The 576,716-nt window shown below is 39.4% G+C and overlaps 10 protein-coding genes across 16 annotated transcripts in view; 7 read left to right on the top strand and 3 right to left on the bottom strand.

Moving 5' to 3' along the window:
- Positions 1-16,636: 16,636 nt before the first annotated feature.
- ca12 (carbonic anhydrase XII) lies at positions 16,637-31,328 on the top strand. The gene is made up of 8 exons (XM_079809074.1): positions 16,637-16,773; positions 17,778-17,873; positions 18,125-18,188; positions 18,285-18,442; positions 20,417-20,543; positions 23,130-23,153; positions 24,160-24,241; positions 26,933-31,328. Exons 1-8 carry the CDS (start codon positions 16,654-16,656, stop codon positions 27,009-27,011), a joined length of 750 nt encoding a protein of 249 aa, XP_079665200.1. The 5' UTR covers positions 16,637-16,653; the 3' UTR covers positions 27,012-31,328.
- A 1,335-nt stretch (positions 31,329-32,663) lies between these two features.
- Positions 32,664-53,241, top strand: man2c1 (mannosidase, alpha, class 2C, member 1). Of its 2 annotated transcripts, XM_079809057.1 has the most exons (27): positions 32,664-32,850; positions 33,071-33,196; positions 33,267-33,390; positions 33,473-33,543; positions 33,627-33,804; positions 33,915-34,104; positions 37,279-37,385; positions 37,578-37,688; positions 37,787-37,879; positions 41,687-41,803; positions 41,889-41,984; positions 42,070-42,215; positions 42,356-42,479; positions 45,346-45,467; positions 45,549-45,634; positions 47,153-47,314; positions 47,473-47,555; positions 47,630-47,724; positions 47,815-47,919; positions 48,722-48,878; positions 48,968-49,111; positions 51,732-51,841; positions 51,928-52,007; positions 52,083-52,222; positions 52,307-52,410; positions 52,487-52,597; positions 53,080-53,241. In XM_079809057.1, the coding sequence occupies exons 1-27, from the start codon at positions 32,750-32,752 to the stop codon at positions 53,102-53,104; spliced, it is 3,108 nt and encodes a 1,035-aa protein (XP_079665183.1). In that variant the 5' UTR covers positions 32,664-32,749; the 3' UTR covers positions 53,105-53,241. The 2 variants fall into 2 exon arrangements, with proteins under 2 accessions (XP_079665183.1, XP_079665184.1); XM_079809058.1 differs by lacking the exon at positions 53,080-53,241 and having other exon boundaries at positions 52,487-52,667.
- Positions 53,236-68,280, bottom strand: neil1 (nei-like DNA glycosylase 1). The gene is made up of 11 exons (XM_079809067.1): positions 68,208-68,280; positions 62,464-62,940; positions 58,976-59,095; positions 58,693-58,795; positions 58,503-58,596; positions 58,193-58,314; positions 54,215-54,242; positions 54,079-54,140; positions 53,811-54,000; positions 53,622-53,723; positions 53,236-53,531 (listed from the first exon to the last, which is right to left on the bottom strand). Exons 2-11 carry the CDS (start codon positions 62,916-62,918, stop codon positions 53,479-53,481), a joined length of 1,329 nt encoding a protein of 442 aa, XP_079665193.1. The 5' UTR covers positions 62,919-62,940; positions 68,208-68,280; the 3' UTR covers positions 53,236-53,478.
- Positions 68,208-73,874, bottom strand: commd4 (COMM domain containing 4). The gene is made up of 8 exons (XM_079809075.1): positions 73,801-73,874; positions 73,522-73,593; positions 73,351-73,416; positions 73,231-73,270; positions 71,900-72,019; positions 69,364-69,444; positions 69,095-69,271; positions 68,208-69,010 (listed from the first exon to the last, which is right to left on the bottom strand). Exons 1-8 carry the CDS (start codon positions 73,801-73,803, stop codon positions 68,970-68,972), a joined length of 600 nt encoding a protein of 199 aa, XP_079665201.1. The 5' UTR covers positions 73,804-73,874; the 3' UTR covers positions 68,208-68,969.
- A 3,990-nt stretch (positions 73,875-77,864) lies between these two features.
- sema7a (semaphorin 7A (JohnMiltonHagen blood group)) lies at positions 77,865-94,314 on the top strand. The gene is made up of 14 exons (XM_079809064.1): positions 77,865-78,117; positions 78,332-78,465; positions 79,515-79,553; positions 79,649-79,744; positions 82,060-82,153; positions 82,400-82,510; positions 84,971-85,113; positions 86,967-87,145; positions 88,802-88,910; positions 89,536-89,731; positions 91,515-91,630; positions 91,716-91,861; positions 93,331-93,386; positions 93,478-94,314. The coding sequence occupies exons 1-14, from the start codon at positions 77,997-77,999 to the stop codon at positions 93,840-93,842; spliced, it is 1,905 nt and encodes a 634-aa protein (XP_079665190.1). The 5' UTR covers positions 77,865-77,996; the 3' UTR covers positions 93,843-94,314.
- A 45,409-nt stretch (positions 94,315-139,723) lies between these two features.
- Positions 139,724-149,168, bottom strand: dld (deltaD). Its single transcript, XM_079809066.1, has 14 exons — positions 148,988-149,168; positions 147,385-147,460; positions 147,159-147,238; positions 147,005-147,073; positions 146,854-146,923; positions 145,867-145,967; positions 145,621-145,761; positions 143,111-143,212; positions 142,743-142,933; positions 142,496-142,666; positions 142,229-142,418; positions 142,016-142,153; positions 141,843-141,932; positions 139,724-139,991 (listed from the first exon to the last, which is right to left on the bottom strand). The coding sequence occupies exons 1-14, from the start codon at positions 149,024-149,026 to the stop codon at positions 139,926-139,928; spliced, it is 1,524 nt and encodes a 507-aa protein (XP_079665192.1). The 5' UTR covers positions 149,027-149,168; the 3' UTR covers positions 139,724-139,925.
- Positions 149,169-151,264: 2,096 nt separating this feature from the next.
- efcab10 (EF-hand calcium binding domain 10) lies at positions 151,265-155,938 on the top strand (the record flags this gene model as incomplete). The annotated part of the gene is made up of 4 exons (XM_079809076.1): positions 151,265-151,367; positions 151,591-151,755; positions 155,657-155,747; positions 155,888-155,938. The coding sequence occupies 4 exons, from the start codon at positions 151,265-151,267 to the stop codon at positions 155,928-155,930; spliced, it is 402 nt and encodes a 133-aa protein (XP_079665202.1). The 3' UTR covers positions 155,931-155,938.
- A 7,829-nt stretch (positions 155,939-163,767) lies between these two features.
- znf800a (zinc finger protein 800a) lies at positions 163,768-183,719 on the top strand (the record flags this gene model as incomplete). Of its 5 annotated transcripts, none has more annotated exons than XM_079809062.1 (6): positions 163,768-163,957; positions 166,952-167,088; positions 174,687-174,782; positions 175,775-175,918; positions 177,211-178,960; positions 182,694-183,719. In XM_079809062.1, coding segments are annotated over exons 2-6 (2,118 nt in total). In that variant the 5' UTR covers positions 163,768-163,957; positions 166,952-166,961. The 5 variants fall into 5 exon arrangements, with proteins under 5 accessions (XP_079665188.1, XP_079665186.1, XP_079665189.1 ...); XM_079809063.1 differs by lacking the exon at positions 163,768-163,957 and adding an exon at positions 164,069-164,526; XM_079809060.1 differs by lacking the exon at positions 182,694-183,719 and having other exon boundaries at positions 177,211-178,964.
- A 5,084-nt stretch (positions 183,720-188,803) lies between these two features.
- grm8b (glutamate receptor, metabotropic 8b) lies at positions 188,804-457,014 on the top strand. Its single transcript, XM_079808786.1, has 10 exons — positions 188,804-189,595; positions 277,315-277,531; positions 365,034-365,169; positions 366,331-366,485; positions 366,574-366,711; positions 395,153-395,353; positions 419,720-419,856; positions 424,457-425,392; positions 449,632-449,878; positions 456,454-457,014. The coding sequence occupies exons 1-10, from the start codon at positions 189,089-189,091 to the stop codon at positions 456,501-456,503; spliced, it is 2,724 nt and encodes a 907-aa protein (XP_079664912.1). The 5' UTR covers positions 188,804-189,088; the 3' UTR covers positions 456,504-457,014.
- A 91,322-nt stretch (positions 457,015-548,336) lies between these two features.
- Positions 548,337-576,716, top strand: part of pot1 (protection of telomeres 1 homolog) — a 58,110-nt gene continuing 29,730 nt past the window's right edge. Inside the window, exons 1-10 of one of the 2 annotated variants that reach the window (XM_079808968.1) lie at positions 548,337-548,437; positions 555,239-555,374; positions 557,594-557,672; positions 558,090-558,187; positions 567,197-567,304; positions 567,436-567,480; positions 570,098-570,203; positions 572,505-572,635; positions 573,853-574,146; positions 574,238-574,393. In XM_079808968.1, the coding sequence (XP_079665094.1) occupies positions 548,427-548,437; positions 555,239-555,374; positions 557,594-557,672; positions 558,090-558,187; positions 567,197-567,304; positions 567,436-567,480; positions 570,098-570,203; positions 572,505-572,635; positions 573,853-574,146; positions 574,238-574,393 (1,164 nt within the window). In that variant the 5' untranslated portion in view covers positions 548,337-548,426. The remainder of the gene's footprint in view (positions 548,438-555,238; positions 555,375-557,593; positions 557,673-558,089; positions 558,188-567,196; positions 567,305-567,435; positions 567,481-570,097; positions 570,204-572,504; positions 572,636-573,852; positions 574,147-574,237; positions 574,394-576,716) is intronic. The other variant, XM_079808969.1, reaches the window with a different exon arrangement.

Genomic DNA, 576,716 nt, shown 5'->3' with positions numbered 1-576,716 from the left:
TAACCCACCGGTTTTCTTGGGTACAATGAAGTACGGGCTGTTGAAGCCGGTCTTCATATCGGCTGGAGGGACCGGCTCTATCTCGTACTTCGCCAGTAGGACAGCGATCTCCGCACGCAGGACATGGGCATCTGCAGCATTCACCGAGGTGAAGCGGACGCCCTTGAACCTGGGGGGGGCGCCGGGCGAACTGAATCGCATAGCCGAGCCTGATGGTCCGAATGAGCCAGCGAGATGGACTGGGGAGCTCTAGCCAGGCTCACAGAGACCGTGCAAGCGGGACCATAGGGACCACCGGCGTACCCACCATGGGGCAGCGAGGTGGAATGCAGGTACCGGGCTGAGGCGGCTGTCTCGTGAAGGCGGCCCGCAGCGAGGTGAGAGTGTGCTGTGCAACACTTACCTGATTCCACAGGTGGGCAGGAGAAACGTGAGGAGGTCGTCCACAGCTGCCCGCTGGCGAAGGGGGAGGATGAGTGTGGTCCGGCGTTTGACCGGCCACAACTCTCGGAGTCCCCTGAGGACCCAGAGATGGAGGAAACTGCTTTTTTATTGAAAATTTGAGAACAGAACAGAAACAAAACGGAACACAAGATTCTCCTTCCGGCCCTCCTCCGGGGGATGGAGCGGTGCGGTCACCGTCTCCAGAAGAGCAGTCCTCCCCATCTACGGGTCGCCCGTCTCAGGGCCGCTTGCCCTTGCCCTTGCCCCTGCCTTTGCCACCTCTCTTGGCAGGAGCCTGGACGGGCGGGGCGGCCTGCTTGCACCCGGCTCCACGACGTCGCTTGGGTGGAGGCTGCTGCTGCGACGCGGGAGCGGAGGCAGACGCAGGCGGCCGCCCTCGGCGATGAGCAGACTGAGGTTCTGCCGGCGGCGGGGTGGAGACAGCAGCAGACCGCCGTGGCAGGATGTGACTGATGGCCTCAGTCTGCTTCTGACCAGCCGAGAATTGCTGGGCGAAGTTCTGGACCACGTCGCCGAAGAGGCCGGTCTGGGAGACGGGGGAGTTAAGGAACCTGATCTTGTCGGTCTCCCTCATGTCTGCCAGACACAGCCAGAGATGGCGTTCCTGGACCACCATAGTGGACATCGCACGACCCACGGCCCGTGCCATAACCTTCGTCGCACGAAGCGCGAGGTCCGTTGCGGTTCTCAGTTCTTGGAGAACTGCGGGATCATGACCACCCTCGTGCAGGTTCTTCAGTGCCTGGGCCTGATGAACCTGCAACAATGCCATAGCGTGTAAGGCGGAGCCTGCCTCTCCACAAGCCTGGTAGGCCTTTCCGATCAGATCGGACGAGTACCTACAGGCTCGGGAGGGGAGAGTTAGGGCACAGTTGCATAGCATCGGCCCGTTCCACGGGAGGAACCTGCGTGTAACCCTTTGCAGGTCCGCCATCGAGGGTGGTGAGGGAGGAGGATCCACTGGGCCGGTTTCGGGCAGTAAAAGGTGCCGTCCATGACCTAGTGAGCTACTCGTGCACCTCCGGGAAGAAAGGAACCGGGGTGGGGCGCTGAGAACCAGCACGGGCCACCCCGAGAAACCAATCATCCAACCTTGAAGGTTCAGGACATGGTGGAGGGTTCCACACGAGCCCGATCTTCTCGGCGGCCTGGGAAAGCATGGCCATCATCTCTGGATCTGTATCGGGCACAGCGGATCTTCCCGAAGGAGCCCCCTGCGCCGACACGTCATCTCCAGAAAAGTCTGACCCTCCCTCCGATGCAGCGATGGACATCTGATCAGCAGGGGGAGCCCCGAAGGATACGGATGGTGCACATCTCGAGGACGGCCCACCACGTTCCAACGGCAGCTCTACTGGCTGCGGAGTGCGAGAGGGATGAGGGTTCCCCGGGGGTTGGTTCCCTGGGGGAAGCGCGCTTACCGTAACCCTCAGATCCCCCGTGCTACTGCCTGAAGTAACCCTCTGTGGAGGGTTAGATCGAGGCAGAGGCACAGGGACTCCACCCCTTGCGAGATGGAGTCTAGACCGCAACTCCGAGATGGTCATGTTCCCGCAGTGAGAACATGAGTCATCCACCAGTGCTGCCTCAGCGTGCTGAACGCCCAAACACGAGATACAGCGCTGGTGACCATCCCTTGGTGACAGGTAACCACCGCATCCAGAAACACACAGATAGAATGTCATCTTGAAAAAGACGCAAGCTCTATCTGTGTTTGCTCTTTCAGAAGGACGCTCTCCTTGGTGCTGAAGCACGCAGGGGGCGGGGTCGCGGCGACACAGTCAGGGGGTGGGTGCAGCCTGACGTGCGCGCTCTCTCACACGAAGGCATTCTCTTACCAGCCGTAAGAACGGCTTTTCAGCGCTCTCCACCTAGCGCACCGAACCAGCTGTGAGAACAGCCTTTGTGATTGCTTTAACAAACAACACAGAGAGATGATCTGAAAACCACGCGACCCGCTGCTGTGCCGTCACACCAACACCGACTGAAGAGATCGCTTCCGAAGGGCGGCTTCCGTCTTCAGTCAGGACTGCTAAGTAGTGAGTGATATCTGGCGTTACCATCTACCACTCGGCTCCGAAGCAAAAGGTTGATTTGATGCAATCACCTGTGTCTCATTTATACCCGCACGGCGTGGCATGAGCACCTGGTGCAATCATTGCATGCCAATGTGCATTGGCTCGTTTAGTTACACTCGAAGTAGATTGGCTCTCGTGAGCGAGATTCCTATTCGTCGGTACTCCGACGTGGCGTTGAGAGTGACCGACTGAATGGGAACATGAGTTACTTATTTGAAAAAGTAACTCAAAATTTAAAAGTAATGTGTTACTTTACTAGTTACTTGGAAAAAGTAATCTGATTACGTAACTATGTAATGCGTTACCCCCAACATTGGAAAAGAGTGTGTATTGAAAAAATTCAACAATGCAGATCCATGCATTACATCTTTAGAGGGAAAGCATTACAAAATTGACCAAAACAAAGGTTTGCTATGTCATTTTTAAAGTTTGATAGTATTTCATTATTTACATTATTGTCGTTGTATGATTTTTTTTGTTGTTGTTGCATTTCATAATAAAAAATATAATAGGATGCTTTCTTATGTTGTAACTATATGCTTGTCAAAATAATAACCCAGTTGAGAAGGAACGTTCTCAGAACTTCCCTGACTAATGTTCTGGCAATGTTCTTCAGTAACGTTAAAAGAACGTTTGTAGGTCTTTAATAAAGCGTTATACATCGTTCGTGGAATGTTTTTTGTTCCATGAAAACATTTTTAACTATGTCGACTTTCAGAATGGAGCACATTCAAAAGTAACAACGTTCAGAAAACATTAACGTTTTCATAAAGTTAGCAAAACGTTCTTACAACATATTTTTGTTAAATGGGTGGAATAATTCCAGTCCTCGAATTTGATTGGATAGGCGGCGTTCCGTTAGCAGACTGATAGATAGATGATAAATTATGCAGCAACCAGTCAAAGATAATGTATAGGCTACATTAAACACAATACCTGCAATATACATAGACACCTATAATAACGCAGTGTGTCATTTGCGGGCACAGTAAACACCGAGCAAATGTTGCAATATGGAGATATAATGACTGTCATAAGCTGTATGTTTTTTTTGTTTTTTTCATATCACATGACGCTCCATTGTACCTTGTTTGCGGAGTTTTAAAATGACCGGTTTGAGGACTTGTGGCTAATGGCTATTTAGACAAAGTTGTGCGCTACTGATGCCTAAAAAGCTGTCTGGGTAGCAGCTCCACTCGAGGCACAGCCACAGATTTGTATGAAGTCACTGCAAAAACGAGCGACAGATTTTCTGAGGCGCTGCTCTGTCATCGCCGTGACGTCAGTTTGCTTAACTCGCGAGCGCACCATGCTTGATATAAGAGCCGGTTCCGACAGCTATGTCAAAATTTCTCTCTTCTGAGTCGACTTCTGAGGGCACATGAGAAACCAGCACTTCTCTGCAATGACAATTACACTTCTATTCATCATCTTCGTCGCGTGTCCCCTCGCATCCACAGGTAAGTTCGTCTCGCGCACCGTAGTCTTGCAGAGTTAGCCCAAACTTCCATTTATATTTCAGAAACATGGTAACCTATGACTTAACATATTAGCACTACATGTGCATTCAAAATTGTAGCTTACATACTGAGGACAAAAAGAAAATGACTATTGATCTGTTAAACATAGGCTACCTATGATGTGGAAATGTTTGCTAATATGTTTAATGAAAGTTATTATTTTATAGTTTCTGTTGCTGAATAATGGATTATAGATATGATACTTGGATACAAATGCTGCAGAAGTTTAACATTTACTCTTATTTCTGTTACATTATTGTAAAACACTAAAAAAATACTTAGCATTATAACATTTTGCATCACTTTAAGTGGACAATATGGTCTCATTTTGGTGTAAAAGCAGTAATTTGGGAGAAAATTGAACATCAAGTATAGTTTCCTGGAAGTTCATTTGAGTTGTTATAATGAGTGGGTGAAAGCTGTTTCCATAAATGAACAACTTTGGGAGTAAAGTAACATGTAAAATCATAATTATAAACTTGCAGAACCCCAAAATGTTCTGAATTAGCATGAAGATTTCTGTCTGCAGATCTGACAAATGACCTTAAATGACCTCGGTGTATTGAAAACCACAGGTGAAACATTTGTCACGGCAAATTAGCATCCTTAATGGCCCTGCTGATATCTTGTCTGTAGATCTTCCCCAAAAGGGTCGGTTCAGGAAAAACCTGCGGTCTCACAATAGCAATTTTTAAAGAAAGTGATGACCAAATCGCTAAGGATATTTTTTGCGCCTTCCTGTTTGGACTCATATTGGGATAATATCATAATTTTCCATGTGTCGTTTAGAAAAATTTCCATCACTGTACACTACAGTTAATGCATGGTTTTGCTGTATAAAAAAAAAAAAAAAAAAAAAAAAAACACCTGTTCCATACAAAAACAAGAAGCGAGTTTCATCATAGACAGTATAGTCTTTTACATCTGTTGAGTTTATATTGAACGTATAAACTTTTATAATTAGAGAAATGCCTTGATTTCCTCTGACTTGCACTTCAGCATGTTAAGCAGTGACGGATTATACGCTCTCCCGGGGTACTTCATTGTCAACCAGAAATCTGTGGGAAAGACCAGCAAGAGTCTGGCTCAGCCTGTCCGTTCAGATTGACTGAGAATAGCCAGCAATGGCCAGAGCAGCAGGTTGCAACCAGACTGGAGTCCAGCTGCAATGGAATGCATTATCTGACTGATTTATGACTGGAGTTCACTGCATGAAAGAGACAATGAAGCTCGACATCCAGTTTAAAAGCATTTAATAATTGTGTCCATCTCTTTTTCAGGGGCAAAATGGACATATAATGGTGAGTTTGCTATTTTGTTTTGTAATTTTAATCATTGTTGCAGTGTAGATTCAAAAATGTTTAATGTAAGACAGACAGGTTTTCCATTCTAAATGAACACCAGAAATAATGATATTTAATTATATTAATTTATATGCAGCGATATAACAATACATAGTCATACACATTAATATTTACCTGCAATACATGACATAAAGTTTATTTACATCGATGATAAAGCGCTGGTTTAAAACAAACCAGAGCTGTGCGCATACCTAAATTTAATAAATGTTTGTTTTAACTAGTTATTCATGTTGCCAGGGTTGGAAGCATCCTTAAAGGGATAGTTCACCCAAAAATAAAAACTAGCCCATACTCACCCTCAAACCATCCTAGGCGTATATGACTTTCTTCTTTCAGACGAATAAAATCGGAGTTATATTATCCAAGCATTTATAATGGCAGTGAATTGTTGTCTTGTTTATGAAGTCCATAAAAGTGCATCTATCCATCATAAAACTGCTCCATACGGCTCCGGGGGGTTAATAAAGACCTTCTGAAGCGATGTGGAGCGTTTGTGTAAGAAAAATATCCATATTTCAAAATGTATAGACTAAAATTACTAACTTTCGGCGGATTGCCGTACGCATCGATTTATAGCGAAAGGACGCATGCATATTGATGAACGCAGAAGCGCAGAGGATAGAGCAAAACAAAACACCGGTCATGAATTAGAGTCTAAAACGAGAATTTGTAAAGAGAAATGACAGAGGATTTCGATATAAGAGAAGAGGGGCTTGAGTTTGTTGAACCCAGCCCTAATCGCGAGAGGCGTCAAAGCTTGCGATGCTTCTATAGATCGCGTCAGGGGTTACTCTTTTGCCATTAGTCGAATTGCGTTACATAAACGCAACGCTTCGCTTGAGAAGGCCTTTATTAACCCCCCGGAGCCCTGTGGAGCAGTTATATGATGGATAGATGCACTTGAAAAATGAGACACTGCCATTATACTGCTTGGATTAGCCAGGACTCCGATTTTATTCGTCTGAAAGAAGAATGTCATATACACCCAGGATGACTTGAGGGTGAGTAAATCATGGGCTAATTTTCATTTTTGGGTACGTACAGGTCTTTTAGGTATGCTTTTTGTATATGCTATATTAGCTGAATGTTTAATTCTATGATAAGCAGCCTTTTTTCCCTTTTTATTTATATATATTTTTTTAGAAAAGCCTTTCTAGTGACCAGAGATGCAAATTAGCTTATGCTATACTCTCTATGTGCGATACATATTTTCCAGTTTTTGACTGGAATCATGTTTTTTGTACTGTCCCCACACTCTAATAAATGCTGGGTTAAAAAGAACCCAAGTTAGGTTGAAAATGGACTAACCCAGCAATTGGGTTGTTTTAACCCAGCGATTGAGTTGTTTTAAGCAAACATTTAACCCAACCGCTGGTTTAAAACAACCAAATTGCTGGGTTAGTCCATTTTCAACACAATTTGGGTTATTTTTAACCCAGCATTTTTTAGAGTGTATTCAAAAAAATGTATAAATAAAAAATACATTTTTGAGAATCTCACAGTTTCACCAAGGCTGCATTTATTTGACAAAAAAAATTCAGTAAAAATATTATGAAATATCTGTTTGAATATGTTTCAGAATGTAATGTATTCCTGTGATGCAAAGCTGAATTTTCGGCATCATTACTCCAGACTTCAGTGTCACACGATCCTTCAGAAATCATTATAATATGTTGATTTGCTGCTCAAGAAACATTTATTATTATCATTGTTGAAAACAGTTGCTGCTTAATACATTAATGGAAACTGTGATACATTTTCAAGATTGTTTGATGAATAGAAAGTTCAAAAGAACAGCATTTCCCCCCCCCAACAATGTACGAGTATTTACTGTTACAGTTGATAAATGTATTGCATCTTTACTGAATAAAATATTAATTTCTTTAAAAAACTAAAACATTTGAACATAATGCCATTTAGAGACATGCAAAAAATATAGAGGTGATAACACAAACTGTGTTAAAAACATTCATAGAAATAATGAGAGACTCTTGAAATCAACCCCCCCAAAAACACATCCTGCTCCTGATTTTGTCCAATCAACAGAAAAGCTAAATAGAGGGATAGTAAAACTTGTCTAATGACATTTAATAACAAGCACATACATGTTTACCATTTTGCACATGATCTGCAGCAAAGTCATTAAAAGTATAATGCAAATAAATTTGTCACCTAAGTGTGAGTAATTGAGTTGTAATGCCAGATGCTGTCGTTTTCACCTCAGCAAAAAAGGTCATTCGGTCATGCAGAGACCAACAGAACGTGCTCTTTACACGTCGAAGAGCTTTAAAATAAACATGCTTAATCACGGCTGCTGTCGCAGAGTTCTGGTCTATTGCCTGCACCTAGGGAACCAAGCAGGGTTCTGCTTACCATCCTCATGAGTCAAGCCTATTTCTGGACAGACTTTTTAACTGTTATCTCTAACAATCCCAGTATGCCATACCAGTGTGGACATGGAGACCCTCTGGCAGCCGTGATGAAGGTATCAAAAAACATGATGCTGCTGGAAAAGGGGAACTCGTGGTGCAAGGTTGACCTCGTTTCGACCCCTATTGGCTCTCTCGGCTCTGAAATGATTCCCACCATGTCTCTCATTACGGTTAGCATGCTCGCCGGCTCTCTCCACTCTCCACTCACAGGTTCTCAACGGCTTTTCAAGGAGACCCGTATAGGTTCATTGAGTACCATGATTGAATGACACATATTTACGTCATTACATGTATAATTTTGATTTATTTAAAGCTGGTTTGACCAATAACCAATGCAACTCAAGGGACCTCAACTGCAAAACAAGGCTGTTATAATGGCTTTATTTTGGGAAGAGATTGTTCGTCTAATTGCTTGGCTGTGAAATTTCATAGCTCCCTATACTTAGGGAAGAACAATGCATAATATTATTCTAGTCTTTGTGTGTGGCACATTGCAATTTACAAGCTGAATCTCCTCTGTCCCTTCAGTTATACTTCTGTGTGCAAATTTACAGTGGCTGCAAAGTCAGACTACCTTGTAATGTGCTGTATTTTAGGCTTGTAGACTATGAATTTAAGACAACGTGATGATCAAACCAAGCACCCTCATTAAGCAAATTGCTAAGTTTAGCTGCTACTAAAACTCGATTTGTGCATTTTCTGAAGAAAACATGAGTGGCTAAAATCAGTGTTTAAAATATACAGTTGCTAGGGTGTCCTGAATTTCTAGTTTCTAGGTGGTTGTTTGTTAGTAGAAGTATTGTTAGGGTGTTGCTATATGGTTGCTAAGCTGTTCTAAGTGGTTACTATAGACCCTTTCACATTTCCGGGTTTCTCAGAACGGAAGTCGTCATAGTTGGGTTAAATATTATAGCTGTGAATGAGAGAATACATTAAATATTTTTATGTGTGCAAATTTGCCCACACAGCAAAAGAAAAACGCAACAGTAGTGATTTCACAACTTTCCAAAAGACGGAAAAAATAGAGTGAGATGGATAACGGCAGTGAAAAATATGTAAATTTTTACCATCACTCCCATGTTATTAAACACCCTCACAGCAGCGGTAACTTTTTATTGTAATTTGATGCAAAAGTAATAAAATACAAAATATTAGTGTTATAAATGTACATATATTTTTTTTAAAATGAAAAATACAAAAAATGTTGCAGGATTTACGATATTGATGAACGTTAAAACGCATCATCACCGTCTGTGAAAAGGGTCTATTCCCTTGCTATGCCCTTGCTAACTTTAATTGTTACATGGTTGCTAGGGTGTTGCTATGTGGTTGTTTACTGGACCAAGTCAAAGGACCCCATCCTAATGTCTCTGTAATTTTTATGTGGTTGCTATGGTGCCCTGACCCTGTTGAAAAAAACAGCATATGCTGGTTAAGTATGTTTTTAAGCATGGCAGCTGGTTTGAGCTGGTTTATGCTGGTCCTTAGTTGGTCATTGCGCTGGAGCTAGTTGCTTAGGACCAGCTTAGGACCAACTTAAGACCAGCATAAACCAGCTCATGACCAACTAAACCAGCTTAAACCAGCTACGATGCTTTAAAACATACTTAACCTTCATATGCTGTTTTTTTTCAACAGGGGAGTGGTTTCTAGGTGGTTGTTTGTTAGAGTGTTGCTATATTGTTGCTAAGCTGTTCTAAGTGGTTGCTATGCCTTTGCTAAGGGGTTGTTTACTGGTCCAAGTCAGAAGAGCCTCCAACTTATTTACATTGTTACTAGGGTGTTGCTATGTGGTTTCTGGGTTGTTTACTGGACCAAGTCAAAAGACCCCCACCCTCATGTCTCTATAATTCTTATGTGGTTCCTATGGTGTTGCTAAGGTGTTCTAAATGTTTTTTAAAAGAGCCCAAGTCAAAAGGCAGTTTCTGTGGTGTTGCTATGTGGTTGCTAGGCCAAGTTACAACAGCCCACCCTTATGTCTCTGTAAATGTTATGCTGTTGCTAGGGTGTTTCTATGTGATTGTTTTATGTAGTTGCTAGTGGTAGTGTACTGGCTCAAGACAAGTGGCCCAAGATAGTCTATATGGGATTTTGTCCCCCATTAAAATGTTAAAAAATTTATATATGTATATAGTGAGATGTGTACAATGTGATGAATGAAGTGAAAGTGTCCAAAGCAACTGACCACTGTTTGAAATACCATAACGAATAGCTCAGTGAGAAACACAAGCAGTGCTTGTGCTGCTGCGTAGATGTTATCAAGCATATCAAACAGAGCTCAGATGAGCGTTGTCCTTTGTGTTGGCAAACACTGAGAGCTCTTGACATTCTGAGCCTGAATTAATTCCGCTGAGTCAAGGCCTTTTAGAATCACATAGAGGGACGTAATGACGTCAAACATCTCACTGCCTAAGGTCTAAGATGAAAACACATATGCAACTGCTCAAAAAAGTTAGCTTATTTTAGCATAATTTATCCTGGTCAGACATAGTCATGAACGATACCATATTATCACCAAATATTGGATTCAATCTTTCTGTCAACTTGTTTTCTTTCAGTTAGGACAGGTTTTGTCATCTCTTTTTGGAAGTGATTGATCGTAGGCCTCAAAAAGATTGAATCCACTATTTGGTGATAAAATAGCATGACGAGAGATTTTATAAGCTTTGTTTAAATTTCAAAACAAACTTCCTGGTTAAACATTAAAGCACACTAGTGCGATAAACAATGCATTTTTTTTCATATTTTATTGAATATTAACAAAATTATCCACAAATAGGCTAGAGCTTTTTTTTCACTCAAAAATTGAGATAAGCTCAGATCAATGAGGCCTACGATCAATCAGTTCCCAAACGAAACACAAAGCCTGTCCTAATTGAAAGAAAACAAGTTGACAAAAAGATTGAATCCAATATTTGGTGATAATATACCTTAATGAGAGATTTATAAGCAATTTTTTGGTAGACCGGTAATTTTTGACTGGGAACACCAAAAGTGTATCAAGGTGGGGAAAAGGGGGTGGGGGGTTGGGAGTAGTTATGCCCCGTGTGAGCAAAGTTTTATTCCAATGTGATAATTAGCTAACATTAACAAAAAGCAAATCCTTTTTATTTTATTTTATTTTTAATTTTAACTTCATTTTGATTTAAGTTTACTATACCTAAGGGTTTTCTTAACTTAAGGGATTTGTTGCAAACAGCTGCATGACCTCAGCTTCCAGCGGTTCAGTGTGTTAATGTCAAACACATCCAGACCAGAGAGCTTCAGATGTTTTATTGTAGAGGCCTGCTCATTATGACTACATAACAGGGTGACAGTTATGATTTAGGCTTAGGAACCTCTACGGGCTGGCCACAGGCATCTGATGTGATTATGATGGAGAAGCTAGTCTAGATTAAAAATGAACTGGACGGTGAGTAATTACGACCGCAAGGGAAAGTTACTGTGCAGTTTCGCAGTTACAGCAGTCCTGAGAACAAAAGCTGCCCACAAAAACATGATCATCATTGACGAAGAATACTCGAGACCTTAATGTGATGTTTTAAGCCCACAGCAACAAACCACTTTTACTGCCACTGTTTTCAGAAACAGAAACCATGACGGTTGCATTTAATTAATTGCATTAAACTATATTATTACTATTAAATTAGTAGTATGTTAATAAGGAACTTTGCAATTTTAAATATCCTTTTCTTTACCCTCTTTTCTAAAAGATCCACAATGCACCAGAAATGTCTCTTAGACAAGCATTTGGAATGACTTCTAAGCCTCCTCCAAAGCAACAAAACATTATCTTTTATTGTTGGGTGTGGTATTCATGTAAGGGCATTCATTTTGTAAGGCAGTATTCTGTGATCGCTGACCTTAGCCTGTGTCTTAGCAAAACTTATGGCTAATGCACGCCAATTCTAGCCCTATTGTAAAAAAACGAACCTTAAAAAAACTGTAATTTTCTGGCAGCAGGGGTGGCAGAAAATCTTAGGCCACATTTTAGGTTTTACAGGATAGCACTTAGTTTACTATCTATTTTACAGTTCAAAACCGTATAATTTAAAGGTTTATTTTGTAATAATTACGTGTACACTGTAAAAATGTACGGTAAATAAATGTATTTCATTAACTGAAATAATATTTAATTACCAACCTATTGAAATATTAATATCTGTTATGTACCTTTGATATTGACAACCACCAAATACTGTGGTGATGAGAATCACATGATGAAACAAAGCTTTAATCACCAATCATAGTGGAGATGAGTCACATGATGAATCAAAGCTCATCACAAGCATCTTTTAGGAAGACAATATTAATATATGGATTTTAAAATTAATTACATTTTTTTTAATGCAATAAACATTAATATAACAACATTAGATGTAACATAAAACCCTAATGTACATAACTGATTAGAAAAAAATAAGAAGAAAGTTATTTCAATGAAAATACATAAAATATGACGTGTCACGCAGTTTTTCGTGTGTAAATTACACAATGACTTGTTCTTTTTCACTTCCAAAAACTGTATTAACGGCATTTTACTGTAAAATTACATTAAATGTAAGGTAAGATCTATTACAGTTATTCACCATATATAGTACGGAAATTTCTGTTAACCAGTTAACTGTTTTTCACCATAGCATTTTTACAGTCTTTTACTATTAAAATCACATAAGGGAACAACTGAGGAGGGAGGGTGGGGGCTCTGGAGGAGGGCGCGGAAACACACAAAAAACAACACAAAGTCCAAAGAAAAGAACAGTCCATGGGGGCATGGAAGGAGGGAGGAGCCAGTGGGGAGCCTGGAGCAGGAGAAGCGGTGATATTCCAGAGGCCTGCCAGGACGAGGCCCCAGGGCGGAGTCGGAGGCGGGAGGAGCCATGGAGTGGATAATATGGAGGAAACCACCCTGGGGACGACCGACGACGAAGCAGCCACTGATGGAGACACTGGAGGAGCTGCTGGGTCGATGAGCCCGCGCAAGACCGGAGGCCCAGGAGACCGAGGAGGAGCCGCGGCGACGAGCGTCTGAGGTGGAGCCGAATGACCGCAGGACAGAGGCTGAGACGGTGGGACCGAAGATGAAGGTGGAGCCAGACGAAGCCGAAGGTGCAGGCGAGGGAGCCCAGAGAAGCCGTATGGCCAGAGGTTTCCGATGGAGCCAAGAGAGGGAGGAGCCAGGGCGTAGCTGAAGTGTCGACGGGCCACGGTGGAGTGCAGGATGCAGAGACTGGCGGCGGCGTGGGATCCTCTGCGCTGGCTGGAGCTGATGGACTGAGGAACGGTGGCGGGTGCACACAGCATGTGGGCAGAGCAGAGGGGCTGAAGGACAGCAGCGGAGGCAAGGCTGAGGAACTGGATGACTGAGGAGGTGGGAGAGGAAGGCTGGGTGGGAGTTCAGAAAACTCAGGAGAAACTTGGGTAGCTGGAGGGAACACAGGAGCTACCGGAAGTACTGGAGATACAGGGGGCGGTGGAGATACAGGGGGCACAGGGTAACAGAGTATAACCTCTCCAAAAAAGTATTTTAAATTGTACACAAAAATGTCCTTCAGTTCCTCTAGATAACCACCAGATAAGATTCGGTCAGGGAAAGATGCTTTGGTGACCACAACTTTCTTTGACTTTTGTTTTCAGGACCTGATGGAGAACACGACTGGTCCAGCAACTACCCGTTCTGTGGAGGAGCATTCCAGTCGCCCATCGATTTCCAGACACAGCTGCTGAGATACGATCCAAACCTGCCGCCCATCGAGATCCAGAACTACAACCTGTCAACCAATGAGCAGCTCACTCTTGGAAACAACGGACACTCTGGTTGGTGCAGTGTGATTATAGAGCAGGATTTTGTTTTTAAACACGACTAATAACTATTGTCACAATACATGCATTTTAAACATACATTTTAAGATTTGCATTTCATATTGTAATGTCTGAGAGAAAACATAGACTTCATTCGAAATAATAGATTAAAGGATTTGTGGTTGTTAAACTAATGAGACCATGCGTCACACATAAAGGTAAAACAGTCTTTCTTCTCAAACTTAATTTCTAGGTCAAACGTGGAGAAAATGATAGAAGGATCTATTTTGCATCTCTGCCATAGCAATTTTCCATGATCACCCGCTTATTATGATAAAACAAAGCTGTTTGTATTTTAGTCTGGAAAGTATGGCAAAGTTTTGATTCAAGGTAATGTCTTAAACAACAAAACAAGTGATACTTTTCTAGGTAATGAGTATTTTATGCCGTATTTTTGGTCCAGTGTGCATTAAACTGTCTGAAGGTTTTCCATCTACCATTTCCCGATGGTGATTGTTTAGTTTCGAGACTCTTTTATTTTATGCACTCTCACTCAAAGAGCCATGTCTGGTCAGAAAGAGAGGGAAATGTATAGTTAACTAAGTGTGTATTGCTGCCACAGAGCTCCTGCCACGAGGATGAATACTGATTCGTTTTTCTGACAGTGTGCTACTGTGTTTGGGGTTTTGGAGCCATTTCAGACTCGGTTTGGAAAAATGTTAGGCAGGATTATTAGTCGAAAAACTTGCAGAATTTGTTAAATGGAAATCTTGATACAGAGATGCAAGCCCCCCTCAGCCATATTTATTAGTGCCATGTCTGAACACAAACCTAACCTTTAATATTAAAAATCCCTATGCACCATTTCTGAAATGGTGCATAGGGATGGTCACCAGATTTAAGATTTTTTTGCCTGGCAAACTATAAAATGGGAATAATCCCAAATTTGACATGGGATGCTGGTCACCGCCATGTCCTGGTGGACCAGCTACACCATCTTAGTTTTGGGTAACACTTTATATTAACTTTCATTAATAAATCATTAACAAACATTATATAATTATTAACAGATAATTAGTTAATATATATACACATGGTTAGAAATATGAGATAATGTGCTCATAAAACTAATCCATATAAATTGAGAGGTTACGTCTAAAAACGTAGGCTTCTGTTTATGTCCACTGATCTGTGTTTAAATGTCCTAAATTAAATCTGTTCATCATATAAAGTGATCGTGTCTTTTCAGAACATTTGGACTAAACCGCTCAATTCATATGGATTATTTTGATGATCTCTTTATGAACTTTTTGAAGCGTTAATGTGGTTGTTGCGTAGCTGTCAATGGAGGGACAGAAAGCTTTCAGATTTCATCCAAAAAGAGCTTAATTTGTGCTCTGAAGATGAATGAAAGTCTTGCGGGTTTGGAACGACATGAGGGCGAGTGATGACTTTATTTTTTTTTTTGGGTTAACCAACCTTTAAGCTAAATGCTTGATAAAGACAACAACGCCGCATAATTGTAATGTGGGTTTGTATTCCCTCAACACTTAGTGCATAGAAGTAAAGACACCTAATTTAAAGTGGGACCAGTCATTGTTATATTGTTCATTTTCAGTTGAACATCTAGATCACTCGTAGCTACCAAACACCTTTTTGAAATTGTACATTTTTAAATGTATAAAAGTGCATTAGGTAATATATGACCTGAAGTTTAATGACATTTGTAAGCATTTTATTTTACATGAAATAATGATCTGTTAATTAATCGACATGTAATGTTTAATAAGTTCATTATTAAACATTAACAAGCGCATTATCTACCTATACATATATATCACATATATTTCTACCTATGTGAATATATATATATTAAAGGGTTAGTTCACTCAAAAATGAAAATTCTGTCATTAAGTACCCTCATTTCATTCCAAATCTGTAAGACCTCCGTTCATCAGTCTCCTACCTACGCTGTTCACGTAGTAAACACAGTACAGTGCATCCGGGTTCTACGTCACAATGCTGGCTCATCATTGGCCGGCTCCTGCGTCTGCATCTCACGCATGCGTCGTGGTGCTCATGTGAACAGTGTCAGCCAATAATAATGCACTGTGGAGGAGGCCGACAAGAAAGAGAAGAAACCGTTGAATAAAGTCGTTATTTTTGTTTTGTTTTTTTTTTCACAAAAAGTATTCTCGTCGCTTCATAACATTAAGGTACCACTGTAGTCACATGGACTATTTTAACAATCTCTTTACTAGATTTCTGGGCCTTGAAATTGGCTATGACGTTGCGGCCTATAGGGAGGTCAGAAAGCTCTCGGATTTCATCGAAAATATCTTAATTTGTCTTCCGAAGTTCTTATGGGTTTGGAACGACACAAGGGTGAGTAATTAACAACAGAAATTTCATTTTTGGGTCAACTAACCCATTATATAATGTTTGTTAATGATTTATTGATGAAAGTTATTATAAAGTGTTACCTAGTTTTGATTGAGAACAGCATGACTATGCTGGTTTACTAGCTAGACCAGCACTATAACAGCTCCAACCTGCATAAACCAGCCTGGACCAACATAGAATTCAGGCTTGTTTATGCTGGATTTTTCTGGGTAGTGTAAGAAAAAATAATGAGGACGATGAAGATCTCGATGAAGTTTATTGCAGCGTAGCAGTGACAAAGTACACAAAGCACCTCGGGTTCAAAAGAGTCGGAATGAACCCTGAACAATACAGTTTCTTTCCTCTCATCATGTAAACAAGGCTTTGTTTTAATTGTAAATTAAGGACAACAATTTAAGTTATAACCTTCTGTTCCCACAATACTGACAAAATGTTGCTTGTTTGAACGTGACTTCTGTGTGAGCGACTCTTTGAGCATCTCTACAGTATTGACAATGGACCTTTCTTGCCAGCAAAATCTTGCCTTAAAGGTAAAATGTATGAATTTTTTCCTCTTGTACCCACAGTGCAGTTGTCTTTGCTGTCTCACATGCACATCTCCAGCCTCCCTCACAGATATTCAGCAGCTCAGCTTCATTTCCACTGGGGCTCCTCTAGTCTGCTGACTGGATCAGAACACACTGTTAATGGCAAGCGGTTTGCCGGAGAGGTAAAGTAAACCCCCAAAACGAGTACTTAACATTACTGTGAACACCTTTAGTGCATGAACAAACTGTTTTCAAATGCATAAGCCCCATTATTGAGGATTTAAAAGAAGTCAGGACTCAACAGTGCATGATGCAATGTTCGGTAAGGTGTCATCACTTTAGGTCAAGGAAAATGTCTGCACAATATGTGTTCCTTGAACACACCTAAATGTGTTCCCAAAGACAGGATTTATAGTCATTGTGGCTCTGTACTACAGTCCTCTGCCCTTTAAATTGGCCTATTGCCTCTCCTTCCAGCGGCCAGATGTTATATCCTGTGACCTGACCTGAAAAGACACAGTGAGAATTTGTGGCTTTCTTCTAAAATTCTCTAGCCAACCCAACAGCACGCCCAAACAATTCGACAAATGCCGTTGCAATTTGTGGATACTCCACTGCAATGGTCTGTGATTTCAGATGCAGCACTATGGCTAAGTTCAGACTGCAGGGGTATGTTCTCAAATCAGATCTTTTCAGGCGACTGTCCACACTATTAATTGCAGTTGATCTAATAATATTTGTGTGTCCAGACATAACCGACCTATCTGCATGAGATGTTTTGTTAACAACGCAGGCACACCCACGTATGTGACGAGATTTTCAAAGAGGATGCAGGTTCACGAGTTCACACTTGCATATAATTACATAGAGTAAAGGTTATGCGTATTTGGCATGCTGTTCGAGGGGAGGGCACCTGAACCCAGAGTACTCCCCCATCCCAGGTTGGGATAGGAATAGTTAGAAGTGAGGAGATGGGGTGGTGAAGGGTTAATGATCTGAACATGCTCCTCTCGAACTTTGTTAATAAAACATCATAAAAAATGGAGGTGCATCATCTTGCTCTCCAAATAAGTGGCCTGTCGAGTCGCGGTGCAGAACTCCTTCGCATGAGAAAATGGACGGATGGATGGGTAGATGGATTTACTTATGATTCCTCATTAAAGGCAGCCTTTTCTGTTGTATCCAGATGCATATAGTACACTTCAATTCTGACAAATACCCCAACATCTCAATGGCAGTGGACAAGCATGATGGACTGGCTGTGCTGGGAGTTTTCATTGAGGTGAGTCCAGACCTTAAACCAACCACTGAGACTGATGTGGTGTAGTGGTTAAGACTCGAGCTGATGACCGGAAGGTTGCTGGTTTGATTCCCGCAACTGAACAAAAGGGCCATCACCACAAGGCATTTAACTCCAGATGCTTTAGGGTAATTGCCCCTGTAATAAGCTCATTGCTTGAAAGTCGCATCAACAAATCACATTCCCTCAGCATGAGTCTATTTTCTAATCAGTCAGTGTTTTATATTGTTTAGATTGGAGATTTTAACCCTGCTTTTGACAAATTCTTCAAATACATAAATGGGATAAAGTACAGAGGTACGTTACTTTCATAGAGTTTCAAATATTTGTGATTATGATATGCACAACACAAGTATGCTAACACTCTCCTATTATTAACCTGTGATCTGACAGATCAGAAAATACAGGTCCCAGCGTTCAACATCCGTGCACTGCTACCAGCCCGTCTGGACGAGTATTACCGCTACGATGGGTCTCTGACCACACCGCCCTGCTTTCCCAGTGTGCTATGGACTGTGTTCAGGAAACCTGTCACCATTTCACGAAAACAAGTAAATTAAATCACCAATGAAATCTGACAACAACTGTCTAATAAATTTGTTTCTAAAAGCTTGAATCATGACAAAAAACTGTATTTTTCAACCTGGACAAAGCTAATGCGCACTCGCGCGTCTCAGAACACTGCCTGTTTCTATAGCAACCGTAGCTTCTAACGGCAGCTGCAGTGACGCGATTACTTTAATAATCAGCGATTGGCTCTTTCATTTAAAGGCGGGGCTTATTTAGCCATATTGGGCATTGCACTCTCTCATTCATAAGTAAACCATCTTTGTATATTTAAAGTCTTTTATAAAGTCCATGAAGGGGTGGAACAAATACCACACTGACCAACTGTCACATTCTGCTTGTACAGTGACTACGTTTACATGGACAGCAGTAATCTAATTATTGACCTTACTCTGAATAAGACAATATTCTGATTAAGGTGTTTGCATGAGTTGCTTTTAGAATATTACGTTCATGTTCCCGTTCTACATGTTACAGAACATAGTTTGATTAATGGTACGTCATTACGTCCCCATGCCACGCTACGCTGTCCGGCATCCAATCATAGCGCGACTTTCGTGGGTGTGTTCAAATCAATGGGCTCAGGCAACCCGCTGTAACTTTACCTGCGGGTGTCGCTGTTGGACAGTGTGACTTTATAAAAACGAGTGATTTTTATACTTTTTTAATTTTATATATATATATATATATATATATATATATATATATATATATATATATATATATATAGTTTTATATATATATAGTTTTATTTTTTGTAATATTATATATTGTGTCTTTCAGTTTTTTTTAAGAGACACTGCCCATCTTGCCTCCTTCTTGACAGCCTACATTTCGAATAATAGTTTTGATTAACGATGAAAATGAAGGTTTCAAAATCGTGATTGTTTGGATTGTTTTTTTCTGCCATCGAGCCACAAGCGTTCACTGAATGGCATATGGCTTGCGAGCCTAGAGGTTCTCGACCGCTGTTGTAAGCAGACAATTATGAATCTGGGATTACAGATACAAAATTATTGTATTTTACTTTTACAATGAGCAGAATTATTACAACACAAAGAAAAAAAAATATAGAGGAGGCCGTGTCCGAGTGAGCAGTCAAGCAAGACATGCAGTCACGCACCATAGCAACACGTCATGGCAACGACATTTGAGACTAAAAGATACGTAAAAGATAAACGGGAATTTGAGTGCATTGTTACTGTTTTGTACGCACGGATATATTAATTATAATTCAAATTCTGCTTTATTTGTCACAATATTATTGATGATTGTTTAGAGGGGCACTTTATATACTTTTGATACGAGCCCCCAAAGCCCTCCCCTCTGCACTTGCCTGGTGTGTGTGCCTGGTGTGTGTGTGTGTGTCCTGTCACAAAATTCGGTCAAAACTCCTACACGACGTTAATAGTTAGATTAAGGTGTGAACATGTCTACAATGCACTTAGATAATGCGACTAAAACAGGCATACTCCACATGTCTTAATTCGATTTTTGTTTAATTCGAGTATGGCTTTAACCGAATTAAGGTAATTAGAAATCACTGTTTACATGGAAGTTTCTTAATCAGAGTATGGTCTTAATCAGATTAATATCGGAGTATTGTTGTCCATGAAATAGGACACAACAAGCATAATAACAGAACAAAATAATTTAAAACAAGAGCCAGAGCAAATACTTTACTTTACAATGTATCAACATTTTTATATAGAAACAATACAGGAACGAACTGTGAAATGAGAACACTTCCGCAGATGTTCTGTATCATAGCAAGCAAAGAGTCTCAAATGCCAAAATGCTCTCAAGCGCCCACAGCAAGGCGTTTTCAGTAGAGCGCCTAACGTTTTTATCTGGCCAAAAACGCGTTGGTGGGCACATGGCCTATGTGTGGCATGGACCACTGAGGCAATGGTTTCAGCTGCCCATATTGTAGTAATGTTACTGTTGTGTCTTTACAGTTTTTGGCATTGGCCACAGCTCTGTATGCCTCTTATGCCCAAGATTCTTCTACCGTGCCACTTCACGGAAATTACCGGAAGCCACAGCTCACAGACAACAGAGTGGTACTCGTTTCTTTCAAGGACGGTAAGTACAGTTTTTTAGATCTCATTTTGAATGTGTATGATATGAGCAGGAAGCCTAATGAAGGGCTAAAGCTGAAATGCTAAAATATCTGCTGCAGTGCTTTATGTGAGCATGATGGTTTCCTATCAAAGAATTGATAGGAATATGAGCTTTCAAGATGGCTTTGTCTCTCTCTCAACATCTGCGTAAGGCCTCAGTTTATGCACTGTTACCTTTTTTCCTCGATGAAAGACCTTCGCTACTTCAGGCTCATTTGAAACAAATGCTGGGTTTTAAATTAGAGGCTTCCACTGACATAAATCTTTTCCTCTAAACTTGGTTTTAGAGTTGATGCACAACAGAGTTTGCTTCTAAATGTCAGGCATTCTGTTGCTATGAGAGAAGTTTGGGATAGCTGTCAAAACCAGAGCCTTGTGATCTTCTTTAGTCTTGCTGTTTTTCTAACATCTTTGCATGAAGGCTCAATCATCTGGTACATGTGGATTCCACGCGTACCAGATCTGGGCCGACACTATGTTGCTGTCTGGGCATTGATATCCAAGGCTACCGCTTGCTGCCTTCTTCACTGCATGGCAATGTTTCCCAAAAAGCTGACTTCCCAAGAAGAAAGGTTGGTCCTTAATCTTTCCTTCAAGCCCCCGCGCTAGAAAGGCTTTGCCCTGGCAGTCCTCCGTTGCAATGCTCTGCTTGAACACCTCTCTACATTGTGTCTGGTGCAGGACTGCATGGTATTCTTTCAGCGGCGTCCTCCTTTCAGAGGAAGCAAATCATCCAGAAGCTTCTGGTGGGCGACCTTGCGGACTTGGCTGACGACGGACTCTATCAGCTTCTGCCAAAGTTGAGTCCTCAACCGGGAGTGGATAAAAAGTGGAAGAAGACCAAGAAGCAGGCACAGTGGAGCCAGGTAAATCAGAAACAGCAGTGGTCGAATAATAAGGTGCCAAGCAACACTGGCTACTCCAATTCCATTGGGAAGAAAACGCCAACACCGTGGTATATGGGAGCATTTGATACGGATAAAGGGATGTGCTTTGTATCCCTGGAGGAAAATGTTGTTCACCATCTCGAGAGATACCATGCAAAGGGTCTGATGGTCGAAGCTCTGAGAGAGGTCGTCTTTCCTGAGTTGAACCTCAGGAGCTACTTGCACTGCCGGTCTGATCTGGACCTTCAGACCATAAAAGAACTCATACAAGGAAGATCTCGGGACGAGGCCGCCGAGCTCGAACACTCACTGACTAAAGCCATGCTGAGGCAGATAAGGAGGCAGATCAAACAACATAGAAACCTGAACATGAAAACCACCATGGGGCTTCCTCAAGCTACATTCCCGAAGGACTACAACTCAGCATTGACTTACCACGGACCTCAACGTGTTGAATGGGAAGATTAGACCAAGTTAAGGCCACAAGCCTCCCAGAGGGCCTACATTTCCGCAGTACGCTGTCACGCACAATATTTCGTCAACTCTGCTCCTAAGGCTAGCACATCATTTGACTAATATTTATTTAGTTTGATGGTACCCCTCTAACACTGTCTCGGAGACAGAGACTCTCAAACTAGTTGCTTTTGCAGTAGATGAAATGAATTGGTGAGCAAATAATGTTCATGTTATGTTATGCCGCTGATTACGAAGAAGTTTGAAGTTACTTTCCAAAGAACTGGACATTATGCTAGACAACACTTGCTAGATGGCTGTGGACAGGACCACAAAATGGACTAACTATCTAATCATTAGTCTAGACTAAAAATTGGTCTGTTTTAAGCATTAGAGAGATTTTTGTGGGAGTATATGGCTCAAACAATCTTAATTATGATATGCAATGCACAAAAAGACAGAAGACCATAATGTTGAGGGCATATTTTTACATTTTATTGGGAAAAGTTGAGCTGTATATTACAGTAATTGTATTCTGTGGTTGGAAGGATTCATGCGCAAATTAAAAGGGACAAAGGGACAAAATCAGCACTTTAAGTATTTTAACATTCTCACATTCTTGAACTCTGAGTGGTACTGTTTTTTTGGGTGTGATCTGAGACCAGAGAGAAAGCAGACAGCATAATCTTTTTTTGTACACTGACTCTTTTTGTCTGTATACATTTTTGTGTGAAATGTCTAGATCATGGATTGTAAAATAAAAGGATAACGTCAATTCAAAATGTATCACTTCTTCCGTTTGTAAAGGATAACCATGTTTTTATTCTAAATGGTGTTCAGAAGTGATATGTGAATATTATAAGGTATTAATGTGGCCATATTTGTTTATGTTTGATTTTTTTTTAATGAGTTAAAAGTCCTACATTTATCAGAATCTTATGTTTGGATCGTACATGGATATTTCACCCAAAAAATTAAATTCTGTCATCATTTACTCATGTCATTTCAAACCTATTTCTTTTCTATTTGACGTTATTTCTTCTGCTGATGATATTTAAAAAAATAATAATTAAATAAGTCCAGTGTTGTTTTGAACCCCCATTGACTTTCATTGCATGTACAAAGGAGGTCTGAATAGCTCATTTGTATGTGCAATATGTTCTCAAAACTTTCCTCATAATTCATAGTTTTCTTTTCTTTCCTCTAAGGAGACTTTACTTGGATGACCTGGGGTATGTTATTGTAACAAACAGTTTGTGCATGTGTGTGTGTGTGTGTGTGTGTGTGTGTGTGTGTGTGTGTGTGTGTGTGTGTGTTTGTGATGTCAGACACTTCCTCACCTCTGGCTAACAGACGTGACGTCTTACGATATAACACTCATATGCGAGGCGATAAGCTGGTGGCCATGTAGTGACGTGTAACTGCAGTGTTACGTCACCCGTCTTTGACCACAGCATAATTGCTGTTGACATAAGATTGAACATATGGAGAGGGCATGTTTGTGAATTTAGCATGACTTTAGGACCTTATCATTGACGTATCTATGGTTTAGTTGTAATTGTAGTGCTGTGGTGCCTGACAGATATCTTTACTTTAAACCACTGTGCCAGTGTGTATGCGTGTCTCATTTGACACTACTGGGTTTTGTCACCACGTGTAATCATAGCCACATTTGTGTATTTTTGCGTATTATGTCAGTTGTGTAACATAAGTGTGTGATGACTGCTAATCATACTGAGAACAGCTAACCAAGAAGATAATCTAGGTATATTTAAGGAGTTACAAGTTATTTTTAACTTTTGTCATGAAAATGAAGTCAACATGAAAGCAAAGTTTACCCTATATTTTCTTAATACACATTATTTTCAAGAAAATTTATAAAAATGTAATAACTTGTTTTGTCTCTGACTATTTTACTTTCCTTTTCAACATCCATTTTTCACAATCCAATCAATTCCCTATGGATAAAATCAAATCCTCCCGCTTTTTCTTGTTGAATATCTTGTTTTACTCAGAAATCCATTATTTCATGATAATAAAATGGGTTGAAAATGCCATTTCATGTTCACTTTAATGTCACTGGCTTTCATTTGATGCACAAAATATATTTCAAACCAGGTTATGATCATATTCACATGGCACTTTGTAAACTAAAATAAATACAAGGCATGCTGCAATAGACCAACAATTGAGGATAATGAAACATACTGTTAATTATGAGGTTAATTCTCCTTTCAGGTATACTAGCAACAATAATAGTGGCCTCCATGCTAGGACTGCTACTGATCATTACACTAGTTTGGTGTCTTTTCAGGAAAAGGTAAGTATTAAATTCATACCAAAACTAAACAAATTACATAAAGATGCAGTCACATTTACCTTCTGTGAATTCATTTTCCCGCACAGATATCACAGCCGGTTCAAATGTGTCACTCGAATTGTGTAATTTCATTTGTATTCTATGGGATCGGGAATCAATTCGAAACATTTCCCCACACAGATATCACAACCGGTTCAAATGTGTCACTCGAATTCGCAGCATTGACGTGAAATATAGATCCAACAGCAAAAGTATAAAGAGGTTTTTATTTCTGTCATGAAAACTCTTGAGTGTTTGGCATCGTATTGGATATGGCAATATTGATGTTTGGTCTTGGCTGAATACATCTTCTTAATGAATAGAGCATACATGAATTTTCCATTGAAGATCAATACAGGTGGTGCTGGGGAAGGTGGAGGGTTTATGAAAGTGAACTGCAACTGCTAAAAGAAAATGCTGACCATTTTCCACCAACATGGTGTGCGTGCACTTTGCTTTTAGACATACACTCACAAACTTCCCTAACTTGGGCCTAATTTGGGGGGGGGGGGGGGTGGTTGTCCCTCCACCCCTTTAAATATCTAGAGATGTGGGACTATCCCCACCCCATTAGACGTCCAGAGAGGTGGAGCTGGTCTGTGGAAACACACGTCCGGTTCATGACAGGCTCCAGTTTGCCTAGCCTAGAACATGCTCTGGTTCTAGAACACAAACCATTCTGGTGGAAAAGGGTAGATAGAGAATTATGTGATTGCAGCAGATTGAGTTTAGGATCTATAACCCTGAGCCATTTAGAGTTTCATGACAGAACTTTGTATTTGAGGAAAATATTGGCATATTGCAATAGAAAATGGTCAAATAATAGTGTGAAAATCATATGCCATGTGGCATAAAAGACCCAATTCAAGTTTGATTAAATGGAAACACTGTGTGTACCACATAGGCTTAAAGATAAATTGAATAATAATTCATTTATTTAGTACAATGTAATGTGACGGTGCTTTAAACATCCCACCATAATTAATTAACAATAATTTAGGGAACTTCAGACAGAGACCATTAAATGGATAAGCTACTTTCAAATGAGTTGATAAAAATACATTGTTTTTCCAGCTTTTATCCAACTACAGGGACAATGTGTATGTTTTAACATTGTAAATTATATGACAGCACATATACACTATATATTGCCTAAAGTATTGGGACATCCATCCAAATCATTGCATTTAGGTGTTCCAATAACTTCCATGGCCACAGGTAAGTAAAAGCAGGCATGCAGACGCTTCTACAAACATTTGTGAAAGAATGGGTTGCTCTCAGGAGCTCAGTGAATTCAAGTGTGGTACCGTGACAGGTTGACACCTGTGCAATAAGTGTGCATTCACCTGTGCATTCGTGACATTTCCTCACTACTAAATATTCTACGGTCAACTGCTATTGGTATTATAACAAAGTGGAAGCAATTGGGAACAACAGCAACTCAGCCACGAAGTGGTAGACCACGTAAAATCACAGAGCGAGGACAGTGCATGTTGAGGCACACAGTGCGCAGATGTTGCCAACTTTCTGCATAGTCAATAGCTACAGACCTCCAAACTTTGTGTGGCCTTCCGAATAGCTCAAGAACAGTGTGTAGAGAGCTTCATGAAATGGGTTTCCTTGGCCGAGCAGCTGCATTCAAGCCTTACATCACCAAGTGCAATGCAAAGCGTCGGATGCAGTGGTGTAAAGCACAGTGCCACGGGACTCTAGAGCAGTGGAGACGTGTTCTATGGAGTAACCAGTCACGCTTCTCTGTCTGGCAATCTGATGGACAAGTCTGGGTTTGGCGGTTGCCAGGAGAACGGTACTTGCCTGACTGCATTGTCCCAAGTGTAAAGTTTGGTGGAGGGGGGATTATGATGTGGGGTTGTTTTTCAGGGGTTGGGCTTGGTCCCTTAGTTCATGTGAAAGGAACTCTTAATACTTCAGCATACCAATACATTTTGGACAATTTCATGCTCCCAACTTTGTGGGAACAGTTTGGGGATGACCCCTTCCTGTTCCAATATGACTGCGCACCAGTGCACAAAGCAAGGTCCATAAAGACATGGATGAGTGAGTTTGGTGTGGAGGAACTTGACTGTCCTGCACAGAGTCCTGACCTCAACCCAATAGAACACCTTTGGGATGAATTAGAGCGGAGACTGCGAGCCAAGCCTTTTTGTCCCACATCAGTGCCTGACCTCACAAATGCGCTTGAAGAAAAATGGTCAAAAGTAAAAAATTCCCATAAACACACTCCTTGTGGAAAGCCTTCTTGAAGATTTGAAGCTGTTATAGCTGCAGGGGGGGGGGGGCAACTCCACTATGGATTAAGAATGGGATGTCATTAAAGTTCGTGTGCATGTAAAGGCAGACGTCCCAAAACTTTTGGCAATAAAGTGTATGTGCACATATGCATGTATTTCCACATTCATTTATTGGTAGTTTTCATAAGATTTGCACGAAATCCAGTAATTTTAATAGGAATCTCCCTAGTCAGGAGTTTCGTGTAAGGGCGAAAAAGTTCCCCACACAAATTGCGCTCGTGTTTAAGTTGGTCATGTGAATTTGCTGCACTGATGTGACTGCATCTTATTGCAACTTTACCAGTTTTATCGTTCCACAAATTTCCACAATAAACTGCCCATCTTCTGTTCTTTTACCTAGATCTAACACCGAAGAGCAAAAAGACAAAACCAGTGAGTACAAACTGGCTGAGAAAGAAGAAAACATCTCCAAAGTATAACCTCTCTTCGTCTGATGAAACCTGAGCAAATTGCACTTTGAAATCCACACGCAGTCGATCCATTTTTCCATAATTTGCGTTTCTGTCCTTGGCTCATGGGCCTGGTCACTAAGGAAGGTCTGGTTGCATGCAATATTTAGATCAAAAATGTTCAAGGGACTCTGACTATTTGAATACCGAGCTCTTCTTCAACCACATTCTAATCCAACAAGAGCCGAAAACCTAAGATGACACGAGAGAAGAGTAAAAATATGTCGTTTTCGTACAGTATGTAATTCACCGCATGCATATAACCCACCAGTCGACATCAAACCCGGTGCTTTGCTAAGCAGAAACCATCATACAATATTCTGCAGGGTGGCCGTCCTTTGCTGTCCACCGGCATGTGACATCTCTCTATCTAGTGCCAGGCAGACATGGTGGGAAAACACAGCTTCTGCCCGAGGCAATGAGGACGTTCTGGTTCAGCATGGATATGTGGTGGCCTGAGATGTGTAGTTATGATGTCCCCACCCTATATTTACTATTGTGCTGTTCGACCGATTAGAGTAATGAAAGGGTACGAGCAGAGCCGCGCTCTCGGTTCCCACTGAGCTTGCCACAGAACTGGCCTATTGTTCCCCAGCTTGTGTGTAGGTTGACCTTTGACCTCTCATTGCCTGAGCGATCATGAGACTAAACGCCCATGGACACCCAGTGACCCGTACAAATATAATGTACCGGAATGCTCAGACTCTTGCAACTGTGAAGCTTGATGAACGCTACATCAGGGAGACTCGTTCCTGATTTTGAACATTCGCCTTGTCATTTTCAGTGAACAATGATCTTGACTAGCTGATTAATTTGAAGCTTCATTATTTAATCCAGATACAGTACCTTTGAAAATGGCATTTTCCTTTCAAAATGCTCTCCAGCGTTTTCAAGAGCCAAAAGTCACTCATCATCTGAAAATGCTAAAATCATCTTACTGCGCAAGCATAAAACGTAATAAAAGCTCACTGAGATGAGAGAAACCGGACATAATACATTTTTTACACTAATCTTCTGGCACGATCACTTTATTCTCTAATATATCGCATTCAATCGCCATTCCATGTTTGGTCTAAAATGCAACTGCGAGTATTTTCTGTCACCTTTGCAGGAATGTAAAATGCAAATTGTACAAAGTAATATTAATTGACATTTTAGCAGCACTGTGAAAGTGAAGAGCACATAGAAGTCACGTACTGATATAAACGTATATATTTATGGGTACAATATGTGTCATATGACTAAGGCAATGTCTAATGTCGTAATAACCGTAATCACAAAATTTCAACTTGTAAAAAGCATTTACGTCTTCGTAGAGCTTGTAGTTACACAAATTAGCTGGGAATGTTCTGAGAGCTCCTACTTGTACCATGTGGGTGCTGTACCACCTGACCGCTGAGCATTGATAGTGTTGCCATAGAAACGCATAATTCGCTTTGAGTTGAATGTCACGTGTTGTCATCTCGAAATGACGGTAATTACGAAACGCCATGAATGTAGCATACATTAACCTTTCGTCCTGTGTTGTCCTGCGAATATTTCGCTTTTTAAAGACACAAATTTGAAAATGCAGTTTTTGTGTTGTAGTGGACTGTGATAACAGAGGATTCATGTGATCATTGGCGTCGGAACCATTGTATGTGGGTGGGACAAGACCCACCCATTTTTTTAAGACCAATGATATTGGACTCACTCACTTTTATTTTCTCTAATTCAGTGCATATGTCTGTTCGCTTTTCGGAGCGCCATCAGTCAAATCCATTTCACTTGAGGAATGCCCTAATAAATTAAACACCATTCTGCGTTTTAGCTACAGCCTTGACTTCCACGCTGCTGCTTCCTCAAATCCATTCCACTTGGCTCATTCAGAGTCCATATAAATTAAAGGGTTACTTCAGCGATTAGCATTAATCTTTGTATCAGTAGAAACCCGGTAGAATGTTCGAATTGTCGTACTTTCCCCCCTCATGTCCCCCTGAGACAAGAGAATTATGCATTTTATTTCTGGAAAAAATCCACAGATGACGCAAATATCGTCATTTTGCGTCATCTGAGGATTTTTTGGCCAGAGCCTAGAGACTACAGCCAGAAGAAGGAGCTAGTTCCGCATGTTTTCAACCTGCCCATAGGGGGTGGGATCTCACTCACAGAATGTAAATGCGCACGGCCGCTCGGATCGGGCATTCATAACAGAGCGGTGCAGAGCAAAGTGAGTGTTTCAACTTTTCAATGAATTCCTTTGAAAGTTAAGCTTCCATAGGCATGAACTGAAAACGCGAACTGAAAAAAAATGACTGCCGTGCTTACCTCAGCTCTGCTTAGCTCTTCGCTCTCGTGATGAATGAAATCTGACTCCTGCTCCGTCTGTGCCGTGACTTTTGTTCGGCTCACTCACACTTTATTGAAAAGACACATTTAGTTTTTAATTGTAGTGTCTCTTCTCTAACTGAACAAAATGATTTACATTTATACATTTGGCAGATGCTTTTATCCAAAGCGACTTATAGTGGCCTTATTACAGGGACAATCCCCCTGGAGCAACATGGAGTAAAGTGCCTTGCTCAAGGACACACTGGTGGTGACCGCTGGGATCGAACCAGCTCCACTTTTATTACTATGATTATCAAAATGACGGTGGGGTGGTGCTGCAGTGGGCAAGAGATGCAACCAGTAGCCGTGGTTTTGGGAGTGGCCTCGTAGGGCAGCGAAGCAAGTGCATTCTGGGAGTTGTTTTCTTTCATCCACACGAGACAAAAACACATTTTGTGTCTTTTTTCGGTCTAGAAGGCACCAAATTTTAAAATAATTTATTCTACTACATAAATGACAGTTTAAATACACATTCATCTTCCCAGCGCTGAAGTACCCCTTTAAACTCCATTCTGTTTTTTTTCACTACTCGCACTACTTGCGACACAGCAAGGTAAACAAAGCATCATAAGCCACATTTCCACCAAACATACCCGGAAGAATTTGTCCCATCATGTAGTCTTTGTTGCAGCATTGAATTGCAGTTACACTTACACTATGTTGTGTTGATATTAAAGCCAAGGTGCTACTATATGGTTCTCCTCACTGACTAGCAACATTGAAACATAGAATGATAGAAGATAATAGATGATATAAAATTTTTTGTTCAAAACAACTTACTAGACTAGACTTTTGTTGCTGTGTTCATTTTTGGGGAAACCTTGCCAGGTATGTGGTAACCGTTTTAGGCTATAAAAGCAATTGTTTAATTAAAAGGCACCAGAATACAGAAAATGGCATCTACTCCAGAACATTTTTTCTAGGGAAGGACCCACACACAATTTTTATTTTTTTTTTTGCTTCCGACGCCCATGCATGTGCTGCATATTGTACCGATATATGATGTTTATACTGGTCACTTTCACGTGTTTCTAAAATGTTATTAAATGTTATTTGTTTGTATCTCCTTTGTACAATTCCTGTAAAGGTGACAGAAAATGTACTCGTCTTCGGAAGTTTCAGTGTGGACAAGAAACTTTTGGAAAAAGCTTAAAAACGCTAGTGTGGACAGAGTGTTTTGAAACGAAAACAACAAAAACGACTAACGTGCACTTGAAACTAGCTTTCAAAAGTTTATATATTTATAAAGTGGAAATGAATGGGCAAATTTTTTGTTGAAAACGGTGTTGTGTAGAGAAAACTATGCATTTTCAAATGTATCCGGATTCATGTAGCCTGAGTCAACTCCACCGGGAAGCTGGTTTCTGGAGTTTTGAGTTCTAGCATGAGAGCTAATGACAAAATAATACGAAAAATGGTAAGTTTGCAAGAATCATATTGATTATGATCATTTGTCTTTGGAGATTTTTGAAGCTGTGAATTCTGTATGATACAAAGCAAATAAAGTCAATATTTCCATAATCATGTGGGATTTGCTTAAAAGACCAGTTTCCATGCTGTTCCAGGCTGGTTATTCTGTTTAAGCTGGTTAACCAACATGGTCTGTCTGGTGAAGTTGACTGACAGAAGAATCTTGGTGATTTTGCTAAAGTCTTATTCACTTCAGCACTGTGAATCTTGAAATAGACTCTCCTCTGATGGAACATGTAAAAAGAGGCAAAGAGAATGTGATTTTGATTTATTTCATATGGGTTAGTTGTGTGCACATATTTGTGATGAGCAGAATTTTGAATTGTAATTTTTTCTCCAGTGTATTTTTCCTCATTTGTCTTCTAAGTGTTTTGGTATTGTGAACTACTGTGTTGTGATATATTTCGTGCTGGTAATAAATTGACCCAATAAAGAACAAATTATAGTATTTTTCTCATTAGTTATATTATTTTGTTTTATATAATATAAAACAATGTAGTATAGTACTTTTATTATGCAAATTGCTGTGTGTAAAACTTCAATCTTTATATCACTACTATTATATGAAATATACTTAATTTTGACTTAAAATATTCAAAATCTACTCAGGAAAACATAATCTTAGTTTTTATCCAGGTGTTACAGGTGTTCAACTCCAAAGCATCTAATGATCCTATGTCTAATGATCAATTGATTATAGCACTAAAACCTAAATAATTTCATAATTATCTAAAGTCTAAAACAACAAGTCTGCACAAGCTGCTTCTTTGCCAGTTTACTGTCATTTAAAGTAGCAAAAAACCCACTAAAAACTAAATTCAGTATCTCTGCCACATATTGGGGTAGAACATATTTCTCTTTTAATCAAAAATATCACAAATTAACAACAACAATAAAAATGTAGACATGGGCTAATAATAACAAATGAGCTCAGGTGTCGGATACTCGCCTCCCTTAGTTATAGAGAATACATATTATTAATTAGCCTGTTTTTAATATTACTTATACATACATTATTTATTATTTTTACTAATATAATAGTTAATATATTTAACAGATATTACATTTTGCATAATTTGAAAACCAAAATACAAATAAAACAATGAAAACATTTGGACAAACAAAAGTATTTGTTTCATTCACACATCACGTCTCCTTCATCTCAAGCTCTTTACTGACAGTGTCTCCTTAGGAAACAGATAGATAGACAGACAGACAGACAGACAGACAGACAGACAGACAGACAGACAGACAGACAGACAGACAGACAGACAGACAGATAGATAGATAGATAGATAGATAGATAGATAGATAGATAGATAGATAGATAGATAGATAGATAGATAGATAGATAGATAGATAGATAGATAGATAGATAGATAGATAGATAGATAGATAGATAGATAGATAGATAGATAGACAAATGGATGGAACATATGCCTACTAGCATAGCAGATACATGATTTGCCTGATAGCTTAGTTATTAATATTATTAAATAATTATGTAAAAGTTTATCAAGTGATAACATTCGAAATTACGTTCAACTTGTTTTATTATGCACAATATAGTAAGCTATACATTATTTTAAATCAATATCGTTCGTATGAACTGATAGTTAACCCCCTCGAGTCGGTTTTAATCACTCATCAAATACTTGAATGACAGACCCACTCCCTAAAATCACCCTCCTCCCGATTTGTCATGACAGCGGCCATGCTTATGGAAACACATGGTACAATGGCGTCCTCTAGTGTTCATTACGGCATTTACAGCTGATTGTTATTGTCAAAGTACTTCCGGGTGCTAATGCAGAGACGCGTCTGACTTCAGCTGAACTGTTCATTCATAACTGCATTACTTTTTAATCATGTACCACCAACCCGTTCTGAAAAACAGACGGACTCTGCTGGAGCGAGCGGAGAAGTTTATCTCCGAGATATATTTCACAGACTGCAATCTTAGAGGAAGGTAATCCTGTGCACTTTCATGTACACTGTTTCTCTAATAATGTTTGGTATTTAATTAATGTTTATGCTAATTTACTTAACGGTTTTCATGTTAAACGAACTATTTGTACTCGTCTAATGAATATGTATTCCTTGTTAAAGGTTAATAAAAGACCTTTGACCTTGTTTACCCTAGTGTATAGTTTGTTATGAGCATGTAAACACCCATTCATTTACTGCAGACTGTTTGGAGACACTCATCCACTTGAGTCCATCACTGCGTTCCTGTCGGAGAAGCGTATTCCTTATTCAGAGGCCACCCTGCAAAACTTTCAGCCTTATAAAGTTGGTGATGCATTCGGGCCCACGTAAGTTGTGTAACTGTTTACTGTCTAACAAACTGTATATAGCACTAGTGTATTGACTGTAATTTGACAGATGGTGGACGTGCTGGTTCAAAGTGGTCTTGAAGATCCCAGAGGCCTGGAGAGGGAAGGAGGTCCATTTGAGATGGGAGAGCGATGGAGAGGGAATGGTGTGGCGGGATCACCAACCAGTTCAGGTGAGGAAATCCAAGACCAGATCATCTCATAAAAGGACTTTCCGAACATTTAAGAGTTCACGCATTGTGAGTTATTTTTCAGGGTTTGACCAAAGAAGGCGAGAAGACCAGTTATGTTTTGACAGAGAGCTTGAAGGACAGTGAACCTCATGGGTTAGTGGAAATCTAACAGCATAGTCTGACTCTAAAACATGAAAATAGAAGCAAATGTACATCAGTTCAATCTCATATTTCAGCATTACCCTTTACGTGGAACTTGCATGTAATGGACTTTTTGGAGCCGGACAAGGTTCCATGATTGCCGCCCCTGACCCAAACAGGAAGTACACTCTCCAGAAGGCGGAGCTTGTTGTATTCAATCAAGATGTTAGGGAGCTTCTCACCGACTTTGAGATGCTTGTGGACATTGTCAAGGTATTTTCACACTGAACTGTGATATTAAAGTGAGCAGTACAGCAAACCACAGTGTACAGTACACTCTTTAATACACATTCCTGAGCTTATTTTTGGCTGTTTTTGCACAGTTACTTGGAGAAGGAGAGCAACGTGGATTCCAGGCCTTGTTTACAGCCAATGAGATGGTGAATCTGTGCGATCCAGCCAATCCTAGTTCATTTGCTGCTGCTCGAAGTCTAGCCCGGAAGTTTTTTAGCCAGAAAAATGGGGAAAGTCAACATGTGGTTCATGCCATGGGCCACTGCCATATTGACTCGGGTAATATAAATAATTATTACTTCCCTTTTGCGGAAATGAACACTAAAGGCCCTGATGTTCTTCAAGCGAAATCTAAGAACGAACTGATGTGACATCATTTTCAAACAAAATCAGGTTCGTTTTGGGAGGTCGAAACGGCTTTCCAAAGCAAACTTTCCGGAAAAGTTTGCTCCGGCTGCTAAATACCTTCGTACTTCCATTGGTCCGTAGCGATTACGTAATAGGTAGGTATGCTCGGAGGCTTACAGTTTTCTAAATTTGGTTGGGTGTTTATTTTGTAACTGAGAGGAAAGCTTGCACCACATATTTACATATTCATCTAAATGTCGCTTTCAGTAGTGTGGGCGGCGTCGGATGTTAGCTAACAGTATATCGCTAGGTCACGTATTTAAAACGTTGTTTTACTCCTAAACGGAGAACGGAAAAGAACTTCGCCGTGAGTATATCAGGGCCTTAACGTTTAAAAGTTTGGGTCACATCACATTATTCAAAACGGAGATTATAGACTTTTACATTGTTACAAAAATGTAAAAGTCTATTTTACATAAATTATGTTTTTTCCATTCATCAAAGAATCCTGAAAAAAATTATCATGACATCCACAAATATAGCAACTGTTTTCATCATTGATATTATTAAGAAATGGTTCAATATTAGAATGATATCTGAGGGATCATGTGACACTAATGATGCTGAAAATACAGCTTTGCATCACAGGAATAAATTACATTTCAAAATATGATAAAATAAGATAGTAATTTTAACAGGGTTCGTACAAGTGCTTGAAGTACTTGAATTTTACATTTAAGTCCTGAAAAAATATTGAAAACACTCATATTTATGAAAAGGTACTACAATATATATGAAATTAGTGTTTAATTTTTCCCTAAAACAATTTTTTCACACAAAATGAACGCTCCAGCCCGTCTGATATAGATATAGAGACAGAGCGACATGCGTCATAATCTGAAGACCACGCCCACCGGGGGGAAAACAATCAAACCGTCTCCATTGACTTTGTATTGCGAGAAGCGGCCTCCTTGACATTTTTGACTTATAACAAAAAACAGAACAATGTTTAAAAGCTGATATGTGACAAGGTGTACAGCAAACAAGCTAAACAACCCAGAACGAAAAAAAACCCAGACGTTTTTATAAGCTGTTGATCCAAAAAACGAGCGTTTAAGGACAAAAAAAGTGGATACAGGCAATTGAGAGAGAGTGCGGCATGTTATATTACACTGAGAGCTACATCCACTAGAGGGGAACATAATCAGCGACAGGAAATATAATATATAAAACATCTGGATATTTCACTTAACAGTGACAACATGTTTACTGCACACATAGGCATACTGAAGCATAGGTGTCAGGATCCCAAAATGTACCCATTCTTCCTGCTGAAGCTTCACGTCTTCTTGCATGTATCCACTTCTGTCTCCTTAAACGCTCTGGGTTTTTTTTGGGTCGACAGCTTATAAAAAAATATTTCTGTGTTTTTTAGCTTGTTTGCTGTACACCTTGTCACATATCCGCTTTTTGGATATTGTTCTGTTTTTTGTTATAAGTCCAAAATGACAAGGAGGCTGCCTCACGCAATGCAATGGAGAGAGTTGGATTGGTTCCCCCACCCCGGTCTGGGCGTGGCCTAAATACGCTCTGTCTCTATAGAGCAATTTCGCATGGCTATGAGTGTAATATTGCTCATATTAATATCCAAGTATAAGATACAGCTTTCATTCTTCAGGTCAATCATATATTTAAGGGGGGGGGGTCATAGTATCCTTTCAGCGGTTAAAGTTACCACAGTCATTGCATGTACTGCACTTTATTTGTACCATTTTGTTTTCTTTTTTATAAATCTATTTACCTTTTTTAGAACTTGAAAGATAATAAAGATATTGTTTGATAAGTGAGATCTCTGATTGTAGTACTTGAAAACTAAAAAGTATTGCTTGAAAAGTCCTTACGTCCTGGAATTTCATTTAACAGTATCTGTACGAACCCTGTGAAAAAATATTTCAAAATATTACAGTTTTCACTGTATTTGATTAAAGGGGTCATAAACTGGCTTTAAAAAAAATGTTATACTGTTGCCTGGGGTCAACTTATTGCGTCCGTGTGGTTTTTACATTCAAAAACATCATTATGAATAAGTAATAGGCTATTTTCTGACCTGGTTTTGAGGCTCTCTAAAGACACGCTCGGTTTTGATGGCCATGCCGCACTGAAGAATTGGAAGTAAATGCCAACGGCTAGGATTGGATAAGATTTGCATATTTAATGAGCTTCTGCTCCCCCTGTCAGTGACAGCGTGTGGCAAACGCCAACCGGTATGAATCACCCAGCCCACTGCCAGGGCTCGCAAAATGTCTTTATCAAACAAACACAATGATTCATCTCTCATCCACCCGCGATTGATTGGAATGATATTTTTTTATTAAAGTTACTTGGCCCGTCCGATCGGTGAATATAAACGCGAACCGTACACACACGCGCGCGCCCTTCAAATATCATGTGAAGAGAGTGAACAACGCACATCAAGACAGTAATGAACCAATGCAATACTATCACATATAAAAAAAAACATGTTTTACTCACATTTTGCTTAATTCGTTCATGTAATCTCAGCCTGTCTGCAAATCCAGTCTCGTTTACAAACGAATCCATGGTTAAATGAATTTACGTGCAGTGTCTTCCCCATGTGAGCTGGATATTCATTAAAAATAAAGTTCATCCATGCATTCATAATATTGGAATCCGAATGCTTAAAAATCCAAATCCGAAAAGTTTATGTGGTATGTTTACTGCTTAGAAATTCAATACTGTGTAGCTCTCTCCTGCTCTTAGCTGTCATATTAGTGGCACGAGTCGGTGGGCGGGGCTACAGAATCAGGCGTTGTTCCTCTTCTGTTGAGGCGGTGCTTCACTACACACTCACGTCATAGCCGGGCACATTCTAAGATCGATCGTTTGCTGGGCCTGGTGTCAATAAAAGCTTTTCTTTGACTAACAAGGAAGTTTTCAGCTCTGAAACGTACAGGATATTCTCATATTACCGTGACCAAAAGCTCAAGGGAAAGTTGATTTCTCAATTCATGACCGCTTTAAATGGTAGTGTACACACAGTAGGAAATGTTAGATCTTGTTGAATGTGTTCAATGCCGTCCTCAGCTTGGTTGTGGCCATATGAAGAGACCATCAGGAAGTGTGCTCGCAGCTGGGTCACTGTGATCCGACTGATGGAGAAGAACCCAGAGTTTGTATTTACGTGCTCCCAAGTAAGTTTTTGCCTTCACTGTGGCCATCAGCCAATGGAAGATGCTTAGTAAACATAAAAATGTTGGGATAATTAAAGCTAAATATTTTTTTTAATTATTGTTTGGTTAAGGGATAAAAAAAAAAATCGAATTAGCTCAGTACAAAGCAATATATGTCAATGAAATGAAAGGAAAACAGATGTGTTTGTGCAGGCACAACAGTTCCAGTGGGTGAAGAGCTGGTATCCGGGCCTGTTCTCAGAGATCAAACGCTTTGTGCAGAAAGGACAATTTATTCCAGTCGGAGGCACGTGGGTAGAGATGGTAGGACACTTATTTTTGTGCACGTTTCTTCACCACATTCTGTTTAAAACTAGTTAAAACTTTAAACGGGCTTATCTGGTCTGTTTCTTTTGTATCAGGATGGCAACTTGCCGTCTGGGGAGTCCATGGTCAGACATTTTCTACACGGCCAGAACTTCTTCAAGGATGAATTTGGACATTACTGTAAAGAGGTACTTGTGTTTGTCTAAAAAAAAGGGGTACATTCACTCCCCATGACACAATATGGTTCATTTAGGTCATTATCAGTATTGATGCAGGTGCATGCAGTAACTCATGGTCACAGTCGACCATTTCTTATCATCTCTGGATTTTACTGGCAAAGAACAGATTAAGAAAGAAAATATAGTGCCTATCTTCTCTCCACCAAGGCTGAGGAGGCCATGAGAGCCTGAAAGGAGGGCACATGAGGCTGTATATCTGTCAGACACAACCTTGAGATGAAAAGAAACTGAGTACAATGACAAGAAATGAAATCTTAATTAAATAAAACTTTTAAAGTGGCCATGACATTAGAAATCAGATTTTCCTTGATCTTTGTACCTTTAAAACATCCTGCGTTTTTCATAGCTTAAAAAACACCTTTATTTTAAACGAAGCATTTATTTTACCAAGCTGCAAACCTATGAATAGTCACACCATAAGCCCCGCCCACCGGCGCTCAGTTGTTTAACGGCTGATACCCATCTATCCACCTTTTTTCCTAACAAGCCCACTGTGTTTTTAGATTATGGGAGGCACTTCTGTTTTGGGGAATTTCCACTCAAATCAAACAAATCATTTCAACTCATAAGGTTGCGCTAGAAATAATCATTATCTGTCAGTTTGACTGAATGAGCTGAAAAAATGTCCTTCATGTTCTATTATCAGACGTCAGGAGATTAACGTAACGTATTTGAGTGGGACATGGAATAACAAGAATATCAATGGCAAAAGCTCTTTTAGTCGCTGCATACTTTCCTCCTGATTATTATTTCTTCTTCTTTGTATTCCGCTCTAACGGTATGAAAAAAGATAACATGTACTGTGCATGTTTGGTCTGCTCTCCTGATTTAATTTACGATAATATATCCCATGAATTATTCTCTGGAATGCACAAAGCTCTCATTTTCCTCCCCAAATCCTTGTGTTTTCAGCACACAGATGCATTAAAATCTAATTGTCTCCTCTTTTTACTTCTAATCCCTATTAGCAGTGTTTATTGGAATGTTTCTAAATCAGGGAAATACAATAAATATTGTATGTCCAAATAACGAAAAAATCACTTTGAAATATTATCACTCATTGTTCCAGTTAATGAACATTTTTGATTAAAGTCCCCCTGTAGTCAATCATCTTATCCCTAAAAACTCATTTTGATCACCAAAATGACATTTAAACGTTTGTTTTTTTTTGTCCTGTGAGAAAAAATTATCCATGCATTAAAATAGCTTGAATGTAACCAAAGACGTTATATATAGGGAGATGGTGTACTCTGATTATTTATGAATGGAAGAAAGTGCAACGCCCAATATGGCGAATAAGCCCCGCCTTCTAAATGAAAGATCCAATCGTTGATTGATTAGTAAAGTCACTGCAGCTGCCGCTACGGTTGCTATAGAAACAGGCAGTGTTATGAGACGCATGTTAAGGATTGCGAGGGTGCATTAGCTTTGTCCAGGCTGAAAAATGCAGAGTTTTTTTATCATGTTTTGAGCATTTAGAAGCTAAATTTATGAGACGGTTATTGTCAGATTTCATTAGTGATTTCAAATATGAAATTGAATCGTAAGCTTGGCAAACAGTTTTGGAGAATATTATGTTTCCCACATTCAAAGAGACAGGAGCTGCACTTGCATGCTCGAGAGGCTTTTCAAAGATGGCCGTCGAGAGAAATGACTTTTCTTAAAGGTCCCATATTGTGAATTTTCTTTTTTTTCTAATGGGCGTAGGAAAAAGGTGGATACCAGACGCGAGCATCAATGTGGGAGGCCGTTAAGACAAGTACTTTCTTAAAGTCCCAGTGAACCGGAATTTGCAACTGATTTTATTTCAAATCCAAGTGAAACGGAATATTGAATAGAGGGCAGGGTTTTACTTCAGGGCTCCTCCATCTCTCGCTCATAGCAGACTAACGGTTGGAGGGGAGTGGTTAACGATATTCAAACCCAAGCCATCAAACTGCCATCATCTGAAAGAAAAAAACACCATGATGTCATCTCACGGTATTGAACGAACTATGAAAATAACAGCCTCATGTCCTGTTCTGCATTGATGATGGTGCCGCATACAAACTGAGGACATGTGCAGAGAAATAAAAAAAAATAGCCTAAGGAGGAAGGAAGTGTCATTCCAGACCGGAAGTTACTTTTCAGATTTTGATGAAAGATTATGATGGCAAACAATTTTTTTTTCTGTGTATTAACTTGCACGGCTTAATGTTCACCCTAAGACCTGTAATGTGTGCTAACAAAGTAAATAAGATCGATTTCATGAGGACTTGAAACATCACGTGCAGACAATATAATTTACTGCCATTGTGTGAATTTGTAATCATGTAATCAGTAAAAAAAACAACAACTGTAGTCTGATTATGAACATATACCGAGTTTGGACACATTAATATTTTTAATATTTTTTAAAGAAGTCTCTTATTCTCATTAAGCCTGCATTTATTTGATCAAAAATACAGGGGGGAAAACTGTAATATTGTGAAATATTATTACAATTTAAAATTATGGTTCTATTTTAATATGCTTTGTGATGCAAAGCTGAATTTTCAGCATCATTACTCAGTGCCATTAGTTCAGTGTCACATGATCCTTATTCTAATATGATTTATTGTGATACCTTTTTGTGAGACCTTGATTCCTTTTTCCAAAAAAGAACAGCATTTATTTAAAATATAACCCTGGTGGGATTAAGATAAAAAAGATTTGAGTAAAATCAATGAAATATATTTTTGTTCAATAATATTTTTTCTTTTCTTTTTTGGTGTTTTGAGATAATTTTATGATTTATAATGAATATTTATGCAATAATTATGACCCATTTTTTCCCATGTATTTATTTATATATATATATATATATATATATATATATATATATATATATATATATATATATATATATATATATATATATATATATATATATATATATATATATATATATAATTTCTTTTTAATTATTATTAAAGCTGTATTTAATTTTAGAGTCAAGCCTAGGCCTCATGAAAGCAATTTTTTCAATAAGATTGGTGCCATCCGGTGGACACATTGAGCATTTTTATCATGCGATAGCACATTTTTTGTGACCCGAAGGTCCTGAGTGTGACTATTTTTTTTACGACCACTTAGACTTTTCAAATCCTGTCCCCAATTTGTTTGGGGTGTTCATCTACCAAGTGCCAATAAAGTCACCAAGTTTCGGACCGTTCCGATGAAGCTACGATTTTTAACATTTTTTATTTTAAAAAATGTGGGTCAGAAATGACTGAAGAGCCCCAGAGGGATAAATATATTGATAGTAAATATTTATATTGTTAGAAAAGATTTCTATTTTGAATAAATGCTGTTCTTTGTAACTTTTTATTCATCAATTAATCCTGGAAAAAGTATCACGGATTCAAAAAAAAAAAGTCCAACATTAATAATTAATCATCATATTAATATAATTTCTGAAGGAACATGTGACCCTGGTGATGACTGAAGTAATAATGCTGAAAATTCAGCTTTGCATCACAGAAATTAATTATATTTTAAAGTATATTAAAATAGAAAACCATTATTTTAAATTATAATATTTCACATGATATTTTCACATATTTTCTGTATTTTGATCAAATAAATGCAGGCTTGATGAGTGTAAAAAAGTTTTTTTTTTTTTTTCAAACAAGCTTCAAACTACAGTATGCTAGTCACTGTTATTAACCCCCCCCCCCCCCCCCCCCCCCCCACATACTTCCTGTACTAATGAACTGTCTGCTGTATCTCACACAGTTCTGGCTGCCAGACACGTTTGGCTACTCTGCACAGCTGCCTCAGATCATGAAAGGATGTGGAATCTCTCGTTTCCTCACTCAGAAGCTGAGCTGGAACCTTGTTAACACATTTCCGGTGTGCCTGCCACATCTGCACATATGAAAACCCTTATTATGGTTGTTTGTGATGTTCAAAATCACATGATTCCTCTTTCCGCCAGCACAACACGTTCTTTTGGGAAGGTATTGATGGGACACCGGTTCTCACTCATTTTCCTCCGGGTAACTCTTATGAGATGAAGGGTAAAGTGGAAGATGTAAGTTTTTCATCATGTTACGTATAATTTGCGAGCTCCCTCTAGTGACGGCCAGCTAATTTCACCTTCCTTTGACTCAACACAGCTGATTAACACGGTGAAGAACAACAAAGACAAGGGGCGTGCCAATCACAGCGCGGCCCTGTTTGGATTTGGAGACGGCGGCGGCGGCCCAACACAGCTAATGCTTGACCGCTTACAGCGCGTCAGGGACACTGATTGTCTGCCAAAGTCAGTTTCCTTTTCGTCTGACTGAGGGTGTAACAAAAACACCCATTTCCTGTTTTTTATATGAGAATTTAAAAATATTCACATTATAATCCACGTACCCTGTTGTATGATTGGGATTTAATGAATGTGATGTGATCCAGGGTTCAGATGTCAAGTCCTGATGTCCTGTTCTCTCAGCTGGAATCAGACTCATCCCTTCTGTGCACTTGGGTTGGCGAACTCTTCCTTGAGCTTCATAATGGTACTTACACCACACAAGCAAAGGTGTGTCCATCTCCCAAACCCCAAAATAGTGCATTCTATTTCGTTCTACAGTGTATGACTTGATAAATAGGTGTATAATACACTTTTTTTTTTGGATGGTCAAGACTACATTAAAACTATTTTGTTTTACTTGCTCATTTTCAATTTTCTCTCTGTCATAAGAGGGAAAACTGGCTGATTTTGGTTACTGTACCTTTAAGACTTGGTGTAAATGAATTCAGTTATGATTGGCTAACCCCCACACTGGCGTAGTTCACAACATTACAGCACATCTGCTGAATACTTGCTTATGGGGTTTGATATATAAAGGGAGTGGTCATTTGTTAAAGGATTAGTTCACTTCAGAATTCAAATTTCCTGATAATTTACTCACCCCCATGTCATCCAAGATGTTAATGTCTTTCTTTCTTCGGTCGAAAAGAAATTAAGTCTTTTGAGGAAAATTGTGGCAAGGCAGAGGGACCGTGAGAAGTCCAATCTCTCACGGTCCCTTGGCCTTTTCCTGCTTCCCACAAAAACATTCCAGGATTTTTCTCCATAAAATGGACTTCAATGGCAACCAACGGGTTGAAGGTCCAAATTACAGTTTAATTTCAGCTTCAAAGAGCTCTACATGATCCCAGCCGAGGAATAAGGGTCTTATCTATCGAAACGATTGGTCGTTTTCTTAAAAAAAATTTATATACTTTTTGACCACAAAGGCTTGTCTTGCACTGCTCTGCGATGCACCAAATAAAATGCCATTACAAAAAAAAAGAAGGTAAAACCCTTGGACGTTGGATGACTTTGAAGTTGGAAGAGAAAATGAGATGGAGTTTTTCGGCACTGGGTCGGTACTTCCACCTACGTCCTGTGACCAACGTGATCACTGCAAAAAATGCTTTTCTTACTTAGTATTTTTGTCTTGTTTTCAGTCCAAATATCTTGAAACTCAAAATTAAGGGAGTTTTTGCTTAAAATAAGCAAAATAATCTGCCAATGGGGTAAGCAAAATAATCTTGTTTTCTGTTTGAATTAAGATTATTTTGCTTATCCCATTGGCAAATTATTTTGCTTATTTCAAGCAAAAACTCCCTCAATTTTGAGTTATTTTCTCCCAAAACAAGACTACAACTTTTGCTTGTCTAGTAAATGCTTCTTAATGTAAGATTTTTTTAGATATTTGGACTGAAAACAAGACAAAAATACTAAGTAAGAAAAGCATTTTTTGCAGTGATTACGTCGTTCAGAGCAGTGCAAGACGAGCCTTTGTAGTTAAAAAGTATATACATTTTTTTTTTTTTTTTAGAAAATGGCCAGTTTCGCTAGATAAGACCCTTATTCCTCTGCTGGGATAATGTAGAGCTCTTTGAAGCTGCAATGGAAATTGGTTGGTTGCCAGGGTCAAAAATGGTCTTCGGTGGTGGCTGACAGACATGGTCATCTACACATACACAGTAAAAAGTACCCTACCCACGTGATCTGCGATCGCAATACTGACAATAAATTTAAAATAAATTCAAAGAAACAGTTTGTAATTTTTGCTTATCTTATTTCGATACCTTGATTTGTGTTTCTTTTGTTCCTCATTTTAACACTATTTACAAATAATTGTTTTGGTATATAAATATTGTTTTACCATATCAATATTAAAAAAATAGTATTAAAAAAATAACAAATAGCCTAATTTTCTGCCATATACAATTTCTTAAAATGATCAGCTAGCTAATAACTTTGTTCTGGTTTCACCTCACTCCAGTCTAAACTAAATGATTTTAGGCTATTTATTTACTACACATTGTCAACAGAAATAAGCTGAAAGACTGTGGATAATTCTGTGGAAAACTTACTATCCACTCTTGCTAAATTGTGTAAGCACACTTGTGTTCTCATTTCAGATGTTCTGAGTAAATTATTAAACTGATTCGTGAGTTCAGTGTTGGACAGTTCAGTTGTTCTAACCAGTCGTTAAAATGATTCGGTTCAAAGGAGTCATTAGGTCGCGAATCGGACACCAGCAGACGCTTTGTGTGTGAATCCCGTCTGTTAGAACATCGCGAAAGATTTGTCAACACACAGAAAACACTTCATAACTGGATAGGATTTGTTTCCCGTTTATTGAAAGTATGGTTTATGTCAGCTGGTCGGTGAAGAGTTAGCGTTTTTTGAGCGCAATTCACATCCAGCGGTAGTTCAAGGACAAAAATGTCCGAATCCACCACGTGCAACATGGATTCGGTCTTCCGACCTTTTGATTAACGTGATATGTGATATATTAGAATGCTAAAACGGTGCTTATTTTGAAGACCGAGAGCGTGCGCGCGGGGTAGGGCTCTCCGCTCGTTCTCTCTGCGTGCGCGCGGGGTAGGGCTCTCCGCTCGTTCTCTCTGCGTGCGCGCGGGGTAGGGCTCTCCGCTCGTTCTCTCTGCGTGCGCGCGGGGTAGGGCTCTCCGCTCGTTCTCTCTGTCATCAGTTAACATGCGCCGATCACAAGTGCAGTAGATCTACATCACTCATAAATCACAATAACTGATCAAATAAGGCTTTGGCGGGGCAAAAATTTGTTTTGGCGGCCGCCAAAAAAATTTCAATGTAATAAAAACCCTGGTTGCCGTTGGAGTCCACTATATGGAGAAAAATCCTGGAATGTTTTCCTCAAAAAAAAAAATTTGACTTGGGGGTGAGTAAATTATCAGGACATTTTATTTCTGACCTAATCCTTTAATATGCCCATTGTTCCTACATCAATACTATGTCTATTTCTATTTGACCAGCTTGGTTTTTATCGATGTTCTGAGTGAATTTGGATGGGAAGCTTTTTGTTAGTTTGTGTAACTTGAAGTATTATAATTTAATGTTTACCCTTTAATTTGTCTTTTTTCTGTAGATAAAATTGGGAAACCGCCAATGTGAAGTTCTGCTTCATGACGTTGAGGTGGCTAGCTGTCTGGCCTTGTGTAAAAGAGAGAGCTTCAAATATCCAGCATGCAAACTTCAAGAACTGTGGAGGCAAGTACTCGGGTATCAAAGATCCTGATGATAAGAGTGTAGATGAAATCTCAAGTGGCTCTCTGCATGTCTTTATTTTAGATTGCTTCTGCTCAATCAGTTCCATGATGTGATTCCTGGCAGCTGTATTGAGATGGTTGTTGAGGATGCTTTACAGTACTATGACGGTAAACCATCTGTCTTTACCACAGTCTACATATTTTGTTCTAAAGTTGGGGTTTTAATACTACAATTAGTAATGGTAAAGGCCTCGCTAATTCTGGCATCATTTACTCAACCTCATGTTGTTCTAACTCCATATTATTTTTTTCAGTGGAACAAAATATAAATTATTTTCCATACAATTCACCCTTCGCCGGGAGTTTGATTGAAAGGCGATCTGACCAATCATAATCCGCCATTCGCCGAATCCGCCATTTTTGTCCGACAAAGCATTCAAGAGAGTTTGTAGATTAACGTTGGTGGACTTGAACTTGAAAAACGATGTGTACTGATGTCTTTCCGCGGTTGAAACAACATTCCTTCTGAAGTTCATTCATGTTTATTTGATACTATAAATTAACTAGACAGAAAAGATGATCGGTTCACGTCACCACACATTAAAGAGCCACAAAACGGTATTTATTGTTTACATTTCTTTAAAAAATACTATTTTAGAGTTGAGTCTTTGTTTCATATTAAAAGTAACCTGCTCTGTCCTGTCAGTGCGTTGTCAGTATCCTCTTTGCTATGCGATGTGTTTTTCACTGCGTGAGAACGTGTGTGGTGTGAGAGTGCGGCTTGTCAGACATAGCAACAGTAACTAAAGGGGGCGGGTCTTTGCGAACGGTCAATTAAAGTGAATTGGGCTTGTCTGTCTAGTTTTAAAAAAAAGCACCAAAAAAGTAGTCTTTTCAATTCATGCTCTGTATTCTAAGTCTTCTTACCTTCATCCTTCCCTCGGGTCATTTTGACCTGAAATTCATTTAAAAAGTGGTCAAAACTCTTGAATAAAAAATGCACAAAAAAAACCCTTACGAATGAATAGAATGCGAGGAATGCTTCAGTATTCATATGAAACCCTAAATGCTCAATTAAAACTAAAAATGCTAAAACTTTACCAAAAAAATATTTTATAATGTCTACATGTGTATCTGAATGCATTCTGAAGAGATACACTCAAGAACTGACTTTAGGACCCAGCGGAACCGCTCATTTGCTCCATATAGAGCTGTAAGGCTATATGTTATATTATTTACAACCGATAAAATCGCTCAAATCAAATGTGGCGGATACATTTTAATCTAATAAGAAGACATTTACCAAATAAATTTGCAGATTATGTGAATGGATAACTGGACTCGCCAGCAGACCAATCCCATTGCACATCATCTCAAATATTGTTTTAGTCATCCTGAAATGCCTGAGTCAAAGCCTGTCATCAACATATGTTTATAATTACCTCCCAGAACTGTCTGGCACAATTGCCTAACCTCCGATCATGTTAGTTTTGGAACACCAGGAGGATGAGTAAACAATAACAAAAAACTACAACCCTTTACTTAACTCGTTAACATCAAAGTATTACAAAGCAAACATAAGAAGTGATGCCATCATGAAGACTAATAAGACTGCCTCCATTTCCTGTGTCTGTTGTACGTCTAATGGACTGCAGCATCTGATGACCAAATGAACTTTGTTTTCAGAGATACGTACCACAGGGTCTAGACTACTTCTGGCTGCTTGTGAGACACTGGGATCCTCTCCTGACAATGGAGCTGGATCAAGCACAGCTGTGCTGAACACCTTACCCTGGGAAAGAACTGAAGTCGTATCGCTGCCAGGGGAGGGCACTCAAACAAGTTTAGGTACTTCCCAAAGACAAAACCTAACATTGTTCAGGTGACCTTTTTTTGGGGTAAACCTCAAAGAAAACTCCTTTTCATGTCTAATGACAAGGTAAGATTTTATTAAAGAACAGTAAGGCTCATTGAACCCCTATTATAGTTTCCACCTGTTTCCACAGCCTTGGTGAGAGTACCTAGCGTGGGCGTAGCTCAAGTCACCGAGATGGCCGAGCCTACGGATTCTGTCTCCGTCACAAAGATGGTACTTAATTCACTTGGACATTTTCCTTCATCCCACACATTTCCGCCATTCAATGGGTGCTCTTTGTGATACAGGTCGATGGGACCATTATGATGGAGAATGGCCTTTTGAAAGCCACAATTGACCAAATGGGTCGATTGATGTCCCTGCATTTAGTCCAAACAAACAGGTGAGTCATCATGTAGGCCTTCAAGCAGAGTGCACAATCTTTTAGGGTTATTTATTGATCTTACTGTGAGCAATTGTGTTATGACTTCAGGGAAACCATTTCTGAGGGCTGCTTTGGGAACCAGTTTACTTTGTTCGACGATGTGCCTCTGTATTGGGATGCTTGGGATGTGATGGACTACCACCTTCAGACAAGGTGAGGGATCGGATTCTGATGCAAACATGAGCCCAGCTTTGAACTTAGTGTGAACCCAAGTTAAGCCGCGTTTCCACCGCAGGAACTTTCCCCAGGAACTAGGAAATTTGGGGTGGTACTCTGTGTGTTTCGACTGCAGGAACCGGGGTCAAAATGAAGTTCCGGGTAAATATTTCCCCCTCCAAATGGCCCTGCTCGCGAGGTAGTACTTTTTCAAAGTTCAGGAACTTTCGGGTGTGGGACGTGGGCGCTGAACATGCTGATTGGTTGAGCTCACGCAGCATTTTATTTCAACCGGCATTTTTAAAAGTCTTGCGAGGTTCGTTCTGCGTTCGGAAAATATCTCTGTCCAATGGCGCGCGTTGTCTCAGCAATCGCACGGTCAATGTCCATAATAGCTGATAATAACATACGTTGTCTTATTTTAAATCTAGCTTTACGAGCTTTCAGAATACGCTTCAGTATCAATGCTCGTCTCTTTTCCGCCATTTTGTTAATTACATCTTTAGTAAACCAATACATAACTAGCAAAAGCAGCGCTGCTTGCATCTCCTCCATACTTGTTATTGTTGCAGACAACAAAAATTATTACTTTCCGTCGCTGACTGGGAGGAACAGTCGCGCGCAGTCCCACGTCTCTGGACTAATTTGCCTAATCTTCATGGTACTTTAGACCGCAGTGGAAACGCAGACATTACAGGTCTGGGCGGAAAAAAGTTCCTGTAAAAAAAGTTCCAGGTAATTTCGGTGGAAACGGGGCTTTAATGTCATAATCTTGATGGCAATAAGTCTGCTTTCCCAGGAAGCCTGTAATTGAGCTTGTCGAGACTGTCAAGGTAATGAGATCTGGGGGGCTTCAGGGCAGCGTCTCCTTTTCACTAAGGATCAGCGGAAACAGCACAATAAGACAGGAGATCATTCTGGATGCTTGCTGCCCGTATATTAAATTCAACACCCAGGTGAGGGATAGTCATCTTATGCTTGATATTTAATCATCACCCAGCTGCTCAAGAAACTCTGTGAAGCATAATGGATATCTTGTTTCCAGGTGGACTGGGAAGAGGCACATAAGTTTCTGAAGGTGGAATTCCCCGTGCAGGTTCGCAGCCCAAACGCTACCTACGAGATCCAATTCGGACACTTGCAGAGGCCCACTCATAGAAACACTTCCTGGGACTGGGCTCGCTTTGAGGTACTGCAAACTTGGTTTATTTTCAGGTCATAGAAGTATAGCCCCTATCTTTCTGAATGGCTTTCCCCTATCCTAAAGGCTACCTTCAATCCATGCAGTCCTCCTCAAGAGTCCACATTCTGTTGACATTGTAGTAGTAGATTGTCAAGTAGTAGTCTACTGCGAAGTCCTCAATAGAGGAGGACACAGGAGTGGATTTTCAAACCTCTCCCATAAAAAAAAAATGCCGTCCCATGATCTCAATCCCACAAAAAAACTGGGAAAATCCCGTCCCGTCCCATTCCCAGAAGAATGACTCCCACTCCCGTGCTGTTTTTTTGGCCGGAATCTGTCAGTTACAATAAAAAATTCAGTACAGATCACATCATGCCTTAGTTGAATGAAAAATCTAAAATGTAGTTTGTTATTTTATTGAATTGAAAGCCAGCTTAAACAATGCACACACATTACAGTTCATGTAAATAAATGAAGAAATTGCCAGTTGCCTTGAACAGGCTGCTTTGCATGCGTGAAGCTGAAGGCCACTCGTGCCTGAGTCAGAGTGATATTTGATGATGTGTCTACATGTCTTGCAGCTGGCGTATGGTGTCCTTCTCAACTCGTAAAAATTGTTTGGTTACTTCAGACCGCCCAGAAATGTGGGTGAGCACAACTGAGGTATCATTTTGTACAGTAGTCGTTGCGGCGTGGCTTTCATATCAGACTCAATTTTGATTTTCACAGCTATATACTGCATGGGGAAGCCGTCGCCTTCTCTTTTATTATTGGTGGTTGGCATTGGCATACCAACTTGGGGCATTACCATCACCATCTGTTACGGGTGTGGAGCACATAATTCACTTAACCAGCCACACCAAAGCAAACGGGAGCATAAAGAGACAGGCCAACTAGAATAGAGTTCAACATTTAAATATATAGTATATTTATATAAACAGTATATTTGTGTATAAAGTTGGGTATCATAGTATTTATTACAATTCCTGGTCCTGCCCACTCCTGCTGATATTTTTTCCTGTTCCGTCCCAATCACGTGATTAATAGTGATTTTGTTTCCCATCTCAAAGGATTCCCAAAAAAACCCTTGCTTGTAGGCTTGGCAAAACAGCACAATGAAGGGAGCATTGTGGCTAATAAGAGCTGCTCGTGAGCACCCCTTAGGCCCGGTTTACACCTAAGATACCTTTTGGTCGATTGGGTCACAAGTGGATTACTCTAAATACAATTGTAAACGAGGTCTAACACGTTTTGAGCTTGTCTACTTTCGACCATTTCCAGAGGTAGTCAAAAACACATTTCACCGGATTGCTTTCGTACACTCATGTGGTCGAATGTGTTCGAACGGCCACAAAAGACCGCCTACTCTCTGCCTACTGCCCTAATGCGTAAACATTACGGGAAGTGCGCTAATCAGACGGGATTTAAACGTTGTCAGCTGAAGACCCAAGTTTGGTTTGAAGACTAAAAACAAACCAAGCAGAATGCTCTCTCACCAATCCTGATTTCTAACACACACTCACAACGTTTGGTGTGGACTTGAGGCTGTCAGTGCAGAAACTAAAGCTGATGCTCTCCGTATGTTTTTCAATCATGTCAGGTCGCATTCATATGTAAATATGCGCAAGCTTATTTTGTCCATTAGATCGAAAGATCTGAAAAAACGCATACATTAACCCACCCATAGACACTTCCCTCTTAGAAGTCAGGACAGAAGTGGTTGAAAGTGGACAAAAGAGACGGATTAAAATACCAGGTGTAAATGAGACTTCCTCACCCTCGTTTACTGATCCGATCGACAAAATCGCATCTTAACACCAGGTGTAAACAGGGCCTTTGAAACATAAAATTATAAATGGGACACCTTACATTCTTGTTGGCCTCATGGACTTGTGTGAGCATAGGCTACAAGACGCCCAAGTTCACATCAAGCCAAGTGTACATTTCAGTAACCAATGTTGATGTCGTAAACCTTGATTCTTTACCTCAAATCAGGCTAAAAACAGCCTTTTTCTGGTTGGTCCAATGAATGCACTTGCATGTTCAAACCCAAAAGGACCATGTCTTCACCAATATGATGATTGGCTCTTTAACCCTTAAATGCATGAATGTTTCGCCAATCATTATTACATATTTGGGTCTTTAGCGACCCGGATCTATATCTAACACGGATGGATCTCTACCTGTCGCGATAATAAAAACTCTCCTGATATTAGAGTAACAATTACAGAAGAATAAAATAAAGCATATTTTGTTACCTTTTGGAGCTTGGAAGGGTTCAGTTGGAGCAGATGTTTTATAGCATCATCACTGTCCTCATCAGAGCTCATTTCATAGAACATTCAGCATCTGGCTCATATTTGCCATCTCAAACATATTCTCAAAATGATCGTTTTCAACATCTTCAAAATCAATATTTTGATTCACCCACCATTAACCATTCAGTACTTGCTCTGCAGTAAATCCCTGAGCCATTTCAAGTTTTGCTGATATTTCCCATTTTGTTTTCTTTCGTCTCCCATGGGTTTCTCAGCAGCTGCCATCTCTCCCCTTTATAATGTCTTGTGGTGTAGTTATTTTGGAGAACTTTACGTAAAAATGTATGAATTTGTGGTTTATTTAATAGGTGTGGGGACACAAATGGGCTGATCTGTCTGAGCATGGCTTTGGCGTGGCTCTTCTTAACGACTCCAAATATGGCTACTCGATCCATGAAAACATCATGACCTTGTCCCTGTAAGCTTCCCATGCAGAATGAACAAACACGGCATTATCTTTCTCACACAAGTGTTTTGCTAGCACCACTTTTTTTTTTTCCACAGATTGCGGGCTCCAAAAGCACCAGATGCCAATGCAGATATGGGCCATCATCATTTTACCTACGCATTAATGCCACATACAGGTTGGTACATCTTCTATCTAAACTATTATAAGTCATTTCCAGACAGCCATTAATAAAATCATTGTGTCTAAAAAGGCCCCTTCCAGGAAGCTTCAGTTATCCAGTATGCCCACAACCTGAACTTCCCGCTCCGTGTCTATCAAGGTGTTATTTCTGAACCCTCGAGTGCGTTCTCTGTAAATTCGCCTGCCGTCATCCTGGACACCATAAAACAGGTGCCCATTCATGAAATGTCCTGACGGTAACCTTTCTCTAACAGAATTTTGCCCACTATGACTCAATTTCCTTTATTCTCACAGGCGGAAAGAAAAGAGAATGGCCTTCTTGTTCGCCTCTATGAGTCTCACGGAAGCAGCGTGACGGCGACTTTGTCAACTTCCCTTACAGTGAAAGAAGCATGGCAGTGAGTACACAATGAATACTAATGTTCTTCTGTTGTATTGTCAAGAACAATAACTCATAACTTACTGTCTTTACAGTTGTGATCTCCTGGAGCGTCCGGATCCCAGCATTCCTGTGACAAAGACCGCCTCTGGAATATCCTTATCGTTCAAACCCTTTCAGATCAGATCTCTCCTCTTAATTATACAGTGAACCATTTCAATCCATATCAGTTATGATACAGGTACTTAAAAGGATAGTTCACCCAAAAATGAAAATTACCCCAGGATTTACTCACCCTCAAGCCATCCTAGGTGTATCCTTCTTTCAGACGAATACAATCGTAGTTATATTAAGAAATGTCCTGGCTCTTCCAAGCATTATAATGGCAGCCCAAAAAAGTGTTTCCACCTATTATAAAAGTAATCCATACGGCTCCAGGGGGTTAATAAAGACCTTCTGAAGCAAATCGATGGGTTTGTGTAAAAAAAATATCCATATTTAAAACTTTATTAAGTAAAATATCTAGCTTCCAGCAGACTGCCTTCCGTTTTCAACTTCAAAATGCTTACACTGCGTTCGACTTGCTTGGAAGAGCCAGGACATTTTTTAATATAACTCCGATTGTATTCGTCTAAAAGAAGGATACACCTAGGATGGCTTGAGGGTAAGTAAATCATGGGGAATTTAGATTTTGGGGTGAACTATCCCTTTAAATTCTTACTGTTATCACTTGAAAATTTACGTTTGATGATACACATACACATTTTCACCTTTTTAAATGGTTGAATGAAGTTTTTCACATGAGCTTAATTGTTTTGTAAAAATAAATTTCAATGTAATGTTTACAATGTATTACTTGTTCCTGTTTTTATTTTCTCTCAACTTTCTTTGCAAGTAACATTTTAGGAAAAGAAATGGGCAATTAAACTAGCATTAAAGAAAGTATTTTTTGATATACTTTAGGTATTTAATTTTTTTTTTGTATACATACTTTATTTGTGTTAAAAATAGATCTATGACGTTTTTACTGAATATAAAAGGTCTGGGTGGTCCATTACTGTAGTTTTGAAATGAATTGAGATTTGAGTCATCTTCTGGATCGACCTTTTCCTTTGTCACTGCTTCTCCGCTGTGGCTTTGCTACAAAAGAACCAGAGAAAGACTTTTCAGTTATACAAGACTCTCTGAGCAGTCAGCTTCTGTATTAAAAGGTCAAGACTGAATTCATACCTTTTGTTGCATTTTTCCTGCAGGTGACGGTATTCCTTTTAGTTTTAATCACTTCCTCTAATTGTTGGCCTTTGATTTTGTTAGTTTCAGTCCTTGGAGGAACTTAAAAGAGGACAAATTGCAGTGAAATCAGGGCCTGAATACTAAAACTGAAAGTAGACATACAAATGGTGAACGTAAGATTCTAACCTTTTGAGCTTCTCTTTCCTTGTTTATTCGATTTATTGTTCTCATCTGCAGGTTTTGTACTGACCCTTTTTGTGTCTTTTTTCTGCCTTTGCGCTTTGAAGGTTGCACTTTCTTTCTTTACCTTTATGTTGTCCTTTTTCTTGGCAGGCTTTTCTATTGCAGTGCTGTCGGTGTTTGTCTTTTTGGCTTTCTAGAGTGAGGCAGACATTTAATGTTCTTGTATGTGTTCATGAAACCAGTGTCCAAAGAAAAGGTAACTGCTTTTCACCTTTGAATCGGTATAATCGTGATCTTTCTGTATTTTCCACTTCATTTTGCGAGATTTGGCACCTAATGGAAAATAATTTTTAGTTATAAGTAACTAACATTCTTAGGAGTCAATCATCTGTTTACATTAATTTTACCTTTGGGCACCATAGGACCAGGATCCCCCTGAAACAAAGCAAACATTTAAACATATTGAACTCTGAAAATTAACACGTTAACAAATGCAATTATTCATTTCAGTTAACACGTTCAAAATATTTAACACAACGCAGCATCCATTATAAGTTATTCAAGCAAATGCTTTTAAACCATTAAAGCGCCACAAGACACAAAAAGGAACGCAATGCAGTACTGGTGCGCGTCTGTGAATCTTCTGTTTGTAACGCGCACAGAAAGCCGCTTCAGACAGCGATTGAACAGACAAAAACACAAAATTATACCAAACTATGCCTGTTTTGTCAAGTATTCTCATAAGCGCAGTCTTCAATGGGTTAAATTACGCTTTAAATGAATGTAAAGTGTTGTGAGAAAATGGGATGCGTGTCAGATTTGCGTCAGGTCTTAAAGTGTAATAAACCCACTGTTGTTTGTCATTAATGTTAATAAAAGAATAGAGTCCATACAAAAGTAATCCATACGGCTCCGGGGGGTTAATAAAGTCCTTCTGAAGCGAATCGATGGGTTTGTGTAAGAAAAATATCCATATTTAACACTTTATAAAGTAAAATATCTAGCTTCCAGCGGACCGTCTTTTCCGTATTTTGGGTGAAATAACCCTTTAAAGCACTGTTTCATGCAAAGTTACATGGGTCAAAAACAATGCAAACAAGAATTTTCTGAATATTTAGCATCCCCAACTGAGCAAGCCAAGCCAAAGGCGACATTGGCAAGAAACCAAAACTCCATCAGGTGACATAATGGAGAAAAAATAAACCTTGTGAGAAACCAGGCTCAGTCGGGGTGCCAGTTCTCCTCTGGCCAACGAACAAACAGTGTATGATTATGATTCTGGCAACATTACAGGTCAGAAGTCATATTAGATCGAAATATTCGAAAGATCGGAGTCTTCACGTCGGAGACGGGTTTATTGAGGATGCCGTGTCGATGAGGCAATTATTAGATAGGAATATTCGTAAGATCGGAGTCATCACGCCGGAGATGGGAATAATGGGAAATGGAAGTGCATTTGCCGAATAAATTCTGTAGTAGCGAACATTAAACCCACCTGACTAATCTGTTCTTCCTCCGTGTTTATGACACAGTGGCAAGTGTGAGTACAGATTTGGCGTGATGGAGTATAAGGGCTGATAAGATCACAAAGATACTCAGGTGCAGTCCCATGAAGTGCCTTGTATGTTAAAATAAGAATTTTAAAATCATTCCTCGCATTAATGGGAAGCCAGTGCAATTGTGAAAGAACCGGTGTAATGCGTTCACGAGGAGAAGTACAAGTAAGCACACGAGCGGCAGAATTTTGTATATTCTGAAGCTTGTGCAACGATTTAGCTGGAAGGCCAGAGAACAAGGCATTACAGTAATCTAACCTAGTTGTAATGAAGGCATGTATAAGCCTTTCTGTGTCTGCAAAAGAGAGAAAAGGTCTAAGTCGAGCTATGTTTCTCAGATGGAAAAATGCAGTTTTAGAGATGTTTTATGTGTGCTTTAAATGTTAACTGTGGATCAAAAATTATCAAAAATGATGATGGTGGGGGATTACTGTGCTGGAATCAACAATCAAACTGATCTGCTGGGCCTTTACGAGTAGCCGCCACTGTACCAATCTGCATCAATTCAGTTTTGGAGCCGTTCAGCTTCAGGAAATTATTCTGCATCCAGATACTGATCTCTGCTAGACAACTACGCAAAGCTATTAATGAGCAATGGACATCAGGACTAGTGGTGATGTAAATCTGCATATCGTCCGCATAGCAGTGATACCCAAGACCATATTTCCTGATGATCTGCCCAAGCGGAAGCATGTAAATGTTAAATAAAATAGGACCCAATACTGAGCCCTGAGGAACTCCCTGTTGAACAGGCACGGTATCAGATTTGTAGTTACCCAGGCTAACAAACTGGGCACGATTCATTAACCCTCTGGTGCTCTTCGGTAATTTCTGACCGGAAAATGTTCTGTTTTGAAATTTTAAAAATCACAGCTTCATCGGAATGATATGAAACTTGGTGACTTTTCTAGCATTAGGTATGTAAACACACAACAAAAATTGGGGTCATGATTCAAGCATGCTAATTGGTCGTAAAAAAAAAAGTAGCGTTCATTGTCTTCAGTCATAAATGACAGACCATAGGAAATTAATGGGAAATCGGCAAAAACACAAAAATAATTTGTGTAATATTTGTGTGTACAATCTACAAATTGGCCACGATGCTGAAAAAAAGTACACAGCAGTAAAGGGGTGACACTCTAAAACATCAAGAGTGTGATATTGACACATCCACTCACACAAACACACTTATACACACACACACACACCTATGAAAACCTGAACCTATGAACCACATTTGGAATTTTGAAAAATCACAGCTTCATCAGAATGATATGAAACTTTCTAGACTTTTCTAGCATTAGGTATGTTAACACACAAAAAATTGAGGGCATGATTCGAGCGTGCTAAGTGGTCGTAAAAAAATTACTCCCACTTGTGCTCTTCGGTCAAAAATTACACCATAGGAAATTAATGGGAAATCTGCAAAAACACGAATTCACAGAAAAAAAATCTAAATTTCTAACAAAACAAAAAAAATCTAAAACTTTATAATAAATAGTCTTTGAGATTTTTTAAATATATATTCAAATCCATCAACAACAAAAAAATAATTAAATGTGTTCAAAACAGAACTAGGGAATTCTCAAGCCTCTCCATAGAGACCTCTAGTGATTACACCCATGGTTGCATGATTTCTTAAATAATTCAAAAAGAGGGCGCTAATCTGCCTTCAAAAAAATTATTTTGAAGGCCTAGTCTCTATTTTAACCTGATGTAGCAGCGCGGAGCAAACATGAACGGATCTTCTCTTCCGCCTTAATACCACTAACAGTGCAAAATAAACACGAATGAGCTTCTGAAAGTGTTAAAAGAAACAGGACAACTTACCGAAATCCGTATCATGTCACATAGAATCGCTCAATCAGTGTTCCAACCGCAGAAAGATGCAAGTAAAACGGCTTGTAAACAATGTCACGTAACGTCACATTTACCTCAGAAAAACCATATCCAGTGTCCATAAACTCGTTAGTCAGTTAGAAAAATTAACTCTAGAGAGGAGCATTTTGCTAATTAGATGCACCACATTACATGGGATATTCATTGTCAATGTTCTTCAATATTTAATAAATCTGGCAAGTTTTTATGACAGCCACCCTTTAAATGTTTATATTTCCAAAAAAATAATTGGAGTAGAATTATGATTATGTAATTTTAAAGTTAATATTATAACTTTATTATTATATTAAAAAACATAATTTAGTGTCATTTAAGTGTTTGTATACAAATCAGTTAATTTTTACCTTCAATATTAGTAACGTTAGGCTAATGTAGTATCAACTGACTCCCATAGTTTACAACATTAGTTCAGAAATTAATTTTCCTTGAGAAAATTTTCCATGTATTATACTTGATACATATCCAAAATAATCGATATTGAATTGAATCGAATCGAAAGCTTGTGAATCGAAATCGAATCGAATTGTGAAATTTGTGTCAATACCCAGCCCTACTAACAAGTACACCTCAGGAAACAATCCATGCCATGGGACCTATATATATATGGATATTTTTCTTACACAAGTGCGCCATTTCGCTTCAGAAGGCCTTTATTAACCCCCCGGAGTATTGGTGCATCTGTGATACTGGCCTTTTTTCATTAAACGATGCCACTAAACAAATATTTATAATATAGTGTACTGTTTTTATGTTGTTAATAGATTAATTTGGAGATTAAATGTGAAAAATTACAATATAAAAGTATATTAAAAACTTTAACGTTAGGTTAATTAATTACAGATAAATATGCGATTAGTTAGTTAGCACTACTCTAAATGTCACCTAATGGTTTCCAGGTTTAGAATTACAATTTTACAAAGATTTACATACTTTGAACCAAATCGTCCGTCCATTGTGGTCACTTAATGAGCTCATTCCATCCACAGAGTAACACTGCATCCAGGCTTGTAGCACAGAATATTCACCCTTTGCTGGTTTATAGCCATTTTCACCTAATTATATAAAAACAAAGTAAAAAAATCAGTTGCATGAATACTGTTCTGAAGCTAAAAAGGCAACGTCGCTGACACTACGACTACAAATCTGAGGTTATTCAGAGTGTGATGTACCGTCATACACAGCTGTGCAAAACAACAGTTGATAAATGATTATGTCACAGTTAGATGCAGTGTAAACTCACCCAATTTCACCACCTCCAAGGGAACAGCGTGACACAAAGAAAGGAGGTCAGGGTTCTCAACCTTCACCCCCTTATTACCAGCTCTATCTGTTGTCTGAATGGGACAGAACAAAGACATGATTTATGCCAAACAAAGTGCCTATTAATATTTCAATAGGCTCAATCTTGGCAATAGGGTCAGACTCTTCACCTCTAAAACTGTAGTCTCCCTTTTTATCTTGTTTTTATCCTCGTCTTTCAGCTCAATCCCCTCTAGAACCATCCGTGCCTTCACAAATGGGGGGATTTGTAATCTGAAAAGGATGTGTGGGGGAAAACAATCAGTTCCTTTTTCCTCATAATCAGATTTAGATTGGCTTTTCAATGGTTTTATGGATAAATGGGGGATTTTTCAACTAGACAACATGGTTTTATTCTTTTTAATGAAGAAGTTGAAATCATAGAAACATAGAAAACATTGGAAATCGGGTTACCTGAACAAAATCTCTGCTCGAAGATAGTTCCCGATCCCGTTGAAATACTTCTGGTTTAAAAGCGCCTCACAGATGGGTTTGTCAAAAGCCTTGTCAGACAGTTTTGAAAGAACATTCTCCCTGAAATATTTAAACACACATACTAAGTTATCAACCCATAGTATTGTAAACTGGCCCTGGCCTTTCATATTAAAGGGTTAGTTCACCCAAAAATAAAAATTCTGTCATTAATTACTTACCCTCATGTCGTTCGACACCCGTAAGACCTCCGTTCATCTTCAGAACACAAATGAAGATATTTTAGTTGAAATCTGATGGCTCTGAAAGGCCTCCATTGGCACAATATACTTTACACTCTCAAGACCCTTAAAAGGTACTAAAGACGTCGTTACAAAGTCCATCTCACTACAGTGGTTCTACAATAACTTTAAGAAGTGACAAGTATAGTTTTTTTGCGCAAAAAAACCCTAAATAACGACTTATATAGTGATGACGATTTCAAAACACGGCATCATGAAGCTTCGAAGCGTTATGAATCAGTGACTCGATTCAGCAGTTTGGATCGCCAAATTTCAGCAGTTTGGCGGTTTGACATGCGATCCAAATCATGATTCGACTCACTGATTCATAACGCTTCGAAGCTTCATGATGCCGTGTTTTGAAATCGTCATCACTATATAAGTCATTATTTAGGGGTTTTTTGCGCACAAAAACTATTCTCGTCACTCCATAAAGTTATTTTAGAACCACTGTAGTGAGATGGACTTTGTAACGACTTCTTTAGTACCTTTTAAGGGTCTTGAGAGTGTAAAGTGCATTGTGCCAATGGAGGCCTTTCAGAGCCATCAGATTTCAACTAAAATATCTTAATTTGTGTTCTGAAGATGAACAGAGGTCTTACGGGTGTCGAACGAAATGAGGGTGAGTAATTAATGACAGAATTTTCATTTTTGGGTGAACTAACCCTTTAATCGCATCTCCACCGACAGTAGCATCAAACTACTGAACCAGTGTCACGTTGTGCCACGATATCTTAGCCAGAAGTTATGATTTTTGGTCGCTCAGCTTATAGCCAGATGGTAAACGGTAACTTAGGCCCATGGAAGGTGTACCTGCATGATCAAGTAAAGAACTTGGGAGTCATTTTTGACTCATTCCTCATATTTGATCGACAGATAAAGACGGTGGTTTGTAATTGCTTCTTTTATTTAAGGGCAATAACCAAACTGAAGCCCATTCTTCCGGCAAGGCACCTGGTAAAAGTTTTCCATGCCCATATGATTTCCCGTCTAGACTATTGAAGTGCTCTTTATGTTGGGAATTGTCATAAACATGTTGTTCGCTTGCAGCTGCTTCAAGGTTGTTAATGCATGCTAGGAAGTCAGATCATGTACTCCCTTGTTGTCTCTTTCTGGACGGCTAACAGTAACACTAAGATCACTGAATACGTTTCTCCCAACTCTCTCTCGTGCACGGCTCAAACTGAAGGGTGATCGTGCTTTTTCTGTCGTTGGTCCACGACTGTGGAATAATCTGCCACTTCCTTGACTTTAAATGTCTTTAAGGATCGTTTATGATCATATTTGTGCTCTCTGGCATTTTAAAGGTCCTGTTCTTCGTGATCCCATTTTTCAAACTTTAGTTAGTGTGTAATGTTGCTGTTAGAGCATTTATAATACCTGTAAAATTATAAAGCTCAAAGTTCAATGCCAAGCGAGATATTTTATTTAACAGAAGTTCCCTTTCAAAGCCTACAGCGAACGGCTGGTTAGGACTACATCCTGGTATTTCCTGCTTTAATTACGTCAGTAGAGCAGTATGTCGACTAACCTCCGCCCACAAGAACGCGCGAAAAAGGGGGCGTGGTCTTGTTGCTCCCGCGTGGAGAATAGGAAGTGTTGCGTTCGGTTGCGTTCGTATAGTTTGTTTGTTGCCATGTCGTCGAGACGCTGTTATTTTCATCCCGGAGTCAAGTCACCTTTGTTTGGCTTTCCCAGGGACGCTGTACTTAGAGATCATTGAGCGCATGCATCCCCATTATGGTAAGAGGCGTGACCTTTCCGGTAACGTGCGCTCTGCGTGCGCTAAGCTGCTGTCGAATCACAACACGGGAACCGCTGGCACAATCAGAACTCGTTACGTGTTTCTGAAGGAGGGACTTCATAGAACAGGGAAATCTTTCAAGCCGTTTTGAGGACAGTGAAAACAGCAGTATACAGATAAGTAAATTGTGTGAAAAATACTGTGTTTTTTTTACACGCGAAACATGAACACATGTTATATTGCACACTGTAAACACAATCAAAGCTTCAAAAAAACACGAAAAACGGGACCTTTAATATGTTTGCTAGTATATGGATGTTTTTTATGTTTTGTCTTGTTTCTTTTGTTCTCCATTGTAATGTACGGCACCTTGGGACTACTGTGTAGCCTGTAAGCTATATCCTTTAAAAAAACGAACAAAACTATACGATCCTGCCAATTTCCATGATGTAACTACATGATTGGTGGCAGAGATTTATCGAGTTGTACACCGCAATGTTGAAGACACATCATGAACTATACTTGACAGAAAATAATTGGTTTTAAGATGCTAATTTCAATACCGCTTTGGCACTCTTTAATGCGTTTCATTTGCAGAAAGAGACCAATAGAAACAGCTTGTAAACAATGAAATGTAACGTACATTTAGGCTGGCCTACCTCAGAAAAGCCATTTAGTAACCATAACTCGATAGTTAACAAGAAAAAGGAACTCTAGAGAGGAGCATTTTTTTTATATATATACACTATATTACATATTTATTATATTTTTTCTTAACCTGTTCTTCAGTATTTAATATACACCCATCAGGCATAACATTATGACAGGTGAAGTGAATAACACTGATTATCTCTTCATCACAGCACCTGTTAGTGGGTGGGATATATTAGGCAGAAAGTAAACATTTTGTCCTCAAAGTTGAAGTGTTAGAAGCGGGAAAAATGGGCAAGAGTAAGGATTTGAGAGAGTTTGACAAGGGCCAAATTGTGATGGTTAGACGACTAGGCCAGAGCATCTCCAAAACTGCAGCTCTTGTGGGGTTTTCCCGGTCTGCAGTGGTCAGTATCTATCAAAAGTGGTCCAAGGAAGGAACAGGGGTGAACATTATTATAAATACTAATGAGCAATTTAAAAGTTTGTATAAATCAGTTGTTCATGTACTGACAGGGTTCTCTGTACAGTTTACTGTTAGTTGAGTTTTCCTTGAGAAAAACTGACATGTACTTGATATATATCCAAAAGAATCCATATCGAATCAAATCAGAATCACAAGCTTGTAACAAAATCGAATCATGCAATTTTGTTTGTTTGCTTTTACTGTGTACACTTCCTGCTATCTTACTAGAAACCTAGCTAAATCTTTTCTACTAATTTCTGTTAAATATTTAATGAGTGCACTATGATTATTAGAGTTCAGTGCATTGGGAAACATGTTCCTCCCTCACCTGAAGCTCTCGTACTCGAACATGACGCAAGGCCCTCTGTCTTTTTGCCAGGTCCCATTTGGGTGCCAGCTGCCGAATCTGCGCGTGTCCTCAAAACTCAGAACCCTGCGTGGGGCCTCATTAGTGTAGAAGCGCAGATGGGCATGTTTCGGAAGTTCATCTACTGAGGTGAAGCGGAAAAATCCTGACATCCCAAATCGGAAAACAACATCCATCGGCTGCTTGGACTGTTTATCGGCCTTGCGTTTACTGTCGCCTTCATTTTTAATGGGTGTGAGGGTGAGTTTGACTTCTTTTCCTCTGGACTGGGCTTTGATGCAGTAGGCGTCGCAGCAGAAAGGGACTTCTGTGTTTTTATTCACTTCAGATTTCTCTACAGCTCCAGTAAACACAAGCCCTTCACACATCCTGTTGACAAACAGGCTAGCCAAATGGAGCTCCGGTCCCTCCGGCATTCTCCAACATGAAAGGACCAACCTTAACAAGACAGCAGGGGTTCAGATGTTGTTACACTAGAGACTTTCCACAAATCAGTTCAAAATAGGACCTAAAGCTCTTAAAGTCACAATGAAATATTGCAGTATTTACAACCCCAAATCAGAAAAAGTTGGGACAGTATGGAAAACGCAAAAAAAAAAAGAAAAAAGAAGTGATTTCTAAATTTACTTTGACTTGTTTTTCATTGCAGACAATATGAACACAAAATATTTCATGTTTTGTCTGGTCAACTTCATGTCATTTGTAAATATGCATCCTTTCCTGTCATTCAGACCTGCAACACATTTCAAAAAAAGTTGGGACAGGAGCAATTTAGGGCTAGTAATGAGGTAAAATGGTTAAATAATGATGTGATTTGAAACAGGTGATGTCAACAGGGGATTGTAATTATGATTTGGTACAAAAGCAGCATCCAAGAAAGGTCTAATCCTTTAGGAGCAAAGATGGGCCGAGTTTGCCAACAAATACGTGAGAAAATTATTGAAATGTTTAAAAACAATGTTCCTCAAAGAAAGATAGGAAGAGATTTGGATATTTCACATTCAACAGTGCATAACATAATTCAAAGATTCAAGGAATCTGGAGGAATTTCAGTGCGTAAAGGACAAGGGCGCAAGCCTAAGCTGAACAACCGTGATCTCCGATCCCTCAGGTGGCACTGCATCAAGAATCGTCATTCATCTATAAGCGATATCACCACATGGGCTCAGGTTTACTTTGGCAAACCTTTGTCAAGTACCACAATACGTAGTTACATCCACAAATGCCAGTTAAAACTGTTCTGTGCCAAAAGGAAGCCCTATGTTAACAGTGTCCAGAAGCGGCGTCGACTTCTCTGGGCTCGGAGGCATCTGGGATGGACCGTAAATGTGTAGCGCGAGGGCTTTCAGTGCTGAACTGCGTTGCACTCCTGGAAGCGGCAGGCAACGTAATTAATATTCATGATGAGGTGAGCCAGGGTTGCCAGGTTTTCACAACAAAACCCGCGCAATTGCTACTCAAAACTAGCCCAAAACAAGCCCAATCGCCTTTCAGGGGGGCTTCTCCGGTAAAATTCGCATTTCCCGGGCTAAATATCACATAATTGGGGTCGCTTCAACCCGCGGACATGAAACACAGCCCGCGGCAACAGTGTTTAAGTAGCCCAATTCCGAAAACCACAGACTTGGCAACACTGGCTGTCACTCGCTATTAAAGGATACGCTTCCAGCGCTTCGCACACACATTGCACCAGAACCGTTTTCGGAACCGAAACTTAGGAATTTCGCACGGTTCTGGTATTTTTCAAAAATCAGTTTCAGTTCTGCGTAAGAACCGGTTCTCGGTTCCCATTCGACGCGGTGCCATCGAGTGTTAAAACGCGAAAGGCGAAGCTTGAATTTACGGGTATGTCCCTCTTTGGCTAATGTACTTTCAAGATGGAGGGGCAACATGGCGACCCGCATTCGAACCCATTACCCGTATGTATTTTCAATGGCATATTATAAACTTACGAGAATACTTTATTACTTGAAAGAAGTAAATATACATTAATGAGCACATATATTTTTGAAAGAACTAAGTTTTTTTAGCTAAGAATAAACTAAAAAAGTTACACAGTGTAGCTTTAAGTAGAATCAATAGATAGTGCATACTTTTTACTTTGTTACATTTTGCAGCAATTATTATACTTTCTACTCTACTACATTTCGTTACATTTTCTGATCGGTTTCAGGGCTCGTCATTAACACTTGTCCTCTTATAATGAACTCACGGTAAGATTGCGCTGTTGAGGCTCACGCAGCCTCATGAGGAGAAATGAAAACAAATCAGCGCCGTTCACACAGAGAAAATCAGTCACATACTGCAGTAATGATTCAAAATGTGGAGTTTTTATATTTAAAAAATATAATACAGTTAAAAACATCAATCGACCAAGAGTGCTGTTTTCCTGAATGCCATTGGTAACAGCACTATATTGTCTTATTCTAATTTAATATATTGATACAATTTAAGAATATAAAAAGCTGAAGAATATCCTATATTTCATAAGATTAGGGGAAAAATGCCCTTTATAAAAGGTAAAAATATCATAAATGCAGATTCAAATGCGTCAAAGCTGTTCACTGAACACTAGTGAGAATATTGCTTCAGAAAGAATAATGATATTTAACTCTGCAGCAGATCACCCTGATAACCAGAATTGTAAGTCAGAATGTAAACTGGCCCACAGATGGTAAGCACAATTACATTAACCCAAAACTAACTTAGTTAAAATGCCACAGCTCATAATGTTTTTTATTTTTTTTATTTTAATTATTAGAATATAGACATTAAGAGAATAAATTGTTATGCAAGTACTTTTACTTTTAATACTTAAAGTACATTTAAAATCAGGTACTTTTTACTTAAGTAGGGTTGTCATTGTGGTACTTCTACTTTTAATAAAGTAAATATATCTCTGGGTATTTGTACTTTTACTAAAGTACTGAGATTCAGTACTTCCTCCACCACTGCCCCTCACACATTGTCCCCTCTAAAAAACGTGTCCCTCTAAAAATCATGTAGCTCTTATGCAGGCCATGAGATGACCAAAAGTAAGTCCTCTTATTTTTATTTCTGTATATTTGATACAGAAATAACTTACTCAACGTACTGTCCTGTTAACTACCTTATTTCTTAGATGTTTTGTTTATTTTAAAAGTATTAACTTATGGTAAGTCACTACAATTTGCTCAGTGTCCTTGTGCTATTAGCATGTACACCATGTGGCAATTTGTCATGTATTTGCTCATTTATTTACTTAAAAACTCAGTCCTGTCCAAATCCTGAAGGGAAAATGCACAACAAAGTGACTTAAACTTTTTGTCTTTGTATTTCTTATCTTTTGTAGAAGAAGGAGAGAACCCATACTATCTAGGTACCCCCTTCCCTTCCCCTCCCTTCCCTTCCCTTCCCTTCCCTTCCCTTCCCTTCCCTTCCCTTCCCTTCCCTTCCCTTCCCTTCCCCTTCCACCTCTTTTGCTGTGAAGTTCTACTAACACATAGTACATCCCTTCAACACATAAATCTCACTCACACACGGCCATGTACACATACTCTATCACTAACACATGCACACACATACACTCTAAAAAATGCTGGGTTAAAAACAACCCAAGTTGGGTTGAAAATGGACTAACCCAGCAATTGGGTTGTTTAAACCCAGTGAATGGGTCGTTTTAACCCAGCAGTTGGGTTAAATATTTGCTTAAAGAGCACCTATCATGGCATTTAAAATGTTCCAAATATTGTTTTAGAAGTCCCCAACAACAGTTTTGCATGCATGCAATGACAAAAAAGACTTTAGTTTTCTTATAATATGCATTTATTTTTACCTGTTTTGACAGCGATTCTCAAATGATTCCTTTAGTGATTCACTTTTCAAAACCCCACCTTTACGTGACACTAATCTGCGGTGATTGGTCAGATGACCCAGTCAGTTGTGATTGGTATAGTCTGTGCAGATATTCTCGGAAACGGAACGCCCATCAAAGTCTTATAATGACAGTAATTTGTTAATATGTGTCAGGAGTTATGAATATGAAAACCGCGTCGGTACTGTTTGATTGTAATATGAGCCTCAGCTGATCTCATTCATAAAAAAACTCCTCACGAAGACTCGCGACAAATCAACATCCCTCAGGGCTTTTAGTTCAAAAGTGTGCAGATGAGGAGACATATTGATAGATTCTCATATGTCTGTGTCAAATTTCTAAACAGAGGAGTATTTTTTATTCAATACTTCCTCAAAATGGGCAGAAATAGCCTAATCATGAGCGATTGAGTCTCTTATGTGTTGTTTTCAATTCATACTGGCAGCCGGAGGGCGCTCTGTGCACATGTAATCCATATATGGTACAGACAGACGAAGAAGAACCATGTGCCATAATAAAAGTCCATAATAAAAGCTTCCTGAGATCGCGAAACATACATTTGACGACTAATAATAAACACTCAATCGCGACTATGTATGGTTTGTCTTCAAGCCACTTAGTCTTCAAATGCTCATCCTTGGGCAGATGAAAAAAGTTTGCTTTTGAGTCACACTTCAGAACACAGCGTCTCGTCGCCATGATGTTTTCTAGTTTTCACTGGCGTCTTGGAGCGCAATAAGTGGGCGTATCGTATTCAAATAACTTGACAAGTTGACGTCATCTAGTCAGAGAAAAAGCTTCGGTCTTCTAACGATTCTTAAAAATGACTCCGAGTCGACTCTTACTTTTGAAAGAAAATAACTATATATACGGTGCACTGTCATATTTCAAGCTATCACAGGATGTTTTTGTTCACTTAGATCTATGTTACACACTACATGAAAGGTAAATTTCAAAATTCCATGATAGGTGCTCTTTAAAACAACCCAATCGCTGGGTTAAAACAACCCAATCGCTGGGGCACTCATTCCTGTTACCCAGTGTTCATTCCTGTTACTAAATTGTACTTTTTTTTCTAAAAAAAAAATAAAAATAAAAATTAAGTTAAACCACTGTTTTAATTCGTTTTGTTTGGTCCATCATGTTGAATAAATCAAATAAGAAAATAGATAAATTGAGGCTTCAGTCTTCTTTAAAATGAAAAAAATTTGCTTTTTTTATTTTATTAAAATACACCTTGTTTTCATATATACATTTCTTTTATCACAAATATTAATTATTTGAACATATAACCAACTATTTCTTTAAAATAAACACTTTTATTAGTGGAAAACAAAGGAATTAATTGACTTTTAAACATGCATCCATCTTCTGCTTAGAATTTTTTTAAATAAAGTTAACGTACATTAGATTGACCAATACACATTTTGAGTAGTTAAATGTGTAGTATTAGATTTAGTGTTGGGGGAAAAAAATTAAGAGGTACAAGAAGCAAATGTCACCCATTCGGTGGAAATTTAGTAACGGGTATTTGTGCCTCTGTTTAAAACAAGGGACGCCAAAGTGGACAATAATAGGCAAGCTAAAACTTAAACTGGGCTGCTAGATAGTATGAATATGTAGCCTATTGTACACAAGCATCTGATAAGCGTTCTGTGTTAGTTTACAATCCTTTCCGGACGTTGAACGATGCGGTAGTTATGAAAGTCTGCAAGTGAACAAGTACATGCATGTTTAGGTGCTACATGCAAAGTTCATGAATTATCGCTTAGCAACGTGCGCCCTAAAATAGCCAGCAAGACCATGTTCAGTAAATCGCTGGTTAAATTCAATAAATCGTGCACCAACTCACCTTTGCTCCTGATGTTTGTTATAGAATCATGAAAACACGCGGGGTATACGCTAATGTTTATGAAACGGGACCGGGAGGATCATGGGAGTTGTAGTTTATTTCCATTCCCCCGCCACTCAGAGCCTCTTGATACTTCCTTTAAACGCCAAACTCTCCAATTAAATAGTTTATACAGAATTTATTGTGTTTTTACCCATTTGCTGTACACAAAACTACTTTAAAATTCTCAAACAGTATATCAAAGGAGGCATTCAGGATATCAAGATCTGAATATCCTCAATCTGAATATTCTAAATAGTACATATTTGCATTTTAAAGTTATGCCATTCATTCCCCTTTAACAGTAAATTGCAACAAAAAAATATCAAATTAAATTGTAACTTTAAGGGGTCCTGAAATATGCAGCAATGTGATGGAAACTGAACTGTTATTACATTTAATTTTTTTTTTAAAGAAAATGAAACAATACAATTACATTAAAAATACAAATACATGAGGTGGGATGAATCACTAAGAGCTTTTTGTTCTCTGGATGACATTCACAACGTGACAAAATTAAGTTTCTAGTGACGTCTGGTCCAAAAAGGTCAGTGCTCAATTTGAGCAACAACAACAAGTGACAAATCAGCATGTGAAGACCTCTACAAAATACATAATGTTAGAAAATCATGTTTCTCTTCTTTCAGAGAAGCCCATTATATATACACAGACAGACTCTGTGCATGTGTGCACGTCAATATTATTCAACAAAGGATGACTGGTTCACTGTAGTGCATTCATCATAGTCTGTGCTTGTTTGAGTTCTGGAAAACAAAAATAAAGGACATTTACAATATGCATAATACAATATATAATTACTGATCCCAGAAGGGAAATGACTCGGCCACCTGTTAGCAGGACTCTGAACTTGTCAGCAGTGATGGAGACAACGGTGGTCTCTGTGGAGTCGGTCTCGGGGTCCTGAGCCTGAAGTCTGAGCTGGACTGTGGGTTCATTCACTTGCTTTATTTCACTGGAGCTTAGGGTGTAATCCACACGCCAGTTCACCGCTTCCAGACGACCCACTGACACATGGCATGGATCAGAATATTATATTTAAATGAAAAATCCAGGCAGAATTTCCTTTCTTTTTAAAAAAAAAATTGGTAATACTCACATCGTAGGCTGCTCTCCCTTAGTTTTTCCTGTAGAGCACTGTGCTTATCCTCGTATGATTTACACAGCCCTGTGACGTGCTCTAAAACAAACACATAAATGATTAAAGCTTTAAAGTGCCCCATTATGATTTTTCAGATATTACCCTTTAATACCCTTTTTTTTTAATATAGCGGCTTGTGAATGTAAATGGTCTGCAAAGTTTCAAAGATCAAATTGCACAATAAAGGGAGTCATTGTCTTCAAAAAGAAAGAACCGATTCTGAAGGTCCTGAAACAGGTCGTCAGTAAATACAGTCCTCAGGGCTTCTGCAGGTTTTACGGAGGCATATTTAACACTCATTTTCCAACTCCCCTAGAGTTAAACAGTTGAGTTTTACCGCTTTCGAATCCATTCAGCCGATCTCCGGGTCTGGAGGTAGCACTTTTAGCATAGCTTAGCATAGATCATTGAATCTGATTAGACCGTTAGCATCTCGCTCAAAAAATGACCAAACAAAGTTCCAAAGAACTTTGCTGCCGTACCATGGGTGTAGCGGTGCAATGATATTACGCAGCGCCTGAAAATAAGCTAACTTCTGACCAATAAATTGAAGGGAACATAACATGTCGATGTGTTCTCTAAAATGTAAATGTCTAAGCACACAATGAGTTGTATTAGTGACACGAAAATACAATTTCCAACAGATCTCCATAACTTTTGAATGAATTTTACAAAAAAAAAAAATGTGCTTAAAGTTTGAGATAAGAAATCTTGTGATCTTGTGAAAGTGATTTTATGATTAAAACAAGAACAAATATCTGCCAATGGGTTCATAAAAATCAACTTCATTCAAAAGCAAGTCATTTTCATACCCAATCACAGATATTTGTTCTTGTTTTAAGCATAAACTCACTTAATTTTGTTCAATTTCTCAGAAAATAACACTTCGTTTCTTCATTTTGTATGTCAAGTGATGTTTAGAATTTAGTCGGTTATGTGATTTATTCATTTTGGATTATAAAGTTTATTGTTAATACCCTGCCTCCATTACATATCTTTGTCACATCATTATAAATGTTTGATCACCTCATTTGAGTTATCATTGCAAAAAAAAGTGTTTATGTATACTGTATTCTATATACAGTACCAGTCAAAAGTTTAGACACACCAACGGGAAAGTGTGTCCAAACTTTTGACTGGTACTATACTATAATATAATATAATATACACAAAGTATATCATCCGATATATCAATATCAGATTTGATTTACTCCCTAATATCGGTATCGGCCCCCAAAAACCCATATCGGTCGGGCTCTAGTTTAGAGAGAGCACGAGTACCAAAGAAAGAGTACCAAATCTTTCAATATTTTTTTTAATATAATCTAGGGCTGAACGATATGGACAAAATTCCATATCTCGATTTTCATGCCAGATATCTCGATATCGATACAATACGATATGACTACGTGTTCGGTGAAAACCAGAATCTGATTTAAAATGTGTTTGATTTAAGCCTACATTTCAAAAATTTGTGTCAGAAAATGTATTGTTTTTAAGCCTTTGGCACGTACGATCACACAGGTGTAATCAGTCTAGGCTGGTCCCTGGAGCGTATGATCAAGTGCATCACATGATCAACTGCTAAATTCAAATGTTGAATTTAGCCAGAGACAGGCGCGCTCAGAGCTGTCATATATCACAACTTTTCAGTGTTTTCAACCACATACTGTTTATTTTAGGTTTCAAACATATAAATTCACATAAGTATAAAAAAAAAATACATTTAGAGTTTGTAAATTACACACTGATGTCTATGGAAGAGGTAATAATAATCCTTTCCATTATAATTCGACACGTTTTATTAATATCAGATACACATTGTGTAAGTAACTTCAATGTTTACTCTATTCTATTCCCAGTTCACCAGCCACTTACTTTTAAGTATTTCGGGTGAAGTGGATGAATTCACGTGAACATAGAGGTTGTAAATCCAACAGATCCGATTCTCTGAACTGCGTCTGCGGCACAAACTAACACGGCGGCGCCCATCGCGCATACAGCTCAACTAACACGATCGTTATAAAGGTGTTTAAACAACAATATACTTCCACTTGCATGTATTTGACAATCGGAATATCAGATATTTCATGCCATAGCTAACACATTTGTGAATATTCTGAGTAAAAAGAGGAAAAAATTACATAAAAGCAGATCATCATTCATTCAGCGCTGTTGCTGCTGCGGTGTGTCACGTGACAAGCAATGGCGTGTCACCATGGAAACGCCGCCCCCCCCTCACAATATAGTTCCCACGTCCCTGGTAGTGTGTGCGCGCTGGCTTTAGCGGTGCATTCAAGGGCACTCGTAAAACTGATGTTTGTTGTGACTGCCAGAGTTGTATGCAGGGCGAGCGCGGAGAGTGGAAATCTATATTGTTGCTTTTTTCGATAGTAATATCTTGAAAGTTCATATCTAGATATAGATACGATAACGATATATCGTTCAGCCCTAATATAATCTTTATATAAATATATAAAGTGCATATCCTTACCTTTAGGCAGGCCAAGCTGCTGTAGTTCACTGGAGAGAGATTCACTGTCTACATCATGTTTAGCAGCACTGGACAGAATGAAACTCAGCACAGCTACACTGGCTTTAATGTCTCCAATTTCTGAAAAACAAACAAATTAGCAAAAGATATGGCATAGAATACACACAGACACGTACACCAATCAGGCATAACATTATGACAGGTGAAATGAATAACACTGATTATCTCTTCATCACGGCACCTGTTAGTGGGTGGGATATATTAGGCAGCAAGTGAACATTTTGTCCCTAAAGTTGATGTATTAGAAGCAGGAAAAATGGGCAAGAGTAAGGATTTGAGCGAGTTTGACAAGGGCCAAATTGTGATGGCTAGATGACTGGGTCAGAGCATCTCCAAAAATGCAAAACTGGGGTGTTCCCGGTCTGCAGTGGGTAGTATCTATCAAAAGTGGTCCAATGAAGGAACAGTGGTGAACCGGCGACAGGGTCATGGGCGGCCAAGGCTCATTGAGGCACGTGGGGAGTGAAGGCTGGCCCGTGTGGTCCGATAAAAACAGGCGAGCTACTGTAGCTCAAATTGCTCAAGAAGTTAATGCTGGTTCTGATAGAAAGGTGTCAGAATACACAGTGCATCGCAGTTTGTTGCGTATGGGAATTTATAGCAGGAGACCAGTCAGGGTGCCCATGCTGACCCCTGTCTACCGTCAACAGTGGGCACGTGAGCATCAGAACTGGACGACTGAGCAATGGAAGAAAATGGCCTGGTCTGATGAATCACGTTTTCTTTTACATCACGTGAATGGCCCATGGAGGCCCTATCTTGCAACTTACAAGACTTAAAGGATCTGCTGCTAACATCTTGGTGCCAGATACCACAGCACACCTTCAGGGGTCTAGTGGAGTCCATGCCTTGACGGGTCAGGGCTGTTTTGGTAGCAAAAGGGGAACCAACACAATATTATTATTATTATCATCATAATGTTATGCCTGATCGGTGTACATTATGGTAACATATCAGTTATCAGTCAATATTAAAGATTTTTTTAATAATCATTGGTCACTTATTCATTCATTTTATTGATAAAGCACTATACTTGAAAGGTTTGTATAATTGTTGCTAATTTCCTTATTTATTTATTTTTTACAATTAGACTTTTGCTGTCATCTAATGCTCACATAATAGCACTAATAATTTAATAACAACATTAAATCAATAACATGAAAATAATGATCAGCTTATCAGTATTGAAACATTTGATTTATAATAATACTTTTATTTCACACAGCACAACTATTACTGTGAATACATGACAAAAATTGGGTTTTACTCACCAAATTTTGCATCTGCGGTTAGCTTTGAAACTTTGTCATACTGAAAGCAAATAATTATACACTAGTTAGAGGAATATCCATTTAGTTTACAAATAGCAGCAGTAGCCAGTGCTCTCTTACATCAATGCCTTCATCAAGCAGATCTTTGATGACTTGCACGCACAGAAGTTTCATCTTGACGCTCGACTGTGAAGAACAGCATTGAAGAAAACTATTTACTGTCAAGTTTTAGACAGAATGTATCAAAGGGGACATCAAAACACTTATTACATTTAGACAAACCGCACTTACTATTCTAGCTAAGGTGCTTATTTCTGCAAGGACCCAGTCAGGACAGTCTAGATCTCCACAAAATCGGAACCTCTGAAATAAGAGATGAAAGAGAAAAATGAGTGAAGAATGTTTACTTCTGCTCAGCCTTTGCATTAGACGACTAGCGTGCGCTATCCACAAAATCTAAATAAATTAACTATCCACAAAACAAAGCCGTCACGTATTATAACTTTAATGGTTTCAAATGTGAAACCAAAATAAACCTAGCTATCGTTCAATAAGAAATAAGATAAATACCATTATGACAGTTAGTCAGCTGCTCTTCTTTTTCCTCTCCCTCTTCTTCTTCTGGTATGTAACTAACGATGGATGGCAAATCAGCCACCTACTGGACTGGAGTCAAAAACAGATTTGATAGGCTACATGTATTCTATCAGTCTAGTAATCCCTTTTAGGTTAAGAAGTTTGTGATACAATTTTTGACTGCTTTGGGCCCTTAGCTAAAATTTCTTAGATTGACAAAACGTACAGCTATTTTGCAAAATAAATAAACGTCTTTGCAGCATGCCAAGGTTGCACAATTTTAAAGGGATAGTTCACCCAATTTTTTTTGTCATCATTTACTCACCCTTAATTGTGTTGTTCCAAATCATAGATCGTAAAAAAATATGGACGATGTGACTTCATTCGCTTTTCGCCGAGTCTGCACGGTAGAGAGCAGGAAGTACAGGCGCAATTATGAAAAGCCCACCCACACTCTCGCAGATGCAGAACAATTCATTATGTTGGTGTGAAATAAACAGTTGTGGAAATGTAGAAATTAAAGCTAAAGCTCCAATCTCCTCCCAAAAATCCCGAAAAAATTCTGTTAGTGCCTCAGTGACAACTTGAAAAGCGCCAATCTCAGCTGTCAATCATGACGTCACGTTTTTATAGCATCAAATAACAAACTAAAACTAAACTTATTTAAAGCTACACTGTGTAACTTTTTTAGTTTATTCTTAGCTAAAAACACTTAGTTCTTTCAAAAATATATGTGCTCATTAATGTATATTTACTTCTTTCAAGTAATAAAGTATTCTCGTAAGTTTATAATATGCCATTGAAAATACATACGGGTAATGGGTTCGAATGCGGGTCGCCATGTTGCCCCTCCATCTTGAAAGTACATTAGCCAAAGAGGGACATACCCGTAAATTCAAGCTTCGCCTTTCGCGTTTTAACACTCGATGGCACCGTGTCGAATGTGGACAAGGTCGAACTGGAAGCCATATTAATCTTGGACTAAATCAGCGACCGTAGGAGTTAAAACGAAATCGGAATTGAGAGGAACAGAAACTAATATTCACTGGATGGTCATATACCTTTTCACCGCTAGATGGGGGAAAATATCACACAGGGCGTTTTCACACCTGAAAGTCCGCACCAAGGTCCGAACCGAAGTTCATGTTTTGATACTTTTTATACATTCGGTTAGTTTTGGTTTGGTTTCACATTGCAATTATGTGAGCGGACTAAAGAACTTTACATGACACACTTGCGTCCACTAGTCATCATCTATGTGGGCTGCATCTGGACATTGATTGGTTTGTAAACGGACGTGCGTCTGACATCAGCGTCTTTGACAAGAATGAATGAATGGATGCATATCGTTGCCACTACTGAACAGTGCGCATTGCTTGACTATTTTTTATTTGTTACGTTTAAAAGTGGACATTTCAAGCTTTATATACACATATTTCTCATGTTTGTGAGACAAGTAGTCTGCTGAGTTTCGGTTTATTTGAGACCCGCTCCAGTTCATGTGTAAAGCTCCCGCGATTATTGTCTGCTATAGACTATTTGCTTCTTATTTATTAAATCCAGGCAATTATCTGATTAAACGTTGATTTAAATTAAGATACAATTTATAAAAAAACGAAATTCCCATTAAAGAAATGCTTTCTAAGCAAAATCATACAAAATTTTGTTCAAAATTATTTCTGACCTAGCTGTCTTCTGACATATTGCATATCTTTTCACTTTTCATAATCAACGTCGCCTAGATTGAATTTAAAAATAACATTATAATATTTAAACATAAACAGGAACTTCCTGTAAATGGTCTGAAAGTCCGAACCATACAGAAAATGCTTTCACACTAGAAACGAACCTTTGTTCAGTTTGATCCGGACTGAGACTACCTCTTTTCGTCGGACCAAATTTCGTCTGTTTGGACCGGACCGTGGTACGGGGGAGGTTTCACACCTGTAATTTTGATTCGGACCAAACTGAAAGGTCAGAAAATCCGGACCAAACAAGGTAGGTGTGAAAACGCCCGAAATGAAATCATCGTGATAAAAACTGCCTAAAATGACAGAAACCATCTTTGGGAAACAATTATTTTAAAGTGTAATTTAATTGTTTAGTTTGTCTCGCGTCCATTGTAATACACGGAGGGTCAGGGTTTATGAGCTATACTGGGACCATATTTTGAATAATGTTGGTAACCAGACAGTTTACGGTAGCCATTGCCTTCCATAGTAGGGGAAAAAAAATAGGCTACTATGGAAGTCAATGAGAACCAGAAACCATTTGGCTAGAAACATTTTACTAGCTGTTACCATACTTCATAAGATTCGAAAGTAATATAAGATAGTCTTACAAACATTTCATGCATAAAACATAAAAAAAAATACTTCAAACATTTTAGTCAATGACATTCACGCTTTCTTCCGGTCAAGCATATGTGGTGGCTACTATGAGACACTTGTTGCACACTGCAGTCAGCTAGATTGATATTAGGCATGGTAAAATATGGCTACTCACGGTAAATCAAGAAAACGAGATTTAAACAATAAGACTAACTGTGTTGAGCTGTATAAGAGTGATTCGTTTTCTGTCGATGAATGTATCCAAACAGTTGTTCACCTGTAATAAAACACATAATATATTAAAGCGTCTTTGGTGTTTCCATGGTTTCTACTAAATAAAAGGGTAACGAGGGTATTATATCATTGATAGGCGACTCACGGACATGTTAAAAGATAAATATTTTTTTTTAATTAATCCTCTCTAAAAAACAAGAGAGAGAGAGGGAGGGGGTGTAATTACAATCGAAGTGTAATTTGATTAGTCTCATTAATTATGGGCGGGGTTTATGAGCTACTAGGCTTGTTTGAGATGAGCAAAATCTGCGCAGAACCGATCACCGGTGATCAGCGCGAGATGCATGCCGGTTAGAAAAGTGTCCGAGGGCGGTCCGCCTTGCTCTGATGTCATGCTGACGTATGACAAAAAACTCTCGCGAGCGAAAGGCGGATGTGTCGGATTCTGCAGCCGAGCGCAGCTGCTCTCCACCGACTGCGCGGAGCAAAAGCATGATGGGAAACGACTTGCTGACGACACAGCTTAATGCTTATTGGTTTAAACCATAGACTGTAAAAAAATATGGACGTAGTGTCCGTGACGTCACCCATAGAATTCTGATGAGCCGTTCTGAAGCGCAAAGTAGGGATGCGCCATCTTGGCAGCGCGTCATCGCGCGTCACTCCCGGATAACAGAAAATGGGCAAAAAGGCGGGACGTGGGCGGAGCTTAAGTGACGCGATGACTAACAGACAGCAGATAAATGGCTATCCACCTGTCACTCGAAATGGCCACGCCCTTAATTATGCAGAATTTTAAGGCTTTATATAATGTAAACGAATGAGTTATAAAAAAATTCACCCCCCTCACAGTTGTCATGAAGGGCAAAATGAGCCGTATAGACCAAAAGCACAATTTGTACCAGGCTGTAAACATGTTTTATTCTGCTCTAAAGTTGGGCATTTTAACATGGGGCTCAATGAGATTCTGCTCCCTTCTGGATCCTGTCCCTAGCGGCCAGTCGATGAATTGCAGTTTGAGGCACTTCCGTATTGGCTTCAAGAGAAACTGCGGGAGGTTGCCGCTTGGTTTTAACAACCGTGGTTCTTTTTTTTAAATGTTTGATTTTAAAACTCTGAGATCTTGTTTTTATGTGTGAATATTCCCAAACTCTCTAGCAAAGGCGATCTCTCTGTGGGTTATGTGATTTTGTCATATTTATAAAATATATATATATAAAAACATGTATGTAGGCCTAATTAAAGTCAAAATGATTGATAAACACGTCTTTCGAATGGAAATAAATAACAACAACTTTGGGTGTCTTGTTCATAATATTTATTTTCATATAAAAGTAACAGAACTTTTTTCAGAAAGTTTATCAGCAACAAAGCGCACGAGTGTGAATCCCGCGATATCCGCCTTTGATCTCGCAGGTGTCTGATCCACTACGAGAAGAGAGAACTGTCCGGCTTGCCAGCACTTTTTTCACTCCTCCCCTCACTGCAGCCGCCTAGTCTCGGCTGAATTTCAGGCGAGGCGAGGCGAGGCGCATCTCAAACAAGCCTACTGGAATCAGCCAGTCTACGATGTGATCTGCAGTAGCACAGAGCAATAGCCTACTCTGGTTTAAAGCGTTTGGGACAATGAAACAACGATATTTCTCTGTCGACATCAAATGCAATTTGGCGTATCCTTGGTTTATTTATGGAGCGTGCTTTCAGTGCGTGGTTTGCTCTTATAATCCCAGATTAACACTGAGACAAGGTAAGAGAAAATACAAATTTGCCCTGCAATCAGACTAAATACCATTTTTAATAGTAGCCTATTCTATTGTGTTATAGAAATGCACGTATACAATAGACTCTAGTTGTTAGTTTATAGTATATCAAATGATGCTGTTTAAATTGTGTTTGTGAGAAAGGTGACGAATTAAATCTTACTACAACATAACTTTACCCAGTCTTAACTTTTTCTTCAGATGATTCTCGACTGTTATACGACACAAATTATAGTCATACAGTCTTATTCCATCGAGAAGGATCGAAGAGTCTTTTGGTGGGTGGATTAAACAATGTTCTGCATTTGGATGTAGACAGTGGTCAGATTTTGGAGGTAACATTAATCTTTTTATTTCGTAACTTGTATCACTGACACCTAACGTTACCACAACCAGGTTTTACGTTTAACTTGTGCCAAATAGCAATGACTTCAACACAATGTGTGGTTTTAAAATATTATTTTTATTCACAGACATTATTAATGCATAAAGATTACTTTAACTGGGATAACATTGCAGTGTTTTCTTACCACTGAATTATCGGAACGTAGCCTACTTCTCTCTTTTGGTCAGGCTAAATAAAAACTTCTCGGTTGACATCATGTTGTCTTCAATTACGTGTCAAATCTCTCTGAAATCCCACTATTCACAGTGGTATATTTATTAATTATAACCTATTATTCAATAAAGATCGCTAAACTAACGTTAATCAGTCGGTAAAAAACGAAATGACCGTTAAAACCGACAGAAGAAAGCGCGTGCAGATCAGAGGCGCGCAGTAACGGAATATAGCCTACAAATAAGCCTGCGTATAGGCTATGTTATAAAAAAATTAAATCTAAAAATAACCTGCAGGGAAGGTTCTGGGAAGGTTCTCTTTTTGGTTACAAAAACACAACCAATAGAGAACGTTAGGGAAACGTTCTGTGTTTACTGGGTGCAAATTAAAGAGAAATTATTATTTTTAACCCTTCAGTTAAGACTGAAGTTAATTGAAAAGTCTGGCAGTGGAGCCTAATAGCCTACCTTAAATTATATATTGTGGATAGATAATAAGATAGTGTAGCCCTATGACGCACAAGACCTCTCCATAGCAACGTCTGTCAGTGTAATTTAATTCAGTCAATGAAACAAAAGCATTGAATGGAAATATCAGGCGCTCACGAAAGATTCTTTCCATCAACAAGTCTATTGTCTTGCTGTGGTTACAATACATTATTTAAATGTTAATTGTGTGATTGGTCAGTGAGAAAACATTCATGTGATCGGTTGCTTTGTATATGTTTTCAGAAGATCTTGCGACCGAGATGATAAAATAAAACACTATTTATTGAGATGCAAACTATACGATGTATTCAGATGCTTTTTTCATTTTTATTTGTAGAACTTCACTCTGGATCCAAACTCAGCAAGATGTGGTATGGTGAGTAAATTCTAATTGGAAGAAGAGGAAAAAAAGAACAAATGGAGTTTTGTGGATTAACATTCTTACTAATATTCCTCTATCCATCCATACAGAGCTCTTGTGAAAATGTAGTCACCGTAATTGAGAGATTTCAAAACTGCACATTTGTATGTGGGACGAATGGAGAAGACCCGAAGTGTTGGAAACTGGTAAGACATAAATATATAGAGCAACATTTTTGGCAGTCTCTGCCATTTATATATCCATACTGAGAAGAAATTTGTATCTTGACTCAACTCTATTTGTGCATACACAATTTCCATAAGACTATGGGTAAAAATATGGGTAAAACAATACCTGTGAAAAATCTATATGGAAAATGTATTCATATTAACAGTACATTGGGCCCTACTATAAAATATTATATGATCAATAAGTTGACAACATATGTTTTTACATTGCTTTAACTCATTAAATATACTCATTGCAATTTGCAACTTTTTTTGTAAGTTATAGAAGATTCAACCCATTTAAGTCAATTTAATGTTATTTAAAGCTGCAGTCTGTAAGTTTTAGTGCTGTAATGTTAGTATACAGAACTGCATGCGTCTTGTGGAAGAACATTGCAGCCGGAGCTACTTCTCTCTGTTTATGTCTATGGCGAGTCACGCAGGCACTGTGCTCCTCCGCAGCGCTTCCTCCCAGACCGGTCGGAAATAGTCCCAATATAAACATTTATTATAAGTGCACCATAATGATTCAGGGTAAGACAAAAACACGATTTGGAAAATGGATTAATGTTGTACATTCTCATTATATAATTTTTGTAAATCTTGAACACAAAAAAAGTTACGGACAGCAGCTTTAAGTTGAAATGACTTAAACAGCCAAGTTGGTTGTACTTAAATATTTAATGCAGCAACTTTTATTGCTTTTATTTATATATTTATTAACTTTTATTTTTTATAGGGAGCACATGCTTGCAGCTAGTAATTTTAATAAAAAGATGCCCTGTCTCTCTCTGCTTGCTTGCTCTCTCTTGCGCAAAACTTTCACCTCAGAGCAGTCAAAGTTTGCCATTCTGAAAACAAATTAAACACAGCATAATATATATAATATAATAATAATAATATATAAGCGCGGCTCTACAGGCTGTGCATATGTCTGGTTTCGGCTTGTTTTACCCTAAATTTTAAATAAACTTTTGTGAAAACGTATTAATGAATAAACATCTGTGTGATGTTTACTTTCAAATATGTGCTTGAGAACCAATGTCTTATTAGTTTGGAGTTTGAACTCTACTGTGGCAAGCCAATTTGACATTTTATAATTCCCAGAAAATGATATTAGCAATTACGTTTTCACTAGTTGATAATTCCTGATATTAAGATAATTTTTACTTGTAAACATTGCACATGTTTACAAGTAACCAGTTATTACTTGTAAAAATATGAATTCCTGATATAAAAAATGATGTAAGCACTTGACAACATAACTTTAAAGGGGTCACAAACTGCATTGTTTTGTTTCATAGGGTGCACTTCTAATGTTAGTATGATTTTTAAATAAAAAATTGTCATAATTTAGAAATAAAAGGCATTTTCCCTATTACGATGATAGCCTCTGATTTGAACACTCTGAAGGGGCGTGTCTGCTGTGAGACTTCAGTGTAAACGCCCACTGCTGTGATTGGCTGACATTTTTGCATATGACATCGCTAGTATTACATGTTTAACTCTCTCAAACTTTTAGCAAGTGTTTACTATTACAGCTCTCAATGTTAATTGAGATAAATAAATATTTAGGAAGGTTGCAGTGATGAGCGTTGTATCCGATCACAGACATGTTGAGCGCATGAATGCTGTGATCTCGTCATTGTAACTCAATTTCTGCACACCAATGAATGCTTTCATCATAACTAACAATGCAAACACAATGTAAATAAGAGATTCGTTGATTATAACTGGAGTTTTGGAGAGAGTCCAGAACTCAGTCACTGATAAACTGTTTGATTGACAGCTCCATATACAGCTCATTGAAAGCTCTGTATAATTTAGTCATATTCCTTGCATTAGGATCCTTTGGAAGGTAATGTTATTTTTATTCCAGTGATCCTGTATTGCTCTTCTCTCCTTGTCATCTCACTAACACGCCAGTGGGCGGGGCCAAAGTTGCAATGATTAAGTAGGCGTTGATTTTCTTCTGCAGAGGTGGTCTTTCACCTATCATAGATAGGCACATTCCACAACAAGTCATTCTCTTGGCCTGGTTACAATAAAAGCTGTTTTTGGACTAACAAGGAAGTTTTCAGTTCTGAAACTTACACGATATTATTATAGTATGATGACCTCTTATATGTCAAAAGCTCAAGGAAAATCAGATTTCTCAGTTCATGACCCCTTTAAATTCAATGAAAAGTTCTTGATATCTGAAGTTGCATGTTCAATTGTAGATATCTTTCAATTGAATACATGTTAAAATGGCTTGCCATATTGTTGCTCACTAATATTCTCTCTTTTCAAAGTTTCCCAAAGAAAGCAATCATTCCACTGAGGTTGTGGAAGGCACCGGGATCTCACCTCACACATATACACAAAACTCCCTGTCTCTGATTGCAGGTACATGAGAGGCACAAGCCGCTTAATGTTTTGATCTGCTTAGGCTTTGTGGATGAGCTGGAGGATTGTTGACCTTATCTAGCGTAACACCTAGGCTTTTATGGAGTATTTGTATTGCTTGCTCAGAGAGTGCTCCTCTTTTGCATAATACATTTATACCTCGGGTTTATAATGCATGTGGACAGATCCGAGAAAGGTTGTGTCAGCTTTTTCGTAATGAATGTTGAATGAATTTTATATGTTCAGATGGAGACCTCTATGCAGTAGCTCCTCTATACAGTGATGGAACCCTGCTGCAGTTTCGAAGAAAAGCTGGAAAACGAATCAGCGTATGGATGCATGACCAGTGGGTCTCAGGTAGAATCACATATTTTTACTAAAATTACTAGAAGAGAACTTTTAAGCATTTTTAGACAAACGTGTATTTTAAGTATGAACTGTTTTTCCATCTCAATTGTCCCCAAAGAAAGGTTATTTCAGATATAAGGAACTCGTAGATCTCACTCTGCCTAATCGGCATCTGTCCTCTAATGCTATAGAGAATGCACTTCAGTATAGTTTTGCTGACAGTTGGCTGAGCATGCGAAATTCCTGAAATGCTGACCATGTGCCTACTTACATTTCGGCACTCCCAAGCTTCAGCTATCCAAATACACCCTAGTCACTGTTTCTCACTTGAAACTCACATTGAAATGAATAAAAATGTGCAATGAGTAGTGGTCGACCGATATTGCTTTTTTTGGTGGCCGATATCTTAGAGAGCAGGGTGACCGATGGCCGATATATAATATAAATCATTTATATTTATTTTACTTCATATTTAATACATTCGAAATATGAAAATAAATAAAATTAATATACTGTAGACGGCAACTTCTTGATTCTGCAATCATTTTACAGTATTTTTCACAAATAAAGTAATTGTTTAAAAATATACGGAAGTAAACATTGTAGGCTAACATGGCACTCAGTAATCTGGTAAGTTTGTGCGCACTGGTAATCATATTTGTTTCAAATACAGACAAGGAAGCACTAATTTTACATACAGCACTGTGCAAATGACATTTATATGACAGTGGTGAGTGGTCAATTCAATATAGCGCAGCAAGCATATTTTAAAATCAAAGATTTAAAGTTTGTCGCATCTCCAGTGAAGCTCTACTCTCCTGTCTGCATTTACTTTGCACGGAGCGACCGTCACGCACAGAAACACATTAATGTAGGAAGAAATCACGGCTGGATTCGATTATATCTGAAGGATTGTGAAATTAAATATTTATTGGATTTGTTTTAACGATATAGATGCGTATTAGCTGAATGTTGACAGTAAATGAGAGAGTATTATAGCCTATTGTTTGCCTTTCCGTTGCTTATAATATAAAAGCAAACGCAATACTTCGCAAACCGTTACGTCTGTATAATAACGTATTAGAATGTGAGCGCTGTGTGATCAGGGGCACGTTCAAGTTCAAACTGGTGCGCAAAGTTTTGCTACGGTTTCCGGGTTGAAAAACATGGCTGCGTCCGAAACCTGAAAAATGCTGCCTTCGGAGGACACATTTCAAGGCAGGAAGGCACCAAGGCACGTCCGAATCTAATGTTAGCTTCACTTCCTGTCTCCTGAGTCCTGAGAGACCTTCATCTGATCGAGTTTTGAAGGCGGCATATATGTATCCTTCGCTGCCTTTGATATCCCACAATCCTGTGCTTTCCATTCTGTGACAGTTGAGCTGAAAAAAAAGATGGCGTCCGAAAGTTGCATTTGCTGGTCAGTTTGTGTGTAAATGTACGTTTTTTTTTTTTTTTACCAACATTTTCCACTTCTGATGTCATTTCTAGCGAGAAATTACTAATGTAGTTATTAAATATGTGTTTAGTTCTCACTAAAGCTCTCTCTATTTCGCTGTAGATCATTAAACTGTTACCCTGCCTAAGAAAGTCTGTCGGAAATTACTTTTGTGAGTTGCCTTTATGCACAAACGCTGCCTTACAAGCAATTGACTGATAGGTTTTCGGACGCAGCCCATGTTTCCTGGAAACGGTGTGCAATCATATTTATACATAATAAAGGCTAGATGTCTCTTCCGCGCTGCTGGCCAATGGAGGTCGATGTCCGCACCTGGCGGCCATCTTGTCACAGTCAGCTCGCTCACTCTGTAAAATGGTGCGTGTACTTTTTACATAACCATAACTTACTCAATTTTCTACAGATTTTCAAACAGTTTGGTTTGTTGTAAACGTCAGAGATGTAGTTATGACGCTGCATCCTTATTAATAATTATTCATAATTTAAAAATTATTCATAACCAAACCATTTGTAAACCCGTCAAGATTTCAGCGAGATAAGAGTATTTGTGTTCGTGCAGATCACTCACCTTACATCAGGTACCACAGAGCCCGCCAGAAAGCTTGCCTGTGACAAGAGGGCCAGCGGTGATGACGTTAGAGACTCCGCCGTAAGACATCTAGCCTTTATTATGTATATCTATGTGTGTAAAGGGGTTAGATATAGGTTAGATATCTCTTGTTTGGTGGGTGTGTCAAATATGTCAGCCCAATCAGCAGCAACATGTATATAAACCACACGGTTTATAAATTAAAGAGACCAAGTAAATGGGTCCAAGTAAAGTTGTTTAAAAATGTGTCTGCAGCAGCTCAGTATACGCAACAATTGAAGATATTAGAAGCCGTGATTGTCATAAGAGTTTAATAGTTAAAATATAGCATATCAACATGATGATGTAGTTGTTTATATATCGGTCAAACACTAGCAATGAGTAACAAAATAATTTATGACTTATTCTGACTCCCCCACAGAACCCACTTTTATCTCCAGTTTTCTGGCCGAGCGCAAAAATGACTCCTTGAATGAGAAGATATACGTCTTATTTCGTGAGAAAAACCCGGACACGAGCCCAGAAGCTGATCCTTGGATATCTAGAGTTGCCAGAGTTTGTAAGGTATGTTTCTCACTTAGATATGAAATATGTGATGGTTCTTTGTGAGGCTTCCTACATGTACCCACCATGTCTGAGAGAACCATTATTGTGGAAAAGTGACCTTCAGAAGCAATCCTACTCATTTTGAGGAAAGATGAATGGCCTTATCTTATAAAGGCATTTGCTTGTTAGGGTTACCATGAATTATTCCGGAGAGAGAGGTCTTACAAGGTCAGAAACTCATGCAGAGGTTCAACATTAGATTGAATTGGATAGTCCTTCAGCCAATCAGACCACAAGAGGCGTGATCAACGGGCAACGACCCATCGCTTTCTATCCGTCATCGTGATAATCCCTCCAATGGCGGGCAAGGTGGATAAGCCAGTCTGTGATTGGTTCCCGCAAAAGTGTAACAGAAGCAGTAGAAATGAGTGTACGGGTTTCCAGACTGAGTTGCCGGGCGAAATCAAATCGCTGGCAGATCAGGCTGGGTTTACCCAGTCTAGTGTTTTTGATTAGGCTCAGACAGTCAAAGCGGCGCTACCAAGCGTGCCGCACTTGTGCTGAAAACTGAACCCAGAACACCTTGATCGCCCCCATTCTATTAATGTTACTGGAAGAACTTTTGTTCATAACTTTGAAGGCCAATTTACACCACACAGACAGACGCCAACAAACAAGTTGGCCATTGGATTTATAATTTTATGAAAAATCAATGTCATGTGCACACTGCCCCAACGGACACAACAAAACTCAAGCACTCACGGAAATGGTCGAGCACCCACGGAAAAATACGAGATATTCCTCATTCATTTTAACCAATAAAAATAAAAGATTGAAGCTTTCAGACACGACTTTCTTCTCGTTTTATAGTTCATTTGAGACCGTTTCTATGGCGTTAAATGTCAAGAGCGCATTATTGTAACGCGAAAGTGCATCCATGTAACAAATCTCTCCGCTCGCATTCGGATTTCCTTCACTAGCACAAAACCTACTGGACAGGACGCACGCTTTCAAATATTGCTCTGCTTTCACTCAGATTTTACGTGTACGTGCTCAAACTTTGTCCAGTGTGCTCTCGCGAATATCTCCTTGCTCTTTCTCTGCAGTTGTCTTCTGATTTGTCCAGAAACCTGCCATTTTCACTACCAGGATAATTTACTAAGCATGCCCAGCACCTATACGCAATCTTTTCAAGGGACTTGCCTTATCGTCATGGCAAAGAATCGTGTCCAGGTCAGATTACATCAGAGTTTGTTGGAAAAACATACCACTCTGCGCAGACATTTCACGACCCAACAAATGGCGATTTTAACATGTTCAGGTGAAAACAAACTCCGACCAACGGCAACAGACGCCGACAGGGGTAAACCACTGATCCAACAAGTCTGTCGGATTTTTTGTTGGATCAGTACGTGTCGGTTGCCGTTGGTCTGTGCGGTGTGAATTGGCCTTGAGAAAGCCTTGCCGGAACGCTAGGGAAGATCCGGGAACGTTCCCTGTTAGCTGGGTGTTTTCTTTGTATGAAGTTTTAAGAAATAAAGAAAGCTTCCATATTTACAGCACGCCATCTTTGATTTTTAACGGGAATGACAGTGAAGCTGTGAGGGATAGACACATCTCTTCAGTGGGTCGTACTGTTATTTAATGCGTTCTTGGATTGTTGTGTTGACATTGTAAAAATCTTTACAAGAAAATTCCGTAGACAACAAACACCTATGATCTATGAGCTTTATACAGCGGATGCCATTGAAAACACGATAACCTAATAGCGCTTCTCTGAATTAGGTCTATGGCATGTGAATAGATGAAGATATCTGGGCTTGGAATTCAGTTGAATATTTTCCACCTGTGAAGATGTCAATCTCTCATAGGTGGATGAGGGCGGTCCCAAGCTGTACCTCCAGAATATCTGGACTTCTTTCCTGAAGGCACGGCTTGTGTGTGGGATTCCTAGCGAGTCGCTGTACTTCAACCGCCTACATGACGTGTTCGTCCAGCATGCCGAGGACTGGATGGAGTCGCGAGTGTACGCGCTCTTCTCCAGCAGCTGGTAAACCCTGCATTCTGCATTACTCTGTGTTACTTGTTAGGAATGTTCCCTTTTGGAATCAAAGGTTTCGTTTTCGAGAAGAGCATAACATTAGCATCTTTTTCAAATGAGAGCTGCTTTTTTGAATACTTTCATCTTCTATCATCGGAATAGAGAAATAGATTTTTAATGATAACTTATAAACCGTTAAAGACAACCTTAAGGCCCCATTCACACCAATAATGATAACTATAAAGATAGCCATTACGATAACTATATTAGCATCCACACCAACGAACGATAACTTGTCTTTTCTACGCGCTGTCAATGTTTTTATCGTTCATCAGCTGTTCTGAAAGTGATCAAACAATATTGTTTCTCTGTTATAGTTGTGTTGTGGACTCAATGATTTTTAGAACTATATCTATCATTTTCATTATAGTTATCGTCTTTAGTGTGAATGGGCATTTACTGTGAGCTACGAGGTTGTTAATCGATGGTATTTGCTTCTGTTGAAGCCGTCAGCCTGCATTATTCCAACCTATTTTTTAAATAATTGTGCTTAACAGCAGAATTTGTGATTCATGATGCTATACAGAAAATTCCACCAATCAGAGAGTCGCAACAAGCAAAACACGCCAAAAGAGTTCTTAACTTTTAAACCGCTAATCCAATCTGTATGCTGTAAAATGCACGGTAAAGAGGAGAATTTCGCGAATGATTATTCAGAGGCTCTGTGGTGAGCGTGGATGCGTCATCAAAATCTGCAGCATTGATTCGCCAACGCCTGTGGGTTGTTCCCCTGAGCCAAACAGAAACGATTGTTGATCATTAGTTTTACACCGTTTCAGTGTTCTGTTATTATATAACAATCTTTCTATTTACCCTGAACTTTTTTGGACACATCTACATTGTCAGTAAATAAAATACACCTGTTTTTACTCAAAAACGCCTAGAAACATATTATAATAAATAGCTATAACTTACTGAGGGATTGTTACATGTAGACAAAATTTCATCTGGAAGTCTAAAAAAAACTTAGTAAGGAAAAAATCCAAACTTCATGAAGTTCTTTTTGAGTTCACAGTAAAAACACCACATTTTTGCTGCCGTTTTTCTTCAAATTCTATTAATTTAATCCATTCTCAGACTAAATAAATGTAAAATTGGGACTTCAAATGAGCTAGATGGAAACTTAATGTTCTCCTATTTAAAATGCCGTGTGACACTTGATGCTAACTGCTAGAATGGGTGAGAAAAACAAAAGTAGAGGCAAGTCAGGCGCCACTAGGTCTTTAAGGGTTAAGCACTGTGAATGCCGACTGTACTAAAGCAGAAAAATACCATATGTCTGCAGATATTTAGGAAACATGCTAAATTCACCTACTTGTTTCTCAGAAAAACAATGCTATAGCCAGTTATTCTAATCTGCAATGGGTTCTGTGTTGGAATGTCTATTTTTGTTTTGGACTGTGCGATTCCGCCCACTGCCAGTTTACCCAGCTGTATTTTGACACCCCAGGTTGCCAGTGGGTGGAAAACACAGCGAATTGCAGCCATGAAAGCCAGCAAACAAACTGTGTCAGAGATCGCAGATTGTACCCATAAAAAGCCATCACTTTAATTTATTTGCATACATATGTGTGTTAACAATCTGTTCTTTTAACATTGCCATAGGAACTCTACTGCTGTCTGCATATACTCCTTGAAGGATCTTGATTATGTTTTTGAGAATTCTAACTTCAAGGGTTATACTGAGGCCATTCCCCACCCAAGACCAGGAACGGTGAGCAACAACATAAACGTCCTCAATGTTCTGTTTGTTTGCCCTGTAATGCACTGCACTGCCCAGTTAACCACTGTGGTAAAATAATATGTAGGGAAGTGCAATATGTCTCATATTGTTTCCAGATTTCTCCATTTGCTAGTGTTGAATAGCTCAACTGGTGTTCTGAGTCAAACTGGGGCCCAGAGACTCCCAGCGGGCCGCAAGGGGTCCATCGCAATGGGATCATCATATTTTTACATTAAAACATTGTAAACAAAAAACAAAAACAAAAAAAAGTACTGACTCTGAGTAACCTTTGATTCAAGTGAAGCCTGTCCACTGCAAATTTGTATTTAATTCACAGTTTTCCTAAGTTTTATTTTTGTGTATTTTTATGCCCAACAACTTCCTCAATCATTTTACTCTTGACCCAAAGGTGAATTGTCATGGGTTATTATTATAGACATTGTTGGAGAACCAAGGCTATTGTTTCCTCACAATAGCTATTTTAAATCTCCTATACTTGAGGAAATACGCAGTCATTTTTGCCTTGACCTTTGTCTATGTAACAATGAGATGGTTATAACCTCAAACAATGCTAACTGAAATAACATTAGAACTGTTATGAATCCATCTTTTCCAGTGTGTGAAAAACAGCAATTTCATTCCGCTTCCCACCCTCCGTATTATTAAAGACTATCCAGAGATGAAGGACTGGATTCATCCCATTCAAAAGGACACACCTTTCTTCACAAGTAATAAGAACTTTACCAAGATAGCCGTTGACCGAGTCCAAGCTTCAGATGAAAGAATGCACAATGTGCTGCTGCTTGCAACAGGTACATGTGGATGTTGTATATTGTTTCAAGATCTCTGAATATATATTGATGACTTCCTTCATGCCAGAGAAAATAACAATACACTTGATATAAAAGGCCCTTCTGTCATTACCGGCTTTTGTCTTGCCCCCCCCCCCCCCCCCCACATGCTTGTTTTTTTTCCTGTTTAAAGCATTCCGTCTTTCTTCTTTCAGACAAACACAATCAGAGTTATCTAAAAAAAAATATCATTGTTTTTCCAAGCTTTATAAGTAGTGAATGGCGGTCCTGAATTTGATGCCCAAAAAGCACATCCATCCATCATAAAAGTAATCCACACGACTACAGGGGGTTAAAGGGTTAGTTCACCCAAAAATTTAAATTCTGTCATTAATTACTCACCCTCACGTCGTTCGAGACCCGTAAGACCTCCGTTCATATTCGGAACACAAATGAAGATATTTTTGTTGAAAGCTGATGGCTGAGAAAGGCTTCTATTGGCATTCAGTACACTTATACTCCCAAGACGGATAAAAGGCACTCAGAACATCGTTACAAAGTCCATCTCACCACAGTGTCTCTACAATAATCTTACAATGCGACGACAATAGTTTTTGTGCGCAAAAAAAATCAAAATAACACCTTTTTCCAACTTGTTACTGCCTTCCGTGTATGCCTCCACGACGCATGCGCGAGAATATGACGCAGATCCGGCGTTCGGACAGATGACCCAGAAGTGATTTGTTTACAATCAGAGGAAGACGCGCGTATCTCAGCTGTTGGATTCTACATTGATCGTGCTTTAGGTCTCGGCGTAGTGCTCAAAATGGGGTTAGATTGCGCATTTCATGGATTCTCGAACCCCGGCGCTACGTCATATTCTCGCGCATGCGTCGTGGAGGCACACACGGAAGGCAATAACAAGCTGGATAAAGGTGTTATTTTGATTTTGTTTTGCGCACAAAAACTATTGTCGTCGCATCGTAAGATTATTGTAGAGCCACTGTGGTGAGATGGACTTTGTAACGATGTTCTGAGTGCCTTTTATCCGTCTTGGGAGTGTAAGTGTACTGAATGCCAATGGAGGCCTATATGAAGCCTTTCTCAGCCATCAGCTTTCAACAAAAATATCTTCATTTGTGTTCCGAATATGAACGGAGGTCTTACGGGTCTCGAACGACATAAGGGTGAGTAATTAATGACAGAATTTTCATTTTTGGGTGAACTAACCCTTTAATAAAGACCTTCTGAAGCGAAGCGATGGCTTTTTGTAAGAAAAATATAATTTTTTTAAACTTTACAAACTAAAATAACTAGCTTCCGGCAGACGGCCTATGCAAGTCGACTTGCGCCAAAAGAGTAACTTCATGACGTGATGTGAGTAGCGTTAAGCTTTGACGCCTAGGGCTGGGCAACAAACTGGGCAACTGGAGCGATTGCTAATGAGAGACAAGCATGACACATGGCTCGAGAGCAGTGGAGCTTTTATTATGAAAAAAAGCTTAAAAGCTTTAAAGCTTAAGCTTAAAAATCAGGGTGGGAATGCCCATCATACACTATGCGATTTCCTGCAAAAATCTGTCAACTCCGACTGCCCAAAACCTGCAGACTGACTTTGATTTTCAGCAACTAGCGTAGACTCCTCCAGACCGCAAATCGAGGAAATAATCAATGCAAAAGTCATGCAGTGTATTCCAGCCTTAATACATTTTCCATTATATGTACTTAGTACTGGAAATTTGTTCAAGCTGGTTCTTTCAGACCACAGTCTTACTCCAATACTCGTTGTTTTTGTTCTTCTTAGACAATGGAGGGATCCTCAAGATCCTGGAAAATGGCTCCAAAGCTTTTATCATCTCTGAAACACATCTGTGCAATGGCTCGGCCCCAGTACATTCAATGAAACTTGACTCTGAGAAGGTAATTAAGCCTTGCAAATGCTTTTGCCTTGCTTTTGAGTCTGCTGTTTCTGTTGCACATTATTCACTGTTGTTTTTGTCTACAGAGGAAGCTGTTTATAGGATATCCTGGTCAGCTGTCCGTGTTAGACCTGCAGAGATGTCAAGACTACAACGCTTCTTGTGAGGAATGTGTTCTTTCCCGTGATCCATACTGCGCTTGGACTGAACGAGGCTGCACGTCACAAACTAAGTATGCTTTATATCTTTTTATTCTTTTATTATTAAAAAGCTGTCATTTTTGATTGATCGAGACCACCTGGAAACCACATACTTTAGTAACACCCTAGCAACTGCATAGAAATGTGTTAAAATCGCCTAAACATCCTAGCAACAATCTAAAAACCACCTAGCTAACAAAATCAACGTTTTGCTAATGTTCCCTTAAAGGGTTAGTTCACCCAAAAATGAAAATTCTGTCATTAATTACTCACCCTCATGTCACTGGACACCCATAAGACCTCCGTTCATCTTCGGAACACAAATGAAGATATTTTAGTTGAAATCCGATGGCTCAGAAAGGCCTCCATTGGCACAATGCACTTTACACTCTCAAGACCCATAAAAGGTACTAAAGACGTCGTTACAAAGTCCATCTCACTACAGTGGTTCTACAATAAATTTATGACGCGACGAGAATAGTTTTTGTGCGCAAAAAAACCTAAATAACTAATTATATAGTGATGACCGATTTCAAAACACTGCATCATGAAGCGTTATGAATCAGCGAGTCGAATCATGATTCGGATCGCGTGTCAAACCGCCAAACTGCTGAAATCACGTGACTTTGGCGATCCAAACCGCTGAATTATTCTCGTCGCTTCATAACGCTTCGAAGCTTTATGATGCAGTGTTTTGAAATCGGTCATCACTATATGAGTCGTTATTTAGGGGTTTTTTTGCGCACAGACTATTCTCGTCGCTTTATAAAGTTATTGTAGAACCACTGTAGTGAGATGGACTTTGTACTAAGGTCATGTCCACTCTAATGCATTTGAATACCGCTATTGTGCCTGTTATGTGCTATATGTGTCACTTTCACACAGTTGCTAAAATATGTTACTTTGCACACTCTTCATATCATAGCGGTAAAATATAAGGGCAGTTGCGTTTTAGACCAAACATATAAATGTGGGTGAGTGCGACATCAGTGAATGGTGATGCTAAATAAATGGATCCTGCCAGAAGAATTGTGTGATAACTTTATGATGTCTGTATCATCTCAGTGAGGTTTTACAAATGCGCAGTAAGGCGCAGTAGCGTCTCAGTGTGGACGAGAAACTTTTGGAAAACGCTTGAAAACGCTAGTGTGGACGGAGGATCGTTATAAAATGAAAACATCGTTTTCAAATGTATCCGGATTAATGTTGATGTAAAACCACTGGACTGATTCGCAGGAGGTTGCTGGTTCGATCACAGCAGTCGCCACCACCAGTGTGTCCTTGAGCAAGGCACTTTACTCCATGTTGCTCCAGCAAGGCACCTTACTCCATGATATTCTATTAACATTACTGGAAAAACGTTTGTTCATAGCTTTGAGAGAACCTTGCCACAATGTTCTGAGAACATTTCCTGTTAGCTGGGTTAGAAACCCCATAGCAACAACCTGGCAACCTGCTACAACACCCTAACATTGTTTAATAATTGTCTGTTTTGTTTCAGAGGAGGAATACAAAACATTGCTAATGGACTGACTAACGTATGTCACCAAAAAACAGGTATGTTATAAGAATAATCTCGCAATTGTTTTTTTTAAGACAAAAGACAACCATCTTCCTAACTCATGTATCTTTAACAAATGTTTTTCAGAGGGAAGATTCAGACGTGATGTGCAACAATCAACAGCTCCATTAAGTATTCAACACTTTGTGCCCACTGATGTCCCCTTTTATCTCTCTTGCCCTGTCGATTCCCATCATGCCACTTATATATGGGAACATGGGGACAAGAGAAGCCCATGCCAGCAGACTCAATCAGAATGCCTCCTCCTCATCCCATCAATGATGGCTGACATGTATGGCAATTACAAATGTATTTCCCATGAACGTGATTACACCAAAACTGTGAATGAATTCAACCTTTCTCCTAAGTTTGCTTTTAATCATGCTCTCAAGCTCAGAGCACTGGACTGGTTAATAGCTGTCACTAGTGCCTTCTATCTGTGCTCGCTTTAAGGTCAAGGTAGTTATATAAATGTCAGTGCTTCCTTCCTCCAGCATTTCTGACCTGCAAGCTGATTAAAACCATCAGTAACACGTTGACGGGTGCCAGTGGTTGGCGGGTGTAGACTATGGGCTTATCAAGTGAGGTTTATAGGGAATTAAACACTGAAGTAAAAGCAAGAACATCCATCCTAGCAGATAACTCGCAATTACACGCTTGCCATCTGTTGAGTGTGTACGGTGGGGTCCAGTCTGAGACCGCAAATACTCTGACAGTTTTAGGATGTAGAATGTTTCTGAAGAAAAAAATATTATGAAGTAAAATGAAGAAATATTTCATATGCTGCACCATTTCTAGTCACTTTAAGACATTCACCAATTTAGTTGTATAATAATATAATATAATTACAAATCGATTAATCGCGATTTAATTGTCCACATCCCCACATACGCATCCAAAATAAAAGTTAAAACAGTTGTGTTTACATTGTGTGTGTGTGTGTGTACTGTGTAGAATATTATGTATATGTGAATGCTCATTCATGTGTATTTTTAAGAAATATTTGCCTGTGTATATATATTTATATAATTTATATCACATAATATAAATATTTTATATATAAATATGTATTTATATATACATAATTCTACACAGTACACACATATATTATGTAAACACAAACTTTTATTTTGGATTAATCGATTTGACAGCACTAAAATAATATAATATAATAATATTAGACATGTGCTGATACGGTCTGATATATCACGATAGTGAACATGCATGGTATTGGTATCGTGGGCACTTTAAAATACCATGAATAATAATTATTATAAATTATTCCGACTTTTAGAATGTGTTTGAAGAATATTTTTCCATCAATCGCTGAAAAGCACGACACGGCTGTATTCGGCGTCAAAAAGACACATGCACTGATGTAAACAAGCCCAATACGCACGCATGGCGGAGCGAGTGAAGGTGACCCCGAACGAAATACACATTCACTCTCTGACAGCAGATGGCGCTGGACAGCAGAAATGCAGCTGTTGCCTTGGTAACCCCCATAAACAAAGCAGTTACTTTCTGTTTCTGTTTTAAACAGCCATTGAGATTTTTGTATTCGCAATGGTGTTCATTTCCAGCCTAGAAATCTAGACGCACCCTGGCTGCAGCAAATCTAATTTTTAAAATCTGTTTTGAGTTGCCGCAGCTCCGCGTACTACTTGTAAACAAAGAAGCTGGCGAACAGCATTCTTTCGAATCGGCTTTTTTCGAATACATTATTAAAATCAAAACCTGAGCTTAGCTTGCATGAACTAACAATGATCAGTTGTATTTTTTTGACTAACGTCAAAGAAAAATTGCTCATTGTTAATGTTAGTTTATGCATTAACTAACGTTAACTAATGAGACCTTATAGTAAAGGGTTACCTATTGTTCGTTATAATTCTTTTGCACTTTAATCTGTTTGAAATATTTATTTACTTTATGCATTTTTTTTGTGTATTGTATTATTGTATTTATATGTTCAGTTCTTTTTGTTATCCATTTCTAAATATATAATATAATTTATTCAACCGTTCTAAAATGGAACCGGTTCTCGATACCAATCCCTATGCCAGTTGATGGCAACAAGTGACTTATTTTCACGAGTGAGTCATTGAATCATTAATTTAACCGATTTGTCCGAAAACTCAGGAATGAATTAAACGAGAGACTCGCTGCGTCTGAAAATGAATACGTCCTTACTATATGCGTAGAGTACACCAAACGGGTAGCATGTCCGAATATATACATCTGAAAAACACCTGGATGACCTACTAATTCTGAAAAGCACATTTGATGGACACTATCCCAAGAAGCCAAGGGAGAGGATTTATGAACGGCAGTGAAATGACGCAACTGACAGTTGACAATAACAACATAGCGAATGTAAAGCGTTTGAATTTCATTAATTCTAGACATATTCGTACTATATACAACACCTTTTTAACAGTCGCAAAGTACATTTTAATTTGCAATTTTGGACACATTGACTGTTTTTGGGAGTGAGTCATTGTATTATTCACTCAACTGATTGCTCAAAAAACACAGATTCACTCAGGAACGAAACACATCTAGGTGACCATCATACACCCGGCGCAATGCAACGCCAGGCGTGACGCAAGTGTTTTTCTAGTTTCAGCCCGATGCAGTTATCATTTTCACGTCCAGCGCCACATTGTTTAAATAGCAAATAAATTTGCCCCCATGGGCGTGCTGGTCTAAAAACGAGGTGTGTTGAGCGCATTGTTGGCGCGTTGCTATTTTGAGGCAACTGAAAACGACTGGCAGTATTTTTTGTTGTTTAAAGGTTGCATTAGTAATATGCGCCTATAGGCGGGTACACAACGCGTGTGCTTATTACACACACAAACATTTTTTTTATATTTAAAAATAAAATGATTCCTCTCTGGAGGGGTTTAGTCTTTCCGCTTGCAAATTCCACCATGTAAATAGCGAATCCGCCATGGTGCAAGCGCAACTGGCTTTTAAAAAGAATGGATTCAGACACACCCTAAGTGCACCTGCGCCATGTGCTTTAGTCTATTCGCTCAATCTTAAAATAGGGCCCATGGCACTGTTTGTTGCTCTGAGACGTGCAAACGTTTTGCTGTGGTTTTATTTGGAACTGTTTTCAATGGTGGAAATTGTTGTATAAAAGCAAATTCAGTCTCGCAGTTGTGCTGTTTTTCCAAATATCAGCAGTGCTGCGATTAAACAGCACTCTTTCTCACTTTTGGATCCCACCGTATGAAACAAATGCACTTAAAATCGCTCTGAATTGTGCACTAAATGCCTTAACGCAATGTTTCTGTTCAATACTAGTTTCAAGGGCTATAGCGTGTCTGTACACCTTCTGATAGTAGTTACAGTTAATGCAAACCACACCAGAAATACTATTCTAGATGTAAATACTGAGAAACCGACATATTTTTCACAGCAATTTCCTAGTTAGGGTGTGTTTGTATAGAAACTACACCTTCCTGTCATTAGGGATGATTGTGTGTGGGGGTTTATGTCTCGTGACTGCGTTTGCACCTTCTCACTTTCATAATTACATGCTTCTTTGTTTCAAGAACTTGTTTTTCTCAAAATGTGCAGAGCTAGTGGTCCACTAGTGTGATCTATAAAGAGAAACAGGACTGTTTAGGTGTATTGCGCCCATACAGTTGTTCAGGAAGTCTGATAACTTATCTGTAAATATTTGGCTTGCGGATTCTGGGTCTAGTGGACAGCCGAGGTCACATCTGGCCTTCAAGGCTTTTGGCTGGAGAGTATTGTTCATTGAAAACAGGCTGTGTTTTCTTCAAAAAGAAAACGAGTTGAAGCATGTGGGACTCCAAAATAAAATTTGCAACGGATTATTTGCAGTCAGCTTCAGGGTCCTGAAATATGCAGCAAACGTGTTTCTAGAGAAATTGTATTATTATTAAATTATATTGAAGTATTGGGAACCTTATATTTTTATAGTTCATAATTCTTTAATTTTATACAATTCCCCTTAAATTATTCGCCATATATTTTCAACTCACTATTCGGACAACTATAAATGAAGTAATTAAGTAAGTTTGGGTGGTTCTGTGTATGCAGGGAATGAAAAAGGAGCGCATTAGGCTGGTGAATGTAGAGCCGTGAATGTTATAAAAACGAAGGGAAATGTATGTATCAAATGTGTTTTGTTTGTCTTGCAGACATTTAATGATTGGCTTTATTGTTTTCCGTGCCATTAACGAGAATGAACGTATTGCTTGCATGCAAAGATTTACACAAAGAAACAATGTTCGCTTTAATCTTTTAGTGGCTTTACATTCATTATTGAGAGGGACATAAGAGTAACAGATGTGAACCGGCTGCTCTGATTCTAGAGAATTTCATGTCAATGTTCAAGCAAATTACAATGAATCATATTATACAAGGGACATGGTGTTTCTTTATTATTGTAAGTTGATCTTTTTGCATACTGTAAGTAATATTTTATGATTAATATCTTTATTATTGTCTCTGAAACATGACCACCTAGAGCTATATTCTTCCTTTAAGCCTTTAGATTTGTAATGTATTGTATGCTGTACATGCACATTTATTTGTAGGCATTACTTATGTATTTCCGTTGAATATGTCCATTATAATTAAATATATTTTTTTAGCACTTTAAATCTCTGTGGTCCATATGTAACGCACATTTTGGGACACCTAATCTTCATTGTCATTCAGGATCTCTCATGTGCTTTAAATAAACACACTAAATGTTTTGAAATAGAGGAAGGAACAGAGTAGCACAGGGAGATTTTGTTATAAAATAAACACATTCCAGGAAGGCGAGTATTTTCATAATCTCAAGATGAATGTTTTATAACCATCTGGCTTTGGAACATCTGTGACAGCTCGAGCAAGACGAGAGTCGGTAAATAAATCATATCTTTGAGAAAAATGAGCCATAAATAATGCATGTTTTTATATTAAACTGACGTTGCGATAGTCTTTTCTTCACTTTTGTAACGGATATCCAAGTAAAAAGCAAGAAAAACAAGAAAAATTTAGGGCGGGACTTGATTTTGTCCATCAGGAATTGATTGGATGGTTGTGGTTTGCTATTGGTTGATCTCAAATTTGCGCAAATAAACACATCATCAGAGAGATAACGTTATTTTAATGATATAGCACGAATACATCATTTATAATAAATACTGCAATATTCCATTAAAAAAATAAGAATAGTCCATTTTTATTAAATGAGGACTTTAACATGACAATCATTTGTAGGTCAGTTTTGTTGTAGGTCAATTTTCTTGAAAACTATAAACAATGTCTGGGTCATTCAGAGTTTGGTGGATTTTGGACAAAGCAGGTGTGTTGAAAACATCTTTAATGGTAAATTATTATTTATAATTTACAAGTCTTATAAGTCTTATCAGAGGGCGAAAAAAATGTCTTTCTATCAAAAAACAAAAACAAAAAAAACTGGTCAAGCTCAGGCTAGTATAACATATTACAGTTTTTTTTACTCGCTTTGGTACTATTTTCAAAAGCAAGGTGTACATTTTCAAAACTCATGGTACTAATAACACAACATCTCATCAAAAGTGCACTTTTTTCAAACATTTCAGCATATTTTCAATTGTGTTAGTACAATACCCAAATCAATAGTCACTATCAAAATTTTGCATCTCTTCTCATTCAGTTTAATACATTTGTCTATTATTTAATCCACTGATCTTAATGGTTAATCAAAGAATCATTTGGTACACCTATAGATTTCTTTTAGATATTGATTATATATACATAGTTTCTACTTTGTTTGCTATTTCCGATATGGATAACCATATGTAATGAATTATTTTTACATTATAAGCGATTTCTCTTAGATTATAACTACTATGTTTAAAGTGTGTGCGCGTGTGTGGCCTGGGAAACTCTACATTATGGAGACAAAATTTCCCTATAAAGATGGCAATATCCTAAATCCTTGTCCTTCCAGGGAGATGTTTTTTTTTGTTTGTTTTTTTTAAATGTAGAACGTTTTGTGTGATGGGTAGGTTTATGGGTAGGGTTAGTGTAAGGGGAGAGAATATACAGTTTGTAACCATTACGCCTGTTTATACCCAGAAAGATAGTGAACCAGACGTGTGTGTGTGTGTGTGTGTGTGTGTGTGTGTGTGTGTGTGTGTGTGTGTGTGTGTGTGTGTGTGTGTGTGTGTGTGTGTGTGTGTGTGTGTGTGTGTGTGTGTGTGTGTGTGTGTGAACAAAGCAGAGTAGAGTATAAGGGAAAGGAAATAGTCAATGACAGTGTAACATCAGACTGATCAGAAATGCATCAGAAGAGGGGAAGACCGGTGGCATCAAATACAACATTTTACATTACAGCATGTATGCCATGTGATATTGTAAACAGATTACCATGGTAGAGACTGCCACATTACTGTAACTCACCCTTATAAAGGTCAAATACAGTAGATTCAGTCATGTGGTACAGTGAGAACATTTACTGTATTGGCAGTAAACTCTGTTATAGCACAGAACCTGTGTGGCTTTTGTTGTATCCCAATGCAATGACAATAAAGGCTAATTCTATTCTCTATAGAGTAGTGCAGGTATGATCACTTTGTTGGCCAAAACACTGAAACGAGTTAGCATTTTAGCACTTCCGGATTCCCTCGTCCTGAAGTCAATTGGTTTTTTGAATGGGACTTTGGTTTCACGTTTTATTCTACGACATAAAATGCATCAGTATTTATTTATAGCATACAGATATCGTTCTGTTTATTCTAAGCGCGTGTTTGTCAGTCACTTTAAATTCTCGAGCTTGTTACCGCAGGATGGATTCTGATTGGCTGTCAATGATTTTATCGTTCATCAGCTGGATAAAGTCGTTCTGAAAGTGATTCCAACAATATCGTTTCTCTGTGCTGTTATCGTTATAGCTTTGGTGTGAATTCTGCTATTCTTTAATATTGAGAAAGATTTTTAGAACTATATCTTTATAGTTAGCGTCCTTGGTGTGAACGGGTCCATTACTAGCTAGGAAAGAAGAACAACAACTCTAGCAGAAAACAGTTTATGACTGATTCTTACTTTGTTCTTGTAATTGCTTTCACTCCAAGTCAACTTTATTTATATAGCGCTTTTAACAATGTAGTTTTTTCAAAGCAGCTTCACAGTGTTAAACAGGAAAATAATGCAGCATAATTTTATTCAGCTATATAGCCATTCTGGAGAAAACGCTGATGTCATCAGTTCATTTCAATTATCATACAATGACAGTGTGGGCTTTAGATCAATAATTAGATCAGTAATTTAGTTTATATGGTTAATTTAGTTTATTAATTTATTTCGATGTCTAGTTGAAAAATTGAGTGTCCCCAACTGAGCAAGCCAAGCCAGAGGCAACAGTGGCAAGGAAACCAAAACCCCATCAGGTGACCTAATGGAAAAAAATAATCCTTGGGAGAAACCAGGCTCAGTCGGGGTGCCAGTTCTCCTCTGGCCAATTAACAAACAGCGTATGATTATTATTATTATTATTCTGGCAGCTTTACAGGTCAGAGGTCATAATAGATCGGAATATTCGAGGGACCGGGGGCAACATGCTGGAGACGGGCTTATTGAGGATGATGTTGATTAAATAATTATTAAAGTGCAATATTCGAATGATCGGAGTCATCACGCCGGAGACGGGTTTATTGAGATGCCCTGTCGATGAGGCAGTTGCAGTCTAATCACGGTCTCTGCAGACACTTCAGGGTCATGCGTTGGTCATGTCTGGGCGCAGGTCCACCATCTGAACTGGATCCGGCCCCGATCCGGCTGACTGCAGTAAACCTCGGGATAAAACAGAGAAAATATCATTAGCTTAGATGCCATTCTTCTGATGATGTCACGAGTACATCAGGTGTTATGGGAAGTGTTCCCGGTTCCGGCTGACCTAGTTAATGCAGCCTAACAATCATTTCATTGAAAAAGTGTTTTATGTGTATGCCACAGTAAAGAGATGTGTTTTTAGTCTAGATTTAAACTGACAGAGTGTGTCTGCTTCCCGAACAATGTTAGGAAGACTGTTCCAGAGTTTCGGAGCTAAATAGGAAAAGGATCGACCGCCTGCAGTTGATTTCGATATTCTCGGTATTATCAACTGGCCAGAATTTTGAGACCGCAGTAGACGTGATGGAGTATAATATGTTAAGAGCTCGCTCAAGTATTGGGGAGCTAAACCATTTAGTGCTTTGTAAGTAATAAGCAAGATTTTAAAATGTATGCGATGTTTAATAGGCAGCCAGTGTTGACAGAACTGGGCTAATATGGTCATACTTCCTGGTTCTAGTAAGAACTCGAGCTGCTGTGTTTTGGACCAGCTGGAGTTTATTTATTAGGCGAGCAGGGCAACCACCCAGTAGAGCATTTCAATAATCTAGCCTTGAGGTCATGAACGCATGAACTAACTGTTCAGCATTTTGCATTGAGAGCATGTGCCGTAATTTAGATATATTTTTAAGATGGTAGAATGCAGTTTTACAGATGCTAGAAACGTGGCTTTCAAATGAAAGATTGGTATCAAACAGCACACCCGGGTTCCTCACTGACGATGAGGACTTGACAGAGCAGCCATCAAGTGTTAGACAGTATTCTAGGTTACTACTTGTGGAGCTTTTTTGTCCAATAATTAAAAATTCAGTTTTTTCTAAATTGAGTTGCAGGAAATTACCGGTCATCCAATGTTTTATATCAGCTATGCATTCCGTTAATCTAGTGAATTGGTAAGTTTCTTCAGGGCGTGAAGAAATATAGAGCTGAGTATCGTCAGCATAACAATGAAAACTAACGCCATGCTTCCTAATGATATCTCCTAGTGGTAGCATGTACAGGGTGAAGAGTAGCGGTCCTAGCATACTCCAAGGATCCAAGGATGTGCGGTCCAAGGATGTGACTTCTAGCAAGTCATGTGATTTAGGACATACACTTAAGATTTTAAAAGGCAAATTGCTCCAATAAAACAGGGTGGACTGGAGTTTGAGGGACATAAAGTAATTTAATGGTTTTACACACACAAAACATCACAATAACTTGTTAAAAATGACTGGCCTTTTAAAAATAGCTTGTAAATCACTCGCTATGCTATATTATCACCAACTATTGGATTCAATCTTTTTGTCAACTTGTTTTCTTTCAGTTAGGACAGGTTTTGTGTTTATTTTTGAAACCGATTGATCGTAGACCTCAGTGATCTGAGGATACAGTTCATCTCTGTGAAAAAGAAAGCCTACTCAAAATAGTTTGTTTGTGAACATGAAAGTTGGACGACTTCTGCGCACTGTGCGCCTCAACATGTGCTGACCCCGCTCTGTGATTTTATGTGGCCTAACACTTTGTGGCTGAGTTGCTGTTGCTCCCACTTGCTTCCACTTTGTTATAATATGACTAACAGTTGACTGTGGAATATTTAGTAGTGAAAAATTACCCGAATGGACTTATTGCACAAGTGTCAACCTATCACGATACCACGCTTGAATTCACTGAGCTCCTGAGAGCGACCCATTCTTTCACAAATTTTTGTAGAAACGTCTGCATGCCTAGTGCTTAATTTTATACACCTGTGCCGTGGAAGTGATTGGAACACCTGAATTCAATGATTTGGAGGAGTGTCCTAATACTTTTGGCAATATAGTGTATATCGAGACCAACTGAAAATCGTTTGTTTTACTCACGTTTTCACAGTTTTGCCACTCAGTCCGGTTGAGGGGGTGTGTTCCGGCGGGAAAGTGATGTCAATGCATACCGTCTATTGTTTTGAGTGATTCGACCAATGGCGTGAGTTGTGGGCGGTGCAATGAATGTGTTCGTATGTGCAGCTCTGTTCGCTGGCACTAGTGCCGCAGAATAATGACATATGTCAGCAGGCAGGTGAGACAGTTATGTTACTTTTGTATTATTTGTTGGTGATAATATTGTTTAATTAAGTTTAGAGACACAAGTTCCTGAAAATACCAAATCTTTGTATTGAAATGGTGCCTCGTGTTTACATGATGCCTTTCCCTCAGAAAATAAAATCCCACAAAATACTCATGAGGTTATTTTAAACCACAAAAATGGCATTACACGTATGTGGTGACTTTTATTGTCAGTACAGTAATCCAACCTTAGCACATGAAGGCTGTTTTTTCTCTGGGTTTGTTTTATGTGACTGGAAAATGACAAAGTGGAATTCATATGACTTTTATTATTATATGTCTAGACGGTGGTGTCATTTATTTTTGGGGGGCCATCTCTATTGTAATTACAGTTAATTATAAGGATTTTGTTTCAGATTGCATTATTTATTACCAGTGTTTTGGTATTACATCCTACTTCAGGATTTATTTTCTACACAATTAGCAGTTATATTCAAAACCTGAACATTTTAGATATTCATAGAGAGACAGTTATAAATGGTCATATGGAAAACATTAAGATTAACCCGTCTTGTGTGACTGGAAAATCATTGTTCGTGACAGACGCTTCACATCTGATCCAGTCTAATGTAATGTAAGGAACTGAAACTAGCGAAATAGAGTAGCTAAAACCAGCTGAATTCAATCTAAGTCTAACTCTATCCTTAAACCGGAGGTGACACATTTCTCTGACTCTACGTTCGCAACCAATCCACCTTACAATTATCTAATTGGCTTGAGTTTCTTTAGAAAAGTGCGTCTCTAGGGGCTAAAACCATCCCATCATCTGTGAGCACAGTGTGTGAACTTTACAGCACTCTGATTTGATCATGTAGTCGTTATATAGATGGGGTTTTTTTAGACATAATGCTTCAGTTTACATTGATGATTTGCCCTCTGCAGTAAAGGAATCAAATCACAGAGCAACATGGTGTATCACTTCCTGAAAGATTTTTATATTTAGATGCATTCAAGGAAGCTTGAAATGGAATATCAATATCATGTTGCATTAGTGTAGTTTAGGGTGACCAAATGTCCTGTTTTCCCAGAACATGTCCTGTTTTCAAGTCCTGTCCTGGCCCTAATATAACAATTTTCTGTCCATACAGAGGGGGCATTCTTTAAATGTATTGAAATTAATGAGGAATCTTTGAGTAAACTTCGAGTATCATTTTAGTATCTCATTGCAGGGCCGAGTGTCCTGGTTTTCTGTAATCAAAATATGGTCACTCTAGTGTAGTTCGTTTCTTTGTCTTTATTTCCCGCCACTCATTAATTTCTATGGACACTGATTAGTTTGATTCTTCTGTGTATTTAAGTTCCTCCCTGTTCATTCTTCGTGCAAGTGTTTGTGTGTTGTCTTGTGTGTCGTCTGTCACTGTCTATCTGGTATATTAAAGTAATGTTTATATTTAAATTCACAAAAAACACTCAATTAGTCAACGTCTATGGCCATTTTAACCTAATGTGTAAGTTTCGAGCCTCGATTTAATGATATTATTTCGGCGTATATCCTCCTCCCCCTTCTAGCCGCATTAGGAACAACAGGGCCATAAAACTGTCTGGGCCATATATCTGCCTGCTCCAGGTCCGCAGCCTCCCAGTTTTCACACAGCCCTTTATTTCATACACACCGCAAGTCCCGAGTTTAGGAGATCCATTGATAAAGGGATGAATGTTTTTATACCTATTCAAGTATCTTTTCCTGTATTTAATTGGAACCCTATAGCGTCTACTACCTGAGGGACATGGGAGAGGTCCACTATAATTATCCTAGCCTGTTTAACTATGGTCTTCCCAAAGAGAATTTGGAGGGAGGATGGATTAAAAAACCTAATTTTGGAAATATCTGCATAACATGCTCTACATGGCTCTGGGAGGTTAATAAAGGCCTTCTGAAGCGAATCGATGCGTTTGTAAGAGAAATATCCATATTCAAAACTTTATAAAGTTAAGTGTCGGCCGATCACCTTCTGTGTTCAATTTATGGAAAAAGTGTTGAAAGTGCCTCTGCCGTTCAAAGGCTTCCGTTACGAGGTATGCTCGTCAGACGTTGCGTACGCATCTTGAATTGCGAGAAGGCACTTTCAACACTTTTCCACGGAAGGCGATCGGCTGGAGCTTTACTTGATAATGTTTTAAATATGAATTTTTATCTTACACAAACGCATCGATTTGCTTCAGAAGGCCTTTATTAACACCCCAGAGCCGTTTGGAGTACATTATTTGACGGACAAGTGCATTTTTAATGGACTATAAAATACAAAAAATACAGCAAGGTTTGTTAACTCTGCTTATAGAAAATGAAGATCAAAGAATGTGCATTAGGTGAGTTTTAATCTTTTACGTTTTTAATTAATCTATGAAGCCACTGTAAACTGTATGGTTATATATTAGGCTAATTGTTATATTATGCTAAGCTTACAATGCTAGCTTACCTTGTTTTAAATGACAAAGCCTGCGAGACTGAGGGACTGTGAGAACGGGGCGAGGCCGGTGGCGTGAGTGATGATGAGCGCCGGCTGCGTGCCACACCGATCTCGTGTCTCACGGAGGAGCTCGGACATATAAAAGGAGGAGCGATGACAGTGAAGGACGAGAGGGGACCAGGCCTGGATTTTACATTATGTTTTATTTTGTTTATTTTTTATTATGTGTGTGCGTGTGTCCACTAGGGGCTGTATGCGTTACTTTTATTTTGTTTGTTTTTTGATTCCCCCATTCTATAGCCCCGTTTCCACCGGAATTACCCGGAACAATTACCAGGAACTTTTTTCCCCCCAGATCTGCTACTGTCTGCGTTTCCACTGCAGTCTAAAGTAGTGTGAAGATCAGGCAAATTAGTCCAGAGACGTGGGACTGCGCGCGGCTGCTCCTCCCAGTCAGCGACGGAAAGTAATAATTTTGGTTGTCTGCAACAATAACAAGTATGGAGGAGATGGGAGCGGCGCTGCTTTTACTGGTTATGTATTGGTTTACTAAAGATGTAATAAACAAAACGGCGGAAAAGAGACGAGCACTGATACTAAAGCGTATTCTGAAGCTAGATTTAAAATAAGACAACGTTATTATCAGCTATTACGGACACTGACCGTGCGATTGCTGAGACGAACGCGCGCCATGGGACAGAAAGAGCAAAACTGTTATTTACTGAACGCAGAACGAACCTCGCAAGACTTTTAAAAATGCCGGTTGAAATAATATGCTGCGTGAGCTCAACCAATCAGCATGTTCAGCGCCCACGTCCCACCCCCGAAAGTTCCTGAACTTTGAGAAAGTACTACCTCGCGAGCAGGGCCGTTTGGAGGGGGAAATATTTACCCGGAATTTCATTTAGACCCTGGTTCCTGCGGTCGAAACACACCGAGTACCACCCAAAAGTCCCTAGTTCCTGGGGAAAGTTCCTGCGGTCGAAACACACTGAGTACCACCCCAAAGTCAATAGTTCCTGGGGAGAGTTCCTGCGGTGGAAACACGGCTTATGTAAAGTGCTCTGAGTGCCAAGAAAAGCGCTATATAAATGTAACAAATTCTTCTTCTTTTGGATTAAAGTTTGTTGAACGTTGTGGCAGTACGAAAAAAAAGGAGTTTTTTTTGCTGTGTGGCCGGATGGAGGAGGGAAATAAATTAACCGGAAATAGGAAATGTGTGTATATAAGGAGGAGTTACAGGAGGAACGGAGGGAAGGAAAAAAAAGAAAGAGGAGAGAGAGAGAAGGAAAGAGAGAGGGAGAAAACCCGCATACCTGAGGAAACCGCCTAGTTGGTGAGACTGAACGCATCACTGCTGTTTGGGCCAGTCGGGTCGCTGAAGCGGACGCGAGTTTCCATAGCGATCTCTGTAGTGCGGCATGCACTCACGGCTGCTGGTTGCAGAGTGACGACGTCTTTGTGGCTGACGAGAGCGAGTGAGCTGCTCAGGTGAACGAACTCCCTGTTTAAACTCCCTTAGCGTAATAGACTCCCACAGACAAAAAAAAAACAGTTTCCTTCCTGCCATTACCGGCCCGAGCTCAGCGCTCTTCACGCACACACACAAACACACGAACTACACCAACACGCAAACATACCTGAACTTTCAAGCACGCCCATTCATCACATCACACCAAAGACAAAGACTTTTGTTTAACTCCAGGTGTTTGGGTTGATTTAATGTGTAAACATTTTTGTAATTTTGTAAAGACCTGATTGGTTGAATTTCCTTTTGTTATTTAATTTGCTCGCATTGAGAGACTGAACGGTTGAAGGTGTTGAATCTGCCAGGAGTATTCTAAGCGATACTTGCATCAATTTTGACTGTTATTTTTTATTTTATTTATCTATTTATTTACTTATTTATTTTTGTTTTCATTGTAATTATTGTTTTCATTGTGTTGAACAAATGAGTGTTTTTTTCTTTTAATTTAAACCAAGGTGATCTCTACACATATATACTTTTCCTTATTACTGTTTCCACCTCTTGTCGAGGGAATCATGTGACCCTTATTGGGGTTTAATTAATTGTCCTAATTATTTATTCACTTTTTCCTTTTTTTGTGATTTTTCTACATTCATTCTTTTGAAAAATATAGAAACATTTCATAACATGAAACTGAACTTCTGGATTATTTTTGCTTTCGTGTTAGTTTGGAAAAAATATAATCATGAATATGAGATATTTGTTTGAGACTGATTTATGTTTGTAATCGGTGGCTAATAGAGACCTTCCGGGGGGGTAAAAAAGCAACAGATAACATTTATATTTCGACAAGAGTAAGCTTGTCTGGCGCCCGAACTGTGTATAAGTTAAAGTAGATATTATATTTAATTTTTTTTGACCTGCCACCGTTACAACGTTCACCGGTTCCCGCCTCCTTCTTCCCATATCAACATACTTCCTTAGAGTTCGTTTTATATTCTGTTTTTGTCATACTTGACCCCAAATTACGATAAGCCTCCTTGTGTCATGGCGACATCACATTGTCAACATGTGAATGTGACGTGTGATTGACTGGAACACACTGAGGTATTCCCAAGTCCAGCCTCATCTGGAAAGTACCATAACTGCAGTGGAAAAGCAAACCGAGCCAAAGTAAAGCGGGCTGAACCGTGCCGAGTCGTAGTGTACGACATTTTTAATTATTGGACAAAAAAGCTCCACAAGTAGTAACCTAGAATAACACTTGATGGCTGCTCTGTCAAGTCCTCGTCGTCAGTGAGGAACCTGGGTGTGCTCTTTGATACAAATCTCTCATTTGAAAGCCATGTTTCTAGCATCTGTAAAACTGCATTCTACCATCTTAAAAAAATATATATCTAAATTACGGCACATGCTCTCAATGCAAAATGCTGAACAGTTAGTTCATGTGTTCATGACCTCAAGGCTAGATTATTGAAATGCTCTACTCGGTGGTTGCCCTGCTCGCCTAATAAATAAACTCCAGCTGGTCCAAAATGCAGCAGCTCGAGTTCTTACTAGAACCAGGAAGTATGACCATATTAGCCCAGTTCTGTCAACACTGCATTGGCTCCCTCGCATACATTTTAAAATCTTGCTTATTACTTACAAAGCACTAAGTGGTTTAGCTCTCCAGTACTTGAGCGAGCTCTTAACACATTATACTCCATCACGTCTACTGCGGTCTCAAAATTCTGTCCAGTTGATAATACTGAGAAAATCTAAATCAATTGCAGGCGGTCGATCCTTTTCCTATTTAGCACCTAAACTCTGGAACAGTCTTTCTAGCATTGTTCGGGAAGCAGACACACTCTGTCAGTTTAAATCTAGACTAAAAACACATCTCTTTACTGTGGCATACACATAAAACACTTTTTCAATTAAATGATTGTTAGGCTGCATTAACTAGGTCAGAACACTTCCCATAACACCTGATGTCCTTGTTACATCGTCAGAGGAATGACATCTAAGCTAATGATATTCTCTCTGTTTTATCCCGAGATTTACTGCAGTCAGCCGGATCCGGGCCGTATCCAGATCAGATGGTGGACCTGTGCCTAGACATGACCAACGCATGACCCTGAAGTGTCTGCAGAGACTGTGTCAATTAGACTCCCCCTGAAATTGCCTCATCGACACGGCATCCTCAATAAACCCGTCTCCGGCGTGATGACTCCGATCGTTTGAATATTACAATTTAATAATTGTTTAATCAATACAGCATCCTCAATAAACCCGTCTCTGGCGTGACGGCTCAGATCTTTAGAATATTGCACTTTAATAATTGTTTAATCACAACAGCATCCTCAATAAATCCATCTCCGGCGTGTTGCCTCCGATCTTTTGAATATTGCGATCTAATATGACAGATGAATCTAGTATGAATTGACCAATCGATCATCCAATCTAATATGACCCCTGTCCTGTAAAGTTGCCAGAATAATAATCATACGCTGTTTGTTAATTGGCCAGAGGAGAACTGGCACCCCGACTGAGCCTGGTTTCTCCCAAGGTTTATTTTTCTCTATTAGGTCACCTGATGGGGTTTTGGTTTCCTTGACACTGTTGCCTCTGGCTTGGCTTGCTCAGTTGGGGACACTACATTTTTCAACTAAATATCCAAATTAAACTTATTAGTAAACTAAATTAAAGGGTTAGTTCACCCAAAAATGAAAATTCTGTCATTAATTACTTACCCTCATGTCGTTCGACACCCATAAGACCTCCGTTCATCTTCGGAACAGAAATGAAGATATTTTTGTTGAAATCTGATGGCTCTGAAAGGCCTCCATTGGCACAATGGCACTTTACACTCTCAAGACCCATAAAAGGTACTAAAGACGTCGTTACAAAGTCCATCTCACTACAGTGGTTCTAAAATAACTTTATCAATCGGCGAGAATAGTTTTTGTGCGCAAAAACCCCTAAATAACGACTTACATAGTGATGACGATTTCAAAACAAGGCATCATGAAGCTTCGAAGCGTTATGAATCAGCGAGTCGAATCAGCAGTTTGAATCGCCAAATTTCAGCAGTTTGGCGGTTTGACACGCGATCCGAATCATGATTCGGCTCACTGATTCATAATGCTTCGAAGCTTCATGATGCCTTGTTTTGAAATCGTCATCACTTTGTAAAAGCGGGCGTGGTCTTGTTGCTCCCTCGTGGAGAAGAGGAAGTGTTGCGTTCGGTTCGGTTGTGTTTGTCGCCATGTCGTTCAGACGCTTTTCATCCCGGAGTCAAATCACCTTTGTTTGGCCTTCAGGGGCTGTAGTTTGAGCGCGTTCATCTCCCCGTTATGGTAAGAGGCGTGACCTTTCCGGGCAACGTGCCCTAAGCTGCTGTCGAATCACAACACGGGAACCGCTGGCACAATCAGAACTCGTTACGTATTTCTGAAGGAGGGACTTCATAGAACGAGGAAATTCTCAGGCCGTTTTGAGGACAGTGAAAACAGCGGTATACAGATAAGTCAATTGTGTGAAAAATACTGCGTCTTTTTACACATGAAACATGAACACATGTTATATTGCACACTGTAAACACAATCAAAGCTTCAAAAAAACACGAAAAACGGGACCTTTAATGACAGAATTTTCATTTTTGGGTGAACTAACCCTTTAACCATATAAACTAAATTACTGATCTAATTATTAATCTAATGCCCACATTGTTACTGTAAGATAATTGAACTGAGCTAGATGACATCACCGTTTTCTCCGGAGCGGCTGTACGGCCGAATCAAATTCTGTTGCATTATTTTCCTGTTTAACACTGTGAAGCTGCTTTGAAACAATCTGCATTGTAAAAAGCGCTATATATATATATATATATATATATATATATTTAAATCCCCCAAACCATGACACATCCTCCTCCTTTCACTGACTTCTTTATGCACTTTGGAGTCAATCTTTCCCCTGTCTGATGCCGAACATAATGTTTCCCACCTTTAATAAATTAAACTTGCTTTCAACTTTGGACCAGTTCTCCTCTGTCCGCACAACATGCTCCTCAGCAAAGGGGATTTTTCAGCTAATGAGAGGCTTAGTCACTGCTGAGTGGGCTTTCAGTCCAAATTCTCTTAAACGATGAGACACTGTATGCCAAGACAACAATTCCGGCTGCAGTGTTTAACCAATTTCCCATTGAAAGTCTCCACATTGTCCTGTCCTCTCGTGCATTTTTCTTACGCGCACAAACAGCTTTTCGTTTGGGGTTCGAACCGTGGGGCAACAGTGCTTTTTATATAAAAATAAGAAAGACAAATCCCTGGATTTGGGGATTTACTATTACCAATTACTCTCTCTAAAAGGTATTGAATTACTTATAGTAATTACTTTCTAAATCTCATATCAACCATGACCATTAACACAATAAAAAGACAAGCATGAAACTGCTCTTTTTAATCAATTCAAATGAATCGCATCCAAAATAAAAGTTTGTGTTTACATAATATGTGTGTGTGAACTGTGTACATTTACTCATTCGTGTACATTTTAAAGAAATATTTGCATGTATATACTGTGTATATACTTATATAATTTATATTATATATAAATATTAATATTTTATCTATAATTATAACAATTTATTATAAATGTATTATTTGTATGACTGACCAAAGTAGTTAAAGGGAGAAGGTTACATTAAAAACATACATTTTAACATATTAGGGGCCACATTTGTTAACAGCTTGCAGCAACGCAAACCCTCTTTTGGCGTTAACTGTCAGGATTTACTAAAGACATGCAGCGAAAAATTAGCGCTGAAAAGTCATGGACAGGGTTATTTTTGCGGCTGACCTTATTGCATATGCATTTGTAGGAGTTTCCCTTTCAGGCGCAAAATTTATGAGAGGTGAGTATTTAAATGAATCATGCAAGGTGATGATTTACTAAGGTTTGAGCTAGTCAATTTACTGGTATTTGTGACATTATGTAACTCCCCCAAAACCAGGTGCTAATTTGCGCTGCTCTTGGTAGATTGCGTTGGACATATGGAAATGATCTGGCTGTGTGCTTTAATTTGCATATCTATCCCATCTGCGCTGTTATGAGATTGCGCTCTCACACTAATTTGCCGTTTGGTAAACCTGGCCCTAGATGTTAAATTTTGATGTTAAATTAGTTTATATATAATTTTTCTATAGTCAATCCAGCATTTAATATAATTACATCAGAAGTAATACAATTACAGAAAATTAAGAGTAAAACCTTACTTTACTTTATCAAGTGAAAAATAAATAAATTACAGTAATGAATTACTTAGTAATGCATCACCCAACACTGCTAATGAGAATCACATTTATCCTTTAATTCTGATCATCTACACCAGGGGTTCTCAAACTTTTTTGCCAGCCGAACCCCCGTAAAAAATATATTAACAAGTTAATAATTAATATCAATAATATATGAATAATAAAATGTTCATGTCTGGGCGGCTGACCCAGAATCTCTGCCTGTACTGCGGTTTATCTGGGCATTACATCTCCGAATGCCCAGTCCGTCCTCCTCGACCCATGGAGAGTGCAATCATTCCTTCTCTCAATAAAACGAAGCCACTCACCACAACTGTAACCCTTACTGCTGCTGGAATCTCCCTTTCAGTTACTGCCCTCCTCGATTCTGGGTCAGCCGGGAACTTAATCTCGGGAACCCTCTGCCGCCAGCTCAAGCTCTGCATGACTGCTACTCCGACGATCTACCAAATCCAGTCGGTAACCGGAAGACCACTCAGTCGGAGGCAGGTTAGTCGCTCCGTGGGTCCCATCGGAGTACAGGTCGGAATCCTCCACATGGAGCGACTACACCTGCTGGTTCTGGAGGAGTCCACTGCTGACATCATCCTGGGGCGCCCATGGTTAGAGCAGCACAACCCAGTCATCTCCTGGAAGACGGGAGAAGTCCTGAAGTGGGGCGACAACTGCTTCCCGGACTGCTTCCCATCTCCACTGATTCGTCCCTCTCCGCGTTCCCAAGATCTTCCTGTCTGTGCCACGTCCATCGAGAGTCTGGTAGAGAGACGATCGGTGGATGTTCCCGCCTGTTATGCCCCCTTCAGTGACGTCTTCTGTCCCCAACGGGCTTCCAAGCTGCCTCCCCATCAGGCATGGGACTGTGCCATGGATCTGCTGCCAGGTGAACCAGTGCCCAAAGAGAAGATCTATCCCCTCTCACTTCCGGAGGAAAAGGCCATGGAAGATTACATCAAGGAGGCGCTGGAGCAAGGCTACATCCGTCCATCCACCTCCCCTGCTGCTTTGAGCTTCTTCTTCGTGGCGAAAAAGCACGGAGGCTTGCGGCCCTGTATCGACTACCGCGCACTCAATAACATCACAGCTAAGTTCAGATATCCCCTTCATCTTGTCCCAGCTGCCCTGGAACATCTCAGTGGTGCCACTGTGTTCACGAAGTTGGACCTCCGCAGCGCGTATAACCTCATCCGGATACATGAGGGGGACGAATAGGAAGACCGCCTTTGTCACGCCCACAGAACACTACGAGTACCTCGTGATGCCATATGGACTTGCCAACGCCCCCTCCGTATTCCAGGACTTCATACATGAGGTGCTCCGGGAGTGTCTCCACAGGTTTGTGCTGGTCTACATTGATGACATCTTGACAAGCCAGATGGGCTCTCTTCTTCACGAGATTCGACTTCCACATCTCTTACCGACCTGGAGCCAAGAACTTTAAGGCAGATGCCCTTTCCCGCATCCACGGCCCCGAGAAACGGTCCGAGGAAGAAGAGGAACCCATTCTCCCAACTAAGCTCTTCCTTAGCCCCATCACCTGGTCGGAGGACACCTTGCCCTCTACCAATGCCTCCATCAACGTGCCGCCGGGCTGCCCTCCAGGCTTGCAGTACCTCACACGACCACAACACATCCCTCTCATTCACTCCTCGCACACATCACTGGGCACTGGTCACCCTGGGGTCAATGAAACCCTCTCGCTGCTACGTCAGCGCTTCTGGTGGCCACACATGTCAGCTGATGTCAGACGGTATGTGCGGGGATGCCGGGAATGTGCCATGTCTAAGAGCCCACGACACCTGCCAGCTGGTAAACTCCTTCCTCTGCCCGTTCCCAACCATCCATGGTCACACCTAGGGGTAGACTTCATTACGGATCTCCCAGTGTCAGACAACTGTACCTGTGTCCTCGTAGTGGTTGACCGCTTCTCGAAGTCCTGCCGACTGCTCGCACTACGAGGGCTACCCACAGCCCTGGAAACCGCTGAGGCCATGTTTAACAATATCTTCCGTTATTATGGCATCCCCGAAGACATCGTATCAGAAAGAGGTCCCCAATTCATCTCCAAGGTATGGAAGGCCTTCTTCTCGCTCCTAGGTGTGACCGTAAGCCTCACGTCAGGATACCATCCCCAGACGGAGAGGAAGATCCAGGAGATTGGCCGTTTCCTCCATACCTTCTGTCACGGCCACCAGGACTCCTGGAACCAGTTCCTTGGCTATCAACCTCCCCTCTTCCCGTGGTCCAGGGAACCCTCCGACGTCCCTGCGGTGGATTACTGGTTCCGGGAGAGTGAGAGAGTCTGGGACTCAGCCCACCATCAGCTTCAACGGGCCCTCTGCAGACGCAGGATGACTGGCTGTCCACCCAGGACATCAGACTGCGTCTGCAGTGCAAGAAGTTGAGTCCCAAATTCATTGGCCCCTTCACCATCCTGCAGCAGATCAATCCGGTCACGTATAAACTTCAGTTACCCCTCAGTACTGGATTCACCCCACTTTCCACGTGTCTCTCCTGAAACCTCACTTCCCTTCTGTTTCTGTTTCCCCAGAGCCTGGCGTTACCCCGGAGCCCCCTCCTCCTCTCCTCGTTGACGACGGCGCAGCATACCAGGTCCAGGACATCTTGGACTCCCGGCGTCGTGGTGGTCAACTCCAATACTTAGTGGATTGGGAGGGGTACGGCCCAAAGGAACGATCTTGGGTACCCAGGCATGACATCCTAGACCCGAACCTACTGGAGAAATTCCACGCTACCCGCCCTGACCGACCGGCACCTCGGGGTAGAGGTCGACCACCACAGCGTCGGGCTCCTCTGCCCTCAGGAAATGGCCGTGGAGGGGGGGGGTAATGTTACAAGCACGCCAGGCTCCACCCTCTCACAACCACAACGATCCCAATCACCGGAGTACTGAGCACACACACCTGCACGTCATCATCACAGTAATCACCACCTGCACTTAAGCCCCACGCTCACACTCAGTCACTGTCCGGTATTGTTTGCACATGCTACCACTCATGCTTGCTTCCTCGGACTCACCTGTATACTTACCTGATCTCCTTTGTCTCCTGAGTGTGTCCTCGTCTCCTTCGATCCATTGTCCCGCTGTTCTACAATCAAGAAAACGTATCGTATCACCAGCATATCCAGCATTCACCTGTACTGCCATATCAGACTCTCACCTCATCTGCTCACATCCTGGTTCTGCAAATAAACTCTGCTTTCACCTGCCTCTGTTATCCGTGTCACCTCTGTTTGTAACAAAGCTATTTAACATTTCAAATTCTCAAGGTTTGTATTTTGGTGAAATGCTATAAAGTTTTGTCCACAAAATGTTTAAAAATGACGCAAGTGTGTGTAAATAAAGTAAACCTAGCGCACATTGCATTCCACGTTAAAAACAGTTGCTGATTTTTTTTGTGAATTGAGCTGCTGAAAACACTGCAGTGCCATGCTTCACTCTGAAACATGCAGCACAAAAACATATGCATTTATTTAACCCTTAAATGCATTGAGCAATGGTCACTACAGTGGACAGCTATTCAAAACGCATGTTCTTGCATGTGCATGGGTTTTGATGGCATAGTTGCACATTGACCTCTACAGTGGAACCTAGTGCATCATCCTATGCATTACCACCAAGTGGCAAGCTGTTATATGTAATTTCCCCCTCCCTCCAAACTAAGATGGCCGATGGCCAGTCAGAAATGCCAAATTGCTCCGGAATATCCATCCATACCTTCTATCCTAGGAGACTCTTGCAGGGAAAAAAATGTTGTAGCACTAGCATCAAACAATATCTAATGCGTCATAGAACAGTTACATTTTCCAAGTATTGATTTTAGATTAGGAGATAATTCTGATCATTCATCTGTCCACTATATTGGACACATGCATCAATAGCTATATTTCAGCTACAATTCATATTATTACTGTGACTGTTGTTTTTGAAATAATCCGCAGAAACTGATTTTTTTTACTGTAAATAAATGTATTTGTGTTATTAGAATGTAATTTGCATTAACTTCAAAAAAGTAATCTGATTATGTAATGTATGTGACTTGTAATGCATTACTTTACTCGTTAGCCTGGCTCCGCCCTCCTACGTACTTCCGCTCAATTTTCATTTTCCTTCAGTACTCCGTCTGGGATTGCGGTATATTCTTAGGTTTTTTTCCGAACAAATTTTTACCTGTCCAATAAGCGAACAGAGGGAGTGGCTGAGAATGATGACGTTGATGTCGTGCGCTAGTTTGAGTTGTAGTTCAGTAATTGCGGCGGATAAAGATGCGAGCGAAGCCATTCATTCCTTTGTGGCACCACTGCCGAATATCCAGAAGTTAAAGCCGGAGCAAGAACAATCTTTGCTGAGTTTTGTTGGTGGCCATGATGTTGTGGCCCTCCTCCCGACAGGGTTCGGGAAAAGTTTGATTTTCCAGCTCTCTCCGTTAGTGGTGAAGGAGTTGGCTAAAACCCTATTCGGACGGTAATTGTTTCTCGTGCGGTCAGAATGTATTGTCATCATTTACAGGGGCTAGTCAGTGATTTTATTGCCGTCCGTCTCCCACCACCCGCGTAAAAATCCCCGGCCGAATTACCTACAATTTTAGACAAACACCAAGGTCGTGTAGTGATTTAATTGCTGTCCGAATCCACATCTCTGAGTTCCCTTACGAGAGTACTCTCGTATTGCGTTTTGGTAAAACGCTATGGGGGAATTCCTTTCCTCGAGATATTGAAGCAAATTTTTATCCAAAAATACCATGTACACGCAGTGCAGCTGCACAACTCTCAGCAGGAAGCAGCTGCGTGCTGATTGGCTGTGCCGCTGCAACTGCAGCAACCTATGGCGAGACCGTGGGGCGGGACGGACCAATCAGGTCCTTCCAAATTCCCGCCACAAGGGGCAACAGAATTTGCCAAGGGTATATAAGACCCACTCTCGCAAGGTTAGTCAGATTAATTCTTCTTCAGCGACTTGCAATCGTTGAGCTCCGGATCGAAGCCCGCCGTCGACACGCACCCAGCGGAATTCCCTGCAGCCCTGAGGACGACGGATTCCAACCTGGTCTCCGCCTTCAGCCGCCTGCTGTTCCAGCTGAGCCATCCGGCGTTAAAATATCCTTTATACTATGTTTATGTGTGTTTATGATGTGTGCGTTGCTGCCAACGCCACTTCTAAGAGCTTCTAGCTCTCCACCTCTCTTCTCTCGTGCCTGCCGCGTGTTTACGCCGCGAACAGAGAACATTGGTCCTCCGCCGCTTCAAATAAAGCCGAGGACAGACGGAGCGCTCCTCTTCTCTCGTTCCGTCGCGCTGAAATGCGCCGCGGACAGAGAATGTGATACCCCCCGCCGCTCTATGGCGCCGCGGGCATACGGAGCTCTCCCTTTCTCTCGTTCCGTCGCGCTGAGAAGCGCCGCGGACGGAGAAGGTTTTCCCCGCCGCACTGATGACGCCGCGGACATACAGAGTTTCACTCCTTCCTCTCTCATCCCCACCGCTCTAAAATGGCCGTGGACAGAGAACGTTATATCCCCGCTGCGGACATACAGAGCTCTCCCTTCCCCTCATTCCGTCGTGCCGCGGACCGAGAAGGTTATATCCTCGCTGCGCTGATGACGCCGCGGACATATGGAGCTCTCCACGCGCCTCCCTCTCTCTCCTCCGCCGCTCTAAAATGGCCGTGGACAGAGAATGTTATTCCCGCCGTGCTAATGGCTCCGCGGGCATACAGGGCTTTTCACTCGCTCCTTCTCTTACTCCGCCGCCCTGAAATGGCCGCTGACAGAGAATGTGATACTGCCGCCACGCGGATGGAAGATGTGCACTTCTACACACGAGTGAACTCAACATAAGCTCTCCTCACTCTTCCTTCTCTCTCGCCCCGCCGCCCTGATATGCCGCGGGCAGAGAATGCTAGAGGAGAGGCATGCGAACTCAGGCTGCTGGATATACCGAGAACGCGCTTACGTCACAGCCGTTCTCGCTGCAGCACGCGCTTGCTGCCAAAGGTAAACAGCCTTATATGGCAGCGCGCGCTCTCTGCACAGCGCGCGTTCGCTGACTAGAGCGCGTCATAACACGCGCTCTCCGTCTAGAGCATAACGATGTCATAAAATGGCTGCCAAGCTTGCGCCTTTTTTCCCTCAAATATCACTTCTCCCAGTTCCCCTATTCAGGCGGCTGGAGTGGTTCAACACTGTAGGTAATGTGTCCACTACATAGTGTGCACTCCTGCATAAGCACTGTTAATTCAGTGCCACAAAATCACTCAATAAACCTGATATTCTCCCAGTTCCCTTAGTTCAGGTGACTGGAGATGTAACATTGCAATAACTAGCCTGTGGCCAAACATGCTCAGTTGCACATTGACGCTGTTATGCGTTTACCTCTGTGAATTCGCTCGCTGGTGTACGCCGCGAATACTCTAATGTAGTGGCGCCCATTATTCAGTGCACGCCACCACACATTATTTACAATGAATCAGAGCTTTTCTAGTGGCTAGGTAGACCCGCGCCTGCAGAGCACGCGCTATCCATTAGCCCTGCCGCTAACGTGCACGTGGACTAATCCGCAAGAATGCGTCCACTTTACAGTAACACTATCTAAACACAGTGTTACGAGTTAATCTGTAGGCAGGTGCCAACATCAAAGTTGTACCCCTACACTCAAGCACTTCCCTATGTTCCCCAGCTCCCGGCTGGAAACATTATTCCTACAATCGACGAGCCCGCAAACAAACGCGCTCGCCTGTACACATGCACCATTTCCCCGGCGACACAAAGCGTTCGCCGCTATTCTGCGTTCTCCGGCCCCCTGCACTCAGGCGGCTGGGAACACTATTTCCCTAATTACTATTTATGAGCCCGTGAGAAACGTGCCCTTCTGTACACAAACACAATCCCCTTGGTAAGCGCCACTTCCAAGGCGACCCAATAAGGCGTGCGTCACCATTCAGTGCACGCCGCCTCTCACAGTGCTACTAGCACAATGCATCCGGGCTAACAGGTCCCTGTTATTCAGTGACCCGCCCCACAAATTAATTCAACCCTTGGCTTCGATAACAAGGTTACTCGATACAGTTCGCTCACAGACCACCGTGCTTCGCACTGTGGTAGAGACAGCGGTGAGAAGCGACATGAGTCACGTGCTTCGAACTGAAATATCAAACTGTTAAATTAAGGGAGCGGTGGAAACCGTGCACCCCTCACAGAGCGAGTCAGGCTTTTACAGTCGCTACTTCCTTGTGCCAAAAGAAGGGTGGTGGTCTCAGGCCATTCTAGATTTCAGACATCTGAACAAAGCCCTTATGAAGCGCCCGATCAGAATGTTGAGAATGAAACAAATCCTCGCGCACATCCGCCCGGGTGATTGGGTTTTCACTGTGGATCTAAAGGATGCCTTTTTCCACATACAAATAGCCCCTCATTACAGGCCATTCTTGAGATTCGCCTTCGAGGGGAAAGTTTACCAATACAAGGTGCTACCTTTTTGGTCTATCTCTGACTCCCCGCACGAAGTGCATGGAAGCGGCGCTAACCCCGCTGAGGCTTCGGGGAATGAGAATTCTCAATTATCTCGACGACTGGCTCAGAATAGCTCAGTCAGAGATACAGTTGTTAAACCACAGATCTTGGCTTCTCAACCATTTAGAATGCTTGGGACTCAGAATCAACGTGGCAAAGAGTTTATTGTCTCCCACACAGAAAGTTTCGTTTCTGGGAACAGTATTGGACTCACTGCAGATGAGCGTGCGACTGACGTCACAGCGCGCGCTCTCTGTTCAGAACCGAGCGGTTTCCCTCAGGTCCGGTGCACACATTCCTCTCAAACACTTTCAGAGGATGCTGGGTCTCATGGCCTCGGCGGAGCTAGTTCTCAGACTGGGTCTGTTGCACATGCGCCCCCTACAGCACTGGCTGAATCGCCGCGTTCCAGCTCACGCATGGCTCTCGGGCCGATTGCAAATCAAGGTAGACCACAGCTGTGTGTTGGCTCTGGCTCCTTGGAAAAATCCTGTCTGGTACCAGACGGGCGTGAGTTTGGGCACTGTTACGAAGTGGAAAGTTATCTCGACAGATGCATCCAACCTAGGTTGGGGAGCCCTTCACGAGGGCAGGCCAGTCTCCGGTCTCTGGTCAGACTCGGAGAGGAGCCTTTACATAAACTGTCTAGAGATGAAAGCGGTCACGCTATCGCTAAGAGCTTTCCTTCCGTACATAAAGCACCACCATGCCCTGGTCCGAACGGACAGCAGGTCGGTGGTAGCTTATATAAATCGCCAAGGCGGTCTGAAAATTATCGATCTGCACACAATGGCGTAAGAAGTCCTAATATGGGCAGAGCACAATACGCTGAGAGCGACTCATGTGCCAGGCATTCTGAATTTGGGTCCGGACATGCTGTCCAGGTGCAATTCAGACAATTGGGGCAGTTCTTGGAGAGGCAAAAGTGGATATTTTCGCCTCACAAGACTATGCTCAATGCCGAATATAATTCTCCAAGCACAAGGATGCGTTGGCCCACGAATGGCCCAACCTTCTTCTTTATGCTTTTTCCCCAATCTCAATGTTACCTCAGGTCATAGAGAGGATTAGGGAGAGCAGATGCGCTGTGCTTTAATAGCCCCGCTTTGGAGAAATCAACCTTGGTTCTCACTACTGAGTCAGATGTCGGATACAGATTCGTGGCCGGTCCCGCTGAGGAGAGACCTCCTCATGCAGGCGGGACAGCAGATCTGGCATCCCCGTCCCGATAGATGGGCGCTTCATGTCTGGCCCATCAGCGGGTACATGAGAACCTCTCTGAAAATTTATTGAATACCATTACTGAAGCTAGAGCCCCCGCGACCAGGCGGCTCTATTCAGACAAATGGTCAGTCTTTTCGGACTGGTGTAAAGGGCGAAGTCTGAGCCCACATGATTGTGAAGTGTCAGAAGTGCTTACATTTTACAAGAGCTTCTGGACGCGGGTCGTTCCCCCTCCACGCTCAAAATTATGTGGCTGCTATAGCAGCGTATCACGTTCAAGTGAACGGACTAACATTGTTCGCTTCCTTAAAGGGGCTAGAAGGCTTCACCCACCTCGCCCCCTCTTCAGTCCCTATATGGGATTTGTCCAGTGTCTTGGATGTCATGAAGAGCTCTGCACTTGAGCCTCTGCATTCGGTGAGCTTTAAGCTCCTGTCACTAAAGACCGCTTTTCTGCTGGCGATCGTCAGTTAAGCGAGTGGGTGATCTGCACGCGCTCTCTGTGAGCGCCTTCGTGTCTGGAATTGGGCCAAACGACTTCAAGTCGTCCTCAAACCAAGACATGGATATGTACCTAAGTGCTTTCAACTCCGTTCAGAGCACAGGTCATTTCACTCTCAGCACTTTCATCACCGATAGATGAAATAGATGCTAATTTGCTCTGTCCTGTCAGAGCGCTGAGGATATACATAGAGCGTTCCGCTGCTTAGGCAACTGAACAGCTCTTTGTATGCTTTGGCGGCCGCACCCGAGGGTGCGCGGTTACAAAGCAGACCTTGTCACGATGGATAGTAGATGCTATCTCGCTGGCTTATGAGTCTAAAGATCTCAGCTGCCCTTTAGGCATTAAAGCCCATTCTACTAGAGGCATGGCCTCTTCGTGGGCTTGGTCTACTGGCATTTCTCTAAATGATATCTGTGTGGCGGCAGGCTGGGCCTCCCCGTCCACTTTATCAGATTTATAATTTAGATGTTCCGGCCTTATAGGCTGGGCTTCTTGCTGTGTACAGTTTTAACCCCTTAAGGCTCGAAAAGTCCGGTCTGGGTTAAGTATTGTATAAGTCATAGCACATTCCTTATACGGCTCGAATTATCTGGCCATTCATTATTCCTGGCCCGACTATGTCCGGTCTATACATTATATTACACGTATATCGTGTTCATTCTCATTAAGGGCTTGACTCAGGTCTGGCTCATTTTGGGACTTCTTGATATCATATTACGGGCCCACCTAGGTTGGCCTGGGTTTGGTGTCGTCGGCTTTAGAGCCGTTAAGCAAGCACGGCGTTTTGCATTGGTCCCCCATAGCGTTTTAGCAAAACGCAATACGAGAGTACTCTCGTAAGGGAACGTTTCGGTTACTAACGTAACCTCGGTTCCCTAAGATGAGGGAACGAGTATTGCGTTTTGCTTGCCGTGCTTGCTCACTTGCTCAGGAGTCGCTTCAGTCGATTAACCTGACTAACCTTGCGAGAGTGGGTCTTATATACCCTTGGCTATGCAAATTCTGTTGCCCCTTGTGGCAGGAATTTGGAAGGACCTGATTGGTCCGTCCCGCCCCACGGTCTCGCCATAGGTTGCTGCAGTTGCAGCGGCACAGCCAATCAGCACGCAGCTGCTTCCTGCTGAGAGTTGTGCAGCTGCACTGCGTGTACATGGTATTTTTGGATAAAAATTTGCTTCAATATCTCGAGGAAAGGAATTCCCCCATAGCGTTTTAGCAAAACGCAATACTCGTTCCCTCATCTTAGGGAACCGAGGTTACGTTAGTAACCGAAACGTTTTCAAGAATATATCACTACAAAATTCACTGTTTATATCCTTTTTGAGAAGAGCACCGTGCGGTTGCGCTTCGCTGTAATTTGGATGCATTTCTAAGCTTGTATTTTCTTTAAATGCTGGCAAGTATTTTCAAGAGCAATATATTTAATCATATATTGAATGAGAAGAAAAGCACATAAACATTTGAATCGGGCCGTTATTTACAGCAGCATTTATTATTATCATACCAATATGACATTTTATTTACAGCAGCCAATCATGTTACGGACCACGTGAGCAGCGTGTTCCCGATCACAAAACTCCCCCCTCCACAGTGAATAAATCACAATCCGAATGCACAAGTTTTAGGTTTTATCACTGAGGTGGCATGCACAGTTATTTTTACGGAATTCCATGTGAGAATAAAAAGCGAACGGCTCATGACATACGTCCAGTGATGCCAGTAACGCGTTACTTAGTACCTAGTAACGCGTTACTCTAATTTGACCACTTTTTCCAGTAACGAGTAATCTAACGCGTTACTATTTCCAAACCAGTAATCAGATTAAAGTAACTTATCCAAGTCACTGTGAGTTACTTTTTTTGTCATTTTCCTTAGTAAAAATATATATTTTTGCTTTCTTGTTTAGTCTCAGCAGGGGTTTTCCTGCATAGAGAATTACGAGGTGGCCGCCTCCGTCAAATTTCTTGCCGCCTCCGTCTTTCGACAAAACGTTTCGGTTACTAACGTAACCTCGGTTCCCTAAGATGAGGGAACGAGTATTGCGTTTTGCTAAAACGCTATGGGGGAATTCCTTTCCTCGAGATATTGAAGCAAATTTTTATCCAAAAATACCTTTTATACGCAGTGCAGCTGCACAACTCTCAGCAGGAAGCAGCTGCGTGCTGATTGGCTGTGCCGCTGCAACTGCAGCAACCTATAGCGAGACCGTGGGGCGGGACGGACCAATCAGGTCCTTCCAAATTCCCGCCACAAGGGGCAACAGAATTTGCATAGCCTAGGGTATATAAGACCCACTCTCGCAAGGTTAGTCAGGTTAATCGACTGAAGCGACTCCTGAGCAAGTGAGCAAGCACGGCAAGCAAAACGCAATACTCGTTCCCTCATCTTAGGGAACCGAGGTTACGTTAGTAACCGAAACGTTCCCTTACGAGAGTACTCTCGTATTGCGTTTTGCTAAAACGCTATGGGGGACCAATGCAAAACGCTGTGCTTGCTTAACGGCTCTAAGCCGACGACACCAAACCCAGGCCAACCTAGGTGGGCCCGTAGTATGATATCAATAAGTCAGAATGAGCCAGACCTGAGTCGGGCCCTAATGAGAATGAACACGATATTCGTGCAATAATAAGTATAGACCAGACATAATCGGGTCAGGAATAATGAGTGGCCAGATACTTCGGGCCGTATAAGGAATATGCTTATGACTTAAACAATATTCAACCCAGGCCGGACTTATCGGGCCTTAAGGGGTTAAATCTGTTCATACAGCAAGAAGACCAGCTTGTAAAGCCCGTTCACTTGAATGTGATACGCTGCTATAGCAGCCACATAAACTTTGAGCGTGGAGGGGGAGCGACTTGCGTCCAGAAGCTCTTGTAAAAATGTAAGCACCTCTGACACTGCACAATCATGTGGGGTCAGATTTCGTGCTTTACACCAGTCTGAAAAGACTGACCATTTGCCTGAATTGAGCCGCCTAGTTGTGGGGGCTCTAGCTTCAGTAATAGTATTCATTACGCTTTCAGAAAGGTTCTCATGTACCCGTTGATGGGCCAAACATGAAGCGCCCATAGATCGGGACGGGGATGCCAGATCTGCCGTTCCGCCTGCATGAGGAGGTCTCTCCTCAGCGGGATCGGCCACGGAGCTGCATCTGACATCTGACTCAGCAGTGAGAACCAAGGTTGATTTCTCCAAAGCGGGGCTATTAAAAGCACAGCGCATTTGCTCTCCCTGATCCTCTCTATGACCTGAGGTAACATTGAGATTGGGGGAAACGCATAAAGAGGAAGGTTGGGCCATTCGTGGGCCAACGCATCCTCGTGCTTGGAGAAATATATTCGGCATTGAGCATAGTCTTGTGAGGCGAAAAGATCCACTTTTGCCTCTCCAAACTTGCCCCAAATTATCTGAATTATATTTGGGTGAAGAGACCACTCTGCTGGGGACACTTTGCCCCTGGACAGCATGTCCGGACCCAAATTCAGAATGCCTGGCACGTGAGTCGCTCTCAGCGAGCTCAGATTGTGCTCTGCCCATATTAGGGCTTCTTCCGCCATTGAGTGCAGGTCGATAGATCTCAGACCGCCTTGGCGATTTATATAGGCTACCACCGATCTGCTGTCCGTTCGGATCAGGACATGGTGGTGTTTTATGTACGGAAGGAAAGCTCTTAGCGATATCGTGACCGCTTTCATCTCTAGACAGTTTATATGAAGGCTCTTCTCCGAGTCTGACCAGAGACCGGAGATCGGCCTGCCCTCGTGAAGGGCTCCCCAACCTAGGTTGGATGCATCTGTCGAGATAACTTTCCACTTCGTAACAGTGCCCAAACTCATGCCCGTCTTGTACCAGACAGGATTTTTCCAAGGAGCCAGAGCCAACACACAGCTGTGGTCTACCTTGATTTGCAATCGGCCCGAAAGCCATGCGTGAGCTGGAACGCGGCGATTCAGCCAGTGCTGTAGGGGGCGCATGTGCAACAGACCCAGTCTGAGAACTGGCGCCGCCGAGGCCATGACACCCAACATCCTCTGAAAGTGTTTGAGAGGAATGTGTGCACCGGACTTGAGGGAAACCGCTCGGTTCTGAGCAGAGAGCGCGCTCATCTGCAGCGAGTCCAATACTGTTCCCAGAAACGAAACTTTCTGTGTGGGAAACAATAAACTCTTTGCCACATTGATTCTGAGTCCCAAGCATTGTAAATGGTTGAGAAGCCAAGATCTGTGGGTTAATAGCTGTATCTCTGACTGAGCTATTATGAGCCAGTCGTCGAGATAGTTGAGAATTCTCATTCCCCGAAGCCTCAGCGGGGTTAGCGCCGCTTCCATGCACTTTGTAAACGTGCGAGGGGCTAGAGATAGACCAAAAGGTAGCACCTTGTATTGGTATGCTTTCCCCTCGAAGGCGAATCTCAAGAATGGCCTGTGATGGGGGGCTATTTGTATGTGGAAATAGGCATCCTCTAGATCCACAGTGAAAAACCAATCTCCCGGGCGAATGTGCGCGAGGATTTGTTTCATTCTCAACATTCTGAACGGGCGCTTCATAAGGGCTTTGTTCAAATGTCTGAGGTCTAGGATGGGTCTTTGACCACCGTCCTTTTTTGGTACAAGGAAGTAACGGCTGTAAAAGCCCGACTTGCTCTGTGAGGGGTGTGCGGCTTCTACCGCTCCCTTTATTAACAGTTTTGATATCTCGGTTCGAAGCACGTGACTTTTGTCGCTTCACACCGTTGTCTCTTCCACGGTGCGAAAGCGCGCGGTGGTCTGCGAGCAAACTGTAGCGAGTAACCTCGTTCTATTATGTTCAACACCCATTTCGAAATGCCGGGAATGGCCCGCCAGGCCTCGGCCTTCGAAGCCAGGGACTGAATTAATCTGTGGGGCGAGTCGCTGAGTAACAGGGACTCGGTGGCCCGATAACCTTGCGCTAAGTTGGCGCTTATGAGGGAATTGTTTCCCGCCGCCTGAGTGCAGGGGGCCGGGGGAGATAGAGTATTGGTGCTTGTGTACAGGCGAGCGTGCTTGAGTGCGGGCTCGTTGACTGTGAGAATAATGTTTCCAGCCACCTGAGTGCAGGGGGCTGGGGAACATGGGGGAGTACTTGAGTGTAGGGGTACATGCTTTAATGCTGGCACACTGCCTACAGAGAAAAAGCTCTTTTTGTGACTCATATGGGTCGCCGTGAAAACGGCGTTTGTGTACAGGCGAGCGCGCTTGCTTGCGGGCTCGTTGGCTGTGAATGTGGGCGTTCCCAGCCGCCTTGAAGGGAGCTGGGGAACGTTTTAGAAGAGAGCGAGGCGGTGCACCGGCCGAAGCGGGCACTATCCGCCTTCTCTTCATACCTCTGGCTAGGACGGCTTCGGAGGCTCAGGTTTCGACACATTGCTGGGTCGTGGACCTCGACGCTCCGGCGGTCTGCTGCGGCTCGTAGAGCGGGAACGCTGACCGGGCTTGGAAGCCGCGTGAGGCTGGCGAGCTGAAGGCGGCGCCTTGGTGGGCTGGGCTGGTCCAGCTTTAGCTTGACGGCTAGCGGAGGAGCTGGAACGCTTGGGCAGAAAATGTCGCATTGCCTGCGAAGCCTTCTGTGCCTCAGTGAAGCGCTCCGTGAACCCAACCACGGCGGAACCAAACAATCCTGAAGGCGAAATGGGCGCGTCCAGGAAAGCGGTCTTGTCCGTGTCCTTCATCTCCGTTAAGTTAAGCCACAAATGGCGCTCCAACACCGTCAGGCTGGCCATGCATCTGCCGATCGCCTGAGCATTGGCCTTGGTGGCGCGCAGGGCCAAGTCAGTGGCGCCGCGCAGATCCTTCAGAGCCTCATTATCAGGAACAGACTCGTCCAGGGAACGGAGGAGTTTGGCCTGGAAGACTTGAAGCACCGCCATGGAGTGTAGCGCTGACGCCGCCTGGCCGGCGGAGGCGAATGCTCGACCGGCGAGGCTGGACGTAGTGCGGCAGGCTTTGGAAGGGTGCACGGTCTTTGACTGCCATCCTCTGGCGGAGAGCGGGCAAAGGTGTGCAGCGACAGCTTCCTCGAGGGGAGGAAGGGCTTGATATCCTTTTTTCTGAGCGCCATCGACTACCGAGAGCGCTGGAGAAAAAGAGGATTTGGCGCGAGAAGAAAATGGCGCCTTCCACGATTTTGTTAGCTCCTCGTGGACTTCTGGAAAGAAGGGAGCGGGTCTTTGAGCGGTCGGTTGACGGCGGTTCTCGAAATACCACTCATCCAGTCGGCTTCTTGTGGGCTCCTCGGGCTGAGACCAGTCAATGCCGAGGTCGTCCACAGCCTTGGTGAGCAAGCGCATAAGCTCAGCGTCGACTGAGGTTATGACGCCGCTAGCCGTCCGCGTCGAAGTGGCATGCTCCGAGGCAGCGTCCGACCACCCGCTCCCGGATGCAGCAAGGGAAAGGCTGTCATCCTCTTCCTCCTCCGGTCCGCCGAACGAAACAGCAGCAGCCGCCATGCGAGGGGAGCTGTGCTGCTCGTCGACGAACAACACGGGCGATGGCGAGGCACGCGGGGACATGCCCGGCGTGTGCTCGCCAGAGCGCTCCGGTGGCCTCTGGTCGCAACGTTTTTTCTTCCGTGGCTCCAGAGGCTGGGAGCACGGGACGGGATCCGAGTCGAGGCTGGCGAGCCGAGCCCGAAGGGTCTGCAGCGCCAGCTCGTCGCACTCAGGGCAGCCGCCCTGGTTGAGTGCAGTCTGCGTGTGGTCTCGTCCGAGACATTACACGCAGATGATGTGCCGATCCTCGTCCGCGATGAAACCTCTGCACGAGGCGCAGGAACGAGACATTTGCAACAACGTCTCGTGCTCTTTTTGAATGTGAAAAACACAGTAAGGTAAGAAAGGATATAGTGCCGGATGGCGCAGCTGGAAGGCAGGCTGAAGGCGGAGAATCCGAAGTCCTCAGGCCGCGTGTTCCGCTGGGTGCGTTTCGACGGCAGGCTTCGATCCGGAGCTCAACGATTGCAAGTCGCTGAAGAAGAATTAATCTGACTAACCTTGCGAGAGTGGGTCTTATATACCCTAGGCTATGCAAATTCTGTTGCCCCTTGTGGCGGGAATTTGGAAGGACCTGATTGGTCCGTCCCGCCCCACGGTCTCGCTATAGGTTGCTGCAGTTGCAGCGGCACACAGCCAATCAGCACGCAGCTGCTTCCTGCTGAGAGTTGTGCAGCTGCACTGCGTATAAAAGGTATTTTTGGATACAAATTTGCTTCAATATCTCGAGGAAAGGAATTCCCCCATAGCGTTTTAGCAATACGAGAGTACTCTCGTAAGGGAACTCAAGACAGGCAGTCACTTGCTCAGATTAGGCATGTCGTGATAATTAAATAATCATCAGAAATATATATTGTCACATTATCCTTCAGCAATCATTATTAGAATATTATTATTTGCTAGAAGCCTACAAAGTCATCTAAAGCCATTCCATAGCTGAATGTCTTTCCTCCGCTGTAGCTGTCAATCATTCTCCGTTCAGCAAAACTGCGCGTCGCGTTCGGTTCCAGTCAGCAGCACGGTAAAGCTCAATCCATATGATATATTCCCGTTATAATACTTGATATGTTGATAAAATAATTTATCTTCCTGGAGTTTATCTAGCGGTTTCTGAAAGATGTTGTGCTCGCTACTCAGGTGACAACACAAGGACTAATTAGCATCACACGCACAATAACCAGAATTAAAAACTGTGAAGAAACAAATAATCAGTGAATGTTTGGACCGATATAGGCTACATAGTAGACTAGGATTTGTGGGCTCAACGCTCATCTTCTCTTTATGCCGTGAACTCTTCAATGTGCACTCGCACTGCACTGCGCCCTCTGATTCCATGTTGCTTTAAGCGCATCATTCTGCACCCGGGATGCGCATAAGCGCTTTGTTGCCGCTCTGTTTTGAAGCGTTTCATATATTTTCATAGTTTTGTGCACTTAAAGATTATTAAAAAATATATTGTTCTCACGGATCGATCATATATTTGTTGTCCCTTTACAGAGCTGCACATTACGTTTACAATAAAATATAAATCTTGTAATGTTATATTATTTGTGTAGGCCCATATCATTATTTACATTCATATATAAATTAAAAATGTTTTTCATAAATGTATTTAATAAGAACACAAAGTAATTTGTACCTTTTCATTAACATGTTTAGGGTTTTATGTTTAGTGTTTTATGTTTAGTGTTTTATGTTTAGTGTTGGCAAAAACGGTTGTCATTTTTATGTTGAGGCTGCAGAGGTGTTGTTGGCAACTGATGAATGTAACTAATAAAGTAACTTGTAATCTAACTTAGTTACTTTTAAAATCAAGTAATCTGTAAAGTAACTTAGTTACTTTTAAAATCAAGTAATCTGTAAAGTAACTAAGTTACTTTTTCAAAGTAACTGTGGCAACACTGCATACGTCACGACCAAACGTTAGCGATTGGTTATGGCAGATGCAGAGTGGCTCTGGGCAGATCCAATAGTTTTAAACTTCAACAGAGTACCCGCCTTAAAGGAGGTGAACGCTTGTCAATGGAGAGTGGCCAGACTCTCTGTACAAATGAAATGTACGAGAGTCTGGTAGGACCAGGCTATTTACTCGTAACATCAAAAGGTAATCTGATTACGTAATGCATGATGCTTATAATTCATTTCTTTACTTGTTAGATCACAAAGTAATCTGATTACTGTCATGTCTGTCGGTTTTTTTAGGTCTTCTCTGACCGAAAGTGCACATGAAGGCCCTGTCCCAAATGGCACACTTCATGTGCACTTTCGGTCTTGTGGACTTACAATGGCCGCTGCGTACGGGTGTCCCATTTTAGGTCTCAGAAGGGTGCTCACGAGCGCCCCATTTGAGGTCGATATTTAGCGACTTCTGCCGAGCCTGTACTGGTGCGAGTTACACAGCAGACTTCTTCCCAGCAGTCAAAGCGGCATTACGTTGTGAAAGTGCGGACTCAGAGGAAGCCCGTGAGGGTTTAGAGTGCCATTTGGGACAGGACCGAAGTGTGCCATTTGGGACAGGGCCTCAGAGTATTTTGATTTGTCACATGTTCCTTTGTCTGAGGGTGCGTTCACACTTGTAGTTCGGTTCGTTTGGTCCGGACCAAAAAACAAAAACAAAACATATAGTCCTGGTCCGCTTAGCGTTCACACTGGCATTTTTAACAGCGAACCTAAAGTTACCGAACCAAAGGCATAGGGATACGGTCACAACCTGATTGGTCGGCTTTTATGACGTATATTTTGCGACGGAGCTTGCTTACCGAACATTCAAAACAATGCTGTGTGCTGGATTAAACGCCATAATTTTATGTGTGTACACATGGTTTTATTTTTACCAGCTGAGAGCTCACGAAGAGCTCATAAAATGTTCAAAACATTCAGAACTGCACCAGGATTTCCTCCGTTGTATGCAGAAAAAAAGATCTGCATATATTGATGAGGCACTTTACCTCCACGTTGCTCCACGTTTGCCCTCTACTCATTTTGGATACACCGATCTTTCCGCGTCGTCAAATCAGCTGACTTGTAGCGTTGCATCTTGTGACATCACATCCTGTTTTTGGTTTGTTCTTTGGTCCGTGTTGCATTCATATATCATTCGAACCGCACCAGAGTTAGTTTGGAAGCAGACCGAGACCCATCTTTTTAGCGGTCTCGGTCTGCTTGTTTGGTTCGGATGGCAGCGTTCACAAATGTTCAAATGAACCGCATGAACCGAGCATTTGCACCAGGGTTCGTTTTAATCAAACCAAACATGACAAGTGTGAACACACCCTTAGTTTTCCCGCCACTCCTGTGTTTCCTTTGTTACCCTCATGTTAGTTTTGTTCAGCTGTGTGTAGTTAATTAGTCTCGTTGGTTCGCTGTTTGCCATGTGTTTAAATGCCCTGAGTTTCAGTCTGTTGTTTGTCTTGCGTCAATGTTGTTTGAGTACGGTATAGGTATTGTGGTTTGTTTTGTTTACGCCAAGTTTTCTCCTACGTATCTCCTCGTTTGATTCTGCTATTAAAGGGCTGTTTATGTACTTCCTGAGTCGTGCGCTTTCTAACAGCCACATCCACCATGGCAAGTACATAATGCATGTTACTTTTAATGCATTACTTTACTCGTTAGATCAAAAAATAACTGATTGTGTTATGCGTGTTACTTCTAATGCGACATTGCTAATTTCAGATGAGATTGAAAACACCTGATCGCTTGGTTTTCTCAGAGGAGATCTCTAGAAATGTGTCCATCTTGAACATAATCAGAATTATCAGCTAATAAGGGTAAATCAACATACTCTGGTACACTGGACGGAGCATCTGAGTTGGGTTTCCACAGTTGTAGTACACGTCCTCATGTTCTGATATCAAAGATACGTATAATTCAACTTGTATGACGTTCAATGGCATTTGCAATATGTTGCATTTATATATTTTGCATACATTTTATAGTTTTCACATGATTTTATGAAATTGTATTAATTGGTTTGTTAAATATACACAATATTGCTGTTTTATTACTGTATTATGTTAAATACAGTATCTATTCAGTTAACGCATCGGAAAATCTCTTGTGTAAAAAAAATACATTTCAAATCTAGTTTTTCATGCCCTAAGAGCAATAAAAACACAGGGGAAAATCCTGACTGAGGCTATCATAATTCATACGTGAAAGGGTTCATTAAATCACAGCCTTTGATTTGATGATCATCGTGCTGTCCTATTTATTTATTTATTTATTTATTTTAATTTTACATTCGATATAATTCCTATTTAGCTTTTCATCAGCTCAAGTTTTCTTCATCGAGGTTGCCAATCCCTGTTTTGAAAACTTTGAATCCTAAACTGAGGGAGCTAAAATGAGTTATGAGCTCAGGGGATAAAAAGGAAGGGTGGGCACAGAAATGTGCGGAATGAAGTGCTAACAGGTTTTATCAGCATTTGTTGATCAGTTTATTGCAGCAATCAAGCATCTCCCTACTGACAGCTGCATTGAGGATTAAAATTAGAATCTGTCTGCTTTGCCTGTCTGTCAGCTATAAAAGTGATAAGAGTGAAGTGTGAAATACTCGCATACTTGAATGTCTGTATTGTCAGCTATCAAGTCGATATGAAACAGAATATGCGATAGTCTTTTCTTCCTTATGTGACTGAGTGAATTTGTGAAACGGCTTCTGGACAGTGTTGCCAACTCTCGCGAGACAAATAAGCAACCGCAGCTTCAAAAACAAGCCCAAAACAAGCTCAATATTACTGAACTCGTACTAGATCTATGTAGGCTACTCCCAGTTACGAGTTTTGACGTCACATAGCCCGCGAAGCAACAATGGCAGCCCCCTACGGATGCAGTGTTTATGAAACAAATATGCCAATAACGTAAAATAAAAGGTATACCAGCTTTTCTTGCCGTCTGCGCTGTTTTTCTCCTCCGTTTCTCTCAAATAAGCAAGGAGTAAGCACCTTTGGCGATAGAAATGATCGTAAATGAGCATACACCCTGGACGGTCCTCCATGCTTTGTTTACATCTAACTACCACACGATTCCTTGCGCTCAGGCAGTTTGGCGTGACTTTGCCTGGAACGCTACAAAGTCGCAAGTCGTGGTTTGAAGTTGTAACTTACGGGCTCAAAAACCTGCTTGGAACACAGCATAAGTCTGGAATAGGGATGAAACGGTATGGAAATTTAACATCACGATTATAGTGACCCAAATTATCACGGTTATCAATATTATCACGGTTTTGTTCAAATGAGATGAAAGTGTTCAAAAAGAACAGATGCACACACTTAAAACATTTAAACAAATGTTATATTTGAAATCAACAAACAACAAATAAATCAAGCAGCTCTATGCACTTTTTTAAGCTAGATTCTATTCTGTGCGATTTCCTTCCTTATAATGGCCGTCGTCAATAGCAACGCATAACGCATAAATAATAATAATTTGTCGTAAATATAATCTCTAATATTATCTCCGTAAATATATTCAAGCAATATTCTCATCAGTGTTCAGCAATGATGCATTTTAATCTAGCATATTTTTGTGTAAGAGCCCAAACAGTATCCTAGTGAAATATGCATATCCATATTTCCATATGATTTGACAGTTTATTTTATTAAATATCAAAAGGTGTGTATCATACCTGACACCTAGATGAACACCTTACAGTCAGTTTTATGACTGTCATTCTCTTCAAATGCTATTGAAGTTTGAAACGTGTATAACGTTACCAATGTTGTGTGTAACTTTAGAGACGGTCCCTAAATTCGCCTGCGTTATGCCAGTCATATCTGTATATGACCACAACCTGTAAGTCTGATTTATATTTCATCGATGTGTTTTCCTGTAATAGGTTGTAGCAAGGAAGTAAACAGATGACAACGCTGTTCTGCAAACCAGTCTGTTAAATGCTCATTCATACTTAACGTTATCCGACGAACACCTAACGTTACAAACACTAACGTTAAAATCTCAACAGCGAACCTGGCATTAGTGTAAATGATTCTTTGATTAGAGCTTTTATGTATTGTTTATCTACAGGCATGCTAAACATGGTTCTGTGTGTGATTTGGCTAACTTACTAGTTAAAGCCAGTGCTTAGTGTTCGTTTTGGGTTAGTTCTTGCGACAGATATTTGGCTATAATCGTTCTAAAAATACAAAAGTTAAAGTGCCATTCAGTAGCGATCATTATAGATCCGCAGTCTTTACTCTTGAGGACTGAACAGGTTCTGCTCGATCATCTTCACTCAAATGTTCTGGGTCTGATTCGGGCTCATATGGTTTTATTGACGCCGTTGTTTCTAATACTGACCAAAGCACAGCCTCCAGGTAAGGGGTGTGACGTTTCCGACAAACGTGCACTGCGGTTAGCGAATCACAACACACTGGGCCAGCTAACTAATCTGAGCCCATCGCGTATTTTTGAGGGACTGGCTCATAGACCGTAAAAAAATATGGACGACGCGACTTCATTGACTTCCGCTGACCATAGTTGAAGCTTTCATAGGCCCGCTCACGGCGCTGAAATCTTGGGACCGAGTCTGCGCAGTAGCGATCTCGGGACCGGAGTTGCGCAGTAGAGAACAGGAAGTAGAGGCGCGATTATCAAAAGCCCGCCCACACTCTCGCAGATGCAGAACAATTCATTATGTTGGTGTGAAATAAACAGTTATGGAAGTGTAGAAATTAAAGCTAAAGCTCCAATCTCCTCCCAAAAATGCAGAAAAAAGTCAGTTAGTGCCTCAGTGACAACTTCACTCAGAGAAGCCGTCAATCTCAGCTGTCAATCATGACGTCACACCCCCCCGTTTTTATAGCATCAAATAACTCACTAAAACTAAACTTATTTAAAAAACGAACACTTGAAATGAAATTATTGTAATAAAAAATGCCTAAAATGACAGAAACCATCTTTAGGAAACAATTATTTGAAGTGTAATTAAATTGTTTAGTGTGTCTCGCGCCCATTCAAATACATGGAGAGGCGGGGTTTAGGAGCTATACTGGGACCGACCACCGGGGGGCGATCAAGGCGCGGAAGCTTCAATTTCTGACTGGAGCACTACAGGCTTGGACTGGCTTCATACAACCCGGAAAGCATCAGACCGTTTTACAAGGAGGGACAGAGCAGTGTAGAATAAAGGTCAAATATATGAAAAATAAGGCAATTTTTTTTAAAACGAAGCATGAACACATGTTACAGTGCACCCCACAAACACAGTGAAGCCTTCAAAAGAATGTGTTTTTACCACCCCTTTAATGTCAAGCCCTGATTAGTATCCCTTAAATGTCACCCTAGCCTTGACTGAATTTGTTTGTTCGCGTCACGTTATTATTTCCCAGACGTAGTTTTGGTATTGAGGTCAAAGTCCACTTGCCTTGCGTTCGTAGTTTTGAAGTGTTTCCCTCTATTACAGCGACTTTCTTCTGGCATGTTCTTCAGACAGGGTGACCATCTTCCCTCAGGACTTTTGTAAAAGCCAAAATATGACCACACCTCAGATTTGGTCCTTTTAGAAGTCTGAAAAATCTCCAGGCGCTGTCACTGCCTTCTGCCATTTATTCCCATTCAAAAGACAGCAGTGCGCTGCGCCAGACTGACGCTGACTGGACATGATTTACCGCGAGTTTTCACAATCGTGATAATCACACGCGGTTTTAATGATAATTCAATTTTATACGATATTACTAACCGTCACAAAATTTTATCGTGGTTTATCGTGAAACCGGTAATCGTTTCATCCCTAGTCTGGAACACTTCAAAAAAGTGAGTCGTGGTTTGAAGTTGTAATTTACGGCCTCAAAAACCTGCCTGGAACGCAGCATTAGTGAACACATATTAGGAGCAGTGAGTAGTGAACACACACACACTGCAAACCTTGAAAAAGATAAGCCCTACTACATCTCAATGAGCATATAGGCCTACTACTGCTACACACTATTTGCCCTAAATAGTATTGAACATTTCTAATGTCACATACTATTTAGGAAGGATAGTATGCACATTAGCACTAAGGGAGCACTGCAATATAGCCACATATTTATAATAAAATTAACTTGAACCATGCCTACTGTTATTATTAGTAGACTTGGTTTGTATGTAGGCTATATATAATAGCCTGTAATTTTAAATACATTACAAAAATATATATTTTTATTAAATTAGGTGCCTCTCCTCCCTGTTACGTCTCCATCTCTGTACATCTCTGCTGGTGGCATTGTTTGTAAAAATGTATGCGTCTATTTACGTCTACTAGCTATCATTACGTGCATTTATAACGTCACATGTCTACACGACAAAACAGCGACCATAAAGGTGAAGAAACGAAGTTCCTTATTATATTTTCCTAACAAGCAAGCACATTTTTTAAAATAAGCCCAAAAAAAACGCGACTCGTGATTTTTTAATGCGACTTGCCAAAAAAATAAGAACCAAAGTCGCTTGTTATACGCGGACTTGACAACTATGCTTCTGGAACAAGAATAAATGCAGGGCGGGACTTGATTTGGACCCTCTGGAATTGATTGGATGGTTGTGGTTTGCTTTTGGTTGATCTCATGTGAGTGACAGATTCTCTTGGCCTCACGCCAGTAAATTGTCATCAGAGGAGAAGAGTCACTGCAGGACTCGGCGGAAGTTATACTTAAAGACACCGTTTTTTGTTGTTAAATTCTTTTTTGAATTGTGACTATTTGCTATTATATCTATATATTATATCTATTTGCTATTATATTTTTTATAAAAATAAAAAAAAAACGTAAAGACACCGTATGTAATTTTTCGCAAAAACTTGATGACGCCTTGATTTTGCCGATGCGTATTTGTGGTAACGCAGCGCTGTTTCATCATTTTAGATACATTTGAGTGTGTTGAAAGTTATGTTATAATGCTACTGTTATAATGTGCGTTTGCTCAGCAGCTACTATGAGACACTTGTTACACACTGCAGTAAGCTAGATCGATATTAGGCATGGTAAAACATGGTACTCGTTGTAAATCAAGAAGATTTAAACAATAAAACTAACTGTATTTATAGCTATATTTTGTTGTGCCCTTTCAGTCGGTAGCCTAACGTTCGACGTACGTCTCTGCTCCCTCCTTTAGGGAACAAGGGTTACATACATAATCGAGACGTTTTCTGTCAATGAATGTATCCAACCAGTTGCTCACCTGTCTAATAAAACACAAAGTGTCTTTGGTGTTTCCATGGTTTCTAAAAAAAAAAAAATTGAGGGTAACACGGGTATGATGTCATTTATAGACGACATCCGGAGTCGGTGTCCTGATTAAAATCGCTTATTTCTCTGGATTTTAACATTGTTGGAAACATTTGGGATAATGTAAGTAGGCTACACACGTCAACAAAATATATAATATTGTTCTAGTGGTTTTTGGATATTTTCATTGAAAATCTTACATATTGTGCCTTTAAAGATTACAAGGGCACACATAAATAAGTAAATAAAATAATAATAAATACTATAGTGCATATATTCTGTAAAACATATGAATTGTCGATTTGGATTTCATGGAGACTTTCACTATTTTTTTCAACTCTTACTCTAATATTAAGCATAACTTCAGTTTTACCATAAACTGTTTATTTTTTAGACCACAAAGGAAGAGTCTGTCTTCAGGTACAGTAAAGCTACATCCGAAAACCTCCCATCCTTCCTGCTTTTTAGGTCACACCAACTCCCAATGTGCAAGACACCAAGGTCTCAGCTGGCATGATTTCAGTAAGTTCATCTAAATTGATCGAAGCCATTAATGTTCACTTTTGGGGCCTTTCTTCATCTATTATTCATTTATTATGAGGTATGACACATCCACATCGGCCCCAGAATGTATTTGAAAACATTTACATTTGCTTTAAATAGGCACAATTTCAAACAAATGAGCTTTTTTTTTTTTTTCAGGAATTATTCCATAAGCACAATTTAGCTAACCAAAACATTTCAGAAAAAGAAGTTAGGTTAGGTTTACAGGAATGAGCTGTTCAAATTGCTACTCTAGATCGCTCTTTCTGAGAGGAACGTGATAAACCACCTTTGGTTATTGCGCTATGCAGGAGACAACAATGACCTCTGATGGTCTGAAGGAGGAACTGCACGTAAACTTATAAATGCATGCAACGCTATATGATCACATTTATCGTATACCGATTAGCTAATGTTCTTTCAAATCACGTCTTATTCTTTACCATTATTCATTATTAATGATTATGAGTAATTTATATTGGCTGACATTGCCGATGCAAACATGGGAAGGCAAATGGGAAGACTGCACAATCAAAATCAACACAGGATTACTGTAAACCCTAAGAATAAAATCAATTCATGGATGTTTAAATCCCTGCTTAAAAAAGACGAAATGACTTCTGCTGCAGTTAATGATCTTCAGTTCTTCACACATTCTGAACTTGTAGGTTTAAATAGTAATAAACGTTGATGATATAACATTTCCATTTAACTGCATTTGTTTGATAATCATGCATTAGTTCATTATTATGAAAGAAAGCTTTAGAATTGTATAACAGACTTTATTATAATCTTTAATGTTTTTTAATTATACTGATGTAACTTGAGTGATAAAGGTATATTAAGCAGTGGAAAGTCATGGTCATAAGTTGGTTGGCACATTACTAATTTAAAATTAATTTACAGTTCCACTTTTAGTATTTTTGGCAAGTCTGCAAAAGTAGTGCTTGACTAATAACAGTAAAAATACAGATCATTTCTCCAGTGACTCTCACTGTAAGTGAATTTCTGTCAGCCCTGACCCGTCGAGGCATGGACTCCACTAGACCCCTAAAGGTGTGCTGTTGTATCTGCCACCAAGATGTTAGCAGCAGATCCTTTAAGTCCTTAAGTAAGTTGCAAGGTGGGGCCTCTATGGAACAGCCCACTAGAGCTGCAGTTTTGAAGATGCTCTGACCCAGTCGTCTACTCCAGCCATCACAATTTGGCCCTTGTCAAACTCGCTCAAATCTTTACACTTGCCCATTTTTCCTGCTTCTAACACATCAACTTTGAGGACAAAATGTTCACTTGCTGCCTAATATGTCTCACCCACTAACAGGTGATGAAGAGATAATCAGTGTTATTCACTTCACTTCACCTAATGTCAATGTTATGCCTGATCAGTGTATATGTGTACATACATATACATACACTGTATATAACCCAGAACATGTAACCTTCAACTACTCCCCACAAAATGTATTAAATAATCTTTTCAAAATCTCATAACTTCTTAACTGTAATGCACCGCACGTCTCCCTAAATGAAAGCAAGATCTAACACTGCATAATGAGGTTTCATTTTATTCATCTCCCATGTGTATCAATACAGCCAAAGTCAATTTTCCCAACCTTCAAAATTATTGCTTTGGTGTTCAGGAGACTGTTTATGACCACCAGCATGAAAATGAACAACACTGATTTATAAAATCCAAACAATATTTTTCTCAGTCAGACGAAGTTCCAAACTTCTTTATTATGACATTTAAATAACAGACTAAGTGTTTTACAGGATTATTCTGGATATTTGCATGAAGGGTACCATCTGAAGGCCCAGAGATTGAAGAACTACAAATTGTGTGAATTTTTTTTTTTTTTTGGGAAGAAAAAAAAAAATGCAGCTGATAGTGTATTTATATACAAGTGTATGTTAAGAAAATCTAGAAGTTGATAGCTTTTCCAAACGAAGCTGCAAGGTTGGCTTCTCTGAAGGCCTCTGATACAGTCTGGGGAAAGAGGAAACGGTTGGTTAACACATTTGGATAACAAATATTTATTTGAAAATAAATTACAACATGTATTAATAATAATAATAATTAAACTAATAAAACATTTTTAATTTAATTTGAATAATTATTTTACAATAAAAAGGCAAAAGAGTGGCCAAGATTAGTCTGCTCATTATTCAGAATGATTATTAATAATAGTAACTTAATAGAGATAATTAAGTAGAAAATAGACTATTCAGAGACACTTGCGAGGTGTGCAAAAGATGTTTTTACAATTATTATTAACAACAGTAATAATTCATATTTTTAATTATATTTTATATTAATTATTTTCCAAAAAAAGAGGAAAAAGATAACACATTTGAAAAATATAAACAATGTTATATAAAAATATAAAAAAGAAAGGCAAATATGAACAATTTATTATTACCATTTGATTATTTTTTTTAATATGAATTAGTTTACTACTAAAAATAGTAAAAAATTATTCAGAATGATTATTAATAATAGCAACTTAATAGAGATAATTAAGTAGAAAATAGACTATTCAGAGACACTTGCGAGGTGTGCAAAATATGTTTTTACAATTATTATTAACAACAGTAATAATTCATATTTTAAATATATTTTATATTAATTATTTTCCAAAAAAAGAGGAAAAAGATAACACATTTGAAAAATATAAACAATGTTATATAAAAATATAAAAAAGAAAGGCAAATATGAACAATTTATTATTACCATTTTATTTTTATTTTTTTAATATTAATTAGTTTACTACTAAAAATAGCAAAAAATGGCCATAATTTATATTTCTAATTATATTTTATATTAATTATTTTCCAAATAAAGAGGAAAAAGATAACATTTGAAAAATATAAACAATATTATATAAAAAAGAAAGGCAAATATGAACAATTTATTACTACCATTTGATTATTTTTTTAATATGAATTAGTTTACTACTAAAAATAGCAAAAAATGGCCATAATTCATATTTTTAATTATATTTTATATGAATTATTTTCCAAAAAAAGGGAAAAAGATAACATTTGTAAAATATAAACAATATTATATAAAAATATAAAAAAGAAAGGCAAATATAAACAATTTATTATTACCGTTTTATAATTTTTTTAATATAAATTAGTTTACTACTAAAAATAGTAAAAAATTGCCAAAATGTATGTTAATAATTGTAACGGAGAAAAATTAGGAAAAAAAATCAGTAGACTATATTCAAAGACACTTGTGAGGTGGGCAAGAGAGGAAAAAGTTGGTTAAGACATTTGAAAAAATATGTCGCAAACAATGTCGCAATGTATTATTATTATTAATAGTAATATTTTACTTTAAGATATTTTATATGCATAATTTTTCAAATAAATTGACAAAAAATGGCTAAGATTAGAGTGCTCATTCCTCAGAATGTCTTAAGCTTCAAAGCACACTTTGTTTTTGTTTTTTAAGTGTACGCTAGCTTATGTGTAGTTGAACGCGTAGCCGCAAACGCAGGCGGTCGACACTTGCGTTCTAGAGAGTTTCATCTTTGTCCAGTGTCTGCGCTACTTTTCTCCAGCAATTTCTCTCCAGTCTTTGCATTCTTTTAGACTAAAGTTGCAGCTCTCATCCCCCTCACACAAGTGCTTGTCAATGTGGGTGTCTGTTATTGTTGCAGCCTCCGGTATTTTGTTGTTGTACCGTCTCTTTAGTTTTGTTTTCTACTGTGAAACAATGGCCTGGGCCAGTGTTGGCACCTTGTGGAACAACTGATAAGGACCCTTTAATTCCTGGCACTTCAGAATAGAGAAAATAACAAACCAGTAGACTATATTCAGAGACACTTACAGGGTGGGCGTGACACACTCTTGCGATATCCTCACATGATGCTCCATATTCCATAGCTAATGCAGCCTCATTAATAATCTCCCCTGCTCCCTGTAAAATGAAAATTGCATATATGAATTATCATATCATTAAACTTCCTACACAGGAAAAATCTAAAGCAGATATAGCATTACCGTTCCAACAATGTGTGCTCCCAGCATCCTGTCTGTGTCCTTGTGGCTGAGGATCTTTACCAGTCCATCTGTGTCAGCATTCGTCTTAGCTCTGCTGTTTGCCGCGAAGGGGAATTTGCCTACTTTATATGGCACACCCTAGAAAATAGGCAATTATTAGCTATTTGTGATGATTTTGACATAATCGTGTCATGACATGACGAGTCTACTCACTTCCTCTTTGAGCTGTTCCTCGGTCTTGCCGATCCAGGCGACCTCAGGGTGTGTGTATATAACAGAGGGCACACAGTTGTAGTCGATATGGACGGCACCTCCTGCCATTCCCTCAACAGAAATAATCCCCTCATCCTCAGCTTTATGGGCCAACATGGGTCCAGCTACAACGTCTCCAATGGCATAGATACTAAAAAGAGGTTAGAAACACAAATTAAGACTTGTTTGTCGAAAACAAATGCAAGTCAACATTTGAAGTCATCATACCTGGGCACTTTGGTCTGGAAACGGCCGTTGACAGGGATTCTCCCGCGGTTATCCAGTTCAATTCCGACAGACTCAAGGCCGAGGTTACCGGTGAAGGGACGGCGGCCAATGCACACCAGCAGAACGTCACAGGTGAGCGTCTCGTTCTTGCCACCAGCCGCAGCTTCCACACTAACGAAAGGAAACAACAGAATGGGCAAAAGCGCTAGAAGAATTCAATCTTAAACAGGAGAAACGCCGCACTCACGCCACATCGATCTTGCCGTCAGGTCTCTTGGTGGCACCCATGACCTTTGTGCCCAGTTTGAACTTCAACCCCTGCTTCTGGAGAATTCTCTGGAAGTTCTTGGAGATCTCCATGTCGATGCCCATCCCGCCGACGTGGCCGAGGAACTCCACGGCTGTAACTTTGGTACCAAGCCTCTGCCAAACGGACCCCTGGGAACAAACAAAATGGACTTCCATAATCAAACCCAGTTCAGAAGCATCACCAGTCCTCAAATGTTTCAAACATGCACTTTCACTGCCAAAATGAACAATTTAGATCAGCCTTATGATGACTAGGGAATTCAATTCTGTAATATTCACTCTATAACCTTCTAATCGCCCACTCACCAACTCCACGCCAATGACTCCAGCTCCAATCACAATGAGCTCCTCTGGAACTTTCGTGAGGGACAAAGCACCGGTGGACGAGACAATAGTTTCTTCATCAATCTATAAAAAGGGGGAAATATTGAAGATTTAAAATTCATGATCTGAACGCAACATACCGACACAAAGGCTATTAGGGAGCATAATTATAGAAGATGGCATACAAAGCAAGAAAAACGTTGATCACAAAATATTTACACAATTTAACACATATAATCAAAATAAAAACCAAAATCGCAATAAATCTTAGTGTGATTATCCAATTTCAAGGGCCGCGATATAATTAAATACATGCATTGCGTGTTACAGAGTGAACTTGTAATGAGAAGTGCTTATAATCCGGCTGTTGTCAACAAAAGAGAAGCTTCAAGGCTTCCTGACAAAATAGACATTTATAAGGACAGTTATAAATATTAGTAGTATATATATATATATATATATTTCAATGATTTGACCAAAAATAAAAACCTCGAAACCATTTTTTTTCTAATGAAAAAGTGCATTTCTTTGTGATTTTAAAATACTTGAAGGAAACGGTTAACTTTCAGCAGTTATTGTCTATGGGGCAGATTTCTGCTTTTTGTACATCAGATACAGATACATTAACACAGTAGGCCTACATTACATTTATTTGAATGCATTAAAGCTACATTATGTAACTTTTCCGTCCACTAGAGGTCGCCTATAAACTGTGTAAAACATGCAGTTACTATAGTGATTCTGGGCATCTATAAACACAGATAACTGCTCCTGCATCTCTGTGTGCCTGCAAATTGCACTTGATGTGACTGAAGGGGCGGAGTCACGTGACTAAAACCGAAATAAACGACATATGAAAAATATGTCGGTTAGAGGTTCTGAATTTCGGTTTCGATTATTTTTCGATTAATCGTACAGCCCTATATATATTATAATTAACGATTTTTTCTTAATTTACAGAAAATACAAAATTGTCTTTAATCATTTTATTTTTTTAATTTGATTAAAATAAATATAATAAATATTTTAATAATTTAAAATGTACTATTTTATATACTATCCATTAGGGCTGTAATCTCCCAGTCGATTAGTCGATTATTGGTCGATACGTTCTGGCTCGACCAAAATTTTGATTGGTCGATTTCTTCCAGCGTTCATTTCATTCGTTTTTGCTGCGTTCATTTCATCTGTTTTGCTGCGCCGCGTTCATTTCATCAGGTGGAAAGCACTAATTGCTAATGGGGGTGTTTTCAGAGCACCCCTGTTTCACAGGTAACAGTCTGCCTTCAGAACACCCCCATTGTTTTCACTTCTTTTGGATTGGCCCAACCAACTGGCGAACAGAAGTCTCTCGCCGGTCCTTTGTTTTTCATTCCCCGCTGGCTCAAACGCACACCCATAGCGGTAAACTTGAGGAACGCCCATCAACATACACATGAGGGGAAGCGTCACAACACCACGCTTCAGTCGTGCCGCAAAAGTGGATCTGTACTGTCCGTTTTGCCGCGTTCATTTCATCAGTTTTGCCGCGCCACGTTCATTTGATCAGGTGGAAAGCACTAATTGCTAATGGGGGTGTTTTCAGAGCAGCCCTGTTTCACAGGTAACAGTCTGCCTTCAGAACACCCCCATTGTTTCCACTTTTGGATTAGCCCAACCCACTGGAGAAGAGAGACAGATTGAAGAAGGCTAGTTTTCTGTAACTTATATTATTTATTTAATTGTGAGAGCGTTTTTTCTGCTCTTGATCTGGCTTGTTTAATAAATATTCCTTTTTTATTAAAGTGGACGTGCCTTTTGTGTTAAAGAGTAAAAGCTTTAAGTTAATAGTCTATTCGTGTCTCAGCCGCGAAGCTGAGCTCCTAACGTTTGAGCTGCACAGAGCGGCTGAAATTATACTGTCTGTCAGTTATTATAATACATATGACAAAAACAATTGTCTAAATTATGTTGCATATTCCTCAAAAGTTCTTGTGATGATATCGAGTTGACAATAGTACTATATTTTGGGAAATCATAGGCTATGATATTGCGCAGGTGCACGTGATGCTGTCAGAGCTGACTCGTGTGTCAGACTCACTTCAGTCCAAAATAATCAGCTCAAAAACGATTTAATATACTGCAAATAGCCTACTAGTTTTATATGTTTATTTATAATTCATTTATGCAGACAACAAGGCTACCAAGTACTGCGCACAGTGCGCAGCTAATTAATTTAACCTTTTTTTTTCCTAACGTCATTTTTAGTCGATTTTTAGTCGAAAATTTCAGGACTTCAGTCGACCAAGATTTTCTTTGGTTGATTACAGCCCTACTATCCATGCATATTACAGTTTTGTGCAGGTAAAATAGCAACATGCTAACTTTAAAAGTGTTCCAAATCACTCTCTTATGAGGTTCCATATCAGTTAGGATGCTCACTTAGAAGGCAGCTGCCTATGTAGGCAGTAGACAGGGAGGCTTAGGTTATGGAACAGTCTTCGCTGATGTACCTGAATGCCTGGGAAGGGGGTGACCTCTGATCCAGTAGCTAAGAGGATGTTCTTGGTGTTTATGACTTGTTCTCCATCAGCGGTCTTTGCGGTCACTTGATTCTTACCAGTTATCATTCCGAAACCATTGACGTGAGTTACCTATGGATTGCAAACAATCATTCTGTGTGACTTTAAAAGTGTTATTGCTTTACTGCCACATGTGAAGGAAGAATATTCAAAAACAAATAAAAAATACAATCTCACTTTGTTCTGTTTGAATAAGTGTGCGATTCCTCCTGTCAGAGCTTTGACAGCCCCGCTCTTCTGCGCCATCATCTTCTCCAGGTTCAATGAGATCCCCTGAACTAATGCAGAATAAATCATTATGAACTGACTAAAAATGTATAAAAGAGCCCCCTATTATGCTTTTTCAGATATTACCTTTTACGTACTGTGCAAAGTTTCGTAGAAATCGCCCCCTAAACCCTTATTCACTATTCCCTACGTTAGTCCACTAATACAGTTCACTTGAAGGAGTGAATGAAAATGAGTGAGTGAATTCGGACAGCCGTTGAGTGTCCATCGGCTGTACACTCATTATTGCGGTGCAATGTGGGACTGAATGAGTGCACTCAATAACGTCCACTATGGTTTCGGACACCACTACAAATGGATGCCCCCTCAAATAGTGCCCTATTTGAGGGTATAGGGGGCGATTTTGGATTCAGCCGGTGTATCAAGTGCTGAGGAAGATCTGGAGCTGATATTCAGATATGGTAATGGGCGTTTAGTTTCTGACCAATCAGAATAGACCAATCACAATAGACTGGGCCATCTGACCAATCAGAGCAGAGTAGACCAATCATAACAGACTTGGCCATCTGACCAATCAGAGCAGAGTCTGCCCTCGGAAAGGAGGGCTTTTAGAGACACTGAATCCTTTATTAAACCGATTCAGACACTATGAGAAAAAGTGGTGACGCTGCAATGTATATTACGTGACAATGTGTGTGTTTTTTTTTTATCTTGGTTCCATGTACACTTCTTGTATAAGACCTCAAATCAAAATGAGGGGCACTTTAAAAAGACAGGATTGAAATAACCACAGTCCTCTATAATTTATTACAGTTCCAATGGCCTCTGCCAGAAGGAAAGCATTCAAATCTATTGGCTGCTGCAAGATCTTGACATACAAGTCACAATAAAAGATGTTTATGCTGACCCATATCGCATATTGACACTTGAACTTACTTTCAATGCCTCTGCTTTCGAAATCTTTCCCATGTGCCAAGTGATACAGGTACGAGTTGTTCAGCAGAGCCTTAAATAGGCAAACAAATAATCAAGTTAACCATAACCATTGTTAAAAGCATTTTGGGGAAGCATTTTTAAAATCACAAACCTTTGACGGAATGCAGCCCACATTCAAGCACGTCCCTCCGAGGGTGGCGTTCTTTTCCACACATACTGTCTGTGAAAGAAAGTGGCATGTGATGTTACCAGCGAATTCAAAGCAAAAACCGACGGCATCCATGAACCCGGCGTCAAACTGATACCTTAAAACCAAGCTGAGCTGCTTTGATGGCGGCGACGTATCCTCCAGGCCCAGAGCCCACAACGGTGACATCAGCATCAACTTTCACAGAACAAATGATTATTTGAATATCATTACATATTAGTGCATTTCATATCATTTAACTTTAAAATAAAGGACATGGATGAGAATTTGTAAATACAGCAGTATCAATTACTACAATCAAATATGACTTTAAGTCATCTTACTTGCTGCTTTGTCAGCATATGTTCTCGCAGACAGGACGGTGGCTCCGTGCAGCTTGCAGGGAAGGTGCTGACCTCGCTGTATTGTTCAATAGAAATAGAGAAAAAAGGTTTTTATTTTATAATACAGATATGGTATCTCTTCTCCACACTCTGTTTTGGCCTTTACAAATAGCAATGAAAAAGCTGAATATATTTTAAAGGGAGAAACAGACATAAAGAGGAAAATAAACATCAAAATTTAAAGCAAAAGAAAGTTAATCACGAGTATTAAACAGTTGCATAATTATGTAATAATAAAGGCAAAATCCAAAATTCTGCACCAGGACTCAAGTCTCCATACAAGTATTAGCAGACGAAAATTTTTAACTTTAAAAAAAAAAAAAAAACCTGCCTTGGAAATTGGAAATGTTGCCTGAAATAAAACAAGCTAGAGTTTATGTTTTAAAATGACTAAAGCTGAAATTAAAACAAAATAAATAGTAAAAAAAAGATAGATAAATATGTATATGTATATATATATATATATATATGTATATGTATATATATATATATATATATATATATATATATATATATATATGTATATATATATATATATATATGTATATATATATATATATATATGTATATATGTATATATATATATATATATATATATATATATATATATGTATATATATGTATATATATATATATATATATATATATATATATATATATATATATATATATATATATATATATATATATATATATATATATATATATATGTATATATATATATATATGTATATATATATATATATATATATATATATATATATGTATATATATATATATATGTATATATATATATATATATATATATATATATATATATATATATATATATATATATATATATATATATATATATATATATATATGTATATATATATATATATATATATATGTATGTATGTATGTATGTATGTATGTATGTATACACACACACACACACACACACACACACACACACACACACACACACACACACACACACACACACACACACACACACACACACACACACACATTATTTTACCATACAAGTGTAAAAAATTTTTATTTAAAAACTTTGTTTTCAGTCTAACTAGTCCTAGACAGCATTTTTGGCCATCACTGGCACATTCTAGATAGGCAGCTCACCGAGTGTTGTATTTAAACACGCCTATGATGGTAAAAAAAAGGTTTATATTTGTGCCTGGATCAGAATGATGTGACATGAAAAATGATCAAAAAGCTCCACAGACATGAAACTACACGCCCCTGCAAGTTCAACCAATGATGACAGACCTAATTCTTAGCTTTGCAATAAATATCCATTAGCACTTTCGATAAATTATATATAGATACAAGTAAATGCACGTAGTTATACATAATACATAAACTCATTCTGCTTCGTTTGTGTTTATGGGCTGACAACTGTGCACGCTGACAAGCTAGTATGTTGGGCCTACACAGTAATAACATTGCATGTCTGTCTAAAACGCTTTCTTTTCATTCTAACGGACTACGGATATATCCAAAGTAGAGTGTACTGGGGCAAATAAACAGTCATTACCGTGGCGAGTGTGCGGTATAGATGGTTCCAGGTCTGCATTTTGACAGAACGTCCCTTCCGAGACCGCTTCACCTACAGCGATCGGTGTGTCCAAGGACTCGACAATTTACGCATGCGCAGTACGGAAAGCTGTCAGAGTCGCTGCCTGATGCCGTCACGCAACCAGCTTGTTCCTCAACCTAAAGAAACTTCTTCGACATTGACAACAAATGCTCTGTTTGTACTGTACACGAGGAAGAATTGGCTCATTTGTCTTTAAAAATTTGGTCTGACGTTAGTTCTTTTCTTTTTGCCCCCAAGAAATGTTAATTATAAATTATTAAAGATGTTATATGTTCTTTCATACACATAAGCAAAATGTTTGAATATGTGGTGAACTTCTACATTTTACATGGTAAATATTACATTCATAAACAAAAATTAGCAAAATGTACCTCAATGTAACTTATTCTTAATAGAGATGGAATCGCTGAAGAAGTCATTAAAGTTAATCAATAACAAAAATAATTAAATTTTGTTTAACTTTATGAAGAAATTCTTTATATTGTAATGTCTCCACTATGCTTCACCAAATTCTGTGAATCTTGAATGTGTCCCTATGACACGTGTCGGCTATGAATTGTTTATGAATGATGAATTTCTGTATGTTGAAACCAGTTATAAGCCTATGATTCATTTGGTTCAATAATAAAAAAACAAACAATGAAGAAACTTCTTCAAATATCATCATAGTAAGCCATTGACTTAAGCTATCCAAATTATTGAATCTTCAAAGAACTCTAACATTCTTAAGATGTGTGAATATATATATATATATATATATATATATATATATATATATATATATATATATATATATATATATATATATATATATATATATATATATATATATACATATATATATATATATATTCATTCAGTCTCTATATATTTTTTTATTTTATATTTGACTTATTTTGCTTTCATTTTTATTTTTTAAATTGCTTATTGTAGGGAATATATTTTAGCAATACATGAAAATTCAAGCTTTTGTGTTCTATTTTCTACCAAAGTGTTGTTTCTTAGTTTTATACACAGCTTTGGATGCAACTGCTTACATAATATTTCACATTAATTCATATACATGGGAATAAAATACATTCCTAATTATGTACGGAGGGTTTTTGTTCCCTCTGACCCCTTCACACTGAATATGAACATAAAGCAAATATAATAATATAATATAATATAATATAATATAATATAATATAATATAATATAATATAATATAATATAATATAATATAATATAATATAATATAATATAATATAATACATCAATTATGGAATCGCTGCCATCAGAACCTCACATCCCATACAGTATGCAAGAAACAGTTCCATCTAGTGGTCAGATAAGGCAACTGATATTCGCAAACTTTTTCACAATAAAGTGTGATTTTGCAACTTCTTATGCTAATTTTCTTGTGCATGGGAGTTAGAAGTAACAGACAAAAAAAAAAAAAAAAAAACAGGAAGGAAGGAACAAAAAGGACATTATGACGTGTTCATTTTCTCATGAACACATAGATTTCTCTCAAACATTCATTCAATAAGGTTTTAGATTTGTCATATTTCAATTTTTGCTCGATATTGAATTTTATTAATTAAATGTTTTGTTTTATTTTATTAAATGAATACATTAACATAAACAACAAGTTAATAATAATACAACTTTTACATATTAATATTAGAAAAAAAATCTAAAGTTATATTAAATGTATATTATAGGGAAGCCGGTAAAACACGGTCGACTTTAGTTTCCCTCAGTTTCGAGAGACATAATGAGATTGAAGAGGATTATACCGGAATTATGGTTAACAGTTCACTCAAATTGAGCAAAAGGGGAGAATGTGGGGGATTTAGAGCGTCAGCCATCATTCACTTTCATTGAATCTTTTTTGTTCTTCTTTTTTTCATATTCGAGAGTGAACGGTGGCTGAAGCTGCCATTCTGCCAAACTAACATCTCATTTTTAACTACACAAAAGAAAGAAGTTCCTATGTAGCTGTTCCTTTAAAAGCAACTTCATTCGTTTTCATCAAAAATTGAGATGGAATGCAATAATAATTTTCTCCTGTCTAACGTTACTACAGCGATTTCACTTCACTCACTTCGGTTTTGTCAAGACATAAACCATGAAATGAACAAAACGACTCATTTCTAATGAAGTTTGTGCGCATGTGCGGTATCATAGCAACATTGATAAACACTGACGGACAGTGTCAGTGAGCCCAACATGTCATCGCCGCGGGAGCACGAGGCGGCAGAATACCTCGACAAACACAAGATTATCGAGCTGATGGATAATTTAACTAGTATGCTCTTCTTCTACAGACCAGGTGAGACTCTTGACGCGTCTCATAGATTTGATACCATCACCGTATAAAAGTGTGGCATTTAACGTTACCTTTCGCAGCTTCAATTTGAAATTGACAGTTTGATGATTGGTGGAGAGAGATAACGTTACTGTCTTTTGGAGTGCGTAGACTTACCAATTGCTTTCTTACTGTTAAATTAGTGATAAAACAGTAAAGAAAAATCTAGTAAATTCTGCCATTGCAGATCGTCCAAGGGAATTTCTGATCGACCAGCTTGAAAAGCTCAACCTTTCCAAAGCTCGTCTTGGAAACACTCCGCGTCTCTTTAACGAGTCCAACTTGGATGCGCTGTTTGGAGTCCTGGATCCTTCCAATCAAGGCTTTATCACTCATGGTCAATACAAAGAAGGTACATCTCTTATAATGTTGCAGAGGTTGTCAAAGCCTTTGTCCTTTTGGGAAAACCTGTGCTGTAACTACAGCTAATAAAAACAATAACAGTAAAATGTGAATGAATGCACTATAAGTAACTTTGGATAAAGGCAGAGGTGGACAGTAAGGTGGACAGTACTGTACTTAAGGACACTTTTTGAGTATCTGTACTTTCCTTGTGTAGTATTTTTTCTGGAAACTTATGACTTTTACTTCACTACATTTGAAAGACAAATATCGTACTTTTTACTCCACTACATTTCTATCAAGGCCCTCGAAGTAGAAAGTCGTAGCCGCTTTGAAAGTCAGTGGATGATTTGTTTTCTTCTTTAAAACGTGATTTGTTTTGTTGTTGTTGCAGACAGCCTATCAGTAATCACTCTTGTAGGATCACATGAAGTTCAATGATTTCCAAGTATTTTTTTTAACACCAATCAATTGATGGCAAAATAGAAGTCGGCAGTTCCCAGATGTAATGCGTGCAACCATGGCCATACTTAAAAGTTAAAATTCAGAAGAGCAGACGTGGATAAGTCTGAAAAAGTGTGTCGACATGAAAGTGCACATAGAAAGCTGCCTCTCAGACGCCAGACCACAAGTACTGAATTTGAGTCTATTGAATCTACTAAAATCTTATTATAGTCAATTAAAACTAGAATAAAACTAAAACAATTCAGATGCCTAAAATGTTATAGTCAAAAGACTATGACTAACACTAAAACTAAATAAAAATTTACTGTCAAAATGAACACTGGTATGAAGTATGGTTGGTCAAAACAACGCTAACGCATAGGTAATGTTCGGCAATGATGTTAGTTAGCATGCAAAAACGTAGTTGGGCTAATAATGTTAACTGAAGTCGTTTCAGAAATGTTTTTTACATAATCCTGTTCAATAAACACAATGTAGAAACCTTTCTTTTCTAGTATTATTTTTACTTTGATAAGAGCTTTGTAACTTTTAAACAAGTATTTAAATGAGGTATGCTAGCATATCAGATGGAGCATGACTGGCTTAAACCACCATGATGGAACAGCGTGCATTCATACAACAATGCAACAATAATAAAATAATGCGTTTACTTTTACTTTTGATACTTACATTTTACATTTAGTCTTTTAAAAGCAAGTACTTCTGTACTTTTACTTAAGTAAAAATCTATCTTTTCAACTTTCACTTGTAATGGAGTAATACTTAACCAATAGTACTTTTACTTTTACTCAAGTAATGGAGTTGTGTACTTTGTCCACCTCTGGATAAAGGTGTCAGCCAAATGCATGTAAATAAATGTAAAATATACCAACTGACACATATTTATAAATGAAGCACATCACTAAATATTATATTGAATATATTATATACATTTAAGTTGGCTTTATAGCTGTTTATTCAGAAAAAATACCATAGTTTAAATAGTAAATATGGTTAATGTCAATAAATATTGTGCCATTTGTCCATTTAAAATTTTGTTGAAGTTTTTTATTTTATTGTTACATTTTTATTTATTATTTTAATTAATGTTTAGAGGTTTTAGTAGAGTGACAGACACACATTTTGTAAATAGTCTGAGGTTCTTTATTGGCATCTATAGTTCTGTGAAGAAACTTAGGGGTTAGTTCACCCAAAAATAAAAATTCTGCCATTACTCACCCTAATGTCGTTCCAAACCCGTATGACGTTCATCTTCGGAACACAAATGAAGATGTTTTTGATGAAATCCGAGAGCTCTCAGGTCCCTCTATAGACAGCAATATAATTACCACTTTCAAGGTCCAGAAAGGTGTTAAAGACATTGTTAAAATAGTCCATGTGACTCCAGTGGTTGAACCTTAAAGGATCAGTTCACTTTTAAATAAACTTTTGCTGATAATTTACTCACCCCCATTGTCATCCAAGATGTCCATGTCTTTCTTTCTTCAGTCGAAAAGAAATGAAGGTTTTTGATGAAAACATTCCAGGATTTTTCTCCATATAATGGACTTCAATGGGCCCCAAACGGTCCAAGGTCCAAATGACAGTTTCAGTGCAGCTTCAAAGGGCTTTAAACGATACCAGACGATGAATAAGGGTCTTATCTATAGGGAAACAATTGGTCATTTAAAAAAATAAATAAAAAAGTTTAAGTTTTATAAGCACAAATGCTCGCCATGCTCTGTTCTACAGGTTACAGGTCATCCAGGTTTGGAATGACATGAGGGTGAGTAATGAAAGATTATTGAAAAAAAATGAAAATTCTGTCATTAATTACTTACCCTCATGTCGTTCGACACCCGTAAGACCTCCGTTCATCTTCGGAACAGAAATGAAGATATTTTAGTTGAAATCCGATGGCTCTGAAAGGCCTCCATTGGCACAATGCACTTTACACTCTCAAGACCCTTAAAAGGTACTAAAGACGTCGTTACAAAGTCCATCTCACTACAGTGGTTCTAAAATAACTTTATGAATCGGCGAGAATAGTTTTTGTGCGCAAAAAACCCTAAATAACGACTTACATAGTGAAGACGATTTCAAAACAAGGCATCAGGAAGCTTCGAAGCGTTATGAATCAGTGAGTCGAATCAGCAGTTTGAATCGCCAAATTTCAGCAGTTTGGCGGTTTGACACGCGATCCGAATCATGATTCGACTCACTGATTCATAACGCTTCGAAGCTTCATGATGCCGTGTTTTGAAATCGTCATCACTATATAAGATCCCCTTAAACATACATTACCTTTCCAGTGGACAGAAGGTTCTTTATAGTGGAAAAAGGTTCCGATTATTAAAACTGTTTCACACTATGAAAAGGTTCTATGGGGAAGAGAACTTTTAAGAGTGTGAATTTTTATAATACATATATATGTAATGGCGACAAACGGTGCTGTTCCCATTGGAGCCCAAAGATTTCAAAACAAAATGGTTTATTCATGAACAGAGTTAAATCTATCCAATAATGTGACTATGTTCTGAATCCGGATTATTATATTAGTGGTAAATCATGGAGAAAAACTGACCCTGAGAATGACCCTAATGCACTATGACTTTAACAAAAGATTAAAGGGATAGTTCACCCAAAAATGAAAATTAGCCCATGATTTACTCACCCTCAAGTCATCCTAGGTGTATATGACATTCTTCTTTCAGACGAATACAATCGAAGTTATATTAAAAGATGTTCTGGCTAATCCAAGCTTTATAATGACCCCCTGAAGCCGTATGGAGTACTTTTATAATGGATGGATGCACTTTTTGGGCTGCCATTCACTGCCATTATAAAGCTTGGATTAGCCAGGGCATTTTTTAATATAACTCCAATTGTATTCGTCTGAAAGAAGAATGTCATATACACCTAGGATGGCTTGAGGGTGAGTAAATCATGGGCTAATTTTAATTTTTGGGTGAACTATCCCTTTAAAGGGGCTATATGCGTTTTTCTGAAATTTAAACTCGCGACTGACACCTGTGGCCAAAAAACAGAACTGCTCTCATTTTCTGCTCGCTCTCGCAGCGGTGGTGACGTCACATCCGCAGACAGCGCGGGAAAAGACGACCCGCCAGAAAATAGGAAAAATAGGATACAGGCTTATAGGTGCACCCACTGTGAGCGGACAAGGTGTCAGTATGCTCATCAGGAGATGTTTGAGTCATAAATGGTAAAATAAAAAGGCTATTGTTACGTTTATTTTGGGGAAAAAGTTGCATATAGCCCCTTTAATCTTCTGTTAAAGTCATAGTGCATTAGGGTCATTCTCAGGGTCAGTGTTTCTCCATGACTTATAACTATCCCTTTAAATCTCTGAATACTTCCATTAAGTTGTTTTGTTTATAATTCATGATGTTTATAAGATTACACTTGTGGTCTAACTCGGTATGATACGCACAATTGCTTCCCCGCAGCACTGAAGACACTTGGCATTAAGAATTTCAATGAGTTCCCGGATGGAGCCAGTGATGACAGGATATCACAAGAGACGTTCATAAGAGAGGCGTAAGTAGTCATATGTGATGTTGTGAAGATTCGAAAGCTCTGAATTCAGACCCTAATACCTAATGCGTACACTATACGCCCATGCGTTTTTGACGATATTTGATTTTATGAGCAGTATGTTTCTCTATTTCTCTGTTTAGGACCGAAGGGCTTGCCAGAAGTGCAGCAACATTCCAGCTATAGGTGAACTCAAGAACTCTGTCCTTAAAAATAAGTATCTGTAAAATAGATTCTGTAGTGATTTATATAGAAAACAGTATGGATTGTCAAACTTTTCCAGCTGGAGGACCAAAAAGGATGGTAAAACATGAAATAGATATTAAAAAATGTTAAATAAATGAAATATAATGTATTTTATAAAATATAAAATAATATCAAATGTATTTTTATTTATTTATTTGACTTTTTTTTCTAATTTTACAATATCTAAACAAAAACAAATACCACAAGTAAAGCAGAATCATATTTTGTCCCTCCATATTTATTCTGTGATACTGAATAATTCATGGCAGCCTCAATATTACAGTTTGAGTGAGTTGTAACCCCAAAAAGTGTCGTTGTTTTTTTAGTAGCAGCTAAAGCTCTTGATGCATCTCGATACATTTTACATTTCAAACATTGAGAACGTGTTTTAATCTGCCGTTCAAAAATTTGGAATCTGTACGATTTTTTATGTTTTTTTAATAAGTCTCTTCTGCTCACCAAGGCTGCATTTATTTAACTAAAAATCCGAAAAACAAAACAGTAATATTGTGAAATATTATGACAATTTAATAGAACTGTTTTCTGTTTGAATATATTTTAAAATGTAATGTATTCCTGTGATGGAAAGCTGAATTTTCAGCATTCTGTCTTCAGTGTCACATGATCCTTCAGAAATCATTCTAATATGCTGATTTGCTGCTCAAGAAACATTTATTATTGTTGAAACAGTTGTGTACAATAGTTTTTTAGGATTCTTTGATGAATAGAACATTCAAAAGAACAGCATTTATCTGAAATAGAACTAACATTCTAACGTATACACTAACGTTCAAAAGTTTGTGGTCAGTAAGAATGTTTTTGGAAAGAAATTAATACTTTTATTCAGCAAGGATGCATTCAATTGATCAAAAGGGACAGTAAAGACTGTCAGTCTTCAAAGAATCCTGAAAAAAACTGTTTTCAACATTGATAATAATCATAAAGGTTTCTTGAGCAGCAAATCAGGATATTAGAATGATTTCTGAAGGATCATGTGACACAGAAGACAGGAGTAATGATGCTGAAAATTCAGCTTTGCATCACAGGAATAAATTACATTTTAAAATATATTCAAACAGAAATCAGTTCTATTAAATTGTAATAATATTTCACAATATTGCTGTTTTTTTGTATTTTTAATCAAATTAATACAACTATTAGGATACAGGATTGACAAGAACACATATACAAGTGAAGGTGACAACGGCTATTTAAATGGTTATTTCACACCGAAATGAAACTTCTGTCACCATCAACTGTATTTGTTCATACTGGGTGTTTCTTCATCCTCCCTAGCTTCCAAGGCTGTGAATCAATATATCATATACATGAATTCGGGCACTGGTAAGGACAGTAAAGACACTGGCTCACTACACATTGGGACACTGACGACTCTATATCCGGCGACGTGACAACGTCCTCATTGTACAACATCACTACTGGTATTTATGAACAACAGCTGAGCTTATATCTTTCTGACATTCCCCCGGTTTCACAGACAAGGCTTAAGTCTAGTCCCAGACTAAAATGCATGTTTTAACTGAAAGCTTAAACGGGCATATCTTAAAATATGTCAGTGCCATTGTTTTGTTTTGTACACCAGTAATGTTTTTCTCTAAGGCACGTTTATAAAAGCCACTTAAATGTCCTAATCCTGGCTTAATCTAATGTTTCAATGTTATTTAAAGTACAGTATGATAAATACTTTGCTTGTTATACATTTCAGCCATAAATTCATTACCTGAACTCATTATGTTCATTACCTGTCTAGCGATGTATGTTTATGCTGAAATATAATTAAATAATGGTTTGTACTTCTACATTGGTGTCGTTATGTGTAGTGAGTTGGCTCACGGGATATAAGTTTTGCGTTTCAGAACTTCCATTAAGGGAACATAGTGAGCATCGATGCACCCTGGTTTTCATGGTGCATTGTGGGACTATTTAGGGAGGGAACGTTTCAGTGCCCTGGAAGAATTCTGTGATTGATAGAGCCCTTAAAATGGCCGACTCCCTGATCTGTACTCTGACTTCTGAACTAGGGAGCTGATTGAGACGTACCCCATGAAAGTCAATGGGGACCAGAACTGCTCCCATTGGATTCCATTGACTTTTTCAGATGTTAATTACCGTAATGTTCTACAAATGTCATTCCCCTTTTATTATTTTTAAAAAAGTAGAACTTTTATTCAGTATACACAATCTTGATTTCATTTTTGTCAATGCCATAAGAGATGTTTTAAAAGTATAGTGTAACCCACAACCATTGGCTCATCTGGTCGCTTTTTACATTGACTTAAGACGTTTTTTCGAAACATCTAGTAAATGGCGACATCATTTTCATTGTTGGGTTAAAGGCACAATATGTAAGATTTTTGGATTAAAATATCCAAAAACCACTAGAACAATGTTATATATTTTGTTGACTTGTGTACTTACCATATTTACCCAAGTGTTTCCAACAATTTTTAAATCCAGAGAAATAAGCAATTTTAATCAGGACACCGACCATGTCTGTGAGTCGCCTATCAATGACATCATAACCGTGTTACCCTTGATTTACGTTTTGGAAATTTTGTAGAAACCATGGAAACACCAAAGATGCTTTAATATATTATGTGTTTTATTAGACAGGCGCGCAACCATTTTTATACATTCATGGACAGAAAACTAATGATTATTATATAACTTAACACAGTTGGTCTTATTGTTTAAATCTCGTTTTCTTGATTTACCGCGAGTAGCATGTTTTACCATGCCTAATATTGATCTAGTTTACTGCAGTGTGCAACAAGTGTGTAATAGTAGCCACCTAGTGAATGCACAGAGTATTATTATAACACAACTTTCAACACACTCAAATGTATCTAATATGATAAAACAGCGTTGTGTTACCACAAATACGCATGAGCGGACGAAGAGGAAGTGCTCGTCTGCAGCATAAATCAAGCTACACCTTTGTTTTGAATAAGCGACCTCTAGCGGCTAAAAATTACCAATTGTGGCTTTAACTATCCTTTTAACACAGAAACTTAGGGAAATTACCATTAGTTGTGTCATAGACAAGAAAAAAGCCCCATGAAGAATAACTCATTACCAGAACTGAACTAGAAAAAAAAGTTTTGTCAACTTTCCCCCCCTAATTTGCACTCAAAAATAATAATTCTAGCTGTTTGCTCAGTTTATTTAAATAAAATAAGCTGAAACAACACAAATCTTTAGTTTTTTTTACGTAATTGCCATTTTGCTCGATTTTAGTACGTTAAATGAACTAAAATTTGTAAAATTTTAAGTTAACCTAAACCATTTGTGTTGGGACTACATGAATCATTTATGTTGCACTGACTGAAACAGTGCAGTGTATTTCTAGTTCCCAGCATGCTTTGCATAGAGATGGATCAAGAGAGTAAATGTTGGAATTAAGTGCTGTTTAATGTGTTTTTAGTAAAGGGAAAGACCTGTTAAAGTTTGATGTTATGTTGTGTCGATTTTTGAGGTTACCATTATAGTGAAGCGTTAGCCTATGCTGTTCTCAATGAGCTGTAACTGTGCTAATGCCAGTGATGAGAAATGTTTTACTTGACCATTACTTGCATGCTACAAATGTTACACTTAGCATGTGTGTTGACTATTAGTTTTTATAGAAATAAAGAAAATGTATTTTTTTGACATAGTTCACACAGTCTAAATATGGTCATCAGTTCTAACCCTCTTTATCCTACTTTATCTAGTTTTTTAGTAGTCTTGACTAAATGAATTTAAGTTCATACAACAAGATTACAACAAATCATTTCAAACCAGTTAGATTTTGTTAGAAAAACGTAATTCAGTTTCGTGGAAAATGTTTCCTTAATTTAATTAAGTTTGTTCAACAGCTTGTTTTTTTTTGAGTATACAACTATATAAACTATATAAATGTGTGCATGTTACATTGCATTCCTACCTATTATTCTTATTTATTTATATTTTATATTTTAAAGTCTTTATTTTTATTTAATATTTTTTAATCATTTGATTTATTATTTTTAATTGTTTAAAATTTCTTCAAAACCGATATATATATATTTTTAAAGCACAAATAAAACTTTTCAAAGCATTTCATACAAAAAAGTGTAGCTTTAAAATGATAAATCGATAAATATACAGCACTAAACCCTAACGCTCAAAATAATTTATTGTTTTGAGTAGAGCCAACTCAAATTCAACAAATTAGTTCAAACAAATGAACTTTTATGAGTATTTAGAACTCTCTTTTTCTTTTGAGTTCTCAAAACTGACACATTTTAAGTAATCTGAATTGTATCACTGTTTTGAGTTTTATGAAACTGAATTAAATTCAACCAAAACTGGGCTGGGATTTCTATTTCCCAGCATGCTTTGCCACGACACTCAAAAGCCAATGCCAACATAAGGTGTTATATTGTGTTTTTTTGAGTGCAAGATTAATGTTAAGTGGGAGATTTAGTTGTGTTTAATGGTTTGTAATGCTAATTTAGAAGAGTTTCTGTTATGTTTTTTTTTGTAGGGTTACCATCACTACCAGTTTGAGAATAGGTAAATGTTAAATGTATTGCTGTCCTCATTCAGCAAAGTGCTATGCTATGCTAATGTTACGAAAGCATTATGTAATCAATTAGCAAGGTGGCATTTATTTATTTAGCTAGTTAAAGCTGGTCAAGTTTCCACTACTACAAATTGGAGATTACATATTTTTAGGTTAAATGTATGAATTAGCTTACTCAAAGTTCAAAAGCGATTAAAATGTATGATTACAAAATAAAAATCTGCAAGTTATGCTTAAACTTTCAATTTCAACCAATTGCCTCAATTTTTTTGAGTTTTGCCAACTTATTCGGGTTTACAGTGTGTGCAAAGTAAAGATAAAAAGTATTGTGAGACATCAGTGGATCATGTGATTCTCTACACCTGAGTTTACTCTTCTAGGACACCTGTGTGGATTGAGGGGAACTGACTAAATACACCCACTAAAAATCACCAAACGCCATGGTTAAACTGCAAAATGACTAGTAAAAGTGAGTTAGTTTAGCAGCATTTATTTGCAATGCAACTTGGTTTGATATTTTGTATTTAATGCAAACTACGCATGAGAACATCTTACTGATGTGTATGAGTAGCACATTTATCATCACCAGTTTACCTAAATTTAATCAAAATAGTGTTTGCAATTACACTGAAAAGATGCAAAAGCCCCGTGGAGAGAGTATCGGAGAACTGCTTACATTACCAGTTCAATGGGAAGAACAATGTTATGCTAATTATGGTGGCAACAGTTCAAAACTGTGAATGCATGTGAGGTGTGTTAGTTGTAAAGTCCTTTCAGTGATATCTTTTACAATGAATACAGGCTATGACTATGTGTTTAAACAGACTTAAAGGAATAGTTCATCCAAAAATGAAAATCACCCCATGAAATACAAACCCTCAAGCCATCCTAGTTGTATTTGACATTCTTCTTTCAGACGAATGCAATCTGAGTTATATTAAAAAATGTCATGGCAAGCTTTTTAATGGCAGTAAATGGCAGTCCAAAATTTGCAGCCCAAAAGTGTTAAAAAAGTCCATTTAAATGGCCATTATAAAAATGGTCCATTATAAAAGTAATCCACATGGCTCTGGGGGGTTAATAAAGGCCTTCTGAAGCGAATCGATGGGTTTGTGTAAAAATATCGATATTTAAAACTTTACACTCTAAAAAATGCTGGGTTAAAAATAACCCAAGTTGGGTTGAAAATGGACTAACCCAGCAAATGGGTTGTTTTAACCCAGCATTTGGGTTGTTTTAACCCAGCGGTTGGGTTAAATGTTTGCTTAAAACAACCCAATTGCTGGGTTAAAACAACCCAATTGCTGGGTTAAAACAACCCAATCGCTGGGTTAAAACAACCCAATCGCTGGGTTAGTCCATTTTCAACCCAACTTGGGTTATTTTTAACCCAGCATTTTTTAGAGTGTATAACGTAAAATATCTAGCTACCGGCGGACCGCCTTCAGTATTCAACTTATGAAAAAAATGTAACGCCTCTCGCAGTTCAAAACGCTTACGCTACGTCCGACGTTATACATCATGCCAGTTACGCTTTTTTCGTAAGTTGAATACAGAAGTCGGTCTGGCGGAAGCTGAATATTTTTGGATATATGGATATTTTTCTTACACAAACCCATTGGTTCATTTAAAAAGGCCTTTATTAACCCCATGGACTTCCATTCACTGCCATTATAATGCTTGGATTAGCCAGGACATTTTTTTAATATACCTCTGATTGTATTCGTCTGAAAAAATAATAATGTCATATACACCTAGGATGGCTTGAGGTAAATCATGGGGTAATTTTCATTTTTGGGTGAATATCCTTTTAAAACAGACACTAAAATGGTAAACTGTCATGGCCTAAATTGCATAAAAAACTATTTAAAAAAAAAAAGCATTTTAGAATTAAAATGATTTATTCCTACTTTAAAGTGAAAGTATACACTCTTCCTTTAATTTTACCAAATGTTTAAGAGCGTTGAGATGTTACATCTGCCGGTTTCTCTATATTTTGGGCACGTCTCTTACCTAGACCTCATAATTTCCCTCTTAAATGTACACTTTTTCTTAAAATCTTTTAAAAACAATTTCAATGATTCGTATTTGTACACTATAAAATAAAATTGTTATTTCAACTTTAAAAAAAGTAAGTGTTCGGGCTACCTTAAAATGTTAACTTTAGTCAACTTGAAATGTGACGACTTGGATATTTGAGTTGACAAAACGTAAAATTTCAAGGCAGCACGGACACTTTTTTAAGTTGAAACAACACTTTTTTATAGTGTATGCACAATTTAATTAACAAAAGCAACAGCAAAGATTTACAGTCTTTTGTCATTACCAACACAACACAACATATGATGTAAACAATAACTGACAGGAAAGCACATCTCTTGAGAGTTTGAAAAACAGAAATGTCATTACGGTAATTATCTTGCAGGTTTAGTTGTCATCACTATAAAATGATCAGTTGACTTAACTTAAAAAAGTGGGGCAACCCATTGCCTTAAAGGTATTAAGTAAATAAACTTCATGCATAATTGAAAAAATTAAGTTGTCATGTTCACATAACTTAAGTTTATTACTTAATCGTTTTAAAGCAATGGGTTTCCTTACTTTTTTAAGTTACGTCAACTGATCACTTTTTACAGTGTACCAAAACAGTTTATTATTTTAATTCATAAACGAATTCACAAATGTATTTATTCATTTATTTGTTTGTTTGTCAAAACTTCAGAGTTGCTAACACACTTATTGTTTTCGCAAACCCATGTCATCCCCTTGACATCATTACCACCACACAACAATATCAACAATCCACAACAGCAGACATTAAAAGCTACTTGAAGGTTGATCAAGGCCTGGTTTTATTCCACGACAAATAAATGTTTAACAAACAAACTTTAAGTAAGTTTTTTTCTAGATTTCAGCCAGGCTAGTTAAAAGCCAAAAACGGTCAAACTAAATTAAAATGTTGATTAAATTTCATTATCATCTAATTTGGGACGGATATTTTTTATTAAAACTTTTTTTTTTTTTTTATTCCCATAAATTCGCTGTCTTAATCGCCAAATGCACGACTCCTTCGGCTTAAATTTGGGTTTGGAATCGCTGCATTTGCAACGGTTTTATCTGGGTGTGTGAATTTAAAACGGGTCGTTAATTTCCTCAGTTAGTGGCACGGGTTGTGGGGGGTCAGATGTAAAGCACCAACCCGGCGACAACATCGGGTGCCACATTTTGGTGGTCTCGAACATCCATTGCACCTTTGCGCAACAGCCGCTTCTCCGCCGAGAGGTCCTCGCGGTGCACAAAGGCAGCTTCCGAGAGGGCAGCGTCAGCGCGAGAGGCGAGAGAAACAACCTCCGGACCGCGTCCGACCATCCGAACTCGAAAGCCAGCGTCGTTTTTCCAAAAGGTAAGAACTCTGCGAACACATCTCGGCTGATTTCAACCGCGGGAGTTGCCCACTCGGGCCCGGAATCGTGCAGCGGGCCAGTGTCGTTTCCTATCCTGCGCGAGCGTGGTTGTTCTTAACAGAAAATGGCGTCACCGTTCGTGCTGGCTGTGCGACCGGGGAAAACGCACTTGTTCTGGGCGCTTAAATTCGAGCGAGAGTTGATTCGGACTCGCCACGACTGCCCGCAGAGATAGAGCAAGTCCACGGGCCTACTTGGGAGTGAATATGGCACTTCATAACAAAACACCGAAGAGGAGAGGACGCGTAAAGGCGGAAGGGTCACCAGACCTGTGCGCCAAAGCGGCTTCGGGAAGATGGCACAGCGCCGCAAAGCGCAGCACTTTATCATTCGGACGTGCCTTGTAATCGGGCAAATCCTCTCGAATGTGTTCGGTTTGTCACTGTTTGAGGACGCGATTACATATTGTGTTGGGTTTATGCTCGGAAAGCACTGCAAGTTGGTGGCAACGTCGTCTTTTGTATCAGCCTCTCGCGTCAGCCCGCCTTTACGCCGCACTCACTCCCTGGTAAGCATCGGTCCTTCTCATTTCGCTTTAAAGCTCCATTCTGCACATGGGCTCTCCTTCTCCATCAAGTTAATCTGGCCCATTGTGGTCCGCAATAGAGGAGATTTGGCCTGACAATGTAACCGTGTAAAAGAGATTTACAGAATAATGGAGCGATGCAAATTGCTTCACGAAAACGCTAAATAGCCCGACTATCCGAGAAAACACGGCGATATAACCTGCGCTTACATATTTAAACAGTTTGGCTAAATGAAGTGTGTATGCGCCACGACGTGTCTAAATTGCGCATAGGGGAGAACGCAAACCCAGGCTATTCCAACAGGTTTTCGAACGGCACTAATAGCCACGAATAACGCAAACACACAGTTTTGGATGTTATCTGAGGGATAGTCTCGGATACACTCTCTTTTTTGCTGGTCAGATGCCTCTTTTTAGCCTCTGTGGACTTGGTGATGCTCGTGCAGCCAATGGCTTCGCGCGTTCCCGCACACATGCATCCACAATCTCCCATCATAAGTCAGCCAAACGCGTGAACTGCTGTAAATATGCCCGTCCCCGTCGTCCAAACGTTCATGTGGGATGTTTTTGCTTCGTTTTGGAGAGTGTCACTGCTCAATTTGGGTATCAACTTTTCACGTTGTTCACATTTGGCCCCTTGTGGACCCATGTGTTTTGATGGGTGCTCGTGAACGCGAGTTCGTTTTTAAAGATGGGCCTTTTTCGTAGTTTAAAAGTGGGAATGTATTCTTTAACTATATGTTAAAGCATCGATCTGTAAAATCGTGATATGATGATGTTTTTTGTCTGGTGAGTCTGCTCGCGAGCCTATGTGACAACGTAGCTCTTAACAAGATGTTTCGATTTTTTTTTAAAAAGAGTTTTATTATTTAAAGCGTCATTTAATGACTTTAATGCGTTTTATCTCAAGGCTTCTATAGGGACTGGCAAAGATCGGGTGTCTATTATTTTAAATTATTATTTTTTCCGGTCACGTGGCCAAATGCCTCTGATGCTTTTGGGTGCTGATGGTCATTTCAACACGTTCTCGGTTGTTATGCTTGTACTCGCACGCGGATATCGCGCTTTAGTGTTTATTGGTAATTCTTCAATTGTTATGAAGTTTGCAAAGTTCTTATTCGGGCACGAGCACACCCTGATACTAAGATGTGCACGCGTCTTATTGATTTGATACCCACAATACGACTCGTACCGACAACACGTGCCTTCCATCAGCCGAATAGCGCTATATTAAAGCGTGGTGGTGGTATTATAAAGCATAATTATGTTCATTTGTGTAGTTGCCAACGGACACGTGTTCTTTCGTGCACCGCTCGCGACTTCCTGCCTCGCGAATGTTTGGGCAGGACACTGGCAGTGCGGTCAGGTGTATGTCCTTCAGAATCACAACACAACAGATTATACATTTCATTTGTGCAAGTATGAGCTCTTTTGGAACGAAAAACAACGGTACATACCGAAGCTCATCAATAAACATTTTAACATGGTACCATGACAATAAATAAATAGTTTACATGAAAAGTCAAGCACTTGTCAGGCCACACGGCTGTTTAAGTGAACTGCAACTTTTGAACTGAAATATAACTATGAAATGTATAGTTTGCTTAAGCCAAAATATGTTAGTAAATGTTGTTTTTCATTACATAAAATCATAATAGCTACATTTTATGGGTTCTCCATAGCTATTTTTATGAAATGTTTAACCCTGTGGTAACATAATGTAGTAAGTTACTATGGTATTTTGCCACAAGCTATATTGAACATTATACATTTTTGTAAGCGCAGTGGATGCTAACATTGAGATTATTTGGTATTTCCTCTCTGATATGTGTATAGTTGTCGGTTTTGTAAAAGTTTCGGTAATCTACATTTCATATCAGTTTAGACACATTTTTCTAACATACAAGTTCATGTGGACATGATTTTGTAAAGGGGGCTTTAATATATTAATATTTAAAAGCTCTGGGATTAAGAATGCAATCTCATTTCAGTTTGTCCCGTTGTCACACATCATTCTTTCCATTACATCTGGGCAATTAAGATGTTTGTTTGATGCATGGCGGACATTTCCATAATTCATATTGTTTTGTCCTTTTTAGCACATAACCGTTATGCCTCATCTTGACATTTATTTCCTTGGTAAATGTGCAGTGAAAGGTCTTCATCATCACACGATCATCACAGCGACAGTAATGTCTGTTTGTCTTTGTATCTGCGTAACTCCAAACAAGCAAACTTGTCTAATTCGGTGTATATCCGGTTTTTGAATTTTAACTCGTGCTACTTTATGCTTCTGCTGGAGAACTTGTTGCCGTTTTGGGAGGCATGTGGGAATTAAGTTATTCCGCCATCAAAAGCACTCAAAAGAAATCACTCCACTGATTAACTTTTTGATTTGTCTTTTAAGTTCATAAAGGATGGAGGCTACTAACAGTGAAGATCAGGGAAGCCTGACCAGTGACAAATGCTGCCAGACTGAGACTCTTCAGGCCTGCAGTTGCCAAACAACAGAAACCCATCAAGAGCCTTGTGGCAAAAATCCAGGTAGGAACTCTGCACCTTAAAGTCAACATGAAATCAAAACTGACCCTGTTTCCTTTTTAAATACACATTCCTGCTTTTATTGTGCACGATTTGTCAGTGCAAGTTAATCCAAAGGTGGAAACAAAAGTTTCCTTTTAGGCTGACGTTCCAAATCGCTCTTATTTTTGGCTGCGTTCTGGTATGCAACGCCCACTTTTTAATATCCAATCAATTCCAAATGGTTAAAATCAAATCTCGACTACATTTTTTTTCTTGTTGAATCCTGTTGCATTCTAAAGTACATCACATTACAGGAGTAAAATTAACTGAGAAGGCTGGTTTCATGTAGACTTTCAGGGTTTGAAATGTATTTAACAATAATTTTATTGATAATTCGAGGTCATGTTATTCCCTCTTGGTGATATCTGTGCATAATCGAAGTTAGTTGCCAACCCACATGCATTGTGAAATCAAGATTTATGCCTTCTCTACACATTTATTGCAAAGATCTATCAATGTAGTTCGATTTAAATGCAATGTCTTTTGGCGACTGGGTTGTTAATGTAGAACAATCACATTCCAATGTGTTTACCACATATTTCCATAATTATCGATGCTGGAATAAGATTTCTTTCTCAGCGGGTTGTTATTTGTGTTCTACAGTCCTGCTAATTTCAGTGACCTGGAGTTGTTGTCTTTAAAGTAATTTATGACCATAAATAAAGACTGAGAGAGTCACGTATACTGGCTGATAGTGAGATACACAGTCGAATCTTTCCTGCTGAAAAGAATCAGGATGGGCTTTTGATGCAAAAATTTTGTAGTTTCCCCTCTAATTATTCAGAGCTGCTGACTTGAGGTGTAATCACAAGTGAATATGAATGAACGAATGGCCATGAATTAGCCACCCGTTCAACTAAATGGAATAAATGCAGTGTTTAAGAGTCTCAAATATTCTAGAAGCAAATGCTGTTTATAAGTTTCCCTTTATTTAAAGGTACACTAATCAACCTTTGTCCCTCTAGCATTTAAAAAAACAAATCAGAACTACATGCATTTTGCAGAAGAACATTGTTTTGGTTGTGCTTCGGCTCTGCGTGACTCTGCGGATGAATATGATTATCCTTCTGTTCATAAAACATTCACTACAAGGCTTAAGAGATGTAACCAGTTTAGATAGAAAGGATCTCAAGGCGTCTAGCTGAAGACATTCCCTATACCCATTAATGGATGCGGTACCTCCATTTAAATAAATTCCAGCGCTACAGCAATCATAATGAAATGACCCTTCACAATAGATAATGATGTACAATAAACACTGTTACATATGGAAGTTTATCTGTTCGAGAAAATGCCTTACTCTCCTGTTGAGTAATAAATCCCTCAGTTCTCGCCATCTCCAGAAAGTCGAACTAATGTTGATTCTTGTTTTATTACGAGCTCTGTCGCGTTCTCTTTTTGCGAGCAGACTCTCCTCTGTTCAGCGTTTCTTTAAAATGGGTGATTCCACAGAGGTTCGAGATTTTGCTGCTCCATGTAAATCTTTCTCGCTCTTTGTGACAACTAACCTTTGCCACTCCAACTCTATACACACTTCAAACTTTTCTCTATTTACGGATATGAGGAGACTCACATGGGTGGGTGACGTATGTACGCAATTTCCCTCGAAAACTATCCCGCCTGATCTAAAATAAAAACACTTATAATAGGCTTACCATCATTTTGAACAAATTTAAACCTGCATCTAGGGGTTGGACAGACTCTGTGCAACAACTAGTCGACTTTAATGCTCTACTATGACGCTTTAAAGGGTTAGTTCACCCAAAAATGACAATTCTGTCATTAATTTCTTACCCTCATGTCGTTGGACACCCGTAAGACCTTTGTTCAGCTTCGGAACACAAATTAAGATATTTTAGTTGAAAGCCGATGGCTCAGAAAGGCCTCCATTGGCAGCAATGTAATTTGCACTCACAAGACTCATAAAAGGTACTAAGGACGTCGTTACAAAGTCCATCTCACTACAGTGGTTCTACAATAATGTTATGAAGCAACGGGAATATATTTTGTGCGCAACAAGTTCTTGTCGTCCGCCTGGGTCTTTGACGTGAACTCATGCTTGAGAATATGACGTAGAGCCGGCGTTCTGACACATGACCTGGAATCAAGGAGCTTGGTTTACAAGCAGAGGAAGACGCGTCGTATCTAAGCTGTTGAATTCTACATTGATCGTGCTTTAGGTTCTGGCGTAGTGGTCAAAAATGGGGCTAAAGTGTGCATTTTCTGGATGCCCGAACCGTGAAAAACTAACAAGTGCACGTAAAAGTGCCTTATAAAAGCCACAAAATGAAAGTCATATTCTCGCGCATGCGTCGTGGTGCTTCGGGAGTTCACGTCAAAGGCCCAGGTGGAAGACAAGAACTTGTTGCGCACACAAACTATTCCCATCGCTTCATACAATTATTGTAGAACCACTGTAGTGAGATGGAGTTTGTAACGACGTCTTTAGTACCTTTTATGGGTCTTGAGAGTGTAAAGTACATTGCTGCCAATGGAGGCCTTTCTTAGCCATAGGATTTCAAATAAAATATCTACTAGTTGCTGACCATGGCCTATAGAGGGCGCAACAGGATAAGACATTTTTGAAGTCCACTTTTACACTCCGTTTCCAAACCGTTTTAAAAGACAAATAAATGCATACTCAGTGCATGTTTGATTATACCATCTGGATGTACACGTAAGTTAATTGCCGTTCTAAACTAATGCGCTGCTGCATTGTAACGCACACACATACAGACAGTAGCTCACGCGCACAGAATCATTCAGTAGTGCAGAAAGTATTTTCAACACTGTTCTGTGATATATCAATAAAATAGAAAAAGTTCTAGCATATATTTCTTAGGGACACACCAAACCGACACCAAAGAACTAGCGCTGATGAAAGCCGACTGTGTTGTCGCCTCGCGTCGGGGGAAAAAACAGCACATAAACACACCAGAAGGACTACAGGCGACTGTCAGATTTAGAACGAGCAAAAATCTGTGAGAAATATAATGACCCAAAGACAAAATAGCTGATAAAAATAAGCTGTTATGTACTGTATAAGCCGTGCCATATGCCATAGCTGTGAACAAGAAAACCCACCTTCGAGTCTCAGCTCGAGGTTCAGGCTTATTTGTTTGTTAATGACGTCATCAGCGACTAGTCGACGTCAACTTAACTTTCATCACATAAATGTTGACTTTAAAAAAAATCTAAAGTCGTTCAACCCTTTACTAACTTTTTTAGTTTCACTTTGACACAACAAATGTATTCTAGTACAATTTCCCTGCTAATGCCCTGTGAAATGTGGAACGTATTTTAATATATTTAAATGAAAAAAGTATGTTGGCAAACTGTAGACAGGTGGTTTTAAATAGCCTGTTTAATTAATGTAATATTCTCATGTGTTCTCGTAGTTAATGAAATGTGCTCCATAACTTTCAGACACCTGGTGTCAGATGAGCAGGTGTAATTTACACATCCTCAAAAGTCCCTGCAGATTATACTGGCGACTCTTTAGTTGGTAGACATCCATGGGAAGAAAATAACAGGAAGTCAAAATAACTACTATCAATGCACTGAAGAGTTGCCTTAAGGAGCAATGATAGAGTCATGCAGGTGTACAAAAGAATGATGGAGTGTGGCAAACCAAAAGATGCTTGTGTCCGTGGGGAAATGGATCTACTATTGTCCTGGCCTCGGGTCTGGCCTTCAGTCTTTGTTGGACATGTCTCTGCTAACTAAACACTGAGTAGTTTCATCTAGAGGTTTTTTTAAAAGACAGAAACTCTGCTGGTTAATTTGAAAGTCGTAAAGCAAAGATGCCATACATAGATTGATTGCTATTATGTACTACGGAATTATATACAATTAGTTAGAGCAAATGGAAACTAATAGAATAGAATAAAGCTGTTTTTCTTCTATTGCCTTTACATAATAATCAGGGCTTGACATTAACACCTACCAACCCGCCAAATGCGGGTGTATTTCAGCAGTGGCGATAACGCAGTCACTCCTACTAGCCATCTGAAACGCTTCCTATGCTCATTTTCTGCTGAGTAGATACACGATACCAGCTGTGCTTTCTCGCTTTCTCATCTCTCCGACAGCGAGTTGACACACAAACCCGCCTCTCCTCACTCACTCGTTTCACTTGCTCCGGATGAATATTGTTGGTGGTACAGGGCTTAAATTTTAGCATGTGTTTGTGCGTATTTTGCATAATTTTACTAATTCCCGCAGGTTTTATGCTCACTCCCAAAATCACTTCTCATTGCATTTAAAGGGATAGTTCACCCAAAAATGAAAATTAGCCCATGAATTACTCACCCTCAAGTCATCCTAGGTGTATTTGACATTCTTCTTTCAGACTAATAAAATCTGAGTTATATTAAAAAAGTCCTGGCTCTTCCAAGCTTTATAATAGCAGTAGTCTTTGAAGTCCATAAAAAATGCACCTGTCCATCGAATAACGTGCTCCACACGGCTCTGGGGTGTTAATAAAGGCCTTCTGAAGTGAATCGATGCGTTTTTGTAAGAAAAATATCCATATTTAAAACTTTATAAAGTAAAGTTTCGGCCGATCACCTTCCGTATTCAATTTATGGAAAAAGTGTTGAAAGTGCCTCTGCCGATCAAAGGCTTCCGTTACCAGTTACGCTCGTCAGACGTCGCGTACGCATCTTGAATTGCGAGAAGGCACTTTCAACACTTTTCCCCGGAAGGCGATCGGCTGAAGCTTTACTTTATAAAGTTTTAAAGAGCACCTATCATGGCATTTAAAATGTTCCAAATATTGTTTTAGAAGTCCCCAACAACAGTTTTGCATGCATGCAATGACAAAAAAGACTTTAGTTTTCTTATAATATGCATTTATTTTTACCTGTTTAGACAGCGATTCTCAAATGATTCCTTTAGTGATTCACTTTTCAAAACCCCACCTTTACGTGACGCTAATCTGCAGTGATTGGTCCGATGACCCAGTCAGTTGTGATTGGTATAGTCTGTGCAGATATTTTCGGAAACTGAACGCCCATCAAAGTCTTATAGTGACAGTAATTTGTTAATATGTGTCAGGAGTTATGAATATGAAAACCGCGTCGGTACCGTTTGATTGTAATATGAGCCTCAGCTGATCTCATTCATAAAAAAACTCCTCTATTCTCCTCACGAAGACTCGCGACAAATCAACATCCCTCAGGGCTTTTAGTTCAAAAGTGTGCAGATGAGGAGACATATTGATAGATTCTCATATGACTGTGTCAAATTTCTAAACAGAGGAGTATTTTTTATTCAATACTTCCTCAAAATGCGCAGATATAGTCTAATCATGAGCGATTGAGTCTCTTATGTGTTGTTTTCAATTCATCCTGGCAGCCGGAGGGCGCTCTGTGCACATGTAGTCCATATGGTACAGACAGACGAAGAAGAACCATGTGCCATAATAGAAGTCCATAATAAAAGCTTCCTGAGATCGCGAAACATGCAAATAGAGACATTTGACGATTAAATAAACACACAATCGCGACAATGTATGGTTTGTCTTCAAGCCACTTAGTCTTCAAATGCTCATCCTTGGGCAGATGAAAAAAGTTTGCTTTTGAGTCGTACTTCAGAACACAGCGTCTCGTGGCCATGATGTTTTCTAGTTTTCACTGGCGTCTTGGAGCGCAATAAGTGGGCGTATCGTATTCAAATAACTTGACAAGTTGACGTCATCTAGTCAGAGAAAAAGCTTCGGTCTTCTAACGATTCTTAAAAATGACTCAGAGTCGACTCTTACTTTTGAAAGAAAATAACTATATATACGGTGCACTGTCATATTTCAAAACTTTGCGGGATGTTTTTGTTCACTTAGATCTATGTTACACACTACATGAAAGGTACATTTCAAAATTCCATGATAGGTGCACTTTAAATATGGATATTTTTCTTACACAAACGCATCGATTCCAGGACTTCTTTAATATAATTCCGATTTTATTCGTCTGAAAGAAGAATGTCATATACCCCTAGAATGACTTAAGGTGAGTAAATCATGGGCTAATTTTCATTTTTGGGTGAACTATCCCTTTAAACAGTCAAATACACAAAATAATGTCAATGCCAGTCTTGGCGAGTATTCACATAAGCACAGTCAGTTATGTCTTAAAGGGATAGTTCACCCAAAAATGAAAATTAGCCCATGATTTACTCACCCTCAAGCCATCCTAGGTGTAAATGACTTTTTTTCAGACAAATACAACCAGAGTTATATTAAAAATGGCTCTTCCAAGCATTATAATGGCAGTGAATGGCAAAATTTTAAGCCCAAAAAAGTGCATCCATCCATTATAAATGTAATCCACACGGCTCCGGGGGGTTAATAAAGGCCTTCTGAAGTGAATCGTTGGGTTTTTGTTAGAAAAATATCCATATTTAAAATATCCATGTTGTTTTTTTTTTATAACGTAAAAAATTTAGCTTCCGGCGGACCGCCTTCCATATTCAACTTACGGAAAAAGTCGATGTGACAATGACGTCGGACGCAGTAAGTGTTTTGAACTGCGAGAGGTGTTACACTTTCTTCCGCCGGAAGCTATATATTTTACTATATAAAGTTTTAAATATGCATTTTTCTTACACAAACCCATTGCTTCACTTCAGAAGGACTTTATTAACCCCCCGGAGCCGTGTGGATTACTTTTACAATGGATGGATGCACTTTTTGGGCTTCAAATTTTGCCATTTACTGCGATTATAATGCTTGGATAAGTAAGGACATTTTTAATATAACTCTGATTGTATTTGTCTGAAAGAAGACTGTCTCATAAACCTGGGATGGCTTGAGGGTGAGTAAATCACAGGGTCATTTTCATTTTTGGGAGAACTATCCCTTTAAGTGATTGTAAACACCTGAGAAAGAAAATGCATGTGTAATAGTATAATGGATCCGTGCATCAGGTCGTAAAGTGACAGCAGCCTAATATACCTGCTGCCAAGTTATGAGATATCAAAAATATCTATATGGCAGTTTGTCCCAATGGTATCAATGTCAAAATTGTGGCCAGTGAAAATGTTGAGTGGCTAGTAACTTTGGAAAACCACTGTAAAAATAAAAGTAAAATAATACTTTTTCTTGTACCTTTGCAATAATCATAGTCAGAATACAATTATATAAGCAGTGAGTTAATTCCTATAATTATTATCCATGGTCTGTATGTATGTAGTCCATCCTTCTGTCATGCACTAAAGTTGGTGTTATGTGTAGGTGAGCAAAATCACATGTGGGATTAGAGTTACATTTGGCTTTTATTCAAAATAAAATGCAAATGAATGGCAGAAATGCAGGAGGGCACAGTAGTTCCACGGGCACGTGTGCAGGCAGTCACCGCCTTTTTGTTTGAATTAGCTGTAGCGCACTTAACCAGCTACCATGTGGTGTCTTACCCCACCCTTAGCCCTTAGTCCCTACAACAGGTTTAAACCCTTTGCTGTCCCCATACCTGAATGGTGGAACTTCAAGTGAAGACTATTGTGGACACATGTTTTACATAAAGTATAATCTAAAATGTCCCTTTCACTGTTTTCTGTTTTAGTGCATTCGATTGAGCCTGGTGATCCACCCCTGCTTCAAAAGCAGCTCCAGACATCCAAGTCAGGAATTCTTCAAATCATTGAGTGTTTTCGCTCAGGTACTTCAATCCCGGAACTTTGATCATTCAGTAAATGCATGTCATGAAGACCTCTTTTATTCACCAGGCACGACACATTTTGCCAGCACCAAGACATTTTCTGTCCTTACTGAAAGTGAAATGCTATGCAAAGAAACAAAGTTGAGACCTATGTTGAATGATATTTCCCTCTATTATACTTTTTTTATATACATTTTTTTATACAATGGGTGTTTTCCATACATTGATTTATTTGTGGCTTCTCATAAGTAAGTAAACTTCTCATTATAACATAAAAGGTCTTAAATGTTGTGTTTTGCACCATTGCTTTCAAACAAACTAAAAATTGAAAGTGCGAGAATGCTGTGTGACCTTATCAAAAGTCTGTCTGCGCTGTGCAAAGAGAAGTGCGCACTTCGCTCACACGATCAGCACATGATCAGCTCTGTGGGTTCGATTCTCAATGCCGTTCAATTTGCACACTGAAATACGGGTTGGAGCTCTTAATTTTTATCTCTCAAAGGGCACCAGATTGATGAATTTAAAGGGATAGTTCACCCAAAAATGAAAATTAGCCCATGATTTACTCACCCTCAAGTCATCCTAGGTGTATATGACTTTCTTCTTTTAGACAAATACAATCAGAGTTATATTAAAAAAGTCCTGGCTCTTCCCAGCTTCATAATGGCATTGACTCGATGGGTCGTTTTTGAAGTCCATAAAAGTGCTTCTTTCCATCATAAAACTGCTCCACACGGCTCCAGTGGGTTAATAAAGGCCTTCTGAAGCGATGTGGCACGTTTGCGTAAGAAAAATATCCATATTTAAAACTTAATAGACTAAAATAACTAGCTTCCGACGGTCAGCAGTACGCCATGCCCCCGGACCCCCCTAGAGGGACTGAGGTCCACCCATCACAGTTTCACAAAATCCTGTGGGAAACACTGCATGCATGTGTGTTTTCTCATTGCCTCATGATAATTGCTTGCTTTCAACATGTGCTGTTATTGCAGGTACAACTCAACTCAAACACATGCTGTTGAAGGAGGTTGACACCATATTTGAGTGCAAAATCTGTCGAAGTCTGTTCCGTGGTCTACCAAATCTGGTCACTCACAAGGAGCTCTACTGCTTTTCCCGACAACCTCAGTCAGATGGTTTGTACATCCATTTAAGTGCTCTGACTGTTAAAGTGTTTAAAAGCCTGCATAATTTTTTTTCTTCTGCAGAACACAAAAGGAATATATTTTATAGAATGTTTCAACTGTTTAAGTCAATTGGGGTCCAAACACATTGGACCCAATTGACTTCTTTTAATCAAAAACACCTTTTTCAAAATATCTTCTCTTTGTGTTCCACAAAAGAAAGAAATTCTCTGAATGGGCAAGATCCATTCATGTTTTAGGGCCCTATGATTTCCACCATGTAGAAAACGGAATTGCGGAATCCAGTCATAAAAACGGAGTTTACTGTATAACGCGGAATTTCACGGAATTTGTAAAATGTTTGATGAATAAATAAACAGCAGTTCATTACACTTTAATCAAATCACGATATAGACTAGTCTGTGAATATTAAACCCCAAAAAGACTATTTAAATACACACTGAAGCATGCGTGACGCACGCAATGTTTTCAGCCTCTGCCGCCTCACTGTATGAGGACATGAATGCATGAAGTTCATCAGCATTTTACCTTTTCTTTTGAGAAAATCATGTCGTCATATCATAAACGCACAGAAACTCAAAGGTCTTCACGGCAACCCGTCAAAATAAAAGTTTGGTTTAACTTGACAGAAATATATTACTGTTACAATTATTCGTCCCTGTTTTAATTTTAACATTAAAGCTCATTGTGGAGTTGTTTGCCCAAAACAATTGTTTAATTTCATATGATTAAAAGATAAATTAAATTAATATTTTATGAATTCATTTGATTACCAGAAAATACACAACACAGAATTTGTGGGGGAAAAACATTTAATAGAAAATTATTTGTTTTTATGAATTCAATTATTTAGACATGCCTTTTGATTATTAGAATTTAATTGAACTTCTAAAATGGAATCCAGAAAATTTAAAACAGAAAAAAACTGGATTTGGTAAAAATAAAACGGAATTTGAGAAAACAAAAACATATTTCTGCTTTTATTTGTTAAACTTTTAATAAATTGTTGTTAATCGTTTCATCATTTCAATTAATTAGACATGATTTTTGATTACAGATTTTTTTTATTTAATCATTAAAATGGAGTCCAAAAAAATGTTAACGGAAAAAACGGTATTTGGAAATAAAAATAAAATAAAAACGGACTTTGGGACAAAATCAAACAGATTTCCTAGGGCCCTAATGTTTTCTTCAAACGATGTGAAAATGTTCCAATTGGGCCCATGAATATAATAGTATTTATTAATACGATTAATATTTTGTGATGTTATTACTTTCTGTAGAGCCTTCACAAGGTGGGCAGAGTCAAGCCATCAAAGAACTTCTTCAAGCCATCTATCCACAGAAAGAACAAGAAAAACATGTAATTCAGCTGGAGGCCATTGAGACCAACCCCAATGCAATGTTTCAACAAGTGGCGCTAGTGGAAATTCAGGACACGCCAGAAACCCCAGCCCCTACCCCCGAGACGGTGATCCCAGTACCCGAGAAGAAAAATCGCCGCAAATCTATTTTGGCACCCAAAAAGGTCCAACAGTCAGATTATGAGGATGAGATGGAAACTGAACCTGAAGAACCACCTGCTAAAGAAGGTCAGAGCTGCGAAGAGCAAATAAAGGTTGAGCCAGTAGAAGGGGAGGAAGAAGAAGAGGAGAGTGCCGCCTCTGAGATAAAAGAGATGAGGATCTCTTGCTGTCTCTGTGGAAAAGACTTTAGCTCCAGACGCAGCGTGCGACGCCACTGCCGAAAAATGCATTGGCAGCGGATGGAGGAGTTGCGCAAATTTACAGAGACGCGCACTGTTCCCACCAGCCTGCTGTCTATGGTGAAGGACAGGCATCCTGTTGAACCACCACCTTCTCCAGGAAAGAGCTGCCCAGTGTGCAAAAAGTCCTTTGCCACTAAAGCCAATGTCCGTCGCCACTTTGACGAGGTCCACCGTGGCTTGAAGCGGGATTTGATCACACCAGAGATTGCCACAAGACCAGGCCAGCCTCTTCTACTTGACACTCAACCTCCTTCTCCAGAGAAGGCTCCAAGCTCTCCTCTCAAGCCAGAAAAGCCAAAGTACAACCTGACAAATTGTCGCTGCAAGTTGTGCAAACGCAAGTACAGCTCCCAACTAATGCTTAGGCGGCACATGCGGATCGTTCATAAGATGCCCATTCTAGAAAACAGCTCTCAAAAGGCCAAATCAAAGCACGAGAGAAAAGATAAGGTTTATGCAAAGAAAGAGTCTCTTTCTAAAGTGTCGGAGGAAGAGGGAAACCACGGCGTGAGTTTTGACTTTAAGAGGATCTACTGCTGGTTGTGTAAACGTCAGTTCAGTACTAGTCAGAACCTGGGCAAGCACATTGCCGAGCTGCACACCGATGGAAATGACAGCATCTACATAAAGTTTTACCGCTGCCCCATCTGCAGATACGAGTCACGGCGGAAGCGCGACGTCATCCGCCATATCACAGTGGTGCACAAGAAGTCGTCCCGTTATCTGGCTAAGGTTATGCCTGCCTTGGAGAACCAGGCTGTGAAGAAACCAGCCGATGCAATCTTGAACAACACAAGCAAGAAAACAAATTCAAAAGAAGAGGGTAGCGGGAAGCATAAAATACAAGACCCACCAGAATCCCCTAACAGTCGTCAACAAGATCCTCTCATATCTCCCAAAACAAAAAAACAAGAATCCCCAACATCCCCTAACACTCGAAAGCATTCTGCTCTCACGTCGCTCAACACGGGCAAACTCGAGTCTCCGCTCACACCAAATAGACAAGACAAGAACCTTCAAACAGCCAAGAACCCGCATGTCACTCGCAGTCATAATGTTATCAAGGGGGCACCCATCACCAGAAGCCAGGAGACCTGCACTGAGGTTAGGGTAACAAAAAACTTTTCCCTCCACGCATGCGATATGTGTGGCCGGGCATTTGCCAAAAAGGTCTACCTTGAGACACACAGGCGGAGACACAGAACTGCCATCGCAAGTGGGGACAAATTACAAGGAAGAAGCACTCGATCAAAGGCCCTCATTTGGTAGGTTGCTGCTTTGTTATGCCATTCAACAAGCACTTTAAAGCCCTAAGCCTAAGCATTAGACTTCAGGCTGTAACTCTTCCCACTCCGTTTGCATTCTGGACAAGAATGGTATTGAGTAGTGTTTGAAGGTGTTTAAGCAATTAGACTTGAAAAATTCTCCTGACAATAAAAAAGGTGGGGAAAAATTTCCATAGACTTAGATTGCAAAAGAAACATGAGCCATATATAGGGACTAGAATGTCATAAGCCCCGTTTCCACTGAAATTACAAAGGACAATTTGTCCCAGCTACTTTTTCCCCCCAAGACCTGTTGCTGTCTGCGTTTCCATCGCTGTCTAAAGTACCGTGAAGATTAGTCCAGTGACGTAGGACTGTGCTCGACTTTCCAGTTCCCACTGGATTTAGTCCTTGTTTATATAAGCGTAATAAATCCTGAACCTCGTCGTCGGTCCATCTGTTGTATTTTTTAAACTCCATTGTTGAGTCAAATAGCAAACAACTCTTACTGCAGGCACCGCACAGACTTTTAAAAATGGTGGTTGAAATAAAATGCTGCGTTGAGTCAACCAATCAAAAGCTGTGCGAACCCAACCCCCAAAAGTTCCTGAACTTTGAAAAAGTACTACCTCATGAGCAGGGACTTTTTGAGAGGGAAAGTTTTATACAGAACTTAATTTAGACCCTGGTCCCTGCGATCGAAACACACCGAGTACCACCCCAAAGTCCCTAGTAAAGTCCGCTGCTATAGAGAATTGAGTCTTGCACCCGTAAGTAACCATCTAGCAAATCCCAAGTAAGAACACCCTAGCACAGGGGTGTCCAATCCTGCTCCTGGAGTGCCAATGTCTTGCAGAGTTTAGCTCCAGCCAGGCCCAAAACACTTGCATGGAAGTTTCTATTAATCCCGAAGTCCGTGATTTAGCTGGTTCAGGTGTGCATTTATGATTGGAGCTAAACTCCAGGATAGGGACCCTACCGGAGCAGGATTGGACACCTCTGCTTTAGTGTAATGGCGGCGTTTTGTACTGAGAAGCATCACTACATTTTCTTCTGAAAATGTAAAATACAAAATGCTGTCTGTAACAAGTTACAGAGTACCATAGCTTGTATTTAACACAGTGTAATACTTTGTAAATATTTTACCCAGCCATCTTACGTACTCCTGAGAAAGCATTACTCAGTGCTCCAAAAATAGTGATCTTAGACTGTTGAATAAGATGAAAGACTTTGTCTAAGAAGGTACAATCCCTTATAATTGGATGCAAGGTTTCAAACCGATGTACGCTTTCATGCCTTAAAGGGATGGTTCACCCAATAATGAAAATTCTGTCATCATTTACTCTCCCTTAAGTTGTTACAAACCTGTATGAGTTTGAGTGTATAGAAATTCAGAATTACTAGAAATGTACATGTAAGCGAGTTTGAGCTAAACTCTGCAAACTCTGCAACTCTTAAAAATGGTTGACATTAAAATGCTGTGTGAACTCAACCAATCATGTTCAGCGCCCAAGTCCCACCCCCTCGCGAGCAGAGACTTTCTGAGGGGGACATTTTTACCTGGAACTTCATTTAGACCCTGGTCCCTGCGGTCGAAACACACCAAGTACCACCCCAAAGTCCCTAGTACCTGGGGAACGTTCCAGTGCTGAAAACGTGACTTTAGTCTTAATATTTGGTTTAAAGCAGAGTTCTTCAAATGCAGCCCTGTACTGCAGAGTTTAGCTCCAACCATAATCAAAGATTAGGGCAAGAATTACTAGAAATTCAAAATTACTAGAAATGTACATGTAAGCGAGTGTGAGCTAAACTCTGCAGGGCAGATCTGAGGAACCCTGTTTTAACTCTAAATATTAGGAACTTGCCTTAGAAAGCACCTCTAATAAAAGACAAGAATTGACGTCCTATGCAGTCTTAGAAACACAAAATCTTGTGCAATGGCCGATGGTTTGATTCTGTTCAGCATCTCATCTATTATGGACTTTGTTCCAAACCTGTATTTGTTCCTTTGTTCTGTTGAACACAAAAAGAAGATCTTTTGAAGAATGTTGGTAACCAGACAGTTGACGGTAGCCAATGATTTCCATGGTAGGAATAACAATACTATGGAAGTCAATGGCTACCGTCAACTGTCTGGTTACCAACATTCAAACAAAGGAACTAATACAGGTTTGGAACAAAGCCCATAATAGATGAGATGCTGAACAGAATCAAACAATCGGCCATTTCTTAAAGATTTTGTGTTTCCAAGACTGCATAGGACGTCAATTCTTGTCTTTTATTAGAGGTGCTTTCTAAGGCAAGTTCCTAATATTTAGAGTTAAAACAGGGTTCCTTAGATCTGCCCTGCAGAGTTTAGCTCAAACTCGCTTACATGTACATTTCTAGTAATTCTGAATTTCTAGTAATTCTTGCCCTAATCTTTGATTATGGTTGGAGCTAAACTCTGCAGTACAGGGCTGCATTTGAAGAACTCTGCTTTAAACCAAATATTAAGACTAAAGTCACGTTTTCACCACTGGAACGTTCCCCAGGTACTAGGGACTTTGGGGTGGTACTTGGTGTGTTTCGACCACAGGGACCAGGGTCTAAATGAAGTTCCAGGTAAAAATGTCCCCCTCAGAAAGTCTCTGCTCGCGAGGGGGTGGGACTTGGGCGCTGAACATGATTGGTTGAGTTCACACAGCATGTATGTCAACCATTTTTAAAAGTCTGACGCAGTGCGTCCAGTAAGAGTTCTTTGCTATTCGAATCAACAATGGAGTTTAAAAAAATGCAAAAGATGGGCCGGCAACGAGGTTCAGGCTTTACTAAGCTCATATGCAGAGGATGAAATCCAGCGGGAACTGGAGTCGAGCACAAGCCTAAGTTACCGGACAAATTTGCCTAATCTTCTCAGTACTTTAGACCGCAATGGAAACGCAGACTGCAACAGGTCCGGAGGAAAAAAAGTTCCTGGGAAAAAAGTCCCTAGGACAAATTGTTCCGGGTAATTTCGGTGGAAATGCGGCTTAAGTTGGACAAGTAAGCAACCACCCGGAACCACCCTAGCTTTATGAAAGTATTTCATGGGCGAGAGCGCTGAGGTACACTTGGGTTTCATTTCTTAAACTTTTAAGCGGTTTCAAAGGATCCAAATTGGGCACATTTGGTTTCTTTTTTTTGTTATCCAAGCCACTGTTGCCGCAGTGCTTATTTTTCCCTCATTACATGCTCAGACAAATCATCTAAGGTCACTTAGATAGGAATTACTCCCTAATTTGAATGCATGGGTGCAGACAGTATCTGAGAGGGATTCCCCATCGTCTGCTCTCTATAATAGATATGTAGATGTGTTGAACTTTTACACATTTTGACCTGACCTTTTAAACTTCTGGGGGCCTCCAGTGGTTTTGCTGACAGAATAGTGATGCTCGAAGTTTTTGTTAATGTCCATTCCCTTTAAAGTGATAGTTCACCTACAAATGGAAATTAATATAATTTGTTCAAATTCTTGTTGTTCCAAACCTATAATCTCTATAAAGGATGTAGAAGGAAAGAAAGTCGTACAGGTGTGGGACGACATGACAGAACCTTCATTGTTAGATGAATTAACATCTTCAAACCTATAGAAAGTTCACACGCTTTTCCCTTTTAAATCATTCCTATTATTCACTTTAAATAGTTATGTTATATATTTAATGAGGAATTACATATTTTGATTCTCACTTTTCCTTTCTTTCTGTCCATTTAGACTTTTTTTTTTCTCAGAATACGTAGCACATTTGCACTGGATTCCATGGATGGCTTTATCTCCATGCGAAAGAAGAGGAAGGAATATGGACTTGTGGGGTAGAAAACAAACCTTTGCATAATGGGATTGAGTCGAGAAAGAAGTGCACCAAAAATGTTGTTCCAGCTTTTTACCCTGGAGGGCGCTGTAGTAAAAGAAATGGTATCCGGTCTTCATTTGATTTTGAATGAGTTTTGACTGATTACTGGTGTTGGCTAAATGTTTTAAGTACACAACTCTCAAAATGAATTTCGATTAATTTGTTAACGGATTATACCACTATTTTTTTTGTATTCTCTCTGACGGTTTAAAAATACACAGAATGTTTCATAAATGGACAATGGACAATGGACTGAGTGTAAAATACATAGGAGGTTGATCTGTATATGAACAGCATGTCTCTAACTAATGTTAAATATTCATAAGTAGGTAAGTTAATGTAGTTCTGCTTCATATTTCCCTGCCATGTGTTCACCTCTCTAATCAACTATGGATTGAAATGCTGCTAATTTGTTAGAAATGTACTTATATTTCTTCTACCCTTTAAAGTCGAAGCCTACATATTAAGCTGCTCAGGATGTGTCTTAAATGAGAGCCCCCCTTTTTTTTAACAGCTTAAACTTTGTTTGTCTTTAACAAAAGGTTGCAACTGTGACTAAAACGAAATAGAATTCTACTGTATTTGTTTAGTTTGGTAGCCTACTAATGACTAAAGAAAATAATTTTCAAGTTTTAGTAGATGGCTCTCATCGTTGCTTTCAAGTATAAATAGGTATAATGAAGCTTTTGAGTAAGTAAATTGCAAGTACAATTCCTTTTAGTTGGGGTGCATGCAGAATGCTATGAACCGTTTGTTTATGTGTATAATAGGGCTTTTTCCAAACCCCATAGATCTATTCTGATGCACACTCCTTTTTATTTGCAAAATCCTGATATATCCTTGCTTGCAGTAGGATTTTTTTGTTCAAATAAAGATGATAAACACATTCTTTGTCAACGTTTTAATATACTATCCTATATATGTATATGAACTTCACTAGACCCCGGAAGGTGTGCTGTGGTATCTGGCACCAAGATGTTAGCAGCTGATCCTTTAAGTCCTGTAAGTTGCGAAGTGGGACCTCCATGGATTAGACTCGATGCTCGATTGGATTGAGAGATCCTGGGAATTTGGAGACCAAGTCAATACCTCAAACTCAATGTGCTCCTCAAACTCATTCCTGAACCAGCCACCAGGGAATAACATTTCCATGCAACAATGTTTAGGAAGCTGGTACATTTCAAAGTAACATCCACATGGATGGTGGGACCCAAGGTATCCCAGCAGATTTGCAATTTGAGCTACAGTAGCTCGTCTGTTTGATCGGATCGCACGGTCCATCCTTCGCTCCCCACGTGCATCAATGACCCTTGGCCGCCAATGACCCTGTCGCCCGGTCACCACTGTTCCTTCCTTAGATCACTTTTGATAGATACTGACCACTGCAGACCGGGAACACCCCACAAGAGCTGCAGTTTTGGAGATGCTCTGACCCAGTCGTCTAGGGTCAATGACATGATATGCATAATTTTGTGTCCAAGTGCATTATTTCCTTTAAAAATAATTAGATAAATGCATGACATGTATAACTTTATTCTATAAAACCTATTAAGTTTTAATTCATTTAGTGCATTTGAATAATACATATTATTTTATCTTAAACCCTCAAAATGTCAGGCGGTGTAACAGTAAAACTGTCCAAACAAATGAACAGACTAGACTCTATTTTAAATTATTTCTTAATAATAAAAAAAATAAATATGGCATCGTTTTAGGTTCAAAACCTTTCATATATCAGTATTTTTAAAGCCATTGAGATAATTGAAAAACTTTTGTCCAGCAATTTGTATATTCTCAGATGTCAGGGTGGCACAACTGCAAACATGGCTCTTTTATTATGAATTGACAAGGTAATAACATTCATCATCCTGATAATCCCAACTGACCCTTGTGACAGTGAAAAGGTTTGGTAATGAAAAATGCTAATTTCAAGTATGGGTAACGTTAGGATGGTACACTTTCCATGTCAGGTAGTACAACTACAGTATACATACAATTTGATACTACATATTTTGTACCGCCTGATATAAAAACAGTCAAAAAATCTATTTAAACACTTTGAAATGTTATTCAACAACTGAAACTTATTTAAACACATTGTTCGTGACTAAAAATATGCATTACATCATTTTGCATTACAAGATTTTTTAAAAACACCTTTTCTTAATCTTTATTTATCAATACACCAAGCCACTAACTTGTGAATTTGACTAGTGAATATGTCGTTCGGAAAAAAACATGAAAATTAGTCACCTTACGCTCAAATACATTACAGGTTTGAGTAAACAAGAGAAATTACCTCAGGTGGTTGTGAGAGTCATAAAAGGAGTCACTCGACCAAGCATAAATAGCTGTTCAGGCGAAACACACACGTTACTCCTCCCAAACGGAATTACATCAGCATGTTTGTGAGAACAGCAATCCATAAGTGTGTGAGCAATCGTGGATGAGAGCGCGAAACTCTCTTTCTACGCCCAAACATAATCACGGAAGCGAACTATTAAGTGAACTTGTATTTGCATATAGATCCGGAAAGGTATGTCTTTTGCCGAGACACAATATGGCCAAGTGTAAATAGCCCATGAGGCCTGGAAAACAACAACAAAAAATATACAACATACATAATATACATATACATGCATACATACATATACATAGCCTACATAAATCAATAAAAAAATAAACTTTGAACAGGCCAGTAAGCTGTAGGCCTATCACTGGAGAGGAATTATTGCCCTTTATTGCTGTCAAAACCCACTCTCTGTTTTGGTGTGATTAATTCCTATGCAGTGCATTTTCATGCCCCCATCATATGGAGACGGAGGTCACATTTTTCACTCCAGTGAATATTTTTCATTTACTATATTTTTTTGTAATGACATTTTTAAGAATGCCACTGTCACTAGTGCTATAATTGCCACAAAAGGCCTATGGGCATAACATGGCTATTTTGGATTGTGAAATGGTAGTATACTATTTTATTTTGTTATAATGATATTCTTTTTATGTTAAAGTTGAAGATGCAGTGTTATTTCATTGTTGTCTACATTTTATTATATAATTTATTAAAATCTTTCAAATAAATTTAACTTTTGTTTTTTTAAATAATTTTTTTAATGATAAAAAAATAATGATCAGTTATAGTTTAAAGCAGCAATATGTAATTTTTTGCCGCTAGAGGTCGCTTATTCAAAACAAAGGCGTAGCTTGACCTTGATTTCGTGGAGCTTTTATTATGCCGCAGACTTCCACTTTTTCCGCTATTGGGCATGTGTGGTAACAGTGCTATTTTATATCAGATACATTATTTGAGTGTGTTGAAAGTTGTTATAATGCTACTCTGTGCGTTCGCTCGATGGCTACTATGAGACACTTGTTGCACACTACAGGAAACTAGATCGATATTAGGCATGGTAAAACATGGTGCTCGCGGTAAATCAAGAAAACAAGATTTAAAAACTGTGTTGAGCTATATAGCCTAACAATGATTAGTTTTCTGTCGATTCATGTATCCAACAGTTGCTCACCTGTCAAATAAAACAAACATATTAAAGCATATTTGGTGTCTCCATGGTTTCTACAAAATAAAACAAACCGGAAATTGAGGGTAACGTAGGACTGATGTCATTGATAGGTAACCCCATAGGTATACATAATAAAGGCTAGATGTCTTACGGCGGAGTCTAACGTCATCACCGGCGGCCATCTTGTCACAGGCAGGGCTCTGTGGTGCCTGATGTAAGGCGAGTGATCTGCATGAACACAAATACTCTTATCTCACTGAAATCTTGACGGATTTACAAATTGTTTGGTTTCTTACAAACATTATTAACGTGGCTATAATTATGGATGCTTGAACAAATTATGAATAATTTTTCATAAGTATGCCGTGTCATAACTACATCTCTGACGTTTATAACGAACCAAACAGTTTGAAAATCTGTAGAAAATTTAGCAAGTTATGGTTATTTAAAAAATGCAAGCACCATGAAAACAATGTTACGAGTGAGCGAGCTGACTGTGACAAGATGGCCGCCAGGTGCGGACGTCGACCTCCATTAGCCAGCAGCACGGACGAGACATCTAGCCTTTATTATGTATATCTATGGGTAACCGTTGGACACGGTGTCCTGCTTAAAATTGCTTATTTCTCTGGACTTAAACATTCTTGGAAACATTTGGGATAATTTATGTCCACAAGTCACCAAAATATATAACATTGTTCTAGTTTGAATAGTTTAATCAAAAAAATCTTACATATTGTACCTTTAATTCATTTTAGTAATTTATTCCAGTTAGTTGCCAATGCAACATCTCTCAAATGTTTTTTAAAGTTTAAGTTTTTCATCTAATACTTTTATTTCATTTCCACTTAATTTCAAAACTAATTTGAATACTTTTAGTTTTAACAATAACACCGTAGAGGTAGGAATTCTCCGTGTAAGTCCACAGTGTTCACACTAGATGGAGCAATACGATAATTCACAGCAGTGACTGTTGAACAGCTTGATCTCTTCAAACCAGCTGTCAAGCCACACTGAACTGCTATTTCTACAGATTTGCATTGATCAGTCTGAACAGCAAATACAAAACAAACAAAAACAAACATTGCCACTGACACTATCATATGCTAGCATCGCGCGCTCGACTCAAAATGCGCTTTACTTAAGTGCCAGAGTGTTTAAAGGGGTTCCTAAATCTTTTTTCCCCCTTTTCTTTCTTTTCTTTAAACTTATAATGCATCGTTCGCAAATGATTGACTCCATTTTGCCTCGGGGCGCAGAAAGCGCCCAAATTGTCAGGCCAATCATAAAGGAGTGGGAGTTTGCGCGAGAAATGATGCGCTCGTGTGTGCCTCTCGCGCGCTGTCCCTCCCAGCAGCATCAAAGCAGCAGCGATCCGCGCGCGACCACATCTCAGGCACCTGCAGGTATGAATGTCTTCAAAATGTTATTTCTTTATATCTGCGAAAGCAGTAGAGTGAGTTGTGCTGACCTGTGACATGGTATTTTCTCTGTGTTTAATTGTTGCAGTGCTATTTTGGTGCAACTGTGTGCTGAAATGTTTCGTGATGACGCTGATTGCATTTAATCTGTAGCAATTATTAGATATGAGGAAAAACAGACGGCATGTTTTCCTGCCAGTTAAAATGTTTCAAAGTTTCATGCAATGCCAACAGTATGTGCAAAGCTGTCTTCATTCCTAAAGAGGGACGCTGACCATCATCTCTACTATGATGCCTTTTTAATGAGTTCTAATGCAACAGTGTTGACCGTTTGCTCTACTCGTTCACGTTTATTAACTATAATAATGCGAATGAAAATTATACTTGATAGGGTCGAATGTGTTATCCATACATTGTACAGTAGATATAGGCTACTTAAAGGGACATTTCACATTGTTTCAGATCATTTACTCACCCTCGTGTTATTTCAAACCTGACTTTTTTCTTGGATGGAGCACAAAACGAGTCACATTTATGATATGGGAAAAAGATGCAGCTGACTGAGACCGTCAGTCTCTAGCCATCTCCATTTGTGCTCTACATTAGATAAAAATGACATGAGGGTCAGTAAATGATGCGTTGTTGGTGGACTGTCCCTTTAAGAGTTTTATTTGACTGAAGGAATCATAAACTTCTTCTGCGATGCTGCTTTTGCCATATGTCTTCTACTGCTCTTTACTGGGATCGATTCCAGCCAGCATTTGTAAAGCACATCGGCTCACTTGTTGTGTAAATATAATCGAAACGAAAGTGTAAAACAGGCTAATTATGTATGCCTATTTATGCATAAACACATCCATGTTTTAACCAGATCAGATGTGTTTAGCAAATACAGAAATGCACCGATCGTTCTCCATTTTTCACACTTACAGCCTCCTTGCTGTGCAGTGCATATGTGTGTTCTGATAAATAATGGCCAATCTTTGCTGATGAATGCATATTCCTCTGCTGTTCCCTCTCACACAGAGTTCTAATGGTCTGTGACCTCTGTCATCGAGGATCTAGCAACTATGTGATTGCCTCATATTCCGTCATCTAATTCGCGCGGCACCCTTCTTCGTTTGCCACCCAACACCTCCAGGCGACTCCAATGGTCTCCTTGTCGTCGGATTCCATTATCCGGTACGCAGTTGCTCCGGTGAGGGGCACTGATGACCCCTTTCGGTTATTGCGCTCCGTCCCTGCTGGCTTCCCACCTTTGTAACTGCATCCACACTGCTGCTTGTGCATCTGGATCCACTTTATGTCGCCATGTTGAGTGCCTTTGAATGGTATGGCTGTCTTCTTCTTCTGACGGGGATGACAAGATCCGTCAGCCAGCGTACGGATCCACTAACGCCCCCCGCCCCCGAATATGCCCACTCTATACGCCTGGATGGTGACATCATCCTGGGGGGTCTCTTCCCGGTGCACGCTCGGGGCGAACGTGGCGCCCCTTGCGGGGAGCTAAAAAAAGAGAAGGGCATTCATCGGTTAGAGGCCATGCTCTTCGCCATCGACCTCATCAACAAAGACCCTGACCTGTTGCCCAACGTGACCCTGGGGGCGCGCATATTGGACACCTGCTCCCGTGACACCTACGCCCTGGAACAGTCGCTTACCTTTGTGCAGGCGCTCATCGAGCGAGATTCTACCGATGTGCGATGCGCTAGTGGCGAGCAGCCGATCTTCGCCAAGCCGGACAAGATCATTGGTGTGATAGGTGCAGCTGCTAGTTCGGTCTCGATCATGGTGGCCAACATCCTACGCCTGTTTAAGGTAATTTCTGTCGTTTCTGCACTATTGGTCGGTGGCTTTGCTTCAGGGCCCACAGATCTAGACGTTAACCCTGTTTAATGTATTCTAGAGTGTATTTTCTTTAAAGGGTTAGTTCACCCCAAAATTTTAATTCTTTCATTAATTACTCACCCACATGTCGTTCCAAACCCGTGAGAAAACCCGTTCTTCGTTCATCCTTGTAACACAAATGAAGATATTTTTGATGAAATCCGAGAGCTCTTTGACTCCTCCATAGACAGCTATTTAATTAATACCTTCAAGGTCTAAAAAGGTAATAAAAACAAAAAACTAAAATAATGACTTTATTCAACAATTTCTTCTCGTCTGTGTCAGTCTCTTACGCAGCGCTTCCTAGTTCTACGCTTACCATTGGCTGGCGCTGTTCACGTGAGCACCACGACACACAGGAGCTGGCCAATGATGAGCCACCGCTCTGACGTAGAACTAGGAGGCGCTGTGTAGGAGACTGGCACAGAACAGAATTGTTGAATAAAGTCGTTATTTTTGTTGGACTATTTTAATGATATCTTTACCACCTTTCTGGGCTATGAAAGTGTTAATTACATTGCCGTCTATGGAGGGGTCAGAGAGATTTCATCAAAAATATTTGCATTTGCGTTCTGAGGATGAACGAAGGTCTTACGGGTTTGGAACGACATGAGGGTGAGTAATGAATTTCAGAATTTTCATTTTTGGGTGAACTAACCCTTTAACTTTGCAAAGATTTGGTCATGGTTTTCAAGGATGAGGGCAACCTGTCCATGTTAGGTTTTGCTTAATATGGCATTTTCAAAGATTTGAGGGATACATTTGTGCCAAAATGCTGCAAAGTTTGATTGAATGCGCAACCTTTGACATGGGAAATGTTTAGGGATGCATGATATACAAGAATATTTCATTTTCATTTAATTCAAATGCTACTTGTCATTTCTTTGAAATTATTTGTGGCAACTTCTACCTACCACAATGTTTTTTCAGTGGAGGTAGACCAATACTTAACTCTTTTCCCGCCATTGACAGAATTTTCCAGCTTATACAGTATGGGGCGCTATTACACATCTTCTGAAAGAGTACTGAATCTCCTGATCAAAACACATGCAAAGAAGACGCACAAACAAGCGATAGCAAATGTTCGCATATGCAAAAGAATGCGATCATCAACATTAAACAGCAAATAAATCAAAACTGCCTAATGTTACTGAATGAAATGTCGACCCAGGATGAGCTATAGGACTGTGCAAGCATTGGGGGTGTTTGATGGACTTGATATACTCCATCTATGTGAAGCCTGTTGCGATAGTCAATAAATCAATTAATCGCACGATAAAAAAAATGAGCTCGATAATTTTTCCGGCCGCAATATTTTCCACTCTCACTCTCTCTCTCCCTCTCTGACTGCACGCGCGCCTCGTCCGTTTGGGGAGGTGTTTATACTCGACGCGCAGACTGGGTGCCGGCGTGATGAGACGTCATGCTCGGTCAAATTCGCCTAGAACTCGTGCTTCTTCGGTTGCGGAGCCGCGCGCAAAGTTATAAAATTTGACGTGCACACAGCCAAGCAAAATGGGGTCTCGCGCACTCAACGCACACTGCTGTACTCTCCGCGTTGACGCCATTTTTTTTGATGCGCCCACCCTCGCGCTTGTGCGGACGCGTCGAGTTTAAACAAGGCTTAAAGCTACACTGAAGTGTGCAGTTTGATAAATGCAAGTTCATTCTTCAGCTTAATCGTTGTGTGCTTCAAGTTCAATCTTTGTGTGCTAAAAAGGCACATAAGTTCCTGTAGAGATAGCAATACATATTCTCCAAATAAATGAAAAGCATGTCATCAATGTCTTCTCTCTTGCTGTATCAAAATCTCACCTAGCTTTCCTTCAAATAATGTGTTTAAAGTCAAGTCAAATTCAGTTTGTGCATGATTACGTTATGTAATTTTTTTTAATACTGTATCCTAATTTGTGGATAATTAAGAAATATCATATACTGAAGTACATTTCTGGAGTGTTAAAGATGAAAAGAAAAAACAACAACAACAACAACCGTACAGAACCTAAAACCGTGATACGAACCGGGGGTTTTGTGAACCGTGCCACCCCTAATATGCACCTAAAACACAATCATCCGATGCAGTTTTCATCCATTTTATTTATTGTTTTTGGTATTTATTCAAGTTCATTTTTTTGTTAACAGACTGAGAGTCCATTGCTTTTATTGTTTTTGGTTGTTTTGTTCATTTATTGTGGATATTTAAAATGTTTTCTGTTTTCAGTGTTAAATAGTCTTTAGAAATAAAAGTTTATGGATCTTTGAAAAGGTGTACCTGCATTATTATGCCATTATCATTATTTTAGATGAAAATGGTCTCAGAACGACAATATTATCGTTTATCACAATAATTTCTTGGCCAATTTATCGTCCAGCAAAATTTGTTATCGTGACAGGCCTAATCTACGTTTTAATCATCATCCTGAATCTGATCTGGATGTAGTCTTTGACAAATACATGTTTTTCTCTAGCCTGACGTTGTCATACTCAATTCTAGTCAGAATAAAGTCTGATACTGCTCCATTGGGCTGTGATTATGGGGCGTGTTTCAACCGAACCAGGAAAGACCTCAAATGGATAGACCGACAACCAATCAGAGCAACAGAGCGACGCATAACGTTAGTTGTCAAATGTCAACAGAACTCAACTGCACACAGTGTTGCCAAGTCCGCGGGTTGAAGCGACCCCAATTATGTGATATTTAGACCCAGCCCAGGAATGCGAATTTTAGCAGGCAACCCTGCTAAAAAACCCCCACATATTTAACCCCCCAAATGCCTTTTTTTCCCCGGAGAACCCCCCAGAAAGCTATTGGGCTTGTTTTGGGATAGTTTTGTGAAGTAATTGGGCGGGTTGTGGCAACCCTGTCTGCACGCACGCTGGAAGAAGAAGATGAGTGTAAACTATCTTTGCCGGTGTTGTAAAAAGAATTTAAGGATACACAGAGTAGGCTACTTACCAACACAATCATAATTTTTGAGAGAAATAGTAAAGGTGAATGCATATACGAAGTTCTCAGTTTAGGATTAGAACGAATTCAACCCAAGTGCTTTTTGGTGACATGGATGATTACGTTACTGTTTATCATCTGTCCATCATCATCTAAAGCCCGCCCTGACAATTTGATTGGTCCGAACAGCTCCTGTTCGGGCATAGTTGCTCCACAACGGATCAGGTCCAGACCGAGCGGCCCGACCTCTAATTTTGTGGGCGGGGCTAAGTTCGGCTGGCATCCAGGTTAGTTTTTCTCAGCTTTTTGCTCAAAATGTTGCTTTTTATGATACTTATCCACATTAAAGTTGATTTAAAAAAAAGAATGCATGAAGCCAGAATAAAACTGGGTCTGTCCTTTCATGTTCAGATATTCATACAAAAAAATATTCTGGGGGCCACTTTTGTGAAAATGATCAAAAACGCTTGCGGTGGTGGCAGGAAAAGAGATAATAGGCAACTGCCGTCTGTTATTTTTCCCCAAAAGCAACTATATTGCTATGCTACTATGCAGTTGCTTTTGGGAAAAATCAGCGGGCGACAACCTTTTCCTTCATTTTTTCATTCATGTTATTATTTTTAAATGATCAGTATCAGCTGATATTGGATATTTAATTGATATTACCGTATTGTTCAGAATATGAGACAAGAATATTTTTTTCTTAGAAATGCATCTGAAAAAATGGGTTTGTCTTATATTCAAGGTCTGAACTTTTACATGTCAATAATACACCTGCAACAATAAGTGGTGCCAAATACGCGTAAAACAAGTGTGCCAAGAAATACGATCGCGGGCGCAAAAAGAGTCTTAAAAACACAAACAGTCAGATGGGCTAATGGGCTAATATTTTTATGGCATGCCAAAAAGTGTTCATTTTTAAATGTGATTGATATATTTTACCAGTATTTACCATACTTTCAATACAAAAATTTAAATATTCAATATGAAAATTATTTATTATTTATACCTATGCGCTCATCTCACACTCATTTAAAGTTAATCTAACAATTCAGTAATACTGTTGAATCTAATCTTTGGCAAATCTCAAACCAAATATGTAGAAGTGTTTTATTTTAAATTAATTTAGACAAAATAGCATAGAATTTGAATATCTGCTTTTTATCGGTTATCGGATATAATTAGAAGCGTATCGGTATAGTCCAGAATTTTAATATCATTGCATCCAAGCTTTTTCACATCCTTTTTTAAAAGTTCATAAGCATGTGCATGATTATATGGCTAGTTACATGATACAATTTGCATCCAGCATTGTTTTTGCCCTGCTGTCCATGAGCCACTGCTATAAGCATGAAATAAGGCAATAGTAATTCCTTCAATCTCACAGAGTGCTTCAAATGCGTGCTCAGAGGAATTCATTGCACACACTTTCTGACAGCACTGTCCTGACTTTTAGTGGATGTAGTAGCCTGTAATAGAATCTGTTGAGGGCTAATCAATAATCACTTGAGTCTCTTGAGCTGTAAACAGGGACCACTAATGATTATAAATGAACAGAAATGTGTCAGACTTTTCAGATGCATCTCCAATAGCGTGGAATCCCTGGATCTGTAGATGAAATATTTTTCCGGATTGTCCTAAACTGATTAATTTGCTGTTATCTGGTGTTTATGCTGTGCAAAATTGTTCTCCCTTTGCATCACAAAAATACTGCTACTGGGTTATCTTATGTTTCATGTCTCATTAATAATAATTGAGTGTCTGTTACAGATACTAAATATAGCTGGCTTGTAATTGGATCAAATAATGGGTGTCATGTTTATCTGAAGAAAGCATTCACCTTTCCAACTGCAGAAAAGATTAGACACACCATGACTGCATCTGCAGTAGAGATGATGAAAATAGACCCATAGAAATGGTTGGAGAGGGAAGATGTGATTTGGGATGCGGTTGAAAGCCTTGTTTTCGCTATTCATGGAGTCTATTGTTAATCTGATTGGTAGTTTGTGTCTATCAGATGCAAAAAGTTTGATCTGCATTGCAGTGTAATCAGTGTTGAAGCTTGGCATGGACTTCAGAAGAAGTGAGATGTCTGGCTGTTTACCTGTATTGAGCTTGTTGATTGGCTACTGCATTGTTCTTCACCTTGTGCATCAATCATTTAAATCAGATATTGATTGTGGATTTTTCTTTCATTTGTTTCTTTGTACAGTCACAAGCATTCGCGGATCAATTTAAGCTGAGGCAGTAGATGCTTGATTCCCTTTGCTGTTTTTGAAATTTTAGAGCGCCCCCGACAACGTAGAAAATATGTTATTGGATTACTTACCCTGAAATTCTGTCGTAGAGTCTTTTCTGTTTCCTCTGCTCCTTCCTCTCATTGATCTGCAGAGGCTGGACATTTGAAAAGTGATATGTGTCTGGTCTCAAAACAGGATGGGATTGGGGAAGTCATCGAGTTTGTTTCTGCATTGGATTTACTGTAGCTCAAGGCTAGCAATTAGCTTAGTAAGAGAAAGTTGCATATCATGTAGATTACACATTGACTTTTGACAACCCAATCATCGTTGCACAAACAAGACAGTTCGCTAACATCTTGTTAGCTAATGTTAGCTAACAGTTAGCTAATGTCTTAAAGTCATGAAAACCAGATGCTAAGGAATTTTTAGGTATTAGCTAAATGATTATGATTAAGTTATTATGCTAGTGCTAATGTTTTTTCCCGATGTAGCCTTATGTTTCTATGCTACCCTCCTCTGGTGAGAGTGACTTCTGTTTGCTAGCATCTATTTAGCGCATTCTGGCAAACTTTTTGGTCACTTAAATGTTTGAAACATTTATTATACATTTGCTATTTGTTTCAAAAGTGAAGAGTTAGCCAAGTTAGGGATCAAGATGCAGCTTTTATATTTTTACACATTCATTTCCCACATATAATTGAATGAGGAAAGGAAAAACAAAAGAATAAAATAGCATGTTGACTACTTGAACATACATTTTGCTCTCCTTTCTTTCTGGCCAGCAAATTTCTCAATGACTCTGATTAAAGTCAGTCATCTCAGTAGTGCCATGACGTTTGCATATTTCAGTTAGATATTTGAGGTCTCTTACCCCCGTTGTTGTCCACAAAACTTCAGTACCAACACTTTGAAGTAAAAGATAGGTAAAGTAATAAAGGGCATTGCTAACAACACAACCAGCCAGCCCTTACGTTTCTCATAACAAGCGCAGGTGAAGCTCCGAGTCCAGCAGCGTCCTGTCACTGGCCTGCTGCTAGATTTGTAAATCGCGTTGGTCCGGATCGGGATCCTTTATCATTTTTTTTCTTCCAACGAACGCCTTGTGAAAGAATTTGGTTTAACTGCTGCCATCTCTACGAAACTGATCATCCTAATAAGGTTTTGGCGGAGTCGGAGTGACTGTGTCACCCGTGCACTTTCGCTTTAGTGGCCAAGAGTTTAAAGTTGAATGACAGGTGACGAGAACCAATCAGATTGGATAAAATAACACGTGTCCAATTCTGATTCGCCAGGGACGCAACGACCTGCGTCCGGAGGAGGATCTTTAAGAACCAATTAGAGACCAGATTCAGGTCACATGCTGCCCGTATATTTTTAGTCTCAGATAGACATCCATTTGTCCGGCGTCCCTCACGCATGAAACCGCATGAAACATATTGAAGAACATATAAAATAGTTAACCCATCAAAGCCAATTTGTATTAAATGCTGAGGCTCTTACTAACAGCCAGCAAATCATATGAGTAAACAATTTTATTTTTATTTCACTTTTATATCATTTTTGTATACATGTATATTTCTGGAATTTTGATGGGGGCGGCGCCCCAGCGCCCTCTATTGACCAGCCACCACTGGCTTGCACCATGGTGGTATTTGCAAGTGCAAAGACTGAACACTTCTCCAGAGAGGAATCCTTTTATTTTTAATATTTAAAAATGTTTGTGTGCTGCTGCGCATCCTTGTGTGTATACATGCGTTGTGCACCCGCCTATATGCGCAAATTATTAACGTGCCCTTTAAATAACACAAAAAAATACTGCACTATTGACTTTAGACCAGGTTTTTGTTGGTCAATGGCGCAGTCGTTTTCAGTTGCCTCAAAATAGCAACGCGCCAACAATGCTCCTGAACACACCTCGTTTTCAGACCAGCTCGCCCATGGGCGAACAGATGGGCGCGAGTGCATTTGCTATTTAAACAACGTGGCGCTGGACGTGAAAATGATAACTGTGTCCGGTTGAAACTGGCAAAAAAACAATTATCGCGCCTGCCGTCGCATTGCACCGGGTGTAGGCTATGATAGGGCCCATAATGTTGTGTGTCATTTCAATAGGAATCCACGTTATCAGGATTTTCACGTAAAGGCGAAAGATTTACCCAAACAGATTTTGAATCAGGTTAGCACCAAGTTTGTCACACATTTGTCACATAAACTTAGCTTTAAAATGACTTACTGTGAACAGTAGGGGTTGGACAAAATTTCGATAGGGCAATATATCGTTGTCCTCCGTGCGATATGATAATCGATCCACTGGTGCCAAATATCGATATTTTAATTAATAAAATAAGGCGCTCTGCTGCCAGCGTCGCTACTTCATGGCTCCTCAAGGTGGCACTCAGCACATGAATGAGGGAAACGTGAACCTAAGAAAGCCTAAGAAAAAGAGGTTTTTAACATGATGCCAGACAGCAGTGTGAGTAAAATAATAGATGTCCCAGCCTAGTTTAAGTCCAAAATCTGGACCCACTTCGGCTTTTATACCATTGATGGGACAAACAAAATCAACAAAGAGTACGCAATATGCAAGAACTGCCTGGTAATACCACGAACATGCAATAAAAGTTTAAAGGTCCCGCTTTTCGCGTTTTTTTGAAGCTTTGATTGTGTTTACAGTGTGCAATAGAACATGTGTTCATGTTTCACGTGTAAAAAAACACAGTATTTTTCACACAATTTACTTATCTGTATACCGCTGTTTTCACTGTCCTCAAAACGGCTTGAAAGATTTCCCTGTTCTATGAAGTCCCTCCTTCAGAAATACGTAACGAGTTCTGATTGTGCCAGCGGTTCCCGTGTTGTGATTCGACAGCAGCTTAGCGCACGCAGAGCGCACGTTACCGGAAAGGTCACGCCTCTTACCATAACGGGGATGCATGCGCTCAATGATCTCTAAGTACAGCATCCCTGGGAAAGCCAAACAAAGGTGACTTGACTCCGGGATGAAAATAACAGCGTGTCGACGGCATGGCGACAAACACTATACAAACGCAACAATTCCTCTTCTCCACGTGGGAGCAACAAGACCACGCCCCCTTTTTCCGCGTATTCTTGTGGGCGGAGGTTAGTCAACAAACTGCTCTACTGACGTAATTAAAGCAGGATGTACAGAGATGTAGTCCAAACCGGCCGTTCGCTGTAGGCTTTGAAAGGGAACTTCTGTTAAATAAAATATCTCGCTTGGCATTGAACTTTGAGCTTTATAATTTTACAGGTATTAATTATGCTCTAACAGCAACATTACACACTAACTAAAGTTTGAAAAATGGGATCACGAAGAACAGGACTTTTAAGCTTTTAAAAAGTATAAGCATAAAATATTTTATTTACTGAAAAACTTTTTGTGCAACATTTGGACGTGAATAAAGAGAGAACCTGCACTTAACTTTTTCACAGCCATTTTGTTTATTATAGTTAGACAGATATTGTGATGCATCATTATAGGATTGGCTAGCAAAATATTTTGATTATCGCAGAATTACTGTATCGTGATATTATCGGTATCATGAGCCGTGTATCGTATAGTATTGTATCGTGAGGTACCCTGTGATTCCCACCCCTAGTGAACGGTGCCTTATACATTGCAACATTATTGAAAATAGACCTTTTTTGCTTGTGAAATTTCGCTAATATCTCAGAGAGAGAGGAAAATGGTCATGTAACTCAAAAGTGTGAGTGTGTTTTCGGTGGACTTAGCTGCTAAAAAGTGTAGAATATGGCCTGTTTAAGCTTCTGCAGTGCTTCATGTCACATGAAGTCTAAAATTAGTCCTACATCACGAATTAAAAAAATAGTTGAGGTTAAGATGGATTCTGTATCTCCTACACTTAAACAGTTATCCAAACAGCATTTGAGCTCAGCAATGAAGCACTTTATCACAGTCAGGTAAATGGGAAGTTAAGAATAATTCAGACAGTCACACTGTCTGCATGTATATTTTAGTAGCTCATCCACTCAGAAGTGTAAAATCTATTCATGCATATTTCATGAAGGCTAGGAATAAAGTAGCGATCACAATCTGGTTCAGAGAATGACTTTATTGGTCACCATAGTGGCAGAGGTAATGCCCGCCTCATTCATCTAACTTGCAATGCAGACGTAAGACTTGAAACACTGTCACCGCTACGCATCTGCGTCTCATAGTACTACAGACAGAGGTGATGATGAAGGGTGTACGTTCAATAGAAAGAAAACAAATTGCTTTAAGTGAAGACATTTGATGCATTTATTGGATTTTTTAAATGTGGGATGCTGTTTGGATTTACTTGTTTGTTTTTCTTTGTTTACCACTGTGATCTAATCATTTTGAAGCTACCCACTTTGTAGCGCCTTATCTTTTTTTTTTTTTTTTTTTTTTTGTTCAATTTCATTGATTCATTTTATTTGATTTTTCCAATTCAAAAAGTAATGGCTTTACTAATAAGGTGCCTTGAAGCAATTGCTTCAGACTTGAATGATCTGGATAAATAAATAATGCAAATAACTTTTTTTTCTCAGAATAAATTAGCTGAAAATTGCAATTTCACTCAGGAGATACATTCTCAAGAAAAATTATCCTGTAAAAACACATTGCTTTAAAAACAAGCCAATCAGTTTACAGATGTGCATGTATATTTTTTCAATTCAAGAAATAATGTACAGTGGCAAGAAAAAGTATGAGAACCACTTACAGAATCTGTGAAAATGGGAATCATTTTAACTAAATAAGAGGGATCATACAAAATGCATGTAATTTTTTTTTAGTACTGTCCTGAATAAGATATTTTACATAAAAATATGTATACATATAGTCCACAAGACAAAAAAAAATCAGAATTTATTAAAATGACCCCGATCAAAAGTTTATGAACCATTGATTCTTAATACTATGTCGTTACCTGGATGATCAACGGCTGTTTTTTTGTTTTGGAATGGTTGTTCATGAGTCCCTTGTTTGTCCTGAGCAGTTAAACTGCCCAATGTTCTTCAGAAAAATCCTCCAGGTCCTGCACATTCTTCAGTTTTCCAACATCTTTTTCATATTTGAACCCTCTCCAGCAGTGACTGTACAATTTTAAGATCCATCTTTTCACACTGAGGACGATTGAGGGACCCAAACACAACTATTAAAAAAAGTTTCAAACATTCACTGATGCTCCAGAAGGAAACACGATGCATTAAGAGCCAGGGGGTGAAAACTATTGAACAGGATGAAGATGTCCAAATATCAAATACCAAATATTTTTTTTTCATTTAGTACTGCCCTTCAGAAGCAACAGAAGATACTTACATGTTTCCCAGAAGACAAATGAAGTACAATATACCTTGATTTTCAAATTCAATAGTTTTCACCCCCCGGCTCTTAATGCATCGTGTTTCCTTCTGGAGCATCAGTGAATGTTTGAATCTTTTTTTAATAGTTTTGCTTGAGTCCCTCAATTGTCCTCAGTGTGAAAAGATGGATCTTAAAATCATAGTCATTGCTGGCGAGGGTTTTAAATATGCAAAAGATGCTGGAAAACTGAAGAATGTGCAGGACCTGGAGGATTTTCCTGAAGAACATTGGGCAGTTTAACTGCTCAGGACAAACAAGGGACTCATGGACAACCATCGCAAAACAAAAAAACAGCCGTTGATCATCCAGGTAACGACACACAGCACTGAGAATCAATGGTTCATAAACTTCTGAAAGGGGTCGTTAAATTCAGCAATTTTTGTGGACTTGTGGACTATATGTAAACATTTTTTATGTAAAATATCTTATTCAGGACAGTACTAAATAAAAAATTACATGAATTTTGTATGATCCCTCTTATTTAGTTAAAATTATTCCCATTTTCAAAGATTCTGCAAGCGGTTCTTTTTCTTGCCACTGTATATTGCATTAGATTCATTTGATTAGATTTTTCAAGAAGTAATGGCTTTACTAATAAGGTGCCCTGAAACAATTGCTTCATACTTGAATGATCTGAATGAATAAATAATGCAATTAAAGGGGTCATGACTTGAGAAATCAACTTTCCCTTGAATTCAACTTTTGCTTTTGATATATAAAAGGTCATCTTAATATAAGACTATCCTGTAAGTTTCAGAGCTGAAAACTTCCTTGTTAATCAAATAAAAGCTTTTATTGACAGCTGGCTCAGCAAATGATCGATCTACGAATGTGCTTACCTGTGACGTCAAGAGTGAAACGCCGCCTTAACCTAATTCTGTAGCCCCGCCCACCGATTCGTGTCTGTCATGTTAGATAAATAACATGCCTATGTGGAGATTAACCGGATCGAACTTCCAAACAATAAAGCTTATGGCATGTCTCAAACATGCCATAAGCTTCTCTCGGATTCCAAAATGCATGGTTGAACTTTATTTTTAATGAAGATCCAGCTCACGTGGGGAAGACATTGCATTTGTTCGCTTCATTTCACTGAAATAGTTTGTAAAGAAGAGAATGGATTTGCAGACAGGATGAGATTAAAAAACAATGCTGTGGAATGCAATGATGCAACACAACTATGTGAGTAATAAATGTGATAGTTTTTTATATGTGATAGTATTGCATTGTTACATTTGATATCTACTGATTATGTATGTGTCTAACTAAACATGACTTCCACACTGTCACAGGCTTTGTATTTGAGGTGTTGTTGGTACATTGTCCTGCGATTTGTGATCTGATTCAAGCATGTATGGGCCAGGGCTCGCACTATCTTAAACAGTGAAATACGTGCGTGTGTGTTATGCACGGTTCGCGGTTATATCCACCGATCGGGCGGGCCAAGTAATAAAAAATAACATTCCAATTAATTTTGACATTTTGCGAGCCCTTTGGGCGAATCATTTCGGTTGCCGTTTCTCCACATTGGAAGTTTTCAAAACAATTCCTCACATGTAATGACTGGGGAGCCAAAGCTCATTATAATATGCAAAACTGTTATCCTATCATACTTTTACTTCCAAGTCTTCAATGCGGCACGCCCATAAAAACTGAGCGTTTCTAGAGCTAGGCTCAAAACCAGGGTAGAAAATAGCCTATTACTTATTCATTATGATGTTTTTGAATGTAAAAATCATGCGAACGTCATGAGTTGACCTCAGACAACAGTATTAATATTTTTTTTTTTTAAAGCCAGTTCATGACCCCTTTAAATATATGCTTTCTCACAGTGTAAATTACCTGAAAAGTCCAATTTCAGTCAGAAATAAATTTGATTTGCCTCAAAAGAAAATCAAACTCTGTAAATATGTTTTAAAAACAAAGCAATCTATGAACCTTAAATGAAGTACGAACGTGGATGTGCATGTGTGTAAATTGGCCTGATTTGTTTGGCATTCAGGGTATGATTGCCACCTCCAGGTCTCCATTATGGCATTAGATTAGGTGAAGCGGCGCATCAGTCTTAATCAGTATACACAGCCTTAGAACAATCTGAGAAACGGAGGAGGAAGATATTCTTTCCTGTAGCCGAGGCTGTGAAAAAAACATCTGTGTTTTCATGCCAGCCTCCTACGCCATCTCTCTTATACTGAGATGAAAAGTGGTCAGTGCACTGGTGTGACTGTCACCCTGTATTGACTCAGTGAAGAGATATGAGTGGGGTCAGTCCACCTGAGGGCATATGTTTTAGTACAAGACAGGAAATGAGGTCATAGAGTGTGAAGCTTGGAAAGAGGGCTGCATGTTTCTTGAATGTGCAGAATTTGGATGGAAATTCTTACTGAATGTGAGCAACGGCAGCGGATGAGATTTATTTTGTAAGGTACAGTAATGTTAGAAGTCAAGTTTCTTTCTTCATTGACGGTCCATTCAAAAGTAGCCATGCATTTAGATTTTAGCTTGAACATACAAATCAGAAACATTTTATTTTATTACAGTAGATGTTTAACCAGTGACTGTTTTTTTGCGGTGTCTTAAAAATCATGCAGTGGACCTGCTATATGTTGATGTGGTAAAGGTTTGGGATGTGCGTGTTCTTGTGGTGACATCAGCAAGTCACATGATTAGTATGGCTAGAAAAAGGCAACAATCTTGTTCAGAACCTTTTTTAAGTATCATATCCAAATGACATTCTGTTACGTAAAGGTGCAATTTCAAGGTAACATTGCAACTGAACCTACAGCGCAAAACATGGTACAAAAATACTCCGAATTCATGATAATATCGCAACTGAATCAACACTGCAAAACATATGGTACGAAACAACACAGAATTCACAATAATAAAATAAAATATATCATAATAAATAAAATACTCAGAAATCGCAATTGAATCTTGTAAAAAAATAGTGTACGAAAATACTCAGAATTCACAATAACATCGCAACTGAATCTATAGAGCAAACCGTATTGTACGAGAATACTCAGAATTCACGATAACATTGCAACAGAATTTAAAGTGCAAAACAATTATTGAAATAAATACACATAATTTAGGATAACATTGCAATCTACAGCGCAAAATATATTGTACGAAAATACTCAGAATTCACGATAACATCACAACTGAATATTGTATGAAAATACTCAGAATTCACGATAACATCGCAACTGAATCTTGTACGAAAATACTCAGAATTCATGATAACATCACAACTGAATATTGTACGAAAATACTCAGAATTCACAATAAAATCGCAACTGAATCTTGAGCGCAAAACATACTGTACGAGAATACTCAGAATTCATGATAGCATCTCAACAGAATAAAACATATTGAATAAAAATACACAGAATTTAGGAGAACATTGCAACTGAATCTACAGCGCAAAATATATTGTACGAAAATACTCTGAATTCACAATAACATCGCAACTGAATCTTGTACGAAAATACTCAGAATTCACGATAACATCGCAACTTAATCTTGTACGAAAATACTCAGACTTCACGATAACATCGCAACTGAATCTTGTACGAAAATACTCAGAATTCACGATAACATCGCAACTGAATATTGTACGAAAATACTCAGAATTCATGATAACATCGCAACTGAATATTGTACGAAAATACTCAGAATTCCCGATAACATCGCAACTGCATCTTGTACGATAATACTCAGAATTCACGCTAACATCGCAACTGAATCTTGTACGAAAATACTCAGAATTCACAATAACATAGCAACTGTATATTGTATGTAAATACTCAGAATTCACGATAACATCGCAACTGAATATTGTACGAAAATACTCAGAATTCATGATAACATCGCAACTGAATATTGTACGAAAATACTCAGAATTCCCGATAACATCGCAACTGAATCTTGTACGATAATACTCAGAATTCACGATAACATCGCAACTGAATCTTGTACGAAAATACTCAGAATTCACAATAACATCGCAACTGAATCTTGAGCGCAAAACATACTGTACGAGAATAGTCAGAATTCATGATAGCATCTCAACAGAATAAAATATATTGAATAAAAATACACAGAATTTACGATAGTATTGCAACTGAATCTACAGCGCAAAGCATACTGTACGAAAATACTCAGAATTCACAGTAACATCGCTACTGAATCTACAGTACAAAACATATTGAATGAAAATACTCAGAATTCACAATAACATTGCAACTGATTCTACAACGCAAAAAGAATTTGTACGAAAATACTGAGAATTCACAAAAACATCGCAACTGAATCTAAAGTGCAAAACATATTGAATGAAAATACACAGAATTCATGATAACATTGTAAATGAATCTACAGCGCAAAACATACAGCGTCCATTGTAGTCTGGATTTGTAAACAAATCATTCTTATGAGATGGTTATTTTGTTTCTTTTGCATCAGAAACATACAGTGCAATCAGTGTTGTTCGATTCTTAAACGAAATTTTTTTTTGAACCAGTTCTTTTTACTGAATCCAAAACATACAGGGTGACGGGTGTATTACAATTCCTGATCAAATGACTCTTATGAGCTGTTACTTGAATCAAAAACACACAGCAAAACCTGATTCCTTAAAGGGTTAGTTCACCCAAAAATGAAAATTAGCCCATGATTTACTCACCCTAGGTCATCCTAGGTGTATATGACATTCTTAGGACATATATGACGATTAAAACGGAGTTATATTAAAAAAAGTCCTGGCTCTTCCAAGCTTTATAATGGCAGTGAATTGTTGTTTCATTTTTGAAGTCCATAAAACCGCATCTATCCATCATGAAACTGCTCCACACGGAACAGTTTTTCTTACACAAACGCATTGCTTCGCTTCACAAGGCCTTTATTAACCCCCCCGGAGCCGTGTGGAGCAGTTATATGATGGACCCCAACCTCCCCACCTCTCTCAATGAAACCCCACATAACAGAAACTCTACTAAATTAGCATACCAAAACATTAAACCCTCTCCCACTTAACATTAATATTGCACAAAAATCATTACAACACTTACTTTTAGCATTTACTCTCTCTTTCGAGTCTCAGATTACTTAAAATGTGTCTGTTTTGTGAACTCAAAAGAAGAAGAAAGTTTGAAATACTCAAAAGCTTAATTTGATTAAACTAATTTGTTTAGTTTAAGTTCACCCTACTCATTTTTGAGCATTAGGGTTTACAGTGTAGGAAGCCATGCCGTTGAGGAATCAGAGCTGGAATCATTAAACTGGCTTAAAGTGCTGCATAAACACATCCATGAATACTGTGTTTTGCACCTGGTCGTGAGTGAATCACGTTTAGATGCTATTTATATGCATGTTTTGTGTGCTATTCTTGCTATTCTGTGGTCTATGCAGTTCTATCTTCAGCTTGTAGATTTTCCTAAACTGCAGACTAGACTTTTAAGCTTCTGCTCCACTGTGCTCTCAGCCCCAAACTGCACTTTTTGCAAGATTCTGCAGTGTACTGGAAACATCCACATCATCAAATTGCTGATTACACCACAGTAATTGGGCTAATCAACAGCAGTTACGAACCTCCGCGGAGAAATAAGCTAGGAAAAAGCCACTTTGAAAGTAATATCTTAGCAAATGTGGTGTTTGCAAACTGTTGCGAACCTCTAGGAGAGTATCCCTTTGAGCTTTAACACTGGTTGCATCAAGTTCTCGTGAATTTAAGGTTAGGACAGGAAGAACGCAGAAGGGCGAGTTCACTAAACGCTGCGATATTTCAGCTCATTATAGATGTATATTGAATCACTATTGAATATATAGTGCTGTTGCTATTTGGTGCAATTAACGTTGTACTGTTATTGTGCGCAGAAATCAGAATTCCATTAGGTTTAGATGATCACAGCATCAGTTATTCATCAAATAATGATCAAATGAGCATTATAAATGATCATAAATCCAGACTTGTAGTGCATGTGAGCATATTTCGGCATTTTAAAGACCTTGGATTGGATAATACTATACAGTCCAAGTATGCCAGATTTCGTAGTTAGCTGTGTCTTCCACAACCAAGAGTTCAGAACAAACCTGAAAGAGCTTTGTCCGTTTGTAAGAACAGTTAATACCACTCTTTTAGTGATTTTTCTCTCTTTTTTTTAAATATATTTTTGGAGGTGGAACCAGAGTCAGTGTTATTTAATTAATAAATGGATAAATGTGTAATTTTTTTTAAGTAAACCTGCACTGTAAACCCTAACACCGTGTCCTAACTACACGCAAAGCGATACAATTCCAGGACACCAGACGCAACGCGACTACGAGATGTGAAAAAAATCTATCAAAAACCACAGCCAATCAGAACAGCGTGTGTGCGGGCTCTCGCGGCAAGTGTACGGCGCCAGAGATTCATCTTGACGGCACTCGCAAGTAAATGAATAGGTACATAATTTTAAACATTACTAAATATACACTCACCTAAAGGATTATTAGGAACACCTGTTCAATTTCTCATTAATGCAATTATCTAATCAACCAATCACATGGCAGTTGCTTCAATGCATTTAGGGGTGTGGTCCTGGTCAAGACAATCTCCTGAACTCCAAACTGAATGTTAGAATGGGAAAGAAAGGTGATTTAAGCAATTCTGAGCGTGGCATGGTTGTTGGTGCCAGACGGGCCGGTCTGAGTATTTCACAATCTGCTCAGTTACTGGGATTTTCACGCGCAACCATTTCTAGGGTTTACAAAGAATGGTGTGAAAAGGGAAAAACATCCAGTATGCGGCAGTCCTGTGGGCGAAAATGCCTTGTTGATGCTAGAGGTCAGAGGAGAATGGGCCGACTGATTCAAGCTGATAGAAGAGCAACTTTGACTGAAATAACCACTCGTTACAACCGAGGTATGCAGCAAAGCATTTGTGAAGCCACAACACGCACAACCCTGAGGCGGATGGGCTACAACAGCAGAAGACCCCACCGGGTACCACTCATCTCCACTACAAATAGGAAAAAGAGGCTACAATTTGCACGAGCTCACCAAAATTGGACAGTTGAAGACTGGAAAAATTTTGCCTGGTCTGATGAGTCTCGATTTCTGTTGAGACATTCAGATGGTAGAGTCAGAATTTGGCGTAAACAGAATGAGAACCTGGATCCATCATGCCTTGTTTCCACTGTGCAGGCTGATGGTGGTGTAATGGTGTGGGGGATGTTTTCTTGGCACACTTTAGGCCCCTTAGTGCCAATTGGGCATCGTTTAAATGCCACGGCCTACCTGAGCATTGTTTCTGACCATATCCCTCCCTTTTATGACCACCATGTACCCATCTTCTGATGGCTACTTCCAGCAGGATAATGCACCATGTCACAAAGCTCGAATCATTTCAGATTGGTTTCTTGAACATGACAATGAGTTCACTGTACTAAAATGGCCCCTACAGTCACCAGATCTCAACCCAATAGAGCATCTTTGGGATGTGGTGGAACGGGAGCTTCGTGCCCTGGATGTGCATCCCACAAATCTCCATCAACTGCAAGATGCTATCCTATCAATATGGGCCAACATTTCTAAAGAATGCTTTCAGCACCTTGTTGAATCAATGCCACGTAGAATTAAGGCAGTTCTGAAGGCGAAAGGGGGTCAAACACAGTATTAGTATGGTGTTCCTAATAATCCTTTAGGTGAGTGAACATACGGAGTAGAGGGCTGCATTGGGATTGAGTCCCGCCGGGTCCCGCGGGACCCAAAGTAAATCTCGCGGGAGCGGGCGGTTTGAATTTTGCTGCGGGCGGGAATGGGCGGCTAAAAAAAACACAGCGGGAATCGGCGGGATAGGGAGGTTGCCTAACGACATGATGGAGAAGATGTCAATAGATGATGTAGAAAAGAACCTCAAACGAGGTATTTACAGCACAAAAGCTAAGCAAGGAAAGTCTGACATTTGGAGAAGTTTCTCAATTGTTTTGGTAGGCAAAATCATGCGGTATAACATTATCTGTATCCACATATTGCGCAGCTGGCAAATACATAGCTACTTGATCATACCTCACCAAAAACGCTCAGCACTCCCTGCAGGTCAAGTTGACTGTTTGGTGTTTTTGACAAACAATACATAGAAGTTTAGTGAGTGGAAATGGATTGTTTCTAAATGTCCGTTTGCTATTTTGTGTTCACATTACGTTCTGTTGAAGCATGTTTTCTCAGGTTTCCTTTCAGTCGGTCACGTTCGACGTACGTCGGAACTGACCGACGAATTGGGATCTGTTTTTTGTTTCTCAATCTGTTTTTCTGTTTTCTGTTTTGCAAAGCAGTCTATTTTTATGTGCAAAGTTTTTGATAAAAACGAAATTATATTTGAATGTATGTCTTTTTTTTTTTTTTTACATGCAGGCCAGGGAAACGAAACAAACAACCCCATGAATCTCTTTAATAATATCAATACAAATACGTGTTTTTTTTTCTCCTGCGGGACGGGAGAAGACACAAAATCAATGCATCTCTATTATTGTGCGGGAATAAATTCTCAGAGTTTTGCGGGTGCGGGCGGGAGTGGACATACATATTGCGGGAGCGGGCGGGAGTGTAACACATACGTTGCGGGAGCGGGCGGTAATGGTCAGAAATTCGGCGGGTGCGGGCGGGAGCGGGATGAAGAAAACAGTCCCGCGCAGGGCTCTAATACGGAGTTACTAAAACAATCTTTGTCATAGAATGTACTTTGTTCACAGTTTGAATGTTCTTGTTTCCATTTGTTTAATTTCAAGATCTGAGGTGAATTATCCTTTGTTGCTTTTAGTACGACTACGTTACAAAGCTGGGAGTACTAAATGCAGGCCCGGTTCCAGAATCAAATCTGAAATTACTGAGGGTGCTCTAGTAAAGTGCAGAAAGGCTAAGCAACGGCTCCACCATAGCAGTGTAAACTATAAAAAACAAATTTATATTTTTTTTAATTCCTATGTTATATGCTATATCCTCTGCTCTGTAGAGAACCAATTTGTTGAGAAAATTAAAAGACATGAATAGACAAACAATGGGATTTTGGGTAATAATACTTTAACATAATTGCACCTTTAAGTGTATGTTTAGTATATGTGATTGTAGCCTCATGAATGATACACGACTGAATTAATTGCCTTTGAATTACTGCCCCTTAATGTAATGCTGCAAACTGGAGAACATTAAATATTTAGGAAACCGCAATAAGAGTGTCAATAAAACAGCAAAGGCTTCTGCTAATTGGTCTTTTTTTAGATTGTTTACCTGCATATTATCAAGCGTAATATGTACTAAATGTCAAGACTTTCATAATATGAATATGTAGATTTGATCAAAATATATCTAGCCTTTGCTATCATATCCATGCTAAATCATTCACTAAATCGTCTGTTAGAAGCAACATAAATCCCACAGCTCAACCAATATTGTTTCCTCCGGCAGACCTTGTTATTTCTGGTCAGTATTACAAAGATTCAACATGAGGTCTAAACAACTAAACCGTTCATTACAGACATCTATCTATCTATTTAATCTATTTAATCTATTTAATCTATCTATCTATCTATCTATCTATCTATCTATCTATCTATCTATCTATCTATCTATCTATCTATCTATCTATCTATCTATCTATCTATCTATCTATCTATCTATCTATCTATCTATCTATCTATCTATCTATCTATCTATCTATCTATCTGTCTGTCTGTCTGTCTGTCTGTCTGTCTGTCTGTCTGTCTGTCTGTCTGTCTGTCTGTCTGTCTGTCTGTCTGTCTGTCTGTCTGTCTGTCTGTCTGTCTATCCCTCCATCCCTCCATCCCTCATATATCTATCCATCCAGCTCTCCATCTATCTATCTATCTATCTATCTATCTATCTATCTATCTATCTATCTATCTATCTATCTATCTATCTATCTATCTATCTATCTATCTATCTATCTATCTATCTATCTATCTATCTATCTATCTATCTATCTATCTATCTATCTATCTATCTATCTATCTATCTATCTATCTATCTATCTATCTATCTATCTATCTATCTATCTATCTATCTATCTATCTATCTATCTATCCCTCATATATCTATCCATCCAGCTCTCCCTCTATCTATCTATCTATCTATCTATCTATCTATCTATCTATCTATCTATCTATCTATCTATCTATCTATCTATCTATCTATCTATCTATCTATCTATCTATCTATCTATCTATCTATCTATCTATCTATCTATCTATCTATCTATCTATCTATCTATCTATCTATCTATCTATCTATCTATCTATCTATCTATCTATCTATCTATCTATCTATCTATCTATCTATCTATCTATCTATCTATCTATCTATCTATCTATCTATCTATCTATCTATCTATCTATCTATCTATCTATCTATCTATCTATCTGTGTCTGTCCGTGTATTTTTAGAATATCATTATGTATCAACATTTATATGTATCTTTATTTGCAAGCTGTTGTCATTTAAAACAAACTGTCAGTAAATAGACTGATTAAAATCACACAGTTATGGTTTCTGGTTCATTTCGAATAAGACATCATTTCAGTAAGGGAGTCAGTTGCTAAATTCAACGATTCACTGTCTGAGTTAATCTGATTTGAGTTTGAGGCTGTTTTGAGTGACCCATTAAAATGAACTGACCTAGGCTAGGCTAGACTGTTAGGTTAGGGTTATTGAAAGTGTTTCTTTGTGTGTTTTTTTGTTGCAAATGTTATATCACAGCTTGTGCTGTGTTTGTCATGGTGTGCGTGAAATAGATTATGCAGTTATTGATTTGAAGTTATTGTTGCAGTTTTAAATTTTTACATTTCTTTTATTGCAACCATTTTAATTACAGTCTGAAGTACTGCGGGGGAGTGTTCAGGGAAACCTGTTGTAATACAGACATTATTTCTGAAATATTGTCTCTTTAGGGGTGCTTCCTTCTTTATTACTGCTGTCAATTATTTAACATGTGCACCTGTGATTTAGCACTAATTATTATGGATCATTTATTCTTTTGAGAGTAATTGGTCATTTTGGTGGGACTGCAGAATAGAAACCAGCAGTAGGTACGATAAAATGAAAAGCAGATCCAGCATTGGGAGTTTGTCTACAGGGACATTCCCCTTTCAAGAACTGTGATGGATTTTAAATGGATTCAATCTGGCCGCACTTCGGCTTTCATTTCAGTCGTTGGCAGGATGGGTATGAACAAGTATGTTTAACCTGTCTAGTCAATAATTCATTATTTATACCTGGTTATGATGCAATTTCTTCAAATGAATGCTATAGTTAATGAAGACCTTTTATGTTTCATTTTCTACTTTCTTCAGTAGAAAGAAAGCCTGGTTGAGTTGTTGAGTTGTGTTAGTAGTGTGTTGAAACTTGCGGTGATGGTGAGCGGCGTGACATTTCCCAAATACGCTCAAAGAGGTTGACAACACACTGACCAATCAGAACACATTGTGCTTTTCAGAAGGAGGGGCTTCATAGAGACAGGAACTAAACAGAGCGTTACTGACAGACTGAAAAGAGAGGAGCTGCAACAATGTAAAATATGTGAAAAATAATGCGTTTTTTAGAACATTCAAGCATGAAAACCAATTCTAGTAGCCCCCGAAAACAAAATCAAGCATAATTTGCCCTTTTGAATGTGTATCTCTCATCTATTATCTTGTGTACGTAGTCTTAAACACCTTTGAAAAGCATAATGTTATGGTATGGATCTGATAGCGCTGTTAAGTTGTTCTGTAACGTGTCAAACTCCTTCAGTGTAATGTCTGGATTAGGATGCCAAATTGAATTACAATCCCACAGCGATCTCTCTCTCCGTACATCCCCCGAGGCCCCATTAATGAGAGCTCTCGCCTCTAATCGGTCAAGCACACCCAAACATATGATAGCAGTTGAAAAAAAACCTCACCCTCGATGGTGAGGGCATGTGAGTCTTCACCCCTCCATGCCTCTTCTACACACACTCACTCTCTCCGATCGATCACTTGTAAAAGCCTGTGGTTGAGCATACAAGTGGACACAGTTGATTGAACTCCTGCATTCTTGCAAGTACTGCTGTTTTCAGAGAAGCCGCTGCAGCCAGTACCAATATTCCTACTTTTTTTTGGTTAAAATTGCCAATAAAGGTGCCAATCAGATCAGAAATAGCTTACAATAAAAATGTATATAGGTAAGGTTATGCATTAGGTTAGCTTCTCTGATGAATCATTTAGTTTTGCTTGCATAGCAACTGATAGAATCATTAGAGTTCCCTAACTTTTTGGCATATTATCTAGGAATAAAATCTAAGAAACTAATGACTATTTTTTATTATTCTTACACTCTTACACAATTCCATTATAATATTTCAAAATCAGCAAAAAAAAAAAAAAATTTTGAAATATCACTCTAATGGAATTGTGTAATATACCCCCCCCCCCCCCACACACACACACACTGATCAGGCATAACATTATCAGGTGAAGTGAATAACACTGATCATCTCTTCATCACAGCACCTGTTAGTGGGTGGGATATATTAGGCAGCAAGTGAACATTTTGTCCTCAAAGTTGATGTGTTAGAAGCAGGAAAAATTGGCAAGCGTAAGGATTTGAGAGAGTTTGACAAGGGCCAAATTGTGATAACTAGACGACTGGGTCAGAGCATCTCCAAAACTGCAGCTCTTGTGGGGTGTTCCCGGTCTGCAGTGGTCAGTATCTATCAAAAGTGGTCCAAGGAAGGAACAGTTGTGAACCGGCGTCAGGGTCATGGGCGGCCAAGGCTCATTGATGCACGTGGGGAGCGAAGGATGGCCGGTGTGGTCCTATCAAACAGACGAGCTACTGTAGCTCAAATTGCTTGTCACAGGGTGTTTTGGTGTTGGTTCATGTTCCTTGTTCATGTTTTAAGTTGATCGTGTTCATGTTATGTTTGAGTGTCATGTTCACTGTCTTGCTTCCTGGTTTTGTCACGTGATTCCCATGCCCTCATGTGATCTTGTTGTGTTCTGTCATTGGTTCATTGTTTCATCACTGTTCACAGGTGTCCCTTGTCTTGTCATTAGTCTCAGTGTATTTAGCCCTCATGTTTGCCATGTGTCCTTGTCTGTTATTGAATGTTGTAACCTGCTGTTGATGAGTTTCGTTATAGTTAATGCCAAGTCCTTGTTTTATGTTTTGATTTATGTTAAGATTTATGTTTATATTTTGGAATAAAACTGCACTTGGGTTCTTCAACTTGCCTCCAGTGGATAAACTGTTACATTGCTCAATAAGTTAAGGCTGGTTCTGATAGAAAGGTGCACTATGGGAAGAAGGCAAGCCGGCGGAGGCAGTGTGATGCTTTGGGCAATGTTCCGCTGGGAAACCTTGGGTCCTGCCATCCATGTGGATGTTACTTTGACACGTACCACCTACCTAAGCATTGTTGCAAAAGGGGGACCAACACAATATTACGAAGTAGGTCATAATGTTATGCCTTATTGGTGTGTATATATAGGAACAATTATTTCTCCTGGACAATTATTTTGATTAAATGGTGAGCAAAACTTTTTCTTAAATCTCCTGTTCCTTTTAAAAGAAAAAACACCCTTAAACACTTGCTCGTTTTAAATCAAAAGTGAGAGATTTTGAACTTATTTCAAAGTCAGTTTCATCAGATATTTCTGTGCGCTGCTATCCACATTAATCTAATTTGTGTTTATATTTATATCTCCTAAAGAATTTTAATGGAAGCTTATGAAAAAAAAAAAAAAAACATTGCCTGAGAGCTCCATTAAGTCTCCTGAGATATGATGGAGCATCATCTGGTGACAGAATTGGGTGCAATTTTCTCCACTATCCGTTTTATCCATCATACATACCCTTTAGGAAATAGTTAGCTTATTTAAAAAAATATGCTGAAAAAATTTTAGTTAAATTGCTCGCTAATACAGCAGCACTACAGCATATCCTCCATTCTGTAATATACAGCAATAGTCTCTCCTCTCCTGCCGTGTCTGGTTTGATTTGGAGAGATCTTACTGCCTCTCAGTCCATAATACGTCCTGATGGGAAGTGAATTATCTGAAGTGTTTGCTTATGGAGAGCAGGGTGTGAATGAGGGATTAGCCGAGCACAAATGAGGTCTGGAATTAAATTTTAAAGAACATAGTCCGTTTCATGCTTCTCATCACTTCTGATGCTTTTTGTCCTTGCAGCTGAGGCCTGCAGTGAGTTTATCGAACATCCTTAAGAGGAAATGAACAGGTATGCATACTTCATAGTAATATACACATGAAGGAACTAATATGATACCAGAGGAGATATTTGTCGCATTAAACTATGTTAGCAAGCATGTTCAGGGACAAAGTCTACTCATTTACAAACCTACAGTAGTAGCAACTAAACAGTCTTTTAAGGCAACTTCTAGGGCCAGATTTACTAAACAGGGCGTGAGAGCGCAATCCCATAACAGCGCAGATGGAAGTGGAAAGTTCTGCGCATGATCTATTGGCAACGCACAAATTAAACGACAAAGACGCAGCCGGATCATTTACATAATGACCAACGCAATCTACCAAGAGCAGAGCAAATTATTTCCCATGATTCTGCGAAAAGAGAATTTAAAGAAATTGTGTCCCATGAAGTACGCTGGAAGAAGTAGAAGAAGAAGATGAGTGTAAACGATCTTTGCCGGTGTTGTAAAAAAAAAAGTAAGGATTCAAAGAGTACTTACCAACACAATCACAATGCATATACGAACAAGTTCTCCGTTTAGGATTAGAACGAATTCAACCAAAGCGCTCTTTGGTGTTTACTGTTACTGTTGATCATCGTATAAAGCCCGCCCTGACAATTTGATTGGTCCGAACAGCTCTGGTTCGAGCATAGTTGCTCCACAACGGAGTCCAGACCGAACTTCCCGACCTCAAATGTTGTGGGCGGGGCTAAGTTCGTCTGGCATCCAGGCTACTTAAATGCATATATTAAACGTAAAAAATAATTCTATTAGGAGTGGGAATCGCCAGAGGCCCCACGATACGATATTATCGCGATACTTAAGCCACGATATGTTGAGTATTGCAATAACATTAATACTCCCATTATGAATGGCCGTGCGCACTTTACTTTTGCATTTTACGTACGCTAATTCTTTACTGCGTTAGAATTAGCGCAAATTCGGGGACGGCAATTGCTTGAATGGTGGGTTCATTGTTATTCTTAATGAAAAACACAACAAAACAGTACAGTGACAAACTCACTTAAATAGGTGCTTTTACATTTTGCGTTGAAACCAAATCTTCCGCCGTCATCTTGTTGATCATTCAGCTCCTCGCTCTTGTGATGAATGAGATCTGACTCCTGCTGCTGGTCAGTGCTGTGTCTCTCGTCCGGCTCACACTGCACGTTCAGTTTTTATCTGTAGTGTCTGTTCTCTAACTGAACTAAATCATTTTTACTACTATAAAAAATCTAAATGACAGTGGGGGCGGTGCCACGGTAGGCAAGTGATGTTACTATCGTAAGAAGCCTATTGTGTTGTATAATGAACGAGTGCACTGACAGTGTATATATGGCACAATATATACAGCTTCTTTGATTGTAATTGCGAACGAAAGTTCTACTGCAGTGTGCAGCTGGCTTGCACTTGTGTGTCAAATCAACAAGTGTAACTAACACATAAACATGGGCAGAGAGGTCCACGTTCAGAAATATGCGAGAATGCACGTGTGTGAGCGAGAGTGAGGCGCTGTTCGTGATATTAAAGTCTGAAAGAAATATTTCAAATTAGTATTATTATTATTCCCTGTGTTATAAGCACAGAGCTTATGGTAAAGAAATTGCACAATACGAGCTGAAATTCAGTTCCTGAAAATATTGATACTTGCCGTCCTTGTATCGATACAATATCCCCTCACAAAATATTGCGATAGTATGCTGTATCGATTCCCCCTCCCCACCACCCCTAGTTTCTATATACGTAATGAACATCTTTACATCCATAGTTTTTTATAGTTTTTAGCATCTAGTTTTTTTTCTTTCGCAATGTTTAATGGGATTGTAGTTCTTTCCCTCTAATAAGACAAACAGTCATGCATCTTTGTATTTTGTCATATTTTTCAAATGCTTTTTTGCTTTAAAACATGTTGCAATTCTCTGTGGCTGTTTTGTTTTGTCTTATAACTCTTCAAGTCAAGTCAAGTCAACTTTATTTATATAGCGCTTTTAACAATGTAGATTGTTTCAAAGCAGCTTTACAGTGTTAAACAGGAAAATAATGCAGCATAATTTTATTCAGCTGTATAGCCATTCTGGAAAAATTTCAAGTATCATACAGTGACAGTGTGGGCTTTAGATTAATAATTTGATCAGTAATTTAGTTTAAATGGTTAATTTAGTTTATTATTTAGATGTATTTTGATGTTTAGTTGAAAAATTTAGTGTCCCCAACTGAGCACGCCAAGCCAGAGGCAACAGTGGCAAGGAAACCAAAACCCCATTAGGTGACCTAATGGAGAAAAATAAACCTTGGGAGAAACCAGGCTCAGTCGGGGTGCCAGTTCTCCTCTGGCCAATTAACAAACAGCGTATTATTATTATTATTCTGGCAGTTTTACAGCTCGGAGGTCATAATAGATCAGAATATTCGAGGGACCGGGGGCAACATGCTGGAGACGGGTTTATTGAGGATGATGTTGATTAAATAATTATTAAAGTGCAATATTCGAATGATCGGAGGCAACACGCAGGAGACGGGTTTATTGAGATGCCGTGTCGATGAGGCAGTTTCAGGGGGAGTCTAATCACGGTCTCCCAGACACTTCGGGGTCCTGTGTTGGTCTTCTCTGGGCGCAGGTCCACCATCTGATCTGGATACGGCCCGGATCCAGCTGACTGCAGTAAACCTCGGGATAAAACAGAGAGACTAACATTAGCGTAGATGCCATTCTTCTGATGATGTAACGAGTACATCAGGTGTTATGGGAAGTGTTCCCGGTTCCGGCTGACCTAGTTAATGCAGCCTAACAATCATTTCATTGAAAAAGTGTTTTATGTGTATGCCACAGTAAAGAGATGTGTTTTTAGTCTAGATTTAAACTGACAGAGTGTGTCTGCTTCCCGAACAATGTTAGGAAGACTGTTCCAGAGTTTAGGTGCTAAATAGGAAAACGATCGACCGCCTGCAGTTGATTTGGATATTCTCGGTATGATCAACTGGCCAGAATTTTGAGACCGCAGTAGACGTGATGGAGTATAATATGTTAAGAGCTCGCTCAAGTATTGGGGAGCTAAACCATTTAGTGCTTTGTAAGTAATAAGTACGATTTTAAAATTTATGCGATGTTTAATAGGCAGCCAGTGCAGTGTTGACAGAACTGGGCTAATATGGTCATACTTCCTGGTTCTAGTAAGAACTCGAGCTGCTGCGTTTTGGACCAGCTGGAGTTTATTTATTATGCGAGCAGGGCAACCACCCAGTAGAGCATTACAATAATCTAACCTTGAGGTCATGAACGCATGAACTAACTGTTCAGCATTTTGCATTGAGAGCATGTGCCGTAATTTAGATATATTTTTAAGATGGTAGAAAGCAGTTTTATAGATGCTAGAAACGTGGCTTTCAAACGAAAGATTGGTATCAAAGAGCACACCCAGGTTCCTCACTGACGACGAGGACTTGACAGAACAGCCATCAAGTGTTAGACAGTATTCTAGGTTACTACTTGTGGAGCTTTTTTGTCCAATAATTAAAAATTCAGTTTTTTCTGAATTGAGTTGCAGGAAATTACCAGTCATCCAATGTTTTATATCAGCTATGCATTCCGTTAATCTTGTGGATTGGTAAGTTTCTTTAGGGCGTGAAGAAATATAGAGCTGAGTATCGTCAGCATAACAATGAAAACTAACGCCATGCTTCCTAATGATATCTCCCAGTGGTAGCATGTACAGGGTGAAGAGTAGCGGTCCTAGCACTGAGCCTTGCGGTACTCCATACTGAACTTGCGATCGGTGTGACATATCTTCATTTACTACTACAAACTGATAACGGTCGCATAGGTATGATTTAAACCATGATAATGCAATTCCACTAATACCTACATAATTTTCGAGTCTATTCAAAAGAATGTTGTGGTCGATAGTATCAAATGCAGCGCTAAGATCGAGTAACACTAATAGAGAGATACAGCCACGATCGGATGATAAGAGCAAATCATTTGTAACTCTGACGAGAGCAGTCTCAGTGCTATGATACGGTCTAAATCCTGACTGGAAATCCTCACAGATACCATTTCTTTCTAAAAAGGAACATAATTGTGAAGACACTGCCTTTTCAAGTATTTTTGACAGAAAGGGTAGATTTGAGATTGGTCTATAATTGACTAAATCTGTAGGATCAAGTTGCGGTTTTTTAATAAGTGGTTTAATAATTGCCAACTTAAAAGTTTTCGGTACATATCCTAATGACAAAGATGAATTAATGATATTAAGAAGAGGATCTATGACCTCTGGTAGCATCTCTTTTAATAGCCTAGTTGGTATAGGGTCGAGCATACATGTTGTCGATTTTGATGATTTAACGAGTTTAGCCAATTCTTCTTCTCCTATAGCAGTGAATGAGTGTAATTTTTCCTCAGTGACACTACAATGCTCTGTCTGATGTGATGCTGTATTAGACGGCTGCATGGTTAAAAATTTTTTCCTAATATTATCAATCTTACATGTGAAGAAGTTCATAAAGTCATTACTGCTGTGCTGTTTACAATCATCAGAAGTTGAAGCTTTATTTTTGGTTAATTTAGCCACTGTATCGAATAAATACCTTGGGTTGTGTTTGTTTTCTTCCAAGAGAGTTGAGAAATAAGCAGATCTAGCAGTTTTTACAGCCTTTCTGTATGTGATCATGTGCTCTTTCCACGAATTACGAAATACCTCTAATTTTGTTTTCTTCCAGCTGCGCTCCATTTTTCTGGCTGCTGTTTTAAGGGCCCGGGTGTGCTCGTTGTACCACGGCGTTGGACTATTTTCTTTAATCTTCTTTAAGCGCAGAGGAGCAACTGTGTCTAAAGTACTGCAAAAGAGAGAGTCAATAGTTTCTGTTGCAACATCGAGTTCTTCTATACTATCTGGGATGCTGAGCAGATGATACTGATGAGGGAGATTATTTAAAAAGCAATCTTTAGTAGCGGCAGTGATTGTCCTGCCATTTTTAAAGCGAGGGGGCGGCTTTGCAACCTTAGCTAAATTAAGTATACATGATACTAAGTAATGATCTGAGATGTCATCGCTCTGCTGCAGAATTTCAACGGTATCAACATTTATTCCATGTGACAATATTAGGTCTAAAGTATGATTATGGCGATGAGTGGCTCCTGACACGTGTTGCCTAACTCCAATAGAGTTTAGTGTGTCTTTAAATGCTAATCCCAATACGTCTTTTCCGTTGTCAACATGGATATTAAAATCACCAACAATTAGTACTTTATCTACGGCCAGTACTAACTCTGATAGAAAATCAGCAAATTCTTTGATAAAGTCTGTATTATGCCCAGGTGGCCTGTATACAGTAGCTAACACAAATGTTGAACGGGTTTTATCATGTACACTACATAGCGTTACATAAAGCACCAAAACTTCGAAGGAATTATATTTGAAACTAGACTTCTGAGTAATACTGAAGATATTATTATAAATTACAGCGACCCCTCCCCCTTTACCTTTCAGACGCGGCTCATGTTTATAACAATAATCTTGGGGGGTGGACTCATTTAAGGTAATGTAGTCGTCAGGTTTTAGCCAGGTTTCTGTCAAACAGAGCACATCTAGATTATTATCTGTAATAATATCATTAACAATAAGCGCTTTTGGGGAAAGGGATCTAATATTCAGCAACCCAAGCTTTATCAATTGTTCATCTGTATTATATATTTTGTTTATTTGTTGGACGTCAATTAAATTTTTACTGTTGAATGGTTTTGATGTTTTTTTGTATTTACTAATTCGGGGAACAGACACAGTCTCTATATGATAATATCTAGGTGAAAGAGTCTCTATGTGCTGGGATTTATCTGACTCCGGTAACGTGAGACAGCTAGCAGACGGTCGGTTTAGCCAGTTTGTCTGCTTCCTGACCTGGGCCCTAGTGAGTCAAGGTTTAGCTCTAAGACTATGTGCCAGATTACTAGAGAGAAGAGCGGCACCACCCCAAGAGGGATGGATGCCATCCTTCTTCAACAGGTCAGGTCTGCCCCAAAAACTTTTCCAATTGTCTATGAACCCTATGTTATTTTGCAGACACCACTTAGACAACCAGCCATTGAGTGATGATAGTCTGCTAACTATCTCATCACTCCTTTTTACCGGGAGCGGTCCAGAACAAAAAACAGCCTCAGACATCGTACTAGCGAGTTCACACACCTCTTTAATGTTAATTTTGGTGATCTCCGACTGGCGAAGTCGAACATCATTAGTGCCGACGTGAATAATAATCTTAGAGAATTTACGGTTAGCTTTAGCCAGCACTTTTAAATTTGCTTTGATGTCAGGTGCTCTGGCTCCCGGTAAACAAGTGACTATGGTAGCTGGTGTCTCTATCTTCACGTTCCGTGTAATAGAATCGCCAATGACTAGGGCACTTTCAACAGGATACTCAGTGGGTGCTTCACTGAGAGGGGAGAACCTGTTTGATGTTCTAACCGGAACGGAAAAGCGGTTCTTTGGTCTGCGACTATGCTGCCTCACTGTTACCCAGTTTCCCTGCTGCGAGGGCCCTGCAGCCGGAACCGAAGAATGTACAGAGTTCACTAAGCTATTCGCATCCAAATCAGTGTCTAAAGCTGTTACATCCTCACTACTCTCAGATAAAGTATGGATGCGTGTTTCTAATTCTGAAATCTTCTCCGTCAGCCTAACTATCTCCTTACATTTATCACATGTGAAGCCCTTTTCGCCAGCGGAGAAGCCTATACTGAACATGTGGCATGCACTGCAGGTGATAATGACAGGAGAAGACATGACTTACCGTGTTTGTTGATTAATCCAATTTACCACTTACCACAATCGTTTGCTGGACACAATTTACTAATCCAAGTTATGAACTCAGAAAAAGGGAGGCCCGGGTGCAGAGATAACAAGCTAACAGGCTAGCAAAATGCTAACGTGTGATGGTGATTTAGATTAAAAGCTAGCGATGTCAAATTTAACGTGATAGGCAATTTTTAAACAATGTATGCTGATGAGTAAGTTATATTTAGCAGTAGAAGAAAGAGGAAATATCAAAATAAAGATTCAAACGAATCTTAAAGGGATAGTTCACCCAAAAATGTAAGTGTTGTCATCATTGACTCACCCTCACTTTGTTTCAAAACAGTGAGTTTCTTTGTTCTGTAGAACACCGAAGAAGATATTTTGAAGATAGTAGTGTCTATTTACATCAAGTGCAAATAGCGTGCCTTGTTGGCAAGTGTTCTTCACACTCGCTCCGCCTAACAATGCCTGGTTGGGCCAAACAAGATAAAAAAAAAACATGGATATTTCAATGTCTTCAGTAGCACAGTCAGTAAAGCATAAGGCTTAAGGATCTAGGTTGACGCAATCGACTCAGGTTCGAATCTGCCTTTTGCAGAGCTCGCTCTTCTCCTTTTTCCTAGCACATCCTATTTGATTTGTGCAAATAGCCGCTGCCATTGAAGAATGTTGGTAACCACACAGTTGACAGTAGCCATTGACTTCCGTAGTATTATTTTTCCTACTATGGAAGTCAATTCAAAAGAAGATATTTTGAAGAATGCTGGTAACCAAACAGTTCATCAACTGTCCATCAACTGTTTGGTTACCAGCATTCTTCAAAATATCTTCTTTTGTGTTCAGCAGAAGAAAGAAACTCATACAGGTTTGGAACAACATGAGGCTCATGATGACAGAATTCTCATTTTTGGGTGAACTAACCCTTTAAAGGGGTCATAGAATGACATTTTTGTGCAAGTTAATATGATTCTTTAGTGTCTAAATGAAAAGTTTGTAATATACTTTAATTAAAAATTCTCATTAGTATTGTAAGAAAACACTCAATTTACCTGGTCAAAACCAGCTCAGTTTTTAGCAAGTCATTTCAGTGTATGTGACTTTAAATGATAATGAGCTTTGCTCACCCCGCCCCCTCTGCTCTGTGGGGCGTTTGGTTCGACCCGACACAACACCACAACACACGTGGAGTGTTGCCTTGACAACATTTGAGGGTATATTTTCGAGAAATAATGGCAACGGGAGTCTCTGAAGACACATCTAAGCAACCTTATCATTTTGAACCGGAGTCGGACCACGAACAGATGACGAACCCATCGAAGTTCGAACAGGACGTTTCTGAATGGTTGGTTAACGTCATGTCACTTTGATCTATCTTTGTACTGGCAGAGTAGCGTAGTTGCTATGTGTTTACTGATGTGTTAGTTCATTGACAGATTGATGTTATGTTATAAGATTTTTTTTTTTTACATTACTTCTTAATCAGTAACAGACACCGTTATAAACCATGTACAAAAGTAAGCTTAGTGTAGTGTTACCACGTTAACTTTATCACCCGAGTACACAGTTTGTAATAACAAACATAACGCGTTGTTCATTATAAACGTGGGATTATGAATTATATTGAGAACGTCATAAACAGAAAGCATGCCATAATGTAACTTACCCTGTAAACTTAAGCCTCATTCATCGTGAAGCGTGCAAGCGATTTGCAAAGATTAATATAAAGGTTAATAAAACGTTACACTCACATCTTCGATCTTCCTGAGGTGCAGCAGGAACACAATCCTTTTTTCAAGAGCAGCTTATTAGCAAAACCTGCTTTATACTGACGCTCGTTTATAAAGCAGTCTGCTGAGAAATGATTGCGCAAACATTGACGTTGATCGGGGGGAATATTCCCTTCTAAAACAAAACTCAGCACTGCAGCCACTGGGTCTTCAGCAGTTCGGATTTAGGAACATCAAAATGACTGCTGTGTTCGTTATTACACCCAACAACACAACACCACAATCGCTTAGACGCCATTCTGCTCCAGAGTATCAACAACGGCGGACTGATGACAGCTCGCTCAGGGCGGGTCTGTGTTGAAACGCTGCTGTCAATCAACAATCTTAGGAGGGGCGTACACCGTGTAACGTCACACGGTCGGACGGCTCGATTTGAGACAGGGGAAAATATATAAGGAGATTAAAAAAAAAACACTGGATGTATTTTTATCAATATAGGATGGTTGTGTACAGGCACTGCCAACACACATTTCCGTATAATCAACTTGTAAAAGTGCATGTACCATTCTATGACCCCTTTAAAAAATGACAAAAAAAAATCCCTATATTGGAAAAATACTTCCAGTACCAAGGGCGCTGAAGAAGTGGATGAGCACCGTTGCACTCTCTTGGAATCAATTGTGAGTGTAGTCCACCATGTGGCTTACATGTGGTGTGTGGAGTTGCTGCATGGGTAGTGTTCCAAATCAGTTATTTATGAGCTTCCATTGCAGTTAGGATGCTGTCTTAGTAGGCAGTAGACAGTAAATCAGCACACTAGGTTTTGGAACAGAGCTGTTTTATCACTCGTTCTGTCATATTTTTGTCATTAGTGGTGTTTTGCCACTTGCTAAGCTGAGTGTACTTAAGCTCTGTATCATTATTATCTATTGACATTTAATGCATTTTACCATTCGTCATTGTCCTTTTAAAATCAAGAGTCAGAATGTTGTCTGCTTTAGCAAAATCGTGACACTATGAGGGATAGGTCAGATGTTTATTTTTTTTGTTGCATTTATGCAAATGGGAAGTTGCCCTTGCAGTCTGCTTAGTGTCAGGTGAATAGATCTGCATAATAAGTGTAATGAGGTAATAGGTCAGCATCTGTCTCAGGCCTGCAGACTTACGCATGACTACACATCTTAATTTTGCGAGGGTCATTTGTCATCCAAGCAGTCCTACAAAATTAAGAAGTGAACCATAATATAATATAATATCATATCATATCATATCATATCATATCATATCATATCATATCATATCATATCATATCATATATCATATATCATATATCATATATCATATATCATATATCATATATATCATATATCATATATCATATATCATATCAATTATATTATATTTATTAAATTAAATTTAATTAATTAATTAATTAATTAATTATATTATATTATATTATATTATATTATATTATATTATATTTTATTATATTATATTATATTATATTATATTATATTTATTATATTATATTATTAGTGACCATGGACCACAAAACCAGTCACATAAGGGTATATGTTTAGGTATAAGATTCATATTATATTATATTATATTATATTATATTATATTATATTATATTATATTATATTATATTATATTATATTATATTATATTATATTATATTATATTATATTATATTATATTATATTATATTATATTATATTATTATATATATTATATTATTATATTAATTATATTATATTATATTATATTATATTATATTATATTTATTATATTATATTATATATTTTTTAATTTAATAATTTTAAATTTTATAATATAATTGTTTATGTTTTGTCTAATTTTTGTGGTTTAATATAATGGTAAATGGACTGCATTTATATAGCGCTTTTAACAGACCTACGGCCATCCAAAGCGCTTTACATTTGCCTCACATTCACCCATTCATACACTCATTCACACACCGACGGCGGTGTCAGCCATGCAAGGCGCCATCCAGCTCGTCGGGAGCAGCTGGGGTTAGGTGTCTTGCTCATGGACACCTCGACACTTGGTCAGGAGGAACCGGGGATCGAACCACCAACCTTCCAGTTTGTAGACAACCTACATGAACCACTGAGCCACTGCCGCCCAATATAATTATAATATAATTATATATAATATAATTATATAATAATTAATATTATGTGTTATGTTATATTATTATATCTACAATAAATATAATATGAAATAATAAAATATAATTAATATAATACAATATATCACATATCTTTTAATGGCATTGCCATTGTGTGATTTTTGTCTCCAAAAGGGCTCAAATACTTTATGGATCCCTGCTTGTGCTATACAGAATTGGTATGCTTGTGGCTGTTTGAACGTGGTGTGTATGTGTGTAGTGAGGTCTCCTTTAGTTTTTTGACATTGAATTCCAAGGTGTTTGATCCCGACTTGCCCCCAAGACATATCACACTCAGCATGGAGCCTGCCATGTCCACAACTTATCAGATCTAGAGTTATCAGATCTATAGCGTTAGTTTGTGTGTGAGTGTTTCACACTGACCCTTTGGAAAAACCATGGGACACCATTAGAAATTCATACATACCTCAGTGAATGCTGTGGTTTATCTGGCTCTCTCTCTCGTGCCTTGATTTCTTCTCTAAAATAAGTAGTCTGTTACTCTCAATTTAATTTCATGTGTAAAAGTCACTGCCATGATGTTAGTGTTGCCAAGCTTACGGACCTTAAATCAAAAATGCATATTCTGGACTCTAAATATAGCTTCAGTCCCTTTTTAATGTTTTTGGGGTTTTAATAGGACAGTGATACAGTAGCAGCCTGTTTACTTCTTTGTTTATAAGCTCAATAAAATAAAAAAAAGAACTCAATGTGTTGCTCACGCTGACTGACACACAGCTGAAGTGCATGCAGAGAAAGCTACCTCTCTCTCAGCTTGCGTCTGCGGATTCAGTTCTCTTTCACATCTTATTGCACTTGAATAGGCGAATACACACACAATTATGTAAAAATTCCCATTGGGTGGAGTATTCATGTTCACAGTCGGTTATGTCTTTACATTTTACATGTTATCCAAAGCGACTTACATTGCATTCAAGGTACACATTTAACATTTTGTCAATTCTTGCTTTCCCTGGGAATCGAACCCATGATCTTGGCATTGCTAGCGCCATGCTCTACTGTTTGAGCTATAGGAAAGCTTAAGTTCCTTTCACACCGGACGCGTAACGAAAAAGCAAAGTGGAAAAGCGAATATTTTGCGTGCGAATAGTTAGTTTCAAAACCATTCACATCAGCCGCGACACGAATTTGCGACATCTGTGACGTTTCAGAGCTCCAACATTCCAAAACATTTGCGGCGACAGCTGAGTAAACATGGACACTTCGTCATTCAGTGAAGACGAGCTTTTCATTTTATTTAAAAGACCGAAAATAAGGTTTTGGGTGGACCCAGTCTTAAAGAACAGAGAGTCTGAAGGGGAGTTTGCTAATCTTGTACAGGAGCTAAAAAGTTATCACGGCCGGTTCCGCACTTACTTTCGAATGTCCGTGGGACAATTTAAGGAGATCCTCCAGAGACAGTAGCACCGCATCTGACGAGACAAACACACACTTCAGGAACCAATCGATCCGGAGCTGCTATGTTTCCAGTTGAGTCACAATGTAAACATTTAAGTGCCATAATCGTACTGAGGGAAACGCATTCCCTTTCCATAGTCGCGGACACAAGGTTTAGAAAAGAATCAACGAGTTTTAACTCAAACGGTTATGTTATCGTTGTCTGTAGCCTACAGTGGGCAAACACAGCTGCAGCTGTAACTACAGCTGTAATCTTGTGGGAAATTCGATACCTGGCAAAGGTTAATGTTGATTGAAGAGCTAGTGACATCAACTGGACATTTCGTGACCTTTGTTTCCTTGTATTTGATTGGTTAAAGCCTTTTCTGTCGCTGTGAGAGTTAAAAAAAATCGACATTGAAGCGAAAAAAATAAACGTTGTTTTGTTGGGTGTAACCCAGGTGTGTATCAGTCTATTGGATCGTGCATTCGCTCTTAAAGGGACAGCGGCCTAATAAATAAACCTGATTTGACCTGTCTGTGTCAAATCAAACAAAAGAGAAAATAACTTACTGTTATTGACCGAATAACTTTTTAGCTTTAACCCTTGAATGCATGAATGTTTCATCAATCATTATTACGTATTCTGGTCTTTAGCGACCCGGATCTATATCTAACACAGATGGATCTCTACCTGTCGTGAGAATATTAAACTCTCCTGATATTAGAGTAACAATTACAAAAGAATAAAATAAAGCATATTTTGTTAACTTTTGGAGCTTGAAAGGGTTCAGTTTGAGCAGATGTTTTATACCATCATCACTGTCCTCGTTAGAGTTCATTTCCCAGGACATTCAGCATCTGCCTCATATTCGCCATCTCAAACATATTCTCAAAACGATCGTTTTCAACGTCTTCAAAATCAATATTTTGATTGCTGACAGCTTCTTCACCAGATCCACCATCAAGTGACAGTAATATTTGATTGCGTTCAGATGCTCTGCTGTAAATCGCTGAGCCATTTCAAGGTTTGCTGATGATACTTCCTATTAATTTGTTTTCTGCCTGCTGTAACTATGAGTGAAACGTCACTTCATCATTGTGTATTAGACATTATTCAGTCATCAAAGATTCAATTATTGTTGTGCAGAAAAAAATATACTCACACTACTACACAACTCGGGTCATTAGTGACCCTATACAATTGTTTACAAAAAATGAATGGGAAAACAGGCAGTCTTTCATAATTTTATGATTTTTCTCTTGTTATATTGTTTATAATGAATTGGCTGAGGAATACTAAGAAGGATGATGTCTAACTTTAAAAAATGAATGAGGAGGAGGGTAGTGAAGGACGTCTTGGGTCACTAAATACCTGAGATATGTGTTTAGGGGTTAATAATAATACATTTATTTTTAATTCATTCAGTGAAGACTATGAAGTATTTAATTTAGTTGTTATCCAATTTCAAATAACTACAAGGTACCTATTGTACCTGAAAAACTTAATTTGTTTAATTCTTTTTTTTTTCATATTGACTTTGTCCTATTGTTTGTAATTTGCTTCTTTGTTCTTATTTTTCTATATTAAAAATAAAATAAAATAACAAAAATAACTATACACTATCAAATTTCTTATATCCTGAAATAAGATTTTGGTCATATTGCCCACCCCTAGTGCAGCACATAAAAAAAAAAAAATCACTTTAAAGTGTCACAGGCTTCACAGAGTAGTAAAAGAGATTTTTTTTAAACTGACACTTAAATGCAAATGTGACTGATCAGGGCTTTTCATGAACAGGGCAATGAAAGCCTTTTATGTAACCTATATATCAAGACAGCCAAGTTTTTCCACACATTTCTAAAACTTTAGTTTTAAGTTGATAAGTAAGCCCGAGAATTCAGACTGATCTGTTACATTTTACAGTGTAAGGCCTGCTAAAAGAGAAATGGCCTGGAAATGCAAGGTCGTCAGCCAAGTGACTCGTGATGGCGCAGGGTTCATGGTTTCTTGCCCGTTTGGCGGTTTGTCAGCATTACTCTACATTAGTGCCCTGAGGTCACATGGCCACGAATCTCCTCGGACTATCCCAGCAAACACGTTATTAAAAATGTGACAGCCAGAGCGAGTTTAATTAATCAATCTCTGAGACAGAGTTTTAGTAACTCGTTTACGGAACGGATGCAGGTCATTGCTTGCAGCTCCCTGAAACTGGCATATATATTCGGCTCGGCTTATGAGGTGGGATTCAAGTCTTCAGGGAAAGAAAAACTCTGAGCCCCATTTCTCATCATTAAGTTTTAAACAGTTCTGTCGAGTTCACCCAGGCTGACCGCTACAGTTAATCACTAGCTGGGGGTTTAACGAGGGACAGAGGAAAGACTTTCGGAGGAAACCAGAAGCCTTTAACTAGTGAAAGAGGCTCGTGCGACTGAATATCCAACCGCAACATGTTCAGATGCTTTTTTTTACCAAGTGAATTCCATTACTTCTATGTTTGTAGCTCATGAATAATACACAGTTTATTTTAAGTGTCCCCATTATGCTATTTCAAAGCTTCCTAATTTTGTTTTGGAGGTCTTCTAGGTTTACATGCGTCTAAAGTCAAATCAAATTAATTTTCTCATAATATACATCGCAGCATCACCTCATTTCTCAAGCAAAAAAAAATATTTCACTGAAAACACTCATCCAAGTGTCTCCCCTTTTTCCGAGAGCTACTCTGCTCTGATTGGTCCGATGGATCAGTCTGTTGTGATGTTCTATTCTGCTCTGATTGGTCCGATGGATCAGTCTGTTGTGATGGTCTACTCTGCTCTGATTGGTCAGATCAGTTTGTTGTGATGGTCTACTCTGCTCTGATTGGTCCGATGGCCCAGTCTGTTGTGATTGGTCTAATCTGCTCTGATTGGTCAGATCAGTTTGTTGTGATTGGTCTACTCTGCTCTGATTGGTCAGATGGCGCATTCTGTTATGATTGGTCTACTCTGCTCTGATTAGTCAGATGGCTCAGTCTGTTGTGATTGGTCTACTCTGCTCTGATTAGTCAGATGGCTCAGTCTGTTGTGATGGTCTACTCTGCTCTGATTGGTCAGATGGCGCATTCTGTTGTGATTGGTCTACTCTGCTCTGATTGGTCCGATGGATCAGTCTGTTGTGATGGTCTACTCTGCTCTGATTGGTCCGATGGCCCAGTCTGTTGTGATGGTCTAATCTGCTCTGATTGGTCAGATCAGTTTGTTGTGATTGGTCTACTCTGCTCTGATTAGTCAGATGGCTCAGTCTGTTGTTGATTGGTCTACTCTGCTCTGATTGGTCAGATGGCGCATTCTGTTGTGATTGGTCTACTCTGCTCTGATTAGTCAGATGGCTCAGTCTGTTGTGATGGTCTACTCTGCTCTGATTGGTCAGATGGCCCAGTCTGTTGTGATTGGTCTACTCTGCTCTGATTAGTCAGATGGCTCAGTCTGTTGTGATTGGTCTACTCTGCTCTGATTGGTCAGATGGCTCAGTCTGTTGTGATTGGTCTACTCTGCTCTGATTGGTCAGATGGCTCATTCTGTTGTGATTGGTCTACTCTGCTCTGATTGGTCAGATGGTCCAGTCTCTTGTGATTGGTCTACTCTGCTCTGATTAGTCAGATGGCTCAGTCTGTTGTGATGGTCTACTCTGCTCTGATTGGTCAGATGGCCCAGTCTGTTGTGATTGGTCTAATCTGCTCTGATTGGTCAGATGGCCCAGTTTGTTGTGATTGGTCTACTCTGCTCTGATTGGTCAGATGGCCCAGTTTGTTGTGATTGGTCTACTCTGCTCTGATTGGTCAGATAGCCCAGTCTGTTATGATTGGTCTACTCTGCTGTGATTGGAAACAAAACGTCCATTAATGAATTTCTTAATTTCATAAATCCCCAATTGATTGTACTCACTCTAAAGACAATGGCATCGATTTTACCATATCAGTTCAAGCCTGAATCTGATAATGAAACATTGTACGAACTAGTTATTCAATCCGAACCTTCATCGCAAGGATGACAACATGATGTCAAAATGATGGTTTAAGCAGCTTTACAGCTTAAACAATACAACTTTTAACAGAATAATTCATGTAAGTGCTTTAAAAAAAAAAAAAAATTATATAAGCTTTACATTTATGCATTCAAATCCTCCAAAAATTGTGCCCCATTTACTTTTTATAGTAAGTACCTAAGTACCTAAGTTTTTTTTTTAAATTAAGAAAATACATTTAAATTTTATTTTGTGGTAATCAACACTGTCACAACTATTTTAAAAAGCAATAAAACACTGGAGGTAAGGTCGGGCTATATTGGGTGGTTCACAGCAGTGTTCATGGCCAATTACCATCAAAACACATTACATGAAGTCTAGAAGAAGAATTTGGCTGAAGCATCATATAAAAACACAGCCTTTATCTCCCTCCAATGCTTTCCCATCTTAAATGTATCACTGTGCTCTGACATCCCATCGCAACTTTACATTTGTGAAGACACAGTTATTAATAAGTATTTCACTAACACCTTTAGCAGACATTTGCTTTCTCATGCTGATAAGCGGATGAAATGTGTTTAAAATGAACCGCAGGTTTTGATTAAAGTGCGATGCTTTTTCATGGAGGAGCTTTTTGAAGTTAAAAATAACTGGTGCGATGCAGAGGTGCAATATGCTGCCACACATTTTCTTGCTGCGTGTGAAGGGGAGCTGTTATTGCAAAGTGATAATTAATTGGATCTTCAAACTGCCTGATTTAGAAGGCCTAAGGCAAGACTTCCCGTAAATCTCACACTGCCATTGATGAAACATGTTCGTATGCATGATTTAATGGGCCACTTTTTATCACGAAAGCAGGAGGTATATGTAACCCTGGTTTAAAACTTTTATGCGACCTACCTTTTTAAATTCAATGTAATGTTATAAGAAAAAGTTTGTTAAATGAACAAATGCTAATAAGATTTGTCTCTAGCCTAATATAATAAATAAAGGAGTAGGTCACCTCATGGGGGCGGCCATTTTGTGATCAAATGACCAGATGTGTATGCTGCGTTCGAGATGAGGTTGGAAGTGGGAATATCTGAATTGAAATGTCCAACTTCTGACCTAAGTGAATTCCAGTCACATGTTGACATAATGTCGCCATGACACAATGAGGGCATTTCACGTTTTTATGGAATAAAATTACAGGGAAAGCTTTGATTGTGTTTACAGTGTGCAATATAACATGTGTTCATGTTTGTGTAAAAAAACACAGTATTTTTCACACAATTGACTTATCTGTATACCGCTGTTTTCACTGTCCTAAAAACGGCTTGAAGATTTCCTTATTCTATGAAGTCCCTCCTTCAGAAATACGTAACGAGTTCTGATTGTGCCAGTGGTTCCCGTGTTGTGATTCGACAGCAGCTTAGGGCACGTTGCCCGGAAAGGTCACGCCTCTTACCATAACGGGGAGATTCATGCGCTCGAACTACAGCGTCCCTGGGAAGGCCAAACAAAGGTGATTTGACTCCGGGATGAAAATAACAGCGTCTCGACCGGTCTCGACGACATGGCGACAAACACTCTACGAACGCAACACTTCCTCATCTCCACGTGGGAGACTAACAAGACCACGCCCCCTTTTTTGAGTATTCTTGTGGGCGGAGGTTAGTCAACAAACTGTTCTACTGACGTCATTAAAGCAGGATGTACAGGGATGTAGTCCAAACCGGCCGTTCGCTGTAGGCTTTGAAAGGGAACTTCTGTTAAATAAAATATCCCGCTTGGCATTGAACTTTGAGCTTTATCATTTTACAGGTATTATTTATGCTCTAACAGCAACATTACAAACTAACTAAAGTTTGAAAAATGGGATCACGAAGAACAGGACCTTTAATGCCTAACATTAAAGTTTGTTTTTACGTTTGACATAAGGTAGCTCCCTGCTATGCTCATTGGAAGCGGGACTTATTGGACGCTATCTTGGAAGTGACATCAAATGACGTGTCTCGCCAATGTTGGGGTAGATCGATCTGCCCTGAGTTCTCAGGTCAGGGGCCGTATTCACAAAGCATTTTAGCGCTAAAACCAGCTCCTAAATCTGTGAAAAGTTAGGGGTAGTTAAGTGGACTCCTAAGTCACTATGACCAAATCACAAACAATCCTAAAATTGCCTTAGCAATCCACCAAAAGACTCAATAGATAGAGGCGATAGAGCCTTGGGTACTGAGCCCTCTCCCCTTATAAATGTAATAAATATTTTGACTTATAGTTTTTAATCTGCGAGGACATAGCATAAAGGTTCATTTATATACAGGCAATATGCATTGAATGATGGAATTCTAGCTTGTGGGCCTTTCCCGACCCACCTTTCTCTCTTCCACTTTGCTTCCTGTCTACTCACTGTCCTATGAAAATAAAAAGACAAAACACCAAAAATAAATCTTTGAAAATAAATAAATAAATGTCCTATTACCTGTGGCAGTTCACACTTGCAAATGATCCGATAAAAGAAGAGCATATTTGGTGTGCAGTCCGAGGGGATTCAGGGCTCTGAGCTTGGAATTTAGCCCAAACCCAGAATACTCCCCCGTATCCCTGGCTGGGAATAGGAAACCCAGTCATCAGGGTGGCGGAGGGATGCAGAAAAAGAAAACTGTGTGTCGGCTGTATATACATATATTGCTCTCGAGCTGATTAGAAAGATCATTTGAATGTGTTCCTCCCGTACTTTGTTAATAAAACATTATTTGTGGCTTGAATTCTGCAATCTCTCGAGTCTGACAAGTAGCTGAACATATGTTAAGTGACACTTAGCCTACATTTTAAAACCTTTTTTGAATATGGCAACATGATACCTCGATCAACAATATTTCTATGATTAAATCACTGACAGAGACCCCTCTCCTATCAGCCAATAACTGTGGGCATAGTTAGTAAGCGTGTTGACATCATCAATAGCAACAAGATCAACCCCACCCTTACTTTTAGCTTAAGACTTCTCTCTATTCATTAGTAAAAGTTGGTCTCAGCAGCTTTGTTAATATGTTTTAAGAAGAAAGCAGGAGGTGAGAAAAATCGGAATTCTGAGTTGCAGCTTGGTAACTGGCATGTTATTGGACACTTGACTCTTGCAATAAATTATGGCTAATTTTGTTTGTTTTTGAACTTTATATAATATGTAGACATACTTTAAAGTGCAACTTTGCAGATTTTAAACCTGATTGTATTGTTACAATGTTGGTAGTATAGGTAAATGTGCAATGTTTACAGAGTAATGTAGTTTTTCTGATTTTTTTGTCACAGCGTTCTCTCCGTACTTACGATTCTTTGCAGCCATTAGCCACTGCCTACAACATGCTCAATCCTTCACTGGAAACCAAAAGTAACTCACTTCAAACGTTTACTCTTTCAATTCTTGCACCCGGGAACAATACAAGTCGACACCATGATGAAAACGTTTGCTAAGAAGTATTTCCTACTAAAGCAAGGGGGTATTTGTCTCTGGTAAGCGTATCCATAGCTGACTGGTGGGAGTGGCTTTGGACGGCAACATGCCCAGTGCATTATGGGTGTTTTTTTGGGAAGTTTTCCCATCTATTTGGCAAAGTTTATCTATTTTTTCTTAGTTTATTCTTGTCAAGTAACACAGATTTTTTTTTTTTACAAGTTTACTGAAAGCCCATTTTGCCAGCGGTGAAATACCCATTTAATCTCCCTCCCTAGTTCAAAGAAAACTGTCTGCAAACATGTAGAAAAGATGGTAGCGCAACAATTTTTGAACAACCTTCCATGATGTTTTAAAGGTACAGTAACAAAAATAGCTTGTTTAACTAATTAAATTGTAAGCCAAAAATGTTCATGTCAAACTAACAATATCCTAAAAAAATGGCCACTTTTCAGACAGAGAGACAGAGATTGTAGTAAATACGACACCAAATTCAATAGCAGATAAATCATCACCGTGCAGTTATTCCAGCTCCGAGGCTGAATGAAGTAGAAGTGGATCTCTGGCATTGTGCCTGTACCAGGGAAACCCTGAGTGGGGCACCTTGGCAGACCAGCTGTTGGCCGACTGGGCGCAGGAAGTATTTTGGCTTCCCCTTTAAACGATGGGTGGTTTCTGAAATGGAACGAAGTAAATGGGGATTTATCACATATGACGTCAGATTGCCTTGCCTTGTCCGCATCAATGTGGGCAATACCCTTATGCTCACATGCTCCAGTGCACTGTGGGGTTGGGAAGACTTATCCTTTCCCAAACCAGCGGTCACTTCTCTTCCTTATCTCATTACTCTCTCATTGCCTTTTACAATGAGACAGACCTTTGCAAAAGTTTCTTTTTTATGAATTCACTGAAAATAACACTGATATTTTTGCATTTTACGGGGCAAGTGCTTAATACAGCTCGCTAAATCTGACATTTCTGATGAAAGCTCAGTAAATATCAGCGATTTTTATCAGTTTGATGAAATCACAGTTTCTTCCATGTGTTGCAACACACCGTCCAGCACCAGCACTCTTGTCAGAGCACCGTAATAGCAACAACCACGTCAGTCAAAATAATTGCAGATGCTGAGGGCAAGAAGTTTGCAGAGCAAGAAATTATTTGTTTGACCAAGTGGAACAGTCACTTAGACAGAGTGGCCTACCTTACATTGAGTCATACAGCCTTCCGGTCGTCTCCTTTTCTGTTCTCTTCAGGCAAGTGAACTGTTACAAAGTATTTTTGATGGCTGTGCTAAATGAGCTCCCATTCCCCCCCGGATGCTATATGAGACCGATGAGTATTATTGTAAATGTGTCTTAGGATCCATAAAAATAATGCAAATCAGTGACATTAAGACCTACAAGCGTTGAGATGTCACATAATCAAAACGCGCATGAAAGAAACACAAATGCGTAATTCAACTATGGCTTGTAAATAAGGTGCATTTCTAGTTCAGATATGGATTAAAAAAAGAGGGCTATCATGGTTTTGTGTATTTTTCTGTGATAAACTATGGTATACAGTATCATAATACTCTAAATTACAATTAGTCATCATTGCTCATCGTTGTACTGTATTCCTTGCTTCCTTTAACCAAATGTTTGTTGAATGCTGTGTGTTAGCATGCATCAAAACAATGCAAGAGTGTTTAGCATTGCTGAACGGAAGTTATATTTTTCGAAACTGAAACAATTGTGCTCCATCTTAGTAATTATTGCATGGGTATCCTCATGCTAAAGAAACAAAAACGAGACTTACAAAATTGCATATGCTAGCCTACTGCTAAAGGTACACTCAATAATACATTGACAGAATTTTATTATTAGCATTATAAAAGCTAATATGCTAATGCTAAAGCTGAATAAAAGAATAACTTGAAATGTTACATAAGTGGTAAGTGGCATACACTGATCAAGCATAACATCAGTGAATAACACTGACTATCTCTTCATTACGGCACCTGTTAGTGTGTGGGATATATTAGGCAGCAAGTGAACATTTTGTCCTCAAAATTGATGTGTTAGAAGTAGAAAAAATTTGGGCAAGGTTTGACAAGGGCCAAATTGTGATGGCTAGACGACTGGGTCAGAGCATCTCCAAAACTGCAGCTCTTGTAGGCTGTTCTGCAGTGGTCAAATCAAAAGTGGGTCATAGGTGGCCAAGGCTCATTAGCTATGTTTCCATCCAAAGTTGCGAATATAATTTATGCGCAAAAATGCAATATCGCATAAAACATTTGCGAATAAATCCCCGTTTCCATTCTCTGAGTCGAAGAGAACATAATCGTCACTTCCTGATAAACTACCGCTAAAAAATCACTAAGAAACATAGGAGACCCCACCATATACAATAATTTGCGTATGTAATAAATTATTTGCGTCTCAGAGAAACTTGTGCGTCTCAATAAACGTGTTGCGCATCAAGGAATTTATTCGGTAAATACGTTTCCATCGTAGTTTATGCGCATGTTTTCGTATCGGATAGAAAATGTATCAGACTCAAACGAGCGCATACGTCTTTTATGCACATTTTTTTAATTTATGCGCATCTTGACGTTTCAATTCAGCATTTTTTGATGCGATAAACCACCTACCTAAGCATTGTTGCAGACGATGAACAGATGAACCATAATGCGACTTTATGGTTAAAGCGTGCAGCGAATCTTCTGGTCAAAACAAACACCACACAATTTGGCGGTAACCTTTAGGCTTTGCTTCTCCGTTTTTTTTATTGTCAGATTAAGGATTATTTTTCTTTGGGGGCTGTTTTGAAAGCAAAGTAAAATCAGGGACACTTGTGATGACCGCTCCAGTGAACTGTCCTCGGAAAACAGGGACAACTGGTCATTGTGCTAGAAAAGGACATCCTGTAATAAATTGTACATCATGTATGGTTGCATATGGAAAGCACTGAAGTCACTGAAGTAAAAAGTCTTGGCATCCCATTTCAAGATTCCAGATCTTTTCTGCTGTCTGGAGGTGGACGGGAAGCACTGTTGTCTTAAAGCACGGTTTGATAGTCTCAGCTGGACACTAGGTAGTTGTGGCAGCTTCAGCGAAGCGTGGGAGCATATGGCTCGGAAAGTTACGGCTGGAGTCCAGCAATTACCACACCAGGGGGCTCTGTTACACCAGCACCAGCCATGGCCAAAGATAATGAGGCACATCTACAACAAACAGTACCTCTGCTTTAGGACATCCAAACATTCGTGCAACTCTCCCAGCTGGGCCCACAGGAACATATCTGATTAACTACGATCAAGCCAGAAAATCTGTAAACACTGCACGGGGAGAACCGTTAAAGCAATACACTTTGTTAGCTACTTGTTGAATACAGGCAAAGCAAAGCTTTATTTTTGGATCCGCACCAGAAAATATCTTTTGCGCGGTCAGGTTTTAGGTTCAAGAGGGCGCCTGTGCACCGTCTGGGGAGGTGAGCGAAGATGAGTGTTTTATTTTACAGTCAGCACTTTTCCTGAAAAGACGATCCTGCTGAGTATTTGAGGTGAATTCTCTGGTCATGTCTAGCAAATGGAATTTTCTTTTCTGAGGTACCCTAGAGTTTTTGTGGTTTCTATATGCATTTAAGTGTTGACAGCACCTTAGTGAGTTAAGACGACGCTTTTAAGTGATGTACTGCCTTTTCCTCGCTTTGCCTCAGTTTCCTCATATCTTCCACTGCTTCTTTATGCCTCTTACAATGACAGGCTAAATATGTGTGTTTGCCTCTCACTGGTTATTATTTTAGTACCATTTATATACTATTATACACTATTTATTAATATTTTTAATTAGCTTTTGATTAATTTATAATATTTAATTTTTTTGTAATTTTGTTTTTGCTTTATTATTTTTGTCATAATTATATTTAGCTTTAATATATATATTAGTGCTGGGAATCTATAAAAAAAGTAACGAATTAATCGCATTTTTTTTTCTGTAATTAAAGGTAGGGTAGGTAAGAATGATCTAAAACACTTTTGTCCAAATTTGTTTAAACTTTCTTTATATGTCAATACATAATTAAAATGTAAGTACTCTGAAAAAGAGAGTCTAAAAATCGAGTGACTCTAGACTTTTTAATCTGCAATAAACACAGCTCATTATTTTCGTCCGGGACGAAACAAGTGATTGGCTTGGGCGACTGTCACTCTCTCTCGCTACCATGGCTACCACCACTTTTGCTACAGGATCTGCCCACATGCGCGCAGCCGCACACTCGTTTGATTTGAGGAGTTCACAAGGCTGTATTTCTGCTGGACAGGTAATCTGTCATTTTGATTATACATTTTTTTGGTTTATGTTTTCATGAAGCATGTCTCACTAGCACACGTAGCTGCCTAATATAGCTAACATAACATTACTTAGCATAAAGTTACAATGTTATACACTTAGCGAGCCATTAGTAGAGATGATAATACTCAATATGCTTAGCTCAAGTTGATCGCTGTCGTGTTGAATTTCGCAAAATGTAACTTTAGATAACAAAATGCATGTGTAAAAGTTAGTACACCGCATCCAGGAATTTTTTTTAGAACTAAGTTAGCTTTAGCTACTACCCTCTGTCTAAACTCTTTTACCATGTTCAAAAAATGTAGGGCGAGGCTTGATTTCATCCTTCGGGAATTGATTGGATCGTTGGAAGTTGGGAGTTGCTAACAAAATGCAGGCAGATTTGAAGTTTGCACTCAGTTGTGGAGAAAAACTTGATCTATCTCTTAAATAAATGTATTGTCTCTCTAAATCTTTTCTACATAATGTTTCTGAGCATATTTCTTTACTTTTCGCTGATTTTTACTTATTTTAAGCCTTTTATGGCTTTATTTCTGTAAAGCTTTTTTCTCAGCTCTCCCTTATAAGGGGGGCGCGCCGTAAGCGCGTTCACACGCTGCATTCCTAATGCCTGGCTCACACTACAGGAGTTTTAAAATCCTATCCGATTGTAAAATCTGGTTGCAGCACACACTTCAGGAGAATCTTTGCAGATTTTCTTCCCTCAAATCTTAAACATGCTCACACTACAAGATTTGAAATTCGTGAAGCATCACACACTACAAAATGTTATGAAGATTATCGTGCCAGAGGAAGCGCGTCACGTGATCTACGCAGCAGATCGGAATCGGGGAAAATGGATACTGTAAACCGAAAACTTGCTCTATCAATAATGATCGCTTGTTGTGAAAAAAAAACAAAAGCGTAAGAATAAACGAGTGTGGATGAGAAAATGGTTGGGGAGACGGGATCAACATGGACTGTCAGTTCTTCAGCAAGAAATGGAGGTCAAATTTACCTTATATTACTATCATAAGCCCTAGTATTCGCACGGGATTAGTTTTATCTGGGGACCTCGTGTGATTTAGAAATAACTCCCCCACATCTGAATTTTGCGTGGCGCATTCGCACGGGATAAGCAAAGCCTGTGATTTTATTCGAATTTATTGACTTATCTCCCGGATATGATGTCAAGACTTAATGTTTTTTTTTTATAGATATAGCTGTATGAAATTATAAACAGTCGTATCAATATCATTTTGATTGTTTTATAGTAATAAAAATAATAATTTAGTTCAGTTAGAGAACAGACGCTACAATTAAAAACTTAACTGATTAATAATAACAATATACAGCGGAAGATTCAGTTTCAAACCTAAATGTAAAAGCGCCCATTTAAGCGAGTTTGTCATTGTCATTTTCTGTTTTTGTGTTTTTCATTAAGAATATTAAACACACCATTCAAGCAATTTACTCCCAAATTGATGCTCATTCTAAAGTGAAAGTATAATCCGCGCGGCCGCACGGGAATTCATAACGGTGCACATTATATGCAGCCTAGTGCCATTCTTCGTTAAAGATAAAGATAAAAATGCACACAGGAAACAAAAACCTTGCAAAAACTATATACGATCCGCCTAAACCCGGCCAAATCACAGAGATGCCGATTCGCACGGGACTAATATTATCACAGGGCCTCGTGTTTGGCGAAATATGGTAGGTCATTTGCGGGGGAATATTTACTATACATATTACAGACATGGCCGATTCGGACGGGATTAAGATCACAGACATTCTCTGCAATTAATACAAATCACCAGAAGTCCCCAGATAATAGCCTACTAATCCCGTGCGAATAGGGCTATAGTGTGCTATGTTTACCGTTATAATATTGCCTGCCTAGTTCAAAAGCGACAGTGTCACCTTTTACAGTGTAGATTTGTGCTGTAATATGAAAATACAATTGGTGCTAGTATAGTAGGCTATGTATTATGAAATGTGTCTACTTATAAGAAACAATGGTTTGCAGCTTTCTCTCTCTCACACACAGCGCGCGCGCACATAGACACACACAGCGCGCGCACATACATAGTCGTAGACTTGTTTCCTATTGGCTATTGTGACAGTACTGACATTATTACAATCTTGCTCATCCCGATAAATATCAAACATGTTTGATATTATCGGGGCGAGCCCGATTTGTGTGAGAGCAGATCGGGAGGGGCAAGATTTTATCTGTGAACGTCTCACATTACCAGATAATCTGCGCCGAACATCGGAACCGATCGAGGTCGTGGACAAGATTTTTTCTCTGAATCTCGGGAGGGGAAAATCGGCCTAAAACTCCTGTAGTGTGAGCCAGGCATTAGTGCGAGTCGTCACGATAAGCTGTTCGTCCGACTATATTGAGTAATTTTTACATTAAAAAAAAGCTTTTATTTCTCATATATTTCTCTCTTTTTGCCTCAAGTCCTTCTTGAAGAAGGTATTGTGTATACCGACAGGTTTCTGAGAGGAGGTGCAGAAACGAGACGGGACGATAACCCCGCCCTCGCGCCTAGCACATGACCGCGAGAGAAGAGAGGTCGTTTCGATGGGGGAGGGAAAGTTAACATATTTGATTAAAGATTATAAGGGTAAATTAATTTTTTTAAAATAATGAAGTGCACAGATAAATCAGTTATAGTAAACACTACAATATTAATATAAAAATATGAATTGTAAAATTTGATTTCATGCCGCCTTTAACTTCTTGAGCTTGAGTCTGTTTGATTGGACCACACAGGCCAGCCTTCGCTCCCCACGTGCATCAGTGAGCCGTGGCCTCCCATGACCCTGTCGCCGGTTCACCACTGTTCCTTCCCTGGACCACTTTTGATAGATACTGACCACTGCAGACCGGGAACACCCCACAAGAGCTGCAGTTTTGGAGATGCTCTGACCCAGTCGTCTAGCCATCACAATTTGGCCCATGTCAAACTCGCTCAAATCCTTACGCTTAATTTTTTAATTTATTTATTTATTTGACAGGGACAGTGTACATTAATTGACATTGCTGTAAATGCACCAGAGTTAGCCAAAAGGCTATTTTTCATCCGTTGTCCCTGGACAGATCTTAAAATTGTCTACCTAAAAACACAATAAAAAAGGTTACAGAGAACAATACAAATATAAAAAGCAGTAAAACAGATATAACTCTTCAATCCTGTTGCTAAATACGGTGTACAAATTTACTATAAAACAGACATGTTGAAAAAAACTAAAAAAAACAAACAAAACAAACAACAAGATTTAATATTTAATATATAAAATGCTTGCCCATTTTTCCTGCTTCTAACGCATCAACCTTTAGGACAAAATGCTGGCTAATATATCCCACACACTAACAGGTGCCGTGATGAAGAGATAATCAGTGTTATTCACTTCACCGGTCATAATGTCATGCCTGATCGATGTATATATAATACAGAAAAAAACTCTAAAATTGTGAAATATTATTACAATTTAAAATAATGGTTTTCTATTTTAATATACTTTAAAATATAATTAATTCCTGTGATGCTAAAGCTGAATTACTCCAGTCTTCAGTGTCCTTCAGAAATCATTCTAAAATGATGATTTATTATCAACGTTGGAAACAGTTGTGCTGCTTAATATATATTTTTTAATAACCTGTATACTTTGTTCAGGGTTCTTTGATGAATAAAAAGTTAAAAAAGAACAGCATTTATCAAATCTTTTGTAATATACACTAACGTTCAAAAATGTGGGGTCAGTAATTTTTTTTCTTAGTTTAAAAAAATAAATAATTGAATACTTTTATTGATAAAAAAGTAATAGAAAAGATTTCTATTTTGAATCAATGTATGTAATAACTATTTCTAATAATGCTTTCACAAGAATATTTACATTTTAATTAAACAATACAGCGCTATAATATATTGCTATATTGTTCAATTAATTTAAATTAAATGTCCATGTGCATCTTTTCCACTATAGTCATTTCCGATTAAGGCCCTTATGATTATATTTTTGTTTTAATGTAAAGAAATTAGTTCTTCCCTTTTCATTTGATAGTTCATCAAATATTTTTCCACTAGACTGAAGTGTAATGCTTATTAATGAATGCCTGCTTGAGGAAACATTGCTTATGAAGTAGCATTATTAGCATGCTACGCAACAAATCAGACAACAAGACTTTACGGCCCGGTTGTTGTGTGACATCTCAGCCCATCCCTCGAGGCAAGCGCATTTCACTCACACTTTGAAAACACTGATTGGCTGTGGCAGTTTTCATCTTGTTCCTTTACTCCGTCGATTTCATTACGTCTAACCGTTCCGAGCAACGTTCACATCCCTCGACAACTGAGGTTCTGATTGGTCTCATCGTCATTCCATCCCAGGATTTTTTAGTTGGACTCTCTCTGAGTGTATGTGTGTGTGTTTGCGAATCTGTGCATTGCATTTGCAAGGGTGACGGATGCTCCCAAAACCCGGAGGTGATTCATCTAAGGCCAACTGCTCATGGAGGAAGATTGACAGGCTTCCTCTTGCCCATGACAGATGGGGCTGGTTTTAGCCATAGGAAATAGGGAGGCAGTGGAGTGTTGAGAAAGCTAATATATTTTTTATTAGCCACTTTTTAAGCATTAGAGGTATGTTTTTGTTGTTATGACAACTATTAGACATGCAAATATTACCTAACATAAGATTAAAATGTAAATAAAATGCATTTTTAAATCTGTTTTTGGTGTTCCAAAGAGCTCTTGACTTTTCGACTGTATACAATATCCATCAGTAAAATTCACTCAACAAATGCAATATTGTTTTTAAATACTTTTTCTTAAAAATGATCATTAAAGTCACAGTGAAATCAAAATCGACCATTCTATTCATTATAAATATTAATATTTACATCCAATGTTAAGATTTATAGAAAATAAAACAGACACCTCTTCCTGAAGGTGATGTTTAGTATTTTATGAACCATTTATTGCAACAACAACAACAACAAAACCTCACAAAATATTGGTGTTTTTTGTTTTTATCCAAATGGTATTCCACCATAATTGTATAGTAAGCCTATAGTAAGTACATGTTGTCAATTAATATTATTCAGTTCTTAAATATATAATTACACTGAAACCATGACACCTTAAAATAAAGTGTAACCTAAGATTCTCATTGTTTTTATACCAGTGTAACATACTTTTCGTTTTCCTTCTGTTCCCTGTTCTGCTTTGCTTGAGTTCATGTTCCCTTGTCAGTCTCCATAGTTGTTAAATATGGTGTGTTCAAGTCATGTCGAAAAGATCGTATTCATGAGTTGAACGCACATGAACGCCACCACATTGTCATTTATACGAGTGGGAAGCTCTGGATTTTCTTCAAGCCCTGGTGTTTATGAGTTGGTGCGTGTCAGTGAGAAACATGGCAGAATACCACAATATTTTAAGGTATTTAGCAGTGATATTGTCAGGCCTTTCTATTTACAACGAAGTAAGGTAATTGCCATTAACAAAAAATGATAGCATTGTAATAAAACAATATACAGTAATATGCAACGATAAAGTTTACAGTGGCTTCATAAATTAATTAAAAACATAAATAAGCAAAACACACCTGGTGCACATTTTCTAGACGTATAGAGTTAAAAACCTTGCTGTTTTTTCTGAAGTTAAAGGGTTAGTTCACCCAAAAATGAAAATTCTGTCATTAATTACTCACCCTCTTGTCGTTTCAAACCCATAAGGCCTTTGTTCATCTTCGGAACACAAATGAAGATATTTTAGAGCTCCCTGACCCCTCCTTAGACAGCTATTTAATTACCACTTTCAATGCTCAGAAAGGTAGGAAAGACATTGTTAAAATAGCCCATGTGACTCCAGTGGTTCAACCTTAATTTTATCTCCTGCGCAGTTTACATTGTTACCGCAGTGCAGAGCTTCCTAGTTCTACGTCAGTCGTCGACTCACCATTGGCCGATGCTGTTCACGTGAGCACCACAACGCATGTGTGTGATGCTGACACACGAGTTAGCCAGTGGTGCGCCAGCTTTCTGACGTAGAACTAGGAAGCTCTGCATTGCGGTAACAATGGCACAGATGAGAAGAAATTGTTGAATAAAGTCGTTATTTTCGTTTGTTTTTGTGCACAAAATGTATTCTTGTCGCTTCATAAAATTAAGGTTGAACCGCTGTAGTCACATGGACTATTTTAATGATGTCTTTACTACCTTTCTGGGCCTTGAAAAGTGTTAATTATATTGCTGTCTATGGAGGGGTCAGAGAACTCATGGATTTCATCAAAAACATCTTCATTTGTGTTCCGAAGATGAACGAATGTCTTACGGGTTTAAACAACATGAGGGTGAGTAATGTATGACAGAATTAAAATTTTTGGGTGAACTAACCCTTTAATTAAGAGAAGGTACACCGAAATCTTACTCCGATGAAAGTGACTTGAACGCACCTGATGTCGTAAACATGACTTCCCATCTCATAAATACGAACTTAACAGGTGGACTTGAACGCACCATTAGATCCACACACCTGTTCCTGTTCACTTTGATTACTCTCCTCTTGTATTTAAAGGCAGGGTAGGCGATTTGTTCCAAAAATTTTTTTGTCATGCTGGTTGAAAGTCTCTTCACATCCTGATAGCAATCCCAACGTCAAGTGTCCTAAATTTATGTGTGTCTCTGGAAGGCGTAGGACCATAAAGTGTTCGTCCAATTGGACGATGTCCTACCTGCCTGTCAACATGGGTATTTTCATACCTCCGCGCATCTGCTCGCGCAGACATCACATTCACCAGCTCATTTCATGCTATGAGTTAGACAGACGTCAATCACCAAGAACCACAACCCAAACAGCAGCCGCCTTTTACAGTTCCTCCTGAACCAAAACACCCAGCTGCTGCGTTCACACCATAAACGCTGGAACGCCAGTCTCTCGTGAACACGCGTACGATAGTTATCGGAAGTTTGAGACTACAGTTTGTAAAGTTTTAAACATGGATGTTTTTCTTACACAAAACGCATCGCTTCAGAAGGCCCCTGGAGCCGTGTGGAACACTTTTATAATGGATGGATTCACTTTTATGGACTTTTTTATGGAAAACAGAAACAGGCAATGACTGCCATAATAACGCTCGGAAGAGCCAGGACATTTTTTTTATAAATCTCTGATTGTATATGTCAGAAAGAAAAATGTCATATACACCTAGGATGACTTGAGGGTGAGTGAATCATGGGATAATTTTTGGGTGAACTATCCCTTAAGATCTGCCGCTGCCGAACATCAAACGCGTTCCAATTTTCTCTCAACTCTTTAAGTTCATTTAAGACATTATTTAACTAATTTAAGATGCTCTTATGAGGATACTCGACAAAACGGGGCATTTTGGAATAATTCTGTGTGTTATTGTTAGTTCAAACACAAAAGAGAACTCAATTCTGGTGCCTTGTCTGTGCTCATGAAACTGGCGCGAGTCTTTCTGTGCGTTGTGTGTGACAGAACATTCACAGACGGTACGTTCTTGTTTGTCTTGTGGTGCTTGAATGTTTTAAAAGCATTTGCATGAATAACATTTGCATGAATAAGAGCGTGATCATATAACGTAACGTTAGCCAAAGGATGACAGAAAAAAACTGATGCTGCGTTAATTGCGTAAAAAATATTTTTAACACGTTAAACTGGAAAAAATTTATCGCATGCGTTAACGCGTTAACGTTGACAGCACTAGTTCATTGTTATTGTAATGGTATGTGCTTTGAAACATGAGGTTTAACCATAGACTGTAAAAAATATGGACGTAGTCAGTGTTGGGGAAAGTTACTTTGAAAAGTAATGCATTACAATTTTGCGTTACTCCCTTAAAAAGTAACTAATTGAGTTACTTAGTTACTTTTTAAGAAAAGTGTCACTCCCGGATAAATTAAAATGGGCAAAGAGGGGGTGGAGAGTGGGTGGAGCTGAGGTGAAGTGATGACTAACAGACAGCAGACAGACGGCAATCAAAGTCACTCAAAGTGGCCACGCCCTTAATTATGCAGAATTTTAAGGCTTCATATAATGTAAGCGAATGAGTTATAAAAGAATTTCCTCCCCTCAATGTTGTTATGAAGGGCAAAATTAGCCGTATAGACCAAAACCACAATTTGTACCAGGCTGTAAACATGTTTTATTCTGCTGTAAAGTTGGGCATTTTAACATGGGGCTCAATGAGATTCTGCTTCCTTCTGGAGCTCTCCCTAGTGGCCAGTCGAAGAATTGCATTTTAAGTCACTTCCATATTGGCTTCAAGAGAAACTGGGGGAGGTTGCCGCTTGGGTTTAACACCGGCTGAATCCGAAATCGCCCCCTATACCCTTAAATATTGCACTGTTTGAGGGGACAGCCATTTGTAGTGGTGTGGGAAACCATAGTGGACGTTATTGAGTGCACTCATTCAATCCCACATTGCACCGCAATAACGAGTGTACAGCCGATGTACACACAGTGCCTGTCCGAATTCACTCACTCGTTTTCATTCACTCCTTCAAGTGAACTGTATTAGTGGACTAAAGTAGGGAATAGTGAATGAGAGTTTAGGGGGCGATTTCGGATTCAGCCACCGTCTTTCATCTTGTGAAGCTTTTGTTTGCTCCCTGCTGTAGTAGACGTTCTGAAGGGAGGGTGGGATCTCATGCTTTCAAAGCTAGCTCGCTATTGCCTACACTAACTTTAAAGGGTTACTTCAGCGATTTAGCATTAAGCTTTGTATCAGTAGAAACCTGGTAGTATATTCAAATTATCGTACTTTCCCCCCCCATGTCCCCCTGAGACGAGAGAATTATGCATTTTATTTCTGGAAAAAATCCTCAGATGACGCAAATATCGTCATTTTAGGGTAGAGGCTAGAGACTATAGCCAGTAGTAGGAGCTAGTTCTGCATGTTTTCAACCCGCCCATAGAGGTGGGATCTCACTCACAGAATGTAAATGCCCACGGAGCAAAGTGAGTGTTTCAACTTTTCAATGAATTCCTATATACTATGAAAGAAATCTGACTCATGCTGCGTCTGTGCCGTGACTTTTGTTCGGCTCACTCACACTTTATTGAAGAGACACGTTCAGTTTTTAATTGTAGTGTCTATTCTCTAACTGAACGAAATAATTTTATTACTATGAAAATCAAAACGACGGTGGGCGCTGTGTCGTAGTGGGAAAGTGATAACCAGTAGCCGTGGCTTTGGGAGTGGCCTCGTTGGGCAGCGAAGCAAGTGCATTCTGGGAGTTGTTGTCTTTCATCCAAATGAGACAAAAATACATTTTCTGTCTTTTCTCTGTCTAGAAGGCACCAAATTAAACAGTAATTTCACATTTCTACTACATAAATGACCCAGTTTAAATACACATTCATCTTCCCAGCGCTGAAGTGCCCCTTTAAGCCCTGAGTTTCCTCAGTTCTGTGTCCGGTATCGTGTTTAAAGTGGTTGGGTTCACGTTTATGATTTCTATTCCTTTCGTTGTGTGCTTCATTACAGCCACGACAACCAGATAAAAATGTATTTATTTGCTTGAATGAATGAATTTTTTATTAGTATCTTGTCTAGTTAGCTATTTTGTTTATACTTGCATGTTCCTATGGTTGTTGACCCCTGCTGTACACTGAAAATCCAGTGATTTGTGATGAAATGTACCATGGTCTTGTTTACATTTCTTCTCGAGCATTGTTCATTTCAAGCATTTCAATTGGTAATTTGCAGGTTTGTGATGGATGGCTTTGTCTCTCATCCTGCACGTCTTACATAACCCGGTCTGTTTGGGATGGAGGCGGCTTTCTTTAATTGTCACGTATTTCCTGCTTGCATTCCCCGGCTTCTGCTTTTATTTCTTTATTTTTTACCTTAACCAGAGGCTACATTTGTAAATGCCAGCCAAATACCACAGGTAGCTGTCTGACGGAGTTTGAAGAATGTTGTGGCACATTCTGTGCGCTTGGCTGACGATAATGCGACCAGTTCATTTCCATTCCAGGCTTTAGTCTGCATTTCATAGACTACACCATCAGCTGTTTTCTCTGCACATCTTCCAAAGGCCCATGATCAAAAAGAACCAGGATGTGCACGGAGTTCCACACAGAATTGCTAATCACATAGAGCGCTTACCTCTTCCTGAGACTGGGGGATGTGACTTCATCCCATTTCCTCCAAGAAAGAGATTCATAAGACTTCCAAACCTGAGTCAGGGCTTCTTTAAGAGGGACATAGGATTCCTTTTTCCACCTCTCTCATTTCATGTGCTCTTTCATTTATGAAGTGCTTACTGGGGGAGGTTTGGCACTATATAATGTGCAATGATGAAAACGTGACAACCGATGGAGAAACTGTTATGCTGCATTAGATATATGGCTTCAAGCATAATTCATCTGAATTTGAACTCATATTGTGTTGTTTTCAATGTTTTGAGGTGTTAACATCTCGAAAACTGAAATTTTTGGTTCATTTTTTTATTTTTATTCTGTGGCTTATCTAAAAAAAAAAAAAAAGCATTACTTATATTAATATATTATTAGATTTTAATATTTATAATTGAGATTATTTTGTAAATAAACATTTTTATTTTATTTTACATTTTTATTTTATTATAATATACGTTGAATGGTAGTAATTTATGATTTCAGGTTTTATGACCCATTAATTCATCTTAAAATAGTATTATTTTTGTTTTATTTTGTTTTTAGAATTTAATATCTAAAATTAATTAAAAATATGCATTACTTTTCCTTTTTTTTTTAATTATATTATTATTAATATATTTTTTATTTTGCATTAAATATTAATAAATAGTTTTTTGAAACCTTTACTCGTGAACAAGACCCCTAGATACTTGAACTCCTCCACTTGAGGCAGGAACTCTCCAGCAACCTGGAGTGGGCAAACCACCCTTTTCCGACTGAGGACCATGGGCTCGGATTTGGAGGTGCTGATCCTCATCCCAGCCGCTTCACACTCGGCTGCAAACCATCCCAGTGCATGCTGAAGGTCCTGGTTAGAAGGGGCCAACACGACAACGTCATCCGCAAAGAGCAGAGACGAAACCGCGTGGTCCCCAAACCTGACACCCTCCGGCCCTTGGCTGCGCCTAGAAATTCTGTCCATAAAATTATGAACAGAACCGGCGACAAAGGGCAGCCCTGCCGGAGTCCAACATGCACCGGGAACAAGTCTGACTTACTGCCGGCAATGCGGACCAAACTCCTGCTTTGGTCGTACAGGGACCGGACAGCCCTTAGCAAAGGACCCCGGACCCCATACTCCCCCAGCACCCTCCACAGGATGCCGCGAGGGACACAGTCGAATGCCTTCTCCAAATCCACAAAACAAATGTGGACTGGTTGGGCAAACTCCCATGAACCCTCCAGCACCCTGTAGAGGGTATAGAGCTGGTCCAGTGTACCACGGTCCGGACGAAAACCACACTGTTCCTCCTGAATCCGAGGTTCTACTATCGGTACCCTGGCATAGACTTTCCTGGGGAGGCTGAGAAGTGTGATCCCCCTGTAGTTGGAACACACCCTCCGGTCCCCCTTCTTAAAAAGAGGGACCACCACCCCGGTCTGCCATCCCAGAGGCACTGTCCCCGACCGCCACGCGATTCTGCAGAGGTGTGTCAGCTCATTTTCCTATGGTCATGAGCTTTGGGTCATGACCGAAAGGACAAGATCCCGGATACAGGCGGCCGAAATGAGCTTTCCCCGCAGGGTGGCTGGGCGCTCCCTTAGAGATAGGGTGAGGAGCTCAGTCACTCGGCAGGAACTCGGAGTAGAGCCGCTGCTCCTCCACATCGAGAGGGGTCAGTTGAGGTGGCTCGGGCATCTGTTCCGGATGCCTCCTGAACGCCTTCCCGGGAAGGTGTTTCGGGCATGTCCAACCGGGAGGAGGCCCCGGGGAAGACCAAGGACACGCTAGAGGGACTATGTCTTCCGGCTGGCCTGGGAACGCCTCGGTGTACCCCCGGAAGAGCTAGAGGAAGTGTCTAGGGAGAGGGAAGTCTGGGCATCTCTGCTTAGACTGCTGCCCCCGCGACCCGGCCCTGGATAAAGCGGAAGAAGATGGATGGATGGAACCTTTAATCTACTTGCTTATTTAAAAAAAATAAGCATTGCTTAAAGCTACACTGTGTGATATTTTCCCCCATCTAGTGGTGAAAAGGTATATGACCATCCAGTGAATTTTAGTTTCTGTTCCTCTCAATTCCGATTTCGTTTTAACTCCTACGGTGGCCGATTTAGACCAAGATTAACATGAATTCCAGCTCGACCTCGTCCACATTCGACACGGTGCCTGTGGGATATTCTGTGCGCAGTGGGATGGTTGGAACTCAACTGGCCTAATTGTTCGGCTAGAAAGAACTGCAGCTAATCCAGAGTGAACTTTGATGATAGTAATGTTTATTCAGTCATCCAATTGCAAGGCATAAACAGGTTTGCGTGGATATGTACATAAATGTGGTTTCTGTGAGAGAACAAATAAGGATGGTAAATATACATACACAGTTAAGAACTGTATAACTACCGGTATACTTATAAGTTACATTTGTATAATGTAACCGTAAACCAGAGCTTATTGTACCATATATAGGCGCTAAATGCAGCTGCATTAAAAGGAGCGGAGCTTCAGCTGCAGCTGCTAACAAGCGGTGTCCGGTTACAAAAGTGTGTGCGCCGCTTTAACGTTAGCACTGCAGTGCGCTCTGTATAACAATTGTTAATATGCCGATCAGACCTGATGCATATTTCCATCAACATACATTACAAGCAAATATTTTCTATAAACGAATAAACATTGTTGATAACAAAATAGGTGAGCATTATGCTATTGTATGTTGACACAAAAATACTTCTGAGGTGACATCAACTGAATTACGCGATGACACACTCTGAAACACATCTACAATGACAATAACTATTATTACTTACGGAGTTATTAACGCACAGAAATACCACACAAGGAAAAACAGACTTTTGAGGAATAAACAAGCCAGGAAAACTCCATATAACTCTGTTACTGGAGCTGCTGAGATGAAAACTCTCTGCACATGCACCAGACAAGTCTGAACAAGTTGACGCGCATATGCGCGAGGCAGAGAATTTTGTACAGTGCCATCAAGTGTTAAAACCGGTTAAAACGCCAAAGGCGAAGCTTGAATTTACGGGTATGTCCCTCTTTGGCTAATGTACTTTCAAGATGGAGGGGCAACATGGCGACCACCGTTAGATCCCATTACCTTATGTATTTTCAATGGCATATTATAAACTTACGAGAATACTTTATTACTTGAAAGAAGTAAATATACATTAATGAGCACATATATTTTTGAAAGAACTAAGTGTTTTTAGCTTAGAATAGACTAAAAAAGTTACACAGTGTAGCTTTAAGCATTATATATTTTTTGTATTTTAAATTTTAATATTCAAATGTTTTTATTATTTTTTATTATTGGAAATACTTATTTTTAATATTTAATTTTATTATACACTGAATGGTAATAATTTGTGTTTTCAGGTGTTATGACCCTTTAATTCACTGGTTTATCTATAAAATAAGCATTACTAATTAATATATAAATATTGTTTAGATTTTAATCTTTAAAATTTAGAACAAACGTTTTAATTTTATTTTACATTAATAATAAATAGTTTTTTCAGGTTGTATGACCCTTTAATTCACTGGCTTATCTAAAATGGGCATTACTTAATTTTTTTTATATTTAAAAATTAATTTATTTTATTTTATTTTACTTTGAATATCAATGATTTAAGTTTTCCAGGTTTATGACCCTTTAATCCACTCTCTCATTTAAAAATAATCATAACTTTTTTTTATGTTTAAAATGGTTAATTATTTTTTATTAATTAAAATAATTATTTTTAATTGTAATTTAATTGAATGGTAGTGATTAGTGCTATTTTCAGGTGTTATGATTTTATATTATATTTTTTAATATTTCTTTAATGTATAATATATAAACCATTTTCCACTTGAATTTCCAGCAAAAAATTGCTATATTTTAAACCGTTGCTATTATAGACATGTGTCTAATGCTCACACTGTTTTTCTAGCATATAGCTCAAGTCTCTAGTCTCTGTGGATTTAACTTGCTGGTTCATGTGCTATGTGATGTAGGCCGTCTTTGGATAATTAGACAGCGAGGGAAGGCAGGAGAGGAACATAATTTTTTAAAAGTGTGCCGCTAGATAAATTTTCAGACTGAATAAGTATCATAGGTTAGGGCACCATTGAGTAGCATGGAAAAATATTAGCAGAGGACAAGAAGTTGACACTAAATCCTCCTCCATTAGCTTCTTATGGTCAGTGCGGGGCATTAATCACATTGAATGGGCCTCTTTAGGTGACAAACAGCATTTTTCAAAGCTGAAAAAAAAGTGGTGGGCAGACCTAATCCATCTAGCGGCTGCTAGAACCACAGAAGACATTGCTGTAACATGAGGACAGCAGTTAAGTGTCTATAATCAAGTATTCATGAATTTAAGTGTGCTTTTTTTGTCTTCATTTGTTGCGCTTTGATTGTAGGAATTATACTGCCGCTGCTGTAGGGATTAGAGCTTTTCAGCAGCACACGACGCCTCGAATGCTCTGAGAGAGCTAATGTAATGTAAATCTGTAGGTTATTATATACTAAAGATGCAATTAACACCTGAACCAAATCAGTGAGTCATCGCAGATAGCATATGGTGCTATGATACTACACCAAAGTTTTATTCTGCAGGACAAAATACAATTGCCTGCGATGCCTGTGACTTTCGGGCAGGCTGGAGTTTTTGTAATACATATAAAATGTTATTTAAAAATGCACTGCCATTCAAATATTCGTAGTTGGTTATATAAATATGTATATGTATATGTGCTGATTTACTGCTCAAGAAAACACTTCCTTGTATTATTATTATCAATCGAAATATTGAGATTCGTTTGAAAACTTTTGTGACATTATAATTTATCACTTTTGATCAATTTGAATGCCTCCTTGCTGAATAAGTGTTTTCTTTCAACAACAACAACAACAATCTTTATAATGAGAAGAGATAATTTATTTCTGCAATCTGAGCAGTATTTATATGACACAAAAACAAACCGTTACACATTGTCACGCTACTGAAAACTAAAGAGTTAAGCTCCAGTCCTTATTCACTTTCATTGTATGGAAAATTGCCAACATTTTCTTCAGAAATGCACCTTTTCTGTTTTGTATAAAAAAGGCAAAAGTGTTTGCAGTGACATGTGGGTGAGTAAATGATGACTTATTAAAAAATAAAAATAAAAATTATTGTTAGGGTTCCTTTAAAATAATTCCTTGCAATACTAAACAAACATTAAATGTGCAGGTTTTTGTTTATGCTCACAGGGATTTTCTTGCCTTTGTTCTTCTCTCTTGAAAGAGATGTCAATTCAACAAATGATTATTAATGAGGACCTATTTTGCTTTTTCTTTATTTTACATTTTCAACTTTCTTTAGTGTGTATTGTTGCTGTTTGAGCAAGGTCTGCAAAGTTACAAAGCACAAAGTCACTCCAAAGGGAGTTATTCTCTATATCAGTGCGCACTGTTTCTGAACCTTTAAAATAGTCTTAATTTTTCTTCCGGGAATAAACATGTCACAATATTCCTCATTTAAATAATTCCCGCTCAAGGCATGCGCAAACAAAGGGGCGAGTCCTGGTTGAGTTTTATTCACTTGTGCTTATGATAAGGGGCCAGATATTTTTCCAAACATGCTTTGAGCGGTTGGCCAATCACAACACACTGGTCCAGCTGACCAATCAGAGCACATTTACCCCTTTTCCACCAAGGCAGTGCTGGTGCTAGTTCGGAGCCAGAGCCTAGTTTCAAATCGGTTCTTTGTGTTGCACCCAAAGCACCAGCTCCGAGCCAGGAAAAGTGGTTCTTAAGTAGCACCAAAACATTGCTGGGCTAGAAGTAAGAACCGATTACGTCAGGCGCTGGGGGCAGGGTCAACAAGACCAACACAAACTTGAGATCCGCCATTTTTGAAATAGCAGCTAATGGAGCTAACAGCTGCTGCTCGTTTGTAATCTCCGTCTATACAAATTACGGCGAACTGCATGAATGCGTTGGATTCGCTGTGTTTTCGTTGTGTTTTGATGCCGATGTAGGATCGTAAAGCCTGTGAATCAATAATAATGCAACAGTTGCATTGTTGATGCAAGGCTTGTTCGCAGCGGTGCTGTGCAGACCGATCGCCGTTTGACAACGAGTCCAACGAGAACACATGACTCCTTATGCTTTTGATTCACTCATGCAGTGTTTTGATATCATACGCTGGTCGGTCTGCGCAGCGCCGATGCATCTCGCACAAGCCTGGTGTGTTTGTGTTAACGAGTCTGTGTTTCCAGATACCATAGTCCAACGAACATTCGCAAACAGCATCGCAAACTTGTGTGGTGGCAACAACAGCTCTCGACCTGTGGTTAGAAGCATAGTTTCTTGTTTGCATGATATGTGGACTTAATAAATCCTTTTCTTGAGCAAAGTAAGCAACCTGACATTTACTAATACAAATTTCGAATACATACTAATGTCATTTATGTCTTTTAGTTTGTCAAGAGATTTAAAGCACCTTTTTTGAAGAGTGCGCATGCGTGACATCATTAACCAACGTCGGATTTGCAACAATGCGGTTTCGGGAAACAGTCGCGACTTGCTAGTTGATTTCTTCCACGATGCAACAAACTATTAGCCTAAATCTAGAAGCACCCTAGCGGCAGCAAATATAATATGCAGCCAGGGCGGCTAGCAACTCTCTGTTGGCTTGCGAGCTAGAAAAACCAAACTCTGCTCAGGCCAATCACATTGTGTATAGAGGTCGGTTGGCGGGCTTAACATAATGACAGCAGAGTTGCGGTGGTTCCGCGTGCTACTTGAAAACACAGAAGCTGGCGAACAGCAGTCTTTCGAATCGGTTTTGGCTGCGACTCTGGAAGACGAAGCTTTTCTTTGAGAAAAGAACAAAGAACGGCACTGCTTTCTTAAGAAAGGAAGATGTGTTCTGAGTTTTGCCGACCGGATACGGGGAAAGTTTAATCTATCAACTAGCTCCGCTTCACCTTCTTCGTTGCTCTGGTTGGTTGTAGCGCTATCCTATTGCGTGCAGAGGGAATTTGAAAGACAACCGTTTATCCCGCCCCTCGGATTGAGCCCTGCCAATGGTGTGTTCCCAGACCCAACATCTTGATGTGGGTCTGGCTTGTCAGGCTAACAAACTATGGTAGTTAAGCAGTGAGTAATGTTGTTGTATGGGAAAAGCATCCCAGAGCGTGCTGCAACAATGTAAAATATGTGAAAAATAATGTTTTTTTTTTTTTTTTTTACATTCAATCATGCAAAACCTATTCTAGTCAACACAAAATCAAGACTTTGTAAAAGGACATAATACGGCCTCCATAAACCCAAAGTCCAGAGTCATTCTTACCTATATTATGAAACCACTGAAAATCAGCTATAGTTATTTTCCTGGTGCAGTTTCCAACTGGCGTGCAAGTAATAATTCAGGCTCACTTTCCAAATGAGAAGAAAGCTGTTCAAATGACTGAAATGGCAAATTATAATGCTGCTCAGAGCCTGTAGCCAACATGGCTGCAAACAATCTCGCCATCGTTCCCATTTGGTACTGTCTGCTAACCCAGAACCCTCAGGATGTTACAAACCCATGTATATGCATCTTTTACCGAACGCTAATTACGAATATCCGATTTCAGTCAACCCAAAAAACAAAGTTTGACTATTGGAGCTCCACTCCAAATTTTGTGCCTGCCCAGGGGGTGACTTATGCTAATGCCATCGCTAAATCGACAGCATTGCCTTTGAGAGCACAAATCCTGTTTGCTTCTTCATGCTGACAGAATCTGAGTGAGATGTGCTTGTCCTCGAGGCCTTTGGCTCATTATAATCCACTTAAACAAATTCACTCATTTGGGGTATCAGAATTAGTATGAGCGTCGCTATCTTCAGTAATTAAAGCATTGTATCATCTGTTTTGGGGATGAGGTTATCTGCAGTGGTCCCATTTGATGTGGAAATCACATTTCAGGTGAACAAACAACTCGTCCTGTGGCAGCGCTTTGATAACAGCTGTCATAATGCAAGAGATTTAATAAACCAAATAATTGAAACCTCATGCATCGGCATCACAATGCATTTAACTCACAGTGATTTAAATGCCAGTGATGCCAGAAAGATCACTTGATTTTTTTTTAGCATACCTAAATATGTCTTTGCATTATTGACACTTTATAACATCAAAACATTTTAGAAAAAGTTTCCTGTCAGGATTTAAATTATAAAAAAAAGAATCCACATGGCTCTGGGGGGTTAATATTAATAAAGTTGATAAAGACCTTCTGAAGCAAAGCAATGTGTTTGTGTTAGAAAAATATTCAACTTTATAAAGTTCTGCTAATGTAGAGTAATCAAGTCTTCCATTTATCTAAATTTTGCATTAATTCTAATTTGTATAGTCAGATAACTCATTACATTTTTTTTTTATATGATTTCAAAACTTGTGAGGAAACTTGAGGGAAACATCGTCAGCATAACAGCAATTTTGTGATTGATTTTTGTGGTGGATATTGTTGGCTGGGATCTCTGTAATATTATCATCTTGTCTTGTAGCAACAGTGGATTCAATGAAAAGTGGACCTCCTTGTCTGACGCCTTGCTGTAATTTGAATTTTGGTGCTGTTTTTGATTCCCTAGGGTGAATGTACAGTTTGTTTTATTCATTTACTGTAATACATTCCATTCAAGTGCTTTTTCTGCATTTAGTGATATTATTTCTGTATTGCTGTTGTTGATATCCATAATATTGAATAAGCAGCATGCGTTATTGAATGAGCGTTGTCCCTTGATAACCTGCTTGGTCTGGATCAATAAGATATGAAATGGCTGATTCTAACCATGTAGCTTGTGCTTTGCTGGCTGTTTCAGGTTTATATATGGGATATTGGTTGGTAGTTTTTCTGTATATGGGGTCTTAAAGGGATACACTATATTGCCAACAGTATTGGGAGACTCCTCCAAATCATTTAATTCAGGGGTTCCAATCACTTCCAAACTTCACAGGTGTATAAAATCAAATGGGTCGCTCTCAGGAGGTCCACGTAAAATCACAGAGCGGGGTCAGCGCATGCTGAGGTGCACATTGCGCAGAAGTCGCCATCTTTCTGCAGAGTCAATAGCAACAGACCTCCAAATTTCGTGTGGTCTTCAGATTAGCTCAAGAACAGTGCATAGGGAGCTTCATGGAATTGGTTTCCATGGCCGAGCAGATGCATCCAAGGAGAACGGTACTTGCCTGACTACATTGTGCCAAGTGTAAAGTTTGGTGGATGGGGGATTATGGTGTGGGGGGTTGTTTTTCAGGGGTTGGGCTTGGCTCCTTAGTTTCAGTGAAAGGAACTCTTAATGCTTCAGCATACCAATACATTTTGGACAATTCCAACATCCCAACTGGGGATGGCCACTTTCTGTTCCAACATGCACACCAGTGCACAAAGCAAGCTCCATAAAGACATGGATGAGCGAGTTTGGTGTGGAGGAACTTGACTGGCCTGCACAGAGTCCTGACCTCAACCCGAAAGAACACCTTTGGGATGAATTAGAGCGGAGAATAAGACTCTGTACTAAAGAGTGTACTACAGTGCCTGAGGGATCAAGTGCTTATTTAAAACCAAGGTTTCAGTGATACTGTTTTTCATCGTATATTTATTCGATTACTGTATAATTCTAGATCAAAAAATTGCTTAACATTTTTGTTAAAAAAATATCATAAAGCCCACAATATCACTATGTTACAACTATTTATGAAAGGATATAATGCATTATAACGTACACTATGAATAGATATAATGCATTATACATAAAGGCTTTAATTAAAGTGTTACAGAAAAAGCAAATGCATGACATATAATTATAAAAAATATATAAATGTAACTATAACTGTTATAATAATGCAGTATAGGTCTTAATGAGTCTTTATAAATATGTTTATAAAATAGTAATACTTACTTTTAAATAAGTATAACTTGAGCTATAATTGATTATAAGCATGGTCTTCATAGAAAGTGTTAATTTGATGACGTACAATTAGGAAAATATCCCATATTTTTATGGAGGACAGACCACAAAAAAGTGTCACTATCAGATTTTCTGTATTTCAAGTGTACGGATACAATGACATTCGACTCGCTTTAGCTCCTTAATACTGAGTCTAAAATTGATATGATGACACCTTATCTGAAGGCCATTGTAAAGAAGACCAAGCAGTGGATTTAGATAAGCCTCAACCGAGCGAAGCCGCAGATATCGCACGGGCGAGGTAGATCATTCTCGCACGCATTGTCATCCCTCTGCCTTTCATTCTAAAATTACACTCCCACTGTGGCTGAATCCACAAGAAACCCCAAGCTATTTGCGATGCAATTCTCACTCTGGCTCGGGTAACCTGCTTGTGCAGCGCTCTAACTCGCGGCATGTGAGAACTGCCATTTGTGTGCCATTTTCAACCTCACACCTCTGCTCGAAAGCGCGTCACTCTCCAGAGGCCGCTGTCTTAGCTGAAGAGTGGAATCATGCTTTTGCAACTGCCTGCGTCTCGCACCCCGAGCGCATAAAAGTGAGTGCGCACCTGCTGTACACAAGGCTGAATCTTTCAAAGGACTCCAGCCTTGTGCAGCGGACAAACACTGAGTAACTCGAGGCACCGTTGGCGTATTGCAGCCATCTTTAAATCGGCTGTGCTGAGACCAGCGAAGCCGAAAATGACAGAGCAGTGGTGTCTGGAGATGGGACAAATATATCTGCTTATGTTATGCACGAAGAGATATCGTGGCCCTTCGAGCTGATAAACGTTGTTTGCTTAAACAGAACGGATCTGAAGTAAATGGAAGTGAAAGCGCGCTTTGGGCAGGATAAGATGAAACAAAGAGATGGCAGAGAACTGAATGTTCAGTCTGGGTGAATAAGCGTGTTTGCTTTCCCCATTGATAATGTTATATAGTTGTGGTACATTTGTTCACGCTCTGTTTTCTTCAGAGATTCAATGTCTTCTCGATCTGAAGTTCTCTTTTCTTACGGGTGTACGGCTATTCAAGTCAGTGGTCGATGGTGCTTTATAGGAGACAAGAGGCAAAATATGTGCCGTTCTTCTATGGAACACAAAAGAAGATATGTTGAAAAATGTCTCTTTTTTTGTCCATACACTTATAAAAATAAAGGGTCTTTATTGACATTGATGGTTGAGAACCTTTAACATCCATGAATGGAATCTTTCCATTCCACAAAAAGTTCTTTAAATTATTAAAAGAAAATTCACATTAAAGCTACACTATGTACTTTCAAAACAGTAACAAAGGGATAGATTGATGACGCAGTGAATGAGCGTGGAATCATGGAACTTGTCTCTCGAAAACGGCATGTCGATATTGGTCCTCTTTTGATTTCTCATTTTGTTCCAAAGTCTGCTTGCCATGGTCCATAATGTTTGAATGAAACTACAACAGCGTGCAGCTAGATGTTACGCAGTTGTCCGTGTCTGTTTTCATGGTTTCTATGGCACTAAAAGTGGAAACCGAGGGTAACGTGGATATGATGCCATTGTCCTCAAACGTCCCGGTTCCTTGGTTAAAATCACAATTTTCTCACTATTTACAAATAGTTGGAAACATTGAGGATATTGTAAGTACTCAACAGAACAAAATATATAACACTGGCCTAGTGGTTTTTCGGATATTTTACAGCAAAAATCTTACATATTGTACCTTTAAGAAAATAAATGGTTCTTTTAAGAATTACCAGCAGCCATATCACCCTGTATCCCAAGACTGGTTTCCCACTGAAGCTAAGCAGGGCTGAGCCTGGTTAGTACCTGGATGGGAGACCAACTGAAACCAGGTAGCTGCTAGTGGAGGTGTTAGTGAGGCCAGCAGGGGGCGCTCACCCTGTGGTCTGTGTGGGTCCTAACGCCCCAGTATAGTGATGGGGACACTATACTGTAACAAGCACCGTCCTTCGGATGAGAGGTTAAACCGAGGTCCTGACTCCCTGTGGTCATTAAAAATCCCAGGATGTCCTTCGATAAAAAGTAGGGGTGTAACCCCGGCATTCTGGCCAAATTTGCCAATTGGCCTCTGTCCATCATGGCCTCCAATTCATCCCCTCGATTGGCTTCATCACTCTGTGTCCTCTCCAGCAATCAGCTGGTGTGTGGTGGGCGTTCTGGAGCAAAATGGCTGCCGTCGCATCATCCAGGTGGATGCTGCACATTGGTGGTGCATGGAGAAGATTCCCCCTTTCTATATGTAAAGCGCTTTGAGTGCCTAGAAAAGCGCTATATAAATGTAAAAAATTATAATTAACAAGTTAATAATTAACCGAAAGGTCCTTTGAGGAACCAAAAATGGTTATTCTACGGCATTGCAGCGAAATCCAAACTTTTGAAAACTTTTTTTTTTTTAAGTGTGTACCAGCATCTGAGTGAAGAAAATTCAAGGCTAATCGTGAATTATGTAATAATAATTAATAATAATTTTGACAAATGCCTTTCAGTAAAATGAGCTGGATTAAATTAGTAGTTGAATTTTGCTCACTTATCTAGTTTATATAGCTGAAGAATTTGTATTTTAGCTAATAAAATGTCAGACATACTTCCAACTTTTGTTCAAAATCAAAAAGTCATTAAGTCAAGTAATTCTGAATTACACTTTGCATTGTGGTGTTTTGGTTAGCTTTTTAGTATGTTCTGCCTGCATGGATATTATATTTTTTTAGTGAAACTAATGAAAATAAAATACTGTATAAATATTAGATGAAAAACTTGAGCTTAAAACACTATAATGAAGATTTGAAATGGTGCCTTGTAACTATAAAAAAATAAATTGAGACCTACCTAACATCACTAATATTGAAACAAATTTTAAATAAAATAAATAAAAGCTGAATAGAAATATTAACCCTTAAATGCATGAATATTTTGCCAATCATTATTACATATTCGGGTCTTTAGTGACCCGGATCTCTACCTGTCGCGATAATATAGTTTTCAAGTTTAATTTCAAGTTTTTCTGATGATACTTCCTATTCTTTTGTTTTCTGCCTGCGGTAACTATGAGTGAAACGTCACTTCATCATTGTGTATCATTATTCAGTCATCAAAGTAGGGCTGTACGATTAATCGAAAAATAACCGAAACCGACATTCAGAACCTCTAACCAACGTATTTTTCCCATGTCGGTTATTTCAGTTTTCACGTGACTCCGCCCCGTCAGTCACATCAAGTGCAGTTTGCAGGCACACAGAGATGCAGGAGCAGTTATCTGTGTTTATAGATGCCCAGAATCACTATAGTAACTGCATGTTTTACACAGTTTATACAGGTCAGTTAATTGCCGTTCTTCATACAGCCTACACACACACACACACACACACACACACACACACAGACGGCGCGCGCAAGCCCTGAAGCCAGATCGCTTTCACTTTCGTGCTCATAAAGTTTGTCAAGTACATGCGTTTAAAGGCTTGCCAGTTTCAACATGTATAGCGATTGTGCACTATTCAAAAACAACAATACGGAAAACGTATCCGTTCAGTGCTCAGCTTTTTTCTGTGACACAGAGCCGAGCCGATCGCATCTCTGACAACACGCGCGCCCTGAAGGCAGACCTCTTTCACCTATCCTCACAAAGCTTGTCATTTGTATGTGTTTTAAGGCCTGCCAGTTTGAACATTAAAGCGAGTTTCGGCCATCAGATGTGTATTATGTTGAACTAATGCCTGATATATTGTGACAAACGAACACTCAGACAGAAGCTCGCACATCACGCGAAGATCGCGCGCAGAAACGCAGTCTCAACGCTGTTCTGTGACTAAAGTAAAGTCACTAAAGTAGCTTAGAAACTCAACCGTTATAGTCATACATTTTAATACCTTTGAAGTACAAACCACAGCTTCATAATGAATAGAGACGGTATGAGTAATTCACACACACAATCACTCTCTCATTAATGCATTCAGATAAATGGAATGTAGGCCTATGCCTACTAATTTATCTGTATCTTATGTACAACAAGCAGAAATCTGCCCCATAGACAATAACTGCTGAAAATGAACCGTTTTCTTCAAGTATTTTGAAATCACAAAGAAATGCACTTTTTCATTAGAAAAAAAAAATCCACCTGTTCTATATATAAATATGTAGAACATATTTACAGTACAAACCTTATCAGTGAACTTACTCAAAAAAAAAAAAAAAAAAAAAAAAGAAGCAAAATAATCGTTCATTAATCGTAATCGAGGTAAAATGTTCAATTAATTGAGGTTTTTATTTTTGGGCAAATCGTTACAGCCTTACATCAAAGATTCAATTATTGTTGTGCAGAAAAAATATACTTGCACTGTTACACACCTCGGGGTGTTAATGACCCTATACAATTTTTACAAAAAGTGAATAGGAAAACAGATATTCTTTTATCATTTTTTTAAATTGTTATATTGTTTATAATGAATTGATTGAGGAATACTAAGAAGGTTGATCTCTAACTTTAAAAAATGAATGAGAAGGAGGGTAGTGAATGACGTCCTGGGTCACTAAAGACAAGGTAAACGTTAAAACTAATACAAATTACAAAAGCACATAACAAAATTATTAAAGCTTACAGGAAGGAAAACTGAAAATATAAAGACAAAAGCTAATTCTAAATATTAAATTCTGTAATAGTAAATAACACTGAACACAATGCACATCCTTTGCTCTTTATTTTGCTGCTAGTACTAGTTGAAATTGTGTGTTTATATATGGATAAAATAAGAACCTGGCAGTAGGAACGTCTAGAAGACTTGAAGGCAGCTATGGCATATGCGCTAACAGCGACTCAATGGCTGTGACCTGTTATTAATGCTTTTGAATGTCACACTGTGACAAATTATTTAGACAAACACATAGAATGTATATTCAGTCATCATGATGTTGTCTTCCCGTGGCCAGACCGGAGGAGGAGGAGGATGACATCTGTCTGTCAAACAAATAACTCTGACATTTGCGCACCTTTCTCTAGGTACCCCAGATCAAACAGCAGTAGCCATGCATGAAGCCAACCTGAGAAAACATCAGGATTACTAAATAAATAGCACCTCGGTAGACAAAACCTGCTCCCATTGTGGCATGGCATTAAAACCATGAACCTGGTGCATATTTACATACAGCTTAGCAGATCTGATCGTTAATTAAATTAGGGATGCACCGATATGAACATTTTGGCCGATACTGATAACCGATAATTCTTAATATTTGAAAGCCGATAACCGATATATTGGCCGATAAATCTAAATACAAATTTTAATAAACTCTGAGAGCCTGATTACAAAAACAAAAGGCTCACCATTAAAAGCCATGTCCCAAACACTTCAACATAAATCAAACCTATACACTACAGTAGCCTATTTGAACCAGTGTGAGATTCCTTACCTTTTCAAATTAATTTTACACTCCTATGGCCAATTTTTTTTTTTAACACTTTACAATAAGGTTTAATTTTTGTTAGTATTAGTTAACCAACAATGAATGAACAATACTTCAACAGGATTTATTAATTTTAGTTCATGTTAATCTCAACATATTCAGACCCAAAGTTGTGTCTTTTAACATTAGGTATGAACTGTGAATGGACTGTTACAAAACACAAACATTTTATTACTAAAAGAAACAAAGGTTATTGCTCTCTGTTTGTTCATGATAGTTAATGCATTAATAAAATGAGACCTTATTTGTAAAATGTTACCAAAAATTATATTGTCTAAAAAATAAAAATAATATACCTAAATAATGCAAACAAGTAATTGAACAGCATTACTTAGGCTGCATAATGAAGAATCAGAATGCAAGTGCATGAAATAACCTCCGCACAGACGATAAAGAAATGGTTTTAATCAAACCATATTGTTGATGGAAATGATACGAGAACAATAAAAGTGCTAATTATAAAAAATAATGCTTCTGTGTTTTTGAAAAAAAAAAATATGTTTAATATTACAGTAATAGTAAACATCTGTAATATTAGTCTATTAGGAATAATGTTGCTGTTTGAGAGCGCGCTGAAGCTGGAGAGAATGAACGAACAACCATAAACTGAAGCGCTTAGAAGTTTAATTAACAACTAAACGCATCATATATGAGAACAATCAGATATTTATACAAAATAAATATAATATTACAACTTATATTAGCACAAAATCACGCATAGGTGAAGGGTTAGCCTATAACTCCTGTGGATGCTCTTCCCCTGTTTGAGAGCGTGCTGAAACTTAAGATGATCACCGGTACAGTGAAGCACTGCGGGTTATTGACTTAACGAAACACATCCTATATGACTTTAATCAGATGTTTATACTACAAAAACGTAATATTACGACTTACATATGCTTAAAATGACGCGAATGCACAAGCGAACTTGACTGTGCTGGTCAGAATGCGTTGTTGACGCTTCCCACAACAGCGCGCTGAAAAACAACTAAACCCAGAGAATTCACTACGTTTTATAACAGAAATATTCTCATTGCAGTGTTATGTATAGGACAGTCCCAGTAGTTATTAATGCTGTGCATTTCTGTTTGAAATGCGCGCGCCGGTACAATGAAGTGCTTTACTGCATCGTTAATTAACTCAACCAAACGCATCCTATATGGGATTATATACACATATAATAAATATAATATTACAACTTACAATGGCACAAAAGGCTGTGAATGCACAAGCAAACTTGACTGTGCTCGTCATGAAGGTGTAACTCCGTGGGCGCGCGCTGAAGCTAAAGACCGGTACAATGAAGTGCTTTACTGCATCGTTTATTAACTCAACCAAACGCATCCTATATGATATTACATACACAGAATAATAATAAATATAATATTACAACTTACAATGGCACAAAAGGCTGTGAATGCACAAGCGAACTTGACTGTGCTCGTCATGAAGGTGTAACTCCGTGGGCGCGCTCTTCCCTCAACAAACAAGCTGAAACACAACGCTCTTTTACAGCCTATTCTATTCTCATTATCATTTTATGTAGATTATAGAAGACTTGCGCTGCACATGTTGCACATAACTGTATTTTCCTTTTCGAAGTGATTCCAAACATATTTAGAGCAATTCAAACCCATCATGGTGGACAGCGCGTCCGTCTCAGCTGAAGGAAATAATACATTATCTATCGGCTTGACTATATCGGTCAAATTTTCTTATTGGACCGATAACGATAACATCAAAAATAATCATTTATCGGCCGATAACGATATGTTGCCGATATATCGTGCATCCCTAAATTAAATCGTGTTAAAAACGAAGCACCTCCGGCAGATCTAAAGGAAGTGCTAACAAGATGCTCATGCTAGCACCATTAAGTTTTTAAAGCATGCAATGGTTTCAAAATGCACATGTAAAATGTAGTTTGTGTTTTAGAACAAAATGGGAAAGTATCTTCGAATAAAGTTAAGCACAGACTTTATTTTACCAGTAGGAACTTCCTGAGGGAACTCGTGCTAATGTGAGCTAAATTACTTAGCAACTTGAAGCTCTTCTGTTTTATGTGAAACTTCCTTCGAGGATGGCGAATACATAATTATGGCATGTGTGCACTTTTGTATGCGTCAAAAAAGGCCAAGGAGGGAAAATGAAAGAGTGAGTGATTAAGCGCAAGCATCTCTCACTCCACAGCAATTTGTGTCCACTTCTCTCGCAGCGAGTGTTTTAAATAAAGGTCTTCAGAGAGGTTAATTAGTATTGTCTGAATGTAATCTATCAGCAGTGAGGGCTTTTCTCGATTTGACAGCTCCATTATGAAGGCAAACACAGATGACTGTGTGCTTTGTTTCATAGAGATTAAAAAGATAACAACAGTTAAACAAAACGCTTAAAAATTCAGGTGTGAGGCTTTAAAATTTCACATCATTCACTTTTACTGATGCGTCTTTTGCAAATAATTCACAGCACCGTGTACTTATGTAGATCTCTGTGTGTTTACCAACCTTTGAAAAGGTAGCGTCCCACGCTACAAAGCTACTCATAATTCATAATAATAAGTAGCAATTTAGCTACTGTCAAGCTGCTTTATTGAATAAGGATTACATGCAAGTGAATGACGTAGCTTTTATTGTTAACTAAAACTATTAAAAATTGTAATATCTTTTTTTTATTTATATAAATAAAAAGCTAAAATTAAATATAAATATTAGATGAAAGTTTAAAGGATTAGTTCACTTTTAAATAAACTTTTGCTTATAATTTACTCACCTCCATGTCATCCAAGATGTCCATGTCCTTCTTTCTGCAGTCAAAAAGAAATTAAGGTTTTTGATGAAAACATTCCAGGAATTTTCTCCATATAATGGACTTCAATGGGTTCCAAACGGTTCAAGGTCCAAATGACAGTTTCAGTACAGCTTCGAAGGGCTTTAAACGATATCAAACGATTCCAGAAGATTAATAAGGGTCTTATCTAGCGAAACGATACGTTTCTGAGAGAAACCGAGCAGTATTTATGCTATTATTTTACCTCTTAACAGACAAACGTGATCGTCTCTGAGCTCCGCCCTTAACTTCCGCTAAGTGAGGTCAAAATACGAGCATGGTCATAGATGTATATGTAGATGCCTCATTAGCGCCTGCATGGATCAGTAGAACGAGGCATCTACGATCGATATATCTATGACCACGTTCGTATTTTGACCTCACTTAGCGGAAGTTATGGCGGAGCTCAGAGATGATCACGTTCGTCTGATAAGAGGTAAAATAATAGCATAAATACTGCTCGGTTTCTCACAGAAACTGATCGTTTCGCTAGATAAGACCCTTATTCATCGTCTGGTATCGTTTAAAGCCCTTTGAAGCTGCACTGAAACTGTCATTTGGACCTTGGACCGTTTGGAGCCCATTGAAGTTCATTATATGGAGAAAATTCCTGGAATGTTTTCATCAAAAACCTTAATTTCTTTTTGACTGCAGAAAGAAAGACATGGACATCTTGGATGACATGGGGGTGAGTAAATTATCAGCAAAAGTTTATTTAAAAGTGAACTAATCCTTTAAACTTGAAAACTTAAACATTATATTGGCAACTAATTTCTCGTTTTGGTTTAAGTACTAAAGTTACTAAAACTGAAAAAATAAAAAGCTAAATAGAAAAATTTAAACTTTTAGAATTGACAAAAGAACATAACATTAAAACTTAAACTAAAATTTAAATTTAAATATTATTCAAAATACCAATAAATACTTTTAATAATATAAATAATAGTAATATAACACTCACAATGACATATGATGTACATTATTTATGCAATGTATCATTTATCTGACATAAAAACAATGAGGATGTAATGAATGTCCACTGAAGGCAAGTTTTTTTTGTCAAATATAACACAATATGCAAAATGTTACAATATTTTTGTACTTGTAATGAATGACTTTGTCAATAGTTTGACATGGTACCATTGTTTCTGATTGGATTGCATTAAATCATTTCTTGTTCTTCATTAGATTGTAGTTCATTGCCTCATAAAAGACATCAAGTACAGTCTTGTATCTTGTACTAACACTGAAACACATTTTTGTTTAAAATTAAACTATTCAATTCTTAACATGCTGGTTTGGTTCAAGGCATAGAGCTCTTGGAGAATTTATTTTAATGAATGGTGAAAATACTTACCAAGGCTGCTGAGAAAGTAGGCGATCACAGTTGAGGTAGTGTTGGACGGTATGACCAAACATTAATATCACAGTATTTTTCTAAATGAAACCAGTTTCCTGGTATATGACGGTATTTTTTCCCCTATGCATGACAGGGTGCTAACCACATTTTGAATGCACACGTTTGAATGGCTTAAGCTGCGTAAGTTTCACAACAGCTTCACTTTACAGGTGTTTGCAGCAATTTTTGGTAAACGGTACAGCATAGTGTGCATTGATTATTACGTCAGCCGCATTTACTGTATCATTTTATTAAGGAGAGTGGTAGAGACGCAACATTGTTAACATTAATGTTAATGTTTTTCTTGTATTTAGCCCTCTTACTTATTAGTCACACTACTCATTGGTGGTCAAATGTGACCATACACCTTAACTATGTTTAAAATAAATAGTCTATATTTTAGTTCAATAATATTAATTGAATATTTAGCTATTTAATGTAATATTCTAGTTCTAAATACTATTTATGCAAAAAAGTATGGTCCATTAATGACCACTTAATGACCATTTTTCTATTTATATTACAATTAGTGTAGTAATTAAGGTTAAAATAGAGAATTCTACTGCAAAGAGGCAAATTAGAGTCATTTTGTGGCTGGAAACATATTTTTTTTCACTTGTAATGCCATTACCCACTAGGTGCCTGTATGGCTCTTTAATAAATATACATGTAGTCTAGTATCTCAAAAAAGTATTGCAGATCATAACTGCTTACTTATTTGTGGAATTTTAAAATGTTAATAATAGTGAATAGTAAAGAATGCAAGCAAATATAATGTAACCCCCAAAAAGTTTAATTAAAATAAAATATTGCTAAAAGACAAAGTTATTTTCCTTATATGTACAGTAGGCTATATACATATGAATTGATACTGAATCAAGATCGAAATCGATATTTGTTCCCATTGTCTCATATGCTAATGCTGATTTTAGGCATGCTGTTAATCTATGGTGTTGTGGCACATACATTATGCAGGTTATATATATATTTTATGTAACTTATTTTGCCACACAATATATTGAGTTTTCTTTTGACTAAAACTAGACTAAAATTACGAGACTTGTAGTCGACTAAAACTTGACTAAGATACCTTGAGTTGTCTTTTGACTAAAACTAGACTAAAATTACGAGACTTGTAGTCGACTAAAACTTGACTTACAAAAAATGATATGTGAATGACTAAATATGACTAAAACTTACAAGGCACAAGATTAAAAATAGGTGACAAAATTAACACTAGAATGGCCTATATTTTACGTCATGATGAGTGAATGTTGTAGAAAAATTTCACACTAGAGTTAATTCAGGTTTGCAAGCCCCCACAAAATGATGCTGCGCGGAGACAACAACCAATAAAACACAGACCTGCACTCATTAAAGACACATGAATATTAAAATATGACCACGGAGAGAGGAAAAAAACAGAGTTTAGGGCACCTTAAGCATTTAAAAATCAAACCCTATATAACAACAAACTGACAAAACAAGGGAGAAACGCGGAAAAACATTTAAAAGGTCTAAGGATATTTTCAATACATTTAAGAGCACTACAGTCTCTGAATAAATGCATAAGTTTAACAAAGAAAGAATAAAGAAGTTACTTTTTTGGCCATTCTTCTTTGAATAATCCATTGTGTCATTGCGGTCGTGATCAGATGTACGGCTGTAGTATCAGTGTCCTTGTTTGCACATACAGCTCTGGAAAAAATTGAGACCACTTAACATTGATTTTTTTTCCGGAGCTGTATATTTCATTTGAAGAAGTCGTGATGAAATATGTGCGCATACATGGTGCTGGTTCATGTTTAGAGCACTAGAGTATATGAAATATGTCCATAAAAAACGTACTGTATCTGATCTATAGGATCCATGCGGGGAGTGTTGTTAATCTCATCGTGGCAAGTTATGCAATCTCAGCTGTGTCCTCACTACAGGGCAACAGTGAAAAGGGACCCCTCTCAAACAGTGTCGCGCTGCGCCGCGTTCCGAACGTTGTTTAAGCGACATATTGCGGTATAATCAAAATCCATATCATAACAAAAATAAACACCGGTATTCGGTTTGAACCGGTATACCGCCCAGCACTACGTTGAGGTATACAACTAATAACTCTGTTCCTGTAGGCTATCTGTAAGACTGAGTGCAATGTCTTTATGTACTGTAGTAGATTTAACTGGAGTCCCAGAGCACTTTATAGCTAATATGAAGTACAAAACACATGGCGCATCCCCAGAGAAATCTTTAAAATCTAAAAAGACTTTCTTCCGCTTCCTCACGCTCATTCCACATCTCTCAGACACAAGACACCCGAGACGTCTGGAGATGACAGTAGTTCTCAGAAGTAATGTCTGATTTGTGCCTCATTCTCATTGCAAAACCTCAGACAGTGAAATGATCCTGCCATCTGCACAGCCGTCAGTTGTAGCTGATGCTGCAATCATGTGTTGCAATAGCTTCAAATCATCTTTGCGTTCTTGAACTTTTGAAACGTTCTCATAAATGCAGTACACAGATAACTCTGATATTCTAGAGTCTTTAAGTTTTTTCCTCCCCTCATCCCATTAAAATTATATATATATTCACAATTTATAGAATAATACGTGTATTATTGTAACATTATGTGTAATATATTATATAATATGTATAATATGTCATTCATTTTATTTATTATATTTCATTTTAAGAAAACGGTTAAATCCTGGCAAAAATTCACAGTTCATGCATCAAACTTTCTCGACTCAAAAGTAATCCAAAGAGTTACGGGTCCTTAACTCAATACAGTTTTACAATGGAAATTGCACACTATTATGCATTTCTGAATTGCATTGTATGAGGAAATATTATTGCAGTGCTGATGAAGGTTAATTTGTTTCTCCCCATCAGCGATATTATATTATTTTATGGAAAGTATCACATTTGATTTCCCTCATGGCCGCTTTGAAAAGTCTTATGTTTTTAGTCTCCTGTGCATCTCTTTTGTGGGTCTGTAATATTTTATTAAACTGGAAACATGAGCATGAAATTAAGCTCTACAGGCATCATTTCTGAGTCTAACCTTTACCGTGCAGCAAAATTCAAAACACTGTGGGCTGAAGTCTGAAAGGAGGCATTTGAACAGGCAGAGAGAGACTCAGTCTGTCTCTCTTGAGCTACTTAAAGTTTCTGTCATTCACTTGAGCTGCTGAATGAAATGTTCCAGAGCGAACCTTCAGGGTAAAGTTTAAACAGTTTTAAAGAGTTCTGCCTCTTTTTAAAAGTTACTCCATCCACCATCCAAAATGCCTTTCCGGAAAAACATACGAATTTCATGTGCACCAGGTAATCGCTTGAGATGATGGCATTAAAAGATTGAAATTTGCATGCATGGCATTAAAGATTGAAATTTGCATGCAAAACCATGTTATTTTATGTGAAAGGATTTGAAACCATACATGATTGAAATTAAAGGGTTACTTCACCCAAAATGAGTGTTAAATGTTAATTACTCACCTTCATGTCAAACTTTCGTTCATCTTCGGAACACAACTGAAGCTCTTTTTGATGTTTGATGTATTCTCCATTGACAGCTACGCAACTGATACTTTTACGCTTCATAAAGAGATCTTAAAACTAATCCATATGAATTGAGCTGGGCCGGGATTCCCAATAACGATGTATCTTAGCTCTAAAGAGCGTGTTCTACGAGCAAAGTTACGATCACTCGCAGCAATTCCACGTGCGTTTCCCAAAAATGTACTTAACATGAACGCGCGAGAACGCGCTCTAAGTGCTACTTAATAGTCGCTGTCCATTTGCGAAGTTCTGAAATATAACCTTATATGGAATCGTTTCCTCTGAACGTTTCACCTAATAATTGTCATCTGATGTGGATTAGCAATCAAAAAACGTCTATATAAAGCAACTACCTTCAGGCATGAGGCAAAAAAAAAAAACAAGAAAAAAAAAACAAGAAAAGATACCTTTAAAAAAGACGAAATAAATATCCTCATTTAATTCAGATGTGTATTTATAATTTTTTTTGTTTGTAACCTGCCCTCATAAAAAAATTAATAATAAAATCCAGTGATCATAAAGTCAGTTTCCACAATAATATTAAGCAGCAGAACTGTTTTTTTTAATCAACATTGATAATAATGAGAATATTAAAATAAAAAAAATAATAAAAAAGTGTACAATAAAGTACAATCAAAACCTTATAGTATTATCACAATGCACTTGAATAAAGTTAAAGGTGTAATCCGGTTGTCCTGTAGGTGACCTCATAACTCTGTCTTCTTACGATACACTTAGAGCTTTACGATTACTCCAGAGCACTCGTAGATCTACAATCATTTTCAAGTGCTACTTAAGTTACAATGCTTTTGGGAAACAGACCTTAATATTAAGATCACTCGTACGATTGTTTTTACGATCAATTTAGGCTTACGATGCTTTTGGGAAACGCAGCCCTGTTTAGTCCAAAGTTTCTTAAGGGACACGATCGCTTTCAGATTGAATTTAGACTTTTATCCACATACAAACATTGATCTACAAACATAAACAGAAGCTCAACCGAACCTGATCGACGCACGAGAACAAACCTCTTGCAGAAGCTCAGAAGTGCTGTGTAACATGAGAATGAACCTCATTGGTTCTTGAGGAAGCTCAAACGTGCTGAGCAACACAAGAATGGACCTCATTGGTTCTTGAGGGAGCTCAAAAGTGCTGCGCAACTCAAGAATGAACCTCATTGGTTTTTGAGGAAGGTCTAACGTGCTGTGCAACACAAGATTGAACCGCATTGGTTCTTGAGGAAGCTCAAACGTGCTGCATAACACAAGAATGAACCTCATTGGTTCTTGAGGGAGCTCAAAAGTGCTGAGCAACACAAGAATGAACCTCATTGGTTCTTGAGGAAGCTCAAACATGCTGAGCAACACAAGAATGATCCTCATTGGTTCTTGAGGAAGCTCAAACGTTCTGCTTAACACGAGAATGAACCTCATTGGTTCTTGCTAAAGCTCAAACGTTCTGCTTAACACGAGAATGAACCTCATTGGTTCTTGTGGAAGCTCAAACGTTCTGCTTAACACGAGAATGAACCTCATTGGTTCTTGTGGAAGCTCAAACGTTCTGCATAACATGAGAATGAAGCGTTCTTGAAGGGTCAAATTTTCAGTTGCGTAGCTGCCAATGGAGGGATAAAAAGCGCTCAGATTTCATCAAAAATATTTTAATTTGTGTCCTGAAGATGAACAAAGTCTTACGGGTTTAGAACGACATGAGGGTGAGTATATTTAAAGTTTAATTTAATGACAGAAATTTCATTTTTTTGTTCATAGTGAACAAAAACACGTGTACAGTAATGCACTTACTCGGATCTCTATAGGGGTTTAAAGCAGAAATGTGTAGCTTTTGTTTTTGTGAATACACTTGCATTTACAGTTGCACTGTGTAAATGTGTTGCGAATTGCAACCGCCCACCCCTCACTCCTCCCTTCCGAAGCACAGAGAAGCTATAGTGGTCGACACAGGACAAAGATGTTGTGGTCTGAGACAGCAGAGAGTAGCTAGCGTTCTGTAGAGAAGTTTGTCCATTTAGGGCTACTGTAGAAATATGGCGGCACAAAATGGCAACTTTACTGTAAGGGGACCCGCGATGTATGTAGAGAGAAATAGCTCATTCTAAGGTAATAAAACATAACGGTTCATTGTGTAAGGTCTTTATACACCACTGAAAACATATCTATGTGAATTATATTGCATTTCTGTAAATAGATCCTCATAAATACTACACACTGCACCTTTAATTGTTAAGTTAAAAATAGTATTGTTTGATAAATTAAGTTGTCTAAATCACACTTTTTGATGCGAGACAACATTTATAAGTGACTAAACTTCTGATTATGAATGACCAGCTTAATTCCTGTGGGTTATTCCTTCTGTTATCGAATTATTTTAATGTTTATTAAGGTTCTAAAACTGCATATTAACGAGCCTGTATCAAATTTGATACAGGCATTTTGAAGCCCTCTAAATTATCAACATGATCAATACTTGGCTGAAAACCCTGCTGTTTGGAAATATTTGGAAAATTGCCTTTTTTTGGTCCATACAATAAAAGTCAATGGGGACCAAACGAGTGAATAAATTATGAAAGCATTTTTGTACTTTCAAATTGTATTTAACCTGGAACAGTCCTTAAATCTAGGGAATCTGACACTATCTTGTCATTTAACACCTGATAATCATGAGACAAAAGGTTTATTTTTAAGGTGTGAATAAAGTCTAGGCTGTTGGCATTCAGCCCATACGTGCTGCACCTTTGATATAACACTCCCCAGAAATAACACAAAGCCCCCACGCACGCATCTGTTTCACAGGCATGTCAACACATCCGTGACATTTGTATTTACAAGCGTGCGATCCGGGGTTGCGGGTGAAAAAGCGCCGGTACCCGATTCGCCAGCCGGTGAGTGGCATTTGTATTGCGGGCCGGTTCTCTTCCGTGCCGTTGTTGCAATGAATGCTGATGAGCGCAGCCTCTGGGGCTCCGGCTGACAGCCTGGCCTTTTGGCTGAGGAGAAATCAATCACACCGTCAATCGCCACAAGAAGCCATTACCCAGCTTGCCTGCTGGCAGGCTTCACCTCGATTCTTTCTACCACAACACGTTCTGATTTGTCTTCGTTACCTGGTCTTGTTTCACCTTTTGCTTCACCTCACGGGTTGCCAGTCCTTTGCATCAATAGCTTTGGGCTAAAGCGGTTTTGGAGGTTGCATGTGTCTCTCCACCTTTGCTTGCTTTAAATGGTTGTGCATTTTACATTTTGCTTCAGGCAGAATTTAATGATTCTGTAAAAGAGCCAATATTTGCTTCTTTTGGGGAGAAACTTTTAGTTTTCTTCCTTGCTCTTAAAGGGGTCCTGTTATGCTTTTGGTCCCACTTTATAATAAGTACCGTGTATCAAATTATTAATTGAAATGTTAGTACATAGTAGTAAAGTGGGACCATACTTTCTTACATTTTCGACTTTTCTTAGTGCAGAGCCACTAAAGTGAAAAGAAATATGAGATGGGAGGAAAAATTATATGTCAATGCTTTGCAATCCCCCGAGAAAGTTTGCGTTCGCTCACCAAACTTATGACCGCAAAGTTTCTCAGGGGAACGCAAATGTTTTGAAATAATTTTTTCCTCCCATTGATTTTTTTTTTCCCGCCACCATATCCCTTTAGGGGCTTCACACTTTAGTGTGTTTAATGTGTCACTCCAAATGGAGTTATTCTGTAGTGTGACGATAAACTCATGAGACAGAAGATACACGATACTGGGTTAACGAAAATGAGATGAGATGATATTTTAACAATATATTCCTCAGTGACGAAATATATGACTGGAAAAATAGTATTTAGCGAGATATAAAGTCAGAATTGCGAGTTATAAAGTCAAAATTGCGAGATATAAAGTCAGAATTTCGAAATATAATCTCGCAATTGGGGCTTTATATCAAGCAATTCTGACTTTGTAACTCACAATTCTGATTTTATAACTTGCAATTCTGACTTTATATCATGCAATTCTGACTTTATATCTCGCAATTCTGACTTTATATCTCGCAATTCTGACTTTATATCAAGCAATTCTGACTTTATATCAAGCAATTCTGACTTTATAACTCGCAATTCTGACTTTATATCTCACAATTCTGACTTTATAACTTGCAATTCTGACTTTATATCTCGCAATTCTGACTTTATAACTTGCAATTCTGACTTTATATCAAGCAATTCTGACTTTATATCTCGCAATTCTGACTTTATAACTCGCAATTCTGACTTTATATCTCACAATTCTGACTTTATAACTCGCAATTCTGACTTTATATCTCACAATTCTGACTTTATAACTTGCAATTCTGACTTTATATCTCGCAATTCTGACTTTATAACTTGCAATTCTGACTTTATATCAAGCAATTCTGACTTTATATCAAGCAATTCTGACTTTATATCAAGCAATTCTGACTTTATAACTCGCAATTCTGACTTTATAACTCACAATTCTGACTTTATATCTCGCAATTCTGACTTTATAACTCGCAATTCTGACTTTATAACTCACAATTCTGACTTTATAACTCGCAATTCTGCCGTTATAACTCGCAATTCTGAATTTATATCTCGCAATTCTGACTTTATATCAAGCAATTCTGACTTTACATCAAGCAATTTTGACTTTATAACTCACAATTCTGACTTTATAACTCGCAATTCTGACTTTATAACTCGCAATTCTGACTTTATAACTCGGAATTCTGAATTTATATCAAGCTATTCTGACTTTATATCACACATTTCTGACTTTAAATCTCGCAATTCTCACCTTTTTTTAAGAATAGTGAGATATAAGTCAGATTTGCAAGACGTAAACACAATTTTGAGATAAAAAGTCGCAATTATCTTTTTAAATGTTTTATTCTGTGGTGGAAACAAGCTTCCATAATTCTGAGACTGCATTTCACTGTTTTGTATTAATTTTGAGTAATACTGAATCTGTTTTTTTGTGGGGGTTTTTTTGCAAGTGAGATGAATAAATGCACAGCTCACACACAATGCCTTTGCACTTTCTCACAACTTCTCTCAACACAGAGAGAGGAGAGATGTCAGTCGGTAAATGAAAAAACAAAGTACCTTGCGTTACTTATTTGAAAAAGAAACTTGTATATTTAAAATGAATTAATTACTTTACTAGTTACTTGGAAAAAGTCATCTGATTACGTAGCTCAAATTACTTGTAATGAGTTACCACCAACACTGGTCACAATATCCCTCATTTAAATAATTACCGCTCAAGGCATACGCAAAAAAAGGGACGAGGCCTGGTTGAGTTAGTTAGTAGTGTGTTGAAGCCCGTGGTTATGGTAAGGGACATGACATTTCCGAAACAGTCTTGAAGCTGTTGACCAATTACAGCACACTGGTCCAACCAATCAGAGCACATTGTGCTTTTTGGGAAGGAGGGGCTTCATAGTGAACTTTCAAGTATGATGCATATTCTAATAGACCCCAAAAACAAATCCAAGACTTTGAAAAAGGGCATAATACGTCCTCTCTAAGAACTTTTCTATTTTTGGCTCAGGACTCGAAAATGTGATCTTTAAAATCTTTCCGGCATAACAGTTTGTTCTTTCTCCCCTTTAACAGATCCCTCAGATCAGCTATGCATCCACAGCGCCGGAGCTGAGCGATAACACTCGCTACGACTTCTTCTCCCGGGTTGTGCCACCTGACTCCTACCAGGCCCAAGCTATGCTGGACATTGTGACCGCCATGGGCTGGAACTACGTCTCCACGCTGGCATCTGAGGGGAATTATGGAGAGAGCGGCGTAGAGGCTTTCGTTCAGATCTCACGAGAAACAGGTAAGCTTCCAGAGAACATTTTGAAATGTGTTTCTGTACGAGGGCTCCAGATTATTTTCTGATGTACATCTCGCTTCACTGCCTTCAACTGATTGACTGTTTGAATTGAATTTCTTTCAAGAGGTGCGACGTAGCTTTGGGATAAAGTCTACACTTTTGCAGCATATTTTATTTTTTATTTCTATTTTTATTTTGTGTGTGTTTTAAGTTTAGTTTTTTCCCCTTATTCCCCTTATAATATTAGATATATTTTCGTTAGGTGTGTGTGTGTGTGTGTGTTTTACTTTGCATTTATGAGCTGAAAATGGTGATGTAAAACTATGACACAGCCAAAAATTGTAATTCATATAGGTCTGGACTTACATGAAGATGAGTAAATAATGAACTGCTTCTTTAATGGGATAGTTCACCCAAAAATGAAAATTCTGTCATCATTTACTCACCCTCAAGTTGTTCCAAACCTGTTTAAATGTCTTTGTTCTGCTGTACACAAAGGAAGATATTTGGTAGAATGTTTGTAACCAAGCAGATCTCTACCCCCATTGACTACCATAGTATTTTGTCAGGGTTTTTTCCTACTATGGTAGTCAATGCGGGCCAAGATCTGCTTGGTTACAAACATTCTTCCAAATATCTTCCTTTGTGTACAGCAGAACAAAGAAATGTTTGCAGGTTTGGAACAACTTGAGATAGAATTTGACAGAATGACAGAATTTTCATTTTTGGGTGAACTATCCCTTTAAACAGACCGTTTGTGCTGCTGTTCCTTTAAGACTTCTTTATATAAATTACCTCTGATGGAGCGCAATCCACAGGCCGTTCATCAGGGTCATTAAAGAGCACCTATCATGGCATTTAAAATGTTCCAAATATTGTTTTAGAAGTCCCCAACAACAGTTTTGCATGCATGCAATGACAAAAAAGACTTTAGTTTTCTTATAATATGCATTTATTTTTACCTGTTTTGACAGCGATTCTCAAATGATTCCTTTAGTGATTCACTTTTCAAAACCCCGCCTTTACGTGACGCTAATCTGCGGTGATTGGTCAGATGACCCAGTCAGTTGTGATTGGTATAGTCTGTGCAGATATTCTCGGAAACGGAACGCCCATCAAAGTCTTATAATGACAGTAATTTGTTAATATGTGTCAGGAGTTATGAATATGAAAACCGCGTCGGTACTGTTTGATTGTAATATGAGCCTCAGCTGATCTCATTCATAAAAAAACTCCTCACGAAGACTCGCGACAAATCAACATCCCTCAGGGCTTTTAGTTCAAAAGTGTGCAGATGAGGAGACATATTGATAGATTCTCATATGTCTGTGTCAAATTTCTAAACAGAGGAGTATTTTTTATTCAATACTTCCTCAAAATGGGCAGAAATAGCCTAATCATGAGCGATTGAGTCTCTTATGTGTTGTTTTCAATTCATACTGGCAGCCGGAGGGCGCTCTGTGCACATGTAATCCATATATGGTACAGACAGACGAAGAAGATACCATGTGCCATAATAAAAGTCCATAATAAAAGCTTCCTGAGATCGCGAAACATACATTTGACGACTAATAATAAACACTCAATCGCGACGATGTATGGTTTGTCTTCAAGCCACTTAGTCTTCAAATGCTCATCCTTGGGCAGATGAAAGAAGTTTGCTTTTGAGTCGCACTTCAGAACACAGCGTCTCGTCGCCATGATGTTTTCTAGTTTTCACTGGCGTCTTGGAGCGCAATAAGTGGGCGTATCGTATTCAAATAACTTGACAAGTTGACGTCATCTAGTCAGAGAAAAAGCTTCGGTCTTCTAACGATTCTTAAAAATGACTCCGAGTCGACTCTTACTTTTGAAAGAAAATAACTATATATACGGTGCACTGTCATATTTCAAGCTATCACAGGATGTTTTTGTTCACTTAGATCTATGTTACACACTACATGAAAGGTAAATTTCAAAATTCCATGATAGGTGCTCTTTAATGAATAGCTGTTAAAACATAAATGTGGTGTCAAAATTTGGATTGTTTATAAACAACCTGTTTTAGTAAATTATCTGGTTGGACTGGTTGTGTTGGGCAAAGTGGATGATGCTTTCATACACTCTAAAAAATGCTGGGTTAAAAATAACCCCAGTTGGGTTGAAAATGGACTAACCCAGCGATTGGGTTGTTTTAAGCAAACATTTAACCCAACCGCTGGGTTAAAACAACCCAATTGCTGGGTTAGTCCATTTTCAACCCAACTTGGGTTATTTTTAACCCAGCATTTTATAAGAGTGTAGTACAAACCCTTTTTTTGGGATCTGTCTGCTTTAATGCATTTCAAAGGCGAAACATTGAAAAATACAAACTGCATCATACTGATTTGTGGTACGAAGCTTTTCCTGAGTTTGCTGACCAGCATTGATATACACAAAGCATCACGGAGACTGAATTACATGCCTTGACAGAGATGGAAGCGAAATCGCCGTCTCAACAGAAGAAAGGTCAAGCAGCATGAAAAAAACAGGCCCTATTGTAAGAACCCGTCTGAAAACCTCAACCCCCATCTTTCATTCCGTCAAGTCTGAGCCATCAAAGTCGAGCTGAGCTCATGTTTTGTTGTCCATTATTCAGCGATTTTGCTCAGAAACGAATAGTCAAGGAGGTAAGAAGGTCAGAAGGTAGAAGAAGCTACAAAAAGTGTTCAATTGCGACCTTGTACTGCTCAAAGAACTCGCCACTCCACAACTAAAAATCTGTATTCACGCTCACACCGCGTTGGATTTCTCTGCTTATTGCCGTTAACCCATAATTCACTTCATTTTGCGTCACATAGGTCGCACAGTAATGGCTCACATTCTCCATTTTCCCTCCCACACAAGCCTGCAATAATATAGAGCATTACTGTCAGTACACGTCCAGGGGAAACCACAATTACAGAGAAGCTTATCAATAAAGTAAGAGAGTAGAAGGAAAAGAATGGGCCTTGATATAGAGACATAATTACAGGCACGGTCCGGTAATGGACTCGCCACAGCATCCCAGAAGAGCATCGTAACCTACCCCATCATGGTCACCTCGTGCTGCGTGATTGATTTATTATTGGAGCGTCTCTTGCTCATGTAGACATGGACATGCCACGTTAATTATGTTGTAATTATGGAAATACAATTAAATGAGGAGACACATGTGAGCGATTAAGATCATTCCTCCAGGCTCATCAACTGTGTTTATCCCTGTGTGTGTGCGTGTGTGTGTGGGTGTGTGTATGTACTAGGGCTGCACGATATGAGGAAAAGCTGCGATGTGCGATAACATTGTTTAATATTGCGATGACGATATGACTTGCGATAAATATTCAAATGTGAATGTTAGCTATACTGTTCCCATGTCTTAGTGCTTTAAGGTCGTGTTCAGTGTTGGGCAGTAACGGAATACATGTACCGGCATTACGTATTCAGAATACATATTATGAGTAACTGTATTCCGTTACAGTTGCAATTTAAATAGTTGATATTTAGAAAACAGTTACATTGTTGAAATCAATGGATAACATTAACGATATTTCTCTGTTTCATGAGTTTATTTACTCTCTAAATAAATTAAGGCAACTCGATGCATTTCTCAGAAGCGCCAAAATGAAAACGAAAAAAATACACGGTTTGCGTGATCAGTCACAATGGAGTCGGAAGAGGAGCAGCGGGAGCTAGAGATGGAGCCAGAACAACAGAGCCAGGGCAAGAAAGCGTTTCTATCTTGGAAATTCAAACAGCATTTCATATTAAAGAAAGAGAAGGGAGAACGAAATATAACACTGCAGTGTAACTGTGCAGTGGCGCGGTGGTTGGGGGTGGCGGCTACACACGCACGCACGCCTATATTTTTCTGTGCCTATATTATATAAATTCGTTAGGCTATATATTCGTTAAATATATTATTCGTTTATAATGTTTATATAATTTATTTAATTGAGATTGAGGTGTATATATAGCCTACCTCAATTAAATAGCCATTTGAAAATAAAAAATATAAGGCTCAAACATGCGTGTTGATTTTAGTAGCCTACTTCCGTCAGTGAAACAACATACTACAGCCTGTAAAACATTTAAATAAATATCTGTAAATAATCGAAATATAAATAAGTTAAATATTAGTTAAAGAAAAAATTTGTTTATATTTCCCCACAGAAGTGCGTCTTATGCCTTATCCCTTGCGCTGAAAGGGATGACACGAGCAGGAAAGAAGCATCGTTTTCTAATATCTTCAAGTTTTCTCCTGATGTTACAAAACTGATAGGCTACTTGTAGTAAAATGTGAAGAACGAAATTATCTTCCGCAGGGTCAAGAACGTAGGCTTTGTGACCAGACAAAAAAATCGTGTGACCAGATCGCAAAACGCAAGCAAACTTAAATTTGGCTCACCACACAAAGCTTCCTCTCTCGTTCGCCATGAATCCATATGTTTCCATGGCTGCGATGTAACATTTAATTGCGAACCTATTATTTATTTTGTAAATAAAGCTTTAGTGCTTCACTCGTGTCATACTATTCACGTAAAACAGCTTCACATACAAAAAAAAGGTGTTTTGGCCGACCACCGCCGGTGCTGTAACCTGCTTAGTTGATGTGCAACTTTACATTCTCCTATGTGCTGATTTACCAGCCCAAGAGCCGATGGCCCCGTTTGACGTTAGCTAAATATTTTATAATATATGTTTAGTAAGCAGGATTTGATGGCCGCATTCCTTCACTTATAAAATGCAATTCAATGTGGAAGTAATCCAAGTATTCAGAATACGTTACTCAGATTGGCGCATGTAAACTGTTTTCCCTTATTCATCGTGTCAGGCTGTCTGTTGCGATGTGTTCATTGCGCGAGTTCATATCGCGATGACGATGAAAATTCGATGTATCGTTCAGCCCTAGTATGTACATGTTTTTCTATCCCGGTGGGGACTTCAACCTGAATTCACACTGACTCATGGGGGCTCGTGTCACCGTGGGGACCTAAATTGAGGTCCCCCATAAGGAAGCAATCTTATAAATCATACAGAATGAGTTTTTTTGAAAATGTAAAAATGCAGAATGTTTCCTGTGATGGGTAGGTTTAGGGGTAGGGTTCGTGTAGGGGGATAGAATGTACAGTTTGTACAGTATAAAAACCATTACGTCTATGGAGAGTCCCCTAGACGTGTGTGTGTGTGTGTGTGTGTGTGTGTTTGTGTGTGTTTTTGGTTTTGTGATTTATGAGGACACAAATTTGTATAATGCCACAGGTATTACACTGGTATTACGACGTAAACATGAAATAAGTTGACATTTATAAAAACCATTACGCCTATGGAATGTCTTTACTTAGATAGCAAAGCAAACCTGTGTGTGTGTGTGTGTGTGTGTGTTTGTTTGTGTGTACGCGCACATGCTAAGCTGTTTGAAAGTCTAGGTGCTTTAATATGACAGGATTATGTATTTATCTTAAAAGTGCTGTGGCGGACCATGGTACAGTGGTTTTGTCAGACGGTAATACCATGGTAATTTGCTATGGTTTACTTAACCTTTGCAGAATGTGAATATGTTTTTTTTTTTCAATGCAAAGCCATCATTTATATATTTATTTAAAAATTATGGTAACACTTTATTTCAGGGTTCAATTCTCACTATTAACTAGTTGTTTATTAGCATGCATATTACTAGGATATTGACTGTTTATTAGCACTTATAAAGCACATATTAATGCTTTATTCTGCATGACCGTATTTACCATCCCTTAAAGGTGCACTATGTAAAATTTTTGCAGTAAAATATCCAAAAACCACTAGGCCAGTGTTATATATTTTGTTCAATTGAGTACTTACAATATCCCAACTGTTTCCAACTATTTGTAAATCGTGAGAAAATTGCTATTTTACCCAATGAACGGGGACGTGTGAGGGAGTCGCCTGTCAATGGCGTCATAACTTCGTTACCCTCGGTTTCCGGTTTTATTCTGCAGAAACGCTTTACTCTCGCTGCAGTGTGAACAAGTGTCATAGCAGCCGCCGAGCGAACGCACAGAGTAACATCATAACATCATTTTCAACACAATCAGATGTATCTAATATGATAAACAGAGCTGCGTTACCTCATACTCATGACCGGAAAAGGCGACTGTGGCATAATAAAAGTCCCGTTGGCGACTATACCATAATAAACGTCCCACTGCTCGCAAGGCGTGTTGCGCTCTTCTTATTAACAATCGCTCCTGTGGCCTTGCTCAGCTCCCACAACATTCTGCTTCATACTACAGTAACGTTAATAATCGCATCCATGAACATGATTTCTGCTCGAGTCCTATCCTGACTGTGAGGTGAAGACCACATGTCCCAAGATTTTGCGCTTAAACTTGGCCTCATCAAACTACGCCTTTGTTTTGAATAGGCGCCCTCTAGTGTACGGAAAAGTTACATAGTGCAGCTTTAATCCTACCCAACACCTAGACTTAAACGCTACAAAAAGTACCTTACTAACTATTAATAAGAAGTAAATTAGGAGTTTATTGAGGCAAAAGTCGTAGTTAATAGTGAATATTTGTTCCCTATACTAAAGTGTTAACAAAATTATAGAAATAGTGTAATTTCAGTTTTTATTTTGTCTTGTATGTTATGTAAACTCTATTATGCAGCTTCTATAGTATAGTATTAAATATGTAGGTTTTACTTTTTTTATTTAAAGATTCTGGATGGGGTTTGTGAATATATGAGAAAAGAGGGGTATATTAAAGTTATGAGCACAAATTTATAAACTTGATTATTCATTACTATAATATACAGTACATGTAATGGCACGAAAAATTAAATAAATGTTACAATTTACAGAATTTCAAATAGTTATTACTGTTTCATTCTGCTTTTAAAGTTTAGTCATAAATCATGAGATTAATCAGAATTATTTCATTCAATTCAATTCTTAATAGGAACGGAATATATTTTCCAAAAAATATTTTAAATATATTTTAAAAATATTTTGTTATTAAAGTTCCTGTCTCCTGTTCATCCTCGTCTTTGTGAGCTTCTATTGTACACATGACATGACAATTATATATATTTATATATAGATATAAATATATATAATTGTCACGTCACGTGTAGGATACACTCAGGTTCTAAAAAGGTTCTATATGGCACCAAAAATGGTTCTTGGCTCGTAATCATAAGGGAACTTTTTTAAGTGCTGTATAGCACCAATTTTGGTGCTTCAGTGGTTCTTCAGAGGTTCTTCACCGGTTCTTTGACTAAGGTGCTATACAGCACCGCTACCATATACAGAACATTTTAAGATATGGTGCTATAGAGCATCAAAAGTGGTTCCTCTATGATTACGACGAAGAACCATTTTTGGTGCCATACACTCTAAAAAAAAAGGCTCGTAATCATAGGGGAACCTTTTTTAGTGCTATATAGCACCAATTTTGGTGCTTCAGTGGTTCTTCAGCGGTTCTTCAGAGGTGCTATATAGCACCTTAGTCAAAGAACCGGTGAAGAACCTCTGAAGAACCGCTGAAGAACCTCTGAAGAACCGCTGAAGAACCTCTGAAGAACCGCTGAAGAACCTCTGAAGAACCGCTGAAGAACCACTGAAGCACCAAAATTGGTGCTATATAGCACTAAAAAAGGTTCCCCTATGATTACGAGCCAAGAACCATTTTTGGTGCAATATAGAACCTTTTTTTTTTTAGAGTGTATAGAACCTTTTTTTTTTTAGAGTGTAGAAGCTCACAAAGTCGAGGATGAACAGGAGACAGGAACTTTAATAACAAAACTCAGGTAACTTTTACACACGTAGAAACATAGACGAAAACCGACAAACACTGAGGGAGAACTGAGGGCTTAGGTACACAAAGAAAATGAGAATAACAAGGTGATAAACGAGGCACAGGTGAATGATATAACTAATTAGACAAATTGGGGTGAAGTGGGTCACAGAGACTTAACCAAAAAACCAAGACAGAGCAAACATGTAGAAATAATAGTTTTCACAGAACAAATATGTATTTATGCACTGCCTTTACATTTTAGGAAGGAGATTCCTTGCAATAGGACAATAATATTTAGGGATCCTTTAAAAAATGTAAAACCCCCTGCTTTAAGGAATCGGACACATCCGAATATATATTAAAATGGTATTGCATTTGTATCAGAACACTTGTTCACAAAGCGTAGCACCCGGTTTTGACTGTAGAAAGTGTGTGAAATCATGAAACCGCTGGATTATTTAGCTTTATTGTAAGTCCGCTGTTTAGTCGTCCGCGGTATGTGGTGATCAGTTAGTCAAACACGGCAGTGATAACTAATGAAGTATTGTGTAGACGCAGTTTGATTGCTTTATCCTTCATAACAGGCAATTACAGAAAAGAAAATGTGTACTTGCATTAAAAACGATTGTGTATTTTCCCCCTCAAAGGCCAAACATAAAAGTGGACTTATGGAAAACTCTTTGCAAATCAGCTTTTCTCTTGCAATCTTCACTTTCTTGTGTTTGAAATGTGCCCCTTATCATGAATTAAAAATGAAAAAACGGTCTCCAGAACACTAATAACTGGCAGTTAATTATACTCTTGAATAAACAAGCAGTAACCAGATGCTATTAATTTTCGTTTTTGTGCCTGATTGGCATGCAGTGGAGCCTTGCAGCGTGGCAAAGTGACCCTCTCCATCATTTGAAACACCACTACATCATTACTGTAGTGTTTAGGAGGCCATTCTCACTAGCAAGGCAATGCAATCTCTATGTAAATGGTGCATAAGCAACAATAATCATGAAAAATGACGGCAATATATAATTTGCTGCTCCAGATAAAATAGCGGTTTTATGGAAGGGGAAAACAAACACTCGTTTTCCTTTGGGAACAACCACGCGCCCATTCATGTTTGGTTTGCCGTTATGAGTTATTTAAAACGGTACAATCTGTCTCTCTGAGATGTCTCATCAGTCTGAGTGATCTTGTTACATGATTGGAGAAACTGAAACTGCATGTGTGATTTTCTCCTGCTGTTCATCTGTTGTACAGTATACAGACAGACTAGTGCATGTTTATTAGAAAACAGTAGATCTGTGTTGTGCTGTTTGACTTTGTTAATATTTCCTGTTGGGAAAACCTTCAAATATTTGTGACTCTCCATTTAGCAGGCATGGTTTGTCCAAATCAGCAGAGTATTCATGTTCGTCTTGGGGATGGTTGCTTGTGTTTTCTTGTTTATGGGCGAGCGTTCCCTCCTGTGACAGAATTTAAATGAGAAATTCCAATTCATGTGAATTTTTAAATGGATTTTAAAGAATTCAAAATTGCATTAATTCATTTGAATTGAATATGTATTGAAAGAGAATGCATAATTGTCTTTTTTTTATATTTTATAAGTTCAACCAAGTTCGTTTTCCTCTGATAACATTCCTATCAACCAATCATCAAACTTAAAATCAGAGGACAGCGATTGGTTGATAGGAGTGTTGTACCAGGCCCTGAACTTAAAGGCATAGTCCATCAAAAAATTCTGTCATTTACTCTTGTCGTTCCAAAACCGGTATGATTTTCTTCCTTCTGCAGAGCACAAAAGATATATTTTGAAGTATATGTTTCAAACAATGTTGGCAACTTACTGAAAATAAGTACTTAAAATAGTAAAACTAAAACTAAAATAAAAACTAAATAGAAACATTGAAAAAAACGCTTAGCGAAATTACTAAAACTACATTGAAAACTAAAAATATCGAAATAAAGGCTAGTTCATAATATCAATGAATACTATAATAGGTCACACTTTAGATTAGCGTCCAATTCTCACTATTAACTATGACTTTTGCCTCAATAAATACCTAATTACTGCTTATGAATAGTTAGTTAGGTAGCTGTTAAATTGACAGTATATTCTGGTAACACTTTAGTTTAAGGTTTAATGCTCAATATGGTTGCTTATTAGCATGCATATTACTATGATATTGGCTGTGTATTAGTTAATTAATGCTAAAATAGCTTCTTTTGTGTTCCACAGAATAAAGAAAGTCATACAAGTTTGGAACTACAAGAACGTGTATGACAAGTGTGTCAATTCTGTACAGAATCAAACTAAATTTGATTGATCCATCTGCCACTGGTTACAGCAACAAATAGCTCCACCCCAGACTCATACCATTGGTTGAAATACTGTTGCTATGTCAGGCAGGGCGGGAAGCTCAAACAAACAGAGCAATGTTTTGAAAACATCACAGAGTCACACTTTTAAGTATTTTTTTTACTATTTAGTTGTCCAAGCATATTACGCTTAGGAGAAAGTATTTTACACGCTTAAAGGCACAGTATGTATGTTTCTCCGCTAGAGGCTGCTTATTCAAAACAAAGGCGTAGCTTAATGATGCCGTGAATGAGCGTGGAATCATGGGAGTTGTAGTCTTGACTCTTCACCTCCACAGCCGATGGAAAGTAGTCCGGCACGGCCTCAGGCAGAAATCTTGTTCATGAATGAGCAAATATATTAACATTACGGTGGTATGAAGCAGGATGCGCCCTTGGGAGCGAATGCTAATGAGAGAGACCTGCGTGAAACACGGGTCACGGAGCTTTTATTATGCTTATGCTGCAGTTGACCGCTTCCGTTTTTCCCGCTGCGCATGTGGGTTAACACAGTGCTGTTTTACATGGTTAAAACAATCATACTAAATACATTTGAGTGTGTTGAAAGTTATGTTATAATGTTACACTGTGCGTTCGCCCGGTGGCTGGTATGAGAGACTTGTTGCACTTTGCAGTAATCTAGATCGATATTAGAATATCATATTAATAAAAACAGGATGCCATAAATGAAAAGCCTTGGTTTACAGTGAATTTATAACAGCTAAGGGGCGTTGTTAGGCACGACGCAGAGTATTGTATCAATGCAACTTTCATGAAGTAAAATCACTAAAAGCCTTCCTTCCGCTGGGACAAATAGTCCCTGACCGTGAACGGCAACCACTGATCTATATAAATGTTCTCTATATAGATCAGTGACAGCAACAGAAGTTACATTATTACGCTGTTAGATGGCGGCAAAGACTATCATAATGAGTAAGTCACTTAGTAGTGAAGACTTGTTCACTGTGTGAACACGGGAACAAGATGCAACTGACAAAGGAGCGCTGTCTCTGTCAGGACATGGGACAACACTTGACAAAATAGTGTTGTCTCTGAGGCATGGTAAAAATGTTACTCGGGAGTGAATCAGGAAAACAAGCGATTTAAGACTAACCGATGATTCTTTTTCTGTTGATATATGTATAACCAAAGTTGCTGGCCTGTCTAATAAAATACATACTATATTAAAGCGCCTTTGGTGTTTCCATGGTTTCTATGGAAATCAAGGGTAGCGCGGATATGACGTCATTGACAGGTGGCGCAAGCACACTGCCCGTAACACTGGTTAAAATAGCTGATTTCTCACATTGTTGGAAAAGTTCGGGATAATGTATGTACACAGGTCAACAAAATAACATTGTTCTAGTGGTTTTTGGATATTTTCATCTAAAAATCGTACATATTGTACCTTTAAACGATCACTTTTTCACATAGTATTGTTCCACTTTGAATTTTTGCTCAAAGTTTGAAGCTAGCTAAGCTAACATTGCACAGCCCAAGTCACCTCAGATGAACTGAAGAATTTCAGTAAGAGACAGTCTTAAGTGTAAAAAGTTGCATTTCAAAAATACAAGCGCACCCCAGGATACGGCTTCCTTCATTTCCTATCTCTCCCACTGCGTTACTGCGCCTAAAGCAATGCGCTACTGTTCCCATTATGCTCACTAGGCTGTCCCAAGATGATCAGAGGTACATAGCTGGATGTCTCTGTCCTCTTTGCTGAGCTTGCTATTGTGAAATGCCTGTCTTATAATCAGTTATCCACACCTGCCGTATCACCACAGGTAACAGAGGCTGGAGTCTGCTATTCAAAACCCCCCCAACAGATTCTAAGCAGACGTCTTTTCCCTCAAGTTACAGATGCTTAATGAGCCCGTAACAGCAGTAGGAACCCAAGATATAATGTAGATTCTCTCTGCGTGTCAGCTTTTATAGTAGAAATCTTCACCCGGGATGCAAAGTCACTGACCTCATTGGCTGGGATAAGCCGTCATGGATTAAGAAGGAATTTGCATAATGTTAAAGTGAGATGAAATTCAGCCCTACCCAGAACCACCTCCGCTGAACCTTTCATTCTCTCTGAAAATTACTAACAGCCATTTAGGGAGGATGTCATTGCATTAATGATTTTTGGAGTCTGGTGATCTCTTTAGTTTAGATTAATCTCTTCAACTTCTCGCATTCCTTTTCACCTTTGAAGATTCGGAGAAGTTTTATTCATTCAACTGCATCTGTTCGTCCTATCGCTCTCCCATAAAACAGATTGATGAGCCAACTGGCGCCATCTGCCTAACCTAATGAACTCTTCTTAAAGGGATAGTTCTCACAAATTTTTTTTTAAAATTCTGTCATCATTTACTCACTCTCATGTTGTTCCAAGTCTTCTGAAACACAGCGATAGCTTTGTTTGAGGAACGGATCAAAACTTTGAAATTATTCACTGAAAATTCATGAACAAATCATCACAAAACCGGTGTAAAGGTCAGTTTACACCAAGAACGATAACTGCAGAGATAACTATAACGATAACAATAGCGTACACACCCCAACAGACGAGGACGTTGTGTTTATAAGTGCGCACTGCAGTTTTGCCGTCTACCATTTTAAAGGAACACGCCAACTTTTTGGGACTTTAGCTTATTCACCGTATCCCCCAGAGTTAGATAAGTCCATACATACCATTCTCATCTCCATGCGTGCCATAACTCTGTCTAACACACCCACCGCTAGCCTAGCTTAGCACAAAGACTGGAGGTATATGGCTCCAGCTAGCCTTTTGCTCAATAAGTGACAAAATAATGCCAACATTTTCCTATTTACATGTTGTGATGTGTAGAGTTACATCGTGTACTAAGACTGACGGAAAATGAAAAGTTGTGATTTTCTTGACTGATATGGCTAGGAACTATACTCTCATTCCTGCATAATAATCAAGGAACTTTGTGCGTTATTACGCAGGAATGAGAGTATAGTTCCTAGCGTGTTGGCGTGTTCCTTTAACCCTTAAACACATACCGTGGGTCTTTAGTGACCCGGGACGTCATTCACTACCCTCCACCTCATTAATTTTTTTAAAGTTAGACATCAACCTTTTTAGTATTCCTCAATCAAAAATTATAAAATATTTTTGGGGAAAAAATTTATAGGGTCGCAATACTGTAAGTATATTTTTTCTGCATAACAATAATTGAATCGTTGATGACTGAGTAATATCTGATACACAATGATAAAGTGAAGTTTCACTCATAGTTACCGCAGGCAGAAAACAAAAGAATAGGAAGTATCATCAGCAAAATGGCTCATGGATTTACTGCAGAGCAACTAAGTGCAATCAAATATTACTGTCACTGTCACTTCATGGTGAATCTGGTGAAGAAGCTGTCAGCGATCAAAATATTGATTTTGAAGATGTTGAAAATTATAGTTTTGAGAATATGTTTGAGATGGCAAATATGAGCCAGATGCTGAATGTACTGGGAAATGAACTCTGATGAGGACAGAGATAAAACACAGGCTCAAACTGAACCCTTCCAAGCTCCAAAAGGTAACAAAATATGCTTTATTTTATTCTTCTGTAATTGTTACTCTAATATCAGGAGAGTTTTATATTATCGGCACAGGTAGAGATCCATCCATGTTAGATATAGATCCGGGTCGCTAAAGACCCGAATATGTAATAATGATTGGCGAAAACTTTCATGCATTTAAGGGTTAAATGCTCAAGTACTTTAAAGCAGAATTGATTCTGATTGGCGGTCAAAAAATTATTCTGAAAAAGATTCCAATTATCTCGTTCCTCTGCGTCATTATAGTTATGGTATAGTTGTGGTGTGGACTTCTACGAATTCAGTCACTGACTCAATCTGTGATCTAAACACAGCTGTGAACACGATACTCAAGGGAAGTTGAGATGTATTGATGAGGATTTTATGGTTTGTTTTGTCTTCAAAATTTCTCTCGTTGTGTTCCACTGAAGAAAAAAAGGTTTGGAGCGACACGAGTGAGAGTAAATGATGTCAAAATGTTCATTTCTGCTTTTCATTCCATCCACAGAGGGCAGCAGAGTGCCAAAATGAGATTGTCTAGCAGTGATCAGATTTCAGACAATTGGTTCGTAAACCATTTTGCTTGGATGCTCTTCCAAATCTGAAATCTGCTGTTTCTTCTTGACAGTTTATTCCATTACTGTGGAAATGCACTGCCAGAAAGAAGTGCCAGAACTATGCAGGCTTCAAAAGATGAGGCAAAGTCTCAAATCTGTGTCTTCACAGGAATAAAAAGTTGCCCAGCTTGAGTTATGATCACAAACCTTCATCTCATGCTCTCATTTCTTATCTAATAGTTATTTGTCTTTTTCTTTTTGAACTTCTGCTGCTTTTTGTTGACTGGAAATTATTGTAGAATGGAATCGTAATATCATACCAATAGCAGGCTAGATTCAAACCTTAATTTCTGAGATGAGCGCTACTACTAAGCCACAGCTCCAACCTTGGGTTTCTATTCTAAAAGCACTGTGTCCACGAAGGTGTCAATATAGACGAAACTGCTACACTTTTATATTGTTAATGGCTTTAGAGTCCCACGATTTAAAACAAGAAATGACTTGGAAAATGCATCAAGCTCTGGAACATTTTAAGTCTCTAGAATTCTGACCTTGTCTGTTGGATTAATTCAAATCGATAGTATTGACTGAACGACACATTGCGCACTTCAGTGTAGCAAATTTAAGATTTCAAAATTGCTACTCATATCTGGGGAGCTGAAAGTAAAAGAGTTTCGTGTTATGTTCTTTTGAATGATTTATTGGTATTGATCAGTAAACTCAGGGGCTGACATAATGAGATTATGTGTCAATACAGGTGTTTTTTGTCATTCATCTTGCTGTGTACTCGCAGCACATAGAGCCTTGTAGGAAACACTGTGGATCTGAGGTACAGTAACATACCAGGGTCATTGAATATTTACTGAGCGTTAATATGCAATGACCTCAGCATGCAGTGTATTTTAATCCACATCTGAGGGGCCTGAATCCACTGAAAATTGTCCCAAATAACACATTTATGAAACTGCAGAGGTTTGAGCTGTGCAGATTTGGGCAATGCACGATTTCTTATCTGATGGCCCATCTGGTTCTCACTATCCACATAGATGAAAACTTACTAAAGAGGCATTTTTCAGCACACACACTTAAAACAGGTCCCTTGAGCACTCCACTTCAGTGGCTTTAGCTGTGGCAGACTGTGGGGGCCAAGGGGCCTGAAAATGGGGTCAAAATGGCATGGCTGAGGTAAATTGCAAAAACAAATGCAGGTTTTACTGTGAGATAAGGGACTTTGCAGGGTTTCACACTTTTAGACTTGACTGCCTTACAGTTGAGGAAAATTAACTGTTCATTCTCATCCATGTCAGTATAAGAACACTGTAGATTTCAAAGAACATATTCAGGCATCCTGTTTCCAAAAACGCTACATATTTTGACTCTGAAACTATGAACACCTGACTCAGTGTTGCCAAGTTTGCGCTTTTTTTCACGGAATTTGGCTAGTTTTAAGTCGTTGCTGTGGGTGAATTTTTTTCCGCTGGTTGATTTCCACCACCGTAAGTACGATTTCGGAGCTCCAACACCCCCAGACATACAAATTCAGTGGAGACTTTGGAATCCAAATTGTGAAAATCGCATTGGGCTGTTTTTGGGCTACTTTTGACTGGCCATTGGGCTACTTTTGTTGCACTTACCTGGCAACCCTGCCCTAACTTCACATTAACCCTCTCGTCCGGCGCGACCGGCTCTCTTTTTTTCTTATCAGTGCCAAAGAGACTCAAATAACTCTGTCGTTTTTTTAATCATTCAGGCAAGTGTTATTCATCATTATAATCTGTTAAGTTTCTATTTTTTTGTGTTTACAGTCACAATAAAAACAAAAGGTTTTTGCAAAATAAAGAAAACAAACATGATGCGCGATCCGCGTCTCTGTCAAAGACGTTCATTCAGATAGTCTTCAGAAAAGGAACTCTAGCTTAGTGAATACTTGTCTCACAAACAAAAGACATATGTCTAAAGAAACGTTGAAATGTCAGGTTTTAAACAATGTAAACCAAATCGAAAACAAATAAGCTGTGTTTATGTAATCTGGTTGAAAAGTGATAGATGTCAGTCTTTCGCGAGCCCCTTCATTATCTGCTAATGCGACCATGCCCACGGAGCACGCGCTCTTTCGGATTCAAATACTGACGATCCCCGCATCAACGCCCACACATCAACTCATACAAACACATCTAGTGAAGCGCTATAACGTTACTTCAGCTACATCGTTTTGAGACGCGTTGAGCAGTAATCCTGCAATTATCCTCCTCATGAAAAGCTGTTCATTTCTGAAAGCAGCGGTTTCAGGGTTGATTGTAAGGTAGGCTTTATTCTGTTAACTTTATTCTGTTAGCATCTGTGAATATTAAACGCACAAAGACCGTTTAAATATGAATCCTGCAGCATGTCATACATGCAAGACTGTTTAGACAAGATTTATTTGGACAAAAGGGTTTCAAAAATTGATTTTTGGCAGTGATGCCACAGAAGAACCATTTTTGATTCTCTATAGAACCTTTCAGTGAACTGTTCTCAAAAGAACAATTTTTTCTTGGCGTAAAGAACATTTAAAACATCTAAAGAACCTTTTTCCACAATAAAAAACCTTAAAGGTTCTTCATGGACCCATAAGTACAACTCTCCTACATTTGAGACCTCAGGAGGTGGTTTAAGATGCTTTCAAGACACTACAGGTTGTTAGTTTGTGCTCAATTTTTTCCATTTACATTGGAGAAATCTGGTTATGTTTCCATGTCAGTGAATAAGTGAAAGACTTTTCTTGAAATGACATGTTCACATTCATGTTGATATTTGCCTGCAATCCAAGGCAATCATGTTGTAATATATTTAGTGTTTCTTAATATTCAAAGTGGATGTTAGTATTGTTAAGTTTGTGTACTTTCATGCTGTGATAGTGCAGATATTTGAGTGATTCGGTTGTTGATTTAAAACATTGGGCTGGTTCTGTTTATTAGGTTTAACAGGGACCATACAGTGAATGCTTCTTTACCATCATACTAAATTATATATTATAAAATGTGTTATACACTAAAGTTTGGGGTCAGTACTATTTAAAGAAGTGCCAGAACTATGCAGGCTTCAAAAGATGAGGCTGTGTTTTCACAGGAATAAAAAGTTGCCCAGCTTGAGTTATGATCACAAACCTTCATCTCATGCTCTCATTTCTTATCTAATAGTTATTTGTCTTTTTCTTTTTGAACTTCTGCTGCCTTATGTTGACAGCGAAAAAAGCAGACTGGAAATTATTGTAGAGAATGGAATCATAATATAATGCAGGCTAGATTCATTAAATGCATTTTTTATCCATTTATACTGTCACAAAAGATGCATATTTCAAATAAGCGCTGTTCTTTCGAACTCATTAAAGAATCCTAAAAAAATCATGGTTTCAAAAATATGATTTCAACATTGATAATAAGAAGTCTGACCGACCCCAAACTTTTGTGCTACTGTAGTGATGTATAGCAAAGAATATGTATGTATACATATTGTGTATATATAGTTTTGAAAAGCATAGACCAAGCTCATTGTGACTGCGAATATAGATGAGATTTAATGGTTGCTGTATGTATATTATATTGCACATAATCAATTTAAGCAAATATATACTGCCTTCCTTTTCACATGAGCCAATGTGCACTTCAATCAGGTGAGCAGAATATGTAAAGCCTCCACAGACAGTATCTATCAGGCATTCATGATTCTATGCCATTCCCATAGTCACAATCTGATGCTATACCTCTCACTTAGGGATTGGGATTGAAGTGTCTAGCTGCATATACCGTTTGAGGTGACTCCCGTGAGGTAGAAATTGAATTCCATACACCCCCCTCACCCCGCACACACACATCCACCCACCTGGCATTGAATCCCATTGTCTGAGTGAGATAAAGTAACCAGATTTGCAGCCCTGCTGTCTTGAGTTTTTTTTTTTTCTATAGAAGATTGCAGGCTTTGGATGAGGCTAAATCCGCAGAGCTTGTTACAGTGGGTCTTCAGGGCATTTGTGGTTTTGCATCAGACTCTCAACGACTCTGTGAGGGTCTCGGGTTGGTGGTAATTACCGGCTGCTGCCCATTATAGTTTTCGGTTATGGTGAATTAGACTTTTATATATGATCTGTCTCCGTCAAACACTGTGGATACGTAATGCTTGGAAACAAGAAATGCGCAAGAAGTACCAAAAAAAAATGCTGGGAATTCCAGAGCGAACATGATGGGAGGGGGACAGTGAGAGAGCAAAAAGGAAGGAAGGAGTAAGAAAGGAGTTGAAAGGAATAGTGATCCAAAAATGATAATTCCGGCATTATTTATTCACATTAGCGCTGGCTCTATGAAACCTGATGAAACCTTCCCTTCGCCTGCAGGAAACTATGTAGATGAGCTTTGTATAAATACAGTACAAGGCGGAGTAAATGATACACTTCTGAGACCTGCAGCGTCGTAATGGCCTCAACAGAGGTTGATTGAGCCCGCGAGGCTCTCCTCACCGCTCTCTGTACAGTGCCGTAGCACCTGGGGATCTTTTAATAAGCCATTCATAGGTTCTGGAGACTCACGGTGCTGCTACAGCTCTTGCCTCACAAAAGGACCATTCGTCTCCCACATCAAATGAGCTGGGAGAGATCGCGCTTGTCCATTTGCAATATTGGAGGTTATTTATAGGTTCCAAAAGGGCCCCCTTTGGGGTTGACATTCTCACTTCGGGGCTGCAATCATGAGGAAAACTTTTTAACCTTTTTACAAAACTCGTGCAAGTAGAGCAAAGGCGCAGAAATTGTGACACCTTATATTGATCATCTGAAACCTGGGAGTATTATTTGCCTGATATAAGCAAGAAAAGGGCTGCGCGGCTGGAGCTGCGGCTTAGAGGTTTGAGCACATGCTTGGTTACATTGGGCGATGGTGCTCATTCGGGATAATTTTTTGTCTGGATTTTATTTTATTTTATGATACATTGGATCATGGTTATCATTTGGGAGGAATTGGTTTGAATGGTTATTTATTTATTTGTTTGTTTCCTTGTTTGTTTGTTTGTTTGTTTATTTGTTTATTATTTTTATTTTATTTATTTATTTTTAGTCTGCATTTTATTTTATGATTTGATACATGTTTTTTTTGGGAGGAATTAGTTTGAATTTTAATTAATTAATTAATTAATTAATTAATTAATTTATTTATTTATGTTTGTTTGTTTGTGTATTTATGTATTTATTTCATTTAATAATTTAAATTTATTTTATTTCAAATAATTAAATGTTTTATATTTTATGTAATTTTATTTTGTGTTATTTAATTTATTTAAATTTAATTACATTTGTCTTTCTTTCTTTATTTTCTTTCTTTCTTTCTTTCTTTCTTTTTATTTATTTTATTAAATTTTATTTATTTATTTATTTATTTTTATTATTTATTTATTCTTTTGATACATTGGGCCATGGTGCTCTATGGGGGAGAAATGGGTTTGAAATTTTGGTCCACATCTTTATGTGTGTACGTATGTATTTTGTCCACTTTCACTATCCCTAAAATGGAAACAACTTAAAAATGGATGGTGGAAGGGTGGAAAAAAGTGTAGATGAGACTAACTGCTATATATAAACTCATTATACTGACTATTCTACTCACTCCAAATCATTATTGCGTTCCAAGAGCTTACAAAACCATTGCAGAGTCTCTGAATCTGAAAGACATTATCCTGATGGGCAGGGCCCGTGTGTTCAACACAGAAACAATTACTTTAATCTGTGTTGGTGTTTCTAAGCTAAAGCTCAATATGCTTATCAAATGAGTTGTCTATAGCATTGAAGGACCTTTCATTATTGACATCAATCTTCCACCCCAACTCTAATACACATTCTCCTGGCTTTTAATTAAGACTTTAATTTCAGCAATAAACCCAATCATAAAACTCAAAATTGGTTTTATAGCCCTGGAGATGAATTGGAAAGCAGTGGAAGAATGAGCTCTTGGAGGCTTTTTATCATGACGGGAGTGCAGACAATCTTAGTTATGATTTGACAGGATAGATGTGATGAGCATTCAAAATACTTACGGCCGTCCTGTAACACCATTAAAGCTGCAATAATTAGATACTGTATGCCATGCAGTGTTTTGAATATTTTCGCCTTTGAGGTTGCTGCAAGTTTTGGAAATATGTTAATAGGGTTCGTATTTCACAGGGGACCACATTCCATTCGCATTTGTGAGGGAAAATAACTATGTAAATATGAAAAAATTATTTGTGCACTGTAGCAAATGACACCTGACTATTACAAAATAAACTACAACACACAAATGCACCTTGCAAGTGTGCAAAATGTGCTAAATTGCTCACTGGTCATGAATATGAATTAGGATCATTAAGATGTACATGGACGTATTTATTAACGTAAACTGAGAGTCTAGACACTTTGAGACTTGCTAGGATGCTACCATGTGGGTGTTCTGAATGGTTGCTAAGTTGTTTGATGGTTGCTAGGGTGTTCTGTCTGGTTGCTAGGTGGTTGCTTAATAGCCCAAGTCTTATTTGAAATAGCTCAGGTCCTTCCTTGAATGCAGTCCACCAGGAAGAAAATTGTAAGTTTGATAGGAACTAAATAGCACACCTTTATCGATCTATACATCAAAATCTAAAGGTCAAAAGTTTGGAATAATTACAATTTTTGTACAGATTTTTGTTTTTGTCAGAAGTCTCTTAAGCTCACCAAAAACATTAAAGGGGTTATGACATGACAAATCAAATTTGCCTTGATATTTTACATATAAGAGGTCTTTGTACTTTTAAAACATCCTATTTTTCTGCATGTGTGTGTAGTGCACTATCCACGATACATATTGTCGCATTTTTGTATTGCGATATACACCGATCAGGCATAACATTATGATCACTGACAGTTGAATAACACTGATCATCTCTTCATCACGGCACCTGTTAGTGTGTGGGATATATTAGGCAGCAAGTGAACATTTTGTCCTCAAAGTTGATGTGTTAGACCATGTACACCCTTTCATGGAAACGGTATTCCCTGGTGGCTGTGTCCTTTTTCAGCATGATAATGCGCCCTGACACAAAGCGAAAATGGTTCAGGAATGGTTTGAGGAGCACAACGATACACAATCTTTGTATTGTGACACATAGTGTTACACCCCTAGATTTCTACTGTATTTTTGATCAAATAAATGCAGCCCTGCATGATGAACATACAGTAAGAGATTTCTTTCAAAAACATGAAATAATCTTATTTCTACCTAAGTTTTGACCGGTAGTGTAGCAGATTTATACTTCAAAATGTATCTAGGAACAGCAGCGGGTGTAAACGGCTGGTTTCCATCCATATTGAATGTAATTCATCAAGCATAGTGTTACTGTGATTCTTCAATCCAATCTGTGTGAGTCACATACCTCCATGTCTCCCAGACACTAATAAGCCCATATCAAGAGGTAAATGGAGCATTTGGCCAGTTGCCCTCAGTCCAAATGTGTAATTTAGCTTCAGATTAGAACTCATCAGCGAGTGAGAATTACTCTCCCGACAAGTTTTACTGCGAACCCGGACCCATAATTCCCTTTTAAAGCAATACCTCAAGGCAGGAGATGAGAGGAGCGCTCAACATTGCCTCCCGAAATGTTTTGTGATGTGATGCTGTATGGTCCAGGGACCATGTTGCATAAAACGAGTTCAAAGCAGCTCGAACGCTGTAGCCAACAGCATGCTTTCGTTTCCTCTCGCTGACACGCATCAGATTTCTGCCTTAACAATTTCTTGTTAACAAAAGCTTATCATACATCCTATACATGGCGAATTTCAAAAGACCCTGCGGAGGGTGACAGGCAGCCACTGAAATTACTCAGACAGACATTTTCTGTGCCAAGCAAGCAGCATCTTTTTTTTTTCCTCCCCCGAGGGGAAGCATGAATACTTGTGCAAACCCCTAAATCTAAATCATGGATGCCCAGAAAGGTATTAAATATTAATCACACAAAGGTGGTCAGAGGACAGAGTGAATAGGGGTAAATATTAGATGAAGATGGATTACTTCATCTCTCCCTTAGCTAGAGGAAGGATTTTATTTTAGAAAAAAGAAAAGTGGGAGTTTGGTTAGGGCTGTCCAATACAATGTAGTTATCACTTTCAGTTGTTTACCAGGAAAGAAAACAAAAACCATGTAAGTCACATGCATTATGAAATGATAAATACTGTAAAATATTACAATTTACTTTTTAAATCGCTTTTTTATTTTAAATAAAAATGTACATTTCTAAATACAGATTATATTTTTAAATGTATTTATAATATAATATATCATATAATATATATTTAAATATAGGAAATTATAATTAAAAATTAAGTAATATAGCAATATCCTGTACTTTATGGATGTTTATAACATGCTCTGACTTTCTCATTCATAAAGTAAAAATGATCAAATATAGGATTTTAAATAAATTAAATAATTTCTAAATACAGATTAAATTTTATAATATATTATATAATATATATTTAAATATAGGAAATTATATATTTCCTGTGCTTTATGGGAAATATAATAATCTGTAGCATTATGGTCTAATTTATTTCTTGTTCATAAAAATGTTGAATTTTAAATAAAAATAAAAATGTCTAAAAAATATAATATAATATATTATACAATATATTTAAATATGGAACATGTTTAAATATTTAAAAAATAAATAATTAAAATAATTAAAAATAATTCATATAAAAATATTTTTCCTGCAATTTATGAACTTAATCTGCATCATGGTCTAATTCCTTTCTTCTTCATAAAGTAAAAATGAACAAATATAGGATTTTAAATAAAAATGTACATTTCTAAATACAGATTATATTTTATAATATATTATATAATATATATTTAAATATAGGAAATTATAATAAAAAAATGCACTTTATGGACTTAATATCATGTAGCAACATGGTCTTATTCAACTTCATAAAGTAAAAAATACAACATTTTTGAATTTTAGAGGTCTAAAATATATTATTATTTTTATAAATATATTACATCTATCTATCTATTATATCTATATTATATCTAAATATATTATAATTATATATTTTTGAATACATCTAAATATATATCATATTTTATACAATATATATTTAAATATAGAAAATTATAATAAAAAAATAATTAATATAACAATATTTGTCCTGCTTTTTATGGACTTAATCTGTAGCTGTATCATGGTCTAATCCCTTTCTTGTTCATAATGTAAAAATGATCATGTTTAGAAGTTTAAATAAAATTGACAATATCTAAATATAGATAATAATTTGTTATATAGCCTATATATATATATATATATACTGTATTAATAATATTGTGTAAAACATATTACAAATATTTTTTTGCTGCACTTTATGGACTTAATCTTACATGTGTAACATGCTCTGATGCACTTCAAGCCCTTCAATCATGTTTTAGGATGACAGTGTATATTGCTCAAGGGCGATATTTTGTACTCTTTGTGTTTTGATAGTAATCAAAGGTGCTTTAAGCGATGAATTGTCATGAATGTTCCTACCTGACAGTTACTAAAAGGTGTCCAGACTAATCACACTTGTCACAAAGTTCACAGAGTTCTGAGCTATTTTAAAACAGCAAAAAAAAAAAAAAACCCTCAGACCTATATCAAATAAAAAGTATGTGCCACTCAATCATTGCATTGGCTGACCTGGTTTGAAAAAGTGGGAGCCCAACAATCAGAGACAACTCGTGAAAACGCTTTATGGTTCATTTGCCTGAAATTTCCATTTTTTTCTTTTTCTTTTTTTTTTGGACTCCAATCATCTCCTCAAATATTTTCATTAAAACCATCCGGTCTCAGAGTGTTCCCATATGTTTGTGATTTCCTTTCATCTTCTGCTTCCGTTTGTTTAGTCAACTTCAGAGAGTGGGAGACAGATAAGGAGAAGGCGGGGAAAAGAGAACATAGAAGATGGGAAGAAAAATCTCCCATTAATTTCTCAGCAGATTCATTGACTATGTGCCTGATGTGATGAAAAAGCAAGATGTTTCTCATAGTTTGATAATGCGTGCGGAGCTCGGCTGAAATTGACTCGCTCAGCAATTGGCACCGCCCACGCCTGCGTTAAGGATTAACTAATCTTGATAAGACTGAGGCAGCGGTGGGATTCCTGCTCCGATGTCGGCACACTACAGCTATCAGATGTAATGCCGCACTGGCGCCAAACACTGAGTGGACTCGAGAGCTTTTGTTTAAAATTCTTTCTTGATGGGATTTTTAGCTTTTCTATTTATAGGACAGAGGAAAGACACTAAAAAATGAGGGAGAAGAGAAAGAACTGGATGCAGGGTACATATTGAGCCAACAGGTTTTTTGGGGTATGTGGCTCTGATTGTTCCTAAGCTTTAGTTCTGAAATAAACCTGTATTGGGTTCAGTTTAGCTGGAGTTAGAAGGCCAAGGTGACATGCAAAATACACTGAGATAATGGGCACTACTTTTGGATAAAAGCATCATGACAACTTAGTACCATTGATTTTCTAATATACCAGCGGTTTGGAAAATGCATGGATGGATGATTCAGCTGCAGATGGCATCTTCTGGTCAGAATTCGGTGTGACCGTCACAGTGCATTATGGGTATTCTCTAGCCGTTGAGTGTACATCAGCTGTACACTCCTTATTGCACTGCATTGTGGGATTGAAAGATTGCAGTCAATAATGTCCACTATGGTTTCAGACACCACAAGTGCACAAGTGGTATGGAGGCGATTTCAGACACAGCCAATAGCTAGTTATACAACATTTCTTTCTGGTAGGCGAATCTGATTGGCTGAGAGACTTTCCCCGTTCAGTATTCTCCCAGTATCAGCTCTGGGACAGTTTTACCATTTGAATCACTCCACTTGCGAAGACTATCATGGCGGCTGAGCAAATCCACCGTATTTTTTACAAATACTACTGTTGTTGAGTCGAGAATGTAGTTATTTCGACCTCATACATGTGACTCGTATATAAACATAGCGCATATTTTACCTTTTGTTCAGATGCTTTTGCAGATGCAAACTGACAACGGGCGTTTAGTTCAGATCATGTACCCACAGAGAACAGCTTCATCTTGGCCAGTACTTTGGGAATTTGCCACTGGCTCTTATGTAGATAGTGGTTAAACATGAGATATAATTAATTTGGGTTATATCAAACAGCCAATATTTGGTCTTATTAATCTATTACTTGTTACAGAGAAAAATCGATTTGGCTAAAGACAAAAGCTACGTTTCATAACTTTATATTTAGGCTATATTTAACTTGAATCCTGTACTACAGTGTTTTTTTCCTATGTTTGACTATTTTAAAACTACTATATTCATTATATTATTCTAATTTAGTTCTAAATTATTCTCGGTGTCCACCGAATAATCCGTCCAATTATTCTAATTTTATTCTAATTTTATTCTATTTCTATTTTAATTTCCCTTGTGTTCTTGTAACTGTTATTTGCACTGTCCATGGAGCGGACCTGTTTACATTTCACTGCCAGTTGTATATTGTGTATATAACTGTGTATGTGACAAATAAAACTCTTGAATCTTGAATATTTATATATATACACACACACCCTGATCAGAACATTTTGACCACCTTCCTAATATTGTGTTGCTCCGCTTTTGCTGCCAAAACAGCCCTGACTTGTTGAGGCATGGACTCCACTAGACCCCTGAAGGTGTGCTGTTGTATCTGGCACCAAGATGTTAGCAGCAGATCCTTTAAGTCCTGTTAGTTGAGAGGTGGGGCCTCCATGGATCGGACTTGTTTGTTCAGCCCATCCCACAGATGCTCGATTGGATTGAGATTTGGGTAATTTGGAGGCCAATTCAACACCTCAAACTCGTTGTTGTGCTCCTCAAACCATTCTTCTTCTTTTCCTGTCGGCTGTTCCCTTCAGGGTTCGCCACAGCGAATCATCTGCCTCCATCTAGCCCTATCCCCTGCATCCTCTTCTCTCAGACCAGCTACCTTCATGTCCTCCTTCACTACATCCATAAACCTCCTCTTTGGTCTTCCTCTCGACCTCCTTCCTGGCAGCTCTAACCTCAGCATCCTATTACCAATATATTCACTCTCCCTCCTCTGAACATGTCCAAACCATCTCAACCTGGCCTCTCTAACTTTGTCTCCAAAGCATCTCACATGTGCTGTCCCTCTGATGTACTCATTCCTGATCCTGTCCATCCTCGTCACTCCCAAAGAGAACCTCAACATCTTCATCTCTGCTACCTCTAGCTCTTCCTCCTGTCTTTTCCTCAGTGCAACTGTCTCCAAACCATACAACATCACTGGTCTCACTACTGTCCTGTACACCTTTCCTTTCATTCTTGCTGGTACTCTTTTATCACACAACAGACCTGACACTTTTCTCCACGCTTCTTCACCTCTTTTCCACACTCCCCATTGCTCTGGACTGTTGACCCTAAGTACTTAAAATCCTGCACCTTCTTTACCTCTTCTCCCTGTAACCTCACTGTTCCACTTGGTTCCCTCTCATTCACACACATGTATTCTGTCTTGCTGCGACTAACCTTCATTCCTCTTCTCTCCAGAGCAAACCTCCACCTCTAGACTTTCCTCCACCTGCTCCCTGCTCTCACTACAGATCACAATGTCATCCGCAAACATCATAGTCCATGGAGATTCCTGTCTGACCTCATCTGTCAGCCTTTCCATCACCACCGCAAACAAGAAGGGGCTCAGAGCCGATCCTTGATGCAGTCCCACCTTCACCGTGAAGTCCTCTGTCTAACCTAAAGCCTTGTTTATACTCACCGCGGCCGCAAGAGCACGAGAGTGCGCGCGGCAAAAATGACGTCAACGCGGAGGGGGCGGTCTCGCGCGTTGGCTCCGCAAGACCCCATTTCGCCAGGCGGCTGGCACCTCCGCATCCGAAGATGTTCGATTTTGAGGCGACTTTGTCCGAGCTGGTGCGTCAGTACCGGCACATTTATGACCCTTCCATGAGGGGTCATCGCGACAGCCAGATGGCACAGAATTCGTGGAAAGTTTGCATGGATGGGCATCCATCCGTCCAACCATCCATTCCTTTTGTGACTTTAGAATACATTTGCATTAAGCACCCAGTTTGCACTTGTCTTAAGTAACTGCTTACATTTTCAAAATGAGCCTACACTAACTGAAATAGAACCTTTGATAAAATACATGTTTTATAAAAACTAACTGTACAAAGAGGCTTCATTTAGTACATTAGTTTACAAGACACTTTCTACAGCATTTATTGTGCTTGTTTAGTGTTAATTTCAGAATGTACAAACAAAATCAGAAATTAGTTGTCATCTTCAGTTAATGCACTGTGAACTGTGAACTGTGAACGTCTACTGCCAGACGCAAGAACACGTAGTGTGACGGCCAGTCTCTCTTGTAAAGTTACGGGGCTCATGTGGGTTCGTTTATGTTCCACGAACGGCTTGCGGGACGCCATGTTCACCTGTATTGTTGTTCCGGTACACTACTTCTTCGCTCCTGCTTTCGACGGATTTAAGAACAATTACTCCAAGTCGCCCCCTGTCGTTTCACAGAATACTACAACGGCGCGCGCGTCGACTATAAACGCCTCGTCCGTTTGGGGGCAGTTAGCGGAGCTCGCGCTGCGGAGCCAGGCGCGAGTATAACCGGCGCTTAAGGCACACCTTACCACTGTCCTACTGCTCTCATACATATCCTGCACCACTCTAAAATACTTCTCTGCCATTCCAGACCTCCTCATACAATACTCCTCAAACCATTGATGAACCATTTTTGTTTTGTGTCAGGACGCATTATCCTGCTGAAAGAGGACACAGCCACCAGGGAATACCGTTTCCATGAAAGGGTGTACATGGTCTGCAACAATGCTTAGGTAGGTGGTACGTGTCAAGGTAACATCCACGTGGATGGCAGGACCTAAGGTTTCCCATACACAACAAACTGCGATGCACTGTGTATTCTGACACCTTTCTAGCAGAACCAGCATTAACTCGGCCTTCACTTCCCACATGCATCAATGAGCCTTGGCCACCCATGACCCTGTCGCCGGTTCACCACTGTTCCTTCCTTGGATCACTTTGCAGACCAGGTCTAGCCATCACAATTTGGCCCTTGTCAAACCTTGCCCATTTTTCCTGCTTCTAACACATCAACTTCGAGGACAAAATGTTCACTTGCTGTCTAATATATCCCACCCACTAACAGGTGCCGTGATGAAGAGATGATCAGTGTTATTCACTTCACCTCATCATAATGTTATGCCTGATCGGTGTGTATATATATATATATATATATATATATATATATATATATATATATATATATATATATATATATATATATATATATATATATATATATATATATATATATATATATATATATATGTGTGTATATATATATGTGTGTATATATAGTCTTTTGATGTCAGTCCTTGGTTTTGGACTGGAATTGGTTAAATTTGCCCATATAACATAGTGATATCAAAGGCTAATGTCAAGCTTAAAGGTTAAGTGTGTAATTGTAACTAGAGTGACCAAAAGGAATTGAAAATAAATTATGGTTACAAGTGATATTCACAGCTGGAACAGAGAAGGGTCTTGACATCAGATATTCATTCATTAAATCATGGTTCAAATCCCATGGATGCTGTTATATGAACACCAACGGAGAGTCACACCTGTTATTAATTACAGTTGTCAATCCTAAACACTGACTGTGTGAGTTGTCTCAGCATGTAGGTCAGATAGGATTTTTTATTTTATTTAATCAAGTCATGAAAGCTTGTAGTGAATGCCTGAACACTGACCTTGCTGCAATAAATTGCTTTAAAATATTCCAGTAGGTATGAACAGCATTAAATTCTCAGAATATTTAGCGGAAATATGCATGGCATTAATGTAAACAATTACAGGGTTTTGCACCCTCTTAAACTTTTTTTGAACAGTAGATATTATAGAGCCTTCTGGGGAATAGCCCACTATAAATGCTCTTCTCTTCTTCTCGGACTCCAGAGGTTTAATTGGGGACCGTTGCAATTTAATCCTCTTCTCCATGCTCTTCACTCTAAATCCCTGCATCCTGCTGCGCTTTTTCATCTACCAGCTTCTGTCAATGCCGTAAAGTTATCAGAAAGGACTATATATATATATATAAACACTACTGTTCAAAAGTTGGTTTTTGAAAGAAGTCTAACCAATGATGCATTTAATTCAATCAAAAATACAGTAAAAGCAGCAATATTGTGAAAAATTATTACATTTTAAAATAACTGTTTTAAAATCATTTTAAATGCTGCAAGTGAATTTAGACATCACAACATAATGTGCCTACAGTATGAAAAATGGATGCTCATTTTGATGTTTGCTTAAGATTACATTAAACAGTGTTCTTACAAGATTGTTTTTAAGGATTCAATTTAAAGGGGTGTCTCACCACTGGCAAAATGGGCTTTCAATAAAACTTGGCTGTCTGTCTAGTAGAAAGGCAGAAAAATGTTTGAAATAAGTCCTACCCTAGAGAAAACAATCAAAAACAGGCTATTGCCTTCTAGGGGTGTGCGATATTGACCAAAAAATGATATCTCGATATTTTCTTGGATTTTCTCGATAAAGATAATTAGACAATATTTTGTTGAGTGTGTTATTGTGCTGGTACCTTGGCAGGTTTAGGACTGCCGTGGTCAGCTGACTCCTGAAGTTTTTGATTTTGATATTCTGTGTGGTCAGTTCACAGCAGTGACTTTTCAAAAACCTTTTATGGGCATTTTTACCTTTATACATTTGATTTTTAAACCTAACTATATGTATGCATCATATTTTGTGTCAATTTCATAAATGTAATAAAATGTAATTTTAAGAACAATAATGAGACACAATAGGGCTGTTACAAATCAAATTAAATAAGTATCAAAATCCCTATTTGCACTTAGTGCCATAAAAGACAGCTCCAAGAACACATCCTGATTGATTCAGAGACACCTTGCACATCGTAATTGGCTAAATTAAATTGTGCCTCTGTAAACATATCATGTAATGTTTGTCATCATAACCAGCATTGCTCTTTTATGGTAGCTTACAGCCATGACAGTTGAAGACGAATAATGGCCTATTTGATCTCATTAAGCTTGGATTGTGGATCGTCCAGAGGCACAAAGCATGTCGGATGAACACTGCTTTCATTCTATTGATTTTGAGAAAAAGTCCAATAAAAATGAGTGTTGTTCCACTTACCAACCGCAGTCGAATGGTTCACCTCAGCAGAATGAAAAAGGGTTCAATATTTTTCCCTGCCACGACAATTTTCCCTTTCAAGAACCTGTTCTTTAAAGCCTGTTAAATTTTGCATTTGCCTCTAATGAGGGTGGAAAGTGCTGATATGGCTGAAATACAGTGACATTTCTATGTTCTGAAAAAACATTGGTTCGCTGAAAAGAGATCAAATATTCATTTATATGTAATATATGCAGTAATGTCCTCTTAAGTGAGTGGGCTGATCTTGGTCCCTAATAAGGGTGAAAAGAGGAACTCAGTGTGGTATTATAGAGTTATCTAAAGGGCTATCCTGCCCCAGGGCCTTTTATAATTAATAATCCATTTCAATAAAAAGAGATCAGTAGATATGTACAGTGTTCTGAAAAATGCAATCGGTTAACAGTGCGGATACAATATGGTTATCTGCTTTAAATGTGAAATGGTCATTATTGTATTAAACTAAACGGACTGTAGCTTGTTTTACCTCAAAGGAGTTGCGGGTGGTTAGTGAATTAGACATGGGTTTTGGAGCTGAAATACCACATGTAAAACTGCCCCTAGAGTTGGAACAGCTTTAAATAGACCACACTTTTTTTGTGTGTGACCTCTTTGAAACCAATTTCTCACATTGTGATTAGTGTTGTTTTCGTCAACGAAAAGTATGACTAAATATCTTCGTCAACGAACCTTTATAACGTGACGAAAACGAGACGAGACGCAACGTAAATGCTGGTCATGTGACGATGATGAATAAAAACGAGACTAAATGTGGTTCACAAAATAAAAACTATGCTAAAATGTCTCTTCATTTTCGTTGACGAAAATGAGACGAGACGAAAAGTCGTGTTTTTATTTTGCAGTATTTCTGCGCGTCTCATTCAGGGGATGCATCAGGTCTCACTGCGCAGACGCGACATCAGTCTCTTCAAACCCCACTCGCGCGGCCTCTCCGGTGAGTGAACGGGTCCGATGGGCGGGCAGTCGGGGTTCATAAGCCCTATTCGGACGGTAATTGTTTTTCCTGCGGTCGTAAGGTGTCTTCATCATTTACAGGGGCTAGTCAGTGATTTTATTGTCGTCTTAATGTAGAATATTAGTGTTTTTCTCCCACCACCCGTGTAAAAATCTCCGGCCGAATTACCTAACTGAATTACTGTTTGACAAACACCAAGGTCGTGTGGTGCTGTTTTCAAGTTTGAAGTTTGAAGTTTTCAATCACTTCAGAATTCACGGTTTAAATCCTTTTTGGCCACTGCAGAACACCGTGCGGCTGTGCTTCGCTGTTATTTTGATGTATTTTAAAGATCTAGACTTGTATTACTGAAATATTGGCAAGTATTTACAAGAGCAAGATATTTCATCACCGCTCAAAAAAAGAAAGAAAAGCACGTAAACATTTGACATGTGCCGTTATAACGGCAGCAATTAGATATGTTAAAATAACCGCAGCATTATGATTACCTAATACGCGAATAAGAGGCTATATTCACTTATTTCCACTCATTTCCATGTGGAATAAAATTACATCCTTTATTTTGAGATAAAATACAAGACAGAAAAACATTTTAACTATAATGTGGGTCTAATTTTAAACATATTTAAATAATAATTTGGATATTATTTTCCTATTATTAAATTAAATATGCATTTATTCTTATTAAGAAAGACATTTGGAAAAACTTTTATTACATTGAAGTGGAAAATAAAACGGGTGTTGTGGGAAAAGATGGGGAGAAAGGTGGCCTCAAAAATCACAGGAAAAAACACCACAAACCTTAAGAGACATCTCAGTGTTTTTATTTATTTTATTTAAATGTATGTGTGTGTACTTCTAACATGTTTAGTTGGTAAAATACATATGTTGTAACTTCAAATCAGAGCGTCTTCCGTGTCTGGAATGGATGTATTCTTGAGTCTATAAGGTAACAATAATATGATAAGATAACATTGTTTGAAATGGGTTTGGCTAAAAGAAAATTTTGGTTTTGTCTATAATACGTACTTATACTATATTGACTGGGTTAAATAGAATTGCATTAATAAAAAGAGACTAAAATACAATTTTCATTGACTAAAACTTGACCAAAATGTCATCAGTTTTCGTTGACTAAAACTAGACGAAAATAGTCATAGATAATTCTGACTAAAATAAGACTAAAATGCTCAGACTTTTAGTCGACTAAAACTTGACTAGACTAAAAAGAGTATGACTATGACTAAAACTAATAAAAACTAAAATGACAGCTTGACTCAAAGACTAGACTAAAACTAAAATTAAAACAGGCCGCCAAAAACAACACTAATTGTGATACCCTGACGTAGAAGGAATGCTCTTCTTCTGTGAGTGTTTGCTGATTGCGTTGAATATTTCATGGTTGAAAGTGTGGTTTGCCAGCCAGTGGAATAAATGTGTCCATAGACACATGCTCTAAAGTATCGCTCTGCCCTAATCTGATCGCATTCGCATGCCTACTTGGAGGCCGTTCAAAAGGAATGCAACAAGCGATGGCAAATCTGGGGCATATTAACATCTTCACTCAAGACACCCCCTCAGAATTCTCCCACTCTCTGTAACCAATCCTTTTTTTATTCCAAAGATCTTGGATTCACAAAGGATTTGCAATGTTACTTTTGGTTTGATGATGCCTTTAATGTAGCATCTGAGGACGTTACGGTGATAAAAGTAAAACGGCAACCGCGGTGTGGGGAAAACATAATAGACAATCAGGGCATTCAGTGTTCCAGTTGTTGATTTAATCTCCTGTTGTTTTTACACTTAGCTTGTTTGCTGGAGTCTGAATCTGAATTTGATTGCCGTACGTCCCACCACCCCCGCTGGTCTGCTTTCGCTTGGTTATATTGTTTGCAAAATGTTGCAAGGACCACGGGAAGTTGTTTAACATTGCCGTCATGCCACAAAACTTTTTTTAAAAAGTGTTCATCTTGCTTTCAAATTTGATTATTGGCTGTTACTTCCAAATAGGGGCGGCAGTGGCTCAGTTATTCATGTAGGTTGTCTACAAACCGGAAGGTTCCACTGACCAAATGTCGAGGTGTCCATGAGCAAGACACCTAACCCCAGCTGCTCCCGACGAGCTGGATGGCGCCTTGCATGGCTGACACCGCCATCGGTGTATGAATTGGTGAATGTCAGGCAATATGTACAGCGCTTTGGATGGCCATGGGTCTGTTGAAAGCGCTAAATAAATGCAGTCCATTTACCAAAAAAAATGGTATACCACAGAAACGGAAACATTCAGGAGCACAGAAACTTTGTCAATGCTCCCTTGCGACTTTTATTAGTAAATTATCTTTGTTGCTACTGAATCTCTACATTATTACTGAGCACTGAGGTGGTAACGCCGCTTTTTTTGAAGCAATTCAACTCACAGCTTCATTGCTATAGAGACGCTGAACAGACGCAGGTAATTCACACGCACAAATTTCTCTCTCTTGATTGGTTAATTCATTCAAATAAATGTTATAATTCGATCAAATAAAGGTAACCTTACCACACTACTTTATCGCTAGAGATGTCTGATTTAAAGAGGGAGCTGTAATTTTAACACTTCCAGTCATATTTAGCATGTAAAATGACAGCTTTAACTTGTTAATGCTGGAAAATGATCATTGTATAATTGGGATAATCCATGGCTAGCTGTGCATTAAACGATTACATTTTGCGCCAGGTGGTTCTTTGCCTCCACAACGTGGATTTAAATATGGATTATCCCTTACTTGACCAATACTATTTATTAGGGGTGTAACGATTCATCTACTACATCGATGTATCGATTTATTTTCCTACGATCTAACTACATCGATCTGTGCTCGGCAAGTTGGCCTTCCGGACGACATATATCGATCTAACATCGTTTTAAAAGGTAATCAATCGATTGTATCGATCATAGGAAATAACGCATTGGATTTAAGCACGTCAGACTTTAAATGGATGTTTTTTCTTAGCACTTTTAATGATAAAGGCGTTAAACGTTACTCGATTCAGTCTGCCTATCTGTGACATCATCGCAACGCACGCACCAGCAGCAGCGCTAAGAAAACAAAACAACATGGCGTATGGCAGAGGAGAAGCCAACCAGCGAGAAATTATCAAGCCACAAGGAGAAAGAGCTAAGTTAGTAACGTGTTACCTGTACTTTCAACCCTTGCTAAATGTTACCTGTGCATTCCTGGGACCAGTGTGCCAGCAGAGCGAGTTTTTAGTACTGCTGGCAACATAGTGAACGCACAGAGAAGTGTTCTGCGGTCAGATCATGTTGATATTTTTGAAAAAGAAATATGTAGAGTCATTGAAGAGTAGTTGGTTACATTTTATCTTTTGTTAAATATTGTTTGTTTATTAAACTGAGAGTAGTAGCAGGTTCAGCCAGTTTATTCAAACTGAAGAAATGTTGGTTGCACTTTATTTTTGATATTAATATTGTATTTGTATTATTTTAATGTTGAAAAAGAACAGCAAAAGTAACAGGTACACCTACTATTAATTAAACCTGAAGAGAAGTTAGTTGCACTTTATTTTTGATATTAATATTGTAATATTATTATGTTGGATAACAAAAGCAGAAGTAGCAGGTTAACCTACTGTTGAAATGTTGGTTGCACTTACTGTGCTTTTATTGAAAATGTATTGAATATTGAAAATGAGAGCAGAAAAGGTTAACTTCCTGTTAATTCAACCTAAACTGTTGGTTGCACTTTATTCAAATAAAATTTGAATGCATTTGCCATTAATTGTTGTTTACTTGTTTGTTTATATCCATAATTAATTGATACCTGATTCCCTTACAAGAAACAACAGGAATCTAGGAAACTTCACCTGCACTGACCAGTATCCAGATATTTATTTCAGTCACACAATTTTTGGCTAAAAAGTTACTGAATCGATTTCAGGTCACTGAATCGTTTCGGATCGTATCGTTCTAAATGAACCAAAATCGTCCTTGAATCGTATCGACAACCTCAAATCGTGATACGAATCGAATCGTTGTTAAAACGAATCGTTACACCCCTACTATTTATTAAAAGAACATTCTATTCTAACATTCAGCCGAGAACAGAGTTATAGCCTAGCCTTAAAGGGGTCATGAACTGGCTTTTTAAAAAATGTTATACTGTTGTCTGAAGTCAACTTATGGCGTTTATGTAGTTTTTACATTCAAAAACATCATAATGAATAAGTAATTTTCTGCCCTGGTTTTGAGGCTCTCTGAGAAACACTCGGATTTGATGGGCGTGCCGCACTGAAGACTTGGAAGTAAATGCCCACGGCTAGGATTGGATAATATTTGCATATTTAATGAGCTTCAGCTACCGTCTGTCCCAGGAATCGTCTGGGGGAAAGGCTCAGAGAACTCGCAAAACATCAAACAAACACTAAATCACACACACACACACACACACACACACACACACACACACACACACACACACACACACACACAATCACACTCGCGCGGACACACACACACAAACACACACACACACACACACACACTCGCGCGGACACACACACTCTCGCACGGACACATACACACACTCACACACTTGCACGGACACACACAAACACACACACACGTGCGGACACACACACTCAGGCGGACACACACTCACTTGCGCGGACACACACATAACGTTACAACAAGTATCTCGTGTGACTGGATAGACACGTAGGCCTACAAATAATCAATACACAATCCTACACATATCAACATGTTTTACTCACATAAGTGTGCTGCACCATTCCTGTCGGGTCCAATATAGATGGAACAGCATTGTGTTTCAATCTCAATATGTCTGCAAATCCAGTGTCAACCTGTGCCTTGTTTTCAAACGATTCCGCGGTGAAATGAAGCGAACACACGTACACCGTCTTCCCCACGTGAGCTGGAACTTCATTAAAAATATATCCGAAGGAAGGAAGCTTATGCAGCGACTGTGTTCTTCCACAACCAGGAATAGAAATATTGTGATATCCTTGGCATGTTTATTGCTGCTGGCTAGCGCAATCCGACCAGCTCCATGAGTCGGTGGGCGGGGCTACTGAATTACACGTGCTTATTATTCTGTAGAGGCGGTGTTTCGTCACGCGATAACGTAAGGATGAAGCACAAGATCGTTTTCTGGGTCTGGTGTCTATAAAAGCTTTTTTTTGACTAACAAGAAAGTTTTCAGCTCTGAAACTTACAGGATATTCTTATATTACCATGACCTCTTATATATCAAAAGCTCAAGGGAAAGTTGATTTCTCAATTCATCACCCCTTTAAATTATATACATGTTGGATAGAAGGTTTTAGCCTGGTCCTACCAGACTCTCGTACATTTAATTTGTACAGAGAGTCTGGCCACTCTCCATTGTCAAGCGTTAACTTCCTTGAAGGCGGGTTCTCTGTGGAAGTTTAAAACTATTGGATCTGCCCACAGCCACTCTGGATCTGCCATAACCAATCGCTAACGTTTGTCATCCAACGTCATCGTTCTTAGCCACTCCCTCTGTTCGCTGATTGGACCAGTTAAAATTTGACCGGAGAAACCAAAGAATATACCGCAATCCCAAACGGAGTACTGAAGGAAAATGAAAAGTACGGAAGTACGTAGGAGGGCAGAGCCAGGCTAAGAAGATTTACCTGTTCCATGAAAATTGTATAATATAGATGTATTGACAGCACTAAAACATAAATTATTTACGTATGAACAACTTAACAGACGTAAAAATATGTACATATTCCTATTTATGAATGTTAAAATAGTGGCATTAATGTTTTGACTCCATTATATTCAATCGTCATGTTTTCAGTCGCATTTATTAAATGCAGTTTACACTCATCTTTCTTATAAGACATAATACCATTCCGCTCTGTTTGTGACTTCTGCAAACTCGTTTCGGAGGATTACATAATGTTAAACAAGACTACACTTTAAAACCTTAAAATAAATAACATTTTTTAATATTTCGTTTGTTTGCGGTGAGACACAAAAGCCATTTTCTCCTATACAGTGACTGCCAATAGAACCATAAATTACACCAAAAAAACATCAGTTCACAAAAGACATAAATTTTATTCGCTCGCTGTAATCCAAATCTTTAGAATCCATATGTTTGCAAGGAACAGATCCAAATTCAGCCCTTTATCCAGCAATCTTCATCTCCATTCTCAGCAGTGACTGTAACGGCAAATCCCACGATCGTTATGATTAATTCAAATTTAAAATTTGCGCCCTCAAGAAGCGGTACGACATATTTTACGGCAGTGATATCAAACGCTAATTGGCTCTCGTCTGCTTCGTCACAGATTACGACATGCCGTGTTCCAGTCGATATACATTTGAAATTGGGAAATGCGCATCTGGAGTGAAGGTTAGAAGTAGGATTAGAGGCTCAAAATATCTTTTAAATGCTTTAATTGTTTCTAAAATCTCTGTCCATTATGTTTTATTCTTTTTATATTCTGTATAAAATGGGTATGTGTTTGGGAGTAGGATTAAGGGATCTTACATTTATCTATAAAATGGTAAAAGTGAAATATTGACATTTTGTTGCCAATATCCATATTGTACGTTTTAGCATCTATCCAAACATACAAAAAAGTAGGCTGTGTTTTGTGTCTTTGAAAGTCACATAGGCCTACGTATTAGCAAACCAGGTTTCACTTTGGTTAAATTCAAAAAGATTCCAAAAGTGATCAGGATCTGTTGGCTATGAAACTTGTAATTTCATCAGTTTTTTTGTTTGTTGTTTGGTAACATTCTGTTTGCTCAGTCTAGCTAGCTGGCTAGTCACATAGAAGATGAATTAGCATTAGCCTGTTTTCTTTGCTTCTGTCGGCAGCTTTTAAGTTTACAAGGATTGTTTGACTGGGCTTTATTATCTCCATTACCAGAGTCATGAAAGGTTGTCAATGTTCTGTTAAGGATGAACTTGGAAATGTGCTGCTAATTTTCACAGTTTGACTTGTGTGTCTTTAATAAGGCAGGCTTAAAAATGCATTTGTTGATCCATTAAAGGCAGTGAATTCAAAGGGCTTTTTGAAGTGAGAAAGCTTAGTAATTCATTTATGTTCCCAGTTATTAAGTATTTACTTTCTTGTGTTTAAATTCTGTATAACAGCATCATTATAATTTCCCTCAGACATGAAATATTTGTTCATTTTTGCTGGAGCTGGATACGTCAAACCAACTCTCAGAGCTGTTAAGCTTCACTTAAGAACATTTGAGGTTTTTCTGACACCTCTCATCCTCACGTTCAACCCTGGATCTTTCCGGATTGGTGTCCTGCTGAACTCAGAGGGGCTTTGATGACATTTGGCAGTCTGTAGTCCTTCAAGTTTGTGAGGGTAACAGCAAGACATTTCAAGTAAAATAATCTGCACATATTCAAGATCAGAGCTTAATACAGGCATCAACTTCTTATTTGTGTTCATGGAGTGGCGGATTTCCATGTTTTCATCCCGCTTTATTTGTTTTTATGCCCAGCTCTAGGCATAAGAAAAGAGGAGATATTAAGCAAAAGAAGTGATTGACAGGCTAGTGAACTCAAATGAATCCAGTGGTGTTAAATGTGCACAGTACTCATGACTCGCAGCAGGTGGTTTCCTGGGAAAGAGTTGAGATGTCTTTGATTAAGGGATCTTGGTGACAGAGTGAAGAAAATCATCGCCATAGCGACCCAATCTATCATTTGAGATCTTGAAGTAGTGTAATATCAAGGTAACGTATACTACCATTCAGAAGTGTGGGGTCAATAAGATTGTTATCCTGAAATTGACAGTTTCCACAAACATTTTAAGCAGCACAACTGTTTTCAAAATTGATAATAATAAGAAATGTTTCTTGCGCAGAAAATCAGCATATTAGAATGATTTCTGAGGATCATGTGACACTGAAGACTGGAGTAGTGATGCTGAAAATTCAGCTCTATTTGAATCACAGGAATACATTTAAAAAAATATACATAAAACATCACGGGTCATCTGTTCCCTTTTGGTTATGAGACTCATGAGAAGTTTTAGGGTATGTTTATACGAAAACAATGTACTAAAAACAGACTACAACACTGTCACACGGATCTGCGAAAATGCTGTATTATGCATGCCAGGCCAGTAGTTGGCAACGTCACTTTGTCAAGAAACACCCCACGAAACACGTAGTTACCATAGACTGTAAACAAATATGGACGTAGTGTCCGTGACGTCACCCATTGGATTCTGATGAGCAGTTTTGAAGCATAAAGTATGGACGAGATGGCCGTTGCCATCTTGGCAACGCGCCACCACACGTCACTCCCAGATAACAGAAAATGGCCAAAAAGGCGGGACGTGGGCAGAGCTGAAGTGACGCGATGACTTACTGACAGCAGATAAAAGGCTATCCACCTGTCACTCGAAGTGGCCATGCCCTTAATTATGCAGAACTTTAAGGCTTTATATAATGTAAATGAATAAGTTAAAAAAAAATTCACCCCCCTCACAGTTGTCATGAAGGGCAACATTAGCCGTATAGACCAAAACCACAATTTGTACCAGGCTGTAAACATGTTTTATTCTGCTGTAAAGTTGGACATTTTAACATGGGGCTCAATTAAATTCTGGTCCCTTCTGGAGCCTGTCCCTAGTGGCCAGTCGATTAATTGCAGTATATGTCACTTCTGTATTGGCTTCAAGAGAAACTGCGGGAGGTTGCCGCTTGGTAATAATTGGTAATAGTGTTGTGCATGACACATGACGTCACCGTTTTCACAAATTCATGTTTTTGTTGTTTACATTGAGAAGGTAATGGCATAATTTTCAAAACTTTGCACTTTGAAACCCGTTTTCAAAAGATTGCCCCAAAACGCTGTTGTCGTGTAAATGAACGGCCAAAGCGAGGTTTTCAGTTATAAACGCTGTTGTGTAAACAACTCCTTAGTTGCCTGTGTTCATTTCCTGTTTCCTTTGTTTTTAAGTGTTTTCATTTGTTTCCATACTGATTTAGTCCACCTGTGTCTTGTTTAGTTCCTCATTATATATCCAGTTACAATTTAGTTGTCAGTTTTTGCCTTTGCTAAACGGAGCTGTTACATTTGAATTTGTCTTTCTCTACTGGAAACACAGGAAACTAGAACTCAGATATTCAAAATAAGAGTCTCATCAGAGGGGAAAATGACAAAACAGTTATTTTAAATTGTAATAATTCACAATTTATCTGTTTTTACTGTATTTTTTATCAAATAAATGCAGCCTTGATGAGCATAATAGACTCGCCGACCCAAAACTTTTGAAGGGTAGTGTATAATTAACTGTAATAATGTTTACCCAACTACCTGGCATGATTCATTTAAATACTCTCCCATAATTTTTGCGTATGAAAGGGAAACTCCTACAAATGCATATGCAATAACGTCAGCCGCAAAAATAACGGTGTCCCTGCCCTTTCAGTGCTACGTTTTTTAACGTCAAAAGAGGGTTTGCAACTGATGCCAAGTTCACATTGGACAATTTTCAAGGTCGTCAGATAGCTGTTCTTTTCACACTGCACAACTATCTGGGGTAGCATTCAGTAGCTTCTGTGTGCACATTGCATGATGCATGACTTTACAATTGGAAGAATCGCTGACAAACTACGTTTCACAACCAAACACACGCGAGAAGGAAGTAATGTAAGATCACGCGAGACTGGAATTGTTATTATTGAAACATCAAATAGACATGGGTGCCCCTGCCAAAGTTCGACTTAACTTTCCTTTTGGTCCAAAGGACTAAACTTTGGGTCCAAATAGACAGAGATGAGCCTTTTTCTGAACCAAAGCCATGCTTGCTGTTATTCTGGTCTATGACTCCTCCCCGAATATTGCTCAGGCCTGTATATTGCTCTCTCATTGGCTGTTGGTCATTGCCGATGTAATTTTCAGTCAGAACACATTTGACATGCATCATTAATTCTCTCAGATGTCGTCTTTGATAATTCACACTACGTGATTGTCACTGGCGTGAACGAGCACCGATTTGCCTCCAATTTCTAGCATTTGTTGGCGATTTGGCAAAATCTGTTGGCGAGTGAAAACTGGGACTAAAATCATGTGTAAACTCGGCATTACTGTGCTGCATCGTGTTTGTTACTTAAAGTGATAGTTTGCTCAAAATGTTTTATTCTGCCATCATTTACTCATTGAGGGTTCATGTTCAAACTTGTTTGAATTTTCTGTGGAACATAAAATAAGATATTTTGAGGACTGTCTCAGTGTTTTTTGTTTTTTTTCAGTGGAAGTCATTGGTAACCAACATATCTTCTTTTATGTTCAGTGGGTAAAAAAACAAAACAAGAATTCTAAATTATCTCATCATTTTGTCAATTTTAAATATTTCTTCCTCAGAAGTACTGGAAGCAGGGACGTGCACAGGAATTTTGAGGGGCAGTTGCTCTGACCTAAAAAAAAAAAGGGCACTTCAAACAATACCCAAAATAGTGATAGGATTTAGGCATTTAACCATTTTGAATAAAATAATTAATGTGATGCATTACTTCCATCATTCATTCTTCTTGCTAAAACGAAATGTGAGAAACTAACTATCAGCAGACATGTAGCTTAGTTTGCCTAATGCCTACCAAAAAAATGGTAGCCTAGGCTGCTTGTCTGCAAGCTATCTGTCTGATTATTTAGGCTAAACGTGGCAAACTCATCCTGGATTTATAAAGATTTTAATTAATTTCATTAAACATGATTATGATGATCGTCCGTTTGTTATACCTTTCTGACAACATTAAGTTGTCTCACCCGACAACCGCGTATATATATATATATATATATATATATATATATATATATATATATATATATATATATATATATATATATATATATATATATATATATATATATATATATATATTAAAAGTTTGGAAACTGACTATTTTTAACTGTACTATTTTTTAACTGTACTATTTTTATTGTTTTTGAAAGAAGTCTCTTCTGCTCACCAAGGCTGCGTTTATTTGAACCAAAATACAGCAAAAACAGTACTATTGTGAAATATTTTTACAATTTAAAATAGGCTAACATTTTTTTTCTATTTGAATATATTTTGAAATACAATTTATTACTGTGATTCACATGATCCTTCAGAAATCATTCTAATATGCAATGTATGCAATTATATAATATATCTCAAGAAACAGTTCTGATTATTATCAATGTTGAAAACAGTTGTGCACCGTTTTTCAGGATTATTTAATGAAAAGAAAGTTAAAAAGAACAGCATTTATCTGAAATATAAAGCTTTTGCAACATTATAAATGTCTATACTTGATCAATTTAATGCATTCTTGCTGAATAAATATATTAATTTCTTTGAATTAATCATAAATTGATCTGTATTGATCTCCTTCATGAACTGCCACCTTAACGTGGTGGAGGGGTTTGAGTACCCGAATGACCCTAGGAGCTACGTTGTCCGGGGCTATATGCCCCTGGTAGGGTCTCCCAAGGCAAACAGGTCCTAGGTGACGGGTCAGACTAAGAGCAGTTCAAAAACCCCTTATGAAGAAAACAAAAACAAGGACCGTGACGTCGCCCGGTACGGCGCAGCCGGGGCCCCACCCTGGAGCCAGGCCTGGGGTTGGGGCTCGTATGCGAGCGCCTGGTGGCCGGGCCTTCCCCCACGGGGTCCGGCCGGGCTCAGCCCAAAGGAGCGACGTGGGGACACCTTCCCGTGGGCTCACCACTCACGGGAGGGGCCGTAAGGGGCCGGTGCAAAGCGAATCGGGCAACAGTCGAAGGCGGGGGCCTAGACGACCCGATCCCTGGACACGGAAACTGGCTCTTGGGACATGGAATGTCACCTCGCTGGCGGGGAAAGAGCCTGAGATTGTGCGTTAGGTTGAGAGGTTCCGACTAGAGATAGTCGGAATCACCTCCACGCACGGCTTGGGCTCTGGAACCACACTCCTCGAGAGGGGATGGACTCTTCACCACTCTGGAGTTGCCCATGGTGAGAGGCGGCGGGCTGGTGTGGGTTTGCTTATAGCCCCCCAGCTCTGCCGCCATGTGTTGGAGTTTACCCCGGTGAACGAGAGGGTCGTTTCCCTGCGGCTTCGGCTCGGGGATAGGTCTCTCACTGTTGTGTGTGCCTACGGGCCAAACAGCAGTGCAGAGTACCCGGCCTTCTTGGTGTCCCTGGGAGGGGTGCTGGAGAGTGCTCCGACTGGGGACTCCGTCGTTCTACTGGGGGACTTCAACGCCCACATGGGCAATGACAGTGAAACCTGGAGGGGCGTGATTGGGAGGAACGGCCCCCCTGATCTGAACCCGAGTGGTGTTCAGTTATTGGACTTCTGTGCTAGTTACAGTTTGTCCATAACGAACACCATGTTCAAGCATAAGGGTGTCTATCAGTGCACATGGCACCAGGACACCCTAGGTCGTAGGTCAATGATCGACTTTGTGGTCGTTTCATCTGACCTGCGGCCGTATGTCTTGGACACTCGGGTGAAGAGAGGGGCGGAGCTGTCAACTGATCACCACCTGGTGGTGAGTTGGATCCGATGGCGGGGGAGGAAGCTGGATAGACTCGGTAGACCCAAACGTACTGTGAGGATCTGCTGGGAACGTTTGGCCGAGTCTCCTGTCAGAGAGATCTTCAACTCCTGCCTCCGGCAGAACTTCGACCGGATCCCGAGGGAGGCTGGAGATATTGAGTCCGAGTGGACCATGTTCTCCACCTCCATTGTCAAAGCGGCTGCTCGGAGCTGTGGACGCAAGGTCTCCGGTGCCTGTTGAGGCGGCAATCCCCGAACCTGGTGGTGGACACCGGAAGTAAGGGATGCCGTCAAGCTGAAGAAGGAGTCCTATCGGGCCTGGCTGGCTTGTGGGACTCCTGAGGCAGCTGACAGGTACCGGCAGGCTAAACGGACTGCAGCCCGGGTGGTTGTGGAGGCAAAAACTCGGGCCTGGGAGGAGTTCGTGAGGCCATGGAAAAGGACTATCGGCTGGCCTCGAAGAGATTCTGGCAAACCGTCCGGGGCCTCAGGAGGGGGAAGCAGTGCCCTACCAACGCTGTTTACAGTGGCGATGGGCGGTTGTTGACCTCGACTGGGGATGTTGTCGGACGGTGGAAGGAATACTTCGAGGATCTCCTCAATCCCGCCGTCACATCTTCCATTGAGGAAGCAGAGGCTGGGGGCTCAGAGGAGGACTCGTCCATCACCCAAGCTGAAGTCACCGAGGTGGTCAAGAAACTCCTTGGTGGCAAGGCACCGGGGGTGGATGAGATCCGCCCTGAGTACCTCAAGTCTCTGGATGTTGTGGGGCTGTCTTGGCTGACACGCCTCTGCAGCATCGCGTGGCGGTCGGGGACAGTGCCTCTGGGATGGCAAACCGGGGTGGTGGTCCCTCTTTTTAAGAAGGGGGACCGGAGGGTTTGTTCCAACTATAGGGGGATCACACTTCTCAGCCTCCCCGGGAAAGTCTATGCCAGGGTACTGGAGAGGAGAATTCGGCCGATAGTGGAACCTCGGATTCAGGAGGAACAGTGTGGTTTTCGTCCTGGTCGTGGAACACTGGACCAGCTCTATACCCTCTACAGGGTGCTGGAGGGTTCATGGGAGTTTGCCCAACCAGTCCACATTTGTTTTGTGGATTTGGAGAAGGCATTCGACTGTGTCCCTCACGGTGTCCTGTGGAGGGTGCTGGGGGAATATGGGGTCCGGGGTCCTTTGCTGAGGGCTGTCCGGTCCCTGTATGACCGAAGCAGGAGTTTGGTCCGCATTGCCGGCAGTAAGTCAGACTTGTTCCCGGTGCATGTTGGACTCCGGCAGGGCTGCCCTTTGTCGCCGGTTCTGTTCATAATTTTTATGGACAGAATTTCTAGGCGCAGCCAAGGGCCGGAGGGTGTCAGGTTTGGGGACCACACGGTTTCGTCTCTGCTCTTTGCGGATGACGTTGTCGTGTTGGCCCCTTCTAACCAGGACCTTCAGCATGCACTGGGACGGTTTGCAGCCAAGTGTGAAGCGGCTGGGATGGGGATCAGCACCTCCAAATCCGAGGCCATGGTCCTCAGTCGGAAAAGGGTGGCTTGCCCACTTCAGGTTGGTGGAGAGTTCCTGCCCCAAGTGGAGGAGTTCAAGTATCTAGGGGTCTTGTTCACGAGTGAGGGGAGGATGGAACGGGAGATTGACAGACGGATCGGTGCAGCTTCTGCAGTAATGCGGTCGATGTACCGGTCTGTCGTGGTGAAGAAAGAGCTAAGCCGTAAGGCGAAGCTCTCGATTTACCGGTCAATCTACGTTCCTACTCTCACCTATGGTCATGAGCTTTGGGTCATGACCGAAAGGACAAGATCCCGGATACAGGCGGCCGAAATGAGCTTTCTCCGCAGGGTGGCTGGGCGCTCCCTTAGAGATAGGGTGAGAAGCTCAGTCACTCGGGAGGAACTCGGAGTAGAGCCGCTGCTCCTCCACATCGAGAGGGGACAGCTGAGGTGGCTCGGGCATCTGTTCCGGATGCCTCCTGAACGCCTTCCCGGGAAGGTGTTTCGGGCATGTCCAACCGGGAGGAGGCCCCGGGGAAGACCAAGGACACGCTGGAGGGACTATGTCTCCCGGCTGGCCTTGGAACGCCTCGGTGTCCCCCCGGAAGAGCTAGAGGAAGTGTCTAGGGAGAGGGAAGTCTGGGCATCTCTGCTTAGACTGCTGCCCCCGCGACCCGGCCCCGGATAAGCGGAAGAAGATGGATGGATGGATGGATGGATGATCTGTATTAAATTTAAATTGATCACAGGAATAAATTACATTTTAAAATATACTCAAATAGAAAACAGTTACTTAACATTTAAGTAATATTTCACAATATTACAGCTTATTTTGTATTTTTAATAACATAAATGCAGCCTTGGTGAGCAGAAGAGACTTCTTTAAAAACAATTAAAATAGTACAGTTTCCAAACTTTTGACTGGTATAGTGTATGTGTGTGTGTATATATATATATATATATATATATATATATATATATATATATATATATATATATATATATATATATATATATATATATAACAGAACTATATACAATCAGTTTTCTTTTAGACATTTGTGCTCTCTTCCCCACCTTTCTGAATAGATTTCAGCAGTAAAGAGAGAAAGCATTTGCAGTGATGGTTTTTCTCCATTTACCTGACAATTTATAATGCTGCTTGTTCTTCCACGGACAACCGAACCGATGCTTCTACTACAACCATAACTCGTGATGATGTTACGTCAAATGCACACGAGCAGCAGCGGTTGTTGCCAAGTATTCATTCCCGGGGGATCAATACAAACTAATAAACGGTTCCATTTTCATATTTCTTTGCCTGCAATTTTTGTTGCGGCCGCGGTACATTATAAAAGTAGCCCAAAAAAACGCAACCCGCAGCTCCGCAACCTTTCCTGCGACTCCTTTTTTAAAATAGCCCAATTGTGCGGGAAAAAGTCTCGGTTACGTATGTAACCCTCGTTCCCTGAAGGAGGGAACGGAGACGTACGTCGGAACTGACCGACGAATTGGGATCTGATCTCAGAGACCAATCTACTTCGAGTGTATTAAAAACGAGCCAATGGAGATTGGCATGCGATCCACGCATTCCACGCACCGCCCCGCAGCGCGGGTATTAATAAGGAAGTGGAATGCTTGATCATTGCTTTTTTCTGCTGAGGAGCCGAACTAGTGACTCGGCCCCCTAGCGGAAGCACAGCACCTGGCGACGGGACGTATGTCTCCGTTCCCTCCTTCAGGGAACGAGGGTTACATACGTAACCGAGACGTTCCCTTTAAGTCGGTCACGTTCGACGTACGTCGGAACTGACCGACGAATTGGGATCCCTACCAAAACGCCAGGGCGCTGGCCCTTCCAGCGTCCTGCTTGAGCGCACTGGACCGTCTTAGATGGTACGGAAGTCAGGGCTCCAAGCAGGGAGGTCAGTCACTGCTGTTTCTGCAAGACCCACTCAGTGTGACTATTGGATAACGCTGGGAAAGCGTGCCCGTCTCGGGAGATGGTACGCTGCGGAGCCACGTCCTTCGTAGAAGGCTAGGTGGCAGAATGCACATAAGGACTAACCTGGCAGGGTAGTGCAACATATGGCAGTCTCTGGGGTGGTTCCAGCCTGTTCCAGGGGGGAAAGAACACGCCCAGAGATGACAGAGCGGGCTCTGTCAAGGGAAAGACACGGGGCTAGCCGAGTAGGGTAGCTGGTACCGTGGAAGAATACACATATGGGGTAGCCGTGAGGGGAACGCTACATATGGAACTCAGCCTACACACACGTTTCACAAGCATACGGGTGCAGGCCTGGCGTCAGACGGCCGCAACGTCTGGCACCGCAGGGGTGACGGAGGAGCTCGACAGGGTTAGCCGTTTCCGGGGAACACAACTGGAGAAAATAGACGCATGTATCCGGCCCAGAGGGCGGGAGTGGCGTTGCAAGCCGACACTTAGAACGGGCACTTAGCGCTACTGGCCACTGGGGGCGAGGATGCGGGAAGATACCGGCTCTACACGGAGGCTATAGAATCTAGTGAACGTGTTAGGTGTCGCCCAGCCCGCAGCTCTACATATATCTGTCAGCGAGGCGCCTTGAGCCAGCGCCCAGGAAGAAGCAACACTCCTTGTTGAGTGTGCTCGCAACCCGAACGGGCAAGACACGTCTTGGGACTGGTAAGCCTAGACGATAGCATCCACTATCCAGTGGGCTAACCTCTGCTTGGAGACAGCCTTTCCCTTCTGCTGGCCTCCGTAACAGACAAAGAGTTGCTCTGAGGTCCGAAAGCTTTGAGTCCGGTCGACGTAAGCGCGGAGAGCGCGGACGGGACATAACAAAGCCTGGGCTGGGTCTGCCTCCTCCGAGGGCAGCGCTTGCAGGTTCACTACCTGGTCCCGGAAGGGAGTGGTAGGAACCTTGGGCACGTATCCAGGCCGGGGTCTCAGGACAACGTGAGAGTTGGCCGGCCCGAATTCTAGGCACGATTCGTTGACCGAAAGTGCATGCAGGTCCCCTACCCTCTTGATGGAGGCCAATGCCGTCAGAAGCACTGTCTTCATTGACAGGATTTTAAGCTCCACAGACTGCAAAGGCTCAAAGGGAGGGCTCTGAAGTGCTCTGAGCACTAGAGCTAAGTCCCAAGTGGGTAACGAGTTTGGACGAGGAGGATTTAGCCTCCTCGCACCTCTGAGGAACCTGACGATTAAGTCGTGCTTTCCTACGGACTTACCTTCGACTGCGTCGTGATACGCCGCTATTGCTGCGACGTACACTTTGAGGGTGGAGGGAGACAGCCTTCGCTCCAGCCCATCTTGCAGGAAAGAAAGCACGACACTAACCGAACACCTTCGGGGGTTGTGAGGGAAAGCTACTATATGAGTATAAATGAACTAACGAAAACACTTCCTGAATTATACGCACACACTCATGTTAAACAACATCCTAAGATGACGGGGAGAAAAGGAAGGAAGAACCATAAAGTATGGAAGAATCTGCAAGAGTCAGCATTGTCTGTACAAGAGTAACTGTCAGATGACAAGATATCGACACACTTGATTTCCTTTGCAGACAAACTAGACTTCCTCTTTGGAAAGAACCCAGATTGCTTAACATGTAAACAACTCGGTATAAATACCCCTGTATTTTTTCTGTCGGTGTGCATTCCTTTTCGATTTCTTTTGATTGATGTACCATCATTGAGAATTACTCTCTCTCTGTATTTTTATTTGCATTGCTCTGCTGTATCATTCTGACTTGTATTGCTCGGACGAGAACAAGTTACTTTTTTACATCTATTGCTTGAAACTGCATACAAGGTATTTTAAACCTTTATATTGACCCACTCATTCATGATTGTCTGAGATTGGATAAGCTGAAGTATTATAACCTGTAACCTTTTATTATTTTGCTAATTACTTTTGGATCATTGTTTAACCAGTACTTTTATCTTTTGTATAAATAAATGTTCATTTTATAAAGAAAAAGTATTTTTCAGTTTTTTACCTCAGCTTATAAAGTCAGTTGCATAAAGAATAGATAGAGCATTTTTATCACATCTGACACGGCCAAGGGGTCAAGCAACCATCGTTGAGAAAAACCACAGGGTGGTGAGTATGGTCTCATTACAAGGGTTATTGACTGTTTATTGATTTTGTATTGTTCATTAAGGGACGAGATGTTCATATCACTAGATTAATGGTATGAGATAACGAGCTAGTGTAGGCTTAGACCTAATACTGACCTGACAGCACAAGACTGCTTATCTGCAATTAATATAATTGTATCTTAAGGGTTAATCAGGAACTGGGATAAATACCGGATCCCACTACAGGGTCTTCCCGGTGGGAAGAGCACCATTCAACGAACAGGGTCCACTTCAAAGCGTAGAGGCGCCTCGTAGAGGGGGCTCTAGCAGAAGAGATGGTGTCCACCACTGCCTGTGGTAGACCACCTAGAACCTCCGCGTCCCGTCCAGGGACCAGACATGGAGTTTCCAGAGGTCTGGACGCGGGTGCCATAGAGTGCCCCGTCCCTGAGAAAGAAGGTCCCTCCTCAGGGGGATCGGCCAAGGAGGGGCTGTCGCGAGGAGAGTTAGTTCTGGGAACCAGGTCCGGTTGGGCCAGTAGGGCGCAACTAACAAGACCTGCTCCTCGTCCTCCCTGACCTTGCACAGGGTCTGTGCAAGAAGGCTCACTGGGGGAAACGCATATTTGTGCAGGTCCCGGGGCCAGCTGTGCGCCAGTGCATCCGTGCCGAGGGTGCCCCCGGTCAGGGAATAGTACCACTGGCAATGGGTCGAGTCCGGAGAGGCAAACAGGTCTACCTGTGCGGCTCCGAAGAGGTCCCATATCAGCTGGACCGCCTGGGGATGGATTCGCCACTCCCCCGGAGGTGTCGACTGGCGAGAGAGCTCGTCGGCTGTCTGGTTCAGCGCACCTGGGATGTGAATGGCACGAAGCGACCTCAGATGCTTCTGACTCCAAAGGAGGAGGTGGCGGGCGAGTTGGAACATGCAACGGGAGCGTAGACCACCCTGACGGTTGATGTACGCAACTGCTGCAGTGCTGTTCGTACGGACCAGTACATGCTTGCCACGTAGCGGCCCCTTGAGGCGGCGCAGTGCCAAGTGTACCGCTAACAACTCGAGGGAATTGATATGCCAATGCAATTGAGGTCCCGTCCACAGACCTGAAACTGCATGTCCGTTGTACGTGGCCCCCCAGCCCGTGGAGGAGGCATCCGTGAAGAGCACAGCATGCCTGGACACTTGTTCTAAGGGCACCCCGGCCCGGAGAAACGAAGCGTCGGACCATGGGCTGAAAGTTTGGCGGCAGTAAGGAGTCACTGGGACCCGGTACTGGCCGCTCTGCCACGCCCACCTCGGGACTATGATTTTAATATTCCAGGGTGGGGCAGGGTGTGGGTGAGAAGGCCCGGGGGCGTTCTCGGTGCCCACACTGCTGCCCCCTGGCGAGGGGGAGAGGGGAGGAAAGGAGTGGCAAGGCCCGGGGTTGTCGCGCACTGCCAACCTGGCCCTCTTGGGGCCCAGGGAAAATAGAAACTGCTCTTTTATTGAAAATGTGGGTACCGCTGGACTCCGGAGAGCCAGCGGCAGAGATGTTAAACCAGTCAGAGCCCCCCGGTCCTCCTCCGGGGGGTGGGAGAAGGATGCGGACATCATCTCCCTCAGAGCAGCTCCCGTCTTCCCTGGGCTGCCCGTCTCAGGGCCGCTTCCCCTTGCGCTTGCCGGCTGGTTTAGCGGGGCCCTGATCGGGTTGGGCGCCTCCCTTACGTCCGGCACCCTGCTTTCCCGGTGGAGGCTGCTGCTTGGGTTTCGCAGGGGCGGAGGCGGACGCAGGGGGACGCCCTCTGCGACGAGCAGGCGGAGGTGCTGCCGACGACGACTGGGTGGAGGCAGCAGCGGGTCGTCGGGGCAGGATGTTTTTGATGGCCTCCGTCTGCTTCTGGGCCACCGAGAACTGCTGGGCGAAGCTCTCGATGGTGTCGCCGAAGAGGCCGGCCTGACAGACAGGGGCGTTGAGAAACCGGACCTTGTCGGAATCACGCATGTCTGCCAGGTTCAGCCACAGGTGGCGTTCCTGGACCACTAGTGTGGACATCGCCCGACCCAGGGAGCGTGCAGTGACTTTCGTCGCCCGGAGAGCGAGGTCAGTCGCCGCACGCAGTTCCTGCATAACACTCTGGTCGGAACTACCCTCATGCAATTCCTTTAGCGCTTTGGCCTGGTGGACCTGCAGGAGCGCCATGGCATGCAGAGATGATGCGGCTTCCCCACAGGCGGTGTAAGCCCTGCCCGTGAGACCGGACGAGAACTTACACGCCCGGGAGGGGAGACGCGGGGCACCCCGCCAGTCTGCAGCGGTCTTGGGACACAGCTGCATCGCCACAGACCGCTCGACTGGGGGTCGATTCCCACGTAGCCCTTAGCCGCACCACCATCGAGGGTAGTGAGGACGGAGGAGTCAGTCGACCGTGAGCGAGCGTTGTAAGGCGGTACCCACGATTTAGTGATCTCCTGATGCACTTCCGGGAAGAAAGGAACCGGGGCGGGGCGCTGAGAACCAGCACGGGCCGTCCCGAGAAACCAATCGTCCAACCGCGAGGGTTCGGGACACGGTGGAGGGTTCCACTCGAGCCCGACACTCGCGGCGGCCCAGGAAAGCATAGCCGTAAGCTCTGGGTCGGACTCGGGCAACGCTGTCACACCCAAAAGGGGGCAGCGCAGCCGAATCTTCATCCTCAGAGCCCATTAGCTCGTCCCCCGATGCTGCAATCGACAGCATGTCCTCAGCCGGAGCCCCAAAAGAAACGCCTGGGACCTCCCGGGGGAGGCCAACGTGCTCTTCTGGAAGCTCCACCGGCGCAGCGGAGGGGGGAGGGGCCCGAGGAACCATTTGACCCGTCGGGGAAGCCCTCACAGTAACCCTCAGGTCCCCACCAAGGCCATCAGCCAAAGTAGCAGCCCTCTGCTTTGCAGCGGGAGGACCACTAGATTGGGGGATGCGCAATGGTGCTCCGCCTCTTTCGAGGTAATGGAGTCTGGACCGTAAAACTGCGATGGTCATGTTCTCGCAATGGGAACAAGAGTCATTCACGAACACAGCCTCAGCGTGCTGAACGCCCAAACACGTGAGACAACGAACGTGACCGTCAGCTGGGGACAGATATTGACCGCATCCAGAAACACACGGTTTGAATGACATCTTGAAAAAGACGCAGGGTCAAACCGTGTTGCTCTTTTAGAAAGGAAAACTGCTCTTTTATGTGCTGAAGCACTCAGGGAGATGACCGCGGCACCACACAGTACAAAGGTGCAAGCCTGTGTGTGCACTCAGAATGGGAAACGCCCAGCGAACCAACAGCTGATCTCCGTCTGAAGCGGCACTCGCTGACGCACCGTCACACCCGCACTGGAAGCAGCAGATCCTCTCACGAGACTCGTCTTGGAAACACTCTTCGTAGAAACAGGAAGCATTCACTGTTCGGCTCCGAAGTAGAAAGCAATGATCAAGCATTCCACTTCCTTATTTATACCCGCGCTGCGGGGCGGTGCGTGGAATGCGTGGATCGCATGCCAATCTCCATTGGCTCGTTTTTAATACACTCGAAGTAGATTGGTCTCTGAGATCAGATCCCAATTCGTCGGTCAGTTCCGACGTACGTCGAACGTGACCGACTGAAAGGGAACCGCGACCCTGGCAACTATGCTCCTTCTAGTGCCGCTCCTGCAGGCTCTGGTGCTGGTCGCGTGCAGCGCTGCAGTAAACAGAGTGTGCCCTTCCCCCCTACTGACTTTCACTTTCGGACGGGTGCCCGAATATGGAAGTGAATGAGAGTTTGCGATTTTTTTTTTTTTTTTATGCCTACGTGAAATTCTGCATCCATTGTACGATTTTTGTATTTATTTTCCACCTCGGAAGGGCAACCTGAGTCGAGAAGGGCATATGGGCAGTTGCCCGGGCAACCTGAGCAACCCCCCTGTGCACGTCCCTGTGCTCTTTCCTGAGGAAGTGGAATCATTAGAGCATTCAGATCTGCTAAATAACTTAACATTCTTATCCTTACTGACCTGATATCTCAATAGCAGTACATTTCAAAGAATGAATATCACTTTTATTAATTTCCAGTGAAGGGCAGACATCAATTCTTATGCTCTCTCTTTCTATCAAAAAGTAATTTAGAATTTCCAAAACTTGTATTTTCTTTTGTGGCTGACATTAATTATTTAGAGGAAAAGGGAAAAGTTTCAATATTACTTTTTAAAGGGAATGAATAGTAATTCACGTCCTGCGGTGGAGATATGACAGTCTGTCTTACTCTCTCTCCTTCTGTTGGTGGGTTTGTGTCAGTTTGACTGTGTACACAAGCATATGAGATTGCGCTGGATGTATCCATGTAATATTTAAAACCGTTTCCACAATATCCAACAATAGATATATTATCACTCTGCTCTGGAAACAAACAACTTCATCTCTCTCTGCCACAAAACACATCTCATAAGATTTTGCACCATCCTCAGCTTGTCTCACTGTAATAAAGCCCTTTGCTGAGACATTCCATGAATACTGCATTCCTATCGTCTCTCAAGCATCCACAATGAGATTGAGTCAATGATGAGATTCATCATTAGCATTTTCATAAGGGGTAAAAGGCTACGCTTCCCCCTGGGCCCTGTTGCACATGGGGAAGTACAATGACGCCAACCTGACAGTGTCAACAGCACCTATCACGCGATGGCTCTGATCAGAACATGCAAATAAACCTGTTCTTTCATAATTAACTACTCCAAATAAGCATTTCCAGATGTCCTATGAAATATTTAGTGGCTTGAGAAGTTATAAAGGAATTCAATACATGCCCAACCTGAGTGGAGATGTTCCTGTATATAGGCACGAATAGTTTTCCATTAGCTGGATCGGTGTACAAGGTTAAATGGTGAATTGAGTGAGTCTGTCTAATACGAATATGTGTCTGACACACTTCCATTCTGCTCAAGCCTTATAAATGCTAAACAAAATTCAAAAGGAAAAATTTGACAAACTCAAATGACTAACTGGTGGTCCAGGCATACTTTTGTAGCAATAAATATTTGTGGAAATGGCATGTAACATGCATGATGTTTTTCATGGTTTGTATTCAGGGTGATTGGGACACTTTTTGCCATTGATATATATATACATTGACTATAACATAATCAGTAATATTTTGTTGCTTCTCTCTTGTTTTTGCATATAAAATTCATAATTTCTTATGCCAGCCTGGCCAAAAATTATGTCCGCACAATTTGTGGTCTTTCACAGCATTATCACAAATAAAACAATTGACTATGCAATGTGCTTACAAAGTCTTTAACACATTTCATTTGTAATAGTATTTGAATAAAGTGTAAAGATGGCTGGAGATCAATTTTGGGCAATACTGTATAACAAAAACATAACTCTGTTTTCTGTGTGTGTGTGTGGGGGGGGGGGGGGGGGGCATTTTTGGTCCTCATGAGAAAACAGTCAATACTGTAAATCAAACAGAATAATGTTTTTCTTTTAATGTAAAAATGTCCCCACAAGGTCAAAATTTACTGTTATTACTATACCTGTGGGGGCATTTTTTGGTTCCCACGAGGAAACAAGCTTATAAATCATACAGAATGATCTTTTTTGAAAATCAAAAATAGCAGAACGCTTTCTGGGATGTGTAGATTTAGGGTGATGGGACACAATATACAGTGTGTACAGTATAAAAAAAAGCCTATGAACGCCAAGTACAATGAATAACGCCATGTGTGAATTATAATGTTATTTCTTATTTGTTTAGTATTTACTTTTTAGTATTTGTTAATACATACCAGCGTTTCTCAAGGTGTGGGGCGCGCCCCACTGGTGAGGAATAGAGACATGACAAGTGGGGAGCGACAAACAGGAGGAAATTTGGTCATTTTTGTGCCCATCTCTATTAACCTTTTGAGCGGTCCCACATGTGGGATTTTTATTTCTTTGCTCTTGACAGTATGGGACCACATATGGGATTTAGAATGTTCAGTGGCGTGACATAACTGCCAGATTCAAACTGTGTTTTCGCGCTTTGTCTGGCGCTGAGCCAGAGGCGGACGTACTCAGTGCTTCACATATAATATCATGCAGTGTTTTCAACCACATAATGTTTATTTTAGGTTTCAAACATTTAATACACATAAGTACTAGTAAAATAACATATTTAGAGTTTGTAAAAGACACACTGGTGTCTATGGAAGCAGCAATAACAATCCATTCAAATATAATTTGCAGACGTGTTTTATTCATATCAGATACACATAGTGTAAAGTAACTATAAAGTTTACTCTATTCTTCTCCCACTTCACTGGCCACTTACTTACATGTATTTCGGGAGAAACTGATGAATTTATGTGCTGTAAATCCGACTGACAGGACTGACGGTGCAAACAAACATGGCGGCCTCCATCTCACGTTATAGATCAAAATCAAGATAATGTAAAAAGGTTTTTAAATGGCAAAACACACTCACTTACACATAATTGAGAAGCGGATTACGGATTAATTGAACTTTAAAAACACATGGAAAAAATATGTAAATAGGCTTATATCCTTATGATCTTGTTGGACATTTCATTTCAGAACCATGAGAATTACATTTTTACAATTGGCAGATGCTTTTTATCACATTTTAGCAGTATCCAAACCTATGATTTTGGCATTGCTTGCGCCAAACTCTGCTAATTGAGATGCAGGAATGGGGAATTGGTCCTCTGTTTTCTGCTATAACACTTGTTCTGGCAAGGTTTTCCACTAGATTTTGGAACACGGCTGTGAGTATTTGCCCCCATTCAGACACAAGAACATCAGTGAGGTTCGACACTTACATTGGGTGATGAGGTCTGGCTTGTTGTTCTAATTCATCACAAAATAAAATTATTTTACTGCTTACAATTCAAGCTATTGAAACTCTTAAAAAGTGTTATAATTCCTATAATTAAAAGAATAGTTAACCTAAAAATTTAGTCATCATTTACTCACCCTCAAGATGTTCCAAATATGTATGAGTTTCTTTCTTCTGTTGAACAAAAGAAGATATTTTGAAGAATGTTGGTAACCAGACAGTTGACGGTTGCCATTGACTTCCATAGTTCCATATTTTTTCCTACTATGGAAATCGTCAACTGTTTTGTTGCCAACATTCTTTAAAATATCTTATTTTGTGTTCAACAGAAGAAAGAAACTCAGACAGGTTTGGAACAACATGGGGTGAGTAAGTGATGACATTTCAATTTTGGGTGAACTATCCCTTTAAGGGTAAAATGTGTTAAAAAGTCAAATTTACTTTGACCAAAAATTAAACAAAATATAATTTTTCTATGTTTTAGGAGTATCTTTTATTGGTCAATGAACATGTGGGTGGATGAGAAAATAAATATTACAGGTGAAATATTTTTGTCCTTGAAATGCTATCAAAATCAATACCACTATCAAATAATTTCTCGTTAATAGTTTCTCAATGCTTAATCTATATTTAATAGCGGCTCTTTGTATATAATATATCACTGTGCATAATTGCAGGTATGACTTATGATCAGTCTTATTAAGCTGTTTTAGTAGTCACGGTTTGTTCACTATGATAGGTGGAGAATCGTTTCCTCATGGTAAATGGTCTTTGCTTCCAATTTTTAGTTGAACTGAAGCCAGATTGAAGAATGAGATACAATAAAACAAACACTGAGAACAGCAAAGCATAATGACATGCTAGATATCAGTTTAATAGCAGCATGCTACTTGATCAATATTTGTTGTTTCTTCAATTGTGCAGCCTCAGATGTTTTCACAACTAATTGATTCTGGCAAAGGGTTGTCGCACAATGGATGACCTTATTTTAAGTCTGTATATTGAATAGCAAATGTTGTATTGCACTAAATACAGCTGCGTGGGTCACATGGTTGGGATATATGGATGCAAATATCCATTAATAACCCAAATGTGGGGTCAATGACATGACACACTGTGTTTTAACTCTATTAGCTCTTTCCCCGCCATTGACAGAATCTTCCATCATTTATGACTCAACGCTTCCCCGCCATTGATGGAACTTTCCGGCAATCCATGTTTTACATTTTTGTATGGTATTACGCATTTCCTGAAATAGTATATAATCTACAGATCAAAATACAGGTAAAGCAGAAACAAGCGATATAAGCATTTGCTTACGCACATGTGATAATCAAACATTAAACAGCATTTAAATTAGCAGTCGTCCTGTCCCCTTTGCAGAAAAGCATCCCCAAAGAATGATGTTTCCACCTTCATGCTTCACGGTTGGAATGGTGTTCTTGGGGTTGTACTCATCCTTCTTCTTCCTCCAAACACGGCGACTGTAGTTTAGACCAAAAAGCTCTATTTTTGTCTCATCAGACCACTTGACCTTCTCCCATTCCTCCTCTGGATCATCCAGATGGTCATTGGCAAACAGACGGGCCTGGACATGCGCTGGCTTGAGCAGTGGGACCTTGCGTGCGCTGCAAGATTTTAATCCATGACGGCGTAGTCTGTTACTAATGGTTTTCTTTGAGACTGTGGTCCCAGCTCTCTTCAGGTCATTGACGAGGTCCTGCCGTGTAGTTCTGGGCTGATCCCTCACGTTCCTCATGATCATTGATGCCCCACAAGGTGAAATCTTGCATGGTGCCCCAGACCGAGGGAGATTGACCATCCTCTTGAACTTCTTCCATTTTCTAATAATTGCGCCAACAGTTATTGCGTTCTCACCAAGCTGCTTGCCTATTGTCCTGTAGCCCATCCCAGCCTTGTACAGGTCTACAATTTTATCCCTGATGTCCTTACACAGCTCTCTGGTCTTGGCCATTGTGGAGAGGTTGGAGTCTGTTTGATTGAGTGTGTGACAGGTGTCTTTTATACAGGTAACGAGTTCAAACAGGTGCAGTTAATACAGGTAATGAGTGGAGAACAGGAGGGCTTCTTAAAAAAAACTAACAGGTCTGTGAGAGCCCGAATTCTTACTGATTGGTAGGTGATCAAATACTTATGTCATGCAATAAAATGCAAATTATTTAAATATCATACAATGTGATTTTCTGGATTTTCGTTTCCTTCTATGTACCTATGATACAAATTACAGAACTCTACATGCTTTGTAAGTAGGAAAACCTGCAAAATTGGCAGTGTATCAAATACTTGTTCTCCCCACTGTATATATCATATATATATATATATATATATATATATACACACACACCGATCAGGCATAACATTTTATGACCGGTGAAGTGAATAACACTAATTATCTTTTCATCATGGCACCTGTTAGTGGGTGAGACATATTAGGCAGCAAGTGAACATTTTGTCCTCAAAGTTGATGTGTTAGAAGCAGGATAAAATGGGCAAGCGTAAGGATTTGAGAGAGTTTGACAAGGGCCAAATTGTGATAGACTAGACTTCCCTGGGTCAGAGCATCTCCAAAACTGCAGCTCTTCCCGGTCTGCAGTGGTCAGTATCTATCAAAAGTGGTCCAAGGAAGGAACAGTGGTGAATGGGCGACAGGGTCATGGGCGGCCAAGGCTCATTGATGCACGTGGGGAGCGAAGGCTGGCCCATGTGGTCAAATTGAAGAAGTTAATGCTGGTTCTGATAGAAATGTACAGTGCATCACAGTTTGTTGCGTATGGGGCTGCATAGCCGGCGACCAGTCAGGGTGCCCATGCTGACCCCTGTCCACCACTGAAAGTGCCATCAGTGGGCATGTGAGCATCAGAACTGGACCACGGAGCAATGGAAGAAGGTGGCCTGATCTGATGAATCATGTTTTCTTTTACATCATGTGGGTGGCCCGGTGTGTCTGTGTTGCTTACCTGGGGAACACATGGCACCAGGATGCACTATGGGAAGAATGCAAGCCGGCGGAGGCAGTGTGATGCTTTGGGCAATGTTCTGCTGGGAAACCTTGGGTTCTGCCATCCATGTGGATGTTACTTTGACACTTTGTACACCCTTTCATGGAAACAGTATTCCCTGGTAGCTGTGGCCTCTTTCAGCAGGATAATGCGCCCTAACACAAAGAAAAAATGGTTCAGGAATGGTTTGAGGAGCACAACGAGTTTGAGGTGTCGACTTGGCCTCCAAATTCCTCAGATCTCAATCCAATCGAGCATCTGTGCGATGTGCTGAACAAACAAGTCCGATCCATGGAGGCCCCACCTCGCAACTTACAGGACTTAAAGGATCTACTGCTAACATTTTGGTGCCAGATACCACAGCACACCTTCAGGGGTCTAGTGGAATCCATGCCTCGATGGGTCAGGGCTGTTTTGGCAGCAAAAGTGGGAGCAACGCAATATTAGAAAGGTGGTCATAATGTTCTGATCGGTGCGTGTATATATATATATATATATATATATATATATATATATATATATATATATATATATATATATATATATATATATATATATATATATACACTGTAAAAAAAAGTCCGTAAAAATAGGGCACAATGTACTATATAAATATGATGGAATTTTGCATATTGTTTTTTTTACAGGTGTTTTACCTGTATTTTGAATAACACATTGCATTAGTTTGTGTTTTAAGGGTTAACAGAAATTTCCATAAAATTACTGGATAATTTCCTGGCAGAAAATTACCAGTACATTTTCCGTTTTTATTTTTTACAGTGTATATATATATAGTAGTTTTAAAACAACAACCACTCGCTCTGAACTCTGTATAATTACACGTAGCAATATATAATGATTGATTGTTCAATACAGAATTGAACAGGCCTCTGAAGGAAACATCGTTTCATGTTTTCAACCCATGTTAACGATCAATCCTTCATGTTTATGTGTTACCTGAATGCGTAATTAGAGAACTTGAAAGACGTGCACAAGTTTTATCGTCAGGTTGAGAGCCGACAAACAAGAGAAGCATTTCTGTCAAGCAACACATAAAATGCAGCCTCAGGTGACTGACATCTAGAGCTAATGTTCCTGGCCTGTATGAAATGTGCCTCCATTCAGCTACACAAACCCCCTCCAGCGGCATATAAGGCTCCAGTATGCATCATTGTTCTTAGATGACAGTTTTAATCAAGGTGACAAGTCTTTGTGTGGTTTCATTAATGGCTGACAGCCGCAGTGGTGTGCAGATGAGGGAAAACGCAATGTGCTTCACGGACTATTTCCTTTGCCCCAAAAGCAGAGCGCCATCTGAGGATTACAACCTGTCACACAAAGACAATTACACTTCAAAAACACTTTATGAGCTCAACCGCTAAAGACAACGGAGGAGCGGCACTTAAGGTACCCGAAACCCACTGATACCGCCTGTGCGGTACACCAGAGTGTTTAAGTTTTAGTGTTAGAAGCGTCTATAAGGGGTTTATGTTTCAAAAATAGTATATTTTATGTCACGGCAGGGAGTGAAGAAATCATGTGATCCCTCTGGGACACTTTTATCGAAACAAAACCAAACGATGTGTGTGTGTGTGTGTGTGTGTGTGTGTGTGTGTGTGTGTGTGTGTGTGTGTGTATACATATATATTTAATTTTTTCTTTTTTTCTTTTCTCTCCACTTGCTCTGCTGTTTCCACCTGCCTTATTCCCTCTCCCAGTGTTTTAATAGTGCGTTCTGCCAAAGGGTTGTCTAACGTTTCCCTTCTAGACCTCCGAGGCCGGAGAAGCGATGTAACATTAATGGGGGCTTGTCCGGGATCGTAATTTGAATTTTTCTAGATTATGTGTTGTATGATTTGATTGCACAATATGTACGATTAATTAAAATATCCATCATTGTTGTTAGATGACCGTTTTAAATCAGCTATTTTAACCAGTGTAACCGCCGCGTATTTGCGTCACCTGTCACTGACGTCATATCCGCGTTACCCTCAATTTCCGTTTCTACTCCTGTAGAACCCATGGAAACATCAAAGATGCTTTAATATATTACACATTTTAGGTGAGCAACTGTTTGGATACCTTTATTTGCAGAAACTAATAATTGTTATATAGCGCAACACAGTTAGTCTTATTTTTTGAATCTCGTTTTCTTTCTCAGAGCGCGCATTTACAGACGAGCTGTCATTCATTCATGGCCTCACAGAGCTCGCATTTACGGACGAACTGTCATTCATTCATGGCCTCACAGAGCGCGCATTTACAGACGAGCTGTCATTCATTCATGGCCTCACAGAGCGCGCATTTACAGACGAGCTGTCATTCATTCATGGCCTCACAGAGCGCGCATTTACGGACGAACTGTCATTCATTCATGGCCTCACAGAGCGCGCATTTACAGACGAGCTGTCATTCATTCATGGCCTCACAGAGCGCGCATTTACGGACGAACTGTCATTCATTCATGGCCTCACAGAGCGCGCATTTACGGACGAACTGTCATTCATTCATGGCCTCACAGAGCGCGCATTTACAGACGAGCTGTCATTCATTCATGGCCTCACAGAGCGCGCATTTACGGACGAACTGTCATTCATTCATGGCCTCACAGAGCGCGCATTTACAGACGAGCTGTCATTCATTCATGGCCTCACAGAGCGCGCATTTACAGACGAACTGTCATTCATTCATGGCCTCACAGAGCGCGCATTTACAGACGAGCTGTCATTCATTCATGGCCTCACAGAGCGCGCATTTACGGACGAACTGTCATTCATTCATGGCCTCACAGAGCGCGCATTTACAGACGAGCTGTCATTCATTCATGGCCTCACAGAGCGCGCATTTACGTACGAACTGTCATTCATTCATGGCCTCACAGAGCGCGCATTTACAGACGAGCTGTCATTCATTCATGGCCTCACAGAGCGCGCATTTACAGACGAGCTGTCATTCACGGTGTGTGCGCACTGGCGCATTTTCAGTTTAGTTTTCAGTTGCGTTATGAAAGCCAGAGCGGTCGTGTGCATGTTACTTTCGGTTAGATAGAATTAGTGATTTAAAAGCCCCCACCAGTGATACCGGTATTACTGATGTTGTCACACGTCGATTAACTGGTGGGAAAATCTCCTCACCGGCACTCAACCCCGGACTGTCACTCCATCAAAGACTACATTACCCACAATACTCACTGCCCAGACTCACTGCACATCTTTCCTGATTACATCCACCTGTGTGTCATTTGCCTTATTAGCTCATCCTATATAAGCCTGGGGGTATTCCAGAAAGCCAGGGTAACTTTGGTGGTTGTGCAATCATCTTTTCGTTTCATAAATAATCTTAAAAAATATATATTGTTTGTTTGATGATAATTAATTGAATGCAGATCCATGTGTGAGATTACAATAAAATAAATAATTTTAATTGAATTAACATTTAAACTTATTTTTTATTCTAATTCTTTGAAATTAATATATATTATTGTATATTATATAACGGAAACAAATTTGGTTATATTAATAACTATATATCATATAACACACATCTGAATACCTCTGAAGCAAACTAACCCTGGAACATAACCTGCTCCGAAGAGTGAGTTGCCATGGTTACTTGCATACCCTGAAAGTTACCTCCGTTTTTGGAACCGAAAATGTTGAGGTTATCCGCTAACTTACTCTTAAACATACCCAGGTATGTCAAATAACCTGCTTTCTGGAATACCCCCCTGGTCAATTCTGTCAATCATGGCTAAGTCTTCTGTTATGTACTGTTCCAAGACACGAAGGTTGAGGATCCAAACACAGTATTTATTGGGGTAATCCACAATTGTAGTCAATAGTACAGGCAAGCTCAAAACACAGGCAGGCAGTCCAAACAAACAAACAAACAAACAAACAAACAAACAAAAACAAACAAAGCAGGGGACAGAGGCAAAAGGGTAATCTGGGAAACAGATAATGATTGACAGAATTGACCAGGCTTAGGGTGAGCTAACAAGGTAAATGAGACACAGGTGGATGTAATCAGTAAAGATGTGTCCGGGCAGTGAGTATTGTGGGTAATGTAGTCTTTGAAGGAGTGACAGTCCGGGGTGGAGTGCCCTCTAGTGGTAACCACGGGGCACTCACACTGGTGATCGTGACAGGCATAATCAGAAAGAGCTTTATTTGTATTAAACATAACTTTAATCTTAAAATAAATAAACAACAAAACTAAAGGAGTGGCAGCGACCAGCATATAAGCATAATAAAAGCTCCTCCATGGGATGCGAGACCAGTATGTCACACAGGTGTCTCTCATTAGCATTCTTTCCGCTCCCGTGGCTCTCGCCCCGCCTTGCTTCATATCACAGTAACATTAAGGCGAGACACTACAGGTGAATAGGGAATTTTTTTTAATTACAAGATATCACTGTGAAACTTCTCCAGTTTATTACTGGCATAAACATAAGGAAAAAATGTATTACACGTTTTGTGTAAATTAATGTTTTAATATGCAAATGAGGCCTTATATACTTAAATATACGCTCAATTGCATACTTTTCCAAAAACAAAATCTTGAAATTGGAAAGGACCATGTTTAAAATTCTTGGTTCTATTTGTTGACATGTTAGATGAGAGGGCTTTTACAGAGGGGATTCTGGATATCTTATTTTGTGCTTTAGTAAATTAGAGAATACTGACAATAGCCTTAAAAAATCAATTTTCGCCATGTTTTTTGGAGTCAAAGGACCTATAACTCAGGATAGGAATGATATATCAACAAATCCCTCTGTAAAAGCCTTCAGAATATAGTTCAGTATAAGACTGCAAAAGTTGGTGCTTGTAGTTGCTACTGAAGTGGATATATCTGACTCTGAGTGTGAGAAAAAACTCATTTTGAGAAAACGGCCTTTAAAGTTTTATACTGTATAACTGCATACATTTCTATAAAACCCCCAACCTACAAACAAAATATATATTCAGTTAATTAATATCAGTAGTGTATAATATTTAAAACACGTGGAAATTGATAAATTAATAAATTATTAATAGCAATAGCTATTAGAGAACTACCTTAAGAGAACTACCTTAACAAACGCCAGTCACAAAAACTGCAGATGAACTGTCCCTGTTTGTTGTATTGGTCCATCTCTAACTATTTGAATCTAATTCTGACGGGGTTTCGTCGTCTAATCTGTTGTTGTTTACTTTCTTTTTACTAGCTCTTGCTACTTGCTCTTTTCTGTGAGCGTTTATGAGCCGATTTCAGCGTTTTCTGCACTTTCTCTCAGGTGGAGAATACACAAGCAATCGGCAGCGCGTAAGAAATTCACATGACCAATCAGATGTGGTGTTTGGCTGCAAACTTTCGCGGTTGGTTAGTTCTACAAAGGAAATGTCCATATTTGGATTAGCCAGCGGTGTGTGTGAGACTGAGAGCTTTATAATGATACCAAGCATGACATGTTTCTGTGAATGGAGACGGCACGAGAGATCGCGCTAGAATAACGTTTGATGATTTCGGGTAGAAATCTAAAGGCGCACGGTGACAAAATATAATGAAATAACCACCTTAATGTGTAATGTTGACATTTTTTTTTATTTTGACATGAAAGCTTACATGTTAAGGGAGCAAACTGGCCCAAAATCTCAAAATTGACCACTGCATGAAAAAACGATGTTTTCACCTGCCGTGTCTCGCCTTAATAAAACTTTGAGACATAAGCTCATCCATGAACTTGATTTCCCATCGGATTGCTTTCCATTGGCTGTGGAGGTGAAGACGACAACTCCCATGATTCCACACTTATTCACGCCGTCATCAAGCTACGCCTTTGTTATTTTTTTCAATAAGTGACCTCTGGCGGCGAAACTTACATACTGTGTCGTTAATACCAAAATGTTAAAACAGTGGTATTCAAATTGCATAAAACTTTAACAATTTAATTAATCTTTAAAAACGTAATCAAATGAAAATTGAATAAATTCCTTTGCTGTGCAAAGTTTTTAAACATGGACAAAATATAGAGAAAAACAGTTATGATATTGTGTGATATTGCTTAAAATGTGCTTTATTACACTGTATTATTATTATCGTTATTATTTTGAAAAGTACATTCTACTGTACAACAGTAACATTTCTGTTAAGCTAAACCAAACTTTTACTTTGGCAGGTTGTGGTGAATTTTCTTTGAGTTTCAGTTTGTATATAATATGACAAGTGGTGAATTACTCATAAAGTGTTTCTCAGAGCAGCTCTGGAGATAGTTCATTTGTTCATGTCCTCATATAGAGAAATAACAGACGCTGAAAACTTGAGTGTCACGCTTAGTAGAGGCGTGTACTAGATGAAACTCATTCACACAGACATAACTCAGACTTTATATTTCAAAAGCAGTGTTTTTGCGCTTTAATAGGTCCATATCGCAGTTTGATTAAGTGTACAGCCCTACTTTTAATTTATTTATCCAAATTTTGCCTGATTCCATGACATTCCACATGATAGTGTAAATTCCATTTTTATGACTGGATATCCGCAGTTCCGTCCACTTGCTCCGCACTGTGGAATTCATAAGGCCTTAATTGTGTAATAAATGTTAGGTTTTGCTGAGAGGAAGGTTGGAGTCACATAAGCTAGTGGTCATCATTTTAGTGGAGTCCTGGCTGCCCTATGCAACACCTGGACCTCAAGGACAAATGGTGCACAGGTTGCATCAAGGTATGAGCTCAGCAAAGGTGCCAGATTTATGGCTGGATGATGAAGATTATTAAAAAAATATTTTTTATAATAATGAATTTTGCACAATAAGGCCAGAACATAAAACGTAAATAGATCCTATTTGTTTTTATGTTCGTCTTAAGACTGATTCTTGAGTGCTGGGACATGATACTCTGAAAAAAAGATATATAAAGGATTATTTTTAATTAATTTATTCAGTTATTTATCTGTGTTTAAGTACAATTTCCAGCTTCTTCCATTTTCCTCGCAAAATCAATGTTTTTCCTTGCCTAACACTCAATACGAATCAACACCATTATATCAATACCAAAAACTGACCAAATATTTATTTAGAAATAATGCCAAGTCTAAAAAGGTTCTGCTTTGTTTAGAAAATTGGTTGGATTTACAAAATAATAATTTATGTTCATGTGTATTAAATACGTTAGCCTTTTTTTTTTTTTCAGGTGATGCTATACAGTATACGTATATGACCTTCTTAAAATGAGTTCATTAAAAATCTATATTTTTAATCTTTACAGATTATGCAATAAGTTAATATCATAGTTGTGATACAGCAAAGTATAAGCACAATTGATTACAATCACAATGTTTATTGATTATCTTTTTAAAGGATGATCAAATATTTTGGAGGCTTTTTCTCAGTATGTAAAAAATATTGGTAAACGTTTCATTAATTAACATGCTTTAGTCAACATGAACTAAGAATTAATACTTCTACAGCATTAATCTTTATGTTTATACATATTATGAAGGGCTGTATTTTTATTAACTAACATTAACAAAGATTAATTAATAACGTACTGCTCATTGTTAGTTTATGTTATTAATACTTTAACTAATGTTTGCCAATGAGACCTTAGTGTAAAGTGTTACCAAAATACTGTATTATATATTGATATAGTAATTGATGTGATTGATTAATTAATCAGCTCATAATGTTATTACATTTATAAAAAAAAACATTCATTGGTAAACAGCCCTCAAAACATGACATATTTGTGTATTAAGCATGAACATCACCATTCACTGCTCCTCTCTTTAGTCAAAATAAGAAATGACTTTATTACTAGGTGACATGTCCTTGCCTCGGTTGAAATGACATTTTTGATAGTGGCATAAAAGATCCATGTATTTTCATAGAGAACTGAATTTTTAGCTTATCATACCAACGCAATTATAACAAAATGCCGCTCACAAGGTTGCTTTGGTCCATCTTTTCAGCATATAGAGAAATATTTTCAATTCAGCTCAAGGCAACCGCACCTGACCTTGTAGAATCTGATTTCCTTTTTCACACATGTTTCTTGTTGTTTCTGTTTCTGTACTGTCATACTGTATAAATGCTCTAGCAATAGGTTCAGCAGCAGAGCTTCTTTCAAATCACTATCTACAGCTCTTTTTCCATTTTTTCCCCTTCAAGTTAGGTAATCTAATTTGAATGCAAATGTGCGAGCAGTAGGCGAGAGGGAACACGCCTTTAAAATATCAATATTTATTGCATCTGTTTAAACCGCTGGGTTGGTATAACGTAGGATATTTAAAATGCGTCCATGGCATCTGTTTGAATTGTAACCGTGGATTATATTAAATGCACTAGTTACGTATTCAAACTCTCAAAGCCTTCAAAAAAGACATTAACACCACCAGTCAAGAGCAGATCGTTGTGTATTAACCACATGAAAGCATTCTGTCGTTCTAATGCTATGCAAACACCCTGTCCTGGGTGAAAATTGTCTCTGCACCCACTCGTGTCCTCCGGGACGTGTAATGGGAACGAATTGTGTCCTCTTATTTTTCCCTAATGTAAAGAAAGCCGTGCACGGCTCTCAAAGGAGAATGCCGAACGTGGTTCTCTGATCCTTAAGGCAGTTCTGAATCTCGATCTCAGTGTTTGGCATCTGGAAGTAGATGCAGGTTTATGATTTAGTAATTCTTGTTCGTCAGAGGATGCATGCACAGTAATAGCAGAATGACAACCATTAGTGAGTCGTGTACTCAACTGTACTGTAATGGGCTATAAATATTAAACGTATACTAATCCACATTTTGCTATGCAGAATGCGTGGTTAGACAGTTTTTTATTTTTATTTTGATTAGGCGTCATTGAGATTGCAAGTTCAGAATATTCACTTTGAATGGCAGTTCAAAATAATGTGCTATACACTGTAAAAAATTATTGTGATTTTAACGGTATTTTACTGTAAAAATGCTATGGTGAAAAACAGTTAAATGGTTAACAGAAAGTTTCCGGTGAAAGTTCAGAAAGTTCAGAAAGTTCTACATACGGTGAATAACTGTAATAGATCTAACCTTACATTTCATTTAATTTTACAGTAAAATACTGTTAAATTTACAGTTTTTGGAAGTGAAAAAGAACAAGTCATTGTGTAATTTACAGTGAAAACCCGTAAATTGACATTCCCAGAATTCCCTGTGACACTTCGCATTTGATGTATTTTCATTGCAATAAACTATGTTTCTTCTTTGTTTTTTCTAATCAGTTATGTACATTGGGGTTTTATGTTACTTATGTTACTTTATGTTATCTGATGTTGTTAAATGAATGTTTATTGCATTTTTCAAATTTCATGTGTTTTACCATGATGGTGTTTAGTGTTTGTGTGAATGACACTGAGCACCTTCTGTATATTAGTATTGTCCGTATATATTAAAGGTACATTACAGATATTAGTATTTCAATAGGTTGGTAATTTAACATTATTTCAGTTAATGAAATATGTTTTTTTACCGTAAATTGTTTACAGTGTAAACATAATTATTACATTATAAACCTTTAAATTATACGGTTTTGAACTGTAAAATAAAAAAAAATGTAACCGTAATTATTACATTATAAACCTTTAAATTATATGGTGCTGTCCCTAAAAACCTAAAACGTTACAGCCATATTTTTTACAGTACAGTTCTGGCGACCACTCTGCTTGTCCAAATATGCTGCCCTTCTTTCAGGATCTGCATCACAACAAGCCCTGTATCTCCGCTGTCTCTCAGCTGCAGAGACATATTTAAATGTATAATTTTTAAAAGTAAAATAATATATATATATATATATAAATGTATATATATATACACATGTTCAGGATATAAATAACATTGGAACAATTAATGATCATGATATGCCATAGAGCACTGATGTAACTTAGTTGAAAGATAGTTGAGCACTGGTGTAACTTAGTTGACTGTAACTTAGTTGACCATAACTTAGTTGACAATTTCCATATTTCTTCCCCATAACAGAAATGGTGGACCTAGCCTAGCTAACCACATGTCATTTTTTTGAGCAGGTTAATGTAAGAATTCAACACAAAATTGCATTATAGTAAATAAAACTTTTTAGTCATGACAATGTACATAACATAGTTGATGGTTAATAATACGGCCGTGGACAATATGCTTTTCTATATCAAATATTGAAAAAACTGAGAGGAGACTCACCATGGTGTGTTTGAAATGGCCGCCAAAGAGGAAATTGACATCACATGGTGCGGGTCACATGGTCTTGGGACAAACCCTTTTTGAGTTGCTGGGGGAGGTTTTGTTTGTAACATAGTTGACCAACATTTTGTGGACACAAATAAATTAATATATTTTAAGTATTTAAATAAATAACTTATATTTGAAACTATTATTTTCCTTTAATATTAAGACTTTTGTAAAAGATTGCAAAAATAATTAATTTATTTTAATGATTTTAATTGATGTTTTTGGGCCCTCAACTTTCTCACATTGAAATCGGACATGGACAAAACTGTACATTTAGGGTCATAATGACACATTTTAAGCAAAATGAAGAATATATTACTCATATTGTCTGTGTGATGTTATTTCATGAAGCAAGTTTACACATAAAATGCAATTTGTTTGAAAAAAATTTATTGTATAAGTATAATTAACATCAGTGGACATGCAATGTACCCTAAATTATAGAATCACCCAGCTGCCGTTTTTTTACCGTAAATTTTACGAGGATTTTTTTTACAGTGTATAAAATGGATTGATAAACTTTTCACAATTTAGTATGTAAGTGGAGACTGTTTTATTTGAAATCTCAATCAGTTGTTGCTAAAATGACTACTTCGAACAACAATTCATTGTAAAGTGTTGTGAATTTTGAATATTGACCAGCACATTTCTATTTACATAATGTAGACTGCAAAAAATTATTTTCTTAGTTAGTATTTTTGTCTTGTTTCCTGTCCAAACAGCATTAACTTCTTGAGCAATTTGAGCTAAAGTAGCTCATCTGTTTGATCGGACCACACGGGCCAGCCTTCACTCCCCACGTGCATCAATGAGCCTTGGCCACCCGGTTCAACACTTTTCCTTCCTTGGACCACTTTAGACAGATACTGACCACTGCAGACCTCATTGTCCATCTTAAATAGCCTAAGCTTTTGATTGATTCATTTCCATTATAAAAATTATGTTATTACAGTTTTTTACAATCGCTATGACAATTTTTTCAATACTTTTACCACATTTCCTAAACTCTTAACACAGTTAGCACAGTGTTGCTTTTACACAAAATGCATATAGTTAACACAAATTTAAAATGCTTGAACTTCTTTTACACACAAGCTCAACCAAAATTGATTTTTACTGCCAAATTTACCAATGCTTTAACACTGTATGTCAGAACAGATGCCTAAACAACTAAACCCTAACCTTATAAGCTAAAGTCAAGGTAAACAGCTGTTTATATTGAGAATTGAAACACAAATATATACCCCTGTATGTTATTCCATTGGTACTGATGAACAGCTGAGTGAAGTTATGCAAATATATAAATCACAGCTGATTCCCGTCTAGGAATTGTTCAGGTGTTGATGTTCTTACAATCACATGACCATATGGTATAGAGTAAAAGAGGACATCTTTGGGCTGATCTTGTGTGTAAAAGGAACTATATAGAGCAACACAAAGAAAGTAAGAAAAATGCCTGCATGAGGGAGAGGAAGATAAGCACCAGGACAAGGGAGAGGATTGGGACAAGGGCAAGGGAGAGGAATGCCCGGACAAGGACAAGGTAGAGATTGAGGAGTTAGAATGCTTGGTGGTGCTCAAATAAGGGCCAGAGTTAGGGTAACTGATGAAATAAGAGCTACTCTCATAGATAGACCATGCCATAAACCACAGGCTATCATACAGAGAGGCTGGTGAACAAGTACAGCCAAATCTCTGCCGGGACACAGTGGCATCCATTATCCAGAATTTTCGAGAATCCAACAGGTAGGATATTGCATAAGGGCTTCTCCTACTGCAAAGTGTAAATACTTTTACCCTGTTTTACAGTGACGGTATGCCTAATATGTAACTGTATTATGTCTATCTAAGGATTTAACATATTTTCCAATGTATCTCTATGGCGCTGAAACCTAAAGATGTTCGCATTCTGGTCCCAGTGCAACTGATACTCAACTGCCATTGGCTCATCTGTGTTCGAGGGGCGGGGCTTACCGATAGGTCAATTGCAGGTTTCAAACAGAGATGGCGACACAGAGGCAAAACTTACGGACTGCAGCTTTGATAAACAAACATGTTGCTATTTCAATTCAAAGCCACTTTAAATTTATATTAATTGTCGCCGAAATTTAAAGTAGCCTACATTCATAAACAGCATTTTACTCTCTATAATGTAAGTAGAGAACTTATTTACGTTCCCATTCATTTGTTGCTGAAATCTTGAATGGTTATATTTTAATACTAATGTTATAAATATTTTTTAGCCACCAACATTTTACCATATAATATTCAAGATTAAATGTAAGATTCGTGTAAAATCTCTATGCATTGTTTCTGAAATTAAACTCGCAAAGATCCTTGAACCGTTATTTCACATCTTTGAACTGATCGCTGTGGCATTTTCAATCCTGGTACAAATTAATACTGTCAGCATCCTCTGCTTAATGCAGTGTGATGTGGCAGAGATTCATTTATAGCACGTAAGCCCCTCTCCTCCAGTCCAAACGTGTCTTTCTACAGCAATTAACTGCGGAAAGGTTGATCTTAGACGCGAGCTGGCAGAGATATGTCTTTGTCTACGGTACAAACCCACTGCTCTTTCTCTTCAAAGGAAGGAGGCAGCCTCCTCCAGGCAACGCTGCAAGTTATAGGCTGAAATACTTCCTACCTGCAAAAGTTTTAAATTGTGTTTTACTGTAATTACTGCTCCAGAGATTTTGGTAGTTAGAAAATGAGCTGTAGATTCATTGCCAGGCTCTGATTCCTATTAAAGAGGAAACTTTAACCTTTCATCGTTCATTTCCATATATTGACCTTTTACGTAACAAGAAGGGATTCAAACCCTACATAGTCTTGCTTTCTAAGGAGGGATCATAAATGTAACTTATAAATGATTAGATGCACTCTACAATTGATTCATACAAGTAATATGAGAAGAAAAGGCCAAACTTTATTATACAACGGATACTTCCGGTCAGGGCTTGACATTAACTTTTTTGTTCACCAACTACTGTGGCTAGTGGTTTTCCAAAGTTAGCCTAGCCTCTCAGCATTTTCACTGGCCATAATTTTGACATCAATACCGGAGGAAAAACTACCATATAGATATTTATTTTGCCAGCAGGTATATTAGGCTGCTGTCACTTCAAGACCTGAAGCATGAATCCATTATACTGTTACACATGCGTTTTCTTTCTCAGCTGTTTACGTTCACTTAAAACATAACTGACTGTGTTTATGTGAATACTCGCCAAGACCGGCATTTTGACATTATTTTGTGTGTATTTGACTGTTTAAATGCAATAAGCAGTGAAAAACAACTCAATTTAGTACTGAGAGGCGGCTTTATATGCACAGTATTTGGATGTGAGCACAAAATCTTCTGGAATGAGCAAAATAATGCGCAATACGCGCAATCCCACGCAAAATGCAAATGGGTTTTAATGTCTGGTTCTTATCCCTGATTATGATTGACTGAGCCAACCTTATCTCACATAATTCCGTGAAATGAACACGGGTCCCTTAACTCAAAATCCGTGGAAGTTTCACAGAAAAGCCGAAAATTCCGTGATGGGTCCACGGAAGTGATTCCTATGCAAATCAATGACAGTAAAAAGCAGACATGATTTTAAGAATATTTATAGGCTACTTTTATATTTTGGAGCAACTAACTCCACTCCTACCCTAAACCTACCCACTCTCAACAATATAAAACACATAACAGGCAAATCCAAGTACAGTCACAGGTATTTATTGCAAAAACTGACCAAAAACAGTATAAAAGTATTAACTCATTCCAAGTCTTCTGAAGTCACACGATATCTTCATGTAAAGAACAGAGTTGATCTTAATGTTTTAATTGCTAAAATGAGGATCCCGCCGCTCCGTGAACGCACTCATTCATTTCTCATTCAAATAATACACACGACTCTTTAGCATGACGCAATCTGTCACGAGACACACGAGAGCCAATGGCATTTTACAATCAAAGCCGACGTAATGACGCAATTGGTCACGAGACATATGACAGCCAATGCTGTGAAAGCTGACGTAACGTTTCTCCCGGCGGCAAATTTGAAATGTATTTTTGATCTTTGGCGGATGGACTCGATGCTGCTGATCGCTTTTGGGGATTTTCTTCACACAAATTAATCGTTTGGCCTCGGAACACTTGGAATATTTGTACTTTTGGAATAAATTGTGCCTGCAGTCGTATCTGCCTGTTATATCCTATCCTGTTATATCCTTTTTTATTATACACAAATGGGTAGGTTTAGGGAAGGGATTGGGTTACGTGTTCAAAACATGTCTAAATACTGTAAATCAAAATAAAAAAATAATTGTAAATAAAATTATGCTGGCTGATTAAATCGAGAATCACACTCCATGTCATAATGGCAAAAATCATAGTTTCATGATGATAACCATGCCCAACGCGTCTGTATACTGTCATTGACTTACATAGGCATTACTTCCGTGGACCCATCACGTAATTTTCGGCGATTCCGTGAAACTGCCACGGATTTTGAGTTAAGGGACCCGTGTTCATTTCACGGAATTCTGTGAGATCAGGTTGGACTGAGCCGCGTTCAAAGCCGTTGTCCATTAAAGCAATATGCCCCAAGAAGCAGTGGTTTACTAGCCTGGATGCCAGCCGAAATTAGCCCCGCCCACAACATTTTTACTCGGGCAGTTCGGTCTGGACTTGATCCATAGAGAAGTAATTATGCCCGAACAGAAACTGTTCGGACCAATGAAATTGTCAGGGCGGGCTTTAGATGATGATGGACAGATGATAAACATTAACGTAATTATCCACGTCATCAAAGGCGCTTGGGTTGAGTTTGTTCTAATCCTAAACGGAGAACTTGTTCGTATACGCATTCACCTTTACTATTTCTCTCAGAAATGATGATCGTGTTGGTAAGTACTCTGTGTATCCTTAAATTCTTTTTTCGCAACACCGGCAAAGATCGTATACACTCATCTTTTTCTTCTAACGTTAGGCTACTTATTCCAGCGTGCGTGCAGGTACAGGGTTGCCAAGTTTTTACAACAAAACCCGCACAATTGCTAAAAGGCATTTGGGGGGTAAAATATGTGTTATTTTGGCAGGGCTGGCAGCTAAAAGTCGCATTCCTGGGTCTGTATATCACATAATTGGGGTCGCTTCAACCCGTGGACATGGCAACACAGTGCAGTTGAGTTCTGTTGACATTTGACAACTAACGTTATGCGTCGCTCCGTTGCTCTGATTGGTTGTAGGTCTATCCATTTGAGGTCTTTCCTGGTTTGGTTGAAACACGCCCCATAATCACAGCCCAACGGAGCAGTATCAGACTCATATTCTGACTAGAATTGAGTATGACGACGTCAGGCTAGTGGTTTACAGTAAATTTATAACACTGAGGGGCGTTGTTAGGCACGACGTGGAGCTGTTGTAAAATCACTGTAAACCACGGCTTTACAGGGCATTTTGCTTTCATGAAACAATTATACAAATATTAAAGCCAATATATATGTATCAATGCAACTTTCATGAAGTAAAATCACTAAAAGCCTTCCTTTCGCCGAAAAAAAATAGTCCCTTATCGTGTTCAGCAACCATATTTCTATATCTACTGTATATAAATCCTGATGTATGTTCTCTATATAGATCCGTGACAGCAACAGAAGTCACATTATTACGCCGTTAGATGGCGGCAAAGACTGTCTTAATGAGTGAGTCATTCAATAGTGAGGACTTTTATATTGAAAGGACTAAAACTTGTTGTGTGAACATGGGAACAAGACACAACTGACAAATGAGCGCTGTCACTGTCAGGACACGGGAAAACCCATACTGTTAAAAGGACAAGATATTGCAGCGGATATTCAATGGATTTTTTTTTAATGACGTTAAGGAATATGCTAAATCTGAATGCAGGTAATACACTCCATCCCTCTCTCACAATAATACAAGCTTCAATGGACAATATCAATGAGAACAAACATTATGTTGCTAAGAGTGGTTGCTAAGGCTGTTAGAGAACCGTTGGGTGAAGCAATCATAGATGTGTTTTATCGTGAATAAAATACAGCTATTGACCAATCAGAATCAAGGACTGGAACTAACTGTTTTTTAATACTCTACAAACATACACCTTATACACCAATATTTTTATGGACTAACCATTTTATAAAAGCAATAAGCCTCGTGAAGCTGTGGTTGACACTGAATTTAGAACAGCTTAAGACCTTTTAGCTCTGATCCATGTCATGCCTAAAGGCACTTAGTTGTTCTAAATTCACTGTAAACAATGGCTTCACAAGGATTTAATAATTACCTGTAATAAAAAAATATTCTGTAGCACATTTTGGGCAAAACAGTATGTTTTTCATTTTTTTTAAATGGTAAAACTTTATCATAAGGTTCATCAGTTAATGCAATAGCTAACAGAAAGTTTTACAGCGTTTTAATCATCTTTGTTAATTTCTATTTATAATATTGTACATTTATGTTTAAATTTGATTATTTATTTTAATTTTATTACCCAAAAAAACGCAATTATATTTAATAAATCATGTTTGTTAAAAAAAATTACTTACAGTAGCATGTATTAAAGGAAAATATGCTGTTACATACATTTAATTAAATTTTAAGAAACAGTCATTAAACTTAATCACATTTATCAAATTTTTCCATAAGCATGCCACTTCTGGGGCTCTGTACATTTATAAGATCTTGACATGTTTTAAAATATATTTTTAAAAGATTTTGACAAAAGGATTTGTCATTGATACATCCTACAGCACATTACCATTAATCTACATTAATAAATGCTGCAAAAAATGTTGTTTGTCAACTTCGTATTAACTAGAATTTACGAATGAAACCTTTTTGCCTATCTTTTGAAACCGCATGTTTTTCACTGGATTTAGGAACAGAGCACAATGACAAGGCAGTAAACCTTGTCAACTGACTTTTATACATATTAGCAAAGAACTTTTTTTGTGCTAATTATCTCGACTCTGACTAGTCGTTTGGTATAACATACACACACACACACACACAGTGTTTTGTACAGATGTGAGTGTATCTCTTCCCACAGATGCTTTTGTTCCGGTTTCAAACATTTCACCGCATGCACAGTGTGGTATGCGTTTGTGTCGGCTTATGCACGTCGCACCACTAATGGCTGCCACGGTTTGCGTGTGAAACACAAAAGCCCTCGCTCCCACGCTCAGCACACTTTTTGTGCGACGCTGGCTGTGCTCGTGTCTGAGGAAAAAGGTGAGATTGTTTTGCCGTGTGATAGCAGAACGAAGCTTAGTTCTGCCAAAATATTGAAAGGCTGTATGAAATGAACAGTAAACAGTGGGGGAAAAAAATGTGGCTTCAATGTGGGATTTATTTTCAAAATGCACTTGGCATTGATTGCATTAATATTTTAAGGGCTGCCTAATGTCTTTGAACTTCATTATGTGTGATATGAAGGGAAACTTTTGCTCATTAAAAAGTTCTTTAGCAGATTTTCTTTGTATGAAAGCTGAGCTGAACAAAAATTTCGCGTTTAATTATGCAAAACACCAAAAATACAACAATTTCTGTATGGGATGCACATTTATCGGTTATCGGCCGATATTAGAGTTTTATATTTGACATTTAGGGCCAGATTTACCTAACAGGGCAAATTAGCGTGAGAACGCAATCCCATAAAAGTGCAGATGGGAGTGTAAAGTTCAGCACATGATCTATTTACGACGTGCAAATTAAAGAACACAGTCTCAGCCGGATCATTTCCATAACGGCCAACACAATCTACCAAGAGCAGCGCAAATTAGCGTCGGGTTTAAGCAGGGCTGGACTGGGATTTAAAATTCGGCCCTGGCAAACCCAGCCCATCCGGCCCATGAGTTCCCGTGAATGTTTTTGCTGGGGTTAGGGCCTTAAATGGGAGTAAATAAATAAAACTAGGACAGGAACAAATAATGATGGATATTATCGAATTTACTGCAAATGCAGATAACAAACTTGATATTGCACTTTTGTCACACAGAAATGCACTTGACAGTAAAGCACTGATTTTGAGCTAGGATGCAGTAAAGTAAATTTATCATCATTTACTCACTCTCATGTCATTCCAAACCTGTATAACTTTCTGTCTTCTGTGAAACACAAAAGAAGATATTTTGAAGAATGTTGGCAACCAAACCATAGGCTATAGCATTGAATATTATATGGACACAAAAACAGACTCAAATGATTTTCTTTTATGTTACACAGAAAGAAATTAATTCAGGTTTGGAATGACATTAGAGTGAGTAAATGATCATATTTTTGGGTTGAACTACCCCTTTAAAAACAATAATTTTTCAAGAGTTAAAGGGTTACTTCAGTGATTAGCATTAAGCTTTGTATTTAAACTGGGTAATTTATGCAGTAGAAATGTGAAATTATTTTTGAATTTGGTGCCTTCTAGACTGAAAAAAAAGACAGAAAATGTATTTTTGTCTCATGTGGATGAAAGACAACAACTCCCAGAATGCACTTGCTTCGCTGCCCTACAAGGCCACTCCGTACACCGTCGTTTTGATCTTCATAGTAATACAATCATTTCGTTCAGTTAGAGAATAAACACTACAATTAAAAACTGAACGCGTGTTTTGAATAAAGTGTGAGTGAGCCGAACGAAAGTCCCGGCACAGTCAGATTTCATACGAGCTGAGCAGAGCTGAGGTAACGTTAAGCACCAGTCTGGCACGTTTTCAGATCGCATATGGAATCTAAACTATCACAGGAATTCATTGGAGGAATTCACTAACCCTAACCCTAACCCTAACAGCTCCATCTAGTGGCTGTAGTCTTTAGCCTCTGGCCAAAAAATCCTCAGATGACGCAAAATGACGATATTTGCGTCATCGGAGGATTTTTTCCAGAAATAAAATGCATAATTCTCTCGTCTCAGGGGGATATGAGGGGGGAAAGTACCATAATTTGAATATACTACCGGGTTTCTACTGATACAAAGCCTAATGCTAAATCACTGAAGTTACCCTTTAAACACCTATTTTATGTAAGTCACTGATATCTATCTTTCATGAGGTTCTCGTGGAAATCACATTTAGTTAAATTTTATTAGATCTATTAAAAGTTCATAAAATATTTAAAGCGAAAAAAGCTTTGTCTTTAATTCATGGCATCCAGGCTTTAAAGCTGTTTTGTTGAATTATCCTTTAATTACCCTGGGTATATGGTTACTAAAATAAATAAATAATAATAAACTATTACATTTTTAATTAAAATAAATTGTAACCACATGTAGAAACTACGAAAATATTCTATAAGTATTATATTCCGCAATATTTAATGTAAGTAATAATAGAATCATTTTTAATGCGTACATTTCTGCCAAAACACCATATTTATTTACTGTTAGTAGCTGCAAGGTAAATTGTGGTTGTGCTAGAGTGACAAGTTTGTAGTTGTGTGTATTGCCGTTTTCCAGTTTACCTCATCATGTATTTTCATGCTCGTGGCTGTTTTCAGCTGATTCACCACAAAACCTGCAATGTTTAAAATTATACGATTGTATAAAACAAAATTCGGAGTCAAAGTGCCGTGCATCACTTCATAGAGCAACAGAAACAGTTTTCCACGCGCTCAACAAAAAAAAAAAAACAACGCCTAATTTGGACACAGTCTATGGAGGAGGGGAGGTCTCTCTCGCTTTGGCCTGTCAATTCAGAAGACAAACCAATGGGTCGCTGTCCCTGCATGATGGGCCAGTTCATGGCAAAAAAATAAATAAATAACCTTGTATCGGCCCTGTCACAATCACCAGTGAGAGTGCCCCTGATTACCACCTGAGGGCACTCTATCCAGGACTGTCACTCCATCAAGGACTACATCTCCCATAATCCTTTGCTCGGACTCATCAGCACTCATTGATTACATCCACCTGCACCCCATTATCTTGTTAGCTCACACTATAATAGCCTGGTCATGTCTATCATTCATTGCAAAGTCTTGTTTGTTGTAAACTGCATTTCTGAGCGTTTTCCCTGGTTTCATGTCACTGGTTTTGGATTTCTTGCCTGTTCTGTGGATTACCCGTTTGCCTGTCTCTCCTGTCTTGATTGGACTGATTACCTGTTATGACCTCTTGCCTGTTTGTTGACTATGAGTGGATTACCCTTTAATAAAGCTTGCGTTTGGATCCTCAACCAGTTAAGTCTCGGAGCAGTGTTACAGCCCCCAAAGTGTGTCAGCCCACTGGTATGCCAGATTACCAGTCCAGCCCTGGGTTTAAGACATGCTCTTTGGGGGGTGGTAAATAATGGGGCAAACACCAGTAGATTGACGAGCGCAAACCTTAGTAAATCAAATGAAAATTAGCCCATGATTTACTCACCCTCAAGTCATCCTAGGTTTATATGAAATTCTTCTTTCAGGCGAATACAATCAGAGGTTTATTAAAAAATGTCCTGGCTCTTCCAAGCTTTATAATGGCATTGAATGGCTGTTTTGAAGTCCATAAAAGTGCATCTATCCACCATAAAAGTGCTCCACACGGCTCTGGGGGGTTAATAAAGGCCTTCTGAAGCGATGCGTTTGTGTAAGAAATATATCCATATTTAAAACTTTACAAACCGTAATCACGAGAGATTGGCGTTCCAGCATATGTCGTAGGACGTAGGCGTAGTGTAAGTTCCGGTGACTAACGCGGAAGCGCAGAGGATAGAGCAAAACAAAACTTGGTTCTCGCGAGAACTAGCATATTCTCAATGGAGCGTCATACATTGGATAAGACCCTATTCCTCGTCTGGGATCGCGCAGAGCCTCTGAAGCCATTCGAAGCGCATTGAAACTGCATTGATTTGGACCTTCAAAATTTTGGTTGCAATGGAAGTCCATTATGTGGAGAAAAATCCTGGAATGTTTTCCTCAAAAAACGTCATTTCTTTTCGATTGAAAAAAGAAAGACATGAACGTCTTGGATGAGATGGGGGTGAGTAAAATTGCTCGTATCATGAAATAAGACTTGGATCATATCACCCACCAATAATCGTGATTTCAATATTGACCAAAATAATCGTGATTATGATTTTTGCCATAATCGAGCAGCCCTTCTGTTTACTGAGTAGCCTACTTTCACTGAGTAGCCTAATGCTGAATCAGTTTTTTTTTTTTTAGCAAGTGAGATGAGTAAATGCCTGCTCACATTTAGTCTAGAGCTACAATAACCATCATGTTTACACAGCGCACACAACACCTCTCCACTTACTCCCGATTTCTTTCAACTTGAGGACAGGAGAGAGCTGTCAGTCAATAAATGGAAAAACAAAGTAACTTGTGTTACTTATTTGAAAAAAGTAACTCCGATATTTTGTTGTAAATTCAAAAGTAATGCATTACTTTACTAGTTACTTGAAAAAAGTAACTCAAGTTACTTGTAGTGTGTTACCCCTACCACTGTTTAAATATTCCGAGCGAAACAATACAACTTCAAGTTTTCAGATTTATCAGACATTTAGATTGTACAAAAACTAGGCCAGTGGTCAAGCTGCTAACCTCTGGAAGCTTTTACCTGTGGAACACGGAAACTTGACCTTTGGAGTTTTTGTAAAATAACTCAAATTTGTGATAAGACACAAGGTTAGTGCACTTGTACTGGTCATTACAGACTCAGTGGTTCATTCTTTGCTGGCTGGCTGTCTGTCTGTCTTTCTTTCTACTGAATTGAAAGTTTTTGTTGTATGCAAACTACAGCCGCTGAATTAAATGTCAGCACTGAGCTCACAGCTGGCCCAATCTGCTAATTTATGTTGCCTTTTAAGCTTGATGGGAAAATGATCAAAAATTGTAATATTAATCATCCAGAATGCTTCTCAGCTCCTGCCATTAAATGAAGCACAGCCATTTTCCTTTTTAATTACTATGAACCATGAAACATAAAATCTGTCATTTAGTTACTTCACAGTCTTATTTTGAATGACTTAAAGAAATACCGACATACTAAACTCGATTTCATAAGCTGCTCCACTGTTGAGTAATATGAGATATGGATTGTGTTGTTGTCTGATTATTTTATCGAACAGGTGACATTCCTACTGACAGTAGACAAGACACCACGGGCGCTGATAAATTGTTTAATATTGTGATTGTGGTACCTCTGTCGCACACAACAGTGTGACTAATGCAACCGCAAACTCCTAATGCCTCGGGCAGTTTTGACACAGGGAGCTTTAAATGAGCTTCCTTGTCAGACGTGGCCGCCGACCTATACAGAGTTGTATGATTCTGGTGTCATGGCCTGTCTGAATATTTTATGAGAAGCAGGAAGCCTGGAGTGCAGCAGATTCAGAGGTGAATTACATGGCGACGATAATGCAGTGTTTGTTTATGAACCTCAGAGGAACTATACTAGTAGTTGACTCATCACCTTCACAAAAATATAAGTGCTTTTACAAATCTTGCCTAAATAGGGAGTTGCCTTCTAACCTTGTCAGAACATCAAGAACGATAACTGTAATGATAAGTATAACGATAACTATATTACCGTCCACACCAACAGATGATAATATTCTGTTGATTATAAGTGCAGTTAAATGGTCTGCCACTTTAAATGCTTGAGCGCTTTAATGGTGGAATCTGATTGGCTGTCAATGTAATGTTCATCAGCTTGAAAAATATAATTCTTCTGTGTCATTATCATTATAGCTGTGGTGTGGAATTTGCTATTCTCATAGAATTAGAATGGGGTTCTATTATGCTTTTTCACTTTTTCAACTTTAGTTAGTGTGTAATGTTGCTGTTTGAGCATAAAAAAAGATCTGCAAGGTTACAAAGCTCAAAGTCCACTCCAAAGGGAGATATTTTATTTAACAGAGTCCACTTTTCAAGAACTACAACGAACGACTCGTTTGGTCATCACAATGTTACTCATTTAAATAATCCCACCCATGGAATACGTGAAAAAAGGTGTGAGGCCTGGTTGAGCTGCATGTGCTAGAGAAGGTGAAGAGTGCTGTTGCTGTTTTTTCCACCCCGGAAAAAAGTCTGTCCTAAGGCAGACAAACTTAGAAGTCTTCAAATGTATTTTTAACGCTGTTCCTGAACATTATAACCCCAACGTTTGTCTGTGTGCTGCACATTTAATGGAGAACAGCTTCCAGAAACCAAGAGAGTAACGTTACAGTGCAGGCTATGCACAAAAGCTTTTCCAGAAATGAAGCAGTTCCCACTTTGTCGGGATAATTTGTTGTTTATGGATCACAAATTGTAAGTATGTCTTATTATTTGTAGTTTTGTTCTCTATTAAAAGCTCCAATTATACGTTTTATGTTGTTGCTATGATGTAAACAAAGGGCAAATATTTGCCTCCGCTAGCCTGCTAGCCGACATTAGTTTTGACTGTAGCGTTTGTAAGGCTGTTCACTACCCCTTAGGAAAATTATCCATGGTTTTGTGATCGATTGCTGTTTGAATTACCATAGTTTTCCGACAAATGATTAAATGGTGTATAACATCATATCTATAAGAAAATAACAACAACAAAAAAAAAACATACCACTCTGAAACATCCGGTGAAATCTGTGCTTGCAAAGTCTTGCTTCAAATTGAGAAGTCTTAAGGAGGTACTATTATGTCTATCGTAGAATTTGAAGAAAATAATATAATAAAAAAACTATAAAAATAGCTAATTATTATTATTAATAGTAATTATGATGATAATAAATATAGCTGCATGCAGTTGAACCACTTTAAATTGGTCATGAACTGCATTGTTTTATTGTTTTATAATGTGTCCTGGGGTGTACTTATAATGTTAGTATGATTTTTACATCACAAATTGTCATAATTTAGAAATAAAAGGCATTTTAAAAGGCATTCATACTCTGATTTGAACGCTCCGTTTTAAGAGGCGTGTCTGCTGTGAGACTTCAGTGTAAACGCCCTCTGCTGTGATTGGCTGACATCTTTGCATATGTAATAGCTAGTATTACATGTTTAACTCTCTCGAAAACTTTACTTTACTATTACAGCTCTCAATGTTAATTAATCAGGAAAAGTGTTTATTATAGCATTATATTTAGATCTGTGGCATTATATGCAGATCGTGGAATGAAAGGTTGCAGTGATGAGCGTTGTAGCCGATCACAGACATGTTGAGCGCATGAATGTAGAGATCACGTCATTGTAACTCGATTTCTGCACTCTCACGAATGCTTTTATCAAAACTAACAGTGCAAACACAATGTAAATAAGAGATTTGTTGAATGTAACGGTTTGATTGACAGCTCCAGCGATTTTAAAGGGAGCGTTCTTTGATCGCTTTCTACATATAATTTAATCACAGTTTAAATAACAGATTATTTTCATCCTACTAAGAGAAACAATGTGAAGTTGACTGTTTAGTCACTGGATTGATTTACTGACACACAGAAAAAGGACATCTGACTGTACATGACTCATTACATATCAGAAATCACTGGTCACAGATCAGGCATTAGAATTAACACGGTTACTTACATGTTGTCACATTACTGTCGAGTTATTATCATAAAAGTCTGTTTGCAAAGCCTGCACCGAAAATGTGACTGATTTACCAAAGAATCCACAGAGATATACCTAATTCAAATAAATAATGCTCAACTTAGCATTAGGATCCTTTGGAAGGTAATGTTATTTTTATTCCAGTGACCCTGTATCGCTTTTCTCTCCTTGTCATCTCACTAACAAGCCAGTGGGCGGGGCCAAAGTTGCAATGATTAAGTAGGCATTGATTTTCTTCTGCAGAGGGCGGCGCTCTTTCACCTATGTATTATAGGAACTTTCCACAATGAGTTGTTACAATAAAAGCTGTTTTTGGATTAACAAGAAAGTTTTCTGAAACTTACAGGATATTCTTACAGTATGATGACATATGTCATTCTTAATTCAAGACCCTGTAAGACTTTTAAGTGCATGTGTAAAAATATATTATGTATTATTTAGCAAACCTCTAAGAACTTAAATCAGGGACGATAAGACCATTTTCAGCAGTTTCTAGTAATTTATTATGGAATAGATTGCCAAAAAAGTTTGCATGCTTCTGCATGTTGCATGTGCTTGCCTAATTATGTGAATCTTCTAAGGTTTTGTTTGGGAATTATAGACTCTGGGTACACTTGGTCACGGCCATATTTTTATTTAAAAAAAAAATAATGATAAATTGGCATTGTTATCTTTATAAAATCCTGCCTAATTTTTTTCCACACAGTATAAATAGGCTATCTATATATAGCTGCCTTTATATTTTACGAAGGGCACCATTATAGTTGGGGCCTAGTGACCGGTAGTGTTCTTGCAAACCCCTTTTACAGTGTTTGGGGAAAAGTGTCACAAATTTGAAATAAAAATGGGCTGCATTTGCAGCAATTTTGCCGGTGGCTCAGTGGTTAGCATGGTCTCCTACAATCCAAAAACATGCAGCATAGGTGATTGTCACAACCTGTCCAAGATGTTTCCCTGCTTACACTCTCCAAAAAAGCTACAAAAGCTGTCACTGGGGTAGGATCCTTTCAAAAGGTACACATCTGCACCTTATTTACCCTTTAAAGGGTGTAGAAAATGCATTGATGTTTTTCCAAGGGCATCTTATTTCCTCCAATAAGCCTCACTCTCAAGTCAGACATGACATTTTGAAGTGTGCCCCATGAAGACGCCCCACCAGCAGACATTATCGCCGCACAGCATCTCAATTACATGATGATGACTGAATTGATAACAAAGGAGAACAGCCACCATTAAGGAAAGCATGACGATGACGCTTATCCTTGAAAGGACACCCATTCTGCATAATCACTGGGTGTCTTTGGGTGAATTGGGCATCATGATGGCTTCCACAGCTGCTGGGATGGGGCCACCATAGCTGTTCATTAAATGGACTGTAGTGGCGATTTGGAGGGGTACTGGAGTGTTTAAAGCGGGCCGTGAAGTGCTAATGCTGTAATGGAGGGCTTAGAGACAAGATGGAGGGTTATTATAGCCACACTTTACGCCAAGCAGTGGCCTGTTTCCATATCAAATGCTTTGCTGCAAATTCCCTGAAAACATGATATTGTCTGTGAGGATTTAAATTGACCTGGAGAGCAAACTGTTTGTTTTGGAGTGAGCGACAGTGAGCACGAATTCTCTATTAGTGTGACTGTTAGAGCGTCTGAGATGTATTAAGGACCTGATCAGATCTTGACGACATGGCTTGTCACAATTTTCTCTGAATACAGAAACCGAATTGCTATTGTGTATATTTCGGTGGATATGACACTATGGCCACAGGTTTTCAAGAGCAGAGTCGTGCGCTGTGTGAATTGCATTAGACCAAGTAAATAAGCCGGGACGTGTTTGACACCACCTTGTGTTCCCGCAGGCACCTTGGGCAAGGTGACACTATCAGATATCATTTGAATCTAAACACGCTTTCCTCACTCCGCTGAGAGAAACACTGAATCTGTTTGTTGTTCTCTGGTCCCTCTGTATCTAATCTATGTGCGTCCCTGTCCATCTTATAATGGAATAAGTTTCCGCTGCCGCCCCGGTGTTTTCATCCTTCCTTCCGTGCTTTCTGACCTTCTCACGTCATGTCTTTCTCTCTCTTTCTCTCTTTGTCGCTCTCTTCTGCTTTCAAACTCAATTTCATTTGCAATTTCCTATTATCTTCTTTTCTGTACTCCACGTTTTCCCTATTTATCTTTCTTTTGTCTCCATTATCATGTTTTATTTCATCCTGTCCCGTCCCATTCCTTCCTTTCATTTCTTTTCCTCTTATCATTTCAGTTTCATTTCCTTTTTTCAATTCTTCAATTATACTTTCCTTTCCTATTCCTTTTATTTCCTTCTTTTACCTTCTATTACTTCCCCCTTTCATTTCCTTTCCCTTTTATCCATTCCTTTCATTTCCTTGTCTCTTGTCCAATTTATTTACTTATTTCTTAATTTTATTTTCCTCTTATTCCTTCCGTCCTTCCATTTTTATTTCCTCTTATCCCATTTTTGTTCCAAATCTTATCCAATTATCTTTTTTCTCTTTCTTTCTTTTCCTTACCTTTCCCATCCTCCTTTCTTTTATTTTATCTTTATTTCATCCATTCCATTCACTTCCCTTTCTCTTGTCCAATTCCTTTCCTTTTCATCTCTTTATTTTCTTCAATTTCTTTTGCTCTCATCCAATTCTTAGTCAATTATCCTTTTATTTTATCCCACCCTTCCTTCAATTTCATTTCCTTTTATCCTTTCATTTTCTTTTTTCCTTTTATCAAATTCCTTTCTTTTCCATCCCATCCCCTACTTCCATCCAATTTGCTCTTATACAATTCCGCCTTAATTTCTAACTTTCCTTTTGCTCCAATTATTTTCTTTTCCTTTCCTTTCCTCCCCCTGCCTCCTTCCTCTTCCCCCCTTCCCCCCTTCCCCCTTCCCCTCTTCCCCTTCCCACCCCCCCCCCCCTTCCCCCTTCCATTTTCCTTCATCAATTCCTTTCATTCTAACATTACCTTGTTTTAAAATGATTTGATTTGAATGTGTATTAATATTTTATTTGGGTATTTGAGATGTATTGTGTGTATATTTTGTATTCTCTTAGGTAGGAATTTATTGTTATAGTTGAGGATAATTGTAATAAATGTATGTTGAAATTCAAACTCATCCACTCTCTCTCTCTCTCTCTCTCTCTCTCTCTCTCTCTCTCTCTCTCTCTCTCTCTCTCTCTCTCTCTCTCTCTCTCTCTCTCTCTCTCTCTCTCTCTCTCTCTCTCTCTCTCTCTCTCTCTCTCTTTCTCTCTCTCTCTCCTGTCACTTCCTCATCCTCTTTCTCTCAGGCGGTGTGTGTATTGCTCAGTCCCTGAAGATCCCCAGAGAGCCCAGACCAGGAGAGTTCGACAAGATCATCCTGCGGCTACTGGAGACACCCAATGCTCGTGCTATCGTCATGTTTGCAAATGAAGATGACATCAGGTGTCTTTATCAGTAGCAATTTTCCTTCCTCCTATTCATTGATGTAAAGTTAATAAATAATAATGAGAATCTGTCCTGGTAATATGCTGTAAAAAGATTAGGCATAAGAAGGCTTTTACAAACAGTTTGCTCTGATTTGCTCTGATTTGCTTTGATTTTTTTTTTTTGTATCTGTATGGATTAATTTAACTGAGAAATAAGAATAATGACTTTCTTGAGTTGAAGTTTTTTCTAATAATGTCCACCTTTTTAAATAGCCATTAGGCTTTAGTTACCTCACAGTTATTAACTTAACTTGCTAGTCAGTGGCAGGTGGTGAAACATTCTCGTTCTATTGAATATTCGTTTGGGCAAAAAATTGTAGGGCAGGATCAGTCTTCAATACATACAGTTGTTCAAAGGTTTGGGGTCAGTATGTTGTTGAAAACGGTTATTTTAAATTGTAATATTTGTTTTAAGGCATTTTTGATCAAATAAATGCAGCACTGGTAAAAGACTTCCAACCCAAAACTTTTGAAGGCTAGTGTATTTTGAAGGTGTAGTAACTTTTAGAAGTCTGTTAACTTCTAGAGGTAGACTTGCATTTAGGTGTTCTAGAAGTTAATAAATGCATTGGAAATGCAATAAAAGCCATAAGAAGTCCAATTTTGAGGTCGTATGGTCTTTCAGTGAAATCTGTTGAAAAGCTACCAATTTTGGACAAACCACTGATATTTAACTGGGACTTTCATAGAGTTAAATTGAAGATGATGCAGTCGAGCTGTAAGTATTGCTCTTAGGTGAAAATCTCAAGAACAGGTGAAGTCAGCTATTTGATATAATGTGCCGCCTAAGGCCTGGAGAACTCATTTGAACATAATCCACTTTTCAGTCATTTTTGCCATGAAATTTCATGTACCTGTAGCACAGGACCAAATCACGTCCCCATATTCCCGAGAGCTACTGCCCTTCTAAGCCTATTACATGATGTCCTTTGGAATCTTGCCCATTACGCTAATGACTTCAGACCAATTTCTAATTCTAAGTTGTCTAACAGAACACTGTTGACCTCAGAAAATCAGAACGAATCAGGTCTGTTTGAAGGACACTTTCATGTTTCTAGGTTTTAGGATACGTTACTGACTCACATGTGAATGAGTATTTTGTTTGCTCATCTTTCAGACGTGTATTGGATGCTGCAAAGCGCAACAACCAAACAGGTCACTTCCTATGGGTGGGATCAGACAGCTGGGGCTCAAAGATATCTCCTGTCGTCCAGCAGGAAAGTGTGGCGGAAGGTGCTATTACCATCCTTCCAAAAAGAGCCTCCATAGAAGGTAAAATTCCCTCTAGTGGACAAATTCTGATTAAACATTTCTCTTGCAATTCCAGTACAATTCCAATGTATTTTATACTTATTTTCAGCCTTTGACAGATACTTCAAAAGCCGCTCCTTGTCCAACAACCGACGGAACGTTTGGTTTGCAGAGTTCTGGGAGGAGAATTTTGGATGCAAGTTAGGGATGCACGGGAAACGTCCTGGGAGCCCCAAAAAATGCACTGGTATGAGAAGGTTTTGCATTTATCTCTTTTGAACTAGATTAGAAATATACTGTTTCTGTTAGAGTTCTCTTCTGCCTGGGAGGCAAAACAGTCCATCATGCTGACATTGGATTGGACCTCTTTGAGGATTCAGTGTTGAAGATCAATGGGGACATCAGGAACAAGAGATTCTGTTAAGACAGGAACTGGTAAAGCCTTAAATAAACAGCAGAGTCTTACTGATGTCCATTTGCACACACACATATGCACATGCTAACACAGGCACACACACACACACACACACACACACACACACACACACACACACACACACACACACACACAGGAGCAGTGTTGCCAAGTCTGCGGTTTTTCTTCTACACTGTTGCCGCGGGCTGTTTCTCATGTCCGCGGGTTGAAGCGATTCAAATTATGTGATATTTAGCCCCGGGAATGAGAATTTTAGCAGGTAGCCCTGCAAAAAAAACCCACATATTTAACCCCCGAAAGCGATTTTTACTGGAGAACCTCCCCGAAACGCGATTGGGCTTGTTTTGGGCTAGTTTTGAGTAACGATTGGGCGGGTTTTGTTGTGAAAACCTGGCAACCCTGCATAGGAGGTCAAAATAATTCTATCTTTACAATCTTACAGTCCTTCTAAGCTCTGATTGATTTACTCAAAGGCTAGCTGAATTGTTTTAGCAGAAGCTCAGCTCTACATTTATGGCTGCTTTGCTATGTAGTTTTGCAAAAACAATTCTAATGGTTAGCACTTGTACTCCAAAATAAGTCAAAGGGAAAGCATTCACAACCCATTTTTCTTCTGTTATTTGATTATTTCGAATAGAACAAAATTTGGAACTGGAAACGCTTGCTAATGTCATTTTAGAGGTAGAGCAAGTTATACATTTTGATGAAAGTTTACACAGACACTTATTTGTGCCTTTGGAACGTGCACTAAACTAAGACCAGGAACATTTAAGGAATAATTGACAACGGGCCATTGAATTATTCGAAAAATAATGCAGCGGAGTGGCCGTTACACCTTGGGTGTGCATTATTTTTTAATAATTCAACGGCCCAGAGTCAATTATTCCGCTTATACTATGGTTACCACACCTCAACACATTGTTCAGATGATTTATTTCAAGACATTTGTCAGGTTTTTGTCCTTAAAACCGTTTTGTGTGTAGGACTAATGTCTCAAGCATCTCATCCCAAGCCTCCATTGCTAATTCCAAAATCATTTTAGAGCTAGTAATGGAGACTTGAGCCACTGATAGCAGACTAATGCAGTTATTAATGCAGTGAGTTATTGAAGAGAGAGAGAGAGAGATTAAGCGTGTGTATTACCTCAGTCTATGCGTCTCTCAACAGTGTTTGGCAGCAGCGTCTCTACTAAACGTGAAACTGTAAGTTTATCTTCTCAAGTACAGCGCCGTTATTACCTCGCTAGTGAGAAATGTCATGTAGCTTTTAAGCTGCTAAACTGATAAAATCGCCAGAGCAGCGCTGACAACACATTTCTGTGCGAGTGTGTGTGTCTGTACTGTATGTGTGTGTGTGCGTTTGAGTGGGAGACAGAGTGGGAGAAACCGTACATATCCTAATAAAACTCTAGCCTGACAAGCCAGACCCACATCAAGATGTTGGGTCTGGGAACACACCATTGGCAGGGCTCAATCCGAGGGGCGGGATAAACGGTTGTCTTTCAAATTCCCTCTGCACGCAATAGGATAGCGCTACAACCAACCAGAGGAACGAAGAAGGTGAAGCGGAACTAGTTGATAGATTAAACTTTCGCCGTATCCGGTCAGCAAAACTCTGAACACATCTTCCTTTCTTAAGAATGACTTCAGTGCCGTTCTTTGTTCTTTCCTCAAAGAAAAGCTTAACTTCAAGTCTTCCAGAGTCGCAGCCAAAGCGATTCGAAAGACCGCTGTTCGCCAGCTTCTTTGTTTACAAGTAGCAAGCGGAACCGTGGTACCGTCTGCCGTCATTATGTTAAGCCCGCCCACCGATTCTATACAGGATGTGATTGGCCTGACCAGAGTTTGGTCTTTCCAGCTCACAAGCCAACGGAGAGTTGCTAGACTACCCTGGCTGCAAATTATATTTGCTGCTGCTAGGGTGCGTCTTGATTTCTAGGCTAATAAAACACAATTTTGTGGCAAAAAACATGGAAATAATTTGTTCGTTTACTAGATTTATTTGCTTGGTGAGTATCGTTGTGGGTTTTGGTTCATTTGCTCTTGTAGGCTGTAAAGACCTTTGAAATAAGTGAAACCTTTTGGCGAAGTGAAATGGAACTGTAATGCGGTCAACCTGCCTGGAACTACTTTAGCCGTGCGTTTCCCTGAAAATAATTGCACACCTTACATTCATCAACCAATCATATTCAAGCATTTGACAGCCCCATAGTATAATAAGAAAGTAAATATGTTGACTGTAACCTGTGGCACTCATGTCATTGCATATAGCATTGCATATAAAAAGTTATATATTTTTTTTCATTCTAAAATCATGTTAAAATGCATATTGTTGACGTCTTGTGGCTAGTACTAATGAAACAGTATTTTAATGTTTTAATGTTTATGGATTGGCCACATTCACGTCCATTGTAACTGCCAGTAATAGAAACCTAGTTGTTTTCCTTTAAAAGTACGAACTTTTAAGTAAGACTAAAACAAAATGTAATTTTTTTCCGGTTATCTTTATTTAAGCAATTGACTGCCCAGGTTCACCATGGCGACAGTTCTGTTCTTGTCTCCTCTTGTCACTTAATTCTCCTTCTCTCCTGTATGAAACTCTTGTGTACAACTACATAGAGCAGATGGACATTTGGGGTCCTTTTATGAAAGAACAGTTATTGTTCTGGCACGGTGATTTGACATAATGAGAATAATTACATAGCTGTGGATGCGGCACATTGCTCTCTCTCTTGCTCTCTCTCTCGCTCTCTCTTTCTGAATGATCTGTAAAGAGATGCTCAGACTGCGCTTCACTGCAAATGGATGCCTCTGTCAACAGCACGCTGGCAGAAATGCTGATTACGATCATCTATTCCTTAAAGAAGTACGAAGAGGGAGAGCTATTAAGCCATGACAAAAAGATGCTCTTTTTGTCAAATAACAGAAACAGACGCTGAGAGATCCCAGCTGTCAGGGGCCGTGCAGCGTTGGGCCAAGGATATGTAGATTTGAATAGAAGCACCGAAGATGCCTGAAGACACATGCACATAAGGATGCAAATACACCATTACCTCAAGTATTCAAATACCGCAAAACAACATTAAGTGGCATTAGCAATGCATTTAACTTCTCAAATGTAACATTTGTGAGTGGAGCAAAATATTTAGCGAGGGATAATGTAGAATGGAACTTTATTTCTATCCATCAGCATGTAAGTCAGAGCGCACATTTTTTTAACATGAATAATACCTCACATAATGTTTTTTTTTAATATCCAGACACTTGGGATGGGCTAGAACACACCAACCCAGAACACGCTAGAAACTATCTATCAACTATCTAGCAACCACACAGAGCACCCTAGAATTGTAATGGTTAGCAACATCCCAGAATGCTATAGTAACCATCTAGCAACTCCTTAGAAACCACCCAGAGCATCCTAGCGACTCCTTAACATCCACTCAGAGCACCCTAGCAACCACATGGAATTTTAGTTTGAGGCACTTGACTTGGACTAGTAAGCAACAACACAGAACACTATATAGTAACCATCTAGCAACTCCCTAGAAACAACCCAGAGCATCCTAGCAACTCCTTAACATCCACTTAGAACACCCTAGCAACCACATAACAACGCCCTAGCAACCACCCAGAACACCCTAGCAACCACATAGAAATTTCGTTTGAGGCTCTTGACTTAGACTAGTAAGCTACAACACAGAACACTATAGTATCCATCTAGCAACTCCATAGAAATCCCCCAGAGCATCCTAGCGACTCCTTAACATCCACTCAGAGCACCCTAACAACCACATGGAATTTTAGTTTGAGGCACTTGAATTGGACTTGTAAGCAACAACACAGAACACTATAGTATCCATCTAGCAACTCCATAGAAATCCCCCAGAGCATCCTAGCGACTCCTTAACATCCACTCAGAGCACCCTAACAACCACATGGAATTTTTGTTTGAGGCACTTGAATTGGACTAGTAAGCAACAACACAGAACACTATAGTAACCATCTAGCAACTCCTTTGAACCCACCCAGAACATCCTAGTGACTCCTTAACATCCACTTAGAACACCCTGGCAACCACATAGAAATTTAGTTTGAGGCTCTTGACTTGGAATAGTAAGCAACAACACAAAACACACTATAGTAACCATCTAGCAACTCCCTATAAACCACCCAGAGCATCCTAGCAACTCCTTAACATCCACCCAGAACACCCTAGCAACCACATAACAACGCCCTAGCAACCACCCAGAACACCCTAGCAACCACATAGGAATTTCGTTTGAGGCTCTTGACTTGGACAAGTAAGCAACAACACAGAACACTATAGTAACCATCTAGCAACTCCCTAGAACCCACCCAGAGCATCCTAGTGACTCCTTAACATCCACCCAGAACACCGTAGCAACCACATATAAATTTTGTTTGAGGCTCTTGACTTGGACTAGTAAGCAACAACACAGAACACTATAGTAACCATCTAGCAACTCCCTAGAAACTTCCCAAAGCATCCTAGCGACTCCTTAACATCCCCTCAGAGCACCCAAGCAACCACATGGAATTTTAGTTTGAGGCACTTGACATGGACAAGTAAGCAACAACACAGAACACTATAGTAACCATCTAGTAACTCCCTAGAAGCCACCCAGAGCATTCTAGCAACTCCTTAACATCCACTTAGAACACCCTAGCAACCACATAGCAACTCCCTAGCAACCACACAGAACACATTAACAACCACAGAAATTTAGTTTGAGGCTCTTTCTTGACTTGGACTAGTAAGCAACAACACAGAACACTATAGTAACCATCTAGCAACTCCCTTACAACTTCCTTAACATCCTTTTAGAACACCTTAGCAACCACATAGCAACTCCCCAGCAACTGTATAGTATAGTATAGTATAGTATAGTATAGTATAGTATAGTATAGTATAGAATAGTATAGAATAGTATAGTATAGTATAGTATAGTATAGTATAGTATAGTATAGTATAGTATAGTATAGTATAGTATAGTATAGTATAGTATAAAACAATCTTTATAATAATGTACATGGAAGTAACCTGGGTCTGTTTTAATAGCATGTTGTCTTAGAGATATGCATCTGCATCTTCCATTAGCTCTAGCTTCTTATGTGTGTGTGTGTGTGTGTGTGTGTGTGGCCAGGTAAAGCCCACATTATGGGAACAAAATGCCTCTAAAAAAGGTGGCTATGTATGAAATCCTTGTCCTTGTGGGGGCTTTTTTCGATCATGAGGAAAACAGCTTATAAATCAAAACTGATGTTGTTGTTTTTTAAATGTTGTTTTATGTGATGGGTAGGTGGGGTAGGGTTAATGTAAGGGGATAGAATATACAGTTTGTACAGTATAAAATCATTATGTCTATGGAAAGTCCCCATAAAACATAAAAATGTATGCGTATGTTGCGTATGTGTGTCTGCAAGGGGGTCAAAATGGCCAATTCAGTCACATGATCGGTGATGCACTGCTGATTTTGTTTCAGCACATCTCCAGGCAGCCTCATAGACAAGCAATTGTGAATCAGAGCACTCAACGCCATAGTGTTATATTTAGTAGAGCAGTGATGCTTTCCTGTCTGGGCTGTTAGCGGAGGTAGAAAGCCATGAGAATGCATCAGTTCACTTTAGGGGATCTCTGTCATGGCATTCACTTAAGCTATAGCCGGATTTAGACTTCATAAACTCTCCATGCACTCATTTCAGAAAGAAAATTGACTGAACTGGAATAAAAAATCAAAGTGGACAAACTAGCATCTCTTAGAAGTGCAAGCATTTGATGCTCGACCAGAGGTCCAAATGCAGTGCATAGATAAACATGTTAAGCGTAGCAGTTAAATATGATGCTTGAAGGGAAGATGGCTGTTTGTTGTAGTCTGATTGCATTTGTGCTGGCTGTATAAATAATTGCCTAGTGGTTAGACCGTTGAGCCAAATGTAGGGACCGGAATATCATTAGGTCAGTTTTTGAGATTGACAACTGCGTTTACTTACAGGTGTAAGTCTCAAATTGTCCCATTCACACAGCATATATAGAAGTGTCTCACAACCTACCATTGTAGCAGAGACTTATGCATGGGCAAGCACTACTTACACTTCCTGATTTCAAAGCACATCTATAGTCACTGAATCCTGTTCCAATTGAATCGGACGCTCCAATTAGCATTGCACATCCAGAATTTTTTCCTCCTGAGATGTACATTATGCTGACTACAATGTCTTCCAGACAGAAAAAGAGAGTGATCTTTCGTTTATTCTGACTGTTCTTAAGACAAGCACTTTGGGCTAAATCCCATGGAAGGATGTCAGGCAAATGAAACTGGATTTACAAAATATGCCGCGATGGGTTTGCAGGAGGAAAGCGAACGAGGGAAATCTCCGGACTCAGCTTGCCTGCTGAAGAAGGCGTATTTTAACTAGTAGGGAATTGAGTTTGAAAGCGGTCTATGTGTGTAAGACTTATCTGTGGGATTGAGGCTGGCAGCGGAGGTCTGAATTGATTTTATGATCACCCAGAGATTGAGGTTTGGTGAAGCTTTTATCAGAGTGGCTCTGTGGAGTAATCATACACTATGACAAACAGCTGACTCAGCAACACGTGGGGTCAGCATTCACCTGTGTGTATGAAGAGCAAAGAGAGGTCCATGAATATAAGATTAACCCTCTGGCACAGTCTGCATAAGTGCTGATATCACGTGTTGCAGCATGTCTGTAAGGCAGACACGTCTCAATGTATTGATGTCCGCGGTTGTGGGATACATCTAATGTGTCCTACATGTTGCATCAGATCTGGCAGGGAAGCTAATGGAGTTTGATTTTGTATTCCGTTACATTTGCTTCTTACGTGATGTGTGTGCAGTAAATTCTATGTGAATATTTATGACTAGGATTCCTGCGTATGGATCGATCGTATGGGATTTACCTTTTGAAAGAAATATTATAGTTGTTTTTTTTATTATTGAACAAACCCTTTACTTTCTTAAAGGGATAGTTCACCACAAAATTATTTTCTTTTACTCACCCACATGTCATAAACACAATTTTGAAAATGATATCATACAGATTTTTGCATTTTGGGGTAAATCCTTTAGTAAATGTTCGTAGTGTTATTGTACATGACTCATCAGTGCATGTTATCCCCCCAAAAAATGTGCTAAATGACTCTGAAACAAATACAAAGTTCTGTCATGAAACTCATGCCGCAGGCTGATAGGTCCTAAACTCAAAAATTCTCTATAGGGCACAGCTGATTGAGTCCTGCTGTATCAGTAGCCAATGAGCTTGCTGCATTTGCTTTACTATCCCATAATTTACTCACCCTCAAGCCATTCTAGATGTATATGACTTTCTTCTTTCAGCCAAACACAATCAAAGTTATATTAAAAAATACCCTGGCTCTTCCAAGCTTTATAATGTCAATGAATAGTAACTGATATTTTGAAGCCCAATAAAGTGCATCCATCCATCATAAAAGTAATCCATATGCCTCCAGGGGGTTCATAAAGGTCTTCTGAAGCGAAGGGATGCGTTACTATTATAACTTTATAAGGTATAATAACTGGCTTCGGTAATGGCTGTATGCGAGTCGAGTTCCGGCCGAAGAGTGACCTCTGACCCCGGTCACTATTTAGAAATCTAAAACGAGAATTTTTAAAGAGAAATGTCGGAGGTGCTTGAGTTTTTTGCATAGACTGTAAAAAAATATGGACGTAGTGTCCGTGACGTCACCCATAGGATTCTGAAGAGCAGTTTTGAAGCTTAAAGGATGGACGAGCTGGCCGTTGCCATTTTGGCAGTGCATCACTCCTGGATAATAGAAAATGGGCAAAGAGGCGGGACGTGGGTGGAGCTGAGGTGACGTGATGACTAACAGACAGCAGATAAATGGCTATCCACCTGTCACTCAAAGTGGCCACGCCCTTAATTATGCAGAACTTTAAGGCTTTACATAATGTAAACGAATGAGTTATAAAAAAATTCACCCCCCTCACAGTTGTCATGAAGGGCAAAATTAGCTGTATAGTGTTACGTGCTTAGGAGATGTTAAAGGGATGATGACGCAACACTTCTGTGAGATGCAACTGTTGAGGTGTGCAGGGAGCAAAAATAATCAACAGACTGAATTAATAACATTGAAATGGTTTATTTCTAGGGATGTCCCGATCAGGTTTATTTGCCCTCGAGTCCGAGTCCGAGTCATTTGATTTTGAGTATCTACCGATACCGAGTCCCGAACCGATACTTCTATAATACATAAAAAAAGAATAAAGAAGAGCGAAAAAACAGATCCAGGATGTTCCTTATTTTTTATTTAATTCACCTTATTTAACCAATAGCGTCTCTGCAACAAAGTGATGTCATGCCGCACGCGTTGCTGTTTCTGTGTGGAGTCAAAAGGGTCTAACTCTGTGCCACCGCATAACTATAGATGTGTTAAAAAATTATGAGAATATATATACATATATATCCGAGTCCTGATCGGGAGGTAACGTCCGATTCCGATCGAGTCTGAAACCACGTGATCAGGCCCGATTTCCGATCATGTGATCGGATCTGGACATCCCTATTTATTTCCATCAATTAATAGGTTACCAAAACAGATAACACACATATAAGAAAAGGTAGAAAAACTGAAACAATGATAAAAAGAGAGCCGCCCAAATCAATGAAATAATCAAAACAAAACCCCAATCATTACTATCCCAAACCTCTAATACTAACTAACGAAAGAAAAATGTAGAAACAAAACCGAGATCTTCAACGTATACGACGCTCAAAATAAACTACGCTGGCTACAAAACAAGATTACAACTGAGGGCGATCTCCCTTTCTAACTAAATAACAACAAGAAAACTATCTACCTAAATAGAACATAATAAACAGGCAACTAAAGCTTAACAAGGGAATCAACCCTACCGAATGGTTAACACGCCGCGGCCTCATACGCGTGATCTCAAACACCTGCGAGCAATACAACGACAGCGTGCAAACACTCTCAGACGCAACTAGTGTGTCAGTGACATAATAATGAACAAACCTCAAAGGAGTGTTAACTCGGCCATAACTAAGCACAAACTTCAACAAATGAACAGGGTACTTGACAGTCACAGATAAGACAGATGAGTGAGAGTTCGTATGAATCCACTCACTGCCCATTCACAAGAAATGGGGCCTTTTATCATGTTGGCACGTCCGCAGATTGGTCGACGTCACTCAAACGTCACTCGTTAAGTCGAACGTCCCTCCTCATTGCGTAGTGACAACAGTATAGCGTTCGTCTGCTGTGATTCCCTAGATAAAGCAAAACAAGAAGAATGGAAAAGACAACAAGCCCCCCCCCCCCAAACCATATAAGAAAACACATGGAATGTAACAATAGACCAAAAGCATAATTTGTACCAGGCTGTAAACATGTTTTTTTTCTGCTGTAAAGTTGGGCATTTTAACATGGGCCTCAATGAGATTCTGCTCCCTAGCGGTCAGTCGATGAATTGCAGTTTAAGTCACTTCCATATACACAAGTTTTTGAGCCGTTTCCAATCAACATCGTAAACTCCTCCCATCGATGCAATCCACTTCCGTTCTGGCGGGCTGGGTTTGTTTCTCTAGCTGGATCCGTTGTGCCGACAAAGCACTGATATCGCAGTTACAAAGATGATATAACGTTAAACAATTACAACATGAAGAAAAGTGGCTCGGGAACGACGTGTGTGGTAGTAGACGTGCTCCCTCCCAGTCGTGTGTCTTAATTTGGCGTTATTATTGGAAACCATGGTAAACCGTTGCTGCATTGTGGGGTGTAACACTGCATCACATAATCGCCATGGGAAAAAGGTCGAAAATGGATTAACTTTCCACCGCTTTCCTGCTTGGAGACGCAACCACGGAGACCAAGTATCCGAGGTAACAAAGAGTCGTCGGCTCGCTTGGATCGCGGCTGTAAGACAAACTGTTACCTGGGGATATGGTGTTGGCTGATCGCGGCTTTGACATAAAGGACAGTGTGGGACTTATGTGTGCCGAGGTAAAGATCCCTGCTTTCACAAAAGGACGCTGTCAGCTGGATGCAAGAGATGTGGGGAGCACAAGAAAAAATGCCCACCTCCGAATTCACGTGGAAAGGGTGATTGGAACCATCCGTAACAAGTACACTATTTTGTCAGATAAAGTAACGATTCACATGGTGTTGCCAAGCAAGGACGAAGACATGACATTCCTCTATAAGATTGTGTCTGTATGTTGTGCTCTGAAAACATGAGCCCTAGCGTTGTGCTGAAATAAATGTGCATTAAATACAGCCATAAGTGTCTGTTGCATCCATACCCACAATCTTCACAATAAATATACTTAAATCAGTATAATGTGCAAAAGCAAGAAGTGTCACACAATCGCAATAACCGTATGATGTGCAAAAGCAAGAAGTGTCACACAATCAGATATTTTTCAGTGTTTATTTGCAAGTAGTGCAACCTGAGAACACAGAACGGTGCAGAATGCTTCGAGGTAAAAGGTTAACGTTACATAGGCTTCATGATCTGCAGCTCCTGAACCCATCCATTTGTGAACTGCAAATTTCATATGAATCCAAACCGTTAATAGTTCCAATTTTGTGTTCGCTGTGTTTACACCGGCAGACGCTGCGCAAACCACTTCCGGCGGAAATGAAATGCATTTGTGTAGAGTAATGGCGCCGCCCACGATTTGGCGCGTTAACTTGTGTATAGGCTTCAAGAGAAAATACGGGAGGTTGCCGCTTGGTGTTTTGCCCAGCCCTATTTGTTTGAACCGCGAGAGGCATCTACTCTCACCTAAGCTTACGTTACGCCTGCTTCCTACATATACTGATCATTTCTGTATTTTCTTTGATATATTGATCTTCCCTGCCATTGAAGCTGGATCAGGGAAGTGAAATGAGTTGCGAATGTCATTTTGTGAAGACTCCACGTAAATTCGATAATTCTGACCAAGATTACCACATAAGAACAAGACATAAGGGACAGGTTCTAAGTTATTTACAGCTTGTTGTCTAAAGGGTGCAGTCACATTAATGAAATTTCAGCGAAATATCGAAAAATAGTGCATTGTCTATCGTCAATTGTGTAGAGATGTATGACGCACAGCTCACACAGAAAAAAGGAGCAGTTTTCTGTTGGTCAACGCACTGAAAAAAAAACCAAGTAAAATGTACTTAATTTTTCTTTTGCAAGTTTTTGCATGCATATTTTTTCAAATATTACTTTTTTATTACATATTACTTTTAAAATTTCACATATGGAATTAAGTAAACTCATTTTAACTTGGCAAGTTAAGGGTTGAGTTATTTATAGTTGAAGTTTCCTTTGCAATACTTTTTACTAAAACAATATAACACTGAGGGCCCTATTTTAACGATCTGAAACGCAATTGTCAAAGCGCGAAGCGCAAGTAACTTTGTGGGCGGGTCTCGGCGCTGTTGCTATTTTCCCGGCGGGATAAATGGCTCTTGCGCCCGGCGCAAATCTAAAATGGGTTGGTCTGAAGTAGCTTCATTATTCATAGGTGTGGTTTGGGCGTAACGTGAATAAACCAATCAGAGCGTCATCCAACATTCCCTTTAAAAGCAGGTGCGCAAGTTCCATTATGGATTGCTATTATTATGGCGTATTTACCAGGCGCACGCCAGGAGCGGTTCACAGCCGAGGAGACTGATGTGCTTGTAAGAGCAGTGAAAGACAGAGAAGTTGTGTTGTATGGGGATGGGAGAAACCCACCCAAAATAACGTCGGTTAAACAGGCGTGGGAGGAAATAGCCACAATTGTTTCATCAGCTGGCATCCCCAGGACGTCGCACCAGTGCCGCAAGCGCTACAATGACATCAGAAGACGGGGAAAGTCCAAGCTTGCCAGCATCAATCGGGCACGCCGTGTAACGGGAGGTGGATCTGCCTCTACTCAGGACCTGACGCCAGCAGAGGACATCGCTGCGTCCACCCTCACCGATTTTTTTCCTGGTTCTTGACGGACAAACCAATTTGTCAGATGTCCTTATATACATATATGTCTTGCCAGAAGTTGCCACTATTGGGCAAACAGGTCTCCTTAATTATTAGACTTCAATTAGCCTGAATAATTTGTAAGCTAGATTTATGCCTATTTTTTCACATCTTCGTGGCACACCACAATGATTTCCGTCATCTCATGTGTTAATATTTTTTAGTGTAACAATTTATGATTTGCAAAAATAACTGTTGCATCTGTGTAGATTACATGAGCAAAGTGTATGCGCGTTGTGCACGCTATACATTATGGTCAAGCATGCACCCTTAAAATAGCATAATGAACAACGCGCAACGCGCCACTGACTTTAGACTAGGTTTTTTCTGGTCAGTGGCGCAATTGTTTAATGGAACAGCAAAATAGCACCAGGGATTGTTTGCGCCGGAACACGCCTCCTTTTTTGCGCTGAACCGCCCAGGGAGTGCAAGTTCATTCACTAGTTTAGCGACGTGCTTCTGTGGAGGGAAAAGCGCGATTTGCGCGGGTGCAAAATAGGAATGACACATGCGTCGGTGTACAAAGTCAATTGCGCTGGGTGCAAGATAGGGCCCTGAATGGCAAAATTACTAAACCTAACAACAAAAGCAATGATAAAACCGTTTAAATAGACCTTAAAAATCTACCTTATTAATTATTCAAGCCACAGTGCATGATGGGAACACCAGTATCAGTTAAGTAAAAAAGTTAAGTAGTTTTATTTAATTTTATAATGTTGATATTTACACTTTAATTTCTACAAGCTTGAATTGAGTACCAATATAAAATTTACTTTTTTTCATTCTTGCCTGAACAAACTTTTTCATGTAGAAATTACATTTGTTTTTTTTTCTGTAGTATTTACTTCACCACAGAATAATTTTTATCAAATCAGCACGACCAACTTGGACATGTTGCGAAATCTGCATGGAGAAATCTTTCGCCCTCACATGATATTCCCAATCACATTGGATTTTGCACACAAAAATTTCAAGAACATTTGTAAATGTGAGCGAAGCTAAAGTACTGCGTCTGGGCCATGCTATCAGTTTCACTATCAGGACAATTTCGACTTGTGCATTATAGCTTGATACATATAGCTAGTCTTTTGAAAACAACCCAGAATATTCCTAAGCCACATTGGAATTTCACATCCTGAGCTCAGTAAAGTCTGATGAACTTCGCGAACTCTCTTTTGTAGATCACTGCTCTCTCCACAGACTTGGTGCAGCTGATTTATTGTAAATGGCAGGTGAGACCCCAGGGGGCATGTAGGTGCAAAGAGTTTGGATTGTAGGAGCTGGTACACCCACATCCTTTCTTTTTTAGGTGCTCTGATGCTAATAACACAACAGTGGTACAAGTAGCCCGAGGTGATCAGCTGGATGGACCCTCAGGCCCTGAGTAGGCGCATGCTTACATGTGCAGGGCTGGAACTCAAAGTTAATAGCACTCACATCCCCTCACCAATACCCCAGCCACGAAACAGGCGACTTTTTACAACTAACTTATGCGCTAAGGTAGGAGTGATTATACAGGAGTGTCAACAAAACATTCACAGTATGTTCCTTTTCAGATGAAGTGGGGAACCTGCACGAATTAAAGTTGTGAAAATGGATTCAGAGGTCAACTGAAGCCACAAACTTTCAGGCTGAATGCTAATGTAAGAACTCCACGGGCGAAAAATACACCGTCTGATGTTTGAATGTGTCTGGTGGTTGGGCACAAGGTGGGCAGAGGGTGGACGTCCTTGATACTAACATTGTTCTCCTGTTCGGAATACCATGTAATTTGCTCGCACTGTCATTTAGGTTCATTCACGAGCATTTTTGTGCGTGTGTGTTCGTGCGTCGCGAACGCTTCGCTGAGTTAAGAACCTCTGTGTGATAATTAGTGTTTAGTGCAAACTTCACTCAGGCGAGGATAAGAGGACACCATGATCATTGTCAGACAATTCATTGGAGAGAACACTTTTGATAATGACTTTGAATTACCTGTGTGCTCTCGCCGTGAGTGGATGCCGTTACTTTCAGAAAACAAGGCCAAGATCCAAGTTAAATTACTCTTCTGTATCTATCTATCTATCTATCTATCTATCTATCTATCTATCTATCTATCTATCTATCTATCTATCTATCTATCTATCTGTCTGTCTGTCTGTCTGTCTGTCTGTCTGTCTGTCTGTCTGTCTGTCTGTCTGTCTGTCTGTCTGTCTGTCTGTCTGTCTGTCTGTCTGTCTGTCTGTCTGTCTGTCTGTCTGTCTGTCTGTCTGTCTGTCTGTCTGTCTGTCTGTCTGTCTGTCTGTCTGTCTAATCTAATATAAAAATATAGCCTCCATCAGTTTATTTAACAACAGCAGTTTAATTAATTACACACAAACTTCTAGGCTACAACAGCCTTTTTTTCATAAACTGCATCTGATTTGGTATTTAGATTTACAGACTGTTTATTGCAGCTCAGACATGGCATGAATTTCATAGGTAAATTGGTATTAAAGGGATAATTCCCCCAAAAATGCGAAATCTGTCATCATTTACTCTCACTCGTGTCGTTTTAACACCTGTATGACTTTCTTTCTTCTGTGGAACATAAAAGAAGATATGAGACAAAAACTCATACAGAGGCCTTTTTGCCCCAATATCTTGAATTTTAGGGTCATTCTGCATTATAGGCTCCATCGTGCATTGAGTTGTTGCCCTACTTCATGTATGTCACCAATCAACTGTGTAAAATGTAATTTTTTTTCCCCCATAAATTAATTAAATTAATCCATTTAACCGACAGCCCTAATTTTAAAATGTAATTAATTCCTGTGATGCAAAGCTGAATTTTCAGCATCATTACTATTACAGTTTTCAGTGTCACATGATCCTTCAGAAATCATTTTAAAATAATGATTTGCTGCTCTGTAACAGTGGCTGTTTCAGAGGAATGAGAGTAGGATCCAGATTCAGATTTTTATTCAAACAAGCATAATAAAATTCGGGCATACTACTTTTGCCACTCGGGGCCCTATTTTAATGATCTGAGCGCATGGTCTGAAGCGCATGGCGCAGATGCACGTAGGACGTGTCTGAATCCACTTTTGCTAGTTTAACGACGGAAAAAACGGCCGGTGTGCCTGGCTAATGGTCCAAAAGGATTGTACCTAGTCTCTTAATGAGTTACGGGTGTGTTTTTGGGGTAATGTGCAATAAACTAATCCCATTCCCTTTAAAAGCCAGTTGCGCTTGCACCATGGCAGATTCACTATTTACATGGCGGAATTTGTGAGCGGAAAGACTGAACACTTCTCCTGAGAGGAATCCTTTTATATTTGATATTTAAAAATGTCTGTGTGCTGCTGCGCGTCCCTGTGTGTGTTACAAGCAGTGTGTACGTGTGTTGTTCCCCCGTCTATAGGCGCATATTATTAATGCATCCTTTAACCCTCTGGTGCTCTTCGGTCATTTCTGACCGGAAAATTTTTTAAATCACTGCTTCATCGGAATGATATGAAACTTGGTGACTTTTCTAGCATTAGGTATGTAAACACACACAAAATGTGGGGTCATGATTCGAGCATGCTAATTGGTCGTAAAAAAAAAATAGCGTTCATTGTCTTCGATCATAAATGACCGACCATAGGAAATGAATGGGAAATCGGCAAAAACACAAAAATTATCTGAATATTTGTGTGTACAATCTACAAATCGTCCACGATGCTGAAAAAAAGTACACAGCAGTAAAAGGGTGACACTCAAAACATCAAGAGTGTGATATTGACACATCCACTCACACACAAACGCACACTTATACACATACACACACACACCTATGAAAAACTGAACTTATGAACCTTAACTTATGAATTTTGAATTTTTAAAAATCACAGCTTCATCAGAATGATATGAAACTTGGTGACTTTTCTAGCATTAGGTATGTTAACACACACAAAAAAAATACTCCCACTTGTGCTCTTCGGTCAAAAATGACCATCATAGGAAATGAATGGGAAATCTGCAAAAACACAAATTCACAGGAAAAAAATCACTATTTCTAACAAAAAAATAAATAAATAAAAAACTTTATAATAAATAGTCTTTGAGATTTTTGAAATATATATTCAAATCCATCAACAACAACAACAAAAAAATTTAATGTGTTCAAAACAGAACTAGGGAATTCTCAAGCCTCTCCATGAGACCTCTAGTGATTACACCCATGGTTGCATGATTTCTTAAATAATTCCAAAAAAGGGCGCTAATCTGCCTTAAAAAAAATATATATTTTGAAGGCCTTGTTTCTATTTTAACCTGAAATACTGCAATAATTAAAAAAATGTAAATGGCAAAAATAGACCATAATTATTGCATAAATATAAAAAAAATACCATCAAATCATCTCAAAATACACAATTAAAAAGAAAAAAATATTATCGAAGGAAAATAAATTGCATTGGTTTTACTGGGATGGAGGAAGTTTAATTTTTAGGTGTCCGGTCACTTATGACCAGGAAGACAACCGATGCAACCCCTAAACGAAGAGCACCAGAGGGTTAAATAACACAAAAAAAATACTGCACTATTGACTTTAGACCAGGTTTTTTTTTTTTTTGGTCAAGGCGCAGTCTTTTTCAGTTGCCTCAAAATAGCAACACGCCAACAATGCACCTGAACACACCTTGTGTTCAGACCAGCACACCCTTGGGCGAACAGATGAGCGCGAGTGCTTTTGCTATTTAAGCAACATGGCGCAGGACGTGAAAATGAAAACTGCGTCGGGCTGAAACTAGCAAAAAAAACACTTGCATTGCACCTGACGTAACACTGCGCTGAGTGTATGATAGGGTCCTTACTGTTTTTTGCCGACTATATAGTAGGGAAGTATAAGATTTCAGATGCAGCCATGGTAATCAGCCAAAAAGGAACTGAACACAGGAACAATGGGAACAGAAAATATTAAAGTCCTAACACAAAACAGGGAAACCCAGGCTAGAATCGTGATACATATTATCAGTGTTTGTACAAACATTGTTTTGCCCTGATAGAAATTTCAAAAGAACAGCATTTATTTGAAATATTACATTTTATAAATGTCTTTTCTGTGACTTTTGATCAATTTAATGCATCTTTGCTGAGCAATTAATTTCTTTCAAAACATATTTTAGTGGTAAGTGTATATATGTATGGTATGTGGAGACTTGAAAATGTACTGGATAATAGGAATGACCCATTAACATTATCTTGTCTCACGCTGAGAAAAAAGCCTCTCAAGTAAATTCCCTGAAATGTTTGGAATTCGCATGAGAGCGTCTGGTGTGGGCAGCCTGTTTAATAGCGCATTTTTCAGCCCTCTCGTGCACCTGCATCCCAGCCTTTCATATGAAAAGGAATGTAAACACAAAGTGTCTGTGTTGAGTCTGAGCTCCACTCATGGTGCTCGTCACTTGCCTCAACTCTAATAGCTCTGAGCCCTTTATGAAAACGTAAATGGGTGTCCACGGAAAGAATGAAAGCAAGCCAAAGATGCCTGTTAAGTGGAGGGCACTTGAAGACATTTCATAAAGTACACCTTTGTCCCTGTTTTCTTGGAAGTATCAAAATTGCATGCTTTTTGCCAAATGTCTCCTGTGAGTCACGGCAGAAATGAACGGCTAACTCATTCTGTTCTTTTTTGCTCGTTGTACGGAGACGAATGCGAACCGTATTGTTGAAGTGTGCTGTCAAATCAAGTACTTTTGATTCTGAATGATGTAAAACCTGTGGAACACATCCATGGAGAGAATCTTTTTGAACCACTTTCGAGAGCCTGTTACCTTGACTATATAGGATTTATGCTAATCCTGGTGCTACTTACTTCTGTACCGCATGAACGCTTTCAGTAATTTGTCAGACAAGATACAGCATGTGAGTGCAAAAAAATGTCCTTTACTATGTTATTAGTGCTTTTCTTTATAACTATATTAAAAATACAAGTATTATAATCTGTTATTGCACATAAGGCAGCCAAATATGTAAATTTATAGACTTAATAACTTTGCTTTAATAACTAACTTAGTAACTTTGAATGTTGTATGTTATATATGTGACAAAGCCCATATTATAATGCTCAAAGGTTGCTCTTTCATCCATTTTAATATTAATTTGGGGAACACAATGAGACCCACATGAGACAGAAGTTTGCATGCAGTAAAAGTACAGGGTGTAAAATTAATGTGGACCGCATAGCTCTAATAATTTGAAGATAAATCTTCATATAGAAATATTTGACTTTTGATTGCCGACTTTGGTGTCTTGCACAGTTTGAGAAATTATTGAGGTGTCTTTTGAGACTCAATCTAGAGGAAAGATATATGAGATTACACTGTGTTTATCTCAGAAGAAACGTATGAAAAGCAGGAGACTTGGGCATTTGCTCTCTATTTAATCTCATTCCTGTCTAGGAGAAACAAATGAGACATCTTGTGTAATTTATTTAAAAACGTGTAGCAGTAGCTTGAAGGTTTAAATTTTAATGTACTCTTTTGAGTATCACCTTTTTTCCCAATGTTTTTCATGAAATTCCTTTAAAGAAATGTAATAGACACAAACAAGATGATAAAGTAAGAGTACCAGAATGCGGATACAACTGTTCCTATTGAGATCTCTGACTTCAGATTGCAGGTTTTGGTGTCTTAGCTAATCCAAAAACAGAGATAGATACGTCGTTGAGATCTCTGCTTAAACTCTAGAAGAGACACATGGGATTACAGTGCTCTTTCTCTTCAGATAAACGTCTGAGAAGCAAGAGGTTTTGAATAAATCCAGGGCACTGTCTGGTATTAAAATGCATTTTGGTCGATCGGATCACAAGTGACGCTAAATACAGGTGTAAATGGGGTCTAAAATGTTTTGAGTTTGTACACTTTCGACCACTTACAGAGGTAGTCAAAAACGCATTGCTTTCGTATGTAGACGCTCATGTGGTTGAATGTTGAACAGCCTACTCTCCGCCTCCTGAGCTAAGGCATCACATTATGGGAAGCACGCTAGCCAGACGGGATTTAAACTTTGTCGAATGAGACCCAAGTGGGATTTGAAGACGAAAAACATAGCAAGCATAATGTTCTCTCACCATTCCTGATTTCTAACACACACTCGCAGCATTCGGCGTGATCTTGCGGCTGTTAGAGTAGAAACTCTGTATGTTTTTGCGTCGTCTCCGGTGCGTTCATATGTAAATTGTGCAAGCTTATTTTGTCCATTAGATCGAAAATCTGAATAAACTCATACATTTACCTACCCATAGACCCTCGCCTCGAAGAAATCAGGACATGGTTGAAAGTGGACAAAAGAACAAAAAAACAAGTGAAAACGGGAATGTGTCTCTCTTGCCTACTTGTGATCCAATAAACCTGAACAGGGCCTAGGAGAAACATTGCTATCTAGGAGAAACAAATGAACATTTCTCATTTGAAATTAGTTTTAAGGCTGTGTAGCAGTAGCTTAAAAGTTTATATTATTCAGTTGTAGTTCTCAGTTATGTATCATTATCACCTTTGTCTCAGATGTTTTTACTAAAATTAGAAATAACATGGACACAAATGAGACGATACAGTTAGAGTATAGACTATACAACGAATACTGCATAGCTCAGGTAATTTTATCCTGAAGGGATTTGATGAGAAATGTTTGAGCTTTTATTGAGGTAACTGAAATTTGATTTCAGACTTTGGTGTCTTGGAAAATCCAAGCCCAGTTAGAGACATTAGGTGTGTTGGAGTTGAACTGTATAGGCTTCGGGCGAGATCTGCCGGATGCAGGCAAGGAGGAGTTGGAAAGGGAGACGTGAAGTCGGACGCATTCTGCTTCCAGTAGTGAAGCTCGCGAGGTGTTTGCATACTTCACAGATGAAGAGGATTAGATGCAATATTTGTCAAATACAAAGACGTTTCAGATGTTTTCATAAAGTAAAAGGAACACTTTTTATTCAATACTTTATGTAATGCTTAATACAGCATCATATTTACAAGAAAAGTTCAATATAATAAAGGGACAATAAAGTGTCTATTTTTTCATCAGTTTTATTTTGATAAACATGACACAATATAACACTAAGGTTACATGAAAAGAGTTTTGACTGTTATAAAAACAAAAAACTAATTTGTGAACATCAGCAAAATTTTGTCCGAATAAACTAACAACACACATGATCGTTGTCTCAGGTGAATTCGGTGTATCGTGAAACTGTGTCGTCATCAGAGCTAATGCAGCCGATTTGGGGCAACTGTAGTTGAGATTATATAGAGGTGTTGTTCTCAGTAAAACCGTCTGAGAAGAGACCTGATTCTCCTGAAAAGTTTGACCATTTTCTCTTAATCTAAACTCCTTGCTGTCTAGGAGAAACAAATGAGGCATCTGATTTGTAATGCATTTAAAAACAGTGTATCAGAAGCTTAATGATTCAAATAATTGAGTTCTCAATTATTCAATTTCAATTATTTGAATATCACCTTTGACTCAGATGTTCCTCCTAAAATTCCTAAGCAGAAAGAAAGTAGACACAAATGAGACAAGAGTATGTGCTATATAAGTAAATATAAAATCAAATCCAAGCATGGTTTGAGATGTTGTTGAGATCTCTAGAGGGAATTACACAGTTTTTTTTTCTAGGGAGAAACAGATGTAACATGCTTTATTTACATGTTTAGTGTGCTATATTCTCCCATATTATTCACTGTGTTCAGTAAATACTTTATCCCTGCGTCCCACGTTTTGAATTAATACCACACAATGTGACAGAATAACGGAGCAAGAACAGATTTTTGCTGCATTTCCCAGATGCGTTTTTTTCTTCTTCTCTCCATTGATTTAGCAGCTGTCCAACTGCTCTGCCTCGAGCAGGAGGAACAAAGTCTCAAGGACCACAAGAGGACATTTTTAGACCTGGAGCAATTCACCAACTTCCCAGACTGCTCGCTGTGTTTTTTTTTTTTTACTATTCCAGCCTGCACAAGTGGGCCAATGTACGACCATGGATGATCCGGCACCCACATTCCCACTACTTTTTTTTAAATGATAAATTGGAGGAGGATGCTTTCTTTATTATCTCTTATCTCTAGAGATCCCACCCAGCCTCCTTCTCCCACCCCCTATTCCAAGGTCAGCCAGTTCCTTGACCCCTCTGAAACGACTCACTTGTGACTCGGGTCTTCCAGTTTCCAACTCCACCTAGTAAAGAGGATCCCCAGGCTGCGCCTCCAGCAGTTGACCTGTCGCTCCACCTTCAGCTTCGCCTTTGCTCCTCCCTCCCTCGGCTCCACCAGAGACCATCGTCCTTACGGCTTCACTGGGTTCCCTTAGTATCATCCTGCGTGTGCCATCCGCTGCTCTCCGTCTCCACCCCTTCAGCTCTGTCAGGCTCTGCCTTCCCTCTGGCTCCACCACGGGCTTCAGTCCCACCAGCTTCACCTCAGTACTCTGGAACACTGGCTCCCTCTTGGACACTCATCACTGTCACTCCGCCCAGGCCTCCAGGACCATCTAGGTTGCCTCATATATGCGTAGGGTCATCCCCCTGGTGTCGTCAGCCAAGTCTTGGCTCCTCCCTTTCTTGACTCCGCCGTGGGCCTTCATCCTGTAGTGCTCTGGATCTCCGGATGGCTTCTCTTCCCCCTCCTGGCTCCTCCCACCATCATCGCTACCCAGGTTTCTCCCGCCACCATCTCCTCTTATTTCCTGGCCTTCACCAGCACCTCGTCCTCCTCCAGAGCCCCCACCCTCCCTCCTCAGTTGGACTGTTTACAGACTGTTAAGCGTATTCCCTTGATTTACATGTGTAGTGCTATATTCTCCGTGTTCATTATTCTCTGAGTTGTTTGTTATTTCTGCATCCCGCATTTTGGATTAATACTACACAGCGTGACAGCAGGAGTCTTGATTATCCTGAAAATTATGATTTATTTGAAGGTTGTTTAGTATGTCTAAATAATTGAGTTGGGGTGGTAATGCCAACGATTTTGGGTTTAAATCAGGACCTCCATATCACATCATGCCATTGAGCAAGGCACAAGAAAGTATGCAATTATGGAAGTGTGGATAAGTTGTCGCTTAACGACAGGTAAATATATAGAGTTCTCATTATGCAGCACAATCATTTCACAAAAAGCTCTCATTTTAATGATTAACGGTTAAGATTATCACAATTTGTTGTGCCTGTGCTGAACTACAAGTCTCTAGCTATTTCATAAAAATCTCCAAAGGGTTTTCAAATGTAATTGAAGGCAGTATCACAGCTTGAGATGTCAGCATCTCTCACCCTAAAGCGTCAATGAATAGGTGAGCATTAAAATGTAGCTGCTGCAAATTATAAGTGTATAGAGCGAGGTCTGATGATTTAATCTAGTCAGGTAGCCATCACAACTGTCTTCAAAAAATGTCTTCAAGCTAGATTTTCATTAAAGTTCCAAGATGTAGCGTACTACTTTTCTACCTTCCCTCATACCTTCTCGATCCTTTCAAAAAACAGGGCAATAACACCATCCTTTTCAAATGCTTGGCATGTTTTACATTTATTTTTAATTGGAGAAGAAAAAAGGTACAAATGTGGAAAAAGGAATGGTGCATCTGACTCCACTGCAGTAGGCACTGCAGTAATTCTGTCATTGAGACAACAACATTAGCACCAGTTCATATAACACATGCCCATTTGCTTATGTTCACTTCAAATTGTCATTTTTAATAATGGAAACGAGGGCATAATGAATGAAAGTGCTCTGGCTATGTGAAGCTTTAGTTCCACTTCCTCATTACTGTGAAATGTTCTATAGATTGACATTGACAGGATTCCCAGAAACCTTATTGGATTGTAAATTAGGTGATATCTGTCACGCTTTGGCCTCAGTGCAGTTACAAGTTACTTCTTCATAATGTCTTAGTCAGTTGTACTGAAGCTGTGTTGTCTAATTAATTTTTTTTTCTCCTTTCCCAATACTCCTGTGGCTTAGGATTGATTGAAAGGAATGAGCAAAAAGGACACTGTGGAATTTTGAAAAGCTTCCTTGTTTGGTTTAAATATCATTTATTCTTGTGATGCAAAGCTGAATTTTCAGCATCATTACTCCAGTCTTTAGTGTGACATAATCCTTCAGAAATTATTCGAATAAACTGCTTTGCTGCTTAAGAAACTTAGCATATTTTTATCAATGTTGAAAACAGTTGTGCTGCTAAAAGCTACAAAAATGTTTCAGGATTTTTGGAAATCAAGGAAACTGGTAGCCTGACAAGCCAGACCCACATCAAGATGTTGGGTCTGGGAACACACCATTGGCAGGGCTCAATCCGAGGGGCGGGAAAAATGGTTGTCTTTCAAATTCCCTATGCACGCAATGGGATAGCGCTACAACCAACCAGAGCAACGAAGAAGGTGAAGCGGAGCTAGTTGATAGATTAAACTTTCGCTGTATCCGGTCGGCAAAGAGCCGTCTTCCTTCTTCCAGAGTCGTGCCAAAAACCGATTCGAAAGACCGCTGTTCGCCAGCTTCTTTGTTGACACAAGTAGCACACAAAACTGCTGCAACTGTACCGTCATTATGTTAAGCCCGCCCACCGAATCTATACACGATATGATTGGCCTGACGTCTCCAACGGAGAGTTACTAGATGCCCTCGCTGCAAATTAGATTTGCTGCCACTAGGGTGCGTCTAGATTTCTAGGCTAGGAAACTGGTTCTTTATTGACACTTCTTTTGTCTGAATGCAAGGTCAAATTTAGTGCATTGCATTGTGGGAGATCTCACAGTATCACAAAATTAGCCCAGCAGATGTCAGTCAAATTCTGACATTTGATCTTGAAGCTTTTTATCATGAAGCTTTAGAATATGATGAACAACTGCAGCTATAATGCCACTCTATTAATGGAAATGTATTCGAGGCTGTCAGAAGCCAAATTGGCCTGTTCCTGTTTTTTTTTCTTTCTTTATTAATCTCGTGATTAAAGAAAATCTCCGTAATTAATTTGTCATTTATCTAATTTTCCCATCTAACCACAGCAGAGGGGTGTTCATCTGCCGCGAAACTGAGATATGTGTTGGTCTTGTTCGGGGCAAATTGAATTAGCCCCCATAAATGAAGTTTAATTAAGATGCTGGTTTTAATGATTGGGCTCTGTGTCCTCTGCATTGCCACTCATCACTCATTTAGACAAAAGATCCTTCCCTCTCATGCCTCCAGACTTCCTCAGCTTTCGGATCTAGGAATGATTAGGAGACTAATGTGTGTTTGGACTGTGTTTTCTGCACAGAATGGCCTGGCTTAACTGTATGCATCTATATTTGCCACTCTGCCTTCCAAGAGCCCTCTTTTAAAATGGTATGGTTTTCATAAATGAATGTTCGACTTGAGTTTCACAGTGGATTTTTTTGGTGTTGCTTGCCTGTACAATTATATAGTGTGACATTATATTATATTTAGGGCTGCCCCCAATAGTTGACTAAACGTTAGTCTTAGTCGACCACATTTTTATTAGGCGCATGAGAAAATAAAAACTTGTTGTGCTGTCCGTGAGGGACAAATTGTAAATGCATTCACGCCCATCAGTTCACTGATGGGCGTACTGATCTGAAAATGAGGTGTGTTCAGGCTCATTGTTGGCGCGTTGCTATTTTGAGGCAACTGAAAGGCAACGACTGCGCCATTGACCAACAAAAACCTGCTATAAAGTCAATAGTATTTTTATTATAACGATGCGTTTGTGAATGGAATGATTCATAACATTTTTATAATTGTAACGAGTAACGATGCAGCACATACAAAAATATCGGAGTAAAAGTATTAAACTCATCGAAAATATGTACTGAAGTAAAAGTGGAAGTAGGAGAAAAAATTAATACTCTTGTAAAGTACAGATACTGCCTTTTAGTACTTAAGTACAGTAGTGAAGTAGTTCTACTTCGTTACTATAGCTACATCTCTGCACCTAGGATGACTTGAGGGGGAGTAAATCATGGGCTAATTTTCATTTTTGGGTGAACTAATCCTTTAATTATATACATTTTAAATGCTCAGTATAGTTTAGTATTCTCCTCAGAATATATTTAAGTAATTAAATTAATATAAACGTGCAATTAGTCGACAAATTGGCTTAAATGAACGACAACTAGCCCTTATTATAATATTATATTTTTTATATTTTTATTCAGCTGATTAGTTAAAAAAACAGATTCATTCGAGAAAGTAAAGTCTGTAATTATGAATGAGTCACTGAATAATTCACTCAACTGATGCATTCAAAAAAGGGATTATTTAATGAACGCCACTACTGTGTGTTGCTCAGGCGGTTCTGTAATGGCTTTAAAGGCAATATTGTATCTAAATGGCAAGTTGCTTAATATTAACATTGTTTATTGGACTGTTGAATAAAAGCAGTCACACACGATCATGAGACAATCACAATTAGTGTTGATTGATTGATTGATTGATTGATTGATTGATTGATTGATTGATTGATTGATTGATTGATTGATTGATTGATTGATTGATTGATTGATTGATTGATTGATTGATTGATTGATTGATTGATTGATTGATCGATCGATTGATCGATTGATTGATCGATTTGAATTTAGCAAAGCAAGATCTTTCAAATACCACCGTGAATCCCCTGGGGTCATAGCCTGTTTTGAAGCCAACGTCTGCTTCATTTCTGCAGTGTAGAGCCTTATTTCAAGTTCATAGTCCAGTCTTTGCTTGAGATCAAGTGGTTTAGTTTGCGGCATTCTCCAAAATAACCGTGTCCAAGAGCTCCTTAATGTGGCTGAACTCGAGTGATTCATTAAACCAACAAGATGAGTAAGTGCTCCCTCTGGTAAGGTAAAAGATTCCCATTCAGGTGAGTTGTAGACCTCAGTCCACTACAGAGACGCATTGTATTTCATTCTCTATAAACGAGTCTCTATAAATTCTAGCCTGACAAGTTCAATGATTGAGTGCTCCGCTTGGACCTGTTAATTTGTTCTTTGCTACTGACCATTTCTAAAGCCCTCCTTTGTTCTTTTACACAGGATTTAACATAAATGGGGAAATGGAAGTATCAACACTCCACAATTAACCTCTTATGCCCTCTTTCAAAGTCTTCATGTTGTTTTTGGGGTCTACTAATAGATTTTTATGCTTGAATTTTACAATCTCAGTGTGCTCTGATTGGTTGCAGGAATAGTGTGTTGTGATTGGTCAACTGCTTCAAGCACGTTTGGGAAATGCCATAACCGCAAGTTTTTTAACACACTACTAAAGCAACTTAACCAGGACTTGCCCCCTTATTGCATATTAATTTGTGGGAAATGAGGGGAATTGTAATGTTTATGTCCTCAGAAGAAAATTCAAGACTACTTTTGAGTCGTTTCAGGCAGTTCTAGCTCCTGGCTCCGCCCTCCTACATACTTCCGCTCAATTTTCATTTTCCTTCAGTACTCCTTCTGGGATTGCTGTAAATTCTCTGGTTTTCTCCGGTCAAATTTTAACCGGTCCAATCAGCGAAGAGAGGGAGTGGCTGAGAACGATGACGTTGATGTTGTGCGCTAGTTTGAGATGACATACGTCACGACCAAAGGTTAGCGATTGGTTATGGCAGATCCGGAGTGGCTCTGGGCAGATCCGATAGTTTTAATCTTTAATAGTACCCGCCTTCAAGGAAGTTAACGCTTGTCAATGGAGAGTGGCAAGACTCTCTGTACAAATGAAATGTACGAGAGTCTGATAGGACCAGGCTATACTAGAGGTCGACCAATAGTGGATTTTACCGATAACTAGGTTGGACCGCACAATTGATCGACGGGTAATTTTTAAATTGGATACTGAATGAAAACAAACATATCTCTCCAAGTAAAATAGTACTGAACTTACTAATGTTAACAGATACAACTTTAAAGGGATAGTTCACCCAAAAATGAAAATTCTGCCATCATTTACTCACCCTCAAGTTGTTCCAAACCTGTATGAGTTTCTTTGTTCTGCTGAACACAAAAGAAGAGATTTTGAAGAATGTTTGTAACCAAGCAGATGGAGCAACCATTGACTTCCATAGTATTTTTCATAGCTCTATCTGCTTGGTTACAAACATTCTTCAAAATCTCTTCTTTTGTGTTCAGCAGAACAAAGAAACTCATACAGGTTTGGAACAACTTGAGGGTGAGTAAATGATGACAGAATTTCCATTTTTGGGTGAACTATCCCTTTAAAATGTAAAAACGCATGTTGAAATTAAAAATAAATGTTGAAATTAAAAATCTAACAAAGAACAATACTTATAAAGCATTTATTCATCTTAGTTAATGCTACAAATGGAATCCTATTGTAAAGTGTTTTCCTATTGTAAAGTCCTCTCAGCCTAATCAGCAAACATACTGCTGTTCTCCACTAATTCAGCATCTTGTACAAAAATTAATTACTGATATGAAAACATATACGGTAGTGTAATGTATACATATAGTTTCATTGTCTATGTTTTCTTTCTTTTGTGTTTTAAATCCGTTTTGGTTATGTTTTAAATCCTCATGTGAAGTGTCCCAAGTCTAACGTGTCAAAACAAACTCCACAAGGCGTCAATGATAGTTTTATTTCGCCTCTAGAGGCTAATAACAGTGCACCCTTCTCAGCTAGCAATGAACATGAAATTTTTTCCAGGAATTGGTTATCAGTGCCAATTAATAAGACCGATTAATCGGTCAACCTCAAGTGCATACTGATACAGAGAATAACTTCTTTTTAACTGTGCTGACCTTTTTCATGCTCAAACAGCAGAGTTGAAAATGTAAAAAAGCCAAATAGATCTCATTTAAAGGTTTAAAATATGCAAAATGACCATGTGCAAAGGTTTAGCTGGAGTCTTTGCAGTGGATTCACACTCGTACTGTTGTTGGTGTTGTTTGTTTTTTTGTTATTTTCTCTCGCTAACCTTGTTGGAAAGGTCACTCCCATCGGCGCTAATAAACTAATTATCGCAGAGCACGGCATGAATTCATCATCAGGCATTGTGTGAATTAGTTTGGCATGCTTTGGAGAGAAGAAATTACATTGGAAATCCTTTGAAAAGCTTTGGAAATAAATTAAACTTGCATATAAATGAATGCCTTTCCCCATAGCTGGCCAGAAACGCAAGAGTTGCACCAAGCCTGTGACTTGGACATGTTTAGAAAGAAATTATTAGTGAAAAATTTGAAATGGACAGATTTTAACATTCGACTCATGTCTTCTTTTATTGCAGGTTTGGAGAAGGTTGGCAGGGACTCGACTTACGAGCAAGAGGGGAAGGTGCAGTTTGTGATGGACGCGGTGTATGCCATGGCCCACGCGCTGCACCGCATGCATAGGGACCTCTGCTTGGGATATCCAGGCCTTTGCCCCCGCATGAGCAGCATAGATGGCAAGGAGCTGCTGGGATACATCAGAAACGTCAGTTTTAATGGTGAGAAACATCCGCTATTCTAACAAATTATTCTCCTCCTCAGTTTAATTGGATCATTAGTAAGCACACTTGAACTTCAAACCCGACTGAAGTTCGAAATAATTTGCATAATTTTTTTTAAGCCACCTTTGTTCATTATCAGAAAGGTTTGTATTTTGAAATTGCATAGCTCTTGTTGTGCATTCAGTTCTTAATTTTTGATGTTATTTTCATTTATGCTCATTAGGATTTGCTATTTAAAAATGTAGTAAATATCTTGAATTTCAACCCTATTTTTTATATTTTTAAAAGCCACCTTTGTTCATAATCATAAATGTGTGTACTTTGAAATTGCACAGCTCTTGTTATTTATTCAGAACCATTTCAAGTTTTTAATCATTTTAAAATTAAAAGTAATTTTAATTTAATTAACTTCAACAATTTTATTTCTTCATTAAATGCTTAAACTAAACACTTTTATACTGGTTGAAATTCACATCCTGATAGGAGTCAGTAATATAAGTGGTCTAAATATTAAAATGTGTACATCTTCTGTCAACGTATGGATTTCCACACCTCATAGACATTACATGCCATCAGTGCGTTCCATGAGGCTATCCAGAGTTGCAGACAGAACGTTACCTAGTGCCGCAAACAAATGCCAGCCACCTTTTAAAGTTCCCCTGAACCAAAACAATGAGCTTATGCTGCATTAACACCATGTCATAACCGTAATTATGAGATGGCAACCTGTCATGTGCTCTGAAGGGAGATTGGAAACTCGCTTGCTATTGCTAGCCTGTCCTTAATTGCCTACCCCTACCTTTAAGTAAATTAAAACAAAACAGAAAATAGATAGACCAATAGATTAAATGATTAAGAACTTGTACAATTCCTGAACTACAACTCTGATTGTTTTCATGATCAAAAATGTTTTTACATCAAGGCCTCATTGTGTATTTTTTTATTTTTTTATTTGACAATTATTTATACATTAATTTATATAATTCCTGTTTAATTAATTTTTGTTCATGTAATTTATGCCTAACCTTAAAAACTCAAGGGGCCCTGTTTTAAGGTTCTGAGAGCATTGTCTGAAGCGCATGGCGCAGGTGCAGTTAGGGCGTGTCTGAATCCACTTTTGCTGGTTTAACGATGGAAAAAAACAGTTGGCCCGCCAGGCGCATGGTCCAAAAGGTTGTACCTAGTCTCTTAATGAGTCATGGGTGTGTTTTGGCCGTAACGTGCAATAAACCAATCAGTCTCATCTCCCATTCCCTTTAAAAGCCAGTTGTGCTTGCACCATGGCAGATTCGCTATTTACGTGGCGGAATTTGCGAGCGGAAAGACTGAACGCTTCTTCAGAGAGGAATCCTTTTATTTTTAATATTTGGCATGTTTGTGTGTTGCTGCGCGTCCCTGTGTGTGTAATAAGCAGAGTGTACGCACGTTGTGCCCCCGCCTATAGCCGCATATTACTAATACGCCCTACAAAAAATACTGCGCTATTGACTTTAGGACAGGTTTTTGTTGGTCAATGGCACAGTTGTTTTCAGTTTCCTCAAAATAGCAACACGCCAACAATGCGCCTGAACACACCTTGTTTTCAGACCAACACGCCCATGGACCAACAGATGGGTACGAGTGTATTTGCTATTTAAACAATGTGGCGCTGGATGTGAAAATGATAACTGCGTCGGGATGAAACTAGCAAAAAGCACTTGCGTCGCACCTGGTGTCGCATTGCGCCGGGTGTATGATAGGGCCCTAGGACTATAAGAATTAAATATATATATATAAATGAATTTTATATACTGTATGTATATATTTTAAAAGTAATATATATTTTTGTTGGTTCCATTAAGTTCTGGAATGTCTGCATTTTATCCACCAGTGCATAGAAATGTACTTACTTTTTTTCAATTTCTGATTTGGTGTTTCTGTTTTGTTGCTCCTTCTTTCTTTTCCCAAATGACTAAGAAAATGTACAGAATCTTTAATGAACCAGAATTATTCAGTTACCTACATTTCCCCTCCCTACTGTCTGTCCACGCTCCTCTCAGTTTTGCATTCTGCAACTTCCTGTCCCTCCCCACATGAACTCCTCACCTCATCTACACACTCGCGTCTCTTTTATAGAAAACGTTTATGCTGCTCCATTTTGTTGCTTCATGCAGTGCATCGAAAATCCCACGGTAGGGGGTTCCCTTTTCTTGCTACATCATTTGAGTGATCTTGTCCAGAAACCATGTCTCACACATTTGTAAGTGATTTTTTTCTCTGTTTAACATATCTTTTTAGCTTTTTTTTCTTTTAAGTAGATCAGAGTGATTTATGCAGTTATGCAGATGGTCAAATGCCCACTTCCTCTACTTTTTTATGCAGTCCTGCTCCTCTAAGGCCTTGTTTACACCTGGTATTAAGATGCATTTTGTTCGATCGGATCACAAGTGGGCGATGTTAAATACAGGTGTAAACAGAGGTAGTTGAAAACGCATTAGACCGGATTGCTACATGTAGTGTAGACGCGCTCATGTGGTCGAATGCATTTGAACAGCCACAAAAGGCCGCCTACTTTCTGCCTACTGACCTAATGCGTAAATATTATGGGAAGCGTGCTAGCCAGACGGGATTTAAACTATGTAGGCTGAAGGCTCAAGTTTAACGCACCAAGCACAATGTTCTCTCAACATTCCTGATTTCTAACATGCATTTCTAACTGCATTCGGTATCGTCTTGTAGCTGTCAGAGCAGAAACTAAAGCTGATGTTCTCCATGTGTTTTTCCATCATCTCCGGGCGCATTCATACAGTATGTAAATTGCACAAGCTTATTCCGTCCATTAGATATCCATCCAAAAGTTTAGGGAAAAAACAATAGGCTACATTTACCCACCCATAGACCCTCCCTTCAAAGAAATCAGGACAGAAGTGGTTGAAAGTGGACATAAGTCATCTACTTGAGATCCGATTGACAAAAACACATCTCAATATATACCAGTTATAAACAGGACCTAACATTTTTAAAGCACTTGAGTCCATCTGATATACACTATATTGCCTAAAGTTTTGGGACGTCTGCCTTTGCATGCACTTGAACTTTAATGACATCCCATTCTTAATCCGTAGGTTTTAATATGTAGTTGGCTCACCCTTTGCAGCTATAACAGCTTCAACTCTTCTGGTCTTCTAGGAAGGCTTTTTATGGGAAGTGCTTCTTCTAGAAGCGCATTTGTGAAGTCAGGCACTGTTGGACGAGAAGGCCTGGCTCACAGTCTCCACTCTAATTCATCCCAAAGGTGTTTGGGTTGAGGTCAGGACTCTGTGTAGGCCAGTCAAGTTCCTCCACACCAAACTCGCTCATCCATGTCTTTATGGACCTTGCTTTGTGCACTGGTGTGCAAGCATTGAGAGTTCCTTTCACTTGAAAGAAAGGGCCCAACCCCTGAACCACCATAATCCCCCTCCACCAAACTTTACACTTGGCACAATGCAGTCAGGCAAGTACCGTTCTCCTGACAACCGCCAAACCCAGACTCGTCCATCGGATTGCCAAACAGAGAAGCGTGATTCGTCACTCCAGAGAACACGTCTCCACTGCTCTAGAGTCCAGTGGCGGCGTGTTTTACCCCACTGCATCTGACGCTTTACATTACACTTGGTGATGTAAGGCTTAGATGCAGCTGCTCGGCCATGGAAACCCATTCCATGAAGCTCTCTACGCACTGTTCTTGAGCTAATCTGAAGACCACACAAAGATTGCAGGTCTGTAGCTATTGACTCTGCAGAAAGTTGGCGACTTCTGCGCACTTCGTGGCTGAGTTGCTGTTGTTTCCAATTCCTTCCACTTTGTTATAATACCACCACTAACAGTTGACCGTGAGGAAATTTCACAAATGGACTTACTTATTGCACACGTATCACGGTACCATCCTTGAATTCACATGCCTAGGTGCTGATTTTATACACCTCTGGGCATTGAAGTGATTGTAAAACCTGAATTCAATGATTTGGAGGGGTGTCCCAATACTTTTGGCAATATAGTGTATATGAATAACATATACTGTAAACTTTAACAACATGTAACGGCATTCACAGCCCAGAACTAGTCATTTGATTGGATTGTGAAAAGAGGTCTCTAAATGAATGTTTGACTCCTTCCAGGCATGAAAGAATTAATAATTCCCAAAATAGATTTTTTTTTCTTTTGATGTGGTTGAGTCATTTGGTCAAACATTTATGGATGCTACTCCATTCTGCATCATGAACATTTCAGTGGCTAAAAATGAATAAATAAATAGCTTGGTCTGGCCTATTTCATATTTGCTTTTGGGACTGGATTCATTTGTACATTTGATGATGCCATAAGATATTTTAAACAAGACCCACAGATATGTGTAACTGTTTAGAGCTATAATTTCAACAAAACCAATATCTTTTACACACTACAAGCCTGAGATTTTACCTGCACTAAGAAAAATAAATCGAAACAAGTAATTCAATCAAATTACCAGCGCTATTTTTGTATTGATATACAGTGTTTTTATAATTTCTGTTAAAGGGGTCATGACATGAGATGTTTTGACATGTATAAGAGGTCATTAAAACATCCTGCAAGTTTCATTGATTAAAACACCCTCCTCATTACAAACAAAGCATTTATTATAATATTGCAGGATCTGTGACATCACATGGACAAATATATTTGCATATGAATGCCTCCAGAGCAAGACTTTGGCGAATATTCATACCTCATCGTGCCATAGTGCACACTGGCTTTCAGTCACTGACATTTGCCTACACTGGATGTAAACGTATCTATAATGTATAGTTTAAACAGTTCGATTGCGTCTTTGTACAGACTTCAGCGTCGGAAAAAAGTAGATCGCAATAGAGAATTATATGTTTGCTCTGAGCATTTTGTTTTGTAAACGAGGCACAGAGTAATGGATAGTTTGTAAAAACAAAACAAAAAAAACTTTTGTTGACAGATGAAGCACTCATCTGTATTGGATCTGACAGCAGCTGCATCACAAACCGTAAGTAAATGATTTCATAATACTTTGTCTGTAAATTTCAGTTTTATATGGATAATAGTGTTGTCACGATACTGGAATTTCCAACTTCGATACGATACCTTGAAAAATATTGATATTCGATACCATTTCCGATACCACAGGGGAAACTGCGATATCTACCGCCATACAGATTGGTTATCTCTATTTTTTGATAATTTTGTTGTAATAGCTTACACACATCACAAGGAGGCTTTATTTGAATCATTTAACTAATTTACAAAATAAAAGTCAGTAAGTAGAAAGTAAACAGTCGGTAATAGAATAAGAACAAATAAACAAATTGCAAACAATAGCACAAATAAAGAGACAAATGAAATGAATATGGCTTTAAGTTTTTCAGTTGGGTCTAACTGTAGTATTCAGGTAAGAAACACTACATTAAAGTAAGGTCAAATGTAAAATAACACTGGATATGAACATGACAGACAGCAGCAGATTTTTTAGGCTGCTGTCACTTTAACAGCTTATGTACGGATCCAATATACTGTTACACGACATGCGTTTTCTATTTACATTCCACAATGGACTGTGTTTATCTGAATACTCGGCAAGACAGGCATTATGACATAACTGTGTATGTATTTGACCGTTTAATCGCAATAAGCCATGAAAAGGAAGTCAATTTGGTACTCGGGAGCTGTTTGGGAGGTGGCTTTATGAGAGCGCCACTTGTATAGATCAGTGGTGCGCGCCTTTTTGGTGCGAGTGTGAAACCTGTGGGAATGACTAAAATGTTGCGCAAATACGAGAACACGTAGCTGGTGTGTGTATCGATATTGCAGAAAAGGAGTATTGGAACCATTTCAGATATTTCAGTATCAATAGGCTACATATTGAAATATTGATATTTTTGACAACACTATATGGATAATGTTTTCAAGACACATTCAACAACGAGTGGGCGTTGATACTGTTTCCTATGCAATGATGATAGCCAATCATAATTGTTGACAAGCCTTAAGGGTTGGAATGAGGGGTTGGAAATAATTGTTTTTCTGCATATATATTTTGGTTGTGGGGGGTGCAAAAAATATTTACATTATAAGGGTACCTCAAGGAGCATATGAAAAAAAAATCCATGTCATGACCAATTTCATATTCTGAATTAGATGTTATTTTTAGATTTCATTTTAGTTAAAGTTTTAGTAATTTTATTATATTTTTATTTTAATATTTTAACTTAGTAATGTTTCCTTTCCAACTAGCTGAAATAAAATGTGTATATATATATATGTATATATTTTTTTTTGTATAATTTTAGTTTTATTTATCGATAATAACCCAGCAAATTACTTGATTTAATTAAATAACATTCATGATTATAATTATGAATAATGAATCATAATTAATCCTAAATCAACATTTGCTAATAAATTATGAGATGATATAAAGGTTCAGGAGGTATGTTTAAATGAGTTATTTTTAAGGCATTTTAAAGATTTGGAGGATGTAAAAAATTGCAGGAAGGATTTTATGACTTTTAGGTTTTGGCCAGTTCGTTCCTCAGCATAATGAATGCAAAAGAGTGGCTTGAAGGGTTTACGCCTTTGCACAAACAACGGCGTTAGGGATGGATGTGACCAAAAGCGCATGTTAGTTTGGCTGTGCTTAATCATGTGACTATAAATTGTTGATGTTTACATTCAGTCGGATTCATGAGTCAAATGTAATGTGTGATGTTTAATTCGTTTGACAAAATGCATTTCAATTTATGTTTTTGTGTTTTACATTCATTAACATTCAAAAAGCTGTGTGTGTGTGTGTTCATCTTGCATGCATGAGTGTGTGTATTTGTGCATATATGAGCCATCATATATGTTTAGGATCACATGATGCACAACTGACATTTCAATTCTGTGTTTTCTTGCATGGAGCGCTTGATTGAGTCAGTAAGGGATGTTTTTTTTGTTGCAAACAGCAAGAGGACAATTTTTAATCAAGTCAATGATAAAAGCAACAGATCTGAGGAGTCAAGCATCAAACCCACAACCTTTATCCCAGAGCTATGACAGCTACTATCGCCAGCAGGCAATTGCCAAGTCAACTGCAATCAGATGCACTTCAGTGGCTTCATCCATATGCTTATTTTTAGATGTGTGTTAGACCTCTGAAGGCAGAGCAGAGCAAAAAAATGAACATATCTGTCAGGATCACACCAAATGTCTTGTAGTTATTGTTCTTGCACACTTGTGGTGTGGCCAACATTTATCCAAACATAAACCTCAGTACTATTTAGTTTAGTTTAGACTTAGACCTATTCTATTTGATATTTTGTAATGCATACTAAAGGGAACTCAACTCACACCTTTGTAATATATTCCATATTTGTCCATATCTTTTTATTTTTTATTTAAAGGTGCACTATATAAAAAATGATCAGTAAAATATCCAAAAAACCACTAGGCCAGTGTTATATATGTTGTCCAGTTGAGTACTTACAATATCCCAAAATGTTTCCAACTATTTGTAAATCGTGAGAAAATTGCGTCATATCTGTGTTACCCTTGGTTTCCGGTTTTATTTTGCAAAAACGCTGTACTCTCACTGCAGTGTGCAACAAGTGTCATAGCAGCCGCCAAGCGAACGCACAGAGTAACATTATTACATAATTTTCAACACACTCCGATGTATCTAATATGATAAACAGAGCTGCGTTACCTCATACTCATGACTGGAAAAGCGGAAGTGGCGCCAGCGACTGTGGCATAATAAAAGTCCCGCCGGCGACTATGCCATAATAACAGTCCCGGTGGTCGCGAGGCGTGTGTTCCGCTCTTCTTATTAACAATCGCTCCAGCTGCCTTGCTCAGCTCCCACAACACTCCCACAACACTTCATACTACAGTAACGTTAATAATCTCATCCATGAACATGATTTCTGCCCGAGTCCTATCCCGAGTCTTTTCCACCGGCTGTGAGGTGAAGACCACATGTCCCAAGATTCTGCACTCAAACGTGGCGTCATCAAACTACGCCTTTGTTTTGAATAGGCGATCTCTAGCGGATGGAAAATTTACATAGTGCAGCTTTAATTTTTTTAATTTACATTTTTTATTTTACTAAAGGGAACTCAAGTCCTACCTTTGTGATGTTTTCCATATTTTTTTTAATGTCTATTATTTAATTTGATTTCTTTTTATTTATTTTATTTTATTTTATACCAAAGGGAACTCAAGTCCTGCCTTTGTGATATTTTCCATATTTTCCCATGTATTTTATTTAGTTAATTGTTGTTTATTTTATCTTATTTATTTTATTGTTTTATTTTTTATCTTATATTGTTTTATACTAAAGTGAACTCAAGTCCTGTCTTTGTGATATTTTCCATATTTTTTTTAATGTCTATTATTTCATTTTATTTCATTTATTTCATTTTATTCTAAAGGGAACTCAAGTCCTGTCTTTGTGATATTTTTCCCATGTAGTTTATTTTATTTTTTTATACATTTTTATTTATTTTGTTTATTTTATTTATTTTCTTATTTTATTTTTTTATCTTATTTTATAATAAAGGGATCTCAAGTCCTGCCTTTGTGATATTTTCCATATTTTCCCATGTATTTTATTTTATTTTATTTGTATTTTATTTTTTATTATTTATTCTAATTTTATTCATACTAAAGGGAACTCAAGTCCTGACTTTGAGATATATTCCTTATTTGTCCATGTTGTTTGTTTTGTTTTATTTCCCATACTGAAGGGAACTCAAGTCCCATCCTACAATACAGAAGTTTTAAGAATGCATGCGTCTCATTTCGAAGGCTGCGTCTTCCAGAGGTCGCATTTGAAGGCTGCATACGTCATCAAGGCAGTCTCATTTAAGAAAAGTAACCGTTAGATTGCAAAGTAAGAAAAAATTACGGTATTTTACAACTCACAAGGAATAACAGTCCGTTTTAATTAATGGATGTACAGTAACATATCATTCAACATCTAAAAAGAAGAACTCTCACAAGCCAGTCAGAGTGTCTTAAGAGTGAGCAATTGATTACAGTGCTGACCTGGAATGTTTTCATTGTGTTTTCATCTAGATTATCGATTTACTCTTAGTTTCTCTTAGTGAAAACAGATTATTAAGTAGCTGGATAATGGTTGAATAAATTGGAGGACAGGGAAAGGACGTTGAAGGCTTCTGCTGTGAGCATGTCGGCAGCTAATTGTCTTTATAAACAGCGGAACAATCAATACAGAGAGATGGGGTTCAATAAACAGGGGATTTTAGGCATCTTACGTTTCTTTAATACGTGACGCCTTATCTCAGTCTGGGAAAAGGGCATCACCACTTCACATCGGACAGCTGAATTAATTGACGAATTAACCTTTTGACATGTTCATTTGTTTCTGACATGAAGGTGCTTTGCCATCAAACTCTGGCATGAGATCAAGAATATAATCTTTGGCCTGATTCATGAGGCCAAACAGCGAGCAGTCATAATGAGTTACCTGGATGTAAGGTTGCCTGGATTTAAGACGAGAATTCATATGCCTGTCTTTTAGCCATGTTGGTTGACCTCCATCATAAGCAGCGGCTGTATGAAACTAGATATGATGTCAAGGGATTGTGTTGTAAGAGGATAGATGTGATTCCACTGTATCAGGTCTCTGGAAGGGCAGTGGTCTGGAAATGAGTTTCTACATTTGGTTTGATTTCTTGGTTCAAGCCCAAGTTCAATCATAACCTCTTTCTTCTGCTCCCGCAGGTCTCTTTTTACATTGTACTTTTGGGATTAAACTCACATGGTTATATATTTTTTTCCCATTTGTTTAATTTTATTTTCTGTTGTTAACTTTTTAGTTGTAGATTTGTTAACTTTTGTTTTATTTTATATTATTCTATTTTCCATATTTTTATTTTTGTTTTATTTTATATTTCCTTTCTTAAATATTTTATTTTCAGTGTTTTCTTTTTTTTCTTTTCCATGATTTTTTGTTGTTGTTGTTGTTGTTGTTCACTGTTGATTTCCATTGATTACATTTTTTTGTCTTTTATTTTATATTATTTTATTTTCCATGTTATTTTTTGTGTCTTCTTATGATTTTTGTTTAATTTAATTTAATATAATTTATTGTTTTCTTTTTTCTTTTCTTTTCTTTTTGCTATTTTATTTCATTATTTGCATTAATTTTTTTGCATATATATATATATATATATATATATATATATATATATATATATATATATATATATATATATATATATTAAAAAATTGTTTGTTTGTCTGGCCCTAATAATCGAGGATGAGACCATGGTTTATTTTTCATATTTTATTTTATTTTCCATTGTTAACATTTGATTTCCATGTTTATTCTTTACTTTCTAATAACTTTTATGTTATTTTATTTTAAATATATATATATTTTCATTGTTTTACTTTTTTATTTTGTTTTGTTTTATATTATTATTGTTAATTATTTTGTTGTATTATATATGTAATTGATTGATTGCACTTGAGTCTGGCCCCAAAAAAGCCCCAAGTCTCCTCAAACTTCATAAATTAAATGCCCATGATTTGATTTCCTCAAGACTTGGTAAACTTGGACTGCGGGATGACTTGATGCATAAAACTCCTTAAAAAACGTGACCTCAGAGAAAAAAAAGCAAGCCTTCCTCAACACTTTCGTCCCCCAGACTTTGAGGAACTTGTGTCCAAAGCTCAAGCCTCAGGTAGTCCTCCTACATTTCCTTTTGGCAAACACCACTCAGAAGAGGCATAAAACACACTAATCCAATCGAATGAGCCAGCGTAGGGCTCGCAACTCTTCACTTTTGCCAAAAATGCAATGCTAGTGCCGACGGTTCTCACAGTTGGCTGTGGTCCATGCCTGGTGGATGGTATTGTAGAGATGCACCCTACAGAGATGATCTTTCATGCTCTCTACATGACTGAACGCCCTCCTTAGAGCAAAAACTGTCTTATTTACCATTTACTCGGGCTGTGTTTCAACGGCGTGAGCGTCTCGAGCATTCAACTTCTGTTGATTAGGTTAGCACTTCCCGTAAGAGAGCTGGCAAACACACCACTTGAGCATGAGCTCCATCAAATAGCTATTAGTATGAATCTCCCTGGAGTCTTTGAGGTTGTTGAAGGCGTTTCACTCATAGGAAATTAACTAAGATGTAGTGGTTCAAAAGTAGCCCATTTCTAACGTAAGGGAACTGAGTATCTGGCCCTATTATAATCGAGGCTGGGACCATGTTTTATTTTTTCTATTTTATTTTATAATATTTTATTATCATTTTCAATTCTTAACATTTAATTTAAAATCAATATATAATGACTTATAATGACCATCGTCAATAGCAACAAATTATAACAGCGCACATCCAATGGACCCGCTCTCGTTTCATTCAAATGCGTCTTGCGTCTCTGTTTTTGATTGTATTGAAAATGAAATCAGAGGACTTTTAATAGTACTATGATTATTACTATAACTTCTTGTGATCATATTGTCTGGACGATGGTTTTATACGCTATACAAATTGGATTTATAAACAGGTAAGATTTAAAACATTAATCTCAATTCAATATGTCCCCGTAATTATTTATGTGGTAAAGAAAATCTATGTAATAAGTGTACAATGAATATCCATTACTATCCCTTAAAGGGTTACTTACCCTCATGATATTTTAGTTGAAATCTGATGGCTCAGAAAGGCCTCCATTGGCACAATGCACTGTGCACTCTCAAGACCCATAAAAGGTACTAAAGACGTCGTTACAAAGTCCATCTCACTACAGTGGTTCTACAATAACTTTATAAAGCGACGAGAATAATTCAGCGGTTTGGATCGCCAAAGTCACGTGATTTCAGCAGTTTGGCGGTTTGACACGCAATCCGAATCATGATTCGACTCGCTGATTCATCAAGCTGTTTCTGCGAAGAGTGACTTTTAGACGAGTCTCGAGGAGGATCGCTCTCTTACCTGGGTGCTGGTGTGATGGCGCGAGTCAGCGAGCGGCCGCTGCAACATACACTTGTTCCTGTGTTGGTTGGCTGGGCGTTTCCGTTCTTGAGTGCTCACACGCAGGCTTGAAATCGGACTGCTGTGAGCTGCGGTCATCTCCCTGAGTGCTTCAGCACTTCTAAAAGAGCATTTCCTTCTAAAAAGAGCAACACGGTTTGACCCTGTGTCTTTTTCAAGATGTCATTCAAACCGTGTGTTTCTGGATGCGGTTGTTTCCTGTCCTCATTTGACGGCCACAATCTCTCTCGCATATAAACATGTAAGATTGCGTTCGTGGGTGATCCGCGTTCTCCCAGGAGAACGTGGTCACGTCGGCGCGTTGTTCGGGCTTGAGCGTTCAGCGCGCCGTGTGCCGTCTGGCGCCGGCTGACAGCGGGGGTTGCCACGGCAACCCAGCACGTCACTCGGTCCTCTGGTGCGCGGTCGAGACTGTGATACCTCAAACGGGGTTGCGTCCCATTGCTTATTCCCCGATCTAGTTCCTTTTCTGGTGCACCGGAAAAGGTCTACTTTGGCTAATAAGTCTTGGTGGCCTGAGGATTATAGTGGGGCTTCCCCGCCGGGTACATTCCCCGTGGGCCCCCACTCCTCTATCGCATCACAAGCATGCTGAGACTTTGTTCGTGGGTGGTTCATGTTCCCTTATGAGAACATGACCACGTCGGCGTGTTGTTCACCGTGCCTCTTTCTTGGAGGCTTGAGTGTTCAGCGCGCCGTGTGCCGTCAAGTCGGACGGCCACGCTCATTGTCCCCACATGCCTGCTGGTAGCTTACGGATGGGATTGCTGGTCCTTTTTTGAAAAAAGGGGGGACCTAGCGTTTCATTTGGGGCTATGGCGGAGGACAGATGTCAATTGCTGCATCGGAGAGAAGGCTGTTATGCACTGGAAATGATAATGCTTAGTTTCCCACTATAATAGTGTGCTCATGCTGAATCAGATTCAGAGTTGACAGCCATGCTTTCTGGGGTGGCTGCCCGGATGTGCATTGGAAAAACTTATCAGTGTGGAACTATTTGGTGCCAAAATATGGAACGCCAAAAGGGCCATAATGTTTAAGTTTTTTCCCTCTCTCACTGCCCTCTGTCCTGCATGCACGAGGGTAGTCCCGACCCAGGGGTTATGCAGGAACTGCGTGTTGTGATGGACCTCGCCCTCCGGGTGACGGAAGTCTCTGCACGCTCCCTGGGTCAGGCGATGTCCAGACTAGTGGTCCAGAAAGCTGGGGCTAACCTGGCAGATGTGTGAGCCCGACAAAGTTCGGTTCCTCAACGCCCCTGTCTGTCAGGCTGGCCTCTTCGGCGACGTCATCGAGAACTGTGCCCAGCGGTTCTTGGTGGCCCAGAAGCAGATGGAGGTAAAAAAAAAAAAAAAAAGTCGTCGTCCGCAGCACCTCCATCTGCTTGTCTCCCTGCGTCCGCCTCCGCCCCTGCTAAGCCAAGCAGCAGCCTCCACCCAGGCAGCAGGTGGCCGGGCGCAAGGGAGGCGCCCAACCCGTCCAGGGTCCCACAAAGTCCGCTGGAAAACGGGCAGCCCAGCAAGAGGGGAACTGCTCAGGGAGTCGGTGTCCGCACCCCTCCCTCCCCCAGAGGAGGACCGGGGGGAGAATATATTTTTCAGTTTCGGTCCTGCCGCTGGCTCTCCGGAGTCCAGCGGTACGGTACCCACGTTCTCAGAGCAGTTTCCTTTGTGCCTGGGCCCAGAGAGGCTCAAGCCAGCTGTGTGCGACGCCCCCGGGCCTTGCCACTCCTGACTTTCCCTCTCTTCTTCGCCAGGGGGCGGTGTGAGGCTAGAGGACGCCCCCGGGCCTTCTCTCCCACACACTGCCCCACCCTGGAACGATCAGACACCACTCCGGGTCGCCTCCGGGCTGTCCGGGTTGGGTCTGAACGTTCCACCTCGCTGCCCCACCCCAGGTACGTCTATAGTGCCGTTGATCCCACTTGCACGGCTTCTGGGGGCCTGGCTAGAGCCCCCAGACCGTCTCGCTGGCTCATCCGTACTATCAGACTCGGCTACGCGACTCGGTTCGCGTACTGGCCTCCCAAGTACAGGGGCATCCTCTTCACCTCCGTGCGGAGCAGCGATGCCCATGTCTTGCGGTCAGAGATCGATGTCCTACTGGCGAAGGACGCGGTCGAGCCGGTTCCTCCAGCCGATATGAAGTCAGGGTTCTACAGCCCCTACTTCATTGTACCCAAGAAAGGCAGTGGGTTACGGCCAATCTTGGACCTGCGTGTTCTGAATCGGGCCCTGCACAAGCTTCCGTTCAGAATGCTAACGCAGAAACGCATTTTCGAATGCATCCGTCCCCAAGATTGGTTTGCAGCGATCGACCTGAAGGACGCGTGCTTTCATGTCTCTATTCTCCCTCGACACAGACCGTTCCTACGCTTTGCGTTCGAGGGGAAGGCATATCAGTACAAAGTCTTGCCCTTCGGGCTGTCCCTATCAGCCCGCGACTTCAAGAAAGTCGCGGAGGCAGCCATTGTTCCACTCCGAGAACGTGGCGTTCGCGTCCTCAACTATCTCGACGACTGGCTAATACTTGCCCAGTCTCGAGAGCAGTTGTGTGAACACAGGGACCTGGTGCTCCGTCACCTCAGCCTGTTGGGCCTTCGGGTCAACCGAGAGAAGAGCAAACTCTGTCCCACGCAGAGGATCTCTAATCTCGGCATGGAGCTGGGTTCGGTCAATCGGACTGCGCGCCTCACAGAGGAACGAGTCCAGTCAGTGTTGAACTGCTTGAATACATTCAAGAGCAGGACGGCGGTCCCACTGAAATTCTTTCAGAGGCTCCTGGGGCATCTGCAGCCGCGGTAATGCCGCTCGGGTTGCTTCATATGAGACCGCTTCAGCGCTGGCTACACGACAGAGTCCCGAGGTGGGCGTGGCAGAGCGGCCAGTATCGGGTCCCAGTTACCCCGTACTGTTGCCAAACCTTCAACCCTTGGTCCGACCCCTCGTTCTTACGGGCCGGAGTGCCCTTAAGACAGGTGTCCAGGCATGTTGTGGTATTCACAGATGCCTCAGCCACGGGTTGGGGGGCCACGTACAACGGGCAGGCAGTCTCGGGTCTGTGGACCGGGCCCCAGCTGCATTGACATATCAGTTGCCTGGAGTTAATGGCAGTACGTCTTGTGCTAAGTCGCTTCAAGAAGCTGCTTCAGCACAAACACGTACTGGTCCGCACGGACAGCACTGCGGCCGTTGCGTACATCAACCGTCAGGGTGGTCTCCATGTCTGGTCCCTGGATGGGACGCGGAGGTTCTAGGTGGCCTGCCACAGGCAGTGGTACACACCATCACTTCTGCTAGAGCCCCCTCTACGAGGCGCCTCTATGCTCTGAAGTGGAACCTGTTCGTTGAGTGGTGTTCTTCTCGCGAAGACCCCCGAAAGTGTTCGATTAATGTTGTGCTTTCTTTCCTACAAGATGGGTTGGAGCGAAGGCTGTCTCCCTCCACCCTGAAAGTGTACGTCACAGCAATAGCGGCGTATCACGATGTAGTTGAAGGTAAATCCTTAGGGAAGCACGACTTAATCGTCATGTTCCTCAGAGGTGCAAGGAGACTAAATCCTCCTCGTTCTCTCGCTACCCTCTTGGGACTTAGCCCTGGTGCTCAGAGCACTTCAGGGCCCTCCTTTTGAGCCTTTGCAGTCCATTGAGTTAAAAATCCTGTCTATGAAGACGGTACTCCTGACTGCATTGGCCTCAATCAAGAGGGTGGGGGACCTGCATGCACTTTCGGTCAACGAATCGTGCCTAGAATTCGGGCCCGGTAACTCGGATACGTGCCCAAGGTTCCTACCTCTCCCTTTCGGGGCCAGGTGGTGAACCTGAAAGCGCTGCCCTCGGAGGAAGCAGACCAAGCCCTGGCCATATGTCATGTCCGCGCTATTTGCGCTTACGTTGACCGGACACAAAGCTTTAGGACCTCAGAGCAGCTCTTCGTCTGTTATGGAGGCCAGCAGAAGGGAAAGGCTGTCTCCAAGCAGAGGTTAGCCCACTGGATAGTGGATGCTATCGTCTTAGCGTACCAATCGCAAGACGTGCCTTGCCCGTTCAGGTTGCGAGCGCACTCCACAAGGAGTGTTGCCTCCTCCTGGGCGCTGGCTCAAGGCGCCTCGCTGACAGACATCTGTAGAGCTGCGGGCTGGGCGACACCTAACACGTTCGCTAGATTCTATAGCCTCCGTGTGGAGCCGGTTTCTTCCCGTGTACTCGCCTCCAACGGCCGGTAGACGTGAAGTGCCCGTTCCTGTGTCGGCTTGCTACGCCACTCCCGCCTATGGCCGGATTTGTGCGTTTATCTTTTCCAGTTGTGTTCCCCAGAAATGGTGAACCCTGTCGAGCTCCTCCGTCACCCCTTCGGTGTCAGACGTTGCGGCCGTCTGACGCCAGGCCTGCACCCGTATGCTTGTGGAACGTGTGTGTAGGCTGGGTTCCATATGTGTTGGTCCCCTCACGGCGACCCCATATGTGTATTTCCACGGTACCTGCTACCCTACTCGGCTAGCCCCGTGTCTTTCCCTTGACAGAGCCCCACTCTGTCATCTCTGGGTGTGTTCTTTCCCCCCTGGGACCAGGTTGGATCCACCCCAGAGACTGCCATATGTTGCACTACCCTGATAGGTTAGTCCTTATGAGTATTCCACCTCTCCTCCCTTGGAGGACGTGGCCCCGCAGCGTTCCATCTCCCTGAGACTGGCACGCTTCCCAGCGTTATCCAGTAGTCACGCTGAGTGGGTCTTGCAGGAACAGCAGTGACTGACCTTCCCTGCCGGGAGCCCTGACTCCCACTCCAACATAGGAGTGGTCCAGTGAGCTCAGGCAGGGCGCTGGAAGGGCCAGCATCCCTGGCGTGTTGGTAGGGATCCCAATTCGTCGGTCAGTTCCGACGTACGTCGAACGTGACCGACTGAAAGGGAACGTCTCGGTTACGTATGTAACCCTCGTTCCCTGAAGGAGGGAACGGAGACGTACGTCCCGTCGCCAGGTGCTGTGCTTCCGCTGAAGGGCCGAGTCACTTATTCGGCTCCTCAGTTGGAAAAGCAATATGCGGTACTCCACTTCCGTATTTATACCTGCTGTGCGGGGCGGTGCATGGACCGCATGCCAATACAATTGGCTCGTTTCTAATACACTCGAAGTAGACTGGTCTCTGAAGACAGATCCCAATTCGTCGGTCAGTTCCGACGTACGTCTCCGTTCCCTCCTTCAGGGAACGAGGGTTACATACGTAACCGAGACGTTTTTTTGTGCACAAAAACTATTCTCGTCGCTTCATAAAGTTATTGTAGAACCACTGTAGTGAGATGGACTTTGTAACGACGTCTTTAATACCTTTTATGGGTCTTGAGAGTGTAAAGTGCATTGTGCCAATGGAGGCCTTTCTGAGCCATCGGATTTCAACTAAAATATCTTCATTTGTGTTTTGAAGATGAACGGAGGTCTTACGGGTGTCCAATGACATGAGGGTAAGTAATTAATGACAGAATTTTCATTTTTGGGCGAACTAACCCTTTAAATGTCACCCTATAGTCTGAACTTGTTCGTTTGTCTTTGGCTCAAGTTTCACGTTATTATTTCCCAGACGTAGTTTTAGTATTGAGGTCAAAGTCCACTCGCCTTGCATTCGCTATAACAGGGTGATGACTCGGCAGATTTGAAGTGTTTCCCCGTATTGCAGTGACTTTCTTTTGGCATGTTCTGCAGACAGGGTGACCATCCTCGATTGAGCTTCCCTCAGAACTTTTGTAAAAGCTAAAATATAACCACACCTCAGTTTTGGTCCTTTTAGAAGGCTAAATTCCTGCACCTGACTGACTCTGGCTGGACAGGATTTACCGCCAGTTTTCTAAATCACGATAATCAAACGCGGTTTTAATGATAATTACATTTTAAACAATATTACTTACCATCAGTACATTTTCTCGTGGTTTATCGTGAAACCGGTAATCGTTCCATCCCTAGCCACAGGTGTATAAAATCAAGCACCTAGGCATGCAGACGCTTCTACAAACATTTGTTAAAGAATGGGTCGCTCTCAGGAGCTCAGTGAATTCAAGCGTGGTATCGTGATAGGTTGCCATCTGTGCAATAAATCTATTTGTGAAGTTTCTTCACTACTAAATATTCCACAGTCAACTGTTAGTGTTATTATAACAAAGTGGAAACAAGTGGGAACAACAGCAACTCAGCCACAAAGTGCACAGAAGTCGGCAACTTTCTGCTGAGTCAATAGCTACAGACCTCCAAACTTCGTGTGGCCTTCAGATTAGCTCAAGAACAGTGCGTAGATAGCTTCATGGAATGGGTTTCCATGGCCAAGCAGCTGCATTCAAGCCTTAGCATACCAATACATTTTGGACAATTTCATGCTTCCAACTTTGTGGAAGAAGTTTGGGGATGGCCCCTTCCTGTTCTAATATGACTGTGCACCAGTGCACAAAGCAAGGTTCATAAAGATATGGATGAGCGAGTTTGGTGTGTAGGAACTGGCCTGCACAGAGTCCTGACCTCAACCCGATAGAACACCTTTGTACGGTGGCCCAGTAGTGCACAACAACAACAACAACAAAAAAAGTAGTGCACAACACAACGAAATTTAAAAAGCATACATAAGTTCACAACACAACAAAATAAATCCACAACACAACGGAATGAAACCACAACACAACGAAATCAAGCCACAACACAAAGAAAAATCCACAACACAACGAAATCAAGCCACAACACAACGAAAAATCCACAACACAACGAAATAGCCACAACACAACGGAAATGCTCCCAACCACTCGGGGGCACTCGGAGCGCTGTAAAGTTGCCACTGTTCTATAGAGTTGGCAATCTTACAAAGAAATCAATACCACAATTAGTTTCAACAGTATGTAGGCTAACCATTGTTTATCTATATGAAATATTAATTTTAAATCACATCACCTACATGCATTATAGCTGCATATTTATGCTCGAGAATGCTTTGACCCGATACCACGGCGCTAAGGGAACGTCTGCCAATTCCACCAATTGGTTGAAATGTATAATTTGTATGAATTAAAATTACTTTTTAACATTTAAAAACAGACATGTTAAAATTCCACAGCTTGATTGTATTGGTAAAATTGACTTAATAATGCACAACACAACATTGGAATTTAAAAATTATATAAAAAAAAAAGTTAATTTAATTCATACAAATTATTTCAACTTGGTGGATTTGGCAGACGCTCCCTTAGCGCAGAGGCAGCGGGTCAAAGCGTTCTCGAGTATAAATATGCAGCTATTATGCACGTAAGTGATTTTTAATTGATATTTCATGTCGATATAAAGAACTGCACACTTAAAACTGATCGTAGTGTTTAAATATTTGTAAGATTGGCGAATCTATATAGAACAATGCAAGGAAAACTAACTTTAGCGCACTCCGAGAGTCCCCTAGTGGTTGGGAGCATTTCCGTTGTGTTGTGGCTATTTCGTTGTGTTGTGGACTTTTCGTTGTGTTGTGGATTTTTCGTTGTGTTGTGGCTTGATTTCGTTGTGTTGTGGATTTTTCTTTGTGTTGCGGCTTGACTTCGTTGTGTTGTGTCTTGATTTCGCTGTGTTGTGGTTTCATTCCGTTGTGTTGTGGATTTATTTCGTTGTGTTGTGAACTTATGTATGCTTTTTAAATTCCGTTGTGTTGTGCACTACTGGGCCACCGTACCTTTGGGATGAATTTGAGCAGAGAGCCAGGCCTTCTGATGCGCTTCTAGAAGAATGGTCAAAAACTCCCATAAACACACTCCTAAACCTTGTGGAAAGTCTTCCCATAAGAGTTGAAGCTGTTTTAGCTGCAATGGGTGGGCCAACTCCATATTAAACCCTACAGATTAAGAATGGGATGTCATTAAATTTCATGTGCATGTTAAGGCAGACGTCCCAAAACTTTTTGCATAATATAGTGTATCTTCTTTGCTTTCCCTCTCAGCTCACTTCATCAATTAAATGCCCATGATTCGGTTTCCTTCCACTGAACTTGGAATAGCTAGTCGTATGAATCCCCCTACAGGTCTGTGAGACTGATGAAGGTGTTTCCCTCACAGCAAATGAACTAAGATGTAGTGGTTCAGATGTCCCTTTTACTCACAAAGCATCCCTTTTCTAACATTTGAGGACTGTGTATTTGGTCCTTATAATCGAGACTGAGTCTCCAGGAGTTTTTGGAGCTGACGCACACTCATAAACTCGTTTTGTTCACATTTGTTCTCTTTAAATTCAGCACACTTGAGCTGATTCATTGTTGATGTCCAATATTAGCCATAGTGTGTTATAATGAGATACATCTTCAGGCAGTGCACAAGAGTGATTCACTCCACTGCGGATGATATCTGCAATGCATATACTGTGAAAAGTAATGCCGAGATCAAGTCGAAACTTGTGCCTACACGCCATGCATAAATTACAGTAGGACGGCTCGTTCGTTTTAGGCACGTTTCCTCTCCGTGTTGGGCTTTCCACAGACCACTTTGAATTACCTCTGTCTAATTGCAAGTCTTGAAAATAAGGTCTAACCTGTGATTAAACCAAGACTTGGCTTAATCAAAACATCTCATCCACCCTCTAATCATTCCTTCCGTATTGTCACAGTCTTTGTATGAGGCGTTTGGATTGCGCTAGCAAAAGGCCACAATCAAGTCGTTGATTGGAGAATGGTCAGTTCATGCATCAAGATGAAGAGGCTTATACCCAATCTGTTCTGAATCTTTTTACAGCAAAAACAGAAGCTTTGCACAGACAATTTATGTGAGGAACCGTGTGTGAGCCGCCTTCTGTCTGTGGCTCATTATTAATATATATATATATATATATCAATATTTTTTATTGTTACATTTTTTTTGAGTAACTCATAATGTTACATTCATACAATATTCCTTGATTTGTTCTATTTCATTTTATTATATATTTTTTTTCCTTTTGTTGTTTTGTGTTGTGTTGATGCATTTTGTTTTTAAAGGGAACTTGAACTTGCTGCGTCAGTTGCTGATGCAATTGAAATGGGGACTCGCTGGTGTCTAAAGCATGTGTAAAAACCATAGACTGTAAAAAAATATGGACGTAGTGTCCGTGACGTCACCAATAGGATTCTGATGAGCAGTTTTGAAGCGTAAAGTAGGGACAAGCTAGCCGTCGCCATCTTGGCAGCACGTCATCGCGCGTCACTCCAGGATAACAGAAAATGGGCAAAATGGCGGGACATGGGCGGAGCTGAAGTGACGCGATGACTAACAGACAGCAGATAAATGGCTATCCACCTGTCACTCAAAGTGCCCACGCCCTTAATTATGCAGAACTTTAATGCTTTATATAATGTAAACGAATGAGTTATAAAAAAAAATCACCCCCCTTAGCCGTATAGACCACAACCACAATTTGTACCAGGCTGTAAACAGCTTTTATTCTGCTGTAAAGTTGGGCATTTTAACATGGGGCTCAATGAGATTCTGCTCCCTTCTGGAGTCGATGAATTGCAGTTTAAGTCACTTTCGTATTGGCTTAAAGAGAAACTGGGGGAGGTTGCAGCTAGGTAAAAACACAGCAATCATTGGCTGAGGCAGACATGCGTGCCGGCATGACTATAAAGATGCACCTGCGCTAGACGTCATCAAGATGCGCTCTGTGTGTTGCAAGTCTTATTGTCTGTCTACCAATGAAAATAAGATTGAAGCAAGCAAACATACATTTAGGAAATGTGCATCGCCGTGCCCTCGCTTTATTATGGGTGACAATGCACACAATCTATGTGTGGAGTGGAGCATGCACGGTTCTCTTTTTACAAGGGATAGGAGCCAGGCGACTGTGCCTTGTGATTCAGGTCCTGCATCTGTCGAGGCAGCGTGAAGACTCAGGTAGTGGGGATCACAGGTGGAGGCATTTGAGACGAATTCTTCCCTTTCTCTGGTGTCATCCTTTAGCTCTGAGGCTCTCAATTTGGATCCAAAAGCCCGCTCTGCGGACTCTTCCGTTCCAGTTGAGTGCATGATGTTGGCCAGATCTAATTCTGAGGAGGTCAATGTGGAGGGAGTTGAGGCGGATCTACCAGTAGCCCCACGTTTGAGGAGTTGTTAGATGGTATGACCCGTGCCACAGCTAGACTCTGTGTAGACTGGTCTATGGAGAAGCAGGAGGTCGTTCAGGGAAGGCTAGATGAATGATTTCTCCCTGATCTCCACGATGCGTTGTCGAAATCGTGGGAGAAACCACTTGCGTAGTCACTGGTTTACCATCCAATTACTCGCACGTGCAAAGGCTACCTGAGCACGGAAATGGGAAGATGCCCCAGGTAGAAGAGGCACTTGTGAGCTACCTGTCCCTTGGTGCGGCATCTTCACTGAAAGCTCCCGTCTTGCCATCCAAGCCATGTCAGACCACTTTGTGGCTGGTGGGCTCAGGGTGGATCAGGGTGAGGCAGTCCTGGAACTCCACAGATCTAACCTCCCCCTCTTCGTACCATCAGCTGATTGATGGCTGCTAACGCTGAACTTATCGGGGATAAAGGACTTATAGAAAACGTTTCTCCTTGATGCCTCAATGTTGCCCTCTGGCCTCTTCAGTACTGCCATCAATTCAGTGGTCAGGAGGTTTAGAGAGCCACACCGCGAGCCTCCGCTGACTGCACATGATCCTCCCCAAACGGGCAAGGCATTTATACTTGATGCGGTCGCCTGTAAGACGTTTTGTGTGTGTTTCTTGTGTTGCATTTTGCCTTTAGTGTTTATTTTGTGTTGTGATGTTTTATGCTGTGTTTTGCGTTGTTTTGTTGTGGTATTTTTTGTGTTGTGGTGATTGTTTTGTTGTTTTATTGTGTTGTGTTTTGATTTTGTTTCGTCGTGGTGTTTTGTGTTTTGTTTGTTTTGCTTTCTAAACAGGATGCAGGTTTTTGTGTTTTCGTTGTGGTGTTTTTTGTGTTGTGGTGATAGTTTTGTTGTTTTATTGTGTTGTACACTAAAAAATGGTTGTGATTTTAACAGTAAAAGATTGTAAAAATACGACAATAAAAACCTGTTAATTGGTTTATTGAATAACTCTAATAGATCAAACCTTACATTACTTTTGTGTCATGTCTGTTACCATAATGGGTTTTGTATTTGTGTAAATGACACTGAGCACTTTTTTTTATTAGAATTCAGCTTGTGATTATTTTTGATTCATCATGTGACTTTCTCATCACCACCTTTTTTTTTTTTGGTGTTTGTCAGTGTATTACAAAGGTACAAAACAGATATTAATATAGGTTGGTATATTAACATTATATCAGTTAATGAAATGTTTTTTGCTGTAAATTTAAATTAAACGTGTAAAACCTAAAATGTTGCTACCGTATTTTTACAGTACATTTCTGGCAACCACAGCTGCCAGTTTTTTATTGTAAATGTCACTTTGTTTTGTTACAGTGCTTCATTTTTTGCTTAGTTTAGTTGTGTTTTGTGAACAGGATGCAGGTTTCTGTGTTGAAAAGCACAAACCCATACACATTGCCAAATGTGTTTATTCAGTTTTCAATATAAATGTACAGTTTTTGTCATCCAATACTAGATTGTGAAAATTGGCCATCACTATTTCCCCAGAACGGTCACCTACAGTATTTAGGGAGAACTTTCTTTTCTCAGTCATTTCTCTTTATTAGTAAGCTCTAACCTTGTCAATTAATTGGCTCTTTTGGTATCGCTACCTGGCACGAAGCAATGCTGTGTCTTAAAAGATAATGTGTGTGCAGTGCGTGAGACTCTGAGTAATCGGATTGTTTTGTTGCTCGAGGTGTGTCATAGCAGCAAACAGCAATTCCTGGTGAATCCTCCAGACCCGCTCCACGGCTGACTGTATGCAGGTGTTTTAATAATGCATGATTCCCCATCTCGAGAGATGCTCATTTGATACAAACTCTCCCTCCTCATGAGCTGCTCTGCTGAAATTGCTCATCTGAGACGACTCCTGTAGGCCCGAGCTACCTCACCAGGGCTTTATAATGATGGAATGATTTTGTATAATAGCAGACAACAAATGTTGAAGATCCTCTCATGCTTTGTTAGCAGTTTAGTCAATTGTTTTGTTCAGAATATGACCCTGATTTAATTTTTATCGTTGATTTGTAATTTATTCGCCTTGTTGGTTGAATGGAACTGGAGCATTATGCATACTTTGTTTATGCAGAAACCCTGATGTTTTTATGTCTCAAGTAGTCTAATGTGTTTACTGATTCATCTTGGCCACGGGAGATTATGTAGCTGACGGCGTCTGATTCAGCATTGCACACGATCGAGAAGTGTTATGACAATCATAATGTTGTTTCATCTCTTTGGACAGGAAGTGCCAAGACCCTTGTTGTGTTTAATGAAAATGGAGATGCCCCTGGACGCTATGACATCTATCAGTATCAGGCAACAAACAAGTCGGCTGAGTACAGAATCATTGGCCACTGGACGGATCAGCTGCATTTAAATGTAAGGAGTTCCTCTACATTCCTGTTTAAGTGTGCTTAAATGTTAGAGCCCGCCGATAAAATAGTTATTTACTTTGATAATGATGATTACGGTGCAGATGACTGTCATTATGATTATGGCAATTACACTGTGCAATTAGTTGTGTTAAATTAACACCCGTAATTCAGAAGTAATTTTTGCTGCATAGATGTAAAGTTAACTGTGTATGTGGTTGGTATTATTTTTTTAAAGAAAGAAATTAATACTTTTATTCAGCAAGGATGTATTAAATTGATCACGAGTGACAGTAAAGACAAAAGATTTCTGTACTCTGAACTTTCTATTCATCCAAGAATCCGTAAATATATATACGTATATCATGGTTTTCCAACCCATTCTCACTCCCAAGGCATCAAAATCTGAAGCATGGTCAAGTGCCTTTCGCGTCACATTAAAGCTAAAGGCACCCCTAGGCGTCACTATATCGATGTGAAGGGTACTCCATAGATTTCAGTTGTTTGCCCAATGCGTCAGATCAAGACGTGTTTAACCCTCTGGGGCTCTTCGGTCATTTCTGACCCGAATTTTTTAAAATTAAAAATTTAAAAAATCGTAGCTCCATCGGAATGGTCCGAAACTTGGTGACTTTATTGGTACTTGTTATATGAACACCCAAAAAATTGGAAAAGTCTAAGTGGTCGTAAAAAAAATAGTCACACTCAGGACCTTCGGGTCAAAAATGACCCCCATAGGAAATGAATGGGAAATTCGTTTTTTTGTGCCTACAATCTACAAATCAGCCAGGATGCAGATAAAAAGGACTCAACAGTGAAGGGGTGAATCTCTAAAACATCAAGAGTGCGAAACAGACAAATAAACCTCACACACACAAAAACACAATTAGCTTTTGGAATGGCACGCGTACATTTTTGTGTGCGTGTGTTTTTGTGTGTATAAGTGTGTGTGTGTGTGTGAGAGTTTATTTTTTGTCTGTTTTGCACTCTTGATATTTTAGAGATTCACCCCTTCACTGTTGAGTCCTTTTTTTCTGCATCCTGGCTGATTTGTAGATTGTATGCACAAAAAAACGAATTTCCCATTCATTTCCTATGGGGGTCATTTTTGACCCGAAGGTCCTGAGTGTGACTATTTTTTTTTACGACCAATTAGACTTTTCAAATCCTGTCCCCAATTTTTTGGGTGTTCATATACAAATATATCATATACCAGATACCAATAAAGTCACCAAGTTTCGGTTCCGATGTCACCATTCCGATGAAGCTACGATTTATTTTATTTTTTTTATAAAACGCAAGATCCACTATAGTGGTAAAAATGTGCTATTGCGTGATAAAAATGCTCAATGTGTCCACCGGATGGCACCGATCTCATTAAAAAAATTGGTTTCATGAGGCCTAGACTTGACTCTAAAATGAAATACAGCTTTAATAAAATTATTGCATAAATATTAATTATAAATCATAAAATTATCTCAAAACACCAAAAAAGAAAAGAAAAAATATTATTGAACAAAAATATATTTCATTGATTTTACTCAAATCTTTTTTATCTTAATCCCGCCCTCCGGGTCATTTTTGACCCGAAGGTCCTGAGTGTGACCCATAAATGAAGAACCTCAGAGGGTTAATTCTTTGCATTTGTAAAAGCAGACATGATTTTATGAATATTTATAGGCTACTTTTATATTTTGGAGCAACTAACCCCACTCCAGCCCTTAACCTACCCACTTCTAAACAAAATAAAACACGTAACAGGCAAATAAAAGTACAATTACATGTATTTATTGCAAAAACTGACCAAAAACAGTATAAAAGTATTAACTCATGTTGCATTCCAAGTCTTCTGAAGTCATTCGATATCTTCATGTCAAGAACAGAGTTGATCTTAATGATGATACAGCCGCTCCGTGAACGCAACATCTGCCTGTTATATCTTGTATTTTATATCATATAATACACAAATGTGTAGGTTTAGGGATGGGATGGGGTTGGGTTACATGTTCAAACGTGTCTAAATAGTGTAAATACAATTATGCTGGCTGATTCAATTGAGAACATGTCATAATGGCACAATCATAACCCAATATATAATTTAATCGCGACGATAACGTTCCCATGCCCAACTCTTCTGTGTATGACGCCGAAGGTTTCTCATTGAAATCAATAAAGCACCCTGCACGTCGAAAAATGACGCCTAGGGATGCCTTTAGCGTCTTGACCACTTGACCATGCTTCAGATTTTTGATGCCTTGGGAGTGAGAACGGGTTGGGTTTTCACAAAAATATGAATCTGCACAATGAAGAATCATGCATGTGACACTGAAGCCTGGAGTAAAAGCTGCTGAAAATTCAGCTTTGCCATCACAAAAATACATTTAATTTAAATAAATATTTTAGAAATATTCACAATTATTCAGAATATTTCTGTTTTTACAGTATTTTTGAATACTGTAAGAAATGCAGTCTTGGTGAGAAATGTCAAAAACATTTAATCTTACCGACCTTAAACATCATATATTATATGATATACATTTTTTTTTAATTTTATAGTTTAAAATTAACTGTAGGAGTTAACTGATGTTCTGATTTTTTTTATATTATTTTTTCAAAATTAGACTAAATTTGTCAACAATAGTTATAATGGCCTGTTCCTTTATAACTATTGTTGACAAATTTAGTCTTAATTAATGTTACTTTAATAATATATTCCTTTGTAAATTAATATTTTTTATTTGTTTATTTTTATTTCCCATGCAAGTTCTTAACCCTTAAACAGCAAACGTACACCACAAGATACATACTCTTTAGTCTCTTGTAGGAGGCATGAGAGATTTTTTTATACTGTTATAAAAATCATAGTTGAGTCTGTTTTGAGTATGTGACTCATATGCTCGTTTTGTCAGCCAGACCTATAACCAATATATCTGCCCATGGTGCTGAACATTCTGCGGAAAGTAGTTATATATTAATCTTACTTTCCTTAAGTAAAAAAAAAAAGCAATACAGATGCTAATATTACTTGTGAAAATCTTCGAATATGAAGTCATATGTTGTTCGTGCTGTGATTAAATCAAAGTCTTCAGGATTAATTGAAAATTAAATGTTGTGTCATAAATCACGTAATATGCTTAATTAAAGATGAAGCTAAACTCTGCAGGACATTGGAGCTTAAGGGCTATAGATTTGCCCACCCCTGAGGTTGAAGATGAGTCTCAAGATGTTTTTTTTCTAGGGCACATTTATAAAACCTACTTAAATGTCCTAATTGAACTAAGGCATAATCCTGGCTTAATCTGTGAAACCAGGTCCTAAATGTTCTGTTTGTTTGTTTGTTTTTGTTTTTTTTACATTTAGGGCCAGATTTACTAACAGTTTACACCAGCTCAAACCATCTTTTGCCATTAAAAACTACTGTCAGGATTTACTAAAGACATGCAGTGAAAAATTTGCGCTGAAAAGTCATGGACAGGGTAATTTTTTTGCGGTTGACCTTATTGCATATGCATTTGTAGGAGTTTCTCTTTCAGATGCAAAATTTATGGGAGGAGAGTTTTTAAATGAATCGTAAAGTGATTTACTAAGTTTTAAGCTTATTGATTTATTGTTTTTTTGCGCCATTATTTACCACCCAAAAAAGCATTTCTTAAACCAGATGCTAATTTGCGCTGCTCTTGGTGGATTGCATTAGTCATTATTATGGAAATGATCCTGCTGTCTGTGTTCTTTAATTTGCACATTGTCAGTAGATCACGCCAAAGTTAGATCACGTAGAACTTTTTACTCCCATCAGCGCTTTTATGTGATTGTGCTCACACCATGGCTCCTATTTTAACAATCTAAGCGCATGGTCCGGGTGCACTTAGGGTGTGTCCGAATCCATTTTTGCTAGTTCAAAAAAGGAAAAAACGGTTGGCGTGCCAGGCGCATAGTCTAAAAGGGCTGTCCCTAGTCTCTTAATGAGTCATGGGTGTGTTTTGGGCATAACATGCAATAAACCAATCAGAGTCTCATCTCCCATTCCCTTTAAAAGCCAGTTGTGCTTGCACCATGACGGATTCGCTATTTACATGGCGGAATTTGGAGCGGAAAGACTGAACGCTTCCCCAGAGAGGAATCCTTTTATTTTTAATATTTAAAAATGTTTTTGCGCACTTCTGCGTCCCTGTGTGTCTAATAAGGAGAGTCTACGCGCGTTGTGTACTCGCCTATTTGTGCATATTACTAACACACCCTTTAAATAACATAAAAAATACAGCGCTATTGACTTTAGACTAATTTTTGTTGGTCAACGGCGCAGTCGTTTTCAGTTGCCTCAAAATAGCAACACGCCAACAATGCACCTGAACACACCTTGTTTTTCCAATGGGTGAACAGATGGGTGCGAGTGTATTTGCTGTTTAAACAACAATAACTGTGTCGGGCTGAAACTAGCTAAAGAAAACTGAAACTAGGTGTATGATAGGGTCCTAATTTGCCATGTTTAGTAAATCTTGCCCTTAAGCTTAAATCCTATTCTACTTGACCCTAAAAACAAAATTAACACTTTGTAAAAGGGTTATTGTTTACGAGATTACAAGAATAATTGTGATGTTTCTCTTCAGATGAATGTTATGCAGTGGGCGAGCGGGGATGCAGTTGTGCCCGCATCTGTGTGCAGCCTGCCCTGTCAGACGGGCGAGCGGAAGAAGGTTGTGAAGGGGGTTCCCTGCTGCTGGCACTGCGAGCGCTGCGAGGGCTACCATTACCAGGCCAGCGAGTTCACGTGCCAGCTTTGCCCGTACGAGCAGCGGCCTGATCAAAACCGCACCAGCTGCCAGCCGATCCCCATCATTAAGCTGGAGTGGCACTCACCGTGGGCCGTGGTGCCCGTCTTCATTGCCATCCTGGGAATCCTCGCCACCACCTTTGTCGTGGTGACCTTCGTGCGTTACAACGACACGCCAATCGTACGCGCCTCTGGCAGGGAAATGAGTTACGTGCTCCTAACAGGGATTTTCCTTTGCTACGTCATCACTTTCCCCATGATAGCTGCGCCCGGAGTGGCCGTCTGCTCCTTCCGCAGGATCTTCCTGGGTCTCGGCATGTGTTTCAGCTACGCCGCCTTGCTCACCAAGACCAACCGCATCCATCGGATCTTTGAGCAGGGCAAGTGCTCGGTCGCGGCGCCCCGGTTCATCAGCCCCGCTTCCCAGCTAGTCATCACCTTCAGCCTCATCTCGGTTCAGTTAATGGGGGTGTTTGTGTGGTTTGTGGCGGACCCGCCGCACACCGTTGTGGATTACGGCGAGCAGCGCACGCAGGACCCTGAAAACGCCCGTGGCGTGCTCAAGTGTGACATCTCGGACCTGTCACTCATCTGCTCGCTGGGCTATAGCATCCTTTTGATGGTAACGTGCACTGTTTACGCAATCAAGACCAGGGGAGTGCCGGAGACCTTCAATGAGGCCAAGCCCATTGGATTTACCATGTACACCACCTGCATCATCTGGCTGGCCTTCATACCCATCTTCTTTGGGACTGCACAATCTGCAGAGCGGGTGAGTCTATGATAAAGTGCTAATTAAATGCGGTTTTATAAATATATTCCAAATCATTTACAATCATGAGGTGAAGACTCGAAAAAGAAGAGTCGGTGGCTGCCATGTTGAGATCATCTGCATCCTGTCATGTGATAAAGGTCAAGTCCACATATCATACATCTTTACATCAAAAATGTTTCTAATTTCCCTATTGCATCACTGCTTACCTGCATTTGTTAAGTTTTGGTTGTGTACAGTGTTGTTCAAAAGTTTGGGGTCGGTAAGTCAGCGAGTTTTTGAAAGAAGTATCTTGCGCTCACCATTGCTGCACTTTTTTGATCATAAATACAATAAAAACAGTAATATTTTGATATTACAATTTAAAATGTTCTATTATATTATATTTTAAGATGCAATATATTCCTGTGATATATCATTATCCTTCACATGATCCTTCAGAAATCATTCTAAAATGATGATTTGCTGCTCAAGAAACATTTATGATTATTATCAATGTTGAAAACAGCTGTGCTGCTTGATATTTTTTGTGTTTTTTTTTTCTTTCAGGATTCTTTGATGAATTCAAATTTGAAAAGAACAACTTTTATTTGAAATAGAAATAGTTTGCAACTAATGTATTTACAGTCAAAAAATTACCATTTGAACTATTGAAACATAAACTAATGAAACATAAATAACTTTTTTCATTTTTCAACATTTTCCAGTAGTTGAAAGTAGTTTAGCTTTTCCAGTAACAAGCTGAGAAACACTACATCATTGTTTGTAAAGTTACATTGTTTGTGCATTGACATTAATATTATTAATATATTATATATTTATTATATAACATTTTGTATTAGACTGAAAAATATATATTATAGTGTTAATTATATTAATTAAATTATAGGCAAGACTTTACAATAAGGTCTAATTTGTTAACATTAGTTAATGTATTAACTAACATGAACTAGCCATAAGCAATACATTTGTTATTGTATTTGTTAATATTTATTAACGTTAGTTAATAAAACAACAACTGTACATTGTTTGTTCCTATTACTTCACAGTGTTTTATCGAAATGATGACAAATACAACTTTTGATTTTAATAATGTATTAGTAAATGTTGAAATTAACATTAACAAAGATTAATAAATGCTGTAGAAGTTCAATGAAACCTTATTATAAAGTGTTACCATATTATATTATATTGAAAACAAGTAGTTTTGAAAGTCCAGTTCTCTCTAATAAATCAGTTTATTTTAATATTATTATTATTATTATTATTATTATACAGATTCAAAAGGCAATTCATTGATTTGAGTCTCTGTGTGGCATTTTAAGTCATCTTTTTTTATATCATCACCCTAATTGTGATCAACATAATGCATGTATGTAATTATGTAATGTTATGTATGAAACTTCAGTGTTAGGTAATGCAGTATTTAGTTGTTTTCAGTCATATTTTCAGTTCTGTTCATTAGATTATATTACAACTTAATATGAATCATCCCTCAATTAGTGCAGATACATATATATACATTACATATACATACATTAGTATATATACTGTATATATACTGTTATTATTATTATCTATCTTTACATACCTCTCTCGTTGTTGTGGCAACATGATGAAGTGAACAGTTGAGGATCATCAATATCATCTCCTCATTGGCAGCTCCATCAGTATACAGTCCTTGTTAGTCTTTTAGTTATTTGCATCAAAAACAAGCACTCATCTAAGAGATGCTCATTATCAGATATATGGAGATGATCAAACACGACCCAGAGGAATAGTGCTACTGATAATGGGCCATAAATAGAGCGTGCAGCCTCTGTCGGTCCGGGCCAATGTGGGTCTCATAATGTTGAAGACTTCAGTGGTGGTCTGCAGACTGTAGGCTGTACCCTCTGTTCTTTCATGCACCGGGATGTATTTCTGTCCAGTGCTCATTAGTGCTGCCGAGAGAAGCCAGGATTAAAAACACAGCATCTTCTCTGCATGTCTAACGTCTGTGGCATGTGTTGCAAAGATTTGCTGTCAGATATTGATGTCAAGTGTTATGTTAAAGGACAATTTGTGCAAAAACTGAAGATTGAAAGCAATGCTTATTAAAAAATTCATCCCCAAGAGCTTGACAACCCGATTTTCTCAAGATATAACAGTTAGAGATGGAGTTGAACTTGCTGACCTAACTGCTTTCTGTGGATGGTTTCTCTATGTATTTATATATTTTTAAAACTGATGGCACTCTGGAATACTTGATTCTGGTTGCAGGATCACTGCATTCTTCGGTCAAATGTTTTTTTTTTATGGTTACCACTAAACTGCGTGTGTGTGTGTTCATGTTTTTTCTATCCCGGTGGGGACTTAAACCTAAACTCATGGGGTCTCGTGTCACCGTGGGGACCTAAATTGAGGTCCCCCATGAGGAAACAAGCTTATAAATCAAACAGAATGAGGTTTTGCAGAAACCTCAAAAATGCAGAAAGTTGTGTTATTGGAAGGTTTAGGAGTAGGGTTGGTGTAAGGGGAGAGACTATACAGTTTATACAGTATAAAAACCATTACGCCTATAGAATGTCCTCATAATGATAGATGCACTAATATTCTTCCATTTTGTGATTGTGTGTGAACAACCGCTAGCAACATTACACTTTAAGTGACCTGTATTTTTGACACCAACGGTGTGCTACACTGTTCTACTGCTGAGCAGTGACATTTTTGAAGGCAACATACCTTGTGACTTGACATGGTATCGAATCCAGTTGTGCATGCAACACAGAATTAGCTTGTGGAGCGATTCAACATAGTAATTAGCAAAGAGGGATTTTAAGCACATTGACATTGATCGAGTTTTCCCACTTACAATGTTCCTGGCATGTGACGTGCCTGAAGCTCATTACAATAGATTATCCCTTGGATAGTTTCCCTTGGAGACAAAATACCTGCCAATCAACTAAATGGTCTGTAATCCATTGTGCCAACCTATTGAAAATGATGGCAGGGAAGAAGCTCCAAATTCACCTCAGCATGTGTTTTGGAAAATTCTGCACTTTGTGATAAAAGCTTCAGCAATTATCGTTATATGGAAATGTTATACCGTCACATGCCTATAAAGCACCTCATTACCAACATTTGGTTTATTTAAGAAATGTAAAACTTAAAATTAAGCCCCAAATATTAAGGTGTTGTCACGTTTACCAATGTTCAGGACATTTTCATGGGCATTTCAATAGAAATTCATGGAATTAGGAAAGATTCATCAATGCAGATTTCACAACAAGTTCAATTTGGTCGCTCTGATTTGCTCATCTGCTTGGTTTAAAAGTTACTTTCTTAGTGATGGCAAACAAGGTTAAGGTGCGATTTTTACAGGTGAAATCCTGTAATTTCCTTAGGAATCCATGCATTTAGGAAAAATTTTCCCATGCAAAGTTGACCAACAGAAAGCTGATTGGTTTGAAAGTTAATTCTGTTTGAGCAATGCTTCATAAACAAATTACATTTTCCTGACATTTTGCTAATGTGACCAAACATTAATGCCCAAAAATCTTACATTAGATCTGTTAGCAGTACAAGCTCGGCTTTACAAGTTTGGAAATGTGACAGAACGTAGTTCATTATCCAACAAAAGTAAGCTCTGCATTTTCAGCTTAGCCACAACGGGCGCTAATTCAAAAACATTTAAATAAAGTGTAACTGAAAAATTATATTTCAGTGGTCCACTTTAGACATTTTACAAACTATAGATAACTTTGCAACAACATGTCAACTAACTCTCATTAGATTATTAGTAGAGGTTAGGGTTAGAATAAGTTGACTTGTACTTGCAAAGTTATTTGTAGCCAGTTAGATATTAAGCAGACAGTCTACTAATAGGGTACAACGGGGATAAAGACACACCGTAAGCTTTTTTTTTTTTTAAATACAGAATTATTTTTTTCTTTTTAAAGTATAGATTCTCAAAGCATTGAAGAAGATCCCATAATAATTTGATATACACCGATCAGGCATAACATCTGACAGTTGAAGTGAATAACACTGATTATCTCTTCATCACGGCACCTGTTAGTGTGTGGGATATATTAGGCAGCAAGTCAACATTTTGTTGATGTGCTAGAAGCAGGAAAAATGGACAAGCGTAAGGATTTGAGCGAGTTTGACAAGGGCCAAATTGTGATGGCTAGACGACTGGGTCAGAGCATCTCCAAAACTGCAGCTCTTGTGGGGTGTTCCCGGTCTGCAGTGGTCAGTATCTATCAAAAGTGGTCCAAGGAAGGAACAGTGGTGAACCGGCGACAGGGTCATGGGCGGCCAAGGCTAATTTATGCATGTGGGGAGCGAAGGCGGGTCCGTGTGGTCCGATCAAACAGGCGAGCTACTGTAGCCCAAATTGCTCAAGAAGTTAATGCTGGTTCTTATAGAAAGGTGTCAGAATACACAGTGCATCGCAGTTTGTTGCCTATGGGGCAGCATAGCCACAGACCAGTCATGCTGACCTCTCTGGGCACGTGAGCATCAGAACTGGACCACGGAGCAATGGAAGAAGGTGGCCTGGTCTGATGAATCACGTCTTTTTACATCACGTGGATGGATGCGTCGCTTACCTAGGGAACACATGGCACCAGGATGCACTATGGGAAGAAGGCAAGCCATCAGAGGCAGTCTTTGGGCAATGTTCTGCTGGGAAACCTTGGGTCCATCCATGTGGATGTTATGGCACGTACCACCTACCTAAGCATTGTTGCAGACCATGTATACCCTTTCATGGCAACCGTATTCCCTGGTGGCTGTGGCCTCTTTCAGCAGATAATGCACCTGACACTAAGCAAAAACGGTTCAGGAATGGTTTGAGGAGCACAGAGAGTTTGAGGTGTTGACTTGGCCTCCAAATTCCCCAGATCTCAATCCAATCAAGCATCTGTGGGATGAGCTGAACATCCAAATCCATGGAGGCCCCACCTCGCAACTTACAGGACTTAAAGATTCTGCTAAAATCTTGGTGCCAGATATCACAGCACACCTTCAGGGGTCTAGTGGAGTCCATGCCTCAATGAGTCTGGGCTGTTTTGGCAGCAAAAGGGGGACCAATACAATGATATGCCTGATCGGTGTAGATTTACAGTAGTAACAATAAATTATATTTTATTATATGTTAATATAATATTTTTAAATACGATGGTTTCATTATAAATATGAGTATTATATAAGGTGGGCACCCAAATTAATATATTATATTTTCCATCTGAATCTAACCATGTCCTGTCAACCACTGGAAAAGTCATCCAGCTTTTACCCCAAATACCATACTTTTACATATTCTTCCATTATTGACAAACTGTTGCTTTAATTAGTTTGAATAAAACGGAAAATCTTTAAGACCATTGTCTCAAAATATAAGCAAAAATTGTCTCAAAATACAGGCTTTCCTATAGCTCAAACAGTAGAGCATGGCGCCAGCAACGCCAAGGTCATGGGTTCGATTCCCAGGGTAAACAAGAATTGACAAAATGTAAAATGTGTACCTTGAATGCAATGTAAGTTGCTTTGAATAAAAGCGTCTGCCAAATGAATAAATGTAAATGTAAGCATTCATTTTATCGATTCTCATTTGCTACTTAAATCAACAACATTTAAAAAAAAAAAAACATCCAATATTTGATCAAATTAGCACAGAATCAACTTTGTACTGCTGTCCTGTGATTTTCAGTTTAGCCACAAGGGGTGCTATAGAGCAACTTGTCTTCTTCTACAGTCAGGTTTCTTTCAGGTTTGTTAGGCCCTGTCCCAAATGGCACACTTCATGTGCACTTTCGGTCTTGTGGACTTACAATGGCCGATGCATGCACCTGTCCGTTAAGTCTGCGAGACCATAGGGTGTCCCATTTGTCATTTTCGACCTTTGAGGTCGATATGCGCCCTCGATGCGCACTTCTGCCGAGCCCACACTGGTGCGGGTTACGCAGCGGACTTCTTCCCAGCAGTCAAAGCGGCATTACGTTGTGAATGTGCGGACTCAGAGGAAGACTGTGAGGGTTTAGTGTGCCATTTGGGACAGGGCCTTAGTGTCACAGCAATACAAGGGGTGCATCTCAATCAGCTCCCTAGCTCAGTAGTCAGGGCACTGATCAGGACATAAGTCAATGGGCTGACTCCCTGATCAGTGCCCTGACTACTGAGCTAGGGAGCTGATCGAGACGCACCCAATGGCTGCATCCAAAACCTGGAAAATGCTGCCTTCGGAGGACACATTTCAAGGTAGGAAGGCATCAAGGCATGTCCGAATCTAATGTTAGCTTCACTTCCTGTCTCCTGAGACACCTTCATCTGATCGCGTTTTGAAGGCGGCATATATGTATCCTTCGCTGCCTTTGATGTCCCACAATCCTGTGCTTTCCATTCTGTGACAGTTGAGCTGGGGGAAAAAAGATGCCATCTGAAAGTTGCGTTTGCTGGTCGTTTGTGTGTAAATGTATGGGTTTTTTCCCCCCGACATTTTCCACTTTTGGGGCCCTATCTTGCACCCAGCGCAATTGACTTTGTACACCGACGCATGTGTCATTCCTATTTTGCACCCGCGCAAAGCGCGCTTTTCCCTCCACAGAATCACGTCGCTAAACTAGTGATTGAACTTGCGCTACCTGGGCGGTTCAGCGCAAAAAAGGAGGCGTGTTCCGGCGCAAACAATCCCTGGTGCTATTTTGCTGTTCCATTAAACAATTGCGCCACTGACCAGAAAAAACCTAGTCTAAAGTCAGTGGCGCGTTGCGCGTTGTTCATTATGCTATTTTAAGGGCGCATGCTTGAACATAATGTATAGCGTGCACAACGCGCATACACTTTGCTCATGTAACCTACACAGATGCAACAGTTATTTTTGCAAATCATAAATTGTTACACTAAAAAAATATTAACACATGAGATGACGGAAATCATTGTGGTGTGCCACGAAGATGTGAAAAAATAGGCATAAATCTAGCTTACAAATGATTCAGGCTAATTGTAATAATTAAGGATAAGACCTGTTTGCCCAATAGTGGCAAGACATATATGTATATAAGGACATCTGACAAATTGGTTTGTCCGTCAAGAACCAGGAAAAAAAATCGACTGAAAAACTGAAAAAACTGAAAGACTGAAAAAAAAAAGACTGTGAAATCACCTTTACCATAATGTACAACATTACAACTTCACTTCTCTGTCTTTCACTGCTCTTACAAGCACATCAGTCTCCTCGGCTGTGAACCGCTCCTGGCGTGCGCCTGGTAAATACGCCATAATAATAGCAATCCATAATGGAACTTGCGCACCTGCTTTTAAAGGGAATGTTGGATGACGCTCGGATTGGTTTATTCACGTTACGCCCAAACCACACCTATGAATAATGAAGCTACTTCAGACCAACCCATTTTAGATTTGCGCCGGGCGCAAGAGCCATTTATCCCGCCGGGAAAATAGCAACAGCGCCGAGACCCGCCCACAAAGTTACTTGCGCTTCGCGCGTTGACACTTGCGTTTCAGATCGTTAAAATAGGGCCCTTGATGTCATTTCTAGCGAGAAATTACTAATGTAGTAATTAAATATGTGTTTAGTTCTCACCAAAGCTCTCTCTATTTTGCTGTAGATCATTAAGCGGTTACACTGCCTAAGAAGTCTGTCCGAAATTAGTTTCGTGAGGTGCCTTCATACACAAACGCTGCCTTACAAGCCAGCGAAGGATACATAATATGCTGCCTTCAAATCTCGATCAGATGAAGGCATCTCAGGAGACAGGAAGTGAAGCTAAGATTAGATTCGGACGTGCCTTGATGCCTTCCTACCTTGAAATGTGTCCTCCGAAGGCAGCATTTTCCAGGTTTCGGACGCAGCCAATGTGCTGGTCAATCATGTGTCTCTGATTGCATACAGTATGTTTCTGGCTAGCAAATGCAATGTGATTGTAGTAATACTCATTTAATTATAGAGGTTTTTAATTGAGCTCAAGTATCATTTAGCCTGATTTTACATACCGTTTTAGCCTATATATAGTACAAAATGTCAAAATCTTCCTCTCAGCTTTTCCTGTGTGTAATTATCATCTGTTAGATAGCACATCTCATTTAGATTAGCATAAGTGAGTTATGATAGGCTATTTTTATTCAGTGATGTGTGGCTTCACATACACGAGGGATTAGCGGAACCGCAGATTTTTAACATAAAAGCACTCTAGCATTCATTTTGAGAAACAAACACTATGAAAACAAATGTTGTGGTAAACAGCTGGCCCTCGGGGTGGAATTAAATTAAAAGTTACGTAAAAGAGGAAATTGTTTCCCTCAAATCAAACTGTTTTTTCATTCCTCCGCATGACAAAAGACCGAGTCCAAATGGAAAGAAATCCGCAGAGCGTGTTTCCCGTTTCCCTTATCTCTTACAGGCTTATTTCTTTCGCCCTCACTGATGTTAAAAAGATTATTGCAATAAGCCACTGCAATATGAGGACACAGATATGAGTATTTTATTGAGGCATGTCTCTCTTATTCACATCTCCTCACTCTGTGCTCATTAAAACTTCCAAGTTTCTTTGCAGCGACGCATGGCGTGTAATTTGAACATTGCTTGCGTTTCCTCGTTCCTGCTTATTTCCTGCATTAATGCTCCCGTTTCTTTAGCATGCTTGTGCATTTCTTCATTGACGGGGACCGAATGTACATTTAGCATTGGGATTGCTTGTGTGGGAAGGAACTATATCCATTGCTTCACTTTGCACTGCAGTATATTTGAATAGAGGGGAACAGATGAAAAGATGAGGAAAGGATGCCTGCCGGGGGTAATCAGAGTTAGATGAGTCATCCACAGTTTTACAGACATTTTGAATGAGTTCCAGTTTATATATAGTTGGTTGTGTTTATTTGTTCACCACTCGCATGCTGCGGCATTGATTTTTAAACCACTTAAGCTCCCCAAAGATCTTTAGTTAAATGGAGTTTACTTCTTCGTAAAGCTTTTTAAGAGTGTGCTTTCTTTTTCTGCCCCTGCTGTTTTGGTGCTACTGACTGACGCTGAGAATTACAATAGGCACATAAAAATATCCAAACACATGCTCAAGTGCTTTTCAGGAGACACTATAGGGATATGTGATGTATTCTTGATGTATTTGAGCTAATTTAGCCTTATATATAAAATTAAGCGACATTCATTCGATTTTAATGTTTGTCTGTGGAGATTGCATGGCTCTGGGCTTGATTTTATGCAGCTGTTAGTAATGGGTATAGCTGAAATACATTTACATTTTTTCACTTGGCAGACGCTTTTATCCCCACCAATATACTAATCAGGAATGCTATGACAAAAGCGTTTCGTCCTAGTGGTACAGGACACTGGGGAATAACGCAAAGAAAACTTTTAGATTTCACAGTCCACGTTGACAAGCGCTTATGTGAGGGGTTTAAGAGTCTGCTCACTCATAGTCTCAGCCTCAGACGTCACGCCCATGGACCGTTGCTGGAACGTCTGATGCATATGGCACACTTATCTGGAAACACTTCAGGAGTTTCGAAGTCTTCATCTGATTGGGTGAATTCTACAGGATGTCCGCGATAAGTTGCTTTTTTAAAGGAACACGGCGACTTTTTGAGACTTTAGCTTATTCACCATATCCCCCAGACTTAGATAAATCCATACATACCATTCTCATCTCTGTGCGTGCCATAACTCTGTCTGACGCACCCACCGCTAGCCTAGCTTAGCATAAAGACTGAAGGTAAATGGATCCAGCTAGCCTACTGCTCAATTAATGACAAAATAACGCCAACATTTTCCTATTTACATGTTGTGATGTGTACAGTTAAATTGTGTACTAAGACCAATGAAAAATGAAATGTTGCAATTTTTTTAAGCCGATATGGCTAGGAATTATTCTCTCATTCCTGTGTAATAACCAAGGAACTTTGCTGCCGTACTATGGGTGCAGCGGCGCAATGATATTACGCAGCGCCTGAAAATAGGCTAACTTCAGTCAACATAACCAACGTGACAACCTGCTTGCACAGAGAGCGTGCTGGGGACTATTTTCAGGCGCTGCGTAATATGCACCCTGAGCAGTAGGCTAGCTGGAGCCATTTACTTCTAGTCTTTGTGCTAAGCTAGGCTAGTGGTGGGTGCGTCAGACAGAGCTATGGCACGCATGGAGATGAGAATGGTATGCATGGACTTATCTAACTCTGGGGGATATGGTGAATAAGCTAAAGTCCCAAAAAGTAGGTGTGTTCCTTTAACGGTCCGCCTGGAAACAAATGCCATGACGCCAAACTCCCTTGTGGAAGAAGAACGCCATCGTGTTTACAACTGTGACAATGATCGCTTACCAGGATCAACTAAATGCAGGATTTTCAAAAGTATGTGAAGTTTGCGGCTCCATTGTTGCAGTGAACTTGCACAACATTCTTGAATGAATAATTTATAGATGCACGTCGGTCTGTTATTGCAGGGACATCTGACATTTTCACGCCCTTAAGAGTTGCGTTACATGTCAGTTAAACGTCCTCTTGGGCGGTCCTTGGCCAATGAAAGCTGTGAAAAAAAAGTCCAGACCTTCTGCCGTCAGTCTGAAGTTCTGGCTACACGAGACTAGGACTGAATCCGAAATCCCCCCCTAAACCCTCATTCACTATTCCTTACGTTAGTCCACTAATACAGTTCACTTGAAGGAGTGAATGAAAACAAGTGAGTGAATTCGGACAGCCGTTGAGTGTGCATAGGCTGTACACTCGTTATTGCGGTGCAATGTGGGATTGAAAGAGTGCACTCTATAACGTGGTTTTGGACACCACTGCAAATGGCTGTGCCCTCAAATAATGCCCTATTTGAGGGTATAGGGGGCGATTTCAGATTCAGCCTAGGTTGTAGCCTAATGCTGCGTTCACTTGCTCCTGACGCTCTATTCACATTTGGTGTGATTTCAATGTTAAGTCAATGGAAATGCGCGTTGACGCGCGTCTGGAGGTCCTGCGGCGCATTTTGCGCGGCGCATTTTGCGCGGCGCGATGGACGCGATTCCACCTCATTCGCGCGTCCAGTTCGCACAAATGACGCGAATTTGACGCGAATAGAGTGTCTTGCGCAATACGCACGTTACACGCGAGTGCTGCTTTTTGTGCATTCACGCGTTTGAAGCGAATTCGCGCCTGACGCCCGAGTTGAACATTTTTAACTTTGGCGTCAATTCGCGCCGCGTTAACCAATCAGGAGCCTACTTGCTGCTGTCACGTGGTAAAGTGACGTGATGAGAAACCCTGCATAATTTAAAAATACTACTATTGTCACAAAATTAGGTTTTAAGACTTTTTCAGGTGAGAATGTAGTTGTTTAAAGCTCAAATCTGTGGATTATTTATAAAGAGAGCGCCTATTTTTTTTTTTTTATAATCTTGCGTTTTTGGAGTTGTGAGATCCAGGCGATCACCGGCCACTCAGCGCTCATCAACCCGGCGAGAGCAGCCTTTCCTCGGCTAGTCCTTCTGACGTTTGCCGCTGGCTCTGATGTCCTGTAGTGTTTCGTCTTGTGTGGATCTAACGGGCAATCTTTGGTGTCATGAATCTATAATTTGCTGTCTGCCAAATCGTTTTGACTGAGGGCAAAGAGAAGTTTCATAATATTTAAATTTACATGCAGCGAAGATAATGTAGGAGTTGCCTGGACCACATTTGTGTGGCTATTAATGTTTAATATATATTTTTAATGAAAATGAAGAGAGGCAGAGTGGTGTTTTATGACATATTTCTCCTGGAGCGCTATTTCACTTCAAACGCTCAATTTATACGCGCGTCCAATTCACTGTGGATGCGCGAATGGATTCAAAATGTTCACGCGTCAAACTAGACGCGGTAGACGTGATTTTGCCGCTCTATTCACGTTTGGTGTGAACGCAGCATAAAGCTTTCAGGGCAATGTGGATGTAATTGGCAGATGTGGTGTGTTGCAAATTAAAACAAGAGAGCCAATCAAATGCATCAGAATAACATCGCTTTACTAAACGGCCTTTAAATGGCAGGAGCCATCATACACATCAAAAACAGGCAAAGCTACAAATTCATATTATTCAACATATCCTAGCTTTTTACAGAAAATATTCATATGTAACCCCCTTTGTAATTGTTAACATTTTCATAAGTAACTGTAATTATTCTTTTTTTAAATCCCAGTAACTGTAACGGATTACAGTTACATTTATTTTGTAATTAAAGGTGCAGTTTGTAATTTATGAGGATCTATTGACAGAAAAGCAATATAATATACATAACTATATTTTCAGTGGTGTGTACAGTATATATATGACCTCACATAATGAACTGTTAGAACCTTAGAATGAGCCATTTCTATCTACATACACCGCATGTTCCCTTACAGTGAATTAACCATTTTGCGCCGCCATGTTTCTACAGTAGCCCTAAACAGACAAACTGCTCTACAGAGCGCTAGCTACTCTCTGCTGTCTCAGACGACGACATCTTTGTCCTGTGTCGGCCACCGTAGCTTCTCTATGTGCTTCGAAAGGGAGGGGTGAGTGGTGGGTGGTTGCAATTCGCAACCTCACCACTAGATGCCGCTAAAACTTACACAGTGCACCTTTAAATTATGTAACGCTGTTACATGTAACTACACTCACCTAAAGGATTATTAGGAACACCATACTAATACTGTGTTTGACCCCCTTTCGCCTTCAGAACTGCCTTAATTCTACGTGGCATTGATTCAACAAGGTGCTGAAAGAATTCTTTAGTAATGTTGACCTATATTGATAGGATAGCATCTTGCAGTTGATGGAGATTTGTGGGATGCACATCCAGGGCATGAAGCTCCCGTTCCACCACATCCCAAAGATGCTCTATTGGGTTGAGATCTGGTGACTGTGGGGGCCATTTTAGTATAGTGAACTCATTGTCATGTTCAAGAAACCAATTTGAAATGATTCAAGCTTTGTGACATGGTGCATTATCCTACTGGAAGTAGCCATCAGAAGATGGGTACATGGTGGTCATAAAGGGATGGACATGGTCAGAAACAATGCTCAGGTAGGCCCTGGCATTTCAACGATGCCCAATTGGCACTAAGGGGCCTAAAGTGTGCCAAGAAAACATCCCCCACACCATTACACCACCACCACCAGCCTGCACAGTGGTAACAAGGCATGGTGGATCCATGTTCTCATTCTGTTTACGCCAAATTCTGACTCTACCATCTGAATGTCTCAACAGAAATCGAGACTCATCAGACCAGGCAACATTTTTCCAGTCTTCATTTGTCCAATTTTGGTAAGCTCGTGCAAATTGTAGCCTCTTTTTCCTATTTGTAGTAGAGATGAGTGGTACCCGGTGGGGTCTTCTGCTGTTGTAGCCCATCCGCCTCAAGGTTATGCGTGTTGTGGCTTCACAAATGCTTTGCTGCATACCTCGGTTGTAACGAGTGGTTATTTCAGTCAAAGTTGCTCTTCTATCAGCTTGAATCAGTCGGCCCATTCTCCTCTGACCTCTAGCATCAACAAGGCATTTTCGCCCACAGGACTGCCGCATACTGGATGTTTTTCCCTTTTCACACCATTCTTTGTAAACCCTAGAAATGATTGTGTGTGCATGAAAATCCCAGTAACTGAGCAGATTGTGAAATACTCAGACCGGCCCGTCTGGCACCAACAACCATGCCACGCTCAAATTGCTTAAATCACCTTTCTTTCCCATTCTGACATTCAGTTTGGAGTTCAGGAGATTGTCTTGACCAGGACCACACCCCTAAATGCATTGAAGCAACTGCCATGTGATTGGTTGATTAGATAATTGCATTAATGAGAAATTGAACAGGTGTTCCTAATAATCCTTTAGGTGAGTGTATTTACTCCCCAACACTTTTATTTCCAGTCTTTTTGTTTTATTTGATTATTTAATCCTGGGTTCCCTCTTACATCATACTCCCTTGCGCATTTATTCACAATCTTCAAAAACGCTGATTGTTGACATGCTAAAATATATGGATTTAAATGTGTGTGTGTGTGTGTGTGTGTGTGTGTGTGTGTGTGTGTGTGTGTGTGTGTGTGTGTGTGTGTGTGTGTGTGTGTGTGTGTGTGTGTGTGTGTGTGTGTGTGTGTGTGTGTGTGTGTGTGTGTGTGTGTGTGTGTGTGTGTGTGTGTGTGTGTGTGTGTGTGTGTGTGTGTGTGTGTGTGTGTGTGTGTGTGTGTGTGTGTGTGTGTGTGTGTGTGTGTGTGTGTGTGTGTGTGTGTGTTTGTTATCTTGCTTATTTTGCTCAAGAGCAAAATCTATGTCCACATGTCATTTTAACTAGAAACTATGCTTCTAATCACAGGTCGAGAGCTGTAGAACCACCCACACAAGTTTGCAAATGTTCGTTTGAACTATAGTTTCAGGAAATGCTGAATTGTTGAACTATGTTGGTAACGACCAGCTGATTGTTTAGGCCATTTGGATCCAGCTACAATACATTACAATTCTAGAAGAAATACTGAAGGCCGGACAACACCTTTGCCAAAAAAGCAATTGCTTCTTTTATTTAAAATGCAGTACTTCCATTGCCACAGCCGCTACTGTATGCTGGCAGTTTCCCTCCCATTTATTTTTCAGCGAGTGGCCTTCCTTATACTGTCTGGCAGTGTGGAGACTTGCACAAAAGAATGTTACTGGGGTCACAAGGTTAGACTTGAATTAAATTACAATTCAAAAGGAGATTCAGTGAGTGTCGTGCGCAGTCACATTTTCTTGACGGGATGGCAGTGCTCTGTTGTCTTGGAGAGAAAGTACATGAAATCCTCTCCTGATATGTTTACCTCCTTGCCCACATCATTACTAAGCAATACAGTTCATATGATTTCAGTCTCATCTAAGCAGTAGTATGAAGGAACACATCCCTGCGGTGCTCTAGATTCTCCACCCCGACCTAAAAACCTTGGCACATTCATTCTCAGCACCTTATTTCTCTTAATATAAACGTTAGGAGCTTTATCATCTGCTTCATCCACAGAAGGCATATGTTATCATTTACTGCTCGTTAGCTTACTGATCACTCGCACCCAAGGTAAGGAAAGCCGTAATATATTTGTTAGCGAGATTAGCCATTTATCAAACTCTCAGACATGGGCAAGGATAGACTGGGTAAACCCAGATTGATCTGCCGGCGATTTGATTTCCCCCTGCAACTCAGTCTGGAAACCTGTACACTCATTTCTACTGCTTCTTTTACACTTTTGCGGGAACCAATCACAGACTGGCTTATCCACCTGGCGGTCGTTGCCCGTTGATTACGCCTCTTGTGGTCTGATTGGTTGAAGGACCATCCAATTGCTAACAGAGTCATTTAATTTATGCTCTTTATCACACCTCTTGTGCAGTAGAAAATACATAGCAGACTCCCCAGACCAATGTTAAATTTTAAATTGAGCTTGGTCTGATGATAACCAGACAAGGATGAATCATCATTTTAAATTATATGGTTACATCTGAGGTTCAAGGTTTGTGAATTCGTAAACATTAGCATTATTGCTTATGGTGCTTTCACACCGGACGCGAATGACGCGAATAAATCGCGCTATTCGCCCGAAGTTGGACACTTGAACGTTTTGAATTTACTCGCTTCATTCGCGCGTGACATTCACTTCACAACAGACGTGAATTTGCGTCATGGGAGGGGCTTCTGCCAGCCGGTTCGTCTCGTTGAGAAATGGCTGACATGGGCTGTGTTTACAGGTTTTTTTTGTTAAAATACTCTTGTTAATGTGTGACAAAACGTAGTTTTAAGACTTTTCCAGGCGATAATGTAGTTGTTTAAAACTCAAATCTGTGGTTTATTTATAAAAAGAGTGCCTATTTGAACATTTTATCTGCCGTTTTCGGAGTTGTGAGATCCAGGCGATCAGCGGCGCTCAGTGCTTGTTAACCCTGGCGAGAGCAGCCTTTTCTCGGCTAGTCCTTCAGACATTTGCCGCTGGCTCTGATGTCTCTGTGGTGTCTTGAGCTATAATTCGTCTTGTGTATATGTAACGGGCGATCTTTGGTCTCATGGATCTATAATTTCTTCCCTGGCAAATCGTTTTGGCTGAGGGCAAAGTGAAGTTTCATTACTTTTTCATTTTTAGGCTATTTAACTTTACGTTACCGTTGTAGCCTTCTAGCACTGACTTTGAATGTTTGACTGAATTGTTTGCTTTATTTCATGTTTAGCTTATTATACCTTTTACTTATACTTTTGTATTATTGATCATACATAAACTTGCATTTAACAAAAAGAGACTTGGTTGTGTTTCATGTCATTTAATGTTATCACAGTGATAATCATATGCACACTTGTCTGAACCAGATATTAATATATGATTAATATAAACCAGATTTTCAGACCTGATCCTGAGGTTACATTAACTAAATAATCCACTAATATAACAATATTAGCAATAATTCATCACTTGTTGTGTTAGCTACCTAACTACATTAGCATCTGAACAAATCCCTAACCAGTGTTGGGAAGGTTACTTTGGAAATGTAATGGTTACAGGTTACAGATTACAAGTTACCCTATATAAAATGTAACAAGTAGTGTAGCTATTTCAATTACTTTAATGTAACTGATTACTTTTTGATTACTTTTCAAAATGTCTAACAAATTTCAACTGTTAATAATTTTCAAACATTTAAAGGCAGGTTTAACCTCTAAAAAACAGAGTTAGTTATATTTAAGAGAAAACACAATTCTAGATCATTATACTGTAGTAAAAAAACAAGTTTTTCTTCTTACTTATATAAAACAAGTTAAAAATCTACATACTATTATTTTTACCACTATGTGTGTGTGTGAAGGGAAAACATTATACCATATAAAACCTAATATTGATTTCTCACTAACAGAAGCAAGATAGATTCTAGTTTCATACTCACTGGCAACCCAAACAGACCCAACAGTGTAGGTGTCATAACATGTTTTTAAAATAAAATTATATTCCACCTAAAACAATGTTTAGACTTAATGAGCAATCATTTTGTAGTTAAATAGCTCTATTTTGCAAGTCAAAATAGGACAAACTAATAGAGAGATTTGTCCACTAGGTGGCGCTTAAGGTTAACATTCATCATAGGAGATGCTTCCTGAGGTTTGACATTGAAACCTTTGATGTCGATAGAATTTTAATAGTTGGCAAACATATTTTGCGTTGAGCTGTTATATTTTCGCCCTTTTCTAATTTGTGGATTAAATGATTTTTAAATTTCCGGCACTGTAATGCATTTTTATCACTCGCCATGGTGGAAACTCTCAGACGGGTTGTAGCCCAAAGCTTTCAGCGACGATGTGCAGTGATGTAATTGACAGCCAAGCGGCAACCTTCCAGTCGCTCTCTTGAATCCAACACGGAAGTGACTTAAACTGAAATTCATTGACTGGCCATTAGAGACCGGCTCCAAAATAGAGTCAATCCCATAGACCCCCAATGGTAAAATGGCCAACTTTACAGCAGAAAAAAAAATATGCTTACAGCCTGGTACAAAAAGTGGTTTTGGTCTATATAGCTAATTTTGCCCTTCATGACAACTGTGAGGGGGGGGGGGGTGAATTTGTTTTATAACTCATCCGTTTAAATTATGTTAAGCCTTAAAGTTCTGCATAATTAAGGGCGTGGCCACTTAAATGATAGGTGGATTGTAGCTGCTGTCACTACTAGCCGTTTGTCTGCTGCCTATTAGTCCGCACACACCCTACCTCTTTGCCCATTTTCGGTTATCCAGGAGTGACTCACGGTGACGCGCTGCCAAGATGGCGACAGCCAGCTCCACCCACTTTGGGCTTAAAAAATGCTCTTCAGAAACCTACGGGTGACGTCACGGACACTCTATCCATTTTTTTATCCAGTCTTTGTGCGCAACTCCCATTGCGGATTCGCTATTTACTTGGTGAGCGCTTTTCCAGAGAGGAATCCTTTTAATTTTTCATATTTAAAAATGTTTGTGTGCTGCCGCGCGTCCCTGTGTGTGTAGTAAGCAAAGTGTACGAGCGCCGTGGACCTGTCTATAGGCGCATATTACTAACGCGCTCTTTAAATAACAAAAAAAATTGCGGTATTGACTTTAGACCAGGTTCCCTTTCAGTCGGTCACGTTCAACGTACGTCGGAACTGAGCGACGAATTGGGATCTGTCTTCAGAGACCAGTCTACTTCGAGTGTATTAGAAACGAGCCAATTGTATTGGCATGCGGTCCACGCACCGCCCCGCACCGCGGGTATAAACACGGAAGTGGAGTACCGCATATTGCTTTTAACTTCGGAGCCGAACGGTTTGCTGTATCAAGCTGTTTCTGCAAATAGTGTTTAAACGAGTCTCGAGGAGGATCGCTCTCTTACCTGGGTGCTGGTGTGACGGCGCGAGTCAGCGAGCGGCCGCTGCAACATACACTTGTTCCTGTGTTGGTTGGCTGGGCGTTTCCGTTCTTGTGTGCTCACACGCAGGCTTGCAATCGGACTGCTGTGAGCCGCGGTCATCTCCCTGAGCGCTTCAGCACTTCTAAAAGAGCATTTCCTTCTAAAAAGAGCAACACGGTTTGACCCTGCGTCTTTTTCAAGATGTCATTCAAACGTGTGTTTCTGGATGCGGTTGTTTCCTGTCCTCATTTGACGGCCATGATCTCTCTCGCATATAAACATGTGAGATTGCGTTCGTGGGTGATCCGCGTTCTCCCAGGAGAACGTGGTCACGTCGGCGCGTTGTTCGGGCTCGAGCGTTCAGCGCGCCGTGTGCCGTCTGGCGCCAGCTGACAGCGGGGGTTGCCACGGCAACCCAGCGCGTCACTCGGTCCTCTGGTGCGCGGTCGAGACTGTGATACCTCAAACGGAGTTGAGTCCCATTGCTTATTCCCCGATCTAGTTCCTTTTCTGGTGCACCGGAAAAGGTCTACTTTGGCTAATAAGTCTTGGTGGCCTGAGGATTATAGTGGGGCTTCCCCACCGGGTACATTCCCCGTGGGCCCCCACTCCTCTATCGCATCACAAGCATGCTGAGACTTTGTTCGTGGGTGGTTCATGTTCCCTTATGAGAACATGACCACGTCGGCGCGTTGTTCACCGTGCCTCTTTCTTGGAGGCTTGAGTGTTCAGCGCGCCGTGTGCCACCAAGTCGGACGGCCACGCTCATTGTCTCACATGCCTGCTGGTAGCTTACGGATGGGATTGCTGGTCCTTTTTTGAAAAAAGGGGGGACCTAGCGTTTCATTTGGGGCTCTGGCGGAGGACAGATGTCAATTGCTGCATCGGAGAGAAGGCTGTTATGCGCTGGAAAGGATGATGCTGAGTTTCCCACTATAATAGTGTGCTCATGCTGAATCAGATTCAGAGCACCTCCATCTGCTTGTCGCCGAGGGTGTCTCCCTGCGTCCACCTCCGCCCCTGCTAAGCCAAGCAGCAGCCTCCACCCAGGCAGCAGGTGGCCTGGCGCAAGGGAGGCGCCCAACCCGTCCAGGGTCCCGCAAAGTCCGCTGGCAAGCACAAGGGCAAGCGGCCCTGAAACGGGCAGCCCAGCAAGAGGGGAACTGCTCAGTGAGTCGGTGTCCGCACCCCTCCCTCCCCCGGAGGAGGACCGGGGGGAGAATATATTTTTCGGTTTTGGTCCTGCCGCTGGCTCTCCGGAGTCCAGCGGTACCCACGTTCTCAGAGCAGTTTCCTTTGTTCCTGGGCCCAGAGAGGCTCAAGCCGGCTGTGTGCGACGCCCCCGGGCCTTGCCACTCCTGGCTTCCCCTCTCTTCTTCGCCAGGGGGCGGTGTGAGGCTAGAGGACGCCCCCGGGCCTTCTCTCCCACACACTGCCCCACCCTGGAACGATCAGACACCACTCCGGGTCGCCTCCGGGCCGTCCGGGTTGGGTCTGAGCGTTCCACCTCGCTGCCCCACCCCGGGTACGTCTGTGGTGCCATTGGTCCCGCTTGCACGGCTTCTGGGGGCCTGGCTAAGAGAGCCCCCAGACCGTCTCGCTGGCTCATCCGTACTATCAGACTCGGCTACGCGACTCAGTTCGCGTACCGGCCTCCCAAGCACAAGGGCATCCTCTTCACCTCCGTGCAGAGCAGTGATGCCCATGTCTTGCGGTCAGAGATCGATGTCCTACTGGCGAAGGACGCGGTCGAGCCGGTTCCTCCAGCCGATATGAAGTCGGGGTTCTACAGCCCCTACTTCATTGTACCCAAGAAAGGCGGTGGGTTACGGCCAATCTTGGACCTGCTTGTTCTGAAACAGGCCCTGCACAAGCTTCCGTTCAGAATGCTAACGCAGAAATGCATTTTCGAATGCATCCGTCCCCAAGATTGGTTTGCAGCGATCGACCTGAAGGACGCGTACTTTCATGTCTCTATTCTCCCTCGACACAGACCGTTCTTATGCTTTGCGTTCGAGGGGAAGGCATATCAGTACAAAGTCTTGCCCTTCGGGCTGTCCCTGTCACCCCGCGTCTTTACGAAAGTCGTGGAGGCAGCCATTGTTCCACTCTGAGAACGCGGCGTTCGCATTCTCAACTATCTCGACGACTGGCTTATACTCGCCCAGTCTCGGGAGCAGTTGTGCGAACACAGGGACCTGGTGCTCCGTCACCTCAGCCTGTTGGGCCTTCGGGTCAACCGAGAGAAGAGCAAACTCTGTCCCACGCAGAGGATCTCTTATCTCGGCATGGAGCTGGATTCGGTCAATCGGACTGCGCGCCTCACAGAGGAACGAGTCCAGTCAGTGTTGAACTGCTTGAATACATTCAAGAGCAGGACGGCGGTCCCACTGAAATTCTTTCAGAGGCTCCTGGGGCATATAGCATCTGCAGCCGCGGTAACGCCGCTCGGATTGCTTCATATGAGACCGCTTCAGCGCTGGCTACACGACCGAGTCCCGAGGTGGGCGTGGCAGAGCGGCCAGTATCGGGTCCCAGTTACCCCGTACTGTCGCCAAACCTTCAACCCTTGGTCCGACCCCTCGTTTTTATGGGCCGGAGTGCCCTTAAGACAGGTGTCCAGGCATGTTGTGGTATTCACAGATGCCTCAGCCACGGGTTGGGGGGCCACGTACAACGGGCATGCAGTCTTGGGTCTGTGGACGGGGCCCCAGCTGCATTGGCATATCAATTGCCTGGAGTTAATGGCAGTACGTCTTGCGCTAAGTCGCTTCAAGAAGCTGCTTCAGCACAAACACGTACTGGTCCGCACGGACAGCACTCCGGCCGTTGCGTACATCAACCGTCAGGGTGGTCTGCGCTCCCGTCGCATGCTCCAACTCGCCCGCCACCTCCTCCTGTGGAGTCAGAAGCATCTGAGGTCGCTTCGTGCCATTCACATCCCAGGTGTGCTGAACCAGACAGCCGACAAGCTCTCTTGTCAGTGTCCACTTCCGGGAGAGTGGCGACTCCACTCCCGGAGCGTCCAGCTGATATGGGACCTTTTCGGAGCCGCACAGGTAGACCTGTTTGCCACTCCGGACTCGTCCCATTGCCAGTGGTACTATTCCCTGAACGGGGGTACCCTCGGCAGATGCACTGGCGCACAGCTGGCCCCGGGACCTACGCAAATATGCGTTTCCCCCAGTGAGCCTTCTAGCACAGACTCTGTGCAAGGTCAGGGAGGACGAGGAGCAGGTCTTGCTAGTTGCGCCCTACTGGCCCAACCGGACCTGGTTCCCCGAACTTACACTCCTCGCGACAGCCCCACCCTGGCCGATTCCCCTGAGGAAGGACCTTCTTTCTCAGGGAGGGGACACTCTATGGCACCTGCGTCCAGACCTCTGGAAACTCCATGTCTGGTCCCTGGACGGGACGCGGAGGTTCTAGGTGGCCTGCCACAGGCAGTGGTAGACACCATCACTTCAGATAGAGCCCCCTCTACGAGGCGCCTCTATGCCCTGAAGTGGAACCTTTTGTTTGATTGGTGTTCTTCTCGCCAGAAGACCCCCGGAAGTGTTCGATTAATGTTGTGCTTTCTTTCCTACAAGATGGGTTGGAGCGAAGGCTGTCTCCCTCCACCCTGAAAGTGTACGTCGCAGCAATAGCGGCGTATCACGATGTAGTTGAAGGTAAATCCTTAGGGAAGCACGACTTAATCGTCAGGTTCCTCAGAGGTGCGAGGAGACTAAATCCTCCTCCTCGTTCTATCTCGCTACCCTCTTGGGACTTAGCCCTGGTGCTCAGAGCACTTCAGGGCCCTCCTTTTGAGCCTTTGCAGTCCGTTGAGTTAAAAATCCTGTCTATGAAGACGGTACTCCTGACTGCATTGGCCTCAATCAAGAGGGTGGGGGACCTACATGCGCTTCGGTCAACGAATCGTGCCTAGAATTCGGGCCCGGTAACTCTCACGTCATCCTGAGACCCCGGCCCGGATACGTGCCCAAGGTTCCTACCACTCCCTTTCGGGACCAGGTGGTGAACCTGCAAGCGCTGCCCTCGGAGGAGGCAGACCCAGCCCTGGCTTTGTTATGTCCCGTCCGCGCTCTTCGCACTTACGTTGACCGGACACAAAGCTTTAGGACCTCAGAGCAGCTCTTCGTCTGTTCTGGAGGCCAGCAGAAGGGAAAGGCTGTCTCCAAGCAGAGGTTAGCCCACTGGATAGTGGATGCTATCGTCTTTAGCGTACCAATCGCAAGACGTGCCTTGACCGTTCGGGTTGCGAGCGCACTCCACAAGGAGTGTTGCCTCCTCCTGGGCGCTGGCTCAAGGCGCCTCGCTGACAGACATCTGTAGAGCTGCGGGCTGGGCGACACCTAACACGTTCGCTAGATTCTATAGCCTCCGTGTGGAGCCAGTTTCTTCCCGTGTACTCGCCTCCAACGGCCGGTAGACGTGAAGTGCCCGTTCCTGTGTCGGCTTGCTACGCCACTCCCGCCTATGGCCGGATTCGTGCGTTTATCTTCTCCAGTTGTGTTCCCCAGAAATGGTGAACCATGTCGAGCTCCTCCGTCACCCCTTCGGTGTCAGACGTTGCGGCCGTCTGACGCCAGGCCTGCACCCGTATGCTTGTGGAACATGTGTGTAGGCTGGGTTCCATATGTGTTGGTCCCCTCACGGCGACCCCATATGTGTATTTCCACGGTACCTGCTACCCTACTCGGCTAGCCCCGTGTCTTTCCCTTGACAGAGCCCCGCTCTGTCGTCTCTGGGTGTGTTCTTTCCCCCCTGGGACCAGGTTGGATCCACCCCAGAGACTGCCATATGTTGCACTACCCTGATAGGTTAGTCCTTATGAGTATTCCACCTCTCCTCCCTTGGAGGACGTGGCTCCGCAGCGTTCCATCTCCCTGAGACTGGCACGCTTCCCAGCGTTATCCAGTAGTCACGCAGAGTGGGTCTTGCAGGAACAGCAGTGACTGACCTTCCCTGCCGGGAGCCCTGACTCCCACTCCAACATAGGAGTGGTCCAGTGAGCTCAGGCAGGGCGCTGGAAGGGCCAGCATCTCTGGCGTGTTGGTAGGGATCCCAATTCGTCGGTCAGTTCCGACGTACGTCGAACGTGACCGACTGAAAGGGAACGTCTCGGTTACGTATGTAACCCTCGTTCCCTGAAGGAGGGAACGGAGATGTACGTCCCGTCGCCAGGTGCTCTGCTTCCGCTGAAGGGCCGAGTCACTTATTCGGCTCCTCAGTTGGAAAAGCAATATGCGGTACTCCACTTCCGTGTTTATACCCGCGGTGCGGGGCGGTGCGTGGACCGCATGCCAATACAATTGGCTCGTTTCTAATACACTCGAAGTAGACTGGTCTCTGAAGACAGATCCCAATTCGTCGGTCAGTTCCGACGTACGTCTCCGTTCCCTCCTTCAGGGAACGAGGGTTACATACGTAACCGAGACGTTTTTGTTGGTCAATGGCGCAGTCGTTTTCAGTTGCCTTAAAATAGCAACGCGCCAACAATGCGCCTGAACACAACTCGTTTTCAGACCAGCACGACCATGGGTGCACAAATGGGTGGCACAGGACCTGAAAATGATAACCGCGTCAGGCTGAAAATAGCAAAAAACACTTGCTTCACTGCATTGTGCCGGGTGTATAATAGGGCCCCTGGAGACAAGGGGCTAAATTAACAAAAATATTCTTAGAAAGAAAGTTAAGTTAAGAAATGTCTTAAGATACATTCCAAAAAGTTAATAAGAATGTTCCTTGGTGATTAATATTAAAATAAGAAAATATGGTTTTGTGTTTCATACGAAATGTTGTCTCCTATAGGGCAGCTCACTTTTGTTGCACCCGTTGATATCACATTCTTTTCTCCCTCTAGATGTACATTCAGACAGCCACACTGACCGTCTCTCTGAGCCTGAGTGCGTCTGTGTCTCTGGGGATGCTCTACATGCCCAAAGTCTACATCATTATCCTGCACCCGGAGCAGAACGTGCCCAAACGCAAGCGCAGCTTCAAGGCCATCGTCACTGCTGCCACCATGACAAATAAGCTCAGCCATCTGGCTAGTGAACGGCCCAATGGAGAGGTGAAAACCGAACTCTGTGAGAGTGTGGACAATAGTAGTAAGTACAGTCTTCTCTATCATGCGCACTTTGTTATAATGTTAATGTGGCACATGGGTCAATGGCATGCTAATCTATTAATTCATTTAAAAATACAGCTAATCTAATCTATTAATTTATTGAAAAATACATCTTAAATGCACATCATGTCTTTAGTTTCAGTATTGAAATTCATTTTGATTTTTTAAAATAAAGTTAAAAAAAAACAGGGTTATACAACTGTCTTTATATCAAAATTGGGGGTTTAATAAAATCGTGAAATCCTTGAAAAGAAAACCTTAAGTAGCTAGTTTTTGCATAATTGTTACCTCTTAGATTGGTGGTTTTCAACCTTTTGACAACAATGTTTGAAAGCCCAACACTCCTAGTTTTTGTCTATTAAATTTCAGGATTCCAGAAGTTTTAAGAATATCCTTCAAGGTTTCCAGTCTTTTAGCCAATTAATTTACATGACTTGCGTCTTTCATGATTTATTGGATTGGAATTTTTTCTTAAATAATTTTCTCTCATAATTTCCAGCTGATAAAACATTTTAGAGCTTGGGATAACTACTAACGTACAACACTTTTCCATGTCTAAAAATCACACTTTTACAAGACTGTGTGAACCCTGTCGATAAGTATTATAAAATATAAGATTATTTGTATGATAAAGCAGGTTCAGATTGTAAAATGTCATGTGGTGCGCATAAATATAAACACTTTTATATTTATGAATTAATAGGCTAATTCAACATATTATAGGAAATACTTCTTATTTTAAAACATATATTAAAAACATTTTGAAAATAACGTATGTATGAAAAAATGTATTCAATGTCTAAGTAAAATATTTTTTTACGTTTTACTTCGTGGTTGCACCACAGGACATTTTTAGAGTCCTTTAAACAATTTTTGTCCAAAAAACAAACAAACAATAAAACCAACATTAATACAACTTTGAAAAAAAAAAAACATTTTTCTATAGGCCTATGTCATTGGCCCACATACAATACATTACATGTATATATTTAACAAAGTAAACACAGTATATATGTAGTTTTTTGGGTGAACTATTCCTTTAATAATGGCTAATCTGTGAATGATCTTTGTGTTAAGAAATGATAACTTCAATGCTTCTAAAATGTTGGCATTGGTTACTCTCTTTGGTATTTATCTTGTCATCTGAAGCTTTTTATTATGAGGAAATGAAGCAGATAAGGATGCATTCACTAAAGTATCATTGCTTATTCATTAGCTATGCTGCCTGCATTGTCTGACACTACATTAGATCTCTTATAAAATGACATTTGAAGGAATCTGAATTACTGACTGCAAGCTCATGGTAACAGACTGTACTCCAGCAGCCAGTGTGGTGTTACCTTTTGCAGGATCCGATCATTAACCAGGGCAAGGACAGCATACACGGGCCCACAGCACTGTGTAAAAGTTAATGCAAATGTTCAAACCCTCGCTAATGTGCCATGACCCCTCGGCTAAAGGGCTCTAACACTGGGCCAGTTCATAATGAGAGTCAAATGTGCCATGTAATGAATGTAGAGAATACCATTTGGAGGACAAACACGTTTTGGTGTTTCTCAGAGCAGTTTTACTCTGTCCGTTTTAGTGAACAACATTAAAATATGCTAATCAGTGTTGTGAGCCAGTTCTGTACAGGTATTAGTCATTAGTAGCAATATGAGCCCATTAATAGGACAATATTTGAAGTGTAAATGTGCAGTCGTATTAGCAAATTCTCTTCACTTTTGCAGGTCTACTTAACCCTTAAACGCATACCTCAGGTCTTTTTTTAAGTTAGACATCAACCTTCTTAATATTTCACAATCAATTCATTATAAATAATTCCATTTCACATTCATTTTTTGTACAAATTGTATAGGGTCGCTAACGACCCGAGGTGTGTAACACTGTAAGTACATTTTTTCTGCAGAATAATAATCATTGATGACTGAATAAGTGCAATTGACCTTTATTCCACAAGGTGGCAATGTCTGATACACAATGATGAAGTGACGCTTCACTCATAGTTACCGCAGGCAGAAAACAAAAGAATAGGAAGTATCATCAGCAAAACTTGAAATGGCTTAGCGATTTACAGCAGAGCAACTGAACACAATCAAATATTAGTGTCCCTGTCACTTGATGGTGGATCTGGTGAAGAAGCTGTCAGCGAAATGTTAGAAATATTGATTTTGAAGACGTTGAAAGCAATATGGTTGAGATTGCGAATATATGAGCCACATGGCGACTGTACTATGAGCTCTGACGATGACAGTGATGATGCTATAAAACATCTGCTCAAACTGAACACTTCCAAATATTTTGCATATTTAATCTTCTGTAATTGTTAATCTAATATCAGGAGAGTTTTATATTATCGCGACAGGTAAAGATCAATCTGCGTTAGATATAATTCCGGGTCGCTAAAAACTTGAATATGTAGCCTAGTAATGATTGGTAAAACATTCATGCATTTAAGGGTTAATAGTGTAGTGATGTATGAAGCAACCTCATGACCAACTTGAACCTGTTGATATTTACGCAGTGATATATTTCACCCCTACGTGAAATAGATGGATTCCTGTTGAAATGACTGGATTTTGCCTGCCAAAATTTGTGAATAACTGTAAAACGTTTTTTGTTTTGGGGGAAGGGGGGATTACTTTTTATGTAAAGGAATTAAAGAAATGAACGATTGAAAGGGATTTAAAGAAAAAGAAATAAGAACAGTAAAAGAGGTTGTTGGTCTAATTATACTTGTGAAGTAATCAAACGATTTTAAACAAATAATATTAAATTTTAAAATAAGCACATATCTCTCTTATTAATATGCCTTATATGTCAAAAACAGTTATGAATTACACTAATAATGTAAATAGTAGAATACTTAAAATTAAAAACAGCAAAAAGAAAAGTAAAAAAAGTTGAATTTACATCACTGCTGTTGGTAATCATTTCTATCATAAAGCTGTAATATTAAATGTTTAGCTACTTACATCTTACCACACACTCTTTTACCATTAAAAGCATTGCTCTGTGTGTAATAGAGTACAGCAGAGCAGCATCAAGATTATAATATATTGCAATTTGTCCATCTCTAATTATTAGTGGGGATCCCTCAATGTCTATGGTGGTTATGGCGCTGAATGTGACTAAACCGTAAGAGATTATTGAGGAATAGTTCATACAAAAATGAAATTTCTCACATACTTAAAGGGTTAGTTCACCCAAAAATGAATATTCTGTCATTAATTACTTACCCTCATGTCGTTTGACACCCGTAAGACCTCTGTTCATCTTCGGAACAGAAATTAAGATATTTTAGTTGAAATCCGATGGCTCAGAAAGGCCTCCATTGGCACAATGTACTTTACACTCTCAAGACCCATAAAAGGTACTAAAGACGTCGTTACAAAGTCCATCTCACTACAGTGGTTCTACAATAACTTTATGAATCGGCGAGAATAGTTTTTGTGCACAAAAAAACCCTAAATAACGACTTATATTGTGATGACCGATTTCAAAACACTGCATCATGAAGCTTCGAAGCGTTATGAATCAGTGAGTCGATTCAGCAGTTTGAATCGCCAAAGTCACGTGATTTCAGCAGTTTGGCGGTTTGACACACGATCCGAATCATGATTCGACTCGCTGATTCATAACGCTTCGAAGCTTCATGATGCATTGTTTTGAAATCGGTCATCACTATATAAGTCGTTATTTAGGGGTTTTTTTCGCACAAAAACTATTCTCGCAGATTCATAAAGTTATTGTAGAACCACTGTAGTGAGATGGACTTTGTAACGACGTCTTTAGTACCTCTTGAGAGTGTAAAGTGCATTGTGCCAATAGAGGCCTTTCTGAGCCATCGGATTTCAACTAAAATATCTTCATTTGTGTTCCGAAGATGAACGGAGGTCTTACGGGTGTCGAACGACATGAGGGTAAGTAATTAATGACAGAATTTTCATTTTTGGGTGAACTAACCCTTTAATGACCCTGATGTCATTTCAAAAACCATGAACTTTCTTTCTTGTGTTAAACAAAGGAGAAATTTTAAATAATGTGCTTTTTTTATGCAGTTTCAATGAATTGGGACCGGAGACTTAAAGCTTAAAAAATTATACAAAAGCACCATAAAAGTGGTCCATATTTTACTAGTATAGTATATTTCAAATCCTCTATAGACATATAAGAAAACAAATTTGTTCAGTTTACTTAATTCAATTGTGCAAACTCGTTGCCTTAATTAAATGAAGTATAAGCATAACTTAATTGCATCAAGTTAATTTTATCTGTGATCTGAGGAAGTGTACTCCCAGAGTGCATTTCGGCATAAATAAATGAATTGCTTTGTTTTACTATTTTTGGCTTTATTTTACCATTTGTCTTTTGCCAGTATAACCCCAATGCCGACAGCAAATAAAATTGTAAAGGTCTTATTAATAATTCAAATAAATAAAAAAAATGCTGAATGTTGAAGTCTGTGTGTGACTGAAGCATGGTAAATTGCAAGATATTGTCACAAATATAGAGGGATTATATCAACACAATTAAAAGTTTGTCACAAGTGTTGGCAAAAAAATGTTAAAAGATCATTATTTGACATGAAATATAGTTGTTATATATCATTAATTCACAATTATTATATACATTTATATTATATCATATTTATTACTTCCCTTCCTTTGAAATCAGGATTTCTTGTTGCATCGCTGCATCAATAGGAAGAGAATTATAATGATATAAATGAAGTTCCAAGTGCCCAAAAGAACACTAATCATAATAATGGTGAGAGGAAGTGGAGGTAATTAGTGAAAAGTCTATTAAAAAATGCCCCACCTCAAAAACCTTTTGGCCACCGTTTTTATTTTTATTTTTATTTTATTTTTTTGCTTTGGTTAAAATGGTACTCAAACCAGTCAAGTAATGTTTACTTGGGTTTTCTGAGTAACGAAGGCATAGCATGCAAATTGTTCAGATTACTAAATTGTTTTAAGTAAGTTTAACAAATTATTGGACATTAAGTAAAGTTTACTAAAAAGTCTTAGTAAGAACAACTGTTGGATTTTACATTGAAGATTGAAGACTGAAATCTTCCTCTTTAGTAAAGACTTAAAGGAACACGCCACTTTTTTTGAAAATAGGCTAATTTTCCAACTCCCCTAGAGTTAAACAGTTGAGTTTTACCATTTTGGAATCCATTCAGCCGATCTCCGGGTCTGGCGGTAGCACTTTTAGCATAGCTTAGCATAGATCATTGAATCTGATTAGACCGTTAGCATCTCGCTCAAAAAATTACCAAAGACTTTGTTATTTTTCCTATTTAAAACTTGACTCTTCTGTAGTTACATCGTGTACTAAGATCGACGGAAAATTAAATGTTGCGATTTTCTTGGCCGATATGGCTAGGAACTATACTCTCATTCCTGCGTAATGAGAGGAACGAATCAAGGAACTTTGAGCCGTACTATGGGTGCAGCGGCGCAATGATATTACACAGTGCCTGAAAATAGGCTAACTTCCGTCAACATAACCAACGTGACAACCTGCTTGCACAGAGAGTGTACTGGGGACTATTTTCAGGCGCGGCGTAATACCATTGTACGGCAGCAAAGTTCCTTGATTATTACGCAGGAATGAGAGTATAGTTCCTAGCCATATTGGCCTAGAAAATCACAACTTTTCATTTTCCTTCGGTCTTAGTACACGATGTAACTACAAAAGAAAATATCGAAAAATATCTAAACTCTTTGGTCATTTGTGTATGATGCTAACGGTCTAATTAGATTCAATGATCTATGCTAAGCTATGCTAAAAGTGCCACCGCCAGACCCGGAGATCGGCTGAATGGATTCGAAAACGGTAAAACTCAGCTGTTTAACTCTAGGGGAGTTGGAAAAGGAGCCTATTTTCAAAAAAAAGTGGAGTGTTCCTTTAACTTCTGTGACCGGATCAATATAAATGATTCATTCCAACCAATAGATAGATTTGTTTGTTATAAAGCTATCAGAAGACTTAGAATATATTGCACAAGGGTCCTTTTTTACTATTTTAAAGTGCTTTTTACAGCCTGACAGTCGCAGTTCTCATTCATTTTGCTGATATTGAGTGACTAAAATGCACCTTTTGAAGAGTGAAACTCATATGGGTTTGTAACATGCCTGAAGTTTTAGGTGCATATTATGTGTTTGAGTGAATAATGTCTAAAATAATGGTTCATTTTGATTTAATTTAATTTTGAAGCATGCCATGAATTCTTTTTTTTTTTTTTTAGAATGACTTGTCACTACTTAAACCTTTTCTGCAAAAGGGCACACAATAAAGGCATTACAAAAGAGTGTTATTACTTCCTCTTTTTTTCCCTTCCTACTTTTAAATGAAAGCAAGAGGCAAAATCATTTTCAATCTATGAAACAAAGTGAGAATTTCATCCTGATGGTTGCAGAGCTTCGCTCAGAATCTATAAGTTCCCCAGCCCTCAAATGGAACTAACTTAATAGACTACATTTCTCTGCAACATTTGTGTCTTCCGATACACAGCTGTCTTCTTTAACTGGCTATTTTCATTTTCAGCACCGTCCACAAAAACAACCTACGTCAGCTACACCAATCATGCCATGTGACTGCACATCCTGAAAACGGTTTGGCATGGATCCGGCAGGTTCCGACAGAACAGGATCCAATGACCGAAACCCAAGCATGAGACATCAGTGTTGTTTGTGGACAAGAGGATGGACTCTTGGACTTTTTTTTTCCTGGATATTTTATAAGAAAGCCTAGGCGGCCATCCAAAAAATGGAGACAAAAGCTGCCGTTTATGTGGGCAGCCAGTAAAATGGGACACTGGCAAAGGGTTAAGAGAAAAAAAAATACAAAAGTTTAAAGAAACAGAACAAATATTGGAGTCGACCATGTTACATGTTATTCTAATTGTAAGTATTTTGTGGTTGTGAAAATTTTTTCATTCTTGTCCCACAGTGTCAGACCTGCATTGGAAAATGCGTTTGTCTCTTGTATTGGCTACTCTGGTCTATAACCTTGGGTTGTGAGTGTGCAAATGCCATGTTGGAAGCATGCCAATTCAACTTTTTATACAAATAATTTATTTATAATAAAGGAATGTTTTTGAAATGTGGAGGGCTCTTGGGTGTTTGGACATTTATGTGCACGGCAGGGCTGCAACTAACAACTATTTCGATAATCGATTAATCTGTTGATTATCTGTTAACTATTATAAGAATAATTTAAAAGATAAATGTAATATTTTCTCACAAAGTCAACGTTATTGTGCTTTGTTGCACTCTGTCAGTAACCAATAATCAAATAATTGGTTGATTATTCTTTTTTTTTATTATAATAGTTTTTAATAGGCATTAGAGACATCAAACAAGTGCCTCTAAAATCTTGTTTGCATATGCACATATTCAAATTTGGCACATCCTGAAGTAATGTAAACGACACAGCATTGGTTCTCATGTCTGATTCTCCCATAAAGCTATGGTATAACTTCAGTAGACTTGGAATATTGTATTTCACAGCATTTTTTATTATTTACTATAATTATTTTTGCTAGATAGTTTCTGGTCACTTTATGCTTTATTGTATGGAAAAGAGCAGCATGGACATTCTGTGAAATATCTTCTTTTTATGTTCTACGGTAAAAAGAAAATCATATGGGTTTGGAACTACAAGATGGTAAGTAAAGGATTAAAGAAAGAAAACCCTCAAGTTGTTCCGAACCTGTAAGGGAAAAATACTATGGTAGTCAATGGTTGCTCCATCTGCTTGGTTACAAACATTCTTCCAAATATCTTCCTTTGTGTACAGCAGAACAAAGACACTCATACAGGTTTGGAACAACTTGAGGGTGAATAAATGTGACACAACTTTTTTTTTTTCTTTAATTGGTAAAGGTTTTGGCACTTGCAATGTGAACACAAAAAAAATGTATGTCACACTTGTACTCCTCGTGGTCAAATATGACCACATTGGAAATGAATGGGAGACGAATTTCACCTAGTGAAAACTTTTGGTACTGCGGCAAAACTAAATCTTACTGAAAGCTCATTAATAGAGATTTGCTCAGATTTTCTTGCAGTTTTTAAGCCAAGCCGACGGTCAGCCTTAGTTTTTCCGGTGTGTTCCGCACCGTTGGCTCTAGTTGGAAGTCATCTGGGGTTTTTTGGCCGATTTAACATGTAAAATCAGCATCGGGCTTTCAGTGTGAGAGAGAACTCTGATTGGCTGTTCAGTTTAGCAAATGAGTGTACTAGAACAAGAGCAAAAGCGAAGCTATGACGGCTAATTTTACGTCATCTTACCTGAGCATTCTACTGCACAAATATTTTTATAATAACATAAGCGGAGTGGAATAAAGAACGTGATCAGCATGATTGATATTCAAAATGATAAGCAAGCTCTGCTTGTTTATGGTTTGTATACCTGCAGTCTTAGTTTCACTATCCCTTATTGAATGACAAGTACGCGTGTGCTAGTTGAAAGTCGGCTGTAGTTCCCTCTATGAGTTTTTTTCTGCGTTAGGTCTTTGGGTGTCGGTTTGGTGTGTCCCTTTAGAGTAAAACGTGATTTTGAAAATATAAATTCCATTTAAAATAGTATTTTTGTGCATTTTTCATAACACCCCCCCCCCCCCCCGTAAAATTATGTCACTTTTTTGTAAGTTCGCTTTTTTGCACTTATCAGCAATAATTTTAATTTTAAAAAGATCAAACTTAAGTGTGCTCTAGAGTTCAACATTTTTGAAGAATTAAAAATTTACGACAGTTAAAGGTGGATATGTAATTTTCAGGTCTATGCTCAAAATAAATAAATAAATGGATTTTAACTACTGCATAAATATAATTTACCATAAAATCCCCTAAAAAAAATAATAAAAAAAAACATTAACTAAAACACATTAATGTACTATTTTAGTAAAAATACATTGGTCATTTTTGACACACAAAGTGCACCAGAGGGTATGTACTGTTTGTAAAAGTGTAATAATGCTGAAGAATGTGTGTTATGCTGTAACAATTGTCCACTGGAGGCAAGTTGCACAACCCAAGTGCAGTTTATTTAAATACAAACATGAACAAACTAAACAATGACTTGATCTTGACTTGACAACATGAACCAAAACATTAACTTGGACCAAACATGGACTCACCAACAACGGGTTACAACATCAATACTAGACAAAGACACATGGCAAACATGAGGGCTTAAATACACAGAAGCTGCGTCCGAAATCTTATACTTCTCTACTATTTAGTATGCGAAAAACAGTACGCCAACAGAGTAGTATGTCCGAATTCATAGTATTCAAAAAACAGTAGGCTGAAAGTACCCGGATGACCTACTACTTCCGGCGAGATTCTGAAGTGCACATATGATGGACACTTTACTATCCCATGAGGCAACGGGAGACGATTTATGAATGGAGGTGATGGGACGCAACTGACGCTGGTAGGTCACATGATCATGACAACATTGCAAATGTAGTATGTACGGATTACATTCATACTACATTCATTCATACTATATAGAACGTACTTTTTTAACGGTCGCGAAGTTTATTCAAATTCAAATGTAGTACCTACTCACATAGTACGCGATTTCGGATGCAGTCAGAGACCAATGACTAACAAGAAACACCTGTGAACAATCAAGACAATGAACCAGTGACAGAAATGAACAGAACACACATGACTAAATCAACCAATAGGTGTGTTCGACATCGGTTGCGGCTGGATGCAACCGATCGGCGAGAGTAGCCTCGTGCAGGCGGGGAGGAGCTGCGAACGGAAACGTGAAGTCGGACACTTTCTGTGTCCCGCAGTGATGCTGATACTTTATATCAGCTGTAGTTAAAGGATAGTTCACCCAAAAACGATTTTTTTATGTTTATCTGCTTACCCCCAGGGCATCCAAGATGTAGGTGTCTTTGTTTCTTCAGTAGAACACAAATGAAGATTTTTAACTCCAACCGCTGCAGTGTGATAGTCGTATAATGCATGTTAACGGGGATATTTTAGAGTATTAGAGCAATGAGAATAAAAACACATAGACATACAAATCCATATTAAACCATGCGTTTCATGGCGACACATTGATGTCTTAAGACACGAAACGCTCGGTTTCTGTGAGAAACCCAACAGTATTTGTGTTATTTTTTTACCTCTTATCAGACGAACGTCATCTAGTATTCCCAGCGCCATAACTTCCGCCGAATAAGGTCAAAATACTAGCACGATCAAAGATATATATACGTAGATGCCTCATTCGACTGATCCGCGCAGGCACTAATGAGGAATCTATGTATATATCTATGATCGCGCCGGTATTTTGCATGTATTTTGACCTTATTCGCCGGAAGTGATGGCGCGGGGACGGCTAATGTAGAGCCATAGAAAAAAATGAAATATATTTTTAAATATGGATATTTTTCTTACACACACGCGTCGATTCGCTTCAGAAGGCCTTTATTAACACCCCGGAGCCCTGTGGAGCACGTTATTTGACGGACAGATGCATTTTTTTATGGACTTCAAAAACAGAGCAACTATTACTGCTATTATAATGCTTGGATTAGCCTGAACATTTTTAATATAACTCCGATTTTATTCGTCTGAAAGAAGAATGTCATACACACCTCGGATGACTTGAGGGTGAGTAAATCATGGGCTAATTTTCATTTTTGGGTGAACTATCCCTTTAAATAAACGCAATATTTGTCAAATACACAGATGTTTCAGAGAAATTTTCATTAAATACTTTATGCACTGCATTATACAGCGTCTGTTTGTATAAGAATAAAGTTCAAGCCTACACTATCAATGAAGTGGGGCCTACATTTTGAATCAGTTTTATTTTGATAAACATGACACAATATTACATCGCGACTACATGAAAAGAGGTTTTACAGTTAGAAAATATAGATGATTGAGCATTAGTGGAGCTGAAGGTTTTAGAATAAACACGAAACACACGTGATCACCGAATCTGGCCAATTGTGGAATAGTTGTGTTGTCATCAGAGTCTGTGCAGTCTGGTGCAGCCGCTCTGGAGAAACTGTACCGGCTTTATTAGCCGACTGTTCTCGAATCGCTCTTGCGGTACTTTGATGCCATACGTCACAGTCACGTGGCGTCTGCGCTGTCTCAAGTCGGACGAAATTTATAACCGGCATGCACTGCTTCAAGTCAGCTGCCAATCGGTCTGCATCAAGTCAAACAAGCTTCATGACAACATGACACAAGAGACTAGGGAAGCACATGACATGATCACACGAGGGCACGATGGAATCACATGACAAACCAGGAACAACAAAATAAGAATATAAAACGTGAACATGAAACAACCATGACACAAGCATGTATTTTCTGTTTAGGTGAGTCTAGACATTTCCAGGTGAGCCTAGCATATAAAAACGCCAAGCTGGCAAGTTGGTATAATTTATGAGCTGAATCTGAGCAGGTGCACCGTGTTCCAAATATAGCAAGCGTCCATTATCTTTCCAGGGCAATACAAAATATTGCCGTGCAAATAGCCCTCCTTGAATCATAAAGGAGCTTCAAGATTGTCCAACTTTCTTCATCCTCAGAGAAGTGGAGAACGACCAGTAAGTGTTGAACACAGCATTTTTTACTGTCCACATAATTAAACTTCTGTCAAAATGACCTTTCACATCCACTACGCCTTCCTTTTCCTAACCTCAATATATTTCTAAGCTTAAACACAACTCATTTACACACTTACCTCGCAGCAGTTTTTACAAAGCATGTTTTGGATCCAGTCGGATGCCGTTAATTGGCTCTCTGACGGACAGAAGATTCCTGCAACTAAACTACTTCCTTGTAACTATGTCTACCAAACCCAATTATCTCTCCTTAGAGCCTTTTCTCACTAATTACTGCCTCTCAGTTGCTATTTGAGACTCATGAGATATGGGGGGAAAAAAAGCATTGATAACAAAAATAAACAGGCTGTTAAATATTTCTGGCACTTCAGATGTTTCCGCAGTGCACAGCTTGGTGGATGGCATCCTTCCCTTTGACAAACACAGTGCGAATGGCTGGAGTACAAGAATATAATGGAGAAAATTGACCACGTGTTGTCGGTGATCAATATTTGTACTGTGGAGGAAGACGGCGACAGACAACTTACACCGGTGGGAGGAACATCAATACAGCACTAAAAATGGCAACTAAAATTGTTTATGGAAATTCAAGCTGCATTTGGAGCATTTAACAGCTTGTATTCACTACAGTGTTGTGTATAAAATCCACCGGTATCACTTTACCATGCCTCAAGACATTGTTCAAATGATTTATTTCAAGACATTTGTCAGGTTTTTGTCCTTAAAACACTCTTGTGTAGGACTAATTTCTCTCGTATCTCATCCAAAGCCTCCATTGCTAATTCCAAAATGTAATTTTAGAGCTAGTAACAGGATTGCGCCACTGATAGCAGACTAATGCAGTTATTGGAGAGTGTTAAAATACGCATGGAATCAAAGTTTTGGGGATTTTTGTATGAATATGTTAGCCTCAGGGGAGAGCGGGGCACAACCTAACGTCTCAGTTTGTGTAAATCCACTTGTGGTTCAGAGTATTTCTTTTTTCCCACATTAATGTCTAGTACAATTATGTGGTTTTGTTTCATTAATACAGTGTATGCTTTTTTCTTGATTTACCCTGAAAGAATGGAAGTGGAATGTGACAACATGCCCCATAGGTGGGGTACATTGTAACATGTGAGGGGCACATTGTAACATGACCAAATGACAGCTTAAAATGTTACCTGATATAATGAACAAACATATTTTGTCAATAAAATACAATTAATCACTTTTTAAAATAAAATAATGGCATTTTTTAATCATTAAAAATATATTTAAAAAAAATTGTTTGACAACAAACACATCGCTAAATACAGCTATACAGCATAGTTAAAACATAATAATAATGAATCATTTCTGGACATTGACTCTCAGTCATTATTTGCCCTTTTCTCATGGTTTCTCAAAAGAATTCATAAAAGTATAGAATATAATAATCCTGCTCGATCTATCTGCTGCCTTTGACACGGTCAATCATCAGATTCTTCTGTCCACTCCTTTGGTTTGAGTCCTACCTCACAGGTAGGTCTCTCAAGGTTGCCTGGAGAGGAGAGGAATCACAAGCACATCAACTGACCACGGGGGTTCATCAGGGCTCAGTGCTTGGGCCTCTCCTCTTCTCCATCTACACTACTTCATTGGGACCCATCATTCAGGCACATGGCTTCTCATACCACTGCTATGCTGATGACACTCAACTCTACCTTTCATTTCAACCAGACGACCCCACAGTAGCTGCACGAATCTCCAGCTGTCTTGCTGGCATCTCTGCATGGATGAGAAAACATCACCTGCAGCTCAACCTGGCAAAGACTGAGTTTCTCATCTTCCCCGCCAGTCCCACTATACAACATGACTTCACCATCCAGTTAGGTACACCTTGATTTCCCCATCAAAGTCAGTCAGAAATCTTGGAGTAACATTTGATGATCAGTTGTCCTTCAGAGAACACATTTCTAAAACCGCGCGCTCATGCAGATTTGCGCTCCACAACATCAGAAAGATTAGACCGTTCCTAACAGAGCACGCAACACAGCTTCTTGTCCAGGCCCTGGATATTTCTAGACTTGACTACTGCAATGCGCTTCTGGCTGGACTCCCCTCTTGTGCGATCCAAACACTTCGAATGATCCAGAATGCAGCAGCACGTCTTGTCTTCAATGAGCCCAAAAGGACCCACGTCACACCTCTCTTCATCTCCCTGCACTGGCTACCGCTCGCTGCTCGCATCAAGTTTAAGGCGCTGACGCTTGCCTACAGAGCCACCACGTGCTCAGCTCCTGTGTACTTTGACTCCATTCTACAAATCCACACCCCCACCAGAAGCCTTCGCTCAGCTAAGGAGCGACGGCTTGTGGTACCATCACAGAGAGGCAAAAAATCCCTTTCCAGAACATTCTCATTCAACGTTCCAAGCTGGTGGAACGCTCTTCCCAATGCCATTCAAAACGTAGAATCACTGACATCATTCAAAAGTCAACTAAAAACTCAGCTCTTCCATGAGTACTTAACCTCAAAAAAAAAAATTCCTTTCCTATTTCTCCTCCTCTTTCCCTCCCTATTCTAGCCTGTGCTACACTGAGCAATGTACACGGACTCAGTATTTCATGCACTTGTTGCGCTCACTTGACTCTTCATCACCAATCGCTTTGTGTACCCCCAAGTTGTAAGTCGCTTTGGATAAAAGCGTCAGCTAAATGCATAAATGTAAATTTAATAGCGAAGTTCTAATCTGGTCTCATTGTAACGCTGTGTTACAACACACCCCCCTGCACAACTGGGATTTAAACCGCGGCTCGTGTCTTCTGCTGGTTAGATCAGCATTAAAGAACGATCTCAACTGTTAAATAACAGATTATAAGATTATAATAATATCAGATTTGTCTTATTTTAAATAAACACTAAAAAAAGAGATGAAAAATAAACTTAAGTAAGAAATTTACTTTTGCTATGGTAACTAATTGTTCAGTGATATAGTCCAAAGATTTTTATATTTTGCGTGCAATTTTTTCTCTAAATAATGTTGATATGGCAACTAGTAAATATACTAAGTTTCGTCATTCTGGCATGTGTGTCTATAAGCTAGTGTGCTCCAAAACAATGACAAAAACATGCATTTGGAAGATATAAGCATTCAAAACTTACAGTCTCTCACTTCCGCCAATATGGAGCAATTATTTTGATGACATCACTCTGCACTTCAGCTTCTCATCTGATTTTCTGTCCAATCAAATGCTCTCTAGAATCTGAAGCGTCCCGCCCCCTAAATAGATGCAGAAGCTGCGGTTAAAATCAGTCACTTGTTCACACATTTACTATTTTCTACATGGTGAATGGCACAGTGCACTTGATAGGGGATAGGGAAAAATTCAGATAGTGTAAACATGCTTTCCATTGGGGCGAATTAAATTTGTTCCATAGACACCGAGCGGATCTTATGTGCGAGCCGGCACAGACCACAAAACATATCAGATCAATCTGAATTCTACACAAAATGCTATATTGTAAAGCGATATGGAGGGGATCAGGAGAAAAAACAGTTCGAGATTTAGGGGGAAACTGCGGCCTTACCTAGCTTAATGACTCTGTCTGAGCTGTGATATAAACTAAACACAATTGGCTATTTCAAAAAAGGGGAGGAGCTGAACGATATGTCCCGCCCTGTTTTCCTGTTTCAATGGAAATTACATCAACACATTGAATAATGATGTGTATATCAAGGCACTTCAGTGGGCCTTTAAGTGCGAGTGAATTACCTGAGTCTGTGCATCTCTCAACAGTGTTCGGCAGCGGCGTCTCTACTAATAGCGAGGCTGTAAATTTAACTGCTTCAATAATAGCGGCGTTACTGTCTCGACGCTGAGAAATGTCATTGCAGATGCTGAACTATTTTGTTGATAAAGTCACATGGTAGCGCTGACAAGTTTCTGTGTGCGTGAGTTTTACGGGAAAGAGAGAGTGGGAGAAAGAGAGTGGGATTTCTGTAGATTTATATTTAACTGAAATTATTTAGCGAAGTGATATGGAGCAGTAATGCGGTCAAGTACTGCCTAAAGCAACAATACCCACGTGTCCCTGAAAATAATCGCACACCTTAGAACGTTTGTCAACTAATTACCACCTCGAGCGGATGCAATGTTGAAATGAACATTACCTGAGTTTAATAAGTGCTTTAGAACTAGACGTGTTCATTGTTGGTTCATGTTAACTAATGTAGTTAACTTATGTTAACAAATGGAACCTTATTGTAAAGTGTTGCCAATCCAAGCAGAAGCGAGATATGGGAAGCATTTTCACCTACCTACTTTAAACGTTTCTAAGCATATTTCTTTTGATATCCTAATAATTGAAGTATTATTATATTATTAGTTGCATTTAATTATCAGCATATTTAGTTGTTTTGCTGCTTGTGACCCTATAAGAACAGATCAGCAGTCTATATTTCCTTCCTTGCCTCTCTTTCATTCCTCCCTTCCCTCGCTTCCTTTCATTTTCATGATAAGGTTTGTTCACACCAAAGACGATAACTATAATTGTTTTAATAATCGTTCTAAGTCCACACTACAACTATAATGATAATGAAACAGAGGAACAATATCATTGAAATCACTCTCGGAAGGGTTTTTCCAGCTAATGAAAGATAACAACATTGACAGCCAATTAGAATCCATCCAAATTTAAAGAGCTCAAGCATATAAAGCAGCAATTGTTCAACATAAAATTATAATTTGCTGGTGTGGACGCTAATATAGTTATCGTTATAGTTATCTTTTTTGTTTTTCTTGATGCGAACGGTCCTATAATCATATGTATGGAAGAATGATGAATTTTATTATCTCTTAGGACACTTACACACTAGACTTAGCTCGGCTTCAGAGGACGCTGTGAATCTATTGATTTCAGTGGGGAATGTGTCTTATGGGATATAGAGGAAATATTAACAAGTTATAAAGAGCAGAAAAGCAGAAGCCCTGCCCTCATCTCATCATTAGAAATGTAATCTGCTGTTATTAAGTCAGCTTTTTTTTTAACTATGCCAGCCCTAATTGATTCAAATGCGATGCGGGAGGCTATAATTGATCACAGGATCGGATTCTTTCAAGCCTGAGAGCCAAGTGTGAGGGAGAATCTGGGTAAAGCTGTTTTTTTTTTAATCTGCAGACTTTCTATGGGATCAATTTGCCCGGCATTGACCTAGACACAGATGTCCCAGAAGGCCGTTACTTTCTGTAGCAACAGTAAGGGCTTTGCTCTGGTAAGGATATCTCATTTGTACAACTTTCCTTCCTTCCTAAGCAACCTTTCTTTTTTAATTTATTCAGATCCATACTCTAAACAAGGATGAAGTAATGTGCTTTATTCAGCATTAATGAGCTGCTGTGCTGCTTTTTTCAGGCTTGTAATTAAAGAAAGTATAGACATTATAGACAACCTGCTGTTTCAATTTGCCACTTATAGAGCAACCTTGTATCATTTTGTGACAGTGCAGACAACAAACAAACAAAATATATGCGTTATCAATAAGTTAATAATACCTTATATTTATAGGCGCCTTTCAAGGCACTCAAGGTCACCCAGCTTAAGAGCAAATCATTAAAATACAAAGCAAAACAAAACACAAACATACAAATCAAACAATAAATCACTAAAAGCTATTCTAAGCAAATAAGCTTTAACCCGTTACCCCACATTCCCATTTAGGCAAGTGGGGCATAAATGACATACCTAAACAAAAAAGGTTTCTGCTCATAAGTCATTCTGAATAGTTTTACGTCCCGTGACGTAATTGTTGTTGAACAGTGTGATGTGTTTTCTCCCCTCCCTCTTGTTCTCTCTCGCTATCTCTCTCTTTATGCAGCGCTCCAAACGACCCGCAGGTGATCTTATTTAGTGTGAACGTGGTGGATCTAAAAGAGCAGTGAGACGAGGCTCGGAAGGAGTCCCTTTTCCACTAACCCAGACGCTGTGTGGCTTTAGTTGCGATTGAGCAAATTGTGTATTGTTTATTGTGAATTTGTGGTGCATTCACAATGACTCTGCCACTTGGACTCGGTGTGAGTCCTGTAACCGTGTAGGGAGGTGGGCGCCAAATTATTTGGGTTTACCCACTCCTAAGTTTTCTCCTGTCTGTGTATGTTTTTCAGTTAGGGAGAGAGGTAAGAGTTATTGTCTTTCTGTTTAACTTTCTTTGTTAGGGAATTTAGTTCACTTAATACCCTTTAGTAAGAGACTAAGAAACTTTTGTTTGTTATTTTGGCCTTGCCCTCTCCTGACGATTTGGTTATTTACATCTGCTTTATGTTTTCTGTTCCTTATGTTAATCCTGAATTTATGTTTACCCCTTTAATAAAACACTGGTTAACTAGATTACTGTTCTGATCTTTTGTTTGGGATCTAGTGTAATACGAGTGAAAAGAGCTGGGATAGTGGATGAGGAGATTCCTCAACGTTTATTTATTCATTTACGTAATTATAATTATAATTTTTATTTTTTTACTCCCTCCCTAAACCCCTAGATTTGGGGTGGCTGTAACAATGGACTCATAACAACACTTGAGAGTTTACAGTTCAAGACTCAGAATTACTGTTAATAATATGAAGATATATAGAAGCTCAAAAATACAAATATTAAGAATGTATTTTTAAATGTATAAAAACACAATATTTTGTATTTTATTAAATATTTTATTGCCCTGTAAACACCCATTTGCAGGCTATTGTCTGTCTGGCGAGGAGAACTGCCCTATTCATGTTTCTATTGTTCTTTCTCGATGAACCTTTTACACCTCTGCCGTGAATGAGACCTAATCTTCCTTATTATTTTGTTTGTATTCAGGCCTTCATTCTGTCCCATCCACATCATTTTTATCCATTATCAATATACATTAAAAAGCATATTCTTGAGACCTTAAATTAATTATTTTAACAAATTAGTTAATGGAATATATAGGTCCTGGTGCATAGCTGCAATTAGCATCAAGCTACATAACACAATTTAAAAGATTAATATTACATTTTGCACTCACTTTAAACCACCATCGAGTGTTTTAACTTCCGATCGTGATCTAATGTGGATTTTAGTCATATAATGATGTTGAAATATGTTATGTTAGCCTTTTATATGCAGCTAATCGCTACACCTGCTTAGCATTTACAATGTAAACAGCCATTATTGATATGAAAATACATTCACCTAAAGGATTAATAGGAACACCTGTTCAATTTCTCCTTAATGCAATTATCTAATCAACCAATCACATGGCAGTTGCTTCAATGCATTTAGGGGTGTGGTCCTGGTCAAGACAATCTCCTGAACTCCAAACTGAATGTCAGAATGGGAAAGAAAGGTGATTTAAGCAATTCTGAGCGTGGCATGGTTGTTGGTGCCAGACGGGCCGGTCTGAGTATTTCACAATCTGCTCAGTTACTGGGATTTTCACGCACACACAATCATTTCTAGGGTTTACAAAGAATGGTGTGAAAAGGGAAAAACATCCAGTATGCGGCAGTCCTGTGGGCGAAAATGCCTTGTTGATGCTAGAGGTCAGAGGAGAATGGGCCGACTGATTCAAGCTGATAGAAGAGCAACTTTGACTGAAATAACCACTCGTTACAACCGAGGTATGCAGCAAAGCATTTGTGAAGCCACAACACGCACAACCTTGAGGCGGATGGGCTACAACAGCAGAAGACCCCACCGGGTACCACTCATCTCTACTACAAATAGGAAAAAGAGGCTACAATTTGCACGAGCTTACCAAAATTGGACAGTTGAAGACTGGAAAAATGTTGCCTGGTCTGATGAGTCTCGATTTCTGTTGAGACATTCAGATGGTAGAGTCAGAATTTGGCGTAAACAGAATGAGAACATGGATCCATCATGCCTTGTTACCACTGTGCAGGCTGGTGGTGGTGGTGTAATGGTGTGGGGGATGTTTTCTTGGCACACTTTAGGCCCCTTAGTGCCAATTGGGCATTGTTTAAATGCCACGGCCTACCTGAGCATTGTTTCTGACCATGTCCATCCCTTTATGACCACCATATACCCATCCTCTGATGGCTACTTCCAGCAGGATAATGCACCATGTCACAAAGCTCGAATCATTTAAAATTAGTTTCTTGAACATGAAAATGAGTTCACTGTACTAAAATGGCCCCCACAGTCACCAAATCTCAACCCAATAGAGCATCTTTGGGATGTGGTGGAACGGGAGCTTCGTGCCCTGGATGTGCATCCCACAAATCTCCATCAACTGCAAGATGCTATCCTATCAATATGGGCCAACATTTCTAAAGAATGCTTTCAGCACCTTGTTGAATCAATGCCACGTAGAATGAAGGCAGTTCTGAAGGCAAAAGGGGGTCAACACAGTATTAGTATGGTGTTCCTAATAATCCTTTAGGTGAGTGTACACCAAATTGCATGAAAATCACACACAAACCATACTATTGTAACCGTGTGATTATTTCTTGTTTCACATGTAGAAATGTTTCTTTGGGGGGTTTTTCACGGACATCAGAACAAGTGTACAGGACCGTGTCATCCAGAAGGTAAGATGATTGACAGCTCCCTGCTGAATGAACGCTTGTTGAGTCATAACTGACACAAACCAGGAACAGGAGAGAAAGAGCACGCTCTGAATGCTCTTTCAGCTCTTCAGATCGCATAACTCTGTGGGAAATGAATAGAAATTGTATTCTGTATGACAAAATATTTTGCAAATCAGTATTTCTCCAAATATGCGCACTTTTGGACTAAGAGCCCTAAAAGATGCTGTGTAGCGCATTTATTTAATCACAAATAAATTGTTGTTGTTGTTGTAAACCTGTTATATAATTCAAAATGTAAAAAGATTGCAGATCTATTTTTTAAGAAATGAATGTCAAATAAACAATGGTCAGATATCGAAACTGTGTCTTAAATCTTTATAATTATTCTCAGTTGTCCAGATCAAAATGTGCAGTGAATGTTGAACAACAATAATCTGAGGACGTCCGCGATCTTTGTACATAAAGGGGTTAAAGGAGTTTTAAACTGGGAAATAGAATCCAGCTGGCAAATATGCAATGGTAAAGAATTCCATAATTTCGGCGCTGCACAGTTAAAAGCACTAGAACTGAAAAAACTTAACTTGTAATTTGGAACAGTCAATAAGTCTGCAGAGGATGATTTTAAAGAACGTGAGTGAATGTATAGTGATGAACAGAGTCTAGCAATATTACATAAATATGCACAAGAAAATGCAATACGTGAAATATTATTAATATGAGAGCCAAAAGAAAGCAAACATTAAATATAACACCAAGACTTTTCACTTGAGTGGAAATCCTAACTGTGCAGTTATCAATAAGCAGCGTAAAAAGGTTGAGAACTTTTTGTTTTGTTTGTATTAAGCTTTAAGAAATTGTTACTATTTGGATTAAGTGGCCATCAGCTCAGAAAAATGATTTATTTATCACTATATGGTGATTAAGGCACAATGGTGGCTTGACAAGTGTGTGTGGAAACAAAATAGAACTAATGATCTCAGAAAAGGCTTGAAATCACACTGCCAAATCTTTCAACAATTGCTACCACAAAATATGCAAAATAATGAATGCTTTTGAATGTGATGGCTGCAAATGGAACAAAGTGTACTCAGCATTGTGCAAAGAAAGAGAGCGCAGCATTGGGGCTCCAAATTTAAAAATCACACTAATTTTCTCCATAATGAAATAGACTTGTTGCAATACTATACAGCATAAACCTTTCAAAACAGACATACCATGAGCTCTGCGATTAAGTTATAATGGTAAAAGCCAAATTTTAGCTTTAAATGATTGGGTTACACTATATTTTTGACATTCTAACAAATATATGTAACTTTGCAGCTACATGTCAAATAACTCATTAGAGTATTAATAGACTGTTACATTAGGGTTAGTAGAATAAGTTGGCTTGTACTTGCAAAGTTACTTATAGGCAGTAGAATGTCTGTTGGGGGACCTATTGTTAGCAGATATTAAGCAGACAGTCAACTAATACTCTAATGACTGGCAGTTGACATGTAGTTGTACCATTACGGTAACACTTTATAATAACTACACGCTATGAAGCATTAGTTAAGCATTAGTAAATAGTTAATTCATCATTTATAAAGCATTTATATACATAGATAGGCAGTTTATAAATACAGCTATAAATGCTTTATTCTTGATTATCTATAATGTGTTTAATAATTGTATTTTCATACTTTAAAAATGATCAATTTATCATTTCTAAATTAAGTATTAAATTATTAAATACATTATATATACATTGTCTATATACATTATATATATATATATGACATTATTTACAAACCAGTTATCTATGAGTTGTCAGTGGTTCAAAAGATAATTTAGAAAGTGTCCAGCGTATTTATGCCTAGTAAAGCTTTTACAAAGGAGATATAAAGGCTCAGTTCTCTTCTGAACATAAAAAGGAAACAAACACAACAAAGAGGAATATAGCACATAGAAATATTTATTTCGTAATTTTTAAAACTCTTAAATATTTTATATCTTAAAATTACTTAATATTTAAATGGAGACTATACAACTTAATATACAATTAAAATTAAACCTCTTCAATGTCATAGAAAATAATATTCCTGTAGTCCGCCAGAAAACATAACTGCAGTCAAATGAAACTAAGCCTCTGCCATCTGATATAAAAATACATTTCTGTAAAGTGTAAACATTGCTGAATAAAAATACACTAGTGCATTACACTGGATTACAGGAGTGCCAAAATACAACAAATAAAATGTACATAAAACAATAATAATATAATTGTCACATGTGCTCTGTGTCTGTCCTTGGACTTTAAAGTTGAAGTGTTCCCTGTGCTTTATTTTGTAGTTCTTTGTAGTTTTTCATGTTGAGTTTCAGTTCATCAGTTCAGTTTCGTATTAGTCCTGTCAGCTGTGTCTCGTTTCCATGATCTGTTTGCCTGTGTATTTAAACTCTGGGTTCAGTATTGTTCTTTGTCAGTTCTTATCGTTGCGTTATGTTGGTTGTTCGGATCCTGAGTCTTGTTCCTGTCTCTATGATTTTGTATTTGTGATGTTTTGAGTTTATTTAAATAAAGTACGACTGCATTTGGATCCTGCTTCCTCATCTGCTGCAACCATTCGTGACAATAATAAAATATTTTGCAGTGTCAAAACAGTACTAACTTTAAAACATTAGAGAACAGCAGTGCAGAAGATAACTGAGCCTTTAAATTTCATTTGTAAAAGCTTTACTAGGCATAAATAGTCTTCACTTTAGATGAGCTCACAAAAAGAGTTAACTGACAACTACTAAATGTGTTATAACTACCTGAATTAATCATGAATTACAGCAGAAATACATGTTAATAAAGCATTTATTATCACAGTGAGTAACTATTACTATGTATAATAAGATGTCTAAATGTATATTTAAATAGTTTATTAATCCTTTAAAGCTTAATGATAAATTGATAATTTATAAAGTATGAAAATACAATTATTAAACACATTATATACACTCTAAAAAAAAAAGGTTCTATATGGCACCAAAAATGGTTCTTGGCTCGTAATCATAGGGGAACCTTTTTTAGTGCTATATAGCACCAATTTTGGTGCTTCAGTGGTGCTTCAGCGGTTTTTCAGAGGTTCTTAATCGGTTCTTTGACTAAGGTGCTATATAGCACCTCTGAAGAACCGCTGAAGAACCACTGAAGCACCAAAATTGGTGCTATATAGCACTAAAAAAGGTTCCCCTATGATTACGAGCCTTTTTTTTAGAGTGTATATATGCTTATAAATCAAGAATAAAGCATTTATAGCTGTATATATATATATTTATAAACTGCATGCCTATTAAAGTATATTAATGCTTTATAAATTATGAATTAACTATTCACTAATGCTTAACTAATGCTTCATACACTGAAAAAAATGGTGTGTAATTCACATAATTTCAACACAATGGAATTAAGTAATTTTTAAGTAATCGAATTGAGTAGTCTCACAATGCTTTTAATATGGCTCCCTAACAACAGTGGTGCACACAAGGGCTTGAGACCCTGCCTCTTTAATTAAAACACGTTTATTTTTGTATATTTTTGTTGTCACTTGACTGATCTATAACACAGTACTCAGTAGCTTTCATTATATTTGCCAGCAATAGCACATCATATATGTGCTAAGTGTGAAAAGCTCTTTAATGACATGTGCTGACTCAGTTGCCAAGTCCGCGTATAACACGCGACTTTGGGCTTCTTTTTTTGGCAAGTCGCGTTAAGAAATCACGAGTCGCGGGTTGCGGTTTTTTGGGCTTATTTAAAAAATGTGGTTGCTTGTTAGGAAAATATAATAAGCAACTTCGTTTCTTTACATTTATGGTCGCTGTTTTGTCCAATACATTGACTGACACTGTCTTCTCACAGCTAATAGGCATTCAGTGCAACGATACAAGTGCTGTAATAATCCGTCCTCAAATATCCCGCTTCCTTCTCCCCTTCATTGAAGAAAAATTACATTCAACGTGCAGGTATGTGACGTTATAAATGCACGTAATGATAGTTAGTAGACTTAAATAGACGTATACATTTTTACAAACAATACCACCAGCAGTGTACAGAGATGGAGAGGAAACAGGGAGGAGAGGCACCTATAATTTAATTAAACAAATATTTTTGTAATGTATTTAAAATTACAGGCTATTATAAAAAAACAAGTCTACTAATAATAACAGTAGGTATGGTTCGAATTTATTTTATTTTAAATATGTGGCTATATTGCAGCGCTCCCTTAGTGCTTGTGTCCCAATGTACTATCCATCCTAAATAGTGTGACATTAGTAATTTTCAGTAGCCTACTATTTAGGGCAGATAGTGTGCACAATGAGACGCAGGGCTTGTCTTTTTCACGGTTTGCAGTGTGTGTGTTCACATTACTGCCCCTAATATGTGTGCACTAACTCCGACTATGGGTTACCATAATTGGCCTTCATGTCACTTTTTCGCTTTTTCCATCTCCAAACCTCTTCTGTTCACATCTGATCAGAGGATATTGTGTGTCCTTTATTGCAATTTGATGATTTTTGTAAAATCACATCTGTTTTTGCTTTTCACACTCTGAGAGGTTTCAGTTTCATATGTTGCTCATTTATTGATAAAAAAAAATAATTAATTAAATAATATAATAATATTGGGCTTGTTTTGGGCTTGTTTTTGAAGCTGCGGTTGCTTATTTGTCTCGCGAGAGTTGGCAACACTGGTGCTGAGTCAGTCCACAGCCTAAGCAATCGCTCTGCTCTTCTCCACTATGGTAACCCAGTGTAATTTACATGGTTTGAATAATTCCAACATAATTAAACATTAAACACTAATAAACAATATAAAGTCTCCCCCTTTTTCTCATTTTGCCCAAAAACACATAAAATAACACTTAATTTCAACAATTTTACTCTAGTCGTCAAGTCCCAAGCAAAGCATGCTGGGAACTCCAGTTTCAACAAAAATCATTTTCGAGTACTTAATTGGTTCACATTCACCCCAAATAATTTAATCTAGTAGATTGCACATTTTAGAGAATTACATTCATCGAAAGCAATGAAATCATGTTTAGAAGAGAAACACAAATTTGTTGCGTAGATCACAAATAATACGATTAAGTAAATTGGACAACATGTGTTTTCCTGTTTTTTCAGTGTAGCGTGTAGTTATTATAAAGTGTTACCAAGATGGGTACATATATTCCACAAGACAAAAAATAGCTGAATTTATAAAAATTACCCTGTTCAAAAATGTACATACCCTTGATTCTTAATACTGTGTTGTTACCTGGATGATCCACGGCTGTTTTTCTTTTGTTGTTCTTGAGTCCCTTGTTTGTCCAGAGCAGTTAAACTGCCCAATGTTCTTCAGAAAAAAATCCTTCAGATCCTGCAAATTCTTCATTTTTCCAGCATCTTTTGCATATTTGAACCCTTTCAGGCAGTGACTGAATCATCTTTTCACACGATTGAGGGACTCAAACACAGCTATTAAAAAAGGTTCAAACATTCACTGATGCTCCAGAAGGAAACACAATCCATTAAGAGCTTTAAATTGTACATAAATTGTACTTAATTTGTCTTCCAGGAAACATGTTCTGTTGCTTCTGAAGGGCAGTACTAAATGTACAAATTTGATATTCAAACAAAATAAGAAAAATGTCTTGTTCAAAGGTTTTCATCCTGGCTCTTAATGCATTGTGTTTCCTTCTGAAGCATCAAGTTCATAGCTTAAAAAATGTATTTAAAAAAAAAGGATTTTTTTTAAAATGTCATTGGAGAAAAAGAATGAAAAAAAAAAAAAACCTTCCGGAGCCAAGGCCACTGTTGAGCTCTGTTGTTAATCTTTCAATGTAATATTCTTCAATCTTTGCTATACAGGCTCCTATCAAAACCACACCGAGAGGATGCATTTGTCTTTATTTCAAAATAACCTTTCCTGTTGTGGTTACACGACCCTGAATGTCTTTCTGAAGTTTTCCGAACCAAATCTCTTTATATCACATCACCTTCGCTGACTCCATTAGTGGATTTTGCATTGAATTTTAAATGAGTCAGCACGTCTCTTTAGGGTCAGATTTACCAATTTCAGGGTCAGATTTCAAGTTTACAGATATTTTTGTAATTGCAGTTTAGCAAAACCAAACCTTTTGAAAACAAAAACATAAGAATAAGAAGAGAATAAGGAAGTTTGAACAGCTCTGCAGAATGTGATACATAAAACTTTAATTTTCACCTTGAGAAATATTCTTCATTCATGAATAACTCTGGGTGTTATGCAGAACCACTTGAAAAATGAATAGTTGTAATTTGTAAAAAGTGTTCTATAAAAGGTTATTCAAGGCTTACAGAAACAGCCTCTTGTTATACTCAGGCACTTAGTATATTAACTAGATTATTTAGACAATGGCACAGGGGTCCTCTAGAAGGTTCTAAGGTGGTCCCCGGAAAATTTCAGAGAATAAAAAGACAAATCAAAAGTATACCGAACATTCAAACTGTTTCATTTCTAAATGTTTCTGTCTTTTCTTGCTGTATACATATTTTCCAGAATTGTATATGTTTGCTTTGTCTCTTTCTAGTGAGTTTTTCTCACTATAGTCCCCTTTATCTTGCTCAATGGGCTTGTAAGGCAGTATTCTTAATGCAGTACGTACACTGCTTACATACATTTATTGTGAAAGTTGCTTACACAAATAATTTTTAATTGAAAATGTTCTTCTTCAGGTTTATACATCCAACATTAATTATAGCAAATTAAAGTTTGTAAACAGGTTGTAAGGTTGTATTTATAATATCACACTTACTATTTATATTACCTAACAGTTTAACTGTTTTTTTCAAACATAAAATATATAGATGGATTTTAGGAAGGGGGTCCCCGGTATATATTTTTGTTATGATATGAATTTTGATTATACCGCAATACTGGTATTTGTCACTTAAACAACATTCGGAACGTGGCGCAGCGCGTCATTGTTACGTGAGGGGGACGAGTGGAAGACTGCCTTTATTACCCCTACTGGACACTATGAATACCTCGTCATGCCGTATGGATTGGTAAACGCTCCCTCCGTATTCCAGGATTTCATCCATGAGGTGCTCCGGGAGTTTCTCCATCGATTCGTCCTAGTCTACATCGACGACATCCTCATATACTCCCGGAGCCAGGCCGAACATCTCCAACACGTTGCGGAGGTCCTCAACCGTCTAAGTCAGTTCCACCTGTTCCTCAAGGCCGAAAAGTGTTCTTTCCACCAAGCATAAGTTTCCTTCCTGGGTTACCACATAGATCACAGTGGCATCCGGATGGACGAGAGGAAGGTGGAATCCATCACAACCTGGCCAGGACCCACTACCATAAAAGAACTCCAACGCTTCCTAGGTTTCTCCAATTTCTACAGACGGTTCATCAAAGGTTACAGCTCTATCACTCATCCACTCACCAGTATGTTACGCAATAAGCCCAAGTTTCTGTCCTGGAACCCGGCAGCCACCAACGCCTTCAGCCAACTCAAGAAAGCCTTCACCACCGCTCCCTTACTAGTCCATCCAGACCCGGAAAGGCCCTTCGTCGTGGAGGTGGATGCTTCCACAACCGGAGTGGGAGCGGTGTTGTCACAGCAGCAGGGGACGCCCAGTAGACTCAATCCATGCGCCTTCTTCTCCCGCAAGCTCAGCCCGGCGGAAGTCAACTACTCCATCGGTGACAGGGAACTCCTTGCAGTCAAGCTTGCCTTGGAAGAGTGGAGGCATTGGTTGGAGGGAGCCAAACATGCGTTCCTGGTGCTAACAGATCACAAAAACCTAGAGTATCTTCGATCAGCCAAGAGAAAAAACCCCAGACAAGCCCGTTGGGCTATGTTTTTCTCCCGTTTCAATTACACCATCTCCTATCGTCCCGGAACAAAAATCTTAAAGCTGATGCTCTCTCCCGTCTCCATGCTCCTGACGAACAAACCGAAGAACCAGAACCCATTATTCCAAGTTCCCTCATCGTAAGTCCTATTACCTGGTCCGAAGAAACTATCCCCTCCTCCAATGCCTCCACAAACCCTCCGCCGGGCTGTCCACCAGGCTTGCTGTACCTCACTCGGACACAACGCACTCCCACCATTCACTCAGCTCACACCTCACTTGGTACTGGTCACCCGGGGGTCAATGAAACCCTCTCGTTGCTAAAAGAACGCTTCTGGTGGCCAGGGATGGCTAAGGATGTCAGAAGGTACGTGCAGGGCTGTAGGGAGTGTGCCATTTCCAAGTCTCCGCGTCATCTTCTAGCTGGTAAACTCCTTCCTCTGCCCGTTCCAGAACGCCCATGGTCACACCTAGGAGTGGATTTCATCACTGACCTGCCGGTCTCAGACGGTAATACCACCATTCTAGTAGTGGTAGATCGTTTCTCTAAATCTTGTCGTCTGATCCCACTCCCAGGTCTGCCTACTGCCATGTAGGCTTGCTACGATAGTCGGTGTTGCCGGTGTTACCGGTGTTCAGACTCAACACCGCTTACATCACTTGCCCACCGTGGCACCGCCCACTGTCGTTTTTTTTTTTTTAATCCTAATAAAATAATTTAGTTCAGTTAGAGAACAGACAATACAAATTAAAACTGAACGTGTCTGCTTAATAAAGCATGACCCGACCGTGAGTCTCGGCAGGAGTCATTCATCAGATTTCATTCATCATAGAGTGAGGAGCTGACTGAGATGATCGCGGAAGATGTGGTTTCAAAGCGAAACGTAAAAGCGCCTATTTAAGGGAGTTTGTCATTTGTTTTGTTTTTGTGTTTTTCATATAAAATAATAGGCTAATGAACCCACAATTCAAGCAACCTGCCACCGAATTGGCGCTAATTCAAAACCGAAAGTAAAATGTGCACGGCCGCATAGAGCGCGCATTGTTTCCTTTCGTCTGTGACTCCGTCTCCGAGTCCGACACTCTGAGATGACTTAATTTTTGCCGCGCGCACCCTCTCGCTCGTTCGTTCGGACCATGGTGCGGACGCGTCGAGTATAAACAAGGGTTCACGGACGAATTGTCATTCATTCATGGCGTGCGTCTCACACATAGACCGATCAATGCCTAATCAGTGTCCTGACTACTAGGGAACTGTTGAGATGCACCCATGGCCTCACAGAACGCGCATTTACGGATGAACTTCATTCATGGCCTCACAGAGCGCACATTTACGGATGAACTTCATCATGGCCTCACAGAGCACGCATTTACGGATGAACTTCATTCATGGTCTCACAGAGTGCACATTTACGGATTAACTTCATTCATGGCCTCACAGAGCGCGCATTTACAGACGAGCTGTCATTCACAGTGTGTGCGCGCACTGGTGCGTTTTCAGTTGCGGTCGTGTATGTTACTTTCGGTTAGATAGAATTAGTGATTTACAAGCCTCCGCCGGTGATACCGGTATTACCGGTGTTGTCACACGCAGATTAACAGGTGGGAAAATTTCCTCACCGTCACATCCCTACTGCCATGGAAACAGCTGAAACACTCTTCAACCAAGTTTTTAGATACTTCGGAGTACCAGAGGACATTGTATCAGACCGAGGTCCACAGTTCCTATACAGAGTATGGAGATCGTTCTTCTCACTCCTAGGTGTGGCCGTTAGCCTGACGTTGGGGTATCATCCACAGTCAAACGGGCAGACGGAAAGGAAGGTACAGAAAATTGGCCGCTTCCTACGTACCTTCTGTCATGACCACCAGGACTCTTGGAACCAGTTCCTGGGTTGGGCCGAGTACGCCCAAAACTCTCTGAAACAGCCGACCACAGGACTCACCCCGTTCCAGTGCGTACTCGGCTTTCAACCTCTACTGTTCCCCTGGGATGGGGAACCCTCCGACGTTCCTGCAGTGGACTACTGGTTCCGAGAGAGCGAGAGGGTCTGGGACTCAGCCCACCATCAGTTGCAACGGGCCCTGCGCAGACGCAGGATGGTAGCTGATCTCCGACGTTCTGACACCCCTGTCTTCCAGCCTGGTCAGCTGGTTTGGCTATCTACCAGAGACATCAGAATGCATCTGCCTTGCAAAAAGCTGAGTCCCAGGTTCATTGGCCCATTCCCCATCATTAAGCAGGTCAACCCAGTCACCTATCAACTCCGTCTGCCACAAGGGTATCGTATACATCCCACTTTCCATGTTTCACTGCTGAAAGCTCACCACCCCTCTGTTTCTCCCACAGGACCTGACGTAGTTCCCGCCGAACCCCCCCTTCCACTCATCCTGGAGGACGGTACGGCCTACAAGGTTAATGAAATCTTGAACTCCCGACGTCATGGTGGACAGCTGGAATATTTAGTGGATTGGGAAGGATATGGTCCAGAGGAACGCTCCTGGGTCCCAAGGAACGACATTTTAGATCCCAGTTTACTCCAGTGCTTTCACGACAGTCATCCTGAGAAGCCAGCTCCGCGGGGAAGAGGACGTCCACCACGGCGTCAGGGTTCTCGGCCCTCTGGAGCGGGCCGTGGAGGGGGGGGTACTGTCACAGACACGTCAGGTTCCACCCTCCACCAATCACAGCGCACTCCTTCCCCAGAGTACTGATCACCATCACCTGCACCTCATCACCACACTCATCACCAGCACTATAAGACTCACAACCACACAGCACTCCACGTCCGGTCTCGTTCGCATATACTACAGGCAATGCTTACCTCAAGGACTCCTCTACAGATACTTACCTGTCTCCAGCGTGTCTCCCTCCTTCCGTGTTCCTTGTCTGCTGTGTGGGTGTGTTCCTGTCCGTCCCTCAGTTCTCCAGCGATCTCCAGGCTCCAGCGTCCGTCCATCTACAAAACAAAAGACAGTAACTCTCTCTCTCGTATCACCTTCAAATCTACCAACAACCGGTTAACTCACCTGTTCCACAACACCTGCTCTACTGTGGTCTAATAAACTACCCTTACCTGTTAACATCTGTGTCTGCCTCCTGTGTACTTGTAACAACAGTAACTGCTTTATTCTTACGTGTGTCATTTATTCAGAGACTGTAGTGTTCTTAAATGTATTGAAAATATCCTTAGACTTTTTAAATGTTCTTCCGCGTTTCTCCCTTGTTTTGGCAATTTGTTATATAGGGTTAGATTTTTCAAATGCTTAAAGTGCCCTCAACCCTTTTTTTCTTTTCTCTCTCCGTGGTCATATTTTAATATTCATGCGTCTGTAATGAGTGTGTTACAGGTCTGTGTTTTATTGGTTGTTGTCTCCCCACAGCATCATTTTGTGGGGCTTTGCAAACCTGTATTAATTCTACTGTGGAATTGTTCTACAATATTCACTCATAATGACAGTAAAATAGGACATTCTAGTCAATCTACTGCAGTATTTCCTCTCTCAATTAGTAGAAAATGTGGTTAACACCCAGTCATGCATAGGAGAAAAAAATACTGTTATATACTGTGAAACCGATATCATTTAGAAAAATACTGTGATATCCATTTTTGGTCATACCGCCCAGCACTATTTGGGGGTCCTTGGAATCATAAAGTTTAAAAATCCCTGGTTTACAAAATGGACCTTAAAAGAAGATGGAAATAAATATCTATCGCTTGAGTCACATTTCAGGGGTTTTTTTTTTGGGAGTGAAAAACTTATACTACAAAACATGATAGAACATTTAGCAAATCCACGGCTAAACTTCACCAATGTTTGTGCTGTTGTTTTCCCACCAAAATAATGTCACTTTCATGGATGATATAACTGAGGATTTTTGTTTGTTTGTTTATCTTTTTTAATTATAGTATAAAGATTATACAGTTGTAAAGTGATACTGAGAACAGGGAAATTCTATGAAATTATAAATAATGCAAAGAAAATATGGTTTATTTGAATATTTTACATTTGACGGGAAATGAAAAAGAAACTCCAGAAATGTTTCTTAATAAATTAAATTTTGTACATCTTAGAAGTCTGCCCAGGCGTGAACACAAATAATCTATGAAATATCTGGAAAATTAAGATTACGCCTCAGAGAACGAAAACTACTTTATTCTCTTTTTCATGAGCTCAAATCTAAAATAAACATTTCTCCCCTGGACGGACAGAAAGTTCATTAATTTTATACATAATAATGCTGCAAGTTCACTGACTTCTGCCACACTGGTTAGAACACTGTGTTTGACGTTTAAAGTACCAAACATGGCCTGAAGGTGTGTGTACTCATAAATATTTTCTTGCGAAAATGATTAATTTTATGCTCCCTTGGGAAAACACTTTTTAGCCTTCTAAAGGTTGCTAACAGTTTTTGAGGTCGTCGTAATTAAATGAGGTTTGTTTAGTTCTACAGACATGCCTTTAGTACGTAATGAACTAAAGGTTACAGGGCGAACTGCCATGATATAATGGGGGAGATGGTGCGTACTTAGTGAAGTTTATGTAGAAAAGACACAATGTTAGTACATACATCAGCAAGCTTCCATTTTCCAACATAAATTAAACTCTTGAGCACACATCCTAATAGCGTAAGTGCACACAATGAATAGTACAATTGAATAACATTCACTGTGATTGACTTTAAATGCTTCCTAGGGGGAAAAAAGTATTTTTCAGTCTGTTCATGAATGCATTATGCTTTGTTTGTGGTGGAGAATGTGGGCACTAATATGTAGATGCATGCAGGTTGTCTTGTTGCGAAATGCAAGTTCATGCAGGATGTAAGTTTAACAATATACTGGAGACTTGATGGTGTTTAAAAGAAGCGAAATATCAGCAACATCCTTTCCCCCCAATGACTCACAACAGCCTCACGTCTACTACAGGCAACGGTTTCTTGTCACCATTCAGCCATGTGATACAATACTCAGAGACAGATAGCTCCTTTGAGGTTTTTGTGGCCATAGAGGATAGTGCCAGACATATGGCAGCCCGATCCTGCTTGTCTGCTCTGGATACTTAGTAGAGGTCCTGCCATCTATTAAGAATCCGTTTGGCTTTGATATATAATGGATTGTGTGCTGTGCAAGCTAATGTGTGTGTGTGTGTGTGTGTGTGTGTGTGTGTGTGTGTGTGTGTGTGTGTGTGTGTGTGTGTGTGTGTGTGTGTGTGTGTGTGTGTGTGTGTGTGTGTGTGTGTGTGTGTGTGTGTGTGTGTGTGTGTGTGTGTGTGTGTGTGTGTGTGTGTGTGTGTGTGTGTGTGTGTGTGTGTGGGCATGTTTTTGTGAAATATCAGGACACAAATGTGTATAATGACATGGGTATGACACAGGTATTACAAAAAGAGGGTGAAATATGAGGACGTTCCCCATGTCCTCACTTTTCAAAATGCTTATAAATCACACAGAACAAGTTTTTTTTCACAGAAAGTGAACTGCACAGTCTCCTGTGAGGGTTAGGTTTAGGGGCAGGGGCAGTGTAAGGGGATAGAAAATACGGTTTGTACGGTATAAAAACCATTACGCCTATGGAATGTCCTCACATTTCACAAAAACAAACATGTGTGTGTGTGTGTGTGTGTGTGTGTGTGTGTGTGTGTGTGTGTGTGTGTGTGTGTGTGTGTGTGTGTGTGTGTGTGTGTGTGTGTGTGTGTGTGTGTGTGTGTGTGTGTGTGTGTGTGTGTGTGTGTGTGTGTGTGTGTGTGTGTGTGTGTGTGTGTGTGTGTGTGTGTGTGTCTTTGTCATCACAATCTCTGTAATCGGACATTGACTAAATAGAATTTGTGTCCTGTGGTTGTAATGGAGAGTTCTTCTCTGTAGCTCTGCTTCAAAACATAGTGTGCTGCCTATCTAGATGGTATTTTTAAGGCATTCTAGGTGAAATTTTTAATCAAGACACTTAATTTTCTGCCAATTCTAGCAGCATCACATGAATCCTTTGCAGATAAGGAATCACAAAATGCATTGAAATGAGCTCAGTGACAAATCCATCATGATGGGCAGGATAAAATAAAAAAAACCATTAAATTTTTATTTAATTCTAAAAAGTATAAATAAAAAGTTACATATAAATAAAATGATCTGTTTTACCCTATTTTGTGTGTGCACTATATTGTTTGCAATTATTGGTGTGTCATTGGCTGCATCCAAAAGCTTAAAAATGCTGCCTTGGGAGGATGCAATCCAAGGAGTCTTCACTTCCTGTCTCTTGAGATACCTTCATCTGATCAATGTTTGAAGGCAGCATAGGTGTACCCTTCACTACCTTTGATATCCCACAATCCTGTGAATTCGATTATATGATAGTTAAGCTAAAAAATAAAGATAAAGTTGCAGTTTGTGGTCAGTTTGTGTATAAATGTAGGTTTTGGACCAACATTTATCACTTTTGATGTCATTTCTAACGCTAAATTACTATTGTAGTAATCATTTGCTTAGATGCTCTCTATTTTGTTGTAGCTCATTAAACCGTTATGCTGCCTCAGAAGTCTGTCCGTTTTGTGAGGTACTTTTGTGTGCAAACACTGCCTGCAAAGTCATTGCTTGATAGTGTAGCGAGTCAACAAGTAAGCTGCCTAAGATTACAGACACAGTCATTTTTCGGTTAGCAACATGCTAAGCTAAACTCCATGGGAAGTATTAGAATCCCAACCAAAATTTCATGGCGGGGCCACTATAGGTGTGATATTGATTCAATTTTCCTTGGGTTCAATGTTGGCCCTATCTGAATTAGCCCCATGGAAAAACCCATGTTAGGCCCATACCGGGCTAATTCAGATAGGGCAGACATTGAACAGATGGACAAACCAATGTAGGGCCCATACTGGGGCTTATTCAGATAGGGCCGACACTGAACCCATGGAAAAACCTATGTAAGGTCCATTCTTAGGCTAATTTTGATAGGGCCAACATTGAACCCAAGCAAAAACCCATGTAAGGCCCATACTTAGGCAAATTTTGATAGGGGTAATATTGAACAGATGGAAAAACCCATGTAGGGCCCATATTGGGGCTAATTAAAATAGAGACGACATTGAACCCATGGACAAACGCATGTAAAGCCCATACTGGGACTAATTCAGATAGGGCTGACATTGAACTCATGGAAAAACCAATGTATAGGGCCCATATTGGGACTAATTCAGATAGAGACGACATTGAACCCATGGACAAACCCGTGTAAAGCCCATACTGGGGCTAATTCAGATAGAGACGACATTGAACCCATGGACAAACCCGTGTAAAGCCCATATTGGGCCTAATTCAGATAGAGACGACATTGAACCCATGGACAAACGCATGTAAAACCCATACCGGGGCTAATTCAGATAGAGACGACATTGAACCCATGGACAAACGCATGTAAAGCCCATAGTGGGGCTAATTCAGATAGGACCAACATTGAACCCATGGACAAACCCGTGTAAAGCCCATACTGGGGCTAATTCAGATAGGGCCGACATTGAACCCATGGACAAACGCATGTAAAGCCCATACTAGGGCTAATTCAGATAGGGCCAACATTGAACCCATGGACAAACCCGTGTAAAGCCCATACTGGGGGTAATTCAGATAGGGCCGACATTGAACCCATGGACAAACCCGTGTAAAGCCCATACTGGGGCTAATTCAGATAGGGCCGACATTGAACCCATGGACAAACGCATGTAAAGCCCATACTGGGGCTAATTCAGATAGGGCCGAGATTGAACCCATGGAAAAACGCATGTAAAGCCCATACCGGGGCTAATTCAGATAGAGACAACATTGAACCCATGGACAAACGCATGTAAAGCCCATACTGGGGCTAATTCAGATAGGGATGACATTGAACTCATGGAAAAACCCATGTATAGGGCCCATATTGGGACTAATTCAGATAGAGACGACATTGAACCCATGGACAAACCCGTGTAAAGCCCATACCGGGGCTAATTCAGATAGAGACGACATTGAACCCATGGACAAACGCATGTAAAGCCCATAGTGGGGCTAATTCAGATAGGACCAACATTGAACCCATGGACAAACCCGTGTAAAGCCCATACTGGGGCTAATTCAGATAGGGCCGACATTGAACCCATGGACAAACGCATGTAAAGCCCATACTAGGGCTAATTCAGATAGGGCCAACATTGAACCCATGGACAAACCCGTGTAAAGCCCATACTGGGGGTAATTCAGATAGGGCCGACATTGAACCCATGGACAAACCCGTGTAAAGCCCATACTGGGGCTAATTCAGATAGGGCCGACATTGAACCCATGGACAAACGCATGTAAAGCCCATACTGGGGCTAATTCAGATAGGGCCGAGATTGAACCCATGGAAAAACGCATGTAAAGCCCATACCGGGGCTAATTCAGATAGAGACAACATTGAACCCATGGACAAACGCATGTAAAGCCCATACTGGGGCTAATTCAGATAGGGCTGACATTGAACTCATGGAAAAACCCATGTATAGGGCCCATATTGGGACTAATTCAGATAGAGACGACATTGAACCCATGGACAAACCCGTGTAAAGCCCATACTGGGGCTAATTCAGATAGGGCCGACATTGAACCCATGGACAAACCCGTGTAAAGCCCATATTGGGCCTAATTCAGATAGAGACGACATTGAACCCATGGACAAACGCATGTAAAACCCATACCGGGGCTAATTCAGATAGAGACGACATTGAACCCATGGACAAACGCATGTAAAGCCCATACTGGGGCTAATTCAGATAGGGCCAACATTGAACCCATGGACAAACCCGTGTAAAGCCCATACTGGGGCTAATTCAGATAGGGCCGACATTGAACCCATGGAAAAACGCATGTAAAGCCCATACTAGGGCTAATTCAGATAGGGCCAACATTGAACCCATGGACAAACCCGTGTAAAGCCCATACTGGGGGTAATTCAGATAGGGCCGACATTGAACCCATGGACAAACCCGTGTAAAGCCCATACTGGGGCTAATTCAGATAGGGCCGACATTGAACCCATGGACAAACGCATGTAAAGCCCATACTGGGGCTAATTCAGATAGGGCCGACATTGAACCCATGGAAAAACGCATGTAAAGCCCATACCGGGGCTAATTCAGATAGAGACAACATTGAACCCATGGACAAACGCATGTAAAGCCCATACTGGGGCTCATTCAGATAGGGCCGACATTGAACCCATGTAAAGCCCATACTGGGGCTAATTCAGATAGGGCCGACATTGAACCCATGTAAAGCCCATACTGGGGCTAATTCAGATAGGGCCGACATTGAACCCATGGACAAACCCGTGTAAAGCCCATACTGGGGGTAATTCAGATAGGGCCGACATTGAACCCATGGACAAACCCGTGTAAAGCCCTTACTGGGGCTAATTCAGAAAGGGCCGACATTGAACCCATGGAAAAACCCATGTAGGGCCCATATTGGGCCTAATTCAGATAGAGACAACATTGAACCCATGGACAAACGCATGTAAAGCCCATACTGGGGCTAATTCAGATAGGGCCGACATTGAACCCATGGACAAACCCATGTAAAGCCTATACTGGGGCTAATTCAGATAGGGCCGACATTGAACCCATGGACAAACCCATGTAAAGCCCATACTGGGGCTAATTCAGATAGGGCCGACATTGAACCCATGGACAAACCCATGTAAAGCCCATACTGGGGCTAATTCAGATAGGGCCGACATTGAACCTAAAGACAAACCCATGTAGGGCCCATACTGCGGAGTGGGCGGTCGTGCGCGTTGGGTGCACAAGACCCCATTTCGCCTGGCGGTGTGCAGCGCATTTTTTGTAACGCGAAGATGAACGAGTTCTAGGCGAATCTAGCCAAGCATGACGTCTCATCACAACGGCAGCCAGTTTGCATATACAAATTAGGTGCTTATATTTACAAAATGAGTCTACAAAAGCATAAATAAGCCCTTTTAAATAACGATCCATGTTTAATAAAAAAAAAAATCACGAAACTAAATGAAAATGTTTAGTGAAATTAGGAAATATTTAAGAGATCGTTAATTTAGTTTTATACATGTGTGCATATATTTTGTTCTCATGTCAAGTAATATCAAGGTTTACTGAGTTTTACACAATTCTTTTGTAGCGTGGTTTTTTGGTGAAGTGTACTAAAATAAATATCATCACCTGAGTACATTAGCCATAGACAGTAGACATTAGCCCACTTCTTCTCAACGTTTTTTTCTGATGGTTTATAAAACATTACTCCGGTGTCGCCCTCTGTCGTTTCAAAGAATAGGACAACGGCGAGCGCGTCAAGTATAAACACCTCGTCCGTTTGGGGAGGAGCGTGCGCAGTCAGCAGAGGCTCGCGCTGCGGAGCCAGGCGAAAGTATAAACAGGGCTTGAGACAGCAGCGGCCTATGTAGACAGTACTAATGTGAGCTACAGTTGTTTTTCCCAAAAGGGTGCTTTGAATCAAAGTGACCCAATGATGGGCTGTCATCTTTTCTGTATCATAGGCAGTATATCATCATTATGCTCGGGAGACGTGGTTTACACTTTCACTTTTTTTTACTGGCTCAAGAATTTTTTTTTACTGGCCCAAGAATCCATCAAGGCCTAAAGATACTAATTGGACCATAAGTCACTGATGTAGGGCACAGAGTGTCATGCACCTCATATGGGCCAACAGACAGTCCCATTGTGAATGGAGCTGTAGAAGTTGGAAATGTAATTTCTGTTGTTCTGACCTCAGATGCTGAATTGCTGAATGATTGCTGTATTGATTTTTTTCTTCTTCTTCAGATTCAGATCTTGATAAATCTTTGAAGGAATAGTTGACTTAATATAATTTTTTTGTTATTTTTTCACCATGTAGTTCCAAGCATGTATAGGCCATATGAAACATAAAATAAGCAGTTTAGCACAATTCTAAATAATAGCACAAAAGATAATACTTGTTAAAGTTGCGATGAAATGGAAGTAGCAACAGATCCTTTCTTCCATATTGTGACGTCCATCCGAGTGTAATAGATTATTGAAAAAGAAAAAATGTAGGATGAGAAGGATGTAGGAGGATTTTGAGATGTGGACGTTGCACTCAAAAATGGAGGCAGATTGCAGGTTTTTCACTGCTAGGTCCAGTTATGACATTTTGATTAAACATTATAAAAAACACTTGAAGTTCACAGTGTGAACATTCCGCTAAACATCTAATTTTGTCTATCACACAAAAAGAAAGTCATTAAAAGTTTGAAATGACCTGAGGGTGAGTAAATCATAACATAAATTTCATTTTGAGCAAATTACTTCCCACTTATACACTTTCCGTCCAACTGATTTATGTGCAAGTCAATACAAATATGAGATGTATATGTACATATGCACACACATCTAAAAGATGCAAATAATTCATGGCGAAACACACACAGGCTATTGTATTTTCCCCGTTTGAGTAAGGACTGCAATTATCCTTGTGTAGTCCCTGTAGACTGTCAGTGAAGGCGGCCTGGAGTGAACTGTCTATGCTTGAATTAATGATTCTCAATGCGGTGTCATGACTAGATATCAGTTCTCAGCTTTATCTTAGAGTCCTAAAGAAATGTCCTTTGAAATTCTGGCTCACTTTTGAATGCTGATGTGTTATGACTTTTAAAACTTTTAAACTTCAGTTTTTGGAGTTATAAAGGGTGCCAAATAATGTGGAGTTTATCAGTTTTCCAACCTGCACGCGCACTTATCTCAATAGCCATGACAAAATGAACCTTGCGGCTTTTAGAATCTAAATTGCCACACGGCACACATTCAAGGCCAGAGGAATTTGTTTCCACAAATTTCTCGACATCACCATAGAGCAGGCACCGTGTTGTCCTCCTGGAGCAACCTAGGGTTAAGTGGCTTGCTCATGTACACAATGGTGAGACCTTATGGGACTGAAACGTTCCACCTTTTGCTTACCAACCCAGATTTTTAACTACTAGGCTACACCATTTGTTCTGTGAAAATCTTTGATTTTTCTAATTTAAAGCTCCACAAAATAGTTTTTAAGACTATAATTATAGACTTCGTGCTGGGCTTTTTCTTCGTCATTTACACAGGTGCTAAGCTTGGCTTTGGATGTTTTCATACAAATTATGGCTAAATACAGCATACAAAAGGATACATTTGTTCTTACATGTTCAAGAAGGATAGCTCTTTCAAATCACTGTGTAACAATGTAATTTAAATGACTTCTGATTATGTTAATGTTTACATTAGTGTTTAGACATCGAATACTGATCTCTGCCTCAAAACATAACAGACTGTTTATCAAAGAAGTAAATTATCATTTTAAAGCATTTTTGCATAATCTATTTAATATGCATTAGCTAAAACTGGAGTAGAGCTGGAATGGATTGACAACCAGACTATTCAGTAGTTTTTCAGTCCTTGTTTCTGACCAGAGGAAGCCTTCTTTTATGTATATCTGACCAGCATGTCACCTCAGAAGGGTTATTTATACTTAAGTGACACTGGAAGGATTTATTTCTCTCTATAATATAAGCCTTTGTGCATGCATCATTGAACTTTTTTTTTCGATAACGTAGTGTTGCTATTTTGTCTCCTGTGTTTAACCCCAAGGATATCCACAGACTGTCGTTGCACCTATTGTGCCTGAACACTGTCGGAATAACAGGAGACGTTAAGTTTTCATGGCCAAATGATGCAAAACAACACTGGGCTTCCCTGTGATGGCATTGTACCTTATGCTCTTCAGTTTTTGAAACTATTTGAAATTTTTGATTCATTACTCCTGGCTCAGTATTGAATGATTGTGACTTGAGATACAAGGTTGACGGGTTTCTTGGTGGCCTGTCAATTTCAAAGATGAAAAATGTCAATCAAATGGGAATTGCTATTGATGTAAATACTTCAGCCTGTGTTAAAGCGTAAGCATCTGTTTCTAATTTTCAATTCGTGAAATGTAAAAACCAATTTTCCAATCTGACAGTTTGGAGGTTTTATCAATTTTGTTGGTATAAAGAAAATCCCCTAATGTCCTACACATGCTAATTTACAATCAAAATAAATCAAACGTAGAGCGCCAAACAGGTGGCATTTCATTGGCATTTGCAGTTTGTTAAAACTTAAGCAACTTCGTTGAGCAAACTTCCAAATAAGGCATAATTGAGAGAAATATAGTAACCAAATGTGACTCGCTCCATCATTTCAGGTCATTTCATCCATGTTTTTTCCAGTAGGAAGAGATGATCGGTTTATGTGTGCTTCGTACTGATGTTTGAACTGAAGCTGCTAGCATTGTTTGAATTTTGTGATACTGTTGTTGACATCATTTGGAAGCTGAGACTCTTAGACTCTTACAAATGTAGTGGCTGATGCAACCTTAGTGAGCTGAGACTGTGACATACACAAGTTGCTGACCAGGCCTTCATCGATTCTGACGGGTCTGTGAAGAAAATGCTATCTCAAGATCACGCCAGGGGGATGGCTAGATAATTTATTGATTAAGATGACCTTGGTCACAACCTCTCGAAAGTGCATGTGTTTTTACAAAACAAGCCACAGCTATATCGATCCAATTGGAGCTGGAGAGTTTCCTTCAAGAGATTTGCAAAAGATAGCTAGTCCATGAAAAGAAAGTGCAAACAACTGGCTTGAAGTTAATTACTTTCTGCAAGGTGATAATTGAGACAAGGCCTGAAATAACCAAACCATGTGCTGAATGAAGATAACATTAATAAATTCAGAACAACCTGTTTGTGCCCTGGAACTAATTTTTTAATTGGAAGAATGGACTAGTGCAAAAGTGATAGGATGATCAGTTGACCGCTAATATCTCTGACTAACAGTCAAAAGCTAGAGAACTTTCATGTTGTGAAGGAAATTTTACATTTAGATGTGTTTTACTATTAGATGTGTTTTTATTTCATCTAGATGTGGTTTTAACTCTTAGAAGTGTTCATTTTACTTAGAGGTGTTTTTACTTAGATGTGAACCTTAACCTTTTATTCCTAGATGTGTATCACTTGTTAACATTGAACTATTAACATTGAACATGTATTTGTACTAATCATTATTAAAGAAATGTAACCAAGCTTTTAGAAATGCATATATTAAGTGCAGGAACATATTGTTCTGAGTGATAGAGTACTCTGTTGCAAGGAAGCTGGGTAGTGCAAGAGGTCAAGATGACATATCGTACTTTACAAGTATGTGCGCGGCTGTAATTAGACTAGGAATAGACAGGATATGTGACAATAACGTAGCTTAAGAACAGGAACTTCTGCAGACATGAATATTGTGTTGTCTAGTTAGAATTTATGCTGAACAGGGGTTTTGAATAAAGATGTTTCCTTTTAAGGCAAACAAGATTGGATGCAACCCACTCAGGATGTATGAAGGGTATATAATGGAACCCCGGAGAGCAAACTTGGCCCTTCTCATGACAGACATTCTCTGTATGTGAACTGCCTATTTCTTGCAAGAAATAAAATCATGTTTGATACTTTGACTTTTCAAAGGTTTGAATTTGTATTCCTTCCTCCTCATTTTTCGAATAGAATTATTTCCACAACAAATGGCGACGAGGATGGGATGCAGTGAACCAACCGATCGGCGTGATTGAGAGGGCAATTGACTGATCATCCCGAGAGAGCAAACTCTGCGGCTCAATATCCTCAATTTAAAGGAGAGAGAATTGTCCTACTCATCACGACGAGCGGAGGTGAACGCACTCCCAGAATTGAACTCACGAGGTCATCAAAAGACGGTGAGAGAAAATTATTTACGTGGTAGGGTAAATATAAGTTTAAGTAAATATTTGCGTGTTGAATATTTCTGCTAAAAGGGTAAGAGATTTGGAATAAGCCTGAGAGTAAGTTTCCAAAGAGGGTTTGAGAATAAGAGTTTCTCAAATGCCAAGTGTTAATTGTTTCCCCAAAAGGGCCAGAAGTTGCGAGAATAACCTAGAAATTTCTCGAGCGTCCAAACAAGGTGCAGTTTGAAATAAGCCTGACAGTAACTTTCAAACATTGAGTAAGGCACTTGTTTGGGAAAAAGACCTAGCATCGACGGATGTGGGCATTTTTGAAAGTCCTAAATTGACGAATTTAGGCAGGCGTGGTGGCCACGCTGGGGGAAAGAATTAACACAGTAAATATAGTACGTGGTGACCACGTGAGAGAAAGGATTCAACTGCGCAAATATAAATACTGTTAATAGAAACAATGGGTAAAGAGAGTTCGAAAAGCGTGGAGGAGGAACATTTTAATTTCTCTAAGAGCTCATACAAAGCTATGGACAGAATAATGGGAACTTGGTATCATGCTTTTGTGCCGTATTTGATAAGTCAATATGGGTTTAACGGGGGTTTAAGTGTGTCAAATTTGACACAGACCAAAGTAAATTGGGCGACTCATTTCGTCAAAAAGAAGGACAGAGAGGCATTGACTGTGGAGAAATGAAACTGAGAAATTAAAATACCACAGCTGTTTAAAGATCACCGGTGAGTATGAACTTTGACTAAATTTTGGCTAACATTTTGAGTAATATGATCGGTAATTTGATTAGTCGGTATATATAAAGATTTTAAGATGAACAAGAGCAAATGCTGTAAGCAGCTCCGCTCTGAAACCCTGACTTCAAAGAAATTTGCTGGACTGATGAAGATAATGGGCAGAAATGTTTTTATTGTAATTGGAAGTTTACTGGCTACAAACAAAGAGAGAACAAGAACATTCAAATTTGTTGAATTTGTTCAAAATTTTGTGCGTATTCGTTAATTTATAAAATGGGTGAGGTGCCATACCAGAAGGGAGATATACAATTGAGTAACTAAAAATAATGTTGGGGGGGGGGAAAGCAGACAGCACCATAAATTGCAAGCCATTGTCTGTTTTATTGGACCCCGAGCAAGCTCTGTTCTCAGACAGACTGCCACTTTTGGAGCACACAGGTTGCTGAACGTTGCTCCATAAGATAAAGATGAGAGTGTTTAATTGTGGTCAGCGGGGCCATTTTGCACGTAATTGTGTCTGGACACCCATAAGGTGTAAAAAGTGTGGCAAATCAGGCCACCAGACTAAATTCTGTAAACGAAACCCAGTAAAAAGAAAGTAACAGAGGTTTACACTCTGTCTATGAAAATGAGATAACAATAAGATTAATAAAATCTTTAATGATTATTTTTGAAGGAAGGATTTGAGATAATTTTAATATGAGGTTAAAATTAAAGTTAAAGATGATAAAACATGTTTTAAAAGATATACAAGATATATAAATCCTGTTTAACCGAGTTTTAAATGAAAAATATATCATAAATATGTTCTTGCTCTTCTCACTTTTGCAAAACTCTGATAATGATGATTTGACTGAATATTGGGTTGTTGAAATAACTATAGGTGTTAAAATGTTGAAAACCCTAGAAGTTGATGTTTTGGTTTCAAAAGATAAGCCTGTGCTGAGCTGAAATAAACAATTTGTAATCTCAATCCGGCCACCACGTGGCCTAATTTGAGTAACAGAGACTCAATCTGAGTGGAAATTATAGTTTCTGAATTCATTTTGGGGGCAAAAGACAAATATAAAGTTATGATCACTTGAAACTGTGATTTCTGTCTAAAGATAGAGTTAAAAGGAAAATGTCTTATATTTATTTGAAAACAAAGCCAGATCTTACGCTGAGCTAGTGTGAGGAGTGAAATGTTTATGAAAATGCAGTGTACCAGCCCTGAAGGCCTCAGAGTCTCTCTCTGATCCCAGACCAGCTCAAAGCTGATATCTGAGCCTGTGCCACAGATGATAGAAGATATTGATGAGTAAGGGCACAGGGCATCATGTGAACATAATAGACAGTTATTTGTTAAGATATAAAAAGGTGCCATCAAGAGGGCAATAAGACATGTTTTAAAAATACAGACTTTTAATGAACTGAAATGTTTGACGAATGTATGATATGACCAGTAACTTCTGTCTGCTCTTAGCCTTCACCATGTACAGAACTGATGGCCTTGGTCACAGATGTAGCAGAACATTAAATTGAATGGACAGGTGTTTTGGCTAAATTCACTGAGTATAATCTAAAGCACTGCTATGGGGCAGCTTTGAAGAAGTATGATAGATTTTAGTGATTAAGTTGTGTTATAATTAACCTGCCTCCATGTTTTTACTCATTTGAAAGCAGACCAGATGGCTCTGATGACTCTTGAATGCACTTTCCAAAAGGCTCCAGAAAATATCGGATCCTGTTTAGGGTCAAAGATCTCAAAGCGATGAGAGGTTGAGCACGATGTGGTTGTTCCCGATGACGGGTAAGACTTCCTACGGCCTGACGGGGGGCAACCCAAGCCAGGGAAATCACGATAAGTCATCTCGGACCCCCCCGAAAAAAAAAAAAAGAAAAAAAAATGGCGGAGGGGGTTTTATGTGAGGTGTGTATGAGAGGTGAGGCAGATGTCTGTGAGGCCAGCAGCATCTCTGTGTTGGGGGGGGAGCTGTGTTTCGTAGGGGCCAAGGTCAAGACTGGACACAGCAGCCCCTGCCCTAATAATGGCCCCTCTATACCGCTCACCAAATACCGCATAAATTGAGAGCCAGGAAACACCCTGAAGAAAAGAGCAATGATTGGCATTTAAGAGCCAGCTGAGACCATACTGTGATTGTGATTGATAACTTTGTGGAACAGAACAAAATGTATTAGTATCAGTAAGGCTGTATGATATTGAACTAAAATGTCTCTATCATAGTCTTAATCCTGCAGGTCATTAGATGGAAGAGGATAATTTGGAGACATGGTGATGGCTTTAAGAGGATGGCTTTTGAAGTTTAAAGAGAAGTTCTGGATAACAGAGGTATCTAAACTAAAGATAACTTGAAACAATTTCACAGTATAACTTATTGGAGATGTTCTAATTTGAAAGTTCAACAGTTACATTTCTAAACTTTGTGAAGGATTGATGAATTAAGGGTTAGTGAATTTAACATTATAGTAAAAGTCTTAGAAGACTGCTGAAAAGATAATGTGGATGAGAGAGGGAGAGAGAGACTGCTTGAATGGAACCATGGATTGTACTCTGCCTGTGACTGAGACAAACCAAAAACAATGATATCAGAACAAAACAACCCAACTGATTTTTCTAAAAATATATTAGTAATGAACAGATTTGAAACTGGTTAAGAAACCATGTAAAAGCACATTTTGAGAATGAGCAGTTCATATTTATGTGTCCTGATTGAGTGTAGTGTGCAATTAACCTCTGGAATGAGTGTTTTTATCATCACAGATGGGTTAGTTAAGTCAAACGACAAACGCTAAAGAAGCTGATTATTCTGAGCGAATCTGGTGAAAAGATGATCCAGAACATGGACGAGCTGTAAATGGATGGGTATCCAGCTCAGTCTGTTAATGGTAATTATGACTACTTTGTCCTTTATGATGTTGTTTTGAATTAATCTATGGATTAGTGTATATGTTAAAGGGGAATAATTAGAGATTGCCGCCCATCATGGGTTTAACACCCTTGTATAAATTCAACAGAGGGTCGGAGTTTAAATAATGTCAATTGATTAAGAATGGCAAATGTAAATTTTATAGACTGGACGGCAGAGACAAGGAGACAAATTAACTAAAGTCACTATAATCTAAAATATCAAGAGACTCCCTAGTATTTATGAAAGGCCAGAGGGTGAACAAAAGGAGAACTTCTAAGAAACAAAAGAGTTTTATTTTATGTTTCCTCTGAATGGAGGCATGACACTAGATGTCTAAGAGAGCTTCTATTTCTGTATTAAGGGCTGAAGGAGCAGGCAGAGAAGGCTTTCTGTGACTGGGATTGGGATAAGAGAAATATAATATTTTGTTTTCGGCAGAGCAGTAGAGATAAGAAACAATAATGAGCATATGGTGCATCTTTTTGAGAGACAAATAATGTGACAAGTTAAAACAAGAGAGAAATAACCCGAAAAGATAGATTTTTTGGTGGAAAATTGATTTATGAACGATTTATGAACACCCTAACACAAGTGTTAATAGACATATATGAATTGAAAAATCATTTTGAAATGGCTTTAAAGAAATGGATGATGACTTATAGTACAAATTTGAATACTTTATAAAGTGATATGGGAGATTAGGAAAATTTGCAAGATGATAAGTGTCACTGCCAAATGACATGAATTAAGAGGTTCAAGATTTTGGGCCAATTGGAAAGAGTTACGTCCAAAGAGTTTTAATGGACAGGAAATGGAGAAAAGGGTAATTTGAAAAAGAGCCCTGATGAATTGATGTTGAATGGTTTACTGATAACAGGAACTGAAAAGATTTTGATAAGAATTGGGTATTGAGTATGATTAAGTATGATGTCACGAGATAAAGATGAGCGAACGTGCTGATTGAATGTAATATGAATTGATAATTATGTCATTTCGATGAAGTGTATTTAACATAAATCTAAAATTGTTTATGTTCATTAATTGTTTAAATATGATGTGGGCTATGATGAGTGAAAATGGGTCTGTTGGAAATAGTAAGTAGGGTGGTTTGTGAAGAATTGTTGAAAAGATTGACTTAAGGAAGGTTGATAAGTATGTAAAGCACAGTGAGAAACTGTGCGCATGTAGATAAGATTATAGCATGAAATCGAGGTAGAGAGCGAAGTGACCCCATTGGTAGACACACAAAAGAGAATCGGTGCATGATAGAAATTTGTGCTTTGGAACTATGCCCTGCATGGGCAGATGTGTCATCTGAACTGAGAGCAAGGAATGTAGACTGAAGGATGTTTTATGTATTGTTTAGTTTCAGTTTGAGTTTGAGTTTGAGTGAATGCCAAAAAGGTCTGTTATGATTTTGATTAATCAAGAGAACCACTGATTGTTTGTTTTTTCAAATATGTTCTCTAAAGTATTTAGTCTCTGAGGAGTGACTGTGGGTCTGGCCTAGGGATGTGTGTGTCGTCAAACGGTTGATAGCAGAAAGTTGGCATGTTTGGATTTTGGAGGTATCACACACCCCTAACATGACGGAAGTGCAGTAACAGTGATTACTGACTTAGCCCGGCTTCCAGAGATGAAATATGGATTTCTTTCATTTTATTGGATATTTTCAATATGTTTATGGGAAACTTTCTAGTTAAGACTTTACTAGTATGTAGCTATGTGTAAATGCGCAGCGAAACTAACAACAGAGTTTATTTCAACAGGAAACCGTAAGAGCAGCAGCCGCAGCACAGCAGTCAAAGGAACCAGAATGTCTTTTATTATCTGAAACTAACACAAATGTTTTGCCTTCCTTATAGACTATGCAGTTTTTCAACTCAGGGCCAGAGAAACGCAGCGATGGGAACAGTGCGACCGCACTGTGCAAAATGGCGTCTGGATGAGTAGTGATGGCAAGCCTTGTTTACCCCAAAAATATTTTCGATGATTATGATTAATGGCTGCATGGGCGACCACAAGCAGCCAAAGGGGGTAAACAATAGCTTACATCAATAGAATTGTGAATTATTGCATAGAGATGTCTTTTCTGTTGTCTAAGGTCTGTGTGCAGGTAAAATTTGAGGAAACCAGCTGGGACTCCTTACATGACATCAGGCCAGGTGATTTCGTGCTGATAAAGGATCTGAGGCGAAAACACTGGAGAGCAAAGAGGTGGCAGGGGCCATTTCAAGTGTTGCTGACAACTCACACTGCGGTGAAAGTTGCGGAGAGGGCTCCGTGGATTCATGGGAAGCACTGTCGGGAGGTATCAGCTCATGCGGTAGCTGCAACGGAAGAAGAATTCCATACACAGCCTACGAGCACTAGTGTAAATTACTATGATTATGGAGGAGTAAATGTCAAATTTTGTGTGTATGTTCTTTAAAATGAACATGGGGTGGATTGTGAAGGAAATTTTACATTTAGATGTGTTTTACTATTAGATGTGTTTTTATTTCATCTAGATGTGGTTTTAACTCTTAGAAGTGTTCATTTTACTTAGAGGTGTTTTTACTTAGATGTGAACCTTAACCTTTTATTCCTAGATGTGTATCACTTGTTAACATTGAACTATTAACATTGAACATGTATTTGTACTAATCATTATTAAAGAAATGTAACCAAGCTTTTAGAAATGCATATATTAAGTGCAGGAACATATTGTTCTGAGTGATAGAGTACTCTGTTGCAAGGAAGCTGGGTAGTGCAAGAGGTCAAGATGACATATCGTACTTTACAAGTATGTGCGCGGCTGTAATTAGACTAGGAATAGACAGGATATGTGACAATAACGTAGCTTAAGAACAGGAACTTCTGCAGACATGAATATTGTGTTGTCTAGTTAGAATTTATGCTGAACAGGGGTTTTGAATAAAGATGTTTCCTTTTAAGGCAAACAAGATTGGATGCAACCCACTCAGGATGTATGAAGGGTATATAATGGAACCCCGGAGAGCAAACTTGGCCCTTCTCATGACAGACATTCTCTGTATGTGAACTGCCTATTTCTTGCAAGAAATAAAATCATGTTTGATACTTTGACTTTTCAAAGGTTTGAATTTGTATTCCTTCCTCCTCATTTTTCGAATAGAATTATTTCCACAACAATGTTCACTAGAATCACTGTATGTGTGTGATCTAATGCATTTGCACAGACACTGAAGCATACATACTGACACCATCTCAAACTTAAAGGGCCCTATTTTAACAATCTGAGGGCATGGTCTGAAGCGCATGGTGCAGGTGCACTTAGGGCGTGTCCGAATCCACTTTTGCTAGATTAACAATGGGGAAAAACGGTCGATGCGCCAGGCACATGGTCCAAAAAGGGTTGTACCTAGTCTCTTAATGAGTCATGGGTGTGTTTTGGGCGTGAGTCTCATCTTCCATTCCCTTTAAAAGCCAGTTGTGCTTGCACCATAGCGGATTCGCTATTTACATGACAGAATTTCCTCTCAATTGTTACTAATATCCAAGTGAAACGGCTTCTCAAACAAGAAAAAATGTAGGGTGGGACTTACCACTTTGGTTGTGGTTTGCTATTGGTCGATCCCTTGTGAGTGACAGGTTGTCCCGCCCTCCACCCAGTTAACACATCAGAGAAAAGAAGAGATGACGCTGCAAGATGGAGAAGTTATTTTGAAATAAGATTACAAGAGCACATTAATTAAAAGATAATAATAATTAGTTATAAGAAATACTGCAATATTCCATGAAAAAATAAGAGTTGCCCATTTTGATTTTATGGTGACTTCAAACAGTTTACAGATGAACAACTTTCGATATGTCCAAATTAATATCACAAATAACAAATATTGAATTAATGAAATTAAAAAGATTAATTTTGATGCATTTAATCATTAACATTAATCACTTTCAATTACATTTTATTTAACGGTAAAGCAGTGTACAGCAGTTTACAGTGTACTTTTCAGTAATTGAAAATGAAAAGTTAACACAGTTTTTCTCAGTCGCTTTAGTACATTTCTCGAATCATCCTCAACATTTGCAAAACAGTAAGTGCATTTCGCAAAACAATTCAAACAAATAGCAAAACACCGTGGATTACCTGCAAAAGCCAGTCTCTTGCTCAAAATCCTTAGTTCATCTCCCAAAATGTCTATGTCAATGAACATGTCAGTGCCATCAGCATGACAAGTCCTTGTGTCATTGTGTATGGATAATACAATCATATTGCTTATTCATGTTGTCAATATGACAGTGTACTCTGGAGGGATGGTCTGATGTAAACTATGGCTAAAGTTTTGATGACAATTATTGTAAATTGTAGGTTGCACCTTAGTGTATGAGAGAGTTTGATTGCAAGAGACTGGACAAGATTCACATTTACGTTTTTACTGTTTGTACTGTAATTGGTTGACAGACCATGTCATTGCAGAAAGGAAAAGACAGCACTGCATAGCACAGGGGGAAAAAAGTAGCAATGTGAACATAGGACAATCTCCTTAGGGAAAACTGTACATGCAGTGCTGTAGGAATTACAGTGCAGTCTTCCTACACCTCCTGACGTTCCTGTCTGTTGGGCCACAAATTTTCATCCACATCTCAACGAATATCTCCAGAAAAAAAGTCTTGAAATATGCTTGACATATTATGACAACTTGTTCAACCATTTTGCATGTAAAGACTTATGCTATGAACTAATGCCTAAATGTGCCAGGATGGTAAAAGAGGAACCAGTTGCGGGAATAACTGTGTTTATTAAATGACAAGAGCAAACAAAATCAGGAACACAGAGAGGAAAAGTGAGTATACAGTCAGAAGGGGAAACAGGGATGATGCCAGCCAGGTACAAGGGAGTACTACATCAGCCCAATAGGAGGCGTTGGAGAAAGGATTCTCAGAGCAAATGGCAAAGCAGGTCCAAACTGCAACACTGGAGAGTGGAGGTAGAAATTAGTACAATCCAAAGACAGGGAGGTGGCGAGTTCACAGACGAACACCTGGTGACGTAACGTCACAAAGGCAGGGGGGAGAGAGAGAGAGAGAGTAAACCTGAAGAATGGAGGTTCGGTCCTGGCAGTGGAGGCTGAAAAATCCTTTGTGGCACGCAGGGAAGATCCAAAATGGAATATCAGGAAGGCCTGGATCTGGCAGCCAAAGCAGATAGGGGAGCTGGGAGCAAAAAGAAAAGGAGAGGGGGAAAAATAAAACTAAACTAGCCAAACGGGAGCTCAAAAACACTAGTTTAGGAAAGCAGGGAAAAATAAACTAAATAACCAAAACTGCTTAAAGTAGGCAGGAAACACAAGACTAGACTCCACACAGAGACGTGTTTAGCTGTATACATACATTTTTTGTTCCGTATCAGCGTTTCGTCCACACGGATCCGCCGTTTTGGGAGCATGAAACTTTTTTAAACCGGGTCCCAGAGTGGATAAATCTGAAAGCGACACCCTTGCGTTTTTGTGTGTACAGCCAATCCGTATATTTTGTGAAACGGGGATGTCATCACACCACGTCCCGCACGGGAAAGACTAGAAAGGGATACAGGTACAGCCACTGGGTATGCACACATCAATATTGCGTCATTTAATTACTGTATTTGCATTATTGTAAGGGTAGGTTTAGGGTTGGGGTAGGTGTAGGCGTTAATAAAACATATCTGTTAAGTAGCAAATGTATTTCTTGTTATTTTATTGTGAGATTTTGCCTCACTTCCTACCATTGCTGTTCCCCTTCTAGCCACAACTCTTCTTCTCCTTTTTTAGTGCATTTCTGTGGCAGAATTACAGCGCCACATACTGGTCTGGCATGTATACTTCAGTCCCCTTGTATGTACGCAGATATTTCTTTAAACGAGGGGAAACAAAAGATCGGATAGGGAAAGCTCTGGCTTCATGTGGACTATAACTCTAAGACTATAACTGTAGCTGAAGCAAGATCAAAGTCTCAGTAACCACAGACAAGAGCCAGGTAACTCACCCGAGCAGAGATTCGATCTGGCACAGGACAGAAGAGGGGAAAATAAAGGGTGACAAACAAACTAAAACAGGTGTGAGCCATAAGAGGTAAAAAGAGGGGCGGAGTAACAATAGACAGCAGAGCACATGGCATGGCAACACAAATCACCATGTGTGGTCCAGACAAATAAAGGACACCACACAAACAAGCCTGAAGCAGATCAGGGGTGCGTTTCCCGTACAACGACGTAACACACTGCTGAACTACCATGGTATCGTTGAAGAAATCAACTAGCTAGTCATGACTGTTTCCCGAAACCGTACTGTCGCAAATCTGTTGTTCAACCACGTTGATTAATGATGTCATGCAGGTGGTGGAGTAATAACTGCTTTTAATGAATTATTTTGAGAACGAATTCATGCTAGATTTTTTGCAATAAATTATGGACATGACATCTGAGGACTAATTCTTATTTTCTCAGTTATTTTGCTTTATTTCCAGATTCAATCATAGGCTCGTTCTTACGTACTAGAGCACATCCGCACATGCGCACTCTTCAAAAAAGGTGCTTTAAATCTCTTGACAAACTAAAAGACATAAATTACATTTGTATGTATTCAAAATAAAAGATATATAGATTGTACTGAATGTGAGCTTGCTTATTTTGCTCAAGATAAGGATTTATTAAGTCCACATGTCATGCAAATAAGAAACTATGCTTCTAACCACAGGTCGAGAGCTGTCGTTCCAACCACACAAGTTTGTGATGCTGTTTGCGAATGTTCATTCGAACTATGGTTTCGGGAAACACCGATTGGTTGAACTATGTTGATAACGACGGAACTTGCGACCATAGTTGGCTAACGATGCTTTTGGGAAACGCACCCCAGACCGGCACCCTGACTAAATGTTGTGGGGGTGAGACTATTCAACAGAGACCCATTATAATACATTTTGATCAACATGATATAAGCAATTGATAATGTGGGAAACAGCAGAGAATTGTACAAAACCATTTGCATGGGTGTACCAAAGCATTTGCAACTTGTTCAAAGAAATGAGAAACTGCTGTTTTGATGTGATGTGAAAATTGAACAGATGGTTTTGAGAATTTGCTGTAAGTCTGTTTTGAAATAAGTTGTTTTTCAAATAAAAGTTTCAGAGTCAGTGATATCAGATTGTGTATGTATTTTTATCGTACTTATCCTGTAACTTCATGGAACAAGAGTATATTTCCCCCAGTATTTAAAAAAAAAGTTGCAATAGATTTACTTGCCTTGAAACACAGAAGCCCAAACTTAATCAGTGCACTTTTGCTATCCAAAAAAATACGGTATAAATGCACCGATATGTACCCTGTAATTTAAAACAGCCTATGTATTGGTACACTACATTATTAAAAAAAGGTAAGGAGTGTATGTTCTCGCTGAATTGCTCCAAACGTAAGATTGTTATCATAAGAAGAGAATAAGTACCCCTCACCCCTTTATTCCCAAAACTTTACATATTGTTCCCTTATACACGTACGAACTTTATGGTTACACTAATTAACAACACTGTAAATTCTTACTTACACATTACTTTGCTGGCTGTAATCTAAAGCATTACCAATTTAACACACTTGAAGTATATTTATATAGTAGTACAAGTATAACAATAGTCTATGTTGAAAGATTATTGAAAGATTAGCTTTGCGCTGGATGTCAGGAGTCATTCAGAGGCCTAAAGAGCCAAAACCACAAAAACTTCATTTAGACACTCACCTGGATCTGGATCACCTGAAGAGGCTCCTGCTGTTGAGCAAAATTGTCAAGGACAAGATGTATAAACAAACCACTTCAGGGAGCCGAGTGTCCCATGTGAGAGAGAGTCCCATAGTGTTCTTTGCAAAGTGTGATGTGAGCCTGCAATCTGTATCACTTTATAATCAACGTGAGAGGAACTAAAGCAATATAAATCTGATTTTATACTCAAGTTAAATCAACAGAAACATAATATCGATTACATTTCAGACATTTTTTTTTTATTCTTGCCTGAACTAACTTTTTCATGTAGAAATTACATTTGTTTTTTTCTGTAGTATTTACTTCACCACAGAATCATTTTTTGTCAGTGAATCCGGGGCCCCATATACACAAGTGACAGCCCTGATGCCAAAAAAGTATGTATATGGAAGCGTTAGCTTAAGTTCTGCCAGGAAGACTTAATTACTTGTCACTTATTACCTTCAGCTCTATCCAATCACGTCTTCATACTTTTCGTATAAAAGTCTTACACATGTTTGAGTTCGCAGATGCCGACGCGACAACAACCTCCACCCTCCCCACCACCACCAGGATGGTTCCGTCCATACCCTCAAAGGGGGGTCGGCTGCGCCCCTGCCTTCATCTTCAGGCAGGAATATGCAGATCCGCTACCCTCGGATTACAAACTATGGACGGGGCCTATGCCAAAACTTTATTATGTTTGCTGGGCTGTCAATAAATGCATGCTTCATACATCATTCTATCTCCCGGGTCTTTCTAGTAGAAATGTTATATAGCTGTATTTGTGCACAGTAACGGTTATTCATCAATATCTCAAAGCATTCCCTCAAGAGTCACAATCATGTTGTTTGGTGTCACACTTGGTTTCAAACTCTACCTATTGCTCTGAGAAATGCAAAAAAACACGTTTCTTCTTTTACTTTAGCTATATGCAACCCAATGCACATAGACATTTTTTGGGTGAGGGAACAGAATGGTTGTCCCTTGTGTCTAACTGGAATCAGAGTGAGGTGATATGAATAACAAAGCAGCACAGTTATCTTTTTATCTCCCACTGTGCGACGCATTATATCATAGCTGTGGACCATCATTGCTGAGTTTGCACAATCCTCTAGAAGTTTGTTTTAGTCTACTATTACCTACTGCCTCCTTTAAGTTGAGAGCTCTGTTCCAGAACCTAATGAGCTGCCTCTATAGGCAGCGTTTTAAGGCATCACAGTCGCGCTTCTGACACAAAAAGGTGGGAAACTTAATTATGCTCCCTCCTAAGATGCCTTACTTCAGCTACATTAAAGGCAGCTCACATGCTTTTCTTTGTGGATAAAGTGATCCCAGAATGCACTGCGACAATCTCTGGCTAAAAATAGCTTACAAATTATTGACTACTGTATACACTGTTTACTGATACTGACTACAATTTTTTAAGAATAGCAAGTGATAAGGCATTATTCCATAATACCCAGCTATCTAGATTTTATATTAGATTAGATATTAGATAGATACACTCTAAAAAAAAAAAGGTTTTATATGGCACAGTGGTTCTTCAGCGGTTCTTTAGAGGTGCTATATAGCACCTTAGTCAAAGAACCGGTGAATAACCTCTGAAGAACCGCTGAAGAACCACTGAAGCACCAAAATTGGTGCTATATAGCACTAAAAAAGGTTCCCCTATGATTACGAGCCAAGAACCATTTTTGATGCCATATAGAACCTTTTTTTTTAGAATGAGATAGATAGATAGACAGACAGACAGACAGACAGACAGACAGACAGACAGACAGACAGACAGACAGACAGACAGACAGACAGACAGACAGACAGACAGACAGACAGACAGATAGATAGATAGATAGATAGATAGATAGATAGATAGATAGATAGATAGATAGATAGATAGATAGATAGATAGATAGATAGACAGACAGACAGACAGACAGACAGACAGACAGACAGGCAGATAGACAGATAGACAGATAGACAGATAGATAGATAGATAGATAGATATGAGTGAAATTTCTCTGAAATATATTCCCATTCATATTTACATTTTTAGCACACCAGGGTGACTTGGAGCATGAAATTGTCCAGCCATACGGTCTTGTTCCACCGGAGTATAAATATGAGTGAACACAAAGGCCAAATTCCCTTTATCATCCATCAGAATGAGTAAGACCAAAGAATAGAGTTCTGATGTGCAGCAAAAGGTTGTTGAGCGTCGCAAAATAGAAAGTGGTTGTAAGAAAATAGCTAAATCATTGAAAATCCCCATTTCCATTATCAAGTTCCAATCTAAACTAAAGATGTTACAAATCAAAGAGGACATGTGTCTATATCGTCCTAATGCACGGTGAGGAGGAGAGTTTGAGTGGTTGAGTGGTCAGAAAGACTAAAAAAATATAAAATAACCCCTACATCACCACATGTTGTTCGGGAGGGTTTCAAGAAAAATCCTCCTTGCTCATCCAAAGACAAACTCAAGCATATTCAGTTGTCAGACACGACTGGAACTTCAAAAGGGACAGGGTTCTGTGGTCAGATGAAACTAAAAAAAAGAGCTTTTTGCAGCAAACCCACCAGATGGGGATAAAAAGTACCCCATGCCCACGGGTAAATATACTGCTGGATCTGTGAAATGTTTGGCCTATTTTTTTTCTGGAGGTCCTGGACATCTTCACATACATAGCATCATGGTTTCTAGTAAATACCTGCAGATAAAAAAATCTAAACCTGGCGGCCTTTGCTATAAATCTTATAATGAGCAGTGGTTGGATCTTTCATCAGGACAATGATCCAAAACCAACATCAAAATCAACACAAAAATGTGTCACTGAGCACAAAATGAAGCTTCTGCCATGACCGTCCCAATCCCCTGACCTGAACCCAATAGAAAATGAGTGGGCTGAACTGAAGAGAAGAAGACCAATATGAAGCTGGGAAGACTCAGAGTTGTTATTTTGATAAAAGGAGAATGAAAAGTATTGAAAGATTATTGAATGAAAGGGTGCTAATAATTATGTCCAACATGTTTTGGAGAAAAACATTTATTTCATAATGTCATTTCCCCCCCACTCTCAATTATTTTACTTTAATGAAAGGTTAGATTTTATCTATCTATCAACTGGTGACTAGTGACTTTCAGGATTTATTTATCGATAGTGCAATCTACTCTGTTCTTTACTTGTTAGTGAACTTTTCCTGTTCAGTCACACCGAGAGCAAACTTCTTGATTGCTTTACCTCTATGTTCAGTCGGTAGAGTTCTTTTAATCAAAGCACAAGTCTTACTATGTTTGGGGAGGTTTTGAACTGAAGGAGGTTGGACATAAAAGCACCCTGCAAGAGGATGAAGTGAAGATTCAGGCTTTGAAGAAACTATAGATATAATGTCCAATATACTCCCTGCTAGGATAAGATCAGCAGAGGTAAAAAATATTTGCATGTAACATTTTTTCATCTCAGTTTGGTTTCAGTGACACATTCACTTGAGCTGCACACCTAAGGTGTTTGCATCTCACTTTGATGTGTATAAACATGATACTGATCCATAAATGGAAAAGCAGGAGACTTTAGATAAGCAATCTAGGTTATGCATAAGCTGATGCAGCAAGTGGACCTGGTTCATGGTATAACTAGGTCATTATTCACTTTCCTCTGCTTTTAAACTCAGCTTTTGCATAGCTTCAATTTAGCTTTCTATTTAATTTTCGGAGATCAGGACCTCTTTTGCTGGAGAATGAAACATTTTCACTTGGAATTATTTTCATGGCAGATGCTGGGTTTGAACATGGTTATTTCAAGAGGTTGCGTAAGAAGTGCCAATGAGAACTGAATGCCAATGATCATGTACAGCTTGGAAAAGACAAGTAAATTTGGTGCTCGGTTAGACTTTGTCTGTAAGCGTGGTAAGAAGTGAGCCTTTGTACTTTTCCCCAACAATTTAATCAAGGTGCATTTAAAGAAGAAAAAAAAAACATGGTTTGGCTTGTTTTTTAAAACGATTAATGGAGAAAGATGCTGTTTGAATCCAGATAGTTACGAACAGCAGGGGCAAATAGACCTCATTCACAGCAGCGCCATCTTTGATTTTCAGCAGGAATGAAAGCAAGGCTGAGGGATAGACACATCTCTTCGGTGGATTGTACTAGTTTTTTAATGCGTTTATGGATTGTTCTGCTGGCGAAACGCTGCAAAAATATCTTTCCAAGAGATTTCAGTAGACAAAAAAAAAAAACTCTAGACAACATGAGCTGTGGAAAATTATTAAGTGATCTAAGAGCTTTACACAGCTTTTACAGCGGATACACTCTTAAAAATAAAGGTTGTTTATTGATGGTTTGATGGTTCCACGAAGAACCTTAAACATCACAAAAGGTTCTTTATTGTGGAAAAAAGGTTCTTTAGATTATTAGAATGTTCTTTACACTATGAAAATAATGGCTCTTTTAACAACTGTTTACTGAAAGGTCCTTTGGGAACCGAAAATGTTTCTTCTGTGGCATCACTGCAAAAACCTTCTTTTGGAACCTTTATTTTTAAGAGTGTATCCGCTGTAAAAGCTGTGTAAAGCTCTTAGATCACTTAATAATTTTCCACAGCTCATGTTGTCTAGAGTTTTTTTTTTTTTTGTCTACTGAAATCTCTTGGAAAGATATTTTTGCAGCGTTTCGCCAGCAGAACATTTTTCTAACATTCTATTCATTTTTCTGTCTGTCTAATTTATTAAAAAAAAAAAAAAAAAAAAAAAAAAATCCTGTGTGTTCTGTGTTAGATTAACTGAGACTTGTTACAGCACTTGCATACTGTAGCCTCTGACTGTTGTAGTTGCTTCTACTGCTCTCATTTGTAAGTCGCTTTGGATAAAAGCGTCTGCTACATGACTAAATGTAAATGTAAGAGTGTACCATTGAAAACTCAGTAAGTCTATCCCTCACAGCCTTGCTTTTATACCTGTAAGGTCTACAGGGCCATGCTAACCAGTCAGAGCTTGACCCATTGGTGCCATCCAGGTTAAGGCAGGTTGTGGATGTTGTGATCTTTACTTCGTTCTCACATGTAAAGACAGAAGCAGGGACTGTAGGTTCCAAGGGCCTGCAACAGTGAATACAACGGCCTTGTTTTGTCTTCAACATAGATTCTTTTTCAGTTTTAAGGTTGTGCAACAAATATTCTGAGCCAACTTTGTCTTTGGAGTGCTCAAATTATACCAAAGCTTCAGGGGGTTCAGTGTTTGGCTACGTTGGTTTTACGTTGGCTTTTGGAGATTGACTTTTAGTGCATGTCTATTAACTTTGAGACCATCTTTATGGTAAAAGCATATTTCGCTAAAAATCTGTCATCATTTACCGTTCCAAACCTACTTTAACACTGTGTCCTAACCAGACATGCTGTGACAATGTGCGATAAAAAGTACCTTTCTATGTTGTTCAAGTTTTTTTCCTAACAAACCATGACACCAATGTGCAACAACACTGTAAAAAAAATTCAGATCTCCAATTGAACATTTTCTAGTGACTGATCACATCTACATTTTTCAGTTGGCCAAATTGAATTTCTGTGAATTGATGCAATTTAATTCACAGAAATTCAATTTGGCCAACTAAAAGAATTAGATGTGACCAGTCACTAAAAAAAATTCAATTGGAGACCTGATTTTTTTTTACAGTGAAGCAATGGGATTCTATTTTAGATACGGTTTCTATGTCTGTGGTATCGCGCCTTTTGACAACAACATAGTACAAAGTATGAGAATGATCATTTCAGGAACTGATGCTTTATTCAGTGTAAAGTATTTAAGTAAATGTAATCAGTTTCTGTACTTGTGTCTTTTTGGCTACTTAGTATCAAAGATATTAGCGTATATTCTTTTGTGTTTTGCCCTTACTCACCCAAACTTGTCAACAAGGCTACTTTACGTGAATGCGAGTGCATTAGCAGTTAGTTGTGAATCACAGGCATTTCATATGAGATGAGGACCAAACCTGCACATCTAGTGAAAGTAGCCTTTGAATTTCATTTTACTCAACATTATGTTATTTATCTGTTATATTGAAAATACCTTTTTGAAGGATATTGGTTACTTATTCCCTTTTTGAGCACTTGAGCTTGTGTGTAGATGTTTAAGAGGCTGCTGTGTTAAAAAATGTCTCAATATATTTTCGAGTGAATTATCCCTAATCACAGTCATTATTTTTTCCTCTTAGGGCTTGTTTTTTTTGCTCTTAGGGCTTGTTTTTTTTTTTTACACATTTTACAAAGATATTTTTAGATTTCCACTTGAGTGAACTGAACTGAAGAGGTACTGTATTAAACATAAGACTTTCATACAAGTTGTATGTTGTGTGTCTGATATCAGAACATGAGGACATGATTCCATCAAAGATCTCTACAACCGGTGAAGGTACAACTCTGTGGAAACCCAACTCAGACTACTAAACGCTCACGCTCAGAGAGTATGTCGATTTACCCATATTAGCTGATAATTCTGATTATGTTCAAAATGGACACAATTCTACTGTTGCTCTCCTCTCTGAGAAAAACTTTTTTGATGTGACAAGTAAAGTAATGCATTACAAGAAATGTGCATTACGTAATCAGATTACATTTTGGATGTAATGAGAAAAAAAGTTACTGCAGATTAAGTATTTTCAAGAACAGTCATAGTAATAGTATGAATTGTATCTGAAATAGCTATAAAATAGCAATACTTGGAAAATGTAATTTTGAATTACAGATGTGTTTGCAGGCAGGAAGATGAAGATAGATGATTAAAGTTCCATACATAATTTAGTAACAACTGATACAAAACCAGGCAGGCATTAACATATCTATACATTAACGGTGATCGGAGAAAGAATGCAGGCAAGGATGCAACTTAAGTAGCGAACACAAACAAGGTAATTAACTAAACACAGCTGAAATTAAATAACTAACAAAATTAACCATAGAAACAGATGAGTGGTGGGAAACAAAAGACAAAGAAACACAGGTGACTGAAAGAAAACAAACATAACTCTGACACTCCACACGTACACAGGTTTTTCCTCCTCCGTTTAAAAAAAATCGTGTCTACATGAAAACGAAAAAGCACGCTATGAAGTGCTGTCAAGAGCATGCCAAACCAACAGGTACTAATATAACACTAACTGTAAAGCCATGTTGGCCAATCAGAAGCCTGGAAAAAGGTTATTGCCAGTTACGGTTCTGACGTAACAAGCCAAAATCTCCAGTTTCACTGTCCACACAACAACACTGCAACGGGAGTTTCTAAAAATCTTCACCCTGGCAGGAGAAAAGTTTAGTTTCAGTGACCGGATACTGTGTTAGCATGTGGTCGAAGTTGCGGAAAATACCTGTGCTCATGTGGATAGGGCCTTAGATGTACAACTGTATTTTTCTCCCAATGTCTCCTAGGATAGAAGGAATAGACGGATTAGGCCTGTTGCGATTGGTCGATACAATCGACTGCATCGACGCTGTTAATTAGTCGACGTCAATATTTTTAGTCGACTGGGTAAGTTGGGTACGATACGAAATTGTATTAGTAGCCTACCGGTACTTTGACAGCACTCTAATAAGAGCAGTATTTCTTAATTTGCATCGATGTGTGACAGCAGGAGTGAGGACGTGTGTGTGTGAGCTCTGCTTCCACCGTTCACTAAACAATGGAAGCAGAACAGTCAAATATATACGCGCAGCTCAGGAAAAAGAAAGCAACAGAAAAGTGCGGCGCGGCCAGGACGTGCTCGCGCACGTTGCCGGACTCTGACCTGAAGCGCGCTCAGCCGTGCACACGCCTTTCACTCAGACAGATCGCGACGGCAGTTTCGCGGATTTTTGGGTTTGAATGGTAAAAAATACGTAAAAATCCACGTAAACTCAGTCGGATATGTCTTTATTGAACGTATACAGAGTTGAATGAGAAATCGGGTGTTGCAATGAATTTGGTCCATGCAGCTCATAAAGGGCCTGACTTCATATTCTGTGTGAAGCAGGGCAGGGCAGGAACCTGGCAGGAACATGCCGGCCAAGTGAGTTTTTAGGGTTTTTTAACCCTAAAACAATGATAAAACAATGAATAGTAAGTTCTGTCATGTTATTCAATTAATTTTACAGTTTTTTGCCATGGTATGGATTCAGTATCGGTATTGAGGTATTTTATTCTCGTATTGTATCGAAGTCACAATTTTGGTATCGCGACGACACTAAAAAGTATTTGCTGATATTCTCTTTTTTGTTGCGTTGGTTTACAAATTTGTACCTTTTCACATTTTTACTCTTTTAGTTTTACATTTTTTCAAGGGCTTGTTTACATTAATACTTTTTTATAGTACACTACTGAAGGCCAACGTTGCAAGTTAAATTAAATGTTTTTAAGTAAAATTGTTGAAAATTATTGCGATAAATTAGTCGATAGATTAATCGATGTAAAAATATATTGTTAGTGGCAGTCCTAAGACGGATATTCCGGAGCAATCTGGCATTTCTGACTGGCCGTCAGCCATCTTGCTTTGGAGAAAACAAAAATTTCACATAAAAACCGCTCACATTGCCACTTGCCACTTGGTTGCATTGTATAGGATGATGCACAGGTGTCCACTGTAGTGGTTGATGTGTAACTATGCCATCAAAACCCATGCATACACAAGAAAATGGTTGCTGTCCACTATAGTGACCTCTATGTGTGAAAGGGTTAAATTTGATCATGCAATAGCACACCTCTCCTAAACAAGCTGCGTGATTTAAGGTATCATTCATGTCAAAGGTGAGGGCCAAGTAGGAGATTTGTTCAGATTCCTAACTCTAAGTATGCTTGCCTTAGCAAACACCACTAATGAGTACAGCTAGTGTACTTTAAACTATAAATATTGATGAACATGTCATGCTACAGTATATATAATAAATACATAAAAACGAAAAGATCATGTCATAAGAACGTGGCATGATAAGACCATCTTGTCCTTATGTTCCAAATTAACTGATTAAATAATAAAACACTAAATGCATCTGTCGCCATCTAATCACTAGTGATTACACAATGACAAGTTCAGATAAGCACAAAGCAACAATTTAAAAAAATTCCCTCGGGGTGTTCCTATCAGCAGAGAACCGATTGCTGATCTATACTGCTGTATGGTGCATTAGTGCATACTGACATTGATGCAACTGAACAGCACATGTGGATGTTAGGCGTTATTTGCCAAAAGCTGTGCATGAGATAAACAACAGATGGCCACGTTTGTATGCAGTCGCGCCTCGCTTGTTTTATTTACAATTGAACACACCCCTGATCATCAGGCTTTGCTTCCATGAAGTATTTATTCTCTCCTGAATGTTAGAGACGCATTACAAATTGTCCTCTAAAGACAGTGAGTTGGCATGTGGTGGCTCGAATGACACCTTGTTTATCTGTCTGCGTTTGCGAGTGTGAAGCTCAGTGCTTCATGGAGGGACAGAACTGCTCTGATAAGCTGCTGAGGATAAAAGTGATCGGAGGGTGCAGGTTTGGGATAGCTATCAAAGATAACATGAAATGGTTTGACAAGCCATGTTTTTACTGCGTCAACATTATCTATTGAAATAGAATGCTAGAGTGAAATATTGATGTTTCAAATCCATGAACTATGATTTGTTACTTTCTAATTCTAGGCAGGTGATATAGAAGGGGCATGCTCATTGTAGAGAGCATTTAATTGGACAAAAATGTTGACATGCCCCTGCGTGCAGTATAAGTTTTATCAGAAGGGAAAGACTTATTTTAAAGTATGTGTCTGAACCAAAATGACCAAATAAGCTCATTAAAATATATAAACATGAACAAGATATAGCTAATGGATATAAATAAACCCATTGACTTAAAACAGTGGGGTGATTTAATCTCTGCTAGTATAAACAAAAAATATATGCTATACATATTAGCAACCTAATAGTAACATGCTAAACTCTTCACTGAATACATTAAACATTCTCATAGCATCGTGCTATCTACTCCAAACACATTAGCAGCCTCGTAGCAACATGTTAAAATCTACTCTGAACAAACCTAATAGCAATAGGCTAAAATATACTCCAAACACATTAGCAATCTCATAGCAATGTGCTAATATCTATTCTGAGCAACCTCATGTAGCAACATGCAAAAATATACTCCGAATATATTAGCAACCTCATAACAACATGTTAAAATCTGCACTGAACATGTTAGCAATCATAGCAATGTGCTAAAAACTAATCACAACACTTTAGCAACCTAATAGTAACATGCTAAAATCTACCCAAAACACATTAGCAACCTAATAGCAAAGTGTTAATATCTACTCTGAGCAAGTAGCCTACCTCGTAGCAACAACCCCAAAATATACTCCAACACATTAGCAACCTCATAATAACATATACTCCAACACATTAGCAACATGCTAATATCTACTCGGAGCAACCTCATAATATGTTCAAATCTTTTCCCAACACATTAGAAACCTCATAGCAACAGGTTGCAACATAGCAACTTCATAGCATTGGCTAAAATCAACTCTGAACAGTAATCTAAATTGAACTAAATTGAACACATTTAGCAACAGTTACTATTTTGTTCTAATCCTAAACTCAAACACTTTTAAACAGGTTTATTCGCTGATAATTGGAGCTGGTCAAAAACTGCAGTTACATTTTTCATTCTTGTCATGTCTGTGATCGCAGGAGGGTCTCAAGAACAGCATCAGGCTGGATAATCTTTCAAAACCGTGCTCACTTCCTGCCAGACGAGAGGGTAACGAGGCCCAAAACAGTGGCAGAGAGACAAATTGGACAAACAGCTGGGCTTCAAGAGAGCAGGATTGTGTGTAGGACAGGACAGCTGGGGAGGCACACATGAAATTGGCAACAGGGATGTCATGAGTGATAATTTTTTCTTTCATGCCATAACCACCTGAATTAACACAGGAAACATACACCAAATATAAACCCAGGGAAAAATCGGGAGACATGAAATTCTCCATTTGCTCTGAGAGAAACCATCAAGCTATTAAAGATTTCCAAAATGATATAACGTTGCTTCTTGCACATTTTGCAACACTTTCAAAGTGAACTGTGACGCTAAAAGCGTATTAAGTTAAAGTATTGTTCCAAGGAACAGTGTGAAAATAAGTCTTTATTAATGAATCCTCTTCCCCTGTAATTATAATTTATGTGAAAAGAAATGAAAGTCGTTGGTGTTTTACTGCCTCTAGACTAGTGGTCATTTCAGCTGGAAACTTCAGTGCATAAGTATAGGTACATTGGAATCTCACAAAAATGTAGGTAAAGACGTTTTTCCAATGAGCATAAGCTGGAAATAACATTTGGTTATTTTGGTTATTTTTTGCCGTTCAGAAACATCTAATTTGAACAACAGCTCAGGGCAGGAAGTCCTCATTTAGCAACTACTCCAATCAGATTTGAGTATTAGTTCCTGCTTAGGGCAAGACAAATGAAAGTTTTTAAAGTTAGATAGTTAAAGATTAAGTTAAAGACATGTTATATCTTAGATATCTTATATTAATTTGTTTTTTTCACAACATTGTGTCAGTAGTGACCAAAAGTGATGTCGGTCCAGGAAAATTGGCTTCTTCGCACTTTATTCAAACTTTTTATTAATTATATTAATTAAATATTTTGTGTGGATATTGTGAAGTTGTGCCTGGAGTGTAAAACTAATGTATGTGTTCCATGTTTCAATTGCATCGTTTGTAATTTGCAATGAAACATACCAAATTGTGTGGACGTCATGTTTTCAGAATGATTTCAAAGTACAGTGACACCACGAGAGTGTAAAACCAATGCAGAATGTAAAGTTCTGTGGCTGGTCAAGGCAACCCATTCTAGTAAGCATTTTGACAGGAGGATGAAAATCACCAGAATGTGGGACCACCTCAAAACAGCTTCTAAAGACCTGGATGAGACCTCCAACCTTCAAAATCATCTTGAACTATAAGCCAACGGCTTTAAGAGGCTGAATTGAGAGATTGTGTACCAGTAAAGGAACCATTTATTAGTTCTATCAACTGCAAAAAACACATTGCATTTGCCAAAGAACATGAAGATTGGTGTATGAAAGATTAAAGCCGTGTTCAGCAGTCCAACAAGTCAAAATTTAACAACCTAGCATTGGATGGTGTCAGGTATGTTCATAGGAGATAACTGGAGTGTTTTAATGCCAAATGCAACCGTGACGCCATTAATCACGGCAGGGGAAACATAATGGTATTGGGGATGCATGTCTGCAGCAGGTGTTCTACAAAGTTGCTGGCACTTTGAAAATGAGTCAATACTTGAGAATCCTGCTGAACACAATGCCGAAGGATCTGTCTGGATCAAATGTATATTTTCCAACATCATAACAATCTCAAACAATAAAAGTGTTCATGCTCAGCATTTTGAAGACTTCAAGGAGCCTCCTCAGTCCCCAGAGCTTAAACCCATTGAAAACCTTTGGAAAACCATTATAAACTTGAACTGTGAAGTCATGCAGGACATCCAATGAAGCTGAACTTTGGGAAAAACTAAAGGAGGATGGGAAAACTAATATTCCATGATATGCTTTGATAATTTGATGATAATTTTGTCATTTTTACACCTTTTTTAACCCGTTTAGTATATTTTAATATAACGTACTCATCATATTTTGATTGTTTATTGAACCTGAAGGGTTAAACTATTTTTATTTATTTTTTTAAAGGAAATATTGTGAAAATATTCCATCTGAACATTAACTTTTGGCCACTTCTGTACTTCACCCCAAAAATTTCAAATCTCACACTGTTAATAATGAGAAATTCTGAAGCAGAAACTGTCGCAGTGTTCCCATAAAGCACTAAACTAAAATATGAAATTCGGAAACAGTGAAACTGTTCTGCAATGTTTAGGAGATCCCAGAGCATGAGGGCTTATTAACCAAACTGAAGAATTATTGATGTGCAAGCTGCATCCATCTCAGAGACGTGACCAGAAAGAGTCCTGTGAATCAGTAAGTATGATGTTAAAAGTAGTTTATGGAGGGGAGAGGAAAACTGTTTATGTGAAGAGCACATGTCTCTGAGGAGCAAGAGAAATGAAAGCTCTAGCATAAGTTCTGCTGGGAAGACTCAATTACTACGTCACTCATTGCCTTCATTCTAACCCAATTATATTCTCATGCTCACTGTATAAAAGCCCGGTACTTACACATGTTTGACTGAAGCGACGATTACCTCCATCCTCCCCACCACCACCAGGATGGTCCTGTCCATACCTCCCGGGGGGTCGGCTGCGCCCCTGCCCTCGTCTTCAGGCAGGAATTGCAGATCCGATACCCTCGGATTATGCCTACGGACGGGGCCTACGCCAAATGACTTTGTATATTACACTCTAAAAAAAAAAGGTTCTATATGGCACCAAAAATAGTTCTTGGCTCGTAATCGAACCTTTTTTAGTGCTATATAGCACCATTTTTGGTGCTTCAGTGGTTCTTCAGCGGTTCTTCAGAGGTTCTTCACCGGTTCTTTGACTAAGGTGCTATATAGCACCTCTGAAGAACCACTGAAGCACCAAAATTGGTGCTATATAGCACTAAAAAAGGTTCCCTTATGATTACGAGACTTTTTTTTTAGAGTGTATTAGCTTGCTGAGCTATTAATAAATGCACTATTGTCGATATCATTTTCCCGAGTCTTTCCTGTAGAACTGTAGAATCTTTCATATGAGAAATCCCTTTTTTCCCTTGTAAAAATGCTCCTCTAACCTTCATGGAGTTTGAAAACTAGCCCGCATAATTTAATCAATTTGCATCTATAATGGTGGAAAGCAGCTTTGATCTTAAAGTGAGCAAGTTATGAGGTGCTCAGGGTTATTGTTGCTTGACTGAAGAAGTGTGGTCTAGAAACCTAATATTAAAGAGGCCATATTATTCCCTTTTACAAAGTCTTGGTTTTTGGGATTTACTAGAATAGATTTTAATGCTTAAATGTTCAAGAAACATGAATGTGATTGTTGTGAATTACACGCCCCTAACCACAGCTGTGTCCACAAACCACAAACATTGAGTTGTATAGAGGCAATGTCATGTTTTGTTCTATTATAGCGCCACCAAGAGGCAAAATCCTACGATTTTTTTTATGTGTCCACGGAGTGAGCCCATACATGTGTGTGTCAATTTTAGTGAAAATATCTCATTTCGTTTTGGAGTTATAGATATTTATATGAAAAAACATGTAAAAAATGACTAACACCTGACTTTGATTGGATTTTACTACCCCTTACTATCAATATTTTGACATTTGGGCATTCAAATATCGCTATTGACCTGTGTTTTTGATTTTCTGGCGCTGGTTTCGTCTCGATCTGACAAGCGGTTTCGAAGATATCAGCTAACGTTTTATAAGCGCAAAATGACCGTGCTGCACAAACTGTACGCCGAAACCTGGCAAGTCTGGTATCGTTGGACTCGGCAAGGATTCAGGAGACAAAAAAAGTTAGTCCCATGAAAATAAGTCAACACCACCCGAAGTTATAAGCGTTTGAAAAAAAAATCTCCACTAGGTGGCGCTGTTTCGAAACTTATCAGGCTCCTTCAGGGCATCGTGCTGATGATCCATACCGAGTTTCGTAACAATCTGTTCATGCGTTCATAAAATACAGCATTTTAGCACATAATTCAAAATGGCCAACAGCCAAAATGGCCGATATGGTAAAATTGGATATCAGACGACTCGGCATGCGGTATGATTTTTGGACAAACGGTTCAGAAGTTATAAGCAAAAATAGCAATTTTTTGTATCTCCGGACCAGTAGGTGGCGCTGCGCCGAAACGCTGCATGTTGCCTCAGGTCATGCTTGTGATGACTTGTACCAAGTTTGGTTTGAATACGATAAAGTGTTTTGGAGATATAGCCTTAAGTGTATTTTCGAAACAGCTACGTAAAATTTGTTTGCGCGTTTATCAAAAACGATTTGACGAATCAACTTGAATTCCATATTTTTTTGTCAGCACAATCTGTAGATGAGCTGGTTCAATTTTCGTGTAAATTGGGGTCACGGCCTAGGAGGAGTTTGCAAAAGTAGTTAATTAAAAATGGTGGGAAAATTTACATGATGGAAAATGACGTCACATGGTGCAATCGAATCGGCTTGAGCCAAGGAATCGAAGGAAAAATAATTTTGTTTCTAACCCATAGGGTTCAAAAGTTATTAGCATAAACATGAGTGAAAATTTGGACAGGTGGTGGCGCTAGAGGGATTGTTTTAGAGACTGCAAAATTGGTGTGGTTAATGTTGGGTCAGACCTCTAGCTGTGTGCCAAATTTCATAACTTTCCCGCTAACGGTTCTATGGGCTGCCATAGACTTCAATGCCGGAATAATAATAAGAAATCTAACGGTTTCAATAGGTGCCTCCGCACCTTTGGTGCTTTGCCCCTAATAATATAACAGGCAGAAGAGGTGCAGTCTCTTGGAAATGCAGAGAACAGTCAACTGAAGGCTTTCTTCAGCCTTCCTTGAGATTTGTGTTGTCCTGGTTGCACTGATTAAAATGGGGAAAACATTTAAATGAGCCACGATTAGATGACAAGCAATCGAAATACCTCCTCTTTGCATAGATGAGTTGGTTTCACTGTAAATCTGTAATTCTGACAGACCAAATTTTCTGAAGAGACATGATCGCTTTATACTCTTTAAGACTTTTATTCACATATAAACATTCATCAACTCACACATCAGTTGTGGTAAACGGAAGCTCAAGCATGTTCGCTTGGCGTGCGATAACCAATGAGGTTCATTCTCATGTTATGCAGCACGTTTGAGCTTCTGCAAGAACCAATGAGGTTCATTCTCGTGTTATGCAGCACGTTTAAGCTTCCTCAAGAACCAATGAGGTTCGTTCTCATGTTATGCAGCACGTTTAAGCTTCCTCAAGAACCAATGAGGTTCATTCTCGTGTTATGCAGCACGTTTAAGCTTCCTCAAGAACCAATGAGGTTCGTTCTCATGTTATGCAGCACGTTTAAGCTTCCTCAAGAAACAATGAGGTTCATTCTCATGTTATGCAGCACGTTTGAGCTTCAGAAAGAACTAATGAAGTTCATTCTCGTGTTAATGGCAGAATTTTCCCTATCACACTATCCCTTTAAATGTATTGCAGAGTATATTCCATTCACAATTCTCGATCCATGGTGTTTCTCAGTGCTAATGAATCCTAAAGTTTGTTGGAATTTTAAATTGAAGTTGAAATTTGCCAACTTTTGACTGGGTGTACATGATCCTAATATGACACATCATTCATCTTTATACCGTTTATCTTTTGCTGATGTATCAGGCTTCCAAAAATATGTTTAACATAACTATGTTATTTATGTTAAGAATTCAGTTCAGCTTCATTTCATATAACATTTGCACAGCTGATGCCTTCAGTTTTATAACTGTTCAGTGTTCATTTTGTCTTTTTTTTTTTTTTTTGTAAGACCTTGGCCTTAATGTAACTTTTTTGTGCTTCTCTATACGGCATTCAAACCTCTGTAACCTTTTGCCACAAAGCACTTTTTGCTTTTGGAGAAATGAAGACCCATGGACCTTTCAAGCCCTTGAGTGCTATAGACTACAGACGATCTTCACATTAAAAAAGGGGCTTGAAAGAGCTCATGTATTTCAATACCATAGAGAGGAAGACAGACAGAATGGCAGAAGAGATAAAGAAGTAAATTCTCGCCCAAGGTAAGACAAATGGGAGCTGTTTTAAAGTTTGATATGACAATCACTCTTTAATGGACCCCAAATATGACTTTTTAGAGCACTGTTTATTTGTTTAACAAACACTCATTCCTAGAACTGTATGAATTTCTAGGGGATGTAAATTCATAAAGTCATTTGCCATCCTGATGTTACATCATTTTTTAAACATAAAGACGATCCCAAATTGAGAAACTCTTAATTATGAATATGTGGTCCATAACCAGAGACAAGTGCTATTTTCATTCTGTTGTCTGATACTGAATCTGTCCGGAGGTTCCTCTGTGCCCCATGAAGAGATCACCTCAGGCATCCCCAAAACCAAGAGAAACATTGCTCTGAATGAAAAGGTTTTCAGTATTGGTCTTTTTTTCTTCACAATTGTTTTCCCTTAAAGGTGCTTTATGTAACTTGTTTGACTGTGGGGGTGGGGTTGGGTTTTTGTTTATGTGATTCCACCCACTGCCAATTTACCCCCTTTTCGACACCCTGGGTTGACAGTTGGCTGGAAACACAGAGTATTGCAGCCATGGATGCCAGCAATCAAACTGCTGTCAGAGATCGCAGATTCTACCCAACTTAAAAAGCCTCTGCATCTATAATTCTCTATGAACGGGATCATTAAGAAATTGATAAATCTACTTATAAACTTACAGTGTGTAAGTCTCCTCATATTGTCGTTCCTGTTGCGTGTCCTCAATCTGGCAACCCGCATGAGCGTCGAGTCCATGGAGGATAGCTCCACCTCCAAACCAGTGCCAGTGGTTGAGAAAATGTTGCTATGCAGAACTGGTCGGAATTCTGAAGAAAAAAAAACAGATAAATGTTTTGAAAACAACAGAGATTCACACACCCTGTGTCTGAATATGCATACTAGAAAAACAGTAAGTGAAAAGAGTAGTCTGTCCAAACTTATAGTATTAATTAAACAGTAGGCAAAAACTCCAAAACGCATTTTAGCACTTCCGGTTCCATCGTCCCGAAGTCAATAGGTTTTTGGTTAAATGCCTGAAATAAGGTATGTGGTGAACACAAGCTCAAGACACTTTCACGTTCTATTCTACGACATAAAATACACAAAAAAAACACTCAAACATTCTGCACCACTCTATAAAGTCAGAATTATGAGATATAAACTGCAATTCTGAGAAATAAAGTCACAATTCTGAGAAATAAAGTCACAATTGTGAGCTAGCAGACTTTCTTATAATTGGACTTTATTTCTCAGGTTTGTGCGTTTATATCTCACAATTTTAACATTAGCTATAACCCGCAAATGCAAGTTTATATCTCGCAATCCTGAGATGTAGACTCGCAATTGCGAGAAGAAAATGTCTGAATTGTGATAAAAAGTTGCATGAAAATACTTATGGTATTTTTTTATTCCCTTGCAGAATCAAGCTACCATAATATAGCTATATATAAGTAACATATTTTAAATGGGCGCAATTTAGGACGCAGCTACAGTGTTTACACTTCTTAAGGAACTGAACCTATACTTATAGTTGTCTCAACATATTACACTGGTATAGGCACATATACAGTATTTTCATTAAAATATATATATATTTTGGGGTTAAAAATAAAAGACAGATGAGTGCTAATGTTAATTAGTGCAGCTTGCTTGTGCACTCGTGTTCGTTTTCGCATCAGGCTTCACATTAATCAGAAGCACACACCGAACTTCATAAGTTTTGACTCAAATAAATTACTTCTTGTCTGCGCTTTGTGTTGGATCTAACTGTGCAGTGGTACAGATATCTTGCGCTTGTCTGCCTTGTACTGCACCAAGAACCATGGTGAGCATGAGGAGAATACATTTGCATGAAATTAAACAATTGGAGGACAGATCAAAACATTACACTGCTAGCAGTTAGTGTGAGGTAATTACTTTCAAGAGGGTGGGAGGGGGATGGGGGGCAGATGGTTATGCTTTTAATTTGAATGAGACTGATTAAGTTTCCATAACTTAAATGAAATGGCTTGGTTAGTCATCTGTGTAGAGAGAACGTATGATATATCCCTCATTGTTATCCCATATGGTATTCACACTTCACAGTAGTAATCAAAGTTGCTGTACTTTACACAATCACATGACCCTTTGCTCATGGTACGTAAAGTCAATATTAAGGGAGGGAACAGAGACGTTACATCAGAATGACTGATGAATTGGGATCTCGCCCGAGAGCCCAATCATCTTCGAGTGTATATAAGGAAGAGCCGGTGCAAATCGCACTTCAAGTTTTGCGCTGAGGAGCCGAGCCGGTGAACTGGTCGCTCAGTGGTTGTGCAGCAATTGTGGTGACGGGACGTAACGTCTCCATTCCTTCTTTCAGGGAACGGGGGTTATAATAGTAACCTAAACATTCCCTTTCAGTCAGTCACGTTCAACTTTACATCAGAACGACTGACGTATTGCAATCCCTTCCAAAGCACCACTATTGCTGCCCCTTCCAGCACTCTGCGTAAGCCACCTGATCCCCCCGCACCTACCCATACAGTGAGACTATTGGATAACAATGGGAAAGTGTGCCTTTTCCAAGCAGAAAGGAACGCTATATGGAGACCACATCCTGCCCGTAGGGAGGATCATATGGGAATTACACATATGGACTGGCCAACCGGGCAGTTCTACATATGGAAGGTCACTGTGGCAGATTCAGCCTAGTTAGGGTGATGTCAGTACCGAGCGGAAACGACAGAATGGACTCTGCTTAGGGAAAGACACAGGCTCGCAGAGAGGGGAGCCATACCCTGGAAGAATACACATATGGGATTGCCGTAGGGATCACCACATATGGGCACTTAGCCTAGCACAGGGGATACTCCAGCCAGGGTTCTTCAACCACTGGCACTACACAGAGATTATAAAGTCTTGCAAACCTGTTAGGTGTCTGGAGAAAGAGGAGGTGTCTGGAGGAGTCGCAACCTGCGTGCCGACGTGGTCATGTTCTCATGCGAAAACATGAACCGCCCATGAACATTGAGCTTCTCTAAACTCGTAGCACACTTGTTGATGATTGCAGAGCAGAACAACAACCTCTCGGCTCTGAAGCGGACGCTTGAAGTGCAATTGCAAGTGTTCTTCCTTTTATACCCGCTTCAGGGGATGGGGTGCGTGATGCACATTTTGCATGCCAATGTCCATTGGCTCATTTAGTTTAAACTCGAAGGTGATTGGGCTCCCAGGCAAGATCCCAATTAGTCAGTCGTTCTGACGTAACGTCGAACGTGACTGACTGAACGTGAACAGCTTTCACGACCAAGGATGTCGATAATATTTGGAGAAAGTAACCCAGACTCACTGAAAAATCTACCTGTGGCAACATTTCTGCAAAATTCTTGATTGCTGTTTTGTCATATTTTCTATCTGGACATTTTTGTCATATTTGCATAATTCTCTTTGATGTATTTGCCCTGTTTCGATGCGTTTCCCTTTGAAATTGATGTTTTTTTGTTTTATTTTGTCAGAATTGTTTTGTTTTAAAGAGATTTAAAATGGTTCTTCTCAACCTTGATTGACAATAATATCTTGGACTTGTTTTTCTTGAAGTGGGGGGGGGGGGGGGGTGGAGGGGATTTGGTGAGCTTTTGGACTGGAAATAGTTGAGCAAATCTGGCAACCCTGATGATGATGTCAGCTGGAAAGGAAAGTCGTTTTAGAGGCAGAGCAAGTGATTCGATTTTAATAAAAGATTGTAAAAACAGCTCCTAGAAATTCACAATAAGACCAAGAAGGGGTATATATTGATTTTGTACAGTTATATAGTGAGTGGTATTAGGCATACTGCAGACCTCACATCCATGATTACTATAGTCAAATATCTTAATGATTGTCATAGAGAGTAGATACTTGCATTCATTGGTTGACAACCTAGCCGGGTATTGGGATAGGTTGAGAGTAAGAGAGGGCGGGACTAGAGGGGCAGTAACAAGAGTCAGAATGACAGTGTGCTGATGAAGACGGTGTCTGTTGTGAATCGTTGAATAAATAAGTTCTTAGCAACAAGTCGTTGTAAGTGAGACTTATTTGACATGGTGTCAGAAGTTGTGGAGTAGTAGAAATGGCGAAATTTGCTCCACCCACGAACTTCACCTTTGATAGACCTCAAGATTGGGCCGCATGGCGACAGCGCTTCACAAGGTACAGGATAGCCTCGAAACTCACAGAGGAGGATGGCGAGGTACAAGTGAGTACCCTTATATATGCCATGGGACCAGAGGCAGAAAACATATTCAGCTCGTTCACGTTTGAGAGAGACGAGCAGAAAAAAGAATTCGACGCCGTGCTGAACAAGTTTAATGACTATTTCATCCCGAAAAAGAACATCATCCACGAGAGGGCGTGCTTTTACCAACGCATACAAAGGCCGGGGGAAAAGGCAGAGATGTTCATCCGTGCACTCTACGAATTAGCAGAGAGTTGTGAGTTCGGTGCCCAGAAAACAGAGAACATCAGAGATAAGCTTGTGGTTGGCATCAGAGATAAAGAGCTTTCAAGAAGGTTACAGCTGATGACAGACCTTACCTTAGACACGGCGGTGCTGATGGTGAGGCAGGCGGAGGACATCGCTCAGCAGGTGAGCCAACAGGAGGAAAGTACACCAAGCAGTGTTCAGGAGGTACGCAGACGACCTGAAAGGAAAGATAGATGGGGTGAAAAGAAGCCAGCGATGAAAAAAAACGATAGAACGGTCGGTGGTGGTAGGTGCGGAAAGTGTGGAAAAACGAAACATCACTACAAGGAAAAATGTCCCGCAGCAGAAACTGAGTGTCGAAAATGTAAAAAGAAAGGACACTGGGAGCGTATGTGTTACTCAAGGACAGTTAATGAAGTAATAAGAGGAACGCAAACACAGGCAAGTGATGACGATTCATATTACCTGGGAACGGTAAGCAAAACTGGGGCTGACGACACAGAGAACTGGTTTGTGAAATTGAACGTGCAAGGCTTGCGAGTAAAATTTAAAATTGATACTGGAGCTGACGTGACTGTTATGAATGAAGAGACTTTTAACGCGCTTGGAAATAAAGTGAAGCTGAGTCAGACACAGGCGAAATATGAAAGCCCAGGTGGAAGGATCAATTGTTTGGGACAATTTGAAACGACCACGGAGTACAAAGGTCAAAAGTTCAAGTTCACAATTCACGTCATGGAGGGCGACACCGTGAACAATTTGCTAAGCAGAGAACAAGCAGTAAACATGGGCTTAGTTAAAAGAATTGAGGAAATCAGCGCAGCATTCGGGGAACAGGGAACAATGAGAACCGAACCAGTTAAAATAAATCTAAAAGAGAATGTAGAGCCATACGCAGTCCACACGGCGAGAAGAGTGCCGTTACCATTGCTTCCCAAAGTTAAGGCCGAACTCCAACGAATGGAGGAGAACGGAGTCATCGAAAAGATAACGCAACCAACGGACTGGTGCGCACCAATGGTACCGGTGATGAAACCTAACGGGAAAGTGCGCATCTGCGTAGACTTGAAAAAACTCAACGAAAATGTAAAAAGAGAACGGTTCATCCTACCCACGACTGACGAAATTCTTGCCAAACTCGCCGGGTCAAAAATATTCTCATCATTGGACGCCGCGAGCGGCTTTTGGCAAATTCCCCTACATAGTGAGAGCAGTCTTCTCACTACGTTCATAACGCCTTTTGCTAGGTATTGTTTTAAGCGCTTACCATTTGGCATTAGCATAGCGCCAGAAATATTTCAGCGTAAAATGAACGAACTACTAGGAGGATTAGAGGGAGTTGCGGTCTACATGGACGATTTAATCGTTCACGGTGAAACCCAAGAACAGCACGACGAGCGTCTAAGTCGCGTTCTGGAGAGGATCGAGCGCGCAGAGCTCAAGCTCAACAAAGAGAAGTGTATCTTCAGACAGAAGGAGCTTCATTTCCTGGGACACGTCATAGACGAAAGAGGAGTCAGGCCTGACCCGGAGAAAGTAAGAGCTATCTCAGAGCTGCAAGCCCCACGAAATGTGAGCGAACTGAAACGGGTCCTGGGGATGATAAACTACATGGGACGCTACATTCCAGACTTGGCGACAGTGGGCGGGCCACTGTTTGACCTATTAAAAGGGACAGCGTCATGGACGTGGGACCAGTCTCAAGAAAGCGCTTTTCAAAAGCTTAAAGAAACTTTAATGATTGCACCTGTTCTCGCGTACTATGATTCGGGGAAGGCCACGGCGGTGTCAGCAGACGCGAGTAGCTACGGGCTGGGAGGAGTCCTACTACAGCTGCATGGAGACAGCTGGAAGCCGGTGGCATATTGTTCGAGGAGGTTAAATGAGGCAGAAACCAGGTACGCGCAAATTGAAAAAGAGTGTTTGGCCGGGGTATGGGCGTGCGAGAGATTCGAGAAGTATCTCATAGGTCTGGACAGATTTCGCCTAATTACAGACCACAAACCCCTCGTACCACTGGTTAATAAAAAAGACTTGGACGCGGTACCAATACGCTGTCAAAGACTTTTAATGAGACTGATGCGATTCGCAGTGACAGCAGAATACGCACCGGGGAAGACACTGGTAGTAGCCGATACGCTGTCGAGAAGTCCAGTAGGCGAGGATACAACGAGCAGTAGACCAACAGTGAACGAGATAGCCTGTTACGTTGACGCAGTTATAACCGGCTTGCCCGTGTCACAGTCAAAGCTGAGCCTGATTGCAGCAGTAACTGAAAGAGATGAACAGTTACAACTAGTAAGTAAGTTCATTAAGCAGGGATGGCCCGAGCATGTAAGAAACGTACCGGAAGGTATTCGAGACTTTTTCTCTGTGAAAGATGCACTGTCCATAAGTGAAGGACTGATAATTCTGGGCAGACGCATTTGTATTCCAAAGGAACTGAGACAGGACATCCTTGAGCGCATCCACGAGGGTCATTTAGGGTTGACAAAGTGCAGAGAACGGGCGAATTCATCCGTATGGTGGCCTGGTATTTCATCGGATATAAATAACAAAGTTGACTTGTGTATGTTCTGTCGCGAAAACAGGAAAACACAAAGGAAAGAGCCACTGAAGTCAACCCCACTACCTAATAGACCGTGGCAGCGCGTCGCAATAGACATTTGCGAGAACAAGGGCCAGATGTATCTGATTGTTTCGGATTATTACTCGCGGTTTATAGAGATCCTTCATCTGCCAAAGACAACGACGGCGCAGGTGATAAATAGACTACAAGCTACGTTTGCGAGATACGGAGTACCGGACCAGATTATAAGTGACAACGGTCCACAGTTTACTAGCGAGGCATGGACGGCATTTAAAGGAAAATACGACTTTGAACATGTCACATCAAGCCCGCACAACCCGCAAGCAAATGGGCATGCCGAGCGGGCGGTCCAAGTAGCCAAGCGCATCCTCAAACAGGACGACCCGCTCCTCGCTTTGATGTGTTACCGTGCAACGCCACATTCATCTACTGGGGCAAGTCCTGCTGAATTATTGATGGGCAGGAAAATTCGAACAACGTTGCCTACGTTGAAGAAAAACCTGCAGCCAAAGTGGCCTAATAGACTGTTGGTGAGAGAAAGAGACGCTTTCGCTAAAACACAACAAGCCTTCTACTTTAATCGGAGACACGGGGTGCGTGACTTACCTGAGTTGAAGCCTGGTGACGCGGTGCTGATGAAACTGGACCGGGAAAAGTCGTGGAAAGGTCCAGTGCTGGTCAGAGCGCAGGAGAGTGCTCCGCGTTCATTCGCGGTGCAGGCTCCGAAGGGGGAAGGTGAGATGAGGCGGAACCGCAGACATTTACAGAAAGTGCCTGCGGAATGTTTAAAGGCCGATGACAGTTGTGAAAGAACAGAGAGGAGTCCGCAGAAGCTTGAAAAACTGTACATCAGCAGTGACGCGGACAAGTCAATGTCGCAGACACCGAGTGAAACACAAGGAGTGACGGTGACCAGGTCCGGCAGAGTAATAAAACCAACTGTTAAACTAAATTTATAGTTATGGGTCAATTGAAATTTGAGCACATTAAGGTCTAGTGGATGTGAGTTATGCATCTCAAGTAAATGCAATGTTAAATGTTTAAAATGTTCATTATAGTTAAAGTGAATATGGTCAAATGCTAGTTTGATAATAAGAATTACGGTTACCATAATGTGTTTCTTTAAAAGGGGAAGGTGTCATAGAGAGTAGATACTTGCATTCATTGGTTGACAACCTAGCCGGGTATTGGGATAGGTTGAGAGTAAGAGAGGGCGGGACTAGAGGGGCAGTAACAAGAGTCAGAATGACAGTGTGCTGATGAAGACGGTGTCTGTTGTGAATCGTTGAATAAATAAGTTCTTAGCAACAAGTCGTTGTAAGTGAGACTTATTTGACAATGATGTCTTCAACATATTGTGATAAAACAGTTTTATAGACACTGAATGCCATTAAAGCCCGACAACATCTTACATGGAAAATGTGAGTTAATTTTCCTTGTAAAGTGTGGAATAATGAACTAGTCAGAGATATTATGTCCCTGTGAGTGATGCTTCATAATGTGTCTGTCTAATGGGCTCCTGTTGCTGTGGAAACAACATTCTTTTTATCTGGATGAATGGAGTTCCATTATTTACAGCCCCTTGGTTAGTAAGTCCACCAACACCAAGAGAGAGGTTTTACAAAAAATAACAATAATAACAAAAGAGAGATATGAAAAAGGAATTGCAAGGTTGAATTCTTTTCTGCCTCACCAGCTAAGGCCAATGAAATATGTCAAAACAGGACTATAAAGCAAAAGCTACAAAGTGAAAAAGACAAGGACAAGGAAAACTAGAAAAATAAGAATATATTGAGCCATTAACATCAAACTAAATATAAGGCACTACATTTTTCAGAATCACTTTGGCGTGGGAGCAAATGGGAGAGAACTTGTGGCCAGGGCATTTGTTCAGGAATGAGAGGATAAATGAGTATATCCATTCTTTTTGTTTAGTGTGCACTCAAGTTTCTCAATCCTGTGATGAATCATAAGGGTGAATGACAGTAATCAATATCAGTCTGCGTAGCGGTCATTTAATTGTTTAATCGTATCTCAAAAAGTTTTGAGCAAAAGAAAGATAGCTTGTGAGCCATGCATACATTAAATTGTAATAATTACGTGTATACTGTAAATAAATATGTTACATTTATGGTAAAAAAAACCCCTAATAATTACCTTTTGAAATTCTAATATCTGTAATGTACTTTTAGGTGACAACCACCAATCACAGTGATGATGAGAGTCACATGATGAATCAAAGCTCATCACAAGCAGCTTTTAGAAGGACCCACATGAAATTTAAAAAATGCATTAAACATTAATTTAACAACATTAGATGTAACATAAAACCCTAACGTACATAACTAATTAGAAAAAAAGAAGAAACATCGTTATTTCAATGAAAATATATAAAATGTGAAGTGTCAAGCAGGGAATTCTGGGAATGTCAATTTACGTTTTTTCACTGTAAATTACACGACTGGTAATTTAATGGTATTTTACTGTTAAATGTAAGGTTATATATTACAGTTATTTACCGTATATAGTCTGGAAACTTTCTGATAATCCAATTAATTGTTTTTCACCGTAGCATTTTTACAGTCTTTTACCATTAAAATCACAATCATTTTTTACAGTGTATGTAATTAATGACAGAATTTTCATTTTTCGGGTGAACTAACCCTTTAAGCATGTGAAACGTATTGCAGAATGACATGTAGCTTTTCAGTTGCACTGAAAACTATTTTGTCAAAAGTCTGACTATTGAAATATTCTGAGGTAATTTTTTATTACAAATCTTGACTCTTACCAGACTAAAATATGAGCCTGAAGGACTTGTTCTCAAGCCACTTCTTGGTTGTCTTTGCAGTTTGGGCAGGAGCATTGAATTGTTGAAAAATAATATCTGATCATTCTTCTTTAGATAACAACTTTTCATTTTCGGGAAGCAAGCCATTCTGCAATATTCTACAGTACGCCAAACCATTAAATGACTTTTCACAGAGAAGTAGCTCACCAATACCGGCAGCTAAAAATGCTCCCCACACTATGACACCTCTCCCTCTATGCTTTGCTGTAGAGATGCCTTTATTATTATATTTCTCAGCAGATTTTTTCGAAGCCGCCGCTCTGGAGCATCACCATGCAACTCGCATTTCATCATGATTCATCACTCCACACATAAATTCCTATATTCTGCCAAAAAACGTAATTTTTTCTTTGATGTTTTTCTGAAACGGCAATGGCTTTTTAAGCAGTGTATTAGTTTAAATTTAGCAAATTTCCTGACCAATAATTTGTGGTTAAGGCGATTAAAAGCTTAGTGTTTAGCCATTTTGGCCTTGGCCCAATATTTTTTGGTGGCTTTTTAGTGTATAATCTATATTCCAATACTGGTATTCACTTGTTGCACACGTTTATTTGTATTTTCTGGAGGAAATATAAGTGCTTACAAAACAGTAAGTAACAGGAATATTGTTGAATTCAATGTAGTGTAGGTTTTATAATTTGGTTCTGTGTAAATGAAATCCTGCTATAGTCTTGATGTCAGTTTTAAGCCAACCTGTCCTGGAAGGGCTAATTTGCCATGTTAAGAGGCTCAGAATAATTTAATGAATACCGTATGTTTAATACTCGCTGTTTGGGGTTGCAAGTCAGCAGTGTATTGATATTCCTTCAACTTTCTGGTCAAAGTTTGTTGTAAAGATAAACGTTTGACTACTTTGTCTGCTTTGTTTAAAAGTACAGTACCTCAATGCATTGATTATAGTGTTCTTGGAAAACCAGATTATGGTGTGAAGGGCATAACAACAGTATATATTGTTGCAGAGTAAATGTGATGCGTTTGCCTGCAGGCTTAAGTAACATTAATAATTCAATTGAACGGGGTGAAGAGTTATACATTTTGCAGTGGTTAAACTTTTAGCTTGAATAAAATATGAATGAAGTTGTATTTTATGGGTTGGCTTATAAAGGATTTTTGGAAATCTCTTGAGTGCCTCTGGTAAGGGGAAGCCTATCAATTACACTCATGATGAAGTAGCCTGTAGAACTTCACCTATAGTACAACATCATTAACAGAAATGATTTAAAATGCAAAACACGTAGCAGCTGTTGTGCTTGTGGGGAAGCTCATGGGGGTTTAGTCTGGCCAAGTCCAGATCCTTAAATATGTCTTATTTATTTACATCATAATGTTTGACATTTCAAAATTTTAAAACTCTCTGTTTAAATTAGATTTTGAATCCCAGATTATAAGTCTGGCTCTTATGGAGGACTGAAGTGTCGGATAGATGGATGGATGGATGGATGGATGGATGGATGGATGGATGGATGGATGGATGGATGGATGGATGGATGGATGGATGGAACTAGAAAATATTTGAATATCAAGGTTTTTTTTAACTCTATCAATTTGAATGTTAATTTAAAATACTTAATGATCTGTTAAACATTACATAAAGTAAAAATATTACTGATGAAAATGGTTAAAAATCAGAGTAAACGTTAACAATTACTGAAAACAATGTTTGTTAAAAACTTAAAATCATTAAAGTAATTTAATGAAGGAAGCAAGCACACTAATAAATCCATGTAAAGTTAGAGAGTCAAAAATTAAATAAATCTGTTGATCTCTCAAGCCCTGATTATGATATAAAGGTGTATAAAAGTGAATGTTTTTAACGCTATTATCTTTCCCTGTTCAGTAACTTTGTTTACTTGTTAACTATGTTTCAAGGCATTGGTTGTGAATGAAGTACTCCTGAATGATGAGGTGATGTTTTTATATAATAATTTCAGTAATTATCACCATGAAACCTTTTTCTCATTCTGCTCTCTTTTTAGTGCATTGTACTTGAGATAATGATGGATTTAATTATTCCCTAGCGTAATTGTATATAATTATCAAAGAATTGAACATAAGAACTTGTGGACTTCACTTCACGTGCCCTCAATGACAGCAAACCATTCAAACTAGTTCTTCCAACTTTCTCAACCACGTTTGTGTTCTATGCTCAAGTGTGGCTGATTAAACACTCTCATACTTCATTGTGTAACTAAAGTTCACCACATTTTATTGCTAATTAGTTGCTGCAAATTAGCATGCATTACATGGAAGCAGGTCAAAATGACTGGTGAGATTAACATATTGTTTACTAGTCCCATTTGCATCTGTAGTATTGTTTTTTGTTTTGTTTTTTTATTACCTTTAGGATGCATGTTCATTAGTCATCCGTACTATGTCTTATTTTGTGAATCTAAACATTTCCCAGATATATTGTACTTTACACAAATTATATGTTTTACAAAAATAGCTGTGGGGTATAAAAACAACCAAGGCAAATAATCCCCTGGTTGATATGTCTAAAAATACTGCAGCCGCACAAAAGACTAGTCTGTCTGAAATGGGTCATTATCACACCTTCTTTCCAAAATTGCTCTGACGCAGTGGATAATAACACATTGATTTGAATAAATTTGACAAACCAAATAAATATTGCAAATGCATCTCACTGCATTCATTGTGCCATTAAATAGGAAGTCCTAATTAGTGCCATGGGGAACTAACTATGAGCAGAACATGTAATTTCATAGTTTAATTATGGTGTCACAGGGATTTGAATTTGCACTGTGAAGCCCATTTTGATACATGGAAGACAAGGACAATGTTGTTTTAACCCTCTGGTGCTCTTCGTTTAGGGGGTTGCATTAGTTGTCTTCCCGGTCATAAGTGACCGGACACCTAAAAATTAAACTTTCTCCACCCCACTAAAACCAATGCAATTTATTTTTCTTCAATAATATTTTTTTCTTTTTAATTTTGTATTTTCAGATGATTTGATGGTATTTTTTAATATTTATGCAATAATTATGGTTTATTTTTGCCATTGAAAATTATACCATTTTTTTTTGTAATAAAAAAAAAAACATTATTATTGCAGTATTTCAGGTTAAAATAGAGACTAGGCCTTCAAAATAATTTTTTTTAAGGCAGATTAGCGCCCTCTTTTGGAATTATTTAAGAAATCATGCAACCATGGGTGTAATCACTAGAGGTCTCTATGGAGAGGCTTGAGAATTCCCTAGTTCTGTTTTGAAGACATTTAATGTATTTTATTTTTTTGATGGATTTTAATATATATTTAAACAATCTCAAAGACTATTTATTATAAAGTTTTAGATTTTTTTTGTTTTGTTAGAAATATAGATTTTTTTCTGTGAATTTATGTTTTTGCAGATTTCTCATTCATATATGGTGTCATTTTTGACCGAAGAGCACAAGTGGGAGTATTTTTTTTTACGACCACTTAGCATGCTCGAATCATGCCCAATTTTTTTGTGTGTTTACATACCTAATGCCAGAAAAGTCACCAAGTTTCATATCATTCTGATGAAGCTGTGATTTAAAAAAAATTCCAAATGTGGTTCAGTTTTTCATAGGTGTGTGTGTGTGTGTATAAGTGTGCGACTGTGCGTGTGTATGTGAGTGGATGTGTCAATATCACACTCTTGATGTTTTAGAGTGTCACCCCTTTACTGCTGTGTACTTATTTCAGCATTGTGGCCGATTTGTAGATTGTACACACACACAAATTCTGTGAATTTTTGTGTTTTTGCAGATTTCCCATTAATTTCCTATGGGGGTCATTTTTGACCGAAGAGCACAAGTGGGAGTATTTTTTTTATGATCACTTAGCATGCTCGAATCATGTCCTCAAAATTTTTTGTGTTAACATACCCTAATGCTAGAAACGTCACCAAGTTTCATGTTGTTCCGATGAAGCTGTGATTTAAAAAAATTCGAAATGTGGTTATTAGGCTCAGTTTTTCATAGGTGTGTGTGTGTATAAGTGTGCGTGTGTGTGTGTGTGTGTGTGTGTGTGTGTGTGTGTGTGTGTGTGTGTGTGTGTGTGTGTGTGTGTGTGTGAGTGGATGTGTCAATATTCAATTCAATTCAATTCAAATTTATTTGTATAGCGCTTTTCACAATACACATTGTTTCAAAGCAGCTTCACAGAAAGTGCATTTCATAAATGTACATTGAAAAATGTTAGAAAAGAGAATGTTAAAGAAAAAATGTTAGGATAAGTTAATCAATCATGTATTATTTTAGGCCATAACAACGCTGGCGTTGAGTCGTCTCTTCACAGGCGTCGAGTCGTCTCATCACAGGTGTCGGGGCATCTGAAGTCTCCATCAGAGGCTGGATACAAACTGGAGCTGACGAACTAGTTACCTCGGGACTAGTGTCCCGAGATAACAACAGAAAAGCAGATGGGAAATAATTAGCATAGCTGCTGTTCAGAATATTAATGCTGTTGGTGCGATTTAACTGTAGTATAAAACTTAATTATAATGTGAATGCTTGGCTAAAGAGATGCGTCTTTAATCTAGTTTTAAACTGGGACAGCGTGTCTGAACCTCGAACAATATCCGGAAGACTATTCCAGAGTTTAGGAGCTAAATGTGAAAAAGCCCTCCCTCCTTTAGTGGACTTGGATATCCTAGGAATGACCAGAAGCCTCGAGTTTAGTGATCTTAAAGAGCGCGATGGATTGTAGGGCGATAAAAGATCAGTTAAATACACTGGAGCTAGCCCATTTAGGGCTTTATAGGTCAGTAGCAATACTTTGTAATTGATACGGAACTTAATAGGTAACCAGTGTAGGGATGATAAAATTGGTGTTATATGATCATATTTTCTTGACCTAGTAAGCACTCTAGCAGCTGCGTTTTGAACTAACTGCAGTTTGTTTATTGAGGATGCAGGACAACCAGCTAATAAAGCATTACAGTAATCTAGTCTCGAGGTCATGAATGCATGAACTAACTTTTCTGCATCAGAAATAGATAGCATGTTACGTAGCTTGGCAATGTTTCTAAGGTGGAAAAATGCCGTTTTTGTAACATATGAAATATGACTTTCGAAAGATAAGTTGCGGTCTAATATAACACCCAGGTCTCTTACTGTAGTGGATAAAGCGACAGGACATCCTTCCAAGTTAAAGTTGTATTGTGAGAGGTTTTGTGGGCAATTTTTTGGACCAATAAGTAACACCTCCGTTTTATCTGAATTTAATAGCAGAAAATTACACGTCATCCAGTGTTTAATATCATCAACACACGCTGTCAGTTTAGATAATTTAGCGTTTTCATCTGGTCGTGATGAAATATATAATTGAGTGTCATCAGCATAACAGTGGAAATTAATTCCATGTTTTCTTATAATATTACCAAGTGGCAGCATATATATTGAGAATAGCAGAGGGCCTAGCACGGATCCTTGCGGCACCCCATAGTCTACTGACGTCATCTTTGATTTTTCCCCATTTAGACAGACAAAATGGTAGCGGTCTGATAAATACGATCTAAACCAGTTTAATGCCTGTCCCTGAACACCAGTGTAATTTTGAAGTCGATCTAATAGTATTTTATGATCTATAGTATCGAACGCAGCACTAAGATCGAGTAGAACTAGTATTGAGATACAGCCTTGGTCAGAAGCTAGAAGTAAATCATTTGTGATTTTAACGAGTGCAGTTTCTGTGCTATGATGCTGCCTGAATCCTGATTGAAATTTTTCATAGATATCATTTTCTTGCAAGAAAGAGCACAATTGAGCGGACACAACTTTTTCTAGTATTTTAGACATGAATGGAAGATTTGATATTGGTCTGTAATTTGCTAGGTTATTATGATCTAATTGTGGCTTCTTAATGAGAGGCTTTATGACTGCCAACTTGAATATTCTTGGAACATGACCTAAAGATAAAGACGAGTTAATAATATTGAGAAGAGGTCAATATCACACTCTTGATGTTTTAGAGTGTCACCCTTTTACTGCTGTGTACTTTTTTTCAGCATCGTGGCCAATTTGTAGATTGTACACGCAAATATTCGGTGAATTTTTGTGTTTTTGCCGATTTCCCATTCACTTCCTATGGTCGGTCATTTATGACCAAAGACAATGAACGCTACTTTTTTTTTTTACGACCAATTAGCATGCTCAAATCATGACCCCAATTGTTTTGTGTGTTTACATACCTAATGCAAGAAAAGTCGCCAAGTTTCATATCATTCCGATGAATCTGTGATTTTTAACATTTCAAAACAGAAAATTTCCGGTCAGAAATGACCCGAAGAGCACCAGAGGGTTAAGCAAAAAGTTTGTGTGTGTATGATCTGGTTGTCTGGCTATCACCAGACCAAGCTCAATTTAAGATTGAACATTGGTCTGGGGAGTCTGCATGCTATGTATTTTGTACTGCACAAGAGGCGTGATAAAGAGCATAAATGAAATGACTCTGTACGCAATAGGATAGTCCCTCAACCAATTAGACCATAAGAGGCGTAATCAACGGGCAACGACCCATCGCTTCTCTATCCGTCATCGGTTTACCCAGGCTAGTGATCTGGCATATGAGGGCACAAATGTGTAGGATAACATGGTTATTGCAATGTAAAGGGGTGTGTGTGTGTGTGTGTGTGTGTGTGTGTGTGTGTGTGTGTGTGTGTGTGTGTGTGTGTGTGTGTGTGTCTGTACATACATACATACATACATACATACATACATACATAAATACATTTATGACTGTCACATTCAGTGATTATGGTATTTTGTTCATTATTACAGATTCTTATATCGTTTTCATTAAGTTTTCTGTTTTCCCCGTCTCAGTTCCCCCCACCTGTTAGTTGTCATGGTTATTTATTAATTATCACAGGTGTTTATCATTTGGCCTTCATGTGTTGTTTTTCAGGGGTTGGGCTGGGCCAATTAGTTCTAGTGAAAGGAACTCTTAATGATTCAGCATACCAAGACATTTTGGACAATTACATGCTCCAAACATTGTGGGAACAGTTTGGGGATGACCCCTTCCTGTTCCAACATGACTGCGCACCAGTGCACAAAGCAAGGTCCATAAAGACATGGATGACCGAGTTTGGTATGGAGGAACTTGACTGGCCTGCACAGAGTCAACCCTTACCTCAACCCAATAGAACACCATTGGGATGAATTAGAGTGGAGACTGCGAGCCAGGCCTTCTTGTCCAACATCAGTGCCTGACCTCACAAATGCACTTCTAGTAGAATGGTCAAAAATTCCCATAAACACTTGTGGAAAGCGTTCCCAGAAGAGTTGAAGCTGTTACAGTGTTATTGGTTGTACTTATCCATTTCATTGTGAGTGCAATGCTTTTCTGATTGGTTGTGATTTGTGATTTTTTTTTGTCACTAGAATCCCATCTGGTTAGGGCACGGTGTAAAAAAGACATACCATAGCAACTACATAACAAAGAATGTTAAAAACATACCATTGAAAAACACCCCAGCAACCACATAACGGTGCACTATTGTGACGGCATTTCACACAGTTTCACGTATGTTTTTAGGAAAATGTAAAATACCATTTTCTCTTTTAAAGTTTTCATAAATACTTTGTGTCAGACTTTAAACCTTCATGAGGAAAGAAATTAGATTAGCGCATGGATTAATAATCTATAGTTTCTCCATTAATGATCTCTACTAATGCCAGCAGTAATAATCTGCACATTATAATATAATATAATATAATATAATATAATATAATATAATATAATATAATATAATATAATATAATATAATATAATATAATATAATATAATATAATATAATATAATATAATATAATATAATATAATATAATATTTTTTTCTCAATGCCATTGCTAAGAATTTCCGGTAATGTGTGTCTGTACCATTTGATTGTGGAATTTGCTGTCCACAGGAGTCTTGTATCTTTTGGTCTCTTTCTTATTTCTCTTTCAGTCTCCCTCTCTTTAGTCTCTCTTTCATATTTATCACATATGGACACACACACAAGCCCGGCGCTGACAGATGCCTGGTTCTCCATGGGCTCATTATGACCCTGTCCACCACAGAGTTACTACCCATAAAACATGTGGCATTTCATCAGGAAAGTGCTGGAAGCAAAGCTTCTACCCAGGGCCTGCTCATAATAGGTCTCCAAGGCTCTGGTGTTGATGCTGTGAGGAACCCCAAGACATGCCGTGCATACAGTCATTAAACGACCCCAAAATGACAAACTCTTAATTTGTATTGATTTCGACTAGGACCTGAAGCCTGTCAGGTATACTAAATGTAAGTGGCAAGTCTAATTTTGTATGCTTTGGAGCTATTCAGCCTGAGAGAGATTCTTCCTTAGGCTAATTGACTCCACAAAAAGTTGCAGGTTGATTCCTTTCCTGAAAATGGACCCTCAACACCCCAAAATCAACATTCACATGACAATTTTTACTGAATCAAAAGAAGTGATGGAGGTTGCTTGCATGGGAATTCTTTGCAAATGGGTCATTTTGCTGTCTCCATTCTGCACACCTACAAAAGCTAGCGTTATTTGGATGGATTCATCTTCATTCTGTACATCCCTGAGGACTGAAAGCATGTTTGCAACAAAATCAGACGAGGTGAAATGCTGACATCTGTCTTTCTAATCAAAGTCTGTTTCCTGTGCATTCTGATGATCCTACACATTTAAGATGGACAAATATGGTTTAGATCACACAAAAGGTGTTTTCGCATTGCGCTGTTTAATTGTTTTTCTATGTAAACATGTACTAGATGGACATCTTTGTCACACATGAGCCCCTTGTTTTTGATGCGGTGTAAAGTTAAAGGGATAGTTTAGCTTTCAGTCCCTCCAGTGGGACGCAATTTACACATTCAAGGTCCAGAACGGTAGGAAAGACATCATTAAAGTAATCCATGTGACTCCAGTGGTCACTTTTAGACAGAAAAGGACACATATACAGCAAGACAATATAAATATATTTTCACTCACCTAGCCTATCACTTGAAGCAAAAAATCCACCCTTCTGTCCTTTAAATGTCCGTGTTAAAAGAGTACGTTCGGCCATTTAGTGAAGCTGATTGCTGTTGCCTATATCTTAGCTTAGACAATAGGCATGCAATTTGAAATGCAATGCCCAAGCGTGGTTCTGACCAGGGGTGTGAGCCTGTGACACCAGTGGACTAGGGAACGGAAGCAGAGGACTGGCTGATCGACTTCGACAGGGACTTGTCAACTCCCACCCTATCCCACCCGATATCTGAATCTTCATCATTGTTTATGGACACTATCATCACATCTAGTCTTCTGTCACTTCCACCACCACAGAGCTCAGCCAGTCCTCAAACCCCATTGCTTCTGGATGTTTGCAACCCTGTGCCGTTTCTGGGGATGCCTCACCAGGACGTCGAGCCGCAGGTTAAGCAACCACCTCAAGTGCCTTTCAAGGAGGATCCAGCGGCTCCGCCTCCGGCCTCGAATCCTTTTCTTCCATCTCGACCCGTCGACCTGACGGCTTTGCCATGTCTCCTCCTGCCTTCAGCGCCTTCAGCGCCTCTAGAGACCCTTGACTCCACCGGGTTCCCTCGTCCCGCCAGCTCCCCCTTGGTCTGTCGTCGTTCTACCTACGCCACGGACATCCGGGCCGTCCGCTGTGCTCCGTCCCTCCTCCCCTACGGCTACAGCGGGCTCCTTCCTCCCTCCGGAGTCACCTCTGTCCTCAGTCCTAGTGTTGTCCCTGTCCTCGGGTACTCTGGCTCCGCCTATGACGCTTGTCGCGTGACACCGCCTGGGTCTCCTGCACCAGCGATGCAGCTCAGCTCCCTCGACCCTCGGTCAGCGCCTACAGATCCACCGGCTCTGTCTCCGTCGGTTGTCCCCTAGTGGTCGTCAGCCTCGTCACCACCTGGACTCCTCCCTTCCTCGTCTCCGCCGTGGGCTGTCGGCACTGGGAAGCTCTGGGTATGTGCCATCGGCCAATCCCCATCATCGCCTTCAGGGGATCATCGTCCCACCATCATGTCACCACATCCTGCCATCATCCCTTCTTGTCTGCCTCTCCCCATCTCTCATTCATCACCTTGTCGCACTCCAAAGCCCCCCCTGACCCTCTCTCTGTTCTGCCACGGCGCGAGGGGGGCGAAATGGCACATTCAGTCAGTTTAGTTTAAGTTTGATTGGAATTTCAGTTTGTTTGTATCTGTTCCTTTGTTCTGTTTCCCGCTACTCGTCTGTCTCCCCTGTTACCATCGTTATTAATTCATCTATGTCAACTGTGTCATCATTATCCTCATTGTGTTCACTATTTAAATATATTAATTCTACGTGGCATTGATTCAACAAGGTGCTGAAAGCATTCTTTAGAAATGTTGGCCCATATTGATAGGATAGCATCTTGCAGTTGATGGAGATTTGTGGGATGCACATCCAGGGCACGAAGCTCCCGTTCCACCACATGCCAAAGATGCTCTATTGGGTTGAGATCTGGTGACTGTGGGGGCCATTTTAGTACAGTGAACTCATTGTCATGTTCAAGAAACCAATTTGAAATGATTCGAGCTTTGTGACATGGTGCATTATCCTGCTGGAAGTAGCCATCAGAGGATGGGGACATGGTGGTTATAAAGGGATGGACATGGTCAGAAACAATGCTCAGGTAGGCCGTGGCATTTAAACAATGCCCAATTGGCACTAAGGGGCCTAAAGTGTGCCAAGAAAACATCCCCCACACCATTACACCACCACCACCAGCCTGCACAGTGGTAACAAGTCATGTTGGATCCATATTCTCATTCTGTTTACGCCAAATCGAGACTCATCAGACCAGGCAACATTTTTCCAGTCTTCAACTGTCCAATTTTGGTGAGCTTGTGCAAAATGTATTCTCTTTTTCCTATTTGTATTGGAGATGAGTGGTACCCGGTGGGGTCTTCTGCTGTTGTAGCCCATCCGCCTCAAGGTTGTGCGTGTTGGGGCTTCACAAATGCTTTGCTGCATACCTCGGTTGTAACGAGTGGTTATTTCAGTCAAAGTTGCTCTTCTATCAGCTTGAATCAGTCGGCCCATTCTCCTCTGACCTCTAGCATCAACAAGGCATTTTCGCCCACAGGACTGCCGCATACTGGATGTGTTTCCCTTTTCACACCATTCTTTGTAAACCCCAGAAATGGTTATGCGTGAAAATCCCAGTAACTGAGCAGATTGTGAAATACTCAGACCGGCCCGTCTGGCACCAACAACCATGCCAAGCTCAAAATTGCTTAAATCACCTTTCTTTCCCATTCTGACATTCAGTTTGGAGTTCAGGAGATTGTCTTGACCAGGACCACACCCCTAAATACATTGAAGCAACTGCCATGTGATTGGTTGATTAGATAATTGCATTAATGAGAAATTGAACAGGTGTTCCTAATAATACTTTAGGTGAGAGTATATCCAAGTGAAATAGCTTCTTAATAAAAAAAAATTAGGGCGGGACTTGATTTTGTCTTTCTTGGAATTGATTGGATGGTTGTAGTTTGCTATTGGTCGATTTCATGTGAGTGACAAGTTGCCCCGCCCCTGTTTTGATAGTGCAGCTTGTCAATGTCAATTTTTAAAACTGTGGACCAATCGGAAGAAGTTGAGGGTGAGCGGACGTTTTTGTTTTTGACCTGTTTTTCTGTTCAATTTATGTTTCTTTGTTAATCTTCTATTCTGTAAATCAGTTCTCCTCTGTTCCCTGCCTGTTCATTTCCACGGTTACTAACTGATTAGGTTATTCAACTCAGGTGTGTCTTTTTTTATTTTTCTCCTCAGCTTTATTTTTAAGTTCTTTATTTCCTCCTGGTCTAGCAATATTTTATGTTGATGTACATGTGCTTGTGTTTCTCCTTGTAGTTTCTCATGTTCTTAATGTTTGTTAGTAGATTAAAGGATTGTCTACACATCTCCTTTGTCGTGCGCTTTTGTACACAGCCACACACCATGACAGAAAACAATAGCTTTTAATTCATCTGTTATTTAGCATCGTATCTTTGCTGTGCTTTTTACTGTTCGTTTTTATCACATACTGATGTATACAGATAACTTTTGAAAAAGAATATAGAACTAATTTTACAGAACCAAAGAAGAACCAAAAAAGCAAGCAGACTGCATCACCTAATTGGCCAGCTTGAAGCCTTACAATTGGCTGTCATCTTCAGTACTTTTTGACCTGGAAAAGTTTGTCGAGGAGGGACAAATAAAAATGTGATACACATGAAATACAGTCATATCCCCAGTGTCTCAGCTTGGGGATTGTTGTGAGAATGTGTGAATATGGGTACTGCAAGACTATAAGTGTGGAATGAGCCAAACCTGTCTTCACTTGTTTGTCACAAACTTTTATATCTAAGAAAGCACAAACTTCCGACAGACGTTGCACATTTCTTTGTCACTTTAGAATGATCCAAAACACATCAACCGAGTTAAAGGTCTGTGTTGACTTGCATTAAATTACAGTGACTCTAATACTAAGACTAATGAAAGAGTGTAATTTTCTCATCACTGTGTGCTTTATGGTTTACTTAGTCAATATTGTTTTTATTATTACAAAGAAAGATCTAGAAACAATGCATTGCCATAAGATTCTATTTGCTCCAAAATTGTCATGTCAGGTAGGTCTGAGATTCATGAGTTTGTCTATAACCACAGCTCAATACATTCCTGATAGAAAACATCCCACTCTACATTTTTTTTTCTTGTTCGAGAAGCCATTTCTCTTAGATATGTCACAAAATGGAAGAAAAGACTATTGGGACTTCCATTTCATGGTGACTTTAAAGAGTTTACATCTTTAAAGAGTTTACATAACTCTTTAAAGAGTTTACATAACATGTTCACTATAGCGAATGCCACTGCAAATTACCAATTTACATAAAGAACATTTTTTGAATATTTCATTTAACATGCCTGGTCACGAAAAGGTGTAAATTACAAACACATCTGAGGGAAAAATTGGATTAGTGCTCTGGAAAAGTGTCTGATTTACACATTATTTGTGCCTCATTAATGGCAGCCCCTTGTGTCCAAAATCTAACAGGATCATAGTCAAACAGCCAGCCAAGAATCTTATAGCACGTACTTGCATAATATTACTTTAGTATTGAGCAGGCAGACATCCTGGAGTAAGATGTTTGAAAATCTTGGCTCACTCATACAGGGATCCTGTCATAGAATCCTATGGGATACCGAGGAACCTGATTCGGTATCAAGCAGGTGGGACGCTGGAGGGCAGGTGCTTCCTGGCTGACATTTTATAGGATTTCACAGTATCTTTGATTTTTCAATGCAGCAATGCCATGAAAGTAACCAGAGGCTACATCATATTAGGCAGAGACCAGCTTAACACAGGATTCAATTCTCCACGGTGATATGCCAAAAATGCTTTGAAACCTGGTTAAATGGAACGTTCTCAGAACAGATAAACCTTATGTAATAAATTGCAAATAATCATAAACATTTTCAGGAGCAATAGTCTACATGTCAGTACAACAGCCTTATGAATCTTAAAGAATTGATACTACTTTACTGTTAGTGGACCTATAGGATCTCGATAAGACTTTAAGGGTGCGTTCACGCTTGGCATGTTTGGTTCGATTAAGGGTGTGTTCATACTTGTAGTTCGGTTCGCTTGGTTCGTTTGGTCAGATTAGCGTTCAGATTGGCATTTTTATCACTGAACCAAAAGATACCGACCCTAAAGGCATAGGAATATGTTCACAACCTGACTGGATGGCTTTTATGACATATTGCCTATTTTGTAGACGGAACTTACTGTACATCCAAAACAAGGCTGTGTGCTGGGCTAAATGCGCTTGTTGTATGTGCTTAGCCTACATATAATGGCATTTTGACCAGCTGAGATCTCGTGAAGATCTTCGTTTAAAGGGGACATACCAACCCATAAAACGTGAAATAGGACAACCCAGTAACTTTGTTTTGGTAAGCCTTTCTCTGTAAGTACGTGAAAAAACGAGCCGCTCAGATTTCTCTCCCCTATGTTACCTCTTCTATTTCTCTTCCCCTATGCCTCTTAGTGAGCGTTCACACCAGACGTAGTGGGACGCTTGAACATTTTGAGTTTACTCGCTTCATTCTCTCGTGAAATTCACTTCACAACAGACGCGAAATCGCGTCATGGGAGGGGCTTCTGCTTGTGCTCCAATCTCGTTGCAAAATGGCTGACATGGATGTAGTCCTTGTAGTCTTTCTCTCTCTCTCTCCTCACTCACTTTCTTCCAAGCAAGATCCTTATTATTCCTGTTTCTATAATAATACGAAGATGTATTGTACAGCTCCAGCTATCCACATACAGCGGCGATGATTTTGTCCTTCATTGTTGTTCGGATTTCTGCCTCCGCTCGTAATCACGTCACTACTAGAGCAAGCTCCTGATTGGTTAACACGGTGTGAATATCCGTCAAACGCCTAAAAAGCTCAATTCGCGCTGCAGAATGTCTATTCGCGTCTTTGCATTGACTTGACATGTAAATCTTTCGCTCTTAACGCTTCATTTGCGTCTGCTGTGAACGCACCATTAATCTGCAAGTTCCCACCCACAGCGCTGCAATTTTGTTTTCACAAGCAACAGCGGCAAACAAAACCCTTGTGTGTATTTGACAGTTTAAACGCAACAAATATGTGAAAGAGAAGTTACTCACGAGACTTGACGTGTGTGTGCTTCAGATAAGTGCGCTCAGAAAACGATCCATTAGAAGTTTAAACTAACATAGCTTTAAAACTTGTGGAAAAAATAAACTTTAATGATGAAAGAAGAACTGTGCTATCCGTATGAGTGATCGCGATATAGATGATAATCAAAACCAAGCAGATGTCTTGTTAGTATTGAGGCAGGAACTGTGTGGAGAGGGGGCACAGCAACTCATTTGCATTTAAAGGCACATGCACGAAAACAGGCTGTTCTTGACTGTAGTCAGAAATGGGTATTTACAATATTAATTTATAAATGATCTGTGAGGTAATTTAATTGAAACTTCAAAGACACATTCTGGGGACACCTAAGACTTAAATCAGATTTTGTAAAAATGGGCATAATAGGTTCCCTTCAAGGGTGGGATCATTTGTTAGCCTGGTTAAAACCAGACCATTCTCAGTAGTAACTGAGTTATGGTCTGGCAAAGCTTCATAGACAAATCATTTCCAAAGGGGCGTCACCAACGGGCGTCGCTCAAATGCCTCTCGGCGCAATTGGATAGACCTCAAACCAATCAGAGCGATGAGGGAGATGACGTATGCAGAGCGACGGAGAAACAGCTGAGACTATCAGCTGGCCGTTTCTCAATATGCGTTCTTGTCTGTACTTGTGTTCTCAAATAGGAAATGTCCCCGGTTTCCATTTCAGAAATCTGGTCACCTTACCTAAACCACGTATTAATGTTTAATATATCATTTTTAAAATGTAGGCCTAAACGAAAAGAGGCAGGGTGTTTTATACTTCGTTTTATTATAAATATATAAGATAATCAATGTAGGCCTAGCTACGCGTTGCCTGAACCACATTCGTGTGGTTTAATTATTAAAATTTTTTTATGAAATGAGGCAGTGGTGTTTTATGACATATTTCGTACGCCAACTTCTGACTTGCGTCCGTGACTTACCAAGTTTGACTCCGGAGAATGAACTCCCGAGGACGGGAGGACACTAGTCCGGTACTCTGCTAATGAACAAGCAGCGTTCTTGACAGTATCACACTCAGTATATATGTAGTGCAGGCAATGCATATTATCTTCAATGCATGTTTATAACAAAACGAAATATAAAAAACCCAGCCTCTTTTCGTTTACATTTAAAAAAACACACATAATATAGGCATAATATAGGCTATGATTATCACTGTAATAAATTAAATATGACACAAAACACAACCCAGTCTCTTTTTGTTAAATGTCAGTTTGTGTGATCATCAATAGCAATTATAAAAGTATAAGTAATAGGTATAAGAAGCTATACAATAAATAAAGCAATTCAGTCAAAGTCAGCGTTAGGAGACTACAACGGTAAAGTTTAATATCTTAAAAATATAAAGTTATGAAACTTCACTTTGCCCTCAGACAAAACGATCTGTCTAGGAACAAATTATAGATTAATGAGAGCAAAGATCAGCCGTTAGATCTACACAAGACGAGACGGTTTAACCACTACAGAGACATCAGAGCCAGCGGCAGACGGCAGAAGGACTGGCCGAGGAAAGGCGCCTCTCGGCGGGCTCAATAATCGATTGAGCGCCGCTGAACCACTGGAGCTCACAACTCCGAAAACGGCAGATCTAATTTAAAAAAAGGCGCTCTCTTTATAAATAAACCTCAGATTTGAGCTTTAAACGACTACATTCACGCCTGAAAAGGACTTAAAACTATATTTTGTAAAACATTAACACTACCAGAGGGCTCTCGCTAAGACCCATTCGTTTAGCCACCAAAGGGCCAAGCAGGTATCAGACTTTTGCCGAATCCAGTCGGTAAGACAGCGATAACATCTTTTTTTAGATATGAAGGCTTCGAGTGTTGTTCTTTGCTCGGGTTTTAACGAAAAGGAAAAGTTTAAATCGTTTAAATCAGACGCGATAGCTGATTCGAACGAGTGATGCTCCACAGCGGCAAATCTGCCTTCAATGTCTCTGCGCTGTCGTCATCGTCTAAAGCCCGCCCCAACGTTTCTGATTGGTGCCGCGATTTCTAGGGTTTAGAAATGGGCTTGAATGGGCTCTTTGCCAGACTACTTGCAGAGCAAATCTAAATTTGCCGGAAGTTGTCTGGGTTTTCCCAGGCTAATCATTTGTGGCATTTTTGGTTTGATTAAAACGAACCCTGGTGTTATTGCTCTGTTAGGGCGGTTCATTTGAATAGGTGTGAACGCTGCCATCTGAACCTTGATGCGCACCAAACAAGCGGACCGAGACTGCAGAAAAGGCATTTTCAAATGATATATGAACCAGAGACATATACCCTAAACAAACCAAAAGGAAGATGAGATCCTAAAAGGACAGAATGCTCACGCATATCGTTTTTGTCAAGTCATAGTTGTAAGTTTGCCCATCACAGTTCGGTAAAGGCATCAGAACCGCATCTCCTTGCAGCAGATCTTCGCTTGTGTGTGTGACGGAGGGATTCCCGCCGCTGTTTTGACACTTTTACACATTTTATAAGCTCTTCTCGAGATCTCAGCTGGTCAAAAAAACATCATATGTAGGCTATGCACATACAACTAGTGCATTTAGCCCAGCACACAGCATTGATGTTCGGTAAGTTCCGTCTCAAAATAAGCAATATAATACGACCAATCAGGTTGTGAACGTATGCCTTTCGGTATCTTTTGGTTTGGTGATAAAAAATGCCAAACGGAAAGCTAATCTGACTAGGACTAAATTATTATTTTTTTTGGTCCGGACCAAATGAAAGCGAACCGAACTACAAGTGTAAACACACCGTAAAAAACACTTTACATACGATAGGCTACTTAATAAAAGCAACAAAATCTTTGAGGCAGTAATAGATATCTGTTTGCTTTCGTATTTCATCCTTAAGTAAAAGGTATTCAGTATCAATAAATATCACTGTCTTAAGGCAAATAATTCACGGCTATAAAGAATGTAGGCTATTGCTCCCAAGCGATATGATTTCCGCGGGTTTTTTATTGTGTAGTTCAGTGACGTAATATCCGGTACAGTAAGCGGCAAGCGCCTATTCAAACCTTCAGGAGGAGGAGGAGGAGGAAGCTGAAGCTGCGTGCGGTGCATGACAACACAGTGAGTTTGACGTTTCAGCTGTCAAAAAGAAAATATATATGCGAAATGCATTGCAGCTTGCATTGGGTAACATAAGCAGGAAGTTAGCTAGAGCCAAAGCTAACTGTTGTTTGCCTCAGTTGAGCGAGTGTTTTACACTTTTGCTGGTTCCATTTCCAGAAATGCATATGTAAACATTTACTTACTGCAATGAAACGTCTATGAAGATGCATTAAATACTCTTGCAATCTCGGTAGTTCTAATATGAAGACTTTAGATTTTAATCGGAAACATATTCAAGTAATAAATGTTTACTGAAGTGCACTAAGATAAACGCGAGCGATGTTATTTCAGTTTGATGGCTTGTGTAATACCGCTACCATTGACAGTAATGGCAGCCGCTGTTCTGCATAAATGTCAATGTATAAACTCAATTACACAAAGGCCAGCAGTTATTGCAGCTAAACAACATTTGCCTCGCCACAGATTCCGAAAACATAAAGTGGACCGTATCTCTTTCTCCCCCATTGTCATTATCGTTTAGCTTGTGCCTGTATCTGTGGTAAATGTGCCCGAGGAGCTGTTTCCTCTAACATTAGCTGTGGTGATGTTGGCATTATTACTGAAGCGTTTTGTTAGCAGGAGCTCATAGGGTCACATTACCATGTTCCTGAAGCTCGCTGCTGTTTTTACACTCGAATATATCCATTTAAACACAGCACATGGCCCTGTGTGGAAGCTTTGCTTGTCCAGTCTAAGGATATTAAAGTTATGCACTGCCCATATCTGTAAATGTGGCCATTTTTTACATAAACACCATATGCTTTTTTTTTTCATTATATGTGAGCCCATTTCTGACACATAAGAAGAAATATGCTTTAGTAAATCTTAATTATGACATAAAAAGTCAAAAGCTATACATACAAAGTCATAATTATGAGATAAAACGTTGAAATTATTACATACAAATAAATAATTATGAGACCAAATACAAAATGATGTCATACTAATTCTCAGCGTATTGGTATGATAACCTCAAAGACACATGAGGTTATAATCGCATGGTTTGCCAGGTTAGTGACATCATATATTTGAATTATATGCACTTAGAAGCAAGTTCACTAATTGTCCACAACTGTATACTGAGTTATGTGAAATAATATGTGCTTATTACACACTTGTTTTATACAGTGTCCAGTGTTTTCTTACAACTATTTGTAGACTCGACTGGACCTTTATTTAAATATCCTTCATTTTCTTCTATTATTCTATTGTATTGTAATCTATTTCAGAGAAACCCACCCCTAATGAACTAGAGGTCGAAATGTTCCATTTCACTGCCACATGCGTTCTTTGTGAACAGCCGCTTAGGACTAGCGATGTGTTCTACCAGGGCCGTAACCACCATAGACATTGGACAAGTCCCCCCCAATAATTAGAAATGGCTAAAATGCAATGCATTCTTGCATTGCTTGGGTACACTTTATTACGCAGCACTCTGTATGTTAGGATGACAAAAAGGTTAAAAAGTTATATTTGTAGTCTGGTCTGCCTCAGCGGTCTAAAAGCGCTCGTCAGTGTCAAAATGATTAAGATGGCCAGTCAAATCAAAATAGGCGGGTTTTACCTTCTTTTTTGGCTCGTGCACATTCTTCACACAGACGAGCATGTCAATCTATCGCTTAATGCTGTTGAGGAGACCCTTTTCTTTCCGGTGAAATCACAAAACAAACTGCACACAAACATGTCCCTATACAATCATTGATAAACATCTTTGATTTTAATGTAGAAAAAGAAAAAACTATATGAGAGTGGATTAGAACCCAGAACCTTTAGAACGATTTACAAAAATTCTACCACGAGACCACTCGGGAATTCAAATATAAGTAGCGGATCTATGTATTTATTCACTAACGTGAAGGATGTGGGGACTAACAATATATTTGACGCAAATTAATAATAGTCCCAGTAATAATTAATAATAGTCCCTGTTTTATTTCCCAAAAAGAATTAGACAGAGAATTTCGTTCACTGTTCTGTTTCTTTATGCTTTATAAAAATAAATTGCCTTGTAGCGTGCCCTGGCACAATTGTCCAAAAAGTCGCAAAAAGCCTAAATAACTCAATAACTAAATAACTAGGGGTGTAACTGTACACAAAACTGACAGTTCAGTACGTACCTCGGTTTTGAAGTTACGGTTCGGTACGGGTTCGGTACAGCAGTTTTACAAAATTGCTTTTTATTTATTTTTATTAAACAGTGGTTTACTGGGAAAAAAAGTGTCTGTCCTTAAATTAATAAGATTTCTCACAAAAAGCGTACAAATTGCGCTGAAATGGCCAAATACACACAAATGTATGTACTAAATTACCGTCTTGACGAGTATGCATGTAAACCCCGTCGTGACTCGCGAGTGAACATTTGTGCAACTGCATGTAACCATATCCGTGTTCACTCTTAAAGTGACAGCAGTGGAATAAACTGCTGCTGTCTCTGAGTTTCTCTTTATCTTGTGTTGTTTAAATAACCTTTATGACTCTCACTGCTCTTGAATGACTCACTTTTGCAACCTTAAGTTTAAGGATTACTCTAATTTAATTTATTCAGGGAAGACCAATATTAATTTACATTTGATTTCTTATTAAATGTCTTTAGTATTTCTTAAATACTTATGTTAGACCTACCTGAAAATTTGTCTTTAAAAACAAAAATGCACTGCATGATCAAATATTTAGGTGAGATAATTATATACATTTATATGACAAGAGTCACCTAAGGGGGGATTCCCCCATTGTCAGAAATAAAATTCAGGCCCTGAATGAATGTCTGTAAAATTCCCTATAAATAATTCTACATGATAAAAAGAAGGCTTCAAATAGATCGGTATCGGTGATCGTATCGGCAGATACTGCTTCTTGTGATTGACGATCGGTGATCGGCTCCAAAAATCCTGATCGAAGCACCCTTACAAAAAGCACAACCAGTTACCAGAATTTGTTTTAATTAAGGTGAAAAATAAAAGTTTTGTGTTTAATGTATTTTTGTTGATGTTGAAATGGATTTTAAAACATATGGTATCGGAAAAAGTATCGTTAGGAACCTGTATCGAAACTGAGGTATCGAAATTGGCTCTGGATTGAAAGATTTTGAACTAGATTTGAAGATTGAAGACACCCCGTCCGCGCGCAGCCCAAATTTTGAAAACGCGCAGACGGTCTGCGTGCAACAGCGCATGCGCCAGCAGTACAGAAGAGTCCACTAGGTGGCAATACGCACAGTATTGAGCACAGTGTTCAGCCGTCGAAGAAGAGTGTGCAAAGACCGGTTTAAAAACAACACGCTTGAAAAAAAAGAGAGAATTTTTGTTTCTTCAGTGTTTCTTCCAAACTATGTTGCAATGGTGGATGCACTACAGTTCTTCTCCGATCATGCCCAGCAAATGTCCCTTTGATGACAGGACTCAGTGCTGCCCTCCGATGTCTGGTAGAGCATAGACACTTTTTTACTGCGCATGTGTGGAACGCGATCATCCACGCGCATCCGTTGTGTAGTATACTTTGAAAGATGCGCGGACAGGGCTGCGCGCGTGCCGCGTCCGGGCGCGCTAAGTGAAGTATACCCGGGCCTTTAAAGAGCATCAAAACGGCATTTATTGTTTGAATTTCGTGATGAAATGGACTGAATACTTAATATGTTTATGTCGGAACTCGGATTGAAGTGTGTTCCATGCTTAAAACAAGCCGACTGTTAAAGATTGCATTCAGAAACCGAATGAACGGCGTCAGAACCGCCGTCTCCTTAGAGCAGATCTTTGTTTGTGTGTGCGACAGAAGAATTCCTGCGTTTTTAAATTTTTTTTTAAATTTTTCTCAGCTGGTCAAAATACCACCATATTAGAGTGCGGATTGGGCCGCATTTTTCTGTCCGAGCCCGGCCCATGTCCGACAGAGCAGTAACCGAACCCGACCCGAGCCCGACAGGCATTAAGATATTTATGTCCGAGCCCGAATAAATTGTTTTTTTCTCATACTAATGACACATGTACGTTTGTTAATGTAGAAAGCCCGCTTTTATTAAGCAACTGTAGGAAGGCATTCTGAAATGATTACAGATGAGCGCATCAGCGCGCAGACGGGGAAACAAATACACATGTTAACACGGGGCCAAATCAAATAGCCAAATTAAATTAAATGAACAAAGGTCTACCAAAAATGGCCCAAGCTAACAAAACAAAACATTAACGTAACACAAATGCAGCTTATTGAAATGAAAATCACTCTTGCCAATGCCATTTTTCTCGAAAACTGTATAGCTACTAAACTGCAACATGGGATCTATTTGCATAATCCATCCATCAAAGTTTAGGCTAATCCAGGTTTTTATGCCGAAAAAGGATTACATCAACTGTGGATGGCTTCAAGGCTGTCCTGCTCGATGGTCCTGCCAGCAGCGCTGAAGTTGCGCTGCCAGTCACATGTAGTTGTAATTTATTTTAATCACAAAAACATACCTTTGCATCAAGTTAAACAGGCCCATTGGCTACCTACATAATTAGCTGTTTTAAATTTCAAATGTTCAAGGCCCAACCCTACCCAAACATTAGTTCTAAATATCTGTCCGAACCCGACCCGGCCCAGCCCGTCGGGCTCGGGTCGGGTATCTATCCTCTACACCATATGTAGACAACAAGCCCAGTTAGCCCAGCACAGCATTGTTTAGATGTTCGGTAAGTTCCATATCAAATATACAAATATCAAATCTGTCCAATCAGGTTGTGACCTTATCCTTATTCGTTATGCTTTGTATCTTTAGGTTCGGTGTTAAAAATGTATAAATGTATAATTTTCTTTTTTGGTCCGGACCAAATGAAACAAGAGAACTGAACTACAAGTGTGAACACTCTAATTTGGTTGTTCTTGGCCAGACTTCAACAGAAATCATTAGAACTGTGTAGTTTCAATAAAACCTTTCAAATTCTTCCAGCAAAAAAAACCCTGCAAACAGGATTTTTCTACTGTTGTCCATTAAGCATGTTCAGATTGTTCAGGATGCAACTGGTTGTGTGTTGCTGTGATGTTTGTAGTGTAAAATGGTTTATTTACTTTGAATCCTAATGTGTTTTGAGGTTGTGATTTTGGAAAAGGCAGAAAAAAATAAATGTGCTGTCTGGGTTAATTAATTCTTGTTTGGAGTTGAGAGATCCCTTCAGGAATTAATTAGACACACAATGTATTGATTTTTTCCCTGTCTTTTCCTGAATTCTGTGCTTTTAACACTAAAGCCTAATTCACTTTGTGCAGGCTTAGTTCCTTTCCGTTCCACTTCGGAGGTTTCAATTTCCTTTTTGGAGTGCCTGGGAGAAATGCGTAGGAATATTCATAAGAGCTAACAACATCACTACGGTTCATCCGATGCCCTGTGTAATGATGTCTTCCGTACGTTGTCTGGGGGCGAATAGCACAACTGGATCAAAATGTGCAGTGCAATATGTCTGTGTTGCCAAGACATCTAAATAAGGTTTTTTCAGGGACAGGTTTGAAACCGGGAACGTTACTTGAGTCACCATTTATTGTCACGCTTCTTTAGTCCTGAATGGTCCCTGAAAAGGAGACACATGACAGTGTTAATTTCAACCTTTTTAAGCAACTCTAAGAATCAGTCAATGTGCTTTCAGTGAAGTGTAAATTGTTAGATTTATCGGCTTTTCAATCCAATGAGAGGTTGTGTCAGAGGTGGACTTTCTGTTCACCCGTGAGCTTCATTTTGGGTCTATTTAAAAAAAGAACACTCTTCAAGGTCAGTGAAGATGGAGAGTTGGAGAAACTCTTACCCACAAGCCCACTCAGTTTAACACACTCTCACCCAGGGGCCTCTAACTCAAATTAACATGGGGCCACTAGTCAGGTGGTGTTTTCAACAGATTCATCCAAATCGAGTCCCGAATTACTCGGTGTTGCCAAGAGAGTTGAGGCTTAGCAGACAGGTTTGAAGTCCATTGGTTCCACTTCCAGCTTGCTCTGCTGCTCTTTATGTCCTGTTCAGAGGTGAAAAAATGTGTTCTGACATGTGATTTAGGTTGTAATCGCACTCTGCAATGCATTGTGAAACCAGAAAATGGTCACAATCCAATCCGTTTTGATTGATTTATACTTACAGAAAATGCTAAAGACATAAATCTTGCATGATGATCAATTATTCAATTCCGTAATCAAAGCATTGAACTTTTATCATTACATCAATACATTTTTACACCTCTAAAAACACTCCGGTTTTATGATTTGATTGAATTGGAGCCCCTGGATGTGCATCCAGCAGATGTTGTTTACGAGGGGTCGAGACTCGAGACTCCACCGCGCTCAAGGGCTGTAAAGGCCAGAAGGTCTGTAAAAGATCAAGACCCTCGATGGAACGCTCTCTCCCAGATGTTCATGTCTTCAAGAAGCTCATCGAGAGAATGAAACTTAATTTCGCCTGGATGGGCTGTTGTACACGTTCATGTTTCAATGGAACCTCTTGAGATGTTTTTCACGTCAGGTTTGCTTCCACTGATTGAAGGCGAGCTGCACCGGTAGTCTTTTCAGAATTAATTAGTATAATTTGTGAGCCACGCCATTTTCTCAAGATGCGTTTAGGTAGATGTTTATCAGTTCAAACGCTTGGACGCGCACGTGCACATGCAATTCTTCATTCTCAATTATTCAAACGTCTATTTTTGTGGCGTGGCGCCACATGGGCTTAATTGTTTGTGAGAGGTTTGCCATGTGACTTTGGCACAGTGTGTTGCTTTAGTTCTGATGACGACATTTTTCTTTTTGTTACAGCTATTATCAGACAGACATGCCAGTAGAAAAAGTCAATGATTCATCTGACCTAGACGCCAAGGTCCCTGCTCATCTCCAGCGCACATCTATAACAAGCCTCACAATGACATCTGAACCCTCGCACAGATGTGTTAAGGTTTGATGCAGCTCTTTCAGTGGCTGAAAGCTTTCTCTCTTTTTTTTCAAAACTTAGTATTACTGATTTTCTGCACCTACTGTTTAAAAAAAAGCAATGTGTGCATTCATTTTCATTAGAGCAAGACATTTGTACTTTTAATTCATGTTGATTTATGACTGATGACAATGCATATTATTATTATATTGTATGCAGTTATATAACTTATTATGAGGAAATTATTTTAATGATGGTGTTGTTTATGCTTTTTGACACAATAACGATCACAAATGATCATTTAGATTACAACTATAAAAATTAATTATAATCCTTAAAGCATTCATTTGTTATTAGTATTACTATTATTTTTTTTAAATATATATATTTTTACTAATAACAATAACAATTTGTTATAAAGCATTTACCTATAGCTAAAAATTATTATATTAAAAATTATTTCCTCATTCGACTCATATAATATAACTGCATGTTATATTATATGAGTTGCATGAGGAAATAATTTTTAATGTTAAAATATTAAGCTTTTTGACACAATGACTAAATGATCATTAGATTGCAACTATAAAAACATAAAACATAAAAATGTATTATCCTTAAAACAATAATTTATTACTATTATTATTTTTAAACATAACTCTTTTTACTAACATCAATAACAATTTGTTATTAGGCATTTAACAATAACAATATTATGTGCAGTCAGGGCTTGACATTAACACCCGCCAAATGCGGGTAGATTTCAGCTGTGGCGGGTAAGGTAGCCACTCCCACTCAGAGTCCTGCACGGGTCAGATTTTGTAAACCCGTACCCGCAGTGCTTAAAACCGCATCCGACCCGTTTTCCGACAACAGCACTAAATAAAATCCGCACCCAACCCGCTTAAAATAGAACAGGGTACCCGCGGGATCTTAAAAAGCCTTAAATGTCTTTATCAATCAATGTCTAATCAACATTTTAAGGCCTTAAAAAGTCTTAAATTCGCTGAGGTATTGAGTTCTAAGTCTTAAATAATTTTAAACGGGTCTTAATTTTCCTACGTCCATGTAACGCTACCTCTTGCTCATTGAAATGCTCCTGCAGCGTTTTAGAGAGAGAGAGAGTGAATGTGTGTGTGTGTGTGTGTGTGTGTGTGTGTGTGTGTGTGTGTGTTGTAGTTCATTAGGGTTACAATTGTTTATGTAATTTGCTTCTTTGTTCTTTTATATAGCCTATCAAAAATAACTTGTATATCAAATGTCTCATATTATCATATTGCCCACCTGCACACCAGCTGATATACACTGTAGTCTTGATTTGGGTGGTCACTCTGCACTGAAAGTTTGAAAGGGTTTTAAATCTTCTAAATCAAGTAAAATGACTCGAAAATCAAGTAATTTAAGCATGCCAAAATCAACTTTAATCATATAAAATGTAATTTCCAAGCAGTAAAATTGTGGCCAGTGAAAATGCTGAGTGGCTAGTAACTTTTGAAAACCACTTGCCACAGTGGCTGGTGAGCAAAAAAAGTTATTAGATTACATACATATATAAAAACAGAATATTATACTTTCATTATCATTATTATAGTATGTATATATTATTATTGTATATATTATGTATGTATTATTAACTATGTATACAAGAATGAATATTTGTTTTTTGTTTTTAAATATAATATATTAATAAAAATAATTTGCCATGTTGTTTTGAGGTCTAAATAGTCACAAATGTAGTACATATATTAAAATAAAATTTCAACTGTTTTGGGCACAGTCAAATTTTTAGGCGGCATATATGTTTTTGAGAATTGATGAATAGCTGTTATTTAAAAAGTTAAATAATTATCAAATAAAAGATGCATTTCCTGTAAATACTGTTGTTTGGTGATATTCCTTATAGACCCTCCAAATGGTGCCATAAAACTGTTGTGAATATCAGTAAAAAATGCTGGTTAAACCAGTTATTGAACTGCCTCTATTTACTGTCATATTTTGATGATCTGCCAATGTTTACATGTGCAAATGCTTTTACACAAACTACTAGTACATCATACTTTTCACAAAGCTTATCAAGTCTCATAGATCTTTAATTGATATGTAACAGCTTAACGTAAAAATTTAGAATTTTCTTTGATGTGCATTTGCTTTAAGATTATATGGTGAGGAAGTGGCTTAAATACTTCATAGCTATTACTATTCACTTCTTTAAAGTGCTTATAGGAGTTATTTCCTCTGAATAGGCTAGAGTGGTTCACAAAGGTCCTGTGATATCCTGCGCACAGAAAGATGGCGTCGAAATGCTTAGAGCTGAGATCAGAGGTGAGTTTCCCCATTTGAATTTAAATTCAAAGACAAAGATCATGAACAAGCCTAAGATGTATCAAGCTGATCTGTTTTGTCAGCAGCTACACTCAATCTGTCTGGCATTCACACCTCGCATCCTGTTTAAAGCAGCTCTGGCGCTTTGGGATTTGTATAGAAAAATCTGCCGTCCAGACTGCACGGCTTTGCTCCATTAAAATGTTAACTAATATACCGCCACTGGTTTTTATGCTGTAATGTATCTAGAAAAAAGAGGCACAATATGAGGCCAACTTGATTGCCTGGAGTGGCTTCTTCAAAGCATGCTTCAGACTCACTCATGTCTATGATTTTTAGCTCTCAACCCCACAGTCTTGAAATGAAAGCATAGCCGGCCTCACTCAGTCCTTGCTGTTTTCTCTCTCTCTTTCTCAGAGGAGGACCTCGCTCCGAGTACCACTGAACATACATCAATCAACGTCATTTTCTTTGGCACATTGGCCAAGGACTTCTCCCAGTCTGTCAGACAAGGGGTAGGCTTCTTTAAAACTTTAAAATATTCATATGAGTATTTGGAAAATATATGTATATGTACATATTTGTCAGGGCGCCAGGCTATAAAGAGGAAGGAGGAGGTGGTCTGGGTGATATAGCTAAAGTAGATCTTGATGTTTTTCATCTCAGTGTTTGTGTATTTTCTCTATAATGGCTCACTTGGGTTTTTTATTCCAGTATTTTGACCAAACAGATATTATAGCCAAAGGATTCAAAATGTTTAATGGAAGAAAAATATCGAGGCATGTTCCCATGCTGTTTTTCATAAAATTGTCATTTATATGCACCAGTAAAACTTTTCATATATACATGTCAGTATTTATCTATAAATGTTGAGCATTTTAATACATTACGAATGCCACACAAATATTCATACTAAAAAAACAGTTGATCGACTAAGAAAATAATTGAATAATTTGATTATGGATTAATCGTTTGTGCACTGAAACATCTGCATTTTAACATTACTCAATAATGCATTTCTATGGACAAAAAAAAAGCATCAGAAAAATAGCAGAGGACACTTTCTCAAGAGCTTTCAATTTGTTCTTAATAATGATCTGATTAATCTGAAAAACAGATTTATCAATAATCAAAATAATTGATAGTTGCACCCCTAATCAGGGGTGTCGGACAGGGGGTAATAGTGGAACTACATATTGAACTAGGAACAAAGATATATTGATAATCCATAATATTATCATGACAACATTACATGTGTATAATAACATGCTCTCAGTAGGAACCAAAATTTGCAAGATTCAATTTTCCATATGTACAAATGAAAAAAGAATTCTTTATTTGCCTCACACCATGTGCCCTCTCATGTTAGCGATCTCCAAATGGAAAGTGGTTTGGTCTTGTAGCCCGGCATTGTTGGTCAAATCCAGCATGTGGCGTGGAAAGGAGTTGCACACTGCAAAACATGACGTCTAAATCTGGCTTTCAAAAAGAAAGAAGGAAAGAAAGCTGCATGAGAGCAGACAACTTCTGTTTATTTATTTTTTTAAAGAATGGCGAGCCTTGTGAGAAAAAAGCATAACTGTTCTTATCCCTTTACCTCAGTGTAGTAGTTTTGTCAAAAATACCGGTACTTTGGTTCAAAGTGGATACTGTACAAATGTGACTATACCAGTCTTTTTCTGGTGGTACTTATTTGTTTTTGTGTTTTTATACCAAGCACTGACCTAATGAGATATTCACTGATACGGTATTACCTGCATTCAAGCTGTGAAGAGATCATTTATTGGATTCACTCCTGTGGATTTTCACTCCTGAAACTGCATTTTGTGTTAGCAGCATGCAACTTTTGTGTCAGCAACACAACTTTATTGAAATGGTAAATGGGATAAAGCTTGCAAAGTGCAATCCCTTTTTAATCCCTGAAGCTGCCAATCACTTAATTTTTAGTTCTGAACTCTTGCGAAAACTCATGTTATAATTAAAGAACCACAATGAATCTCTTATTTACATTGTGCCTAGACTTTCATTGGTTATATTGAAAGGATTTGCAAGCGTTTAGATCTCAGTGAGCTCGCCCTGAACAAAAAAAAAAACTGGAGGATGGGATCCTGTCTAACTTAAACAGCTCTGATTGGCCGCTGCCTTCACATACTCAACAGACTTCTCTGTAATTGGCTACAATAGTGTTGTCACGATACTGGAATTTCTAACTTCGATACGATACCTAAAAAAGTATCGATATTCGATACCACGGGGTAAAACGCTGCATATACTGTCAAATAGATATTTTTAATATTCTTTTTTTGTCCGTCTATTGAAAGTCTAGGCAATTAAACATTTCTTCTGAAGAGATAACTTTATATGATAAAGCTTTTAAGCTTTTTCTCATATATAAACGTTGATCAATTACCATTACAATTATCTCACAAATATTTGCTAACTAATTGTGTTGCAATAGCTTGCATACAGCACAAGGAAGCTTGATTTCAAATTGAATTTAAAAAGACTAGTAAACAGTAATAAAATAAGAACAAATAAACAAATTACAAACAATAGCACAAATAAATACAATAGAATAAAGATACAAATTATATAGACTGCTTTATTTTTTCAGTTAGGTCTACCAGTATTCAGGTAAAAAACTGAATTAAAAAAAAAGTAATCAAATTTAAAGGGTTAGTTCACCCAAAAATGAAAATTCTGTCATTAATTACTTACCCTCATGTCGTTCGACACCCGTAAGACCTCCGTTCATCTTCGGAACACAAATGAAGATATTTTAGTTGAAATCTGATGGCTCTGAAAGGCCTCCATTGGCACAATGCACGGTTCACTCTCAAGACCCATAAAGACGTCGTTACAAAGTCCATCTCATTACATATAAAGTTATTTTACATATAAAATAACAATGGTTAATCTTCATTGTAAAAAATGAAATACAGATTAATCCATTAAAGTTACACAAGTTAATCCGTCAAGAGTAGTAAGTGATTGTTTGTCTTTTTGTAGTTTGAATAATAAAAAACTGCTGTCCCTTTAAAACCTGACGCACGCGCATGGATCCCAAACACTGTTCTTGCTACACATTCTTCCTGAACTGGTTACGATTGTGTTTACGTTAATACTCACCAAGATGGGCATTGAGAATTTTTTTTTGTGTATTTGACCATTAATAAGCTGGAAAAAGGAGCTAATTTTTGAACGTGTGCGTGCGCTTCAGATGCGAGCGCGAAATCTGCGGGAATTTGTAAAATGAACATTGTGCAATCCCACGCGAAATTCAGACCGGTCACAACAATACTAACACGCTGTCATGAAGAAAAATCGAGCTGAACACGCGTTCGCCGTGTTCAGAGGGTTAACCGGACTGAATGAGGGGAGGCGGGTGCGTGTCAACTCGATGTCGGTCGGAGAGGAGAGTAGAATGATGCTGGTATCGATACTGTAGAAAATTAGTATCGGATCTTTCAGATATTTCAGTATCGATACATATTGAAATATCCATATTTTTGACAACACTAAGCTACAATGTTCAACACTTGGCGTGGTTTGGTGAGGGGCCCACTCCTTGGTTCTGTGACCGGGACCCAACATTTGGTGCTACGCCCCTGCCCTAGTGATTTAAAAATCTGCACTTTGACACTGTGTTTTTTTCCAAGTGTGGTCTGGGAATAGGAGATTTTGTCCTAACAAGTGGGAACTGTGACAATTGATGCTTGACAAGACATTTTGTCAGTTGTTTGGTTTCTATTTTTGTCACATCACGTTGAGTAGCCCTGCCCACAGTAAAATGATGTTGGTCTAGAATCTTGAAGTCTTGTCATGTTACGCCTGGTTAACCCTTAAACAGGCACGACTGGAAAATGATTTTCAGTCCAGTTTACCTTGAAACACCATTCATTGTCAATACTGTGGATGATCCTTTTTTTAATACCCTAAACAAGCAACGTCAACTGGGAGTTACATACTTTTCAAAATGTGGTAAATAACAGCGTAAGCAACATATAACTTAGTTTTCTTTTTCAACATCTTAAGACAATATTCACAATTGATATTAGCAGTTGCTTTGCGTTTTTTTTTCTGAAAAAAAGTCAGACTAATATATATTTACTTATCACAAAATCTGAATGTCCTGCACCATGATGGGTTTAGGTCAGGCTGACTAATTGATCACAGAAAACATGTGACCAGCATACTCAAGACAGAGCAGGCTATGATAAATGATAAAAGGATTTGATGCAAACATCTTTCTTATGCCCCAAACAAGACACTAAAGAGTATGTAACTCGTGGTTCACGTTGCATGTTTTAGGGTTAAGATATAATGTAAGGTCACAGGTTTTTGTATTTAAGGGCTGTAGTTAAGAACAACTACAATTGTGCACTTGAGCAAATCACCAGAAGCATCTTCTAAATGAATAACCAGGTATTTTATGGTAAAAATATGAAATGTTCTCACATTAAAACGTGAACTAACGTGAGTTAACAAGCTGTGTCATATCTATGCGGCAAATATTTCTGCCTGAGTCCACTTGCTTTGAAAACAGGTCATCTGATGTAACCTCATTTGTGTGAAGATGGTTTAAGAGGGTGAAAAGCGCTGCAGTTGCATAGCCAGTATTTTTCTGCCTTTCTCCTCCAGCAACACAATGGTCACAGCTCAGATCAGCTCCCCACTGACAGACAATGGCTTTGATAGAGAAAATCGGCCTTGAGAGACGTGCCTTCAGTCAGAACTCTGCCGTTTACTCCCCAAGGATCCTCCTTTGTGGCACCCTCAAAATGATCTGTTACTTACTGGAAAAAAACATGCCGTCACACTCATATTTCCAGGAATGGTCTGAGCTTTGTCTCTGAATCTTCCTATTCTCGGAGTTGGAGGTCGAACATGGTGATCTGCAATGGTTGTAGTCTAAACTTGTTGTATGACAGCAACAAAAAAAGTTATTTTTTATGAAGAGCATTGTAGAAAACAAGTTTTTGACAAACAACCTCCACTTTTCTTTGTTGTTGCCAGGAGCTTTTTGGACGACAGATTATAAAACTGCCATTTGGCATGGGTAACGGCGATTCTTAAAACAGTGGCACAAGATAAAGCTTTGAATTGATGAGCTATCATGATACTTGGCAGCTTCTATATAATGATAGAGCTAAACATTATCGGTGTAATCTTTGAATACCTGTGAGCAACACTGCATGAAAAGTGGGATTTTCGACCCCGTAAACGCCTGTATACTCCTGGAAATCTCCCTAATTTTCGGCAGTTTTCGACAATTTAGAGGCAGCGAACGTCGCGTTCGTCTGTTCCACAAATTGTCGTAAACGAACCATGACGTAGGTGGAGAGCCCCCCGCTGAGAGACCGCGCGGAGGTGCGACGCCTCTAATTTGCATATGAATAGCAGCGAAACCAGAGAGTCAACGGCCAGACTTGAATTTACTCACTCACTATTGGCTGAAGCCACTACATTTAAAAAAGAAGAATCCCTCGTGATTGGTTGGCAGATCACTGCAAACCAATCATTATTGGTCCCCCTGGCTCATTATAAATGTAAACCCCAATAATAATAATAAATATATAATTTATGTTGTAATAATTTGTTTCATATTAATGTTATTGTGCTATGAAGTATTCATACCATCAAGGAATATATGGGAAAATTATACGGACCGTGCCGTTTATTCAAACAAGGGGCTTCATTTATAAGCATACAGCTGTTCATTCAAAGAAAGGGCTTCATTTATAAAACACAGCGATTTACTCAAAGAAAGAGCTTTATTGTTAAACATACAACTATGTACAGTGCAGCAGTAATGTCTCGTAATGTAATGTAAAGTTCGGCGAGCTCCAGGCTGCGAGAGGGCGGTGGCCGCACAATCAATCCAGAAACCCCGTCAACAAAGCCGGCTTCCTCGTCAGACATGAGTTCAATGGTCGCGGACTTCCAAACGTCCACCTCATCCAGCACACTCTCGCTTCCAGCAACTGTAATACAATCCATAAAGACAATAAGCAGCCTGAAAAATACTCACATTGACAAAAAACGGATCTAATATAATAAATCTTACCCTTTTTCTTCTTGATCGACTCCGAGCTAAACTTCGCAGTTTCAGGTTGTTTGTATCTGAAGCTCCGGCGTGTCGATTCATAATACGTCTTACAGGCAGCTGGAAAACAATTACATGAGACTGGTATTAATAAAAACAGTCACGGTAAAATTAAACAAGGAATGAGAAACACATTAGAAGTTACTTACACACAATTTCGTCGTGATCAGCGGTTAAATCTGGACTCGCGGAAATCGCTCCAAGCAGATAAGAGCTCACGGCTTCGTTATGAGGCGAGAATAGTCTGTGTAAACAAAATGTGCAGTTTTAAGCTCGGATCTATTAACGCATCCATTTCCTTATACAGCTGAATAAAAGCATATTCTTTAAATCGTAACGTTACATTACCCATGCTCTGGTTCATTGCGACTGCAGTTTGCCTCAGAGTTATGAAGACGAAGACAGCCTCCTGAAAATGAGTCCAAAAAGTTCGTCGCGTCCATGCAGAGATTGAGTTGAAGACGGTGTCCTGTCATTGTTGATCACGAAAAAGGAAAGCAGCAAAAAACATTAAAAAAAATAGTTTAAAGCTCGTCTTCTACGCGTCATGGCCATGACCTCGACCTCGCACCTCATTGGACTAGGGCTCTGATATGGAACGCGCCTGGGGCCAAATCTCTTTATACGAAACGCGTGACTTATGATCGTTTCAACCTTCAACACGCCCTGTTTTCCGCTTCACGCACAGTTTTAACATGTTAAGAAAAACATTTGAACGTGTTTCTTAACGCGCACATTCTGTACATGTCGAAGTGTAATATTTTTTTTTTTAAGCAGACTTACCTTTAGATGTAGCCTAGGCTACATACATATTAATATAAGATATTAATTAATTGCTTAACTGACTACTGTGCTAGAGTAAAGTAGCCTAATGTTACAATGTATATTAAGTAAATGCTTAATATTATACAATTATTATAATTTATCTATATGGGTTATTGTTTGTTTTTTAAAGTTAGGCTATATATAATTTCTAAAAGTATAGGCTAATTTACACAGCACATACTTATAACTGAAAACACACAACTTTATTCACTTTCACATAATAATGTTTTTGTAATTTGGTGTTTAGTTTGTTGTATAGTTTGTTTATACTGTTCTGTCTCTGTTTTGTTTCCAGGAACATCTGATGAGTGCTATAATAAATTGACTTCATTATATTTAAAATATGTTTTGATATTCATTTTATTTATATTATTAATATTTTATTTACCCATAAACGTGTCTTTAGGAAGCCATAAGTCATAGAGACAAGAATAACTTTTGCCATTTAAATGCCACATTAATTTACTGAGGACCCATACAGCCAATGATCATGTGTGAAAACACTTATACATAAATTGATCACTTAGAAATCAAAACTCAGGTTTGAGAAAGAAAGAATATGCATACAACAAAATATATTGTTTCATAGCAGCTTCAGTAACAAGTTCAAAACAAATTCTGCTGTAAACCGGCTCTAACAAGCCAATATAGTGTCAATATTCAGCTCAAGTGACTTCAGTGTTGATTCAGTTCAGTTGATTTCAGTTCAACTGTAAATTCCTCAGTTGTGCATTGTGTAGTTAGATATATGCAAAAACAACATTTTTGGAAATAGTTAAAATAGTTTTGCACAAAGTGTTGCTTTTGCAAGAGATGTCTGATGTTTTGTGTGTAGAGTTACAAGAAATGGAGCCATATTTTCAGAAATTGTGTGTAAGCAATTAGATAAAACTGTAAATGAATCCAGTTTATTTTAGTTCAGGACTCATAGTCCTGGTGTTAGTAATCTGTGCTTAATCTTTGTTCCAGGCAACAATTTTTTAACTCACGATTAAATAGATTAAGGCCTACTTTTGGCATAATTTAAACCCTGTCCAGGAAACCACCTCTTGAAAATCTGCATTGATAATTCATAAAATGTGGTGTGAGCTCAATTTAAATGACAATTACAGAAAAACACAATCTGACTTAACTATAAACAAACAAACTTGTACTTTTCACATTTATGATTAATAGCCATTTAAAAAATCATTCACAGTGCAGGGTGGAAAAATTAATGTTGGTATGTAAACTGTATGCTTTACTTGATTTATTTGTGTGCTTTGGTTCATTGTCTTGTTGCATCACATAACCTCTCTAAAGGTTGAAGACATAAACTGCTGTCCTGTATTTTTTAATTTTTTTTACATAACATTGGTTATTGCTAATGACATACAGAGTAATTCATCTACACTGTGAGCCCGGACAAGTTGAATCTACTTAAAAAATTGGAGCAAACTGGTTGCCCTAAAAATTTAGTAATGTGTACTAAAACGAGTACATTTAACTTAAATTTAAGTTAACATTTTAACTTAAACTTTAAACTTGTTTTAGTCAAAAAAATTCAGAACCTAGATAAAACTCCCCCTGCTGCTACTCTGATTTGCATTTGTGTAGCTCACAGCATGTTCATTTACATGATAAAGCCTCCCCTAGAATTAAGGGGAGGGGGGGTCATGGGGGGACAACTGCCAAGCAAGGCCCACGACAATTTCCGACAATTTACGGCAGTTTTCGGTGTTGCCTGCAAATTGCTGTGCACAGTCGTAAACCTAAAGTTTCACGGCAATCTACAGTGTCACATACTGACGAAAATCCCACTTTTCATGCAGTGCAAGGATTAAACTCTTAGATGGGTTCTGTAAGTCAGCTTAATTTATCCAGATGCTGAAGTCTAAAAATAATCACAAGTTTGATTTTGATCCTATAGATTAAGGGATGAGACGCCATTTGTTTGATTAGTCCTTTCCACTCAAGGACATTGTTAGTGTTGTTTGCCAATGCAAGAATCTCTATTATTGCTCATAATTAGCGTTGGGGACCCGTTTGTGCTACACAAATGAATGATACCTCAAATCATGTGACTTGCTGTGTGGATGTTATGTTCCTAATCAAATTTATGATTTTAGCTTGGTGGGGGATAAAGCGAGCATAGATAATCCCATATACTCGATCTAAGGGCATGTAATAGCCAGAATATTTTTTGTCAAAATATGTAAAAAAAACTTTAAATTAACAATTTCCTTTTCATGTCATAATTGATACATCGGGTTTTTGTTTTTTTGCCTTAATGCTACTCTTTGAAGAATTCATACTTTGTGGTAGTCAAAAACAAGAGTTTCAATGCCAAAGGAAGCAGGTTATTAATAATGTTATATTTATACACACAGTATATAAATGAGGTTTTATCAATAAAAAACTGATATAGCAGTCTGCATATTTAAAAATTGCATATGAATATCAGTGCCTAGTCTTACTAAATATATCTTACCAATAGAACATTTAATTCTTAAATTATATTAATAAAAAAATTGAAATAACATTTAACTGTTATTGTTGGCATAATACATCATGAAATGCATTACAATGATTTATTTTATTTATTTTTGTTTAGGATGTTGTCTTATTGGCAGAGTTCACTATCAGAAAGTCTCCATCTTTTCTCAGAGACAAACTACATCCTTGTCAGCTGGAGATGGATGACAAAGATGCCTGTGTCTATGTGAGTGCTACAGTATGTGATTGCATTTCAAAATCCCCCACCATCCTCTTTAACTTTGTGAAAACCATATTTCTTACTTTAACATCTTTTTCTAATATTTTTTCAATTGCTTCTATCGGGATGATTGATAGGTATGTCCCTCTGCCGCCCCCTCCCATGGTCCCTCCAGTTCAGAGGTACAGTATGCATTACTTTTCATGTAGATATGAGAGAAAAATCTCTCCCACTTTGTCCTAATACCATATATGCAGTTTATCCGCCAGAGATCAAGGAGATTCTTTATCTAAATTGGCTTCTGTCTACCGGCTCTTTCAGCTCGTTTCTGTATGATTGTGTGATTGGTTGTTCCTTCACTTGAGTACAGCGTCCCTTTTAATTTGCCAACCTCTTTTACATTTGCTTGAGCCAGATCAAGTGCTTTAACACTACATGCCTCCAGACACATTCAGTCTAGAATAAATGAAGAAATTCAAATGAAGAAAAACTTGCTCAGTGTTCATTTTCTCTAGTCCTTTGGATTTTTGACATTGACAATTGATATCTGAAATAATTACTGTGCATTATTGTAACCATATTGTACTATGGTACCATTTTTCAGTTTTAAGGCTTAAAGGGATAGTTCACCCAAAAATGAAAATTACCCCATAATTTACACACCCTCAAGCCATCCTAGGTGTATATGACATTCTTCTTTCAGACAAATACAATCAGAGTTATATTAAAAAATGTGCCGGCTCTTCCAAGCTTTATAATGGCAGTAAAATTTGCCATTATAAATGACAAATAAAAAAAAGGCAGCCCAAAATTTGAAGCATCCATCCATTATAAAAGTAATCCACATGGCTCTGGGGGGTAAATAAATGCCTTCTGAAGCGAATGGGTTTTTGTAAGAAAAATATCCATATTTAAATCTTTATAAAGTCAAATATCTAGCTTTCGCCAGAACGCCTTCCGTATTCAACTTACGGAAAAAGCGTAACTGGTATGTAGGGTTGGGCATCGTTTTGATTTGAACGATTCCGATTCTGATTCTTACTTTCGATTTCGGTTCTTTTCGATTCTCGATTCCGATTCTTTGAGAGGTGGAGTCAAAACATGTCACTGGCTCATTTCACAGAGAATTTTTTTATTTTGATTCAATAATGAGTTTTAGTTTTGGGACTTTCTCTGCTGGTATTTTCCCCTGCTTTGCTGCAAAGGTGAATGGAGTTTCACACCTAGTCTCCACCGGTTTAGAAATAGCATTAGCAGTAGTCATATTAGGACTGCTACTAGCGTGGGCAATTTGCGTAAAGCTACATTTATCTAGGAGGGGGAAAAATAATTTCAGTAACGTTGTTGTTCACCAAAATTACTAGCAATTTGGTCAAGGGCTTTGTTATTACACTACAATCACATACCTGATTGTGACGAGGTAACGTTAAAGGCATAACGTTAGTTCACCCTCAAACGAAAATAAAGCCATCTTTTACTCACCCTGCTGCTGTTCAAATGCGCGCGTTCCTGTGTGTGCGCACTCCGAGCCGTCAGTAGCCTCACGCAATGTTGTCATGACAAGCGGTACACAACATTCACTTCAGGAGGTTTTAATATTAGTATCATTGTATTATTTCTTATTATATACGTTATAGAAAAGGCGAGAGTCGGGTTTGTTTCTATTGAGCCTGATTTCTCAAAATGGTGTGTGTGTGTGCTTATCCTGAGTGCCATGACAACAGTGCCAGTTATAGTAGGCATGAGCGCCGGCGCCTGCTGACGGCTGAGTGTGCACACACAGGAGCGTGCGCAGAGTAACGGCCGAGCTCAGTGTTTTGACTGAATAATACGGTTTCTTTCTCTCAAAACCTTATAGTATGCCTCTGAACACTTTCCATATATGGCACGCGTCTCACTGTATCATTGCGTGATACATTTGTATAATTTTTGTAATGTTTTAGCCTGGTCTCTATTCACTGCCATGATAGGAAGCAGCGCGTGCAGGACTATTTTTTAAAATTTCTGCTTTTGAGGTCCAAAAAGATAGAAGGATATAGGGCACTGGGACAACAGCAGGGTGAGTAAAAGAAGGCTTTATTTTCATTTCAGGTTGAACTATCCCTTTAACAACGTTGGTTAGCGCAGGGTTGCCCGAGGAGGACGAGACAGTGGACCTGCGCAGCATGTCAAACATGCTACACTCGTTCATTTGTAACGTTACACCACATGTTTGTACATTGCAGTGCATCCTCCTGTGCAAGAAATAAGTTTGTCACGTGTTGCACTGTGCCGACACAGGATTTAAAAAAAAAGTGAAATAAAGCCACACTTTTGAGCGCCGCTTACCATGCTCTATTGGCCCAGGAAAGTCCTTGAAAGGTCCTTGAATTTGAAGTTAACCTAAGTGTGGGAACCCTGTGTATGACGTCGGCCGTAGCGTAAGCATTTTGAACTGCGAGAGTCGTTACACTTTCTTAGTAAGTTGAATAAGTAAGGCTGTCTGCCGGAAGCTAGATATTTCACTTTATAAAGCTTTGAATATGGATATTTTTCTTACTTTCATAATAGATGGATGCACTTTTTTGGGCTTCAAATGTTGGGCTGCCATTGTAATGCTTGTAAATGCTTGGATTAGCCAGGACATTTTTTAATATAACTCTGATTGTATTCGTCTGAAAGAAGAATGTCTCATACACCTAGGATGGCTTGAGGGTGAATAAATCATGGGATAATTTTCATTTTGGGGTGAACTCTCCCTTTAACTTGTATTGAAGCCAGAACATTCCTTTAATGGCAATATTCCCTGTTTCTATGAAGGCCAAATACACATATGTTCCTCTAAACAATTTGAAGCACAAGACTGTGGTGAACGTCTATGGCGTGGTGACCTTCTTCAAACAGCCTTTCCCCTCTAAAGGTTCAGGTCAGTGAATTTCCATCATCCCAGCAAGGCTGTAATAGGCTCTCCCATTGTTATTTGAGCTGTCTGGAGAGTGAGTCCAAAGGAAAGATGACTTTCTAAATGACTTTCAGGGCCACTTTCGAAATAGCCGTCAAAACAGAGGGAAAATGCCAGTTACACTTTATTTTAAGGTGTCTGTGTAACAGTGTAATTATACAATTAAGTAGTGCTGGGCGGTATGACCAAAAATGTATATCACGGTATTTTTCTAAATTATATCGGTTTCACGGTATATGACGGTATTTTTTCCCCTATGCATGACAGGGTGTTAATCACATTTTCTACTGATTGAGAGAGGAAATACTGCAGGAGATTGACTAGAATGCCCTGTTTTACTGTCATGACGAGTGAATATTGTAGAAAAATTCCACACTAGAGTTAATAGGTCTACAGGTTAACAAAATGATGCTGTGGAGAGACAACAAACAATAAAACACAGACCTGCAACACGTTTAGAATCATACTTACAGACACCTGAATATTAAAAGTTGAGTTGAGGGCACCTTAAGCATTTTAAAAATCTAACCCTCTATAACAACAAACTGCCAAAACGAAGAGAAATGAGGATATTAGCAATACATTTAACAGGACTCTCGGAACGAATGACACACATCAGTTTAACACAGAAAGAATAAAGCAGTTACTTTTTGGCCCATTCTTCTTTGAATTGTCAGTTTATTTATTAACTTACATCGTCTTTTGAATAATCCATCGTGTCAGCGCGTTCGTGATCAGACATAGGTTATCAGTGTAATCAGTGCATACATTTCATTTTAATAAGACGTGATGAAATATGCGCGCATACACACTTCTGGTTCATGTCTAGAGCACTAGAGTTTTTGAAATATGTCCATAAAAATTTTAAACGCACTCGCTCCGGTCTATATCAGTGCTATATGACCCATGTGGTGAGCGTTGATAAACTCATCGCAGCGCTCCGTGCAGAAACCGCGCTCTCTCGCGCGCCGCGTGTAGTTTGAATTCTCAACAATAATCAAGGGCTGAATCCGACATCGCTCCCATAACCTCAAATATAGCATTATTTGGAGGGCACAGCGCTTTGTAGTGGTGTCCGAAACCTTAGTGGACGTTATTGAGTGCACTCATTCTATCCCATTGCACCGCAATAATGAGTGTACAGCCGATGTACACACAACGGTTGTCCGACTTCACGTTTTCATTCACTCCTTCAAATAAAGTGATAACGTAGGGAATAGTGAATGAGAGTATAGGATACAGCCATAGGCTGTGCTGTAATGCGATCTCAACTGTGCTCTGACTGCTCTTACTACAGTGCATCAATGAAATGGGTCCCCTCTCAAACAATGACGCGCTGCGCCGCGTTCCGAACGTTGTTTAAGCGACATATACCGGTATTGCGGTATCATCAAAATTCATATCATAAAGAAAATTAATACCGGTATTCGGTATGAACCGGTATACCGCCCAGCACTACAATTAAGTACTGAGAAATAATAATTAACTACAAATACTTACTATAGGTTTTGGTTTAGGGTTAGTTGCATAGTTATTACTACAGTAACTACATGTAACAAGGATGCTGGTTACCAAAAACTCTGAATATTTGTGCTTTATTCTTTGCACTTCAGAGATTGGATAACATTTCAAAGATAGCCAAAACAAAACGGCGACCTTGGTTTGTACTGCTGATCATGAACAATGAGGTTTGTTTTCTGCAGTGTTTGCATAAGATCATTTATACATCAAGTCGCAGACTGCATCTCAAGAAAAGCTGATGCAAACCAATTATTGCCAAACCACTTTCTCACGGTGCATAAGCATACTACCTTCATGCAATTTTCAAAATCAATACATTTCAGTTCATTGATCATGGCTTGGATCGTAACATGTACTCTAGATCGTAAAATGCCAAAAATCAATCTCTGTCACATTCAATTGGCTTGTTGAAGTAACAATGTTTTGATGAGTGAAGAGAATGTAAGCTCCCATTCAGACATCCATTGTGCATTATGTCCAAAGGGTGACCAATTGACCATGGATCAATGCATATTCTCAGTTTTGAAATGCTTGGGCAACTAAAATCATCAAATTAAAGAAAATTGCAAAATGTGGTAAACTGTTTTCATTCGTTTCATGTAGTCAGTTTTGTCAAAACTTATGTCATTAACAGTACTAACAGTACTTTAAGCCTTAACTATATTTGGTTATTTGGCATAGTCACAAGCATATCTCTCAAGCTTGAGGTTTTTTTTAAGTCAGTACCTCATTATTTGTCACTAGATTACTGCTCTACACTAAAGATCACTGATCAATCCGATGTTAAAGTGAGCTGCAACATCTTCTCTAAAAAACTGGAGGATCACCCAGTCATCATCAGAGTTGGGGACATTATCAGACTCCACAGATTCAAGGTGAGGAGATTTGATCTGTTTATTCATTATTCAGAATATTGAAAGTGGGCCTAAGCCACTTATTTGCTTTAAGCCAACCTGGTCTCATTGTGAAAATGTACCTCTGGCAACGTTTTTGCAAACCGCCAAAATACGTACCAATATGTACATATCTCTGCAGTTTCAAAGTGAAATGAACACTAGAGGCAGTAAAACAGCAAGCACTTTTTATCGTTTTTTTTTTCCATGTAAATTAATAAATTTTGGAGTTTGCGTCACTTAATCTGCTCCATATGCTCGGCTTTTTTATATATAATAAGTTTGCTCAGTAGCTCAGCTGGTACAGATTTGTACTTGTAATAATGAAAGCTCAGGTACGAATCCCGTGAAAGACAAGTCATGATAAAAGAGCTCAAAGATGAGTTCACAGAAGCTAACAAGACATGGTTACTATTGTATTTTTGTCACATTTGCTTTTGTTAACACTATCGGTTAGGTTTAGGGTTTAGTGTAGGTGTACGTTAAAAAAACAATGTCACAAAACGTCAGATTGACGCTCATCTGTTCCGGGGAAAAAACGAAGCTTTTGGCGGCACCCAGTGGACATATCACTTTGAAACTGCAGTGATATGTACATATTGGTACGTATTTTGGGGTTTGCAAAAACGTTGCCAGAGGTACATTTTCGCAATGAGACCAGGCTGCTTTAAGCAGAGTTGTCCAGTTCTGGACTTGGAGGGCTAACTTAGCTGTAATTCCACATACCTGACTACTAGAAACTTCCAGACAGTTGCATTGGAGCAAGTTGCATGTAAACTCTGTAGGAGCGCAGCCCTCCAGTAGCAGAAATTCACACCCTTGACTTAAAGTAATCTTGCAGTACCACATATTCCTAGAAATCGCACATACATCGCCAAGATATTTGTGAAAGAGTGTCTGGAAAGCCTCACGTTTTATGTTAAGCATCTCATTCTCTCCGCATGGGAACAGGCGAGATGCCAGTCAATAAATGGGATATCAAAGTAACTTGCATTACTTATTTGAAAAAGTAACTCAGATATTTTGTTAAAAGTAATGCATTACTTTACTAGTTAAAAAACTAGTTGCCCCCAACACTGTCCAATACCCAAATAAATGTCTTAGTGACATGTATTAAGATAATTGTATTTGATGATATTAAGTAATTCAGACATTAATACTAACTGTATCTTGTATCCTGTTTTCCCATATCCTCCCAGGCAGCAATATACAACGACTCCATGACACTCTTGAACACTTATGGTTGGTCTGCTGTCACATTCGATGGAATAATTGACAGTCCAGTAGCCCCTCGTACCTCGAGCAAATCATTTCACTTTGGAGAATCCGATAAACATACAGTGCAGGAGCTTCGCCAATGGGCTGCCAGCCAGTCTCTGATATCCAATGACCCCACTGTCTCTCTGTCTTTGGTACATCCCGGGATGTACTTTGATCTTACCTGCCAGTTGCTGGCTAAGGCTGTCATGGATAGTCGTTGTATCCTACTGAAGGTACTTTCTGCTATTTTACCTAATCTGAATCTTCAAAATCATTGAATCTTACATCCAATTTGTACAACTAACAGTTGCCCAATTTGATCAGGTGTGGGACGGGACCAAGTGTGAACATCCTCTATTGAATGTTGCGGTTGCATCCGATGCATTAGAAGGAGAATCCACTGTTGCTAAAGACAGGATGAACCTGACAGCCAATGTTCTGGTCTATGACAATCACATGGAGACAGCTCGAGACTTAAAGGTGAGTTTTGCCATTGATCTAGCTGTGGGTCGATAGCACGAGTGTCCAATCCTGCTTGTGGAGGGTCACAATCCAACATTAAAGTACCCCTATTATGCTGTTCCTAAAGGGTTCTTCCAGGTTTCCATGCATCAAAGGTCAAAAAACACTTTCATTTTCTCATCATATACATTGCACATCACATTTTTCAATGATTCTCAAACGACTCGTTGGGTGATTCAGTCTCTCTAAATCCCTCCTTTCCGCAAGCCTACCCTGCTCTGATTGGCCAGATGGCCCAGTCTGTTGTGATTTGTCTACTGCTTACAGTGCTTGTCGGAAGCTAAACGGCCGTTACCATAACTGATCTTCAGCTCTGGAGGTTTGCACACACTGTAAAGACAGTAACCCTGATGTCCATTTTACCATATCAATCCGAGCGAGTCCGATGATGAAACTTGGAAGAACTAGGACTTGAGCAGGATGATTCTCAGTGATACGCTACTCAGTTTGAGGTACATTATGAGGTTGCTACTGTAATTCCTCACCATCAGCATTAACAAGTGTATGTCTATCAACAAATCCATGTGTATATTTCTAATTTATTGCGGTGCAAAATGCAGTATCAATAACGGTGCCTAGCCGAGCACTAACGAGAATATATTTAGCAAATTGCCCCTTTCTATAGTTATTTTTGTTGCTGACTAATGAGTTTATGAGCATTGAATGGCTTAGGTAAATTTGGCATTACGTGAAATGATTGTTCTCAAGCTGTTTTATACAAGCTCTTTCCAAGGTCGAAATGCTGATTGAGCGATCAGTCAGGCCACATTAAAGACTGCCAAAATGTATTGCTTGTATTTCGTGATAAAATTAAAAGAGTCTGAAAGCTGAACGTTTAATTGATCACTAAAATTAACAAACACATTAAAAGTGACATATTAAAGGTGACAGTTAAGTACAAATCTTACTGCGATTATGGATGGCTGTGCTATAAATAATGTGAAGTCCAGGAAGTAACAGAAAAACAGCAAAGATTAAAATATATTGAGATTAAGATTCTATGTCAGTATCAATTAAAAACGAGAATTTTGAATGATTAGTTTGCGTCCACACAGTTGACATATGTTGTAGTTTATCCACATGGTGTTCATGAAATAGACACTGCCTTCCGGCACTTTTACGGTACTCGGATGTTCATTGACACGTCTCCGTCGTTTTCTATCTCTCTCATGCTGGCACAGCCGTCATCGTTGTTGCTCGATAGAGATGAGGACTTTGAAAAAGTCTGATATTTTATTACGTCAACACAACAAAATATGTGATTGGCTACTCATCACAGAACATTCATGTAAAAAGGCAAGCAATTTTTAATCATAACATGTACTTTTATATTGTTGCCAGTGGCGATCTCGGCAAAAATATCACTCTCAAATTAATATTTTTGGTCGCAAATGCGACCATTTTAGTCACAGTCTGGAGCCCAGATCCTTTATCTTTATTCAAAGTAGTAAAAATTACAGACAATCTGCATTAATGGACACTATCCATTATTTCAGTAAGACGATAATAACATGAGTTAGCTTGAAACCTATGTTTATTTATCATTTCATTTATTTATTTAAATAGCACCTTACAGGCTACACAGTAGTTCCAAGGTGCTGTACATTACAATGGAGAACAAGAGAAACAACAAAACAAAACATAAAACATCCATATACTAGTCAAAACACAATATAAAACTCAAAACTACTTATTTTGAACACCCGGTAGAAAATATATATGTCAATAATTATTCATACTTACAGGTTGTGATTCTGATGAGCAAGTTTGTCCAAATAAAGTAGGTACTGACCCATCTTTCAAGAGCAAGTGCTTTGTGAATCTAGTGTTGTAGAACCGCAACGCAGTGCGATTCGAATTACAAACGACTCGTTTAGGCGGTTCAGAGTCAATTCTTTCTTTTGGGAGACAATAACTTTATTTATCATGTTTTCGACTTTACAACTTTGCAGGATGTTTACATTCACAAACAGCTATTACACTGCATGAAAGGGAATATTCGAAAAAACATAAAAGGGGAACTTTAAAAAAAACAGCTGAACCATCTAAGCAACGTCTTCAGGAATACGAGAAGGTACTAGGCTGCTTCCGAAATCAAAACCACCTACTTCTGGCGAGAAAGTGTGCATTTGATGGAGACTTTGAGGTTTGGTGGGTCACATGACAACGACAACATGGTGAAAATAGTGTGTCTGGATTACTTTCATACTATACGCAATCATGCTATATAGAACAATACTTTTTAACGCTCACTTATTCAAAATAAGTACTTCAAGAGTTT

This window comes from Gobio gobio, assembly GCF_949357685.1.
Source record: "Gobio gobio genome assembly, chromosome: 25".
Taxonomy (NCBI): domain Eukaryota; kingdom Metazoa; phylum Chordata; class Actinopteri; order Cypriniformes; family Gobionidae; genus Gobio; species Gobio gobio.
This window is presented reverse-complemented; position numbering and strand designations above follow the sequence as displayed.

Coding starts and splice junctions, on each gene's coding strand:
- ca12 (XM_079809074.1), top strand. CDS start 16,654: ATGCACATCTCCAGCCTCCCTCACAGATATTCAGCAGCTCAGCTTCAT. Junction 20,544..23,129: donor ACTCGTTTCTTTCAAGGACG/GTAAGTACAGTT, acceptor CTTTCCTCTAAG/GAGACTTTACTTGGATGACC. Junction 23,154..24,159: donor CTTTACTTGGATGACCTGGG/GTATGTTATTGT, acceptor TTCTCCTTTCAG/GTATACTAGCAACAATAATA.
- man2c1 (XM_079809057.1), top strand. CDS start 32,750: ATGTACCACCAACCCGTTCTGAAAAACAGACGGACTCTGCTGGAGCGA. Junction 33,197..33,266: donor GGTGATGCATTCGGGCCCAC/GTAAGTTGTGTA, acceptor GTAATTTGACAG/ATGGTGGACGTGCTGGTTCA. Junction 45,468..45,548: donor AAACTTCAAGAACTGTGGAG/GCAAGTACTCGG, acceptor TCTTTATTTTAG/ATTGCTTCTGCTCAATCAGT.
- neil1 (XM_079809067.1), bottom strand. CDS start 62,918: ATGCCGGAGGGACCGGAGCTCCATTTGGCTAGCCTGTTTGTCAACAGG. Junction 54,243..58,192: donor GACGGACGATTTGGTTCAAA/GTATGTAAATCT, acceptor GCTTTGTTTCAG/GGGGATCCTGGTCCTATGGT. Junction 54,001..54,078: donor ACGATTATACCGATTCAAAG/GTGAAAAGCAGT, acceptor GCCTCACTCTAG/AAAGCCAAAAAGACAAACAC.
- commd4 (XM_079809075.1), bottom strand. Junction 73,271..73,350: donor TGCTTGATGAAGGCATTGAT/GTAAGAGAGCAC, acceptor ATTTGCTTTCAG/TATGACAAAGTTTCAAAGCT. Junction 69,445..71,899: donor GCAGCTTGGCCTGCCTAAAG/GTAAGGATATGC, acceptor TGTTTGTTTTAG/AGCACGTCACAGGGCTGTGT.
- sema7a (XM_079809064.1), top strand. CDS start 77,997: ATGAAACAACGATATTTCTCTGTCGACATCAAATGCAATTTGGCGTAT. Junction 87,146..88,801: donor GCGCTCTTCTCCAGCAGCTG/GTAAACCCTGCA, acceptor ACATTGCCATAG/GAACTCTACTGCTGTCTGCA. Junction 93,387..93,477: donor CGTATGTCACCAAAAAACAG/GTATGTTATAAG, acceptor AATGTTTTTCAG/AGGGAAGATTCAGACGTGAT.
- dld (XM_079809066.1), bottom strand. CDS start 149,026: ATGCAGACCTGGAACCATCTATACCGCACACTCGCCACG. Junction 147,074..147,158: donor CAGCTCAGCTTGGTTTTAAG/GTATCAGTTTGA, acceptor TTTCTTTCACAG/ACAGTATGTGTGGAAAAGAA. Junction 142,154..142,228: donor AGGAACAGCTCAAAGAGGAA/GTGAGTAGACTC, acceptor CCTATTTTCTAG/GGTGTGCCATATAAAGTAGG.
- grm8b (XM_079808786.1), top strand. CDS start 189,089: ATGTTGAGTGCCTTTGAATGGTATGGCTGTCTTCTTCTTCTGACGGGG. Junction 365,170..366,330: donor GCAAATGAAGATGACATCAG/GTGTCTTTATCA, acceptor CTCATCTTTCAG/ACGTGTATTGGATGCTGCAA. Junction 419,857..424,456: donor CGGATCAGCTGCATTTAAAT/GTAAGGAGTTCC, acceptor GTTTCTCTTCAG/ATGAATGTTATGCAGTGGGC.